We start from the raw sequence: 576,716 nt of genomic DNA, 5'->3' as shown, positions 1-576,716 counted from the left end.
TAATTCCAAATTATTTTGTCAAGTTTTCAGCTGAAAAACAAGTAGCCAGTACCCATCCCTTCAACACTATAATAGGATATATAAAGCAAAACAACAGTCCAAAAAAAGTTGGCATCAGCAATGTCGGATATCTTTTTCTCTCCCACAGAGAAATGTTAATGCCAGCTAAATTCCAACAACTCCTCTAGTTTTTCCTCACCGTTTTACAAAATACCATATTTCATGGCTGCAATAGTCCAGTAATTACTGCTCAGGGAAGCCTTTCCATAAAGCTCTCCTTTGGAATGCAGAGCTCCTAAAGTTATAGTATAATATGTCTTCCAGTTATGAGATTTGTAAAGGGATTTCAGGCATAGAACAGACAAGGTGTCAAGATGATAAATTTATAATGAGGAGCCGTAAGGGAGGAGTTTGCATATTCCTACTTGGCTTTGTGAACCTGAAATATGTCGAAGGTAGCCAAGAAAGCACAGCCTGAGCTATCAAATTTGTACATTTATAAGCAGTCCGTTGGATATTAATAGCAGGCTCAGTACCCCTGACAGCCTTGACTATTCACACTGATCAGCAATTATTTCAGAAAGACAGCCCCACAAGGTACTCTTATTTTGACAAATGCCTTGACAAGTCTTCTATATTTGGTTCTCTGTCTAACAGGAGATTCAAGGGCAGGACCTTCAGGCTACTTACACCAGGAGCCTGGAGGCAGTTCGGGTGCAGTTCTCACTAAGGCTCGCTTGCTTGGAGAGACATAGGAAGCTACTACTGGGCCATCCAGTTCAGTACTGTCTACACAGACTGGCAGTGGCTCTCTGGGCTTCCAGACAAGGATATTCCTCAGCCCTACCTACCTGCAGATGAGGTGGATTCAACCTGGACCTTTGTACTTCCCCTGTGAAAACTCTCTCTGGATAGTCTACATTTTTGCCTCTGTAGAACAGGAAACAAGAACACTTAAGTGTTATTGGTATGGGAAATAACCATCTACAAACAGCAGCGGACATTTCTAGCGGTTTGTGTATGGTTTCACCCGGATAAGAAACCACGGCTGCTGTTTTTCCCAGAGCTCTGGATACTTCAGGGGCAGTCGGATGGCTGCAAAGAGGTTATAATTACTAAAGAATTTATTTAAATACTTTATTTATTTATTTTTGTCCACCTGTCACCATAAGTTCCCCAGCAGGGTTGCAACAATATGAATATAATAAAAGTTTCAAATAAAAACAGAAGTGGGTCTATGAAGCAAAATACTGTACCTTAACTGTCAAATGTTAGGGTAAAGAGGTGTGAGAATATTGATTTTCCAAAGGCCCATGCAAAATGGGACTGTGATTAGGGGCTCACTCTTGAAGGAATAAAACACAGAATTCTCAGTACACCCAGAAGACACAACTTTTTAAATCACAACAGCAATTCCCTTACATTAAATACAGTGGTACCTCTGGTTGTGAACAGGATCCGTTCTGGAGGCCCGTTCGCAACATGCAAAGTCTGCAACCTGAAGTGCCATATCTGCACAGGTGCGCGGCGCAATCTGGCGCTTGTGCACATACACAATGCACAATTTAGTGCTACTGCGCATGCGCGAGTGGCGAAACCCAGAAGTAACCCCTTCCGGTACTTTCGGGTCGCCGCGGGACGCAACCTGAAAAGACGTAACCCCGCAGTGGATGTAACATGAGCTATGACTGTATGCTTTTCTCTCCACTGTATAAACCAGCTTGGCTCTCTTCTTATCCACTTGAGATATTAAATCCACGTCGCTTTCTCTTCTCCCCAATTCTGAAGTATCTTATTAACATCACTACCAGTTCGTGCACACTCTGCTGTTGCTAGAGGCAGCAGAATGGTTTTTTGGAGGGGGGAGGACAAGTCTCACAAGTGAGTCGAGATTATGCTCAGCATACTGGCACGAGTTCAAGCCTCTGAAGGAATCAGAGCTCTATTATCTCAACTCTGCAATTCTAGAAAACAAACTGTCTGCTTAGTGCTATCCCTTCAGATAAGAGAGTATAATGTTCCCGTGGACATCAGATAAAAAGTAAAAAAGCCTTGCAAAGAATTTAAATAGAACATTCCGGAATGTGTGAAGAAAGAGATCTCATTACAGCAGGTGCATTTCATAGATCAAAGGGAAAATATCACAGAATGCTAAACCACAAGGCTAAGGAGCTAATCTAAGGAAAAATGATAAAGGTATTTCAATTTGGCCCAAGAAACTGGTCCATAATGGACTACTGTAAGTTTGTCTCTTTACCTTCAAGCTCTGCAATGCACACGCACAAACACACACTCACCCCAACACTGCTTTGATACTTACTTAGTCTTTTTGCTACCATTAAGTTACATCCCTTTTCCCCCAAGCCAATTTTAAAGGCCATTTCGAGAAGATACTGGATGATTTCAGACTGACTGATTGCTCTTGGGAGAATGAAATGGGATTGCGTCAATCTTTACCAGCACAAGGTGTGTGTGTGTGGTGGAGGTGGGGGTGGAAAGTTGCCCAGGTAACCGGCAAACATGCCGAATTGCATGTCCCCATTCTGTGATACGACACAATATCCTAAGCATGGCTGCCTTTCTCAAAAGAGATTGCCGTTCATCAGGGTAACCTTAAGTGTGCCTTGAAACTCATTTGCTCTGCTCCTGCAGAAATGGTGTTGGACCAAGACAGAAAAAGGAAAGAAACAAATAATTGTGTGTTTGCAGTGGCCCCGATGAAGCACCTTTTCCAAAACACATCTAAGATCAACTGTGGGGATGGAGGTTATAGACTTAAAGCCAGGAGCCAACAGAGGATATGTGAAACTGGTAACATTTAACCATCTTTAACAAATAGAGAATGCCAGCACGCTGGAAAAGGATTTACTGGACTATATGTATTATGCAATTCTGCACAAGTATTGATGAGATATGGGGCCACCTCACTCAGCAACCTAAATCTCTTATTTTCTATTTGGTTGTTGCATGTCAAGACTTGCCACCCCCCCTAAAAATTCATTGTAACTCTGAGCTCTTCCACCAGAATGAGGTGGAACTAGCAAGGTTCTTCTCCAGACCTTTTCTTCTTGATTCTGTGTTAGTTTTACCCAGCTAGTCCCAGAAACAGAATAGAAAGTGACAAAATCCTCTCTGTCTCTCTGTACACCTTCCTTCATAAGGAAGAAGATTTTCAGAACAAAAAAAACCCAGAATATATTAAAAGACACCATACCTGTTGAACTATGAACAGGGAAATTTACCCCTCAATAATGGGGGCTTTCTAAAAGAATTATACATTTCTCCTCTCCCTGGATAAATTCATTGATCCTATTTCTCTGCCCACAAATGTAGTGAAGAATTTTGAGGGGCCATTTGCACAGAGCTCAGATAAAAACATACCAACAGCAAGAGAACCAGTACAAAAAATATTTGTAAAGGTCTTGAAGGACAAAAAGATATTCACCTGGTGATGAGAATAGGTACCAGAGGAGCCCCACCCCCAGAAAGGCACTGAGGCCATAAAGACCCCCTCTTACATCAGACTTACCTAAGAAGTTGGGGGTACCCAGAAGAGGGTCCCCAACGTGGTCTGGTTTGTCCTAAATAACAGCTTTGCTCCTAGCAAGCATGTCAAATGATATATTAACCACAAATATGAAGGCAACCTACACAAAGACAGGAAGGCAAACTGTACACAGCGATGGGGAGAAATTTGATTCTGTTTCCATTTAACAACAACAACAACAATTTATTATTTATACCCTGCCAATCTGGCTGGGTTTCCCCAGCCACTCTGGGCAGCTTCCAATAAATGATCAAAATACAATAATTCATCAAATATTAAAAACTTCCCTAAACAGGGCTACCTTCAGATGTCTTCTAAAAGTCAGATAGTTGTTTATTTCTTTGATATCTGATGGGAGGGCGTTCCACAGGGCGGGCGCCACTACCGAGAAGGCCCTCTGCCTGGTTCCCTGTAACCTCACTTCTCACAGTGAGGGGGCCGCCAGAAAGCCCTCAGCACTGGACCTCAGTGAATCTACCTATTTTGAACTTTTTGAAACAATATGTGAACCAAATGCAGCCGTCTTTTGAATTTCACTCTTCTCTGAATTTTGCAATACAGTTCTGCAGCAAAGTAATGTGTGCAGGAAAATATTGAATAAAACATGCATAAAAATGAATATAACAGAATACAACAATGGTTTGTATAAGGGATAATTGCTTTGGGGAAAATTGTGTATATTAGGAGAAATTCACACTAAAGTCCTGGTGCAGATATGAGGAGAGCTGAATTGAAGGGTGAGAAAATGAAAAACAGAGAGAAATTTAAAATGATGGATTTATCCATCCCTATGGATATATCAGTCCTCTATACTTTCTGTGCCCAGAACAGGCTAGCAACACACACACAAAGTAAATGAATATTAAGCTAAGAAGCGCATTTTTGTCTGATCTATCTATTAAGTTGTGGGGTTTTTTCAACAGATACATTATAATACAACAACTAACAGAATAAAGAGAGCTAGCAAACAACCAGGTTACAGATTTATAAAAGCATATCTGCCCAATGCAAAGGCATGGCACTTTTACCCCTGTCCCTTCTTATATGGTGGAATTGCCTACAATTTACCCAGCCACAATGTGGGGAGAATAGTTATTAGCAGATCTGTCCCAGTCTTGGTGGATGCAACAACCTGCTTTGTAAGTGAGTTGGTCTCTGTTCGTCCTTCAGCAATGTTTACTGGACTCATATTCCTCATTCCGTTGTATCATTATTTGATTAGAGTTTCTCCAGCGCTTAGCAATGTCATGCCATGCCACCAATAAGAGAAAATGTATGAATTCCTTGGACCTGATTTTTGGGTTAGAACCTTCAAAAATGCCCGAGAAAGCTAATCCATCTGACAGCACAACAGTTCATCCAATAAATCCATGCTTACAATGGCCTGGCCAGCCAGCTTTATTGTATGAACTAGTTTTAAACATTGTCCTTTTCGTCTGTGCATGTGTGCATGTCCCCTTATGAGCTTTGCTCTGGGCAAGCACCCTCTTTTTACTGACTAATGCATGCTCTAATGTGGATAGCTCAGAAGATCTGCCTTCCAAATATAGCCCCTTGCTGCCTAAAAGCCATAACTCCACCAACCATAAGTACCAGCAGATTATTTTATAGTCTTTTAACAGAGCGGCCCTACTCAATAAACTCCAATGTTCCTTCTAATTAGGAGCACTTAAAGCCCGAAACCATGTGTTCCGCTGCTTTTTAAAATATCAGTATTTTAAGGGCTCCCGACTATAATTACTGCTGTAGGTTTAATACAATGAAGTTAATGGTTTTGGTGGAGGCAGGTTAAAGACCATCATCCAGCGTCATTGAAGTCCTGCTGCGGGAAATGCCTGGAAAATAATGGTTTCTTTATAACTCCAAACTGTCCCTCGGTCTGCTCATTCATTTTAATCTGCTTAAAGTATCTTAGCCAGTGTCAACATCTTAAGAACTGCTTCATCAGCTTATCTGCCTTGCGAGGGAGGAGTACAGCTCGGGACATTGTTGCTGGAGAAAGAAGCATTAGGCACACCATAAGAAAAGACAACATATCAAAAAGCGGTAAACATTTGTGGAACCAAGAATGGGGAGATTTAGGGTGAAATCCCAACTCCCCGTTGCTGCCATAGGGGCTCTGTGGAGCCATGTCCAAGTCTGCAGCCCTGCTGTTCTCAGAGACAGCAATTGAAGGGATGAGAGGCATATCAGACCTGATGCTTGTCGGCAACAGTTGTGAGATTGACTTGGGATCCAATGGATTCCAAAATGGCTCAAAGCAGCCTCCTCTGTGCCCTTAGAACAGGCACCCCCAAACTTCAGCCCTCCAGATGTTTTGGACTACAATTCCCATCTTCCCTGACCACTGGTCCTATTAGCTAGGGATCATGGGAGCCAATAAATGTGAGGTGTGCCTTATGATATATATATATCGTAGCCAATCCCCAACATTCTCTGTCACACTCTTAAAATCCTAATATTCCATCATGCTTTTAATGTTATATCAAGTAACAGAATCCAGGATAGGGGCATGCACACAAGGGTGGCTTTGAAGTTTGTAGTTTCTATTGAAAGTAAATACCTTGTACTCTGAGACTCAACTCAGAAGAGGCATAATCTGCCCATTACCCTAGATATGAAGTCCACCGGGGACAAGTTTAGCAGAAAGCAGCCACATGTTCCCCTGCTGTACAACACACACCCTAACCATTATAGAGCAATATGTGGAAAACATAGAAGTGGGGCAACCATCTGAGAGAAAGGTTAATAATGGCTGCCCCACTTCTATGTTTTCCACATACTGCTCCATAATGGTTGGTGTGTGTGTGTGTGTGTGTGTGTGTGTGTGTGTGTGTGTGTGTGTGTGTGTGCAATTCATGCAATACTGATAAAATTAAAACTCATATTAGAGGTATCAGTTTTAATAAAGATTGGCTATTTTTAAATCAAAATAAATACATTTTGGCATAGTAAACAAGGGCAAAAGCAAAGATGAAGCAAGAAGTCACTTTTACAACTGCAAACCTTGCCCTGCATGGCATCAATTTCTGAAATAGAATTTCAAAGAGTTAGATCATATCAGAATGCAAAATGGAACAGCCTTCACTTCAGGCCTTGCCCATTGCATCATTCATTTTGGCTATGCAAAATGAAGCTGTACAAGAATGATGAGGTTTAGATTTTGTCCAAGATAAACTATAGAAAAATAATAAAGCCTATTACGATTCAGAAGGGCGAAGCAAAATTTTAGGAAGCATACCAGCATCAACATCGGCTATGATGAAATGTGTTTTCAAGGCTGCATTTGCCTTTGTTTTCCTTTCTCCAAAAGATTAAGAAAATATCCTAGAATCAAAAGAACTAGAATGAATCATATATACACAATTCAATTTGTGTGCTCCCTTTCCACAGTTCAAACCATGTTTAAGGTGGCTTACAGCACACACAAAAAATACATGAAATACGTAACAAAAGTAGTCATAAACAATAAAAAACAGCCATTAATGAATATACTACCTAACCTGTGGCGTAGGAAGGGATGTGGGTGTGAGTGTGGGCTGCCCTGGGTGCCCACCACATGCCCCTTCCTATGCCACTGCGGGAGCACTCTCCCCTTGAGTGATTTCCAGAAACCAGAAACCAACTTTGCACGCAGAGCACAGCCTTTATGGCTAGTAGCCTTCGCCAGCCCTCCCCTCCATGAATCTGCCTAATCCAGAGGCATAGCTAGGTGAGGTGGGGGGCACTGGGCACCACACCAGTGGGCATGCAGCGCGCCTGAGCAATGCATCTCTCCTGAGGGGGAGGCAGCAGGTGGACTCCCTGCTTGCAAACTCTGCACTGCTTTTTTGAGCAGCGTGGGGCTTGCGTCTGCCCATTGCCTCAGCCACCCTACAGCTGAGGGGGAGGCTGCAGAGAGGCTCCAGGGAGCATGCCCTGCCTTGGCTCGCCCCGCCCCCAGCTGCAGGACACGCTCGCCACCCCAGACACCTGAGTGGCTAGCTACGTCACTGAATCTAATTCAACAATTCCCACATAATAACATCTATAATAAAGACACAAAAAGCCAGCAGTGGCAACAGCAACACACACACACCAAACAACCCCCCAGCCCAAAAGTCTGTTCAGCAGACTTTTATAGCTGGAGTCATTCAAGGCTCCACTCTCCCAGCCCAGGTCAAGGCAGGTCTTCCAGGACTCCCGGAGCCCAAATAAACCAAGGTAATTCAATGTAACCGTGTTAAGAGGACAGAATTTGGATCAGAACGTGGATACATCTCCAGGAGAAGATCTTATGCCCATAGAACGTAATCTTGTGACCCATCCTAGTTCCTGACAGCATCTGCCCCCAATGATACGAAATGTTATAACAGCCAAATTTGTTGGGGACCAACAAATTATACTCCAGGTCATCATTTGTTAGAAATGACAATAGGTAAAAGTTTTTGTTTCAAAAACCTTATCTTGCTTGTGATATGGTGCAGCAATCTGGGGTAGCTCCAGTAGAGAAGAATTGGATAAAATCCAAAATAAGCTCCCATGTGCATTACAGCCTCCATATATTACACCTCGTGCATTACTAAGAACGAAAGTAGGTCTCCTTCCACTAAAAGCATGTATTCATAAATCTACGATCCTTTACCGGAAAAAAAGAACACTAATGTCAGACCAACATTTCACAAAGTTATGTTTCTGGACCTGTGCAGAACAGAGAAGGCAGGGCACAACTTTGTAACAGTTTAATGCTGAGTTATTCAATTCCTCTGTAATGTCACCTAAGGTCATTTCTGACCATAAGATCCACAATATAAATTTTGCTGATGATTCAAAAATAGACTTTGAATATATGAAAAAAAAATCTTAGCTCTTAGTTTAGTATATTAAAATTAAATCTGGCCATAAAAGGGCTGCTTATCTGTGGGAATTAACTTTCCCCATTCTTAGACATGTGTTTACTTAGCTTAGAATATTTGACCAGCAAATCTTTTAATAGGTCACCAAATGACCATCTTTGTGTCTGCAGAGTAGGCCAAATTGAAGACATTGTGCACTATATCCTTGATTAACCTTTTATAAAATTCAGCAAGTGATATCTCTTTTTATTATTATTCTATTCATTTCAGAATTTTCTAGAAAGTCAGTCAGTTGTGACTTCAAAATTAGATGGTTTCTGGCACATATAGACGAATTTCTTGCCTATAGGGCAGCTTTAGATACCTTTTATGAAAAATGTTACAGTCATAAGAATTCACGAAGACCCCCTGATGGACCAGGCCCAAGCCCCATCTAATCCAACCCCCTGTTCTCACAGTGGCCAACCAGATGCCCATGGGATGCCTGCAAGCTTTGTTCTGACCCAAAAGAGTGTTGAAAGCCAGGGGGGGTTTCAACTTGAATTTCTGAAAATGTATATGTTTAACTTACTTTGGAATTGCCTTGTTCGTTTTTGTGAGTTTCAGTGTATTGGCTACTTCTTTTTTTTGGTCAGCGGTCTATGGAACTTTGCTGATGGATGGCCATTTAAAATAAATAAACAGCCATGCTCATGAAATCAATGGCCTTGGGGAACTTAAGGCCATTCATTTCAGTGGTTTTACTCTTGAGTATGATTTAGTTGAATCTCTCCATTATCCTTTCCACATTGTGCTTCTGGGTGTGCAAGTCAAGCACTGTTTCCATTAGTATAAGGACAGATCCTGAAGCTGAGGCACCAATACTTTGGCCACCTCATGAGAAGAGAAGACTACTCCCTGGGAAAGATTGAGGGCCCAAGGAGAAGGGGACGACAGAGGACGAGATGGTTGGACAGTGTTCTCGAAGCTACCAACATGAGTCTGACCAAACTGCAGGAGGCAGTGGAAGACAGGAGTGCCTGGTGTGCTCTGGTCCATGGGGTCACGAAGAGTCGGACACAACTAAATGACTAATCAACAACAATGGCTCACACAGGGAACTCATGGACTAAATTAGTGCGTATGTGCCTAGCTCCCATACACCAACCTGCAGGGACTTGTCATAAGCATAATGAACAAAGAGAACTCCATACTACAACATCTCAGAACAATTATGTTGAAACAGATTTACACATGCATGTGATCACTTGGGGCTGGTTTACCCCTATAGGGTCATATTAGGGGTTGCAAGGGCTGCTGTCTGGCTTGTGCCTGAGCAGTGGTCACCCAGAGGTGGCATTTGTGAGAATTCATGTTCCATATTGTACTTGCAAACACTATGGTTGGTGCTATGAATGCCTGCACAATCTTCTTGTAGAGGCATTGCTTGACATTCACATAAAGCCCCCATATCTGGTCCCTGGTATTGGAGTACTCACTTTGAATAAACTTTTACTTTTTACCTTTTTTTTTAGCAAAGCAATCTCTTCTGACTCACATCTGTAGAGAATTCTGCTCAGCCTTGCCTGTCACTCTTCTCTACCCTTTGATTATAGCTTTGAGGTTTTTATTCAGAATAAGAAACGCAGGAGTAGCTCAGGAAGGACGGAGCTCTATGTCACAATTTATAGAGTTGGTTTTTTGTTTCTCAAAAAGGAAGCATTAAACCATGTTTGGTTCATGCTATCAGCTTCATTTTAGCTACCAGACCTTAGAAACCACAACTGCTCTCATTGCAGTAAGAGTAATCCAGCATGTTTAACACAGCAGAGCTTTTTTTTAAGGCATTGGAAGGGGAAATTTCTCTGAAATTCAGTTTCTATAAGGTTCCTGAGTAACAAGTATCAATGTGGGGTGGTCTGAGGGTTTAGTCAGTAACTGGATGGAAGACCACATGGGATCCTGATGTATGCTGTATTTGTATGTATGCTGTATAATGTATTGCATTAATTTAAATGCAATAATGGCATATGCCACCTGTGTTCCATCCAGGAAAGTAGCATTGACAGCACCTCTATATGTCCTACTCTATATGTATAAGTGTAGGGCATTATTTAAAAAAGAAGGCAAATGAACTATGCAGACAAAAATCTTTTGTTAAAAGGAAAAAGTCAGGTAAGAATGCCACAGCAACAGAATTAACACATCTGCTGTGTACTAGATGAGCTCATATACATGAACATATACATATACATGTCCATCCCTTGTGTCAGACATTTTGCAAAGATGTGTATCTTTTTGCCCATGCTTTCACTGACCCGTAAGATTGGGGCCTGTTCTTACGGGCTTTTCTGTTTTTAGAATACCTGAGATCTTGAGATGAAGGATGAAGTCAAGAAAGCATCCAAAAGAAGAGACATTATAGTGATGGGTGACTTCAACTGCCCTCACATAGACTGGTTGTGTATGTCTTCCAGTCATGACAGAAGGAAAAAAATCTAGAGCAGTTGGTCTTGGAACAGACCAGAGGGGCATCGACCTTGTATTTCATCTTGAATGGTGCCCAGAATGTGGTATGAAATATATGTGTTGGGGCAGTGGCCATAGTGCTATTAAACGAAACAAACATATAAAAGATGAGTGGGGTATAAAAAATAAATTATTATTATTATTATTAGACCAATTGCCAATAAAATTGAACACAGTCGCATTTGACTTCAAAAGAGGAGCCTTCAAGAGGAAGAACAACAGGAGCAGAGAGAAAATCTTTCTTACCATCATAAGATAAATGGTAAAGGTGCCATCCCATTTGGTCTTTGGAAGAGAAAGTTGATTGGTTAATACTTTGAGTATGCCTTTGTTGTCAGGATGGCAACATGGTGTGCAATATTACCCTAGGTGATAGAATTTTTAAAAATAAATAAATGAGGGGGGAATTAATCTGGGCGTCATGAGGGTTAACTTGCCAAAGCAGTTGGTTGGATTTTGACAACTCTTATTGCCTGGTTGATTTCTGATAGTGCTTTTGGGTAGTTGATCAGCCTTCCCCAACCTGTTGCTCTCCAGATGATTTGGACTACAACTCCTACCAGTCCTGCTCTGGCTGGGGATGATGGGAGTTGTAGTCCAAAACATACGAAGGGCATCCAACTAAGGAAGGCCAAGTGAGAGTTTAATACTTATCCAGAGGCTGGGTGGTATGTGAGAGATTTTTCTTTCTTTTATGAATCGTTATCAAGACACCATTGAAATGTTGATATGTTACAAACTATTTCGAAATGCTTATTTGCTGTTAGTAATATTTGCTTAGCTTTTTATATTGTGCTCTTTTTGCAGAAAGATTGCACACAAAGTGTTATCTAATGTAGTGGACCAAGGACAAAGTGTGGCTTGTAGATCCAGGAGATGGGGATGCCCGTAATAAAATGCTACAGTTACGACTTTTTAATCTGGTCCTGATGCCAACATCTAGAAACACAAAGTTCAATGTTGTAATGTGTCTGCAAGGACAGCTGGGGGGGGGGGATGAGAAAGAGGCAGCAGATTTGAGGGGAAATAAATATCCCTTCCCAAAGTAGCAAGCAAGGATGGCAAATCCCATACTCTTTGCTTCACTGCATACTGAATGCATACTGAACAGCCTCAGGATGCAGAAAGGGCCAGAAGACAAGAGATAAATAATAATAATAATAATAATAATTTATTATTTATACCCCGCCCATCTGGCCGGGTTCCCCCAGCCACTCTGGGCGGCTTCCAAAAAAAAAACAAATTCTAAAATACAGAAATCCATCAAACATTAAAAGCTTCCCTAAACAGGGCTGCCTTGAGATGCCTTCTAAAGGTCTGGTAATTGTTCTCTTTGACCTCTAGTGGGAGGGCATTCCACAGGGTGGGTGCCACTACCGAGAAGGCCCTCTGCCTGGTTCCCTGTAACTTGGCTTCTCGTAATGAGGGAACCGCCAGAAGGCCCTCGGAGCTGGACCTCAGTGTCCGGGCAGAACGATGGGGGTGGAGACGCTCCTTCAGGTATACCGGACCGAGGCCGTTTAGGGCTTTAAAGGTCAACACCAACACTTTGAATTGTGCTCGGAAACGTACTGGGAGCCAATGTAGGTCTTTTAGGACCGGTGTTATGTGATCTCGGCGGCCGCTCCCAGTCACCAGTCTAGCTGCCGCATTCTGGATTAGTTGTAGTTTTAAAACTTCCCTTTAGGCATTAGTCTCTTTCTCTTAAGCCTAAAGAAATGGTTTTTTAAAAAATAGCCCAAGATGACAGTATTAGTCCTAGATGCTGATGTGGCCCTCCAGGGCAGAGGCAGAGAACTCAGTGGCCCCAGACATTCCAATTATCCACCCACCAAGTCAGTAATTAGTTATATTTGATCATACGGAAATAAAAACTGGAGTTCAAGTGTATATGATGTATGTGGTGTGTGTGTACACACACACACACACGGCTTAATAGATTCTCTTACTCGCCTTGTCAGATTTATTGTTTCGGCACAACAATTCCCCTAGCAGATTAAGAAGCCTCGGAGGCTCTTGCTCCAGCTAAGCAGTGACTCTTACTGTAAGCTTCTTATTCTCAGTGTTTCTTTCTGCCTTCCGTGCTGTCCCCATGATTAGAAAATAAGTATGTTCTATCTTTCAGTACATCTGTCACTTTAAGTCGCTCAGCATATCTCAAACAGAGCCCATGGCACCAACACTTTGGATATCAATTCCAGATTCCTCCTAGGGGCTTTTAGCCAAGTTTACAAAGGGCAGCTATGAAGAAATGAGAAAGATACCTTTCTGGTTTACTTGTTTGTTTGTTTTGCTAGCATCAGGTAAACAAGGGGGGAAATGCAGATTTAGCTGGTTTCTTCAGCCTTTTGGTGCAAAGGTCTGGAAAGAGGTGCCAGGCAATCCCATTACTGAAATTAAAAGCAACACTAGATAAAACTGTTCAGCCAAGCAAAATATGCTACATTATGGAAAAACTCAGCATCTCTCTTCATTTGGTAATACAAGGAGACTATTAGTTTTAGAGAAATGAGATAGGACCCCATCAACAAGAATCCAGGAATTTCTGCAAGACAGCTAGATTATTGGAACAGTTCACCAATTAGGCTTGATAAGAAAGACAAGGCATATGTTTGTGTTTTGGTTTGATATATCAGGGAACAGGGTAAATTCTTTTTCTAAAAATGTTAATGTTGGCTTTGATGGGAATATATTCCATGATAAATGGTGGTGGAGGCAGTAAGAACTTTTCTGGAACTTTTTTTTAACAAACTGAAATTAGTGGCCTGTAATCCTTTGCGATGCTTTTGTCTGAGTGAAGCTGCTATGTTGAAGCATTTCAGAAGCATTGTTGGCCGGGAGGAGAGAGAAAGATGGCAGCCCAGAGGAGAAGATGGTAGAAGCATTCGAGTCCTTGATGACAGCCAGAGTGTTTCTCTTCCATTTTCAGATTTACAGAGATATAGATGATATAGACATAGACAGGGGCGTAGCAAGGAGGAGCAGAGGGGGCGGCCTGCTCCCAGCTCCGTTTGGGGGGGCAGCATGAGCGACAGTGCATGCGTCGTACGTAGCAACGCATACGTCGTACGTAGCAACGCATACGTCGTACGTAGCAATGCTGCGCATGCGTGCTATGTAGTGACGCCCTGCCCCCGGGTGCGTGTCATGTTTGCCGCTCCGGGTGCCTGAGCGGCTTCCTACTCCAATGGACATATATAGACAGATGGATAATACACACCCATATTCTCAAATGCCTCTCTTTTACCTGCTTTGGACTTAAATCAGAAATACAATTCTGATTCTCCTGCTAAACTACCTACTGGTACTGTACTTTAATGCTACAGACTTAAGCTCCCTTCTCTGAAAGTAAATCCCACAGAAAGCACTTTCACTCCCTCCTTTGCAAGCTGCAAAGCTGGTGCAGCATTTTTTGCTTGTATATCAGAGACCAGGATAATTTTAGGAAGGTGGCCAGGAAGGGAGGAAAAGAACAGTAAGAGTGATCGTGGAGAAAGCTCTCTACAGTTTTTGCGATACTGTGAGAAGGGCCTCTCCCTCAGATTGTAAACTCTTTTGATGGCCAGAGTGTGTGTGCCTAGTGCTTGCAGCCTCAATAAAGGGGCAGGATGGTCCCCTGCTCTCCTTCTTGCCATTAGCACAGTGGGCCAGATCCATATCTCCAGACACACCTTGCAACTCAAGTTTGACAGATAGGCAGGGCCACCTACCTTGCAATCACCTGATGTCAGAATTACATCAGGTGGTCTGTTTTTGCCCAATTTGAAATCAAATTATGTGGGCAAAAGTATGTGTGCAGTGCTTCTGTAGTGCCAACAATCAACTGAATGTCAGCTCTATGACAGCCCTGTATGAAGCAGAGACCAAGAACCAACCATCAGCTGATACGGCAAGTCCACACTTGGGAAGCACTACACAAAGACCCTTTCATCCAAATGGGCCTTACCTGTCTCACACCTGGTGCCATAGGGCTGGTAGGCATTGCTTGACCATAGCAGCCTCATGGCCCAAAAGGAGAGACTTGGTGGGCCTTAAGGTTCTGTAACCCTTCGGCAACATGCTTGAAAATGCCTAAAGAGGGCTATGTGGTACCTGGCTGTTGTCAAACACACAGAGACACAGGCCAAGCTTTCCAAAAAGTAGAAAATGTGCTAAAATGGATGGCTCATGTACAGAAGTCTCTCTCTTTTTCTTTAGAATTATTATTGAGTCAGGCAAAGATCCAGGCCAGTCCTTGTGTGAAGTCAGCTCAAGTTTTGTTTTCCAAATCCAAGTGAGAGGTAGATGTAATGAAATGATGGCACTGCAGATCCACAACTGTGCAGATGAATTTACATAAGTCCTGTTTGAATTCAGTGGGGGAGAAATCAATGTCCCTCCATGGAGGGTGCTTGAATTGGACCAGGTTTCCCCCATTGCTTCTGGCACATTTGCTCTGAGTGTTGGACTATTCTTTAGCATTGTTGATTCCGAGATCAGACTTAAGCACTAGAATATATTTTAAAAGCTGTCGATTTTCAGGCAGATATTAAGTGCCTCTTTTCTTAAAGTGCATCAAGCTCTTATCTAGCGATCAGCAGAAGAGTAGTATCTCACTTGCTTACCCATTCATGCAGTTCCTGGCAAACGAGCGAGCCCCTACTCTGCTTCTCTGGAATGCAATCTAGCAGGAATTCAAGAACCCATTAGAGAAGGAGAGGCAGTGACAGGATTCTACATTAGCCAACCCTTTTCTCTGCAGGCAGACTGAGCTCTTTTCTCCTTGCCTAGCACACACATTTTGCAACAGTTTAAAAGAGGGTGCAAAGAAGCAGGGAGTGGGAGTGGGGGGGAGAGACTTTGAAGAATAAGGAACTGGAAGATGAAATGCAATACTACCTCCTCATCCGCACCTCTCCTTTATCACTCTGTGCTTGTGCGTATATTTATAGTGGGGTGGCAGATTGGGTGAGGGCGTCAAGGTTTCCATTGTGCAACACCTTTGCAAACTCAGAGTCTCTCAAATGATCAAAGTTCATCTTCAACATGCGTCTCTCTGCAATGCACCCACAGGACTTTTTAAAAAAAGGATTCAAATCTTATATAATCATATATATTTTGCCTCCAGGACGATGTATTACTTCCTACGCATTACAAATCCTGCCCAGCAAGATTTGTATATGGTGCATGAACCTACCATGAGTGAACTCTGTTGATTATGATGGGACTTTTGTGTGTGTAAACCAGAGGCAGCATTTCCTCTTACCTGAGCAATGTGCACATGTTAGGATCCTGCATGTCCATCAAAGGTAGTTGCAGTACAAAGTTTATTTGGTTTGATTATTATTCCATCTCACTGGGCACCACAATACCACTTTAAACAGTCTTGGCTTCTCCCAAAGGAACACTAGTTTGTTCAGGGTGCTGAAAGTTCATAGGTTACTTTTATTCCTCTTTTTAAAAATATTTTTATTAAGTTTCCATTTTATCACATTTAAACACATCCTTACTATAGTACATAGTACAATGCAGGGAGGGAAGACAACGCTTGATTGAGCAAATATGTAGTACTATAGTACATAGTACGTAGTACATAGTACATAGTATGTACATAGTACATACTATAGTACTACATATTTGCTCAATCAAGCGTCGTCTTCCCTCCCTCCCGGCACATGGTTTTCATAGTTCATTATTACTTCATAGCATTTATACATTTTTCAATTTACGTTTCACTCCTTCCATTTATCACAAATTTTTAAATAAATATAAAAAGGTACAAATCATTAACATTGCAAGTTTTCTTACAACAACCCAGCTAGTGTTGTTAATTGTTTACAATTTTCCTTCAGGTATTGTACAAATTTACTCCGGTCTTTTTGGAAAGCTTAATCATGCTGGTTTCAGATTTTCCCAGTCAGCTTTGTCAATTCTGCATAGTCCATCATCTTCATCTGCCACTCTTCTAACAATGGAATTTCCTGTTGCTTCCATTTTGGGGCTAAAAGAGTTCTTGCTGCTGTTACTGCGTACATAAACAGTTTTATATCTCTCTTTGGGATCTCTTCCCCTACTATTCCTAACAGAAAGGCCTCTGGTTTTTCCCCACAAAGGTACTTGTAAACATTTTCTTTAACTCATTATATATCATTTCCCAGTAAGCTTTTACCTTACTACAAGTCCACCACATATGGTAAAAATTTCCCTCCTTTTCTTTACATTTCCAACATTCCTTATTTCTTGTCTTATATATTTTGGCTAATTGGAGTTAAATACCATCTATACATCTTTTATTCCTCTCAATTCCCATAGTTACACAGGAAGAGGGATTGATTGTTAAACTTATTTTTTTTTTTTCATTTGATTGCAGTGATGTGAGAGCCAGAAAATGCACAGTTTAGCTGCCAGGCTCTAGAGCAGGCATCCCCAAACTGCGGCCCTCCAGATGTTTTGGCCTACAACTCCCATGATCCCTAGCTAAGAGGACCAGTGGTCAGGGATGATGGGAATTGTAGTCCAAAACATCTGGAGGGCCGAAGTTTGGGGGTGCCTGCTCTAGACTGCTTTTTGTCACTATGGGGACATGGTGAGTCAGCAGTAAAGAGAACAGGAGATAATGTATAGTTTTAGCATGGAAACTATGAACATAGGTTCATAGAACTGCTGGAGGGTGCCTGGAGGCCATCCAGCCTATCCCATTGCTCAGTCCAAGAACCAATCAGCAATGCAGGATGCAGCTGCAGCATCCCTGACAGATGGCTGTCTAGCTTCAGCTTAAACTACCTGCAGCAAAAGACACCTCCCAAGACAGTCTGTGTCACTCTCAAATGCTCTTATTAAGAAGTTACTCCTAATGCTTCACAGAAATCCATAGCTGCCAAGTTTTCCCTTTTCTCGTGAGGAAGCCTATTCAGCATAAGGGAATTTCCCTTAAAAAAAGGGGATAACTTGGCAGCTATGCAGAAATCTGCTTCCTTGCAATTTTAATCCTCCAGTCCTTGCCCTGCTTTCTGTCTGGAGCAACAGAAAAATAAATGTGCTCCATCTTCTGCATGGCAGCACATATTTGAAGACTATTATGTCTCCCCGTAATCTACTCTTCTCTGGACTGAACATACAGTACTTGGCCCTTTCAGCCATTCATCTGCCATATGACTTGATTTGCAGACCTCTCCAGTGGTCATGCTCAACTTTGTCAATGCCCATTTTCAAATGTGTTGCCCAGGACAGGAAGGGACAACAGGCTCTGCTTTGATTAGAGATGGCAGGATGATGAAATTACAGGATAATTTCTCCCAAAGTAAAGCACAACTTTCGACATTTTATTGAAAGGATGTCAACGTGGCAGTCTCTTGGGCTGCTTTTTAGGCATTTGAGAATTAAACTGGGGGGGGGGGAAGCAGGCAGAGAGTGAATGTATTTGCAGCTTCATTTTTCATGTAAATGTCATTGTCACATGACAGTCAATCAAATGTTGGTAAATACTGTAGCCACTGATTGTTTTCTTATGGTTATCACATGCTCTCCTCCAATAAAAATGTGCTTAGCACAAAAAAATTATCATGTCCAGCTGGCAAAAATAAATTAAAAATCAAATGCTCGAAGAGGATGAGAACCAGCCATGCAACAACTCTACTTACATTTTGCAAATGGCATACTGTCCTTACTTTCATCCATCAGCAGTGGGGAGGCATTCTGAGGCATAACAAACTGCTTTTGCAGATTACAAGGTGGCAGGGTTATTTTTCAAACAAGTACTCAAGAGAATAAAAAGGGACTGGATCTATTTCCAGCATGCTTAGGTGTTTGCAGTGCTGCAATTCAAAGATGCCCTTAGGTTTCTGACAGAAAGAATTTGTTGGAAAAGCTCTGATTCTGTTCCTTGACTATTCCTGTCTCTTCTAGTTACAGACAATCCTCATTTAGGCAATATTAAAATTAGGAGAGTAAGACAAATCTGCAGATTTGGGAATCTGGGTTAATCTTATTAAGCAAAGGATTTACCACAGAGCTGCATGTTCAATACTGACATCTTTGGTTTAGTTCACCATAGACATTGAAACACTTGTAAATCTCTAATTTTGCATGTTGTACATTTACATTGTTTCGAAACAGGACAATTAAGAATCATTGATGTAGAAAACATAAAATTCTCTCAAATGTCCTTAAAATATACATTGGCGATTTTATGAGTAAAGGTGCAAAGGAATAAATGCCCTTGTTATTTCTTACTCTTCTTTATATCTGCTATGAGCTAAAAAGTGATCTGTGTTTGTGAATCCATTGGATCAGGTATGATCATTGCAGGTATTATTATTAGACATAATAATACTGCTGCATACTGAGTCAGACCACTGATCCATCCAGCTGCTTTGGTTCCACAGTTGGAGGCAGTAATGCTTCTAAATACCAGTTGCAGAAAACCACTGGAGGGTTAATAATAATAATAATAATAATAATAATAATAATATGATGATGATGATGATGATGATGATGATGATGATGAATGGGTTTCCCCAGCCACTCTAGGCAGCTCCCAACAGAATATTAACAATAATAAAAAAGCAATAAAACATTAAAAGCTTCCCTAAACAGGTCTGCCTTCAGATGTCTTATAAAAGTCAGATAGTTGTTTATTTCCTTGACATCTGATGGGAGGGCGTTCCACAGGGCGGGCGCCACTACCGAGAAGGCCCTCTGCCTGGTTCCCTGTAGCTTCACTTCTCGTAGTGAGGGAACTGCCAGAAGGCCCTCGGCGCTGGACCTCAGTGTCCATTTGTCCCCGGACTCCATTTGGAGTCCAACAGCATCTGGCCTCAGGTTCCTTATCCATGATGTACACTGACTGGCAGCAGCTCCCCAAGGTTTCCGAGTTTTAGGGACCAGGGAATAGATTCCTCATCAAGTGCTGGAGCAGAGGAGTCCAAAGCAGAAGGAACAGGGAATGTAAGGCCAGTTCCAGATGTGTTGCTATCCAATGAGTCTGATGGGCCAGTGTCCCTCCAGCCAGAGAATATGGCACTGCTGTCCTCAGACTTGGCTGACATCACTGAAGACCCAGCAAAAAGCTTCTCTGCTTTGTTGCAGTAGAAGACTTTGGAGTGTGCTGGACCTCTTTAATCAGAGCAATGCCATCCAGCACAGGTGGGTCTGAAAACTGGAATGCAGCTGTTGCTGCTACTATACAGGTTTGAGGCTTAGTTTGCTCCTTACTGATGTGCTGCATCCTTAGAACACAGCCTGAGCCTTGTATTCAACCTGAGCCTGGCTCTACCTTGCCTCAGTTGGCCCTGTATCTAGTCTGAACCTCACCCTGCACTGAGCCTGAATTCTGCCTTTACCCCAGAGCAGGACCGTGGGGTAGAGTTCTTTCCCATCCTCACCTGGAAATGTTGAGAATTGAACCTGGCGCCAGACCATAGCTGCCAAGTTATCCCTTTTTTAAAGGGATTTTCCCTTATGCTGAATAGGCTTCCTCGCGAGAAAAGGGAAAACTTGGCAGCTATGCGCCAGCCATCTGCAGGAATCATACACTTTGCTTCTTGGTGGATCACAATGAAGCACTTTCCGGGCCATGCCCCTAGGGCAGGGGTGAGTGAGCCACTTGTGCACAGACTGTTCTTTTCGTTTTAACCTGCAGCCTCCATATTTCATCAGTGTATTTCAAAATGCGCGGAGTCTGAGGCTTTTCTCATTTGTGTCAAGTGACCTTATTTAGCCTGTTCAAGAACATTAGTTGGCTAAGGAAGGGCTCTTAAGCGTATGCTATGATTGCATATGAGATAAGACTTGCTTCAGATATAAGCGCAGCAGACTTTTGATCATGGAAGTGATATTTTGAAACTTTGCACAGTAGCATTTTTTTATGCTTTCCTCAACCACTTTCTTGATTATAAAGAGATTAACAAAAGACGTATTAAATTAAGTGGCAGTGTAAAATGTGACTTCTCCCAAAATAAACAAAAACTGGCACAAAAAGGGCCTTTGCAATCATCTAAATGAAAAGCCAGACAACTTTCACAAGTGTGCTGATTTGGAAAAATGTTGCCACACAAGTTGTTTTTTTAACCAATGCCACTCCTGGCTCTGTCCCTATTCCAACTTTGTGCGGGTTATTTTCCCCAACCAGACTAAATGGACCCAACTGGTATGAAATTCTAAAATACCAAAGGGTGCTGAAGAAACAATATATATCAATAAGCATAGCATTCATTTCTTCCAAAAGTCTCCAAAAGTCCATGCAGCACAGAGCATATTAACTAGGATGAATTTTAAAGAAAAGAGTCTTGCTGGATCAGACCAAGGAGCCATCTAGTCCGGAATCATGTTCTCACAGTGGTCAGTCAGATCTCTACGAGAAGGATAACAGCAGTCTTGCCAGCAATATTCAGAGGCTAGTAGTCACTGATAACTTTATCTTTCATGAATTTGTCTAATCCTCAACTTGCAGAAGAGGGGTTCTGCATGGTTTAAAACAGACAAAGTTAGGAACTTACAAATTCCCGGACTATCCCTGTATCTGTAACCTATCAATTTACTTCTCTGTCTCGTTGATGTTAGACTGATATTCTCATGTTACATTCTACTTACTACATCTTCCTCCTTCTCACACTTCTCTCTCGGACCTCAAGATGAGAGGTCTCAAGATGAGAGGTCATCCTTAACTATCCTCTGAGAGAACAAAGGAGCAAGCCTGGTTGCCTTGTTCTTCTCTGGATTAGTTAGTTAGACAAGAACTAGAAACTTTTCTATGCAAGTTATGTATTTCCTAAAATCTTTTTTTTATCCTCTTACCTACAAACATCTCTCTGGGTATATGTTTGCAACATGTAAAGTCTACTCTCTAATCAAAATTCACTAGCTTAAGCACTGCTCGCTCCGCAGAACAAATGGGGTTTCAATAGAAAATTGACCCTGTTATCATGTTAGTTGCTATAATTTGAATATAAACACACAAACACGCAAGCACACACACACAGTATATAGCAGGGAAGACTGCGATCAAGTGACCTGTAGGCCTTCTGAGTCTGCTGTCCAGGGTCTATGAATTAGCTGCTAATTTTTGATGGGCAACTGCAAAGCTTTTGTTCTCCCTTATTGGTTTTTTTTTTAATTAAAAAAACTGGATTTGGATTGGACAGCCCTTCAAAAAGAGGCCTCCTTCAATTAGAGGGCTGTCCTCTGTTAAGCAGGACACATGGCTGCCCTCTTCCAATTTTGCACATTGATTTGGCTGCAGTTGTTTTTTTTAAAAAAACCACTTCATTAAATGTCACAAGATTTACCTTGTATAAGAGTCATTTTTTAATTAGCTCTCCAGAATGACACGTTAATCCCAACTCCTAATTACATATTTGCAAAAGTATGGATGGGAAAGAACTCAGTGAACGAAAGTTCCTTTCAATGAATAGCCTGAGGAGTTTAGGTTTTCAAATATTAACAGATGGTAAAACTCCATTTCAGCATCTCTGAACTTGCTGGAGTGTTGCAAAATACAAGTAAATATGCACTTACCGAGACAGGAACAACATTCAATGTTTTCATCTATGACTAAAGCAAACATGAATTAGTATCTGCATTGTCAATCATTATTTTATTAAGTGCCAAATGAAAGCTCAGCACTGAATAGGGACAAGAGCAAATACATACTTTGAAAAAAGTTCATCTTCAGATATGCTGGGCCCAGATAACATTGGACTGTTAAAGGGAATGCCAATTCCTTAACTTGGATCTTTAAACCCACTTTAAAGCCCAAGCAATGGCTTGATTACTGGAGTGTTGTGTTCTTTTCAGGCAGTAATAGGCAGAAATCTGGACCTGTTGTAATTTCCAGACAGTTTTCAAAAGTGAGTCCACATGCAACACATCCCAGTGGCTATTGGAATTGAAGCTGTTTCTTCCAATTTGCTCATTTGCATAATTATAAGAAACAGTCTTTTTAAGAAATGCAATTTGCACACTAAACGCCCAAAGTTTCCCAGTAAAAGGAATGCTGGGGTAGAAACTGTAGAACATTTAGAAATATCAAAAAGCTCTAAAAGCTTTACCCCAGGGGTGGGGGTGAGGAACACTGCAATTTAGTCAACAATTATTTTGAACTGTAGCGCTTTAACAATACCTTTTGCAACATACTGCGATCTGTGGAAATATTTAGAAGAACAGAGTGGGTGGGAATTCATATATATAAACCAGGGTATTCACCTATCTCCTCCCCTAAATGGTCAGAAGAAACCCCAGAACAGGGGAGGAGGGGAAAGAGAGAAAGGAAATTATCCTGTCAGATGAGCAGAAATGCTTGCCCTGAAGAAACAATCTCCTTAGTATGGCATTGGAAGCACAGACCAAACATATTCTATCGGCAACTTATTCAATTGACTTCTATTGACTTCAGTAGAATACTTCTTTCAGTTGGCGCAACAACAAAAATATCGAATGGAAAATTTCCATGTCAATACAGTCATACCTCAGTTTAAGTATGCCTCCGTTTGAGTATTTTCAGTTTAAGTACTCCGCGGACCTGTCTGGAACGGATTAATCCACTTTCCATTACTTTCAATGGGAAAGTTCGCTTTAGGTCAGGCATCCCCAAACTGCGGCCCTCCAGATGTTTTGGCCTACAACTCCCATGATCCCTAGCTAACAGGACCAGTGGTCAGGGATGATGGGAATTGTAGTCCAAAACATCTGGAGGGCCGAAGTTTGGGGATGCCTACTTTAGGTTAAGTACGCTTCAGGTTAAGTACGGACTTCTGGAACCAATTACACTCATACCTCGGGTTAAGTATGCTTCAGGTTGAGTACTCTGCGGACCCGTCTGGAACAGATTAATCCACTTTCCATTACTTTCAATGGGAAAGTTTGCTTCAGGTTAAGTACGCTTCAGGTTAAGTACAGACTTCCGGAACCAATTGTGTTTGTAAACCGAGGTACCACTGTATCCAAATTTGGGGCAAATACTCTGGTGAGAGAACCCCAACAAAGTTTTAAAGTCACAAAATATGCAGCAAAGTGAAGCATGGAAATATAGGCTGTTAGACCTTTAATATATGCCCTTTAAGGTGAGTTCCAAAATGTCCCCTTAAAAAGTTTCTTTCCAAAGTTTCACTCTTCCCCCAGAATAGGAAAAGACCAAACGTTTGATAAGTTAAAAATTGATTTGCTTACAAATTCTCCAAAGGTCAGATTTGTGTGCATCAGAAGGTTGGACAGGCAGTAGAACTTAACTTTGCGAAGTGGGGAAGGTTCCTAAATTATTGGTATAGGAACACAAGAATGGCACGGTAGAGCTGGAGCAACCAGCACAAACCTCTTCAAATAATAATAATAATAATAATAATAATAATAATAATTTATTCATTTGTATCCTGCCCTCCCCGGCGGAGGCTGGGCACATCATAAAACATCATAAAAACAACACAATATGCACATTCTGAGCTTCTCAGGTATGCTGGAGTATAGCAAAGTATCAATTACCTAGTTCCTCCCGATGTGAGGTAAAGTGGATATAGCCTGGCAGGACAGCTTACTCTATGGCATTAACCCCTTCACATGCTAATTAGACTTTAGCAGGTTGGTTATATGAGGCTGGTTGTCCCACATTTTCAAGCCTAGCATCAGTGGGGAGAGAGGTCTCTGTGAACACCAGAGAAGTTCCCTATGGGTACAGGTGTGCCTGCAGGTGCCCTGCTGGAACTGGAACCTTATAGCACTCTTCAAGCTTGGTCTCCTGGGGAAGTGAATGGACAGAGAAGAAGGGAGGTGATGGAGTGCTAGAGTTCATATTTGGGACTGGTAGGCAGCCTTGAATCTGAGCATTTATAGTGATATGGTGTGTGGCATTGTTCTGGAGAGTGAGAAATGGAAAGTTTTAAATAAAATCTTTCTTCAGGTATATTATTGCATAGTGCCAGGGGTGAGATTTTTAATCTCTTAGCAGGCCTGCCCCCAACCATAATCCCTGCCACCAGGATATTTACTATAAGCAATTATGGGCTTAAGTAGGCCAATTACCTCTTCTCTATCCACCCCACTTTCTTTCCCTGTCTCTGGTTTCTTTTTGTGTCTTTTTCTCAGCTGTCACCTTGACATTCCATACATTCTAGGAGCTCACATGTCCTCATGTTTACGGTGTGCGCACAAATTAAATACATCTTTTAATTTGCAAACATATACCTCTGCATACTGAAAGAGTCCCTGAGTATGTCGAAACCAGTCCCTTGTTTTTGGATGGCCCTGCTTTGCTTATGAACTGATCAGCCCTCCAAGTTTATTACTGCAGAGAAATGATAGTTATATTGTGATTATACTTAAGTATAAACATTCTAGTAATAATGTGTTGCTCTTCCTACTTGTATCTACATTATATGCATATGTACTAGCCATAGCTGCCATGTCTCCCGCTGAAAAATGCGGGATCAGCAGCAGCGTGGCACCGGAAGTCGCTTCTACGCAACTTCCCGACATGCGTAGAAGCGACTTCCGGTGCCGCTCCGCCCATGCCTGGGCACCGAAAATTGGGCACAGCGGCACCAAAATTCACTTCTATGCATGTCCGGACATGCGTAGAAGTGACTTCTGGTGCTGCGCTACCCATGTCTAGGCACCAGAAATTGCGCAGCGCCAGCACCCAAAATGGAGCCTCCCTGGCAGGTAGGAATTCTGGGGGATTTCCAGGATTTTTTTCAATTCGGGAGACCAGCGGGAAACGGATTAAAATCCGGGGGTTTCCCGCAAAAAAAATGGGAGACTTGGCAGCTATGGTACTAGCTTTGGTTTGCAAGTTGACTGAGCTCCAGAGCCAGCCCCAGGGGATATGAAAGACTGGTGATGGGGGCAAATCGCAATCACCTGCAGGCAGAGGAGTCGACTTGGGCCCCAGGTTATGGGTGCCCAGTGAGTGTGATGTCATGGCATGTGCCCCTGCCAGCAGGTAATTCCAGTACTCAGAAGCTAGCTCTGGTTACCCAGATTCAAGTTGCTTGTATTAATTCACAAGGCCCATAACAACTTGGGTCCAGGATACCTCAAGGACCACTACATTCATTATATCCCTGACCAGTCATTGAGGTCTTGGGGGGAGCCACTGCTCATGGCCCCCCCATGTCCCGGATGCATGGCTCACTAAAAATTGTGAAAATATTATTGAACTCCCTTTTAGTTGAGGTCAGGCAGGTTGAACTTCCAGGTTTTTTAAAATAAAAAAAATCCAGTTGGCATTTTAATTGAATTATGAATCTATAATATTAACTGGATCCTCTTCTTTTTTTCTTTGAGTTACCTGTACACCACTTTGAAACAATTATTAAGTAATGTATAAATTGTTGAAAATAATAATGATACATAATCTCTGACCTTTGGCTATGCTGGCTAGAGGAGTTGTAGTCCAACACACGGAGGGCACCAGGCTGGGGAAGACTAATTCTAGCACACTTTAAAGGCTACATAAATAATGTATAACCACAATGTTCATCTTTCAATAATGGAAGCTCAGGAGGGATTCCACCCATATAATTAAAAAGTTGGGGTTTTTTTAAAAACAATAATTTCTCCACCTTTTTTAAAAAAAGAGAATATCTGTATATTAGCCTTTGTTCTGCAGCAGTGGTGTACTTTAAAAAGAAACACACTGAGAATTCTATTTTACATTCTCTTCTGAACATTTCTGTTTCTTAGCTTCCTGCTGCTCCAAAGACAGAAGCAGACTTCGCCAGGCACTAAGTTCGGGTTGCTAACAACCAACTCGGATGTCTTTGGCAGTTCTCCAAAAGCAGTAATTGTTCCATATCACTGTATGCAAGACTGCAGTTGTCGTTAGCACTCTTAATATTTTTGGACGGAAGGTAAATTTGTATTGTCTCCCCATACTAATAAGAAATCAGATCGTATTATTTTGAAGAGAGAAAAAAGAACAACCACAAAAACTGGAATTACAAGTAAAAAAGCTGAAAGATCGAAGCCTTCACATTGGTGCCTGGTTACTGATATTATACTGCATGTGTCGGAGAGAAGCATCTGACACTCATTGATGTGGTATGATGGCATGATAAGTTGGGAAATGTGGAGGTACTGGGCATAGGGAAGCTAAGGGGCAGAGGACACAGAGAATAGGCAATTAACTGAGAAAGGGAACCTGAAGGAAAGGTAGATATCAATGCTTAAGGGAAAGGCTAGAAGAAAAGGGAGGGTGGAGGCAGGAATTGCCTATTGAGAGAGTGGATTCAGAGTTCAGTTGAGGAGTGCCCGATGGAGAGAGCAGTGTCAGAGAAGTTGGGTCAGGAGACAGAATGAAATAAGGGAGGGAGGGAAATAGGTATTGACCTGAAAAAAGTGATACAAGGAGCATACAGGTAAGAGCATCCTGTTCTCATAGTGGCCAACTAGATGCCTAACAGGAAACACTGAGTGAAGGAGTTTAACTAAGAAGGGATAAGGGAATGAGGGCAGGAAATAAAACTTGTGTCATTCAGAATGACCTCAGCTTTGTACAACAATGAGACTCTGTGTGATCCTGAGAGAAGCTCAGAGAATCACTTTTAACATTTATTTGCCACTGTAATTTATAAAGCTACCAATATCATTAAGCATTTGTACCTTACACAGACAGAGAGGTCATTTCACGGAGAGCCAGGGAGACAAGATAAGAAACATAAGCACGAGTGTTAATAGCTGCCTAAATAAAACAGAGTTCAAAGGAAAACAGATTTTAGCACACTGGATGTGATAGCAACTCCAAAAGAAAAGCTATGAACAGAGTACTATTCATAGGAGTCAATTCATAGGGGCTTGGGGGGGCTTTGCCCCCCCATAAAATATTTGAGCCCCCCCCCCAGTTGATGGACATTGCTATTCAAATGGTGTGCATGCATCACGTAATGTGATTGATTATGCAGGGCAAGGCTTAGCTCCCCCCCAAAAAATATTTTATTCAAGTTGGTACCCCTGGTACTATTAGTATAATGGCCTGGATTCAAAAGCATTGTTGCCAAGTCCATGCTTTTTTAAAAAATGAAATTGGTACTGTTAAATATTGTTGGTGCTTGCATGGAAACCAATCTGCTTGAATGATGAGTGAACAGCGCAGAGCTTGTCTCAAAGTTCAACGATTGCAAAATTCTCCCCCATCCTTATTCTCCATGCATTTCTGAGAAGGACTGAGCCAGGAGCTGACTCCAAACCCATGAGAATTTCTTCTTCTTCTTTTTCAGTTCATTGGAAAGGTTTTGTAATATGCCCCAAAGAAAGGCCCTGCTTTCTTTACAGTTGGGGGAGCAGGGGAGAAATAGCAACCAATGATTTCAACAGCATTTATAGATGCTGCAAGACTTGGATTGCTCACATAAAATACTTGCCAGTAAATAAATGGAGGCTTATTTATTCTCTGCCCTTCTCAGCTGTAACTCCTATTATACAGTACAGAGAGAAAAGCAATAGGCTGAGAATGAAATGTGCCTGAAAATATTTCTCCACTCGCCTCAGCTTTTACTTGCTCAACAGCCACTTCAAAGAAACACTGACAGACCAGCCAAAATAGAGCGGTTGGAAGGAAAAACGACTGGAATCATGTGTGTGGTATTTTTTTCTCCGCCTTAATCTGCCACCACAGTTGGATTCTCTTTGAATTATTGCACCAAGTTCCCAAACAGCTTTTTTTGTACTTGCAAGAGCCTTCAATAGATGTTTCGGGAGCTCTGTAGGAGCAGATTCTGAAAAAGTAAACTCTGAAAAAACTTTGGGTTCATGGATTGCGGTCATTATATTATAACGCTCTCTTTCATTTTGCTACAAACGCCTCTGCTTCTAACTCAACCGAAACTCATTAATGCAGGCTTTTATTGTTTGGATAATGTACAGTGGGAAAAATAACGCCTTTAATTTAAACAACAGGAGCTTGTGGGGTTGTTGTTTTTCCATAGCATTGTCCTTGTGGCTAAAGAATCATTTTTTAAAAAGTCAAAACATCATTAAGAATTCATCAGTTGAGGAAAAAACTTTTTTAAAAAGGTTCACATGGATTTCTCCAGCACAGACTCCGGATGTAGAAGAATTGGTATTTGTACTTTAAAAGATCTCTAAGGTACTGAGTTTATTTTATTTTTGACCTACTGTATGCTGGTCTGCCATTCCATTTAAAAAATATCTCAGGGTGGCATACCATAAAATAAAATAAAAAGTATAAAAAAGCACTGCAAAAATTAGACTTCAGAAGTAGCAGATAAAGCCATGATCAGGATTAGCTCATGGTATGTGCTGAAGTGCCAGGGCAAAGAAAAAAGATCCTTGCCTGATGCTAAAATGACCTCAAAGTTGGCAAATCTGAGCTTTCTTTGAGGAAGGCACAGATAGGTAAGAGCAAGGGGGGATTAACCCAGGTACTATGGCACCAGATCCCATGTGCCTAACCCAACTTCTCCACAAGGGAAGCTGTCAGTCAAAGGTATCCCCCCCCCAACTTGTGCTGCAGTGGCATGGCCAGAGGAGAAGCTGTTGCACCCAAACCCAGCCTGATCAGGTCTGGGTTGCTCTGTGTAACCACTGGTCCACACTTGGTGCATCAGTGTGCAGTGAGTAGCCACACAGACTCCCTTACTTTGCTTTTCCTTGCCTTATTCAGAAAGCCAGCACTGCCTTGGACAATTGCTATCTGTCCCAAGCCTTTCAAGGAGCCTCTGCTGGATCAGAGCCATGCATTTTAACTGCAAAAATGTGTCGGTTTTTTCTCCCCATTATCAGCCCCAAGGACCCTCAGATTCTCAGAGGGATTGGATCCTTACTCTGGGAGCCTGGATACCCCTGTCATCATCGGATCCCCTACAGGTGTGTGTATTTCCCCTCACTCACTTGCCCTTTGCTCCGCCTTCCCACCCTCCTCCTGGTTTGCGACTGGGATTAATAGTCCCAGAGCCCTTACTCAGTCTACTTATTTCAGGACTGCTCCCCCATCATGGTTCCTCAGAGGCAATGCTATCCCCTCTTGGGTTTCCTCTGTTTGACCCTCTCCTTTCTCCTTTCCTATTTCTTCCTCAATTTTTTCTTTCCCTAATGCTTGTTTCCCCATTTTGCTCCCTACTGCTTGTATTCCACGGACTCAACAATGACACTTCTTTGGTCACTTCCTGTAGGAGCGCAAATCGGGTCCTCCTTGTGCAAGAGAGGGTATGTGTTGTGATGGGTCCCAGCAGACCAGATCTAGGTGTTGGGGCGGGACAATTGGAGCAGCCACAACACCCTATTGGTGATCTGATGGGGTGCAATTGAGCTGAGGGCTTGCCAATCAAAGAGTCAGATGGACCAGTATTTAAGCGTTGTCCTCACCATAGAGATTCTCCTTCTCCAGTTGAATTGCTTCGAAACACCCGCCCACCGCTCCCTAATTTTAGGGCTTTCAACCTTGCTATACCGTCGTGTGTCGTCTGCCATTGTTTCAGGGGCACGGCAGGAATTTTCCCCACTTGGCTAATTGGCTGTTGCCATTTGGGTTTCGCCTGCCGCTTAGCAATTCGTCACAACTTGTAAGGTTGGCGGATAGGCTCTGATTCATGCTGATAGGGGGGGTATGATCCCTTAACACCTATATATATATATATATATATATATATATATATATATATATTCAGGTATTCCTCTTAAAGGAATCCATTGGACTGATGGTTGGTATTCCCCCAAGCAGGGTTGTCCTAATCCAGTGTTCTGGGCACATGTGGGGGAATCAGGGCCTAGCTGGCGTGCGCCGGTCGGGTAACCCTGTCCCAGGTGTGTACCTGGCTGCTGACTCATGGTGTACCCTGAGTCAGTGCTACCCTAGGTAGCTGGTCGAACCAGAGCCTATGCAACCACTCACTTGATTTGTAATCAATAAAGTTGTGGCCTAAATTCTGCCAAAAACCAAACCAAAATTATGAGTCATGTCTGAATTTATTCCTAGGCCTTGACACGGTCCGGTCGGCAGGCGGCTGAAGCCCTGGCTGACGTCAGGACCAGAGGCAAGATGGTGGTGTAGAAGCAGGAACAGGTGCAGGGTTGAGGGTCCAGCAGCAGGCAGTCACAGGGACAAGGAGCAAGGCAGAGGCGAAGGTCTGGGAGTCAAGGATCAAGGCGTCGGCAAGGCGAAGGTCCAAGGGTCGAGGATCAAGGCGTCGGCAAAGGCGAGGGTCCAAAGAGCAAGGCAAGGGTCCATGGGCGTACCCAGGATCAAAACTAGGGGGGGGCAAGGGGAGGGGCCAAGGCACAGAAGGGGAGGGGCCACAAAGTGGGCGGGAACGGCGAACTCGCGCTCCGCCGGGCTGTGCCCCTCCCTAGAAGCAGGGCTGGTGGGCGGAGGCGGAGCCCAGCCCAGCGGAGCGCGAGTTCAGCGTTCCCGCCCGCCGCACCGCGCTCTCTGGTTCCCCGCCGCGCTTGGCCTTGCCTGAGGGCGCGCCGGGGAGCTGGAGGGAGGGTGCGGCGCGTCGCGGCGGGAATGGCGAACTCGCGCTCCGCCGGGCTGTGCTCCGCCTCTGCCCACCAGCCCTGCTTCTAGAGTAGGGCAGCTGCCCTAACTTGCCCCATGGTGGGTACGCCCTTGCAAGGGTCCAAGGAGCAAGAGGCCAGATGCAACCAGGCAGGGATAGCGTTGCTGTGGCAAAGAGCTGAAGGAAAATGCTGAGCTTTTATCCCTCCCAGCTCCTGCCACCAGATGCAGTGAGATATCAAGTGGTCTCACCTGAGTGGTCACTCCTTGCCTCTCCAGCACAAGCTGAGGCCTCACCTGAGTGGCCACTCCCTGCTTCTCCAGCACAAGCTGAGGCAGGACCCAGTCCTGCAAAGCACTACAAGCCCCAGAGCCTGACTCCTGCCCATACTCCTGACAGGCCTGGGATAGAGGGTCTCCACATGCAACAAGGTTTCAAATAGCATAGCATCACTCCCACAGCTTCATTTCTGGCTTAGTGGGCAGGTACACTTTCTATGCTCCCCCAGCGATTAGCTTTATAAAAACAATATGGATAAAATCCAACACATAGCAGCAGGTCACACCAAATAAGGCAAAAAACAACAACACAAAAAACACCTCACACCCCTTTCTGTAATTAGCAAAATCATGATGCCTCTCTCTCTCTTCATGTTAGAATAGAATTCAGAAGTAACCGGCCAGTGTCGGGTGTTGCCATAATAAAATGGTAAAATAAATAATTGAAGCTGTGTCCTGTGCAGTCAACAGTGAGAAGTGAAAGGGCTTGTGGTGAACTCTCAGGAGAATCCAACCATGCCAAAAGAGAACTCAGAGAGGATGAGGCATATGTTGTATGCCTCGTTTGAACTCGAAAAGAAACAGAAAACCCAGCTATATTCACACCAGTCTTTAAATATTTAAGGAATAAATGCCAAAAGATCTAGGGAGAAGGAGATACTGAATGCTTGGCATTTTGGACACAAGACAAAGATTTTTTTTTTTTAAAAAAACCAGTTACTTTGTAAGATGAAAAAGAGATTAAGAAGCATGAGGTATTTAGCAGGTATGAGGTACCGGTATTTGGGGAGGAGAGTGGTGATAAACTGGGATATTAAACTGTATTGATTTAATCTTACTATTTATTTTTGTTAGTATTTTAAAAATATACCTCCTCAGTTATTAGCATCCAAAGGCACATGGAGTCAGAAATTAAGAACATAAGAAGAGGCTGCTGTATCAGGCCAATGAGCAAACATATCTGTGTGTATTCAGAAGATGGGGGGGGGAGAACAATGGCTATGTGTCTTAGGGGATTGTGAATGAAGACAGTCTGTGGGCAGAGACATAGCATTCATGGGATGGCAGAGGGAGGACTGGCTTTTCATTACGCTGACCTTGAATGTTTCTTATCAGAACCAACAAAGGAAAAGCAGGAGGATTACTATTGAATACATGATGGATTGTCGCTGTCCATCAGCTACTCATACTGCTTATCAATGCCGTTGACTGGTCATTATAATTATCTTACATGCATTTTAGCTCTAATGTTATTTGGCATAGTCTGGTTTGTTTGTGTGTTTTGCTTTTGCATTTCCTTTCCTTCTGACTTCACTACTTACACTCCCCTCTCCCTCCCCGCCTCTCTCCCCACCTCTCTCAATCTCTATATCCATGTGTGTGTATACTTGCCAGCTTAGTATAACATTCCATAAATCCAAAGTCCAAAAAGGGAAGCAAACATGGTGCCCTCTAGATGCTGTTTGACTCCAACTCTCATCACCTCCAGCCCCCATGGGTAATATTGAAGGATGGTGGGTAATGTAGTCCAGCAAGGTTCATAGGGCATCTACCCCTGGCTTATACCATAATAAATGTCAAAACAAAATTAAAAAAAAAATTCCTTCCAGCAGCACCTTAAAGACCAACTAAGTTTTTTTTATTTTGGTATGAGCTTTCGTGTGCATGCACACTTCTTCAGATACACTGAAATAGAAGTCCCCAGACACTTAGAGAAAGAGTGGGGAGGGGTATCACTCAGAAGGCTGGTGGAAATGGGTGATTGACTGGCTGATAGCTGTTGACGACTGTAAACGACTGCAAATGGTCTTGCATGAAAAAGCAAGGGGTGAGATGGCTGAAGATCGCTTTATCATGTATAATGAGATAAGAATCCAACGTCTCTGTTCAAACCAGGTCTCTCCATGATTTTGAGCTTGGTGATAAGTTGCAATTCAGCAACTTCTCTTTCCAGTCTATTTCTGAAATTCTTTTGTAGTAAGACAGCTACTTTGAGATCTTGTATAGAATGTCTTGGGAGATTGAAGTGTTCTCCTACTGGTTTCTCTGTCTTGTAATTCCTGATGTCAGATTTATGTCCATTTATCCTTTGGCGTAGGGTTTGGCCTGTTTGTCCAATATAGAGAGCTGAAGGGCACCGTTGGCATTTGATAGCATACACAATGTTAGAAGATGAGCAATTAAATAGTCCTGAGATGGTATGTTTGATGTTGTTGGGGCCAGTAATGATGTTGTCCGGGTGTATGTGGCAGCAAAGTTGGCATCTGGGTTTATTGCAGGCTCTGGTACCAGTGTCCTTGTTAAGTCTGGTGGTTGTATTATTGTGGGTGAGGAGTTGTTTAAGATTGGGTGGCTGTCTGTAGGCAATGAAAGGTCTTCCTTTCATGTGTTAGACTTTGGAAAGTCACAAGTTAATTTCTCATGTCTGCTGCAACAAAGTAAACATAATTGCTCCACTACAAACCGTGTTGTATATATTATTCCTAGAAGAAAGCCCTTGTATTCCATCCCTTCCCATTCATCATCAGGAAGTGAGTAATTGGTACCATGTCCAACCTTCCTGGTTATGAAAGAATGACCTACCACAATGGAAGCTGAACAGTTAAGGTAGCATTATGTGTAATGGTGCCCATGTTCTTTCAACCCATAAGTAAAGGGCTACAACAAAAGAAAGTGCAACTCTGTCTCTTTTATTTTGCTGAAAAACCTTGATTTCACTTCTCACTTCCAATGGCCTATGCCTACCCTTCAAGAAAATCAAGATATTGGATTCAGTAACTGCATTCTGTTAAGAAAAAGGAGAAAAAAGAAGGCATCCCATTGAAGTCATGATTCCAGTCTTTTGCAGAAGAAGCATTAAGCCACCTTGCCACCCTAGAGTATTAAATGACACATTGAGAGTCTGGGAATATTAAAGTCAGGAAGAGGACAGATGCTTTGCAAAATCTGAAAGATCAAACTCTTGATTTGAGGAGTGGAAAGGGGAAGTTGATAACAAGTGACAAAAACTCTTGGCAATTTATTTTCCCTTCTCTAAAAAAGGGGCTTTGCCCACTGTGCTTTGTCTCTCCCTCTCTTTCCTTGAAAAGCCAGTTCTTGACATCCTATAATTAGCACTACACAGCACTTGAGGCAGAAGGAATGTAATCGACAATAATTACTTACAGCAGAACTGAAAATGTTGTCCTATGGTTATTACTACCACTAAGCCTTACTGAGTAATTTAAAAAGCAGTTTAGATTTTAAGCAACACAACAACAAGTGGGGAGGTGGGATGAGAACAAGGAGGGAAGGAAATGTCAAGCTTCAAATATTCTTCTTATACCTTAGGACTAAACTAGATGCAAATGCAAGGAGTATTACCCACCCGCACGCACACACACACACACCCTTTTAAAACAGGAAAATGCTCCTGTTTGAGCATCAGCTAGTTAGGTAAGGTTACATTCATCTGCCAGCAGTGTCTTCTATGGCACCCATCTGGGATGATGAATGGATGGATGTGCAATAAACATGCACAGGTAAAGCTCCTTGACCAACAGTTAAATGATGTGTGAGGTTTTGAGATAATCTGGGATCATCTACGCTGAAGAGGGAAAAAATTAAAAGTAAATTACCTGTCATCAATTATGTCCATGCAAATATTCTGGATGCACAGTAATTGGAAGTGGCAAATATTAACTTCTGGGCACTGAATCTATATTAGTAAGAATTATGGCATACATTTTATTTGGTCCTGCATTAGCACAAAGGATTGTGCAGTTCCCAACAGAACCAATCTAAATGTAGACTCTTAATTGTATATGCAAACTACTGAATCCTCAATGTCTTCCCTCTCTTTGATTAGCCAATCTTGCTATGCATCTCACTGGCATGCCAATATTCCTAGATTTAAGCTGCAAATTCCACTGAACTCAGTGGGTCTTACTCCACAGTAAACATGTATAGGATTGCAGGCATCCCCAAACTTCATCCCTCCAGATGTTTTGGACTACAATTCCCATCTTCCCCGACCACTGGTCCTGTTAGCTAGGGATCATGGGAGTTGTAGGCCAAAACATCTGGAGGGCCGCAGTTTGGGGGTGCCTGGATTAAAGTGTCAATGTGGACTCTGGGTCTCTACTTAGCGGAAATTGTAATGGAGAACCCTGAACTATTCCAACATTAATTTATTATGATCATGGTCACTTTCACACATTCCAATATTTTATTCAAAACAATCCAACCACATTTACAATTCCACATCCCTAGTGATACCATTGTTTTTCTCTGTAGCATCTTATCAGGTTTGATTTTTTTCCCCTTTAATGTTATCAGCAGGTTCTTATTGCCTGTCGTTTGTAATTCAGCAAAAGTTTTAAGAAGCAGAACAAAGCAGAACAGATTTTTTTATATTTTGTAGGCTGCTTTGAGGCCTATTTTGGCATTAAAGATAAAGGTAAAGGGACCCCTGACCATTAGGTCCAGTCGTGACCGACTCTGGGGTTGCGCGCTCATCTCGCATTATTGGCCAAGGGAGCCGGCGTATAGCTTCCAGGTCATGTGGCCAGCATGACAAAGCTGCTTCTGGCAACCCAGAGCAGCACATGGAAACACCGTTTACCTTCCCGCTGTAGCGGTTCCTATTTATCTACTTGCATTTTCACGTGCTTTCGAACTGCTAGGTTGGCAGGAGCTGGGACCAAGCAACGGGAGCTCACCCCGTCACAGGGATTCGAACCGCTGACCTTCTGATCAGCAAGCCCTAGGCTCAGTGGTTTAACCACAGCGCCACCTGGGTCCCTGTAATTTTGGCATTAAGTGATATATAAATATAATAAAAATAATGATGATGGTGATGGATTTCTCTTTCTTTTAAAATGTTAGTAATTTAATTTAACTTGAAGTAGTTATTTCTAAATTTGCATCTATATAAATCAGGCTATGCCAATTTTATCCAAACTTATATTTTAATGTCTTTTTGTGTGATGCATTCTCACCTCCTCCACAACAGTTTGAGATACAAGGGGGAAGGCCGAGGAAAAAAGTGGGGGAGGGAGAAAAATATCAGAAAATTCTTATCTAGGGAAGTTTAGCTCAGGCAACGCTCAGTGAAATGATATTGTTGGTTTATGCAGAGGAGGACTAGAAGGAATAGCAACCAAGGCCATTACTTCTTTCACAAACATTAGCACCACAATTCTATATATGACTACTCAGAAAAAAGCTCCATTGTGTTGTGTGAGACTTACTCACAGGTGAGCCTATATATATTTGGAGCCACAATCCTGTCTGAAATTTTCCACCCTATTTATTGACAGGAAGTTGGGGGAGAACATTTTGCCAAATATTCTCCAATGGGGGTAAGGTCTGGAGAAGAAATTGTCCAACATTTTTTGAAAGTAGGCCAAAGAGAAAATTGGTTTATGAGAAAATTAAGCCTCACTCTACAACAGCGGTTACACTGTTCTCAAAAATGTGGGGAAAGGCAGCCTGGAAGAGGGCATTCTGTAAGGCAGCCCACAGAAGTCCATGTAACATATTAATTGTAGACCTTTGCCGTATGCTGGAGGTGTACCTCTTTACCCTGGCCTTTGACAGCCAAGATATTTTGTTTTGTGAGCCCCACCTTTGTTGACTCTGAACTGTGCTACTTTTGCTTAGAATTGTTTCACTTGTGTATTGTAATTGTATATAACCTGATTTGCTTCTTTTACTTACTTCTAAGTGTCTTCTTCTTCTATGGCGATCACTCGTAGCCAAGTAAGATTGTCTTCTATAAACACGTTTTTAACAATGAGTCTGTAAGTGACTGTGGAGGCCAATTCTGGATCCACATGTTCTTCCACAGTGGGGACATAATTGCTGTAGCCCATCCAGGGACCATACGGTGAAGGGCAGGTAATAAATCTTATAAGTAATTAAATAGATAAATAAAACACGCTGGCATAAGGGAAGCAAGAGGCAACAACACACAGCCATCAGATTGGCTAGGCTGGGTCCTTTGCTTTGCTGGATTCTTTAGTCTGCCCCAAGGTGGTAGCGTCATAGCACCCTCTCTCTTATCTTAGGCAGGACTCCGACTCAGTGGTAGAGCATCCACTTTGTATGCACAAGATCCCAGCTTCAATTCCCAGCATCTCCAGTTAGGACTGAGAGAGACCCCAGTTGCCTGGAGCATGGGGTGTCGATAAATTTGTATAATTTGGCAGAAGATTTGGATAAAATGTTTAATTGATATTTGTATAATTTGTTTAATTGGAAAATTGATTAGATATTTAAATTGGAAAATCTAATAAAAATGTTTATTAAAAAAAGTGAGAGACCCCAGTTGACAGCCAAGACCAGTCTGTGTAGATGATAATAAGCACGCTAGACCCAAGGGTCTGACTTGGTAGAAGGCAACTTATGTTCTTGTGCTCTCTCCACACCACTCAGGAGGACTTGAACCAGTCAGCAGTTTCACTTCCAAGCCAACACCTTTCAAACCTATATTTCTTTGGCCCTGAGAGCAGTGTTCACTCTCGTTTCCTGGATGCCGCCTAATGTTATGCAGCGCCGGTCATCCCACATTATGTCATGTTATGTAGCAGGTCAGCAGGAACTGTCATGTTCAGAGCTACCTGGCATTTTTGCCAAATCATTTGGCACATCTCACATTCTCATCAGCTTGAATTATGTGTAGATCATCTCAGTCGCTCCAGATAATTATTGGCCTCCATTCAAGCGATGGCAGAGGAGCCAGGAAAGCACTCAGTAGTCTTTCCCATCTATAAATTGCAGAATATACGTTTTCAGTTTCAACAATATATATCTATGTCAACTCATTCCCTGCGCTGTTTCGGCTGGCAGATAGTCTCTCTCTAAGCAATATTGCAGTACAAAAACAACTAAAATATGGCAAAACAAGAGGGGTTTGTTTGAAATCATCTGAAGTCCCTTTCCAACCATCCTGCATTGAAATGAGGACTAGTGGCCAAAGGGTTGGATCCACCTTCTCCTTTCCAGCTTTGTCATCCTGTCACCTCCTCTCCACCCTGCCTTCTCTTAATGCCCTCCAGCTCCATCCTATGCATGCTTATACAAACTCTTGACATTAAGAGCTGTTTGACAGGGGAACAGGCTCCCATGAGAGGTGGTGGACTCTCCTTCCTTGGAGGTTTTGAAGCAGGGGTTGAATCACCATCTGTCATATATGATCATCAATTGTGTTCCTTGACCACCAAGTCCTATAGTTTTACTATTTGTCCACCAGTGCATAGCAGTTGCAACAAGGTGGTGAAAAGTTATACATGTATTATAGAATGTCTCCAGTGCAAAGCAAGGATTAGCCACGAATTCAGTTGGCTAGTCAGGCTCATGCCTCCTGTTCTAATATGCAAAAGACAACCCTGTTCTTCCTTATAGGATTGCTCTGAAAAATCACTGTGCAAATGTTAGTGGTACTAACTGATGTTCTTACTCACCTGGCTTGGAATACCAACTTGCCCAATGTTTATCTGCATTAGCAAGCATTATAAGAGGACAAGAGGACAAGTGTTATAAGAGGACAAGATGCACAGATACCTTGAATTTTATTCCAGAGCAACTCAGGTTGGTCAAACCATCGCACAAGTTCTATAAAGCAGGCAAAGTGTACCTCCTCAACAGGAGCTCACTTTTATTTTTAGAAAAGGAAAAGTAAGCAAGTGTTGTCCATTCCACAAAAAGTCTGCCTGCCTCCCAGTTTAGATCATTGTCCGAGTCAGTTCACTTTCCCCCTGGAGAACTGACTAGCATCCCAGAAACCTGAGCAATGTAATCTTCCCAGGGTGCCTGAAGAAATTCAAGAAAGTGCATCCCCAAGGGTCCCTTGCCCCTGGGACACTGTTGAGCCTACCAAAAAGTCAAAATATCCTTGTCTGGGGCCCTTATTTCATCCCTCAGTTTACAGGGCTTTGTTATGGTCATTCAGTGGGATGGTGAGGACACTTTCCACAGTCTCAAAGGTACTCTCTTGTTATTTCATAGGTTCCAGAGCTAAAAACCTAATGAACCCTCACCTTGATTAACTTTACCGTACCTTGATTAACTTGGATCAAGGGCATCCAAATGTTGATGTGTTAATGCTGTGTTCCCTTTCTGAAAGTGACAGTCAGTGATCAGTCTTCACTGCACTACACAGCCACACAATGAGAAAGATTTGATATACGTGTGTACATCAGGGACCACTATCTGGGTAAGACAAGTAAGAGAAAGCAACAAATAAGGTACCTGATACTACATGGTTTCAGGCAGCTGATAGAAATATGGCTATTCAAAATTGGTCTTTGGCTGATTAAGCTTTTTTTGTGGTGGGATGTAGTACTAGAATTATTGCTATGGTGCTTTCCCCCATTTAATTGATTTTTAATTAAGGTGCTTATTTTGGCCTTTGATTTCTATTTTGAAATACTGCTTTGTATTGTGACTTGTTAGCTGCCTTGAATTCCTCAGCCAGTAGAATCAGAGTTCGTTAAAATAAATAAAAATGAAAAATACAGAGAACAAGTTGAAAGGAGGAACAGTGCAGATCAGGCTCTGATTTAACTTATGACTAGCAAGAAATATAAAACACATACACACAAAGCATGTTTTTTCCGCCGTTTACGCCTGAAGGAGTATTTTCATCACACACAAGAACAAGACAAAGTAGAACAAACTACATCCCCACAACACAACACCTCTCAACTTACTGGGGAACAACCATCACCCTCCAAACGCATCAATGAACAGAACATTGACCACCAACTACCACCGAAAAGAAGTTACACAAAAAGGGACTCCACATGGACCCCTCCTGATGGACGCAATACCACACTAGATCTGTACATCGAATGCTTCCGCCACAGAATCCAAACGGATGTGACCAGAAAACACCATCGCTTACAACAAAATCTAAACCATGCTGAAAGGAGAGCCATAGAAAATCTCAGGAACAACCCAGACATTATAATTAAAGAGGCAGACAAGGGTGGAGCTGTCGTCATCATGAACAAAACTGATTACATCCAAGAGGCCCACAGACAACTTTCCAATACTGCCTTTTACATGAAATTGGACTCAGACCCCACACAAGCATACAAAAAAGAACTGAACAAGATTATTAAGGAGCTACCCCTACACATCCAAGAACAGATCCTCACAAACACACCAGCGGAACCTCGGCCAGGAACTTTCTATCTTCTACCCAAAATACACAAACCAGGAAACCCAGGACGCCCCATCATCTCAGGTATTGGCACCATTACAGTGGGTGTTTCCGGCTATATGGACTCTGTTCTGAAACCATATGCTATCAGTGCTCCCAGCTACGTACGTGACACCACAGATTTTCTGAGGAAAATACAATATTTGAACAATCTTCCTAACAATACTATACTAGCCACTATGGATGTGGAATCTCTATATACCAACATCCCACACAATGATGGTTTACAAGCCATAAGGAACACCATTTCAGATAAAACCACAGCGGACTTTGCTACCAAACTCTGCCACTTTGTCCTTACCCACAACCACTTCAAATTTGGTGATGACCTGTTCCTCCAGATCAGCGGCACAGCCATGGGCACCCGCATGGCCCCACAGTATGCCAACATCTTCATGGCAGATTTAGAACAACGTTTCCTTAACTCCTACCCACTCAAACCTCTCCTGTACCTGCGATACATTGACGATATTTTTATTATCTGGACACATGGACAACAGACCCTGGAAACCTTCCACCAGACATTCAATGACTTTCACCCCACCATCAACCTAACAATGAACCAATCTATGCAAGAAATACATTTTTTGGACACTACTATAAAAATACAGGATGGACGTATAGACACCACCTTATACAGAAAACCAACTGACCGACAAACATATCTACATGCTTCTAGCTACCATCCCAAACATACCAAACAATCCATCGTATACAGCCAGGCCTTACGTTACAACCGCATCTGTTCCAACTCTACAGACAGAGAATCTCACCTAAGAGATCTACAGCAAACCTTTTTAGAACTAAAATATCCACCTGATGAAGTTAAACAACAGATCAACAGAGCCAGACAGATACCTAGAGAGAACCTGCTGCAAGACAGACCCAAAAAAGAAAATAACAGAACACCACTAGTCATCACATACAGCTCCCAAGCTAAAACAGTACAACGCATCATCAGAGATCTACAGCCTCTCCTGGACAATGACCGCTCCCTTTCTCAAGCTCTGGGAGGAAGACCTTTCATTGCCTACAGACAGCCACCCAATCTTAAACAACTCCTCACCCACAATAATACAACCACCAGACTTAACATGGACACTGGTACCAGAGCCTGCAATAAACCCAGATGCCAACTTTGCTGCCACATACACCCAGACAACACCATTACTGGCCCCAACAACATCCAACATACCATCTCAGGACTATTTAATTGCTCATCCTCTAACATTGTGTATGCCATCAAATGCCAACAGTGCCCTTCAGCTCTCTATATTGGACAAACAGGCCAAACCCTACGCCAAAGGATAAATGGACATAAATCTGACATCAGGAACCAGAAGACAGAAAAACCAGTAGGAGAACACTTCAATCTCCCAGGACATTCTATACAAGACCTCAAAGTAGCTGTCTTACTACAAAAGAATTTCAGAAATAGACTGGAAAGAGAAGTTGCTGAATTGCAACTTATCACCAAGCTCAAAACCATGGAGGGACCTGGTTTGAACAGAGATATCGGGTTCTTATCTCATTATACATGATAAGCGATCTTCAGCCATCTCAACCCTTGCTTTTTCATGCAAAACCATTTGCAGTCGTTTGCGGTCATCCACAGCTATCAGTCAGTCAATCACCCATTTCCACCACCCTTCTGAGTGATCCCCCCTCCCCATCCCCACCCCTCCCCACCCCTTCTCTACATAAGTGCCTGGAAACTTCCATTTCACTGTATCTGAAGAAGTGTGCATGCACACGAAAGCTCATACCAAAATAAAAACTTAGTTGGTTTTTAAGGTGCTACTGAAGGAATTTTTTTATTTTACAAAGCATGTTGTTGTTGTTGTTGTTGTTGTTGTTGTTGTTGTTGTTGTTTGTTTAGTTGTTTAGTCATGTCCAACTCTTCATGACCCCATGGACCACACCACGCCAGGCACTCCTGTCTTCCACTACCTCCCGCAGTTTGGTCAGAGTCATGTTCGTAGCTTCGAGAACACTGTCCAACCATCTCGTCCTCTGTCGTCCCCTTCTCCTTGTGCCCTCAATCTTTCCCAACGTCAGGGTCTTTTCCAGGGAGTCTTCTCATGAGGTGGCCAAAGTATTGGAGCCCCAGCTTCAGGATCTGTCCTTCCAGTGAGCACTCAGGGCTGATTTCCTTCAGAATGGATAGGTTTGATCTTCTTGCAGTCCATGGGACTCAAGAGTCTCCTCCAGCACCAAAATTCAAAAGCATCAATTCTTCAGCGATCAGCCTTCTTTATGGTCCAGCTCTCACTTCCATACATCACTACTGGGAAAACCATAGCTTTAACTATTCGGACCTTTGTCGGCAAGGTGATGTCTCTGCTTTTTAAGATTCTGTCTAGGTTTGTCATTGCTTTTCTCCCAAGAAGCAGGCGTCTTTTAATTTCATGACTGCTGTCACCATCTGTAGTGATCATGGAACCCAAGAAAGTAAAATCACTCACTGCCTTCATTTCTTCCCCTTCTATTTGCCAGGAGGTGATGGGACCAGTGGCCATGATCTTAGTTTTTTTGATGTTGAGCTTCTCTGTTGAGCGCTCTCCTCTTTCACCCTCATTAAAAGGTTCTTTAATTCCTCCTCCCTTTCTGCCATCAAAGTTGTGTCATCAGCATATCTGAGGTTGTTGATCTTAATTCCGGCTTGGGATTCATCCAGTCCAGCCTTTCGCATGATGAATTCTGCATGTAAGTTAAATATATATATAAAGCATCGAGACCATTATTCTCTTTGAAAGATAGGGACGTATGGTCCATGCAAACCTACTCCTAAAAAAGCTCCAAAATGGGCAATGGGGATATAGAAAAACAATTCCTGATTCAAAAAGAAGTAGACTAGACTGGAGGCAAAGGCAGTGAATCATGTGCCTCTCTTGATTCTGCAGGTCTTGTAGACAATTCAAGGAATGTAAACAGAGAGTTTACAGATTCCCATAGATCCACAGAAGGGCAACCAGGGGCATCCTATTATAACTGTTACCATATTGGAAGTAAAGCATTGTGGGATTAGAAACTAAAGTGGTGTTCAGGTGGCAATAGATTTGACATGTATACAGGTACTTATGCAAAATAAACCAACAAAAACCAGTTTCCAGTCACCTCCATTACACAGGATTTAGCAGCTTGGAATGCAAACAGGCAACAACAGTAATTTATTACCACTTAAGGGCTTGGGTCAAAGTGGTTAAAAAACAAGAATTATGGGTGGCATCCATACAAATAAAACATAGTAAAAGAGATAGGGCCACTTAGGTTGCTAAGGAGATATATAGATATATATATATATGTGCAATTTGGGTAGCATCACCATCTATCAGTTGCAGCCTGCGGCATTTTAAACACCATATCTCTTATCTGCAGCACTTACAGACTTTACAAGGGATAGAATTACCGGTATCTCTGTTTAACCACAGTATAACTTTTTGCTGTTCATGAATATGTGGAAATCTGGAAGGAGACAAGGAACCAAGGAACTTTTCTCTAATTTATTGTATAAATTGAAGATTAGCAGGGAATGTGGCAATTCACAATCTCCTTGCTACATACTCAGTAACACAGGAAATAGTTGGCTTACACATATTGCCTTCAAGTATCGCATCACATATGACATGAGATCTGAATGCTAGCAAGGTCTATGGAGCCTGCAACGAGGCCAGTCTCAAATATAATTTTCAACAGAATTAGATCAGGGATGGGGAACCTGTGCCCCTGCAGATGTCTTGAACTACAACTTCCATCAGTCAGCAAGGCCAAGGATGATGATAATTGTAGTATAAAACATCTGGAGAGTGAAAGTTTGAGGAAACGTATAATGAGTGGAGGGAGATTCTGCAGAAATTATCACTAATAAATTGTATGCTCATATCTTCTAACCCCTGCTTAACCTGCCAATCATCTTAGCATCATCCATGTCAGAGCTCACTAGCCTGTGCTAAACCAGTCAACTGTCTTTCCAAACAAATATATATCTGAGCTGGTTCCTCCATACTGTCATCTACCCACGGTCACATTTATTGTATTTAGCTGGTAGTTTATCACCCTCAAACTAGCTAAGGCTTAAAGTAATAAAATAAAATCTTTAAGGGCCTAGCAGTGCAATCATATTTAGTAAGTTATGTATAGGATTGCAGTCTACATTCCATGTTTATTCAATCAATGATGTATGCTGTTCCCTATTGGCCCAAATATAAGCCGCACCCACAAATATGGTGCACCTTTAAAATTCATGGGGGGTGGGGAGTAAAAAAGTCAATACCCGTATATAAGCCGCTCCCTTAAAATTCCGCAGGCACTCACACCGCAGGCAAATGTAGAAGAAAATTCTATGGGTACTATTCTGCTGCGCTCCCAGGCTGCTTCCTGGGGAGAGTCGCACCACTTTGTCGGCAGCCTTCTCCCCTTCCCCTTTCTTTCCGGCAGCTCGGGGGAGGCTTGGGAGTGGTGGGTGGTCTGTGTGCTATTGCCCCGTGCTCCCGGGCTGCTCTTGGGGGGGGGGACTGCGTCGCTTTGCCGGTGGCATAAGGTTGCAAATATAAGCCGCACTTTAACTTTTCACATTCAGAATTTAGGGGGGGAAAGTGCAGCTTATATTCGGGCCAATACAGGATATCAAAATGTATGTTGTACAGAAATGTTGAGTGTGGGCTCCAGTTTGGCCTTTATCAAGGTTTAGAATGGCCCTAATTTTCTATTTCTGCTGCAGTAGTAGATATCTGAACCCTCAAATTCTGTAATAATAACAATGTGCCTGTCCTTAAACACCCTACAGCTTATTGTTTTTCTCATTTGTTAATAGGTTTCTAAGAATACTTCCAAATATATCCTTTCATGCAAGCCTCCTGGATCCTAAATTTGGAAGGCGGCATAGCAATTATCTCTGCTAAAATCTTTCCTGCATTGTTACATAAGTAAACAACCCCTGAACAGCTTCCATAAAATGTTGCCACTCACTTTAAGAGCTTCTCCACATATCTCCCACCAGTCTACCACCCTCGCAACAAAGCATTTCCTCCACACACACACATTGTAGGGAAAATGATTAATGAAATTTTTGTACAGTAGTACTACATTGTGGGTTGGGGGGGCTGTTGTTTTTTAATACTCTTTGATTAAGACATTTTGGTCTAGAAGGTACATTTTAATTAAAATACAGAATTGGAGTAAAAAAATACAAGTGAAAAATAAGGGGCCTGTTTTAATGAGCTTAGAAAAACTCACAGTTCAATCCCATGCATGTATAAGTCCCAGTGAGTTCAATCGAGGATTCATTGGAGAAAGCCATAGGAGTCGAAAAAAGATTTATAATACAGGTATTAGCATAGAGTCCTGGATGGCATAAATGTGTAGGCATTTGTATAATAAAAGACAAAGCATTACAACCTTAACTATTTGACTTTCAGTGGAAGGGATATGTTTCCAATAAATTAATTTTGAGAAAAGTTCATAAGACTCCTGTCACTCATATGGGATGCCTCATGACTTTTCTTAGAATTAGGCAAATGATTTCAACTTCCTACTGCATGAGTCATACCAAATGCCTAATTTAAGATCTAATTAACCTGTTTAATGTAGTTGCAAAAGTGAATGTCAAAATGTATGGAATGTTGATATTCACATGGGAATTCCAGAAATGCAGGTCAAGCAGAGGCCACTCTACAGACAACTTGGGGATAGTGACACCCCCAATCTCTGAGCTTCCCTTTCTCACACTGTGACTGCCTTGTCAGATGCAGTGTTGTCATTCTGCAGTTGAAAGAATTTCATTTTTTCATGAAGGTTCATCAATTGATTAAAATGCCCTGCATATGTGAAGCTGTCATTACAGATCAAACATCAGAGTCCTCCTGTCACCTAACATCATCTCAGACACAGTATTTGCAAATGAAAGGGTCAGCAACACATCAAGTTCTGTTGAGTAACTAAGCAATAAGACCTCATCCAATGATGCGCATTTGTGTGACTCACATTGGGCATCATGGCAGAGTGGGAAATATCAGTCCAAGCTGATGTTGGGAATTCCATTCCTCCCATGCTCCAGATGTGTGGGATTGTTACATGTCACATGTCTGGTTACATTCCAGCACCGATTGTTGGAATCTTGTGAGCGGAAATTGAGATACGCTGTTCTGTTCTGTATAGCAATTGCTTTTGCAGTTCTCTCTCTGAGGAAGAAAGACAGAAGGAGAAGCCATGTTTTCTTTGTTCTGTTACGTTTGATTTTGTGTGCAATAAATTAAGCTTAGATGTTACACCTTAAAGCTCAGCTTCTGTTTGGATTGTGCTAGTCATGTGCTCATGTTGTTGGATATGGGTCACATCACATCAGCGTGATGGGACACTGGAGTGATGATTCCCGGGCAACTCTGTGTTGTTGGTGGGGGGAGGCACCCAACAGCTGGGGGGCACTCTGGCACAATCCCCAACCTGCCCACATTTTGATTAGAAGAAGCCTTCCTATCAGTCCCCCCCCCCAACCCTCACAGGCATGCATGATACAGACGAGGGAGAAGGCTTTTTCGCTGGCTGCTCCCATGCTACGAACTCCCTCCCTAGAGAAGCTAAACTGGCTCCCTCCCTTGTTGTCCTTCCACAGGAAAGGTGAAGGTTTCCTTGTTCCAACAGACTTTGAGGATTGACTGCTGGTGCTAGGCATAGATGTGTGTATGTGGGTGTGTTGTATTTAATCATTTTTCATTATTGTTTCCCCCCTGTATTTTAAGCTGTTCTTATTTTTACCTGTAAGCTGCCTTGAGTCCCTGTCAGGGGAAAAGGTGTGGTATAAATAAATATATATATAACAACATCATCATCATCATCTCTGCCCACCCATTGTCAGACTATCCCATGTTGTGCAAATAAGGTTATCAAGGGAACTTAGACCCACTTCCGCTTGAAAATTAGTAGAAGCCTCCATGTGATCAGGAGCTCTCAGGTGAGGAGGGTGAAGGTCACTTGCAGAGGGAGGGAGGATGGGAATTCTTGTTGCACTTATGTTAGTCCTTGAGCTTCTGAGACAAATCGGTATAATAACAAACCCTGAATGTAGTGAGGTTGGGGGACTCTGGTGTAAACTGTATGCTAATTCAATATTCTATTCAGTCCTAAAATGCCTGGCTTGTGCCAACTGCAAAATAGTCAAACTCAGTAAGCACTTCAGCTCATTTTTAACTTTAAGTACCTGAGTTGTCCCATTGGATTAAGCATTCCATTAGCACACAGTTGACAGCTAAATTAAATGACTACTTTGAAGGGGGAGGAGAATCCATAAAACAAACCCATCCACCAGCAAGGAATACCTAACACCAAATAATCACTGCCTGAGTTATTGAAGCATAGAAAGAAAAGCGCTTCCCTTTAAAACATCGCATTCATTTCCAAGATCAATTAAGATATTCAATCAGTATGCACAGCAGATTTTGGTGACCTCCTTTGTGCATAGTGAAATCATAAACATAGGCATTTACTCACTCGCAAATGGCAAAATCTGTCCTTGCTTGAGAAGCACTGCACAAAACTGGAAGGATTAATCTCAAAAATGACAACTGTGCCTGAAATGGTATCCAATTCTGGGAGAAAATTTAAAAGTTTTTTTTCTTTTAAAAACAAAATCTTGAAAGGTTTCCTGCATGAAAACCCCTGCATGGATCTGCAGGCTTAACCCACAGGGAGATGGGGGTGCCCTTTGCCTAAAATTATTAATAATAATAATAATTAATAATAATTAACAACCACAACCACAACAACAACAACAACGAAATGTATATACCACCTTTATCCATAGAGCTTAGGGCAGTTCACAAAATAAAATTACAATATAAAGACCACAAAATACATAGTAAAAACAAGAACAACAAAAAACTGATAATCCCATTTAAAAGGGCATCAGATGTCCAAGGCCTAGCTGAAGAGGAACATTTTTGTCTGGTGCCGAAAGGTGTATAATGAAATTCCATCCACATCTATGAAGGAGGGAAGTTACAGCTGTTTTTAGATTCCCCATTATAGTCGATAGCAGGGAGTGTTTGGCACTGCCCAGGTATTTTTAGAAACCAAAAAATATTGTGATTTGAGTTGGACCTGTCACACCAAAAATCAGGTGATATCAATCTTAAACCATATTTTGGCCTGCCATCTTGATTCAAAATGGTGCCTGGCATCCATACTTTGGCAAAGACTGCCCCTCCACCTTGGCAAACCTTGTGCTGAATTTGGCAATGATAACTTAAGAGGCAACTTAACCTATGTCAAAAAAACAACAACTGGCAAAGTCAAGCCAAAGTGATGTTTTGGTCTGCCATCTTGATTCTAAATTGCAGCCACATCCAAATGCCAATGAAGAGTGCCACACCCACCTCAGGAAGCCTTTTGCCAAGTTTGGTGATGATATCTTGAGAGGTGTCCAAACATACAGAGAATGAACAAATTGACAGGCAGAAAGACAAAACACTTTTGAAAATATTTAGTAGTCGGAAGAAAACGGAGCTTCAATTTAAAAATATAGAAAATGTAACTGAAATCCTAAACATATTTATCAAAGAGTAAATCCCATGGAGCTAAGTAGGTCCTAATCCTGACCTAAATGTATATTGGATCAAACTATTCATGGGCTACCAGTGATTCTCATTTTTTATAACTGATATGCACTAAGATGCAACTAGAACTGTTATTAGAATCATGTTTTGAATGCTCACAAATAATATAGACAAATAATATAATAACAAATTTCATGTATTCTTATTATAATGTATTTTAATCTATGTTTATATTATTAAATATGTTGTAAATCAATTGGAGACCTTATTTATATAGCAAGCAACAGACAATTTTAATAATGCTAAATAAAAAAATTCCTTCAGTAGCACCTTAAAGACCAACTAAGTTTTTATTTTGGTATGAGCTTTCGTGTGCATGCACACTTCGTCAGATACACTGAAACAGAATCCACCAAACCCTTATGTATATTCAAAGGGTGGGGGGGTGGGGGTGATGGGAATGTCAGGAACAGACTGGAAAGAGAAGTTGCTGAATTGGAACTCATTACCAACCTTAAAACCATGGAGCCACCTGGGATGAATAAAGACATCGGATTCTTATCTCATTATGCATGATCAAGCTTTCTTTAGCACCTCAGTCCTTGTTCCCCCCCCCCAGGACCAATTGCAGTCATCAGCAGTTGTTAACAGCCATCTACAGGTTTACCACGCCCATCACCCATTCCCATCACCCCCACCCCCCACCCTCTGAATATACATAAGGGTTTGGTGGATTCTGTTTCAGTGTATCTGACGAAGTGTGCATGCACACGAAAGCTCATACCAAAATAAAAACTTAGTTGGTCTTTAAGGTGCTACTGAAGGAATTTTTTTTATTTTGCTTCGACTCAGACCAACACGGCTACCTACCTGTAATTAATAATGCTAGTTGGCAGCACTTCTTAACATAAGAATAGATTGCTCTGAGGAGTTGTAATAGCACCTGAGGTCAATCTTGCTCCTGTGCATCTGGATTTAGCTTTTTATTAGACATATGTCTTGCCGAATAAATGCAGCAAACAAGTTAGTTCTTAAAGCAAGTTGTGAGCTCAGTGCTGGACCATGTAAGAAAGCCGAATAGCACCCTCCTATCTGGACAGGCAGATGGCCTCAGCATGCCTTCATGCTTGGTCAGGTGTTATTAATCTATGACCAAAAAAGAGCAGGTGGCTGACAGATAGTGCAAGAGTGTTCCACAAATCATTTGGAGATCCAGCAAGGATGAGGGGAAATGATTAAATATATATTCCTTTTATTAATTTTTAAACAGGAAGATCCAGAATTGGAAGGGTAGAAAATAGCAATATTTGGACAAGAAGCAAAAGAAATTGCACGCCACAGCTTTTCAATTGCATTTTGCCAAACTTTAGTGATACATAGGTAATATGGACAGCATTTTTTTTATCCAGGGTAAATGGATCAAATAGGCTCTGACTTGATGTCATGTCCAATAGTAGGAGTGGTTGGCATTCTAGTCAAACAGCATCTAGAGGGCCGCAGTTTCTCCATCCCTGGAAAGAGATGCTTCTTCACAGAAACAGTGGGATTTGGAAGATGTGAGAGATGTGGCCTCTCAAAGTTGGGCTTTTGTGAACTGTGAATTCAGTGTTTCAAATGTAATATGTGGTTTTATTGTTTTGGCAATCCATATTGGTTGTAATGTCTACAAATGCGGGGTATGAATTCAGTAAGTAAATGAAAGATGCGCAAATAAATCCAAAGCTAATAACTGAAAAGCTTCTTCCATATTATATTTGGATCCAAGCAGAGAAGCTGCAATCCTTAATACCCTTCCTAGGAAGTGAGCCACATTGAAAACAGTGGGACTTACTTGATAATTTGGACTTATTCATGGCAAGTTACTAGTACAAAATTGTTAGCATCCTTTTGCAATAAATATCAATAAATTGGTGCCACTTAGCATGGATTGGCCCCACACTTCTTTACTGTTTCAACACTGAACTAAACTAGCCAACTTTTCCATTTCAGCAATGCACAGTGCTTTCTTTAACTACTCCATAATCAAAGGATCAATGCCTTAGTTGATTTTCAGCTCCTTGCCAGAACAATTTCATCAGAAACCCACAGAACACTGAGCAGCAGTCTTAATAATACCACACTGTTTGTATTCATCAACTAAAACACCCATTAACTGTTCCACAGAAAATGCAAATAGATAGATCTGTATGATTCGGTCATCAGTCTGCTCCATCAGTCCAGATATGCCACCCTAAATGAAAACTACACTCGAAAGTGGTGCGGTATTCCTCGTCACCACCACCTGTGGTTCTTTAAAACAGGCATTCTCAATGTAACTTAGAGGTGACTGAGTTTCAGAAGACCTGTCTGAGGGATTTTCCCCACCTACCCATCCCCCAAATCCCCTGCTCAGTATAAATTGATTCCCCTTCAGTGCACATAAACTGAATCTCAATTCCCAACACAGAAAATGGTGACATGAGAGAAGAAGACAGAATCCCAGGGTGAGAGGTGGGGATCAGTGATAACAGGTTGATCCTGCTTCAGCAACTAAAGCCCTAAGCAATAGCGCTCCAGCTGATTTAAAAATACCTCTTCAGAGGCACTTTTCAGGCACAAAACAATAGTTATAAGGGGGCAGAAGGACAGTTTTAATATGTCACTTTTTAAAGACACTGATACACTCTTGTATTATCTCACCAGTCCCATTTGGGACTACATGGCCTCTGTGGCAACCATGGGGTTGTCTTGATGAAGCACTGACCGGACACATAGAGCAGGTTTGACCCTCAATTTTACTCGGCCCCCGGTGTTTTGTTTAGTGGTATGGAAATAAGGAGAGGGGGTCTGTGCCCCCCTGTTCATGGTCAGATTACCCTCTGTCAAAGTTTCCAATTTCCCTCAGGGAATCAATTTGGATGGTGCTACCCCAAAGACTTATGGATGCCTGAATACTCTGGAGGAATTTCTGCTGGGTAGAGCTGGCTATCCTGCCAAAGCCTTGTCTCACTGTGGAATGGCAAGATGTGGAGAGCCATTGGTACATATGCTCCTGAGCACCCTCTCTGATACCTCAGAGCATAAGTGGCTGCCTGGTATCCTGAGCAGCTATGTGCTGTAAAACAAGCCAGATGATGAAAGTACCACTGTGAGGACAACCAAACTATAAGCTTCAGCTGTAAACCACACCTGGTGGTACCAGAACATTGTAGGGAATATGATTAATGCAATGTATGTATGTATGTATGTATGTATGTATGTATGTATAAATTAATATTAATACTACCTTATTTTTAAGTTGTTTTAAATAGTTCTGGATATTGTTTTTAATGCTGTAACCTACCTTGGGACCTCAGGGTGAAGTGGAAGAAGAAGAAGAAGAAGAAGAAGAAGAAGAAGAAGAAGAAGAAGAAGAAGAAGAAGAAGAAGAGGAGGAGGAGGAGTAGTAGTAGTAGTTTGGATTTGGCATCCCGCTTTATCACTACCCTAAGGAGTCTCAAAGCAACTAACAATCTCCTTTCCCTTCCTTCTCCACAACAAACACTCTGTGAGGTGAGTGAGGCTGAGAGACTTCAGAGTAGTGTGACTAGCCGAAGGTCACTCAGCAGCTGCATGTGGAGGAGCGGGGATCGAACCTGGTTCACCAGATTATGAGTCCACTGCTCTTAACGACTTAGCTGCGGCCGGCAAAATTCTTGCAAGGATATTAGCAAACAGTCTCGTAACAATATCCAAGGTGACCCTTCCTGAATCCCAAAATGGTTTTCAGCCTTTTAGAGGGACAGTGGACATGATTTTCACCACTCAACAGCTTCAAGAAAAAAGCAGAGAGCAAAACCAATCCCTGTATATGGTGTTTATTGACCTGACTAAGGCTTTCAACACTGTAAATCGTAATGCCCTGTGGACTGTCCTTCTGAAAATTGGCTGCCCAGATAAATTTGTAAACATCATTCAGCTCCTCCATGATAATATGACAGCAACAATCGACTCTCAAAGTGAACCATTCACAGTGGGATCAGTGTTAAACAGGGTTGTGTTATTGCCCCAACTCTATTCATTATTTTCATTGCCATACTCCCCACCGGAGTAGAAATCATATATCGAACAGATGGAAAGCTCTTCAATCTGAGCAGGCTGAAAGCAAAGAGTAAGGTTACCGTAACTTCCGTCATAGAGCTTCAGTATGTTGATGACAATGTAGTGTGCACACGCTCAAAGAATGACCTCCAAATCATCCTAAATATCTTTGCAGAAGCTTACGAAAAGCTTGGCCTATCACTCAACATCCAAAAAACCAAAGTGCTGCACCAACAAGTACAAAATAACCCCTCTGCAGTGCCACAAATCCAACTCAATGGTGTAACGTTGGAACATGGATCACTTCTCCTACCTAGGCAGTTATCTTTCCACAAGGGCCAACATTGATGCCGAAATCCAGCATTGCCTGAGCTCTGCGAGTGTGGCTTTCTCCCAATTGAAGTGAAGAGTGTTTGAGGACCGGGACATTCGCAGGGAAACCAAAGTGCTTGTTTACAAAGCTATTGTACTACCAACCTTACTATATGCTTGTGAAACATGAACCACTTATAAACGGCATCTCCAACTCCTCGAAAGATTCCATCAACGGTGTCTCCGGATTTTTTTTACACATCACTTGGGAAGACAGGCGAACTAATATCAGTGTACTGGAAGAAGCAAAGATCACCAGTGTTGAAGCAATGGTTCTTCAACATCAACTTCGTTGAACTGGTCATGTTGTGCAGATGCCTGATGATCGACCTCCAAAGCAACTACTCTATTCTGAACTTAAAAATGGAAATCATAATGCTGGTGGTCACCAAAAGAGGTTTAAAGACTGTCTCAAGGCAAATCTTAAAAATTGTAGTATAAACACTGACAACTGGGAAACACTGGCCTGCGAGCGCTCCAGTTGGAGAACAGCCTTTACCAAAGGTGTCATGAGCTTTGAAAACACTCGAACTCAGGACGCAAGGGAGAAACGTGCAAAGAAGAAGGCACACTTGGCAAATCCACACCGTGATCAGCTCTCGCCTGGAAACCAATGTTCCCACTGTGGAAGGACGTGTTGATCCAGAATTGGTCTCCACAGTCACTTACGGACTCATTTTTAAAACCGTGTTTATAGAAGACAATCTTACTTGGCTACAAGTGATCGCCAAAGAAGAAGACTGGCTCTATAAAATAATAATAATAATAATAATAATAATAATAATAATAATAATAATAATAATACTGGCCCTTCAAATTGTCCTACTTTAGTTGCCTAATTTTATGACCATGTCTTGAAATTCGTAATGAAGACACATTAAGCTGGCTACCTCTACTGACATCATTCACTCTAATACCTAATTGTGGAAAAGGAAGGGGGGGAAGGAGGGAGTAGGAAACCGTGGGATGGTTGCACTCACAAACGTCCATGAGCAATGAAAGCTGACAAGGGAGAGGAAACCCCATGCAAATAAGGAATCTGAGGGAGTTAGGAGTGAGTTTACTCGTTGCCTTAGCTAGCACTAACAGTGCCTGCTGTAAAGGCACTGTGAGAATTAGAGCTGGGGTTTTGCAGAGCTACTTCTGCCCACTGTCTTCTAGGAACTGAATGTTCTCATCTCAAGGATGTCAAAGGTACACAAGGTTCTTTGGCTCAGTATGAATGGGTGGGATGCATAAACATGGAGATTCCCAGCTAGTTGCCCCCATCCATTTTAGCAGGCGTGTGTCACTTTGTACAGGTTACATCTTGATCAGCAGAGGCAATGTGATCCCACCTCTTGAAATAGGTCCTCCAGAATAAGTTGGAATAGCCAGAGCATGTTATAGTGAAAGGGTGTGCAATAAAGTGTCATATTTCTAGGTCTCCAGCCCAGTAGGTGGTTTGGGCAATGACTCTTAAGTTCTGTTAAGAGAAAATGGCCACCGGGGAGAGATCACATTAAATTCTTCTCCATGACAGCTGTTTCTCACCAGCAAGCTATTTATAAGCAGGAGCTTCTTGCACAGATCAGGGGACTTTTCTTGATGCCACTGAGGTTTGCAGGGATGTGAAGGAAATCCTCTGGTGTTTCTGGAAGCTGCATGCAAACAGTTTGCTATGTGAGGGGTGGGGGGGCATGGAAACTAGTAATTAAAGTGGCTTCCAAGTCAAGCTACCATATGAAAGGCATAGTCTTCCCACTCCCTGGTTATCCAACATAATGGAAATGTTGGGATTGAACCCATACAAGGGAGGATTGTCACTTAGAAGGCAGGGATCTGTAAGTCATTTTGCTGAATAAAAATTGTCATACTTTCTCTCCACCCACCTGCAAATGCCCCCCATAACTGCTTTCGTATTACAAGAAATAGCAGGCTTATGGACTCTGTGTTTTCCTGGAAACTCTTAGTTCCATTCTCTGTGAGGCTTGCTGGTTGTGGTTGTTGTTCTTCTTCTTGTTGTTGTTGTAGTCATTTGTTACCTAAAAGGTACCCAAGTGACTTGTATTGAAAGACATAAATTCATTATACCATTAAAAAAGAATGCAAAACATTAACATTCTCAAACAAACACCCACAATTCAACATACACACAACAACACATTACCCAACATAGCTGCCAAGTTCTCCCTTTTTTTCTTTTTTTTCTTTTCTTTTTAATAAAAAAGAACTTTATTGGTTATTACAAATCATTACACAAAACCTACAAATTTACAAAAAGAAAAAGATGAAAAAAAAGAAAAAAACCATCAAAGAAAAACAACAACAAATAAAAACAGTTCTCCCTTTTTTTAAGGGAAATTCCCTCATGCTGAATAGGCTTCCTCGTGAGAAAAGGGAAAACTTGGCAGATATGTTACCCAACAACATCCAGAGGAACCTTGGACAGCACACTTCTTTGAGAATGTTGAAATAAAGGAATAAATGCTGTTCTGCAAAGAAGCGAGGTTTCTCAAACCAAAGCAATAAATGCACATGAGACTAAATAAATTTAAAAATTAAAAAAAATTCCAGTAGCACCTTAGAAACCAACTAAGTTGGTTCTGGGTATAAGCTTTTGTGTGCATGCACACTTCTTCAGATACACACTAAGAGACTAAGTTACATGTTACAAAAAGGGCAAATCAGGGGTTGAGTTTTCTCCTCCCAGTTCTATAGCATAGACTAGTAAATGATAGTTGCAAGCTGAGATCATGTTTCCCTGTTCCCACACTGCACTAGTGGTTGGGCTGGTGGTGGTGTGGGCAGAGATGTGATGATCATTAAGGCACAGGTAAACTTACCTAGCCTTGTATATAATCCCATAAAACAGGACCAACCCTACTATTAGACAGAAGGAGGCAACTGCCTAAGGTGGCATATACAGAAAAAACAGCAGCAACCCCCAGCTGTTCATTTTAAGCCCTCCAGCCATTCTGCTTTGTTACCATGCAGCCTCTCCTGCTGCTGCTCCGAATATGGCCTACTGCCGTAGGTATGGTGGAATATACTATCCTCACCCCAGTGTAGAATTAAGTTTCAACTGCCAATCCAGTCAGCTTCTATATGTGGAATGGGGAGAAGAGAGGGCACCATCTTGTCCTTAGCCTCAGGGAGCAAAATATTTTGGGCCAGCCTTGCATAAAAAAAATTAACCAACAAAAATGTAACTAGCCTGCTGGATGCTGGCAGAGAAGGGTCAACCAGGTCAGTGTTTAAATACAAGCTGAAATACAGATTAGTAATTTACTAAGGTGCATAGGGGCCCTGCTCCAATTTGGGACTCTCTAAGGTGCCATGGGGTGGTCCTGATCTGAGGTGGGGCTGACCCAAACCAGATCCAGACTGTTGGATGGGGGAAGCCTTGCACAGACCTATAAGCAGGAGGGTGGGGGGGGGGGAGAGACATCAGAAAGGGTTGGACTGGCAGTCAGGAGAGGGGGATGACGGAGACATGCAGGTGGTCTGCATGCATATGCTACTTCCGCACTCCCAACCACATATTTAATCAGCCTTTAAGTGTCCCTCACTTTTGATAGCTCTGCATCACTCCGAGTGAACCTGATTCAACCCGGGGTGATCTGGGGCTGCCTCAACCCAAGCCGACTGAATCCTGGATCCACATGCATCAGCCTGATTCAGTTCAGGAACCAGTGCACAGCCTTTCCATGTTATAGAGAGGGAGGAAGAGAAGTCAACACAGAGATGCTGTTTTCAGCAGTAGCCCTGTGGTGATCATAAGTGTAATTTCCCCCATCAAGGTGCCAGGCACATTCTTCTTAATTAAGAAACACATTAAAAGTGGAAGAAATGGCACCATGCTTTCAATGCTGAATTTCAATATTTCATTCTGTCTAGGTTGCAGCAAAAGTTAAAAGATACTTCTTAATAGAAACCTAAGTTAATCTTAATTATTTTGTAGTTACTGCCATATGGTAATTCCGTTTCAGTGGCATTAAAAATGATGGGATCTCAGTGTATGGTTTAATAAGATTATTCCTCGCTGTTAATTATTTGTGCTTCGAGGGTTTGACACAAAGTAAGATAAGAAGGGGTTTCTCTAGGATTATAAATATCTGCATATTCTTCTTATTCATTGAGAGGCATCTGTTCCAGAAATACGGGTGGACTACATTGTTAATGAGGTTATTTTGGTACATGAAAGATGGGGAAATCTATGCTTTAACATAAAGCAGTCATGAAGTCTTATATTTAAGTGCAAGTTGTTTTCAGAAAACTGAAAAATAAAATGGAAATACTTACAGTGTTTGGGAAATTTTCCCTTTTTCTTTCATTCCGAATGTCCAAACTGATGTGTATTTGCAAAGCTGCCTAGACTAGAAACCCCTTTTTAATAAGTCAAATGGGAAAGAACAGATACACACAGTTTTCTCAGGATTACAGGAAGATGTTCTTGGGAAATAGCTGCATTTTACATCATAGGCTGGGTCTGACATAGGTTGGGCTGAACAAGCTAGTTCTTGTTTTACATTCCTCTTGAAAAAGTCATAGACTCTCTTTCAAGTTTCTGTAACAAATTCCACTAAAACCACCTTGCAGTCCCACAAAGATACAACACAGTGAGGCGAAAGGCAGGAGCGATTCTACCACCCAGGATGTTGTAAGCCAAAAAATGGCTTATCTTCTGAGTTAGCCAATAAAACTCAGAGACAAGAGGAGTTAGGAGTCCATTATGTTTATTGCAAAGCAATAAGGTTACAGTCGAATCTTTTCGCAAAACTGCAACCCTGCCCAAAGGTCGGGCAGGAATTTATAACATTTCAGACAAAGGATTTTGATTTAACCAATCACATAAAGCATTACATCATTTAATATTTAATATTCATCATTGTCTCATTTCATATTTAATACGTATGTCATTACCTAATCTAATACGCATGCGCAATAAGTGTTGCTACCTAAACTTTGATTCTTACCGTGATCTGTTACATATTGTTAGTTTGCATGTATGGGAACCTGTGTTATGTGTGGATGTAACAATTTATGTTCTAGTTTATGAATTGCTTCTTTGTGATTTACGTATTAGCTGACCTTCTATCCCAGTAGGGACGGCTTCTTGCTGAATCATCAGTTTCATTAAAGCAACAGGTTACCATAATTCACTAATATAAGCATATTCCAGGATTTATAAGGATTTACACTATCACCTTAATTGGGGCCCTTTGGGCCCCTGCTACAAGGAGGCAAGATAAACTGTCATAGTAAATGATTACTTTCACATTCTGAAACATTCTAATGAGTGTGTCCTCAAAAGGTCTCGGTATATTCCCCCTCCCCTCAAAAAAAAATGTGCATGAAACAAAAAATATCACAGACCAATAGTGTTTCTCAATGATTCACACTACTCCAGAGGTTTCCACTCCACAGATTTGCCATTCACCTGCATATTCTCATGGCACCTATCTGCATTCATAGTTTTACTGAATAAGAAGCAACCTTGGAGGTCGTCTAGTTTAGTCAGATTTTTCTTGCCAGCTTCCTGTAGCCTCAAATGGATTACCACAGAAGGTGGTGGACTCTCCTTCTTTGGAGGTTTTTAAACAGAAGTTGAATGGCCATCTGTTAGGGATTATTTAACTGTCACTGAGGTATCAGGCCACATTCACACCGTACATTCAGAGCACTGTGATACCACTTTAGACAGCCATGGCTTCCCCCAAAGAATTCTGGGAGCTGTCGTTTGTTAAGGGAGCTGAAAGTTGCTACCAGGCCCCTATTTCCCTCACAGAGTTACAATTCTCAGAGAGGTTTAGCAATCAATCTCGCTTCACAGGAATTGTAACTCTGTAAGAGGAACAGGGGCCTCTTCACATCTCTAAGGACCTTAAATGAACTACAGCTCCCAGAATTCTTTGGGGGAAAGCCGTGGCTGTGATATGATAGTGCTTTAAATGTTTAGTGTGGATGTGGCTTTACTGGCAGTGGCTCTCCAGCATTTCTGACAGGGGTGTCTGCCAACCCTAACTGGAGATGCTGAGGACTGGATCTGGGACCTTCTGAGTGCAAGGCACCACTGAGCTAAAGCGCTTCTCCTCATTCTAATCAGGCTGCCCTAGGCAGTTGCCTTATAATGGAGCCTTTGTTCCTATGTATTGCCCTAGCCTGAAGAGAGGAGGGAGAGCATAAGATTCGCCTTCTTTCCCTCAGCTTTCCTTTCAGCAGGCAAGTTTGAACAAGTGGACCTTTGATTCAAGTTGACAGATGTGGGCTGGAAGCTTGCCCAAATCACCCAATTTGAAAACATGCTGTGGCAAACAAGGACTTAAGAAAGCTGGGTCAGGATTTCATCTGGATAAAGAACGATGAGCTAGCCAAAGGGGAAGAAAGCATACCTCCTGACAAAACGGCAGCACCGTGCACGTGGCCTCTTTTGGGTGGGAATCTGTCAACAAACTGACACCCTGCAAAACAGTCAGGTGCATGATTTCATTCAAAAGCATCAATGTGTACAGGTTCTCCTTCCCCAAGAGTATCGGGAAACATGACTGCTCAGTCTGTATCAGAACCTCGCAATGTCTTCTTCCTGGTCTTCGCCCAGCATAAGAGCCTGGGGATCCCAAAACGCCGCCCCCTTTCCCTACGGGTGCTGGCACGCCTCAATTCAGGCGTCGGTGGAAACGGATGCCCTGTGTCCGATGGCTGTCTCAGCTCCCCCTCCCCTAGCTCTCCCTCAGAGCGGTGCAATGGCTCTGTAGCATACGAGAGCCCTCTCTCCACTCCACTCACTTCCTCATTCCTCTCCTCTGACTCGCTGCTCGTGCTGACGCTGGGTGATGAGCTGGTGAAAATGATGGGTGGGGGGCTCTCTGTAAGGGGACCCCCTGACAGTGTGGCTACAATTAGGGGATGAAATACTTATTAGAGCTAACATCTCCTCTGCCTTCTTTATGCATCTCCTGGTTCTGGGAGACCAAGGGAGAGGCGAGTTTGTCACAGCAGGATGGGGGAGACACCCATGCCTCTTCACCAGCCAGACTCATCTCTGCCTCTTAGCCTACCTCCTCCCCTGCTTCAAAGCCCTGTTACCTCTTCAGTTTCTGACACCTCCTTCCAGTCTTCTCCCTCTGACCACTCCTCCTCCTCATCCTACTACTAACCCCCTGATTCTGAGCCTTCTTCCCTTAGGGGTTCTCCAGCTGGTTCCTCACACCATTCCTCTGCACACAACTAGTCTATGACAACAGGTTTCAGTTCCTGTAAATGTGTTCCAGATCGGAGTGTCAGTTCTATGTGTTAAGAACCAGCACAGCCTTTTTCTTGATTTCTGAAAGCTGCTTCTGAAGGCTCACGATGACACTGCTTAAAAATATCTAAGTTAAGAACAGTCTGCCCTTCACTCTCTACCAGCCAGAAAATCAGCCTCTGAAGGAGTGTGAAATTGCCATCATAACAGTTTAGGAATTAAACAGTACAATAATAAACACAGCGAAAGAAAGTTAGAGTGTGTTTCACGAAATGGAAAGTAAAGTGGAACAGAACCAAGTGCAGTAGAGTGTAAAGTTTCATTTAACAGCTGACGTTTTGGATTTTATCCATTGGGACTAACAAAATGGCTGCATTGTTAATGATTGATCTGTTATGTAGGTTTGCTCTTATGATGATCTTAAAGTCATGGCTGACTCAAGATGCTTTGTTGCCTGGGGCAAATGACAGGATTACAGCTTCCATGATTCTACAGACAGAATCTTCCTTCAGCACTGGTGACTGGACAGCATCGTCCACTGTGCCTGAGGGCAGCAGACTACCCTCTGGGGCACAGGACAAGAGCATGGGAAGCTGCCTTATATTGATAAGTCAATCCATTGGCCCTTATAGCTCAGTACTGGTGACTGGACAGCATCGTCCACTGTGCCTGAGGGCAGCAGACTACCCTCAGGGGCACAGGACAAGAGCATGGGAAGCTGCCTTATATTGATAAGTCAATCCATTGGCCCTTATAGCTCAGTACTGTCTACAGTGGGTAAGGTTTACCTGCCATATTCCACAATATATAGTTGCAATAATGTCTTCTTTTATATTGACATTAACAAGTTTTGAATTCTCCCCACTTCATTGTTTATATTAACTCTAAAGACCAACTAAGTTTTTATTTTGGTATGAGCTTTTGTGTGCATGCACACTTCTTCAGATACAGTGAAACAGAAGAGTCAGACCCTTATGTATATTCAGAGGGTGGTGGGGGTGGGTGGGAATGGGTGATGGGCTGATAGGAGTGGTAAACCTGTTGATGGCTGTTAACGACTGCTGACAGCCATCAACAGGTTTACCACTCCTATCAGCCCATCACCCATTCCCACCCACCCCCACCACCCTCTGAATATACATAAGGGTCTGACTCTTCTGTTTCACTGTATCTGAAGAAGTGTGCATGCACACAAAAGCTCATACCAAAATAAAAACTTAGTTGGTCTTTAAGGTGCTACTGAATGAATTTTTAAATTTTGCTTCGACTCAGACCAACATGGCTACCTACCTGTAACTATATTAACTCTATTATTGTTATTATTTAGATCTGAACTATGCCTCCAAGGGGAAGGAGGGATGTTTAATTTGTAATTTTTCCTCTTCAGTAGGTAATGCCCACATCTTTTGTATTAACAGATGATCAAGCAATCACTGCCGAATCCACTTCTTTGGATTTCTAACAGACTCACCACATAAGGTCCTTATCCCACAGTCAGTTTTTTTGACAGAGCAGTCACTACGTAGGGGAGCTGTGAATTCACTTGGGTACAAATCTCACCTTGGCTAGGCTAGGTGAACATAGGAGGAATAGCTGTTTCTCAGCTCAGCCCCATTTCCAGTCTGAGCATAATAATACCAGCAAATATTACAGGCTTACTGAGATAAAATTGGAAAGCTTGAATTTTGCTATGCACATGCTAAGTATTAATTCACAGGAAGATCCCTTGCATTTCCATGTTGTTGCAAAGATTAATGCCGTTACTTATTTGTTTTTTGTTTTTTAGCCTGTCTGATTGCCAAAGGCTTTGGGCAGGAAACACATTTAGAAACAATAATCAAGAATGTGTAAAATGTGTAAATGGCCAAAATGGGTGCATGCCTGTGGTGATGTTGCACTGCTTCCATTAACTACAGTAGATATTTTGCAGGGTGGAAACATCCTGTTTCACACAGATACTTCCAAAAAGTGAACAAGCAGACAGTAGCCCTCATCTCTGTTGACTCCTGGCAACTGTCTGTTAGCATAAAGTCACCATGGTTAAGAGCCAATGACACACCTGTTTTTGTTCAGTTTTCCTCTGTTATTGGGATTTATTTTTCTCTGGACTGCAGTATTTAAGAGATGTTGCAAACAGAAAGTGCTTTCCCGTCAAGTAACTACATGGGTTCACAAGTAGCATTTTGAGTTTGCCCCATCCTTATCTTTCACTCCTCCCCCTCTGACACTGCCCACATACTTGCAGCTTTTTCTTTTTTTAATCACAAGCGTGTACTCGAATGATCTCAGCTTTTTAGAACCTCCATGTAACCTTAATTGCAACTTTCATTTTAGTCATGTGAAGTACGGATTACAATAAAACTGGGCTATGTGTGCACTCAGATGATAAATAGAGATGCACAACCTCTCTCCTGAGAGTCTTCACAAACAGACAATCAAATCAAAATGCAAACTCTTTTTTGGAAGGAAAAAAAACCAGATCCTGTATGTTTCTGTGCAAGTTGCCACTTCCAATGTGTCATTTTTCCCTTCCGTGGAAGAACTAATGTTGTTACTGTTGCTGCCAAAAGAGAGAGAGAGAGAGAGAGAGAACCCCTGAGGGGCCCATACAAATCACTCGAAAAAAACAGAGATTAGATAAAGACAATTTATGTTATTGATGGCTCCTTTGACCTGTAAAGAACTTTAAATGAAGGACAATTTCAATTACTCCACCTTTCAGTGCTCCATACAGTGTCTGCTTCCTCTTTTTTAAAGAAAGAACTTAAATGGTGCCTGTAAAATATAGCACTGCGAGTGACGTTTAGAACCCACAAGTGCTGCTGGCTGGGTCAGAAATCATTAATCTTCATGAGTGACAATCTTCCAGATCTTAGCAATATACCTTCTCCCCGAGGAGGAGGGAAGTGAGCCGGCTTGGCTGAGTGACCTTGATGTGTTGAGAGTCACCGTCGCAAGTTGCGAGTCAGCCCTGCATGAGTGCACTGCTGGGATGCTGGCAATGTTATTAAAGCCAGACAACAGCACTAATATCGCCAGAGGCGCTGAGATTAGAATGAAGCTTTGTGAGACAGGGGGAAGTGGAGCAGACAGAATCAAGCCTGGATATTGGGGCAGGGGAGAGCAGAGAGGAGGAAAAGCAGGGAACATGGGGGGGGTAGGGGAGAGAGAGATCTGTACACCTAGCCATACAAGTGCAGTTGTGAGGAGGGTGACCGTAAGAACATAAGAAGAGCCTGCTGGATCAGGCCAATGGTCCATCTGGTTCAGCATCCTGTTCTGACAATGACCAACCAGATGTCTGTGAGAAACACACAAGCAGGACTTGAACATGAGAGCACTCTCCCCACCTGTGGTTTCCAGAAACATAGTATAGGCAACGTAGAAAGTTGCCAACAAGAAACAGAAAGTGGTGCCATCAAGACACAACTTTAGGGCACAGGTCCAGGGCCCCACTCAGAAAAATGAGCAAGCAAGGGACCCCCCCCCCACTCACCCTCCACAAAATAACTCTACATTTTGAATCAGCATTATCAACTAAAGAGAGAGGCCTCCATAAGATCATTAAGTCTAGGGTCTAAAATTACCTACGTCTACCATGGGGAACTCAGGTGCAGTTTTTTAGGAAAACCAAAGTGGCTTCTGCTAGAATTCCAGGTCATTTTTTAAACCAATAGTTGTGTGTCCCAATGGACTACATGGTTCTAGCTGGCTGGCATACAGTAAACATATTTCAAACACGAAATGGGAAATTTCAATTTAAGGCATTGTGAATATGAAATATCCAGTATCAGCAGTGTGAACAGAGCTATCTGAAAAACGAGTGTATACAAGGGGTGTGTGCCAAACACAGGATTTGGTTTGCACCACAATTTGGTGCTTTGGAACACAGCAAATATCAATCTGAGATTATTCAGAGGCAGCTCAGTTCAACTCAGGGTCCATAACCAAGGCTGCTTGGGGAAAATCAGGGCTTCATACCTCTACGCACACCCCAAATTTCACTAACTGCAAATTTTAAAAATTACTATTTCCCCCCCCCTTTTGACAGAAGTGGACATTTGCATGCAAAGCAGCCCCTCCAGAGTGGATACTGCCTGCCATTTACAGGCAAATAAGTTGTGTGTGTGTGTGTGTGTGTGTGTGTGTGTGTGTGTGTGTGTGTGCGTGTGTGCACGCATGTGCATGTACACACTGAACACCTTTAAAGTTTGGTTTTAAAAAAACAAAGAAGCATCTTTAACCTATTTTTGACAAATTTTGAAAATGTTTGCCGGTATCACAGATAACTCATGACAAATTTCACAAGGAAAACTGCAAAATTCAGAAGTTTCTCCCACAAGGCTGGCCTTTCCAGTTTTGGGGTTGGTAAAAAAAAAGGAAGCATTTGCTCTCTCCTACTATGTTGAGCAGAAGTGAGAGTGAGTGGTATCCTTAGGTAAGAGACCTGGCGAGTTTTAGACAAATTGGTGAAGGATCCTATTCATCTGCTCCATCTGGTCACCCAAATTTGAGAATAAAATGCAGCATTTTGAACTGCCAAAGCTGGAAATTCATTTAAGGTCTGTTTATTTAAGGGATTCGAATGAAGTCAGAGAAATGAATCATGAGCCTTCCCTTCCCTGTCCCCTTGAAGTGAATGTGAGATTATATGCTCTTCCCGCTCTGATCTGCTATACAGACACTTCAAACCCAGCATAAAATTGTCATGAGTACAACATCTCGGGATCTGTCAAGCGTGAGCAAACAATGGAATACAAGAAGTGCTTGGATGTCTTTGTTTTTCAAAGTTAGAAAAATAAAAATAAAGAAACCCTGTTTGTGGCTTCCTCGCTGGAAAGGAAGGGAGTAGGGAGGCCAAAAAAAAAATTGTATCATCATGCCGTGAGCTTTGAATACAAGGCTTGTAAAAAAAAACTCTGGCTTCCCAGGATGTTGGATGTCAAGCAAACATGCTATCGGAAAGGCACCTAACTCCTTTCAAAGGAGGCTCCTGCCTAAGACATCACCAGGTGGAGTGCGGCTTACTTCTGCATGCCTGATTGCTACAACACACAGTTAAAAGGAGGGGCCTGCAGAAGCTTGGTCAAGTCCAATACATTTGCCTGGCTCATGCTGCTGCAGTGCACAGTCGAAAATTGACTCCCCATGGATTTTTTGCAAAGGCACAGAGATGCTACAGTGCAACTCTCAGATCGTATGCTGCCCTATAAAAAGCAGCTTGAGATGCTTAGGCTATAAGGCTGCCCTAAGCAGCCATGCTTCTTTCACACCTAGTGTGCTTAATGGGGTGGGGTAACTAGCCATGATGGCTATACTCGGCCTCCATAGTTGGAGGCCACAATGCTGCTGGAGGCCTGTTGCTGGAAATCACAGGAGGGGAGAGTGCTCTTGTTCTTAGGCCCTGCTTGGAGGTTCCCCACCAGTATCTGGGTAGTCACTGTGAGAACAGGATGCTGGAATTTGTGGCCTGATCTAGCAGCCACTTCTTATGTTCTTAGCACAAATTGCATCATCTGTGCACACTGGCACACAAAGATCATCAGGAACCACCACTTTGTTCTCAGCTAATTGCCAAATTAGGGATCGGTGAATCTGCCAATTTCACTTTCTCCCCTTTTCTCCTTTTTCCAGTTGTCCATTCCACACTTCCACATCAGTTTGCGCTAAAAAAAAAGTTCTCAACAATTTTTGTCAGCACTTTTGTGCAAATTCCTCCTACTAGACACATTTTATAGGTAATTTCCCATAATAGACACATATTTTCCAAAAGCAATATTTCCCAATATAATGCATTTTATATGTAATTTTTACCAACAGATGCATTTCTCCACACCTAGTAGGTGTTATTGGGAGGAGTACTACAATGCAAAATTTGGACAAGTGTGAATTCTGAAATTTTGGACAAGTGTGAATGCAGTTTGCCTTTAAATGCAACCTGAATCAAAATTCTCCCCAATCCCTAGTGCCAAAGCAGGTCCTTGGCAGATACTTCCAACAGCAGAAACCACATCTAAGCACCATTACCTATGATTTGTGGTGCAATGCAATTCGCCTTGGCTGTATTGAATCATCCATTTAGCTTTAAACCCTTCATTTATCCTTTTGGCTTGACTACAAGCTAAATCTACCATTAAATTTTAACCTTTGGGCTCATCTCAGGTTACATTTCATTCTCTGCCTCCCGAAAAAGCATATTCAGTCATGTAGCTGTTGATACTTTTTAATCTTTTTACTGTTGATTCCAATATTTTATGTTTTTAACTGAATTTACTGATAATTTAAAACTGCTGAAAGGTTTTATTACAATCAAGTGGTATATAACTTTTCTTAAATGAATAAAATAAAAAGGGAAATGCTTCTCCACAAAAGATGCCCAAAGGTGGCTGAGTGTCAGGGACTGACAGTTAAAGGCAGCAAACCGGAAGCAGAGAAAGAGAGAGATGGTTGGTGTCTGTTTGAAATCAAGGTTCATGTGGCTGTGGGAGAAGCAGGACTCTATTGGCGTGTGAGTGCTGTGAGCCCCTCTATCACAGGCTCTCTCTCTCTCTCCACACCCACACACCCACACCCACAATATTTCATAAATACACCACAGTCTCCACTGTGCCACATTTCCAAAAAGAAACTCAGATCTTAGGCAAGCAACTAGAACCCCTCAATCTCACACTGCCCAGAGATTAGGGTGTGTAAGGGGGAGGGCTTATAGAGGAAACCCCCCCTCATCCGAAGCAGCTCGTCTGCCAGCAGTCATGAGAGCGAAGGTTCTGATGGAGGGAGTCAGGAAACAGAAAGGGAGTGCCAGGGCTCTGGCAACATCCAAGAGCCCCTGCTCCAGAGGCAGGGAGAGAGGGAGGCAGAAAGAGAGGAAAGGAATTGGTCAGACCAGAGACCTGTCCCCCAACGTAATTGAGGAGGAGGAGGAAAGGGAGGCGCTTCTCAGTTCCGAGGCTTTTATGTTGGTCAAGAACGCGGAGGGGGGCAATGCAGGAATCTGACTCGAGCGGGTAGACATGGAATCAGCAGTTCGTTACACTGTAAATAATGTGCACTAATAAAAACTTCTGAAAGACAAGCATGTGGAAGGTCGTTACTCAAGAGTAGTCACAACAACCCTGACAGGGTGGTATGTAACAATATGATTTCATGCAATGCTCAAAGTCAGCATGCAGTGCCAGATTTACATATAAGCTAAACAAGCTATAGCTTAGGGACCCACTCTCTTGGAGGCCCCCCCAAAAAAAAATTCAAAGGAAAAAAGTGTTTGCATTATGAAGTTTGCTATGAATTTTAAAAATCATTTTAAGTTAGAGCTTCATAATTATTTCACTATTAATATACTCCTTCATAATTGTATTTCAGTTCAACAATTACTTTGATAAAATACATATTTTGGTATGTGCAAATGGCTTTAGATACCTATTAGGTCCATAAATTACCCTATAGCATATATTCAACACAAAAAACAGTGACAATTTGTTGTTGCCAAAGGACAGCTGGACATATAAAGGGTCCCATTACCTTCAGTAGCTTAGGGCCTCATCAAACCTAAATCTGGCCTTGTCAGCATGCATGTCAAAGTGGGAATCACTCAGATGTCTCCCCAGCTATGTACGGTATTTAATTTATTTTTGACTCATACTGAAGCATTCACACAGGGCAGGGGGTTTAGGGAAAGATGCTTCATTTGAATTCAAAGTAGTTGTGTGGATCACAGCATCTGCATTCTCTCCTCCCCAACACCCCTTCAGGCAGTCTCCTTGTATCTGCACTGCCCACTGAATTGCCACAGGCACACTTACCTTTCCTATACAGCTCCACTTAATGAGCAAAGCTGTTTGCTAGGGAAATAGTCTGGATAAGGAGATGAAAACAATCTACTCCCCACTCTCCTCTTTCTCTCTTATTCTAGTCCTCCACCTTCTTTTTTATGATGGGAGAAATGGGACAGCTTAGATTTCGCAGTACAGAAATAATGCTAACTCTGTGGGATTAAAGCAAATGTCCAACTAAGATCCTTATTTAGCTTTGCTTTCTTTTATTGTGGAGGGTGTTCACAATTGTGGTTGGGTATTGCAGGTGGCGCTGTGGTGGGTTAAACCACAGAGCCTAGAGCTTGCTGATAAGAAGGTCGGCGGTTCGAATCCCTACAATGGGGTGAGCTCCTGTTTCTTGGTTTCAGCTCCTGCCAACCTAGCAGTTTCAAAGCACGTCAAAGTGCAAGTAAATAAATAGGTACCGCTACAGCGGGAAGGTAAACGGCGTTTCCGTGTGCTGCTCTGGTTTGCCAGAAGCGGCTTTGTCATGCTGGCCACATGACCTGGAAGCTGTACACCGGCTCCCTCGGCCAATAACGCGAGATGAGCGCCGCAACCCCAGAGTCGGTCACGACTGGACCTAATGGTCAGGGGTCCCTTTACCTTTCCCCTTTATTGCTTCTATAATTAAGATTTAGACTGGAGTGTTGCATTGAAACAGATCCAATGTTCAGAAACTACATTTAGACTTTACTAGCTACCAGAGCCTTCATAAAGCCCCATGTGGAGAAGGCAAACAGCGTGATCCTAAATGTGACAACTCAGATGTAATTGCCATTCATTTCAGTGGGACTTTAATCCCAGGGACACTGGATATCAGATTGCGGTCTGAATTACTTGAGTTTATAACAGAAGGTAGAGCAGCACTGTTGCTGAGATCTTACAGTTTGCTAGTACAGTGGTACCTCGGGTTAAGAACTTAATTTGTACTGGAGGTCCGTTCTTAACCTGAAACTGTTCTTAACCTGAGCTACCACTTTGGCTAATGGGGCCTCCCATTGCCGCCGCGCCGCTGCCGCACGATTTCTGTTCTCATCCTGAAGCAAAGTTCTTAACCCGTGGTACTATTTCTGGGTTAGTGAAGTCTGCAACCTGAAGTGTCTGTAATTTGAAGTGTCTGTAACCCGAAGTACCACTGTATAAACTCTGCTGAGTGACCAAGGATTTGCTTATTTGTAACAGCCTCCCCCACAAAGCCCTGGGTAGATTCTGTGAATAGATAGGTTGTCCCAATCCAAGCAATTAAAGGTAAAGGGACCCCTGACCAGTTGTGACCGACTCTGGGGTTGCGCGCTCATCTCGCGTTATTGGCTGAGGGATCCGGCGTACAACTTCCAGGTCATGTGGCCAGCATGACTAAGCCGCTTCTGGTGAACCAGAGCAGCACACAGAAATGCCGTTTACCTTCCCGCTGTAGCGGTACCTATTTATCTACTTGCACTTTGATGTGCTTTTGAACTGCTAGGTTGGCAGGAGCAGGGACCAAGCAACGGGAGCTCACCCCGTTGCGGGGATTCGAAGCGCCGACCTTCTGATCGGCAAGCCCTAGGCTCTGTGGTTTAACCCACAGCATCAATTGGGTGTGCCTAAACTGCAATGAGGTGGTTGGACAGTGTTCTCAAAGCTACGAACATGAGTTTGACCAAACTGCGGGAGGCAGTGGAAGACAGGAGCGCCTGGCGTGCTCTGGTCCATGGGGTCACGAAGAGTCGGACACGACTAAATGACTAAACAACAACAAACTGCAATTATGTTCTATCATGTCACGTCATGATCTGCTAGGATGTCCATGCATCTTGCATTACTTGAGGACAGTCTAGGTCCAGGAAAACGGGGAGTTGCCTTATACTGAGTCAAATTATTGGTCCGTCTAGCTCTGTGCTGTCTATGCTGACTAGCAGTAGTTCTCCAGGGTTTCAGACAGGGGATGTCCCCAGCCTTACCTTGAGATGCTGTGAATCAAACCTGAAGCCTTTTGCATGCAATGCATGTGCTTTACCACTGAGCCACAAACCTTTCCACCAGCCACTACACTTCTGAGCTGGTGCACAGGTCACCAGAGGAGATCATAGAAGAAATAATTGGAAGGGACCCCGAGGATTGTCTAGTCTAACCCCCTGCACTTAGGAGTCTCAACACACAGTCCCCCACCCAATTTGAAACCATACCAGACTCTGTTCAGCTTGCAAATATGCTAGCAGTTTTATTGCCACACCACTATATGTTGCATTTCTGTTTTAAACTGCAGTCATTATTTACGAGACAAATATATACCACATATGTATATACATTAAAATCAGCAAGTGCACATTTTATTCTAATCCGTGTCCTGTCTTGTCCTCTTGTTTTGGTGATGTAGCCACTCTATGACCTGCTGCTCTACGATGAGCCACAGCTCAGTATCAGACCACATGCTGGCATGCATAGAATCAATCCCTGACATTGCCAGTTAAAGGCTCTGAGGTGTAAGGGCTATGAAAGACCTCTGCCTGAGACACTGAAGAATCACTGACGTTTCACAGTAGGCAATACTGTGCTAGACAGACCATTAGTCTCACTTGGTGTTACTTTAAAGGTAAAGGACCCCTGACAGTTAAATCCAGTCGCAGACGACACTGGGGTTGAGGCGCTCATCTCGCTTTGCAGGCTGAGGGAGCTGGCGTTTGTCCGCAGACAGTTTTTCCAGGTCATGTGGCCAGCATGACTAAGCTGCTTCTGGCACAACAGGAACACTGAAACCAGAGCAGTGCTCGGAAATGCCGTTTACCTTCCCACCAGAGTGGTACCTATTTATCTACTTGCACTTATTGGCATGCTTTCGAACTGCTAGATTGGCAGGAGCTGGGACAGAGCAACGGGAGCTCACCCCGTCATGGGGATTCGAACCGCTGACGTTCTGATCAGCAAGCCCAAGAGGCTCAGTGGTTTAGACCACAGCGCCACCCTGCATCCATGGTGTTACTTTAGCATGTTCATATAAGAGTTTTTCATTGCTGCTGTTGAATCACCATGCTTATGGGCAAGGAAAATAGAAACTGGCATCAGGTCCTTTGGGCTGAACCACAGGGCAAGATTTGGATCTGGACCACTACACACACACACACACACACACACACACACACACACACACACAAACACTATCCCAAATGGAACCTAAAGTGCCATATTCTCATTCTCTATCCCAGCATAGACATCCTTGTTTTTTGTGAGAGATCTTTGTCAGATTTATAGCACACACAGCACAATGCATTATTCGTCATGGTTAAAAGCTGCATTTAAAACCCACAGCACAGAAACGGTCTCCAATCAGATAGATGAAGCCAAACTGGCAGATCAGAACATTAGAAGCGCATTCACACCAAAACAAACAATGGAGCCATCCATTTCCCACCCAAAGAAGACAATATTGCAAACTGTAGCTGTTTAGAGGTGGTAGTTAGAATACATTGATTCTCCTTCTGTATAATAGCAAGGTTCGAATCCCTGCCATGGCATGAGCTCCCGTTGCTTGGTCCCTGCTCCTGCCAACCTAGCAGTTCAAAAGCACGTCAAAGTGCAAGTAGATAAATAGGTACCACTACAGCGGGAAGGTAAACAGCGTTTCCGTGTGCTGCTCTGGTTCGCCAGAAGCAGCTTAGTCATGCTGTACGCCGGCTCCCTCGGCCAATAACGCAAGATGAGCGCCGCAACCCCAGAGTCGATCACGACTAGACCTAATGGTCAGGGGTCCCTTTACCTTTACTAAGAGGGCATAGGATTGCAGACTTATTTAGTGGCTATAAGGTTTTATTTCAGATTTTGAAAACAAAACATAGGATTTAAATTGTTTGGCATGTGTGGAATGAAAAAGCTATGCAGAACTGTGAACCTTGGTTTTGGAGACCACAGGCAAACAAGGAGAATTCTCAGTTTGTGTCATGATGTTGTTTTTTTGATGCAAGAAAGGTGCCTTCATTTTATGACACGATATAAAAAGAAGATCTTGTTCCAACCTTGAGGGAGTATCTCTTTGCATTCCATATATTGTCCTTAAGAGTGATTTTGCTGAAAGTTGTCAAAAGAAATAGCCAAGGTTATAGAGCAAAATGTGTAGATAATGAACAGCATCCTGTCAGCTGTAGGCAAACATGTACTTAAACAAATGCATTCGACCCAGAAGGAGGCTTCAGTTTGTTAAAGAGGACACTTTCCAGCTGCGCTATTTTGAGGAGCACAATGATGGCTGCATTAAAAGATTTCAAGCTGGTGCCTTAGGCAGCCAATAGATGGTTCTGCATTTCCTCCAAATACCATTTTTCTCTAAAGAGTCTCCTTTTATGGACCAACACACAGTAGCTTCTGTATATGGTACAAGCTGTGGTTAGCACTGCCAAAGCCATTATAAAGCCTAACTCTGATGGGAAAAGGCCTTCCGGTTCTGGACCTTTACTGCACACTGCTCAGAGACTGCAGCATTAAGCTGTTGAAATATACTGCTGAAATTCAGGAAACACACAGGAAAAACCCTATGCCAATTCTAGGGGATGGAGGAGGAATTTGATTCAGTTCACAGTTAAAGGCAGACTGCCCTAATTTGCAGTTTCTGAAACAAAACAAGAACCGACACGGAGCCATCCTTTGATATCTGCATTGTTTTCAAATAATGCAATGGAGTTCTCAAGCCAAATAATGTGTAGAAAAATGCATATACCATGGTAAAGTGTGCATGTCAATGCATATAGTATTGAAAATGAGGCCTAAAAAGGCATTATATGCTTTGTGAAAATGTGTATATATTTGACAAAAATGCATTAAAAATCTACTATTTAATTTAATTTAATTTAATTTATTTATTAAAGGTTGACTTGGTTTACAAAGATATGTGCAATGTCTCTCATAACATTTTTACAAATCAGTTTCATTCGTTGAGAGAAATCTGCACTAAAACGCTGATGAATTTTTAGGAGGACTTTATTATTTAAAATTTGGAAACTGATGTGGAAATATGGAATGCTGAATAGAAGAGGGGGGAAATAGAATTTGGGAGAAACTGAAGTGAATAGATGCACCTGTCCTTAGCCCCTTCTAACAATATGATTATTCAAAACCCCTTTTCTCATTGCTGTTCTGTATATACGATGGGCCCCTGCAACACACTTAATGAGGCAGTGTGGCTTGTTGGTGTCCAGGATTTCAGCCTCTCTCTTCTATTCCTTTTCCTGGTTTTACAAGTTGTACCCTAATAGCCAGCCAGCATTCCATGTTCACTGAGCATGTTCAATCCTCATTTTTCCTAAATATTTTTGGTACTTCTGCAAACCTTGGGGAAACCTTAACTTGATATCTCTTGTGGGGGAGATGCTGAGTTTGTCTCATAAGCAATGGTACTCTCAGCCTGAACTTTGAAAATAGTGGGAATGCTATGCTACGGCAACCACAGGCACCACTCTAGGTTTGTGGGGAGAAGACATGCAAGCAGGGATAGGAAGACTTATCAAGGGGGCTCAAGGAATGCCTATATGTACTTTAAGATGAAACCACAAAAGCAGTGCATTTAAAAATGCCATTTATTATAGTGGGTGGGTTATACCTCTTAACAGACCTGGAAAATATATCATGTAAATACATCCATATGGCCCTCCTTAAATAAATGGTGCTTCCAGTTCCAGACCTGGTTTTCTGATTTATTTTTGATCAGTAAGAATTTTACTCTTAACAACAAATGGCACAGAAGGTGTAGACCAGGCATAGGCAAACTTGGCCCTCCAGATGTTTGGGGTCTACAACTCCCATCATCCCTAGCTAACAGGACCAGTGGTCGGGGATGATGGGAGTTGTAGTCCCCAAACATCTGGAGGGCTGAGTTTGCCTATGCCTGGTATAGACTAGGTGATACACCAGCCGAGAAGGTAGACACTGACAGTCTCCAGCAAGAACAGAAGAGCAACAGGAAACTCCTAGCTCCACCCAGATACAGTGGAACCTAGTGACCAAAGGAGGCTACCCTCACCTGGTGCCTTCCAGATGTTTAAAACTACAATTGCCATCAGCTCCAGCCAGCATGGACAATTATTAGAGATGATGGTTGTAGTCCAAGGTATCTGAAAGGTGCAAGGTTGAGAAAGACAGGACTAAACTCCCATCATTTATTTTATTGCCTCATGGGACCCAAAGTGGCATCTATTTGACATCTATGGGCTTCCCAAGAAGTCACCTAGCCAAGAACTGATCAGACTCAGACCTTCTTAGTGTCAGCAGATGGCATCCTGTGCCTTCAGACCACATTCTAAGATCCTACATAATTACATATAATTACATAATCTACACAGGATTTTACAGGTGAAAATCCTTGTAAAGTGAGCACATTTGATACAGAATCAATGAAGCACAGCAAGGGAAGGGGGAAATTCAAAGAACCCTCTAATTAACCTTCTTAACAACACGGGGGAAGTGTGCTAAAAGCCACATTACAAGATGCAAACAAGTGCATTTCAGCTTTTGCACCAACTGCAGAGTTTAAGTTTGCCATTAAAAAAACAAAGCCATTTTTTTCTTTAATAAAAATGCACTTTACCCAATTCTTATTATAGTCCAAAAGCAAATAATGCTAATTCAAAATGCACATTAAAACAAGACTGAGAGTTTTCACAGGACATTATCAAGGTCGGAACAAAAGCAATCAGCACTACAGAACTGATCCCTTCATTCATTCATTCAGCAGCGATCATGCAGAAGGTCCTTTGAATCTATGTCATAATAAGGAAGTATATCTTCCAGCCAAAGTTAAGGTTATTCCAATAGGTATTTTGTTGGCCACTGTGAGGCTGGGAAGCTGGACCAGATTGGACAGCGTCCTAATCCAGAAAGCACTTCTTGGGTTCTTATGGCATTCCTACAGGATGAGTATTTTTCATGCTGCTGTTTCCTTGAAGGTGCTTATTTTGTATAGCACACTGCAATCAAGATGGTGACAGCACCCAAGGAACTCCTAGTGCACACACTTCCATCCAAGCATAGTGTGATTCTCCTGGACAGCACACACAAATATAAAAAACAAGGTGGGGGGAAATCCACAGGCACTAATCTGGGTTTTATCTATGGACGCTAGTGCATTTTTCTATAGCTCTAGCAACATCTCATGTACACTAGGTGAAATCAGGACATCATAAGAGTTAAAAACTAAACAGGAAATAATGTGAGAATGGTTGACTGCACCATTTCCGGCTTGAGAGACCCAGGTCCAAATCCCCAATCAGCCATGAAGCCCACTAAGTATTCTTGGACCAGTCATGATCCCCATAGCCTAACTTGTCTCACAATTCCGTTGTGAGAATACAGTGGTACCTTGGTTCTCAAACTTAATCTGTTCCGGAAGTCCGTTCCAAAACCAAAGCGTTCCAAAACCAAGGTGTGCTTTCCCATAGAAAATAATGCAAAATGGATTAATCCATTCCAGACTTTAAAAAACAACTCCTAAAACAGCAATTTAAGATGAATTTTACTATCTAACTAGACCATTAAACCATAAAATGAAAGCAATAAACAAAGTACTGCAGTCACACAATCAATCAGTAGCTGAATTGGGTTCCACACAGTCACAAAAACAAAAAAAGCTACAAAAACGCAAAATAAATAGCAAAAACAGATAGACCTCAGTGTAAAACTCAAAACGGAGCACGTTCAGCTTCCAAAAAAAAACTTCGCAAACTGGAACACATACTTCCAGGTTTCCAGTGTTTGGGTTCCAAGTTGTTTGAGTACCGAGGCATTTGAGAACCAAGGTAACATGGTGGAGGTGATAAGAACCATGTATTGTCACTTTTAGCTCCTTTGGAGGGGAATGGTATTAAAAATAATAATAAAAGGCAAAGAAAGTGGAGGAAAGCATAGGATTCATGTGTCTAGCTGGAACATTCCTTTGAGTGGAGGTGATTCTATTCATTTTCAGAAGATGCAGCCCAGTGTTTCTAAGTTTCTTCCTTTTCTTTCTTGACTTTCCTTTTGGGTGCAATAATTACCCAGGCTTGCAAATGGATACTACATCCAAGCTTGTGTAGTTATGTAATTAGGCTTTTCAGAGCCATCCAGGGGAATCCAGACATGCTCCTTCATTAAAAGTAATGACAGAGATGTGTCAAAATCCCCATAGGTGCTTTTGGTAGAACATCCCAGAGAGATGAGAGAAGCATAGACTAACAACATGGCTACAGGAAAGGAGCGACCCTGAAACTTCCAAACCACCATTCCACTATTATTTTCATAGAATCATAGAATCATAGAGTTGGAAGAGACCACAAGGGCCATCCAGTCCAACCCCCTGCCAAGCAGGAAACACCATCAAAGCATTCTTGACATACGCCTGTCAAGCCTCTGCTTAAAGACCTCCAAAGAAGGAGACTCCACCACACTCCTTGGTAGCAAATTCCACTGCCAAACAGCTCTTACTGTCAGGAAGTTCTTCCTAATGTTTAGGTGGAATCTTCTTTCTTGTAGTTTGAATCCATTGCTCCGTGTCCACTTCTCTGGAGCAGCAAAGAACAACCTTTCTTCCTCCTCCATATGACATCCTTTCATATATTTGAACATGGCTATCATATCACCCCTTAACCTTCTGTTCTCCAGGCTAAACATACCCAGCTCCCTAAGCCGTTCCTCATAAGGCATCGTTTCCAGGCCTTTGTCCATTTTGGTTGCCCTCTTCTGGACACGTTCCAGCTTGTCAGTATCCTTCTTGAACTGTGGTGCCCAGAACTGGACACAGTACTCCAGGTGAGGTCTGACCAGAGCAGAATACAGTGGTACTATTACTTCCCTAGATCTAGATGCTATACTCCTATTGATGCAGCCCATTTTAAAGCTGAACAACATGCCACATTTGGCATGTTTGGTGGAACCCCCAAATAGTTTGTACCTTTACCCCACAATAGCCTATTGACATCTACAAAGAGATCCACATCATCATGTTGTGTTTCAATTTTGGTTCATGTATAGATTAGGCCTAGCAATAAAATAAAATAAACCAGCATAGGATGCATAGGTACAGTATATCACAATGAACTGTGGTTAATGGCTTACATGTGCCTGAGAGGGCATGCAAGGGAAGAAATTAACTGCAATTCCTAGCTTTGTGTTATGCCTGAATCAGGGATGGTGGTTTGCATCGCAAATCACAGTTAGTAAGCCAAGAACAAACCTTGGCTACATATCATGGTTTTCTGGGAGCAAAACAAACCATGACCCGGTGGTTCAGGTGTAACACAAATATGAGGGCTGTGGTTTGTTTTCTCTGTCACAAGCAAGCAGGAGTGAAAAAAAGCCCTCTTAGGCACATTTACAGTAAACCATTCACTCCAGTTCACCATGACATATGAAGTGGGTCAATGAGTCTTGTGGCAGCTTAAAGACTAACAGATTTATTGTGAAATAAGCTTTAGTGGACAGGAAGAACTGGCTGCTGCTGCAATAAATCTGTTAAGTTTCTTAGGTGCCACTTTGGCGTTGTTGCTGCTGCAACAAACTAGCACAGCTAGTTTTGGGGAAATCAGTGTCTCTTACTCAGCCATCATCATTCCAGATCTAAGCTAGGTAACAGGCAAAAGGATCCCAACTAAAATTGACATTATTAAAAAGGCAACCAGTATTAACAGCTGCTTTAGAAACTACTTTTGCAAGGAGGAATGCACATGCCCATGGCAGGTTTCCCACCCCTTGACTCAGAACTCACCACCTGAGTCAAGACCATTGACAGGTACATTTCTTAATGCCCAGTCACCATAGACATAAACTGGGGGTGGGAAAACTGCCTTCACAGAGGCCATGGCACAAATTGCAAGTCCCACTTCAAAGTATGGCTAGGGTGAGTGGGGATGAACCCATCACAGTAATTAGAACAAAGTCTACACTACTACTTAGTTGTATTCTTTCCCCACTCCACCCCAGTAATTATGATGCATTTGAACACACGTGTAAAAGAAAGAAATCAAATTTAAATTAGACAATCAAACAGAAACAGAGAGTCAAACTACTGATCCATGTATCTCAGTACTGTCTATGCCAGCCTTCACCAGCATGTGTCATGGGCCAGGAGTGAGCTTTGCCTGCTGAACAGCAGCCTGAAGGAGGATAAGGCAGAGTGACTCCACCAGCAGCTGATCAACCTTCACAAGAGGAGAAGACACTGATGAGAACCAGCTGGCTGTGGCCATCTTAAACAGTTCAGCAGCAGTCAGATGCTGGAAACAATGCCTGTAGTTTCCAGCCCTACCTTGCTGCTTGCCGTCTGGATTCCCTGATCTCTGGACTGTCTTGACCTCCTATGTGGATTCTGCTCTCAGGCAAGAGTTCCTTGGAGACTCCTAGCCCCTGCTTGCTTGGCAGCAGGACTCAGATGGGCCAGGTCATCATGGTGCTCTCCAGATGTTGTGGATGACAACACAGTGGCTGGGGTTGATATGAGTTGTTGGTCAAAACATCTGTAGAGTACCAGGTTGACAAAGGTTGGCATACACTGACAAAGGCAGCAGCTCTCCAGGTTTCAGACAGGGGTCTTTTTAATAATAATAATTAATAGTAATAATTAATAATATACTCCACCCATCTGGCTGGGTTTCCACCAGCTACTCTGGGCGGCTCCCAGCAGAACACTAAAGACAGAATAAAACTTCAAATATTAAAAACTTTTTCAACCATTTCTGGAAATGTTGGAGATAGAACATGGAACCATTGGTGTGCAATGTGTATGCTGTGCCTGTGGGAGCCTTTCTGTTTTTATATGATCAAATACCTTTTATGCTGAAAGCTTTTTCTCTGCTCTTAATCCATAGAGAGCACAGAAATCCCCCAATCAACCTCTTGCCCAGTTTTTAACGCCCCAGTGTAACACTTGGAAGATAAATAGAAAAATCGACTTGAGTTGCAGTGTATGAAGTGATCCCTTGACCCAGTTTGCTCACTGTTTGTTCCTAGAACAGGCACTGGGGACCTCCAACCCACAGGCCTAAATGGGCCAAGCATGGGTCTTAATTTAGCATCAAAACAAGAGATATTGGTTCTAACCTCCAAAACCAGACAAGATCAATGAGTTGGGCAAGGATAAAAATTGAAATGTACCACTGCTAAAATATTGTAAAGAGATGAACGAACGAACTTTAATACAGCAATGGATAAATTATGTTGGAATGACACAAAGTAAAACAATGCATTTAAATGCTTTAATACAATACGATATCCAGATGAATGCTTGATCTACAAACTAGTCTGACAAATGCTAAATTATGCCTAGGACATGTTTTTTCTTAATTTGGGGTGTGTGTCTTAATTTAGTCAAAGAGGCTGCTTTTGTTAATTCAAGGCTACCTGCCCCACACCTGTCATCATAAAATATATCAGATGTGGGGCAGGTAAAGATGCAGGCATTGCCAATCAAATTGTGTGAGCAAAGAAAAATGCATCACCTGATGCCATGGTGAGGCCAGTTGATTGGTAGGAAGTTGCTCACATCCACATATCAAAATGGCCTATAGGGATAGTGGGAGGTGAGAATCTTGTGCAACAGTTGGAAAAGCTTTCCCGACCCATCTTAGAAGATCTTCTTGACCTTGGGTGGCACTATGGGGTGGGGGTCAGGAAGCACAAAAATATTCCCAGTGTTAATAAACTTTAAGGCAGTGAAAGCAATATGAGATTTCCACACCACCTGACCTCAAAGCTGCATAAGAAGCAGCTCTGTCCATTAATGCTGTGCAAATATTGCATTTTCAGTGTGCCACGGTTAAGGATAAACACGGGAAGGGAAAATAGAACCTGCCTTCTAAGTGAGTGCTGAAAGAGGGACAAATTTACTGAACCGTTGGCTAAATAAACATCCCCCCCCCCCCGGAATTACCCTGTGAATCACAGCAGAGCAAACTCTGCACATTTATCGCTTCGAATGCTCACAAACAAGAAGGTGTGTTAGCTCATGTGTTATGAGAAACTTTCCATCGACTTGATGCTTATTGGATCAGAGCCCTGGTGACTATGAATAGTCAATTCCTCCTGTGTTATTCTCTCCTTCCTCAACAGTACAGAACATTTGTGCCAGCCCTACCTTTACAGAGGTAACCATTGTCAGCAACAGATCCTGGTGATGGGGAATGGTGGCAAGGTGTTGGAGGGCAGAGCCATATGACCCACCCTCCAGCCCCTAAGCTAGCCCTATTGCCTTCAGGTGCTGTGAGAATGCTATCCTGTCATGTGAGCTGAACTAAGAACTTCCTTTTCTGTATGTGGAAAAGGGGTGGGTTGGTAGGGTCACAATCCTGTCCTTCACCCCAAGCAGCAACATCTAATGGGCTGCCAGCAAGCATTTCTACAAAGCTGTGCCCATTGAAAATAGCAGAGTATCTCATGGAACGTAGCTTTTAACCATTTGCATTCCTTTATACTCATCTCCATTTGTCACAGTCATATATAGCATCCACCCATTGTGTCTGGTTTGTGGTTAATGAGAGCCGAATCCAAAGTTGGAAGATGCAGAGAGCAGGCCACAGAGCATCCTTTTAAGACTGATTCAGATGCTTTCCCAAATTGCATTTTAATCTTTGCATCATAGTTCCCCAAGTTGTATTTCAGTTTTAATAGCCTGCTCTCCATCCTACAGATAATGGATGGGAGAGTGAATTGATGTACTGCTGTTCACCCACTTTATAATAATTTTAAAGAGACACCCACACTGGGATAGGGGAGCAGCTATTTTTCAAAGCACTAAAATACAATAATAAATAAATGGAATAAATAAGTTCGTTGTGGGGACAGGGTAATCCTGATGCTTCTGAGTACCACTTGCTGGAAACCACAGAAGGGAAGCCCACTCTTGTGTTCAGGTCCTGCTTGCACTGAGAAACCAAGTGATGTTCTTGCATGCGTGAAGGAGCCCTACATCCTGATCTTGAACATCTCTCTACAGGGCCACAGGCCTTTTATGTTTGGAGTTTAGGTTTGTAGCCTCAATCACTAAAGATACCCACCCAAATGAGAGACCCTAGCTGTAGGAGGGCTCTGCTTAGGGGTGGGCAAGACCCTCTCTCTCCTCCTCCTCCTCCTCCTCCTCCTCCTCCTCCTCCTCCTCCTCCTCCTCCAGACCAAGCATAGGCAACCTTGGCTCTCCAGATGTTTCGGAACCACAACTCCCATGATCTCTGACCACTGGCCCTGTTAGGTAGGGATCATAGAATCATAGAGTTGGAAGAGACCACAAGGGCCATCCAGTCCAACCCCCTGCCAAGCAGGAAACATGGGAGTTGTAGTTCCAAAACATCTGCAGAGCCAAGGTTGCCTATGCCTGCTCAAGACCATTTGAAGATAACAGTGTGCAAGACTGAATTCTGATGTCATGTTACCAACTCCCCTGTCCATTTGGCAAAAATGCTGTCCAAATTCACTCTGAGCGTGTCATTTTAATGCAGCTTTAAGCATTATTTTCTAAATAAAGACCGAAAATCGCATTGGGTATTCATGGGCTTTCAACAGAGGCATAAAATATTTCTCTGTTGCAGGCCTCCTGCATGTGTACAGATTGATCTGTACAATCATCACATCACTTCAGCCAATATTCCTGTCTTTAATAGAGAATAGCCACATTGACTTTTGTGGAACTAAGCAACGTGAGACAGACTAAATGGCTTAAAATGCCTATTTATTAGCCAGTTCTTGTAAATTACATACTGGTCCTGAGCTGGAAGTCTCCTCTTTTGTATGAAAGCAGGCTTGTACTAATTTATACTAAAATGCTTTCAAAATGGCACACTTTTATTCACACTAAGACATCTATATGAGGCTTTCCTCCTCTTTTCATTCGCTTTATGTTTCATATTATGTAACTGTTTCCAGTGTTTTATTATAGAATTGTCTCACAGGTCTGCTGGAACAGTGCAATTTTACAATGCAAGTAATGTCACATAAAGTGCATTATTTTCATTTCTATATTTTCATTTCTATATTTGATTGTCTTTTAAATCAATTACAAATGATAACTTCAAGTCATTAGTATTGGCCAGAATATTTACTGGGGGAAACCTGTTACAAATCTATTTGTCAGCATGCAGGAGTAAGTTAGTTTGGGGAAATTACATATTTGCTGATGGATAACTGAATGTTCTTGATGGGATGCCAATTCAATAGACTGATACAGAGATGCTTCAAAGTCAATGAGGTGTAAATCTGGTTATAATTGATTTCTGTAAGTGAAGATGTCCTACATGTAGAGATCAGAAGGGAGGTGAAAAAAATATTTCAAATAGATTTTTTAAAACAAAAATGGGTTCAGAATAGTACTTAAATATTCTAAAAGTGCACTAGAATGGAATGACTTAAAAGATCAAACCAAATGTCATTTTATTTATCATTCAAGTGGAAGCACAGATTGCTACTGGTATTGATCAGTTGGCTGCAGTGTGCTGAGGCCATACCTATTCAAAATTTCTACATGTATGTAGACTATTTTCATTGTTAATAAAAAGCAGCTTCAGAGCTACACATGCAGGAAAGCAGATCAGGGATATGAAAATGGCCAGTAAGAAAAGAATTAAGCAGCCGCTTTCTCTCATAACCACCAGCCCTCCACCTCAATAAACCAAAACTGCAGCCTCCTGAGGCTGCTTTCCTTTAAAAAATAATAATCACAACAACACCTGCTAGGGCTTCATTACACATTTGTGTGTAACTTCTAAACTGCCCCTTAGTTTACAAACATGCTTTTATTGCTTGCTGTCAATATAGCTGTGGAAGACTAAACTGTAATTTATTCTGTTTCATACATCAGCAATCAAATTGCTGGCTGTGTTCTGATGCTAAAACTTTTATTGCCAGCACAATTTGGCAATCAGCTCCAGGCTTCATTTAACATTTTGTATACCTTGTTCTCAAAGCATAACTTATCAGGCCTAATATAAATTTCTCTTTCAGAAAGCAGAATAAAACACACAATTTGTTGCGTGACCAGGCAGGACAGGTCCAGCCCCTAGGGAACGTGGGAAAGGAAATAAAGACTCTGGCAGCATTATGCAATTAAAATTAGGCCACAACTTTGTTAAACTTCTGAATGTAGGAAGACCTTGGTTTAGGCCTTGGGCGTGTATCCCTCCCAGCCCCCCAGCCAGGGAACTGGGGCACATCAGGGTAAACAGGGTATTGAGCTGCTCTACGCACATAAGTGTAGGCAGGCAGCCGAGCCCATATCCCCGCATGCAGTGTAGTTCACTGACAACCATAACCGCCAAAATTGTGACGAATTGCTACGGGGAAGACAAAACCTGCCAATGCAGGAAAATTTCTTCCCGGTCCTTCAACAGCAACCAGTCAAAGACGGTAGCAGCGCCCACCATAGCTGCCAAGTCTCCCGTATTCCCCGGGAAATCCCCGTTTTCCCAGCTGTTCCTAGCTGAAAAAACGGGATATTTTGGTTTTTCCCAGTTTATTCGGGTGCGGCGGCCATTTTGGAACTGGGCAGAGCATGCTCAGAAGCGACTTTTGATGCTGCTCTGTTCCAAAATGGCTGCAGTGCGACTTCTGGCGCGGCGGCCATTTTGGAACTGGGCAAAGCAGCATCAAAAGTCACTTCTGAGCATGCTCCGCCCAGTTCCAAAATGGCGGCAGCGCCACTTCTGGTCTGCTACTTCCGCCCAGTCCCTTATTTCTCCGACAGCAACTTGGCAGGTATGGCGCCCATTAAACAGGAAGAAAAAGTTAACCTGTAAACAAGAAACATAAGGGAGGGTAGGCAGGGTGAATCTCCAGAGCTGTCTGCCTGGCTAATACCGGCTCCTCTCCCCATTTATAATGGGTCTGGCCCCACTTCCCAGGAAATGAAACTTAAAGCTGAGGCTGGGCGTGAACCTCTGAATAATACACTGAGAAGCAGGCCAGCCCCCTTCTACTAGCAAGTTCCCTGGGAACTGTAGCACCGCATGCGATCCTGCAAAAGGCACCCACACTATAGTGTGAGTGCTCATTTTGAGAAAAGTTAGGATCAGTGGCATAGCAAGGAGAAGGCATTTTCAACAGAGCCCAGCGATGGAAGTTCGTGGGTGCATTGAGACAGCACTGGATGTTGAATTTTTGCACCTGGGACAACCCCATGCTTCAACCAAAGCCTTGCACACCTCTGCATCTTGAACCGTAGGCATTCATACAGCTTCAGCACTACCTCATCTTGAAAGTGACGTCTCCAAATATAATCCAGTTAAACAGGTGATCTCGTGGTTAGGGCCCATGGAAGATACAAATCACAGAACGTTCCTAACTTTTGACTTGCTCAACATTGCAGAGATGCAATTCTAAGTCTAATGCTGAATCTGAAACCCAGGGTGGGGCTGAGCAGGGGATGCATTTTCTATTTAGACAACAGTGCCTAAAAGAAGGGGCCTCTTGCAGGGACGTGATGTCTAGGAACCTCCAGATGTTAGGGCAGGCATCCCCAAACTTCAGCCCTCCAGATGTTGTGAACTACAATCCCCATCATCCCTGACCACTGGTCCTGTTAGCTAGGGATCATGGGAGTTGTAGGCCAAAACATCTGGAGGGCCGCAGTTTGGGGATGCCTGTGTTATTGGCCATGTTTATGTTAAACAACATCTAGAGGACAGCAGGCTCCCCATCCCAGGCCTACCTGATCACTTTAATAATAATAATCCAGTACCACATCCTGTTTCTTACAGTAGAAGCTCTTAGGAAGCTCACAGGTAGGGGGTGAAGGGCTTTTTTCAGCTGGAACTTGCTGGAACTTAGTTCCTGCACCTCTTAGGTGGGTACCAATGCTGTTATAAGTTCATGGTGAGTTCCAGCACCCCTTTGTCTTGAAAAATAGCACTGATCACAACCATATGTCCGGCTTTTGTATGTACAAACAATTCTGGACTGTTGTTGTTGTTGTTTTGTTGTTGTTGTTGTTGTTGTTATTTCTATATCACTCTTCATCCGAAGATCACAGGGTGGTTTACAATATATTAATCATAAGTTGACTTGGTTCACTTCTTTATGCTATATTTCTTTGGTTGAGGGAGCCATTTCCTCCACCTGCCACCTCTAAAGCTTGAGAATATCTATAAAAAATACCTTGGGGTTATAGATGAAGCTTCAAGGCAGACTTGATTCTGTGCGGTGCTGAGTTCATCTGTGCTGCGCCAACTGATTGCCCTCCAATCACAGAACCTCATCTCCTGTGATTGAGTTTGGAGTGCGCTACATTTGATTGCTTTCCCCAAAGTGCTCAGGGAGCATCTAGCAAATCTGATGATTTATGCTTAAGCTGTGCAAGGGGAACAAGCCCATGAAAGAGGAGATGCATCTATGTAGGACGTCCTGAGGCTTAATTCATTAACAGGCTTGGTGCATAATTAATCACAAGCCAAGGTTATGTTGAAGAGATGGCTAGCGGGGCTTTGAGGAGTTGGAGTGTCCTCTTGCCAGTTCTAAAGGTGAGAAGAGAGTAAGCGAAAGGTGTACTGAATCCCAAAGAGAGTACATAACACATCCTTGCCTGTGCTTGCATAATCATCAACCTGCAGGAAGGAAGCGCATGTGACTGTGGTTTTCTAATAAAAGCCTGCATAATATGAAAGTTGAGATTAATTAACTCGATAAGGACTTTCAAAGGACCCTGCTTAGAATTTCAGCTTCCCTTAGTGCAGAGCCAAAGTCAAAGGCATGCATTAGCTGGGACTCCTGGGTTTATTTTTGTGGTGCTTTTTATTAGTTTTAAATGGAATGAAGGCATTGTCCTTGAGGTATTGATTAAGAAAAGCAAGAAAGCACTTATAATTAATAGACGGTAAACATAAACTCTGTATTAGGCTAATCTCTGCCCTACAATAACTTTTAAAAATGCATTTTTGATTTTTTTACATCCAGTAAGGTTTAAGCAAAATAATGTACTTTGTGGTGGAGGGGAATGGGATTGTTCATGCACATAAAGGCAAATGCATATTTTTTCCCCTCTTATTGAATTAAAGAGTGGAACTTGTGAACAAAAGGAAGAAGTTTTAATCCTACTCTATACATCATCATGTAAATTATTCACAGTATCAAGATGTGCTCTGTATCCTGATACTGTTTGAGAGGAGAAATAGGAAGATTCACAACATATTTAATAGAGCACATTTAAGGCATCTGAAAATATTTCATTAAGGGCACATCCCTTTGGGAATGACTGCTGTGCAAACCCAATTTCACTGAGGCAAGTGCAGGAGAAGTTCGCAGAAGAGGATGCCCTTTGTGCCCAAAGTATTTAATTTCACAATGGCAGGGATCAAGGAGACCAGATATGTTCAAATGCTACATAGCAAAAAAGTAACATATAAAGGCTGCAGTTCTAAGGACAGCTTACAATTTCAACACATGCCTCCAGAATTTTCCACCCTCACCTCACTGTCAGCATTTTCACCCCTCCCACTGTGAGAATCAGGTGATCTGATTATAATTGAGAAAGGGGGCGGTGACTCTTTCTTTAAAAGGGAGTCTGTCTCTGAGTTCTCTGTCTGCAGTCAGAGTGTATGTTTTTCTCTGTGCTAAAGATAAGAAGACAGCCTGTAAATATCTGTAAATATGCTGCAGCTTTTAGAAAGAAATAAAATGAGGATAAAACCTCTACTGCCACATCCATAGTTTATTGAAGTTGGAGTTGGTGCTCACAATGTGCAATTGTGGGTCCATGGTTTCTGAATTAAGCGGAGAAGGTGTTCCAGTCATCCTGCTAGCCCAATCGGGGTAGAAAAGGGGCCCAAGATGTGGACAGACCCTGGCTTAAATTCACACTCACTGCCATCCCCAGTTGAGAAAAATAGAATTCTTTTCTTCCCATGTCCTCTGTCCTATACACAAGACAATAAATAAAAACAGATCATTTCTCTCTATGCCCCATCTCTCTCTCTCTCTCTCTCTCTCTCTCTCTCTCTCTCTCTCTCTCTCTCTCTCTCTCTCTCTCTCTCACACACACACACACACACACACACACACACACCAGACACACACTGCTGGAAGAGAACGATCTAAGCACACAAAACGTGGTGGCAGAAGGAGGGCTGTGACCAAACAGCCCTGGCAAGCAGTTTATCTCTTGGGGCCTCAAGGAGTGGCTTCCGAGGGACCAAACAGCACGACAAAAGGGCCTACCTGCCTTCCTTCTGTAGCTGGTGAGATAGTTGCTTGGGGGGGGGGCGGTTCTTCAGCTGTTTCTTCTCCTTGGAGAAAGACGTGGGACTCTAGTGATTTATTTATTTTTTAATGCCAGGCTAAGCAGAGAAGATGGACAGAAATCTCTCGGTCGTTGAAAATGTACTGATATTATTGTGGGTGACAGGAAAAAGAATGGACTATGGCTTTGGGGGTCTGGTGGCTTCAGAATCTTGGCAGGGCTACACAAGAGGAGCCCCGACTGTGCTGTAAAAAAAGAGAGAGAAGAGGCACTTTAGGGAATAACTGTTATTATGTTTGGTCAGCGCATAAGCTGCAACCTGTTTCATCAGATGTGTGAAGTGGACTGATTAAGAGGCTTCCACTAATGCCCCCATTTGTAGACCGCATTTCAAAAAAATAAAAAAATTAAATGCTAGGCAGCCATATTTCTGTGAGAAGTTTCTCATTTAACAACAGACATGCAGTGATGTCAAGAAAGGAAACAAAAAAATGCCTGAGACTCCAGCAAAAACCAAGGAAAGCTAAGTAAGATAAATGCAATTTGACAGACAAGTCTGGCTGACTTTATTTTGCAGTAAATATGACATGATTCCTTCAAGGAATTCCATCTCCCCAGAAGGCCTCTGGTGTTTACCATATACTGTATGCACAGATGTCACTCCCTGAGTAGCTTAGTCCTTGTAAGTCCATGTCACTCCCTTCTGCATGTTTCTGGCTTCTTCCTCCTCAAGACTGCCAGTTCCCTACGCTAGCAATCCGCAGTCAACAAAATGAAGTTTAGCTGTCAGAGGAACTCTATGGGAGAATGCAGCAGAGGCACCTGAAATTCATCATCCCTGTGGAATTGAATGTCTGCATGCTTTTCAATCCAGCACTGGACTTCAGTAGCTTTGCTGCCATCAAGCTTTGGGAATCTAGTTTGGATCCTAAGATAAGTTGACTTACAGAAGTTCACTAAATAAAAGTTTCCCTTGTGCTCAGTAGCTTCTTTCCTACTACTAAGCCTATCCTGGATACTCAAACCAATTAATAATCACAGGCTGTTGGTCCCTTTTTCCCAAGGAGTCTTTGCCTAATGGGAAAAATTGAGGGCACAAGGAGAAGGGGACGGCAGAGGATGTGATGGTTGGACAGTGTTCTTGAAGCTACGAACATGAGTTTGACCAAGCTGTGGGAGGCAGTGGAAGACAGGAGTGCCTGGCGTGCTCTGGTCCATAGGGTTATGAAGAGGCAGTACACGGCTGAATGACTAAACAACAACACAGGAACATAGGAAGCTGTCTTATACTAAATCATCCTATTGGTCCATCTAGCTCAGCACTGTCTACACTGGGCTTCCAGGCAATAGTCTCTCCCAATCCTACCTGGAGATGCCAGGGGTTGAACCTGGAATCCTATGCTTGCAAGGCAGATGCTCTTCCGCTGACCTATGGCCCTTCCCCAGATGTTTCTTGCTGTTTAGATTAAGATGAGGGGACATGGTCACAAGTTATACACATTATCATTGTGTGACATAGAATTTTACAAAAACCAAACATTACAGAGGTCCACAGTGAAAATGATCATATAAAGCATTTAAATAGTTTATAAACAACCGAAATGCTGGGTGGGTAGTCAAGCAAGGAAAGAGAGGATAGATTAAGGATATTCTTTTTCCCTGCATGGTCTAGACTGCAGTAGCTCATGGGAGCTTTTTACATGTTGCAGTTTGCATTCCCCGAAAGCTGCTTTGATTTATGGTTGGGTAGAATACATTTTTATGCTGTAGTTCAAGCAAAATGCCAAGCACCAGGACACGCACCTATAAATCAAAGGGAAAGGCTTACAGACTATAGCATAGTTAAAGAAAATAGACATTTCCATTGTTTATAATTCTTAAACATGCCATACTGACATGCATCTTTAGGATTCTGTCCAGTTTAATGAACTGTTTTGAGGGGTGTAGCTTAAATGGCTGCTAATATATGCAATTAGCATCCCTCATTGGACTGCAACATATACCATGCATTCTGAGCAGTAGGTCCATTTTATTCCATGCCCAACAGTATTATGCATATCTCTTTCTCTGCCACCTCTATGTAGTCTAGGACTACGGAAACTCTGTCCCTGCAGAAGTTGCTGGACTACAAACCCACCATTCCTGACCATTGGCATGCTTACCTACCACATCTTACAAGCTTTGTGATTGAGTTACATGATTCATAGCATCTGATGCAACCAAGGGGCTGTTTATATTGACCTCACGTTCTCTGTAAATCTAGTTCCAAAAATTCCTAGCCCTCAGGTAGAGAAATTGTGGGTTACAAGAACATAAGAAGAGGCCTGCTGGATCACGTCAATGGCCCATCTGGGGCCAACCAGATGCGTGGGCAAACCTGAAGCAAGAGGACCTGAGCATAAGAGCGCTCTCCCCTCCTGTGGTTTCCAGCAACGGGGATTTCAAAACATCACTGCCTCAGACTATTATACTCCATTTGTAGTTATGTTTTGCCTCTGGAAGTGTTGCACTTAAACTTGTGGAACATGCTAGATTGGTCAAATGTTGGAGTGGCTGTGGGCAGGGGTTCAATCATTTTGAACCACCCAACAATCAGAGAAAAAGAGTGCTATGCATGTTATGACCACTTTAGAGCAGTGAGACGTTTCAATGGTACAGCAGTCATTCAGTTTACTTTGAGGTAGGTTTGTGGCATTTGGTAATAGTTATGTATTTTTTACAAGTGTACAAATTGGACATAATGTGGAGGTTTGCCACATTAACTGTCATACAGATATCTGAAGAAGTGTGCATGCACACGAAAGCTCATACCAAAATAAAAACTTACTTGGTCTTTAAGGTGCTACTGAAAGAATTTTTTTGTCATACAGATACTGTTTCTCCATTGCATGTACAGAGGGAAACATCACTCTAGAGGTGCTTCCAGAGAATCAGGCTCAGCTCTGCCTGACTCCAGCTGCAACTTTGCCTAGCTCAATGCTTTGTTTACACCCCACAGACCAAATGTAGAAAGTGGGAAAGTGGGAAGAGAGCAAGGTAGTCCCCTTCCAAAATAGACCACAGCCATTACTCAGGACAGCCATCACTCAGTTAATTTCCAAAACAGTCAAGAATCAAACTTGTCCATTTGCTCTGACCTCTTCAGCAATCAGAGTCACATGGTGATGGTCATGTAATCCTTGAGCAATCATTCAGACCAGCCAACTTCCTGTTCCTTCAAACATCATATTACAATAGGAACACATTCCACTTGATACCTTTGCTGGTATACCAGACTTTGTTTCTGACTGAGGTCAGGCAAAAACGGATGCCTCCATTAGAGAACACAACATGAGATGCACAGGACTTCTGCCCTACATTCACAATAGCATATGCTTCTTGTTACAAGGACAACACTTTCCTAATGCTGACAGTAGATTGCTGAGAGTGGTATTGGTTGCTCTGCTTGAAAGCCCCACTAGAGATTTAGTGTTTGAATTAAACCATAACCCACATTGCAGAAGCAATTCACTATATGGCTCTAGGCAAGAATCATTGCAGATTCTTAGTTAGAAATATTACTAACATAGTCTGATCTCAAGGTCACTTCCAGAGCTTTCTAAGAACACCACACAAAAACTCTACCACCTATACCTATTGTTAAATGTACTAGCAATGGGATAAGTATTTGAGGAACATTTAAATAAATTTTTAAAAAATGACATGTGAAAGAGTGTTCGTAGACTCAGCACTGTCTATGGAGGAATAGGGGCGTTTCTGGGGATGCATGTTAAACATTGCATTATAAACATTATAAACTACGGTAGTGAGGGATGCTTTCACAATCAGGGAAGGTGGTGGCAATGCAGACTTTTGCCCCATATGGCAAAATTTGTAGCTCTGGCACTGGTTCTCACTGCTCACTTGTGCAAATGAGAAACTGGGTGAACATAGCCTTGTGTGTCAGCTGGTGCAAGACATCTTTCTCACAACCCGGCAATCTTCCCTCCCAACCTTTGCCACTGGTTTAGTGCCCTTTATACCAGTTTGTATCCCTGTGGTTTGTCTCTAGCCCTTTGTGATCAGGTATACCACCTCCAAAGACATTATACATACTAACAAAATAAAAGCAATGCTTGCTTACAGCTCCTGGCATGTTTTAGGTAGTGGTAGTAAATGCATTTTTCTTTATAAATAAATGTTATCTCATTACCTGCAACCTCCATTAGGATCTAGCAGACCATGAAATAGTCTTTGCAAGATCACGCCGTATGCTAAGGATGGGGAGGGGGTGAGGAACATTATTTTGGCTTCCAGCATCAGAAATTATGGGAGAACTGAAGCACTACATTCAAGTCTGGAGCACAAACACTATATAATCCTTTCCACTCAGAAGAATTGCTAAAGAAACTTTGCATATTACTCATGACTGCAAACAATAAATCTAGTTTGGTTGCTACCTCCTTCTTTGCCCAAGCCTTCCATTTAGTTTTCAAACTCATTCCAGACAAATCGTTTTTAGCATAAAAGAGTTTGCTCTGATTTTGTAGCAACTCAAAACACAGTAGATGTGCTCGGATTTATTATTCAATGGAAACAAAAGCGCACAAAGTAGCTGGTGTGTTACGGGGACTAAAATGTTGGACTGAGAAGAGTTGGAATATCCAGGCCTCAATGAGCCCTGTTCAGGTCACATTGTGAGTTTGGACCAGTCATTCTGTGTAAACCTAACCTACGTCACAGGATTTATTATTATTACACTAATATAATACTGCTACTTAATTAAAATAGGGTTGTATTCAATGTAGCGTTAAGCCTATCTCTCATCACACAACAGGCTGTTCTTCCACACCTCTTCTCCAAAGCACCCCCTGAATCTGGAACAGATTTGGGGACAGTGCAGGGTGTAGACAAGGAAGGGGTGATTAAGCTACAAAAGCTGAGGCTCCTGATGAGACTACACACCTCCATTTTTAATTTTATTTTGCTAAGAAGAAAACAAAAACAAAAAAACCCACCAATCTACCATATTACTCTTTCATCCCCTGTTACATTAGCACCCTAGAACCAAAACAGCCACAAAACAAACAAGGGTGCCCTCAACTTGCAGCCTCGCATTTTAACATTTTAGCTCTAAAACTGAAGCCATTTTAAAACCATATTGGCAATATTGGAACAAAGCATCTCACAGGTTGCTAGCGGCAGCAGCCTACTAACAAAACCAGCCATCCTCAATCTGATACAGGCAGAGGGCCTTCTCGGTAGTGACGCCCGCCCTGTGGAACGCCCTCCCATCAGATGTCAAAGAGAAAAACAGCTACCAGATTTTTAGAAGACATCTGAAGGCACCCCTGTTTAGGGAGGCTTTTAATGTTTAATTGATTATTTTATTTTTCTGTTGGAAGCCACCCAGAGTGGCTGGGGAAACCCAGCCAGATGGGCGGGGTATAAATATATTATTATTATTATTATTATTATTATTATTATTATTATTATTATTATCATTTGCTGTTGGTCTACAGCTCACATCATTCATGACCATTGACTTTGCTGGCTGGGTCTGAAGGGAATCCAACAATTTCTGGAGGGCAGCAGGTTGGGAAAAGCTTCCACAGACCAATTCCATCCAGTTTGAAAGGTATGCGCAATTGGCCGTTGCTTGTTTGTTCTAGTCAATTTTAAAGTTCAAGTAGAGTTATATCTGCTTTATTTCTTTGTCAACATCACATGAAAGAGTATCAGAAGGAGATGTGCTGCAGCAGAGCAACTGCAGGCAAGCTACATACATGAATGGCTTTCTAACTGTGTCCCAGGATCTATGGAAGCTTATTAGGGGGTTATCAATGAATGGTCTTAAAGGCACATGATGCAAAACCCTTGCTGCAGCTAAGCAGGCCTGCACTTGATCAGTTCTCGGATGGGAGACCAGATGAGAATCCTATGCACGCTACTTTGAGTTCCATCATGGAAGGAAGCAGAGATATAAATGTAATGCAGTGGTACCTTGAGTTACAAACGTCTTAGGTTATAAACGCTTCAGGTTACAAACTCCGCTAACCTGGAAGAGTTACCTCGAGCTGAGAACTTTGCCCCAGGATGAGAACGGAAATTGCGTGCCGGCGATGCAGCGGCAGCAAGAGGCCCCATTAGTGGAAGCACGCCTCTAGTTAAGAACAGTTTCAGGTTAAGAACGGACCTCTGCAACAAATTAGGTTCGTAACTAGAGGTACCACTGTAATAATAATACTGTATAAGCTTCATTGAAAGGTACTAATCTACCACTACTAATCCAAAGATAAGCAGTAGGGTGGTGACTTTTTCATATATTTTTCCTCAAAAATTATTTCCTGTAGCACAAATGGATGAACTTTTGCCTATTAATGACTAAAATGAGGTATATTCCATTGAAATATATTTTTAAAAGGTTATGCACAAACCGTTTTTATTTTTTTTGTATACCGCTTTTTATTTTTTTTGTATGCCGTTTTACCATTTCATAAAATTGTATTAACAATTCTATATATATTTCGTATCAAATTTGGACACAACACCACATTCCACAATGGGGAGTGATCTTAGCAACATAGGGTATACAAATGTCACACCTGCACAAGTTAAAAGCCCCTTTTGGGGACCTCAAAACTCATCCTGCAGACCCTGCCAGGCATGCTGGGAAAAGAACCTACAGGAGAGGTAGCAAAACATCGTCCTCTAGCGGCATCTATACTGTTACTGCAGCTAAAAAAAGCTTCCTTGTGTGTTTGATGACCCTATATAATGTTGTATATATGTGACTCTAAAGCTTGGGTTCAATTTTATATCTGCTTACAGTGACTTCAAAAATGGTCAAAAAACTGATAAATAAAATTTTTAAAATCATTTTGTGCATGAGGTTTTTTTATCTCTTTGAAAGTAAGATTTTATCTAATCTTCAATGAAAGCTCATCAAATTATGATACAGGGAAATGAGGTTGTAAAAAAGCCATCACCCTCATAAGCAACCACAGGGAAGTGTCAAGTGGGTTCTGTAGCCCGCTCCCTGGATATGCAGAAATATTCCCAGTTCAGATTTTAATATGAACCAGCTTTATTCACGTTTCCCAAACTAATGCACTAATCAAAACAGATATCCTTTGAAACATGCTCTTTTATGGATTTCACCAAACAAACAAAAAAGCACACAATAAAGCAATAGTTCTCGAGTTAAAAATATGTGCATAATAAAACATTTATTTGGGGTACATGTGCACAAGAATGCTTATACCGCTGGAAAAAATGTACAAAATGCATTATATTAGGGACACTAGCTTGCCAAAATGTGTCTATTAGTTGAAACACTCATGCAAATGCATACAATTTTCATGGACTTTAGAGAAATAAATTCACAAACTGATGTGGAGATGAAGAGAGATGAATGTAAGAGTGAATGAAAAGAAAAGAAATGAAAAACGGAGAGAAACTCAATGACAGATCTGCCCAGCCCCGTCAACAGGGTCGGTTAGTGACCTGTGTAAAATAGGCACTCCCCCTAGGGGTGTGTGTGTGTGTGTGTGTGTGTGTGTGTGTGTGTGTGTGTGTGTTATACTCCAGTGTGTATGGGTTTTGTATTCCAGGGCTCAAAGTGGAATAAAATAATAAAATCCTTTAGTAAGATCAATACACAAACACAAAACACATCAATAAAATTTCAGCATGCCCCAATACCATTTGTGCAATGTCCAGGGGTCTTCCAGGGATTCTTTGGCACATAAGAGAAAGTGTTCCACAAAGGCTGGAAGTTCATCAACCACTGGGCTAGTTAACCGACTGGTGTATCGGAGGGTGGGTTTGGGACCTTTGGCGTGCAAGCAATTATTCTACCACTGAGCTATTTCCCTCAGGCTGGCCTAGGTTGCTTATAACCCTGGCAGTAGCAGGAAGGAAGAAGCCTACATCTTAAAGTTAACCAGGCAGCGGCAAGTGGAAGACATAAAGGAACAGGGGGTGAGGAAACAAACCGAGCCCCCCAAGCCTGACAACAGATCTGATTCTGAAATATTTGTCTGTGTGGCCTTGTGTTTTCCTTGGAAGCTCTGCATAAGCAATTCTGTTTAATGGAAATATTTCAAAAGCATGTTTCTCAATCTTTTTTGTTTTACAGTATCTTTGATGTTTATTCTACCTCAAATCCTTGGAGAAAATCAATGGAAGCAAGGATTTCAAGAGTATCCAAAACAAATTGTAAAGTCACTTGAGGTAACCAATGAGTGCAGTAACTTGAGGTGGAGGCTATAATTATGACAAGGTACACAAGGACACAGGTGGCGCTGTGGTCTAAACCACTGAGCCTAGAGCTTGCCGATCAGAAGGTCGGCAGTTCAAATCCCCGTGTTGGGGTGAGCTCCCGTTGTTCGGTCCCAGCTCCTGCCCACCTAGCAGTTCAAAAGCCTGTCAAAGTGCAAGTAGATAAATAGGTACCGCTCCAGTGGAAAGATAAATGGTGTTTCCGTGTGCTGCTCTGGTTCGCCAGAAGTGGCTTTGTCATGCTGGCCACATGACCCGGAAGCTATACGCCGGCTTCCTCGGCCAGTAAAGTGAGATGAGCGCCACAACCCCAGAGTTGTCCGCGACTGGACCTAACGGTCAGGGGTCCCTTTACCCTTTACCCCTTTACCCAAGAAGCACCATTATTCAGCAAAGAAACTAGAGCAGGGCTGGAGACCTGTGACTCTCCAGACATTTTGACGCTACAACTACCATCATCCATGACTATCAGCCATGCTGGCTTGGTCTGACAGGAGTTTGAATTCAACCACAACTGGAGGGCTACAGGGTCCCTCATCCCTGAACCACAGTATTATTTGCTGTGTCAAAACGCAGTTTGAGATTTCAATGTTTAATGTGCTTCACCAGGGCTTGTCTTGAACATTTATTTGAATTTTCTGTAAAGGCTAATATGTACCAGTGCATCGATCCATGTACATGTTACCTTAATGTTTTTAAGGACACTCTGACTCACATTTCTAGGTAGAGAGGAGAGTTTTTGAAAAAGAGACAATGCAGCATTTATACAATGTTTTCCCTTAAAGAAAAAACTGCCCAGATTATTATTATAATCACCTATTCTTAGTAAACTCTACATGACAATACATAAAATATCACTTTCACACAAGTTCTCAGAACCCTGAGATTAAGCTTTAAATGCAGGGACATTTGTCACAATAGGTGCTTTTTTCCCCCCATTGAGAAAAAGAAATGCTCTATTGTTTGTTATCCCTAGGAGCAAAAGACAGGGGAATAATTGAACTTATGCAAAAGAACCAGCATTTTAAATGCACATATGCTATAATAGTCCCTGCTTTTGACAAAATAAATTTCCCAGACAAATGGCAGAACAGATGCATTAGTCATCAGTGAACTGAACTGTCACTGAGAGGCTTTAACTCATTTGTGAAATCTCGGTTAAAAAAGAACTTTCCATGAGCTAAGAACCTTCTTCCCTGCCCCTGCCTTAGGATATCACTCCAAAATTAACTGATAATTTAGTTCCTAGATGATGTTTTACCGTTGGAATTCTGCAGTAATGTGGCGGCATGTGTGCAAGAGGGATAAGGCATCTGTCTCACCATGAGACATTGGCAGAGTATAAATATTTACTGTGCCACCAGTTCTTAAGCTACTTTATACTGTATTATGAGCTCCAGAAAAATAACCTGTTGTTTCCTACATTTATTTAGTCTGTTCCCACACTTTTTCGTGTGGCCAGACCTACACTGCTGTCTTCTCTTTTTCTGCTACACCCTTTGAGCATGGGTAACCACAATAACACATTTTTAAAAGATGGCAAGCTTACGTTAGGATCGCAGACCCTCCAAGTGTCTCTATTTTCCAGGCAGGTCCCTGATTTAGAGAAGCCATCCTACTTTCTGGTTTCATCCTGGAATGTCCCATATTTCCTTAGGATGTCTCTATTTTCATTGGAGAAATGTTGGAGGGTATGGAGTTATCCAGGAGTGTAGCAACGGGGGGGGGGGCGATAGGGGCGGGGCTCCACTCTGGGTGGGGCAGCGCCCCCTCCCCACCTCCACCGACGATGGCCGCCGCTTCCACGGCGCGACCGCCATCGCAGGGGCGCGCATCTCCAGCTCCAGCCTCCCGGTAGCAGGCTTTCTACCAGGAGGCTGGAGGCTCGGCTTTGAAGTCACAGGGGGGCGCTACCCTCTATGTAGTGCGTATGTGTCTTTACATAGAGACGCATGCGTCGTTACATAGCAACAGCCCGCCCCCGGGTGCACAGCAATTTGCCGCCCCGGGAGACACGGTGGCTTCCTACGCCACTGGAGTTATCCAACCCCTGAGCTGTCTGAATGCAATCCTCTATAGGGAAGCTTTTTAATCTTTAATGTTTTATTATGTTTTTGTATATGTTGGAAGCTGCCCAGAGTGGCAGGGGCAACCAAGTAAGATGTGTGGGGTATAAATAGTTAAATCATCGTTATGGAATGGGATGTCCCTATTTTCATCAGAGAAATGTTGGAGGGTATGGGGTTGGGGAACCTTTCTTAGCCCAAGGTTTAAATTACCTCTGTGGGAATCTGTCAGGAGCGGCACTGCAACAGTAAGCAGGGCAAGAGTAACTAAAGTGCCTCGTACCTTTATTAAGTACATTTCATCACTGTCTGTATGTGGTCTCCAACTTCCCTCCAAGCCCCTTGATTTTGCACAGAACATGACAGAGAATTTGGACTCCTGAGAATCTAGACTTTCTTTTTTAAAACAGTGAAAGGTACTTTTTCCACTGCACTTGTGGCATGGAAGATTGTTACAGATAAAACTTTCCTGTCTCAGTCTGGAAAGTCCAGATTCAATGTAAATGATTTAGCCTGGACGTAACATCTCTGTTCCACATTGTAACTGCAGCAAAAGAAGCATAGCATGAAAACATCAATCAGCAGTCACAAAGTTTTGGCTCTTTCAACAAGTCTTTAGGGCATAATTCCAGCTGATTTTATTATAATATTTTATTTTTAGATGTGGAACTGTTGGTAATTATATGTGCATTTTTCCTCTTTCTAGTTTTGGAAGCTGGTCTTAAGCATGTTTCAACACACTATTAATGTAATACGAAATCTGGTCCTTTGGTGTCAAACATTACATTCCTAGGTGCAAAACTAAAAATGTAAGGCGTGAACATAACTGACAAAATGAGTACTCAAAAACACACATATTATACAGATAGGTTTGGTCGGCAGCTGGGCTTGGGCCATGGTTCCTTGTTCAATGTGTACACAGTGGCAAGCCCAGGTTTGTTGCTGTGTAATGTGTTGAGATGAGGAGCAAAAAGAACTATGTTATTATCTAAATGGCAGCATTTAAGAAGGTGCAATTTCCTCCAGCAATTGAAGTTTGATATTACTATAATGGAATAGCATATCGATCAAATAGCTAATGCCACAGAAGGCAGAATCGGGATTCAAGATGACCTTAACAGATTGGGGAACTGGGCTGAAACAAAATGTTGAGTTCTACACTTAGGCACAAACATGCGCTGGATTATGGAGAAAGCTAGAGAGTTCCAGAAAAACGTCTACTTCTGCTTCATTGACTATGCAAAAGCCTTTGACTGTGTCGACCACAGCAAACTATGGCAAGTTCTTAAAGAAATGGGAGTGCCTGATCACCTCATCTGTCTCCTGAGAAATCTCTATGTGGGACAAGAAGCTACAGTTAGAACTGGATATGGAACAACTGATTGGTTCAAAATTGGGAAAGGAGTACGACAAGGTTGTATATTGTCTCCCTGCTTATTTAACTTATATGCAGAATTCATCATGCGAAAGGCTGAACTAGATGAATCCCAAGACGGAATTAAGATTGCCGGAAGAAATATCAACAACCTCAGATATGCAGATGACACAACCTTGATGGCAGAAAACGAGGAGGAATTAAATAACCTTTTAATGAGGGTGAAAGAGGAGAGCGCAAAATATGGTCTGAAGCTCAACATCAAAAAAACCAAGATCATGGCCACTGGTCCCATCACCTCCTGGCAAATAGAAGGGGAAGAAATGGAGGCAGTGAGAGATTTTACTTTCTTGAGCTCCTTGATCACTGCAGATGGTGACAGCAGTCACGAAATTAAAAGACGCCTGCTTCTTGGGAGAAAAGCAATGACAAACCTAGACAGCATCTTAAAAAGCAGAGACATCACCTTGCCAACAAAGGTCCGTATAGTTAAAGCTATGGTTTTCCCAGTAGTGATGTATGGAAGTGAGAGCTGGACCATAAAGAAGGCTGATCGCCGAAGAATTGATGCTTTTGAATTATGGTGCTGGAGGAGACTCTTGAGAGTCCCATGGACTGCAAGAAGAACAAACCTATCCATTCTGAAGGAAATCAGCCCTGAGTGCTCACTGGAAGGACAGATCATGAAGCTGAGGCTCCAATACTTTGGCCACCTCATGAGAAGAGAAGACTCCCGGGAAAAGACCCTGATGTTGGGAAAGATTGAGGGCACTAGGAGAAGGGGACGACAGAGGATGAGATGGTTGGACAGTGTTCTCGAAGCTATGAACATGAGTTTGACCAAACTGTGGGAGGCAGTGGAAGACAGGAGTGCCTGGCGTGCTATGGTCCATGGGGTCACGAAGAGTCGGACACGACTAAACGACTAAACAACAACAACAACACTTAGGCAGGAATGACTAGCTGCACACATATAAAATGTGGTACACCTGGCTTGTCCCATTTCAGAATCCTATCAGAGTTCTTTCCTTCCTATTAGTTTACTTCTTGTTCTTGGCATTTAACACTGTTGTCTGCCAAGACCCCTAGACTTTTTTCACATGTACTACTGGCATTGAAACATGTTTATCCCTCTGAAATTTTTAAAACAATTGGAAGTACTGTATTACAAGCTTGTTGCTTTAAAAAAAGAGAAACCCTTATCTGACTTTATGTAGCATTGCCATATTTCAAAAAGTAAGAGACAGGAAACCCAAAAAACTGTTGAGCTTTTTTAAAGGAAAACTTGAAAGATGTTGGGCTTTTATTGGACAAACCCCAAGGTTGTTGAGCTTTTATTTTACAAAAACACACGAAAAATGTGATTTTTCTATTGACTTGCTTAAGATCCAGGACAAAGCACCACATTTTAGAAATTCCCCCTGGATGTCATTTCTGCCTTTGAAATCCTGGTAATGTCTGGAGAAACTTGGACATATGGCAGCCCTACTTTATTATGGCTTTCCTTCCCCCATCTGTCCGAAAACAAAGTAGTAGAGCGGTCTTTATTCCATAGTACTTTTATATCTTGCTTCACCCACCACCAATATGCCTAATCCCCCAAGATTCTTCTCAAAGATGATGTGACCCTTGATGGGGGCGGGAGGAGGTTCCAAACCCCAATTTTCTAATTTAAGTTGACAAGATTTTAAAACTCAGGAATAAAAGTTGCCCTGATCCAGATGGGAGATTTAACCCTTTTATTCTAAATAATTTCCCTTCCCAATTAACCCCCCTTCAAAATATGCCTCTTGTAGCAAGGAGCAGCTTTAGGAGCAATTTTCAGCAGGAAAATGGTACAGATACAATATTTTAACCCACCACAGTGCCAGGTTTGATGCAGGCATGGGTGTTTTTTTGTTTTGGGGTTTGTTTGTTTTTAAAGAATGAGGTCTAAATATGCTATTAACATGTCAGGTCAAAATATATTATCCACAGCTGGGCTGTGTCCTAAAATAATGAGTAGTCACACCAAGGCGTGTCCACCATTTTCTATCCTAAAAAATAGACAAATTTGAGGGAGGGGTGAAAAGATTAAGAAGTGGACCCCATATTCTAAGGGCTTGGGCTTAAAGGCAAACTGTCAGCACAAGAAGATAGAATGTTATTTCCATAGTTCTTCCAGAGTAAAGAATCCGAAGTACGTCTGCCAGTTGGCCTATAGCTCATTGCGGTACTTAGTAGACTTTAGTGCTGGTGCAAAAAAAGGCAGGCATTGTTAGAGAACTCTCTAGTTTTCCCAACAACTTTTGTTTTCAAAATACTTGTACAGTACTATGCTAAAATGTTCCTTGCATAATGCCAGTTCTCAACCCACATCTAATTATGGTTTTGGCTTTGATGCATTTTTGTGGGTGTGTAGAGAATGAGACATAAGTAAAAGGTTAGGTCATGTAAAGCAATGATCATAGTCTGCCTTGATGTTAAGAACATGTTTCTCTTTTAGGTGACTATTCCACAACTGCCATTCATCCTGAATATAACATGCAGAGGAGTCAAACTCCTATAATTGATTGCAATCAGCATTGTTCTATGAGACTGAGCAGCTGCAGGGGCTAGCAAACCTTTTGCCAAAAAATGAAGTGAGAAATAGCTAGAAAAAGCAATAGCTGGTTTCAAGACCATCAGACAGACCTTCAGCTAATAAGGAAGCATTTGGTGAACTAGTTAGCTTATGACTTCTAGGACATTTCAACATGTGGCCTAGAGTGCACGTCAAAACTTTTTGCATGCTTTTCTCCTAAAATCAAATATAGAAAATTGTAAAGGGTTTGGGCTTAATGTTTTTTCCACTTTCTGAAGCCACAAATACTAGGGCAATTTCAAAACTGAATCATAAACCTCAAAATCACACACTCATTTGGCAGGGTGTATCTGGCCATCTTGACGACATCCAAAAGATATATATTTTCTAACTCAGTAAAACACTGACCCCACTTCAATAGATCAAGACAAATTTGTCCTAACTGAAACACTAATAGCACATCGACAAAAGGCAAACAAGTATTTTGGCCATTCTTTTGCATCGTGTAGATTATGAACAGGTGTGTGTTAACTCTCAAGGAATATGGATTTCTGAGAAATTGTCAGAATAGCCATCTTCTGCTTAAGCAATCCCCCAGTACCTTGCAATTCTCAGTTATACTGAATCCTTACAAATAGAAGCAGGCCATAGAGAAATATTTTGTGAAACAGAATTAGTCCTATCGATGATCAATAGATGCAGTACCACCATAATACTGAGGTCCCTGCACACACACCCCAGTGTTGCCCCATCCTACAGTAACTAAAGTTATTCAAATCAATAAGATATTCAACCTACAAATCATAAAAAGAGCAGCCCATTCAACTATCCCATGTCCTAAAGTGGCCAGAGTCTGATGCCAATGGAAGCTTGCAACTTTCTCATAGGAATTTGGTTGGCCACTTAACAACCTGCTGGATTAGATGGGCCCTTGTCCTCATCCAGCAAACTCGGCTCATGTGTTCTTCAACCCCCCAAAGGAGCAAACAGGCAGCAGCCCTTATGCCTTCCCCCAAACTAGTAGGAATCAGTGACATACTGCCTCAGAATATAGGGGCTTCATTTAGCCATCGGGGACTAATAGCTGCTGATAGAGCTGTGGTATCAAAAAGTGTGTTCGTTTAAACATGGTCAAGAAAATTTTCTTAAAGTACTTTTTTATTAATAGTCAAGAGAAGTTGTAAAAACAACCTTAAGTATAAAGGCACAGGAGACAGTTTTGATAATCAAATTAAACAGTAACTTACAGTACAAAAGACAATTTTTATGCACATACAAACCCCAAACATCTCATTCAAAAAATATTTCACCATTATTCGTGGGCAATGACTAAAAATATAAATTGTCCTTGTACAATAAATACTTGATAGGTGCAAATTGAAGGAAACTTATTGCTTTCCACATAGGTGTTTTCCCTGTAGACTGAGAATTGTGGACTCCTTTTGTCATTGGAATCCTGCTTCATGAGCACATTTTCCAAGGGGGAATATGGACTCCAACCCCAACCTCACAAGGAACATTTGGCAGTTGAACTGCCTCAATAGCTGGCAGTGGTTTGATTGTTTGTTGTGTTGTTTAAAGCCTACAGCAATCATCCATCTCATTCATCAGAAATTGTGGGTATTAAATTAATATTGTGAATAAAAGGCTTTCCATGGCAGGCTAGTGTTTAGTCTCACATTTAGGTTTTGCTCGCAAATTGAATCAAAATAAAGCCAACATAAATGCTATGTGACTACAGGCAAAAGAATCCAGGGAAAAAACCAGCCAAAATTATGCTTTCTGAAGTAAATGGGATATAAACAGAATTAAATCTAAATCACTTCTGTAGGACTTGAACATGCCTAATGTGCTATGGGGTTGTGCCATAATATCAAAGGTGAAAGGGGATCCCGAAGCAAGAAGAATTATTCCAGCAGAGAACAGCCCAATAACAAAACTGGAATAAATTTACATTGTTGAAACACAATTTGAAAATGAGCAGCTGTATGTTAGGACTACGCAGACCAAATAAAAATGACATTTGAAAAAAATCATTTCAAACTTTCTGGGATAATCAGCATGCTTTCAGAGTTTTGAAACAGAATAGTTTCATCATCCCTTTTCTACTGTTTTGCTCCATCTGTCCAGATGAATTTCTCAACACTGATAGTTCTCAGAATGTGGAAACCCCTCTTATTCCACCCCAGTCACTGCTGTCATAAGAAAAGCACTCAATAGTGCCTCTTGCTCCTGAGGTCAGCTCTAAAAACACCAGAAGCACAGAGTTCAGTGTTGAAGCACTTCCACTATGGAAATGCCTGTCAATTTTAGACACTTGCTTAAGACTTTTCTGTCCACATGCTTTTTCTGAAGTGTGACCCCCCCCCATCTGTACATACCATTGAGCAATGTGATTTATTTTTATACTTTGTTTTTGTAGTTTTTAGTGTATATTGTATTTTTATGTTGTACACCGCTTCGGCAATCTTTTGTTAAAGCGGTATATAAATCTGCTTAGCAAATATAAAACAAAAACTGTAGCTAGTCAGTACTTCCTAGAACCAGAAGGCTTTTGAATTTCATCACTCCAATCATGAGAACCTCTGCAATTGCTACCATGTGTAAAGAAAAGGAAAACAAGCTTTATCAGTGATTGAATTTCTCATTCAGGTTCCGATCTGTGGGAGCAATTTCAGGTGCACGGTAACCATTACAAGACTGAACTGAAAGACTTAATGCAATGCAAGGCCTCTACAGTAAACATGAGTACTATTAAATAGCCAACCCTATGGTTGAAAGTTCCGTAAACATCATCACATTGCAAATTCAGCAGAACTGTGAATAATGCAGAACAAATGCTAGCCTGCTAGGCATTTTCTCATTCACATGTGGAGTTTCCTAAGCTTTTAACTAGTAGCAAAGTTTCTCCTAAAGAATGATCTACAAACCCACTGAAATCTAAGTCAATGGATTAGTATCACTACAGTACAGATTTAGGTGACTAGAGACGCACAACCATTTTCTTTGGCTTATGATTTACTATACTAGCAAAATGGTATTTTGTCTTCATTTTAACTAGTTGTACTGCTTTACTCCAAACTTCCAACTATCTTTGTTAGTTCTCAGATCATGATTCCCTGCTGAATAATTATTTTCACCTAATGGAATAAAGATGGAATTTTACAGTTAACCATCTTGTGAAACATTACCCGCAGTAGAATTACAAAGAATTCAAATGTAATGGTTATGTCCACGCAATATTTAAGACTGCTTTTATAAGCATATCCTTAATAAGGCATACAAACAGTAAGAAACAGTGGAGAGAACTCAACATTAGAATAAGCAGAGGAATTCTGTACTCAAATAGCGCACAGTATTCAAACAAAGACCCACTAGTTTTTAGAACTATGAGAGAGACCTAGGGATTATCAGTATGTATGCAAATATCAGTTTAGTAAATTGTATGCATGGGAGGGGCAGAAAGAGAGAGGGGGGGAGAGGGAGAGAGAGAAATGACACCAGAAATAAAAGCCTTTAAAACAGGCGAATATAACTTGACTTTCCAAGTTACGTCAGCAGTTTCACAAAATTGTGGAACTGTCTCAGATTTATGTGAAGTCCTATGGATGAGAGTCAATCTTGTCATCTGACCCAGTCAAAAGTAGTTCAGGTTGCAGTGGGATATGTAACCTTGCCTGTTTACGCAGAGCGTTCCCCATATACCAGTAGCAAGTTTTTCTTTGATGTCCATAACTTATTTTCTCCATGTGCCTTTCCCCCAGGATCAAAGTTTCTGGCCACTATGAACTAGCTCACATTATTACTCAGTCGTCCAAGGTATTCGCGTAATTCTTTTGCAGCTAGGAATCTACCATATCGCTTCTTTGGATTGGCACACTCATCCAGCAAGGCCTCAAGTCGACCATCTTTGGCAATTTCAGCTGGAGGGTCATGAAGAAGACCTCCAGATGTGCCACGCCAGGTGGCATGTCTTGATAAAAGGTTCTGGCAAATAGCATAGTAGTTGTGGTCCACAGTGACACGAGTGCACAAAATCTCCTTTGAGAAAGAAAGACAAGCTTCCTTATCACAGTCATCGAACTTGCTTTCATACCAAACATCCCAGTTTTCAGGTTTGTCTGTGAAATGCATAAAAAGAACAAACAGTAAGAAGCCCAGAAAGCAAAGAATTTCCTGATTCTAAAGCCTGAATATGAAAATCTACCCCAAGTTCTGAATAGTCTGTCTGAATGCAATTTACAGAAATAGTGTACCACTAACATGAAATAAAGTTTGCACGTGAAATATTAGCTGTTTAAGGGGGGGGGGGACTACAAAGAACCTTAAGGCAAACCTTCTCATGGGGATTGTTCAAAGCATTATATGTTTCAGAGAATTGACAAAGTGTGGTTTCTAAGATTGTCTAGGTACATGCATATTACTATGAAGAAAAGGTAAGAGCAATATTGTGAAAGTGACCACAGGCTACAGGGATTAAAAATGTATTAAATAAACGTGTCAGAAGTGAGTAACTGTTCTCTTGCTTTTTGTCTTGTACAGGATGGAACAAAACTCAAGTTCAGGTTTCTTCAGTGTGCCCATGTAGTAACGGATTTGTTTCAACATGTTCAAATATGAGCTGCTACATTTGTTATTTAATAATTAACTGCTGCATTAGCCGAACTGATAAATTCTAAAGCATTTTTAAAAAACCTACATCAGGCATCCCCAAACTGTGGCCCTCCAGATGTTTTGGCCTACAACTCCCATGATCCCTAACTAACAGGACCAGTGGTTGGGGAAGATGGGAATTGTAGTCCAAAACATCTGGAGGGCTGAAGTTTGGGGGGTGCCTGACCTACATCTTAAACTATTCATATGCAAAACAAGAACCAACAGTCTTGGGGGTGAAAAAGAAACCAACTTACTTTGCTTGATTAACCTTTTATCTGCCACCAAAACATTTTCAGCATCCACAATGATGACCTTCCCATCTCTAGGGCCTACTGCGAAGTTGTCAAAGCTGACATCAAGGAGGTAGAGTGCAAATTCAAAGTCATTATTTGTCAGCTGCTCAGCTATTTCCATTAACTGCCATGCCAGGTCCACTCGTTTTTCCCATGAAGCGCTGAAGTAGCTCCAGAGTTCTTCTCCCACATAGTTTACAGCCACCATTCTTCCACATGCTCCTAAATACTTTGCAAACGGCCAGCCCTCATCAGAAGGAAAACTCTGCAAAGGGAAATGCATTTCATTAATATTAACCACAAATACATTTGCAGCTTAAAAATATGTGATGTTTAGAAGCATTTAGCTATCTGAGATGGCAGTGTTGTTCATTGCCTATGAGGAATTATTCATTGATTCCCCAAACACTGGGGTGGGGTGGGGTGGGGTGGAGAACACACAGTGGTCTGGTTTTTACCCAGTGCTAAAGAACAGGCACAGTATAATCTTGCATATCTATAAATTCTGCACCAATCCAGCAAAATAACACATTTGTTTCAAACAGGCCTGGGATTTGGTGAGCTGCTGGCACACACTGATGGTGTCACTATGTATTTGTTTTCACTTTGCAGATGATGCATCTTCTTTTGGTCCTTCAATTTGTCTAGAAGACCTGCATGAAAATGCCATATTAGTAAAGCAATTAGGTGAACATACCAAACACCCACACTTGCTCTCCAATTTCTATAGGTTTTTATCCCACTGTGTCCAAGAGGCTCTGTACTAGTTTACTTGAAAACAAAACTCCATGAGAATAGTTGGTGATCAGGGATGATGGAGCTGAAGTTCTGCAACATCTGGAGGTTAACCCTGGTGTAACCTATTAAAAGGCTCCCCCACCATTGTCCTCTCACATCAAGAGCTCTGTTCTTCAGATGTTCACAAAAAGTCCCCAGATGCTTGGTGCTGTGTCTCATTTTTTGTATGTCCCAGAGGTCTAGCAAAGAAACGAAGTACTTCTATGATTCAGATGTGCTCAATAGGTGGCAGTTGCCTGGATGGCGTGCTCCCTACTCCCTTTACTTCAGAGTTGCTTTCAATTTATAATTCCAAATTATTCACACAAAGCTAACTGTGTTCTGTACAATAAAGGTAAAGGGATCCCTGACCATTCGGTCCAGTCTGGGGTTGCGGTGCTCATCTCACATTATTGGCCAAGTACAGCTTCCAGGTCATGTGGCCAGCATGACAAAGCCGCTTCTGGTGAACCAGAGCAGCACACGGAAATGCCGTTTACCTTCCCGCTATTTATCTACTTGCACTTTGATGTGCTTTTGAACTGCTAGGTTGGCAGGAGCTGGGACCGAGCAACAGGAGCTCACCCCATCGCGGGGATTCGAACCGCCGACCTTCTGATCAGCAAGCCCTAGGCTCTGTGGTTTAACCCACAGCACCACCTGCGTCCCTTTGTTCTGTACAATACTGCTGTACAATTGTTCTACCACAGGAAGTGAATATAAAACATACCAGGTGTTAGCACACCATTATTTGCATTCAGCCACTTGGTAGGTCTAAAATCTACTTTACTCTAACTTTGATCAGTTGTAGATTCGCTGTGCTACTTAGCAAGCTACTGCAAGCTTCCAACTTGCTAAGTCAATGCTGATCACAGTTGATTGCCACTTGCCAAATACTGGTATTATTCACAGACAATTTACCATATTCAGGCATTACCATAGCACACTAATATTAATATAAGCATATTGTCCTTGCATTGCCTGCTATATATATATATATATTTGACGAAAGATCCAAACAACTAGATGCACACTACAGCTGCTCTGCTAACTCAGAAGCAACCATATTTAAAATTACTCATCAGTAGGACAAGCAAGCACATGTACGTTTCACATTGTTCTTCTGTTTATTGTATTAAATAGCAGCAGTAGGCCAAATATCTTGCATACTCAGCACTAGCGACATCTCCTTAATTGTAAGTGCAACAAATCCCAGCAACAAATTGAGATGCCAAAGAGCAGCTTGGCAGTTTGGCTCTGGGAGCTCTGGGTGAACCACCCAGGAATTTCCTGGGTTTTGAATTAGTGCCGAGTTTATATTAGCCACATACTTTTGTAGTACAGCGAAATGAACATTGTCATTCTTTGCATGGCCACAGAAAGCCACAGAGGCCTAATCTTTTTTGCTCAGTTCAGCCAGGTGGCAAGAACAACTAACAAGAATGGGACTTTAACATGTGTTGAGCAGAGGAAAACTACATTCCACCTTTAATGGAAAACTCTCTTGGAAGAAGTCGGCATCTGCATAGAGCTCACAGCTCACATTAATAACAGTTCTGATGACATTTAGCTTATATCTGTTGCATTTGAATGATTCCTGAAGGCAAGTAAGGTTTGCCAACTAAACAAGCAAGCATATAGCTGGGACGCACAGATTTCTTGGTTTGCATAATCACACAATTCTGGTGCAAATAGGTATTCTGAAATGTCACATTGTATAGGCAGCCTTGTAAATAAGCTTACAAAAGTTACTAGCCTTTTTTTTTTTAACTAGACTGGTAAGATTGTTTTTATATCCAAAGAAATTAATGTCATGTTCAGATCATCCTGTCGGCATCAACCTCTGTAAATATGGCACAAGTAATGCATTATTATGGGCATCCTAGCAGCAGGGAGTGGTAACCAAATTCAAGCTCTAAGACAGGCCTCCTCAAACTCGGCCCTCCAGATGTTTTGAGACTACAATTCACAACATCCCTGACCACTGGTCCTGCTAGCTAGGGATCATGGGAGTTGTAGGCCAAAAACATCTGGAGGGCCGAGTTTAAGGAAGCCTGCTCTAAGAGGCAGCATACTGCATTTCACGAGGATCACCCAGCAAATCATCTGCATGGCCTCTTAACTTCAATGTAATGCCAACTGCCTGAACAAGCAGGGTGCTGCTGCATACTGCTCAGGAGATTGCACTTCTCTCTTTCCTGGCTTCTTTCTTCAGTGCTCAGATTGAGCAAGCAAAGGATTTAGCTTACTCCCTAGGTAGTAAATAAAATATATGATTGCATTTATATCAATTAGTTAGCATATGCTTCTGTTTAGGATATACCTATATTACAAAATAGTTGTATCAGTTGCGGTATTTGATTAATTTGTTTGATTAATTAATTAATCAGGGATGCAAAAATGGATGCAGCCATAGGGTCACATTGACAGCTGAGCAGGGCTGCCTAATTGTCAATCATTTGACATTGTGTGATTCACAGTTAAAGTATAGTCGTACCTTTGTTCTCAAACAGAATCCATTCTGGAAGTCCGTTCGACTCCTGAAAATGTTCAAAAACCAAGGCACGGCTTCCGATTGGCTGCAGGAGCTTCCTGCACTCAATCGAAAGCTGTGGAAGTCACATCAGACGTTCGGCTTCCAAAAAAGTTCCCAAACCGGAACACTAACTTCCAGGTTTGCGGCATTAGGGAGCAAAAATGTTCGACTCACAAGGCGTCTGAGAACCAAGGTACAACTGTAATGGGAGCAGGCAAAAGTTTGACCTTTGGGGCCAAATTCAAAGACCTGGCAGATCCTAATCAGGCCCACGGGCTCAAAGCTCTTAAACTGCTGATTCAAATCAATCCACCCTGCTTGACTAGTTGTACACTTGCTCAATACTAAAGTTGATCTGACCTTAAAACAAGCATCCTTGTAGAACACACTTTGCAGTGTTACAATCTTGAAATTAAGTTCTACAACAGCATCATAGTAATTTATTACTCACTATCATGAAAGAGACAGCTACGCTTACATATTACCTAATCAGGTGTAATTGCAAGCCCATGCCTAGTCATATCTAGAAACATCTCATATTTAAAATATGAAAAATCAGGAACAAGAGTATTATAAACAATAAAAATAACAAGCCAAAGGTCAAAGGAAAGGAACTTAAAATTAAAAATGTACTCCAAGGCACTTGTGGCAGTTATGCTATTTAAATTCATTTTGGAAATTTAAATCTCAGTCAAAAACACCTGCATTGTCTTGCTAGACAACCAAATTCACAGCTCTCAAGCAAGAAATCATAATTACTTTTCCACTGTGACAGGACACAATCAGATGAAGAATGACTGCTAAGAACAAGGTAAAAATACAGCAAATAGAAGGACAAATTTTTTTTATAGAAAACCTGTCCAATTTTAGGCAAATACTTACAATCCTATATAGTAGCAGTACTGTATTTTTATGTCAGTTTTGGATTCCTAGCTATAATAGATCACAGAATATTTATTACAGATTCTTGCTGCAGATGCTTGTGAGTCATTGATCATTTAGATTGGAATACCCAGCAAATTCCTCCCTTAAACTCCCCCCCCCCCCATAGCAGGCTGTTTTACCCACAGAAGTGTATACTGTTTAGTGATATAAATATGAAATGTATTTAGGTACACAGATTAGTAAAATTAAGTAGAGCACTGAGCTTCTATCACAACACTTGGGGATATAGATGAGACACGCTGTTAAAAGATGTTTCTGTAATAAAGCTTTTCCTCTGGCCTTGACAATCTCTTCAAATGTAGGTCAAGCTTAAATAATCTCAAAACTAGCTAAAATAAAGGCTGTCTGTTGTGGCAATGTGCATTTCATAAGTACTGCCACTTTACAAGTAATCCATACTCCAAATAGGCTTCAAACTAAGCTTCCAATCTCTGATAAAAAGTCTTATAATCCAAGAATCACTACAGTTTAGTGGATTATTCGAGACACATTTCCCATTATAAAATCAAAGATCAACCTTCTATTTAGCGCCCAGTCATGCATCATTTAGTCTGATCACAATACTGTATCTAACATGTGAATCACATTCAACCTGCTCCTTAATCATCGGCATTCTCTTCAAGATTCTCTTCTTATCAAGATTTTTACCCTAGCTTTTTATCAGTGCCAGTTACATTATTTAAACAATACTAATAAGTATCTGTACAACAGAAAGTCATTAACATTACCTAGCTCTTGTAATGCAAACAGTGCCAACTTACACACCTATTAAAAGTATGTTTATTTGACAAGCAATGGGTCTTTAAATGAACTACACTATGTAATTTTAGCAGGATTTCAGCAGATCAGAAGTGAACCCTGGAAATATTTGAAAGCAACTGGACTTTTTGCAGTGGTGGTTGGAAGAGAACTATGAGCTACAAGAACTGCTGAGTCATAATTTGGACATTAATTAAATGAATATCTTAACTGATATTGCACATAATTGGTGACAGAATAGAAAACCTGTTCTTACAATCCACACACGAAAAGGGCTAATGGAAGAGCTATTACTTATTACTTATGTATATTGGACTGCAATCCTACATGTCTACCTAAAACAATTCCACTGAAGTCAATAAGACTTATACATGCATAGGATTGTACTGCTAGTATTATAATTGGCACCTAGTGACCAATACATATTAGTTGTAATTTTAGAATCACGGAACTGTCGAGTTGGAAGGAACCATGAGAGTCAACTAGTCACCCCCCCCCCACCCCCCGGCAATATTTTTCCCAACATGGGTCTCATACTCCTTTTAAAGCAAGCAATGATTAAATGAAACTTTTACTCATGGACTTCCGGGAGCTTGAGCTAACTGTGAGAGATTTCACCAAATTATATAATTTAGTCACTGACATATGACATTACTTCATCAATTATGGGTTGGATGCCTAATGTCCAAGATGTGTACATCTTTTAATTCATGTTTAACCTCCTTACAAACCAGAGTTGTGCTACAGAAAGAGAATTACATGTTCCAAAGGGGAGACTCACAGTGAATTTCCACCAAATAAAGTTCAGTATGTAGACTCAGTAAGTGATTACATCTTAGTCTAGGTATCTTACAGAGCTGTTTACAAATTGTAGAGCACTTTGTATCCAGTAATTATATGCACACCAACTGTAGCATGATCTATGTTGTTCTGTTTTATATGCAGAGTTTCATTACCGGTAGTTTCTCAGCAAAATATATTCTAAGTGGCGCAGAAAATTTTTATGCCGTTCTGTTTAGTGAAGGACCTGAAATGCCACTCCTCTTTAAACTGTATTTATATTAAACGTTATCTTCACCTACAAATATGCTTTATCAATTTAATTTATTATCCATGAACAGAAGCCATGTGTAACTCTAACAGAGAAAAAGCATAGACAAACCACTTTACACAGAAAGCTGCAACTGAAGCCATAGTAGACAAAACCTTCATGTCAGTTATCTTTGGGGGGAAACAGTCTAGATTTCAAGTTAATGGCTCTCCTTTAAGAAACTTTAAAGGCATACACCAGCTGGTACATACCAAGTCACTAAACAGTTCAAGAGAGCACCAGCTGTTCCAGCAGTCTACTTGATACTTCTTTGACAACCATTCTAGTTTGTGGAGGCAACTCAACTGTTCCTTTAGCATATTTATTGATATTTGCCAACAGGGCTGGGAACTCTTATTTTTTGTAGCAAAGATAAGAGCTGTGTAATTCAAGATTACTTATTTTATGCAAACATTACATTGCTCATGGAAGGCACTTAGAAGGTGCTTGAGGAAGGCACCTGTATTTATGATGCAACATCATACCAATATTTGGGCTTAAGATAACCTGTTCAGCTAGAATATACCTTCATGAAAAAATTATACCATTAACATGTGAGCTGGCATAGAGATGGCATAAATATACTAACATGTCCCAGATTGTTAGGCTACAATGCCAGGTCCAAGTTTCTTTTACTGTTGGCTATTAAATAAAAACATCCTTTTTCTTAACCAAGCCATCCAAATTTTTAATATGGCACTGTTCTCATAACATTGTTCTGATAAATACCTAGAGAAAATCTGAAATAAAATTAATCAAACTGGTTAAAAATTATCAACAGATTTTTACATTTAATGGTCTAAAAAACATTATTGACATGAATGCAAGGTTAAAATTACTGAAAGCAGTGAGTGTGTTGACTTTCATTACAGTGCCAACAAGTCTTCATTCTGACAAACAGCAATTTCAATAATGATGACTAGAAAGAAATTCACCAAAAGGAGGAAGACCTTTTTAAAAATTAAAGAAACAAGATATAGATACTTGCTTGCCACTATCACCTACACAATGAGACAAAGTAAAAACAGAGGTTGATACAAAAGTTACAAAAAAATGAGCAAAAGAACAGAATGTAAAATGTAGCACCATATGTACACCTTTATGAATACAGGCACCCCTACTTTTATGGTTGAATTTTAGAAGTATATAGATTAACCTACAACAGGGAAAGAAATAACAATTTTGCTATTCCTCTAATAGCACCCAAAGAAGACAATAAGCAGCTGTTGTGTATGCTCAGTTACTAAAATTAATTTCAAAAAACATTGAACTCGTATCATACGCATGATTAGTTTTTGAGTTAAGTCCCACTGATTTCAGTGACACTTATTCTGAAACATTTAAACTTATTCCACTGCAGCTTTGGGCTTTACTTTGGTTGTAAATGTTTTCAGGGAAAGTCCTGACTAGTTTTTGCAGACAACTGAGGACCCCAGCTGTTAGTGCCTGGATGTTTGCTTTCCTCTGTTCTCATGGCTACTGGCAGTCCTAGAAAAGGGTTTAAGGAGCCACATACTACACCAGGGGTCCCCAAACTAAGGCCCGGGGGGGGGGCAGATGCGGCCCAATCACCTTCTAAATCCGGCCCGTGGATGGTCTGGGAATCAGCATGTTTTTACATGAGTATAATGTGTCCTTTTATTTAAAATGCATCTCTGGGTTATTTGTGGGGCATAGGAATTCGTTCATATTTATTTCAAAATATAGTTTGCCCCCCCCCAAGGTCTGAGGGACAGTGGACCGGCCCCCTGCTGAAAAAGTTTGCTGACCCCTGCACTACACAGCCCAATCCACAATGAGCTCAACTGTCCAATTTCAGCTGATTTTGTATGGCTGGTTGTACAGGAATGCAAATCTATTTTGTATCTAGTATTTGCTTAAGCTACACGAAGGAAATTTGAAAACAGCAACACCTGAAAGCATTTTTAAATAAAAAAACGTACAAATTCTATTGTAAGTACTTCACACTTACTGTACAAGCATTCCTGCATGTCAGCTAATGCTCTAAAACCATACAACGAAGAAAGAGACTTCAGTGGGAGACAGTATCCGCAGCTTTAAAACCAACAAAGACCCCTCTGGCACCTTAACAAGTCTGCTGAAGCTTGGGACACAATACACGTGTCAGTCTCCTAAATGTACTTATAGGACTTTGTTCAACAATCTCTCTCCGTGCAAGTGCTTCAGAAAGGATTCAGACCCAAATTTATTTTTAGGCAGGACCTGCAGTGGCAGCGCACAGGCAGGAAGTGGTCTCCATCTCTAGAGATCGTGGGATAGACACAGTGCTGGACTGATCCAGAAAAAGGAGGTTTACACGCTAACACTAAGCAGGCACCGTCCCAGCGATCTAGTGCGCAGCGCTAAGAGACGCGCATCGTGCGATCCCGCTTATACGGCGGGGCCACGCGGTCTAGCGAGGATGGGGAAGGGAGAGGAGGCGCCGGCGTCGCCTTCTTACCTGCAGCACGAGGGGCTCCGGGTTGAAGGCGAGAGTGATGAGGAGCTGCATCCGCTCCGAGTCCTTGAGGTTGCGGAGCAGGAAGCTGCCCGAGTCCTTGGTCTCGGCGTAGCGGCGAACGAGGCGGTCGAGGAGGCGCTGCGAGGGGCAGTGCACCAGGTCCGACCAGCCCTCCACGACGTCGGGGGTGAGGAGGCGCACGTCGCCGTTGATGCTGGCGAACTCGGTGGCGTGCAGGGCCTGGAGCAAGTCGCAGCGTCCCCTGCCGGTGGCGCGCCGGCAGATCTTGGCGTCGATGTCGGCGAGCTCGCGCGCGGAGCCCAGGCGCTTGAGGACGACGCGGCGGCTGCCCTCGCGGGGCTCTCCGTAGCGCGCGAAGTACACGTTCTTGACGTTGAGGAAGTCGAGCAGGCGCAGGCGGCCCCAGCTCTCCAGGCGCAGCTGCCCGTTGAGGAACTTGCGGCACCAGCTCGTGCCCCAGCAGGCCGGGCACTTGTTCAACTGCAGGAAGCGCCGCTCGGCCAGCTCGTTGCGCTGCAGCGAGGCCAGCAGCGAAGGCGAGTTGAGGGCCAGCGCCGCCGCCAGGACGCCCAGCACCGCCAGCTTCACGTAGCGGTAGAGGCGCCCCAACTTCAGCGACACCAGCCGGAGCATCGTCCGTCACCGCCGCCGGCGACCGACCCACTGGCCGGCCGGCCCCACCAGCCGGCGGGGCAAACCCCCCTCGCGGCGGCCGCCGCCTCCCCCGCCCCCCGCGCGCTCCGTTGCTCCCCGCGCTGCGGCTCCGGCACCAATAAACTCTCCAGCGCGAGGCGAGCCCGATAAAAGGGAGCCAAGTTACCGAGGGGAGGGAGGTAAAGGGGCGGCGCCGCAGCCGCCGCGAGCCTGCCGGACAGGGCCGCCCCGCCCCCCCTCGAGGGGGGAGGAGCTACAACAATAAGCGCCGCCGCCACACTGTTGTTCACGGCGCGCGCTTGCCAAGGGAGGCGCGTGATTTGGGGGGGGGTGCGCTCTCGCGGTCCTACCGGTATTTACCACAAAACGCACCTGGGGAGAGGGAGGAACGGAGGGAGAGGACCGCCGCGGGCACACAGCCGGCCAGGCCGGTTCGGTGACAAGAAAGTATTGTTGGTAGTGAGGAGGAGCCAGCAAGCCGGGAGGCATTTTTTATTTTTTGAGGGGGATGGTGGAGAAGGGAGAAAGAGGGCGGGACCTGGTAAGCGCGAGCGCGCTAACAACACGGAATGAAAAATGGATTGGTTCGATCGCCGTTCCCCACCCCCACCCCTCCCACTCGCCCCTCCCCCGCCTCCCTCCCAGAAAGGCTATATAAGCTCCCTCCGGCGACTGGAGTGCCTGTTACTGATTTGTGAGAGACAGAGAGAGGGGAGTTTTAACCGGGGGGACGCCGCTGGTCCGCCATGTTGTCTTTATTGTAGTGAGGAGAGCGAGAGGGGCGGAGGGAAGAGGGGGCTTCCTGGGGAATCTTCACTTAGTTTTTGTGAGGATGCCAGAAAGGGGCCATGCATGCATGCATGTATATAAAATCTCTCTTTGCGTGTGGCGCTGCTTTCCACAACCGCTTTTATCAGGTCAGCGGGCGACTGAATGAAACATCAGTGAGAAGTGAAGCCTCGGCGGCTCGCTTTCGGCAGTTAAAGCCCAAACCTCTGTAGCGAGACACAAAGCGCGGCCATAGTCGAGTAGAAAGCTGCGGCAGCTGAAACGCAGCTCGCCTCTGCCCCTCAGCGTCCGCTCCGCGCAGGCTCCGACGAAAGTCTCCCGAGCAGGGATTTTAACTACAGTACACCGAAAGCGGGATTTCAAAAAAGGGGGGACACCACGATATATTTCTGGGAGCAGGAGTTGTGGAGGTGTTCGTCATGGAGAAGCGGGAGGGAGGGAACGCGACAAAATAATATTTAGAATTTGTCCCATCCTTTGCTTGTTCCTTGACAAACAAGAGCCATTAATAATGTGGTCCTTAGGGTTCAGATTTGAAGGAGACAAATAGGTTGGCAATAGGAGGCTGAAGAATATGAAAACAGCATCTATGGAAAGCACTGTTTCAAATATACTGCACCCTCATCCTCAAAACTATTTCAGTGGAATTGACATAATTAGGGGTTGTTGTCGTTTAGTCGTTTAGTCGTGTCCGACTCTTCGTGACCCCATGGACCATAGCACGCCAGGCACTCCTGTCTTCTACTGCCTCCCGCAGTTTGGTCAAACTCATGTTTGTAGCTTCAAGAACATTGTCCGGCCATCTCGTCCTCTGCCGTCTCATTCTCCTTGTGCCCTCCATCTTTCCCAACATCAGGGTCTTTTCCAGGGGAAAATAATTAAGGGTAGCATGATGTTAAGAATGCATTTTAGTTTAGGATGTGTAATTTTTACAGAGGTGGAAGTATACTGATATAAGTGTCAGTTGTAAAAACACCCTTAAGAAAGTATATTGGCATGTACTGTCTTTCAGCTTAGTAAAAGTTTGCTTGAAACAAACTGTGCTGAGACATTTCAGCATTAATGTGCTAAGCATTGTGACTATCCTGGAGGTGCCTGGTACGAGCTATATTTATGCAGTCATTCTGAGGACAAGCCATTGATAGTTTGCTAGTAGGGTGTTTGAGGAAAGCTGGCACCATTCTGTATTTTTGAATGCCAGGAGATCAGGATGGCTCTTGCATCAGTGTTAAGAGGCTAACGTGGCTGTGTCTTCTTTCTGATTTTGTGGGGTTCTGTGTTAAATGTCTATATAGAAAACAAAATGCAGATTTTGAGATATCAGTTACTAGACATGAGTGTGTATGAAGAGCTGGGTGGCGCTGTGATCTAAATCCCTGAGCCTCTTGGGCTTGCCGATCAAAACATTGGACATTCAAATCTGTGTGATGGCGTAAGCTCCCATTGTTCTGTCCCAGCTTCTGCCAACCTAGCATTTCGATAGCATGCCAGTGCAAGTAGATAAATAGGTACCGCTGAGGCAGAAAGGTAAATGGCATTTCTGTGCGCTCTGGTTTCCGTCACGGTGTCCCATTGCATCAGAAGCAGTTTAGTCATACTGGCAGCATGACCCAGAAGGCTGTCTATGGACAAATGCCAGCTCCCTCGGCCTGAAAGCAAGACAGCACCACAACCCCAAAGTCGCCTTTGACTTAACCGTCCAGGGGTCCTTTACCTTTACCTTTTACCTACAATATGTATAAGGCATACAGACCAAGGCTAACCTGAGACATACAACACCTCTGCAATTTTCTGATTAAAAGGGGGTTTCTGTGGTACACTACAACCATCTACTGGATATTGGCTGAAGCAACAAGACTGCTTTTTAGAGCAATATTTGGCTGAGAACCAGTGAAAGACAGGAAGTGACCTAATTCTCCTAAATCCAGGGGTGGGAAACATTTTTCAGCTGAAGGTCTGCATTTCCTTTGGGGCAAATGTCCCCCGGACACACACCAGTGCGTGAAGATGCCAAAGGCAAAAGTAAGCAGAGCAATTCAAATTTTACTTTTCAACAATATTATGCCTGACCAACTAAATACAGATTCAGCTAGTATGGAAAGCACATCAAAGTCGGTGCCAGCCATATCTCCAAAGGGAGAAAGTTTCATAGATGGAGGGAGGGAGAAGCAAGGCCAATTCTATCTGCAGTCCAGATGCGTTTCACTAATTCAATTCCTCAAAGAGCATCTAGAATTGGATGGTCACAATCATCCACTGCTATCCAATTGCATTGATAATTGCATAGCAGAGTTCACAAACCTCTGGGTCAAGAGGGGTTTGGGGAGGGGTATATGCACTATCACCTCTTCAAGAGTGGCAAAGACACACTCACCTCAGTCTAGACCCATTTGGTCATCTCTACCCTGGCTAGTACAAATCAGCCAAGAAGGTCAAGGGTTGAGAGGCTATTTAGTCAGGCAGAGCCCAGACACCATGCATACATCTAAAGCCCTAAATAACCAAAACTGATTCCATAATACCTGAGTAGATGGTGTTTAGACACCTCACCAGAGACTGTCATACCTATGTTGTCTGATATGTCATGGAGATGGTGCCTCACAAGATTGTCAGAGCAGCCAATTCAGGGTGGGGACAGTTGTTAAGAATTCCCATACCTCTCAGTGCATCTCTGCTGGACAACTACACTTGCATGCCACCCCAATCTCTGAGTGGTGTGAGATTCCAGGCATTCCAGTTGCTTGCCCAGGGTCCCTGTTTCCTTTTGGAAATGAGGCATAGTGCAGATTGTGGTGTCTTTGTGATATATGGTTTATTTACACACATATGTAACCTGAGCCTATGATAGAGGGGTTCACAACATTAACATCCCAAAAGGGTCTTGTTTCTCCCATAGCCACAGCCTTGTATTCAAGCAGAAACTGATGTGGAACTGTGGAAAAGTGAAGATTAGAAACACGAGAAACCAAAATAGATAGGTGCATCTATTCTAGTGCTTTATAAGAGTTGATTCCCCTTTGTGCAGTCCCAAAGTATTTTGGATTTTTTGATATTTTGTTCAATATTGTTGGTTTTATGGTTCTTGTATTGTTTTCTGTTTTTTATGTATAGCCTAGGGAGCCTTTGGGTTCAAGGATGGAGTATCAAATTTAATATAAAAAGGTGTTAACGTACATAAATCTTCCTTGAATCCTCTTTTAGTAAGTCCAACAGAAATGTTCTAAGGGAGTTTTAAAGCAATATCTATTATGTACCTGCCTCCTTTTACAGAAATGTCATACTCCCTGTGAACAGGGAGACCTTATTTGGTCTCTGTACTGTAATTGTAAAGAAAGTATTTTATGAGCAGTTCTCAACTGCATGCTATCACCCAGCCACATGTGCTTTTACTTCAAAGCAGGACTATAGCATATTTTTGATTGATGAGCTCTGGAACTGAATAAATGTTAATCAGTTGATTTCTTCACTTTACATCCAGACACCTTACCATATATAACCCCCTTCCAAATCTGCACTACATTTGCATAAGTGACACTCACCGTGATATGCCTGATTAAAGCAGGGATGGTATAAGTAAATTATGCATAAGTGGTGGGCCCACTGTAGATACTTTAGGTTGGATAACTAATGTGGATGGTTTTTTTTGGGGGGGGGGTTGTGTGTGGTCATGATATGCATGTACATTTGGGGATTATTTTCTGTCAAATGGCATTTCAAGAGATTTTTTTTTTAATGATATGGAAGCAGATAGAAAAGATGACCTTTTATTAAGTCTGAATGTTGTGCTGGTATAGAACGTATTTGCATGATGATCTCAGTGGTTTCTTCAATTTTCCATGTCCCCATCTTTAGACTACCTGGCTCAGCTCTGACTAGTTCCAAAAAAGACAAGCCTGGCTACTTTGCTTTGAAGAAGATTTCGTTGTATTTTGTGTTCTGTTTCATGAAAAGATTTTCATGGATGGAATGAAACACTGAACTCCAGCAGAGTGCAGATGCATAAAATTCACCACCACATACCAAACCATCACCACAGGCTTAGCTATTTCTCCTCAGAGCTAGCAGAGCAGGAGTTTCATATCCTCTGACATTATGAACAAAAGTTAACATGTTGTTTGCTGTCTGGCTGCATAACTACTTCCATCCCGTGGTTTCGCCTTAACAAGCTTCTAGCTATGGAAAGGACTTTGGCATCTTTGAACTTTGTTTAGTAGTAGATTTCCCTGCCCTTGTTATGAGTATGAATGTGAATTCATCCTAACAGCCATCACAGATCAAACACCAGACAGCTCTGATGGTTACCACACCACTTCAAAGTCAATACTCTTCTGTAGAAGAAGTACACTTGATCAGTTGCAAGTCATCAATAGGTGTGCAAACATGGACAAATCAGTTTTTGTTCCTGGGTGTTAACTGCTAGCAAGGACATGGACGCCTAAATGTCATAATTCCCAAATCTGATGAGAAATCAGATAACCATTTAGAACAAGCAGATATGCTGATATGTTCTTTCTGGGAGGCAGGAGCTGCATGCTCCCCTAGCTAATAGCAGAGGCCAGAGTATGATTACTTGAAGTCTGCTAAGTTTGGGAGATGAAATAGCCACTTCTTTTATGCTCTTTCCTAGTCAATTGTATCTTTCGAAAGAGGTTTGACTGGATAGCATGCAAACTCAGAGGCAACTTTCAAGGCAAAATTTAAGACCTTGAGTGATTTTCTGGTGCAATAGAATGTCTATGGAACATCGCCGTTCAGAATATGGCAACCACATTGGTCATCATCCCAAAGAGACTTCTAACACAGAGAGGCACAGCAGTTGTTCAATCAAAATTCAGGCAAAGAGTCTGGTCCTAAAGCTTTCTTTTTTAAGCAAAAGAGATTGTCAGATAGGGCTCAGTGGAGATAGGGCTGTCATATCTGTCATGGCAGCTATGTTTCAAAGCCAATCCCCTTGGATAGCAGAATTCTGCCCCAAATTATTGTTTGACTATGAAGCCATTTGTACCGGCTTGATTTCTCTTGAATGCCATTTTGCCAAGTCAGCATCTGAGGTGCTTTGATGCATTATCATGAAAGGTGCATAGCTTTGCTGCATAGACAAGGATTTCAAAATCTACAAAAATGTGTTTGATGTTTCCAGTTTGTTCTTTTTCTCTTGGACCTTCAGTCTTAGATTGTGGATGATCATTATTATTATTATTTGCCCTTCAAAGTCTGTGCTTCTTTCTTCAGGTTGTGTGCTGCATCCTTTTAAAAATCCATTTGCAGTGAAGGCATAGAAACATACGTTGGGAAGAGGTCTCTCATAGTAGTTTCTAGTGGAAATTTTGTAACATCTATCAAATAAAGAAACATTGTGTTATATGGAGAAATATTTCCTTCTATCTGTCCTGTGTCTTCCAACGTTCATAGTTACCCATGGCCTCTTTTTCTTCCCTTGATCCAAGCATGGACATAGGCATGACAATGAGGGATTGCGGGGTGGGGGAATTAAAGGTAAGGACAAACAAACAAAGATTGGTGATGTGCATGATTTCTTGGGAGCATCAGTGAGTTAATTGGAATTTTGTTTCAAATCAATTGCTGTCAGATTTGGATAGTACAGTAACGGACTGAAGATGGAATATGAAGAAATGAATAGTCACCATGAATAGCTTTGCAGTTTTCATGTGTCATCATAAAATGCACAAGATAAAGAGCTTTATAGGGTCACAATGGAAGGATCTTGATAAGTAGTTGAGATGTTGTTCAAGACATCCTGCTCAAATGAGGTAGAAACAGTAACCTTGTTTCACATGTAAATAATCCCACGAAGGTTTAGGGTCTCCAGTTTATTGTGTATACTTAGGATTGCTCCCCTAATGCTGCTGCAAATTTGTTGGGCAGAAAGCATGGTATATATTCCATATAGCTTAATTAAAATTATGCAGGTCATTTGGCACAATAGAAGTCTGACCTTTCATATGGGGGGGGGGGGCACACACAACTTTAATTTTTTGAATATATCATTTAAGTTCCACAGATCTACCCAGAAAGCAGCAGTAAATGTAGAAGGCAGAAAAGGTAAGTGACAGACAAACAGTCATGGGATTACTAAACATCCATTGATACATTATCCAAATATGAAAATAATTTCCAGATTAATTTACTTGGACGAGCATAACAAATCATGCGGCCATCTTTTTATTCATCCTTGAACTGCAAGCTGAATTTATTTTACATGCAAGTTTCACAAAAGTTCCTTCAACATCTGCGGGGGTGTACAGGCAAATAACAGCTATTCAATGTGACCGAGAGGCCCATAGTCTAGCCCTCCAGATGAACATCTGTTCTACAGCAAAGATTCCTCACTTTTAAAACAAGGACAGGGGGGTGGGGGGGGGGTGCCACAACAACGCCTACATTCACTTAAAACTGCTGTTGTAAATGAACAATTAAGTAGCTATGGGAATATATTACTATGGTTACCATCAGCCACAATAGCAGTTACTATTTCTTCATTGTTGCTGATTAAAAATTGCTGCAACCCCCCTCCATTTTAATGTGCCTAGTTTGAAGATGAAGAAGTGGAGGAGGAATATAACACTTTTCAAAAGCTACTTCATTGTGAAGAATAAGGATGTGAGAGGCAGGTTTGTTTGGATGTTCAGAATTTGCAGAATTAGCCAAGTGACTTATTGTCTTAAAGTGCAGATGGGGAATTTCTAGACCTACAGATGTGTTAATCTTGTCAAGTGAATGTGTGGACCGAAGACCAAGTGGCTGCCCTACAGATCTCTAAGGATTTCCTCTCCTGAAAGGCTGCTGAAGTTGCAGCCTCCATCACTGAGTATGCAACAGGGCCCTCTGGGGGCGGAAGATTGGCTGAGCTGTAAGCCAGGACAATGCATTCTCTTAGCCAGCAGGATAGAAAGGCCTTGGAGAGCTTTTGCCCAGGCAAGAGGGTCTGAAATACAAAGAGAGTGTTGTGCTGCCTGTGGGTCCTGGTTATGCCAGTGTAGGTCCTGGCTGCCCTAAGTGCATCTAGCATGTGCCAATTGTGCCATGCTCTAGGGGCATAGATGTTTTGGGACTACAATTCCCATCATCCCTGACCACTGGTCCTGTTAGCTAGAGATGATGGGAATTGTTGCCCCAAAACACCTGGAGGGCCGAGTTTGGGGGTGCCTGAACTACCCTGTCTTGGTGAGAAACATATAGCTGCCTCTCTACATACGGAGCTCCTGGCTCTGACACTCTCCTAGCTGAGGTTGTAGCAACCATGAAATGCAGTCTTTAAGCATCTTGATAGCACTGACTTGATATGTTCAAATAGAGGTTTGGTGAGGGCTCTGTGAGCCAGAGGAGACTGTCTGTGATCACTGCTCTAAAAGTATTTTGATATCGGGGTGTGGCCAGGAGTGTGTCCCTTGCCTGTCACATGACGTTGGATACAGCCAACACCTTCCTCTGGAGGATGTGGAGTCTCAAGTCCATCCCACATCCCTCCTGGAAAAATTCCAGCACCTCTGTTGCCCCTCTGACTGCAATGGGAACTTGCAAGGCAGGAAAGCCAAGTCTGATCTTAGGTCCTGGTGGTAGACTGCTTCCTGGAGGCCAAGATAGTCTGAACCACTCCTTCTGAGTAGCCCTGGCTACTCATGATGCTCAGTTCAGTCTCAGGCTAGTTTTAAGAAATCTGGATTTTGGTGCAGAATGGGAATCTTGACAGGAGGTCTGTTCAGGACAAGAGGTCCCAAGGATCCTTGACTGATAGTGACCCCAGGTCCACAAACCAGGGGTATTGGGGTTATGAGGATGACCTGTGAGCCCTGCTCCTTGACTGTTCTGAACACCCTTGGTAAAAGTGGGGTGGGAGGAAAGGAGTAGAGCAACTTGCCCAGCCAGTCTGAGGACAGGGACTCCACTATCTCGACTCCCCCCCCCCCGGTATCTTTTCCTGAAGCAGGGAAGCTTTGTTTGGCAAAGGAAAGAGATTTACTGTTCAAATTCCAAAGTGACAGATTATCCTCTTGAAGGCTTGACAGTGTGTATGTGTGAAGGCGTTGGGGTGAAAGCAGCGAGTTGAACTGCCTCGTTGCTGCCTATGTGGCATGGACCAGGGGCAGAAGTTGAGGGAAAGAAAGCCTGGTTACCTTTTTTGTTTATAGAGTCTCCTGTGAAATGCAGGAACTGCTGAAGATCCTGGCAATAATGCTGGAATGGAAATAGTTCAGATAGCCTGATGGACCTGGCTGTCACTAGGCAGCTGGTCTCTCAGCAAAGGCAATACCCCTACTTTTCCTTTCTACATCTCCTCTGCAGCCATTGGATACATTTCTGTGCTGTTGCCTCTGCTGCTGGTTAAATGTAAGATTGTGACTGCATTAAGACAGCTCTAGCCCTGAAATAATGGCTGCCCAGCACAATGGGATCATTGGATCATCCTTACCAAGTTCTGCAATATTTGCCTCACACACTTTGCCACATATTGGTAAACAGTTCCACTGTTGCGGGTGGCACTGTGGTCTAAACCCCTGAGCCTCTTGGGCTTGCCGATCAAAGTGGAAGTTCAAATCCGTGTGATGGAGTGAGCTCTCGTTGCTCTGTCCCAGCTTCTGCCAACCTAGCAGTTCGAAAGCACACCAGTGCAAGTAGATAAACAGGTACCGCTGCGGTGGGAAGGTAAATGGTGTTTCCATGTGCTCTGGTTTTTGTCACGGTGTTACGTTGTGCCATAAGCGGTTTAGTCATGCTGGCCACATGACCCAGAAAGCTGTCTGTGGACAAACACCAACTTCCTCAGCCTGAAAGTGAGATGAGCGCCGCAACCCCATAGTCACCTTTGACTGGACTTAACCGTCCAGGAGTCCTTTACCTTTAATCCCAAAATTATATTGCATTTAAGTGGAAATCTGTAAAAGTGATAGTAAGCCCTGAGGAACCATGCCTGGAAAATGGAAAGAACATTGAATTTTTTATAAGGAATACTATCGAGTTTAATGGCAGCCGTTGTATAGTGTCCCTAGATACTGAAGCAGGTGGCAAATGGCTATTAGAGCAGCACTTCTGTTTGAATGAATTCAGTCTTCTTGTTCAAAGTGTTGAATTGCTGTCACAAAACTCTTACGCAAACAAAGGGCAATTTTGCACATGCAGGATTCATACACTTCCTTCGTGGTGGTTTATTGGCAGGCCCAAAAGCTCATTCCACCAGATTGAATATATTAAGGGAATAAAAGATCTGTCTTATTAGACTTTGCTGGCTTTCAAATGCTGAGAGCTTTCCCATGCAACTAATGCTTGTGCACTAAATGTGCATTTGTTGTTTGTTTATTTTACAGGATCCACACATCTTCCTATAAGATTGGTCTTCTGCTTGGGAGATATTTATTTATTCCATTTTCATCCCAACTTTTCTCCAAAGAGCACAAAGTGGCATGCATAGTTTCCCCCTGTCTCATTTAATCCCCACAACAACCCTGTGAGGTAGGCTAGGTTGAGAGTGAGTGACTGGCCCAATGTCACCCAATGAGCTTCACAGCCGAGTGGGGATTCAAACCCTGGTCTCCCAGAAGCTCCCAGACACTACACTATCATACATTCCATGCAGACCAATATATATATTGTGGGGGGCGGGGATTGCACCATTTCCCTGGCTGCATAATATATCTATAGCATGTAATGCGGCTGCACTGCTCGCCTGACCTCCCCCAGGCTGAGTCACTGTTGCTAGCATGTTTGCATCTCATACTGATAGGCATTTTCAACCAATAGCTGACATTGGCTGTTCACAAACAGCCAGACTGAGTCCTTCCTTTGGCATCATTGAGAAAGTCCCTTCCGGCATTGCAGGAAGGAGGGTTGCGGGCGGACCACGAGCCCTTCACGTGCTGGGGGGGATGGATGCCATCCCTCCAGCCATAGGCTGGGCCCCGGGGGCGTGGCTTGCGACCTTTTAAGCGTGCGTGCGGCCGGGGTCTGGTCTCTTTGTTCCTGCCCCCAGCCGCTACAGCTTTTTCCTCCCACCCACCCTCCCTCTAGGTAGGTCTCTCTTCTGACATTGCTATGGACGTCGGTTGGTATGGACCTGTGTGAGTGCCTGGAGGCAGTTGGAGGATGGATGGCGGCTAACAGATTGAGATTGAATCCTGACAAGACAGAAGTACTGTTTGTGGGGGACAGGAGGCGGGCAGGTGTGGAGGACTCCCTGGTCCTGAATGGGGTAACTGTGCCCCTGAAGGACCAGGTGCGCAGCCTGGGAGTCATTTTGGACTCACAGCTGTCCATGGAGGCACAGGTCAATTCTGTGTCCAGGGCAGCTGTCTATCAGCTCCATCTGGTACGTAGGCTGAGACCCTACCTGCCTGTGGACTGTCTCGCCAGAGTGGTACATGCTCTAGTTATCTCTTGCTTAGACTACTGCAATGCACTCTACATGGGGCTACCTTTGAAGGTGAACCGGAAACTACAACTAATCCAGAATGCGGCAGCTAGAGTGGTGACTGGGAGCGGCCGCCGAGACCACATAACACCGGTCTTGAAAGATCTACATTGGCTCCCAGTACATTTCCGAGCACAATTCAAAGTGTTGGTGCTGACCTTTAAAGCCCTAAATGGCCTTGGTCCAGTATACCTGAAGGAGCGTCTCCACCTCCATCATTCTGCCCGGACACTGAGGTCCAGCACCGAGGGCCTTCTGGCGGTTCCCTCGCTGCGAGAAGCCAAGTTGCAGGGAACTAGGCAGAGTGCCTTCTCGGTGGTGGCGTCCACCCTGTGGAACGCCCTCCCATCAGATGTCAAAGAGAAAAACAACTACCAGACTTTTAGAAGACATCTGAAGGGAGGCTTTTAAGGTTTAATAGATTAATGTGATTTATTTTTCTGTTGGAAGCCGCCCAGAGTGGCTGGGGAAATCCAGCCAGATGGGCGGGGTATAAATAAATTATTATTATTATTATTATTACCGGTAGTCGCCGTTGAGGGGCCTGGTAGGAATTTTCCCAACTGGCAAATTGGCTCTGGCCTTGTGGTTTTCGCCTACTTCATAGCAACTTGTCACAACTTTGGTTTTGGTGGTTAGGCATTGGATTATCTCAGAAAGGTCTCAGGTGGGGGGGAGGTTGCTGCCATCACCTCCCCCAAATGCGGAGGGGTACTCCCTTACGGAGTCCGGGGGCGTGGCCATGTCCGAAGCCGTGGAAGGTGAGGGCCGAAGGCACGCCCCTTATCGGTGGCCCCAGGGTGAGTTTCCTAGTTGATCTGCATCGCAGGACTCACCCAACGGTGGTTAACCCTTCACAGACTGCCAGCACAACGGGCTGGAGTCGGATATAGTCAGTTAGATCCAATGCCTAAGCCAATACCTCTCTACATTCGTAATCAATAAAGTTGCGGCCTTTTTATGCCCATTTAACCTTACTCACCATGTCTTGTGTCTTATTTATTCGGGAGGGTTGGGGTATCGCCACGCAACAAGAAGCAGCACAACTTCTCTGAAAACAGTAATGCTTCTGAATAACAGTAGCTGGAAACGACAGGAGAGGAGAAGGCTCTTGTGCTCAATTCCTGCTTGCAGGTTTCCCACTGGCGTCTGCTTAGCTACATTGAGAGCAGGATCCTGGTCAAGATGGAACTTAAACTTCAGTCACTAGTCTCAAGAAAACGAAACCACAGTGGAAGTAATGAAGATGGAGTTGTTGACTGAGAACTTCCTTTTCATCAGCATAATGAAGTGCAGAACTTGTCTCGGAAGATTTAAATAAAAAATTCTAACACAAAGCACACTTATCATTTTAATACCTCAGTTCTCTCCCTCTCCCTTTAGACACACAGCCCTTCAGCTCTTTTCTTAATGGGCTTCACTTGCAGAAGCGATCTTAAAGCAGAACTAGTTCTGGTACTTGAAAAGTGGCATTCAAAGAGCAGAGGAACAGAAATTAAAATGACTCTTTGTATTCAAACTTGCTAGGGAACCTCAGTCAAAACAGCTGACAATAATAATAAAAAAATCACCCTATCTAGAAATGCAAACCTAATTAAAATTTAGTTATTCAAAAAACGCTAAACACTGTGACATATGCATATTTCAAGTTGGAAAAATAAACAATAAGCTGCAGATTAAAGCAATGCAAATGGGGATCTGCAAGAAATTCAAAGACATGGCTTGGGCTTGTAGTATTAATGCAGAGAGAGGAATGTTCTGTTGCTCTCAGGTCCTAATCATAGGCAGCATGTTGAGCACTGAGACCTGAATGTTGGACTAGACTTTTGGCTTGAACCATCTCCCTTTTTTATGCCTCCACTTTCTCCTATCAACAATGCTGGGGCAGAGCTTAGGGGTAGACATTCTTGACATGTGATGTGTCAATGCCCTTCCCATAGGTCAGGGCGCCCCGGGTTCCACTCTAGGGGTGTGCCACTTAGCACACACCCCCACGACTCCCAAGCTGAGCCTCCATCCTCCCGGTAGAAAGCCTCGCTTTCTACCGGAGATGGTTCAAGCCAAAAGTCTACCCCTCTACATAGTGCGCATATGCAGCGTGAGCCTCCATCCTCCCAGTAGAAAGCCTCGCTCAGCATGCTACATAGCGATGCATGCGTCATTACGTAGCGATGCTGCACATGCGCACTACACTACGAGCAACGGCCCGCCCCCGGGTGCATGGCAATTTGCCGCCCCGGGTGACACAGCGGCTTCCTACGCTGCTGGTAATACCTTGTGTTGGACATTTCCCTCTCTCATAGGGCATATAATGTCTCACATAGTCTGTGTACTGATCTGGGCTGCTGGGGAAGTTAAGGCTATTGATGCTACGCTAGTCAGAGGGTGTAATGTATCTGTGAGGAGTGGGTAGAGTGCTCTTGTGCTTGGGTCCTGCTTGAGGTTTTCCCACAGGCATCTGCTTGGCCACTGTGAGAGCAGGATGCTGGACTAGATAACTCATTGGTCTGATCCAGCAGAGCTCTTATTATGAATGAAGACCAAGATGAACTTTCATCATTGCTGACTGGTGTTGATGGGAGCTGGAGTTCAGCCTTGTTTGAAGAGCCATAGATTCTACAGGTGGAGATAACCCAGATGATGTTTGATCCAGAAATTGAACTGATTGTGAAGCTGCATGAAATTCACAGGGAGAACCAAAGCTGCTTTTTGTGGACCGCAAAGAGTGAATCTCTCTCTCCTCTTCTCATGGCAAGGGAGATCTGTAATATCCTACAGCTCCCAGGTATCATAGGCTTGTGCCCTTAAATGATCTGAACATGACTGGGGAGAAATAGCTTGTATCAAAAAGCTGTTGGCCCAGCTCTGACTTCACAAAAATCGGTGGCCAGTACTTTTATTGATAGTCATGGAAATAGCCATGGGGAAAAGCAAGAATATTAGGAGAGTTGCATCAGCTTTTAATAAGGATACTTATAGATTAGCTTAAGTGAGGCAAAAAATGAATAATGGAGGAAAAATATATTAGAAGAAATGAGGGGCTTAATTATTATAAATATTACATCCACTGGTGGGAATACTATTAGCAAGGAAAAACTGAGATCTGGAAAGATAATCAGTATACTCATTAGGAAAGATAGAGAGAAGTTTAAAAGTTTCAGGGCTAAGCCTATTAATTTGTCTGAAAGCTAATTTAAGCCTGCAAGAAAAAGTCTTAAAGCAATTTTTGAATTTTGTGTCAGCACTCACAATCTAATATAGGTTCGCCCCTCAGCCACCCCAATTTAAAAACCTACAAAACCTGAGAAGCAAAATTAATTAAGTAGTTTACTATTAAACAGATGCTTCTGTTATATCAAACCAAACTTCCAAAGCCTCTTGTCTTCATCTTAATTCATTTGCTATGACCCTATGAATTGCAATCTAATACTGTTGTGATGGAGCAGTGATAACTTGCAGTGTTAAACCCACACAACCATGTTCTCCATAATTCTTTCCCTCTACCTCAACAAATACGGTAGCAAAAGCAGCAGTATTTAAACCATAACAAATAGTTGCTATCAATAAAACCCCAATCCTAGCTGAACACTTTTCTAAATAATACACTTTGCAGCCTAGGAGGGATGTACTCAAATGAATCTCTGTCATTACTTAAATGAATCTCCTCTGAGAGGTTATTTAAGAGCCCTGGGGCCTTAGCAGCAAAGGCCCTGCTCCTTTGAGGTGGCATCCTCACATTGTGTAGTGATGGTACTCTGAGCAGGACTCTCCCTGGATTCTTTGGGGGGATGCCAAGACAGTTTGAAGTGATAAGATACTGCTTTAAATGTATGGTATAGACAAGTGTTGGTACTACTATGTGGGCACTATATAGTGGAATTAGAAAGAGGGCCCAGGCATTCAACCTAACCACCCCCAAAACTCTTAACACTATCTTCCCCTACCCAGAAACCAGATACCTGTCCCCAGATGTACAACAAACAGCAAAAATACAGCTTCCCTATAGAGAAATAACAGACAAGTTAGCATGCACCATCAAAAAAAAGACAACAAAACACAATTATACTTTTAACCTAACCTGGTACAGTAACACCTGATTCCTTTGTCCAGCAAGTTCCAGTTCCTAAAGATCTCTTCAGGTCACCTTCATTTTCCCTGGTGCACTGTCACAAACTGGCAGGACACCCAGGAAGGGGAAGACCTAGGGTTCGTGTTTTCCTTTGGAATGAGGCACAGGAGAGCCTGTGGTCTTTATTTGCACATAAATGCAACCTGAGCCTATAATGGAGAAGTTCACAGCATTAACACCCCAAGATGGTCTTGCCTTCTCCCATAGCCACAGCCTTAGATTCCAGCCAAAATCAAGCCTCTCTCTCTCTCTCTCTCTGCCTTTCCAACCCACAGTTTTTACCTTCAGTTCACGAAAATCCATTCTCCAGTCTGGCCTTTTAACTTTCTAACTAACATTTCAGTGTATCTGAAGAAGTGTGCATGCACATGAAAGCTCATACCAATGACAAACTTATTTGGTCTCTAAGGTGCTACTGGAAGGAATTTTTTAATTTTGTTTCAACTAACATACAGTTGGAGAAGGGAGGCCCACCCATTTGTCCTTTGGCACAGAGCCACTCCTTTGTTTCCCTTAATGGCCCAAAACCCAGGCTGACATGGCTATTCCAGCAATTGAAACTGTGCTGAACCCAGGAATTAGAAGGGGACTCAGGCATCCAGCTTGCCCCCCAGCCTCCCAAAACTCACAACAATATCATTATATAGTTTAGTCACCAGTTGGCACCTGCCTTAGTTTTATCTGAGTGGAGTCAGGCAATTTTTTGTGGCTGTGTATTGTCTTGTTTGAGAGACAAGTTCTAAACTTCCTGATTGATGTACCATTTAAGCCTCCCATGACCCTCACTATAACAAGTAAGCCCATTGCGTTGGAGTAAGGTGTCACAAGACTGTAATTTGCACAATGCTAGGTCATTAATACAGTCCTAATGACCATCTTCATCCTATTGATTTTTCTCTAGTGTGAATGCTTTTAGGAGGAGTAGTTCAGAGGAACGTGCTCCCTATTGAATCAATAAAAGAATTTTATATATTTTCAAGGGTGATTCCTGAAGCAAATACCCCTCTTGCTTCCCACCCCAAAGACGAGTGATGAAAACAGCATTGCTCTTAACATGTAATTTTAAAATGAAATTAAATGCAGGCTTAGTATGAATTTCAGAGCAGCTTTTCCTATAACTTTGGCAAGATATACGAGAAGCAACTGTGTGTTGAACATTATTGGCAGGATTAACATGGTATGTTTATTAGGTGTAGCAATCAACCACATTTCAGAGAAAGTTCAATAGTTGTTTCCCCCATCCTCCCCTCTTCCAGCCAGTCACTGATAGATCTTGCAGTAGACAGAGAAGAAAATGCAGTGAAGAAAATGGCTTTAACCAGGTCAAAACATCAATAGTTTCATCCTTCTTGGTTTGAATCAATTCCTGCAGAAATAAGGTCACTAAAGTCACATACTTTTGTACTTTATTCTGGCTGACAATCTGCTGGTTATAATGCACAAGAACATAAGAATTCAAATAAGGGTTCTTTCCCCCCCCCCACACACACAGACTAGAATGCCATCTGCCGCCAGACATAAGCTTAGAAATGTCAATTCTGTGCTTTCCTTTTGCAGACTTGGAGACAATATAATTGCAGGCCTTCTCATTTTTTACTAACATAGTTAGTGATGGCAGCACCTACCTGGGCTAAAGGTATTAGTGTCAGTATAGACACATGCAGATATTCTACAGCCTCAAACTATCATTCGGGTATATTATCTTGTGGAGGCAAGGTTCTGTTTTCCATTTTCTTTGTGACACAGCAAATTGTGGGCTTCCAGTTCTGCTCTTTCTTAATGGCGGCAATCCCCATGACAGCAGGAGATTGTTCTTGAAGGAAAAACAAGGATGATTCTTGCAAAATCCCCCCCAGGGATCGGGGGATGGGCTTCACTTGCAGTTCATCTCAGTATCTGGCTCTCACTCCAGCATGGAATGTGGGTGCAGGGAGGCACTGAGTGCAAAAGCACTTCACCTGCCAAAAACCCTCCAATGACACCATTAAGAAGCAGAGGTTCTCCTGTTAATTAGAGCTTAATTGGACTAAAGTATAGGCGCGTGCTAGAAGAGATGAGATCATGAACTGCGGAACAAGCCAACTGTAAGGACTTTAAGGTTTGAACTTGAGATAAGACTTCATTCGAAGTAAAAAAACAGGGGATTGGAGCCTACGGTTTCATTATTTAAAGTTTTCTTCTCTACATTTATGATTTGGGAACGCTCCACTGAATGTTAGTTCAAATTATATTTGTACAAGCAAGGATGGGAGAAATTTGATTATAAATATGGAATATAACATCAAACAGAACTGTGTGTAAAAAAAGGAAAAGGGGGGGGGAAACGATGGAAACTTAGAGTTGACTCTTCCCCATCCTTTATTGTTTACGAAGTGAACTGAATAATGCTAAAAGGACTTGGAATTTAATTTAATTGGAAGTATAATTGCTCATATATCTTCAGTTGGAAGGAAGAGTGAAAGGAGTCTGTGAACTGCCAAGGAACTGATAAGGTTCTTTATTGAGTCATTTGCAGTTTGACAAACCACTCTTCTTCCCAGGCTGAGTTTATTTATTGGGACAGAGCGACTTTTGCAGTTGCTGTTAAAGTTCTCGGTGTAAAACAATGAAACATGGGATAGAGCGATGGAGAAATTTCTGGAACAACAATGGGATATCAGCTCTGTCCAAGACATGACAGATAACAGCAACAATTGGGGGGAAGAAAAATATAACATCTTACAAGAACAGGAAGAAACACCATGGACAGAACAATTGCCACGCACACACACGCACACAGGAAGAACAAGGATATAGTTTGAGTTCCTCACTTGCAGTCTTATAAATCATTTAATGCAGGGCCATCTTGAGCAGGTCAGGCGCCCTGGCGCTGAGGCGCGGAGATCACGGCTTCCACGCGGCTTCGTTGTGCAGCGCCCCCCCTGCCGTCCCGGCGCCCCGCGCCACTGGCACTGCACCTAGAGCCGGGCCTGATTTAATGTGTCAACACAAATAGAAGTTATTAATATTGCAGTTGTTGTATAAGGGATTAATATTATGACCGGAATGTAATTGAAACTATTAAGATTTTGGAGTGTAGAAATAAAGAAAACCATCAAATCTAGCACACAGGGGGCACTTTATCTAAATTATATAATTTAGTATTTGATTGATTGGTATTCATAATTGTATTATGGTGTTATAATGAAGCTATTATTGGACTGTAATTGAAAACTATTATTATATTAAAAAAAGACACAGCAAATTGTGTGACGGAATAACTGCCTTGAATTGTTTCCTTGAATGAATTATAATCTTGGCTGGCTAGCCACAGGCATGTCTTTTAAGTACCCCTGCTTTGAGAGGGAGGGAAGTGAAAATAAAAAGTGCTGATCTTTACCTGTCTCGTTGTCAGTGTCCCAAGTTTTTTTTTGCGGGTGGCATCAAATTATCCCAGCACCATGATGGTATTGAGTTACTGGCAGGCATAGTGATGTGAACAAGTTTTAATGCCATGCAGAAGAGTATGGAGTTATGCGAGATAAGTAGATATACAATCTTTAGAAGACATCTGAAAGCAGCCCTGTATAGGAAAGGGTTTTTTTAAAAAAATGTTTTATTGTGTTTTTATATACAGTATGTTGGAAACCACCCAGAGTGGCTGAGGCAACCCAGTCAGCTCAGTGGAGTACAAATAAAATAATAATAATAATCATCTTCTAGGATGTCCCTATTTTCTTTGGAGAAATGTTGGAGGGTACACTAGGAAGATACCAATTTTTGAATGGAAGTAGAAAATCAAAGCAGCAGGGAGCAAGCTGGGCCATCTGCAGTCTGAAATGGTCCTCTTGTTATCTCAGGACTCTTATCATCTGTTTCTGACCTCACCCTGCTGCATGTGGAGACCCAGCTTTAAAAGGACTTAGATGTACCTTTTTAATATTTGTAAAACTAATAACAGTTTTTGTGTATGTGGATGACTTAAATTGGAGAAATAATACGGGTGGGGTGAGCCGGTGCTGCTAGTAAAATCCCAGAGCCCTCTCCTCCGGTTTTAAAATTAAAACAAAAAGTCAGGAGATCTATCTGATCAGGAAGTCTTTGCAGTTTGGCCCTGATGTACTCTGAAGTTTGGAAGTGTGAGAGACATGAATCACCCACAGTTCTCGTATAAAAGCAAATAGGACAGTTTCCTAAGCAGCTGGAGTCTATTCAGTTTGGAGTAGGAGAGGGAAAGTGACTTGGCACTTCACTCGATATGAGTGCCAGTGCCTCCTTGCTTTTCAGGGACCAACTAGAACAGCCTGTGAATCTCCTATTGTATACACATTCTGTATGAATTAACTGCTGACTTATATATATATTTTAAAAAATAATATGTGAAGTCCAAGAACCTCTTTGGAGAATGGAGTGTATTTCTTTCCTCTTCCTTGCGTGTTTGGTAGTTGGATTTTGCAAACAGTCTTTTGTTGCAGCGCTCATGGGATGTATGAATGAAGAGTCACACTTGTTGGGCCTGAAGACAGGCCATTTATTAATATTACTTTGCCTCTTGCCTGCTAATTAACTTTACTGAGAATGTAACAGTGTTAAGCTGCACAGATACATCCGATTTTCGCAGTTCCTCAGACAGCTAACCAAGGGTTTACAGAGAAAAATCAGAGCTGGAGCAGAATAAAATCTGAACATCAGTAAAGTTGTTTTATGTATTAAAGCGCTACTTTCATGGTTTAGATTCAAAATTTCTAGGGTAATGGGAGACATTTGTGATAGTTATTGTATATGAGCAGCTGCTTTTTTTTCCTTGAAGGATGAAAATGCCAAAATTCTAATAATTTTCCCAACAAGGTAGAATGGTCTGACAGTTTAGTTTCATCTATAGGTAATGAAGGAAACATAAGTATTTCCTGTACTGAAAATGCAGTGTTGGAGATAACGCGTAAGGACAAGAGAATGTACAAAATCAGTTGAGATATGCACATTCCTCAAGACCTGATGGAGATTGTGCATGTTGACTGGGTAATGCCCACAATTCCTTCTTCATGGACCCATTATGTGCACATTTTCCACGAGCCCAAGGGAATGAACACATTTTGCTCATTGTGAAACATAATACAGGTTTGAATAAGGCTGATAACATTTGCTCTCGGACACTTTGGGATTCAACTTTTTAAAAAGATGTACATTACACAGATACAAAATACCTGTATGAATGCCAAGAAGGACAAAAGGTAGAGGAAGGCAAGGAAGGGAAGGATTGAGGGTAGAGACAGGAAAAACACACACCCTCAGATCTATTCCATCATGTTCTGCCTACTGCTGTTAGTGGCAAGTGGTGAGATAGCAGTGGTTGTTATGTCTGAAAAAAGAGGAACATGTGGAACTTCATTTGCCCCACACAGAAAAAATCAGGTCTGAGGGGATCTGTTGGTCCCCATTTGGATTATACAGTTGATCCTACAGTCTTAAAAGATGATGTTTCAGTATGGAGAATTTTCTTTCTGAAGACCCTAAATAAATCTTTTGATGAGCACAATGAAACAAACATTCCTATAGAACAGTGATGGGCAACCTTTTGAGCCTGGTGTGTCAAAATTCGCCAAAAAACTGAGCATAACTCGGGTGGTGTGTCACTTCGAGAAAAAAAACCATAATTTCGCGATATTTATAGTTTAAATAACAAAAATGTATAATTGCAATATATAACTGTATTTAATAAACCAAAAACTAATTATTTAACCAAACCAAACCAAAAAACCCTTATTTATCACAAAGTGCCCAGGGTTGTTGAGCTTTCTGGGGAGAGCTGCTAACCTTTGGAGGTTTTTTTGGGGGGTGCAAAAGTTGCTTTGCTTTTTGGGGGGGGTGCCCCAAAACTGCTGTACTTTTTGGGGGGGAAAGAGAACAGAAATAAATGACGAATAATACCTTCGCTGGAACTAACACGCAGCACCGACATAGTCTGCCAAAGCACCAAAAAAACCCAGCACAGAACGGGTTAAAAAATGAAAGCTGTTATACCCAATCATCGTCTGCCAAAGCGCCAGGAAAAACAGCACAGAAAAGGTTAAAAAAAACCAATCTCTGGCTACCAGCAACAACAACAAAAAAGGATCCGGGTTTAACAGCGGAGACAAGCTGTAGCGTGAGGAGGAGCGGGAGAACAAATGGGGGAGGAACCAACAACAACAGCGCGAATGGGCCGATGGGGCGCGTGCCAGCAGTGAGGGCTCTGCGTGTCACAGGTTCGCCATCACTGCTATAGAATGCTATGGTCACAATTTATTTCTGACCATGAATTCACAAAATATAATTACTGTGAAACAACAGCTGACTGAGAAACTTGAGTTCTGCCATTTGCCACTGTGTGCTTCACAAGTAGCTGGCTGATTAAACCTGAAGCAGGAAATCAGGGCCGAACTGTGACTACACTGAAGCTAATGGCAAACCTTCCATTTGACTTCAAGGGCATCTAACTTCTTTTCCTTGCTGCCTTGTCCCCTGCCAACCTGGAAATGAAGCCTAGCTGTCTGGTTCTGTGTCTAGAAAGAGCTATGCTGGCTTTCTTCCAAAGCAAGGTTTCATTGAACCCATGGCCAACAGGCATTGCTATGGCAACCAGCGCACGCTAACAAAAGTCACTGTATATGTAATTGCTGGGTGTCTCTATAGCAACAGGAGCATCCAGGAAGAAAAAGGAAAGAATTAAAAAAAAAACTGCCCCTTGGATGAAAAGAGGTTTGAGGAGAGAAGAGGAAGATTGGTCTGAAAAGGTCACATAGATAAAGCACTGGGTTAAAGCAATGAAAAGTGAATGTCTGGAATGTGCACAAACAATGGTTGAAAGGAGAAAGACAGTAAAGAAGTGCAAAGGGCAGACAGTGACTTTGGAATTACAGGGAGCGAAATGAGCTGAAAGCAAAGGGAAATAACGTGAGTAAACTTTCACAAATGGGCAGCTTCTTAGAGACTGAGCTCGGCATCATCGCAATATGTTTACAACGTGTTTCCTGACAGTTCCTTGAACATTAGCAGCAACAAAAAGAACTGTGAATTATTCATAATTGCGATGCAACTTTTCCCATGTATAACTTGCTTTTCAGCTCCTACCTCATTTACCCAGAAAGAGAGAGAGAGAGAGAGAGATCCAAACTAGATATTACATGTAGTCCTGTGTATGTTTTCTACAACATTTTTGAAAAGACAAAAGCACCCTGAGGAGGTTTTGTGTGGAAAAATTGGCAGGGGGTGCTGCTTAAACCCTTTTCTCTACTCAGGACTTTTTTCAGCTGGAACACTCTGGGAAAGCGTTCTGGCACCTCTCAGCTGGCCCTGGAAGTGGGGGGGAGAGACTTGAGCAGTCTCAGCAAAGCCCCACTGCACCTCCAGCTCATGAGGAGACCTCAACGGGCTCTGGAAAGGGACTCCTCGCGAGCCAGAGGTACAGCAGGGCTTTGTTGAGGCTTTTCAGCCTCCCAGCCTCCCAACATCTCAGTTGAGCAAGCCCCCTAGCTCTTGCTCACAGGAGCTGCTTCAACCCGCCTCTGGCTGGCAAGGAGACACACGGACCCCAGCCCAAAGAGATCCTCTTTGGACTCGGTGTGGGTCTTCTGACGGAGGTGCAGGGATGGAGGAAGTGGTGTGTGGTGGGGGTGGACTGACCCGGGTGTCTTTGCTGAGGGGGTGACATTTGGCACACCACCCACCCGCTTGCCCATGACTCCCAAGCCTACCCCGAGCTGTCGGGGGAAGGGGGGAGCTGCGCTGCTTTGCCAGCAGCATTCCCCCCTTCCCCCTTCATTTTGACAGGTTGGGGGAGGCTTGGGAGCCGCAGGCAGGCATCACACCGAATGTCCGCCATTGGCGGCTCACTCTGCCCCCGTGGGCGGCGCATGCTGCTCTGTGCACCCGAGTGGCTACCCCACGTCTGGGAGGGCACTCTCCGTGCTGCGCCCCCTCAGGAGTGCACCCACCCTGGGCAGCATGGGCATATGCTCCATTGCTGGTTCCAGCACATTTTCTCTAGAAAAACCCCACTGTCTCTACTGAATGTAAATGCAGTTTTCTTCCAAGGCTACAGCAGGTACAGAATGTAGTGGCAGAGCTATATGTGGGGCAGCTTGCTGGAAACACATTTCACCTCTGGTCAATTGCTAGGGATGGAGGGAGTTGTAGTCCAAATTATCTGAAGGGCACATGGTTGGGGAAGGCTGAATCGTCCTGTCATTGAACAGCAATGGAAGCACACCTACGGATCAGGAAACAGTAAATCAATCAACAATTACTGCATTTTTTAAACTGGTGATCGCTACCCCTCCAAAGGTCTAGGGGGGGGGAATGTTCTATGGCAAGGAACATAAACCATCATAACTCCAACTGAATACAATTAATGGATTAGTAGGTATGTTACTGAAATGCAAGTCAGAACAGTGCCGATTATACTCTACAAAAGCCGAAAAGATTTCAGTCAAATAGTTATTGATGTATCTGTTGTCATGAAAATAACCATAATTGTTTTATGCCTGCTAGCGATTCCCCACCACACACATACACACCTCAAGACATGCATCTATTGTTCCCATGCTTACTTAAAAATATGACTATTTTCTTTGAAATACAGGAGGAGAGGAATGGGCAGGGCTTGGAAAGCAGGCGAGCTAACCATTCTTGGATTGCTATTGTGTGTGCAAACAGAGCCCCCTAGTGGAACATCTCTCCTCAGTCTGCCTTTCTGGATTTTTATTTTTAATCACAACACAACAGAAACCTTGGACTTTAAGGAAGTATTTCAGCTTTACTCATGCTATAAAGTAAACTCAGTGGGATTTCTTAGTTGCAAATGGCAATATTGTGCTGTTAGAAGCCAAGTCTTTCCCTATACCTAGAGTGAGGGAAAGACTTGGATTCTAATAGCACAATCTTGCCATTTGCAACTAAGAAATCCCACTGAGTTCAATGATACTTACACCCAGTGCTTTTCTCTGGGGGTACACAGGGCTATGCATGCCCCTATACGTTTTATGAATCTTTGTACTTTGTCCATTTACTGAATTTATTTTTCCCAATTTGAACTATAGAATGGTGGTTTCCTTAAGTCAAAATGAGAGCACCCCTAAACATTTTTTGGGGGGGAAGCACAGCCTACACCCAGGTAGGGGTGCAGCCAAAGCATTTTAACACACTGGCTATCTGCTAAAGACACCCTAGTGGTGGTTTGGGAGAGCAAGAGGGGTGGAATATAGGACGATGCCATCTACTGAGTCAAGTATTGTCTGCAACAGGGGTGACTAACCATCAATTTGGGGCCTGCTCCAGCCCTGAAAGCATTTCCCGCTCCCCCTGCTTCCCTTCAAGGATTCCACCAATTTAGATCGGTGAACATATTGACCAAATGCGCAGCAGCTGTAGAAAAGGCAAATTCTGTGTTAGGGGTACTTAGGAAAGGGATTGAAAACAAAACTGGAAATGTCATGATGCAAATCTATGGTGTACCCACACTTGGGAATACTGCGGTACAGTTCTGGCTGCCTCATCTCAAAACAGACATTGCAGATCTGGGAAAAGGCTCAGAAAAGGAGAAGCAAAATGTTAAAGGGGTTGGAGGAACTCTGCTGTGAGGAAGGGTTACAATATTTGTGGCTCTATCATTTAGAGAAATGATGACTAAGAGGAAGGGGGGACATGATAGAGGTACAGACAATTTTGGATTGTATGGAAAAATAAGAGGAAGACATGTTCACCCCCTCTCTTATAATGCTAAAACCTGGGACCATCCACTGAAGCTGAATGTTGGAAGAACTGGGACAAATGAAATGAAGTACTGCTTCACAGAGTAAATAGTTCCACTATGGAATTCACTCCAGCAAGTTGCAGGGGCATAGCAAGGGGTGTGTTGGGGCGGTCCGCCCCGGGTGCCACCCTGGAGGGGGTGATACTTGGCGCGCCCCCCACGACTCCCAAGCCGCTTGTGAGCATGTGCGGCATCCCGTACGGACTGCGCACTCGTGGGATGCTGCACATGCACAGCCCATACGGGGTGTCACACAGGCACCACCCCTGGTCCCGGGGGTGACAAAAAAAAATCCACCCTGGGTACCATCTGGGCTTGCTCCGCCAGTGGCAAGTTGTACTGATGGCCACCAGCTTAGATGGCTTTAATGAAAAATGAGACAGATTCATGAAGAGTAAGGCCATCATTGGCTTTGATGAGGAAAGAGGGAGTAATAATTTCCTCTGCAGCTGATCTGCATGGATCACCTGACTACCACATACAACAAGACTTGCTTTCCAAGGAACAATTGGGATAAGACTTTGCAGCTGCGTCTTGAACTGCCCCACACTTGACCTCACACTAAGCCTTATCTGGCCATCAGTCCATAGGTTCCCCACCATTGGATTTAGACCACCAGGGAGGACAGATCTACCGTATGTGTGGTTTGTTGTTGTTGTTGTTGTTTAGTCGTTTAGTCGTGTCCGACTCTTCGTGACCCCATGGACCATAGCACGCCAGGCACTCCTGTCTTGCACTGCCTCCCGCAGTTTGGTCAAACTCATGTTCGTAGCTTCGAGAACACTGTCCAACCATCTTGTCCTCTGTCGTCCCCTTCTCCTAGTGCCCTCAATCTTTCCCAACATCAGGGTCTTTTCCAAGGATTCTTCTCTTCTCATGAGGTGGCCAAAGTATTGGAGCCTCAGCTTCACGATCTGTCCTTCCAGGGAGCACTCAGGGCTGATGTGTGGTTTATTTCATACTAATGATACGGCACCTCCATGCTAAGAAGCCGGATGCCTCTGAATACCAGATGCCCCACTTGTAACCTTTCTAGAGATCTGCCGATGGCAGAAGCAGGACCTAGGACTATATGGGCTTTTCTTCTGACCCTTGTTCTATTATTAGAATCATAGAATCATAGAGTTGGAAGAGACCACAAGGGCCATCCAGTCCAACCCTCTGCCAAGCAGGAAACGCCATCAAAGCATTCTTGACATATGCCTCTCAAGCCTCTGCTTAAAGACCTCCAAAGAAGGAGACTCCACCACACTCCTTGGGAGCAAATTCCACTGCCAAACAGCTCTTACTGTCAGGAAGTTCTTCCTGATGTTTAGGTGGAATCTTCTTTCTTGTAGTTTGAATCCATTGCTCCGTGTCCGCTTCTCTGGAGCAGCAGAAAACAACCTTTCTCCCTCCTCTATATGACATCCTTTTATATATTTGAACATGGCTATCATATCACCCCTTAACCTTCTCTTCTCCGGGCTAAACATACCCATCTCCCTAAGCCGTTCCTCATGAGGCATCGTTTCCAGGCCTTTGACCATTTTGGTTGCCCTCTTCTGGACACGTTCCAGCTTGTCAGTATTCTTTTTGAACTGTGGTGCCCGGAACTGGACACAGTACTCCAGGTGAGGTCTGACCAGAGCAGAATACAGTGGTACTATTACTTCCTTTGATCTAGATGCTATACTCCTATTGATGCAGGCCAGAATTGCATTGGCTTTTTTAGCTGCTATTTTATGTTCGTATAGCAGATTTGGGAGCATTAAATGGAAACAAGTGAACTAAAAGTCACAAAATAACACTGGTATAGGCATTGCTATGTCACACATTACTGGAGTTATCCGAAAGGTGCCTGAAAAATCTGTGCAAGCAAGTCTTACATTCATTGCAGTGGTAACAGAACTTACTATCTGAAGGAAGAATTTCTCTCTCTCTCCCTCTCTCTCTCTCTCTCTCTCTCTCATTAAATAACCTTTATTCCTACATTTATATTTCTGCATTTCATTGTAAATACTTTGTCGTGTAGTGAATAAGGGGAAGGAGGGAGATTAGTTGGGGGGCCTGCTGCTTGAGAAACACCACCATAAAATCTCTTTGGGACTGCAGAGTCCAACGTTAAATCCCAGCAACTGTTAAATCCCAGCAACTGTGTTTTAAACAAATAGTCATAAGAAAATGACTATAAAATGGGCTAGAAAGATCTTCAGGAACATTCCCCAGGGACAAACTAAAGAAATGTCTGCATTGTTACCCATGGAGTTCACTTTATTCTCTCTGTTTTCTCTACTTGTCAGTATAGGAGATAAATACAAGAACTATGTAGCCTCCCGGCTTCCATTTTCTTCATTTGATCACTTGCTTTGTGCAAATAATTGTGTGTGTGCCATCTGTACAGCTGAGCTGCCTGTCCTTGCTCCAGGACTTGAGTCTTGTTTTGAAAGGATACTATCTCCTGACTTCGAGAGTACATGGGTTGTTGTTTCATCAGGCTGCATGGAATTTTACAGCCTCCCATTTAGGGTCTTTATTGTAGATAGGCAGCTGAAGAATCTGCATATGCATAAAATAGTTACATTTTTTACATTTTTCTTAGGAAGAATTACATTCTCTCAAGTACAAAATATTGTTGTGAGCATCCTCTTGGGTTCGATATATATAATACTAGTGGATATTGCCTGTATCTGGATCAGCATAAAATTTAGTCATCTTTGTGAAGTACAATATGATAATAAGCCTAAAGAAAAATCATTATCTACTACATGGCTTCATGGCTTCATGGCTTCATGTGATTTCCAGTTACAAAAGCTCACACATAAAGGGAAAACTAAGACATAAAGAAAATGTCAGCAGTACAATAAATAATTAACAAACAAGGCTTGCCTTGTATTCTGATTATTCAATGTGCTAACACTTCCAAATGTCTTCGTTTTCATTACAGCGAGAGAGTTTTCATTACACTAAGATAATTGTATCATTTCTCCCCCTGATTTTGAACAAATAGCTATAGATAACACACTAAGAAAGAGTCCTTTCATATATTGTTCCTTTTGTCTTCTAAAAACACATGAGGGCGGGCAGTCAACAACCATACTTATTCCAGGATGAAGTTTAATCCCCACCCCTTTTCTTACATTCTCCCCCCCCCCCCGGAAAACTTTTTAAAATGGAATTTTACACCGATTATGGATTGTTTTGCATATGCCCAGATCCACATAAGTAAAAAGTATTTCAGGTGAAATTCATAATCAGTCTGGAAAAAGGCATCCATTCTTCCATAAAACACTCATCATTGGATTCCCTTAATTTTGCTGTTAGTTTTGCCAGTTCTGCATAGTCCATTATCTTACTTCTCCATTCTTGTTTTGTTGGAACTACTTCTTCCTTCCATTTCTGCACATATAGAAGCCTAGCTGCAAATATGCAAACTGACTCGGTGAGCTGGATATTGGCGGCCACTGTTTTACAGTGGTTCTGGTCCTATCTCCATGATGGGATCAGAAAACAGCATTGCGTGATTATTTCTCAACTCCTTGACCTTGTATTCTGCTCTGGTCAGACCTCACCTGGAGTACTGTGTCCAGTTCTGGGCACCACAGTTCAAGAAGGATAATGACAAGCTGGAACGTGTCCAGAAGAGGGCAACCAAAATGGTCAAAGGCCTGGAAACGATGCCTTATGCGGAACGGCTTAGGGAGATGGGTATGTTTAGCCCGGAGAAGAGAAGGTTAAGGGGTGATCTGATAGCCATGTTCAAATATATGAAAGGATGTCATATGGAGGAGGGAGAAAGATTGTTTTCTGCTGCTCCAGAGAAGCAGACACGGAGCAGTGGATTCAAACTTCAAGAAAGAAGATTCCACCTAAACATCAGGAAGAACTTCCTGACAGTAAGAGCTGTTTGGCAGTGGAATTTGCTACCAAGGAGTGTGGTGGAGTCTCCTTCTTTGGAGGTCTTTAAGCAGAGGCTTGACAGGCATATGTCAAGAATGCTTTGATGGTGTTTCCTGCTTGGCAGGGGGTTGGACTGGATGGCCCTTGTGGTCTCTTCCAACTCTATGATTCTATGATTCTATGACCTTTGTGCTGTGGAGTGTCGCAACATACCATCTTGTCCCCAAGACTATTCAACATCTACTTGAAGCTTTTGGGAGTGGTCAGGAAAATTGGGGTGAGGTGTCATCAGTACACTATTTCTTGTCAACATCTGAATTGGGAAATGTCATGGACCAATGCCAGAACTTGGGGGAAGGCTGGGTGAAAGTCAGCAAACTTAGTCTGAATCCTGAGAAGCTGCTGTTGATAAGATGTTCAGATATTTCTTTAATTTCTTGCTTTGGGTGTAGTTATACTCGTTGCGATGGAGCTCAAGGTGGCATACATAGTTTGCCCCCCCCCCATTTTAGCCACACAACAACCCTGTGAGGTAGGCGGGGCTGAGAGTGAATGACTGGCCTGAAGTCACCCAGTGAGTTTCATGGCTGAGTAGGGATTTGAACTCTGGCCTCTCACTTCTTGGTCTGACACTCTAACCACTGAACCGCACTGGCTTTCAAAAACTCAAGGACATTAAGAGCATTTCATTGCTCTTTCTTTTCTTTTCTTTTCAAATCATTTTTATTGGTTTTACAAATACAAAGTATAAATAAGCACAAACTAGTAAGAACATATCTGTATAAAGAGATTCTCTGAATCTCGAGACTTCCCCCCATCCCCTCTATGAAGTCTTATTTTAAGTGTCTACAATTGCATCTTCATCCATACTCCAATTTTTATATCAAACCATATTGTCCATAATATTTTTTACACTACAAGTGAGTCAAAATCCTGCTCTTGTTTCCATCTGCTTACAGTGATCTCCTAAGTAACTTACAAATTTTTCCCATTCTTTTATAAAGTTTTTATCCTCTTGGTTTCTGAGTTTTCTAGTCAGCTTTGCCGTCTCAGCGTATTCTATCAGTTTGGTTTGCCATTCTTCTCTGGTAGGGACTTTATCTTCTTTCCAACTCTGAGCTAATAACATCCAGGCGGCTGTTGCCCTACACATGAAGAGTATTTTCTGCTCCTTTGGTATGTTGGGACCTGTAATTCCTAATAAAAAAAGCTTCTGGTTTCTTAACAAAAGTTATTTTAAGCATTTTTAAAATTTTATTATATATCATCTCCCAGATTTGATAGAAGGTACCTTCTTTTTCTTTTCATTTCCAGCAGATATTTGAACTTGTCCTATACATTTTTGTTAACTTAGTAGGAGTCAAACACCACTGGTACATCATTTTCATGTAATTTTCTTTCAATCTACAACATGCCATGAATTTCAAATCTAATTTCCATAACCTTTCCCAATCTGCCAGCTGAATATTGCAAACCTGCTGCAGTCCCATGTTACCTCAGTGACTAGGAGAGCCTTTTACCAGCTTTAGCTACTGTAAAACAGCTATGCCATTCAAGCACTATAGCCCCAAAGCAATGCACTGGTAAAATCCAGATTGGATTGCAGCACACTCTACATGATGCTGCCCCTAAGGTTGGCCTGGAAGCTAGTGCAAAATGCAGCAGCTCACTTGGACAGAATAACCCTACCTTTTTATGCCACTGCTGAAAAAATTGCACTGGTTGCCAGTTAGCTACTGGACAAAGATCATGGTACTAATATTAACGCACCATGCCCTATGCAGCTTGGGGCCAGGATACCTGAAGGGCGGGTGTGTGTGTGTCTCCTGTAGATAGTCTCTCATCAGATGGTTCATTTCCTATGATGTCAGAATCCCGTTACATATCAGATAAATGCTATCTCTGTTGTCTTTTTTGTTCCTTTTTAGCGACCTTCCTTTTTCAACAAGTTTTTAAAATGGAGATTCTTATTCCCAGGAATTGCCTACAACAACGAGGCCCTTTACCGGGCAGATGGCGTTCATATTTCCGACAGCGGAAATGACGTGTGTTTGGCAGATATTATCAAAGGCGTAAGAGGTTGGTTGCAAGTGTGAGGGTATTGGCGTTGAGCGTTGAGCTTGTGTGGCGGTTCGGCATTGGAATAGCAATGTGGGGGGGAGGGAAGGCGCAGCCATCACCCACCCCTCCATGCTCAGGGGTATTCTGTTAAAGGAATCCGGGGGTGTGGATCTTGTCCGAAGCCCAGGGAGGGGCTATGGCCATGCCACGACCCCATCGGGAACCCGGGGGGTGCTCAAGTTGATCCACATTGACTGGGCTCCCCCTGCTGGCGGTTTACCCTTACCAGACTCCCTGCAAGGCGGACAGGAGTCAGATATAGTCTGTTGAAGCCAATGCCTAAGCCAATACCGCTCACATTCTGTAAGCAAGAAAGTTGTGGCCTAAATTTTGCCCATTAACATTAACCTAAAATTCTGTGTCCTTGTGTCTGTAACATAAATTACAGAGAGAATAATTGGAAGAGATGTTTTTAAGGCTATTTTTTTTGTTTATATATTTTTTTGTTTCCCCCCCTTTGCTCAGCAATTTTTGTGTGAGTTCTTATACTTTGTGTATTTTCTTATATTTTGTGTATTTTGTGTGTTTTTTGTAATTCTTGTATGCATTTTTCTTTTTCACTATCAAGTTTGTATTTTAAAACATTAAAATAATAAAGAATTTACACTGATTTTTTTTTAAAAAATTGAGATTCTTATTCTACTCTGTCTCTGTATTTGATTTGAAAATGATTTTATAGCTAATGTTTTTTATGAGCCTTCTATTCTGAATTGCTTTGAGATGTACCCAGAGAAGCAATTCATGAACAAAACAAAATAAGCAAAGATAATAAATCATTAAAACATAGTGGCAACTTTTTTTTCTTTTTTCTTTTTTGCTTAAAAGTACACCCTTACAATTAATGATGGCACTTGTTTAAACTTTGTTATCTTCTTAATGTGTGAACCCTTTCTCCCTCTCTTTATTTAAACAACAAAAAATCATTTGCAGATGAGAAAGCCATCAGGACACACCCCAGTAAAAGACACTACAGTGATGCAACCTCAAGATAAAAAATGAGACAGGACAGCTTTAAGAGAGAAACAGGAAGTTGTAACCAGAATCCAGCTGAATTCAGATGCTGTGGCAGTTTGCTGAGAGGCTGCAAATAAAGCAGATGTGTTTGTTGTGAATTTCAGTGCTGTCTAGACTTTCTTTTACCAAAGCAGCCATTCAGGATTTAACATCTCAAGTTTTCTTTAGTATGGCATTTTTCAGCTAATTCTGCGGGGTGATTGTAGAGTATTGAAAACAAATAGCGATGAAATGGAGAAGCCAAGGAAATTAGGGTCAGTGAAAGATGAGGACCACTTTTATCACCAGGGTGCTTTGGAGCTGCTGGTCTTTAACTTCTTGCTCATCCTTACGATACTCACCATTTGGCTGTTTAAAAACCACCGATTCCGCTTTTTGCATGAAACGGGAGGCGCCATGGTTTATGGTGAGTCTTTTGTCAAAAGTTGTGCCTTGCCATGTTTTAAACTTGTTGCATAATGTGCGTAATTAGACTCTTCAGCTCAAAGTGCTTTCAAAACCCTAAATGAGGAGATGCATTAATTTAAAAGTCACAAGCCCATTGAACTGTGCCGTAAAATAACAAACGCAATCCACCCTCCTTTCTCTCTTTCCCCCTCCCCTCTCTCTCATATGGAATAGCTAGAGGATCACTTGTCAAGGAAGTAAATGTCATGAGCACATTGTCAGCAAAATGGGCTTCATTGAGCATATCACATCTCCAAAACATTTGTTTGTTTCCTGCGAGTGCCGGACCGGTTTAAAGAGATTATTTTTCATAGGATTGTGCTGAATAGACTTGGGTGAAATCTCACTACCAGTGTGCCAGATGGGAGCACAGTTGAGTCTTTATTAGAGAACCTGGGAGAATCCTCCTGGGTCCAGCCCCTCTGTTGGATGTCGTTTCAGCAAGCTTAGCTCTCCGTTGTTGTTTTTGCAGGGCCCTTTTTTCTTTTTCATTTTAATGGGTTGTGAAAAACGAGACATTCTAAATGCTGTCCTCAGGAGTTTTTACCCCATCTTGAACCCTGTAGTTTACATTCTTCTTTATGTGGGTTTTCTTGAGTTTCATATGCGAGCCATATGTGTAAGAAGGACTTTCTGTGAGCTCCACAGTTAGGAAACCACATGCTAGGTAATGAATGTGCTATATATCACCCTGTGATAGGAAGGGGACTTTTTTGTGCATGTTCTTATGTTCAGTTTTGCTTTCGCCGGGTGGGGACACAATCTTTTGCAAATAGCAACAGCTTGCTCACACACTGTTGGCCTTGCTATACTGAAGCACACAAGAATCCCATAGCTTACAGAGCAAACATAATAATTGCACTCTATAGGAACTCTGCAGTTTTAATAACAGCACCAGCATTCATGCATTAGGAATTCAGAGCCCTGCCAGGATGCATTAAAAGTTTGCCTGCCTTTAAAAAACACTGACTCAGTTAATGCATTAACCCTTCACTTTGCTCCTGTGAAGCCAGAGATAACACTGAAGGAATAATCATCATCCATTCAGCTTTAAGTACTATCAGCATTAATTAAACAAACAAACAAACAAACAAGCCTACAGAACTGAGGAAAAATACAGTCACTCTAGGCCAGGCATCCCCAAACTGCAGCCCTCCAGATGTTTTGGCCTACAACTCCCATGATCCCTAGCTAACAGGACCAGTGATCGGGGAAGATGGGAATTGTAGTCCAAAACATCTGGAGGGCCGAAGTTTGGGGATGCCTGCTCTAGGCAAAGGAAAAGGACTGAAATGTATCAATATACCTGACACTTTTATAACAAACTATGTGTTAACATGGAGTCAATAGGATAATTAGTAACTATGATTACCTTCAGACAGCACATTACTGTACTGTACTGTATTTAGTTTTCCTGACTGATCACTTCCACATTTTATGTCAGGCCCTCCAGAAGTTTTGAGACTACAATTCCCATCATCCCTGACCACTGGTCCTGCTAGCTAGGGATCATGGGAGTTGTAGGCCAAAAACATCTGGAGGGCCAAGTTTAAGGAAGCCTGTTTTATGTGATCTGTCACATGATGTGAAAGCCACTTCTGGAAATCCAGTGGAAGTTTAGCACTCACTTCTGTGTTCATGTGATGACATTTGGGGTGATACCCCCTCCACTTAAAATTTAACATGACATGGCAATATATCACTAAAGAAACTGCAGTTCTGTAATGCAACAGGTACTGCAATGTAAAAGGAATGTTGGGAAACAGGACAGAAGCCATAGCATCAGAGCCAGTGAAACTGGTACAATAAAAACCCCACATCTGAATGCAGCCTATGTGTGTGTGAAAAGTTCATTCAAGAACCCCCATGTCGTAGTTACCACCCCTATAAAATTGTCAAGGAAACATATTCATTTTGAACCTTGAAAAAAATATTTTTCTATATATAAATGCTTTCCACTCCTGTGGCAGGTTTGACCTACATAGTTCATTTCCTGACTGAAGTAGCAAAATAAGTTCAAAGGAAAGAAAGGGAAATTGTTGAAAGCTGGGTAGGTGTGTACATGCAGCTGTTTCAGATTGGTGAAAGGTGGAGACTGAGCAATGGCTTTTGGTAACATTGTTGAATTTACTGAACAATGAAATTTAGAGCTTACTGGTGGATAATATGAGAGAAGCATGATGCTTTGTTTTATGTTTTGCCTGTCATGCTGCATAAACTGCCATGCTTCCATAAACTGAGAGAGTAGGGCACATGGTGGCTGCCATAGGATTTGGGCATAATCTCTTCTTTCTCACTGTACCACTTTCTCACCTGATGTGCACCTGATTATCGGTCTGCTGTGCAGCCAGGTCACGTGCATCCAGCAGAGTTCTGCAAGTCACTTTTCAACAGCCTGCGTTTTCTCTAGACTCCCAGCATATGTTTGCAGGAAGTACATGGTCTGATAGCACTGCAGTGCACCGGGTTCACAGCGGTGGTGTGTCAGGAAAGAAAGAGGAGCCTTGCAGCAGCCACCCTCTACTCTGCTTTCTATAAATGGGTGGTAGGGGAGCACGGCAAGATCATCGCCCAAGGCTGAAGTCCACAACATGATGCATCGTGGGGATAACCTCTGTGAAATGTTCAGAACTGTTCTGGAGTAAGTGGCTTGCACCAAAGTCTGATGTTAAATGCCTGTGTGTTTACAATTCAAAAGCTGCTATTGATCCATCTTATTCTCTTACTTTTATTCCGATTCCCTTTTAACAAAATACAGTGGTACATTGGTTTACGAACTTAATCCGTTCTGGAAGTCCATTCTTAAACTGAAACCATTCTTAAACTGAGGCACACCTTCCCTAATGAGCACTCCCGCCGCCGGTGCCCTTCCACCATTTGGATTCTGTTCTTAGACCGAGGTAAAGTTCTCGAACCGGGATACTACTTCCGGTTTTGCAGAGTTTGTAGACCAAATCATTCTTAAACTGGACTGTTCTTAAACCAAGGTACCACTGTACAGTAATGCCAATTTTAATAAAACACATCACACATTTTATGTTTGGCACATCATGATTTTTGAACAAAAAGGCTATCTGTTAACTGATGGGATTGTTGAATTTACACTCTCGTGAAGCATTACTTAGGGATGTTTGTTCATTTTGATTTTTTTTTCTTTTTAAACTCTATGACCTATTTAGAGTGGCTGTGGGTTGCATCCATGTTTTGCAGCCTCTCTGAAATATTCATGAACCCTATTGGGTAATTCCCCCCATTATGAACAGCCATTAACCCTGCCCTATTTTTCTTTTTACACAAGAGAGAATTTATCATCTCAGTCCCTTTGCACTTTGGCTGTACTATGGGTTGCTGCTGCAATGGATCCCCCAAAGGCTGTAAACGCATACACAGAATACACCTCTAAATCAAAGCACCATGCTTGGATGAATCGGGTGGCTGAATCTGAATTTTGCATGATACAAAAATGGTGCTCATAGCCCAATCCTATGCTGTCCGTCATCAGTACCATTTGTGCAGTGGCAACTGCAGCTAAAGCATTATCCTAACTTAGGCAAGCAATGGGATAAAGCCATGATACTGCTCTGTCTCACTTGGACGTTTAAACCTCTAACACCCATGTGCTTCTTCTTACTGGTTTAGCCTCACACTGGTGCTGCTGAATAAGCTGAACTGAAGTCCCTTTTGAGTGCCACACAAGAAACCACCAACTTCCTCACTTCCTTTTGCATCTCAGAAGCCATTGGCAACACAGTGCTGAGTCATATGATATCCTAAAGAGAATATGCCTGCTTCAGAGCCACTGGCAGTTGCTGTAGGACAGGGGTCAGCAACCTTTTTCAGCCATGGGCCGGTCCACCATCCCTTAGACCATGTGGTGGGCCGGACTGTATGGGGTGGGGGGATGAATGAATTACTATGCCCCACAAATAACCCAGAGATGCATTTTAAATAAAAGGACACATTCTACTCATGTAAAAACACGCTGATTCCCGGACCGCCCATGGGGTGGATTGAGAAGGCAATTGGGCCACATCCAGCCCCCAGGCCTTAGGTTGCCTATCCTGCGGTAGAAGTACTGAATGTGGAGCTGAGTCTCATCTCTGGACCACGACAAGCTGCTCACCTTGCAACAATGCTAGGGCATCTTCTGGATCCAGCATACACACAAACACTGTACAACGTGATGATCACATGTGAAGTTCCATTGATTGGTGCTTCTTGTAGTTGCTGAAGAAAGGCTATCCATGATAGCTGGAAATTTCAGGCAACATGTGACAGTTGCATCAATCCTATTAAAAATATGCTTATGTGAATCTCCCCGTAGGGACTTCTAAGCTTAGTTCACAGCTTCCTAATTCTGTGTCTATCAAATAATATTCTGCCCACTCTAGCATCTCACTATCTAATATAAGAATGTAAGATGAAGCTGCTGCCTCAACCACATGGACGCAAATAAATATCATTGATTGCAAACTGGATATGTGCAAAACAGACCTATACGCAGCTTCTAATCATGTATAACAATGTGTGTGTGGTTTAAGTGCATGCAGAAGTTTGAAACAGGAAGGAAAGGATGCAGCCTTTCAAAGTTCACGTCTGTAACTCATCAACCACTAAAGCGAGCGTGAAAAAGGAGTTCGGCTCTTTGCTTCAAAGTGGAATGCTTGCACTCGGTCAAAGTCAAGATAGAGAAATGCATCTGCGGATCATTCACTCCCATCTAGTAGCTGGGCAGTAACTTATCTTTCTCTTTGGAACTAGGATAGTAGAGTTAAAACATCTGCTGTTCAGAAATGCAAATCTGCAAGCACATTGTTCACTGTCATCAGCTGCTAGGAATGTGTGGGTATTCTAATAATAATAATAATTAATAATAATAATAATAATAATTGTAGGGTATAGACTGCAAGGCAAAACCATTTCCTCTCCTCCTCCACCTTTCACAGAATTTCTTTCTCAAGTATTCTAAGTCAGACCTTCTGGATAGTTTGGAATAGATTAGGCCCTCTGCCATAAAGCTCAGAAAATACCAGGGCAAAGTGTTGCAGAGGCCCTGCGTCATGTCAGGGTTTCATCCAGTTCAGCTGGGTCTGGGCTGCAGGTGTTTTCTCGGTGCCAGTAACATATGTGAAGGAACAGTGAATCTCCTCGATGGAAATATACTAGCCATAATGGCTAGTAACTGCTGACAGCTTTACCCACCACAAATTTATCCAATCCTCTTTTAAAGCCATCCGAATTGGTAAGCATCACTGCCTACCATAGTTCCATAGTTTAATTATGGGCTGTGTGAAGAAGTTCTTGTTTGATCTGTCCAGAATCTTCCAACATTCAGCTTTGTTAGATGTCCAGGAGTTACAGTGTGATGACAGAGCAGGGAGAACCTTTCTCTATCCCCTCTCTGCATGCCATGCATGCATTCTATCATGTCACTTCCAACTTGCCTTTTCTCTAAACTTAAGTAGTTCCAAATGCTGCAAGCTTTCTTTACAGAGGAGTTATTCCATTCTCTTGATCATTCTGGTTGCCCCTTTCTGAACCTTTCCCAATTCCACAATATCATATTTGAGGCGAGCTGACCAGGATTGCGCAAAGTACTCCAAATGTGGTCAGTTTGTATAACAGCAGTTCTATTTTCAGTTCTTTTCCTAATGTTCCCTAGCATGACATTTGCCTTTTTCACAGCTGCCACACACTGGGTCAACATCTTGTGTTAAAAATAGGGCAGTGAACAATAATATCAAGGAACAAATGGCTATAGATCCATTTCAACTGTTCAGTCTTTTTCAAATAATAATAATTCATTATTTACACCCCACCCATCCCATTCAGTCCCAAGTCTTCGAAGAGGTTTTCTAAGCACTCTTCTTTTGGGTATATATATCCAAACATTTCCTCTTCTAACTCAGTGGCTGATGAGAAGTTTTTTCACTGAGCAGTTCTCTTTTTGTTGAAAGGCTGCAGTCTACAGACTAAACTGCGGGACGTGGGTGATGCTGTGGTCTAAACCACTGAGCCTCTTGAGCTTGCTAATCGGAAGGTCAGGAGTTCGAATCTGTGCAACTGGGCGAACTTCCGTTGCTCTGTCTTAGCTTCTGCCAACCTGGCAGTTCGAAAGCATATCAGTGCAAGTAGATAAATAGGTACCACACTCTGGCACTCATCACGGTGTCCCATTGCGCCAGAGGTTGTTTAGTCCTGCTGTCCACATGACCCAGAAAGCTGTCTGTGGACAAAATATGACTTCCTTGGCCTGAAAAGCAAGATGAGCGCCACACCCCATAGTCACCTATGACTGGATTTAATCGTCTCGGGGTCCTTTGCCTTTTACCTTTTACAGACTTAATTTTATTCCTGTCCTCCAACATTCAGAATTGATATAAAAGCTACAAACTTACCCAAGATACAGCCCGAATTTTGTTAACCCCGCCCCCCCGAAAACAAGACGAGTCATCCTTTCTTCCAAGAATAAGACAAGTATCAATACAACATTATGAATGAATACAGTATGTGAATAACCTGGCAAAAACTGTTCCTTCTCCTCCTAATCTGAAATCTGCTTTTACATTCAGGCTTCTGACTATACATTTAAGAACAGCTTACTTTATGAACAAGTTGGATTAAAAATGCTGGAAACCCGGAAGTAGGTGTTTTGGTTTGTGAACTTTACCTTGGAAACAGAACATGTTAAGCGTGTTCCATTTGTAAATTGAGTCCCTCACTGCTATGGGAAAGCACGCCTTGGTTTAAGAACGCTTTGGTTTAAGAACGGACTTCTGGAACGGATTAAGTTCGTAAACCAAGGTACCACTGTAATAATAATAATAATAATAATAATAATAATAATAATAATAATGGTAGTCAAGTCACTCAGGTGCTATCTTCCCATGCTTTTATCCCAGTGGCAATACAATGTAAGAATGCTTTCATGCTGCACATGGCAATTGTCAACTTTGTACTGCACCTTCATCCTGAACTACAAAGGTATAGTCAGATGCCAGGGCACCTCAACTCCAACTCCCAGTTTTCATGAGATTTCGGTGTCTCCGCTCATTCTTATCAATTTCATTAAGGGAGATTTCAGTGGAACCTGCAACAAAACGTTGCAATGTGGGGAGTGTTTCTCCTCAGGATAATCCTGTACCAAGAGAAACCCAATCCATGTCCCTGCTCTCCTGGTTTTACACTTCTCTACCTGCAACAGTGAGCATGCTATGCCCAGTCCACACTGGGCTGTTTTTGTGGTTCTCCCCCACCCCTGTTTCCCCCCTCTCTTCTAAAAATATTTTTTTTTGCACTTCTGCAAACCTTAAGGCTCCCCCAAGACCCTGAAAGCTCCCCCTGTGCATTTATATTGTTTTGGCTACGTGCTGATTGGCCTTCAAGGAACTGAATTTGCTATCAGTGTGATTCACAGTGACTGATTGTGTCTATGGCAGCCATTTTGTGCTGGCCTCCACAGCACTTTTATTAAAAAAATAAGTACTGGCATTTCATTTTTAAAAAATAAAAAAGCACTAGAGGGGTGGGCGTGTGTAGCATATGTAACAAATGCACAGAGGACAAGACTATTCATGGTATTTATATGTTACCTCCAAGGTCAGAGGCAGCATACTTCTGGATACCAGTTGCTAGAGATCGCTAGTGGGGGAGGATTATTGCCCTTATCTCCAACTTCTCAACTTTCCATAGGCATCTGGTTCACTACTGGGGAAAACAGTATGCTGGACCAGATAGGCCAGGGGTCAGAAAACATTTTTTAGTCATGGGCCAGTCCACCATCCCTCAGACCATGTGGTGGGCCGGACTATATGGGGTGGGGGGGATGAATGAATTCCTATGCCCCACAAATAACCCAGAGGTGCATTCTAAATAAAAGCACACATTCTACTCATGTAGAAACACCAGGCAGGCCCCACAAATAACCCAGAGATGTATTTTAAATAAAAGGACACATTCTACTACTCATGTAAAACCACACTGATTCCTGGACCATCCACGGGCGGATTGAGAAGGCGATTGGGCCGCATCCAGCCCACGGGCCTTAGGTTGCCCACCCCTGAGATAGGCCTTTGATCTGATCTTATGTTCACAAGAGAATGGATCATCTTCACAGTACAGCTTTGGCCTTATATCAATGCCGGTACTGCTTATTGCTGGCCCAGAATTTTTTCTTTCAGCTCCCATTCTATGACAATGCAAAAAAGATGAAGGCACATCCAGCATTTTGTGCCTTCAGTAGGCAAGAATTGCTTGAGGATATTTCTGCATTTAGTTATAGAACCGTGGCTTAATAGAAAATGCAAAAAATTAAGTTTGCAAACAAGATATTTGGGGTGCTTCAGCATCTCTTGCAACTAGATTATACATTAACCAATCAGTCTCATCCCAAAGAACATTCTTTTAATGTTGCTGACTGTTGCTTTAAAGTGTGATCTCTCTACTACAGAAGGGCACTGCAGGAAAAGTTGGCCAGGAAATGGCCTGTGCCTTGCATATTGAAGTAAGTGGTCTTCTCATAAGGTCTTCTTAGATCCATGGGGGAAGTTCTGCTTTGTCCCAGTTTTTCATTCAGAAGAAACTAGAAGGATACAGAATCTTGTCCTTGGTGTCCATAGATTGCACTTCCTAAAGAGACCAGATTTCCACACGCAGGAAGGGCTTCTCTGTTCTTCTTTTCTTTTGGTAGAGAGCATTCAAACATGTGATCTTCTGCTGCAGTTGGTATACAGACTCAGGAGGGTTGTGCAACATGAATTTTCTCAAGATGTAGATTGGCCCACAGTGTCTTTGATTTTGAAAGTCCTTTCATGTAAGCATGCTTAGATATTGTGGCTTAAGAGCCTGAAGTTTTGCCACCCTGATCAGTGGTGCCCTCTTCAGATGGTAATGTGTACTACAACACTTGTTTCAAAATGCGGTCTGCCAGTCCTACTCCATTTTGGGGTAATCTCCTCGTTTTGCTGCGTGGGGACTTGGTCAGTTGCAACCCAAGCTGATGGCATTGCTAACCTCAAACAAGTTTGGGGGTGGGTGGGGGAGGAGGTGTCAGGCTGTGATGATCTTTGAACTTGCATTAACTGTTCCTATAATATGCTCCTCTGAGTACTGCAAAAGGTCAAGAGCTCCATTAGTGACCTGACAATATTGATTAAGAACATCTGCTGTGCTTACTCGTCTCTCATCTATTGTCTCTGCTGCAGACCACTTTCAGTGTTAGTAAATGAACAAAGGCATTTAAGATCCGATTGGAACAGGTGCGTCCCACTCTCACTACAACTACAGAGCACTGTGTGCTCCCAGGAAGGAGCTACTAGGGATGTGATTGCATAATATGACAGTATCTTGCAGTAGTAGCCAACATGGTGCCCTAGACTCTCATCCTTGTTTGGATGGCTGTTGTGTTCCACAACTTCGGGAAAGTGCCCTGTTATTGGTGCCTGGTGTCCACAGGTCACCTGGACACAGTCTTCACAATGGTGAGACGGATTGTATTTCTATTGCAATTAACAGGGATGCATATAAGTGCCCACCCCAAAACTGCTGTTCCAGACATGGTAGATGACAGTAAATATAACACAAGTGAGAACACTGGTACAGGCTCTAAAAGATTCCCTTAGGGGATGTGTAGGCCACCTGTTTTATATAATTTGCAAAGCTCACTAAAATGTGAAGCCTACTGTTAGTGAATATCATCTGCTCCACAGCAGAGGCCATTTATGATATGATTCCCTGCTGGAACACAAAAGTAATTATGCTACTTTTAAGCTGCCAGTTAAACTGACTCTGTTATAGTGATTTCCCCAATCTTCTGCAATGATTGAGGCAAGCAAGCCTTTATCAGACATTTAAGTAAGTAGGTTTTTAAAGGCTAATTTACTCCAACGTTGCATTTTAAGGGCTCCCGTTTCCCTGCTTTTTATTTTACTTCCATGATGCTAAGAACACAGCTTCTTTAACAACTGAAAACTGATTCTCACCGCTTTTCATAAGTTCACATTGCACCAAGCCTTTCAGTAGACTTGGTCTGTTGCAAAACCTGAGAGGAGGGTAGGAGGGTAGGATGCTGATTCATCTGAAATGTTTTTAACAGACCAAATAATGACTCTTGCGATGTGAACTGTCCAGATGCAAGTTTCCTGTGTTTTCTGTGTTGGAGGAAGGAAGAGAGAAGTGAAAAGCTCCCAAGAATGTTTCTGCAAGGAGTTCAAAAGTCAGGAAGGAGCCCCCCCCCCCCCGGAAGCTGTGCCATTTTCAATTCTTTTTATACAGAGGATAGCTTTGCCTTTCCCTGAATTAAGTGTCTTTGAATGTGTGTGCAAACCCCTTTAATGAGGTATATCATGAAACAGGAAGTCCAAACAGGATTATAACTGGATCTGATGGCAATGTAAGCCTCCAGAAAGCAGAAGCAAGTTCTAGCAAACTGTAGCTTTCAGCTATGGCTGAAGAAGGCAAAATCAAAACGTTAAGGTATACTACACTTGGAAATACGTGCACAGAGATAAAATATGAATTTAAACAATATTTTGTGATAAGGTAAGGAATCAGATACAGTATAAATTGTCATGTGGATTTCTTTTTCCAAAATTGCACAGATCAATACGAAAGCAGAATGAAATAGATATATCTTCTTCTTCTTTGGCGATCACTCATAGCCGAGTAAGATTGTCTTCCATAAACACGATTTTAACAATGGGTCTGTAAGTGACTGTGGAGGCCAATTCTGGATCCACGCGTCCTTCCACAAGTGAGGACATTGGTTTCCAGGCGGGAGTTGATCACGGTGTGGATTTGCCAAGCGTGCCTTCCTCTTAGCATGGTTCTCCTTTATGAATGAACACATGAAAGGCACATGGATTGGAAACAAACTGATCCATCCATCATGTTGGGTCCTACTGAAATCTGCTAGTAGAGCAGAGAGGGGTGGTGTTTAGTTACACAGCACAGAACCCCAAATCCATCACACCCCAAACAGAGGATACTCGCTACATCATGAAATGGCCGAGCAAGCATATGTTCTCCATTTCTTTGCCAATCTTTTCCTATTCCATTTTTTAAATTAAATAATCATTATTAGAGTTTCATGTCCCAACTACATTGATTTGCAGTTCTTGCTAGAAATTCTGGTTATGCTACAATCTCTTCCTGACATGGGATTGGGGAGATGTGGCCACAGAGAACAGTGGAGAGAGTAGCCAAAAAGTGTTGCAGCTGTGATGAGGGACCTGCCTTAACCCCCAAACAAAAGGCAACAGTGTGATAGCAGTAAGGCTTGCATATGATTTCTTGTAAATGCTTGGTTTCATTTTTATGTAAGACTGCATATCCACACAGTACTATGAGCACTTTAGAAGCATTTATGTATGCATGGTTCTTTTTCACTTGACAGCTGACGGGCTTGTAAATGCAGAAATAAAGTACTGTACAACCTGGGGAAATTGCATCCTTCATTCAGATGCAGCAGTAATTCCAAAGCTCCAATGAGGAGTGCTTCTGTTCAGTCTTTAATAGGTGTATTATATCCCTCCAAAGATCTCTTGGAGAGCAGAGATTCAGAGGGAGAGGAGGAAAGAAAGTGCCCTGTTAAGGATTCTGGTAAGCTGCTGCTGATCAGACCAAGCTCTCCTGGTCTAGATGAACCAAGAGTCTGTCTTGATAAAAGCCATCTTTCTCCGAGAGCTATTGGCTCTGGTCTGGCCTTGCTTGTCTCAAACCTTACAATGCCATACCTATATAAGAGTAAAGATAGTGTTGCAGTTAGCAATGGGTGAGTGCAAGTATATCAATTCTGGTTTCTCTGAGTTTCTCATTTTTCCTATCTTAAACTCAGTTCTCCACATTTCCACGTCAGTTTTGTTTAAAGTCCTCGTGAATATTCACCAGAAAAAATTCTCTACATAATTTTGCAAATCGCTTTTCTTTAATAGAATGCCTTTCCCTATTATGTATCCCTTTGCACACCTTCCCTAGCATATGCCTTTTTGTACACGTTACTTGGCTGGAGAAATGCACTGGAAAATTTGGTGTTGTTTTGAAACATGCAAACTACATTTCAAAATTGCCTTTAAATGTGAACTGACTTGAATCACACACACACATACACCCATCCCTACCTGCAGAACGTGAATGGGAAAGTGTGCCCTCTATTGCTTCTCCTGTTGCTGGAAAAGTTCATCTGTAGTGGACATAATCCTCCTCACCTGTCAATAGTGGGAGGCATCAGAACCAAAAGTGGGCAGGGCCACTCCTCTCTTCCTCTCTCTCTTCCTCTCCCTCCCTCCCTCTCTCTCCACACCCACACATTGAGATGAAGGGGAAGGGAGAGATCACTCTTGCCAGATGTCCAATCTGATCACTTGTAAGGGGTTTTTGGATTTTGGTAGAGGACACACTCTAGGGCTGCAAGCTGTCCACTCCTTGTCTAAAACAATTATGATGCTTCTAATCAGAGCGTTTGCCCACAATAAAAATGCTTGTTTACTTTTCTCCACTTAACAAGTAAATCAGATTTAGATTGATCCTTAAACTGAAGGTTCTCCATCTTTCTTCTTCTCTTTATCGTTAGGTCTCACCATGGGATTAATTTTACGGTATGCTACAGCACCATCTGATTTTGAAAGTGGAGCCGTCTATGACTGCGAGAAGCTCAAGGCAGGCTTGCCCACGCTGCTTGTCAATGTAACAAATCAAGTGTATGAATATCAGTACAAAAGAGAAATCAGCCAGCATAATGTCAATGCACACCAAGGCAACATGATGCTACAGAAGGTAATGTGATTGTCTTCTATTTAGTAAATGAGGTTACATTATCATTTCTGATTGACCCTAGAATTGATGAGGAAAGAATCCACAGTGACTTAAATGTGGCATAAAGAACTTGTTTCTAATCTTAATTTCCCATTCAAGTGCAATCAGAAAATAGATGAATAACAAATAAAACAATCTTTCTACTCAAAAATAATGAGCTTCTTTCTTCTCAAAAGGATCTATCTCAGCCTTGCTGCTTTCACAATTTGAAGGCTTTCAAACATGACAAAATTCTACACAGAAATAAATTCCATTGCAAGAATAAAAAAGATGGAATTTCAATGAAAATAGGCATTGCATGAATGACAGAACGTATGTCTTTTTGCTGTGTATGTTTGTAGTGTGCCCATCACAGCTTTCTATTCTATGCACATAAAAAAAAATCATGTCTTTGCATACATCTATGACTCACGGGTTGCTAACTCTTTTGTACATGGATAAATTTTCCATGCAGGAATATCATCATACTTTTGATCTATTCCTGAATCTATAGTTCACATGTGAGATTGATCAAATGCATTCAACTTGTTCCCAATCGAACAAGACATTTACACTACAGTTGCCACTGAAAGTTTCCTTAAAGAGGAATCCAGAATGTAATCTTCCCTACAAAGAAGGCCAACCTGGGATGCTTGGATAAGCTATGAGTGGCCAACTTGTGGTTCTCCAGATGCTGGACTTCCTTTCAGCCCCAGTCAGGTTGGTTAATCTTCAGGGATGATGGGAATTGTAGCTCACCAACATCTGGAAGTCCACAAGTTCCCAAGCCAAGGATAAATTACAGTTAGATCTACTCACAGTTTGGATTAAATGGCAAAACTATAGGTAATTTTAAAATAAGTGGATGTTCCTGTTCTCCTCTCTGTGGCTGGACCAGAAGAGAGGGGAACAAGCTACTGCAAAGTGTCTGCTTACAATATCCGAGGCTACCCTTCCTGAATCCCTTCTAGGGGACATGATTTTCACCATTTGACAGCTTCACGAAAAATGCAGAGAGCAAAACCAACCCCTGTGTATGTCATTTATTGACCTGACTCAGGCCTTCAACACTGTAAATTGCAATGCCCTGTGGACTGTCCTTCTGAAAATTGGCTGCCCAGATAAATTTGTGAACATCCTTTGGTGTATAAACACCAACAATTGGGAAACACTGGCCTGCAAGCACTCCAGTTGGAGAACAGCTTTTACTAAAGGTGTCATGGGCTTTGAAGACGCTTGAACTCAGGACGAAAGGGAGAAATGTGCTAAGAGGAAGGCACATTTGGCAAACCCTCACCAGGGTCAACCTCTGCCTGGAAACCTATGTCCCCACTGTGGAAGGACATGTAGATTCAGAATTGGCCTCCACAGTCACTCACAAACTCACTGTTAAGATTGTGTTCATGGCAATCTTACTCGAAGAAGAAGAAGAAGAAGAAGAAGAAGAAGAAGAAGAAGAAGAAGAAGAAGAAGATAATATTTGGTGATGGCCACCAACTTAGCTTTAAAAGCTGTTTATGATCCATGAAGTTTATCAATAGCTACTAATCAATGTCTATAAATTACCTCCGGTATCAGAGGCACTGGGGAATGTAAGCCAAAGACTGGTATTGCCTTCATTTCTGTTTTGTGGCTTCTCATTCATGTCAGTTTAGCCACTGTGGAATCTGGATGCTGGACCAGAAGGGCCTTTGGTTTGATCCATCGGGCTTATTTTTCTGTTCTTTCTTCCCTTTATCATCCTTAACAAGTTAGTGGCAGGAGAGACAAATTGTAAAAATCAGGCTATCATATAATTGCTGTGGTTGGTTTGTGCAGTTCAAAGTTTCCCACATTTGTCTTTTCTGAAATTAGTCTTCACTGTGCAGTATTTATGGATCTGAATATGCAATGTGACGGAATCATTTTGAATAACAACTATGCAATTAATCCACCTCCCCAAGATGTAGAGGAGAAAGGTGCATAAAATCTATTAGTTAATGTGGCATTTGTGACTGTCAGTATAGAAGACTAAGTGATAAAAGTTCTTGTTCCAACTTTCTCCCCATAAAGTTGTCAGCGCAGCGAAATTTAGCACTTGCTGTTATTGGCTAGCCAGTTCGCATTAGTTTAATAATTCAGAGTAAGCAGAATGGTAAAAATAAAATAAAATGCTGAGCTCTCATTTCCTGTTTATCAAGTTGAGCTATCAGTTGGACAAAGAGGGAGGGAGGGAGGGAGGGAGGAAGTCATTTTGCAGTCAGGCTGTATTGTTACAGAGCTAAATAATTCATCCAGGATCATAACCCCATAAAAGAAAGGCACTTTATCGGCACAAAGGAGCTGCAGACCATTTTTCTAATGACATGCTCTCACTTTTAAAGATATTAATCCAGTGTATTGTGCTGAAGATACAGGGAAATTCAATGTCTAACAAAAATAGCATTTGCTATTCACCCGGTTACTGTTTTAAGCAGGTTTCTACTTTATAGTGCCTACTAAAGCTATGCATAAAATGAATACTGCCGGCAAAATAATGCAGAGTTCAGTGATAAGTGTATGTATAAGTGTATGTTATTGCACTAACAAAATTCTGTCTCTGCTCATTCTGACATCACATTTACAATTTGTCTCACAGATTGCATCAATTAGAGCCAAACACACAGTAACATAGCCCCAAAACTATATGGAGGCATGATGATGCTTTGTGGGTGTCTGTGATGGGAACCAAGTAAAATTACTTGCACCTAAAATAAGAATGTAACCAATCTTGCAACCAATGGTCAAAGTCTTTTGGTAATTATGTGATAATTTTTGGTAATAAAGTCTATGGGGACCACTGCAGGAAAAGAGGGGTAAACTTTTCTAAAGCCCCAGAGTAACATTGCCTGGTTTCTTTCCAGCATATAGGGAATTGTGTACAGTGGTGCCTCGACTTACAAATTTAATCCATTCCAAAGGCACCTTCATAGGCTGAAAAATTCGTAAGTCGAAAAGTGCCATTGGAAACGTGATTTCCCATAGGAATGCATTGGAAACGGAAAAATTCGTAAGTCGAAGCAACCCTATCTAAAAATTCGTAAGTCGAAAAATCCCTATCTAAAACTGCCGCGGTTTCCTTTCGGATGTCAAGACATTCGTAAATGCATAGCCATTTGCCCCATTCGTAAGTTGAAAAATTCAGTTGTCGAGTCGTTCGTAAGTCGAGGTACCACTGTATATGTGAAATAAAGATTAGGCAATGAAAACTATCTGGGTAATCCCAATAGCCATGCAATAGCTTGGTTATCTGCTTTCAAGTGGCTGTCTAATTATGGTAACTGGGTTTCCCCATCACAAGAATTCACCTGGTTGCGTTCCTATCATCTTGTACCAGGAACTCAACATACCATCTCCCATCCACCTCCTCTCTGTGGAACACTGTAAACCAAGCGTTGTATTCAACATGAACTTTCCCCCATACACCACCTAAAAAGGTGTTACAGGGGTTCTCCAGCCCTCTTGAAACAGGTTGGGGGAGGGTGTGGGGCACATGTGGGGGAAGAGAACTATTTCCATCCTTGCTTTTCTGTTTTAAAAAAACGCATGAAGTGGCTTCCAGTAGTTAAAACTAACATGACACTGGAAGAGGGAATGCACAGTTACATGATTATAGAGATGATGTGGGGTGGGGGACAGTGTCTGAGAAGGCTATCTAGATGTCAAGGCATAACAACAAACTGCAAGAGTTATTGCTTCATTGTTACCCGGCAGAAGACTAATAAGCTGACGTTCCTCAGGGGCAGTGAGACTGTCACCGGGATATTTCTTCCATTGCCATGGTGCTACTTCCTGTGCTCTCGGTCCTGATGGGAATATTTTATTTATTCATTTAAAGCATTTGTGCACAACTCATCAGCCAAAAGGACTCCCGCAGAGGCTTACATAAGCGTAATAACAAACAAGACAATCCCTGAATTCAGATTTAAGAAATAGAATCAATAACAAACCACTGGATTACACAATTTCAAGTTCACATCCAGCCTTACACTTTATTTTTAGGTGGCTATATTGAACCTGATCTGTTCATAGAAATTCCCTAGCTGATTAGTAAAATTATAAATATACATCCCTCTAAGGAAAATAATTATTACACACATGCGCGCGCACAGACACACACATTCTTTATACAGCTTTAAAACGTTAAATGTGTTATCAATTTAAAAAATAGCATATTATAGTATATCTCTCACAGTGTAGCATATTTTCTACAAATCGTGTCCTCCCTCAAAGAGGGCACGTGTTGCAGTGAGACCTGGCAACCAAACCCTGTGTTGTGGGTGGGTACGATTGGATAGCCTCAACACCTGATTGGTAGGTCCCTCGATGCGGGGCTCAATCAGGCCAATGGGATGCTGTCTAAATGGATTGAGGGGCCCTTGACCACGTGAGCATCTCCTGGGTATCCAGACGAGGAATGGCTCGGGAGGGGCTTCTCCCAAGAGGTGCGGGCGAAGGTATCTGCGGAGGCACGCCTGCGGTGGTGGTGGTGCAGCTGAGCACAATTGCTGGAAGCCCCCGGTTGAGCTCGCGGTCCCGCTTGTAGAAGGAATTTGAAGAGTTGAAGGCAGCTCTTCATGGACTCAAAATTTGGTCACTGATTGCAGTGACGTGTGGCGAGGAAGCCAATGCCCAGCTGCCACTGAGAGGGCCCATATGAGTGCCCAGAGCGCGGTGGCCAAAAAGGTTCTGGCCTTGGGCAGGGACGGTGAGCCATCACCCAGGCATTACCTTCCGTGGTGCGTCCCTTTACAGGTTTGAGGGGGTTCATCTGTCTGTGTTTGGGAATGATTGATGGCGGACCTCTGTGTCAGCGGGGTAAAGGGATTGGTTACAGGTTTGAGTGGTTAGCGGAGAGCGCGGGTGCTCTCGTGGCGGATAGGCTCTGGTTCAGGTGATAGGGATGGGGGGAGCGCTCTCACCATCCCTATGTGAAGAGTATTCTGATAAAGGAATCCAGGGACTCTATGGTTTGGTCAACCGCTGTGAGGGGGTTGTGCCCGTGCCTGAGTCCAGAGGGACATCTGGGTGGTGGACATAGCATGTCCCTGGCTTTCCGCCTATCCAGGTGTTCACCCTTGGCTGACCTATGCTGGTGTCCTGGATCAGCGCTACCTGCAAGGGTGCAGGGAGCTAGTTGAACCAGAGCCTATGCAACCACTCACTTGCTGTAATCAATAAAGTTGAGGCCTAAATTGTGCCAAAAACCAAACCTTAAATTTGAGTCTTGTCTGAATTTATTTAAGGGGAAGGTTTAAAGGTCTTAACACGCAATAGCATATGTACAAAACATATCAAGATGGATGTGGTTTTGGGTTTTTTTCTCTACTTGTAATGCTTTCTTTTTTTTCTTTTTTAATTAAAGAAAGAAATATTCATTTTAAAGATAATTTACCCGGTTCATTCTTCAAATAAAATGGCTCGAAAATAATAGCCCACCACTCATGCTCAAGGAAGACTACTTTGTGCTGTTGAATAAGCTTTCAAATTTGCAGATCTCCAGCCAGAATGAACTGGAGAGGGTTTCAAATCTATGCAGAATTATGATGATGTTGTTAGTTTGTCCCTTTTTTTCTGCTGCTATTCTGAGGGGCCCACAGCAGGCCCACTTTTGACCAACAGCATTCTCAGGTGCTGACACAGGCGCCACATGGTGGAAGCTGTTGGATTCATAAACAGCGGCCATTGCATGCCAAACTGAAGCTCTCCCACAAACTCACATTTTAAGGTTGCATGCAAACAGATTCTGTAACACTGAAGTCCACTGCACATGAATGGGGTAGCAGGATTTGCCACAGAACAGAATCTGAAGCGAGACGTTTGTATCAGGATATGTCTCTAGGTCAGGTTTGGGAAGAAGGCAGGTTTGCTCTCCCTACCGCTACCATGTGACATTCATCTAGTACAGGCATCCCCAAACTTCGGCCCTCCAGATGTTTTGGACTACAATCCCCATCTTCCCCGACCACTGGTCCTGTTAGCTAGGGATCATGGGAGTTGTAGGCCAAAACATCTGGAGGGCCGCAGTTTGGGGATGTCTGATCTAGTAGCTGATTCAAAGCATGATTGGTCATAGCATTCCCATTGCTGCTATTTTATCCTCCTGGGTTTTACCCAGTTATTTCTTCATTATAGCCCTTGGGTTATATTCAGCTCATCGTTGAAATCAATATGCTATTTATGACTAACTCAGGTCCACTGACTTCGGTGAATCTACTCTGAGTATGTTTTCATTGGAGATCCAATAATTATTATTTGAATGTTTGTCCTGATTTTTGATGAGTGTAATTTGACCGCATAAACATAAAACAAAGGTTCATTCACCCGCTCACCTCCCAATGGGATGTCTTTTATAATCGGCCAATAGTGCCCTTCTGTATCCTCTCCATACAACTTTATGCAATAAAGTTCTGCAATATTATTTGCTTTTCTTAAAAGACATAATCCTTAATAGATGTTTTATGTTCCTTTGTCCTTTCTGGCAGATGACCTTTGATCCTTCAATCTTCTTCAATGTTTTATTACCTCCCATTATATTCCACGCAGGCTACAGTTTAAAGAAAGTAAGTCATATTTATTTATTTGAACTTCAGTAGGAGGTCTAATGCTGTTGTTGATCTAAATGACCAACCCATAAGATTTGTAAAAATTAGGAAGTGCTTCAGATTGACACTACACCACAGAGAAATCAAAGAAAGGAGTGAGGAAAATGTCCCCAATTTCAAGCCTTCATTTTGATTCCTATGTTTTGATTCCTATAATTCAACCCAATTAAATTAAATTTAATAATGTATAATCCCTGTATTTTGACTGCCTGTTCAGATTTTTTCCCCCATTTCCTTGTGTAAAATAAATTAGGCAACTTGAGTTTGGGATGTCAACTTTTTCTGTGAACTTTCTTTTAGCCCCCTAAAGCTCCATTTCCAGACCTGTGATGTAGGAAAGCAGCCGAGCTCCACCCTTGAACCATCAAATATTCATTAGGCTCTGACTCTGCCTTCTGACCCAATTCTGGCTAAGCCGACTGACTAGATATTTTTAAAACCACAACGTGGCAACTCTAGTTACTTTCAGGGCATTGTCTTTCCCAATAAGACCACTCAGGCTTTGTATCCCATCATGCCTAGATGGTAGGTTTTAGGACATAGTCAAGACTCTTTTACTAGTTTACAGACAGGCTTTAAATTGCAAATAACACATTGCAGTGGAACCTCGGAGGCTGAACATTTGTAAACTTAAACTTGATTTGGCCCCCAAAAGATCAAAAACTGGGAGTGATTGTTCCGGTTTTCAAATGATTTTTGGAAGCCGAATGTCTGGTGTGGCTTCCACAGCTTCTGATTGGTTGCAGTACGCTCCTGTAGCCAATCAAAAGTTGCGCCTTGGAAGTCAAATGTTTTGGAAGTTGAATAGACTTCTGGAATAGATTCCGTTCGACTTCCAAGGTACGGCTGTACTGTACAACAAAGGAGTGAAATTTAAGATATTTACTGGAACATGATAAATTGTAATGCAACTCAAATGCCAACATGCTTTTAAAATATTGTTGAACTAGTTCACTGGCTAGGACTTAATTGTAGAAGAAAAGAATTCTGATCTCACTTGCCTGAGGCTTTACAAATGTAAGAATTCATGCTATTAACATGTACAAATGATTTAGAGCTAAAATATAAAAGGAAGCTTGAGAAAAGAATTTTTGGTGTTAGATTTCTGGAACTGTTGGACAAGCAGTATATATTTCTTACTTTTTAATCCTTTTTTTTCCACACACAGAGACATTTTTTCCGCAACTTAGGATCCGTCTTAGCATATGCCTTTGTGGGGACTGCCATCTCTTGCATTGTTATAGGGTAAGTGAGCTATATTTATCCTTTAAAAAATAAGTCTTGGAATTGATGTTTGCTTTCTGCTGACAAGACACATGTGTGTTGCTGATGTCAAATTCCTACGCAAACATGTGCTGAATACTGAGGAATTCTGTACCGCGGTATCAATTCTTGATCCTAAGTGCAAAACTAATTGTAGTGGGAAACTACATGGATATCTATAGTTTTCATTTCAAAGTTCAGTGTTCCCTATGATCAGTTCTTCAGTTCCCTTTTAAACATGCACATTTCACCCACAAGCACACTGCTTCATGGGTATTGTAGTTAGAACACTGCATAAACCGTGGCTCTCTCAAATATATACGTTCTGAGAACATAAGAAAAGCCTAGATTTTACTTTCTAGTAGTCCAACATTCCATATCCAAAGGTTAGGTGCTGAAACATTAAGGCCTGATTCACAACATAGCATGGCATGGAGCTCCTAATAAGTTTTTATCTGCTGTAAACCCTCACCAGAGAGTGGAGCGATCAGTTGGATATACAAGAGCTGGGGCGATCTTTCGGGTATCTTGGTCCGAAGCTCTGTGAGGCTTTATACACCAAAACCAGCACCTTGAACTTAGCCTGGTAGCCAATTGGTAGCTAGTGTCAGTTGTGAATCCCAAGGTTTGTATTTCTGAAGAGGTGAAGGTTTCCACAGCATCACTAATCATAGTTTATCATCAGCTTGGTAATTTACCGCTTGAGCCTCCAGGAAGGCTTTCCTCAACTCTGGTACTGAACAATGAATCAAGGTTCAAAAACAAGCTTCAGACTTTGTCCTCCCAGTAGATTCTGAAACCCTGTCCCCACATGATTTGACAGCATTTCAAATATGATGAGACTGGAGCAACATCCTGTAAGATTTCATATTAGAGTTATGAACTCAGTTCTATCTCCTTGGAACTGTTTGTGGTCATTGTCCTCCCCCCCCCCATATTGCACTTTGAGGAAGGACCGCAATAGGTTATGAGAGCTCTTGAACCATAAAACTCTTTAATGGGGCACTGAAGCCTCTCCCTATGGCACAGGATTTATGGCAGCGCTTTAGATTTCATAAGAGTTCCCAAATTTACAAGGAATCAGAGTTCTAAACTTCCAAAGAGCACTTTGAACTTACACAACCAATTAAATTTTAAGCTTCAGCCATCTCTCCCTGTTATATCATTCCTTAAGCAGAGGTGATTTTGCAGAATCAAAATATATGCCCCCTTTTCACATCGTTGTATGGTATGGCTGAACTTTCACATCTAAGGTTGCAATTCTGTCCATATTTACCTTGAAATAAGGGTCAAACTGCACATTATTATTACACTAAATGCATTGTCGGGAAGCACGCCAGGGTTTTTCCTTCCTTTTATTAGAGGCATGGGTGATTTGAAATGGAAATTACCATCACCACAATTAGGCTTAGAGGGGAATGTTCCTATTGGTATCACTGGGAGCCCCGCCCCCCAGGTATATTATGAAGTGAGAGGTTATCTTCATAGGGATCACAGCTAGGCAGGGAAAAGATAGGGATGGAAAAGTAACATATTTGAACTGAAACACAGCCCTTGAAATTTGCACTTCTCTGAATTTTGCAATGCAGTTCTTCAGCCAAGTAACATGCAGAAAAATGCATAGAGTAGGGTAAAGTTTGCGTAAATATACATATATTAGTGAAGCTAATACACAAAGTTTTGTTGTATTGGGGAAAGTAGCTTTGCAAAAAGGTGTATATTAGGGGGGAAATGCATTTAAACGCTGGTGGTTTTTTATGGGAATTAAAATTAATAATAACAATTTGAAGTGGGGAGCTGAATTTAAGATTTGAAGAATTGTTGTTGTTTAGTCGTTTAGTCATGTCCGACTCTTCGTGACCCCATGGACCAGAGCATGCCAGGCACTCCTGTCTTCCACTGCCTCCCGCAGTTTGGTCAAACTCATGTTCGTAGCTTCAAGAACACTGTCCAACCATCTCGTCCTCTGTCGTCCCCTTCTCCTTGTGCCCTCCATCTTTCCCAACATCAGGGTCTTTTCCAGGGAGTCTTCTCTTCTCATAAGGTGGCCAAAGTATTGGAGCCTCAGCTTCATGATCTGTCCTTCCAGTGAGCACTCAGGGCTGATTTCCTTAAGAATGGATAGGTTTGATCTTCTTGCAGTCCATGGGACTCTCAAGAGTCTCCTCCAGCACCATAATTCAAAAGCATCAATTCTTCGGCAATCAGCCTTCTTTATGGTCCAGCTCTCACTTCCATACATCACTGTATGGATTCATTGAACTGGAATCATTGTACTGTATACATCATTGATGAATCATTGATGAATTAGAAACTGAAATGGACAGTCATTCACCCCAATCCCAATGCAAGCTGAGAGCTCCCATTAAAGAAACAAAAACCATTTTTTTCGCTGCATAATTAAAGAAATGCCTAGTTTGGCTTTGACTTTGGTTCAAAGTCCTGTTGAACCCAATGAGGCTTACTTCTGAATAGATGTGCATTGGATTGCTTTGCAGATGTCACATTGGCATTGTTAAAGCAGCAATGTCAATTAGGTTGCACTTTAAAGTTAGAAACTCATTAGAATGTCTTTCACAAAGGCAATTTAGGGAAAACCTAGCTTAAAACGTTTTCTGTTTGTACTATCATTCCAGTCCTAACAGGGTAGGGAGTGTCTCCAAATGGTTGCTGTTTTCAGGAGCGACTCAACTACATACCTGAAATTTAGGTTTAAAGTCTAGGCTTTGCCTGTTGCCCCTGAGGTTTGAGGTAACATTAGTACCAAAGTCTTGAGTAGCACTACTGCTGTTTTTGCTACTCTTTCCTCCCCCATCCCAGCTCTCTTTTAATTCACAGGAGGGAGCTGGCAACATAACAACCAACAATTAACAGTGTATGGGAAAGAGAAAAGTTCTTAAAGCTTTGTTAACAAAAACAATGCCTAGATCTTTCCACATTTGAACCATTTTATGTTCCCGTCTCTCTGCTTTTTCTGCTCTTTTGGAGGCGGTAGCTGTCTTGTGTCAGGCCACACCCCTGGTGGCAGCCATTTTGTGACTGGTGCCCTCGACACTTTCTCAAAATTCCAAATGTGCTGCCGGACCACAAAAGTTCGTAGCCACTGGTTTATACAAAATCAGTTTAAGTTCCAACAAGTGTTATGAGAGGCGGAAATAATTACCAGCTATCAAAGCAAGTATTGAGAAGAGGATCTTTGTTTAACCATCCATACCACCCACCCCAACTCAGTTCTCCCTTCTCCAAATTTCTGGCCCAAGATTAACAAGGCATAGAAAGACATTATGTGGATTTAGGGTTTTTTAATTTTTGGTTTTGCTTAATCTCCCCCATGCAGCAAATCCAGGAACACGTTTGTGCACTCCAAAATGAAATATGGTTTGAATTCATATATTCACATTCTCTAGGCTAGCAGTTTACTTGGCATTGGTAAAAATGCCACAAATCTGAAGCAGAGTGCTTTGTGAAGTGTTCTACTGTAACATCAGATTGACTAAAAATTAGGTGTCATTCAATTCTGCCTTATTCTGAACATTTCTTGACTTTGGATGGATGTTCCCTTGAGAAATTTGAGCAACTGATTTTAAGGATCGCACAATATATATATTTATTTAAAAATGAAAAGATGTAACTCCAGAAACCAAGAATATTACTGGGTCAATATCTTGGTAAGGAAAGGATAGCAGGGGGGAATTACTTCTTAGAAACAAAACTAAGATGACTCTTTATATGTCTAGCAGCCTTTACTCTCTAGCAACCGGGCTTCCCACCCCCACCCCCAGGTTTAGGAAAAGAAGCCCAACAATAATGGGAACTGCAAGTGAGAGAAGATTTAACCAGCCAAGGAAGGGTTATCCAGCAGAGAAAAGAGGGTGGTATTCAGACATACGTTCGCTCCAACTGTTTTCATTTCATGCATTGAAGTGTGCATGCACATAAAGAGTGGCAATATGTCTGATGAGGTCTGCTCACGACATGATGGTATTTTGATACAAAAGCCACAATTCCAGAATGGAACAGGTAATGTACGCAATCCATTATAACCAGGAAAATGAATGCAAGAAACCCCACGTCAGAATGGACCCTATGACTCCTTCGTCTTCTGCATGACGGCTCCTCGGATATATGAAGACCACAAGCATGTCTTCTGTTCTCCAGTCTAAACATACCATTCCTCATAATACTTGGTTTCTGGTTTCTGTAGTGCAGGCTATATACATGGCACTTTACAAAAGAATTAGCTGTTAGGTGTAGGGCCAGTGCTATAGGATTTAGCTTGGAGTGTGCTAGAGGAGAGCTCAGCTGAGCAGGCGTATTGCACACTGTAACGTTCTGTTGCAAATTTCAGTTGTCATTCCAATTGGGCTTCTTTACAGTAACAAAAATGGGGGGGCAAACACAGATATGGGTACTTGGGCCTCCAGAAGCCCATAGCAGCGCAAATATACTGTGATGTTCTGCTATCAAAGAGACAAGGCACTGACATAGTTATGGCTCTGTCAGAGTCAATAAAGGAACATTGCTTCTAACATAGCTCTAAAAGTTTGCTGCCAGTTTAATGAGATTTTCTTGGAAGGAATTTTCCAGTGTGGATTCCCAGAAGGTTTGTTCATCCTTCAGCATACTTTTTATATTTCTGCTTTTGGGGGGGGGAGGGGGGAGAGCAAGGAGAAACAAGTTTACACCTGATTCCAGCAGGTTTCCTGCTTTCATTCTTCATTTAAGATTCAGCCCATGCTCAATGATTTCAGCATGCTTTCATGCTTGCACTGCTTAGTATGCACACTGCTAGGCAGCCAGCATTTGACTTTCCAAAGCAGATCAGTTGTTTTATAACTGCTGGACAGCTGCACGCATGTAGCGTACATGGACTTGTGGGGTTGGGGAGTTATCTTCTAATCTCATTTTGGCCCTAGCTCATAAAATTGTGAAATCCAAGGATATTGGGCTTCAGTAGCAAGCATTTCATAAGGCCACATTTTGCATGTGGTACAGCTTGGGAAACAACCCTCCGTTGCTGCGTATGAAAGGTTTTTTTGTTTTTGTTTTTGCTTGATCTGCTCACAGAGATTCTTTGTATGCTTCTTTTGTATGTTTGGAACTTCTTCTACACTGTGATCTTTGCCAATAATAATAATAATAATAATAATAATAATAATAATAAAAGCCTGATCCAGCAAAAACTCAACTTGCATGCTGAATGCTGACTAAATAAGGCCATATCCACACATACCTTTCTTTTGTGCTTTCCAAGCATGGCCTGCATTTTAAAGTTCTGTGTTCAAAAGCTCCCTCTCTATCTCCCCCTCTTTTTTTTTGCTCTGGAGCATTCCCCATGAAAACCCACTTTTTCCCGCCGAGACAGAGCAAACAGCAATCTGCAAAAAAACTGAACTATAATTTGGTGCACTGCAAGTTTATATTGCTTTGGGACAAGGCTTTTGGATTGTGCCATAGCAATATAGCAGGGTGTATCTGCCTTAAAACTTTACCCATTCCATGAAGCCTTTGGCACAACAGCCCTTATTCCCATGTCCTCCTATAAGTCTACCTCCATCTGAGTCTAAGCATGTGCAGCTGAAGCTTTCACAGGTTGCTTCTCTGTTTACCCTTCCGTCGCCTTCCTCTGTCATATTTTAGATTATAAACTCCTCTGGGTAGGGACCTTCCTGGTACTCTGTAAAGTGCCCTGCTCACTTATGACACTATGCATGATAATAATCCACAAAGATAGATCTTAAGCTCAAGCAGTTTCTTCACCACACCTCTGCATTTCCTATGGGGTTCAGTGCAGAGCCAGAGCAGCCTTGACCCAATATAGTGTTGGTATGGGAATCCTTACTCCTTTCTGGATATATACATTTCATATGCTAACTATCGTACATTTACACCACACACACACACACACACACACACACACACAGCAGCGGAGCAAGCCAATCGGGCGCCTGGGGCAGCGCATGTGCCCTGTGCCCAGGGGTGGGGTGAGCTGGGACCGGACACTCTGTGGAGCCTCCAAGGAGTCTGCCTGCCTCCTCCCACTCAGCCGCCCTACAGCTGAGGGGGAGGTGATGGGCGGACCGTTTGGGGCAGCGCAGAGCCTGTGGGTGCCCAAGCCACTGCGTCTCTCCCAGGAGAGACGTGTGGCTCGAGCGCGCTGCAGGCCCTGCAGTGAGTGCCACCCGCCATTATGTCACCCCCTCAGTGGTGACACCCAGGCTGGCCTACCCCCACCACACACCCCTTCCTCCGGTCCTGCTTGGAATGCTACGAGAACATGTTGACTTACCACACAGCTCTATACATTTCTTCTCAGAAGTAAGTCCTACCAACTTCCAGGGAGCTTACTCCCAAGTAAGTGGGTATACAATTGATGTTAAAGGAAACCACGGGTGCCTCATATTCACTGCTTCTTCAAACACAGCAGGAATTATATTCCTTGCACAACTGCGTAATCCTTAAGAAGTTAAAACCTCAGAAATTTAAACAAAAACATCAGGAAGATTTTATTCATTTCATTTCATGTATATATGTATGTACATATGTATGTATGTATGTATGTATGTATGTACATATGTATGTATTATGTATTTCAATTTTTTTATTCATTCATTGCATTTATATCCATCTTTTCTCTCAGTGGAGCTCGTGGTGCCTTACATGGTTCTCCCTCCCCTCATTTAATAATCCCTACAACAAACCGCCGACTGTTTGTTACCTTACAACAAACAGGGACCCAGGTGGCGCTGTGGTTAAATCACTGAGCCTAGGGCTTGCTGATCAGAAGGTCGGCGGTTCGAATCCCTGTGACGGGGTGAGCTCCCGTTGCTTGGTCCCAGCTCCTGCCAACCTAGCAGTTCGAAAGCACGTCAAAATGCAAGTAGATAAATAGGAACCGCTACAGCGGGAAGGTAAACGGCGTTTCCATGTGCTGCTCTGGTTTGCCAGAAGCGGCTTTGTCATGCTGGCCACATGACCTGGAAGCTATACGCCGGCTCCCTCGGCCAATAATGCGAGATGAGCGCGCAACCCCAGAGTCGGTCACGACTGGACCTAATGGTCAGGGGTCCCTTTACCTTTACCTTACAACAAACCTGTGAGGTAGGTTAGGCCGAGAGCGACTGGCTCAACGTCACCCAGCGAGGTTCCTGGCTGAGTGGGGGATTAGAACCCAGGTCTCCAAGGTCCTGGCCTGACATTCTAACCTCTACACCACACTGGCTCTCGTTTAAATTTAAAATGTCAGTTTTGAAATGCTAAGATTTAAAATGTCAGAGGAGCCTTCGTGATGCAAAGCTCTCCTGAAATGAAACAGTTTTAACCAGAGCAGCACCCGTGCCTGGCTGACTTCTTTGGGGAGGGACTTCTACAGCACTGGGCCCACAGCACTGAAGGTGTGACTTCTCATTGGCAAGAGTCATGCTTCTGCACCACAGAGGGATCACTGAATAAATACCTGAAGGAGCGTCTCCACCTCCATCATTCTGCCCAGACACTGAGGTCCAGCACCGAGGGCCTTCTGGCGGTTCCCTCATTGCGAGAAGCCAAGTTGCAGGGAACCAGGCAGAGGGCCTTCTCGGTAGTGGCGCCCGCCCTGTGGAACGCCCTCCCATCAGATGTCAAAGAGAAAAACAGCTACCAGATTTTTAGAAGACATCTGAAGGCAGCCCTGTTTAGGGAGGCTTTAATGTTTAATAGATTATTTTATTTCATTTTCTGTTGGAAGCCGCCCAGAGTGGCTGGGGAAACCCAGCCAGATGGGCGGGGTATAAATAATAATAATAGTTGTTGTTGTTGTTGTTGTTGTTGTTGTTGTTGTTGTCATTAATAGTGCTCCTGCAGATGATTACAGTTATTGACTTGGGATTTAAAGTGTAAACAGGTCCTTCAGATAACCTGGGACCAAGTTGTTAAGGGCTTTTCACACTAGTACAAAAACTTGTCATGACACTTGTCAAATCTGAACAGAAACCAAGACATGGAATTTGAAGAGCTAGAAAACAATTATCAAAGCAGTGAGGGGATGGTGCTGTATAAAAGCATAGATGTTGATGGACTTTTATCTTTAAAGACAAGATTTTATCTGAAACTCGCACCTAGCAGTTTCTTTTGAGCCCTTCTGCAAAGGAAAACTATAATGTAAAGCCCTTTTACTAGGAAAAAGAGTGGTCATTTAAAGTAACGGTTTGCAATAATCCTTTCCAGGCTTTCACCACCCACGCAGAGCCAAAATAATTATTTCAGTACAGACATGTGCATCTGCTAATGTAATTTTGCTGGGTAGATTTTTGAAAGTGTTTCAACTTACATCTAGCTCACTCTGTTGGGAGCAAAGTTGACGTGAGCAGCGGAAAACACAGTTCGTCTTCTTCCCAAGCCATGTGCAAAAGAGCAGGCTAAGATTCTTAAAGAGAAACCTATCATTTATATAAAGAATAGGTTTAGAGAGTAGGATTAGAGAGGTCCTTAGCAGCATGGAAGAGGGAAAAAAGATACCTTGGAATCCTGTCCAACAAAATCATTAGGCCGGGACACAGGCACCATCTGGTTTGACTTCTGCTTTTTTTGGCGAATAAACCAGCCCAGGGACTACTTGTACCAGGAGACAAGGGCTTAGAATGGACTGTGCTGACAATGGTGGAGTTATGCAAGCATTGCAAGTGGCGATATTAGAGCCATGTTTACAGTCAGCATCTGCCTCTTCTTGCGTTACATTTTTTGCAATGTACGCCCCTAAGCAGGGATGCCAACTTGGATAAAATATTGGGGAAGCCAGGTAATCCCCACCCTGCATAATCGATCACATGATGCAGCGCACACACACCATTTGAATGGCAATGCCCATCAACTTTGGGACACACACCCAGGCCCTCTCAAATATTTTATTGGGGCGCCGAGGCCCCCACGGCCCCTAGGAGTTGGCTCTTATGCACCTAAGGTATTTTTTGTAGCCTAGATTGAAAAATGAAAAATGTGATAAACTGGTTTTGAAAGCCCAGGCATCATGCAAAATGCATGCGTAAGAGTGTATTGGGTGGGGGAACAGGCTTACCTCTGGATTATAACTCCCATCTGGCCCCACCAGCATGTGGCCAGTGGCCAGGGAGGGATGATGGTAATTACAGTTCAGCACCATCTGGACAGCTGCCAATATATTTATTTGCCACCTTAAACTGGCTTAACTAAGCAGTGCATAGTAAAATCAATACATAGAATCAACACAAAATAGGTTAAAATACAGATTGAAAATTCCAATTGCAACATGAGCTGGCATATGAGCTGGCTGTGATTCCCTGTTGAGTGCATGTTTGTGTCAGAGTGGGATTTATTGTCAGATTACCAGGTTAGAATCCTCTCCTTTGAGATCTGCTTGAAGTCTCAGTCTGCTATGCCTTTATTGCAAAGCATTAGGTGATTTATTTTATTTTATTTTATTTTTTAATGCTCTGGGAAAACCCTCCAGGTTGAGACTCACTGGCTCCTTCACTAATATCTTTTAGACTAGGAGTGGGGAACCATGGACAATCATCAGGGATGATGGGAGTTGTAGTCCAACCGTATCTGGAGGGCCACAGCTTCCACATACCTGTTTTATGCTTTTTTGAGAACTTTTTATTTCAGCAAGTTTTCAGTGTGCGATTCTGCTGCTGTTTTTGAGCTATTTATTTAAAATGCATTTACCGGTATATACATGTATATATATCCTGCCTCTTCCATCCAAGTAGCTTACAGATACAACAAAAATGCTAAAAACACAACAAAATAAAACAACCAGTTCTTATTGCCTGCTTTTAAATCGCATTGCTTTTAATTGGTACTGTTTCATAATTTTATTGTTGTCCTGTATTTGTTTTATTATGTTAGCACTTGAAGAATAATGGGGAAATTATGATGATGGTGCTGTCTTGGAACAGAAGATTCTGTTACCTTCCAGGTGCTGAAGACTAAAACTCCCATAATCCCTGACCATTCACCATGCTTCCCAGGCCTGATAGGAGATGGAGCAATATCTGGAGGGACACGTGTTCTCCATTGTAGTCTGGGGGGCTTCAAAATTCTTGAGTTTGTCTCCAAGTTGTCAAATCATGGAGAAAATGTATCCAACTTTAGTATTTTCCTGCACCATTCCTCTTCTCTCACAGCAGCATCAGTGCATAGCTGCCAAGTTTTCCCTTTTCTCGCGAGGAAGCCTATTCAGCATAAGGGAAAATCCCTGTAAAAAAGGGATAACTTGGCAGCTATGCATCAGTGACCATACTGTTAACAAATACACACACACACACACACACACACAGAGAGAGAGAGAGAGAGAGAGAGAGAGAGAGAGAGAGAGAGAGAGTGTCACATTTAACTCCAGAAGAAGAAAATCCCCCAAATTTCCAAGCTTATGGAAGAATGAGTCTTACTGAAGCAGAGCCAGCATGGCTTCTGCAAGGCTAAGTGCTGTTTCACTAAGCTTTGAGATCTCTGGCAGAGTGTCAACAAGTATACAGCAAGCAACTTCTCTCTGAGTAAAGGTTGCAACATTTGGGACTTTTTGGTTTAGAAGAAAGCAAGAAAGGAAGGACATGATAGAGGCATATTAAATTCAATGTGGTGTGGAGAAAGTGAATAGAGAGATTTTTTCTCCCTCCATCTCTTATACTGTAATACTAACTCAGGGCATCTAATGAAGCTGAATGTTGGAAGATTCAGGACAGACAACTTCTTCACACTGTGCATAATTAACATATGGAATTCGCTCCCACAAAATGGAGCTTTAAATGAAAATCAAGCAAATTCAAGGAAGATAAGGCTATATCAGTGGCTTACTAGCCACAATGGCTATGTTCTGCTTCCACTATCAATATATTTGCAAACTTCTCATAGGCATCTTGTTGGTCACTATGAGGATGCTATGCTGGGCTGGATAGGCCTTAGCCTGATCCAGCAAAGCTCATCTGGACCTGCAGACTTATGCTTTGGGGAACCTTTAGGTACATGTGCCGCTGGCCTGTGTGGTGACCCACTGCAGTGTAAGTTGCAGCAGGCTGGGATAGCCCAGTTGGTAGAGAATGAGCCTCTTAATCTCGGGGGTCATGGGTTTGACTCCAGCATTGGGCAAAAGAGATTGGACTAGATGACACTCGTGGTCCCTTCCAACTCTACAGTTCTACAATTCTATTATTCTATCTGCATGGATTGCTGAGTATTTTGGGATATGCTACAATGCCACCTACAGAGTCTGGTTATTTGAACCTCCAGAGCAGGAAGAACTAGAAGTGGTTCAGTTAGGTCTTGCTTTCTTCTGAATCCTGCCCCCTGCCTCTGTCAGGTTAGCTCCTTCCTCCTGTTTCCTAATTCTCTTTCAGTCTTGGCTTGCTCTTCAGTCCTGGCACATGCCTTGCTTCTTGATCCTGCCTCTTGTTTTGTCCTTCAGTTGTGATTTATTCTTTGCACTTGGTTTCCCACCCCATGCTTACCCATGGCACCTGTTTCCATCTCCTGCCTCACACCAGATTGACCTTGTGCCCGATCCAGTGTTAACACCAGGACCCCTGAATACTCTTGGATCTAAGGGTGCTGTACGTTTTACTGCCATGACCACAAAGCTGATTATATTGCTATAATGGACATTTTCATTGTTAAAGGAAATGATGGCACTGCTTGGACAAATCCACTAGATGGCATTCGTGTCAAAGGCAGGCAGTATTTCAAAAGTAAAAATACTATCCCTTTGCAAAGTAGGCGAGGGGGTGGATGAGTGGGTGTATTGCTGGCTGAAAGGAGGATTACCCAAAATTCTGCTTGTGAGAAAATAGAATTCTGATCCCAGAAGTTCCTAAGTTTGAAAAGCCAGATATAAGCAGGAAAGTGGTTAAATGCCTTCTGAGCATCTATTGGCTCAAATCATAGTGTGTGTGGCTGGACGGGGGGATTGCTCTAGAAATTGGGGGTTGACTGCTTGTCCCTTTAAAAAGGCAAAGTAGCTGAGGGAAAGTACTTAAATATTGGTTGGTTACATTCTGATGCTGCCTGCCTGCAAACCACTTTTTATTTTTTTATTTTTCCTGGCTGCCAATGGTATTTCAAACTTTGTTCCTTCAGGCAGTCCCTTTTGCAATCATTAAATGCTAATAAATGAATCCCTGCTTGCTGGACTTGGGAGATGTTCTATGGGCACAATCTGTTCCATTGCGAGCCTTTGGCCTGCTTTCATAAGGCAAACCTGACTTCGTTCTGTTGCCCCTCAATTTCATTTGAGAAAGGTTGGCTTGCAATTGTCCTGTTTGGATCCAACTCCAAGCTCACTGGGTTAGCAGACTGGAACAGTGGCACCTATTGGTTGGGCATAGTGACAAGGGAAGCTGAATCATGCCCAGTAAGATCAAGTTAAGTGGAGTTGCATCTGGTAATGTGCCATCTTACTCAATATAGTCAGATCAAAGCAGGTACACGAAGGTCTGGCTTAGTTAGCCAAGGCAGGAAGAATCAGGACCTTGGACAGAGCACTGTGATTAAACTGGCTGGAGTGTCCTCACCTGTGGAAAGAAGAGCTACTGCTTCAGAAAGTTGCACAGGCCTTCAGAGGGCTGGCTAGAGTAGTCCTCCCATTGTCTCTGATCTCCCTGAGACCTTCAAAGGGTGGGAAAGAATATCTAGCTGGACTTGAAACTTTCTTGCCATGAGTGGTGAGTGCAGAAATGTGAGGTACAAAAGAGATTCCCAACTTGTGTGGACATCCCTTACTGTAAAGGTAAAGGTAAAGGGACCCCTGACCGTTAGGTCCACTCGTGACCGACTCTGGGTTTGCGGCACTCATCTCGCTTTATTGGCCGAGGGAGCCGGCGTACAGCTTCCAGGTCATGTGGCCAGCATGACAAAGCTGCATCTGGCGAACCAGAGCAGCACATGGAAACACCGTTTACTTTCTCGCTGGAGCGGTACCTATTTATCTACTTGCACTTTGACATGCTTTCAAACTGCTAGGTTGGCAGGAGCAGGGACTGAGCAATGGGAGCTCACCCCCGTCGCGGGGATTCAAACCACCGACCTTCTGATCGGCAAGCCCTAGGCTCTGTGGTTTAACCCACAGCACCACCCGCGTCCCAGATCCCTTACTGTAATGGATGCCATTATGTCAGCTCAGGTACCTCTGTTTACTGGTGGTCTGGCATGGAGCATCTTCCATCAGGGCTCTTAAGTAAGCCAGATAATTGTAGAGATGATACATTTTAGGTTTCATTTCACAGAGTGCAGAACAAGTGAGAGTTATTCTCCCCTCTGTTGTGACTGTGTGTGTGTGTGTGTGTGTGTGTGTGTGTGGTGTCTACCAATATTTATACTGGAATACCAGAAGAAAGGGTGAGTTCCATCCATATAGCCCAAAGCTATGGTTCATTCTTGGACACATGGCTACTGTATATAACCACACTTGTGAAGAAATCAAATTGTTCTTTCATTAGCTTCGTTTGGAGTAAACCAAATCAATAAGGTAGACGGATGGCAGGTTGGGCACATTTTCCAGGAACTGCTTGCGAGTGTCTTTTGTGAAGAACAAACACATCACTAAAACCTCTGAGAACATTTTATTTAGTTAACTGCTTTGCAAGGGGCTTTAAAAGCTTCATCCTTGTCAAGTAGGGAAGATTAGTTTGTCTTCTGTTCAGATGGAGCTGTCACACAACCACTTATTTAATCTAGGTGGGGAAATGGAAAGGAATTGGGTTACTATGTCCATACCTGACCATCATGGGATTTCTGTTTCCTATGGGTAGAGTCACAGGACCAGTTATTCCCACCCTAAGGTGACATATTTTGTAATGGAGAATATTTGCTTGTAAATATATTGCCTGCAATAATAGGGACCTGTGACATCATAAGTCCCAACCTGCCAATTACCTGACCTGGAAAAGCTCAACATAGCATAGGTGCTTTTCTGGATGCCATAATGGCAATGCAGCTGGCTTGATGCCCAAAGACAGAAGGGTAGATAGATAGATAGATAGATAGATAGATAGATGATAGATAGATGATATTAGGGCTGTACATGTTGCAGCATCCGTAAGGTTCTCCACATAACCTACTTGAAGCTTGAACTAATACATATTGCTCTTACATTGACAATTGAACAGGATAGATAGACAGACAGACAGACAGATGATAGATAGATAGATAGATAGATAGATAGATAGATAGATAGATAGATAGATAATTTTGTTGGGATTTCATAGCCTCATTATGTGGTGCCAAAGATGATCCCTGTTCCTTAAAGAGATTCTGGGTCACACACAAACAAACACCAGAATTTCAACACGTTCTATGCTACTCCCATTAATCTATTGGGAACACATGCCATAAGGGTACTTCATCATTTCTTTCTTTTATCATTGATCTTAATTTTTCTGGAAAGGCAGATGATCTTTCAAACATAGCAAAGTGGGTTAGGTACTAAGGGCGCCTGGAGGCAGATCCAGCTACTTTGAAGGCGGGAGATGCTCCTCATGGTGTGTGGTGTGCTTGAAACTTTCTTGCCATGAGTGGTGAGTGCAGAAATGTGAGGTACAAAAGAGATTCCCAACTTGTGTGGACATCCCTTACTGTAAAGGTAAAGGTAAAGGGACCCCTGACCGTTAGGTCCACTCGTGACCGACTCTGGGTTTGCGGCACTCATCTCGCTTTATTGGCCGAGGGAGCCGGCGTACAGCTTCCAGGTCATGTGGCCAGCATGACAAAGCTGCATCTGGCGAACCAGAGCAGCACATGGAAACACCGTTTACTTTCTCGCTGGAGCGGTACCTATTTATCTACTTGCACTTTGACATGCTTTCAAACTGCTAGGTTGGCAGGAGCAGGGACTGAGCAATGGGAGCTCACCCCCGTCGCGGGGATTCAAACCACCGACCTTCTGATCGGCAAGCCCTAGGCTCTGTGGTTTAACCCACAGCACCACCCACGTCCCAGATCCCTTACTGTAATGGATGCCATTATGTCAGCTCAGGTACCTCTGTTTACTGGTGGTCTGGCATGGAGCATCTTCCATCAGGGCTCTTAAGTAAGCCAGATAATTGTAGAGATGATACATTTTAGGTTTCATTTCACAGAGTGCAGAACAAGTGAGAGTTATTCTCCCCTCTGTTGTGACTGTGTGTGTGTGTGTGTGTGTGTGTGTGTGGTGTCTACCAATATTTATACTGGAATACCAGAAGAAAGGGTGAGTTCCATCCATATAGCCCAAAGCTATGGTTCATTCTTGGACACATGGCTACTGTATATAACCACACTTGTGAAGAAATCAAATTGTTCTTTCATTAGCTTCGTTTGGAGTAAACCAAATCAATAAGGTAGACGGATGGCAGGTTGGGCACATTTTCCAGGAACTGCTTGCGAGTGTCTTTTGTGAAGAACAAACACATCACTAAAACCTCTGAGAACATTTTATTTAGTTAACTGCTTTGCAAGGGGCTTTAAAAGCTTCATCCTTGTCAAGTAGGGAAGATTAGTTTGTCTTCTGTTCAGATGGAGCTGTCACACAACCACTTATTTAATCTAGGTGGGGAAATGGAAAGGAATTGGGTTACTATGTCCATACCTGACCATCATGGGATTTCTGTTTCCTATGGGTAGAGTCACAGGACCAGTTATTCCCACCCTAAGGTGACATATTTTGTAATGGAGAATATTTGCTTGTAAATATATTGCCTGCAATAATAGGGACCTGTGACATCATAAGTCCCAACCTGCCAATTACCTGACCTGGAAAAGCTCAACATAGCATAGGTGCTTTTCTGGATGCCATAATGGCAATGCAGCTGGCTTGATGCCCAAAGACAGAAGGGTAGATAGATAGATAGATAGATAGATAGATAGATAGATAGATAGATGATAGATAGATGATATTAGGGCTGTACATGTTGCAGCATCCGTAAGGTTCTCCACATAACCTACTTGAAGCTTGAACTAATACATATTGCTCTTACATTGACAATTGAACAGGATAGATAGACAGACAGACAGACAGACAGATGATAGATAGATAGATAGATAGATAGATAGATAGATAGATAATTTTGTTGGGATTTCATAGCCTCATTATGTGGTGCCAAAGATGATCCCTGTTCCTTAAAGAGATTCTGGGTCACACACAAACAAACACCAGAATTTCAACACGTTCTATGCTACTCCCATTAATCTATTGGGAACACATGCCATAAGGGTACTTCATCATTTCTTTCTTTTATCATTGATCTTAATTTTTCTGGAAAGGCAGATGATCTTTCAAACATAGCAAAGTGGGTTAGGTACTAAGGGCGCCTGGAGGCAGATCCAGCTACTTTGAAGGCGGGAGATGCTCCTCATGGTGTGTGGTGTGCTTCAGGGAAGAAACGAGGAGAGAGAAAATGCTTAACACCAACATGCAATGTAAAGGCAAAATCTTGAATGCTCTGATGTTTCTTTCATCTCTGCATTCTTTTCGAGGTGTGCTTAGGAGGCTTGTGGCAAAATTTCCTGAAGCATAAATATGAAGATCCATGCATATAAATGGGGTTTGTGGAGATGTTTCTCTATCTTTCAGAAGCACTAAATTGCAGCCTTACAAATTCTTCCCTTTTGGAAATATAATCTGCTCTGTTCTTAATTACACTCATGAGTAAGATGTGTGGTGTAAGGTGAAAACCAGGGTGTGGCAGTGGGGAGTTAGGAATCCATTCCACGGATGCTGATTCCCAGACCAATTTTTTAAAAGAGATCTTAATCAGTGATATTTCCCATTAACTAAAACTGAAATCCTAACCATGCCCAATCAGAAGTGAATTGAATTCAATGGGCTTTGCTCCCAGTTAAGTGGGGTGAAAGTTGCAGCCTAAGATTCTGAGGCAGACTTCCATAATCACATTTGGAGAGAGCAGAGAGGGCAGAAAGAATCGAAGCTCTGAATAGGATAAGAGACCCCTTTTGGCCACCCTTTGGATGGAGTCATTTCGAGAATGGTTTCTGAGACTGCAGGGTTTATCCTCCTTATAATGAAGACAAAATAGGTTCTTAACGGAACTAACTTGTGGCTGACAGTTTGAGTAGCCTCTAGCATTAGAATTCAGTGCGACAACTTTCCAAACTCTCCAAGCTTGAAAATCCATATTGGGTAGCTAGTTTTAGCACAACAATTCCCAATAATCCTTAGATTTGCTCACAGGGAGATCAGGTTATCTAATCACAGGACTGTGATGGAGATGACACTTTTGTGATCATTTGAGCAGAAATGGTAATATCTAGTGCTGATGGCACCAAACAATTTACTGGAGCGAAAAGGGAAAGGGAAAAAATAGGTGTGTCACAGCACCTTCTGAGTCAAAAATGAACTGAGTTCACTGTCCTTTCACCCCAAATCCTACTCCTGCTTCATTCCAGCTGCCTATATAGGCGAGGAAAATGAGCCTCACTGAATATTGCAGCTCCCAGGCATAAATTTCCATCTTTCAAAAAGTGAGGCAAGCACTAGCCCAATCTATGAAGTTCTCTTCAGCTTCAATAATTGAAACTTGAGCATCCGATATTTTGCTGTCAGGTATATTTTTCTGCAAGACAGCCACACACCCAACAGCTGCCAAGTTCCACAAAAACCTCACAATCCAGCAAAACCCCTTGAGATCACAGGACCGCTGGGGGGGGGGAGGCTTGCTTATAATTTATTCTCAAATGTGTGAATATCTTTGAAGCACACCTTCATCACGCAGCTTAGGATTCTACATTTGCTCCCTTTCCTAACTACAATTAAGGAGCGGCAGATGTAATCTGTCTGTCACAATGCAAATGTCCTGGCAGACAGGAGACTCACAGCTACCTAGCACCAATTAGCTTTGTGTGTCAGAAACATAATTTCTTACATTGCTTTGCTAAAAAAAATTAAGAGATGCTTTAACCTGATTTGGACAGGAGGGGGTGTCTCGTCGTAGTTGTTCTCTTCAGAAGGAACAGCTGCAGCAGGAGGATAATTCTCCGTGCAGTGCAGTCCATCCTGCTGTTTGCCATAGAATGAATCTGTAAAATCCAATTCAAATCCTGAAGGCTTCCCATCCATCAAGCCAGGTCTAGAATCTGTCCCCTTCTCCTAATTCCCTCTCAATGGAAAATCTTCTAAAAAGACCAAGTTTATTTATTTTCGGGGGATTTGCTTTCAACAATGCACTAAAGAGCATAAATTAGAATACAACAAACAGAGTTGGAACAGGGGATTCTTCTCCCCTGAGGCAGCTGGTCATTCTGTGAGGGCCAAGTTACATGCTACATTGTCTGTCCAAGTGTGGTTTAAAGGTGGAGAACAATAAGAAGGCCTTGAGGTGGCCTGGTCGCTTGGTCATGGCTCCCCCATTATGGGGAGATTTATTGTTCTTCCATTTCAGTGAATCTATATATTTACATACGCAAACAAACCTTCCAGGCAAATCTGTGTCCTCTTTTTTTTGTGTCACCCTACCTGCAATTTGCTCTGGAGAAGAAAAAAATCCATTGAAACAAATGGAATCCCTCAGTTGCAAATTGCAGATGCAGGGCCCTCAATCTGGATCAAGACCATAGCAGAGGGGAAGGGATAAAAAGGCCCCTATCTCCCTCTGCTAGGGCCCCTATCCCCATAGTTTCAAGCTTAGCTTCCCCCCCCCTCCTCCATTCCAACCACTGCATCAAGGCACTTAGTTCAGGGCCTACACAGCGTCTCCTGATTCAGATGTCATGGAGACACAGAGTTGAATGTCATCACCATACTGATGGCACCTTACCCTAAAACTCCTGATGACCACTCCCAATGGCTTTATGTACACATCCCAGTGGCTATTGTATATATTTTTGAAAGGAGCTTCACATACTTTATACCAAAATATGTATGTTCACGTGCTTTGTTTGTTTGGAGAACTGCATCGTGAAGATCAGTTCTCGTATTGTTTTGGAAAGTGTGATAGAATCAGCTATGATGCAAACTGGATCAAATTTGTCCCCTATCCCTCTGAGGGACAATGTTTGTGAGAATCATAGTTGGAGAGGGAAGGGTTAAACCTCCCCTGCCTGCATGCTGAGCCCTCTGCTAGGACGAACATCTGTACACCCCTCTTTGGCTTAGATCACGGGTGTCAAACACAAGGCCCGGGGGCCAAATCCGGCCCGCCAGACCTCGTCATGTGGCCCGCCGAGCGCCCCAGCCAGCAGGACCCAGCAGTGGGACCTTGCTGCTGAAGCGGCGCGCCAACAAAGCGCCGACAAACAGCTGGGGCCGGGGAAATGCTTTTTGCCCCGGGTCCCTTCACGCTCTTTTCTGGCGCTGAATCAAGGCGTCGACCCCCCCTTCCCTTTCTTTCTTCCTCTCTCTCCTTCTTATTCTTTCTTTCCCTCTCCTTCCTTCCTTCTTTATCTCTGTCTTCTCTCCCTCTTTCTTTTTCTTTCCTTCTTTATTCCTTCTTTCCTACTCTTCTTTCTCTCACCTCTTTCCTTCCTCTCTCCCTCCTGCTCCCTCTTTTCTTTCTTTCTTCCTTCCTTCCTTCCTTCCTTCCTTCCTTCCTTCCTTCCTTCCTTCCTTCCTTTCTTCCTTCCGTCCTTCTCAACTTTCTTCCTCTCCCTCATTCTTATTCTTTCTTTCCCTCTACTTCCTTCCATCTTTCTCCCTTTCCGTCTTCTCTCCCTCTTTCTTTTTCTTTCCTCTTCTCTTCCTTATTTCCTACTCTTCTTTCTCTCCCCTCTTTCCTTCCTTCCTTCCTCTCTCCCTCCCACTCCCTCTTTTCTTCCTTCCTTCCTTCCTTCCTCCCCTCCCCTCCCCTCCTCTCCCCTCCCTCTCCCTCTCCTCAGAAACATAGGATGCTGCTTTATACTTCTGGCCCTTAAACCCTGGAACCAGGAGAGCAGCTTCAGTGAGTCAACCTCAGCCAGTCCCTTTGGTGAAGGGTGGTGGCTCACTGGCAGAACATCTGTCCTGCATGCAGAAGGACCCCAGCATCTCCAGGTACTAGTAGCTCTGCAAAGGTCCTGCATGAAACCCTAGCGAGCCTCCACCACCCAGTGCAGTTACCAAAAATCATTTTTCAATAAATTGTACAATAATTGTACATTTGAATATCTACTTGCCATTATTCTGACTATGTTTCTGCTTTCAGAGCTAGTTATTACTTACATTATTAAAAAAAACAGTAATAATTGAATGCAGTGACAGTAATTTATGATAATAAAGAGTGGACACATAGTCCTACAGATACAACCGGCCCTTTGAGGGTGACCAAACTGCTGATGCGGCCCCCGATGAATTTGAGTTTGACACCCCTGGCTTAGATTGTTTTTTGCTCTCCCTCCCACCCTTCCACCAACCCTTCTCCCAATTATGTGAGAAATTTGGACAGCTCTGAATTGTTTTTCCAGGATGGAACTTTTCAGCAAATGCTGTGTCATGATGAACTCATCAAAAAAGTTCCCTTAATTATGAGTCGAACACACAATACTGTAGTGTGCGCCTCTTGAACAGACGGTTCTCTATAAAGAACACTGTTTTTCTAGGCAGAGGCTCGTTTATATGTCTAGTGCTGATGGCACCAGGGTGGAAAAGCAGTACTCTTTCTGACATGTGCTGCATACAGCAATGTAGAACTCCAATGGGCTTTTATCATTTTTTCCAGGCAAATTACCCTCTTCTTGCCCAGGGGTAAAGGGAAGGACAGTATTGTCCAGGCAAGACTCCCTGCCTTACTAGAGTCTCACAACACTGCAGGAAGTTAGGAAGCACCAGTTTAGTTTGATTTTATCAAACTTTGAGTAATTTATCCAATAAAATATACATTTTATTGATTTCTATGTTTTATTGGATAAATCACTCAAAGTTATTTGAAAATTGCGGTATTTGAAGTGTGTAAAATGTATATACCTGTATAATGTATTGCAGAATCACAGAATTGTAGAGTCCAACCCCCTGCAATGCAGGAATCCTGCCCACAGCTGTCCCTGGGTGGGCTTGAACCACCAACCTTCTGGTTAACAGCCAGATGCACTGACCCATTGTGCCATAGAGTTTTTTCATTGTACAGGTAGTGTTGCTTCGTCAGACTGTTGAAGGTTCCCTGTGTGGGATATGGGGGAACAGAATTCCTCCTGTGCCCATGCTGGCGTCCTGTAATTGTCTGTTTCAAGCTTAAATCCATCGCGCTTGATTGGGGTGAACAATTCAATAGATGGTTGCTATCTATTGGTAAACACTTCCAGTCACTTGGAGACATTTATTTTATTATTTTAGTAGCCCCCACAGTGTTGCTGTCTGTTGCTGCATACCCCATGGGTATTGGAAGAGGCACGCTGGCCTTCCTTATCGCTTGATTTGTTAGATACCCTTCCTTCTGCTGTGACATCTTACAGCATTAATAAAACAGAAGAACTACAATAAAAAATAGAGCATCCAATAACCATTAAAAGCACGAGACACAACAGCCTTAATTGGTGGACAGATTTATCTAGTTCTGGCAGCCTATTCTCCAGGGAGCGTCAGGGTCTTTACAATATATATCTGCTGGTGGTGCTTTAGTGTTTTGTGGAGTTATAACAATGACGATATAATAATAATTTATTATTTCCATGTCTCCCATCTGACTGGATTACCCCAGCCACTCTGGGTGGCTTCCAGCACATTATAAAGCCACAGGAAAACATTTAACATGAAAAACTTCCCTATACAGGGCTGCCTTCAGATGTCTTTATAAAAGTCAGGTAGTTGCCTGACATCTGACGGGAAAGTGTTCCACAGGGCGGGTGCCACTACTGAGAAGGCCTTCTGCCTGGTTCCCTGTAAGCTCACTTCATGCAATCAGGGAACTGCCAGAAGCGACTCACAGTGCTAGTTTCCCATTAGCTGTGTAGCTGCTTGTTACGTTTAGAGGTGAGTTGATGTGGAGGTTGTCATGATCCATACATGTTGCCAGAACCAAACTGGTGTTCCAAGTTGTGAACCTGCACCACACTAATGTGTCCCCACACACACACACACCTCACCCTTTACCCTCTCAGTTTTTCCAACAGCTGCATTGGCCATCTTTACATGTAACAACAAGCCAGAGTTATGACTTATTCTGGTTTACCATGAACAAGTGATGGGTTGGTGCATGTTTCCTGGTCACTCCTGCTTTGTTCTTCCCTGACACGAGCAGGATAAACAAATGAAGACGCCTTAGCTTCCTGTTACATCCATATCAACGTTCATGCTTTGTTCCTCCATAACAAGTGATGTAAGAAGACATCTTTTTTCCATTCTGCATTTGTTATATGCAGGAACTGTTTCTGTTCCACTGCAGTTTGTCTCCCAGCAAAAACTACATTATTCATCTTGTTGTTTGCCGTGGCAAAACATACCTTATATAATTTACATAATTGATTACATTGTCATTATGTAATTCAACACCACTGATTTCAATGCAAAGGAAAAAGAATGCAAATTTAGCAGGGGGGCACAGTCAATTAAGTATCATTTGCAAAATCAAAGCAAAAACAACTAATCCCCATTTGCTGGATTGATTTCCATTCCAGACACGTGACAAATAAGTGAACATTGGCAATTTCCATCCCTGTTTCCATTCTTGTCAGAATTCTCCGACATCTCTATCCACAAGCCAACCTCAAGCTGTGGTTTGTTGTCTTATGGATCATGGCTTGTTTGGGAACAACAAAGCATGATCCCGGGTTCATACAAAATAGAAGACAAAAAGCTTTCCGGTTTGTTTATCTTACTCATGCCAGGGAGAGAGTGACGCAAGAGTGACTGGGAACCATGCAGAAGCATGCTAACTGGTCATGGCAAAATACAGTAAGTAAGGAACCCTGACTTATTGTTACATGCGGATGCCGTCTTTGAGAAGAGCTGCCTCCCTCAATCAACCCACAGCTGTGGATAGCATTTGACATATGTGTCAATTAGTGATACTTATTGATGCAAATACTACAGAGAACTTAAGAAAGAGCTAAGTGACTTTTTTGTGTTATGGGTTTTCCCCAGTTCTAATCCCTTTCTTTATCTCTAAATAAATAACTGGCTGTTTTTCTAAAGTACACAAGAAGGTTGGAAGACGAGAAGAATTGCTCTCCAGGCCTCCAGTTTGGTTTATCTTACTTTTTCTTCTGTTACAAAATACCTCCTTTTCAGCTCTTTTGCATTAAAGGGATAAAAGAAGACTTTAGAGGTATAGCATGAAAGAAATGTGTCGTGCTGTCATGTAGCTCAAGTTATTCTTATGAACTGAATCTCTGCGGAGTATTTAAGAGTGCTTTGTCCAGTCTCCACAATAAGAAAATGTGGAAACACCTGTAGGAAATGTCAGTCCTTTCTGACTTATTTTTAATCCACCATGGGGGCATTGCAAAGCAATAATTGCAGCTATTACTGAGACTAGATCTGTTTCCAATTCAAAAGTCCTTTAGCTGCAGCAGGAACTGAATCCTTTGTCAGAAAACAAAACCCACATACACGACCCACATACACAAACTTTTATGTGCTCCTTGTTGAATCCATACATTATTTTAATGTATTTTGGTATTTTTTGGAAGCCGCCCAGAGTGGCGGGGGAAACCCTGCCAGATGGGCAGGGTATAAATATTAAAATAGTAATAGTAATAGTAATAATAATAATAATCTCTGACTTGCAAGACCTGCTCTCAGATTGGATATTTTACTTATTATCACAATCATCAGCACCATCATTTTATTAAAGGAATTTATGAATGGCCTATCTGCCCACAGGGCTTCACAAGATGATACACATTACAAAATAAAAGAGGTAAAAACATCAATTAAAATGGAACAAAGCAATTATTAAATGAAAAGCAGCAGAATTAAAAACCCATCAAATGCCAGATGAGAGAAAATAGTTTTTTTATAGTCAATCAATAACTAGTCAAAGGCAGGGTCAATCTGTAGGGAGAGAGTTCCACAACTGGGGCACTGCTATAGAAAATGCCCTGTCTCGGGTACTATAGGGCCCGCAAGTTCAGTGTGCATGGTGTCAGTATAAAAAATCCCCCTAGCATCTACAGACAAAGAGATCTTAGGAAGCAGCTGCTTGATCCAGCTATGTTACTGCACACAGGGGCGTAGGAAGGGGATTGCGGTGGTGTGGTCTGCCCCGGGTGCCACCCTGATGGGGGGGGGTGACAAAATGGCCAGAGGCACTCACTGCGGGGCTTGTAGCACACACGAGCCATGCGTCTCGGTGCCCGTAGGCTCTGCACTGTCCGCTGGCTGCCTCCTCCCCCAGCTGTAGGGCGGCTGAGGCCCCGTGGCACACCCCATCCCTAAGGGCGCTGTGTGCCCCGCCCCGTCCCCCCTAAAGGCGCTGCACACCCTGTGCCACCCCTATAGGCAGCACGTGCCCCATCCCTATGGGAGCCTTGCCCCGCCCCTATGGGCGCCCTGCCCCACCCATGGGTGCCCCACCCCTATGGGCAGTTCACCCTGCCCCTGCATCCAACTCTGGAGGGGGGAAAGCTTTTGTGTTTTTTCTTCTTCTCCAAATAATCAAACTTTAAAGGGGCCCTGCCCCAAGAACTCAGACTATATCTGCCTACAATCTGGCAGGCTCAATTTACTCTGGAGCAGCTCCTACACCCCAATATTTCACTCATTTCTGGGCAGGGGAAGGAATTTAATTGCTTATACCTTCTCATTATAATGAACGGAGGGAGTTTGTTTTTAACAGACCTAATTTGGTACCGACAAAATGAATTAAACTGAAAACAAACAGAGCAACTCTGAAACAGATTGGTCTGCTTCCTAAAGCTACAAAAACAGATACAAGTTGAATCTGGCTGTCAACCTTAGTAAAAAAAAAAAAAGGATGCATGTTATCCCAGTGTTCCTTACTACAAAAGTGGGGTAACCACCTACCAGAATATCTATACTGTGCGGCTAAGGACATTGTTTTTCTTCCATTTGTGTTCCCTCACAGTCCCTGCTGCCTCTTGTCCATCACTGTTACTTTGTTTTCTATTCACCATATGTCTCCTCCTGTTCCTGAGGTGACCGGGCTTCTTTCCAACTTTGAATTACAGTAAACCTTCCAGCCACATAGCTACTTCCTATTTCTCCTCTGCAATTACTTTTCACTTCAGTCAACTCAAATCCATTCTGAGTGATTCAGGAAGGAGTACTAAGGAATTTCAGAATTCTCCTTCCAGGGTCAGTAAAGGTGTATACACACCATGAACTGAAAGCACATTTGAGCCCAAAAGAATCTTGTGAACTAAAGCTTGTGGAGGGTGCTAGGAATTGTAGATCTGTGGGGGGGGGGGCGTAAACTACATTTTGCAGGATTTATTGTGTGTGTTTTAAGTATAAGGTGCATTTGCAGCCTAAGATACCATGCAGATGAAACAGCCTTCATGTTTGGCATGCTAACACATATACAAAGATATGGTCAGATAATTAATGACCATCTAGGGCTTCTTGATTAACTTGGAGCAAAAAACATACTGTATTTTGACCCAAAAATGTTTATATAGTTGTCCTAAACTGTAGCTTTCATCAAATAAAATATCTATATATTTTCTTACAAAAAACCCACCCTTTTGGATATTTTACAAAAGGTGTCTCTCAGTTGTGCCTCTACTTCCTCTGATTTAATTATCATTCATTTGCCTTGCCCAGAAAACATTTGTGTCAATTTTCCACTTAATAATTTTGACTAAAAAGGTACAGGACTGGTGCAGGTTTTAAAGACTCTTAAGCCATCAGAGCATAGAACTGTGGATTCTAATTACAGTCTAAGCAAGACGTATTGTAGACTTTATAAATTCTTCAAACTGTGGATAGATGCACATGCAACCAGGGAAAAGCAAGTTCTGCATTGAACACTGAGGCTGTGCTCAAACCTTTTGTATTTAGTTCTATAGCACTGTGTATTGAGGACAGTTCTGGAGGAAAGTCTCCCATGTGGCTATGGCTGTCTTAATCAGAATGTGCAGCGCTGGAAAGCTGACATTTACATAAAGGGAATGACACATGACAGCAGCCTGTGGTAAAAATATTAAAGACAAACTGCACCTAATTTGAAGTGTCTAGGGAGAAAGGAACATATTTAAAGAATATGCACTTAACAGCAAAAAGTTGATTACGTAGCATTCAGGGCCAGTTCACCCAGCAGTCTGGGATATGGCTACTACAGATGGTGAGATGAAGGAACAATTACTGGGCGCATGAACACACACAACAGATAGATGTTCAGCCCAGACACTGAGATCCAGCACCGAGGGCCTTCTGGTGGTTCCCACACTTCAAGATTTGAAGCTACAGGGAACCAGGCAAAGGGTCTTCTCGGTAGTGGCACCTACCCTGTGGAATTCCCTCCCATCTGATGTTAAGGAGATGAGTAATTATATAACATGTAGGAAACATCTGAAGACAGCCCTGTATAGAGAAGCTTTTTAAGGTTTAATGCTTTATTACTGGTATGTTTTATATATGCTAGAAGCTGCCAAGATGGGTGGGGTCCAAACTAGAGATGTAAAATTTCTGGAAATTTTGAAGCTCGGGGAAAAAAAACCCAGGCTTTTTCTGTTGTTTTTTTCCGGGGGAAAATGGAATTTTTTGGAAAAATTGAAAAAAAAATGCTACATTGCACTTCTTTTTTCTTTTCCAGATTGAAAGTCATTCTGTTACTTTAGAAACATAAAATATAACTATGGATAATTTTAATGGGCATACAATTATCACAACTAGCATATTAAAAATATAGTGTATCCAAACAGGAACTGAAATTTAACGTCATTCATCACTGTTTGCTATGCAACATGCTTACTCCACCTCCCATGTTTTGCCCATGAGACCTTATGCATTTCCTCACACTGATGTGTGTGGTCTGTTAACCACTTTAGCTACTACTATATGCTTAAATTAGTTTATTTCACTTTTTAAAGAATGTTTTACAGCATTTAATGTGTAAAATATTTTCATTTCTTTTTTTTCTTTCATAACACTTCTCTGATTGCTACAACAACACATATACTTTAAGGCCCTTTTTGTTGCTCTATATTTTCTTCCAATGCTTTGAGTCTTAGTGAAGAGGAACAGATCCAATGCATACCACACGTATGCAAAAACAAAACTGAAACTTTTTTTTTCTTTTCTGGTGACAACAGCACCTTCTAAAGGAAGAAATGTATCTTGTTCTTGCATTGGAGAGTTCAGTTTGTAACCTAGGACTTGCTTGTCCTCACAGAAATTAGAATAATCTGATCCCATACATATTTTTTAAAAATGATTTATAAAATATTTGAACCCCTTATCTTAAAATATTTTATTCATCATATTAAAATAAAACATTCCATAATCTATTTTTTCATTTTTTTCAATTTTTCCAAAAAAGGCTTCAGGGAAAAAACGGGAAAAGGGGTTTTTCCGGGGGTTTTCTGGGCCTTCACATCTCTAGTACAAACATTATTATTATTATTATTATTATTATTATTATTATTATTATTATTTGACCAAAGGTTATGTACAATCAAGGTTATGCATATGGCCCAGTTGATGTGTAGCCATGAGTGTTCTGTCCACTTTTTCTGGTAGACAGGCTGTGTGCAAAGGATTTATTTATGAGCATATGGAATGGCATGTGACTGACATTTACTGTAATTTAAATCTGAAATATGGGCCAATGTATGAACTGAAGTAAACCCTGGCAAGCTTTTGACATCAGTGGCTACCACCACCATGAGTTTTAAACACACACACACACACACACACACATCACACACATTTGCTAGGTTGTCTTTAATAATCAGCTTATAGGGAAGCACTTGCTAATATTTGGCAGCTGACATGAACATTGCCTTTGGTTTGGAAATACTCATGAACTGAACTGCAGCATCAGCAGCATTTGATACTATCTGTCCAGAACAATAGTGGCAGCAGGAGCACCCAGTGGATTAGGGAGAGGAGAATGAAGGACACTAGGTTTCCTTTGTTGCTACCACAGAGGAGAGCAGAGGAGAGCAGAGGAGAGGAGAGCAGAGGAGAGGAGAAGATAGTCATGAGCCATGGCAAATGAGCATTGGCTGAGTGAGGAAGCATCTTGGCAATCTATGCAGAAATGTAGATCTGAAATCTTAGTAAATCAAGAAGACAGTGGTCCCTCCCTTTCAGCCCAAAGTGCTTTATACATCCCATTTTTCATGGCTTCAATTCTGCTTCAGAAGTGTAGCTGAAAATCTTCCAAGTGTATACGATGTTTTAAAAACCTGTCCTCCAAAAATGCAAAACCCAGAATTATTAGCATGGCATCCTAATTACTGTAACTAGCCATGGATAGAAATTGCCTTGTGCATACACGCAAAATTAAAATTGGTCTCAATCTGGATAGAAAGCCAAAAAGGGGAAAGGGACAATTCTGTGTGATTATACTATCTGTATAGCCTGCCAAATAGTATTGTCTTTTTTATTCATTTATGTAAGTAAGCTTGGGAAGAATACAAATACCAAGGTACAATGCAGCCCCCTCAGTGCAGCCTTCCGCAATCTGTTGCCCTTCAAATGTTTTTAGTCTCCCTGACCATTGGCCATGATGGCTGGGGATTTTGGGAGCTGTAGCCCCAAAATCTGGAAGGCACCAGTTTGGGGGAGGCTGCTTTACTAAGAGCATAGTATCAGTGCTGTGTGGATTATTATTTTTTTAATCAGGCTGCAAATCTCCTAAACCAGGGGTTCCCAACAAAATTTTCTCGAGGACCCCTCATCGAGCCGCTATTGTGACAAGGACCCCCATTAATTCCTACGTGAACTGTAGCTTCCGCGAAAAACAACGCTTTGTTTACAAACACTACTGTTTTGCAAAGAGGCAGCGCACGCCAGGGAGGAGGGAGGGGAATGGAGAAGACAGGGTACCTGCGCAGTAGCGCACAAATGAAGCCGACGTGCGCAAAGCATCTTGGGGAGGTGAGTGTTAGTAGAATGTGCGCGCTGCCTCTTTGTTTGTAAAGCGCCACCTAGCGGCATACAGCAGAACTACTGCCTCTATCTAATTCTAGTTTTGCGCTAGACTCTGCACATGCAGGAAGTGGCCAAAACAAAAAATCTGTTATCATACGAAATATATTTAATATATTTTTTATTCTAATAGCATCTTGCGGACCCCTCTGGCATAGCTCGCGGACCCCTGGGGGTCTGCGGACCACCTGTTGGGAACCACTGTCCTAAACAAGACATGGCTAATCAAAGTGTTGGTGCTGACCTTTAAAGCCCTAAATGGCCTCGGTCCAGTATACCTGAAGGAGCGTCTCCACCCGCATCATTCTGCCTGTACACTGAGGTCCAGTGCAAAGGACCTTCTGGCGGTTCCCTCATTGCGAGAAGCCAAGTTGCAGGGAACTTGACAGAGGGCCTTCTCGGTAGCGGCACCTGCCCTGTGGAATGCCCTCCCATCAGATGTCAAAGAGAAAAACAACTACCAGACTTTTAGAAGACATCTGAAGGCAGCCCTGTTTAGGGAGGCTTTTAATGTTTAATGGGCAGAGTATGTGTTTTATTTTTCTGTTGGAAGCTGCCCAGAGTGGCTGGAGAAACCCAGCCAGGTGGGCGGGGTATAAATTATTATTATTATTATTATTATTATTATTATTATTATTATTATTAGGCCGATACTAGCATAGTTGTTACCTTCAGTATGTCTTTAGAACCTTTTTTTCTCTTAACAGCAGCAGGTAGGCTATATTAAGAATGTCCAAAGAAGAGGGAGATAACTTATTTACCACATGTTAAGTAACTGCATCCTTAATGCTTGTTGCCTGCTGACTCATTCTTGATTAATACTTATACTGCCAGACATGATTTAATGACATTTTGCAGAGAAGAGGTCTTTCCCCCTACCCTGCCCCCACCTATTTTAGTTCCTCTTGCTAATCTTTCAATTAAACCACATTTCACTCCCTAGGAACTTGGAACTCTGAGATGTGGTCTGAGGCATACCAGTTGTCAGCCTAGATCAGGCATCCCCAAACTGCGGCCCTCCAGATGTTTAGGCCTACAACTTCCATGATCTCTAGCTAACAGGACCAGTGGTCAGGGATGATGGGAATTGTAGTCCAAAACATCCGGCGTTTGGGGAGGCCTGGCCTAGATTCCAATGTAGTTAAAGGAATGAGCTGAAAGAGGGCATCTTTAAGATCTTGTGATGGTTTGGTCCCTGCGCCCCATACAATAGAGCAGTATTGGTTGTTGAACAGAGCCATTCTGCACTTACTATTTATAGTGGTATAGTTGCTGCTTTTTCAGGTTTTTTGGGGTTTTTTTTAGCATGCTTCCACAATGTCATCATTATTCAGGTAGTATTTGGGCATCATGTACTCAAAACTCCGCTTTTTCTTCGAACACCAAAAATCTGACTTCTGTGAGTGATCTGGAATGAATTCGTGTGTCATTTGTAGAAATGTCACCCTGGATTCTGCGCATAAGGGATGAAGTTTGGGGAGCATGATTGAAGAATTGTCTGCTTTGCACCACTGAAGGAGCATCTCCACCCCCATCGTTCTGCCTGGACACTGAGGTCCAGTACCGAGGGCCTTCTGGCGGTTCCCTCGTTGCGAGAAGCCAAGTTGCAGAGAACCAGGCAGAGGGCCTTCTTGGTAGTGGCACCCGCCCTGTGGAACGCCCTCCCATCAGATGTCAAAGAGAAAAACAGCTACCAGATTTTTAGATGACATCTGAAGGCAGCCCTGTTTAGGGAAGCTTCTAATCTTTAATCGATTATTGTATTCTTCTGTTGGAAGCCGCCCAGATGGGTGGGGTATAAATAAATTATTATTATTATTATTATTATTATTATTATTATTATTATTATTATTATTCCCTCTGCCCCCAGGGCATTCGGCACATTTGTGAGCCCAGTTCAGAGGAGAGATATGGCAGAGAGGGTCAATGATACTGAGATACATCATTAGCTGTCACAAAAATTCATTACAATCACCAGGTTTGCTATAGCTCAGACAGACACGTAGTTCCTTTTTTAACCTGCAAAATTGGAATTCTTGAACACTACGTAGGCGTTAAATTATTATACCTGCAGCAGTGTCCTGTTTATCTCTCTTCCCTCCCCCCCCACTTTATCATTCCAGGTGGAGCCAATCCATCCCAGGGAGGTCCAGGGCTGACTCAGTCCTCTCTGACCAAATCAGAGGGGGGCCTGTTCAGGGAGGCTTTTAATGTTTAATAGATTATTGTGTTTTATCTTTCTGTTGGAAGCCGCCCAGAGTGGCTGGGGAGACCCGGACAGATGGGCGGGGTATAAATAATAAATTATTATCATTATTATTATTATTATTATTATTATTATTATTATTATTATTATTATTATGGATTCACCTGAATTTGCCTGATTGAGTTCTGAGTTCAGGATCTGGGATTCAGTCAGAGCCACTGCACATCTCTTCTTTATATCCACCCCTTTATTTGAAGAACAATCCCACATAGTGACAATGTGGGTGCATCAGTGGCTAAACTAAGGCTGGATCTAGACACATCAAAGAAGCATTTCAGTTAAATGCATTGTAAACTTTGTATGAGAAATTGGGTTGGAACTCCACAGCGCCATCTGATGTCACAGTGTTATTATGCATATACAATGCATATAAAGCACTTTTTCTTTGCTGAGTCCTAAGTTCAACAGGTTCAGTCTTGTGAGTTTCTCTCCTACAATTGTACCTGGTTACACACATTCACACATAATGCATCCACATGGCAAAGTGGCCTTATTCACAGTTCTAGTAGCACCTTTGGCTGAAGTTTAGCATGCCCACCTTGGGGACATGAAGCCACTGACATAGCAGAGCAAGGGCTTGGAATAAAAACAAAATGGAATGCTGTGAGGAGCAGACAGGAGACAAGAAAGATAAAGGAAAGGAAATGTGGATAGTTTTAAGAGCAAGTGGAAACCAAGAGATGGGACTGTTCTGTGGTGGGCCAGGGGAATAAGAAGGAGAGGGTAACCAGCTGTGAAGAGAAAAACTCTTCTTGAAAAGGGATGGCCCATTCCAAAAGTGGACCTTCCTCAGAGGCCCCTAATCACAGAACTGTGAACACTTGGTTATTGTGACTGCACTTCTAGACTATTGCTTTGATAGTAGAATATATCATGGACTTAACAAGCAGGATGTAATTAAACTTTACAGTATCCTTAATTTGCTTGGCTGATGTCCTTATTTAAAAGCTGGTTAGAGAGTTCTTTACAATAGTTTGTCTTAACTACCAAACTGACTTGTCATTTGGGAAAGATTACCAGGATTCATGAGGAAGAAGGTAAACGTCCCCAACCAATGTTTTTGTTTTGTTTTTTTCACTACATGAGGTGGGCATCCCTGCAGAGGTGTGGACACATGTCAAGGGAGGTGGCAGCTATTCCCAGACACCTATTGTGCAGTTTTCCTACTAGTGTTTTATTCTGGAATAAAGTTCACTCACTTTTTACAGGGCTTGCATACTCTGTCATATTCAAATCATGCCCTCCCTATGTTTTCACTGTGCTTTGTGATCATTCCCTAATCACCACCACCCAATACAGTATGTACTTTTGTAACCCAAGAAAATCTTTAATGAAAACATTAAAAACAAAAAGAGTCCAATGGCTGTGCCCATGTAGTCTGGAAACTGTGCAACTGAAACTCCTTATGGGAGGAGTGCTTCATGAGGCCGGGGCAATAGGTTGGAGATGCCCCTCTTTTCTCCATTGCTTGCCCTGTAATTCCTATTCTATGGCCACTTCACTCTCTCCCTTCTCTGACTTATATGGGAGCAGCAGAGTTTAGGGACATAAGAAGCCGCCCATACAGAGGCAGACAACTATTCCATCTAGCCCAGGGGTCAGCAAACTTTTTCAGCAGGGGGCCGGTCCACTGTCCCTCAGACCTTGTGAGGGGCCGGACTATATTTTGGAAAAGAAAAAAATGAACTAATTCCTATGCCCCACAAATAACCCAGAGATGCATTTTAAATAAAAGCACACATTCTACTCATGTAAAAACACGCTGATTCCTGGACCGTCCACGGATCGGATTGATAAGGCAATTGGGCCGCATCCGGCCCCTGGGCCTTAGTTTGCCTAGCCATGATCTAGCCCAGGCACGCCCAACCTGCAGTCCTCCAGCTGTTTTGGCCTACAGCTCCCATGATCCCTGGCTAACCAGACCAGTGGTCAGGGATGATGGGAATTGTAGTCCAAAATATCTGAAGGGCCAAAGGCTGATGATGCCTGATCTAGCCCAACACTGTCAACACTGAATGGCAACGGATCTCCAAGATTTCAGGCAAGAGTCTTTTCCAGACTCACCTTGGCTGATGCACAATCAGTGTACATCACCAACGTGTGTACATCTGCAGGTATGTAAGCCCCCTTCAGATTGACGAAGATTCCCTATAACCTAGGAAGTATGTCCGGCATGCACATAGATCTCTAGAGGTGGGTTAGCTGATTGTGTTCAAGAGAGCGCCTTCACCTGTTATCCAGTAGGCACCAAACACCTGGACGGCGCATCTAACATGCTCTAACGCATATGCATACTTGTCTGGACTACGAATCATACGCAACACAGCACTTGAGGGTCACTACCTCTAGACTGGAACTATATTATAATACTATAATCCAGATACCATTATTTAGCACGTGGCGACACGATGGCGACCGAGCGGCAGCACACAACTAAGGAGAGGCCCCTGGGGCGGGGCGAAGTTGTACTCACTGCGACCCCAGAACCAGCAGGCGCTAGGAAGCGGCGGCGACCCGGAGCGCTGGAGCAAGGGGGCCTCAAACAGCTGTGAGGCGGATTGGCGCGATCAGCTGTGAGGCGGATCGGCGCGAACAGCTGGGAGGCGGATCGGCGCGATCAGCTGGGAGGCGGAGAGGCGCGATGAGCTGTGCAGCGGTGTAAACGGCTGAGCGCGCAGAGCCAGGGAAGCAGGAAGCGGCTGCCGCAACCCGGAAGTGCCCGCACGTGGGGAACTCTCGCGACCGCTCCAGGCGTCCTGCGGGCTAGGGAGGACTCCGGCGCGCACAAAATAATCCCGAAGCAGGCACCAAGCAACCGCGGAGGCCCCTGGCGCGCGCTGCAGCCGCGGAGCTTGACGATGAAAGGGCGGCTAGAGGCACGGAGCGCGGCGGGCTGCGAAGCAATCCCTAGGGGGAAGCCCCGCACGGAAGCTGGCTCAGCGGGGTGGATGGCTGCGGCCGGGCAGTGCCCGCAGAAGCGCGGCTGAAGGACGACGTGCGCTCGGACCCACAGGGGCTCGGACGCGGCGCGAGCGCCCTCGCAAGCCGCTTCCCAGCTGATCGGCGCTGCGTTCCCTGCTGATCGGCGCTGCGGGTGGAGCCGGCCGCTGCAGACGAGGGACGATCGAGGCTCCAAAATGACGAACCTAAAAGGAAGGCAAACAAAAACAAGGCAGCCAGGCAACAAGCAAAGAAGCACGAACAAAAAACACGAAGGCCAAGCAAGAGCTGAACTTCACGCTTTGGGATCCGGGGCGAAAGAGGACGCGTTCCCGCCCGGATCCGATTTAAATAGATGGAAGCCCCGCCCCGGCTGACCCGATTGGCCAGCCTGCTTATGACGCGGCGGGGATTCCCCCCCTCGCGAGAGGGCTAAATCTCAGCCCTCATCGCGAGAGTTCAGTCGGGCCAAGCCCACAACCCCACCTCCGTGTCAGCGGAAGTGGTTTTGCTAATTGCACTGAAATGCTTGGAGCCAACTGGCATTACCGAGTGGATAAAATTATTTCTATCATTAGGCAAAGCCTGGGGAGGGGGAGGGAGTATGAATTATACATTTTTTTCTAATTGTGAAATCATTTTTATTGGTAATAAATTAGTTTTAAGCCTACCATTTATTTATTTTTTAAAACCCATGGGAATTGTCCAACATAAATTATCTAACCGTGACCTAGTAAGGCCAGTGCAAGTCATTATTTCACAGCATTTTCTTTGGACCATAAGCACCTCCAGTCCATTTGCGCTCGTGCCGTTTTCACTGTGTAGTTCAGTTAATCCAATAAAAATGTTCAAGTCATGTCAAACATGCTTTTTAATGGTTAAATTCATACCAGATTTTACAGTGGGTTATTCCCTAATCTCATTTCTATTACTCTGAAAGTCACAAACTGATCTTAATTATCTCTTAATGGTAGCATAATCTCATTTTGAGACAATTTAAGGTCCGTAGTGAAGGCCATATCTTGTCGCAAAACAGCAAAGAACACCATTTTAAGTGCATTTAGATTGAAAATAGTTTTACTGCCAAGTTCTCAGGTTTTAAAGATAGGATATTAAATATTTAAGGCTGCAATCATATGCACACTTACTTGAAAGCAAGCTCTACTGAATAGGACTGCATCCAAATGAGAATTGCAGTGTCAGGCTCCAAAGTGTAAATGTGAAGTAACACTGGTCGACACAAATAATAGTTCATATCAAACTGTTCTGGGATTCAGCCACTTCAGGGAAATGGGAAACATCACTTCAGCCTGTGTTTGTGAGGCGGCTGGGTAGCCTGTCTGAACAGTCCACAAAAAGGACCCTACACGTAGAAGGCTAACATTTCATGGAGAAGGGTACATTAGAATTTTCTGTCACACACTTATAGGCACAGTACACATATTATATTGTATACAATTGCTCACACACAGACTGAGAACAGAATCACATTACTGAACTCTTCCTAACCCTGTTATGTACTGTAGGTCTAACTATATGTGATGCTAATTACATTGCATGAAACCACATCTTTGTTTTTTCTTTATTTTATTAAAGCTGCTGGACAATTTTTATCAGATGACAGCATGTGGGGAGGGGAGATTTGCCGCTTTTTTCTAAGTGTAATTGCAGTGCAGGGGGTGATTTTTGTAGTGCAGGAAGGAAGAGTTAAACTTCCAGAATGGGGGCTACACATTCCACCGAGCAACATATATGTTCTAAGGATTTATAAGAAGCACATTTGCTTCACATTAATTACCTAATTCACACTTTCCAAAACAATGTGTGAAGTAAAAGACAACTGTCCTTCAAAATTAGCACTTCTCTGAATTTTGCTATGTAGTTCTCCAACTCAAATGAAAGTTGACAAAAAACTGCATTATATTAGGGGAAAGTACTTGCAAAACTGTCTTATTCAGTCAGAGAAATGTGCATGAAAATGAATTTTTGTGAGGTTTTTCTTAAAAAAAATTATAAACTGATATGAAAATTGGATGAACTAAATTTAAAATCATAAAAATGAGGAATTGAAACCGAGAGATTTCTCCATCTCTAAATTGTGACCTAAACCATTGGTGTTGACAAACCATTTTTACAACCATGGTTACCTGGGAATAAACTGCACATCTTTATTCAGGTAGATAGCCGTGTTGGTCTGACACCGTCGAAATAAATAAAAATAATAATAAATTGACCAGCAGCACCTTAGAGACCAACTAAGTTTGTTCTGGGTATAAGCTTTTGTGTGCATGCACACTTCTTCGACCATCCCACTATATATAAGGATCTGGTGACTTCTGTTTCAGTGTACAATGGTACCTCGACTTACGAATGACTCGACTTGCGAATGTTTCAAGTTATGAACAGAGTTCTGTCCGCCATTTTGGATGCAGTTTAGATAGGATTTTTTTGACTTATGAATTTTTAGATAGGATTTTTTTGACTTGCGGATTTTTTTAAAAAAATTCCCCATTGGCTTCAATTTGTGATTTTTTGACTTACGAAGGTCTGTTCGGAACGGATTAAATTGGTAAGTCGAGTTACCACTGTATCTGAAGAAGTGTGTATGCACATGAAAGCTTATACCCAGAACAAACTTAGTTGGTCTCTAAGGTCCTACTGGACAATTTAAAGAAAAAAAGCACATCTTTATGTTGAAACTAGCTCTCAATCACTTTCTCTTGCAGCTTCGCTTACTATTTGTTTTTCTTTATTTTTCTACCATGGAAGCATTTGCAAATATATTATTAATTATCTGAGTCATAGCCACAGGTCAAACTATAATCACAATTTCTGATTAATTTCACAAGGTTATTCGTTGGTCTCTGAGAATTTGTTTTTAAAGTTCATTCAGCCAATCTATGTCATCAGTCATGGTGAGATTTTTTTTTTTTGGGATGTTCTGTCAATAACTAAGGTAGCTTTGATTTAAAATTCAAATAGTTTGCAGCAAGATGAAAGATTCACCGACACTAGGCTTTGGAATCCCTACTTTGGATACTATTTCATGCCTCATTTGTCATAGTAATCATGTGATTTAGTCATTATTCAGAGATCAATGAATATTCTTTATGGTGAAGATTCAGGTTTTAGGTATACACACTAATAATGACTGATTGAAACTCAGCTCTGGAGCACCATGTTCTACAATGAAATAAATATGTATTTGTGATACATATCTTTAATCCAACACACACGTACACGTTTATGTTAGAAATGTAATGAAATATTACAATTATGTTTAGATCTCAAATGCATATTTTGCACTCTCTTTTCAGAGAAACCTGAAGAAACGGTGGCCACAGGAGGTGTCTCAGTAGATGTACGTACATCACTGGGCTCCTTTCTGATGGTTAATTTCTCCCAGACTGTAACACACGGGTTACAGTCGGATATAGCCGGTTAGGTTCCAATGCCTAAGCCAATACCGCTCAACTTCCGAAACCAATAAAGTTGTGGCCTTTTCGCCCACTTGAAATTCAATTCACTGCGTCTTATTTCAGGGAGGGAGGGACATTGCCACACAATTATATCCTGGAGATTCCAGGGACTGATCCATTGGGCTTCATGAATAGCATGATAAAGATAGCAAGATGTTAACAGAAACATTCCACCAATGGCTGGAGCTACAGACATTGTTCTGGGATACAAGTAAGAGTTTTCCAGCTCAAATGAAAAGGTACTCACCCACCCCACTCACACAAAACAAAGACCACCACAGCCAACCACAAAGGAACAACCATATCCTAGGCCAACCCCAACATCTCTCACCATCAAAAGAAAACAAGAGAACAGTAGAGAACCTACACGAGCGACGCTGACGGAACCCCCCCCCACACCTATTAAACAAAATAGAAACATTGTCACCCCACCCCGCTCTCCCCCATCTACCTTCCTTCCCCTCTCCTCACCAATGTCTCAACAAATGGTACTGATATGTAAAAATGCTAAGAGAGACATTGCACATACCCTTGTAAACCAAAAAAACCCCTAATAAAAATTATCTGGGGAAAAAAATTGAAAAGGTATTCACTGCATACTGTAAGGCAGCAGGGGGGCTCTTGAACTGGGGCACCCAGTACCCAGTGTTCAGAAACACGACTGCTGTGCCACTGGCTCTTTGAGCCCTTGATCCAACAGACAGATCAGGTTGCAGTGCTGTCCTGAATAGTGTTAGCTGACTCTGCAGCTCATGCTGATCAGCTGACCTTGCAGTACAATGGAAAAGGTGCCAAGCTGTACAAAACATTATCTTCTGGGCTGGCAGCTAAGCAACTTGTTGAGGTAACAACACAAAACTGCTCTCACCTGACCCCTGCCTTGCCCCTATTGTGCTGCAGTTCACCTAGCCAATCTTGCCCATCATTATGTTTCCTTCTTTTGGCCCTCAGATCCCATGTGCCTGATTCAATACATGTCTGACAGCCTGGTCTTGGCCACATTCCCTGCCTCTGCCTAACATGTCCCTCAATCCATGTCAAACCCAAAATCTGTGGCCAGCTAGACTAAGATCTGGCATGCACTTCAGCCTTTCGTTTGCATGATTTAGAAAGCTTGCAGCTGCAGATATTACAGGTACTCATCAAATTTGCAAAGGCATTTGCTCCAAATTATTACTTCAAGCATTCCAAGGCTGAGCAGTTATAACAGATTCTGGGGTAAGTAAACCAAGGCTGGATGGGCCATGAATCTGATACAATAAAGCTTTTGTGTCTTAATATACAGAATGAATTGAACAAACCATCCCTATAGTCCCTCATTTTCACTGCATTACATTTGCTCTGTAATGTGGCTACAAACAAACAAACAAATAGAAGCCCAGTTAACTCTTCATTATGTTTGATTACATGTTTTCAGTCTATAGCAGCCATCAAGAAGCCTTAGGCTACAATATAATCATGGACAGGAGAATTCAATACTGGATTAGAAAACAGATTGGGTGAGTGAGATGTACATTAACATTTCAGTCATTTCCATAGCAATATGTGACACAGAAAGAACTGTGTGCTTAAAACTTTACTTTGATACAATCTGCACTCATTAATGTGTTCCAAAAGATTATGGCAAGAAGACACTATTTAACAAAGGAGAATACCTCGCCTTGACATACAATCGATACATAGATTTAGGTGTCTGGATAGGGAACATGCAATGTGGTTTGTTGTACGTAGAACAGAGCTTCATTTAGACAGAGCCTTCTAATTAATTTTTGTGTGTGGCTTCAAAAGCACAGCAGCTTCCATTAGGTACAATTACGGCCTCTAGCTGCAAGGATTCAGCTCCTAACTTCGGTTTCTCTTAGATGTACACACAAACTTCTCATAGACTTCTGCCTGCTTTCAAACATAGGCAAGTAGAAATGTTTCCATTTTCTCTCTGTGTGGATTTGCTTCCCAAAAAGCACTTTCAGCCCCTCTGCACCTTGTACTGATTGCTGTCAGCATACTTTAGCTATGAAGATAAAGTACTGATAGCCAAAAACTTCTCCACAGTTGAAGGCCGGTGCCAGGTCTGAGGAGGCCCTGAGCAAAAGAATCGGGGTAAGGGGGGAACAGGCGGCACAACCCTGGTGCCCTCTCAAAGTAAGGTTGCTAAGGGGTAGATCAGTGAGCAGCTTGCAGTGAGGATGCGCGATCACAGTGGACAGCTGTGAAAATGAGTGGCGGCATAGTGCCAGCTGAGAAGAGAAGCGCCATGTTAAGCAGCTGTATTAGCATTAGATCCTGGCTAGGACTGGGGGGGGGGTTATCTCACCTTTAAAGGTGAATCTACCAAAATTGCACTTCACAAAACAATGAAAGAACTGAAACACACAGCCATCCTTTGAAATTCACACTTCTCTGAATTTTGCAGTGCAGTTTTCCAGTCAAGTAATGCATTTCCTGGGATATGCATACAAAAGCATATACCGTAGTTATAAAAAATAACATAAAATCACATTATATGGAGGATGAATGCTTTTCTAATAATAATAATAAAAAAATTAAAAATGATAACAATAATTTATTATATATATCCCGCCCATCTGGCTGGGTTTCCCCAGCCACTTTGGGCAGCTTCCAACAGAAAAATGAAATAAAATAATCTATTAAACATTAAAAGCCTCCCTAAACAGGGCTGCCTTCAGATGTCTTCTAAAAATCTGGTAGCTCTTTTTCTCTTTGACATCTGATGGGAGGGCGTTCCACAGGGAGGGCGCCACCACCGAGAAGGCCCTCTGCCTGGTTCCCTGCAACTTGGCTTCTCGCAATGAGGGAACCGCCAGAAGGCCCTCGGCGCTGGACCTCAGTGTCCGGGCAGAATGATGGGGGTGGAGATGGGGGTGCAATGTGCATATTAGGCAAAACTGCATGCAAATATGTGCATTGTAGGAGACATTTGTATTAAAATGCTGGTGAATTTTCATAAGGACTTAAAAAAAAACCTAGGCTGATGTGGAAATGTGGAGAACTAAACTTAGGAATGGAAACATTAGAAAGGGGGAAATGGCAGAATTTGCCCATCCCTAGTCCTGACATATGGTACGTCATTGGGGCTGAGAGGCATTGAGGTAATATAGATGGTGGCAGCTCTAGTTGTGTTATCCTACATGTGTTTCCTCAGAGCCAAAACCTTTAAAAAATAATTAATGGATACTTACATCACTTGCAATGGACCTCAGCTGTGATGTGTGCTGACACCCAGACAGGACTTAAGTTTTATGCATATTTGACTGCGTAGCCAGGCAGAATGAGACGTGTAGATACTGGGGCAATTGACATCAACTTTCCAGTTTGGTATCCTTGCTGCAAAAAGAGTAACACTTGTCAGGTTCTCAATATGTGCAAAATGTTTAACTGCCATGCCAATCAAATAACCTAATTGTAGGGTTTTTCTGTTACAGTTAAATACACAGTCCAATGACTTGTCCTCTCTCACACACAGAAAGTTAGCAAGATTGATGCTCCATGTTTCCAAACCTGACTTTTTGATTGATTGTTCTCACAAGTATTAATATCCATCTTGTTTTCAGCTACAGGCCTGAACATTTTAATATAGCCTGTACTTGTAGCATTTATTTAATAAATAAGTAGCAATGAAACAATGAAAGCTGCAAAAGCCATCCTTTTAGAATTGTCAGAACTAGTCAGCACAACATCTCCTATCACGCTAGTTTGTGCGAAGGTTCTACAATATCCGACTGGCTGATTTTGATAATCTCTTCTTCAGATTACTTCTGTAAAATGAATGGCTAAATATATTGCCATCTGTCACGTAGTGAATAAATTGCTAATATTCTATGTAAATGTAGGGTTTGGGGGTGGGGGCCGTTCCTCAAATGTCTAGAAAATATTGATATAATATTTCAGGCCTAAAACAGAACTAGATTTACAGACTGCAGCAATTTACGCTCTGCACTGCTATAACAACACACATTAAAAAGACATTGGGCAATGTACATCCTAGCAGTTTAAACAAGAAAACACTTCAAAAGTTGTGAAAAGAAAACAGGGTTCCGTAATGGTTCTGAATAGTCTTTTTATTTTATTGTCCAATCCTGCAGGTTGATAATGTATGGCTTTGTACAGGCCATGGTCCAACTTAGCCAGCTGAAGAAAGGAGACTTTCACTTCACTGACTGTTTATTATTTGGTTCTTTAATGTCTGCTACGGATCCAGGTAAATATACATTATTTTGTATATATTTTTTGCCTGCTTAAAAAATAAATTAATGTTTTAAACTCATACACATTAATCCAGAGAATTTAGAGTGGCAGAATGTACAATAGTTTCTCCCATTTTATCCTCACAGATTAGGCATGAGGGAAAGCACTTTTCAGATAAACTTCTCACTCCCTTTCCCCATATGAACTGGCCCAAACCCTGCAGTCATCATCAGAGGTGCCCCACCTGAGGGGGGTGCTAAGGGTGGCCACATGAGAATGGGCCTTTGTAGTGGTGGTCATCCATCTGTTGAATGCTCTCCCCAGGGCAACATGCCTGGCACCATCATTATCAATTTTGAAGTGTCAGGTTAAGACCTGAGGGGGGGGGTATTTGGTAATTTGGTATTTAAGATGTGGGTGGCACTGTGGTCTATACCACTGAGCCTCTTGGGCTTGCCAATCAGAAGGTCAGCGGTTCAAATCCCTGTGATGGGGTGAGCTCCTGTTGCTCGGTCCCAGCTCCTGTCAACCTAGCAGTTCGAAAGCAAGTCAAAGTGAAAGTAGATAAATAGGGAAGGTAAACAGCATTTCTGTGTGCTGCTCTGGTTCACCAGAAGCAGCTTAGTCATGTTAGCCACATGACCTGGAAAAACTGTCTGCAGACAAACGCCGGTTCCCTCAGCCTGTAAAGCGAGATGCGTGCCGTAACCCCAGAGTTGTCTGCGACTGGACTTAACTGTCAGGAGTCCTTTACCCTTTTTTTTTTTTTGTAATTAAGCTATCCCTTATGGTGGTATTCAACTTTTAGTGATGTGTATAGAACCTGTCCTTATCAATAGGTTAGCGGATAAGAATGTTATGTATTTTTGTACCCATTGTTTTAAATCTTTTGGATTTAATGTTATATCAATCTATGAATTGGGTTGTGCTGCCTGGTCCCACCCCGACACCTCACACCCTGAGTAGACCAATGCTGAGGCTAGAGTGTGTGACACCAAGGGTGGGGTTAGTCAGCAGAGCCCCATTCATAGATTGATAAAACACATGAACATTTCACCTAAAGAAAGATAGAATGGCTGAACCAGTGGGTCTCATATTTGCTCCAGGATTTGAACGGAAGTTTCCCTCTTCCAAATTCAAAACCATTCACCACGCCCTACAGCCATGAACATTGCTCTGCTTGTGGTTTCTCAGGTTAGCATACAAAGCCCCCAAGAAATAGTATATTTCCCAATGTAAATATTCCCAAAGATGTCCCGTCAAAGCTGGAGATGCCCAACTTATTCCATATTTTGCTTTGGGCAAGATGTGGTTGCAGCTCTACTCAGGGATCTGAATGATGTGGTTCTGTAATATTATTGCACATCATTTTCTGTTCCTAAGGCTGCAGCCTGCTCTGTAGTCCTACGAAGACATTATGAGCGCCGGATCAGGAAGAGAGTTTTAAAACGACACTCAAATCCCACTGGATTCAATGACACGTTTGACATTTCCTTTTTGTACATGGAAGGCACGGCTGATAGAGACAAACACATCTGTATATTTAGTCTCTCTTTTTGTAGGGTTCCCCCCTCCCCTAAATCCTATTTTGTTTTTTGCATTAATGCACTTAAAAATAAAAAATCTTTTCAAAATATTTCATATGCACTTTTAATTTTAAATACATATCTTCTTCTCAAAATGCATATTTTTCAGACAAGTACAAAATTGATTGTACAGCTAAAACGGCAGTGTGGTTCCTTTCCATGCCACGTGTTAATGCCAGAGGTCTAAGATATATCATGGGGGGACAGGGCTGTTGTGTTGTCATCTATTATATAAAATTTGCTGGGAACTTTCAGCTTTCAGCCACAGAAACCTTATATTCAGGACTACAATTCCCTCTAAAACAAAGGCAAAATAACCCAGTCAAGGAACAAGGAATAACATGAATGATTCAGTAATGGCAAGACTCAAGTGCAGTGAAAGATTTCATAATGTAATCTAATCTAATCTAATAATGCAAATATGTGTAACAACCAGTTAACAAAAATACAAAACAATATATCATGGGAGGCATACAACTAATGGTTTTTATATTGTTTCATTACACAGGTTTGTTGTTGTAAGGTGCTCGGAGCAATGTTTTATGTCTTATTGCTGTAAACCACTTCAACATACTTTTTTATAGCAAGCAGTATATAACAATTTTTATAAATAAATGTGATATACATTGTTTGGGAGTAGAACACAGCTCCTTGATAATCTCTTGCTAACTATGATGAAAAAACAACCATCCTTTTAACTATGATTTTCCATACCGCTCTAGCCAATTATGAAAAGTCTCAGGGGTGATGTGATTAAAAAATCAGCACTCATTGAAAAATTGGTCCTTGGTCACGCTGCAAAACAAATTACATCACCACTTTGCCATATGTCTGCATCAAATCATATTAACAGGCCCTGATCTTTCCAGTCTGGCTTTATACATATCAAGTCTGAAACAAGTCCCATTGATATCTGTAGGATTCTTCTCAAGTTATGGGCGCTTAGAATTTCAATTTTGGGTTGCAATTCAATACATGCTTATTGAACTCAACGAGGCTTACTTCTGAGAAGGCATGTGTAAGATTGCACTGTCAGTTTTACATTAGCAATGTTGTATTCCACTATGGTTTCTTGTTCAATTGAATAAGAAAATTCTTATTCTTCTTCAGAATGATCCAAAGTGAATACAAATTATGTTTTCGAGGAGTTTTAGTTATCTGTTCCCCATTGTCACATATGTTCTTGTTTTAATGTAATGATAAGGAATAAGAAACCTTTTTTGGGGGTTCAAATCAATAGTCACATTTGTTTAAAAGTAAACAAATGGGTCTAGAAGGCCCATCTTTTCTTACGTATTACCAAGGAACTTAATAAATCATCTGGAAATGTTTGAGTGGAGCTGGATAATTAATGCTGATATAGGTACAATTTTAAGTGCTTCACAGTGCAATCCTATACATGTCTACTCAGAAGTAAGCCCCTTTGATTCGAGACTTGCATTAAGGTAAGTTACATTTTCTGTGGTTACACTGACAAAAGTGCAATTTGGTTGAGTGCTATTTGTAACCAGTTTGGTTTCCATAGTGAAATGTGCATTCACAATACTGCCTTTGCATATTTTTGAAATGTATCTCGTTGCTGTTGTTGTTGTTGTTGTTGTTGTTGTTGTTGTTGTTGTTACACCCTACCTATCTAGCTGGGTTGCCCCAGCCATTCTGGGCGGCTTCCAACATATATAGGAAAACAGTGAGCAATTTATTTATTTTAGGTTCAAGTCTCCCTGCTAGAATTTCCAAATACAAGAGATATTTTTATTTTCTATTTTTTAAAATCTTGCTATGGAGTAGCTCCTTTGTTTATACACTTAATACCGTGTTTCTCATATTATAAGACATGTCTTATATTTATTTTTTCCTCAAAAAACACACACTATGGCTTATTTTCAAGGGGTGTCTTATTTTTTTCTTCCTCCTCCTGCTGCGGCCGGCATTGCTGCTGCGCCTATCACTATGTCTTATTTTCGGGGTATGGCTTATATTCCTTGAATGCTTAAAAATCCTGCTATGGCTTATTTTATGGGTATGTCTTAAAATATGAGAAACAGGGTAGAGAAACTCCACCACGTAACAAATGGCACCAATATGTGTCTCGAACGTAGCCATAAGAAAAGCATTTCAACCTCATCCTTCCAAGTGTGGATCAGATTTTGTGAAAATCTCAGTGTTGAGCTTATTTGCACAGCTTTTTTTTCCTAATCCCTGCTCTGTTCAGAACTTCCTCTGGTTCTGCTAAAAATTTGAACAAAAATATGAACTATTATCTCATGCATGCATGCATAGATGCACTCTAGGTTTCCAAAAGTAATCAGCATATACAAAAAAGCACATAACTGTATAGATAGAGATATATAGAGACATATATAAAATTATTTCTATATAATTATATAGTATATATATTATGCATAAAATACATATGTATTAGTACAAAATTATGCTGCAGCATGGGGCTTCTCTGTTTTGTAAGTATAATATACATCTTTTTAATGCATATAATTACTTGGGCATAAAAAAATTACTTGGGCATTAAAAAAACAAAACCCAGTAGTGCGCGAGCGGCTCAGACATAAGTCAGTACTAGATACAAGAGGCAGTTTGATGCAATTGCAGATTGATAGATCACATCAGAACCGCCAAATGCCATATATTTAAAATGATTTTCTCCTCCTCCCTGTACTCACAAAGAAACCCCTTAAGAGTTTAGGCAAATAATCAGCTTCACCTGATTCTGATGGAAAGGCGAGACGGGGACAGAGCTGAGTGTCTTCAGTGTACTGAAGACTTATTGGCCCAAATCCCCTGATGGTGTTTCCCAACAGCTTCATATAGATGTTAAATATCATGGGGAAGAAGATGCAGGACTCCACAGCACAACTGCCGTGATCAATGGTATCAGTCCCATTCACATGGATCCCACAAGTTGACCAAATAGGTCGGCTAAGAGCTCCATTAAAAGAGGTCAGAGTTCACCCATTCTGTTTCCTTAATTGTTATGTAGGATCACCACGCAATGCATTCCACTTCTTTCAAACATTGGATAATCGGGCAAGCATCTCACACTAATTCATGAACTGCAGCACCCTCTGATCTGCCACAGGTTTCAGTTCCTTCTTTGAATTTCATTCCCTTCACCTTCTACATTACCAATGCACACGGGGACCTCGCTTTTTTGCAGTGTTTCATCAATGTTAATTCAATCATGCATATTAATTGTATCAAGGCTCTTTCAGTATGGTGGGCCGCAATGACACCAAGTGGCCTTTCTTTTTGCCCCCCAGGATTCTTCAAAAAAAAAAAAACCTTTCAAAATCCCATTTCCATAGTGCTTTGAAAATCCAATGATCTGCAGGAGCCGAATTCAAAGCACAGGACAAAACAAAGCACTTTGAGGGGAGCTTTGGGTGACATCTTCAGAAGTCCCTCTCAAAGCACCCTGGGATTTGAAAAGAGCCTTGGTGCCTGCTACCCCTATTTTCCGCCAAACCCTGCCCATAACCGTCGCAAAGCTGATGTCATCAGGTGTAGGGCAGATAGTTATGGCTTGCCTGAAATGGTCTTGCAGGCCAATGTGATGCCTAGTGGGCCTAATTCAGTTCGCAGGCTACAGCTTCCTCACCCCTGGCTTAGAGCCTGTGGCCTGCCTGATGTCGTTGAACTGCAACTTCCATCCAGTGTAGTGGTTAAGAGCCGTAGACTCTTAATCTGGGGGACCGGGTTCGTGTCTCCGGTCCTCCACATGCAGCTGCTGGGTGACCTTGGGCTAGTCACACTTCTTTGAAGTCTCTCAGCCCCACCCACCTCACAGGGTGTTTGTTGTGGGGGAGGAAGGGAAAGGAGAATGTTAGCCGCTTTGAGACTCCTTCAGGTAGTGATAAAACAGGATATCAAATACAAACTCCTCTTCTTCTTCTCTGACCATTGGCCGCACCAATTGAGGTTCATGGGAGTTGGACTCTAGCAGCATCAGAATGTACACAGTTTCTCCACACTGCCTTAGAGACTGTTATATGGAAAAGAGAATTGGGAAAAGCAGAAGTGCTAAGAGACTTCTACCATCTCCTGAGCAATCACCAGGAGCTCAATCTCCTCACAATGCATTAGGAATGGGAAAGGGAGAAGCACAAGTGACTTTTCTATAAATTTTCAGTACAGATTCACAAATACCACACAGCATCTTCAGTGGGCTAACTTAAACCCATTGATTGCTGTGGGTCTGCTCTGAGAACAACTTAGTCCAATACAACCCCTGATCCGCATTGTTTCAAAATGTGGGTGATGGGCTGCAAAAGGGAATCTTCCACCATGTTAAAACTTTCTGAAGCTTTGTTTCAGGGTGAAAGGCTCCATCTAGCCTTTCTCCCTACCCTTACATACTAATTTTGCTATGTGCAGGGGACTTTTCTTGAATGTGGGAAACATTCAAACTCTGTTCTCCCACCTACATCCTAAAGAGACACAACCCTGAAAAGGCCGAACCAATTCAGCTCTTAATATCAGCATTCTTGAGGTATTGACATTCTAATCGGAAATTACTTTGCATACTTGTACCTCCCTCCCCCCTCCACTTTGACATTTAAGGCTTTGGAAAACATTTGCCTCAATAAAGGTTTGCTGAAGCAGAACTGTTTCAAAGCTACGTGAACTCGCTTACCTTCATTTAGGCTGATAATCAGAATGCTCTTTTCTGTTTGGCGTTTCTATGGTTACAGCTGTATGGCTGATGTGGGTTGCTCTGTCCCCATCCCAAGCCACGCAAAACAGCTGGAAAATATTTTATAAGTTGTAGGGAGGGAGAGGAAATAGCTTGGTAATTAAAATGCTTTATTGATGGGTTTGTTTTTTTTCTTGAACTGAGCCTTGAGTAGGATGGCTGATTAGCAGTGCCAGGAATCTATAATTACAACTGGAACAGTTATTTTTAGCATAAGGGTTTTTCAACATGGTTGGTTTAGTGGGGAAGCTTCTCTTCCCTTGTCCAATGAAAAGTGGGAAGGAAACGAGAGGCTCAAAGAGAATATGCCAGCTGCTTTGGTCCTGTGTATTTTTTTAAATTGCAGGTTTATCTCTCAACTCTGTTGTAATTCCCATTGATTCCACAAGAGATTTGTGCCACTGCATTTGAAGCACACTCCTTCTCCTGGGGGGTTGAAGAAAATGGGCACATACTCAGCTTTTGCACCCCCACTTTCCAGTCCCAATGCATATCCAGTTACTGCAATGTAAACCTGCACTCCCCTCAAAGAATCCTGGGAACTCTAGTTTGTTAAGGATGCTGAGAGTCGTTAAGACAATCCTATTCCTTCCGACAGAGCTACAGTTCCCATAGTTCCCAGTTCCCAGAGTTTTCTTGGGAAGGGGGTTGATAGTTCAACCACTTTGTGAGGGGACTAGGGATCTCTTAACAACTCTCAGCACCATTAACAACTGACAGGATTCTCTATTTAAAGTGGTACAATACAGTTTTAAATATAGTACAGATGGGGTCTCAAAGGAGCATCCCTCTCTTAAAAAGGACCGTCCTTCCACTCCAAAAAGCATATCACAAGAGAAAGGTGTCTGCAGAGCAAAGAATTCCAAACAACTGATGCCCCAGAAAGGGAGGGGGGCTTACAACAGCTTTGGCTTTGGGGTGAGCAATTTATGACAGCATATATTTGGCTGAGCTGGGGTTGGCGACTTAACACCCCAGCTCGGTCGAAGACCCACTGCTTCCGAAGTTGCTCATTCTAGTGACTATTAGGATTGCCCTTATACTCAATTGCACCGTAATGTACCACAGCAGCAGAGACACAAATGCAATGAGATACTGTCTATCTTTCCAATACTACAAATCATTAGTAATTTTTCCAATGGATTCCTGATGGGAAAATCTATGCTCCTCTGGTGCCTGAAACAATATAGATACAGATACCCATCTTTGGATGACTGCAAAAACTAGATAGCAGCTTAATAATGTAACAGCAGAAGCAGATTGAGAAACAGCAAAATCCTAGCCAAGTAAGTCCTATTCAGTAGGACATACTTACAGGTAAGTGGGGTTGGGTTTGCAGCCTAAGGGTGAAACCTAACCCGAGATTTGCTCAGATGAGAGACATTGGATATGGCAGATCTCTGAACATGACAAGTTCTTTTTGTTATTCCTTCTAGTGACAGTCCTGGCGATTTTCCATGAGCTTCATGTTGATACAGATCTCTACACCCTCCTCTTTGGTGAAAGTGTCCTAAATGATGCTGTGGCTATAGTTCTCACACAGTAAGTGCAAATGCTTGGATCTTTGGTAAAATGAAAATGTTGATTATTAACTTAGTTCATTTGAATTTAAAGCTTCCCTATATGGTTACAAAAAAAAAACTCTGTGAGGGATAAACTACAGATAAACTACAGAGGGATAAACTATCCTGTGAGGGATAAACTACCAGAATTCTTTGGGGGAAAGAATATGCTTAGAATATGCTTTAAAGCTATACTGTGTGTGCAGTCTATGGCCACATTAACTCCATACATTTAAAGCACTATTATGCCCCTTTAAATAGTAATGGCTTCACCCAAAGAATTGTGCGAGCTGTAAGTTGCTAACCCTCACTCCATGTTCCAGGTCTTTTCTTAAGATCCCCTAACCTTCAGGAGATGGTTTAGGGAATTCAACAGTTGTGAGAATGAACTTATACTCTGTGGATACAACCCAATAATTTTTTTTTCTATTTAGAAGAATCTGTGAATTTTTAATATTTATGTAGGAGTAATATTGGTTGCTATAGAAGTATTTGCCAGTTAGGTACTAATTGGCAAAAGGAAGAAAGAAGATTGATAATATCTTAACTTGTTTCTGTTGTATTTCTCTGTTAAAAACAACAAAGTAAGGTAGGATGTGGCAGAATCCTTTTGTCTCTTTTGCAAACAACAAAATAATTGAACACTGTGGGCATGTTAAAAGCATTTACACTACACTGATTCATAGAAACCTAGCAGTCTAATACCAATTAATACCAATCATTATAGTATATTTCCTTTTAAAAATGTTTTTGTTCTCTGGGTTTAAATATATCACTGTTATACAGTTTCTGTCCAAAAGGCACATGGCTACCAATTGATTATGAAATAAGTATGTCATTAACAATCCTGTGAATGGTATTACTTGTCGAACTGTGAGCAGATATTAGGAGATCTGACTCCATCTTACTCATTGTATTTAGATAAAAATATTGATTGACATTGTGTTGGTTTTTATGATTGATTGTGTCTGGTTTGGAATGAATTTGAAACGTTACAATGTTGATATTATTGATGAACAGTTGTTTATTTGGTAGTTTGCTCTCATTGCAATGGTGGATCTAGGGACCATCAGCCACAGTGGTTTGGACTGTAACTGCACGGTGTGCAGTTCAAAAGGAATTTGTCAATGCAATTTTGCAAATAGGTAGGATCAGGTATAGCAAATACATTGCTGGTTCATAAGTACAAATAGCATTTCACTATTTTTATGATCTGTTCCTCTCTAAACAATCTTAGCTCAATAGAGGTTCACCTTAGGAGAAAGCAGTTTACTAGCCAAAGCCCCTCTCCCTTCTCTCCTTACTGCAAAATGTGAGTTGTTTTCTGGGGCAAGAGTTATGAAGAATACCTATGATACTTTATAAAGCTTCTGGTGATTTCACTGGGACTCTAATTTCATCCCAAATAGATTTCAGACAACTGTATGAATATTTGGAAAGATGATATGAAGGTGAAGAAATAGAGGGTAACAATGAAAATATACACGCACACACACACACTTTCACAACAGTCACAGGAAGACTTGGCAGCATATTAACAATAAATAAAGGCAGTGGCTATTGGCAGGGGGGGTTCCATTCCTGCCCCCCAAAAAACATATGCATTAGCAGAGTGCGCAAAAGTCTGCTCCACCCTGTCCGCCGTGCCCCCTGTTGGTGGTCACACATCAATTGGACAAGCATAAATTGGTCACTGTCTGTTGGGGGGGGGAGGAAGACAGCAGCATTAGGCATAGGGTAATAGTCCCTATCAACACAAGACACAGATTATACAATATATATTGAAGGAGCAGCTACCCTGGTGCACCAAGTTGTCACAATCAGTACATTTAGACAGCAAAACCCAACATGAAACCTTAAAGTTGTGCAGCATTCAACTAAGTTGTATTCAGAGTAGACGCATTAACATCAATGTACCAAAGTTAATCATTTCCATCAATTTCAATGCATCTACTCTGAGTCGGAATACCACCGGCTATAAACCTCATAATTAAGAATTTCCTAATTAAGGAATTAAGTAATGATGAAAATAATGTTTTAATTTATTCAATCTGCATAAATTTGCATATGATTAAAGCAGTAGCTGGGGGTGGGAAGAGGTCATTTTCTTTGTTTTTAGATGGTGCAGTCTGAGGTTCCAGAAATAAGGAGCCCGGTGAGTTCAAAAACCTGGAACCTCACTGCAGCAGATATAGCATCTAAGAAGAAGCGTTGCCTCTTGCTTGAGAAAGGGGACCCTGCTCCTAAGCTAGTGTCAAAAGGAATATGCTAGTCCTCTTCTTATTCTGTCTCAAACAGCCTCTGATTAAAAAAAAAACCCAAACAAACCAGAAAAAAATCACCCAGCTAATTTCCTCTCATGTGCAACCAAATCATGAAAACAGACACCAAAATGGCCACTAAGAACAGCTTCAGGCATCACACCAATGCCTCAAGTGCCTTGCATTGCTGTTCATTTACATCATTGTAATGTTCAAAACAGACTTCATATGCTCACAGGGGAACCATGATTGAAAGATCTAATTCAGCACAGATTGCGCACAGGAACCTAACATGATGGCTTAATTCCAACCCTTAAAGAAATCCCCCCTAATACCAGCCTTGCTGCAATGTGAAGCAAGAATGTTCCATATATATATATATATATATATATATATATATATATATATATCACAACAGAAGGCTAAAAATGAATGTTGATGCACAATGATGAAATGGGCCTGGAAGAAAAAGATGGCATGCTGAGGATTACGGGACCAAACCCATAGAGAGAGGGAGATTTCCCTTCTTTAAAGAAAGAAATGGAAATAGAGTGGGTAGCTGAATCCTCTGCCCTCACTCAGAAAATATTTAGATGAAGTATCTTCCAAAATAAATGAAGCAGCAGCAGTAGTAGATGCAGGTTTTATACTCTCTCTTTTAACCGATAGATGGGAGAAGGATTTGAGAAATAAAAGTGTGCGGATTGAGCCTGCATGTGAAAGGTCTTGAAGGAGATAGAGGGCACAAATGTGACTGAGTTCTGAGAGGGGCTGGGTAGCAGAATGGAGCCTTGAGCTACAGCTGACTGATATGGATATTGAATGGACCCTCAAATCTCCTACTCTCACTTCCTGGAGCAAAGAATGATCAAGAGAAATTATAATCAAGTTCTGTAATCACAAGATATAAGCAAAGATCTCTGCACACAGGCTAGCCAGCTGAATCTAATGCCCTTCAATGGGAAGTCTGTTTTGACTTGGGGGAAAAAATGTCACCGGGGATCCTTCATGGACAGAGGGCTCTGAAGCCCCATAGTGATCTGGCAGGAGTGGGCAGTGGTGAGGATTGCCCTCCCATGCAGATCTCCAAGTGAAGACACACTTTGTTGTTGTTGTTTTTAATATATTTATTATTTTATAACAAACAAAGACATGAAAACAGACAAAATACAGAATACAAAAAATACAAAATACAGAAAAAAACAGAAAAGAAAAACAAAAATTCCAAAACTTCAGCATATATCTATTCTAATATTGATGACTTCCTCATATCCCTTCCAACTGCGTTACATTGTAAATCCTCTTTAGTAATTTCTAAATCTTATTCTAATACCTTATTTACCATTTAACTATTCTTTATTCTAATCTCATCTTATATCATAACACAATATCTCACACTGTTTATTTATTACTACACCTCAATATCAATATTTAACTAAACATTTTTTATTTCTACAACCTCCCTGTACCTTCTATTAGTTCTTTCCAATAATATATTTGTTTCTTAAATACACTTTAATTTTTTTCCAATCTTCTTCCACCGCTTCTTCCCTCTGGTCTCGGAGTTTCCCGGTTAGCTCTGCCAGTTCCATAAATTCTATCACCTTCTTCTGCCATTCATCTATCGTTAGTAATTCTTCGTTCTTCCAATTCTTGGCTGATAATATTCTTGCTGCTGTTGTGGCATACAGAAAAAAATATAACATCTTTCTTGAGTATTTCCTCACCAACTCTCCCAAGTAAGAAGGCTTCTGGTTTCTTAACGAAGGTGTTTTTCAACACTTTTTTCAATTCATTATACATCTTTTCCCAGAAGTCTCTTACTTGGGGACAAGTCCACCACGTGAAGACACACTTTGGTCTATGAAAACAACTATTGGCCTGTTATGAAAACAACTGTTGCAATTTCAGTTTGGTTTCTACAGTTTAATTTCATTCTTGTTTTAAAAAAAAATCAATGCAATGGGGTTGGGAGTGGAATTGGGATTACAGCGGCCAGATCCAGCCCTGCCACCCAGCCAGGGATCGATCTTTGCACAGAGATTCTATGCTACATGCATACAGCTGTTGTACAAAAATCACATGTTGGTTAGGGATTGGGCTAGGCAGAGCTCATACCGCCTCGAAAAGCACTGATAACAACAGCAGCATTGTCATTGGAGTGTCGGTTTCCAGCTATGAGTGCTTCACCAACTACTGCCCTTTTTTGGTCATAGATTACTTGGCAACGGAATTCCATACTCTGATCATTTTCAGAACCAATTATTGCAATGGCTTGGCGAGGCCCTTGAAGGCAACTTGGAGACTTAAATTGATACACTATGCAGCAGCTAGAAAATGTTTTTCCTTGACACAGAAAGTCTTAATAAACTGTTCTTAAAAGCCTTAACAAAATTCAGCAGCTAGATTGCTCTCTGGGCTTCCATTTAGAACTCTCATAACTTTATTTTAAAACAGCTGTGCTGGTTGCCAGTTTTTCCCCAGGCCCAATTCAAGGTCCTTATACAGTGACGCCTCACAAGACGAAATTAATTCGTTCCGTGAATTAATCGTTTTGTATTGCAAAAAATTCGTCTTGCACTTTTCCAATTTAAACAAATCAAATCAAAAACAAAAAACAAAAAAATTCATCTTGCGAAGCACGGCCATAGAAAAATTCATCTTGTGAGTCAACAAAAAGATCACAAAACGCTTTCGTCTTGCGAGTTTTTCGTTTCACAAGGCATTCGTCTTGCGAGGTACCACTGTATTAGTGTTTAAATCCATAGATTACTGCAGCACCCCCAAAATAAGAAAGACCACTGCCTTCCCTATAGGCCCTCTCAAGTGTTAACATCAGCAGAGGCGCTCCTTGAAAGTTTGGGAGCTGGAGGCCCAGGAGAGGGAACTTCCTTTGGTGACCCCTAAGTTGTGGAATTTGGAATTCCCTGCCCCCAGAAGTATGTCTGGCAGCTTCCTTTTTGTAGTGTCAATCATATGCTGGATTCACACCTCTTTGCCCTAGCCTTTGACACATGAGAGCTATATTTTTTCAGACCCACCCTATTCTTGTGACTGTAATTTACCTCAAATTATTATTAATGTTGTAATTAATTGCTGAAACCTGCCCTGGGGCCTAATAGAGAAGCATAAAAAATCAGGTTGATAATAATAGCAATGCCTCTAGAAGCCACAGCCAATTATTATTTATGTCTATTATTTATTAGATTAAATACCTTCATCATAAAGTCTCAGGGCAGTTTACAGAATAAAATACAGAATAAAAACAAGTAAATAAATTTTAAAAAGCAAAACAATAACTCTCCTTCGCACAGACATGGAGTAAGGACAGGGGAACTTGTGACAGAGTTATGTTATGTCATACTTAGAATTAACCGCACAGAGAAATAGAAACTTTTTTATATTTCAGCCTCAAGTACGTTAAATCCAAGTGCAGCAAACAAAGGGCAGTGTGCAATGGTTATCTTTTACGTGGCCAAGTTGGGTTTCTCAACTCTCATTAAAGCCATGTGGCTTAGGAGAGTTTATTCGAGTTTCTATCTGAGTGACACAAGTCCAAAGTTGCCTTCCATATATGCAGAACTAATTATTTGGATCCCAACTAAATATAATATAAGCATGTGGTCTCTGCAAACTTAAAGAGGACATTTCTGCATAGACTAGACAAGTGACAGTTTATATAAGATAACTGATGTGCAAGACTTTGGGGGAGTAAAATTCCCAATAGATAAGAAGAAATCACTTTTGTAAAGGCTGAGGGAATATTTCTGTTATCTCTAGCTCATAGAAATGACAGTATGCCAGTATTATTTTTAAAATACACTTGACACCCGATAATAATTATGACTATTTGTTTTCCTTACTTATCAAGAAGTCACTGCCGTGTTTGACAAGCCTGTTGCTTAAGATAATACAAATGGCTCAGACTTTTACCAGTCCATCTAATTCATTATTCTCATACCTTACATGGCATCAGGTATTTGCTCTTATATTTTCGCCCTGAAAATGTTGATAGGGAAGAAGAATCCTTCTTTGATTTGCAGTACAAGCCTGTACTAAAAAAGAAAAGAAAAAAAAAGAAATCCAATATGCCAGGTAGTCTAATAGGTTTTTTTTAAAAAAAATAGTCTTTATTTTTTGTTTTTTCATTAAAGCTACAAAGAAACAGTTATATAAGACAAACTCCCCAGCCCATTTTCCCCAAATGTCATTAAAACAAGTGAAAAGATAGGCTTTCACTCAACAGTTGCCTTGTTTCGTATTAGGCATGTTCTCATACTCTACTATTGTTCCATATATTTAATTCTGGAATAAATAACCTGGAATGTTTTCATAATCACCAAACTCAGTTGGAATCTCTGCTGTTCAAATACTCTTTGTGTCAGTTTGTGATTAGGTTTAGTCAATAGAAGAATTTCTCTGGATTCCTAGACTCAGATGTGGGGCAAGCACTCTCCCGGTAAGAGAGTCCCGGCAAATATTTAAAATTATAAAACATGCAGAAAACTAAAGTGTAGGTTTACTTACAAACTCATCAAAAGTCAGATTCATGTGTTTTTCCATACAGTAGCAAGAAAAACTCAGGCAGAAAACTTAGTTACATAGCTTGGTTAAAAATGTTTCTAAACACGCAGCCTGAGCTTGGAGCCATCTGCTCTGTTCAGATTCACATGGTGGAAAAGAGAGGACAAAGAGAATTTCCTGACTCTTCGTCACTAAAGGAGAGGGGTGCAACCTACTCAAGTCTGGCAAAACAACTTACTCTATGATCTGAACCCCTGGCACCAAACATGGTGATTATATGTGGCTATATTATATTCTGACACTTTGAAAGATAGTGCATTAAAAAAATACCTCTATTACAACACAATCCTACTCATAAATAAATCCAATGGGGCTTATCTCTACTTTAAGCAGCCTTAACCATTCACTATATGAACTACATGATCAAAAGCCTGGCTAGAATGAATTCAGTAGCAATTTACCTACATTTACTGAGCTTAAAAATGTTTTCTATGGGCTAAGTTCTTCATTAATCAAAATTTAATGTTTTAGGAATGCCACTGGCTCTGTTTTTGTTAGGCAAGATAATCTGAAATGTTAGACATGGGCAAAAATGTCAGGAAGAGAAAATATCTGGAGTGTGTAAGCTGGTAAGGAAAATAATATGTAGAGGCTGCTGCAGAAGCCTTGGCTGTATTCTTGAATACATGATATTATCCAGCTGCTGTATGTGTGACATACTGAATTTCAGTTCAGCACTGCCAAAGACCCAGGGCTTATGGCTGCCCTTGAAACCTTGCGCCACATAACTTGAAAGGTATTGTGTAGCATTCCTTTCTCCAACAGAATTGCAAGATTTTTGCAACAACATTGGTATTTCTGATGTATTGCTTTGTTGGAGATACTTTTGCTCCTTCCAAAATTTTAGCATGTGGGACAGTAGTGGTACCTCTAGTTATGAACTTAATTCGTTCCAGAGGTCCGTTCTTACCTGAAACTGTTCTTAACTAGAGGCGTGCTCTTGCTGCTACTGCGCCGCTGGCACACGATTTCCGTTCTCATCCTGGGGCAAACTTCTCAACTCGAGGTAACTCTTCCAGGTTAGCGGAATTTGTAACCTGAAGCGTTTGTAACCTGAGGCATTTGTAACTCGAGGTACCACTGTACTGCATATTGCCATATGAAAATAATACATTTTTAGTAAACCTGGATTGTGTTTTTTACTACTAGTTGAAGTACATCCATTCACCTTGCAATCATGAGAGCTGAGTTGGCTTTGAATGGAATATCACAAGATTTACCAAAGTGACTACTATTTTTATTTTAATCAGCTCACAGGAGTAACATTTATCTTCGAACTGTTATATCCAGATTTCATCATCAACCTGCTCTTCAGGAGCCCACTTGTTTGCACTAATCCAGGTTCTACTTACCATTAACTTGAGAATGAGGTCACAGAATCTAAGACTCCAACTACACCTGATATGCAGTCAGGTGTGTCTTTTTCCTAACAGACACAGAGAGAGCTTTAGGAGACTGTACATTTAACTGAGGGAATGGTAGGTGTAGGGGCAAGCCTTTCTCATCAACTCACCAACACAGTGTTCAGAACCTCCCCAAGCTGATTTTAGTTTTGCCAAAGTGTGTCCAGAAAGATACGAACAACTATATGTCACATCCAGTTTGGGTCTAACTCATCAACACCACCCGCTGAGATTAAGAACAAGAGACATGAAACCTTGCCTTTTCATGTTTTCTTTGCTTATAAAAATGTGAAATGCCTTTACCTCTTCACAGCAATTTCAAAGTTTGCTCCTGCACTTAATGTATCCATTAACCAGGGATGTTGCTAGGAGATGACCCACAGGTTAGCAAAGCCCATGTCTTTTGTGCTAGGCCACATATCTTCTGCCCCTTCCCTCTTTTTTTTGAAAACTTTTTTTTTTAAGTTACAGGTAGGTAGCCGTGTTGGTCTGAGTCGAAACAAAATAAAAAAAATTCCTTCAGTAGCACCTTAAAGACCAACTAAGTTTTTATTTTGGTATGAGCTTTCGTGTGCATGCACACTTCATCAGATACAGTGTGCATGCACACGAAAGCTCATACCAAAATAAATAAATGAAAATTTATTTTTAAAAATTTTGTATTTTATTTTTTTATTTCACATACAGTTTGACTGGCTATACTACAAAGTGCAGTGTCACCTGTACACATATATTAGCATATGCAAATCTGTGTCATGGACTTGTGTCCAGACGCTTTTACGTATTTAGCAACACACACACCACTTGTCGATACTGCATGTGGATGTCTAGAACAATACTCTTAAGAGGAAAAGCACATTGATGCAGCTCTGTTACAGAAGGGCATGTGTTAAACTGTAAGGAAGACACCACTTTCCTCTCCATCAGTAGTGGATGGATAGGAAGCATCCGTAATAGCATCCCTAAGAGGTTGCACTATCACAATACTGCTTTTTTATATCTGTGAATTTTCACACCTCTCCAGTTTTATTAACAGGAACGTCACACCCAAGGGTGCTTCCAGACTGTTGCTGTTTTGACGTGGCAGTTATTCACATTCTGAGAAATTCAGGTCTTGCAATTGAAGCAGATTGAGAGCTCTTGCACAAAAAACTCACTTTCCCCAACTACTGGCCTTTCTGTGATGTGGAAAGTGACAGGAAAAAGCATTGGAAAGGGTGGGATAACACTTGCTTTGATGCACCCAGCCTCTCATCAAATGAATTGGGATGACTAGCCAATTGGGATTAAATAGCCAATGTCATCTCACTTTCCCTCAAATGAATCAGGATGAATGCTTGATAAACAGGATACCTAGAAGCACTCAAAGTCTCAGGAACTACTCAACTTTCATTCTGTTTTGGGGTAGTCCTGTTCATTCTTCCATTTCAAGAATGTCAGCAAACTGACAAGGATCCAAAGGAGACCTTCAAATAGCTACAGAGAAAGCCATTACAAGCAAGACTGAGGAGCTCGTTATGCTTGCTCTCAGAAAAGTCAGTTGCTATTCTTATTCAGTGTGTTGATCCTAAATATACTTAGACAGGATGAAGAGAAGAGAGGGGTGGCATATCGATATGCTTCAAATATTTCAAAAGATCTCAGAACAATTAACTATATCCATTCTTCTTGAATTTAAAAACAACTCCACAGTGGAATCAACTACTGTACCTAGGGAAGATGTGGATTTTGGAAATGCAGAAGAGGGTAAGAAGTAGGCTGCCACAAATGTTTTAGATGGAAGGAAGACCTGTCTCAGGAAAAAGTATATGATAATATAATCTCTGGGGTCCCTTCCAACTGCATGAGTCTGTGAATCAAGCATATAAGGTATGTTCCATAAGAAAGAATAAGCAAACAAAAAACCCAGCATCTCACATTATCCATGCCCTACCTTTCATATAAGTTAGTCTCTAGGTCAGGCCTGAACAACTGAAGGTTCATGGGCCAACTGTGTTCCCATCCCTGAGAGCAATTACTAATGACTTCTTATTGTGTTCCTTTACCACCTGCTTTGGGGAACATATAATGCCTGCCCATCACAATCCAAATTGGGAATGGGAAGGGATGGGAAGAGAACACCTGTTTCTCTTACCTCTATAAGAAATATTGAAGAATGCAATTGACATTCTGGGACAGATACATAGGTACCCAATCCAGTTTCCAATGTACCAGTATAATATGTGCATGGCCAGATGTACCACTCGCTGCTGTGATTGTAGCTGCTGGGAGAGGGCAGCAGCACACAGAGTGCATTGCAGTAATACAGATGTGAGGCTACCAATGCATGGACATCAGTCTATGCCAGTTCAGGAATGGGTGCAGCTGTCATACCAACCAAAATTGGCACTCCATTCCATAATGGTCACTTGGAACTCTCATGACAATGATCAATCTAGCATTACCCCCAGACTATGTACCTGGTCTTTCAGAAGGAGTGCAGCCCTATCCAGAACAGCTAAACATCTCAATTCCTTGATTTGGGAACCACTCCCTCATAGGATTCAGTCCTAGTTTATTAGCCTTCATCGCCATTATCAAATACAAGCAATAGCATACATTTTTGTGATATGCAAACTAAACCGGTGTATTTCATTTGCAGGTTTTATTTTTCCTCAGAAGCTCTGAGGGACAATATTGAATTACGGTAGGTTTAGGGTTGTTTCATTTGTTATGCTTCAGCCATTTTAATTGGATTGTTACCGGATACCTTATATTCACTCCTAATCACTCATTACACAATTGCTTAGGGTACTGAGCCTTCTGAAAACATCAGATTATATATCTAAATAACATGTAAATGCATAACCCTGTGTTGCTGGTTTGCTTGCCTGTTAAACCCGAATGGATTTCAGAGAGTTCTGTCATAGAATTTGCCCTCGGGGATGTATGAAACTGTAACATAGCTCAAATCATCTGGGAATGCCTGCAGTTGTCATGTCCTATCAAATCATACCAGTGCACAGGTATTTCCATCCACTTATCCACAAATAGATTGATAACACTCAAAAATATGAATTTGCTAGCTCAAAATTAGGAGCACTGCTTTGTGAGGGTTGCAAATCACTTCCAAAAGCACAAGTGACCGTGTTGACATCAAAGATGCCTCATTTCAGAGATTTCTACTGGGAACACTTCAGAACTAAAGTACACACTGCTTTAGCTCAGATTGTTTGGGGAGAAGATCTCCACCCCCTCTCATTTTCCTCTCCTGTTTTTAAGCCTTTCCGGATTTTGTTTTGCTTTTTCCGAATAACCTTTCTCCAGTGAATATGACAGCTTTTCCAAGAGCGAGATAATTGTGCGTGGAGTATAATTCTGTTTAGCGTTGTTCACACAGGTCCACAGGACCTTGAAGTGTTCTTCAGTCACGTTTAATTAGTCCTCTCCAGTGAGTAAATACTCATAAAGCTTTGCCAGTCTTCTTGAATGAATACACTAGCACAGGTACAGAGAAAGCTTTCTGTTACGATTCATTCTTCTCCCACCCATGGCAAGCCTCTTTGAAGAGCAGTGTTCAAAATTAGCACCACTTGTCTGTGAACTTAGGAGTGTTTGAATTCCACAAACATTCTTTCTTTTCAATATTCTGAAAAGTATACTCCCATGACATTTTACGTGGAGTCAGGATGTGGGGGGAGCTTTATATCAAAACAAGGAGAAACACATATTATCTTGTCATCTTGAGTTGCTTAGATGAGGCACATATCTAATAGCAAGAGGCGGGGTATGAACATTTCAAGTGTTCAAAGCTTGTTTCATCCATGATCTTCGACTTCAAACTCGTAAGAGGGTCCCACTTCACCTCCGTCCTCTGAATCTATCCAGAATTCTGCTGTCGGAGCCGTTCACCCCTCTTGTTGCTCTGATATTTTCCCCTCCACAAAATAGTGTCATTGTCACACATATGGCATTTTCATTCTGAATCTCAGTTTAAGCAGCTCATCAGCAAGGAGGTCCTGTGATGGAGTTTATCTTTCACATTGCTCTACAGATCACACACTAGCACAGTCGATAAGAAAGAAGGGCCAGGGAAATGTTCAGTATGAGCTCTTGCTGGGCACAGTGGGAAAGACTGTGGATAGTGCAAGTACTTTTGACTATACCGTGGCACTTCCTTTCCCTTTCTCTGCATGCCCACCTGCTCACCCACCAGGTCTACTCTGGAGGGTTTAGGAGAAACCAACAACTGGTTTAGAGGGGAAGATAGTGGCGCACAGGAAGAGGACTAATGGAAAGGCTTAGTAAGATAGTGTCTATTATTTCTCATTACCAAGCTTAAAACCATGGAGAGACCTGATCTGAATAAAGACATTGGATTCTTATCTCATTATACATGATAAAGCTTTATTTAGCCATCTCACCCCTTGCTTTTTCCTGCAAGACCAATTGCAGTCGTTAACAGTCGTCATGGATCAATGCCTTGTCGTGGCGAAGGGGCTTGAATAACTCAGAGAAGCTATGAGCTATGCCATGCAGGGCCACCCAAGATGGACAGGTCATAGTGGAGAGTTTTGACTAAACGTGATCCACCTGGAGAAGGAACTGGCAAGCCACTCCAGTAACCCTGCCAAGAAAACTCCATGGACAAAGACAACAGGCATATAAAAGTTATGACGCTGGAAGATGAGCCCCTCAGGTCGGAAGGCGTCTAACATGCTACTGAGGAAGAGTGGAGGACAAGTACAAGTAGATTCAGAGCTGATGAAGCGGCTGGGCCAAAGCCGAAAGGACGCTCAGTTGCGGATATGCCTGGAAGCGAAAGGAAAGTCCGATGCTGTAAAGAAAAATATTGCATAGGAACCTGGAATGTAAGAACCATGAGTGGAGGTAAGCTGGATGTGGTCAAAAATGAGATGACAAGAATAAATATCGACATCCTGGGCATCAGTGAACTAAAATGGAAGGGAATGGGCGAATTCAGTTCGGATGACTATCATATCTACTACTGTGGGCAAGAATCCTGTAGCAGAAATGGAGTGGCCCTCATAGTCAACAAAAGAGTGGCAAAAGCTGTAATGGGATGCAATCTCAAAAATGACAGAATGATCTCGATACGAATCCAAGGCAGACCTTTTAACATCACAGTAATCCAAGTTTATGCACCAACTACCGGTGCTGAAGAAAGTGAAATTGACCAATTCTATGAAGACCTACAACACCTTCTAGAAATGACACCAAAGAAGGATGTTCTTCTCATTACAGGGGACTGGAATGCTAAAGTAGGGAATCAAGAGATAAAAGGAACAACTGGCAAGTTTGGCCTTGGAGTTCAAAATGAAGCAGGGCAAAGGCTAATAGAGTTCTGTCAAGAGAACAAGCTGGTCATCACAAACACTCTCTTCCAACAACACAAGAGACGACTCTACACATGGATATCACCAAATGGACAGCATCGAAATCAGATTGATTATATTCTCTGCAGCCAAAGATGGAGAAGCTCTATACAGTCAGCAAAAACAAGACCTGGAGCTGACTGTAACTCAGATCATCAGCTTCTTATAGCAAAATTCCAGCTTAAACTGAAGAAAGTAGGAAAAACCACTGGGCCAGTAAGATACAATCTGAATCAAATCCCTTATGAATACACAGTGGAAGTGAGGAACAGGTTTAAGGATTTAGATTTGGTGGACAGAGTGCCTGAAGAACTATGGATGGAGGCTCGTAACATTATACAGGAGGCAGCAATGAAAACCATCCCAAGGAAAAGGAAATGCAAGAAAGCAAAATGGCTGTCCAACGAGGCCTTACAAATAGCGGAGGAGAGGAGGCAAGCAAAATGCAAGGGAGATAGGGAAAGATACAGGAAACTGAATGCAGATTTCCAAAAAACAGCAAGGAGAGACAAGAGGGTCTTCTTAAATGAGCAATGCAAAGAAATAGAGGAAAACAATAGAATGGGGAAAACCAGAGATCTGTTCAAGAAAATTGGAGATATGAAAGGAACATTTCGTACAAAGATTACCATAATCAAGGACAAAAGTGGTAAGGACCTAACAGAAGCAGAAGACATCAAGAAGAGGTGGCAAGAATACACAGAGGAATTATACCAGAAAGATATGGAGGTCTCGTACACCTCAGGTAGTGTGGTTGCTGACCTTGAGCCAGACATCTTGGAGAGTGAAGTCAAATGGGCCTTAGAAAGCATTGCTAATAACAAGGCCAGTGGAAGTGATGATATTCCAGCTGAACTGTTTAAAATTTTAAAAGATGATGCTGTTAAGGTGCTACACCCAATATGCCAGCAAGTTTGGAAAACTCAGCAATGGCCAGAGGATTGGAGAAGATCAGTCTACATCCCAATTCCAAAGAAGGGCAGTGCCAAAGAATGCTGCAACTACCGCACAATTGCGCTCATTTCACACGCTAGCAAGGTTATGCTTAAAATTCTACAAGGCAGGCTTAGGCAGTATGTGGACCGAGAACTCCCAGAAGTGCAAGCTGGATTTCGAAAGGGCAGAGGAACCAGAGACCAAATAGCAAACATGCGCTGGATTATGGAGAAAGCTAGAGAGTTCCAGAAAAACGTCTACTTCTGCTTCATTGACTATGCAAAAGCCTTTGACTGTGTCGACCACAGCAAACTATGGCAAGTTCTTAAAGAAATGGGAGTGCCTGATCACCTCATCTGTCTCCTGAGAAATCTCTATGTGGGACAAGAAGCTACAGTTAGAACTGGATATGGAACAACTGATTGGTTCAAAATTGGGAAAGGAGTACGACAAGGTTGTATATTGTCTCCCTGCTTATTTAACTTATATGCAGAATTCATCATGCGAAAGGCTGGACTAGATGAATCCCAAGCCGGAATTAAGATTGCTGGAAGAAATATCAACAACCTCAGATATGCAGATGACACAACCTTGATGGCAGAAAGCGAGGAGGAATTAAAGAACCTTTTAATGAGGGTGAAAGAGGAGAGCACAAAATATGGTCTGAAGCTCAACATCAAAAAAACCAAGATCATGGCCACTGGTCCCATCACCTCCTGGCAAATAGAAGGGGAAGAAATGGAGGCAGTGAGAGATTTTACTTTCTTGGGCTCCTTGATCACTGCAGATGGTGACAGCAGTCACGAAATTAAAAGACGCCTGCTTCTTGGGAGAAAAGCAATGACAAACCTAGACAGCATCTTAAAAAGCAGAGACATCACCTTGCCGACAAAGGTCCGTATAGTTAAAGCTATGGTTTTCCCAGTAGTGATGTATGGAAGTGAGAGTTGGACCATAAAGAAGGCTGATCGCCGAAGAATTGATGCTTTTGAATTATGGTGCTGGAGGAGACTCTTGAGAGTCCCATGGACTGCAAGAAGATCAAACCTATCCATTCTTAAGGAAATCAGCCCTGAGTGCTCCCTGGAAGGACAGATCGTGAAGCTGAGGCTCCAATACTCATGAGAAGAGAAGAATCCTTGGAAAATCCTTGGAAAAGACCCTGATGTTGGGAAAGATTGAGGGCACTAGGAGAAGGGGACGACAGAGGACAAGATGGTTGGACAGTGTTCTCGAAGCTACGAACATGAGTTTGACCAAACTGCGGGAGGCAGTGCAAGACAGGAGTGCCTGGCGTGCTCTGGTCCATGGGGTCACGAAGAGTCGGACACGACTAAACGACTAAACAACAACAACAACAACAGTCGTCAACAGGTTCACCACTCCTATCAGCCAATCACCCATTCCCACCACCCTTCTGAGTAATACCCCTCTCCACCCTCTGACTATACATAAGGGTCTGGTGACTTCTGTTTCAGTAAAATAGAAAAAAAATCCTTCAGTAGCACCTTAAAGACCAACTAAGTTTTTATTTTGGTATGAGCTTTCGTGTGCATGCACACTTCTTCAGATACACTAGAAACAGAAGTGTCAGACCCTTATATATATACAGAGGGTGGTGGGGGTGGGTGGGAATGGAAGATGGGCTGATGGGAGTGGTAAACCTGAGATGGCTGTTAACGACTGCTGATTACTGCAATTAGTCCTGGGGGGAAAAGCAAGGGCTGAGGCGCTAAAGAAAGCTTGATCATGCATAATGAGATAAGAATCCGATGTCTCTATTCATCCCAGGTGGCTCCATGGTTTCTGTTTCAGTGTATCTGAAGAAGTGTGCATGCACACGAAAGCTCATACCTATGACAAACTTAGTTGGTCTCTTAGATGCTACTGGAAGGAATTTTACTTTTATTTTTTGTTTCGACTACGTCAGACCAACATGACTACCTACCTGTGTCTATTATTTCTATTATTCCCGAGTAATGTCAAGTGTTTGCTACTGTGTTATTATGATGACAATGATGCTGATGATGTTGATGAAGATCGTAGAACTTCTGTGCATGGATTCATGCTGTTTTGCAGTTTTTGGTCTGGATACTTTAGGTTTACAGATATGTCATTTGCGTGTTCCTGAACTGATCAGAATCCAGAATGGAGAGATAACAATGTTTTCACTTCTTTCAAGTGCAAAGCTAAGGAATGAGCTTCCTAGGAATGTTTTTCTGGTTTTCCTTTCAAAAGCAGGTGTTGAAGAAAACACATTGAAAGGAAATAAACATCAGCTTAGGGATTTGCCTTTGTACTTCGTTGAAATCATAAGCCTAAAAAAATAGTCAGAAGCCTCCCTGTGTGTTATCTGCAATGGAGATCATTAGCGCTGCATGGCTTAAAGGCTAAAGGTTAAATTGAAAACTTTCATTGCAAGCCTAGGAGATTTACTTTCCAAATGACACATAGCAAGACCTTCGACTCCTAATAATCTAGGGTGAATTAAAGTCAAAATACTGTTTACGTGTCTAGAATGTTTAAAACCAACAACAGTAGATGCAATAGAAGTTTGTGAGATCTACAGAATTGAAGAAAACCCATGGTTTCACATGTCACAGACAAAACTGGCTACCCCAAGTACATTGTTCTAATTCTTGCAGGTTTGTGCCCCCAACATCCTATATCCCTGGCATCAGTTCTTTATGGAACAGTTCAAACCCGAGCTCTGTCAGGATGTATGGACAGGGGCGGCTCGCCCATTGGCCCTAGTGGCGCCAGGGTGCCGAGGGGTGCCCCAGCAAGTGGGGGAGCTGCGCGGCGGCCTCCCTTTCCCTCCTCCTGGACACCCGCCAGCCGCGCCGCTCGGAGGAGAGAGGTAAACGAGCAGAGCAGGGGCACTAGGACCCTGTTCCGCTCTGCAGCGGAGCTTTCCTTTTTTAAAAAAAAGAGAGTGGGGGGGCGCCCGAGGGATCTGCACCAGGACGCCCGATGACCTTAAGACGCTACTATGTATGGAGTTTGGAAGTTTGGAAAAAGCACATCTTTGGCTGAACCTGGGCTATGGCATCTCTAATCCTTCATCTCGGCTCAGCCAGAGGTACATTGACATAAAAGCTGCCTGAGCCAAGGCTGGGGTAAGTCTCCAAAGAGGGTTGTCCTGGGGGGCAGAGGAGAGCAGGGGCAGACTTAAATCAATTGCAAACCCCTTTCAGCTCAGTCACCTGACCTAGCAACCCAGGGAAACATACACTGACAAGAAATCTGGTGTGAGTCAAACTCTATTCCAAAGTCTGGCAGTAGTTCTGTTCCTGAATGGAATTTGGAATAGGGGTAAGTTGCACCCACATAATTACCCCAGAGTAAATTATGCAGGCTTCCTGTAGTTTTCATTGCTCTGCCTGCAACATATCTTTAGGTACCAGTCATAAACATTCCTCTTCACCCAAGCCTTTGGCTAATTAAACAATCTATGGCCTTTTAAACTGTGGGAGAGGGGTTATTTTATTTGAGAAATAAAATAGAGAATAAAAGGAGCTTGAAAACTTTCCTCAGTGCTTCGAGTTTGATTTAAATTTTGGGTCAGAATATCCAGTCGCATTATACAGAGGCCAAATCAGGGATTCGTTGTGTCATTACTGCTAGAAATGAGAAGACAATCCACATCTGGATTTATGTGGTGCTCTTGCGATAGCAGCTGCTTTTCATGTCTTCGCTTTGACACTTAAAAAAAATGAATTGCCATGGCAACAGCTGCAACCATTTATTATAGAACAGTAGAAGAGGAACTAACATTTGTGAAGGCAACGAGGCTATCAGAATAATATATCGTACAGGCAATGCTGGTTATTTTGAATGCAATACTCCTGTGTTGTTTTCAAAGTGGACAAACAGTTAAAAAAATTAAATGTAGGTGACTGAATCTAGGGTGGGTTAATAGTTTTACACAGTAGGTAAAACTGCACTCCAGACTGAGTGTGCCCAAAGACTAGTTGTCAGTTGTTTTTTACTTTTAAGTATGTGTTTGTGTGTACGAGAGCGAAGGAAATAGGTGTTGTTTTATTTATTTAAAAAAATGTCATTTTCTTTTTCTTCATGGCACAATTACATGCTTCGCCACAAAATAGACACCTATCCACGTGACACGGGCTAAAAGCTCCACTCATATACTATGCAAAGAATGAAAGTTCAATGTCTCTCTCCCTACTCTACCCTTCCCCTCTCCTAATTTTCTCTCCCCTCCCCTTTCTCACTCACTTCCCTCCCTTTCCCCTTCAACCTCATATTGCCTACCACAAAAAATGTATCAAACTTACAGTATTTGATTTGCATGAAGAATTCTACGATTTAAAAACAGAGACACTGAATGTACTTTTGTTACTTATGGAAACGCTTTCAGTAAAAAAAAAAAAATTAAAAAAATATATATCAGCACCCCCTTCTGAGATTCTCGTCAAATGTGCAAAACAGGGGTGGAGTGAAGCTGCTATTTTAAGAAGAAAAGCAGTGAATGGAGGTGATGCTTAACCCCTCGTATCCACTGGTTTTTTGCCTCTGCACTCCTCCTCCTGACACGTTCTCCCATCTTGTCCAAAAAAAACCAACAACCCAAAAAACCACAGTACAGAACTCCTAGTGTGTCACGGCCAAATTGGAAGAGTCTGGTATCAAATGTATTTATTTCTTAAAATTGTTTTCATACCAAGTAAATTGTACGTATTGGGAAAACAAGTGTCATTCTCCGGGGGGGGGGGGGGTATGGCTACAGCCCTACTTTGAAGTGGCTTTTAGTTTGTCCATTATATCATGCATACTTTATTTTGCTGATGTAATTTATATTGTACTTACTTATATTGTACTTTTCGGGAAGGTAAACAGCGTTTCCGTGCGCTGCTCTGGTTTGCCAAAAGCAACTTAGTCATGCTGGCCACATGACCCGGAAGCTGTACGCCGCCTCCCTCGGCCAGTAAAGCGAGATGAGCGCCGCAGCCCCAGAGTCGTCTGTGCCTGGACCTAATCAGGGGCCCCTTTACCTTTACCTTTATGTACATACAGACACATGGGGACCCAGGTGGTGCTGTGGTTAAACCACTGAGCCTAGGGCTTGCTGATCAGAAGGTTGGCGGTTTGAATCCCTGTGACGGGGTGAGCTCCCGTTGCTTGGTCCCAGCTCCTGCCAACCTAGCAGTTCGAAAGCACGTCAAAATGCAAATAGATAAATAGGAACCGCTACAGCGGAAAGGTAAACGGCGTTTCCATGTGCTGCTCTGGTTTGCCAGAAGCGGCTTTGTCATGCTGGCCACATGACCTGGAAGCTATACGCCGGCTCCCTCGGCCAAAATGCGAGATGAGCGTGCAACCCCAGAGTCGGTCACGACTGGACCTAATGGTCAGGGGTCCCTTTACCTTTACCTTTACATACAGACACAATCTGATAGACAGATAAAATTCTGTTTCAGTGATTCAAATGGCTCAAGAATATCTGGTAGAAAAAGTCACTCTCTAGTCTTTGATTTCTTTTTTAACATTGGAGTGTTAATCTTTTTATTTCTTAAAAGAAAAAACTTTTGGGAAGTGAAGAACGTAATCTGTTAATATATATTCTTCACACACACACACACACACCCCCAAGGACAAATATCTCCTTCATTTTATTAATATCCAGAAGCTCCAACTTTTCCTACAGGCAGGATTCTCAGAGAAAGCTGTATCTGGCATATAGCATTTCTTGCAGAAAAAAAGGATTTCTCCCCTACTTCTCTTAAGGCTGCAAAGCCCTCAAAAGAAAGTTTAGACTTAAATGCTTCATTCTTCACTCACTAAATTCTGAACATGCTTTCGGTTATAAACTTTGGTATTCAATCCAGGTTTGGTAAATTACTTTGTGCTATGGACAGTTTTCTACTGAATGCTAAATAATTTGGGGGGGGGGATAAGTTGCTCTGCTGTAGACTATTTGGGGAAATTTGCATGAAGAATATATTTCATACATGATGGAACAGAGCAGCTTGAATTGGATTGAATTCACAAAAATATTTCCCTTTTCTCCTATTTCATGATAGATTTTCAATTTTAGATTAAAAGACTGTGCAGGAACATAGCTCCATTTCACCTCTTATATTGTGAAGTGCACGGGATGGCCTATTCCTGTGTACTGAGACCTGAGTTGCAAGATCCATTTGTAGCCCTGTTCCTGCTTAAATTACCTCCCACCAGGCTAGGGTGGCCATGTGTTCCACTTCGCAGAGGACAGACCTCTGTGTGAAGGCATCCTCTGTTGAAGGGCTGCTGTTCCAAGTCTGGTTTAAGAACCATCAGATTGGTTGCCTACCAACAGTTAGTACATCTGGCCAGCAGACAAAGCAACCCCACAGGACACCTAACAAGCAACCCCACTATCCATCTATCCACTATTGTGAGTTTTTCTTTTTAACATCTACATGCAGCCCCTGGAAAAGATAATCAGAGGGTTTGGGCTGGGTGTCCATCAGTATGCGGATGATACCCAGCTCTACCTCTCTTTCAAATCAGAACCAGTGAAGGCGGTGAAGGTCCTGTGTGAGTGCCTGGAGGCGGTTGGAGGATGGATGGCGGCTAACAGATTGAGGTTGAATCCTGACAAGACAGAAGTACTGTTTGTGGGGGACAGGAGGCGGGCAGGTGTGGAGGACTCCCTGGTCCTGATTGGGGTAACTGTGCCCCTGAAGGACCAGGTGTGCAGCCTGGGAGTCATTCTGGACTCACAGCTGTCCGTGGAGGCGCAGGTTAATTCAGTGTCCAGGGCAGCTGTCTACCAGCTCCATATGGTACGCAGGCTGAGACCCTACCTGCCTGCAGACTGTCTCACGGGAGTGGTGCATGCTCTAGTTATCTCCCGCTTGGACTACTGAAATGCGCTCTACGTGGGGCTACCTTTGAAGGTAACCCAGAAACTACAACTAATCCAGAATGCGGCAGCTAGACTGGTGACTGGGAGCGGCCGCCGAGACCACATAACACCGGTCTTGAAAGATCTACATTGGCTCCCAGTATGTTTCCAAGCACAGTTCAAAGTGTTGGTGCTGACCTTTAAAGCCCTAAATGGCCTCGGTCCAGTATACCTGAAGGAGCATCTCCACCCCCATCGTTCTGCCCGAACACTGAGGTCCAGCACCAAGGGCCTTCTGGCGGTTCCCTCGTTGCGAGAAGCCAAGTTGCAGGGAACCAGGCAGAGGGCCTTCTCGGTGGTGGCGCCCACCCTGTGGAACGCCCTCCCATCAGATGTCAAAGAGAAAAACAGCTACCAGATTTTTAGAAGACATCTGAAGGCAGCCCTGTTCAGGGAAGCTTTTAATGTTTAATAGATTATTTTATTTAATTTTTCTGTTGGAAGCCACCCAGAGTGGCTGGGGAAACCCAGCCAGATGGGCGGGGTATAAATAAATAAAAAAATTATTTATTTATTTATTTATTTATTTATTTTAATTGTGGCAATCATTTCCAAACAGGTAATTCAAACTCCCATCATCCCCAGGCAGCCGGTGCGCCAGGTTGTCAAAGGCTGAATTAAGGCCATACAGTGCACCAGAGCAAAAGATTCAGAGAGTAAAAGTGGTAGGCAATTGCTCCAATTGACATACCTAACCTGGGCCAGTAGAGTGTTTGTTACCCATCCTGGTGTTGTGATGCAGTAACAATCTATCTCTGTAAAACACGAGTTTGTGGGTAGAGAATCTCTCTCTTTTTTCTGTTCAGGTTTCAGTGCATTTCCCTTGTCCGCTTACTAAATGTAGGCCATGTGATACAGAACAGAAATCAATCTTGATTGCTCTCCTATTCAAGTGCTGCATACATAAATTTAGACTGACAACATGAAAATACCCTGGTTAAACATCTACAAAGCATGAGAAGAGGGTTTTATCTCTCACACAAGATCACTGAACACAGGTGGTTTACCCAGACCTGTTAGAACTTACCATAACTACAGGGAGTGAATCATACCTGTAAACCCAACATCTCAGGAACATACCTGCCAAGTTCCGGCCTGAGAAATAAGGGACTGGACCGGAAGTAGCAGACCGGAAGTAGCGCTGCTGCCATTTTGGAACTGGGCAAAGCAGCATCAAAAGTCGCTTCTAAGCATGCTCCGCCCAGTTCCAAAATGGCCACCACGCCAGAATAAACCGGGGGGGGGATCCGTTTTTGCGGCTGGGGACAGCTGGAAAAACGGGGGTTTCCCGGGGAATACGGGAGACTTGGCAGCTATGCTCAGGAAGGGCCTCTAGAAATTGTGGGTTTGGGACTCAAACTTTGCTTAAATGCTATGCGTAAACTCAAGTCATGGGACTGCCAACCATTGTATTGAATTGCTTTGGGCAACAGTGGCAACTGTGGCTTTTTGAGCAATTGTATTGGAGCAGGACTGTGTCAACACTGGCTGGCCCTCACCATGATGTTGCTGCTAGGCCTCAGCCCATCCCATCAACTGTTGCTGCTGGTTGCTGCTCCCACCCTTCTTCCGTCAAAGCTATAGTATGCCATTGCTGCCTGTTGCTCCTGTCACAGCCACCAGAGCCCCCATGTGGCACTGCTGCTTACTGCCAATGACTCACTTTAGGAAGGGCCCTGTGGCACTCAGGTCCTGCTCGCCGGCCTCTCATAGACATCTGGTGGGCCACTGTGTGAACAGTGACTAGATTAGATGGGCCTTTGGCCTGATCCACCTGGACTTTTCTTATGTTCTTGCCTCCTTCTCCCAAAGTGTTTTACCTGTGGTGGTGCTACTTATTATTATAGGAGCTGAGCCAATGCTTTGCTGTGTTCCACAGTGGAGGGCCACCATGTAAGATTCCCAAACATGCAATGCCTAGCATCAACAGCCTTGTGCCTTGTAAAATCTACCACCCAGCAGCTCTGATGGTGATAGGTACCCCAATGGTTGCAGGGCAAGTGATGGGCAAGTGATGGGAGCTACTGAACTCCTCAACCTTTCAGTTCCAAAAAAGTATATTCTTCAGAGAATGGTGTTCATGACAGATCAGAGGTATTGTGCCAAATAGAAGCTTTGTACCTACTGTGTGGCAGAATGTCAGATTAAACAGGTGTGTGTTTCTAAGTTTTATTTCTGGTGCAAAATTTTCTAAAAATTGTGGAATCACAGAATTGTAGAGTTGGAAGGGACCTCAAGGGTCATCTAGTCCAGGCATCCCCAAACTCGGCCCTCCAGCTGTTTTGGGACTACAACTCCCATCATCCCTGACTGGTCCTGTTAGCTAGGGATGATGGGAGTTGTAGTCCCAAAACAGCTGGAGAGCCGAGTTCGGGAATGCCTGATCTAGTCCAACCCCCTGCATTGTCAGAATATGCAGTCAAGTGCCTTAGTGTGCTGTCTTATGCTAGCCTTTCTACTCCCCCCCCCCAAAAAAAAATTCCCCACCCTCCTTTGCTTAGGAAAAGAAGGGGTGAAATGCATAAAATAAATACATCAAAACTGTTAGTCAGCTGCCACCTATAGAAATGGGCTGTTTTCCAAGGAGAAATGAGTATATTGTGTTTCAGTGTCAGTGAATAAGGTTAAGGATAGGTTGGATATTGTGTTCAGAGGAGTTATGTTCCTGCTTTTAGTACAGTACTCTGCCAAGGAAAGATTTCCCACCTAGGTGTTCCAATTGCCGTGCTATAAAACAGTGTTCTTCACTTTGCAAATAGCAGAGCAATAAAGCATTCCATGCAGAGCATCGTGAGCTGAAGGAAAGCATTTGCTGCTTCTGTCCCAGAGGGTTAACACTGAACAGCATTGTATACCTGCCATGGTAAGGCTTCACTTTCTCATGTTGAGCGTTGATCCTCTTAGATGCCAACCAGCCCGTCATTGTTCGGAACAGTCTTGTTGTGTTGCTGCTAAGTGATGTCATTTAGCAGAAAGGGGGAAATGCCAATCATGTTCTGCAGTTTGGTAAGCAAAATCAGGATGGGTGGCATCTGGCTTGACAGCAGAATGTAAGAAAAGGATCTGGAGTGCTCAGTAAGCAGCAAGCTAGATATGAGGATTGAGGAGGCTAAAACAAATCAAGGAAATTCTAAGCTGCATCAAGAGAATTATTGCAGCCAGCTCACAACACGTAGTGGTACAGACCTTACCTGGAGTACTATGCCATAGTCTTGGTTCTACAGCTTAAGAAGGATATAAACAAACAGGAATGTGTTCTGTGGAAGGTGAGCCGTTTAAAATAAAGATGGCAAACCAAACCATTCCAAACTGCACTGATTTGGACACCTCTGAAGATATATTTATTGGTTTGTGTTTCTCTTTTTGGAAATCTACCAAAAAATAAAATAAAATTGGGATTAAGGGGTTTTCTCAGAACAGTTGGTGGCATGTGCACTGTGTCCCGTTGGGGGCACCTGCCCTTCTTCTGATAGGAAATGTTCCTTGGAGGCAGGGAATGGGGGGCTGAGGACGGTCAGTTGCGGGGGAATGAGAAATGTTCCTATTTTCATCTGAGGAATGTTGGAGGGTATGCACAAACTGGCAGCAATTGTCCAGGATTTCAGGCAAGGGTCTTTCCCAGTCTTACTTGGAGATGCTGGGAATTGTACCAGGGACCTTCTGCAGACAAAACAGAAACTTGCCACTAAGAAACAAACTCTTGCCCTTAAAGTGCTCAAGGTTTCATTATTCCAAATACTTACTTGTACAAGCCCAGAGCATCATGACGCCACACTGTATGAAAGGCACGTGGGGTTCTTTCTGCTTCCGTTTTTATAACAGTGACGTATATGTTTCAATGATCTGCTCAGGTCTCGCCCAGATTCAGCCCTCATTTAAACTTGAACAAATCAGCCCGTGTGCAACACGTCATATTCTAGTAACTACGTTTCTGAGCTTCGCAGAGCCTCTTTGAATGCAGTAATCCTGGAATTATGGATGCGGCAGAATTTGTGGTCGACTCTTTCACTTAGTTTTATGAATTAGTAACACAAATGTGCCTTTCTCCGGTCTTACTGCAGCTGATAATGAGCAAGGCTTATGCAGCATCCCTAAGCGCAGCAAATGCCGTGGTAGATCCTTTTAGCCTTATCTTTATCGTTTCCATTTCATTATGGTACAAGGGATTTGAGGCAGTGAATTTCAGGGAGGCTTATTGCTGTTCTCGGGTGGCTGCTGACACACAGCTTTCGGCGCTATGCTTCACAATGCACTCAAGGTGCCATAATCTGCCTGATAGGCCCCTCTTGTCATGTCTTCTTGTTTAATTAGCATCAACTGATAAAGTGGGTTTGTTTCAGTTCACAAGCAGAGATGTCGCTCCTTTTGAAAATTATAAGGGCAGTTTAGGCTTTTCTTTTTCTCCTTGTGGATTGTTTTATGTTTAAGAAAATAATAATAATTTGTAGCTGGTGTGCAGTTGGCAAAAAAAAAAAAAATCCCCGTGGCAGAGAAAATTGTAGCAACTGCCTATATAGGCACAAAATGTAGAACCTGAAGCTTTTTGCTACATCTCCACACCAGGAAACTTGTTAAATGTTCTGAGGAAAACAGGATTCCCATCAGGGGGGAAAGGGTTAGTAAACCCCAGACTCATATTATATTACCCTGCACTCCTTGAATTGACAGAGGTATTACAAGTCACTCAATATTCTCTCTAAAGGACTGCAAATTCACGGACAATGCAGTAAAAAAAAACCAGCAATCCGTCCCTCTATATTGTTCATACCAGACACATTCAGACAACCTTCTTGTATTGAAGTGGCACCATGCACACAGCTACACACACACACCACCAACTGATGTACATGTTGTGTAGAGTGTTGCTGAACAGGTTCTCTCTCTCTCTCTCTCTCTCTCTCTCTCTCTCTCTCTCTCTCTCTCTGGAAGGAAGACAGGCACATCTGTTTAAACTGATAATTATTATTTTATCTATCTCATTACTGGTTACAGCAGAAGCGAAGAGGTAAGGTGAAAGAGAATGTAAACTCACAATTGAGAACGGCCACCCAGCTACCCTTTCACAGATACACCACTAACCATTTAGTAGCTCTTCCCCCCCCCCAACAGTCCAGTGGGTGTTAATCCAGGACTGTTGATTATTCCAACATAGGGAATTCTGGGCTAAGCAGGATTTCCACATGTATCAACGAGCTCTAAATGCTTTATTTACATATTCATTCAATTTATAATCCACCCTGCTTCCCAAAGGAAGAATTTTCCTTCGGAACTATGATGTTGAGATGAAGAAAGCTAGAGGGGAACTAGGAGTGAACTTTTACGTTACAGGACTGTGAGCTCAGTTTATGTCCTAGGAGGGAATTCCTGACCATGTGTTCAGAGGTATCATGTTCCTTAATTCTAAGGCATTCAACCCTCTCTAGGTTCTGGTGAATTCTTTTATATATAAAAAATAGTGTCAGTCCTGCAAGTCTGAAGTAGGGCTGTAAGAAGGCATTGTTTTCCATTCTGCCCTGTATTCAGTGCAAGCAGCACTGTTTCTGTTCTACCGCAATCCATCTTTCACCCAGAATTATGTTATTGATCTTGTTGTGGTGAAATTACATGAATTACATAAATTACATTGGCATTACATTATTCCACCTCATTCATTTCAGTGGAAATGCCAATGATTGGACTTGAGATCTTTTGCATACAAAATGAGTGCTGTACCACTCAGCTGCAAACCTTCTCCTAAAATGAATTTTTAAAAACTCTTTAGTTGGGCATGCCAGCACCAGCTTGCTGACATTGGCTGTGAATGACCCCTTCCCCCAAAAAAAACAACAACACCTCAACAACATAGCTATTTTCAGAACTCAAAACTGTATTATGGTGGCATTTTGTGAGAGCCACTACAGCTGTTTTTTTTTGTGGTACTTAGGTACTTAAAGATGCAAAGGTACCGTACTTGAGATGAAGCTACAGTGAATGAGTTGTGACTTTCTGTTCAGTTCCATTCATTTCAGGGTTTCTTGCTTTGTAGCAACATCATAGAAAATTACACAGTTTAAAAACAATTACATAGAAACAGAAAGTGCTCTGCCAGGCCTGAAAAAAAAACCCATAATAGATTATTTCACAATGTGCTGCCTACTTTGGCAGTTTGTTATTTTGTTTTCCTCCCACAGTTTTCAACCACAGATGCTGGTAAAAGTGTTTCTTCCAGTAGATGTTGGGGATGTGGGGACCATCTCACTGAACAGCCATGGAAACTAGAAGTGGTAGCAAATGTTGTTGATCCTGTTTAGTGACGGGCAGTTTTCAGGGCGTGGGGTGGGGATCATTTTTTAATTTTGGTATTTTGACTCCCTATACCACAAATTATGACCTCTACAAGGTGCACTCAGTTTTCACCTGTGGCTCCTAGTCAACATGGGATAGTGGCCACACACTGGCTGGCTAAACCTGGGTCTCAAACCCTTGGTGAGTTAGGGCCTTCCCCTGCATGTGAAAACAGGCTCCAGCGGATTGAGTGGACAAAACTAATAATGAGTCCAATGGTCAAGAAGGCGGTTTCTGTGTGTTCTCTAGAGGGAAGTGAGGGGCAGGTAAGGCTCATCAACCTGAGAGGGTAGCCCAACTAGGAGAAGGAAAACTCTGATCCTAAACCTCCACCCCCTTGTGGAATATCTTCAGAAGAAAAGGTTAATGATTAAACCCTACACAAATGTGGAGTTGAGTCCCTAAGACGGATGGGTGGCGCCTTGTACACCTCCTTCCAGCAACTCCTGCAGCCTAGCCGGTGCCAAACGTATTGCTCTCCTTTCCTTTGGATCACATCAGCAAGGCTGAGAGTGGGGTCTTGTCGTCTGGGCAGCCCAGGACCTCCATACACACTACCCAAGCAGTACCGCTAGCACTGTAGTACCCTTGAAGAAAGACACTAATGAGAACAAGCTACAATGAAAGCTCCCCACATGTGGTAGCATGATTGAAAGCCATGATGCAGCCTCTCCCCCACTGCAAAAGGATTGAAGTGGCTTTAGAACACATTCTGTATCTGTTCAGTTGTTCAACGTCCTGTGATTCTAGTCATCCAGGGGTGTGTGTGAGTGGAGGTGTGATCATTGGCCTATTCCCTGCCCTTGTATTATCAATGGGTCAACCCTTAAGACATCCATGCATTCAAGCTGAATTTCTCTAGCAGCGAGCCTGCTCTACTCCTTTTGGCTCCCTGCATGCTTTACAACTCTGCAAGTTCCTGGTTCTAATCATTTGGGGACCTCCACTGCATTCTATTCATGTGGGGACCTGAACACACAAAGGACTGCAGGGAATCAGCTATCAGAAATGCAGTGGGAGGGGCTGGTGAGATCACCCCAACTCTCCTCTCTCCCGTCGCGCGTGACTAGAATTGAGTTGGGGGGAAGGACGACTGAGTAAGATTTTTTTTTCCTCCAGGAATTGCTTCTGTTTCCCTGTATGGCTTATGTACACATTGGCTTTTTACAGGCTAATCTCTACCCTGGGTAATTTGCAAACAGTTGTATGCATGGAAGTATCTTGATGCACAGAGTCAAATACAATGGCCATTATATGGAGGCTGCTGGAAAATGTTTTTTATGTCATGGTGGTACTTCATACAAGGGCTATAACATTTGAAATCTGCTTACCGTGTATATGGAAAGATTTTCTGCCAGTGTCACACATTCCTGGCAGCGGCTCAAACCAGTCTGGAGGCTTTCCATGCTGTTGGCACCATCCGTGCAGTAAAAGGATTTCAGATATTTCAGCCACTGCTGGCCTGTGGGAGCATTTTTCAGGGGCTTCCTTATGGGGCAATAATGTTTGTTGCTGTCCCTACGTACTGTGGGCTACTTAGGTCAATCCAAAGATAGTGCCAATGCCTGCAGCGCAAATCTTTAAAATTTCATTCAAATGCAGCGTTGAGGAGTGTTGTGTTGGGATTTAGAAAAGCTGCTGTAAGACACTGTAAGCCCATGCAACAGAGAAGAATATAAGTAAAACAAATAAGAAATCACTAAAATATTATGATATGTTGATATACGATGCTGGCACCGACTCTGATGAATTTTCGGCGCCAGTTGAAACCTCTCCTACTCCTGGAGGTTTTTATGGGGCTTAACTATCTTGGCTGGGATTTTGACCATTATTGCTGCTATTGATTCTGCTGCAGTTTTATCTGCTCCTCTTATTTGTAGTCATGCTTTCGTTTATTGCAGTTCCTGATTTTAATGTGTGTGTGTTTTTTTAATTGCACCATGTTATGATGAAGTGTGGGTTTAAAATATTTCAGATAAATTAATGTTAGATCCATTTTACATGTTAGCTTTGCAGCATGCTTACAGCTTTCCTGCAGTTGGCTCTCACACTGATGCTCCACATGGGTCGTGAACTATATCAATGCAGCGCGATAGCTGAGCACAGAGGAGTGAGCCATGACCAAATGGGAATGGGAATGGTTTACATTACTCCTTCATCATCTTCAAATCACAAATGACACCTAGCCCAGTGTGCTTTTACAAAGCCATTGCTGCATCTCATTTGGCTAGCTGCTCGCTAGAGTACATGCGTTTGCTGGGCTGACAAGTTCTTTAATATTCATAATCATAAAATATTCACATCAGTTTAAAATAAATGTAAAAATTTAATGCATAAAATACCAAGCGTTTTCCAAGCAATGCAAACTGCTATCCTGTGCCAAATGTTCTTTGACAGCCTGCAGAAAAGACATCAAGAGCTGAAAGGGCCATAGAAATCTGAAATGTTTCTTAATTAGTATTTGGGATGCTTGAGGCTAGTGTGTGTATCTCTTAAATTTAATGGCCTAACAAAAAAAACCCAGAAAAGTGTGCCAGCTTGGCGGTATTATTCTCATTCTGGGTATCGGGTCTCTGCTAGTGAGCAGGAAGTTTGATGCCCTCGAAAATGCTCTAAGTAGATGATCTTCCCATTGTGGCGCAGCATTAATTTCCCATAAGAGTATAATGGTGTCAACAGCCAAAGACTTGGCTATAAAGAGAGGACCTCTGACAGAGGAAACAGTTTTCTTTTCTGCAAGAGACTGTTTGGCCTGTGTCTCCCAAGGGCTTCATATTGCAAGGCTGTTGACACACTCACAATTCTGTTTATGAAGGGTAAAGCTAGTGAATGGAACGACTATAATGGTTTACGACAAGATCACTGCCAAAGATTTTGTACATCCCATGATTTGTACGGGCCATTTGTTGGTAAGCTATCAGGAATATTTGTGAATGCATCGCTGTTCTGAAGACATATGGCCAATAAGTAATTCAAAGTTATCTATCTTCCCTGAAGATCCCTTACATGTCTACCATGTTTTAATGTCTAGTTGGCTTGGAAATAATACTCTTTATGACACTTGTAGCACAAGAAAATGTTTACTGACTGGCAGGAAATGACAGCCGCACACAATATTGCCTTAAAAAATAAACCCTTATTTCATCTTCCCTGTGACTTTCCAATCTTCTAGGAACCCTGAGGAGCAATTGCCAGTCCGTGCTAAAATACATTCTTAAGCTCTTGATTTCAGTCTCTGTGGCATGTGATAGAATTCATTATTCCTCTCTCCTTTTTGTCTTCCTTCAGTTCAATATCAATTTACAGTCCCAAGGAGAATCCCAATGCCTTTGACGCTGCAGCCTTCTTCCAGTCGGTGGGGAATTTTCTAGGGATCTTTGCTGGATCGTTTGCTATGGGATCTGCCTATGCCATTGTTGCTGCTTTGATATCCTTTGCCGGTTGTTATCAAATGTCCAAAATTTAACACGTTTGGAAGAGCAGTTGCTACAAAAGAGAATACAATTATTTTCTGCTTGATCAAGATTTCAGCAATACTCTGAACTTCATCTCTTTGCGTACACTATTTTGAATAGGCATTGGTTCCTGCAGCTGAAATGCAGTCACATTTGTGCCGCATCTGTTGCCAGCTATGCAAATGTGTGACTATGACTGCATGCAAGCCATACATACATACATACAAGCCATTCAACTAAATCCTACTTGGGGTAGACTCATTGAAATTAATGACCAATACCAAGTTAGGTCCACTTATTTTATTGTGACTCTGTTCTGAGCACAGCTTAGTTGAATACCACCCTTAAAGCACATGACTTCCCACAAGGAATACTGGGAAATGTATTTTGTAAAGGTGGCTGGCAATTGTAGCTCTTTGAGGGATAAACTTTGTGAGAAGTCATGTGCTTTAAATATATAGAAGGGCCTAAGAAAAGGGCCTGCTGGATCAGGCTAATGGCCCATTTAGTCCAGCATCGTGTTATTGCAGTGACCAACTGGATGCCTGTAGGAAACATGCAAGCAGGACCTGAGTACAGGAGCCAGTGTGGTGTAGTGGTTAAGAGCGGTGGACTCGTAATCTGGTGAACCAGGTTCGTGTCTCTGCTCCTCCACATGCAGCTGCTGGGTGACCTTGGGCTAGTCACACTTCTTCAAAGTCTCTCAGCCCCACTCACATCACAGAGTGTTTGTTGTGGGGGAGGAAGGGAAAGGAGAATGTTAGCTGCTTTCCAAATCCAAACTCCTCCTCTTCTTCTTCTTCTTCTTCCTCTTCCTCTTCTCCCTCTTCCTCTTCCTCTTCTTCTCTGCCCTTCCTGTGGTTTCCTAGGGCCTCAGGTAGTAGGAGAAGGGAGAAGAAAACAGTTTTATAATTTTCATTCCCTTCATTTGCCAGTCATATCGCCCAGCGCATGTACCCAACACCTTCTAATAGGATTGCTGCTGATGGGCTAGATCCAAGTGTAGGTTGCAGTCCTAAGCCCCACTAACCTGGGAGCAAGTTCCACTGAATTCAGTAGGGCTTACTTCTTAGCAGACATGCTTAGGATTGTGCTGTCAGTCACACTTAGTGTAGACTGACTGAAATCAACAGGATTCAAGTTAGCCATTGCTAACTTTCAGTGGGCTTCCTCTAAGCTTGACTAAGCCTGAATATACCCCAGTGTGTGTGTGTGTGTGTGTGTGTGTGTGTGTGTGTTTTTAATGTGCGTATTCAACATGGCCCTGAAGACAGGATAGAATTACAACGGGAACTATGATTAATTATGACGGCACTTTTGTATGAGATCAGGGTAAAATCTAAATGTCTCTAATAAGCATTGCCGGACTATTAGAACATTAAAAACTTGGGGAGTTTCCTATATTTTTCTGGGCATTTAGCAAAATCAACGATTACATCTGGTTGACAAACGAAACTGAATATCTCAGAGTATTTTCCTCCCGCTGGGTTTCTCTGTCATGCAAACACATTTATGTTTCTCCCTAGAGATACCTGACCCTGCCTCTCTTAACAGAGAGCCACTTTCCGCTTTGGAAGTTTATACACAGAAATAGTAAATGCACACAGAAAAAAAACCTCATGTTTCTTTGCAGCCAGGGAGGGTTCTGGTCTTCCACTCCATTCTTTACATCTGGGGGCACTAGGGCATGGATGGGTAACCTCCGGCCCTGAAGGTGTTATTAGACTTCAGCTCCCATCAGCTCAAACCACCATGACCAAAGGTTAAGGATTATGGGTGTTGTAGTCCAACAGCAGCTGGAGGTTCACCAGTTCCCCAGCCCTGCAACAGTCAATCAGTTGGAGAGTGTAAGCTTGGGGTGGCTGGGTGGAGTTGGCAAAAAAGCAGTTATGGCTTCCCCCAAATAATTCTGGAAGCTATAGTACTGGTATGTTAGAAACCCCTATGTCCCTCACAGTGCTTCCATTTCCAGAATGAGTTTAATTATCAATCCTTCTTCACAGGGAACATAGGGAATTGTAGTTCTGTGAGGAGAATAGGGGCCTCTTCATGCTCAGCACCCTTAACAAACAAGCTTCAAGAATCTGAAGCAATGGCTGTTCCAAGTGGTATCATAGTGCTCTAATTGTATTGTGTGGCTATTGCATTAGAATCCCAACAGGGGGAGAGGTACTAGGCAGATCCCCACCCCCCACTCTGCACAAATCATGTTTTAACCCAAAGGAATGAAACAGCTATTCAGGCTGAATGTTTGAATCTAATCTTCCTCCTTTAGCTTTATTGGAACAGATCTTAATACGCCAATTTTCTCTTTCTTAAATCAATGCTAAATAAACTCCACTGAGCCAGTTGTGACCTTCCCCTTAGCCTGGAATAATATAATCCTTGAGCTAATTTTGACTTGATCATCTTGTTTGCCATTTGACTTTGTCACAGCTGCATTTCTGCGACCTGAAAACATTGCCACAAGGAGTGGAAATAAAATTAGACACCATCTGAACTGAACTAATGTGGAAAAAATTAAAGCTAAATTTGACCACATGATCATCGTGGTTTATTAAACCGCTTCAGAATATGAATGGTTCTAAGCAAAGTCAGGAGCACCATTCTTTAAATTTCATGATGAAAACTCATTCAGAGCACAGTTCTTTTCTTATTTTTTAAAGTAATGTATGCTATAGACTGTCAGAAGAATCAACTTATCCGGAATGGAAATTGTCCCAAATTCCAAGTTATTTGTAATTCTTTCCCCGCACCCCAGGTCTGTGCCTAGCTTGTCTGAGGTCCGGGGTGGCAGTCTTGTTAGAATAAAGTTATAAACTCAAACAGAAAAGCAGCCAGTCCCTGGCAGCTCCCCCACCCCCACCCAGCTTAGCCCACTGAGCGCTGGGAAAAGCGTACCTGGCTGCTTCCCACCCTTCACAGACCTGAGAGAGATCTGCCAAGTGGTACGTAGCTTACCCACAATGTGCATGTATTCACTGAGGAGTATTCACCTGCCAAGTGAGGTAAATACGTTTGCCATACATCAGAAATCTGGTGAAGCAGAATTCATCAAAATATTATTCCCGCTTGGTAGAACAAGACAGCAAGTGGCTTCCCTTCCACTGCCACCTTAGTAGTGACGGAGCCGTTGTACAATGTGCCCATCCCATGTCATCCTGGTACCATCAACAAGCCACATTGTAAGAGCTCGTGGTGTAGCTCCTTCCTGTTGCACCATGAATTTCATATACCCTCATCTAAAAGTCACATGAATTGGCCTGGCAATGAGCTATTTGATGGACCAGGTATCCTTACTTTTATATTTCTTATATCCGAGAGGTGTGGCTGGGAATCACTTCCCTTAGACGCTATTTCACTTCTGCAAAATTGCCTGTGAGTCCATTATGTGTGATCTCCGAGGACTGCCTTTTTTCCAGCACCTGTACAAAACAGTGTGACAAGATCAATTTTAAAATCCGCAAAATGCTGCAAGCGGTTGATTCCTAACATTTTCCTTAATGTTGTTTCCTCTCGCACTTGACAAAATTCACCAAGCTGTGTGACTTCCCTATGTTAGAAACTGGCCTGTTTTTCCTTTTGTCTTGGAGTGCTTTCTTGTCTGCTGAAGCTGCTGGTCTTACAGGTGAGTGCTTCATATGGCTGGAGAGGAAGAGATCCCAGGGGATCCAATTATGGATGGGGGAGAAATTCACTTCGGTTCACGTTTAAGGCAAACCTACGAAAATTGTTCTCCCCAAAACAATATGCAATCTGAAACAGAGCCATCCTTCAAAATTAGCATTTTACTGAATTTTGTAAAGCAGTTCTCTAGGCAAGTATTGCATGCAAGGGTAAAGCATAGCTGTCAACTTCTCCCTTTTTTAAAGTGAAATTCCCTTATTCCGATTAGGATTCCTCATGAGAAAAGGGAAAAGTTGACAGCTATGGGGTAAAGTGTGCAAAGCATTGCAAGAATTAGGGAAAATAACATGCAAAAATGCACTATGTTGGGGAAACTTGCTTGGCAAAAAATGTGTATGTTAGGTTGAATGGCATAAATATATTTATATATGTATATATGTATATATTAGGAGCAATTTGCACTAAAATGCTGGTGAAGCTTTTTAAATGTAAACTGATGTGGAAACATGGAGATGTGAACTTGATCTTGGAAAAGTGAGAAACTGAAATTAGCAAATCTGCCCATCCCTAGGCACTCTGATCTAGAAATCAAAATGGACAGGAATGCATATGGGAGGAACCTTTTTTGTCTCTTGACAGGTTGGATCTCTCTGTTGAAATGAATAGGGAAGCTGTTTCAAAAGAGAGCTCTCCATGTGTGCATCAGAACTTCTGTGCCTGGAACAGATCTTTCAGTTGTGATGTAAGAAAAGCACAACATTTACTTCTGAGAATGAGGTTACAGAAAGCTTCCCACACAGCTCACTGTTTCTATATCCATTGTAAAAATGTGTGGGTGGTGGAAACATTCATCCTTAAGCACAAAGCAGAGGTAATAATGGATTCCCTCTACTCTAAAGCTTTGATGTGCATAAATGGGTGGGAGTTCCTTGGGGTTTTTGGGGTTTTTTATAGCCTATTTAGGAAGCCTTTAGCAATAGTAGAGATTCACAAGTTGATCAACAAACACAAATGGCCTTCCCAGCTATATATCCCTGCTCCTACATGTCCCTGTACCAATCAGAACATTCATTGTTCCTAAAATCATTGCCAAGTCAGACCCAGGCTGGCCCAAGGTGTTTTTCTGCCTCCACCCTCTTCGTTAAGGGACATAGTATCAAAGCAAAGGCCGATCAAGTTGTTCTGGAACCTGAGGCTGCTTCTTCTTTGTTCTTATTGGGGTGGGGAGTTGCACAATTGGAAATGGAAGCAGTTTGCTGGCACCCCACCTTAGCATCAGGCCACGCCCCTCTCCCTGCCTTCACTCCCACCCCATCTTTTAATGTGCGTATCAGCACTTTTTTGGGGGGTGGAACACTGATTAGAATTGTAGGTAGGCTTTGGCTCAGGGACTGGGTATATATCCCTTCTCAGCCTCCAGATGGAGGGCTGACACTTGAGCAGGGTCATGCCTGGGATTCCGGGACTGCCTCAAGATGTGAATCTACCTAAGTGGCCCTCCAAGGGCACTGCTGGAAGCTCTGTGGCCCCTCTGCCCCCATGCTTGGCTGCTGGACAGTCTTCCCACTAGACCCACTAGACCCCCCCCCATTTCCCAGAGTTGGCCCCCCTCAGTCCTTCCAGCTTCCTTTGGGCTCTTACCTCTCCAGTCCCAGTCCTCTCCAGTCCCGGCCTTGCACAGAGTGCATGGGTTGAGCGGCAGCGGCGGCAGGAGCTGCGTGGGGCTCGACGGGGATGTCTTTGTCACCTTGTGCTGCCACCACAGCACTACTGGTCGAGCTGCTGGGCGAGGCACTAGCAGCACCCGTCAGCTCGGCAGTGCCCGTGGCCTCGCTGCCAGCGTGGGGCATCTTGCTCGTGGGGCTCTACTATGGCGCCGGCAGCAGCGCAGCCGAAGCCGCCACTGCCACGGCAGGAGCCGGAGCTGGGCTGGGCACACAGCTGGCCGCTAGCCTAGCCACCTTCTATGCGCGCTTCCAGCCAGCCCAAGGCAAAACCGGAGCGACGCCAGAGCAGCAGCAGCAGCGGCAGCCCCTGAAGATCGTCTTTGTGTCGGCCGAGCAGGATCAGCAGCACTGGCAAGAAGCCACGCGGGCCATGCCGTGGCTGGTGCTCCCCTTCACCGACAAGTGCCGGAAGGTGGGCGCTGCAGAGCAGAACAGGGTCCTACTGCCCCTGCTCCACTCGCTTACCTCCCTGCTCTCCCCTGAGCGGTGCGGCTGGTGGAGGGAAAAGGGAGGCCGCCGCGCAGCTCCCCCACTCTCTGGGGTGCCCCTGAGCGCCCCCTAGGCACCCAGGCGCCCCGCGCATTACTAGAATCAATGGGCGAGCCGGCCCTGGACCCCTCTAATGGGGTACCCACTGGAAAAGAAACCAAAGGATGACATGTTAGATATGCAAAGAACTTCAGACATGCTGCTGCCAAATTAGATGATCAGAACTGTACTCTTATCATTTCTTGAAGAAAATTGATCTTAAGTCTGAAATATTATACCTTTGTCTAAAATGGTCTAAAATGTAAAATAAAATTAAAAAGTCAGGTAAGATTGTGCTGCAATGGAATGAGTGATGGTTAAAGATGTCCTGAGCAATATACTTTGCCACCACTTCAAAGAAGCAGCTTATAATTTAGATGGGTTTTCACCTTGCTTAACTGGTCAACCAGCAAAACAATCGGAGGCAAGATAAGGCTGGTGGTACCCCCCCCCCAAAAAAAATGGAACTCTCTTACCATTAGTGAAGTGGGAACATTCCCTTGTGCACAACATTTGCTGTGTAAATTTTGTTTTAAATGATTGTGCAAATGAATGTGTTTGTATGTCCAGTGACAAGATTAGGAAGACCAGTTTTTTATTTTACTTGTAATTTGCTTGTGGATAAGCAGCAATTTCCTTTCAAATGACTTCAGCAATCTTTTTGTTTGCAAGCAAATGAAAGGATGTTTCATTTCCTCACAATGTTTTTGGGTTTGTTTGTTTTTTGGGTGTTGTTGTTTTTTTGAAAAAAAAATCTAATTGGATCTAGATTGTGCCTTCCACTCACATATTGGCTCTAAAAATAGTTTGCTACAGCTACTATGTAAGTGTAAAACCCATCTGTGCACAGTGACACCCCAAAAAATTTTACTGCTATGATTTCAGATACTTTATCTGTTAAAAGAACAGGATGAAAAACTTTCCAAGCTAAGTGAAGGGAGTGACTACGTATGTCACTTGGAGTGTGAAAAGATGGCATGTGTCAATTATATTATGGTTGGTTGTACAATATGTTCCAGCCATCTAAAAATGGAATTTAACTTCACATTGGCTGCGCCTCAAGCAATGAAATCATTGTTTGTGGCATATCTTATTTCTCATAATTTTTTCCTGTGGCTAAGTTGAAAAAGTTTTGCAAACCAGTTGGGTGTTGCTTCACACTTGCAGCTTGCTTTGTAAATTGGGAACTGTGCCATTTGACCTCTTGGAAGCTACCAGGTCACCTGATTAGCATAAAAATTGGGCCTTGTAAAGATGGGTCTACCCAACTAGTGCATCTAAGTTTCACCAGTGATGTATCAGCAGTGGTAATGGCAACTCCCCTATTCAAGCTCTTTAAAAGCATGGCATGAGATGCATCCCACTTTGGGTCTCCTACCAGCAGTTGCATTTTGATATGTTTGAGCCTCTGAGATCAACGTGATACACTTTGACAGTCCACCAATGTGATGATGATGAAGATGAAGATGAAGATGAAGATGAAGAAGAAGAAGAAGAAGAAGAAGAAGAGTTTGGCTTTGATATCCCACTTTATCACTACCCGAAGGAGCCTCAAAGTGGCTAACATTCTCCTTTCCCTTCCTCCCCCACAACAAACACTCTGTGAGGTGAGTGGGGCTGAGAGACTTCAGAGAAGTGTGACTAGCCCAAGGTCACCTAGCAGCTGCATGTGGAGGAGCGGAGAGGCGAACCCAGTTCCCCAGATTACGAGCACAGCTTCCTTTGTGTATTAATACATGGGGCTACAGAATTTAGACAGAGGCAATGGGGCCATGTGTTGCTTTTCCTGTCCTGTTTCTGCTCTCAGCATCCTTATATTAGATGTGAACATCTAAGACAGGGAAGTCAATACATGTAGAGATATACACATGTAGGCTCCATCTGTGATTTCTCTATGAGAAATCTCTGTATACCCCCCCCTCTCTCTGTGTGTGTGTGTGTGTGTTGTCTTTAGTCTGTGCAATCTCAGGTGCATTGGCAGCAGAACTGTCCCATTGGTCCTTGATCAAATGACGCTATAATAATATGAGTAACACACAGTTCACAGCATGAATCAGAAAGGTTATTGCAGAACACAGCACTCTATGGTAACAGGTCTCAATTCTGCAATTAATGTTTCATGGCATTATGACCTATAAATTACCAGCAACAGTTGCCGCACACACTGCTCCACATATTGGATACAAGTTTTCTTGTCCTTAAGCATATACAGTCAAACCTCGGTTGTCGAACATAATCCGTTCCAGAAGCCCGTTAGGCTTATGCAACGTTCGACAACTGAAACACAGCTTCCAATTGGCTGGAAGAGCTTCCTGCACTCAGCGGAAGCCGCGTTGGACGTTCGGCTTCCTAAAAATGTTCAAAAACTAGAGCATTTACTTCCTAGTTTTCGGTGTTCAGGAGCTGAATCGTTCAAAAATGGAGCCGTTTGAGAGCTGAGGTTTGACAGGATTATTATTAAAGGGGCAGTAGCAATATCCACAGGCTCCTGTTTATTACTAGAAAAAAATCTTCATCAGAACTGTGGGACAAGTTTAGGATTGTTCTGGAAAAGTTTCTTATTTTGATTTCTGTTATTGCTAAGTCAAAAGGTCACCACATTGGTTAATTTCCCCCATACTCAGGATGGAGCAGCCCCTTTCAGAAATTTTAAGGGAACCCATAAACAGCAGGTGAAGTATTCATCCTACTTAGTGGTGGCAGCAATTGTGTGAAAGCAAGGGCAAAAAGCATCACCATTTAGCTTCATCACAAGAATTGTAGACAATGAGATTTGGCTATGTGAAATGTCTGAAGTCAACACAGATCAGTGACAGTGCTTTCTGTCCTTACTCCGACATATTTTGTGTTTAAAAATAGGGAGAAAATAATCTGGTGAGGAGCTTAATCACCACAAGGATTCTGAAAACAACAGCAGAAAGGCACATGTGTGTGAAACCCTTCCTCACCATCTTTTATTTCAAGACACAATAAAACATATCATAAGATCTTTCAGTTCAGCCATACAGGTAGTTCCTAGATTTCTTTTCCTCTGAACTCACAGATTGTTCCTGGGAGAGGAAATACAGAAAATAGTGTTTAAACTCAGCACCCTATGGAAAGTCTGAAACTAATATCAAACTCTTTTATAGATATCATGGTGTGTGAATACGAGGTCTGTTAAATTGCAACAGTCCTTTCAGAATGGCAATAACCCTAGAAAAACACAACTTTTTAAAAGAAGCAGCTGAGCTGTATTTAGAACAGGGTGCAATCTCTCTGCTGAGATGTCATTGCAAAGTGTCAGGTCCCTGGATGAATGCCCTAAATGTTTAACTCAGCCACTTTTCTGATGCTTCCTGTCAGCCGGACGCAAACTAGGACTCTCCGGTGAAAGCCTTAGAGTACTGTCAAGCTTTACAGTTTGTACAGCACAATTGACAAAAGCCTCAAAGCGACACACTGACATCCAGTTGTGTGGGACATTCCAATTAAAATAGTCCTTGGAGATATTGTCACCCTGGTTTTGCTTTAATGCAAACTGCCCAGAAGTAGTAACGTAATTTAGGTTTATTTCAAGAGGACCCTTTCCTATGAGAACAACCAAAAACTCGGGGGGGGGGGAAATGTATTTCCTTTTACATAAAGGGATAGTTCTGGTAACTATTATCAACAGAGTTTACCTATATAAAAAAAAACCCTGCAGTTATTTGGCGCTTAATAGTTTTCTTTTTCCTGTTTACATCAATAGTGTGCCTTGGCAAAGTTGCTACAGTAAGTATCACCTTTCTTAGGAAGATTGGTTAATTGTTCTCAGTAGCTGGACTGCATGGACTGCAAGAAGATCAAACCTATCCATTCTTAAGGAAATCCGCCCTGAGTGCTCACTGGAAGGACAGATCCTGAAGCTGAAGCTCCAGTACTCTGGCCACCTCATGAGAAGAGAATACTCTCTGGAAAAGACCCTGATGTTGGGAAAGATTGAGGGCACAAGGAGAAGGGGACGAGAGAGGACGAGATGGTTGGACAGTGTTCTCGAAGCTATGAACATGAGTTTGACCAAACTGCAGGAGGCAGTGGAAGACAGGAGTGCCTGGCGTGCTCTGGTCCATGGGGTCACAAAGAGTCGGACACGACTAAACAGCAACAACAACAAAGCTGGACTTCTGAATGGCCAAAACAAAGATGGGGCAACTGTCGCCTTCCAAATACAGCTCCCATTATCCCTGACCACTGACCATGCTGGTTGCTGCTAATGTGACTTGAAGACCAATGGCATCATCAGGACGCCTGATTCCCCATCCCTAGGATAGCATAGTTCTCAGAGGAGATGACATCCAGCAAGGGGATGGTGATGTGTGTAACAATAACAATAGAAATTGCTTTTGCGGAGAGGCATAGAGATTCAGCAAAATTGGATCTGGGATTCTGTGAGCTAACAGCATTTTGGAGTCCTGACAGTTTCCCTGGAGACCTGATGCTGGAGAGCCATAGATATGGTTGTCTCTTGGGGTGCTTAAGCTGTTCACCATATACTCCACTTGTATATTTGTAAATAAACATAAATATTACAGAATGCCAATATGCCTCCAATGACCTCCTTCTGAACGAAAACAAGTATGATTGAGCTCTGTGCCCTGGAACTCCTCATCACTCAGAGACATGAAGTGAATGTACAAGTTTTATTAATGTGATCAACGTTACACTCTAAGATGAACGCCAGCTCTATCTATTTGGAATGTTATTTTCCCTGATCCTTTCCTCCCTAACTTCAGAAGAGGAAACTTTGCTTTATACAATAAGAAACCCTTCAAATATATAATTTGAAAAACCTACTTTAGCATCTTTTTAGATTTATTTCTTGCTCATTATCAAAGAACTTGGCACAGTTGGGGTTTTCATACCTGCAAATAGATTTGGCAGAAGCATCTTTTTTTTATTATCACTTCCCCCCCCAAAAATCTATATTTTATCTGATTTAGTCATACTTTGGTGAGGGAGAATTTCCATTGTTCATTTTACCTTAGATTTTTACTTGTGAACTGTTGCTCATTTTAATCAATGGTGGATGCTGCTGACTCAGTCAATTATGATGATCAAATAGCAGCAGAAAGTGTGGAAAGTTGGCTATTATTTAATTGCAAGTACCCATTCTTCTCACAGCTGCAGCTGAAAAGGAATTTCTCAAGCTACAGCAATCAAAGTAACCAATATTTCTCTAATGTTAGAACTTTTTTAAAGTTTCCTTGAAAATGAACATCTAGGTTAGTAGAAAACTGGTTTCCAATGAAGGAATTTGTTGCTTTCAGGCCCAGAAGCAGAAGGCCCCACTAACATTTAATGAGAAGAGAACCAGTGGATTTTTTTTCATGACAAATGCTTTTAAGGGGATAGCAGTTTGAAAGATGAAGCTGGATGATGTCAAAAGGAAATTGAATATTTCCCCATAAAGAATAATGCACAGTTTATAACTCACATACAGTAATGAGGGGCTGCTGTCATGTGATTCTGGTCTTCCAAAGCATTCTCTCTTTTTTTATCTTGCATTTTTATGCTGTGAACTAACCTGAAATCTATGAATGAAGAGCAAATAAAATATTGCACACACCATTTGAATAGCAATGTCCATCAACTTAGGGGGTTGTATGGCCCCCTCATATATTTTATTGGGCGCACAAAGGAACCTCAGCTCCTAGGAGTTGGCTGCTTTGTTGCCCAAGATGGGGAGATTAGCAACTGGCTGGTAGTCATTTAGATTTTCCAAACCCAGGGAGTGTTTCTTGAGGAGTGGTTTTACCACTGCTTCCTTCAAGCAGGCAGGGACCACCCCCTCTCACTAGGAATCATTAATCACTCCCCCCAGCCCATCTAGCTGTCCCCTCTCTGCTAGCTTTTATCAACAAAGAGGGGCAATGGTCCAGAGCACAAGTGGTCACCCTGACCAATCCAAGCACCTTGACCACATCCACAAGCCTTACTAACCATCTCATCCAACGCAACAGGACTAGACAGGGGTGGGTGTGGGCAGGATTCCTGTAATGCAAGGAGTTGGGCTACATGACCCTGGAGCTCCCTTCTATGATTCTGTGATTCCATTCATGCCTAATCCTAGCAATATAATGATAGCAATGGAGGGCCATTTAGGTGGGGACAGAGAAAAGTAGAGGCACACATTGTGTTTCACACATATTTATGGATAATGCACATGGCTTACACACATTGGCCATATAATATGCACACTATATATTTAAAGCAGAATTATACCGCTTTAAACAGAATCCTGGGAACAGTAGTTTGTTAAGGATGTTGAGAGTTTTTAGGAGACTCCTGTTCCCCTTATAGAGCTACAGTTCCTAGAGTGGTTTACAATCTATCCCTCTTCTCAGAGAACACCCTCTTCTGGGATGCAGGAAGAGGTTGAAGGTGTCCCAAAACCCAGTCCATCCACAGCTGTGACATCAGAAGATCTTATGGATTATGCCGATCATGAATGCTGCCCTGAGCTGTTAGCATGATAACAACTAATCTAGTGAGAAAAAGAAGGCAGAATATAATGCAGTGTTTAAAAAGGTGGGGGAATGTAAAGGCAACTTAACAAAGCATTGGGGCTGTGAATTTTAGGGTATTATCTTGTGCAAATACTCTTACATGTAATATACATTTAAAACACACTTCCAGGATTCAAAGTGTGGTGATGCATCTTTTAAAGAATATCAGTAGGTGGAGTAAATCCCACGAAGATCTCCGGAAAAATAAGGGAAACCTCATTATCTGAAGAGCAAGCTAAGTTCTATGGGCATATTTATGCTGCTGCTGCTGCTACTACTTGGTGGTTTTAATGTTTTGTGGCTTTGTGATGAATTACTTAAAAATATTTTTAGTGTATTATTGCTGTTTTGTTTAAATATGAATGTATTCTCCACCCTGGGACCTTCAGGTGAAGGGCAGATGATAAATGTTCTAGAAATAAATAAGCATGTGATCAAAAATGCATGCCTTTTTTGTCATTCAACCATGAATATATCAAAGAGAAGGTCTTTGAATATTGTCCCTGCACTGAAGATTCTGAATCCCACACCAGTACCGAAATCTGAAAAGGCACCTCCAGGCTGGAATAGAAATGGTTTCCAGGAGACCTTTCTCTCCATTTTCATTAAGAATCACATGGTTAATGATATTTAGAAAAAATCCCTAATTTTACCAGATGATTTATAACCAGTAATTTTGAACCATCAGATGTGCATAGAACAGACCCGTGTAGATATTCACCAGACAGATGGAATTATAGAGAGATTGGAAAGAGTCCTGACCTTCAATTATTATGATCAAGGCTAGATTTTAGTTTATTTGAAGGATATAATGGTAACATTTTCCTTCAGGCTTAAAAAAAAGTGTTTAGCGCTGTTTAATTAGTTTGTAGGCAGGCTAATCTGCCTCCCAATCCCTTTGAACTCACTCTAGGAGAAAATAGAAGCAGCTGACGGTGGTCTTTTCTTTGTATTTCAGGAATCGTGGCAGTCCTTTTTTGTGGAGTCACGCAGGCCCATTATACATACAACAATCTGTCAGCAGACTCCAAAATGAGAACTAAACAGGTAAAGCATCAAATCCCACCCCCTGCCCCTTTCTGTTCCCTTGCTTATTTTGTTCCTTCTGCTAGAATAATGAGTATATACAAATACTGACAGTATACCAGTAAAGGATCTCATTAATGCAAAGAATAAGGTTTGCGTCTTCATTAAGGGAGAAGAATACTGGCACCATCTCTGCCAGGAGAGCCTTAACAGGTCTTCTGCTAAGTAAAACTTTTAAAAGATCTGCTGTTACCTTGGAGGCCACAATCATCAAATGTCAGCCTAGATGGTGAGATATTCTGTGGTAATATTCTGTGGTTGTTGTTGTTTAGTCGTTTAGTTGTGTCCGACTCTTCGTGACCCCATGGACCATAGCACGCCAGGCACTCCTGTCTTCCACTGCCTCCCACAGTTTGGTCAAACTCATGTTCGTAGCTTCGAGAACACTGTCCAACCATCTCGTCCTCTGTCGTCTCCTTCTCCTAGTGCCCTCAATCTTTCCCAACATCAGGGTCTTTTCCAAGGATTCTTCTCTTCTCATGAAGTGGCCAAAGTATTGGAGCCTCAGCTTCACGATCTGTCCTTCCAGTGAGCACTCAGGGCTGATTTCCTTAAGAATGGATAGGTTTGATCTTCTTGCAGTCCATGGGAAAGTTCTGTGGTACTTTCTATCTATTAAGGCTGGGATCCAGGGTTGCTCAATGACTTGTTCATGGCCCAACTGATGCCCCTACTTTGAACAAATGGCACAGACACCCATGGCATATCACAAACTTTTTTGAAACTTCCTCAGTAGCTGAGGGATTCTACCAGAAAGGGGAGAACCAAGCTGAAAGTCCCCTATCATCCTATTGTACTTGGGGGTCCTACTTTTGCCAGTTGATCTGCTTTATTGCCAGATGAGTGCAGTATTTCTGGATCCAGTGCTGTATACAGACTCCAGCTCCACTGTCTCATGGCAGAGAAACAGAGGCACATCATTGCATCATTTTTTAAACAGTGTTTCATCAAAGGGCACAGGTGTTTTTGTGCATGGGGACCTAGGCAGCTCCTTACACTGAGTCAGAGCACTGTTCCATCTAGCTCACTCAGCATTCCCTACACTGACTGGCAGAAGCTCTCTAGCTTTTCGGGAAGAAGTCTCTCCCAGCCCACCTTGAGATACCGTGGATTAAACCTGGGACCTTCTGCATGCTGACCGGAAACATGGACCTGGTGGGTGGAGGTGGGGGTGGGGGTAAATGGACTGATGGAACTGAAAGTTGTAGCAAACCATGAATGCACCAATTCCAGAATTAATTTAGAAATTACCCATGTTATATTAAAAGGCAGAGCAGGAAGTTCAGCAGAGCAAACCGGTGGAAAAGAAACAGGATGTAACAAGGTGACAGTGGTGATGGAAGGAGATCTGTTCCTTCCTCATTAGCATTGTGTTTTTACTGGTTGCAACAGCAAAAGCCTGTTGGAATTTATATAGAATAACAAATACAGTTAAATTAATGTACAAGTGCAATAATTTGACAGTGTTATGTAAATACCAGAATGCCCCTCAGGTACAGTCTGTTATCAGCCTGCAGAGCAAAGCTTTTAAATCTACTAGTATGGTATATTGGTGGGGTATGGGATGTTATCTAACTGAGTAGATGCAATATTTGTATCAGTATTTGTATTTTCTCATAGTTGTAGTAGTACACAATCTCTTTGCCCTGGCAAATAGCACTGCCAAGCCAAACTGCTGCTGTTCACCTCTGGGCTAGTGTTTGGAGGGAATGCCATTCTGAGATTACAGAATTTGGGGTCCTGTTTGGCCTAGCCAGACACAGGCACATTTCTCTCCTGCCTTTCAGGTCCTCATCCAAAGCCCCAGATAGTCCTTCTCCAGGCCCCCAAAATCCACCAGCTAAACTTTGGATAGGCACGGAAGTATTTGAGCATGAAAATCCTCTAGTATAGAGCACAACATGTGAATCAAATTTGGCGAGGACTTAGTTTTGATTTGATGCTTGCATTCTGCTTTCCTAGCAACAGCCTTCAGCTCAAAGCAGGTCATAATAATAATAATAATAATAATAATAATAATAATAATTGCATTAAAATTAGCAAATATTGCAATCACTATAATCATGTCAAAAAAGCACAATCAGATATAAACAATGTGTATAAATATGGTTTTGTAAAGGCAATTTGGTGTCCCGTTCAGAAGCTCACATTTGCACATAGAGGGAGGGAAAGCAATAGCAGCTGGCAGGGTCGCACGAGCTCGGTTCTCAGTGCCACACAACCCTGCCAGTTCCTGAGAGGGGACAGGAGGCAAGGCAGCTGGGCGCTCAGTACAGGTGGCAGGAGTATCCACCTGGCAGCTGCTGCTGTGCCTGGACCACACTCCCTGCTGCCTTGCGCCTCTTGCTCTAGGTAAGTGGCAGCAACAAATGGCATTGGAAAGCCAGGTCAGAAACACAGACCTGCCTGTGCCTCCCTACCTGCCACTTCACGGGGGGAAGATGGATAATCATGTAGATGCAGCCAAAGCAACACATGATAGATGATAGATAGATGGATGATTGATGGATAGATAGATGATATACAGGGGTGGCCAACTCCCAAGAGACTGCGATCTACTCACAGAGTTAAAAACTGGCAGTGATCTACCCCCTTTTGGGGGGTTCAGGTCAAAGTTGTCGAGCTTTTTTTTAGGAAGGAGAAAGGCCCATGTGGGGGGTCAAAGTTGTTGAGTTTTTTCAGAGAGAAGGAGGTAAAAAGTTGAGCTTTTTTTTAGGGGAGCCACAGTTGTTCAGCTTCTTTGGGGGGAGCCAATGATCTACCAGTGATCTACTGCAGATGTCTGGTGATCTACCGGTAGATCACGATCTACCCGTTGGACATGTCTGATAGATGATAGATTAGATTAGATAGATAGATAGATAGATAGATAGATAGTATAACTACTTATTTTATATCTAACAAGACCAGACCAGAAGAGAACATTATAATGGATTTATTCAATTCCTTACCTAGTCCATGGCCACTTTTTAAAATAAAATTATTTAGTTTTTCAGTTTAAAGTTTTACAGTCAATTATCCAACGAACAGCATAAAAACAAGATTCTGAGCAAACTCCTAAACTTCCCTCTTCCCCTTTATGGGTCCTTTTGTTAACCATTTCCTCCTGCAACCTTTTATAATAATCCAAGCCTTTTACACCTCCATTATATCCAAAATCCAGCATTAAACTACAAGTGTTATTCCAATCCTACTAATGATTTTAGCTGTTTACAATGGTTTTTAAGATAAATTATAAATTTTCCCCATTCCTTGTTAACATTTTGGTCTTCCTGGTTTCTGATTCTTCCGGTCATTTTTGCCATTTTGGCGCAATCCATCAACTTAATCTGCCATTCTTCTCTGGTAGGGACTTTTGTCTTCTTTCCATGGCCACTTTGGGTTGGCTGGTTTGTCATTTCTTTTACAAAATTTGTATACAGTACTGCTTTTCCCTCATAGCAGTCTCAAAGCAATAGATTTGGGGGGGGGGTCTGTAGCTTTAAAGAAAATCCCGTAAAACACATGAATCAAGAAGCTTATGATCACATTATTCATTTTAATGAACAAAATGTAATTGAAACAGCCAGGAGATACCAGGGAAGTTTTTAATATTTTTGTCTGCAGAGAACATTAGCCTGGATGCGACTATCTCTCCGAGGCTTTGAAATGTTCATCAAAATAGCACTGATATAGAATTGCAGCTTTTGGAGGGTTGGTCCCAAGCACGACAGCATCTTATCAGGAGGAGTTTGTGATAAAAACCATTCTTCTGAAAAATGCTTGGTGAATGAAAATGAATCTTGATACATTTCTGCTCTCTTGTAATATTCCCATGCACATTATCACCCCTATGCTGGGTCAGTCTGCCCTTTCCTTCAGAAACATCAGGAAGATAATTGCATCAGCTGCCAGAATATGATGTGATCATTTCAATGAGAGCACGGACCTGGGCCCCAATCCTTGCCAGGCAGGCACAGTGCAAAAAGGTAATAATGGAGTGATACTCTATTATAGTCGGCCCCGCTTGGTAACAGCAAGCACAGCTTTGTATATGTGACAGTCCTCCATTCACTGTAGAGTGGAGAGCTTCAGAAAGGGTCAATTTGACCTATGTTGCTATTTGGGATACACAAAAGCAAGAGAACACAGTGGGAGCAACACAGATGTTCAGGTCAGTGTTCTGAAATTGTTATTATTAATGTCTGACTCACGTCCTGTGAGGATCATAGGATTATGGCATTGAGAGGGACCTCAGATGTCAACTAGTTCAAGCCCTGGGAAGTGCAGGAAACCACTGACAGTCCCTGATTAAAAACCTCTAAATGAAGGAAACAGTATTATGCCTTCCAAGACAGTTTATTAAATTGTCATATAGTTCATACCATCAGGAGTGTTAGCCCATTGATTTGGATTCCACTCTCTGGAGTAGCTGTGGAATGATCTGTCAATTTCTGCTGTCTATGTTTCTCATTTTTTCTCAATCTTAAATTCAGTTCCCCACATTTCTGCAGTAATTTACATCTATTTAAACAAAAACAAAAATCCTCATGAAGATTTATCAGCATTTTAGTGTGAATTTCTCCAACTAAAACACATTTTTGTGTGCGGTTTTGACATATGCACACATTTTTGCAAACAATTTCTCTAAGGCATTTTATGATGTTATTTTCACTAATATATTAATTTCCCCTGGTATCTACATATTGGTGACCATGGCTGGAGAACTGCATTACACAAATTAGATAATTATGAATTTCAAAGGATAGTTGGGTTTGAGTTCACATATTGTTTCATAGACTCAACTTTAAATGAGAACTGAATCAACACACCCAGACCCACCATCCCAAATCTGGAGCTACTGAGAATAAATTTGGTTCAGCATCTATGTGACAGCCCTTCATATATTTGAAAATGCCTATTGCATTGCCTCTCAATCATTTCTAGGTTAAGCAAACACTGGGTGAACGCAAAGGCACAGAGAAGCAAGGTAAAGGCAATGAGTAGATATTCTTGTTGCTACAACTAGTGGAGAAGCCTGAACTAAAGGTTTTATGCAAGGCAAATATTATCAATCTGGCCAGTTGGTGAAATGAAGCTCTTCTGTCGGGTGCTACTGAACTCCTTAATGTTCCCTACTTAGGCCAAAACAATGTGATGGTTAACATGAAGAGTCCCCACTGGGTATCTTCTGTGTTTTGGAATCCTGATATCTAGTGTTTGTGGCCAGGGTGCTACATATGAAGCAATGAGCATTTCTAAAGGCATCTTGAACAACCATCTTTTAAAATCTGGCATTCTGTAGAGCTGTATGACATTTATCTGGGCAGCCAAGTGGTTGTGTTTCAGTGTGACAAAAGACCTCATTCTTTTTAATAACACCTTTCTGGACATGGTCCACTACCCTCTGCTGCAGTGGTAGATACAGTAAGCTCTTTAGAGATAATTAATCCGCACTTCCAGAATGGGAAGATCACCTAGATGTCAGGATTTATTGGTACTTACATTCCGTCCTACCGCCTTTTGACTTTCAACAAAGTGGAAAACATTTCCAGTCTAGAAGAAAACAGTCTAGGGCTGATGGTTACCAGAACTACTTCTGCCACCGAGCAAATTGCATGATTCCCCAGAAATGAACAATTCTTGTTCAGATCTTTAGGTATTACTAATGGTCCCAGCCAACCAGGCTCAAATCAGTAATGTAACAATGTTACAGACCAGGTATGGGGAACCTCTGGTCCTCTATGCTGGTGAACTATAATTCCCATCAATCCTGGCCATTGGCAGTGCTTGCTGGAGCTTATGAAACTCAGTGCTGCAGTATCTGGTGTGCCAAAAATTCCTCACACCTGTTTTATGTGAGCATTTATTCATTTATTTATTTATTTATTGTTTATTTATTTAAAATAGGTATATTCCATTCTGGATCCACAACAGGGTGCCGGTTGCTCCCATCCTTTTCTCCCTTTTCAAATAGACTGGATAGTCTTGGCAACAGTCCCTCTGGGTTGGAAATCTGTTGGTCAATGCCAGGTCAGTGAATGGCAAAACAACAGTTATCTAGGACTTGAATCTGTTTGAGCATGCTGACGTAGCTTGTATTACAGAGACCTGGTTGGATGAAACTGGGGGCATTAATCTCTCTCAGCTTTGCCCACTGGAATTATCTGTACAACAAAGTAAAGGTAAAGGTACCCCTGACCATTAGGTCCAGTCGCGGACGACTCTGGGGTAGCGGCACTCATCTCACTCTATAGGCCAAGGGAGCTGGTGTTTGTCTGCAGACAGCTTCCAGGTCATGTGGCCAGCATGACTAAGCTGCTTCTGGTGAACCAGAGCAGCGCACGGAAACGGCATTTACCTTCCTGCCGGAGCGCTACCTATTTATCTACTTGCACTTTGACGTGCTTTCAAACTGCTAGGTTGGCAGGAGCAGGGACCGAGCAACGGGAGCTCACCCCGTCATGGGGATTCGAACCTCCGACCTTCCGATCGGCAGCCCTAGACTCTGTGGTTTAGACCACAGCGCCACCCGCGTCCCGTACAACAAAGTATTTTACATGAATTCCTGCTCAAAAAGTATGGTGAAGGATGATACTGCATTCCAACCTCAGCACACTGATTATGACACTGGTCACAGTCTGAGTCTTGTGCCCATGAGCGCTAAGCTGATGCACATATATGTGCATACGCTCTTCCAAATTGAGTGACATAGCTTGCACTAATCTCTGATGTATCACTAGGAAGTTAATACATGAACTGCCTGCAATTTTCATTTGTGCAAATACACCCTAATGCACAGCACAGGTACTCCAAGTTGCTTTTATATTTAGCTGCTTCAGACACATAGATGTAGTAATTGCTTAGTTCTAGTGTCTTCCTAATTTGCAGATTCAGAGCAACCTATGTCACATTGAAAACCAACATATTCTTCCAACTCGCTAATGTGATATGCCAGCGCTTCCCTTGTCACTCAGCCACAGCCATTCAAACCCACATAGAATCCTTTAAAACGTTTCACTGAGTAATGTTTGAATTGCCTGTTAGCCTCTCTTAGCCTGTTTATGTAAACACTATTATTATTGTGAATAATAATATAGGAAAGAAAGCGAAAGGAAGGCATTTGTAATGCAAACATGCACTGAAGGTTGTACATTCCTGTTAAATGATGCATTAACCAATATTCTGCTTTTAGCCTCACATGTGAGAATACTCATTGATAGTGAGATGAAAAGAAAGCTGTGAGGTCCAGAGCGATGCAGTGGCTACAACGTTAAAAGTCTTCATCTCCAGTTAAAAGTATCAGGATATAGGGATGGGAGAGAAATACGATTCAGTTCACTTTTAAAGGTGAAACTACCTAATTTGCACATTCTGAAACAATATGTGAACAGGAACACAGCCATCCTTTGAAATTCACCCTCCTCTGAATTTTTCAGTGTTTTTCTCCAGCCAAGCAATATGTAAAAATAAAAAATGAAATGCATATTCTAGGGCAAAATGTGCATGAAAATACATTTATTAGTGAAAGTAACATGCAAAATACACTGTATTAGAAAAAGTTTTTTTCAACAATGTGTATATTAGGGCAAAACTGCACACAAAAGTTGTTATAAAAGATCCTAAAAATCAAACAGCATTAGATTGGTGCAGTCAAGATTGCTGTACTATTTTACTTTAGCAAAGTCAACTAGGTGATCTAGTAAAGTCAGAGAACTTCATATCTCTGGCACAGACCAATGGGTACATTTTTGCTTTTGTTTTTTAAAAGGTTCTATGCAGGCAACTGAAAATAGACTGAAAACAAGCAAGCACCTCAGGTTGAGTCGTGGCTAAAAAGAAGCAGAGGTGATCTTCTCAGTTCAAGCAGCTGATAGCCTTTTAATGCTAGGCTGTGATTCTCTTGAACACCTCTGGCCTGAATTACGAGAAACATAAACACAGCAGCTGGCATGTAGCCTTGTTAGCCCTTACTTTTCAGCACAGAGAAAAACCTGACGTAGAGCCAGGTGGTTTTAAGCTTTAACTCTCTCTTCCAAATACAAGGGGCCCTGTTGAGTAATCTATGCAGTCACAGAGACTGGACTTAAATGACCCTCGTGTGTTTTCACTGTGTATAGTGTTTGAAATCACCATAAACTTTGCAAATGAGTTGCAATTGGAATGAGATTTGTAGTCACATGACTTCATTTGCTAAACAATTATTTGGGGCATTTGATTGAAAGAAGCAGAAGTCTGGACGTGTGCCAGATTTGTTCCCTGAACAGATGGGGCAGACGATTTAAAGAAAACTCTGTGGATTAGCAGGATGCTGTACCAAAAATATGAAAAACATGCACCTTTTCTTTAAAAAAAGAAAAGAGAGACTTAACTAAAATCAGCTCCTTGATTTTCCACTAGATGAACCCACAGCAGTCTTTCAGTATTGCGTATGAATTACCCAGTGAATCCTGCAGTCATTCCACTGCAAATTCCCTCACACATACAATGTTACACACACAACACTGTTGCATATAAGGGCTGCCTCATTCATTTCAGCAGAGGCAGCAAAATTCTTAAAGGATCAGAGGGAAAACTTCCCATCTTCCATTATCATTTATGTCAGTGCCTTCAGGTCATACCCACGCCATACATTTAAATCACTGTTGCTCCCAGTGCTTTCGTTGGTAGAAAAATGAGCTGTCGGTACTCATATCTTGAGGGTGCCAGCACAAAATGGCTGCCATGGACAGCAGGAAAAGAGGCTATGGTACTCTGTAGCAGTGAATACTATCACAAAATGGTTCTAATACTACTTGAACAGTCATGGAAAATTCTGGGAACTGTAGTTTGTTATGGGTGCCAACCTTACAGAGCTACAGTTCCCAGCACCCTTAGAACACTGCGGTTCCTAGGATTCTCTGGGACAGTTAAAGTGGTGTAAGAGTGTTTTAGATGTATGGTGTGGGTGTGACCTCAGTTTTGTGTCGTGTCCACAGTTTTTTTAGATGATTTAGTGGGGATATGTAACGAGAGAGAGCCAGCCCAGCTTGAATACTTCCTGTCAGACATTTCTCCTGCCACAAGACACATTTTTTCAGGATTGATCTTCATCCATGTCTCTTCTTTAAACGAATCATAATAGTGTTGTGGCCCTGTAACAGTGAGACCTTAGATCTTCACTTAAAAGAAAAATGGCACTCAGTTTTGCTCAGCATAGGAATCCGGAAATCGATGCGATTCGAGCATTACTGCTGAACTCTGCTCAGAAATGCTTTTTCTCTCTGCTCGTCAGCACTTGAGCTCGCTTCTTTTTCTGCACTGCCTTTCTCTCTCTCGTCTTTTCTTTTTTGCTAAAAAGAAACGTCGTCTTGGATGAGAGTAGTCTGAGGAAACAGAATGTCAGATGCAAAACCCTTTCCAAACTGTTTCATAAAAAGACTTGACAATCTGTTTAAACATTCAAAAATGTCTTTAAATATTAATAGTGTTCTCAAATTGTTAAGGGGATGGTTCACACATTTCAGCAGGATGGCAGGTGCCTGCAGTTGGCTGGGATCAGCTAAATGGGATTTTATAGGTATCAGCCAAAATGCTTTCATTATCTCTGCCCCCTCCCTCCAGCTTTTTTAGTCACATGGAAATGACCTGATGGACCTTTAAATTAGGACATGTGTACTAAGTGCCTGCCTTCATGTCCCAAACACATCTACATGTTGCTTTTATACAGAAAGGGCCAGCCCTACCATTAGACAGACTGAGGTGACTGGCTCAGGTGACAGATTCTGGGGTGCAGCTGCTGTTTTGCTTGACTGCACCCTGCCAGCCATTCTGCTCTGTTGACTCATGGCGTGTTCAGGGTGCCCTAATCTAGCCAGCTGCCTCAGGTGTGGTGGCGGAGACTATCCTGTTCCCAGATTTGAAGTAAGATTCAGCTGCCAGTCCTGTCAGCATCTCTACATGCAATAGGGGCAGGGTGGGATCTTGTCAGCCTCAGGCAGCAAAATGTTTTGGGCAGGCTGAATATACAGGATCTATTTATTTAGTGCACAATGAATTGTCGTGGTGAATTATGTTCATTCAGGCCGCTGCTAAATTCCTCCCAAAGCAGAATGGGGCAGATTTGGAGACTAGTCGACAACTAAAATCTGCATTGCTTCCAGAAATAATAGATCACATAATGTATTATTTCAGTGCAAATAATGCATTATTTCAGTGAACATAAAAATTAAAAAATAAAATAAAATTGTCCAGCAGCACCTTAGAGACCAACTAAGTTAGTTCTGGTATAAGCTTTTGTGTGCTTGCACACTTCTTCAGATACACATGTATATCTGAAGGTGTATCTGAAGAAGTGTGCATGCACACGAAAGCTTATACCAGAACAAACTTAGTTGGTCTATAAGGTGCTACTGGATAATTTTTTATTTATTTTTATTTCGACTGCATCAGACCAACACGGCTACCTGAATTTCTTTTTTCTTCTTCCAATAATCTTTATTTAATGTGCATATCCAATAACCAATATTTAAGTTACATTTTACATACACCACATTTCTTCAACCTTGTTTGTACATCAAAAAAAGAAAAAGAAAAATCCACAAAATCCACAAAAAGAGAGAGAGAAAGAAAAAGGAAAAAAGAATATATACACAGAATTCATATTACTCCAAATATTAAAAATATGACTTCCACCCTACCTTCATTCGCCTTTTTTAGAGTCTTACTTTGAACTTATGCAGTTTAACTTTCTTTATGTTTAAGATCATAGATCCACTGCTATCGATGTCTTCACAATCATGTCTAATTTCTATTTTCATGCTTATGCCATTCCCACGGCTACCTGAATTTCAGTGAACAGTTCATCACACGTGGGAGCACGGAGCCTTTGGTACATGTAGGTTGAACTCTCCTCTGTTTGAAAGATTGTCCCAGTTAAGTGATAAATCAAACTTGTTAAATAAAATAAGTAAATAATTCAAGTCTGAAGGCAAAGAAGCTTAAGAAGGGAGGCCTCAGGGATCCTGAAGGAACATATCAACAGTTAACATTTGCACAACAGACTGAACAAATGCAAAGCTTACCAGATCAGTCTTCCCCACTATGATGAGATGCATTTCTATTTAAATTAGGAAAATTATTTCTAAATATGCATCTATGACCTATAGGTTTTATGCAAATCTGTGTCCTCTTTCATCCTTCTTTTTGGTGATATGTTTCCTCTTTTTTTGGTAATGGGTAAAGTGCCTGCCCTATGAACGGTCTTGATCTTCTCAGCACCATAGTTCTCGTATAGCTTCAGAACTGGATAAAGATCTCTACATAAAATCCTTGCTGGAAGAGGAATGCTCACCAGCAGACATCACTTGTCTATTATGTAATTCAAGGGAATGCCCAAGGGTAGGAATCTGGATATAGACTGGATTCCTATATTCTCTGGAAGATAAGATGGAATCTACAGGAGGCACTCACCTGCTGAGCTCAAAGATCAGAGGGGAGATAAGCTTTTACATGACACATGATCTTGAACATGATGCAGGAGGAGAGGAGGGAATCGGCATAGGAATTGTTCCACCATGTATCTTAAGTTCGGAAGGCAGTGGGAAAATGTGAATGCAGATGCTGTCGGGAAGGAAACCACATGCCAATCCCCTCCAATTGTCCAATTTAATAGGTAATAAGTCCATAAAACAACTTATTTCCTCTGTCTGTGGCTCCCTTTGATAATGCAATTGCTGCAGTAGTGTGCCAAGTACTGTTCATGCTGCTGTAGCTAATGTGACTGAATAGCACTCTGCTGTTTAATTGGGCTCTTATCATTACAAATGTAATCTGAATGAATGCAGATATAACTGACCTGGTTTTATTGGATTTTCTTTCATCTAGCATGAAGGATCTGAGGGAAATTTGAATTACCGAGATGTGTGATGGCAAAATAGGGAGGGGGAGACTTCCAGGTCACAAGGAGAAGTCGGCAAAATCATCCTTCCTTTGGCATTCCAAACATTTTGATACAGTCCACTGGGGAAACTCTTGCCTAGGTTCATTTTGGTCTGGCTTACGTAGAAGATTTCCCTGGTAAGATTTCCCTATAAGCCTTCCCCCTTAAAGTTGTGATGGAATATTTTTCCTAAGTTATAATAATATAATAATAATAATTTATTATTTATACCCTGCCCATCTGGTTGGGTTTCCCCAGCCACTCTGGGCGGCTTCCAACAAAATATTAAAACACAATAGTCTATTAAACATTAAAAGCTTCCCTAAACAGGGCTGCCTTCAGATGTCTTCTAAAAGTCTGGTAGTTGTTTTTCTCTCTGACATCTGGTGGGAGGGCGTTCCACAGGGCGGGTGCCACTACCAAGAAGGCCCTCTGCCTGGTTCCCTGTAACTTGGCTTCTCACAACGAGGGAATCGCCAGAAGGCCCTCTGAACTGGACCTCAGTGTACAGGCAGAATGATGCGGGTGGAGACGCTCCTTCAGGTATACTGGACTGAGGCCGTTTAGGGCTTTAAATCATCCTGACTTTCTTGCAGTAAGGTTAGACAACATCCATGATTTTCTTGAACATTCATCCTGATTTGTTTGTGGGGAGGTTAGACAACATTGTGCCAAACAAATGTTAGCTGATACTTCCCAGTGCATTTCCATACTACGCTTCTTATCACAAAAAGGCAGATCTTTAGAGGAAGTAAGTTTAAAACCATTTGGAAGTTTCCAGACTTTCTCCAAGGGCAGCTCCGTACTGCGCATTTGGCAGCAACAGCTTATTTTCAATAAAAGATTGCAATATGGGCTCATTATGCAGGAAATGAAAAGAGGCTAAGATGAAACCTTTGCTAAATTTCAAAAATAACATGTAAAAACGAGCCATCTCATTTTACTTTTGAATTTGTGTCATGGTTCCTCCCACCACCCACCTCTAAACTTCCTTTTACAGCAGAAATGCCAGGAAAGCATGTTCCATTGCAATGCACATTGCCCTCCCCTCAAAATATTTTGTGAAACAACCTTTCTATAACCGGCAAGGTAGGAGGAAGCTGGCAACTAGTCCTGGGCTGTGTTTTCAGAAGCATATCTCATTTGAAAATGTTTGTAAAGTGATATACTTTGCACTTGAATGATTCTTTATATAAAACACAATCACCTTCCAGCACCAGAATATCAATGAGCAACAGGATAGTACCATTAATTTCCAAGCTGCGGTATCTCCCCCCCCCCCCATATCATAGGAGACAGTACAATATTTTGTGACCACCAAGTGTAAAGAAATGGTTTAGCAAATCATTTAGCCATGTTTTAATTATGAGTCTTTTATCAATGATGGATGCAATCAATTAATCACTCCTGCTGCACAACTGCCATTATTTTCAATGGCAGCTGCTTAGAACTCCTACACACATCCCTGTATCATTTGCAGTGTCTGGAGATAGTGCTGCTAGATACCGTATCCTGTTACTGCCAACATTTGCTCGTAATTGCTTGTGAGCAAAACTGGGTATGTATAATAGCTTAGGTGAACTCTTAAAGAGGGATTTGCATTGTTTGTTATTTTGTGTGTTGACATTTTTTGAGGCATGTTCTCCCGAGCACACATAACACCAAAGACCTTTCTCATTTCATAAAGAAATATCATTAAAAGGTAACAGTGTGAAGGGAAATCTTGTTAAGTGCTGCTTGAGAGGATCTTGCAAATTGGAAGCAGTTTTGTCTAGAACTGAGACTCTTGTCACAGTGTGATTCTTAAATGAATTGTTTTAAGCTATTCCGCTTCATTTTTTTTCCTCCAAATGCTACGCAGCATCTACTTTAAAAATGAGAAGCATGTTATAATATCACGCTTCTAAATTTCTTAATGGTCACATGGCAAGATTCGAAGTGCAAGTTGCTGATGAGGCCCAGAAACATAGAAAGTCTGAAGCGGAATATTTGTTTCTGAATGAATCAATTACAGTGGTACCTCGGTTTATGAACACAATTGGTTCCGGAAGTCTGTTCATAAACTGAAGCGTTCATAAACTGAAGCGAACTTTCCCATTGAAAGTAATGGAAAGTGAATTAATCCGTTCCAGATGGGTCTGCGGCGTTCGTAAACTGAAAATTCGTAAAGCGAGGTGTTCATAAACCGAGGTTCCACTGTAGCTTTCTTAAGCATACTTTTGTTTCTCATCCTCAGATCAGAATAACTTTGCCATTCTGCCCCCCTCCCCCCGCAACATAGCACGACAAACAGGTATATCAGGGCTCTTCTTTATGTTCTCATGATATTCTTCAGTGTGGTGTAGTGGTTAAGAGCGGTAGACTCGTAATCTGGGGAACCAGGTTCGCGTCTCCGCTCCTCCACATGCAGCTGCTGGGTGACCTTGGGCTAGTCACACTTCTCTGAAGCCTCTCAGCCCCACCCACCTCACAGAGTGTTTGTTGTGGGAGAGGAAGGGAAAGGAGATTGTTAGCCGCTTTGAGACTCCTCCGGGTAGTGATAAAGCGGGATATCAAATCCAAACTACTCTTCTTCTTCTTCTTCTTCTTCTTCTTCTTCTTCTTCTTCTTCTTCTTCTTCTTCCAAAACTGCACAGGAATGATTCAATAAATTCAAGCCTCCTGTATTCCTCTCCACCCCACCAATAGCCTCCCTGCTGAAATGATGACATAAAAGATCACTTATAAGTGGAGCATGTAAGGAATACAAGGTGATGACTCCACCCTGTGAACCGACCTGAGATCTTATGATGAAGAGTGATATAAAAACCTAATAAATAAAATAAACAAAGACAGATCATGCAATTCATCCTGGTAGCCCTTCAACTATCGTGATGCACTGGCAGACCTACACGTCACACGCCCATGTTTCTGTTCTCTTTATTGACAAGTCATTTTGCTGGTGAGTCGCTTTGAATGGCAAGAGATGAGTAAGTCCCGCCCCCTACAACTTTCTCAACAAGGGAGACTGTAGTTCAGTTGTTCCTCTCACTCCCCATCCTCTCCATGCCACCCAAAACAAGACTGGATTCTCCATATCAAGGTCCACATCATGATGGTTAAACATTTCCTATGTGAGTTTTCTTTCCCGTTTACAGTCATTGTTTAAAATGCTCTCTGATCATAATCAGTGAGACATCCCTGACGTCTGCACATGTAAATGACAATATCTCCTCTACCTTTTTGAGCATTGATTCCTTTTGTCACCTACTTTCCTCTTTTCCTGCACTTCCACTTTACTGCTCTCAATTTCCTTTCCCTTTCCCCCTTCTTCTTTTTCCATATTCAGCCTTCTCTTCTTCTTTTTCTTACTGAATCATTCTGCATTTATTTTATTTTTATTTTTTATTTTTTTAAAGAAAAGGTCCCCCTCCTTTACTGGGTGAGTTGCGTGAGAAATAGTATATCAGCTATTTCCCTTATTTGATTGCTTCTATTTTCTGCTTCTAATAAAAATCATACAAAAGTTAATAATAACATTTATCTCTATTAGCCAAAACCAGACTGAAGTTTCAGGTGATGTATCTATGCTAGGCTGTGCTGCGACAGTGAGAGTTAATTCCTATGTTAATTTCAAGCTTTGAAATTGCTACATACTGAGTCAGATCATTGCAACACAGGCTACTCAGACTGGCAACAGCAGATGTTTTGTTTGTTGCGGCTACCAGATTTGAGGTGGGGGCATGGGCATACCCAGCGAGGGGCAGGGGGGCAACTGCCCCCCCGAAGCAAGTAATAATAATTACCATATTTTACAGACCATAACCCGCACTTTTTCCCTCCAAAAACTGAAGGGGAAAAGTCACTGCGGGTTATGGAAATCGGGCTGTTTCCGCCCCCTCCGCGGCTGCAGCCAGCGACAGGAACGTGGGGGGGGAGCAGCCTGAGTTGGGGGAGGGCGGACGGGAGCTCTATCCTTCCTTCCCCCCTCTTTCTTTCTTCCTTTTTCTCTCTCCCTCCGTTCTCTCTCTCTCTCACACCCCTTCTCTCCTTCCTTCCTTTCTTCCTTCCTTCCTTCCTTTCTTCCTTCCTTATCTCTCTCTCTCTCTCTCTCTCTCTCTCTCTCTCTCTCTCTCTCTCCCACCCCTTCCTTCCTTCCTTCCTTCCTTCCTTCCCTCTCTTCCTTCCCTCCCTCCTTCCTTCCCTCTCTCTTCCCCTCTCTTGCCCCCCTCCCAGTTTTGATCCTGGGTACGCCCCTGGGTGGGGGCTTAAGCAAGGTGCCCTCTGAGGGGTCCTTGCACTGTCTTCTCTCCCCAACCATTGCACTGTCCTGACTGCCCCTACCACCTTGCTTCCCAGGCTTCTGTTTTCTGAGGGAAATGGAAGACAAAGGAACCTGTTTGTCCCCTTTCCACAGCCTGGTAGGGATCACTGGAATGAACAGGTCCTTTTTTTTTTCTTGTTTTCCTGAAAACAAAAGAACAAGAAGGGGGATCCACTTTCTCCTCACCCTTTCTTATCAGGCAACAGGAAAGGGGACACAGGGGTGTCTATTTCTCACCTTTTTATCAGAGTTGTCAGCATACAGTTGTGGGCGCTGCTGCTCTGAGGAAATAAAGATGGCATGGGCAGCGTACGCACCACACATTTAAAGAACGCAACTTATCCCGAAAGAATCCTGGGAATTGTCGTTTGTTAAGGGTGCTGGGTATGGTAGCCCTGAGCGACGTAAGCATCAGTTCCCGGGATTCTGTGGGGGAAGCCATTTGCTTTCAATGAGCTTAACAGGCGCATTGAATGTTTGATGTGTATACAACCTGGAGCTTTGCTCCTGTGCAACAGTGCACATACTCTCCAAAAAAGCATTTTTTTAAAACGAAAAAAAGATGTGGTGACCCTCACAACCACACTCCGCGGTCTTTCCTGAGCAACACCACTGGCTTGCCAGCCATGCTACCTAAATCCTTTTAGCCCAACTTGGTGTCAGGGATTAAACCAGCTGTCTTCTGGTTACAAAACACATGGTCAGTTCTTCCCTCACAACACTGGGAAGCAATAGCTTAGAAATACTAGTAGTAGTATTTATACCCCACCTTTTTTACTGACAGGGTTCTGCTATCTTTGGGTTAAAGTATTGATTGAGTTCAGTTATAAATGGCAGCCTTTCACTCATTTTGTAATGTGCTGCTGTTTATTAGTATTGTTGTCATGTGGAAAGTTGGATGTGCTGCTTTGTTTTTACCATGTTCTTGGTGATTTAACTTATTTTTGTACAATTGATGGCCTTTGGCTAAATAATAACGATTGGGATTGGGAGTAATGCTCCTGAACATTCTGTGACATCACAGCATCTCATCCATTGGCTTTGTGAGAAGTGGCAGTCGGTTTTTAACCTCCCGTGCCTCTAGAAAGAAAAGTTAAAAGAGAGAGGTGGGGTTCCCCCCTCCCCAGTTAACGTAAGTGAATAATGTAAATAAATTTTATATTGTAAAGTTTAATACTTTATTCATAACGCTGTGTGATGTAAACCACTGATTTAGGCTATATATATATATAATTAATTATGGTCCATCTACATGAGTAAAACTTATTCAGAATAGTTTACAAGAGATATGAATACAATTTCCAACCATGAACAACAGAACGGAATACAAAGCCTCCCTTAAACCTGCAAACATTAATAAAACCACCCAAAATAAATATATATTCCCAGACCAAAGATAAAACACATTTTCCCCAAGACCATCAACGCAGAGAAGCTCAACTGCAGCACAGATAATCAGTCATGAATAAGCCAATGAAAGCACCTGGGTTTCAAGGCCTTTCCAAAGAAATGAACGGTAGTAGCTTTACAGATGTCAACTGGCAGTGAATTCCAAAGTCGTGGGGCCACAAAATCCTCATGAAAACAGATTGATTTCCTGCATTCCAGGGTCATGGTATCGAATATTAAGCTCTAATATTTCAGATCGGTCTAAATGGATATCTGACCAGACATACAAAAAAAAAAAAAAAAGCTTGCAAGCAACAAAAAATGGTTTCCGATCTTGTTTCTATAATTAATAGGGCAGAACAGAGGCTTTCCTCTCAGCAAATTGAAGATGAATGAATGGTATTCCGTCTCCTTAGAAATGGAATTGATTGCCAGAGGTTAGTGCTATGATGGCAAGTCACAAGAGGATGCCATTGTGGGGGAGGTGCAGAGAAGGAGATTGATTTTCCTCTTTCCATTTAAAACATGAGCAGCAGCCTGTTCCATTAATGCTAACATCAATGCAAAAATAAAAAAGGTAAATATATTAGTGTTTTGTGGCTTGTGGGACAATTGGTTTGCATCAAAGACATTACTTCTTCCCAGTGAGCACAGGGAGACCAATTACATATTAAAGCACTCCAAGTTTCTTTGTCAGCCACATGGCATAACAACAACAAAATTGGCTTGAAATTATGCCTTCCTTTCCGCTGAGAGCTATATTAGTTTGCTCCCAGGTCTCAGCTAAGTACGTTCCACATAGCCGCATGAGCGGCGTCAGTTTTGCATCTGACTCACGGCTGATTCACCCTCCTGAGAAGATGGCAGCACAAGGTTTTTTTCTTTTGTGTGTGGCCTCCACCACTTGGTCGCATGGAGGCTCACTGTGGACAACTCACTTTGGGAATACCTGCAAGGGAATACATAGCTGCACCCTTGGGCCTTGCTGGAGTCTTCATGCCACCTGCTTGCAACAAGCAAATAGGCCACAAAGAACCAGCCAGGCACTTGCTCAAAGTCGTAGGATATGCTGAACTACAGCTCAGCCAAGAAGGAGAGGGGAGGACAGGAGAGGAGAGGGAGGAAAAGTTCCATTGCACAAGTAGAAATTATTGCGCTAGTGGAAACCAACTGATAATAAAAATATTTTTAAAACAGCAAAGGGTAATTCACTAGATCACCCTATTTTTTGTTGCTGCTGCTTTTCCTTGCAAGGTTATCTTCCTCCAGAAGCCATTCCAGAATCCTATAACGTGCCATGATCCTGTGTGGCAGGCTGCAATCCCTAAATAAGCTCAGGCTTTAAAATTGTCACCCCATATGAAGTAAAAATAAACCAGGGACTTATCTTCTTATATGCATGATTCCTCCCATTTTAAGCCGCTTAACCTAAGAATGAAGAACATAACACCACTGCGTGGTCAGCATTCATTATTCCTGACTTTTTTTCTTTTTGTACCCAAAGTATCAAAGATTTCAGGCTGTGACTTCAAAAGTAAAACCTGCTTTGTGTGTGTGCATGTGCGCGATTTTCTTAAATCTCTAATTGAAATAGAGAAAATGAGTAAAGTGATTAACATATTACACATTAATCATGTAATAAAAGTGTTTCAAATGCCAGCAGTACTGATGTGCTCTGTGTTCCCTTACAATTTAATTTAAAAGTCCGGCAAAAGAACTTCCTTTGTTATAGATTTATCAATAATCCTTGACTTCGTGACACACTTTTGATCACTGTGCACTCATTAAACCACAATGTTCAAATGCCATCAGTTTTGCACCAAATTGGAAAACAGTGGCTACATTGGGTTGTGATTTTTAATGACCTTCATGTATCCAACAGAAATATTCACATTTCTATGCTGAGGTGTGTGTGTTGCACCATAGATACATCCACAGAATGTCTGCTGTATACAAATCATTCCCAGCACAGGTGGAGAGAGGAAGTATGGGGTAGGGATGGCAAAGATTTGGGGAAAGGGGTCATCATTTTGTCCTGTTGTTTCTTTTTGGGGAATATAATGGGAGGAGAATTATTTATAATAGGCATAGATTTATGCTGTGTTTGTGGGTACTGCGGCTTTTGTATATGTCCTTGCACAGATTCCCAGCCAATGAGTGTAGGTGTACAGGGTTTTGTCTTCCCCGTAGCAATTCGTCACAACTTTGGCGGTTTATGGCCTTGGGTGGAATCCTTTTTTCTTCCCTAAAATGTGTGTGTGTGTGAAGTGGTGACTCACAAACACACATCCGCCCGCCCGCCCGCAGCAGCGATTCCAGGGTCCCCTCTTGCCATACACTGAAAGGTTGTCAATGAACTACCCTGCATGCGGAGATATGGGGTGGGCTGCCTGCGTACACATACCTGTACGTCTTGCAGAGCACCCACATATCCCATTGCTCCGAGGAGCTCCAGTTCCCCCAGCTGGGGGGGCTGGGAGGGATACATGCCCAATGCCTAAGCCAAGATCTTCCTACATTTGAAAGTTTAATAAAGTTGTGGCCAGATTTTAATTCCATAACACATTGCCATGAGTCGTTATTCCTTTCTGGTGGTCCCAGGGGCTGCGGCAGTCGCTGCCTGGTCAGACAATAAAAAATTATTATTATTTTTAAAAAATGAATCATACCACACATGGTACTGAACAACCCATCTGAACAAGCATATGGATCATTCCCCAAATGTCACCGTGAGCTGTCCTTGCAGCAAACAGGCAGCTGTGCTCTCCAGCTCAGCCTAGGCACTGCCAATGTAACCAGACTCATTTGTCCATCTCTTGAGCAGTACAATAATCTGAGCAGCACAATAATCCCCTGGCTGGTTGCCCCAAATGAAACCCTTCTGCTCAAAGACAGACAATGAAAAAAGCCAGCAGCAGGTTAAAATACCAGATACAAGTATCAGTTAAAAGTAGTTGGTGATTTTTAGGGAAAAAAATATTCAATGGCTGTTTAAAAATTATTGGCATAGTAGGCATCAGCACCTGTCTAGGATGGGAGTTCCATCGGCATGGAGCAAGCACTGAAAAGGCCCCGTCTCTGGTGCCCACCAGTTTTCTGAACTTAGGCTTCTCTCCCAGTTTGTGCTGTCCAAATTCTTTAATACTACAGCAAGCAAATTCTTTGTTCAATGCGTCCTTACTGTTTGGAGTGAACATATTTATTCAGCGGCTCAGCTCTGCATCTTTGATGTGTCTGCAACCACAGTTAAGATTTTCTTGCACCTAAGTGTGGCATTTATGCCATTCATTTCCTTCAGTCTTTGTCTGAAATAATGTTTCTTACATCTGTTGCCTTTTCCTTTGTCATCCTTCACTGATTTAAAAAAGCACATAAGCCCCATTGAAAATGTAAAGCGAAATGTCTCCATAGCAACCCTTTTAATGCTGTGATTTATGAATGCTCATCAACAGAGTTTGCAAAATGAGAAACCATCTGAGGGACAAGATCATTCAGCTACAAAAGTCCCTTTAACTGGGATTTTTACAAAGATGAGTCCAGAAGAGCAAATTTGGGGAAAGGACCATCCATTTATATATATATATATATATATATATATATATATATATATATATATATATATATATATAATAGTTTTCTCTAGCTTATTTCTGCTGATATTTGAAGATATTGCATATAACTTCATCAGGCCATGCAGTCACTGAAAGATTCCCCTTGCTATAGTCTATTAAGCTAATTGACTATTGAGTTTCCTTGAAAAAGCCATTGTTTGATTTGTGTTTTATTCCTTCCCACAGGGAAGAAAGTATATATCTTGTTGCAGTAAAATTGTTGCCAAACTTAAAAAATAATGTTAAATTTACATTCTTAAATTAAGCAAAAATTAGAATAGGATGGCTGTAGCACAGGTTCCTGATTTTTGCGTCTCAGTCGCACCCGAACTTGCGGAGCAGAGCCACCCACAGCAGACGAGCCCGCCATGGCACTCCGACCGACGGGCGGGCTCTTCCCCGGACTCAACTCTCAGGCCCCAGACCCTCAGCCTGATGCCCCTGAGAGCCCGGCGCCCAGGTGATGCATACCCCTAGTGCCTATGGGTAAGACGGCCCTGGGTAAGCCCCAGCCCACATAACCAATCACAGTGCACACACATCATTTTAATGGCAATGCCCATCAACTTCTGGGGGGCCTGGCCTCTCAAATATTTTATTGAGGGGTGCCAAAGACCCCTTGGCCCCTAGGAGTTGGTTCCTATGGAACAGATAAAGGTGGTGCACAGTTTTCCCTAACTCTAAATTATAAGCTCAAAACAACTACCCCTGGCTATGTCTCTGCTCCTGCTGCAACTGAGCAGGTTTTGTTTTGTTTTATTACACATTCACTGAGACCATTGCTTGCAACCTTCAGTACTGAGATCAAATGTTTTTAAAAATCTATGTACTAGATGTTTTGTGGATCATTTCATGAAAGTCCATTACCAAACTGCAAACCCAGATGATAATGGAGTGGTTTTTTCCCCCTTTCTCATTTCAGTTGTTCGAGTTCATGAACTTTTTGGCTGAGAATGTTATCTTCTGTTATATGGGATTAGCATTGTTCACATTCCAAAATCACATCTTCAATGCACTGTTTATATTTGGAGCATTTGTATCCTTTTTTAGGTACCAGCAAATATATGGTGTGGAAAACTCAATGTATGGTGTACAGTTAAACCCTTAATTGTTGATATAAGCCAGAATCCAGATATCTTTCTCCGTATGCAAAAAAAAAAGTTTGTAACTATTTTCTTTGTCCAAGAACACTTCAGGTGGCCAAAATCAATCTCTCTCCAGAAAATCTGTTCCATATTTTTAATTGGACCCAGAACCTGAATTGGTAATAATTTTATTCCATTCTTTATGAGCAACTGAATCACAGCCTCAAAACATATATTGTTACACTATCCCCTGTGTAATGTGTTTGATGTTTCAGCCTGCAGATGGTTTTCAAACTTCAGGGCTTCAGGGAACCCTTTCTGCATGAAGATGTCCGTCAATGAATCTCATCCCCCTATGCTGGTACCACAGAGCCCCTGTGTATTGCTCCCAAGCATGAAATGTTTTAGGTTGCACCAAGAGTACACATGGCCGGGTCTTTTGTCCCTTACTGATGTTCTGCATAAAATGACAAAACAGTATACTGTAGTGCTGTTTTTCAGGAATGATTGCCCACCTGTATTGAGCTTGTAAGAGCATGTGGGAAAGAGCTTTGCTGTATCAGAGAAAAGCCATATCTAGCCCAACATACTGTTACCCCACCAGTCAGATGCCACCTGAGAAGCCAACAAGCAGGAGATGAGCTCAGTAGCACTCTCCCATTGTGACCGTCCTATAGCTGGCATTCAGAGCCATATTGACTCTGACCGTGGAGGTAGCATCCAGCCAACATGACTAGCAGCCACTGATGAAGAGCACTGATGTTTGCTAGAACACATTTTTTGAAAACGCCATTTATAAGCAACCAACACAAACTTCTTAATACACACACATACATTTGTCACAGTGTCCATGTGGACCAATTCACTGAATGTACAATCATGGGCGTACCCAGCAGGGGGCAGGGGGGCAGCTGCCCTCCCCTAGAAGCAGGGCAGCTGGAGAGGACAGGCAGGGGCGCTGCCTGCTGTGCTCTGCCTCAGCCTGCGAAAGTTAGCCCAGGTCCAGGTCCAGGTTTCCTTCAACGGAGGCAGCTTTGCTACTGTTGCCTCTTTTTAGTCACCGCTGCCATTAAAGGAGCGGGCGAGGCAGAAGTGCAAGCGCAGGTGGCTCCGTGTGCTGCCTTGCAAACGGCCACCTTTTCTCTGGGGGGCATGCACGTTGACCATGCCTCCTGGGGGGATCCTGGTCATGTCATTGCCAGCTAGCCAATCGGGTGGCTGGGGGGCGTGGCTGGTGTGCCCCCCCTAGCTTTGATCCTGGGTACGCCCATGTGTACAATGAACAGGTGGAGCTACTGTATTTTGACCTAAATCAGAGATGAAGGTATAGCTGAACTAGCTCCCATCATTAGTTATGCTAGTTGGGGGTGGCAGTAGTCCAACATCATCTGGAAGACCGCAGGTTCACCATCTACATGCTTCTCAAATCTCCACCACCAAGATACTGCCTCTTCCGCTTGTGTCTATTGTACAGCTAAGCTTTCAGTATGGTGAAGAAGAGCCCTGATACATAGGGTGAGGTCTTGGAAGAAATCTCCTTCCACCAGGGTATCTGTGTACAGTTAAGAGATGTAATTTTGCTTTTTCTATTCTTTTCTGTAAAATGTCCTTATTTCATCTAAAATTGCTATTAAAGCAACTTTGGCATTAGATGCACAGAGGGATAATGAGAAAACCAACACAATTTTCTGAACCCTACAAAAAATAATTGGAAGGTGGGGGGCAGACGCCAGCCTGGAGAATCCTAGACAGATACAATATGAATTGTGAGGAAATGAGACAGTAATCATGTCTCAAAGTACATTTATCCTTCCTGAATTACTGTTTGAGGAAATAATACTGTTGGCGCCTGAACAATTTATAGCAAGCGAAGGGTTTCTTAGAGAGATTGCTGTTGTCTTTGACAAAGATGGAACATGAATTTAGAGTAGTTGAAATGGGGAGGGGGGTTGAAAGAGATGTTCAAGAGAAGACGGGGGGTGAAACCCTGGGAAAAGAAGCAGTTCTGAGAAAGCTATGAAAATATTCATTCTGTTCCTGCACCACAGTCTCATAAAATGATGATTCTTCTGTTTGTTTTAGATCATGCACTGGGCACATCTTCATCTGGTTTTGTCATTTTCCACCATATTTTCCTTAACTTCTCACTCCCCATGATGTAGGTGGCAATTTTCATAGCAAGAGCCTGTAATATATACCCAATTTCTTTCATTCTCAACTTGGGCCGAAAACAAAAGATTCCCAGGAATTTCCAACATATGATGATGTTCTCAGGTGAGTTCTGCCACTTGCTGAGAAGAGAAATGGGCATGGAAGGATGCAATTTTCTTCCAAGGAAAAGGGGTGGGAGGGGTGGTTTACTAGACAAAGGCAAGGGAGCTACTCCATGATCCACACTGACTGGAAAGATTTATCATCACTTCAGAGAGCCTTGCCTCTGTCCTCTGATGATATACAATAATGATTTTAATCAATTTAATTACCAAGGTGCAGCCTGCCCATTATGAAAGTTTATGAAGTGGACTTGAAAGCAGCAGCTTAGCTGGGGAAATGAAACTAACACAGCATAAACATACTGCTAAATGGCAGCCTCTCCCCTGCCTTGTTTGGAGAGGACTCTCTCATCTTGGAAGTTGATTGATGCAAGCCCCATGCTTCCTTTGGTGGGACAGTGGCCAGTTTAAGACATCTCCTGAGCGGGTGGAGGCTTCAAGTGCTGCAGATATCAGCATGCATATCTCTCTTCTCCACAACACGATAACCTAATACATAATGTGAGCACCCAATTCATTACCTTAATATATATCATTGCTGGATGTTTCACCGCCCATTTTCTTTAATGGCTACAGTGGGCATTGCCCAAAAAGAGGACAAAGGACATGTGTGTGATGCAGCAGCTTTAAAAGCCAATGCAATTCTGGGCTGCATCAATAGGAGTATAGCGTCTAGATCAAGGGAAGCAATAGTACCACTGTATTCTGCTCTGGTCAGACCTCACCTGGAGTACTATGTCCAGTTCTGGGCACCACAGTTCAAGAAGGATACTGACAAGCTGGAACGTGTCCAGAAGAGGGCAACCAAAATGGTCAAAGGCCTGGAAACGATGCCTTATGAGGAACAGCTTAGGGAGCTGGGTATGTTTAGCCTGGAGAAGAGAAGGTTAAGGGGTGATCTGATAGCCATGTTCAAATATATAAAAGCATGTCATATAGAGGAGGGAGAAAGGTTGTTTTCTGCTGCTCCAGGGAAGCAGACACGGAGCAATGGATTCAAGCTACAAGAAAGAAGATTCCACCTAAACATTAGGAAGAACTTCCTGACAGTAAGAGCTGTTTGGCAGTGGAATTTGCTACCAAGGAGTGTGGTGGAGTCTCCTTCTTTGGAGGTCTTTAAGCAGAGGCTTGACAGGCATATGTCAAGAATGCTTTGATGGTGTTTCCTGCTTGGCAGGGGGTTGGACTGGATGGCCCTTGTGGTCTCTTCCAACTCTATGATTCTATGATTCTATGACATGGATTTGCATTAAAAAATGCATAAGCTAATTTCATTTCCTTAAAAATAGCCTTTTATTATGTATTTTAAAGATTAATTGTGATAATTTGTATGTATAGGCACAAATTGAGAAATGATTGCTGTAATTTAAGTTGCAATACAGTACATCTCACCATGATGGGGAAGACTGTAACCAGGTCAACAGTGTGCCTATTCAGTCTTTATTCCAGGGGCTAAGTGTTGATGGGCAACTTTAACTTCAAGGCTGACTGCTGCTCTCCTTTCTTAGAATCATAGAGTTGGAAGGGACCAAAGGGTCATCTAGTCCAACCCTCTGCAATGCAGGAATCTCAACTAAAGCATCTATGACAGATGGTCATCCAACCTCTGTTTAAAAACCTCCAAGAAAGGAGAGTCCACCACCTCTCACGGGAGTCTGTTCTACTGCCGAACAGTTCTCACTGTCAGAAAGTTTTTCTGAGTGTTTAGTCGGAATCTCCTCGTAACTTGAAGCCATTGATTCGAGTCCTACCCTCCAGAGCAGAAGAAAGAAAGCATGCTCCCTCTTCGATGTGACAGCCCTTAAGATATTTGAAGATGGCTATCATATCTCCTCTCAGTCTCCTCTTTTCCAGGCTAAACATACCCATCTCCCTCAACCGTTCCTCATAAATCTTGGTTTCCAGACCCTTGATCATCTTGGTTTCCCTCCTCTGCACACCTTCCAGCTTGTCAACATCCTTCTTAAATTGTGGCGCCCAGAATTGCACACAGTGTTCCAGGTGTGGTCTGACCAAGGCAGAACAGAGTGGTACTATTACTTCCCTTGATCTGGACACTATACTTCTGTTCTTGTGCTTCTTGACTTTTAGACTGAACTGGATCAGACACTTCTTCAAACAGAGGACTGTAAAGTAGAATACATGGCTATCCTACCTGCAGCACTGATGTTGCACATGACTTAAATCTTGTTGGGATTGCTATCTCTAAACAGACTTTTGTTGCTCCTATGTTTGTGTCATTCCAGTGCCAGAAAAGGAACTTCTTTTCCCAGACTTTTTGTAAACAAAGTTCCAGTGATAAATAAATGAATAAGTAACTGGGGGAGACATGTGCCCATTCCACCACTTCATGCTGGTTGTCACTGCAAGGTGAAGTGCCTGAGCCAGACCAAAAAGAAAAGTGGGAATTATACAGAGAGATAGGTTGAGAGATGGTGAATGGCCCAAGAAGTGAGCTTCATGACTTCATTACAACCTACCTATACAAAAATAGACAAATCCTTGAGTCTTAATATGCAAAGTACTTTGCCATTATTCAGCAAGCTGGCATAGTTGGGAGCACAAGGCACAAACAGAATCTAAAGCAATGTTTCTCTGAAATTTTCTTGGTGATTTAAAGCCCCAAAATGAGCGCACATGAGTGCAAATTACGTGTCATGTTTATTTTTTTAAAAGGACTGTAAATCCCTTTTTATGGAAAGATTTTAATTTAAATTATTATTGCACCCTAAGAGCTCTTGGAAATTCATTTGGATAAAGCGGCTTCGTTTCCTGCCCCAGATGGGCACTCTTGGTATTATTCAGCACAATTCAGAGGCAACTTTATGATTTTCTAGGTGCAGCTACATTTTATTGGTTGGAGAAACAAATCTAACATACTTCTCCTCTTCACTGGAGTGATGGGAGCCTTAAATAAAATTCATAAATATCTGTAAAATGTTCTTCACATCTTGCTTGAATTACCTATTTAATTTAAAGGACTTGCTCGTTACGTGGGCTTCACAATTTATGGTATATCCCCCGCAGAAAACAATAATGTAGGCATGCTAAAAAGCCTTTTACATGTGCAAAACACTGTTATTTTTTTTAATGTACCCAGGCCTGGGGAGGGGGTGCTTTTGTAAATGTGGCACACCTTTTTGCTCATGCTTAACATACTTATTACCACCCTATGGGGAACTTATGATGCATGGATCTGGCTCTCCCCCATTATTATCTTTTATTTGGTCTCAGTAGGTGCATAACTTTGCCTTAGTTATAACATTGCAAAACCAGCTCCACCTTATACTTTTAAAACCAAACATTTAAAATCCTTCTGGAAAATTACTCATTGCATTGCAATGGCGAATGTTTGCTCGTTGAACGGTTGCTCTTTAACAAGGATGACTCTTGGTGGGTTATATAGTCCAGCAAAAGTTGAAGGTTTCTGCACACACCACGCATATTTCCATTCTCCTTCCAGACAAGAGTTCAAGGGCAAATTCCAGCTAGGCAAAAGCACTCAAGGAGGGTGAGGTGTGGTTTGGGGAGAGTCCCGAGGACCAAATAAAGAGGCCTAGGCCTGAGGTTCCACACACCCCTGACCCAGAGAGAAAGCACAAGGCAAGCCAAAAATACAGTATTCCCTCTCCTCACTCTTGACACTGCTTCCATGCTCGGAGAGGGAATTAAGCCCAAGGAGGTCATGGACCTTAGTTGATGCCTGATATTGCCAAGCCCAGACACCAGCCCTGAAACTTCAGCACCGTCCCTTGGAAGCGAATTCAACTGAAGGAGGAGGGCAAAGGAATTATCGGTTGGGGGATAAATAAGATTCTACCTGCCACGAGAAAAATGCCAAAAACATGACTTCCTGACATGGTGATATTTGTTTTTATGCATGTTTCTGCTGAAGCGGAATAGATTCCCCCCCACCCCTAAAATGTTGTAAAGTTTATTGGGTACGAGTTAAACAGCAGCGCACAAATGAAATGTGATTCTCCCTATGCAGAAACACAAACATCTAAAAAGAAAATGGGTTTTGGCACTGTTTCCTCTTCCTCCCCAAAGAGCCACAATCATAGATTTCTAAAATGGAAGCATGAAACAGGCCCTTGCCTTTCCACATTCAAGTGCTGTGCTTTTGTTCCCAGAATATTGTGCTCTGAGCATTCCAATAATAAATCCACATGGCATTCGCATTTCAGAGGAGCCTCTTTCTTTGACAAAAAGGCACTCTACAAGGCAGCTGAATAAACAGATAATAAAACATCATGCAGATTTTTGAGCATGTTTTTAGAAGGGATGTGACAGGCCTTTGTTCAAGTGGACTTTTCAAGATACTTTGCTTCACACATGTTTGGTCACCCATCTCTGGGGGATTCCCATAAACTATATGGGTGTGTCTTGGCTGAAGCACTCCTTTGCAAATTTCAAAGCGCAATTTTCAAAGGATGCTGCGTTTCAGTTCACATATTGCAGGGATGGTATGGAATTAGTGACCTTCCAGATGTTGTTGGACTCCCAACTCCAATCTGCTTCAGGCAGCATTGTGAATCATCAGGCATGATGGGAGTTGTAGTCCGACAACATCTGAAGAGCCAAAGGTTCTTCACCCTTGACACATTATTTCAGGAAGTGCAAATTAGGAAGGTTCTCCTTTAAATGCAGACTAAAGCAAATCCCTCACTCATCCCTAGTCCAGGGTTAACCACTGGTCCGGGTACCACATAATATCCCACATTTGTAAGAAATTGATCTTTTATTGTTGTAGCACCCACACTTTGGAACTCCTTATTGACATAATGCTGATGCCCACCCTGTACCCTTTTGGCCACTTACTACACACATTTTTGTTTAGGCAAGCCTATCCAGACATGCAGAATGTTGACACGTATTTGTATATGGTTTTCAGCTTATCATACAGCAAGCCTCAAAGGGAGGGGGTTGAATTTTGAATGTTTCAAATAGTTGTTTTCAGCCGTTTCTTCACTGGTTGTTTTATTCTTTTTGTAAACTGCTTTGAGGTTGTTGGTCTTTTTTTGTACAATCAAGTGGTATATAAAATTTATGAATACAATGAAATAAGTTGTTTTCTTTCTCTCCCACCTGCCATGCACCCTCCCCCCCCCCCCCCGTCTTCTGAAGGTTTACGTGGCGCAATTGCATTTGCACTGGCTGTCCGGGACACCGACTCCCAGCCTAAGCAAATGATGTTGACAACCACCTTACTAATTGTGTTCTTCACAGTCTGGGTGTTTGGAGGAGGCACCACACCGATGCTTGCATGGCTCCAAATCAGGTTAGTGCTATCGATTCATAATGTTACAGTATGTTGCAATGTCATCCATGGCTTTGCTCAGTCACTACACTTGTTGCATCTTTGTATTCACATTATTCATCATTGTGCTTCATAACTGATATGCAGGAGACTGCTATGAAGGGTACAGGGAGCTTAAAAACCAGGATGTAGACATTGGTGGATGAGGTGAAGCAGGTTCTTGACATCCCGCAATGGTCCCAAGCACAATTCAGATTTTTAGCATCTGTCTTCCCATGTGGTTGGCTTTCCTGGAGTGATTTCTTAGGGGAGTTATGCTGGGAGGTTAAAATCTTTCACTTAGAAATACAGTGGTGCCTCGCTTAACGAATGCCCTGCTTAACGAAATTTCCGCTTAACGAAAGGATTTTTTGAGCCTCGCTAGACGAATTCGTTTTATGAAAAATTCGTCTAGCGAATCGCGGTTTCCCATAGGAATGCACTGAAATTCAATTAATGCGTTCCTATGGGCAAAAAAAATTTTCCAATGCATTTCTATGGGATTCGCTAGACGAATTTTTCGTTATAAGAAAAGACCCGTGGAATGAATTAAATTAATCTAGCGAGGCACCACTGTATTCTTGTAGATATTGCTGCTCAAACAGCAGCTGCTATTCAGCTATATGTAGTTGTTGTTCCAGATTTTGCTCTTGACTAAATAACTTGTTGGATATGTGCTGATCCCCACTGTCTCCAAAAGCTGATCCTTGCTGTTTCCAAAAGCCACAGGTCTGGTCTGGTCAACTGTACTACCTTAAACAGAGCTAGTCCAATATATTTTGTTGTCTGAAGCAGACCAACAAATAACATCCCCTCTCTTGATGTCAACATGTGTAGTGGAAAAGGTAAAAAGGTAAATTACCCCTGGAGTGTTAAGTCCAGTCAAAAGCAACTATGGGGTGCGCCACTCATCTTGCTTCAGGCAGGGGAGCTGGCGTTTGTCCACAGACAGCTTTCTGGGTTACGTGACCAGCATATCTAAACTGCTTCTGGTGCAACGGAACACAGTAACAGAAGCCAGAGCGCACGGAAACGCCATTTACCTTCCCGCCACAGCGGTACCTATTTATCTACTCGCACTGGTATGCTTTCAAACTGCTAGGTTGGCAGAAGCTGGGACAGAGCAACAGGAGCTATGCCTGTCACACAGATTTGAACTGCTGACCTTCTGATTGGCAAGCCCAAGAGGCCCAGTGGTTTTGACTACAGTGCCACCAGAATCCCTTATATGTATAGTACCCAAGCCTTGGGGAAAAAGATCTCCAAAGTACCTTTCCCTTTCCTAGCAGGAAAAATACAACAGTGATAAATTTAATAACTGATAATATGCTCCCCTTTCAGTATACCCAAAATCATCTGCCTGAGGTGCCCACCTCATTCTACCTAATGATAGGGCTGGCCCTGACCTTAGGCAAAGGCCAAAGAAACAATGTTGTTCTCTCCATTTTGTGCGCAGGGTGTTGGATACAATCGGTTATCATGGATAGTTTATTGCATATTCATCTATTTTTTTCCATAGAGCAGGAGACATTAACTGACAAATCATCGTGATTAATTTGTTAATTTATGAACCGTAAATCTAAAATGTGGCTGGGCACAGGGTTTTAATGGATGCTGTCAGTTTTGAAAGGATTTTCAGTGCTGCTGACATTGTGTTATTTATATTTGCAGTACGTTGTAAACCATTTAAACATGTCCTTTCAGAATGACTTTTTTGATGATAAATTATTTGCCTTTGTTATTTAGTCAAAAGAAATCTAGGTTTTTTTAAATATAAGATTGCCTGGACTGAGATACTGCAGTGTATCAATTTCCTTCAAGCAAGGGTACTGCCACATTGATGGTCCCAACTGAAGTGGTGCAAACATGGGCTATGAGCTGGAAGCCACTATCTCTTAACCTTTATTCTCCCCATCTTTAACCATATTGGTCTGCTGGTGTGTGAACTATTGAGATAATACGTAGGATGCACTTTATTTCAGAAAGTTGCTCCATAGAAACTAAATATTAATGAAAAAATATTATGGTTACAGTCAAAGCTTTGTATCATTGTTCTTAAGGGCAGAGATTTTCCAGACAAATGGAAAGTGGAATGTTTTAGTGGATTGTTCCATTGCTGCATTGTATACAGTCTTGTATAAATGCACTGCTATTTATAGGATCCTGGGGTTGTTTCTTGCCCAGGCGTTTTTTATTTAGTGCATGTTTATATGGCTTGCTATCTACTGGTACTCTGCCTCCAGGCTGCTTGCTTCCCTGTCTCTCTGCCTCCTCCTCTCTTTGAATTGACACTTAGCTTTGATCTTAGCTAGAGAAATATCTATAGACTGCCCCCTTCTGAATGATACCTTGAATCATGAAGCCATCTCTCTGGTAGCACAAAATCTCAACCCTGCTTGAGCTTGGCTCTGTTGTAATTGCCTAAAGCCAGGTGGCAATAGTTCTTCAGCTGACCCACATAGGATCCAGGCCAGCAGAATCATACCCAGTTATAATTCATTAGAGGGAATGTTTAGGACAGCTCTCACATCAGTGCTTGTTGCAACAAAACAGTGGCAGCTGCCTTGGACATTTTTGTTAGCCAGGGCAAAAACTGTGTTGTTCTTGCCATCTATGCCTTCATGATGCTTCTGCAATGACTTCTGTGGAGTTAGCGTGTGCAGCGATGAGTTGTGCATGGCAGCAGTGTGGTCAGAGATGCTGCAGGAATGAACTGTTGGCATTGCTCCGTTCACTCTTATTTCTGCAGCTCTTCCTGTGCATTTTGCTTCATTGCTGAGTGCATTACAACCATAGGCCAATGCAGGCTTTGATAAGCTGATAAGTACTGCCCTGTAGCCTTTGTGTTATCAGCGCAACCATCTATAGTGATGGAGCCCTTGCGCATACAGGTGTGCATGTGAAGGCTTCCATGTGACCCTAAGCCCTGATGATGCCAGGTTCCCAATCACATGGAAGTTGCATACATGCAACTGTCCATGCAAAGGCTCTGTCAGTACTGACAGTCCTGCTCTTCACATTGCAAGCTAGGAGGTGGGTTTTCTGGGTGCACCTCCACACCCATGTTGAATAACACAGACACATTAATCCCTAAAGGGCTTACATTGCATTGGCATTACCCCTGGCATAGTGACAACCACTGCACCCAGCAAAACCATAAGGTCAAAGGGCTACTTGTATTTTCTCTAGACTAACAAACTCCCAGAAATGTCATCTGCTAATTCTGTAACAAACTCAGTTTGGGTGATGGATACTGTTCACTGTTCTTGAGTGTCCCCATTTGCTAGAGTGAGAATTTTCTGGGCTTCGAAGTGATGGAGGAGGTGGAATACAAAACGATATTCTCCCAGGTTCCACATCTGTTCTGGACTGGCTTTAAATACTTCCAGGACAGGCTTGGACCTTGCTATGGATTTCTAACCTTGCCCCTAGGGTTACAGGTAGCCTGACCACATGCCTAATCCTTGCCCCAGTCTTCCGGTCATCCTATCCACTTACATTTCCAGCAGCATGCCTCTGTCACATGGATGGTGACTGCTTCAACTTGCCTCACAGATGGGCTGGCCCTGTTCTGTCTTCATTGTCCATCCCTTTGTATGGATGCCTTAGCTCATACCCAGCCTGTAACTGTCCATGACTTTGGACTGACTCTCCTCTTGAGTCAGTCCATTTAGCTCTGGCCTCAGGTTTGCTGAAACTCACACTGCATCTGTCAGCTGCCTACAGCCCAGTGCTTATGAGGAAGAGGGAGAAACGGAAATTGTGGCTGACCTCCTTTAAGGCATGTCAAGGGCAAAAGAAAATCCTAGCTTTGAAGGCTTAAGGTTTTCTTCCACTGTAATACTTTATGCATAGCTTGGTTTAGACCGAATTCTTCTCCCACAATGAATCTCCTCTAAATATTTTTTTGGGAAATGTACATATCTGGCAGGATCTGCTAGACCTGCCATTTATTTGTGTATATATGTGCAATCAATTTAGTATTTCTATTGTGTTTGTAAGTTGCTTTTAGACATTTTATGAAAAAAGCAAAATAATAATAATAATATAGGTGCAAAAAGTCCCCACCCCTTAAAGATAACATCTACTATTCTGCATTATGCTTTTCATTCATAATAGTACTGTTAGGATGGCTCTCATTAGTGCATCATATCTATGCATACACTGAAGAATTCATTTATATTTGAGCAATCCACAGATGAAAGTGAGGTATAAAAGTCACCGCCTGAGAACTTTATCATCTCGAACATGTACCCACAAATAGTCTGCTAATCCACTTGAATCCAAATTTTCTTCTTTAATTTGTTTCTGGAACAAGCTGGATATATAGTTTGTGGTTAGGGCAAGAACCCAGAGGAGCCTGTACAATTGACACAGTGTTGGACATGACAAAGGCAAGCGGCTTAAGGAACAATTGCTCATTGGCTCTTTTCCCAGTTCTCTTTTTTCCCTCGGACTAATTTTGAGAAATGGAACCGCTCCAAGACAACAATGTCTCCCTCCTACCTTATGAGACCACGAAGGAGTTTTCGAGTTGTTTTCCTCTCTGATTTACAGACAGATTGGTAAGCCTGCTGAGCCAGCACATTGGCTTGGCTCTGTCTAGTGTTCTGGCATCATGGCGCACAACCCCCTTTTACTGTCTAAACACTTAAATAGTACCAAATAGGATTGGACGAGACAATTTGCTGGGAGAAGGGAAGAGAGGTCTGAAAAATATATCAAATCCTCGACACTCACATTAAAAGTTCTGGTGCCAGTTCTAAAGAGAAACATGGTGTTGGTTCCTATGTATTAGCATCATAATTTATGCACCCATTTTTTTACCTGCTATATATTCGAAAGTATAAATACAACCTTTCCCATCCCAACAACTGCCTGGCACCTATGTGAATACACACCTGGAGCTTGTGCTCACAATCACCTTATTGAGAATAAATAGCTATCCGTTTTGTGAGGAAGCCACCAACCTCACCCTCCTTACTGTGCAGGATTACCTATTGGATCAAACGGGTTAAGGTGGGGAGGGGTGCAGCAGATGAGATGCTACAAGTCTCCTCCTCGTGGCTTGAGGGAGAACATGATTTGGTTTGCACCTAAAGGCAACCCTACCTAATTTGAACTACTCGAAACAATGTGCAAAGCAAAGCAGAGCCATCCTTTGAATTCTCCCACTTCTGAATTTTGCAATGCAGTTCTCCAGGCAAGTATTGTGCATGCATATGCATGCAAAATTGCATATACTAATGTGCATTAAAACACTTAATAATTGTGAAAATAACATACAGAAATGTATGATATTGAGGGAAATTGTTTTGCAAAAATGTGTTCATTAAGCAAAGATACGTCTATAAAAAGAAATTTGCACTAAAGTGCTGGTGAATTTTCATGCGACATTTTTTTATTAAAAACAACAACTGCAAACTGATGTGGAGGACTAAATTTAAGAATAGGAAAGTACGGTAAGAAAATGAGAATAACTGGAATTAACAGATTTGCCCATCCCCACTTACAACCCTCAGTGTGAGTCACAAAAGAAAGAGAGCAGGTTTTTGAGGTGAAAAGGCCAACCTTAAATCTGCAGGATGCCGAGAATGGTGGAGATGTTTTCTTTCTTTCTTTTTGCAAATAAAAACTTTTTTATAAAAAAAGTTGGGTTTTTTATAGGGAGACCTAACCATGCATGATATGAAACACTTTATAAGTTAAAATGTTATTCAAATATGCTGCACAACCCATGTGCAACCGCAACCTCCTCTTCCATCACACTGTGGACAATGAAGCATCACTTAAGGGAAAGTCGCATAAAATTTACGGTTGGGTCAGTCATTGTATGGGCATGTATGTGTTTCAGTCATGCAACTACTTCCTAGGAATCAGCACACTCCACAGACTCATGCCTGTGGGGCACAGCAAAGTATAATATACATGTTAAGTAGTAGGGAGCCTGAAGAGTCAGTGGGTGTATTGACTGGTTGTGGGAATGAACATGCAGGCAGGCATTTGTGCTGATGTCAGAAGGTATCTGAATTATATGTATAACAGAGATGGCTGGTTCATGAATCTGTATAAATAAGATCTACAGGAGTAGATTGAGGACCACTAAGGTGCAACATAACATAGGGTTATGCCCCTTTTTAAAAAAAAGACTTTCAAGACTTAGGCCCCTACAGGTGTCATTTGTATTGGGCATTCATAAATATTTGTGCTCTTAAGGGGATTATACATGATCTTGTTTTCAATATTATTTGTGCCTGCAAGGGTTTGGGGGCAGTCATTCTGCTTCATTTGATTCATTTCTGATCACTGCATCTTGCTAAAATCCCGTAACTTTTCATGCCCAAAATGGAGGACGTTAGTCCTACTTTTGTTGTACTATAGCCCTTATGGACAGCAATAATCTGGTAGCATTAGGGAAGCCTCACAGAGCATTAATAAATCAGAATAAATCCACTGACAATGCATTCTTATTGTGTTGAGAACATGTTGCAGTATTTGTTGTTGTTTAGTCATTTAGTCATGTCCGACTCTTCGTGACCCCATGGACCAGAGCACGCCAGGCACTCCTGTCTTGCACTGCCTCCCGCAGTTTGGTCAAACTCATGTTCGTAGCTTCGAGAACACTGTCCAACCATCTCATCCTCTGTTGTCCCCTTCTCCTTGTGCCTTCCATCTTTCCCAACATCAGGGTCTTTTCCAGGGAGTCTTCTCTTCTCATGTAGTATTGGAGCCTCAGCTTCAGGATCTGTCCTTCCAGTGAGCACTCAGGGCTGATTTCCTTCAGAATGGATAGGTTTGATCTTCTTGCAGTCCATGGGACTCCCAAGAGTCTCCTCCAGCACCATAATTCAAAAGCATCAATTCTTCGGCAATCAGCCTTCTTTATGGTCCAGCTCTCGCTTCCATACATCACTACTGGAAAAACCATAGCTTTAACTATACGGACCTTTGTCAGCAAGGTGATGGCTCTGCTTTTTAAGATGCTGTCTAGGTTTGTCATTGTTTTTCTCCCAAGAAGCAGGCGTCTTTTAATTTTGTGACTGCTGTCACCATCTGCAGTGAACATGGAACCCAAGAAATACAACCACCATAAAATGTTGCAGAATACAACCACCATAAAACACCCATCTGGAAGGACCCAGTAGACATGAATGACAATCTCTGATTCCTACATGCTTTCTTAAACAAATTTGCTGTGCAATCCCTATGCATGCATACTCAGAAGTAAGTTTCATTGCATTCAAATAGGCTGACTTATAAGAAATTGAGTGTAGAGTTGCAGTTTTAGGGGACTTTGTGTTGTCCATTTTACTGTGGTACCTGATTACCAGTTCTGTTTCGAAAGTTTGGTTGGTAATGCAACAAAATTCACTGTGCCTGAACACAGCCCAGGTCTATGTACTTGGATGTGTGAAATTTTAATGATTCTCTATTGGTAAAGGGCACCTTAGGAAGAAAATGGTGGGTAAGAGAAAGCAAGTGAAAAGAAGATTGTTTGCTTGACCAAATGGCAACTGCAATGCATTTTAACAAAATATTGCTTCAAAGATAATTCATACCATTGTTAAATATTGGCTGTGAGCTCCAGATGAATCAAGTTATTTTATGGTCTGTTTAGAAGGTCATTGATATGTTTTTTATAATGTCACTGAGGAAGATATTGGCGACATTATCGCCTTGTAATTCGACAGTTCCTTATCATTGATTCTATATATAGTTTATGCTTTGCTTTGCCTGTTTACAGAGCAGTGCCTAACAAACCTACATGCAGACTTCTGCTGCAAAGCACCAGCTGAAAATAGCTAAATTGGAGCCATAATAAAGAGGCTTAGATAAAAAGCATGCAGACAAAATCTGGATTGGCATACAAATGTACTGAATAAACATAAAATGCCAGCACCTGTGTACCATGTGTGAGAGTTGGGCTTCTCTGGTACTTTGATTGCTTTTTTCTTATCTTCAATGTCAGCCAAGTTCATTGCAATTTGGATATACAGCTCAAGTGTCCGTCATCCTTATCAGATTTGCCACAGTTCCACTGGACTCAGCCAAAGAGTTACTCTGCAACACTATATATCACATTGATTCTAGCAGCAGCACAAAAAAAAACCTTGCTACATCAGGCATCAGAAACAGGGCCCTTAAGTCTTCAGTAAACAGTTCCATCTGTGTACATTTTCAAGTAGATTTCCTTTAAAAGTGCCTCACGTCTATTTTTTTTAAAAAAGAAAAAATGCACCCTTTAATATAATAAAATCCTCAAAGCTGCTTTACATTTTTAGCTGCGATTGCCACAAAATGACCTTTGTTTTACAAGCCCTCTTTCCTTCAGACTTGAATACATTTGTTGCCATTCTGACCATGCTGATTAGCAATGAACCTTATCAGATGTTCATTGTTCCTTTCTCGATTCAGCAGCCCTGTCACCTCCTTGATTCCCCCCCCCCCCCAATCCTGATGATTTAGTGACAATCCACACCAGCAACTCTCCTGCTCCCAGTAGTGGTAGCCTTTAGAACATTGAAATGCCTTGTTGCATTAAGGCAAATGTCAAGCATTCTGCCATGCAACTCCGACATTACTGGGAAGTTCAGAAATGTGGCAGGAATGCCATCTTTACCCCCACGTCTCATTATTGGAAGTACTGTATAGCATGCCCTTATTTTAAGATGGGTGGGGTATAAAATATAATATAATAATATGGTGATGATGATGATGATAATGATAATGGTGATTAAGCAGCTATTGGCTGTTGATGGATCTATCTGCTCTTAATTTGGCTTAATTTTTTAAAAAATAAATAAATAGGTGAGCTAGTGGCAATCTCAATGTCCCACCTTGCAATTCATGGTGTTAAATTAGTTATGCCGTAACAGAGCAATCCAAACCCCCAATCCATGGTGCTGAAAAGGATCTGCAAAGTAGTTACTTCATCCAACTCTGCCCAGCTCTGCTTCGGTCCTCCATTGGGGTGAGCTCTGCCCATCACACACTCTTCCCCTCTTCTAATTAACTGGTGGTTATTTAAGGTTTGTTTTGGAACGACTGCAAACAACCTGCTACAAACAACCATTGTAATCTCTTCAGAAAGTCCATGTTTGCATAATAATATAATAATAATAATAATAATAATAATAATAATAATAATAATTTATTATTTATACCCCGCCCATCTGGCCGGGTTCCCCCAGCCACTCTGGGCGGCTTCCAAAAAAAGAAATTCTAAAATACATAATCCAGCAAGCACATCATCCTGAACTTTGGGTAGACTTAAGACAGTTTTTTAAATTTATATGTAAAGTTCTGTAGCACACTTTAAATTCACCATGTCCCTGCTAATAGAGGTTACTTGATGTAAGCAGTAACCAAACTGCAAAAGTTAATAGCAGCCATAATTCAAGCTTTGAAGCCAATCAATGTTTCATGCTCGTTGCAAGCTGAGATTGCGAGGGTCGAGGGAAGCGTTTTTGCCATGTAGGAAAACTGTGGGGACATCTCCTGTTAATATTCTACCGACATCATGTTTACTCATGGTCTTGTTCAGATATCCCATGATGATCTGCTTTCAAAACTGTCACTTTCTGAATAGCTGCTGACCAGGGATGTTTTGCTCATATCCTGCTATGCCCCAAAAAGGTCTTTGCTGTCGTTGTTGTTCTGGTCTTGAAACACAATGACCCACAGGGCAATGGTTAGAGCAGATGCCTTGCCTGTGGAAGGTCTTGTTACCAGTAAATAAAATAATAAATAAGTAGGTCTCTGCCTTGGATTAATTTGTTTTAGTATTGTTTTTAAATCTATTAGTTGTTTTGCAGCAGGAATGGGGTGGGTGTTTTTTTTTCCCAGCCCAGGGGTCACATTACTTTATGTGCAACCTTCCAGGGGCTGCCAGCTATTACTGGGCAAGGCCTGGGGCTGCTGGAAGAATCCACTGAAAATGGATTATCAAGAGGTTATCCTTTATATCTACTCATTTGACACATACACCCCCATCACAGCATGGAGTCTTGCTATGAATGCTTTTCTGGTTAGCTCTCTACCACAAACGTTTTGGAAAACATGTGCACTTTATATGTAAATAGATTAATAAATTGCTTTGCAATGTACATAATTCACATATTCACTGATATATTATTGCCATTATCCCAGGAGGTACTTCATTGCTTTTCATTTTTCGAAAGTGTTTGTTGAATTTGAGTATGTTGCATGTTGAGAGGCTTTCTATGATCACTAAGGCTGAAATCCTAACCATGTCTACTCAGAAGCAAGTACCACTGAATTCATTTGGGTCTTATTCCAATGTAAGTGGAGTTGGGATTGCGGCCTTAAATTACTTCCTACTGTGAATTTTTTAAATCAATAGAATGCACCCTCGATTCTTTTTTTGTTACCTGTAGACTTTATCTGTGCTCCTCTAACTCAAAGCCTCAAAGTGGAGATAACCATCTGATTTTGACTATTCATTTTTGGCGGTCCATCCATTCACTAAATCTTTATCTAAAATCTTTGTTCTAAAAGTGTCCATGCCTTACTCCTGGCCCAAAAACATTACTGTATTTTTTCATAGGTTAGAGACCCATGGACTACCCTCATCTGGTTTAGCCGCTGTAGGATCACAGAGCCTGCTGTGGCGGCAGAGACAAGTAATTCGTAACTGCTGCCTCCCACATTGTTTTTGCTGTGTTAGCAACACCTTTCTGGGGCCCAAGCCTGGGCAGTGTATGTGAAGGTCCTGTGCTGCCCTCTGCCTCACTGAGGTGGTCCAAAAGAAAGGAAAGCAATACATTTGGCACCAGCCTAGCTGCAGGAGCTGCCAGAAGGTGGTGTAAAAGAGACGATCCAACCATTTTAGGGACTCCACTAAGTCCCTTGGGGGTTTACTCCTTAGCCTTTTCTTCTCCCAAAGATGTCCCATGAGGCAGCAGGTACCCCCAGGGGCACATTCCATTGTCTCTCGAGACAGATGGATGACAACAACAATAAATAATAAGAGCTGACATATGAGACAAAAAGTTTGCAATTAAATAAAATGCTCACTGTCATGCTTATCAAGTTATCAATAAAATTGTTTGGTGGTAACTGGTACATTTCTAGTTACTCAGCAGTCCTTGGGATGATTAGCAGCACTGAAACGTCTGGAAGAAATCCACTTTTCTTTGGAAACATGATGAGTGTGACATGAAGAGTCAAAGGATAACCTAGTAGTGAGCACATAACTAGGCCTCAGGACTCCTGAAGATTGTGGCCCATCACACCTGAGAACAACACAGAAATGTGCTGCAAATCAAGCAATTAACAGATGTTCTTCGTGATGCAGATGGTGTTGCTTACATTACTACAACTCTCCAGCCACTCCAAATGATTAATTTTTCATTGGTTGGTTAGAGTGAATTTCTGGCACATGTTAAAGGCTTATATTTTGTCAGACCCAAGGAAAGGACAGTTACCCATTTGTGAGGAGCCTTTCTGCTTGCCCTCCTTACAGGCCCACATCAGGGGCAGGCAATTTATTGATTTGCTTTAGAACAATTTGGAAATCCCACTCCTGAAAAGGATTAAGAACCACAGGTTATGTGACCAATGGTAGTGATGCTATTTAATGGAAGCAGAATGAGGCTCGTTGCTTTGGTTACATTCAGGGAGACATGAGTATCTTTTTTTCTTAAATCAAAGATGGGGAACTTGTGACTCTCCAAAAGTTATAAGATGATAGTTGATCAACCCCAGTAGTCAGGGTGGTTCCAAAACATCTACAAGATATATATACCAATGCTGGAATCAGGTGATGCATTATGAGTGCTATGTAGCCCATATGCTAATACTGTGAGTGGGGACCACAAGGTTTGCAGTAGTAGCACAAATAACCCAATGATAACTGAGGATACTCCATGACTACAGAATGATGAATGTCTATTGGGGAAACATGGAAAACTAGAAGGGTGGATGGGATGGGTGTCCCAAAAGAAGGCATGGCTGGGTGGAGCACTGAACAGGAACACTCCAGACTGCAATAATTTATTGTAGGTCCTACTTGTTCAAAAAGAAAACTGAGTGTGATGACATGAAAGGGTTGGAACCAAATGTTGCATTTTTGTATAAAAGCTTACTTTATTTGACAGGAAAACTCTGGGCAAAGTGTTTGCAATTTTAGCTGGGGAAAAGTTACATTTGCTTTTGTCAGGAGTCACCAGTGGGTCTACTCTGTTGAATAGTTAAATATCACCCTTAGAATCATAGAACTGTAGCGTCATCTAAGCCAACCCCCTGCAATGCGGGATTCTCAGCTAAAGTATCCATGACAGATGGCCATCCAACCTCGCCTTAAAAACCTCCAAGGAAGGAGAGTCCAGCGCCTTCCTGAGGGAGTCTGTTCCACTGTATCAGCTCTTCCTAATGTTCTTCCTAATGTCTAGTTGGAATTTGCTTCCTTGTAAATTGAATCCATTGGGTCAGGTCCAACCATCCAGAGCAGGAGTAAAGAAGCTTGCTTCATCCTCCCTGTGACAGCCCTTTAGCTATTGGAAGATGGCTATCATAACTCCTCTCAGCCTCCTCTTTCCCAGGCTAAACATAGCCAATGCCTTCAACCGTTCCTCTTAAGGATTGGTTTCCAGACCCTTGGTCATCTTGTTCATGTTCCTCTGAACCAGGCATAGGCAAAGTCCAGCCCTCCAGCTGTTTGGGACTACAATTCCCATTATCCCTAGCCAACAGAACCAGTGGTCAGGGATGATGGGAATTGTAGTCCCAAACATCTGGAGGGTCCAAGACTGTGGTGTCAACGGTCAGCTTCCCATTCCACACCAGTATTGAAATTGTTCTGATCTCTCTCCTGGCTTCCTTCTTTGAAATGCAAAACAATGCATCAGCCAACTTTGTATAGGATGACCTAAAATTGATTCCATGAGGCATTAGTTACAAAACTGTTCAAAATGCACATAATTGTTTCTCCTGTTATTAGCAGAATTTCATTTTAGCATTTGTCAGGATGAAGGAAGGTCATTTTTGGAAAGGGAAATTTAATTAAATGAGGGAAGATTTTGTCCTAAATTAGTTCCGCCGCACACACACACACACACAGACCTCCTGTCCCTCTCTCTCTCTCTCTCTCTCTCTCTCTCTCTCTCTCTCTCTCTCTCTCTCTCATTCTTTCTTACCAGTTTTCAGATTATGTCATATTTCCCTAGGGAGATGAAAATAATTTCCTAAGAACAACGCATGCATCGATTTGCTATTGAAAAAGAGGAAATGCTATCCTATCTGTACAAAGCTATAATTTTCACCCAGCAACACTCAGAGCCACATAAATTTGATTATAGGCAGTGTTTATTTAAAGGAACTACACTGAGATCCTTACAAAGTTATTAGTTTTGGTACAATTCATGGTATTATGTTGATTAATTTTCCTTTTGCCAGAATGCTTTGCAAGCATCCAGCCATACTTCCTCTGACAAAATCCAGGCTACCTTGGGCCACAAATGCTGTTCTACATTTAAAGTACTCTAACAACAATGCCCCCCACTCAAAGAATCCTTGGAACTGTTATTTCTTAAGGTTGCTGGGGATTGTTAAAAGACCCCTGTTCCCTTCACAGAACTATGATTCCCAGAGTTCCCCAGAAAGAAGGATTGTTTGTTAAACTGCTTTGGGAATTATAGGTGTGTGAAAAGAATAGGGCAGGCTTCCTCAAACTCGGCCCTCCAGATGTTTTTGACCTGCAACTCCCATGATCCCTAGCTAGCAGGACCAGTGTTCAGGGATGATGGGAATTGTAGTCTCAAAACATCTGGAGGGCCATGTTTGAGGAAACTTGGAATGGGGGGCCTCTTAACAATTCTCAGCACCTATCATTTACTAGAGTTCCCATGATTCTTCGGCGGAAGCCATGACTGTTAAAGTGGTATATACTGCTTTAAATGTTTAGTGCAGATGGGGCCTTTGTTGAGCACAATTCACCAGGAATGTCTCCTGTGCACCCTCTTTTAAGTGAACGGGAGCTACACTACAGTTTCCATTAATTTCAGTACCGTTTGTGCTGAGATCAATTTAGTGTACCGTGCCCATTTTCTTTCGCAGGTGTTTGCCCCCTCCTTGTCCTCCAACAAAAATAATATAGCCTATTCCATGAATCCCTATAATAAAGTTTCCCTTTGAGAATCCAATTTCAACCATAACACTTTTGTTCATTGAGCTCTCTTTAGCTCTGGCATACTTTCTAGAAAGATAAAACTGACTTCTGTGTAAAAGTCTCTCAAATCCCCAGTTGATGCTGCAGAAATCCACCAAAGCCTGTAATTAAATGTAATGTATCCAATGGTTAACATGTTCATCATTTGTAGAACAGCATCGGGATTGGCCAAGTGAGCAGCCTGCACCTGTGAATTATAAAGCCACATCCATTTTCCCCTATACTGATTTAAAACTACAGCTGAGATATGTTAAAAGTAAGCGAGGTAGATGGATTCCCACATTCCGTTTTGTAAGTCTTCCACAGATTGACTGTGCTCATTGTTTCGCTCTGCTGGTTCATACAGAATGTCTCTAATTAAGTTCAAAACTGGTGCATCTGCAGGAAGTGTCCTCATGCTGCAGTTTTCCATCTCTTTCATTAATCACAGGGGTGTGTTTCCCACCCCTTCATATGCACGAACAAGGCCCATACATATTTCAACAATTTTTTTCTTTGTTCTTGAGCCTGTGATCTTGCATACAATCACATTCCTAGCTTCTTGCCAAGCCCTTCATCTGACCAGCTTTGTAGTGTTCATCTAGTTCCCTGTTTGAAGGTCATTCGTGCTCATCTAATGCCCAGTTCTATGCGCTTTCTGGCTTCCTAGTACTCATCATAAGATCCAACCAACCACCATTACCATACACTTCCTCTGAAGGAGCAGGTTCACATTTGGGGGGCGATTCTGGAACTAGCTGTGTCATTGCAAACCACTGAAATGGCCTTTTACCAACTGAAATTGGTACACCAGCTACAACCATACCTGGACCAGGAAAGTTTGGCTACAGTAGTTCATACATAGTAAGTAAGTAAAACTTTATTTATTTGCGTGGCCTACAGGCCATTGCAACAAAGGATTCATATTACATAACCTGGTAAAAAGGAAAGAAAAAAGAAAAATGCTATATATAACAATAAAATGTGCTGTCTCGGGATTCAGCATAACACAATTAAAATGGGACAGATGAGATCTTAGTTATATGTCCACACAGGAGGCGCTATTGTCCTTCAGCTGGCGGCCCTCAGTCTCATGGCCCTCTCAATAAATCTGGCTACCTTCTCTGTTGTCTGGGCAGTCTGGTCTGCCAGGAGGAAAAACAGTATATCCTCGGATGGGCGGCCCGAAATGGCGGATATCAGAGGTGTGATGATCTCATCCCTGAGGTCTTTATATAGGGGTCAGGACAGGAGTACATGTGATACAGTCTCCACGCTGCCCACTCCGCAGGGACATAGTCGATTCTGGTATGGTGTTTTTGAGAATCGACCTTCAAGGACGGCGGAGGGTAGCATGTCCAGTCTGGCCAGCGTGAAGGCTCGTCTGTATTTTGGGATGGTTAGGTTGGACAGGTATGGTGACCGGAAGTCCATGCTGCACCCGTCCACCAGCCGCGGGAAGAATTGGGGCGGGGCAGGGGCGCCGGAGCGACCTGCGCGCCATGGCGCCCGACCTGCTTAAGACAGCCCTGGTGATGGTTATAGCACATTGGGCGAAACCCTCTTCACCCAATCCAGTTTCCGAAAACTCGTTGCCTGCCTCAAGAGAGGTAAGCCATTTTTCTATCCTGGAATGGTCATAGAAGGATATTACATCATAACTCCCGCCTATGGGCATTCCAGGAAATGTAGCTAGAGATGGCTATAACTTGCAGAGATGCTGTGTGTGTGTCCTCCTTATCCAAGTCAGGCCAATGGTCCATCTAGCTCAGTATGTCTACATGAACTGGCAGTGGCTCTCCACAATTTGAAGCAGGAGTCTCTCGCAGTTCTTCCTGGAGATACCGGGGCCTGGGAGTGGAACCTGGGTCACCTGAGCTATGGACCACCCCCAAAGTATAAGGATTTGTGTTATGAAGTTGAAAGTGAGAACCTTTACACTGTTGCACAGCTTCTTTGTAGGAAGCCTCCCCTTCCAGTTCACTCCCTAGAATGTCCATGAGACAATGTCATCATGATATGACATAACATAATCCCATGGGCATTGTGGGAATCATCACATGAGTTGACTGCGAAGACACTAGATGGCAATGCAAGAATTTAAATAAAAAAATAAAAGGAAGGACGTCCTGCAGCCACCTCGTAGTGTTAATTATTAAAATAAATGCGAACCTTCCTAACTCCACACCTGAAGGTTTTATTGAAATTCTCCTTCTTCCCAATTTGGAGCAAGTGAGTAATTTATTTTCACTCTCTATGATTTTTCCCACTCCAAAAAACTCACCCCAAAATTTGAAATGTTCCCCAGTGGATGTTCATGAGGAAGGCCTAAAGCAAAGGAGTGAGCGCTGTTGGAAGTTTTATTAGTTCTGTGGGTTTTTTTCCTAGTTGCTGTCTAAAATCAAAGAGGCACAGTTTCATGAGAAGAGTTGAAAAATCAGTAGGCTGAGAAGTGGATCGTTCCTTTAAGAAGACCTTTCACACACGTTGTTAACACTGTGTGGAAGAAGGAAGTGGGGACAAACAGGGTCATACCACCTATTTCAGTATTCTGTTCCCACAGGAGACAAGCAGGTGCCTACAGGAAGCCCGGAAGCAGAACATTAGCATAGTAGCATTCTTGCTTGCCTTCACCAGTACTTGGTATTCAGAAGCATAGTGACCCTGATAACATATAGCCATGATGATTAGTAGCCGTTGATAGCCTCATGGATCCTACACATGCTTACCTGGGGTAAGTTCTATTGAACACAATAGCTTTTCATTGTTGTTGTTGTTTAGTCGTTTAGTCGTGTCCGACTCTTCGTGACCCCATGGACCATAGCACGCCAGGCACTCCTGTCTTCCACTGCCTCCCGCAGTTTGGTCAAACTCATGTTCGTAGCTTCGAGAACACTGTCCAACCATCTCGTCCTCTGTCATCCCCTTCTCCTAGTGCCCACCATCTTTCCCAACATCAAGGTCTTTTCCAAGGATTCTTCTCTTCTCATGAGGTGGCCAAAGTATTGGAGCCTCAGCTTCACGATCTGTCCTTCCAGTGAGCACTCGGGGCTGATTTCCTTCAGAATGGATAGGTTTGATCTTCTTGCAGTCCATGGGACTCTCAAGAGTAGGGCACCATTTAAAAAGCAAAAAGGGGGTTGAGGTTTTGCAGGAACATCTGCATGGCTTGAGAAACTCCCATGAAAAATATTAGACATTGTGCAGTGCTAGCACAATGAATGCCCCCATTGAATGCCCCAAAAGCTACACTACCAAGACTATAAAACTATCCTATAATTGGCTGAATATAAAAAGGTTAATTAAGACAGCTCCTTAATAGTTTGCCTCTTAAAAACAGTGCCTCTGTGATGCAGGTTGAGTAAGAACATTTAGTAAACAGCTAATTATGCTATAACATAGACTTTTTATTGTTAATTATCATAGAAGTAACAGCCCGACAATAATTTGCTAGTCAGTACATCTGTGAGGTTTAAATGAGAAAATTACCTCTTGTCTCAGCAAGGAAGTAATTGATTTCTATGCACTTAAAGGCAGGATGCCAGTTGTGGCATGCTCTCATTTTCCATTCTCCAAAGAGATGGCACCATTCATGCCATTGATACAAATGGGATCTTAAAGGTGCAACCAAAGTTGTCTGACTTTTACAAATACTGGACTTTTTAAATGTAAATATGATGCCCACTGTAGGGCACCTTGACTTCGCAGGAGTCCTGCATATACCCAGATGGCATTGGAGGGGACTGTGCCCGCTAGGTCCTTTATACTGTATAAATTCTAGTTTCACCCCTGGACACTTCACAATTGAGTTGCTATTTTAATGAGAAGATCAGTCCACATGGGAGGTGAATTTTTTTCTTAACTGTAGCACAGCTGATGCCATTTTGCGGACACAAAGTAACATCAGCATATTCCCCTGACCTATTTTAGGGCTGCTATATGTCCGGATTTTCCTGGACATTACTGGGATTTCAAAAGCGGAATTGACATCCGGGGACGGGGTGGAATTTCCGAAAGGCGGTGTTTTGTCTTGGGCCTTAGTCAGGTCAATTGAAAAATTGTTTCTTTGTATAAAAAAGCTCAACAAATTTTGGGTTTTCATTTTAAAAGCTTAACCATTTGGGTGGTTTCCTAAAGCAAAGCTCAACTATTTCAGTGGTTTCCTTAAAAAAGAAAACCTCAACAATTTGGGGGTCTTTCTAAAACAGCTTTCAGGGTGTCCTGGTTTTTACTTTTTGAAATATGGCAACTCTACCTATTTTCAAGTAGGTTTCTGAGATTACCTACAACTTTTTTTTCAGAAGGTTTCCACTCTTATTTTAATTAGTGGGCCAAGGGATATTGGCTTCAGGGGGCCCTCGCTGGTGTCCATTGGTGGGCGTCAAGGGTACATGGCAACAGCAGTGGGCAGCAGCAACACTCTGATCAGTGTAGGGTGGGAAGCAGCGTTTTAATTTACTGCTGTGCCCCTGATATAGCATTGCTCCAGAGCAGTGATGGGCAAACTTTTGAGCTTGGTGTGTCAAAATTTGCCAAAAAAAAACCCCGAGCATAACTCGGGTGGTGTGTCGCTTCGAGAAAAAAACCATAATTTCGCAATATTTATAGTTTAAATAACAAAAATGTATAATTGTAATATATAACTGTATTTAATAAACCAAAAACTAATTATTTAACCAAACCAAACCAAAAACCCCTTATTTATCACAAAGTACCCAGAGTTGTTGAGCTTTTTGGGAGGAGCTGCTGACCAAAGTTTCGGAGGTTTTTTGGGGGGTGCAAAAGTTGCTTTGCTTTTTGGGGGGATGCCCCAAAGCTGCTGCGCTTTGGGGGGGGGGAGAGAGAACCGAAATAAATGAAGAATACCTTCACTGGAACTAACACGCAGCACCGACATAGTCTGCCGAAGCGCCAAAAAAAACCCAGCACAGAACGGGTTAAAAAATGAATGCTGTTACACCAAATCATCGTCTGCCAAAGCGCCAGAAAAAAACAGCACAGAAAGGGTTAAAAAACCAATCTCTGGCTACCAACAACAACAACAACAACAACAAAGAAGGATCCGCTGTAGCGTGAGGAGGAGCGTGAGAACAAATGGGGGGGGGGGGACAACAACAACAGTGTGCATGGGCCGATGGGGCGCATGCCAGCAGTGAGGGCTCTGCATGTCACAGGTTCGCCATCACTGCTCCAGAGCATCATGAGACATCTGTGCTCCAGAGCATTTTGGCTTCCAGACCTAGCCACCTGTCACTCTTGCACAACAAATCCACTTTTAAAAAATGCACTTTTGTGATAAGGATGGGGGGAATGCACTAGGAGATGTGGGGCAAAAACTGAATGACAGTTCTATAACCTTCAAACAAACAAATCAGGATGAATGCTCAGTAAACAGTAGGCCTCCTGCTTTGGGGAAACAAATCAGGACGAAAGCCCAATGAAAAAAAATCACCCAGGCACCCCAGTTCTGCCAAAGAGGAACAATTGTGTAGCCTAAATTTTATGCTGATATATGTTTGTTCTACAAAGAAATCACTTTAAGGATTTGAACCAAATGTCCCAGTAAAACAATAAAGTCTTAATAGATTGAAATGAAGGTGTGTTATCAACTGTAACTTTAGTATTACAAATAATAAGTAGCATTTAACACATGGTTGACTAACTTACCTTGAGGCTGCTCATAAAAACCTGTAAGAAGGGGTAAAGGCAGCATAAATCTACACGGGCAAATGATTGGAAATATATCTGAGTAAACCAAGTGCAGAGCGAATGAGAATTTAGGCTCCATCAATGACAAACAAAATAGGGTGCTTTCTTGTCCACAGGCCGGTCGGTAAATCATTGAAAGTATTATTTTTCTACTTTATGTTTTTAAAGGAAGGGGTTGCTCTATCCTCTGAAGCATTAATCATGATCAAAAACTGTGATGGGACATTATATGAGAGCACTGAATATATGGTGATATCTTAGTTGTTGTGGATTCAGGTTGTAACAGATGGTGGCCAGGAAAGATTATTCTCCTGGGCAGTCTGTTGACAACTTTGGGGATGTTTAGCATCTCTAACATGTGGCATTTCTCATTGTGTTGTTATCTGAGAATTACAACAATCTTCTCCCTGAAAATGAACACTTCAACTATTAGTAAACTTTGATTTATTCTGTTCTCTGCTTCTAATATACATCCGTTCTTTTATAAGGCTGGTGGTGGTTTGGAGCACAAGATTCTGAAGATGAAATTTAAAGGATTAGTCAAATATTTTAAAGAAAAGGTATCACAGCTCTGACCTAAAGGAACATCATATATCATTTCCACATGATCTTCCAAGTGAATGTCCTTAATGTACTTAATGTACTGGGCATGATTCTGCTATTGCTGTCCATTCCAGCCTCCAGACATTGACAGCCCTTGCAAACTGGAGGAATTCATTAAGTCCACATTCTGAAGCAACCACCCACCCGCAACTCCCCGAGCCGTCAGGGGAAGGGGCAGAGCTGTGTTACCTTGCCAGCGACCTTCCTCCCCTTCCCCCCTCATTTTAACAGCTCAGGGGATGCTTGGGAGTCGCGGGCGGGCGGTGCACCATTGTCCCCCGCTCCCGGGCTGCTTCCTGGGGGGGGGAGCCTCCCCTGAGTTGTCGAAAGGAAGAGGGAAGGGAGGAAGGCTGCTGGCAAAGCAGTGTGACTGACTCCCTCCCTCCGCTGTCGCTGCCCAGGAAGCACTTCTGCCCAGGAAGCGGCTTCTCCCACCCCAATGGGCAGCTCGCCCCTGGATGCTTGCCCTGCCCTCCTGGGACACTCGCCTCGCCCCCATGGCCCCACCCCCAGGTGCACAGCATGTGCGCCACTCTGGGTGCCAGAGCAGCTAGCTCTGCCTCTGCTCATGGCCTCATGGGGAGATGAAGACTCTGGGAAGTGCTTTGGGGCCAAGTTACCATGGCTGTTATATAATAGTTATAGTTTGAATAAGTATATACATACATTCGGGAAAATAGCTTCAGTTAGGCTTCCTTATAAACTATCCCATTGAGTCTCACCATAACAGAGAAGAAGCAGTCCTAGATGCTATGTTTCTGCTAATGCACTGCACCAAGGTTTTGCATTGGTACATGACAAAATTCCTTCTGAAAATTGTATGGCCACAAGTAGGGCTGACATACATCTGGGTTTTCCCAGACAAATCTGCGAATTGGGCTGCAAAGTGGCATCCGGGTGTATTTTTGCTGAATTGGTGAAATGTATGGGAAAACCCGTAAGTATGGCAAGCAGGGTGATTTTTAAAAAATGCTTTAAAAATCTCCCAAAAGCCCCATACCCTATTTTTGGGAATATGGCAACCCTAGCCACAAGTTAAATCACTTGACTTCTGAGTCACTTGGCTATGAGCAAGCAATACACCAAAGGTAGGAGAGTTGCACAGTCTCTATAACGATTAACTTAACAAGTGTTTTTCAGTAATGATGCTCCACATTTCACCTCGGGTGGCCCATAACAGTTTTATTAAGTGCATCTAAATTCAGAGGCAGCACCTGCATTGTAGCCTGAGGGGCTGGGCCTGTGCAATTATAGCGTCCTCTGTTAATCCATTGCAAAGGTTTCATTTTCCCCATTCTTTTGCTGTCTCTCTATCAGACACTCCTAGGGAAGGGAAGGGAGTTAAAAAAAGACATTCATTCCACTAACCTACGGTAGTTGCATGTTGCTTTCCTCATTGCTGTCCTGCCCATTAATGTGGCCAAAGAAAGAGATGGGGTATTTGCAGAGAGAAACACTTCTTGCCTCCTTTAAGCAGCTTCACACTTCCATTCTGTCTCAGCCCTAGAAGCCCTAGATGAGCACCCCCTCAGTTCCTTCCTCCAAGTCATTTATAAAGACATTGACCATCAACAGGTCCAGGACAGTACCCCTTCTCTGTGCATTTCTAAGGATTCAGTCAGCAACTGGTAATTCATCTTAAAGAATCCATGTAACAGGCTCAATGCAATAGCTTCGTCATTTTACATAGCACGTAAAAGGTAAAGGACCCCCAGATGGTTAAGTCCAGTCAGAGGCGATTATGGAGTTGCTGTGCTCATCTTGCTTCAGGATGAGGGAGCCGGTGTTTGTCTGCAGACAGCTTTCTGGGTCATGCAACCAGAATGACAAAACCGCTTCTGGTGCAACAGGACACCGTGACAGAAGCCAGAGCACATGGAAATGGCGCTTATCTTTCCACCTATTTATCTACTTGCACTGGCCTGCTTTTATACTGCTAGGTTGGCAGGAGCTGGAGCAGAGCAAAGGGAGCTCTCCCTGTCAAGCAGATTTGAACCACCAACCTTCTGATCGGCAAGCCCAAGAGGCTCAGTGGTTTAGACCACACACCATCCACGTCCCTTTAACATAGCATTTTAATATTAACATACTTCCACGTAATTCTTTCACTGCTTTTTTAACTCCAGTTGTCTCATATAGGACAGCACTTGAGAAATCTGAGTGAACTAAGAACTTCCAAGTGGACGAAGTAACCTCATCAGAGCTTGTAATTTGCTCACTGAGTTACGAATCCAGCAGTCTTGCAACCTGGAGTTACTGTAGGTGGCAGCAAATGGTTGAACACACAAAATTTCCCAATATCTCTTCCATTGCTACCCAGTAGCCACATCTAAACTTTTGCTTACCAAAATGATGTTGAAAAGAAATGGTGACTACGATCTAGATTAGGAATGAATGCCCAAGAATGAGTGAGACTTGGAAGAAGGGATTGTACAGATCTGCATGGCTGCTTCCTTCAATGTTATTGCTAGTTGCATGTATGGTTTCAAATGAAACTCATAAGTTCCTTTAGCAAAGGATAGCTAAAGGGTTAAAGTAAAATCACCCCCTCTCATGTATTGCAAATGGAGCTTTCCATTTATTTCAGAAGGTAAAGGTTGCACTGTGACCATGATAGCAGCCAACATCTGACATCAGAGTTTGGCTGCTTAGTCATGCAGATCACTCAGGTGCAGAAAATCTTAGCTCGCAAACCTCTTGGTCTGAATTACAAAAATATTAAAGTCTTCTGAATCCAAACCAGGGATTATTATACATTCGATTACAAACCTACCAGATCCAACTTTCAAACTGACTACTTTTGAGTTTCAGCAGCATCACAACCAAGAATTTAAGGTTATGAAGCTGATTCTAATTTCTTGCTCAAACAGTGTTTAAAATCTGCTGGTTACCCAGCCCTACTACAAAATGAAGCAACGGCACCCTAATAGTTTCCTACCATCAGAATTCACTTTCAGTGTGGCAGAAATTAAGTGATATTATTGTTATGCATACGTATACGATGCATCTTCATAGTTGGTGTGGTTGCAAAAACTACCATTTTTTTTTAAGTCATCAGATTACATTTCCTGATGTTGTCTTTCTAGGCTAGCTGCCCAGAAAAGTTGAAATTGGTCATCTTATTATTTAGGCTAACACCTCAAAAGTGCTTAATGTGTTTTCTTTGGGGTAATCACATCAACAGTAACATAATCCATCTACAACAGCCTGGGCTTCCTTCCAAAGCCTTGCTGGTTATAGTCAAGGAAAATAAAGGAACGCGCACCTAAAGTGATTCAGAGAGCAAACATCATACGGCTTTAAGAACCATCGGCATAATTCACTGGAGAGATCTTTTATTCCTAAGCCAAGAATTAACTACCCTCATCTGTAGGAAATTGTCAAAATACATCTGGGCACACTTTTCTTGTTCTTGTGCAGCTCTTTTGTAAAGTCACTTCTCATTTTTCTTGGCTAGTGAAGCTCATTAGTAGTCAAAGAAGGATGCCAACAAAACAGTCTCATTCCATTTTTTTTCCCTTTCACCCCCCCTTAAAGGAAAAAACAACAAAACCCTGCATTCCTCTCTGTAAAAGTAGTGATTAGAACAATTAGGCAGGGTGTTTTTTTCACCCCCATTTCATGCAAAAATTCTTCTTGTAGTGTGATGGTGTTTCTGTCTCTTTGCATTAGCAGAAAATGCATTTTTAATCATGCTTCAGACTGAGGGTTTCTTATTAGTTTCATTTTGGAGCTATTTGACTCCCTTGCAGCAGCAAGTGGTGCAGGGAAGTGGGGGCTCAGGAATTGCAAAGTGTTGGGATACCTAGTTTGTGCTAGTGTTATGTCACTTAGCTGTTGTTGTGAAGACTGCAGCAAAACCACTTCTTTTTGTTGTTGTTTAGGGCTAGTCATTTCACAGGCTTTTCAAACGCCCTAGTGCAGATATGGGAAGGAAGCAGCTGACACCTTTACTGGTCATTTGCCTCCCTAAGCAGGTCATTTAACACTTGCAGTCTGAATGGCAATCCCATTTGGGCAATATGAAAGATGTCCGGTTACTTTGCCAGCTGCAACTGAATTGTATATGGTCTCAGAAGCCTTGGACAGCAGTTTCAAAGCACTGTGTTAGAGCAAATTAGTGAATCAGCATATCACAGACTTCATCAGGTAGGGAAATGCCCAGGGTGTCTGAAAGAGAAGGAAGCAGGGACTATCAAGTGACACTAATAAGAGAGAAGAAAACAATGAGGCAAGGAGAAAAGAAAGTTAATAGTGCTCAATACTAGAATAATTCTATTGAAGGGAAATTCACAATTTGTCGGGCTTCCGTTAAGTAAATGTTTCCCTATTTGGTGTCTAAAAAAAAAAGGTAAAGGACACCTGACAGTTAAGTCCAGTCGCAGACGACTCTGGGGTTGCGGCACTCACCTCACTTTACAGGCTAAGGGAGCCAGCGTTTGTCCACAGACAGTTTTTCCGGGTCATGTGACCAGCATGACTAAGCCACTTCTAATGAAACCAGAGTAGCGCACGGAAACACCGTTTACCTTCCCGCCGGAGCGGTATCTATTTATCTACTTGCACTTTTTTGGTGTGCTTTCAAACCGCTAGGTTGGCAGGAGCTGGGACCGAGCAACGGGAGCTCACCCCATCATGGGGATTCGACCCACTGACCTTCTGATCCACAAATGTGCTTATATAAAAAAAAAATCCATGTTTTTCTTTACTTCTGTTCTCTGCTTAACATAGAATGTGTATGTTTCACTTAGAGAGAGATAAGGGTTATTGTTGGGTTTTTGTTTTTTCAAATTTTGGAAAATCTTTGGTCCAGAAGTCCTGAAGCCTGTGGAGCACCTCATTGGGGCTAATCTGACTGAGACTGCAATCCTATTGACACTTACCTGAGAAGATGGCAATCGCACAAGGAGGGCAATCCCACTCTCATTTCCTCCTCCACCCCATTCCCATTCAGATGCATAATTCCCCTGTTCAGCCTTCCAATAAAATACAAAAATATAGCAAGTGGTTAGTGTCAAGGGGCATCAAGTGAAGTAAAAAAACAAAACCTGTCTCCTCCCACCTCCAGTCGCTTTAAAGGCCCCTTAATAAAATGTATTCAGTGCAGAATTATATTGCTCCATAGGATTCCATGTCCACTTTTTGTGCCAGAAATGCCCAAATACAGAAAAGTAAGGAAAGAATGGCAGGACAGGGCCATTTTCTGCTGCCATCCAATTGCTTTGGATGGGATATGGTCCCAGTGCAGATACGAGGGGATGAGTTGTATCTCAAGATGGATGGACCAGTTAGCAGTTGGGAGGACCAGGCTGGAAACTGCATCTCCTATCCTGCAGTATATCAACAGCAATAGGTGCAGGAGGTCTGTCACATAAACAAGTCCATTGGAGAAAACAAAGAGCAGACAACAACCATGAAATAAGATGCCATTTCCCTCTCCCTTTACCGCAGAATTGCAGTCTATTAAAATAATAGTCTAAAAGCAAATGTAAAAGCAGGCAGCCTTTACTTGCTACTTTGTCACCGCATAAGAACTGCACACACAGTATTTCCTTCCCCATTTGCTTCATGATTGTTTTATTGCCGTGTGACATTGTAAACATAATGCACACGTTAGAGGTGGCTTAAGGAAACAAATGCCAAGGCACAGAAATGGAAATATTACCATTTGGCATTCTGCAATATATCTGAATGCTTTCCTGTAACTATTGCTAACAAGTTGGATTTTATTTTTGTTTGATTTGTTATTTGCCCTTGATTTGTCACAGGATATTTCAGTATATTTTTTCCGCTTTGTTTTCACATTAAGGACCTCAAGGTTTATTCCTGGGACGCTGGGGGGAGCATTTTTGTCAGCTTGCAGTGACTGGGTGGGTGGATATTTATTTGTTATGCTTTTATCACACAGTACTTTAGGTTGAGGGAGAATGGTCTGATTCAGTGATACAGCATTATGAGAACATGCCATGGCAAACACCAAACTCACCAACCTTCACCTTCCCTCCTATCCTATCATTTGTGCACAGTTGCTGGAGTTCAGACATAACAGTAAACTGTGGTTTGTTCAAAACAAAAAATGGAAGCTTCCAATCACCTCTTCCTATGTGGAAAGGAAGGAGAAGGGAAGAGGCAACATGGGAAGCCAAGGCTGTGACTTACTCACAACTACTTACCTTAGATAAATTCCTTAAAATACCCATATGCCTACATAGAAATGTAAAAGAAGAATGCATGCTTGCAGACAAGTGTGTCATATAGTACTTTTGAATGAAATTAACTGGTTTCTTAGGTACTCCAAATGGTATCAGAAAAAACCCGGCCGCTCATTGGGGACTTATGTTTGGGTGCACCTCCCTAATAACTAAACTCAGTGGTCAACATGGGCTTCTCTCTACAGTGGTACCTTGGTTGTCAAACCTAATCCTTTCTAAAAGTCCATTCCAAAACCAAACCTTCTCAATACCAAGGCGTGCTTTCCCATAGAAAGTAATGCAAAATGAATTAATCCATTCCAGACTTTAAAAACAACCCCTAAAACAGCAATTTAACATGAATTTTACTATCTAACGAGACCATTGATCCATAAAATGAAAGCAATCAATGTTCTGTACTATAAAATAAATAAGACAGTATTGTAGATGATAAAAATTAAAATATTTTTTTTCTTACCTGCACTGATGATAGTCATTGTTTGGATGGGGGGCTTTTATCCATTTCCACAGTCACTCAATCAGTCAATCAATCAATCAGTAGCAGAACTGGGTTCCACACAGTACAAAAACAAATTAACCAAGAAAGCCTCAAAAAGAAAAACACAAAAAAGCAGCAAACGTAATCCGTCCTGGAAGTCCGTTTGACTTCCAAAATGTTCAAAAACCAAGGTGCAGCTTCTGATTGGTGCAGGTGCCCTGGAAGTAATAGCTGACAGCCGCATCAGACGTTCAGCTTCCGAAAAATGTTCAGAAACCGGAACACTTACTTCCGAGTTTTTGGTGTTTGAGAACCAAGGCAATTGAAAACCAAGGCATTTGAGAACCAAGGTACCACTGTATATGCCAAATGGCTCTTAGTGGGGATTTGAACCTTAGTTTCCCAAACCGAAGCCACGGGAACACAGGAAGCTACCTTACACTGACTGAGAGTGGGGCTCCAGAATTTCAGGCAGCTCTCTCCCAACCCTACCTGAGATTCTGGGGAATTAACCTGGGCAAAGGCTCTACCACTGAGGTATGCCACCTTCCCCTACAAACGTGTGTGTGCGTTTGTGTTTCCTGCTCTCAATTTGTTTTTCCCAATCCATGCTATAATGAGGATGACATCTTGAGTGCTGGAATGGAGGATCTCATCACTGCAGGGAGGAGTGAGTGAGCTGGGAGCCCCCATTCAATCCCTTCACTTTCATCACTACAATTCTCCTAAATTAAGCACTGTTGTGAGACAGCACGAGAGAGAGAAAGTGTTGTTACAATGGAGTCGCATGACGTATATCTGTCTCAGCAAGGTTGGACGGATTTGTTTCCTCCTTGATTCGTTTTAGCAAGAAAATTCCCCCGTTTCCTGAACATATTTCAAACGTTCAGTGGAAATGGCTTTCTGCGAGGTGATTGTATGCATAGCGGGGAGCAGGATAAGAGATCAGTTTGTAGGGCTTGGTTCATCTTAGTATTTGTGTTCACATAATATAATACATCAGAACACAGGGATGATTATCAGCAGCACACAAGCTGATGATTGGAGTTAACAGTATAGAAAGAAAATAGGAATGCAGACAACAGTTTGCCAAGAATGCAGATCACATTTACTGCCAACAAGGGACCAAGAATAATGTCCCAGCTGAATGTTATTTATCCTGAAGGATTTAAAAAAAACAATTTCAGTTCTAATGATTTATTTGAGATAGTGAACAATGTTTCCAGTGTTATACAGTTAATAATTCTGTACTGACTTCAGTACATTGGTTATGGATAGCCACAAGATATAAATTTACTCATGCAAAAATATTCAAAAAAATGTTATACAGTATAATCACCACCTTTGTAAATTAAGTTATAAATCATGGAAACCAAGCATGGTGTGCATTAATGCAAGCTGTTTTCAGGGACTCTGTGTGGATTTAATTTCACAAGAGTAGGTTTTGATCTTCTTAAGAATGCTTCACGTTTCCTTAAAATGGCCATGAAGATTTTTGTTGAATAATGATACTAGAACAATACTAAAGACTGCAGATGAGAGAGAAATTCAATTCAGTTCACATTTAAAGGCAATAATTCGCACTTTTCAAAACTATATGCAGACCAAAACATAAATATACTTCCAAATTTACACTTTTCTAAATTTTGCATTGCAATTCTCCAGAAAAGTAATGAAGACAAAAATGCATACATTATAGTAAAGTGTGCATAAAAATACACATATTCGTGAAAATGGATTATATTAGGGGAAACTGCTTTGCAAAAAGGTGTATATTAAGCCAAACTGTATACAAAGGTATGTATAGTGGGAGAAATTGGCACTAAAATGCTGCTGAATTTTCCTGAGGGCTTGTGTTAAAACCAGTCAAATCAAACCAACAATTCCCCCCCCTAACCTCCCCACCCAGAAGTCTAGTGTCAAGGTCAGCTGTTACAAATCAGTGCTGATTGGGTCTAGTGTCCTACAGGGATGGTCCAGCGCAAAGCAGGAAGACAGTGACAAAATGTTCACCTGCTTTGCAGTTGACCCGGCTACTGTTCCTTTTCTGCTGCTGGGAGTCGGCTGCTAGGATGCATCCTAAACTGCTCATCCCAGCAGATCTTGCCATAGTGTGCCCTGCTCGTTTTCTGAACAGTAGCTACATTCTACTCCTGGCGGTCTATACTTAAATCATATAAATTTCTTATAGGAAGAATATGCTTCTTACTTTGGGGGGTTATATCTCTTAAGCATCTCCCTCCCTCCCTCCCACCTTCTCCTCTTTCTCTCTTTGCTTCATCCCAAGATATTTTTCAGAAAGTTCAATATGAAAGCTTTTCTAGAGGCTTCACTTCACTGATTAATGTTGAAAGATGTGGTTCAGTAGAAAAGTAGAGATGCCACTTTTTCTCTCTCCGGTTTCCCCATAACTATGTTAACCTCCAGTGTATTGGATTTTGCAATGAGTTGAAGTGAGAAAAGAAGGTAGAGCTGTGTTCTGCCTGAACAGTACTCTGAGTGAGTTTTTCAAATGATTCCATTGGTTTCAAGTGTTCAGATTTCTCACTGGTGCTTCCTTGCTTGCTTAACCTCCCTCTCATTTTTCTGTCTGGCTTAATTTCTCATATCACAAATAAAACAGAACATACCTACTGCTTTTAACAAAATAACCCATTTTCTCTCTTTAGGTTCAAATGCATTTGGTATTATTGCAGAAGTAACAGCGCACCCAATTGAGATTTCAGCAGTCAGTTTAAAACAACCACTTCCAAAACGTTTATTTATTTATTGAACTCTTTACAGGCCATACTTTCAGGTGATATACACAGCATACAAAATTGCAATAAGATAAATAAAATGATTAATAAAAATATCAGTAAAAACATCAATAAATACTGGTTGGTAAAAAAGAAATCCAGATTGCAGAGGCCAGTCTGAATAACACAGTTTTTAGGAGACATGTAAAAGAAAGCAGGAATGAGCCCTGATAAAATTCCATTGGCAAGGAGTTCCACTGGGCAGGATTTACTGCACTATAGGCTCATTGTTGTTGTTGTTGTTGTTTAGACATTTAGTTGTGTCCGACTCTTCGTGACCCCATGCACCAGAGCATGCCAGGCACTCCTGTCTTCCACTGCCTCCCGCAGTTTGGTCAGACTCATGTTCATAGCTTCGAGAACACTGTCCAACCATCTCGTCCTCTGTCATTCCCTTCTCCTTATGCCCTCAATCTTGTCCAGCATAAGGGTCTTTTCCAGGGAGTCTTCTCTTCTCATGAGAAGGCTCAGCCCCTAGTAAAAGTCAACTTCATCTCAGGGATGTGAGGAACCACAAGAAGTTGTCCATCAGATTAAAGGTAAAGGGACCCCTGACCATTAGGTCCAGTCATGACCGACTCTGGGATTGCGACGCTCATCTTGCTTTATTGGCCGAGGGAGCCGGCATACAGCTTCCAGGTCATGTGGCCAGCATGACAAAGCCGCTTCTGGCAAACCAGAGCAGCACACGGAAACGCCGTTTACCTTCCCGCTGTAGCAGTACCTTGCACTTTGACGTGCTTTTGAACTGCTAGGTTGGCAGGAGCTGGGACCGAGCAACGGGAGCTCACCCCATCACAGGGATTCGAACCGCCGACCTTCTGATCAGCAAGCCCTAGGCTCAGTGGTTTAGCCCACCGCGCCACCTGTGACTATGCACATATGCATTCCCCATTAGGAAGCCAGAATAATGGGTAAGTGCTGGAATGATCAGATACCATAAGACCACAGGAAGCCAACTCCTGGAAAATTGGCAAAAACTGGGCTGATGGAAGGAGAGGTTTGCTGTAAACTTGTCAAGTGTCTCAGTCACATTGGCACATTTATACTCTAAGCCACCATGCTAGAAACCAACAGGTGCCAATGGTGGCTTGATCACATTATGTGGTCTTTAGGATCCTTACTGAACACAACCCCCTTTGTCCTGAATGGCCAGCCCCTTATCAGTTCCACTGTGGTGCCTGCACTGACTGTGAATTATTGGAACTGCATATGAAGGGAACAGTGTTCATGACATTTAATGTGCAACTTTTGGTCCCTGCAAATGGCTGGAAAATGTTGCTGGCAGAGAAGTCTTCAATGTGCATAGACTTTCACTTCTGTCAATGGTCAACACACAATTGCGGGGATTCGAACCCCATCAGATTATCTGGTAACAATAACTTTATTTGGAGATAAGCAAGTTCACTGGTGTTTCTGTCCAAAATTTTAGTTAGCCCCTTACCAAAATGAGGTAAAAGATACTTATCTCTGCCCCCATTTTATTCTCACAACAATCCTGTAAATTGGGTTGGCTGATGGATGGCAAGTGTCTCAAAAGAAGTATGAGGAGAACTCCACTGTTTCCAGAGAAGCATGAGAAACCCCACTCATGAAACTACGCTTTCCTGACTAAGTCTGAGCCAAAAAAGTTCATGAAAGTGGTTTCTACAATATTCATTTTCAAGTTTCTCCTAAAGTGTCAAAAGGAAGAATTGTTCGCTTATTTGTGCATTTAAGAGCTCACACAAGTGTGGCCTCCTTAGTTCACTTCAGGTGCTACTTGCATTAAGGGAACAAGTATGGTGAAAGGGGCAGCCAGCTGTTCATTGAACCCTGCCCCTGCCCAAGATGCAGTGCTTCTCCAACTATTGCCCTGTTGGGGCATAACCTCTGGAGCAAGAAGCCTCCTCTGTGTGTGGAGGCTCCCCTGGGTAATCCTGGCTCTTCACTTCAGACGCTCTGCCTCATGGGAATAGTAGGAGCAAAACATGACTAAATGTGTGGCCCTGCGTTCAGCATGCTTGCCCCTTTCATGTGAGCAATGCCTGAACAGGATTCTTGTTCATAGAAAATGCTACCACGGTATGATGTGAGTTCCTGCTCCAGGGATTAGCACACAACTCACAAAATGTAAATTGCTTTAAACATGCATATAAATGGACCATTGCAATGTGTGGATTTATCCTAATGATGGGTGGCATCTATGCACGGGTGCAAATGCATTTGCACACTATTGCAAGTGTGCAAATGCATGAGTGACCTCCCTCCCACCCCACCCCAGAGCTGTATACCCATAAAAATGTAGCTCATAAAAGAGGTGTTCACATTATTTGAATAAATATTCCTTAGTTCTATCCTCGCAATAAATAGAGAGGATTAGAATTACTGCTCCATAGGTCAAGGTTCATTCTTAAGATCACTTAAGGTGCACCCTTTACTTCTGAGTCCTCTTTCAGGCAATGCTCATGCAATCCAGATGAGTGAGGTATGGTGAAGAAGTACTTTGCCAAAGCATCCTTACGTCAGTTTACTGGTAATTTTATGTAAAATCATGCTTTTTAATTCAGAATAATTATCTGAAGTGTTCTCGCAATTACCAGCATGAATTTGAATCGAATGCACTCTTTTAGAAGAATAGGCATAATCAATTCCCTTATCAATTTTTGGCCTTTTGTAGTAAGTGATAAAAGTGCTCAATTCTGATAGGGGTTAAGGGCTATATCACAGTCGCAAATACTCTTTGAGAAGTACCTACTTCTCTTCCTTCTACTCTCAACCTGTAAGAAATGTCTGGTCAATTGGATTAAATTAGGCTAGAAACATTAGGATCTTCTTTTATACAAAGTCAGACCACTGTTCCAACTATCTTAGTATTGTCTGTGACGACTGGCAGCCGTTCTCCAGGATTTCAGAGAAAGGTCTTTACCAGCTCTCCCTGGAGATGCCAGGGATTAAACATAGGACTTTCTACCTCCAAACGTATCTTCTACCACTATGCTATATTCCAAGGCTAGAGTCAGCAACCTTTTCCTGTGAGTTTCACAGAAGCTCGACAGGCATTAGCAGGAGATATTGCTTATTTTCATGTCTTGAAAAGCTTCATCCATTCATATATGAAACTCAAGTTCACTTCACTTGGCTCCATGCTCAAACTTTGGGGTGAACCTTCTTTGTAGTGAACCCTGCAGATCAAAGGGATGAAGATAAGTGGAACAATGAATTCTTAGATTCATGAGGTTGTTTGGCCGGCTGCCTCCAAGATTAGCATATCAAAGGGTAATGAGAGACATCTTATCTAAAGAGTTCTTTTTAAAGGGAACTAAGGTTTGGACATAAGGTTCATCCTTGGGGTGGGGTGGCGGAGTCCGCATGGGGGTTAATTCAGGGTTTCCCCAATATTTATTCTTATAAAAAGTAGAGAGAAAGCCTTGACAAAAATGACATCCTTGCCCATGTATAGATTTAACAGCATAGATTTAACGGGGTACCCATACATCCCATAACCCATACTAAACATGAAGTATTTTGGTAACAATGGAGTTACACCTCAAAAATAACACAGAGATGCCCCTGAAAATGGTATGTCCATGTTGCATATCCACTTCCATAGAGCATTATACAACTTGCTTCATTATACTGGGTGCCTCCCCTCAAATGTCAGCAGTAGTCAGTTACAGTATGTGGCAAAATATATAGCACTGTGTCATCAAAACATTAGGTTAGGTGTAATATGGGTACAGAAGGAGGGATGGAGGGATATACTTTTCACTCTTTCATTTTATTATTTTACCTGTTGCATGGCTTTAAAATATTTTGTGTTGTACTGCTGTGTACTCTCAAAAATGTTATAAATAAATATATTCATGGAGGGCAGTGAGAAACTCGATCCAAGGTTGCCATTTTCTGGGGAAGTCCTGTGTTTCTTATAGCTTGTAGTTATGCCTGAGCTCTCTGCGATAATGGCCTCTCACCCAGAACTCTGGGGAGGGTGGCGGTTGCAGCTCGGCATGGCCCCTTGTGGCATGGAGGTTATTGTTTTACACTTGCGGCCGGCCATTGCAATCCTCCTCAGCCAGCCACTGGGGTTTGCAGGATTGCATCCCAAAACTCAATTCTGTCAGTGCTTGAAAAAAGCAAAGGGTTCTGACCTCCTTTGCCTTCTTTGCCTGGTCCTCGGACCCTAGTTGGCACAAAGAGTCCTTGAAAAAGAGTACTTTGCAGAATGCTGCTTTTATTACAAAAACAAAAACTTCTCCAACCACGACCAACAGCTTCACACATCAAACGCAACCAGCTTTCTACCCTTCAACCACCCAACCCAACCACTAACATTGACCACTCTATATATACAGGTACAATTAGGTGAAAGCTTGCATGAGTCATTGTAGGCCGCTGACTCATGCTGACTTTGTTCTTTTGGCATTAAAGAAACAGCGGCCAATTTTTAGCCGTGACAAATTCAAATCAATCATTCGTGGCCTTTGTTGGGGGTGGGGCAAGAGCAGCTGACCAAAGTGAGCAAGTCCTCACTCTGGTCTCCCATGGGTGGGGGGGGGGGAGTTAAGCCCAATGTGCTGGCATTTACCAGCCCAGTCAGCAAAATGGCAACCCTCCTGCTCATCCTGTATACTGTTCTCTTGGTTGATGTTGCTTAGACATGCTGTGGTTGAAAATGGTCATTGTATTCAGGGCCAGGCAGGAATTTGCCTTCAAGCAATTTGGCCCTGTTTGATGGTTTTCCCTTCCTCATAGCAATCATCACAACTTTCAGCACATAAAGTATTGGGTGGAATCTTTCATCTAATTCTGGGTGTGCGGTGATTTGGTGCGTCGCCCTGATCCCATTCAGGTGCAATATCACAGGGTACTCCGGTCACTGGTGTACGAAGGGGGGGCAGGGGCGCACTGCCCCGGGCACCATTTGGGGAAAGGGTACCATCGCAGCTACACACACACACCACAGACTTGCGCTGCACACCACCCCCTCCTGGGATGCACGCCATGCCCCTGCGGGCGACGTGCCATGCCCCCGCACCACTCGTCATGCCCCCGTGGGCAACAAGCCACACCCCTGGGACACACACCACGCCCCCGGGACATGTGCCGGCCACGCCCCCACCTGTTCTCCGCTCTGGGGGCTGCAGCATGTTGCTTCGCCACTGACTCTGGTAAAAGGATATGGGTGGAAGTTTCTGTCCTGAAGCCAAGCGGAGGGCAGGTGGGCCATAGAACTTCCAATAGCAGCTTAGTTTACCTGCATCTTGAGATGGTCCTTAACCCAGGCACAACACTGGTCGTAATTAGTCAAGAGACTAATTCTGGATACATGCCCAGAGACTGAGCCAAAGCCTACCTACATCTGTAATCAGTAAAGTTATGGCCATTTTTTAATCCCATAAAGTTGCTGTGTCAATTTGTTACCCTCTCAATACATCAGTCATCCGTCCACAGGGAGCAAACTGTGCTTCGGACTGCAAATGTAATCAGCCGCTTTGTACAACCCTTATATGCATGCCTATCAGCTCATTTCCCCTATTGGCTCTTGACAATAAGTGAAATGGAGTCAGAGTTTGTGAGACAAAATGTCATTACTGAAGCCCCTTTAGAAAAGCTTCCTGTGCTGGCTGTGCTTATGATAGGCAAGTCAAAAATAGACAGGCTCTCCACCATGTCCCCCAAAGCCAAATGGTCAGGCAGATGAACTGACTCTCATCAGAGGCACATATTCTTGTGACTACCCTATCATTCCTTTGCTGTTACTGCCTTCAAAACTTTGATTCAGCCCTTCAAAATATTACAAATGTAGGCTTCTTTAGATGTGCTTTTTGACTTCTGAGCCCTTAGGACACACAATGATTACCTCTTAAAGCTTCTCTTGGCAAGTGTGATGGATAGAAATGTGCTGTTTTTGAAGATTCATTACACAAAAGCACCGCCTTAGGGTGTACATGCAGTATAAGGGCCAAATGTTTTCCATCTCTAAGCCGCACTGAAATAACTGTGAGTGAAACAGTAGACACTTCTCCATGGATAAACTGTCCACATTCATTATGCACTTCAAAAGATCCAAGCTGATATGGAATCTAAAACAATCAATAGGATAACTATTTCTGGAACTTCCTTAGTAACTGAAAGAATGGATTATAATACCTAAGGAACTTCTATCGTTATGCTTCTTGCTGAACCAGTATGTAGATTTTGTGTTATAACTAACGTTTGAAACGGAAAATTGAGTTATAAAATGAACATTCTGAGCACACGTCTTGAAGTGTTATGGCTGTGATACAAACAGTTTCTTGTTTTCTCTGGGAATGTATAACACCCATGTTGCAAGCCACTGCTGAGTTCTGGGGTCACTGGTGGGCACCCACAAAATTTTCACTGTGGGTGCCTGGCCTCTGCCGCTGCTGCCCATCTCTCACTGTCCAGTGCCATGGCGACAACTGGGCCGGGGCCTCTGCCTCCATCATGGGTTCTGCGACCGTGCTTCCGGGGTGCATCTGTGGCTGCAGTGGGCCCCAACAGAGACCCCATGATGGAGGTAAAGACACTGGCCCCACTGCAGTGCCAGAGAGCCGAGCAGCTGAAGCCAAGCTATACAATATGATGTGACATGTTACATCACATCGTATGCGCCACTGAGCACCCACAGTCTGGGGCCCAAGTCAGCGCCTCTGTCTGGGGTGAACTCAGGATGCTACTTCTTAACTTCAGAGCTCTCTGCATCAGGGATGGGGAACCTGTGGCCATTCATACATTGCTCCCAACAGTCCCAGCCAGTATGATGGGATGGTGTAGTTCAACAACTCAGGAGAAACACAGGTTCCACACTCTTGCTATACAGTCTTGGTCTGAGATATACCAAAGAGACAGAACCCCGTCTCAATTAAGTACCTTCCCTTTCAATGAGCTCTGATACTACTGCAGGTGACATCCTTCTCTAATATTAGAGTAAGTTTTTGATTGTTAGTCCTGTCTGTACCCGTGGAACACTTTACCTGCTGAGATCTGCCATATCTGGAAGCATGTCTGTCTTAAGTGAGCTGCTGAGACCTTTATTTGTAGACTGGTATTTTAAAAATATATATATAAATGTCCGTCAATTTGATTTTACACAGTATGTTTCATCCCATCTACTAGTTCCTTTTGATTGATTGATTCAATTGGTCATAGTTATTTCATAATAATTGTATTTTATAATAACTGTGTTCAATTTTAGTCAGGGCCGTCTTAAGCATCCCTGGCGCCCCCGCCCGCCCCGTTTTCCAGCGCGGCGGGTGGGCGGTCTCAGCGCGCAGCGTGGCTGCCAGGCACTGCTGCGTGGCAGGCGGGCTTAGTGTGCAGCCGCACTGCGCGCTAAGCCCACCCATCACACAGCAGCGCCCTGGCACCCTGCGCCATCCAGCCTGGCCGTAGGGCCGGCCCTGAAGTTTGTTTGTTTTCACCCTAAGAAACTAAATAAATTGAAAAGTGGGTTATAAATTGTCTAAACATTACAGAAATAATCTTTTTAATGGATCAAATGATTCCTACAAAAAGTATAAATGGAATTTTAAAAATGCAGTTGTGATTTGTTATAATTGAAAGGGGGTTAATGCATAGAGAGATAAAATGCTAAGCAAACTGCAAAGTGGTCTTAATGAAACATTTGGTCGAAGAATACATTTCCCCTGCATCAGTGCACTGTGCATTAGCTCACTAGACCAGCTCAAAAAGGGCAGCTTGTCAGAAATTAGGGGGCATCCAGTCATGATATCTGTGCTGCACAATCTGTTCCTACTTTCACCACATCTTTCTTTCTTCTGATATTGCAAATCATAGCTGTCCCTTCAACCCACAAAAGAGAAGCAAAGAAATCCACTGAGGCCAACACTGGAATAAGAGCGCAGAACAAGTATGGGGAACAAGAATGTGTCTTTTTCCAGCCCCATAAACCAGTGATAGATTCAGGCATATTATTTGCAGGGCCGTCTTAAGCAGGTCAGGCGCCCTGGCGCCGTGGTACGCAGATCGCTCCGGTGCCCGACCCCACCCCGTTTCTTCCCGCGGCTGGTGGGCGGGCGCAGTGCGCAGCGTGGTTTCCACGTGCCTTCGACGCGCAGTGCCCCCTGCCAACCCGGCGCCCCGCGCCACCCAGCCCACCCCTAGAGCCGGCCCTGATTATTTGATGCTCATGTGATACAGAGAGAATGGAGATGGAGGTCACACCCTAGTTGTCTGGTCTCTGCCATGCCAAACCTTCTGCATTTGGCCTACTCTTTGAGATACCCTTCTTGCTTAGTAGTAACATCATGCCTTCCTCTCCCAAATTATCCATGGCATTTGACCAAAGAAAATGCCCATGTGCCATGTTCTGCTGTATATACTTGTGTATTTATTCAGTATGCATTGTGTATTGCATAGTAAAAGGCTTTGTAAAAGTCCAGTTAAGCATATAGAACATTAACTATAAGTTGTTTTAGTTCTGCTCTGGGTATTTAGCTCTCTTAAGAACTTTGGTGTTTCTGTTACTCAGATTTCTTCATGGCATAATATAAAGGTGTTTATGCAAACAGCTGTCATTCATTGGCAGGAAGAGTACAGTCACATGCAGCAGAAACAGGCCCTGCCAAAACTTTGCATGTCATCCACACAATCCACCAGCCACACCTCTGATCTCTATGTGAAGCGGCTCTGTGAACATACCAATGTATGGGGCTAGCAAGTATGGCCCCATGATTCCCCTCATGCATTCCTTGAAAGATGAGACATCATCTAAACTCCACCCCACCAACCCCAATCATTAAGCAGGTTGGACCTCTCAAATGAATTGAAGTCTTGGTTCTTCCAAAGGTGCAGCAGACTACATATGCAGAATCAGTGATATACCTTTCTCCTCCTCCTCCTCCTCCTCCTTCTTCTTCTTCTTCTTCTTCTTCTTCTTCTTCTTCTTCTTCTTCTTCTTCTTCTTATCACTCGTAGCCAAGTAAGATTGTCTTTATGAACACGGTTTTAACCATGAGTCCGTAAGTGACTGTAGAGGCCAAATCTGGATCCACGCGTCCTTCCACAGTGGCAACATTAGTTTCCGGGCGGGAGTTGATCACGGTGTGGATTTGCCAAGCATGCCTTCCTCTTAGCACATTTCTCCCTTGCGTCCTGAGATTGAGTGTCTTCAAAGCCCATGAAACCTTTGGTAAAGGCTGTTCTCCAACTGGAACGCTCACAGGCCAGTGTTTCCCAGTTGTCAGTGTTTATACTACATTTTTTTTAGATTTGCCTTGAGACAGTCTTTAAACCTCTTTTGTTGACCACCAGCATTACACTTTCAATTTTTAAGTTTGGAATAGAGTAGTTGCTTTGGAAGACGATCATCAGGCATCCGCACAACATGACCAGTCCAACGAAGTTGATGTTGAAGAATCATTGCTTCAACACAGGTGATCTTTGCTTCTTCCAGTACACTGATATTAGTTCGCCTGTCTTCCCAAGTGATGTGTAAAAATTTTCAGAGACACTGTTGATGGAATCTTTCGAGGAGTTGGAGATGGCATTTATAAGTGGTCCATGTTTCACATGCATATTGCTTGCTTGCTTGCTTTTTTTTTAACAGGGTGGGTGTTGATCCAGATGAGGATCTGAAGACAGAAACTGCTACTCAGGCAAGTTGCAATCTAAAATAGAAACATTTGAAAGGGATCTGTGTTCAAACACATGTGCTTCACAGACTTAAAAAAATAAAAATAAAAATCTCTGGTGTAACTTCCAAGGGAAATGACCAATTTTGCCCCCAAAATCACAATATTCCGACATGAACTTCTTGCATTCTGTTGACTCCCAGACTGTAAAATGAAATATAGTTTGATGAGGAGTTTCCAATGAACATGAATGTATGTTGGAGAATAGCAGACTTTATGTTTTGGTATAATGAATGTCATTTCTGAGAACTGAGCACTTCCTGGCAGGGTTGAGCATCAATCCCTAATTTTTAGCACGTTTTCAGTAATTTCTGAAAACCTCACTTTGCATAGCAGTTTCTTCCATCTTCACCATTCCAGCTCAGCTGTCCACTTCATGCTTCTGATGAAGTAGACCTATGAATGCCCAGGCCACAATAAATGTGTTAAGACATAATCCAAGCCTATGATGTGGGCAGTACCCACACGTGGAAGAGATGCACAGAGCCCAACAGAACCATGTTTGCCCCTTTTCCTTTTCTTCATCTGGCCCCCTTCATCTGTGCAAGGCAACATGGATAACTTGCATCATATTAAGAGGAAGGGCTAGATAGGGATATGGAAGATGCACAGACTTTCTTTTCCCTGGATCAGCCCATTGTGCTACTTGCATGGGTATCATCATGCTGCTGGTCTCTAAAGCAGGGGTGGGGAACCAATGGCCTTCCAGATGTTGCTGGACTACAGCTGTCCTCATCTATAACCATTGGCCATGCTGACAGAAGTTGATAGGAGTTGGAATCCCACAACATCTGAAAGGTCACAGGTTCCTCACTCCACGGATTCTAGAAGTGCCCTTGTAAGGTTGTGGGCATTTCCAAACTATTGCTTCATCGCTTTCAGTTTTGAGAGAGAAAAGGTGACAAGAGCCTTCTCTTGAAGTGGGGACTTCTGTCTTATACAGTCAACAACAGTCCCCTGGACTCACATTGGCATGGTTAAACTCAGCAGTGGTTGGCTGGCAAGGTTGTCACTGAGTGTCACAGCCTCTTACAGAGAGCAGGGGTACCGGGATCTCTGTATGGTGCGGCCATGGCAGTGGAGTCAATTTGATACTCCTGCCACTGTGCCCACAGCATGCTGAGCTTCCCCTTGTCTCACCCCTCCTCCTAGTAAATGGCAGCAATGTAGGCACACAACCGAACTGCACCAACCAGTCAACCACTGCTGTTTACATTACATTATCCTTATCAAAGCATTCACAACTTTTTGTGCCACATCAGATCTGTCACTTCCCAGTGCATTTATCACTTGTTCTACGATGGACTCGTAGCTCATTTATTTCCACTCATCCACTAATAGTCTTTCATAATGCAATATTGTGAGACCATCAATAATGTTCAGGAATAATTGAATGCAGCCACTTCGCTGTGTTCCAAGCATGTTTAGAATACAAAGCTAGCCTTGATGTACACCAGCGGGGGAAAGGTTATCATTAAGTTTCCTCATTTATTTAGTTAATTAAAAAAAAAAGAATTATTTCCTGCCTGCCCGCCATAAAAGACCTCAACTAGAAAAGGTTGCAAATAGCAACAGTGTTCGTGAAATCTTAAAGCACTGATAATAAAAATACAAATAGCAAGAAATCACAGCCAAAAATAAATAAATCCTAATCACCATTCAAATCTTAACTAACAAATTCAGCTTGCTTTCTGAAAATAATGATGATGGCAGTGCAGATGGCTCAGTGCTGCTCACCTGCCTTCTGAACACCAAGCACTGCTGCTTGTTCTTGAGAGAGGAGAATGGGGAGCAAGACATGGTGCAGGTATAGGTGTAGAGTCAATCTGATGCTCCTGCTGCTGTACCTGCCCTGCACCTCAACCTACCCACCTCCACCGAAACTGGCAGCAATGCTCAGTGTTTAGAAGGCAGGTGAGCAATCTCACCCTGACTGCACCATCCCACTGCCTGCTACCGCCCAAAGGTAAGGCGCATGGAGAAGGACATCTGGTGAGGATTTCATTGCCAAACAGATTCATATAAATGTAGTTTCTGTGCATATTAGGAAGGGCTACATGTTCTCTTATAGACCTCTGGTGTTGTTGCTGTTAGGTAAAAATTGAAATCTAATTTCTTCCTTATGATAAACAAGTATATTTTGTAAGAGCCGTTCATTTGGCTCGTAAGTGATCTCCTTGGGGAGACTTTTTATAGTACATATTTTGTTCAGGTGTTTTGGAAGAACACTTTGGGCCTCTTGTCAAGTCCCAGGGGAGAGCTGGCTAACTTAATGAAGATTATTTGGTATTTTAAACTCCTTTATTCTATTAAAACTGGTCGTTCCCCCACCACCACCACCAACAACAACAACTCTGGAGCAGATTTTGCAGATGCTCAGGGGACTACATGGGAGAGGAAGAGGACATTCTGTTGCACAAGCAAAAGTCAGTGACACGTGTGGAGCAGTAGTGTTGAATACAACCCTCTATAGTCTGGGGTGTTTCAATAATAGTCAATATAATACAAGAATATAATATAATAGCCAAAATAATAAGGAATTTTGGGTGTGCATCCCAAAATTGGCAAGTTTTGGGACACTGTGTATGATACACTCACACCTCCAGGAAAGTGTCCAATTTGAGATGGTATTGAATCACATTTGACCAATATTTCTTGGAAAACTCAAAGAACACTTATACAGAGAACTTCACATGGCAGCAGACAGACACTAAATGAATAAACAAATGCTTTATTCATTAATACATGCATATTCTAGTCACTTTCTATGTACAGGAAGGGGGGCCAGAGGATGCAGTGCAGAACAAGAGACATCTCCAACAACAACTAGCCACTTTGTTCAGGATTATGTATAGAATCATAGAATTGTAGAGTTGGAAGGAACTTGATTATCATCTAGTCAGGACTATGCATCTGTTCCATACTGGGATCAAACCTGCAACCTTGGCGTTTATCAGTAGTATCACTCTCTAACCAACTGAGCTGTATGTGTAGTATATCATTCAGAGCTGCAGAGACATTTCCATGGGGCACTATAGGACAATGCTCCCCAGTCATCTTGTAAAACAACAGGGTGATTTGAAATCAATGAATAAAATCTTAAGAAATTAATTCCAGTGTTGGTTTTCTCACACGGCAGGAGAAGGTGGACAGGAGGAAGGAAACATGTCATAATTATTGGAAGATTATGATCCCTGTAGCAATGACCTTTTTGTAAGCTATAAACAAAAATGAAATGAAATGAAACCAAATGACATCTAAGCTTGGCAGGAGCAAAATGGAAAGTATTCCCACTGCAGCAATGGAGAAGAAATACTGTTTTTATTGATCACAGAATACAGTGTCCCTCAACAGCTTTTTTTAAAAAAAGGAATAATTAATAAAAATAAATGCTGAGTTATTCTATGTGAGTACTGATGCAGCAAAGAAAAATATGGTGCATGATCCAATTTGCTCAAAAACAGATCCATACCCAAAGATTAAAATCCTACATCACTGCAGGAGAAGACGGGTAAACAAAAAAAGAAGAAGTTAAATTTAGTTTATAGGTCAATCTAGTAGTCTCACTATGCTGGCATTGGTAGGATTGCCATATTTGAGCAAAGTTGTTGATCTTTGAGATATTTTTAAGGAAAATCACCCAAAACAACATTGCCCACATTGGTTGCCATACATCCAGATTTTCCAAGACATTTCAGCGATTCCCATCCGGACTCTGCTTCCAAATGCAGTTTTCCGGATATATCCGGGAAATTACGGACGTACGGCAACCCTAGGCCTTGGGAACAGCCAAATTCATAGAAGATAAGGCTATCAATGATGACTCTTTATTTAATTATTTAAATGATTGTAGACTCCTCATTGAAACATACAGCTAACAAACTACAATAAGGTCAATAAAACATCAATAGATACTAGTCACGATGGTTGGTTCCCATGATGGTTGGTGTGGTATTCCTCTGTGCTTTTACCATCCTCTCCTCTACGGCTAGGGAACATTTTTGGAAAGTGCTCCCTTTGTGCCACTTGGGATTGCCATACGTCTGTAATTTCCCAGACATAGCTGGGATTCGGACATATGGCAATCCCCATGTCGTAAGTGTATATTTCCTTTTTAAAAAGCTCAACAACTTTTGTGTCCGGATTTTCACTTTTTGAAATATGGCAGCCCAACACTTGCATTCTGGGCAGGTGTGACTCAAGAGATAGGATTTCACTGTTAATCTACTATTGATTCTTACTAGTACCCAAACTTTGGGCACAAGCCTCCAGACAGTTCTCCTGCAGATAGGTCCCAATGAAATTGATGGGAGCTGCACACAGGAAGGAGCCTTATACAGAGTCAGACCACTGGTCCATCTAGCTCAATAACATCTGATTGTTACCTGATCTACCTGGCAGATGCTCTCCAGGCTTTCAGACAGAGTTTTCTCCTAGCCCTACCTTGAGACTCAAGGGATTGAGCCTGGGACCTTCTGCATGCAAAGCAGATGCTCTGCCACTGAGCCATGCCCCTTCCCAATGTCACTGGTGAAGTTAAGCAGATCTGGATCTGCTCAGTACCTGAATGGAAGACCTCCCTGGAAACTCCAAGCATGAATCATTCAATTCCATGGTGGGGGTGGGATATAAGTATACTTTGTAACTAACAGTACGAGCCTAACAATGTCTACTAAGAAGTAAGTCCTATTGAATTCAATGGGTCTTACCTCAGGTAAGTGAGGTCAGGATTGCAACCTAAGTGGTAGCTGGTCTCATAATAGTAAGCAATTTTAGTTGCTGTTTTTTTAAAAAAACAAAAACCTGTTTCTGAGCCCTTCTTAATAGTTAATCTGCTTAGTTTAAGATATAAATGGTGAATTAAATGTGTTTAAAATGGCTTACATTTTTAATTTAGTTTAGCTGCTGCTTGTAAAACATCTGCAGGTGTTTTTTAAAAACCTTTTTTAAAAAAATATATTATTGCAGGCTGCGAATAACCTGGAAAGAAACACAACCAAAGCAGAAAGCGCTTGGCTCTTCAGAATATGGTATGGTTTTGACCACAAGTATCCTTTTATCATGTTAGTATTAATGATTTATGGGAAATAATTTCATTACAGGTGAAAATAATTTAGATAAATTTAGCAAGGCAACTGGAATTTCCTTTAATTTTTAAGTTGAGTGTGAAATTGAATCATATTGTTGCTACTGGGGGGAAATAGTGGCAGGGAGTTCAAGGAAAGTCCTGAGATAGAGAAACATTGTTTTAAAACATTTCTAGAGACTAAGATTGAACAATTCTCAGTACACCTTACCTCAATAAAGGCATATTTGGTGTTTATGACAAATTATGAGTCCATTGTCTCTCGAGACAGACAGGTGCCAACAATAATTCTGAAACTCTTGGGAATAAAATAGTTATTTATTTACTTGTCACACTATCTTGCTTTTTAAAATGTTTACCTATACAAGTCCACAAGGTGACTTTCGGGGGGGGGGGAGCTGAATAACAGACTGATGGGAACTGGAGTCCAACAACATCTGGAAAGCACCACGTTGTCTACTCCCTTCAAATCCTATAAATCCTCAACAGATTTTTTTTTTTACAGGCAGCTCTAACTTTTATTGCTTCCCACAGTAGATAATTACTTTCCCCTTTGAAAATCCGTTATTGAAGTCATGATATGGAAAGATACTCATATGAAAACTGTGAGTAAATAAGATTTCAGATATAGTCTTCTACCTTTTTTTTCCAGGCGCAGCTAAAAATTCAATTTGCACTGCAGTATAAAGGGGAAAGGTGTTTAAAAATTAATGCCATGTGGCATCAGAGCAGGCTTTAGAAACATGCTGATGCCATTTCTTCTTCAGAAAGAAAAGTCTGTGACTATGGATATCTGAAAGGTTATAAACAATATACTGTAACTGTACACCAATAAATGCGGGAAAAGAGGGGGAAGTGAGGGTAGAAAGTCGAGGCTCAAACAATATGTTGGGTGGAATTATTTACTTCTATCCGCTTGTTTAAAAATTGCCTGAGTCAATGTGAAGGAAGGTTGGCCATGGAGGCTGCTTAAGGCTCTCTCTTCCAACTCCAAACCACTCTAAGTTTCATTTTTGTTTGGTGAGGGAAAACATACAGAACACTGTACTTTCCCATCCTAGCAGAAAATACATGGTAGTCCAGCATCTTCTTTTCCCCCACAGGTGAAAAGACAGCTTAGTCTTTTGACCCTTTGAGATATTAAAAGTGTTTCCCAATCTGCCCATTCTCCATCCTGACTCACAGCCCAACTGAACTAGTACTTTTAAATCAGACAGGCACCTGCAATTCTGATATTTCATCAGCTGCTGAAAACGTTTCCTTCCTCCCACCCCGAGTATTTCTAAAGAATTGATTTAATTCAGTGATGGTCATTTGTTCTGTACCGTGTGATTTTCTCATTTAATGGTGTTTGAAGGATTTTATCGTACATAGCATTATTATCTTACGAGCTAGTGGTTAATCAATATTCTTGTAATTAAATAAAATACTACATTTTCTGAGGGAAGGAGACAAGGCAGCGGGGTATGCCTGAGAAACAGGAAAGAGGGAGAAGAGGGAAAGTGTTAGATGTATAGGAAGAGTTAAGAGCAGTGAGCAAGTTCATACTTTAGGCAAATGTCAAACGAAGTAAAAATTTGGAAGAGGAATGAATGAGGAATGGATGAGAGTTGGAGAAGGGGCAGCTGAATCTCTAATATAAATGTTTAATTTGTTGTTCTTGGGGGGGGGTGTTCTGGCTTCTTCTTCCAAGCAATGCTTAAAATGGGCAGAAGGAAGTCACATGCCTGGATTAAACTGCAAACCTGGGTAGTGCCTTTTTGACAGGCCCTTTCGTCGACCAGTTGATTTGTGGTGTTCTGTGCTTCAAACAAAAGTCTTTTATGTTTGAAAACAATTTGGAAACGACTTTTGAAATGAAAGCAATTCTGCATTTTAAGAAGTTATTTCTCCCTTCTGTCATAAACAGTCATCTTTCTCTGGCATTCTCACTTACCGCAACCGCTGCCCTGCAATTATCGTACAAATGTATTTTCATTTTAAAGTAGCATTTTTACATATCATTCCTGCCGGCAAGCTATATGCTCAAACCTTGGAGGAAATGAACAGTTCAAGCTGCTCTGGCTAGGTCTGACAAATCTAGGCATTTTCACATGCTGAATCGCTCTCTCTGAAAGATGTTCTAATTCCTTAGAGACAGACCAATTATTTCAATGGGTTTTTTTCTGCAATCTGTTTGTCCTTCCCTTTGCAAGTTCAGCTACAGAATTCAAAAGCATCAAGTAATGTATTGATCATGCATCACCAAGAGCATATTGAGTTGGTCAAACAATGTAGTCAGTAAGATTGCTCATGCTCCGGGTCTGATGGATCTCCATATTTAGGTCTGGAAAGTGTTCGCCTACCCACCTACAGGGCAGATTGATTATATATGACTTTGGGTGGTTATTCCTTCCTTGGCAACATAAAGCTACCCTCTCTTTCACAAGACATAGTGAACTATTTCCCCAGTAAGTACCGTTCTTTGTTGCTTACGTTTTACTGTGCAGAGGCAAGTTCTCACTGGGCAGTATACCTAGCCTTGTACCACTTTGTGCTGTTTTCTGTATGGAGGATGTATTCAGTCCTGTGAACCCCCTTTTGAAAACTGAAGAGCTATTGCCCAGACATGGACTTTCTACTTCACTGAAAACTGGACCTCAGTTGAGAGTATGGTCCTTTATTGGATGGGAAAGGGAAGGTGCTGGATTAGTTATCCCTCTGAAGACTCGGACAATGCTAGGACCTTATAGGACATCTCCCAGTGGGCAGAGCTTCAATCATTCCATTTCCAATGTTCAGGCACAAGGGTGGTTGCTTACGTAGCCAAAACAACAACAACACGCACAAGAAGAAGGTATCAACGGGCTTGTAGGAACCCTGAGACTTGCAGAAGTAAAAACAAACAAACAAAAAACAACTTTTTTAAAAGATTAAAGAACCACTACCACCCCAGAAAAAAACCAGTGCAACGAGTACTGAATATACTCAGCAGTCACAGGTTGCAGACTTACTTACTGTTGCAGGGGGGTGGAAAACTGGGTGGGCGGATAAATGGGATGGACTATCATGCAAGAGGGCATGGCTGGCTGGAACACTAAACAGGAGCACTCCACACAACATTTTGTTGAAGGTCCCACTCATACCATATATACCTTGCTATGAGGATGCAGGAATTAATCCTATGGAGCCCAGCTGCTCCAGGAACCTTCATCTCAACCAGAGAGCCACTGGATCCTAAACCTCTGCATCCTGATAGATCTTGCTATCAGATTGCTCCCATTCTTTCCTTGTTGTTGTTCTTTTTCAGCCTGCCATATGTCACTGCTTTTGTAGTTTAAGAGAACAGCCAACTCTCATGAAAGTCGGAGGGGGATGCTAAATATCCTACCATTCATTTGTCTGATCTGAAGTGTTTTTCACATTTTAGGTAGCATCTTTTCACTGGGCTTCAAATGGGATTTCATACATTAAACACATGAGGGAGTGTAGCATCACTAAACATAGCCACAGACAAATACAGCTCCCAAGAACATCTTCCTGACTGTGTTTGAGGGATACGCATCTGCCTGTCACATTTGATGTGCTGTTTACCATGCAGAACTCCAGTGGAAGACTGGTAGAGCCCAGTAGCTATCTGATAAAGATGCTGTCATTGAGACAGAAATGGGAAGGAAGAGGACATGGCTTTATGAGAACAGTACAGAGGATGGTGCAAGGAAGGGAAGGGTCATATTGTAGCAGAAACCACATCCGAGAGAATAGTTAGGTGGCATGACTTCTTGGTCTTTGAATGGGGGGAAGCATAAGCACTATCTACAGAAGATATGTTTTGCACTGTAGCTTGCGGGAGAGAGAGAGAGAAATCCTTTACTTTGCTCACCAAAAGCAAAGCTCTTGCATTCCAGTGGAGGAAGAGCTGACAATCAAAAGGAATTTCTTCTTATGATCTTGAGCTGAATCTGCCCTTTATCACAGGCTGTCACTGTCATCCTATGGACAACTCCTTCGAAAGAGGCAGAAGATGGTTTATCAACAAATTCAGGAGTGGGAAATGATGGCTCCTCTAATTTCAGTCTCAGCAGCTTTGAAGTAAGGTCCACTTTAAAACCACTTTACAGACTTTGCAGCTGATAGTAATATTATTCTGCCTTGAATGGAAAAATGGCCTCATGGGGAATAGGACATGCATGCAGGTACAGACCAATGTAACAGCAATAACACAAATGTTGAACAAAGGCAATTGAAATGTGACTAAGCCACATGAAGTGCACATTTGTAAGACTGCGGAAAGAAATGAAATGGGCAGAATTATGAGACGTCAAGGACATCAAGAAGCTGTCTAAGCATAATTTTGCTCAATATGCTGCAAGGCCTTATGACAAAGAAATGGGGTCATGCAACGGCACATGCTTCAGCCTTCAGAATAGCCTGCTTTCAACTCCCATTGCCACAGATGCTTCAATTTGGGGTTGGAGAGAGGGGAAATGGCACTATTTAAGAGAGCACTTTTTATTCAGGGCTACCAGTTGCTGCTCTCTAAAATATATTCTGGAAAACTAATTTAAATCCAGTGTGCATTAGCTGAATGTCTGTCCCCAGAAAACGGGTGGAAAGTATTGTTAAAGTTGAAATAACCAAGCCGAGCCAGCATGGCCTCTGCAAGGGCAAGTCCTGTCTCATGAACCTAGATTTCTTTGAGAGCCTCAACAGGCATATAGATAGAAATCATTTGGTTGACATAGTGCATTTGGACTTTCAAAAAGCTCTCAGCAAAATACCTCATCAAAGACTCCTGAGTAATCTTAGCAGTCGAGGAATAAGAAGAGAGGTCCTTTTGTGGATCAGAAATTGGTTAAGTTGCAGGAAGCAAAGAGCAGAAATAAATGGACAGTTGTCTGAATGGAGAGGGGTAGAAAGTTGAGTGCCCCAACTATTGGTATTGGGACCTGTGCTTTTTAACTCATAAACCATCAATAGTTAGGAGGTAGCCATGAAGTGGCAATGTTTGCTGATGGTACCAAATTGTTCACGGTCATTGCAACAGAACGAGCTCCCAAGGGACCATTTCAAACTAAGTGATATGGGTAGTAAAGTTGCAAATGAAATTCAGTGTAAAATCATGTAAAGTGATGCATGTTGGGGCAAAAAAAAGTATCTTAATTTCACGTATGCGCTCTTCGACTCCAGGAACAAGACCTTGGAGTAGTAGAAGATAGCTATCAGCTGGTAGCATTACCCCACTGAATTCACATTCCTTTTAAATTGCTGGGCTCGGATGGTACAGCAACAGCACTTTTCTGCCCACAGACATTTGGCTAGAGTCCTGGAGGGGAGGGTTGCCAATGCATCCTTGGGCTCCTCAGGAAGTCTGGGAAATGGATCAGTTCCCTGCTTTGGGGGGGGGGGTGTAGCAGGGCCTGCTCACTGGCATGCCTGCATACCATCCTCAAGTGTTTAGAGACTAGCTGGAATGTGTCCTTGAACTGTGAAAATGCCAATTAATTGCCTGGATTAAGGATCAAGAGAAAGTGTGTGTGTGTGTGTGTGTGTGTGTGTGTGTGTGTGTGTGTGTGTGTGAACCTCTGGCTTCTGTATGTCTGGAATATAGCGCGCTGTTCCAAATTAAAAACCACGTCTATAGAAATGTGGGGATGACAATAGGAAGAGAGAAATCACTGGAACGCTACAGAGTGAAATACCTAAGAAGAAGGGAAAGTAATTTTAAAAGTCAACATTCAAATTTAATTGCAAGGAAATCTTTCAGCTGGGCTAGTGGGATAAATTGTGTTAAAATATTCCAAGGGAAACAGGGATTTATGCATTTAAATGTAGATTTTATACAGCAGTAGACAATTACTTGAACAGATCAAGAATCTAATAGGATTCTCCTGTCTCTAATGTCTTCCCTTTTAAGACTATATGAAATAGCATCAAAATCAAGCTCCTCCTAAAGCGAATGTTGTCTAAGAGAAGGCTTTTGCTTTGCTCATCCCAGAGGCCCCACAGTGACATTTCATGATCTTTCTCCTTTAAAGATTTCATAGCACCATGCGTGCCTCAGCCTTTGAAGTAGTAAGTAAAGGTTCACATGGAGAAAACTATAGGATTCTAAATAAACTCTACACTCCAAGCAAAGAATAGGCATTGAAGGCACAGCACAGGTGAGAAAGGACAAATGAGCCTTCATTATTACTTCCTGACGATATGAACTATGTTAGGATGAATACACTTTCACACACAAAGAAATTCTGGCCCTGCGGAAAAGTTACATCAACTTTTACCAAAAATACAGTCAGAAACTTCTATTTTCTTGAGCAAAATAATATTACAGAACTGTTCAAGTATAACAACAACAACAATAATAATAATAATTAATAAATTATTTATACCCCGCCCATCTGGCTGGGTTTCCCCAGCAATGCAGGAGTGCTTTTTAGCAGCTATGGCTAGTACATCAACTACAGCCCTTTTCAGGCAGGGGTGGTCTGGCCATGCATTGGTAACCTCAAGGCTCGATTACTGTAATGTGCTCTACATGGAGCTACTCTTGGGCCTCAGAGGCTGCAACTGGTGCAAAATTTTGTAGCTGGTGGGGGCAGACTATCACTAGAATGTATCTCTGGTCTTCAAAAACTTGGACTGGCGGTTCATGAGCTACCAGACCAGGTTCAAGGTTTTTGTATTAATTCACATGGGCCTTAACAACTTGGGTCCTCAAGCATCACCTAATCCATACAGTATCCCTGCCCAGGTATGGAGGTCTTCAAGGGAGTCACTGTTAACAGCTCTCCATGGCTTGGAACCACCACCAGCCATGTGTTCAGTATTGTGTGGGCCTTATTTTACGGAACTCCCTTGCATTTGAGGCCAGACAAATGCCCTCCTTGCTGAACTTCCAGAACCTACTGGAGAGAAAGGGGGAAATTAGTTCTTTCAACACTAAAAAGGATTCTGAAAGGGTAGGCTCAAATATATGCCAATAGCCAACAATTAATAGTATAATATCAGCACTAACAGTAAAAAGAAAAAGAAAAAAACTACTTAATACACTCAATAATAAAACAGAAATAAATAACAAAAGAAAAAAGAAAAGATAGGGGGAAACCAAATGCACGACTTCCGCTCTGCAATCCCATAAGTTTCTCCTAAATATCTCCTTCCTTTCTCCAATTTCCAAAGGCAGTTTCTGCTTCCGCACTGTGAATAGCCAAAGAAATGCCAAAGTTATCCACATATCTTGAAAAAAATAATCTGTATTCTGAAGAACAAATGATTGAATCATCATTTATTTCTTTGCCACTTTTCTATAAAATTGTGCGTATACATATGTGTAGCTATACATATATAAATGTAGCATTTATAAATAGATAGTATCATTATTTATAATAATATTTATAAATTATAATATTGAAAATAAAGCATATCAATAAATAAATAAATAAATATGAAAATGTATGTACATTTGTATAAAACAATACAAATAAACCAAACGAATTGAACAGCTTCAAACTAAATAGGAGATAAAATAATGCCTAGCACAAAAATTAAAAAGAAGTAGTATACAAAACTCCCACATGCTCTAGGTGATGAATGAATAATGTCTTTAAAATTACAATAATTACACAGTGCACATGAAATGGCTCTGAGTACAAATGAAAATAAATGCATTTAAGGTCTTGGAAGAAGGTCTAAGTCCAATTAAGTTATCCATTTAACAACATAGTTTATTGCTTTCCAAAAGAAGAATTTTTTTTACATCAAAAGCTTGCTTGCTTTATTTTGTTTCTCTGTCGACTATCCTGGTATAATACTGTTGTATTTACAAAGGAAGAAGCGTAGACTTGAATTAGTCCACTCAAGCATGAAATTATGGTTTGTTGGCTGACAATACTTAACAGCACCCAAGAGAGTTAAATATGATATAACAGTATTGAAAGCTCAGAGCACCAGCTTAATAAACCATCCTTCAGAATTTTCTTTCAGGTATCTTATTATTTCACTTACAACACTGAATATGCAAAACCTTGCCTTTTGTTGTGTCTAAAGTATTTTAAATAGATTCTTCCTTTACCTGCTTATCTTAAACTGTTTCCTTTTTACGTCATTTTCTCATAATGCGCAGAACTCTTTGCTTTTCTAGTGCCACACCTATTGATAGAAAAGAAACAATTTCCATACAACGCTGCTAATTAAAAGCCTACCTAGGCAGGAAATTGCTAACACGTCCTAATAAGGACCTCATTATTTGTGTAAATTACAGCGGGATTCCCCTAGAAGCCACATGCGAAATGAACCTAGGCTTATTGAGAATAACTGAGAATGTCAAAGTACAACAATGATTTGCCTCTCAGTCTGACACTTTGGACATTTCAAGATAATCAGTATTTTCAGGTGGGATTCAATCACATACCGGCAAATCAAGGTTGCACAATTAATGTTGATTTGCTGCTCTTTCAGAACAAACCCGCTTTCCCACTCCCACCAAATAAAGTTTTGTGTTTATTTTTTAAAAATATCAACTTAAAGAAAGGAACAAGAAAATGAAAAACGAATAAAGAAAAGTAAAAGGGGAACAAAACCCAACAAAAAAATTCAAATAGCTCATGTGAAGGATGCAAAAGACATCAGTATAGCCATCTTAAATTTTAAATACTAGCCGATGTGAGCCATCTGGATGTCGAAATAGATACCCACGTGAAACTAACATTTATAGGAAATATGTTCAAATGCAGCAAAGGCAGTGAGGTCATCATAGCTTTGATGAGTTAAATGCAAAGTCATCCATTGGTATGTCCATTGCAGCCTTGCCTGTCAAATAATAAATGTATAAACAGGCACCACATTGTGAATTTTATCAAATTTATGATAGCTTCATAGATGACGCTACCCCATCCTGAGGGTGCCGCTGTCATTTAACTTGTTTCTCCTCTTTCCAATTTCCATGGCAGCTCTTAATTAAATAAAATATTAGAGAAGCTCTTCTGGCCTATACAGTGTGTGGGCAGCACTTAGTGTTGTACCTTCCTGAAAGAGAAAACTAATCTGTATAAATGAGTTTAAAGTATGTATTATTTATGCAGCAGAATAGAGAACTACTCCGGAGCCTTTTGGTCTTTCATGCAAATATGAAAAAAAAAAGAAATGAACACGTGCTGGGAATGACAAAAGTGTTCCCTAAATTATTTTTCTAAGTGTTGTCAAGGTGCAAGCTGATCTTTCAAAAAATATAATATTACCCTTTTGGATAATTAGATTGCTGGAATTTTTCCCCCTCTGCTCTTCAATATTCTAACACAAATAGACAGTGGATGGACAGTAGATATATTTTATGCACAAATGGCCTCTCAAAAATTTCCAGAAAAAAATGGTCATGAGCGGTTTTTCTTGCAACCACTGTTTTTTCTTACATTGAGGGTCACAAATGTCTTCAAAGCACCAGTTTCTATCGTTTCTCAGAGAAAACTGGTGAATCTCTCACTCAGGGCAAACTCATGTCATGTGTGCAAGCTCAGGACTCCTCTCGTCACTTCCATTCTTTTTCACTTGCCCCTTCTTTTGCTGTCTTGTGTGTCTGCTTTCCCATGTAGTCTCTCTCCTGAGCCATCAGCCATGGCTTTATGTCTCCACCAATCAGACGTAGCCACCCTGTTGGTGCTTCCTTCACACTTCTGGTCTGCCAGGTTCTCCTTTGCAGTGGCAGTAGCACAGTTCTCTCCCCACCCCTTTCCCTAAGGGTTTTTGGTTTTTGCTGCTGCTGTAAGCGTTGGTAGCAACAACTCCTTTGGCAACCCAGCCACCATTTTGCATCTTCCTACTATGCCCCCCTGGGCTCCATGATCACTGCAGCCACAAAATTAAAAGACACCTGCTTCTTGGGAGAAAAGCTATGACAAACCTAGACCACATCTTAAAAAGCAGAGACATCACCTTGCCAACCAAGGTCCATATAGTTAAAGCTATGGTTCTCCCAGTAGTGATGTATGGAAGTGAGAGCTGGACCATAAAGAAGGCTGATCACCGAAGAATTGATGCTTTTGAATTATGGTGCTGGAGGAGACTCTTGAAAGTCCCAGGTATTCCAAGAAGATCAAACCTATCCATTCTGAAGGAAATCAGCCCTGAGTGCTCACTGGGAGGACAGATCCTGAAGCTGAGGCTCCAATACTTTGTCCACCTCATGAGAAGAGAAGACTCCCTGGAAAAGACCCTGATGTTGGGAAAGATTGAGGGCCCACAAGGAGAAGGGGGCGGCAGAGGACAAGATGGTTGGACAGTGTTCTCGAAGCTACCAACATGAGTTTGACCAAACTGTTGGAGGCAATGGAAGACAGGAGTGCCTGGCATGCTCTAGTCCATGGGGTCACAAACAGTTGGACACGGCTAAACGACTAAACAACAACCACAACTATGCCCCCACAGACCTAATATTGTTGCAGGGCTATTGTGAGGTGAAGGAAATTATGACCACTGCAGAATAATGGAGAGAATTCTGAAAAGCAGACTTCTTGTTTAATGTCTGTGTGTCGGAAACTCCTTTCTTGTAACTTGAAGCCATTGCTTCAAGTCCTACCTTCCACAGTGACTATTATTCCATTTCTACATTCATTGCCCCTAATGAAAGAATCGGAAAGCAACCTCTTTTGCTACCTTTTATTAATCTTGCTAGTCAACACAAGAAAGCATTTTGGTTTAGCCATTGCTCCAGCCATTGCTTGCCCTTCCAAGCCAGTTCAGTGTCATTTTTTGCATGATATCAAGGGAAGAGCAAACCAAAGACTTGGTGAGTAATAGACTGTACCATGTTCAGTTTTTCTAAGCACTTTATTTCCCAGAAGATTTTGAAAGGCTGTGAGGGTTTTCTGAATGGGCACTCATAACTCTAGAAAGCAGGTCATACCAGGAGAGTTCAGGCAGAAGGTAAAAGGGGAAGCCTGGAGTTTGTTGGTGCCTTCAAACTACCTACCTACTAGAATAGGCATAAATATAATGGTTTATTGGAATGTTTTTATGGCTTAGTATTGGGGGGGGGTGATTTAGAGTAAGAATTGGGCTTTTTAAAGCTAGAGCTGCAGTGCATTGAACCAGCTACCAAGGAAGATTGTGGACTCTCTTTGCATAAGACTATCCTAGCACATGTGTCAAGGTTTATTGAATACTCTCTCTTGCAGGCAGTTGAATTATATGAAACATGGGTTCATTTGGGATTCAGTAGCTGTTGGATGAATCGCAAGAGTGTCCTGTTTCCAAATTTCCCAGCAACTGTGAGTGACTAGATAATCAGTTGTTCACATGGTCACCAAACGTTTTCCCCAAATCGGCTGAATATGTCAGAAAGTAAAGGATGTGGTTTTCAGGATCCATCTTTCGTTTGAATAGGGTGCTTTATTCCAGAACAGTGATAGTTAAGAAATTGGAGTTTACAGGAGAAATTTAGATCAGCTTAATACCCAGGCAGGCACATATTTGTGGATCATGAATGTGTGGTGGAAGAAACTCAGACTGGACACCAGTGTTAGGAGAAATCAGGCAACAACCCAACCCTGTACCATGGATATCAGCCAGTGTGTTGAATATTGGCATGGTGCAAGCCAAGGATTTGGAATCCCACTGGGCACCCAGGGGAATAGATGCCAGATAGGCTGGCAGGCACCATACCCCAGCCTAGGACATGTTTTGATCCAATCTTCCCCTTATAGGGGCCTCCTTTACTATGTTGGTCCTGCCCAATGACATTTCTGCGTGAGGTTGTGACAACATTGTGAGATTACCTAACATTAAAAACAACATGTCACTGAGAGAAAGTGGAACCCCAAGGCCAGTTGAGGTTGGAATCCGTTCCAGCCCTGTCAACCAGCAACCTAAGTAGCCCAGCGAGGCTCTAACCCCAAGGGTGGGTAACCTGCAGGGCAAAATGGCTCTGGACCCTCATGGCAAAGACCTTTTGAAGACCTCAGCACCTGCCATCCATAATATCTCATGGGAGCACCACTGGGAGATGAAGCCCTGCCTCCGCACCACCAAGCAGTCACCCCATGCAGAGGCACACACAGAGCAAGACATATAACAAGCAAGGGACAAAGTGAGTTTAACTGGAGACAAACCTGATTGAGAGAAGCAGGGACAGTCCCGCCTTTCTTGCAATGCATTCATGTTAAGGGTTGTTGTGTAATATCCTGCACTTCCATTGGTCTCTTTTAGTTCACTTGTTATCCAGCTCAGAAGCATGTTTTGTAGCATTTCTGTTTTACAGTAGCAGCTTCTTCATCAGTGATGCAGAATAGTGTCGCTGTGTCACAAACAGTTAAGCTTTAAAAATTCCTTGTGGCTTCTCTATGGAAATTTGCATTTGCTAGAGAGTATGAACTATTTTTGGGCTGTGCATAAATGGAATACCTAATATAGAATTACATTATAATGAAATATGCAATAATGCAAGGGCTCATAAAGTGCTTTTCATGTACTGCAGGCACCTAAGAGCTTTAAATGCATAAAATATTATGCTGGACAAATGACTGTATATTGCGCCTATTTAATTAAAAATCTTAAGACTATCATATTGTGTAAAAAGGCTGGTCGGTCTGTTCTCTAGGCATCTGCACACCCTTGAAGGAAGATATCACCCAAGTTAGCATGAGGGATCCTAAGTTGGAGAAGTGGGTTTTCATATGTGTTTAGATACTGTCAGACACCCCTTTTGAATCAAGATGGTAGACCAAACTATTCCAAAGTGTGCTGATTTGGATGGCCCGGAAGATATTGCCACCCAATATGGTGTAACGGTTCCAAGCTGCACCAATTTGTATACCTCTGAAAATATTATACTCAATTTGGTGTGACAGTTCCACCTGGCAGGACTAGGACTGACTCCAGCTACAAAAGCTAAGGCTGCTGAACAGACTTTTGGGCTGGAGTATTGCTTAAGGAGTTCTATTTGTTGGAAATTTCCATTCCACCTTTAGTTACAGACATGGGATTGTTACATGTCACATGTCTGTTTACATTCCAGCACTGTTTGCTGAAGTAAGCGGAACTTCCGTTGGGTTGTTTTGCTTTTGCTTTTCACTGTCTCTCGGAAGAGATGGCAAGGAGAGAGACAACATGTTTCTTTGTTCTGATTTATGATTAATAAATCTGTAGTTCCTACCCTGTTTCCCCTAAAATAAGACATACCCATAAAATAAGCCATAGCAGGATTTCTAAGCATTTGAGCAATAGAAGCCATACCCCGAAAATAAGACATAGTGACAGGCGCAGTTCTGGAGGGCGCCAAGGAAGAGGCGAGGCTGGACGCGTAATAAAAAAATAAGACATCCCCCGAAAATAAGCCTTTCTTGAGGAAAATAAATATAAGACAGTGTCTTATTTTCGGAGAAACGCTATAGATATGTCTTCACATGCTTCAAGCCTCTTTTGTTGCGCAGTTTTGCTCTGCTAAGTAAAGTGTGCCCATATCCGCAGGCTTGGGTCGCACTAGAGGTTGAGGGATCTTCCAGCATGTCGGCTGGAAGGAGACGATCCAGCTGGGGGATAGCCAGCTGGCTGTTCGACCCCCAGATGCCGACACTATTGTGGGGGTGTTGTTGCTATTGGTGTTTTGTATCTTTGGTTTAGATTTTGTTGTGGTTTATGTACAAATGGTTCAGTTTGGTTTTGTATTTTTTTTTATGTTTATCTTGGTTGGACAGTGTTTTCGAATCTACGAACATGAGTTTGACCAAACTGCGGGAGGCAGTGCAGGACAGGAGTGCCTGGCGTGCTCTGGTCCATGGGGTCACGAAGAGTCGGACACGACTAAACGACTAAACAACAACAACGCTTTTGTTATGTTATAGTTATGTATTTTGTCACGTTGTAAGCCATCTTCAGCAAGTTTGAACTGTGGAAAGGCAGCACACAAACACAATTTATATCTATATATACGTATCATGTGCAAAAAAAGAGACTATTAATTACAGCATTGTGCATGTCCATCAGAAAGAAAAATGCAGTGAACAGGTTGGCAGGCTGTATGCTGCTATTTCTGACCAATATTGTTAGATCTGTGACAAGGGCACTAATATGTGATGGTGAAGGCAGCCATTTCAACTTTTTACATGAGTGTTCCTTAACTATTACTTGGATTGCCCCCAAATAGTCTGAGTACCTCCCTACATCATACCTTCCAACATGACGTGACCCAAATCTGGGACACCATCTTCCAGGTTCAAAATCCTGCACGTGACCCGCATGAGATTGCAGGCCCTTAAAAAGTGCTTTTTGTGGCAAGACCTCAGCCTGAAATGGCATGAGAGCAAGGCACCCAAAATGGCCACCATACTATTGCGGTAGTGGGTGGGTGGAATGGGGTGTCCTGTTTTTTTCCCCGGGACAGTTGATGGGTATGCTTATGAGATCTTATTGTGCAGGTTGCAGTGTTGTTGCATTGGAGCAATGCCACCAACACAGCAAAAAAAGTTGGATAGGCTCTATCTGATTTCTGACCTAACTAGTAAATGGTGGTTCATGTAGAGCAGAAGAGGGTGGGGAGATCTCATCACTACTGCTGCCTCTCTTCCTGTGACATATGATACCTGATTTGTCTCCATTGAAAGCAATTGAAATGCTTTTGCGTTCTGGTCACCGTTCTGAACCATATCACAAAGTCTTCTTTCCACCACGGTTACCCTTCTCTCTTGAATAATACTACAATTCAGTTTGGTTAGAGCAGGCATCCTCAAACTTTGGCCCTCCAGATGTTTTGGACTACAATTCCCATCATCCCTGACCACTGGTCCTGTTAGCTAGGGATCATGGGAGTTGTAGACCAAAACATCTGGAGGGCCGCAGTTTGGGGGTGCCTGGGTTAGAGTAATCTGGTCAGTATCCTTACATCCAGCTCCTGCGTCTCCAAGACACTCTGCCTGTGAAAATTCTAGAAGGAAAGACAGAACAAAACAGTGCTGTGCGAATGGATGAGGCAGATATTAAGGAGATTGATCACATATCACACCAGGGAGTGTCTGGAGGAAGACAAGGAAAGTTAATGATGATGCTTTGAGAGGGGGCCTGATGAGTTTCAATATACCCTTAAGAAAAGCACACTCGTTAAAATTGATAGGTCCACGCAGATTGATTGAAGTAAAAGAAAGAACGAAAGAAAGAAATCCTGTCAAAGCACAGGCGGGTCTAATGTATGATCATGTTATGTTGGTCCATATTTCAGTCATGCTGTGCCATTTTATTATTATAATTAGCCCAATATTTGTGTTTGGTTAATTATTCAGAAGCAAAATTGCTTTCCACAGTAACACAGGGATGGCTTTAGTAAAAGTGGCCGAGTCGGATTCAGCATCATAGAAGAGCTACACAAACAAAAAAGAATCCTAGCCGACTGTAAATGCCAAAATAGCCTCCCATTCACTTTTAAGAGCATTCTTTGAAATAAGAGCCTTGCAGCTCGAATGTTCACTGAAAAGTAAATTCCATTTGAATTAAATGTAAGTAGCCTTGTCTTTTCCGCATTTGATGTGACCGAGCATTGACATCGATTTAACTATTATGCCATCAGAGAAAATTTTCAAACAATTGTGAAACCTCCAGATGTTAGTTAACACAAATGACATATTTGTGTTGAGTTTGCAGGATAAATGTTTTAAAGGAAAATGCACTGAGGGGAGAATGGGAAATCAGCTAGACGGTCTGAAAGGCACCCAAGCAACCATCAACACAGCAAGTCAGATAGCTGATAACCACTGCTGAGGCCGTATCTTCCAAGCGTGCTTAAAGCTAATAAATTGATAAAGATTTCTCTGCAGGCGTAGGCGGTTTGCCTACATGCCTTGCTGCACCAGATACTCCTGCTGAATAGCAAATGCATTGGCAGATCATGCCACTTGGGCCAGGCAGGTGCTTACTATATACTGTTTCTTAAATTATGAGGCACGGCTCTTGCTCAGAAGTCTCAAAAGAGCCACAAAACTGCCAAAGAGGTGCACATAAAATTGCCTGGCACCTGTGCCCTATGTGAATGAAGTCAGCCTTTTCACTGGCAGAGTTCATACAGCATGCCTTACCACTGGGATCACGGCACGGATCCTCATTGCTTCTCTGTGAAGTCACCTGTAGAAGCCCCATTTCCCTTTCCTGAAGGACCCACTCAAGAGCTCAGGCCAAGAGTAAGTACGTTCCACAGAGACAGGTCAGCTGATGGCAAAATGGGAGGCCAGATGAGCTGGAAGTAGGACAAAGTAGAAGGCTAGCTGGAAACCAAAAGGTGTAGAAGGAGGACCTCTGCTCAGTAGGTAGCTTCACCCAGCAAATCTGCAAGTTTTTTTATATCCCTTAATCATAGCTGTTAAGTTCTCCCCTTTTTTGTTTTTTGTTTTATTAAAGGGTTTCTTGATTTACAGAAATATATGCAATGTCTCTCATAACATTTTTACAAATCAGTTTCATTTGTTGAGACATTGGGAGGAAAGAGGGGGGTAGAAGTAGATGGGGGAGATGGGGGGTCAGATGACGGTTTCTCTATTTTACTTAATATACGTAGGGGGGGTTGTCAGCGTCACTTGTGCAGGTTGTTTGTTGTTCCCTTGTGTTCCTTTGGTGGTGAGAGAGGTTTGGGTCGGCCTAGGGTATGGTTGTTCATTTGTGATTGGCTGTAGTGGTCTTTGTTTCGTGGGTGAGTGGGGTGGGTGAGTGTTTTGGATCAGGTTAGCCATATCGATTTGTATGCTGTTGGTGGATTTTTGTCATTGTCCTGTTGGACTGTGTATGTGATAAAGGGGAACCATACTGGGGTGAAGTCATCTTCTATTTGTCCCCGTGTCAGTTTCAGCTTATTGGTTAATTTTTCTAGTAGGGCTGTTTCCCATACTATTTGGTACCACTGGTCCATGCTTACTCCTGACAGGTCTTTCCAGTGTCTGGTTATGGTGCTTCTGGTTGCGGAGAGTAAGGGGGTTATGAGTTCTTTGTGGTGCACTTAGGCATTATTGTCCTAGAAAATGTTTAGTAAGGGCAATTCTGGGGTCATTTCTAATGTTTGCTTGGTTATTTTACTTATTTCCCGTATGGTTGTTGTCCAAAATAGTTGAATTTTGGGGCACTCCCACCACATGTGGAAATATGTGCCTGTTAAGGTGACCCTCTCCAGCATTTAAGTTCTCCCTTTTTTAAAGGGAAATTCCATTATGCTGAATAGGCTTCCTCGCAAGAAAAGGGAAAACTTGACAGCTATGCCCTTAATGGCACCAAATTGGCCCTCTGGCATCACCTGAATCCCCAAGCAAAGAGGATCATGGCTTCTTGTGGTCTCCTCCAAGCTGGAATGGTCTATCGTTTCCTCTCTAGGTAGCAACCATGATGGCATTGGGATCTGGTGTCTCAACAGGGCTCCTGAGTCAAGCCCTGCACCAGAGTCTCTTGGAGTCTCCCATTGTGCTGAGCCATCTTGCCACAAGTCAAGCTGGTGTTTTCAGGGATATCCCAGCCAAAGCATTTAGATCCAGCTATTTCTATGCAGATCCTTGGCCTTTCCTAAAAATGTAAGAAGGTACCGTTTTCCATTTTGCACTGTATTCATTCCACGCAGCACTGTTTCCATCCCACTGCAGTTTGTTTTCCTTAAAAAAAAACCTATGTTATTTGTCTGCTCTGCTGAAATTAGGTAACTAATGTAATTTATATAATGAATTACATCTGTTACATTGTCATTACATTATTCCACCCCATTCATTTCAATGCAAAGGACACACAATGAACATGTCAGGAAGTCATCAATTACATATTGTTTGCAGACTGAAAGCAACAGCAACCGCTTCTGTTGCAGACATAGGACAAATAAGTGAGCATCAGTAGTTTCCAGTCCTCTGTCACCTCCCTAGCCTTTTCACTCATGCCTGGGCAGATCTAAATCCTCTGGGGCCCTACCCTGCTGTTTGGCTATCTCCTGTTCTTCCTATTTTTAACAGACTGTTGGGCATGAATAAATGGTGTACCAGACTCTTTTACATATCGCTAAGCAGAGAGCAAGGTGGGGCAAAAATGGCGGCGGCAGAAGCAGAGGATCATTGGTAGAAAGCTAATAAGGAACACGCAAAGGAAGTCAGCAAAGAAGTGCAAAGGACTGTTGTGTGATGAGAAAATAGTATAGGAGGAAAAAAGAAGGCAGGGGGGGGGAGGAACACTCTATATTTCGATGTAGAAAGTGGATAACTAGCAGGACTCATGCTTCAGCTGCGGCTGAACATTTTTTTATCTGGTTGGCTGGTCTTCTACTGTATATCCTACCACATACTTTGAAAAGGCCTCAGGGCAGCACAACACTACAACTTAAGCCAATTTATTGGATCAGACTGTTGGAGTAATATATACTGCCGTAGTAATATGCACTCAGTTTTGCAACCATTCCATCGGAGAGTTATAAATCTCTTGTAATAATATCGGGATGAAAATGTCTCTCCCTCGGTCGTCTCCTTTCATATGGGCTTGTTAAATTGTATGCAGGAAGATAAGGCTCCAAATTAAGTCATTTGAATTTCTCCCCCCTTTTACTTACAAAATGCTATTTATTCAAATGTAATCCTGAGCTCAGTGTTAGCCTAGGCAAGTAGTTTTTCTATCTTTAATTTTTGCAGCACTGGAGAGGATTATCAATAATATTCATATGAGAAACTCAAAATTAAATCTGCAGGCTGTCACCATTTTTTAAAAAATCTACCCCTCAGTCTTCTCCACCAAAGGATATTGTATTTTCTTAAAATGGCACCGCCTTTAACTAACATGGAAAGTAAAAATAAAAATAAAAAATAGTGGCCAGATGTATTTTTTAAAAAATGTGAGAGATGAAAGCTCTTATCTATTAAGAGAACAAAGCCTGAATTAAAATATGCAATTCGTGCTTTTCACCATCTTCAGGAATCCATCCAATTAATATATATATTTACTTTCTGGGCTGTAGTAATCCAGAGTAAATAAATCCCTCAACCAAAAGTGAAGTACTCCTGTGCCATTAATAATATTTCCTGTTGTAATTTGTTTGAAACTGAAGTACCTGCACACACATGGTGATAAGGATCAGGAAAAGCTTTTTCTGCCCCAGTGGCAGAAGATGGCACTGGTTCCCCACACCCACCCTCAAGTGGCATTTGTATTTCATGCCAATAGACTCTCCAGTGTTTTATATTTGTATTTCACTGAACTTTTCATGAGATGCTGTTCCACCTCTCTATGCCACGTCTATGAGGTCTTGTCATATTCCTCACTTACATTTGCAACTAACATGGCTGTTTATTGCTTGTGGTGTCAGGCTGTGTGTTTCAGTCATTAGAGATGACAAATTGATAATCCTGCGTGAATCCTGTGGCGCCTGTCTTCTCAATGCACAGAAGAGCGCCTGTTGATGTTTCCGGAAATGTCCCTGCTAATGATACAAATAGTCCCTTTTCTCCAACTGATAAAATATGGTCTATATTTTATTCAACGTGATTGAAAGCTCCAACAGCCCATAAATACCCGCTTTCCTTTTGAAGTGGGGTTGGGAGTCTCACAGTGATGAATAGGGGACAGAGATAAGCCACAGACACAACTTATGGGATTTCTTCTTCCTAGTCACTCTGTACTAGCATGATCTGGAGGTTCACATTACATTTTGTCGCCTTCAAGCTGCTTCTCAGGCACTGATCTCAATATTATTATGATAGAAGTAATTAAGGTTCGAGATGACATTTTTTCAAAGGTAATTGCTTCTGAATATTTGTATTTTAGTTCCCCTCTGAATAATTTATTTCATTTATTCATGTGGTTATTAAAATTCATTTATCTTTCTCACTCAGCAAGTGTATAATAATAATAATAATAAATACCCCCAAAGACAAAATTACTGGCATCACTTAGTCTAGCAGCCATTTAATAACTACACCTTAGCAAGTCTCTCCTTTTCCCTTCCCCAGTCCCAGAGGCAGAATTAGGCCAGTGCAACCAATTGTGTCACATTGGGTGCCATTATTATTATTATTATTATTTATAAAACTATCTAGATCTGGTTGGCCACTGTAGGAAACATGGGCTTTTATGGGCTTTTACAAACATTGGACCCCATGGGCTTTTAGTCTAATCCAGAGATGTCTTCTTAAGTTATTAACAGTGAGCATGTAGGGGCAGGTTGGACGTGCTTAACTCTTTCATCACAGGACATTTTCCCCCAAACAGAAGTTTTAGCCTCCCAACACTTCTTCTATTGTTCTTTTATAAATATTGGGGTTATATTATACACATTTGCATTGCATGTAGTGTGTAGCTTTCCCCAAGACTCTACCCCCCCCCCCGTCTCTCTCTCTCTCTCTCTCTCTCTCTCTCTCTCTCTCTCTCTCTCTCTCTCTCTCTCTCTCTCTCTCTCTCTCTCCAAACACACACATATAGTTATAGTTATAGTTGTTATAGTTATAGTTGTTATTATTTGGCTATCACTCGTACCCAAGTAAGATTGTAAACCAACTTGAAATATTTTTTCCTGTTGGAAACAATCCAAACTTATCCAAGGTTTGTGCTTGGTTTTGTGTGTATGTGTGTTGTACCAGTGCAAAAGTCACCCACAGCATTGACAGGAAGCATCGTCACATTGTCATCACTCTAGCGATCCTCGTTATGAGTGTCTTGTAGCTCACTGCATCTGCCTTTGCTAGAAGGAGACACTGCAAAATTACACATTCTGAAATAATTATAATGTTGGCATTCTGTCTGGTGACAAAGCAAGAGACCCACAGAGCAAAGCAACAGACTGCACTGGTAGTTGGGTTCCCATCACAGCAACACAACTTGTAGTTGCATTCATCAGCATAATTCTTTACGCAATACAGCACAGCGTGGGGCTGGAGCCTCTGAGTGGCTTGAATGACACACAGTAGTGCCATGTGTGGCTCCTGTTAGGATCTCTTACTCACAAGTAGGACCCTGGCAGAGACACATGCCCAACTGGCATGTTCCCTCCCTCCTGGTTGATCGTTCGGGAGCTTCAAAAGCTTTCTCCAGCCCGAACATCACAGCGACTGATGCCAACTGACATCAGCACACTTACGGATCCACAGACTTTGCGCAATTGCATAACAGACCTCAACAACTCAACATTTGGCTAATCTATTTTATTTACATATAAACACACATGGAGCACTGCAACATGGTTCCCTCTCTCTCTAGCATCAGGCAGCAAAAAGAATGAACAAAGGACAATAGTCCCACTTCACGGCACACAGTAACACAAACATCCTGTCTTCGTCACTTCCCACTCTGTGGAATGTAAACATACTTCATCATGTGATAAACAACAATCCCATGACAGCAAACACGGGGAATGAATCTTCAACAGCTCTTTCCATTAAATAGGCAATCTCTCTCCTGGCCATTATAACGCCAGGCACTTCACTAGTTCTGTAAAGAAATTTGTTTCAATGCATCATCTACCAAATGTCATTGGTTTCAATGGCAGAGTTTGATGTGTGTTAAGGCTCACTTGATCACATAAGTGAGATTCCAAAATACTCATCCATTTTAAAGTCTCCTGTTTTGTTAACAAGTAATTGCCGCAATCCAGTCCTCTGTTCACAGAAGCAAAGAGCAAGCAAACCCAGGGAGATAAATATGGGTGCCACCTGCATCCCCAGGTGCCCAGCACCAAACGCTTGCAAAGCTTTGAAGAGGTGACCATAGCTCAGTAGCAGAGGCCATGTTTTGCCAGCAGAAGGACCCAGGTTCAAATAGCCTGAAGTATCAGATAGCAGATTGGGGTGCCAACTTGAATAAAATATTGGGCAGGTGGTCACTGAACACCTTCAGGCGCGCCTGGAGGATGCAGACTATTTGGATCCCTTCTAATCGGGATTCAGGCCTCATCATGGGACTGAAACTGCCTTGGTCCCACGGGTAGATGATCTCCGGCGGCTAGGGACAAAGGTGAAAGCTGTTTCCTAGTTCTCAGCGGCCTTTGATACCATCGACCATGACATCTTTCTGGACCATCTAGGAGCTGGGGGCTGGAGACACTGTTATGCAGTGGTTCCACTCCTTTCTCCTGGGTCTTGTCCAGAAAGTGGGGGGGGGTGAGTGTTCAGACCCCTGGGCTCTCACTTGTGGGGTGCCTCAGGGTTCTGTCCCCCCCCATGCTTTTTAACACCCATATGAGGCCACTGGGAGAGATCATCAGGGGCAGGGCCGGCTCTAGGTAGACCCCTGGTGGTGCGGTGAACCAGGGCGCCCGGCTGGCAGGCAGGGCGCCGCGCGGAAACCGTGCTGCACCCTGCGAGGGCGGGGGCGCCGGAGCGATCTCCGCCCCTCTGCACCAGGGTGCGCGACCTGCTCGAGACGGCCCTGATCAGGGGGTTTGAGCTGTTGTTCATCAGTAGGCAGAACATACCCCGCTTGACCTCTCTTTTAAATCAAAACCAGTGAAGGTGGTGAATGTCCTGTGTGAGTGTCTGGGGGCGGTTGGAGGATGGATGGTGGCTAATGGATTGAGGTGGAATCCTGACAAGACAGAAGTACTATTTTGGGAGGATAGGGGCCGGACAGGGGTGGGGGACTCCCTGGTCCTGCATGGGGTAACTATGCCCCTGAAGGACAAGGTGTGCAGCCTGGGAGTCATTTTTTATTCACTCCATTGAGGCGCAAGTCAATTCTATGTCCAGGGCAGCTGTCTACCAGCTCCATCTGGTATACCAGCTTAGACCCTACCTGCCCGCGGAGTGTTTTGCCAGAGTCGTGCATGCTCTGGTTATCTCCTGCTTGGACTACAGCAATGCACTCTGCGTGGGGCATTTGAAGATGACTCGGAAACTACAACAAATCCAGAATGCGGCAGCTAAACTGGTGACTGGGAGTGGATGCCAAGACCATATAACACCAGTCCTGAAAGACCTACATTGACTCCCAGTAGGTCTCCAAGCACAATTCAAAGTGTTGGTGCTGACCTTTAAAGCCCTAAATGATCTTGGCCCAGTATACCCGAAGGAGCATCTCGAGCCCCATCATTCAGCCCAGACACTGAGGTCCAGCTCTGAGGGCCTTCTGGCGGTTCCCTCATTGCAAGAAGTGAGGTTACAGGGAACCAGGCAAAGGGCCTTCTAGGTAGTGGTGCCTGCCCTGTGGAACATCCTCCCATCAGATGACATGGAAATAAACAACTATCTGACTTTTAGAAGACATTTGAAAGCAGCCCTGTATCGGGAAATTTTTAATGTCTGATGATTTGCAATTTTTATGTGCTGTAAGCTGCCCAGAGTGGCTGGGGAAACCCAGCCAGAAGGGTGGGGTATTATTATTATTATTATTATTATTATTATTAGTGGATGGGGGAAAGGGCATGTTGAGCTATCCAGAACTGATATGGCTCAGTCAGTAGATCATGAGGCCCTTGATCTCCGGGTTGTGGGTTTGCAATGCAAAAGATTCATGCATTTCAGGGGGTTAGACTAGATGAAGCTTGTGGTTCTTTCCATCTCTATGTTTCCATTGTTCTTTCCTCCAAATAGCACAGCTTCTGGGACCCACTGCCATTGGAGTCCATTAGAGTCCCTCTACCCCCTACCCCCAAGTAGTATTTCAGGGTGTACCCACACTGTTCAATCACCATACAAAGACCACCTGTGCATTTATTCTTGTCCGTTTCTTAATAGGCAAAAGAACTTTAAAAAAGTCATCGTCCCTCCGAAAGCTTTTTGGAATCTTTATTGCACTTTTACATGCTCCTGACAAGATATAATAGTGAAGAGGCAAACATTCTGTAGTTACTGCTTTTCAACCTGGACTGGAGGGAAAACACAATTTCAGCAATCTATCTAGACCACAATGAACATCAGTTGACATCAAAACAGCACTAAGCAATTTAACATAATGAAAGGACTCTGTTGGAATATAAGGCTGCTAAAGTGTCTGAGGTCATTTTGGCACAGCAATGGATCTCAGAGAAGAAACAGCTCACTGCCTGATTTTGCTCTGCCTGACTTCAAAAGATGTTATCAATCCTGGATTTCCTGAGAGCTAGAGAGCATTTTCGCCTAACCCACCAAAACAACACGCATTCTGTTATCACAAAACAAATATAGAAAGCAATACAAGACTATATAGTTCAGTCCCTGGGTTCAGCCAACATAAAAAAAGAAAAGAATAGAGCTAATATCTCAAAATTAGATTGCAGCCTCAGGAGTCACATAAATATCAGGTATTATTGCTATTAAAAAGCCATTTTGAAATGTTTAGACATAAATGCGGATGAATGAATGGGATGGCAGCTGTTACGACTGTTGAATTGCAAGCGGGTCGTGTTTAGCTTTACTCCTTTCCCTTACAGACTTCTGTGCCCCTATACTGTGGGAACTTCTGGAGCAGCATGGGAGGTGGGGATGGGGCTACAGGGGAAATAGGGAATTAGCAAACTCCGCTTCTTCCAGTGAGAGCCTCCAGTGAGGACTCTGTGTTAATTCCATGATCTGCTCTTTTCCTTTTCCTTTTCCTGTACCCTTTTCTACAGATAAAATAGAGACATACTGTGGGATTATGTACTAATCACAATAGTACCTGGAGTGGTTGGTACTGGAGTGGTAATATTCTTTTGATACGGATGACTTTGTACATCTGATTTGTATCATTGTTTACTGGTTTTGAAACCAGAAAACTCTTAAGTATTTTTTAACTTTCAGTGAATGTACAGTATTAGCAACTGTGCTCACTCATTTCATACTGTAGCTTAGGAGGGGGTTATCTCTTAGGGGATTTATCTATTGGCACAGCGATTGGAGTACAATAGCAATCACCAGCTTAGTAAAATACCCATTTTATTTAGAAAATAAACACATTCACCAAGGATTCTACATACCTGCTGTTCAGCTTAGGCAGCAAAATATTGTTACAAGGTCAAAGCGTTCTTCGGAAAACCCAGATCTGTGACATGGATTGCAAAAAGACATGCCAGGCATATACAAGTTGGGCTATATAAGCATAACCACTTTCAGGCAAAGTAAGAAAGTCTCACCATCCCATGCCAATGAGATTTGTTCATGAATATTTCATAATGTGCAAATGCAAGTATGCATTATATTCATACTAGCATGAGTAAGGGTGCGTGCACTTATTTGAAGATCCTCAAGTAAATAACTTCCAATTCTGTGTATTACAAATTTTTTAATCATCCCAGTCATTTACTTGGAGGCCTTTTCCTCTGTCTCTTCTCTCTTTTGTTTGAGGGCATCCATTGCATGCTGTTTTAATATTTGCTGCTTGATTTGCATAGATACCTTACATGAGTTCCTGTTTTGGTTACTGTATATGTAGCATTCTCTAGAGGCATGCAACCAAGAGCTAAACTGATATTTACCTTGGGGTTTCACTAAATTTACCACTGCTGTCTTGATTTTCTTGTATAATGTCCATTCAAGGTCACTCTTTCATTCTGTCTGATGGTCTTCATAAGCAATTACTTACAGTCTAAGCCTATAAGTAGCAGAACTAAGGCCATGATGGAGGACTTTATGGATTTTTGTTTTTCCAGTGGTCTCAAAATATTAGGCATAGTCACCCATACCCATAAAAAATGGGCACTGAAAACTTCTGCCTGGATTCACGTTGTGTCAGGAGTGGATGCCAAAAGCAGGTCAGCAATAACTCACACATGGCATCCGTGAAGTTAACTCTTCCTTCAAAGAATCCAGATGGCTCAGGAGGCCAAGCCTACAGAGCATGTAAACTCTTCCCGGTAGAGCTTGCCCCTATGAGGCAGATGTGGGAATGAAGGTCTCCACTTTCCCACAGCTACCTAAATCTACTCTCCCAGTGCTTTCCCAAGCAATCTGAGGCTCCATCACCTTGCCTGTCTTTGCTCCTCCCATTTCATATCTCTTCAGGTTCTGAGAGACCATGGAGGAAGGGAGCTGGTTACAGCAGTGGGAGACAGCCCGACTTCCTCACCAACCTGCCTCAACTCTGGTCTCTTGGCCCCATTAATCTCCAGCCTCCTCTTCTGCCTCTGGTTCTGGGCTGCTTTCTGCCACAGACTCTTCCTGCTCACTAAACCCTGTTACCTCTTCAGCTTCTGACACCTCCTCTTCCCAGTCTTCTCCTCCTTCTCCCTCTGACCACTCATTGTCATTCCCCCCACCAATCCCCTGGCTCTGAGCCTTCTTCCCTTGGGGGCTCCCCAGCTGCTGCCACCCATCACTGCTCTGCATCCAGCCAGTCCATTACATTGTGAACTCCAAATGTGTTTCCATGGGTCTGATTTTAGAAAGGATTGGCATTATATGTGTACCTCATTTTTCCCCTACACAGGCCAGTTTGTACCGTGTGCAGGAAAGTTTCCTCTCACCTGCCACAATCAGTTGAACCCACATTGCTGTTTGGTACATGAAAGCAAGCTAGACGTGGACGTTCCTAATCTGTGACTGTCAGTACAAGGGTATGATTTGTCAGGGCCCTGGCAATAAGTGTGCATAATTCTGTTTTTAATTGCTTAATATAAATATTCCCTCACCGCCCCCAGTCAGGAGCCATAAAGGTTAATAACAAAGGATAAGTGCAAGTTTTGAGCAAGCAAAAGAGAAAGCCACAGTGGGGGTGGAATTGCCTCGGGTCCATAGAGAGAGTGTTCTTTATAATATGAAGACACGTGTGGAGATGTGGGAGGCTACAGAGCCAGCGTGAGGATTTCCAAATATGCTGCTCTTTCTTCTCGTACTTTGTCAGACGGAAGAGAGCATTTTGGATGCTATGGCAAGGTCTGCTCAAATAAGGTGAGCTGTCGTGAGACCAAATGAAACTTGTGGGAATTTCAAAGGCAAAGGACCAGCTTCCCCTGATTGTATGAATGACTTCTGAGTTCAACATACCAAAGCTCTTTCTATCTTGCTGCCCATTTTCCTTGGAACTCCCTTCTAGGACACTGATGTAATGTTGCCTCTCCCCACTTCAGGTTTGTTCCCAACCCCCCATTTTTTTCCATGAAATCTTTGGCATACCCCCTTAATCCCCACCCCTTGCTAAAGCTAAGCCTGGGGACATGTAATTCAGCTGAAATAACACTTTCCCCCGGTTACCTGCATCTCCATTGACCTCTCCTTCCTCTGTTCTGCTCCCTCTGCAATAAGCTCCTTGAGGTAGGGATTTGTCTCTTTGCTTTTGTTCTGTAAAGCATCAACAGAGTGGAGCATAAGCAGGGTTTGTGTGAATTTCTTCTTAGACATATCGTCCCATTTTCTGATGCAGATCTTTCCCTTTAAAAATGCAGCCATGGAAGACTCTGAATTTGTAATTCACCCAAAGGCAAAACAATTCTGCTCAGCGAGATTTCTGTATTTTTCTTCCCCTCTGCACACTCTCTTATTTCTTTTTAAAGCCATTGTTGCTAGTTTATCGTGTTCCACTTTTGCCTTGAAATCCTAGATAGGATGTGGGCTTTGCAGAATCTCAGTGGTACTTTATCAGTTCAAATGGAGTAGAGAATATCCTCTTTCTTCCACAGAAACAAAAACAAAACACATAATGAATCCTACCCTGAGAAGCAGACATATAAAAAACCCCAGAGAGCATCCCCTGCCCCCAAGAGGTTTGGCTTATGTTTTAACCTAGAATGGCATTTGGCTGCAATCCTATGCAGTCAACATTGTAAGGATTCCTTCAGAGCAAATAGGCCAAGGTTCTCAGTACTGGAATTTGGGTTTGTGCTATGAAGCGATGCAAAGGTTCCTTGTATAGTTCTGGAAAATAAATAATAAAGTTTTTTATTGTTTTATCAAAATTTTAAATATGTAGTTGCTAGATATTTTAAAAAGAAACATGCTGAATGCATTGCACACATCTAATCTGGCCACTTATGCAGCCAAAATGTATGACCGTCGGCCTACTTAGAACTTAAAGGGAAAGGGGCCCCTGACCATCAGGTCCATTCGTGTCCGACTCTGGGGTTGCGGCGCTCATCTCGTTCTATAGGCCGAGGGAGCCAGCGTTTGTCCACAGACAGCTTCCGGGTCATATGGCCAGCATGACAAAGCTGCTTCTGGCAAACCAGAGCAGCGCACGGAAACGCCGTTTACCTTCCCGCCGGAGCGGTCCCTATTTATCTACTTGCACTTTGATGTGCTTTCGAACTGCTAGGTGGGCAGGAGCTGGGACCGAGCAACGGGAGCTCACCCCATTGCAGGGATTCGAACCGCCGACCTTCTGATCAGCAAGCCCTAGACCTACTGGGGTTTAACCCACAGCGCCATCTGGGTCCCTTAGAACTTAAGTACTGCTTAACTCAGAACCTAGCTCCTTATAAGTACAGTCAGAACTGCAGTCAACAGGCAGTAGCAGCCCTCATGCATCTGAGCATGGATTACTGGGTATGTAATAACTGCAGTTCTCAAGGCAGACTTCCAAAAAGCTTTCCCATCAGCTGCCCCACACTATTTTAAATGATTTTCATCACTCATTATTCATTATTAAATTAAGACAGGGAAAACAAATAAAGCATCATGTCTAGTTTGGCTCTGGGAAGAAAAGTGTTGACTAGTCCGTTGTGGCAAGGAAAAATGGAGGGTTCTGCCATTTTTCATTAAGACTAAAAAATCTTATTTCTCTCCTACGGATTAGATATACTTCTACTCCTGAACTGCCTGCTCTCTTCAGGGATCATAGGAGACAACATACTAAACTTCTTCCAGATCCTTCAGACATAAGTTAGCACCAAATTGCCACCAGTCAACGAAGGCCCGGTGGCCGTAGGATTATTTATATAAATTAATGAAATGCTAGTGTAAAGTCACTCTTTCTTCCCTTTGGCTGCAAGGAACATCTGGTCTTATTACTTACGGCATGCATAATATGAAGTGCCCACCGGCTGTCATGCAATCTTTTTTATGCCATACTGCTATGCAGGGGCGGAGGAAGGGGTTGTGGTGTGGGCGGTCCAACCTGGGTGTCACCACTGAGGGGGGTGACAAAATGCCAGGCAGCACTCACCGTGGGGCCTGCAGTGCACCCAAGCCATGTGTTTCCCCTGGGAGTGACACGGTGGCTTGAGCGCCCGCAGGCTCCACACTACCCAAACGGTCTGCCCGCTGCCTCCCCTCACTTGTAGGGCGCCTGAGTGGGAGGAGGCAGGCAGACTCCTTGGAGGCCCCGCAGAGCATCCTGCCCCAGCTGATCCCACCCTGCGGGCGGCTGGCCCCACCCCTGGGCACAGGGCATGCATGCCACCCCAGGTGCCCAATCGGCTTGCTCCACCACTGCTGCTATGAAGATGTTCCAATCTCTCAGTTGCCACACACACCAAACTTCTGAGGGCAGTAAAAAGAGGGCTGCTTCTGTCTGACTTAACACCCAATATAAGGAGGTGGTACTTCAGATTAGTGGTTGCCCCAGTTTGTCTGTTTGTCATAGGGAGAAATAAGACTGTACAGTCATACCTTGGTTGTTAAATGCCTTGGTACTTGTATGTTTTGGCTCCCGGACGATCGAAACCCAGAAGTGAGTGTTCTGGAGGGTTTTTGGAAGCTGAACATCCGGTGCGGCTTCCGCTATTGTTTCTGGCACGCCTGCACAATCAGAAGGAAATCAGAAGCTGCGCCTTGGTTTCTGAACGTTTCAGAAGTTGAATGGACTTTCGGAACGCATTCTGTTGGAAAGCTAAGGTACGACTGTACCTTCCAACATGACGCAGCCCAAATCCAGAATGCCATCTTCCAGGTCTGCACTACTGGACAAGTCATATGGCCAGTGTGAGATTGCGGCCCCCAAAAAAGTGCTTTTTCAGGCACAGCACCCCATATCTCTTTAGAATCAGTGGGAATGGATATTAAGAGAAAGAAGCATAAATTTAAATATTTTCTTACGTTCCCTGCACTGAAAAGGCGCTTTTTCAGGGGAGCGATCTTGTGCAGCACCCCAAAACGTATATTAGTGTGATCTTGTGCAGCCTGAAATCGCACAAGATTGCGACAGCCATTTTGGGTGCTGTCCGCCCTCAAGAAAAAATGGGATGTAACATTTTTTTCTGGAGCAGTTGACGGGGAAGGAAGAACAGCCCCTTGCTCTTGTCCCTCAAAGAGAAAGTCAGCTATAAGAATGGGGGTGGGCTTTCGAGTGGTGGGAATTGTAAGCATATTGTTTATTTATGCAGCTGTTTTGTCTTTTTGTTACCGAGAAGGATGCACAAGCCAGCTTTCACACATATACAGCCCTAGCTGAATGGTAGTGACTGTATAAAAACACACTGTCTGTCATGTTTCTGGAACAGGAGATACTCCGCCAGGAATCACTGTGCTGAGAACAACCTAAGGCTGTGTGTCACATCATTTAGGAATTTCCAATTTCAACCCAAGTAAAAGTTAGATAAGCTGCTATGATTGACAGTAACATGCTAAAATTCATTGCAGCCAGTTTCCAGTATCAGATAGAATTCAGCAAGAAGAAAATCAGTGCATTAATAATCAGAAGAATTCATTTTGAAGGTCTCTTGCTGTCACTATCATGAATGGCAGGGGGGGCGATCCTGGAAATGGGAAAATATAAGCAACAATCAAATCAAAGTAGATAAAAATGAACTAGAGTTATTACAATTCTTTGACAATGTATTCACTAGAGTAAAGCAGGCCCTCCTGGAGATCCAGAGAGGCTTAGACCACTTTCAATTTTTGTAGCTCCTAGCCTTAATAATAAAAATTCACACAAAAACAAAGTAAGCTACCCAGAAAAGGGAAGCATAATTTTAATGGTTTTGTTTTTTCTTTAACAAATGCTTATCTAGCGTTTTTATTTGTGAATGCTCTCATTATTGAGGGAAAGAATTAGATTTAAACCCCTTTCAGTTAATATTAATCATGGCGAACCCATCCAAACACTCTTGCCCCACAACTGAACGACCATAGTTCTTTCCCTGCTTCAACATTTTGAAGGTGCATTCACCTGATGCCAGTGATACAGGAAAACAGACAAATACCATGCATTGTGATTGTGATATTCTGAAACATCCGAGAGAGTCCAAGTTCATGAATTTCTTGAAGCAATTTCTTTGGCTTCAAATCAAATTTAAATTTTGTGGAATATACCGGTATTTGTTTGAGGAAGATGGCTTGATCATTGAGATCTTTTGAGATTTCTTTTTTTTATACTGCTGCAAATCACATCTCGTTTGCTTAAAGCTGAGAGAATGGACCACATTTTGGTCTTATATAAAATTAAACTTGGTAAACGTATCAAATGCCAAATAAATTAACAAGCATCTAAATTTAAGGCCGCAATTGAGCTTTAGGCCCTGGCTAAACAATGGTCCTCCTGCCTGCCATATCCCTGATTGATCCTGGAGTAGCCATTTCATTTCTGCTTTCATTGTGTACTTGTGTAGCAACTGTGATTACAATGCATGCTGTAGTTTTGAAAGCTTCAGTCTACCCTTCTTGACTCAAAAATGGCATCCAATTGTCTCTAAACAGACAAAAACCTGCTCCTTGATCTCAGGAAACAGAATGCAACATTTGTTTTGTATCTCCTAAGTGCTGTCCAGAGGCATAGAGAACCAACACCTGTCCAAAATATATAGTAGATTGAACCATTATAATTATAAAAGTATGCAAAATCATACAGTGTCTTTGAATAGAAGGATCTGTCTCTTTTGGAAGCACTTTCACTTTCCTTATGCCATGGAGTTAAAAATGAAAGGGGGAAATGGAATTGCAAGATGCTTCCTCAATTACATCTGTGTGCTTAAGCTGGCATCATGCAAATGAATTCATGCACAGCCCAGTATATGCTTGAGTCTACACAGTATATGCAAGCCACTTTAAGTTGACCCATGTGGCAGCTTTCACCCTAGAGCGGCACATTTAAAAACTGCCTTAGATCATGTCAGACAGTTGTTGTTTTTTCATCTAGCACAGTATTGTACACTTTGACAGGTGCCAGCTCGCCATGGATTCTGTGATTTCCTCTGCTTCCTTACTTTTTTGCTCATGAGCCTGTCACCCTCCAGATATTATTTGACTACAAATCCCATCATTCCTGGCTATTGGTCATTCTGGAGGGCAGCAGGTTTCCCCACCCCCTTTTTAACTTAGAGATTGCAGGGTTTGAATCTGTGCAGAGCATGAGATCTCTCACTGGATTACAGCAATCCTTATGTAGTACATTGATCAGTGTTTCTCCATGCTTGGACGTTTGTAGTGGCAGCATAAAACCACCTCACCTACAAGATGAGCTGCTGTACACATGCCTTTCCACATGCAGTCAAAGGCAACTTGTTTAACAATGTAAGGTGACCCCACGGTGGTGGTCACAAGATGAAGTGCTAACTTGACACACACACGTGTGTGTGTGTGTGTGTGTAGGCATTGTGCACGCAGAGGTCACAGCCTTTCTCCGTAACCGCTGAACCGTAATGTAACAAATTTGGCCACAGCGTTCCATGCCCATCAGGGAGGGAACTGGCATAATTATTTCCCCAAAAAACCACACCTTTCGCACCTAAAATAATGGTTAAACACACACAAAAAGTGGCGCACAAATTAGACGTCACCACCAGAAGCTCTGAAGACTCCAGCAGCATCCAATAGAAAGGCAGATCACGCGATGCCACCTGCAAAGCCTTTCCGACATTGGCGCACACCTCCCAAGGCGACAACTTACCGTCGTTGCCTCAAACGCCTGCTCGCCATTTTAAGCTGCCACCTGAAACCAATGACGCGCAGCCGTCCGCTGCCTCCTGCCGCTGGTGCCTCACATTGCAGCCTCAAACGGCTGCTCGCAAACTCCACCTTCCCCACCCCAAAAAAAACCTCCCCAAAGGGGGGGGAACTGCACCCTCCATCCCCACGGCAATAACCCCGATCCCGCCGCCTCAAAAAAAAACAACAACCAGAGACCCAGTCCAAGTAAAACCAACCCCCACAACTTCTAAACATACCAAATAAAAACACTCACCTCTACTCCTTTCCTACAATCATCAACAGACCCACAAATCCCAAAGGGGGGAAAAAACCCAACCCTCCAAAGTCAACACCACCCACCCCCACCAACCCCCAACACCAACAAAATCACCTCCACTACACAGAGGACTACCCAAACACATCACAACATAAAACACACACACACAAATCACAACATTCAAACAGCCCCCCCCCCAAAAAAAAATCCCCACCACACACACAAAACACCCACATTCCAACCAAAATCCACCACAATGGCTTGTTCATTACATTCACATATAATCCAATTTGGGATGATATAAAAAAACAAATACTTCCTCCCCAAAATGGATATGGACCTTTTACAACCCCCTGCATTTGGGTAGGAGGAATGTATCGGGACAGGGTGGGGAGATTTAACAAATCACGCGTGGGTAGGGGAGTCAGGGTTGGAACAGGTCATAATTTCACTGAACATGCGTATTGGGGGGAATGAGTGTGTACAAAATGAAGGAGGCCTCTGAACCAGAGCGGACTCTCCATGGAGACTCTGAAGGTCCATTTAACACGAAAAGGTCCACTTAACACAGAAACCCACAGTAACGCGTGGCCGGGCCGGGCCAGCTAGTTGGCATATAAATTCCCCACTGTGGTACTTGCAAATCTCAATTAAAAGAAGGGATCAAACTGAACCATAGCTAGTCATCAAGTAGGACCCAGACGATCAGGGGAACACACCACAAAGCAGAGTCTGCTAGATCAGACTAGTATCATCCATGCAAAGCCTCAGCCTGAAATCTTTATACCCTTTCCTGTTCAGGAAAGCCAGTTGCTAGCCTGGATGGGCAGAGTCATCCCAGTCCCTGGGAACTCTTCAACTATGGAAGGGAGATGTTCCAACTAAAACCCTGGTGACTTGTCAGGACAGTTGTGGGCCCCTGCTTCTATCTAGATCACGGGTGTCAAACCCAAGGCCCGCGGGCCAAATCCGGCCCGCCAGACCTTGTCATGCGGCCCGCCCTCTAGAAGTAGGGCCGGTGTATCCACTACGGCCAGGACCCGGCGGAGCGCGCAGCCGTGGGCAAGAGGGCGAGAGCGGCGCCCGCCACTTGCTCCGGGGCTTTCAGTTCAGCATGTTTGGGATCGATCCTCCAGCGGCCTGCGCCCCCGCCGCCTCCCCACAGCCCCGACGTCAGGCGCTGGGCAGCCAATGGCAAGCCGAGGCGCCCGCGGCCGCTCCTCCGGAAATCAGAAGAGGAGCTCAACAGAGTGCAAAAGGGTCAGAGCCGCCCAGGGTCCAGGCGGAGGGGAAGTCGTGAGCTGGGAAGGCGGTCAGGCGCCGCGCTCCCAGCCTCACGCCCTGCCGAGCTCGTGGGGATTTGGAGGGCGCCAAGGAAGAGGCAAGGCGCCTCCCTTAAAACAGCCTTGAATAGAGCTCCTGAGGGAGGCCAGCCTCACTACCCGAGGCGCTTGGGGCCCGGCGAGCCCGCGGCGGGCAGCGGTGGCCGGAGCAGTTATTCTCCCTCGCCTCCCTCCGCCATGGCTGCGTCCGACCCACTGAGCCTGCGAGCGCGACGGGGGTGGTGGTGAAGGGAGGAGACTGCAGCGGAGAAGGGGGGTGACGGAGGGAGTGAGAGAGGGGGTGGACGGGGACCATGTCCTTTTAATAAAAGCAAATCCAAGCCGTGTAGCTGACAGACACGCGAGCCGCGTCGCCAGCGCACTGGGTCCTTTCCCTTCAGTGAGTGCCGGCCGGCGGCTCCTGAGCCCGAGGTTCTGCCTTGTGCTGGGGCTGCCGAGGAGCCCCACGAGGGAGGAAAGGAGGCGAAACCGCCTCCTCCTTCCCCCCGCCGCCACCACCTCCCCTCTCCGCTGCAGTGCCTCCCGGGTCCCGCACGCTGAAGCGCGGACAGTGCAAGGAGAAGCGGCTGCGGCGCAGCTGCCGCCCGCCCTCCGGAGAGAGCGCGTGTGCAGAAAGGGACGCGGCTGGCCGCTCGGTGGGCGCCGGCATCCCGCTCGACCAGAAGCCCGCTCCGCTCCGTAAGGCGGGTTTGGCTGAGGAGGGAAGCGGCTCTCCCATCCCGCTGGCTCCAGTCGTGTCCCCACCACCACACCGCACCATTTGTGTTGCTGCGGTGTCCCTCTCCGTGCACCCCGGCGCCGAGCGCGCTCTCTCCCCACCCCCCTGCTGTCACTCTAGTTTCCGTGCGCCTGCCGCGCTTGGAGAGAGAGGGAGAGAGCCCCCATCTCCGCCGAAGCAGGACCTCCCCGCCGCCCCCGGGAGAAGGGGATGAAAATAAAACACAACACAGTCCCTTGTCTGTCTTTCCCTCTTTGAGTGATTTAGAAGAAAGAATGTTGCCCTTTCTTTCCAGTTGAAAATAACAGTCCAGAAAGAACAAAGTAATCCAAGCGGAAACAAAAGTAGCACTTTCACTCTTGCAATTGTTACATCACAATGGCTTCTCGCTGTCTGACAGAGTCTCTGCTCCCAGTAGTCGAGCGGCTTTTCCCAATTTCTCTCAGTTCTAATGTTCCTCTTTTTCCAGAAAGACAAAATTAGCTAGCCTCCCCCCCTCCCGTCTCACTTCCGAAACCTTTCACGTCCACCTTCCTTGCAATCAAAAGGCCAAGGGAAGGGGAAAATGCTTCTGATGGCAAGAATTGAGATGGATCCTAATGCATGTTTACTCTGAGCTTAGTGAGTCTTAGTTGAAGTAAGCAAGGTATGTCCAGGACCGCCACCAACCAGGGAATAAGCGAACACACAACCACAATTGAACAAATGTAGATTGCTGTACTCCAAAAGGAGCAGGGGGGGGGGCTTCTCAGAAGGAGGACAGGAAGGACTGCAAGAGCCCTTTAAAAAGCGTTAGCATGGGGGGAGGGAGGGGTATGTGTGCAAATCTCAGGCTTGGGCCGTGGTTTTAAGAGTTTGGTCAAAGTGTGCGTGTTTCAGACTCCCTCTCCTCCTCTCTCTCCCTGCGCCTCTCCCTCTCCAGAGGTTTAGTATGCTGGCTGACAGCTACGCTCCGATCTTTCCCCCTTCTGTTTGTAGGTGATCTTTCCCCCTTCTGTTTTACCGTCTCCTCCCCCCTGCTTTGATGTCTGTTACCAAAAATCATTTTTCAATAAATTGTACAATAATTGTACATTTGAATATCTACTTGCCATTATTCTGACTATGTTTCTGCTTTCAGAGTTAGTTATTACTTACATTATTACAAAAAACAGTAATAATTGAATGCAGTGACAATAATTTATGATAATAAAGAGTGGATACATAGTCCTACAGATTCCACCGGCCCTTTGAGGGTGACCAAACTGCTGATGCGGCCCCTGATGAATTTGAGTTCGACACCCCTGATCTAGATCCTTTGCCTCCTGCCACAGTGACATAAAGGCACAAAGAGATATGTTAAACCAGCAAGTGATTCACATACAGCATTGCAAGAACATCTGAATGGCCAAAGGGCCACATCATTGACATGGATATGTGCCTGATTTTTTCTTGTATTAAGTGGGCCAGAGCAGGGTGGTTTTATAATGTCCCTTGTTGAACATAAGCTGACATTTTAGCTGCCACAGTGCAAACCAGTGAGTAAGAAGAAGAAGAAAACACAGCCTGAGCAGAACAAGAACCAGAACTTGAATAACCACAGCACAAGAAAAAAAGATTCAGCAGTTTGCAATATTTGAGCTTACTATTCTAACCACTTTTTTTTCTCCCATAGATAATGTATGCATTTGGGGAAGAGGGTGCTTATGCAGAGCCTATATTTTTGATCTCGTTGTGAAATATTGTGTTGGCTGAAAGCATGAAAATAATGATATAAAAATAAGAAAATAACATGGTCTCAAAGGTGCAAATGGGGGAGGGATAGACCTGTATTACTAGCAGACCCACAACGGGATGCCTAAGAATAATTTGTCTCATGCTTCCAGATGCTGCAATCTAAACATTATATCGTTGAGCAGAGTGGGGATATGGGAACCATAAAGATAATAAACAAGTTGTTTTAACAGACTCCATGCTGAGAATAGTTCCGAGCTGCAGCAAGCATACAATAAGTCTCTAGCTGATCAATACTCCCCGGTGCCTTGGTGATCTGAAATGGAGAGTAGATTTGTTTGCTTCCCTTTTCTCTGTTCCATGCAAGGTTTTAATCATATTATATTATATTTTCAAAGCCACATGGGGGAACAATGTTTTCTGCCATATGCACGGGTTTTTTTCTAAAGGTCTTCTCCCGTTTTTGAGTTTCACCCACATGCTTGCTTTTGCTTATATGTTTTTCTCCCACAATACCAGAATGCTTTGCCAACATTACCAGAGACGATGATCGGAAGATCAGCTAAACAAAGATGTGGTCTCTAGGAAAACAGATGGTTTTCTTCTGCTGTTAGGTGTTGCACTATAGCAAGAGTGGGTGACCCAGTGGTATGAGGGCCTGAAATGCCTCCCCTCACGAGCAAATTCCTCTGGTTACCCCCCAAGACTCCACCAATTTTGGCAGTGGCTGCAAAAGGGGGGAGAGTAAGACACAGTGCTGGTATGGATGGAGAGGAGTGGGTGGGTGAAAGCATTTTGGGTGGGTGTGTATGCAATCGTGTGTTTATGGAAGAGTTACAATTTTTTTAATATACTTTATTGAATAAAAGCTAAGGGCCAAGCAAGACATGATGCAGGAGGTCTATCGTCTGATCTCTCAACAGATTTCAAAGCAGGCATGGGACCTGCCTTAATCTGGTCAGCAAAGCAATGCTGGAGAAGTGAGAGCAGGAAGGAGGTTAACTCTCCTTGAAAGAGGATCAAAAACAAGTATAGAACAAATAAAAAGTAGAAAAGAGGCAGATGTGCAAGTGTTTTTGTCCAAACATGTTTCAACAATCTGTTTATCAAGGGATCTACAAAACAATTATACAAACTACAACATGCTGAATTTAAAAAGTACTCTTTTTTATAAAAAGCCAAACCTATTCTGAAATTCAACACCCATAGGTTACTATATTATATCTAACAATTCCCGCTATATTAATCAGAAGTGGCTTATCAGGTGGTATAGCTGCTACACTAGCTTCCTGGCAAGTGAACAGGAACCCACCTGAAGCTAGTTTATTTTTGCTGCATCATACCCAGCATGCCACTTCTGATATTCATCAACAATATAAAAAAACAGATTTATCCAGAGAACCCATTGCACGAGTGCAATGCTGTGCAAAGAGGGAGTCTCCAGTTCCCTCTGATTCCCTATCACCCAAACCCCACCTACAGTTCCCTGTGCTTCCTCTCATGACATTCATGGAGGTCCCCTGACTCCATAGGAGCCACCTCCTAGGGGCAAAGGTCCCCCACCAATAAAATATTTAAGAGAGCCAGGTCCCCCTAAAGTTGTTGGGCATTGCCATTCAAATGGTGTTTGTGTGGCATCTTGTGATTGATTGTGGGGCTTACATGCCCCCCCCATATTTTATTCAAATTGGCACCCCTCCCTGACCCTTAAAAGTAACTTATTGGAGATCTAGGAGCTGTACCTAGAAAGAAGATGTCCCAGTTACACCAGACTAACTCCTATTAGTGATTCTCTGGGTCCAATCCTGTGTTTTTCACTTGCTTTGGAAGTGGCTTTCTTTCACATATTCTTATTTTGAACATCCTACTTACTTTGTACTTCATTGGCCTATGTCATCTGAATTGTCCTGGCTCCACCCACTGAACTGTCATGCTCCACCCCCTTACCTGTGGACAGAAACTGGTCTCTATTTTCATCTGTGAGGTGATGGAGAGACTAGGACTGGGCCATGGCTATTATTTGAATGCATTTCCAGAGAAAAGCTGCCAAGACATTCAACAGGAAAGCAATTATGAGATTTGGTAATCAAAGTACTGTTTGTGTCACCCTTTTAAAAAGGAGAGGCTCAAAGCTCATGGAAGCTCAGCAATGAAACAGCAGCAAATAATCATGACAAATGTAAGATTTAATTTGTTACAGTAATACAACTCATTACTTTCTTCTTGCCTCATACTTCCTTTTCAGTAACGAGAAAGGTGAGCCTGCTCCTGCAAATGGAGTTCTGCTGGCATCACTCCTTTTCCCTGACAGCCACACATAAACAGCCACACACATTTGATTCATGAGAAACAAAAATGTAAAAGATAATTGTATCACAATGCATTGCTTAATTTACTATCTAGATATTTGCGTGTGAAGACCTTTTAACCACACCCCGAAATAAATTCAGACCAGACTCAAATTTTAGGTTTCGTTTTTGGCAGAATTTAGGCCACAACTTTATTGATTACAATCAAGTGAGTGGCTGCATAGGCTCTGGTTCGACTAGCTCCCTGCACCCTTGCAGGCAGCGCTGACCCTGGGCACCAACCATAGGTCAGCCTAGGGTGAACACCTGGGACAGTGGAAAGCAGGAGCCCTGTTAGACCTCCACCCAGATGTCCCCTGGACTCAGGCTCAGGGCACAACCCCTCACAGGGAAGACCAACCATGAATCCATGGATTCCTTCTTAAAGGAATACCCAACGAATAGGGATGGCTAGGCATCCTACCACCCCTATCCACAAGAACCAGAGCCTATCCGCAACCTTACAAGTTGTGACGATTTGCTATGTGGCACGCGAAACCCAAATGGCACCAGCCAATCAGCCAAGTGGGGGAAATTCCTGCCGTGCCCCTGTCCCAACGACAGACAACACACGACGGCATAGCAAGGTCAAGTGCAAGCCCTAAATATAGGGAGAGGTGGGCAAGTGTTCCAATGCACTGAGCCCAAAAGGGACACGTGCATGGGCTTAAATAGAGGTCCCTTGATCAATTTGACTGGCATCCCATTGGCCCAATTGCACCCAAGATCAAGGGACCTCCAATAGGGTGTTGTGGCCACCCAAATGTTCCCACCCACAAGACAGGGTCTGGTTGCCAGGTCACACCACAACACGTGCCCTCTTAAGGGAGGACCCGGTTTACTTAGTGGCAGGGAGATAAAATCAGGTCACACTTGTTCCTGTCAAGATTCTTTGATTGTTTTAATGTAATGTGCATCTTGTCATCATCTGAATGGATTGATCTGGGATTAAGGCCCACTTCATATTTTGTACGGCAATTGTTATCCTTGGCTACATCAATGATGCACTGGTATTTCCTACAGCATGACTTCTCAGTGTTTTTCCATTACATGTTTATTGCACAAAACACCAGTGTAACATTGACAGCTCTGCAGCATCCACAATCCTTATGTATGGTGTGAAGCCCTCAGCAGAGGTGGTTTTAGGGTAGCACAACCGGTTCAGATGCACTAGGTGCTGGGCCACAGGGAGCACCACAACATTGCTGTAGAACAGTGTGCAAGAGGTGGGGAGGGGGTGCCAAATTTTCTGTCGCACAGGGCACTGCTGAAATTTGAGAGCCCAAGTCTGCCCTCAGTGGTTTGAGTTTATTGGTTGCAGCATGCAAAATGAACTGAGCTTTGGATAGTAAATGCTTTGTGCTGCTGGGGCTATAATTGCAAGAAGATCAAAATCAGCTTCGTGGGGAAGATAAGTTATCTTCTTGTGTGGTAAAGTCTGGGCACATCAGCTCAGTAAATTATGCTTACTAGGAATCTGTGCAAAAGGAAGATAGATAAAGCTGTGTTGAGGGAAAGCATGTTAGATATAAGCCAGAAAGTCATTGTTTCAAATGTCAACTCAGCTACAAACACAATAGGAGGTCTTTCATGAATCACCATCTCTCAGCCACCAATATGAAAAGAATGATTCCGACCCACCTTGCATATTTAGGGATTAGAGATATAGGTCAGTGGTAGAACACAAGCTTTGAATGCAGAGCATCCCAGATTCAATCCCTAGCATCTCCAAGCTAGCCTGAGGGTAGCAGGCTAGCTTGAGGAACACAGGGATGGCTTAACAGCCCACACCCCAGGGCCGGCTCGTCGTAGACCCCCGGTGGCACAGGGCACCATGGCGCCGGCCGCCAGGAGGGCGCCGCGAGCTGTGCCCGCCCGCTGGCCGGCTGGTTCGCCCGTCCGCTGTGCAGTTGGGCGCGGCGCCCACCTGCCCACCGCGCTGGGAAACGGGGCGGAAGGGCGCCAGAGAGATCGCGCTGTGCCTGCCCGCCCACCGCGCAGCAGCGCCGCGCCCACCCGCCCACCGCGCCGGGAAACGGGGCGGAAGGGCACCAGAGAGATCCGGCGCACCATGGCGACAGGGGCGCTTAAGACGGCGCTGCCACACCCCTCTGTTCTCCAACACTTTGCTACTATTCTGTACACCTCTCCAGCATCTGAGACAGTCACCTCCATCTGCCTAATGGTAGGTCCAGACCTGCCTGCTTTTCAGAGTACTGGGATAGATGAAAAAATGTCTACCTCATGCCTTAAACAATGGCAGTTTCCCATGTTCACCATTGAATGGTCATTCTTATTGTTTTACAGATATGGAAGCTATATTGAAAGATCTTGTGGCACACACAAGAGACTGCAGTGCCTCAGTTTCCTTCCTCAGCAGACCATTGTCAAAGTCGGGGAAGAAAATGCAGATTCCTGCACCAAAGAGGCAGATTTATTTCTCTGATAATGGGGCAAAGGGTTATATGGGTGATGTGCCTTTCAAAGCTGTTCCTGGACTAAAGCAAATAAACAGCCAGGGAGATAGACCAGTATGAGCAGGTGTAGTCACCCAGGCATTAACTTGTGACAACTGTTAAGAGAAGGAAAGGAGGAAATAAAATGGAAAATGGCATTTGTAGCCTTGTTGAGGTCGAGTCTGTGTAAATATAAATCTTAGCCAGAAGTGCCTAAACAAAAAGAAAGCCATATTTAATACACATGCATGGGGTTGCTAGGTCCAACGTGTTCTCCAGATGTGAACCATTTACTGTGACATCAATAAAAAGGTAAAGGTAAAGGGACCCCTGGCCATTAGGTCCAGTCGCGAACGACTCTGGGGTTGCAGCGCTCATCTCGCTTTATTGGCTGAGGGAGCCGTCGTACAGCTTCCGGGTCATGTGGCCAGCATGACTAAGTTGCTTCTGGCGAAACCAGAGTAGCGCACGGAAACACCATTTACCTTCCCGCCGGAGTGGTACCTATTTATCTACTTGCACTTTTGATGTGCTTTCGAACTGCTAGGTTGGCAGGAGCTGGGACAGAACAATGGGAGCTCACCCCATCATGGGGATTTGAATTGCCAACCTTCTGATCGGCAAGCCCTGGGCTCTGTGGTTTAATCCACAGCGCCACCCGCATCCCTGTGACATCAGTAATTAAATGCTATTGTCACTCTTTCAGAAGGGAGATCAGGGAGCAGCTAGCTAGCCTCCAATCCCTCGTAGCTCACACCCGCTTCCAAACTCACTCCTAAATTGGGATAGGGGGAGAAATTCAATTCCACTTGCATTTAAAGGTGAACTCACTTTTTGAAACAATACACAAACAAAACATGACCATTCTTCAAAATTAATGCTGTCAAGTAATGTGTACAAGAATGCATATACTAGGGTAAAGTGTACATGTAAATGCATATGTCAGACCAAGAAGCATTCTATTAGGGTGAAATGTTTTGGAAAGAAATTAGCAAACTTGCATAAAAATGTGTACATTAGAAGAAATTTGCACTAAAACGCTTATTAATTTTCATGAGGATTTTTTAAGTAAAAAAAAATCATGAACTTATGTGGAGAACTGAGTTTAAGATTGGAAAATGAGAACTGGAGAGAACCCAAAATAATTAAGAACAATAAATTTAGGTGTGTTTCTCTGAAGATATAGTCCTAATTTATTTATAAAATATGTCTGCCAGCAGTCCTCCACAGAAGTAAGTTCTTTTAGGGGTAGGTCAACATTCAGAGAAGGACAGGATCTTGTTGGTACACTCAGCAATGAACTGTTAAGCATCTATCTATATGGTGAAATCTCATTCCTCTAAGAATCAGCAGAAAACAGTTTTAAAACAGATGAAAATATCAGTATATGGCTTAATGCAGTGGGTAAGTTCCTACAATGACATATTTACCTATCCTTAGTTACAAGAGAAGGGGGGGGGCAAATGACCTCAAGTTCTTCTCCCAACACAGGCTCCTTGCCTCCATCTTAAACTCTGCTAACTACTGTAGAGAGTAGAAGAGGAGCGGGTGTCACTGTGGTATAAACCACTGAGCCTCTTGGACTTGCAGATCAGAAGGTCAGCGGTTCGAATCCCCACGACAGGGTGAGCTCCCGTTGCTCTCTCCCAGCTTCTGCCAACCTAGCAGTTCGAAAGCATTCCAGTGCAAGTAGGTACCGCTGTGGCGGGAAGGTAAATGGCATTTCCGTGTGCTCTGACTTCCATCACAGTGTTCTGTTGCACCAGAAGTGGTTTAGTCATGCTAGCCACATGACCCGGAAAGCTGTCTGTGGACAAAGGCCAGCTCTCTCGGCCTGAAAGTGAGATGAGCGCCGCAACCCCATAGTCGCCTTTGACTGGACTTAATTGTTCAGGGGTCATTGACCTTACCTACATACCTTACTGTAGAGGGTCTACCCCTCTTGAGATTTCTAGCTTGTAGGACACTGTTTCCTGTACAGAGCAACATCACCACAGTATTCCTTTTCTTGTCCTTCCCATAGGGTTTGCATTCAGAGAATTCTGATTCCACGGCATGGACGTAGCCAGGATGAAATTCAGGGGGGGCAAGGGGGGCCAAGGGGCAGGGCCAAGGGGAGGGGGAGGGGGAGGGGCCACAGTGGGGCAAGGAAAGCTCCCTTCTCCCTTGCCAGCTTTTCCTCCTCCCCCTCCGCGATCGGCAGGGGCGAGGGGGCACCAGGAACAGCCCGAAATCGGGCTGCTCCGACTCCCTCCTCCCCCTCTGCGATCGGCAGGGGCGAGGGGGAGCCAGGATCAGCCCGAAATCGGACTGCTCCAACTCCCTCCTCCCCCTCCACGATCGGCAGGGGCGAGGGGGAGCCAGGATCAGCCCAGAATCGGGCTGCTCCGACTCCCTCCTCCCCCTCCGCGATCGGCAGGGGCGAGGGGGAGTCAGGATCAGCCCGGAATCGGGCTGCTCCGACTCCCTCCTCCCCCTCCGCGATCGGCAGGGGCGAGGGGGAGCCAGGATCAGCCTGGAATCGGGCTGCTCCGACTACCTCCTCCCCCTCCGCGATCGGCAGGGGCGAGGGGGAGCCAGGATTAGCCCGAAATCGGGCTGCTCCGATCCCCTCCTCCCCCTCTGCAATCGCCAGGGCAGGTGGAGGGAAAGCCCCAGAGCCGCGCAAAGCGGTTGCCTGGCTTTCCCTCCACCCACCCCACAGCCAGCCAGGGAGAAGGGAGAAGGCACCGGGCGGGCAGCGGGGCAGGCTGGCCAGCGGCCCTGCTTCTAGGGGGGGCAATTGCCCCCTCCTGCCCCCCCTGCCTACGCCCATGTTCCACGGGTTCTCTCCTTTCCACCAGATTTCCTTTATTCCCACTGTATCCATGCTCTCCTGTGAAACAAAGTGCTCCAGCTTGCCTATCTTCTATTAGAAATCTCTTGTTAAAGCCCAATATTTGCTTTTGAGACTTGCCTCAAAGCATAAGCACCAAGTGGGCCAGAATGCATGAGTGACAAGCCACATTTGGCCTGGTGCGTACAAATTACGGTGTATAAATAAATCTGCTCTTCTCAGCAACTGGATGAATTCAAATGAAGGCCAGGTAGTTTTCTGTATTCTAAAGAGTGTCTGGAAGCACTTAATTGGTCTATTAGCTATGAATACAAGGCCAAGCTCTTTTTTTTCTCCCGGGTTCTCTTCCTTCTGTTTAGCCTGTACTTAATCGTGCTCCCTTCTCTATAAATGTCTGGCTTTTGGAAGCAATGCCATCATATTAATAAATTTGTTCCGTGTAGTGCACAAAAGAGCAAAAAGGAAAGAAGTCAGAACAGAAACAGAAGCAGAGCTTTCATAACCATCACTCTGCAGTTGTTGTTTTTTAATCCATCATGGGCATCACTGTGATTCACAAATGGCATTCGAAATGGCATAAAATTCTTTTAAAGTGACACCTGACTAAAATCTACAACGTCTCGGGTAACACAGAGAAAGATGCTTTTTAAAAATTAATTAAAAGGGCTCCGACCACAAGTACCTTAGAGAATAGTTGCAGCTGGGAGTACAGGTGGATCTGTTGTGAGGACCTTGAGATCTCTGCATGTGGAGACTGAAGAAGGAGAGAAATCCTCAGATTTTTCTCTTTGAGCCAGCTGTCAGGGGAGGGGATCAGAGTGCTGAATTTCTTCCTAGTTTATCATTGTCCATGCATCATCAGAGGCAAAAGCCTAGTGGGAGATGCAGTGCTCTTTCAGATCCACACAAGGCAAACTATGCATGAAATGACTTCAGTGCAAAGGATTAATATTCTTAAAATGTTTGCATTGTTTTGTTGTTTTCTATCCTGTACTCCTTTGGGAGGAAGGAATACTGTATATTCCTGCATATAAGAGTACTTTTTAACGCAGGAAAATCTTCTCAAAAGTCGGGGGTCGTCTTATATGTCGGGTCGTATTTCTTATACGACGAGTATATCCCAAACTCTATATTTTAACTGGAAAAGTTGGGGGTCGTCTTTAACGCCCAGTTGTCTTATACGCCAGAATATACGGTAAATAAATATTATCTTTATTATTATCAGTGCTATTTTTCTAGAAAAAGAGGTGCTGGAACTCACCATGAGCACCTCCCTCACTCTCTTAGAATGGCAATGGCACCCACCTGAGAGGGAAAAAAGCCCTGATTCTTATTAGTACAGTGGAACCTCGGTTTATGAACACCTCGGTTTATGAATTTTCGGTTTATGAACGCCGCGGACCCATCTGGAACGGATTAATTCACTTTCCATTACTTTTAATGGGAAAGTTCGCTTCAGTTTATGAACGCTTCAGTTTATGAACAGACTTCTGGAACCAATTACACCCATGTTTCAGTTTATGAACGCTTCAGTTTAAGTACTTCACGGACCCGTCTGGAACGGATTAATCCACTTTCCATTACTTTCAATGGAAAAGTTCGCTTCAGTTTATGAACGGTTACTCCACGGACCGTCTGGAACCGGTTAATCCACTTTCCATTACATACAATGGGAAAGTTCGCTTCAGTTTATGAACGCTTCAGTTTATGAACAGACTTCCGGAACCAATTGTGTTCATAAACCGAGGTACCACTGTATTACTATTAAACAGTTCCCTTGGTGTCATAGGGCAACAGTCACTGATATCTTTTTTTAAAGGCATTACTAGTTTGTGCGGAAATGTATCCCCAAAGGGGAAGAAGGAATCAATATAAAAATATGCTCCTAGATCCTAGAAAATCCTTCAGCAGTCCTGATGACATAACTCAAAGGATAACATTTGCATAACTTAACGGATAACACTTGCATAATTTAAAGGGTAACACTTGCAATTATTTCCTTCATTTGCCATAATTTATATTGATTGAATACGGTTGTTGTTTTTGATTATCTCAGCTGTCACAATCATTCCTGTGGTATTTAATGAAAGGCCTCCCCCTGTCTGTCAGAGCTGCTGAGAGAAAACCATGAAAGAGAGAAGACAGCATCTTAAAAGATAATCTTAACCCTCCCTCCATGTAAGGGAAGGAGACCGGGAAGAAATTCCATCCCCACCACCATCTGCAGCTCCAAGTGAATGAAGAAACTGACCCCGCTTGGGGCAGCAGCAGGGTGTTGGTGACCTTAATTCAGTGCAATGAACCAGGATTTTTGGAAGGATTTCCTCCTCCCCCAGTCTTGGTCCCCAAAGCCAAAGTGAGACTTGCCTATAATCAAAAAGGAGTGGATTGAGACCATGGCCGCACACTGACAGAACCCAATTCCTGTAATCTTGGGTAATGAATGAGACAATTTGACCAGAGAGCGTGGGGCTGTGAGGAATCAGCCCCACCCTCTCTGGCCAGGAATCAGGTAATGATCTTGAATTCTCCCTGCTACCCGCAGTGATGCTGATCCACCTAGGAAAAGAGAGAGAAGGGGTTGGTCTCATCTCACAGCCTTGAGCACATCTGAAGAAAATCAGGCTACAGTAGAGAAGGTGAAGTTAAAGACTCTTGGGATCCAAACCAATATGACTGGCTCTGTCTGCAAAAGCCATGCTAAAGCAAACTCCAGATATTCCCACGCAGTTCATCAAGAATCTAGAGATCAGATGGGACTGCAATCAGAACTTTCCCCCCATGGATCCAGGACTGCAGGCCTGAAAATTAAAACTTGGTTCAGCTCTTTCCATCCTTGCCAGTGTCTCTCTTTTTTCTTTCTATTTAGTGATCCCTTGTAGCCGAGTAAGATTGTCTTCCATAAACACGGTTTTAACAATGAGTCCGTGAGTGGCTGTGGAGGCCAATTCTGGATCCACACATCCTTCCACAGTGGGGACATTAGTTTCCAGGTGGGAGTTGATCACAGTGTGGATTTGCCAACCATGCCTTCTTCTTAGCATGTTTCTCCCTTGCATCCTGAGATCGAGTGTCTTCAAAGCCCATGACACCTTTGGTAAAGGTTGTTCTCCAACTGGAGTGCTCACAGGCCAGTGTTTCCCAGTTGTCAGTGTTTATACTACATTTTTTTAGATTTGCCTTGAGACAGTCTTTAAACCTCTTGTGTTGACCACCAGCATTACGCTTTCCATTTTTAAGTTCGGAATAGAGTAGTTGCTTTGGAAGATGATCATGAGGCATCCACACAACATGACCAGTCCAACGAAGTTGATGTTGAGGAATCATTGCTTCAACACTGGTATCTTTACTTCTTCCAGTACACTGATATTAGTTCACCTGTGTAAACTTTTTCAGAGACATCATTGATGGAATCTTTCGAGGAGTTAGAGATGGTGTTTATAAGTGGTCCATGTTTCACAAGCATATAGTAAAGATGGTAGTACAATAGCTCTGTGAACAAGTATTTTGGTTTCCCTGCGAATGTCCCGGTCCACAAACACTCTGCACTTCAATTGGGAGAAAGCCACACTCGCAGAGCTCAGGCGATGCTGGACTTTGGCATCAATGTTGGCCTTTGTGGAAAGGTAACTGCCTAGGTAGGAGAAGTGATCGACATTTTCCAATGTTACAACACTGAGTTGAATTTGTGGTGCTGCAGAGGGGTTATTATGTACTTGTTGTTGCAGCACTTTGGTTTTTGGGATGTTGAGTGATAGGCCAAGCTTTTTGTAAGCTTCTGTAAATATATTTAGGATGGTTTGGAGGTCATCCTCTGAGCGTGCACACACTACGTTGTCATCAGTATACTGAAGCTCTATGATGGAAGTTATGGTAACCTTACTTTTTGCTTTCAGCCTGCTCTGATTGAATAGCTTTCCATCCGTACGATATATGATTTCTACTCCGGTGGGGACCTTCCCGTTGACAAAGTGTAGGATCATGGCAATGAAAATAATGAATAGAGTTGGGGCAATATCACAACCCTGTTTAACACCTGATCCCACTTTGAATGGGATCTCACTTTGAGAGCCATTGTTATCTGCCATTGTTGCTGTCATATTATCATAGAGGAGCCGAATGATGTTTACAAATTTATCTGGGCAGCCAATTTTCAGAAGGACAGTCCACAGGGCATTACAATTTACAGTGTCAAAAGCCTTAGTCAGGTCAATAAACAGGGGTTGGTTTTGCTCTCTGCATTTTTCTTGAAGCTGTCGAGTGGTGAAAATCATGTCCACTGTCCCCCTAGAAGGCCGAAAACCATTTTGGGATTCAGGAAGGGTCACCTCATATATTGTTACGAGACTGTTTAATTTTGCCAGCCACAGCTAATAGAGAGTTGCCTCAATAGTTTCCACAATCAGTTCTGTCACCTTTTTTAAAGAGATTGATAATTTTGTCATCCCTAAAGTCTGCTGGGATTTCTTCTTTTTCCAGATTTTTTTTTTGATGAGCTTGTGAAGTTGTTATGTAAGTTCAATTCCGCTCACTTTGAAGATTTTGGCAGGTCCACTGGCTTTGTTGTTTTTCATTTGGTTAATAGCTGTACACAACTCTCCCAGATTTGGAGATACTGTAAGCTCATCTCTAACTTGTTTTTGCAGAATGTGTGAGAGGACCTCAGCAGCTATGGGGGAGTTGCAGTTAAGGAGATGTTGGTAATGTTCTTTCCAGCGCAGTGCAATAGCTTCTTTATCTTTTAGACATGTGATACCATCTGCTGAGCGTAGGGGGCATATGCCATGATTTATTGGCCCATAGATGGTCTTTGTGGCTTTAAAGAAACTCTGTGCATCATGAGTGTCCGCTAAGTGCTGGATCTCTTGAGCTTTTTTTTTATCCACCAGGTGTTTTTCAGTTCTCTGGTTCTTCTTTGAACCTCAGCCTTAGCGTTGGCATAGGTTTTTTTCTTAGTGGCACAGTTTCTATCTCTTTGCCAGATCTGAAAGGCCTTCCTTTTCTTGTCAATCATGCATTCAATCTCACTGTCATTCTCATCAAACCAGTCCTGGTGTTTCTTGGTTTGGTATCCAATAGTTTGTTCACAGGCTGCAATAATGGATGTTTTTAGCTTGGTCCAGTGTTCCCCGATGTTAACAGGGAATTCTGAAAGCAGATGATCCTTAAGAGTCATTTGGAAGCAATCCTGCTTAATGGAATCTTGAAGGGCTTGAGTGTTCATTTTGCACCTTGGTTTCCTTCCTTGAAGCCTGCATTGAGGTATAATCTTGATAGCCATCATGGAGCGTATTAGTCGGTGATCTGTCCAGCAGTCATCAGCGCTCGTCATAGCTCTGGTAAGGAGCGCATCATGGCGATCTTTAGCACGGACAATAACATAGTCTAAGAGGTGCTAGTGGTTTGACCGAGGGTGCCTCCATGAAGTTTTAAATTTATTTTTCTGTCGAAAGAGTGTGTTGGTAATAACAAGGTTGTGCTCTGCATGTATTGTCAAAAGTAAGATTCCGTTCTGGTTGGTGTTGCCAACTCCTTCTTTCCCAATAGTCCCAGGCCACAGATCGAGATCTCACCCAACTCTTGCATTAAAATCACCCAGCAGGATAATTGTAGCAAGGGTCCGTGAACTATAATTGCTCATTAAATGGTATGATTCATTGAATGGCCAATCATACACAAATAGACCAGCAAGGGTTGGTTTGTTTATATATATTGAGTCACTTAACTGAGCTACAGTGCTCCAACCCAGTGACTAATCAAGTTTTACCAAAGAAAACTACCTTGAAGTGGTTCTTGTAAATGAAGCCCCAAGTGCAACTGTGTTCTTGTGTTCCCATTGAATGCTAAATCTGCAATTATATCCTGATTTATTGCTTTGCTGTTCTTTTGCTCCGTGCTATTTTGTTTCCTTCTCTAGAATGTTTTTTGAAGAATGGTTTGTGTATCCATTCAGGAAGCTCTCTCCTCCTAGGTAACCAGTTTGAAATTTGTGTCCTGAAACACGAGGTCCTATCCCTAAAGAAAGGGCCTTTTTCAAAACACTGCATTGCCATGTTCCTTTTGAATGCTGGGAGGAGATCACTCCCTGCATGTTTAGTCAGAAACTTAGTCAGTTTGCTTATTGTTTACTTAAAATCCTAAATGTTGGTTTTAGTATGGCCCATTTGCCTGTACCCAATATGTGTTTATGGACCCTTGTGGATGCCTTTGTTATGAAACTTGCAGTGTTTCGATGTTAAGCCACAGGAAACTTAGAATAGTGGATCTTGTGATTGCATAATCAATTCCATTATTTTAATGTGGATGGATTTTCCAGTAATAATAAACCTCAAAATCCATATGGTGGAGCAGGGGAGAGAAATGTGATGAAGTTATGATCCCTCAGTCTGTTGTACGCAGGTGGTGGCAGCAAAAATACAGGATTAGGGCAGGTACTCCAGAGTTACAAACCTACAATACAGGGTTGAGGTGAAGCATGGAACTGCAGGGGTCGTAGCAGATAGCTCTGTGAGGAGCTGGCTTAAGGCACCAGGCCCATTGGCAGACCAAATAGTCCTCTGCATTGCAGAGATGTCTGCAAAAATGACATGAATGCTGGCAGCATCAACCCCACCATGTGAGAATGTCTTGCACAGGGAGCACAGAGAGAAGAAACATTATGGTGCATCTGCAGCAACACAACCGGACACCTTTATTTGCCTGAACTGCAACAAAACATGTCTCTCCATGTATTCCAACCATTTGACTTCCCCTCCAAAGTTGCCCTGAGACAGATGGATGCCAACGGGCAGCAGATAGCTGAATGAAGAAGTCAACCCAGTGGATAGCAGGTGTGAAAAATATGAACTCCATGTTAAGGATCATTAGGAAAGGGGTTGAAAATAAAACTCCCAATGATCATTTTGCCTTTACAAAAATCTATGTACCCTTTGGGTAGTAGCTAATGTTAGTACTACTCAAAGTAGACCCACAGAAATGGAGAAATATGACTAACTTAAGCCTACTAATTTCAATAGGTCTGCTCTGAATAAGACTTAGTTCGGGCATCCCCAAACGGTGGCCCTCCAGATGTTTTGGCCTGCAACTCCCACGATCCCTACCTAACAGGAGCAGTGGTCGGGGAAGGTGGGAATTGTAGTCCAAAACAGGGCCGAAGTTTGGGGATGCCTGACTTAGTTGATGATAGCCCATAGAATGCCACACATAAATTGTGGTTGCCACAATGCAAAAAGGACAATGAAAATGATCAAGGGGCTGGAGCAAATCCTCTATGGTAAAAGGTTACAATGGGTGAGAGGTAGTTTAGAAATAAAAAACATGAGTAGCTGAGGACATGATAGAGGGAATACCTGATAGAACTAGAGTTCATCCCAGAAAAATGAAAACTGGGAGATTCAAGGCGGACAGAAGGAGGTCCTTCACTAATGAATTGGTAAATTATGAAATTCCCTACCCCAGTATATAGTGATGGTCACCCATTTGGACAGCTTGAAAAGGAAATTAGACAAATTCATGGAGCATAAGGCTATCATTGGCTACTAGTCATGCTGGCTATGTTACCTCCAGTATCAGAGGCAATATGCCCCTGAATCCCAGCTGTTCTATTCTTATGTTCTTAGTTTTTTCCATTTAAATAGAACCGAATATCAGCCAGAGTGCTGCACCTGAAGGAGGGGGAAATGCAAGCAGCCTCCATAGCTCTGTCAAGTATAGAGCAGTGCTGCAATAGTTATGTAGACAACTTTTCCCTGCTTGCCATTTGGATGGTTGCCTTTGGACAGCTCCTACCTTCCTCAGTTGTTTCTCCGTACAACTAAGAAATGCTGTGGTACACCTGCATGAGCCTCCATCTGTCCCTGAGGCAACAAAATGTGTCTCTTCCATATCGGTCTTTACAGCCACAGCAAGCACTGTAACTCTCCAACAGTTTGACTTCACCCCTGAAGGCACACACTCCTATTGTCTCCCGAGACAGACGGATGCCAACAATAATTTTTGTGAGAGGGATAAACCAATTGTGTCGATAACAAGAGGCAACATAATGGTTTCGTTTATTAAAACAATAAAAACAGGCCACCAGGAGTGGAGCTCCAAAGCAGGCAAAATAATGAGTTAACTACACAACAAAGAGGTTGATAGGTTATTACAAAATCAGAAGTACCCAGCCAGCACCAGAGAATTGGATCCACTGGAAGCCAAAGCTCATCAGGAGTAAGAGTAGACTTACAGAAGACAGAGTTTCTGCACAAAAGCAAAAGATGTGATGCTGAAAGGCTATGTCTCCTTGGGGTGCAACAAGACAAATAATATTTCCCTCAGCACTGTTTTGAAAAAACTGCACAATATCGGAAGGTAACTAACCTATTCCCATTATATGCACATATCGTATCAGGGCTACAATAGCTGCAATAGACCATCGCTCAGTGGTAGAGCACGTGCTTTGCATCAGAAGATCCCCGCTTCAATCCCTGGCATCTTCTGTTAAAAGGACCAGGCAACATGTGAAGGGAAAGATGTCTGCAGGTGATGCTGGAAAACCGCTACAAGTTAGCGGAGACAATCATGGGGCTAGATGGACTTGCTATCAGACAGCCTCTTGCATTCTATCAACCCAAATATGGAAACACGCATTGCAAACCTGCACTCTGAAATCTTCCTTCCACATCCTGGTGTGCTCCAGATGTTTTGGACTACAATTCCTATCATCGCTTTGCAAGCCAGGGCTAATGGGAACTGTAGTCCTTAAACGTCTACAGGACACCAGGTTGAGGAAGGCTGCCCTAAATTACAGCATTTTAAGATTAACCCCAAACCCTCTGGCAACTGGTGGTTGAAGTGCCAGTACACAACAGAAAGCACCTCTCTCCGGGTAAAACTGCCCACCACAAAGGTCTGCAAATTAACTCTGACTTGGGCATCCGGTACAAACAGAAGATTAGGTTGTTGGGTCCCAGTCAACCTGTGACAAACCTCCTGGGGCCATTTGTTTATTAAAAGAGTTTCGTAATACAGAGTTTTAAAGGGAACATTGTTTTTCCCCCTTGTACTTCAAGGACATTGTGTTTCTCATACCATGAAATTAGAATAAATGAATGTTTCCAGAATGTAAGGCATGATTCACCTACAGTTAAGAACTATTATGTTCCCCCTGATTCCAGCAGAATAATGTTAAGCAAGGGGCCTTTGCTTAGCTTTGGCTGAATCATGTCCTTAATGCAAAACAGTGGCCAAAGACATGTTTGTGCGTATTGGAGGTTCTTCCAGACATTATGGAGTCGTTGGCAATTTCCCCTTCCAGCTGCAGCCCTTAATATTCCATCCAAAGCTGCTCTTGACGATGGTCCTCTTGACCTTCAGGAAAACATTTATGTAGAAGTGTGTGGTGGGCAGGGGGACCTGAAAAATCCCAGCATGCACATACACTGGTAACTGTTGCCTATTGGGACTTGGGCAGAAGACAGGGAGAGTCAGCAGGTGGAGTCAGAGCCAATGACAGGCAAAGCACCCCCTACTGTTTGTAGGTAAGCATGCAGGCAAATGGTAGCCAGCTTGAGGGCAACTGAGATTGGTGGGGCAGTGTCCCATTTGCCCTCATAAATCAGCCTCCTCTGTGCACATGGCCCTTTGGATCATGGCCAGTGGCAAAAAGTTGAACCTTTTAAGTGAGACGAAAGATCCTTCATCGTTGGTCAACATGAGAGTAGTGTTGTTCTTACTACAAAACCATTGGATGCTATTACTACAAGACCATTATTTAGCTCCAATGCCTTTTTTATTTTCCTATCTTTTTTTTCCTTGCAAAAGAATGTGATCAAATGTAAAAAGAGAGAAGGGTTCTTAAATGCCGCAAATAAATAGCGGGTGACTAGTTTCTCCTGATACAGGGAAATAGCACCCTGGGAAAGTGTCAAAGGATACATCAGTTACAAATCATCTTGGCAGGGATCATTCTCGACAGATATGACGATCATATAATTGCTCAAGATGAGCAGATTTCTTTCATCCCAATAAATCACTTTTGGATGAAAAGATTGGAACGACAGGTGCAAAACAATAGCATAAGCCTGTTTCTGGCGTATTTACATAATTTCATACAAAGGAGCACCGAAGTGTGAAGTGTAAAACAAATGTGTTGAATTCTGAGAAAGGGCAGGAAACGGCTTCACACTCACTCCCCTGCTGTAAAGTTAGTTAACATTTCATGAGATATGTTTGGCTTGTGACAAGGGAAGGGGTGTGAAGGTTTTATTTGGAAAACGCTGAGTGGGCACTTCGAAGGAAGCCAAGTATATATGACAATTACTAGCCATTTGCTTCTTTTATGCAAAGTGCTCCATGCAGCTGCATCTTGAATAGTTTTCGCCTGCAATTGTCTGCCGGGGCACCTTTTCAGGGCAACGCAGATGTTAGATGAAAATGATACACCCAGATAGCTTGCTGTACACATCCCCTGACTAGATCCCCTCCGGTTTTCCAATCACATTTCTTCTTCAGAGTTCTGGGCTTGACAAGTTCCCAGCATCGCTTGGTATTCCAGGCATGTTGATGGTGGCATGTTAGGTTTAGATAAACAAGCTAAAGCTGAAACGTGTGCATATTCACCACTCAGCAACTACAGCATCGAGAGGAAGTTTGCATATTGCAGGTGCCCTTGACAACTGCAGTTCAGCAGGCAGCCATAGCTAAAGACCCAGGGTAGTGGTTAGAGTGTTGGACTAGGGCCTGGGAGACAAGAGTTCAAATCCTCAGAAAGCTCACTTGGCGGCCTTGGGCTAGTCCCAGTCTCTCACAGGGTTGATTGTGATGATAAAATGGGGAGGGGGGAAGCCATCTATGCCACTGTGCAGGGGCGCTGCAATAGGGGGCGGGGGCGGGACACCCCGGGCTCCACTCTGCAGGGGCAGCGTGGCACCCCCTCGCCACCTCCACCAATGGCTGCCGCTACTGTGGCGGCGGCGCAACCGCCATCGTGGAGGCCCCGATGTTGTTGGCCTTGCCCCTTGCTTCTTCCTGGTGGGATGGGCCAGAGAGCAGGGTCAGCGGCGGCCGCTGACGCCCCTCGCCGCTCCACCTCCGGCTGAGTAGGAAGAAGCACAACACGCGCTATGGATTGGCTTGCCGCACGCTTTGTGCTTCTTCCTGCTCAGGCGGAGTGGCGAGGGATATCAGCGAGCTACGGAGCGGGTTGCCGGTGGTGCCGCTCTAGCATCAGGATCCTCGGATCCGGGCGCTGGAGCACCGCCCCCGGCAACCCACTCGACGCCGCTGCCACTGCGAGCTCATTGGAGGAAAGATAGGATCTAAATGTAATAATATAAAACATATAGGTAAAAAAGGAAGCCAGAGCACACAGAAACAGCATTTACCTTCCCGCCACAGTGGTAGCTATTTATTTACTTACACTGACATGCTTTCAAACTGCTAGGTTGGGAGGAGCGGGGATAGAGCAACGGGACCTCACTCTATCACAGGGATTTGAACCGCCGATCTTCCAGTCAGCAAGCCCAAGAGGCTCAGTGGTTTAGACCCACGTCTCATATAACATATATTATATGTATGTAATAAGTCAGTATTCTCTGTGAAGTGGTATTGACTATTAAACCACTCTGGAAATTGTAGCTCTGTGAAAGCAATAGGGATCACCTAACAACTTTCAGCTCCCTTGACAAACTAGAGATTCCAGATTTCTTTGGGGGAAGCCATGAGTGTCTAAAGTGGTATCATCGTGCATTAAATGTATGGTGTGAATGTGGCCAAGGTCATGCCATAGAGACATTCCAAATGGAGCATTGTGAAGTAACACTGAGAGCTTGGTTGCAGCTCTGCCTTCCCTTGTAGTGGAGTATTTGGAAGGCAATAGTTCTCTATAATAGGGATGATTATCAGTAATGAGTATCTTTAAGGTGTCATCTGTTCACAGATAATGTATTTTCATCATTCATATTTTAACAGCTATACTTATAAAGATTAGCAGTGGAATTTTGTTTATTTAAAAAGGCAGTTTCTTGCATGGCATGCTGAATATTAACTGTGTATGAGAACAACGAGGGTGAGAAATGTGAAATTGCATTATGTGTGAAAGTGGAGCAAAACTCCCCGTTGTCCATGTTTGTTTGTTTTTGTTGATGATGACAACTCCCTGTTTTTGTTTATTATAACACTAGTTGCAGTGATTGTAGTGCTTCATAGTTTCACATATGCATAAGGAGGGAACTTGCCCTTAACATCTTCCACAGATATTTGAAGCCAATTCTCACCCATTCCGGCCCACCACTTACTACAACTTTACCAGAATGGTGTAATCCTGTGGCCAGATTGCTGACTAGCCCTAAAGCATACGGAGTAAGTAGCAAAAGTGCATGTCCACGTTTCATTATTTTGGGTAGGCCTCTAAAGCAGAGCTTTCCAAGCTGTGTGTCATGACACGTTAGTGTGTTGGCTGCATTGTGTAGGTGTGTCACATGAAAGATCCCCACGCTCCTCCTGAGTCTGGAAAGGGATTAGTTTAACCTCTGTTTTGCTAGTAAAACTGAATTACTGTGTCGCAAAATGATGCATGTTTAAAAAGTGTGTCACCAACATGAAAGATTCGGAAAGCCGTGCTCCAAAAGCTAATAGAATGTTTCTCCAGAGGGTTGGGGAGAATGTAGAAGGTAACATGGATTTCTGAAGGCCGAGGGGGAGCCAAATATTGCTTCAATCCATGTTCCACTCATGGTAAGTTCCACCAGATCAAAGGTCCTCCCATCACTGGAGGCACAACAATTGGACCCAACCATTAATTTAAAAAAACCTTCCATTTTCTGCCAATGCATTGCCATCTAATATGAGTAAATATAAAGGAAACCAGTACAGCATTTAATTCAAATCAAGTCTGTCAGATTTTAATGGAACTGCAAAGCCACCTTGTAAGATTTTATTCTGCCAGTGAAAAACATTTATTTTATTTTATTTTATTTTCCTTTCTTAAAAAACACCTAGGAGCAACTGAAGGATGATGATACTGACTTCATTGTCAGTAACGATGAACTGTCTGTGACTTGTGCTGCTCCAGACCTTTCTCCGATGCCAGCACAGAACAGAATCGACCCGCCCCATCTTCCAACCAAAGAAAACATTTACGAAGGAGACTTGGGCTTAGGAGGATATGAACTCCAGCCTGAATCGGCTCCAGGTCAATCCCAGTTGGTGTCCTCAGCCTGAGGTCCAGCGAAAATGTATATCGCAAGCATCAAAAGGAGCACAGAAGGCATGGAAGCCATGTTTATTATGCAGAGCTTGAAAATGTATTAAGGGCATAAATGGAGAAGAAGCGAAGCCTTGCTGAATCTATCCCTGGAGCCTGGAGGAATGAGAATTTATTACCATCCCTATATGTTATACAACTACATTTAATTTTTCTGACAGTGGCAATTTTTAATAATGGAATCGAGGGCACCGTCTGTCTGCTACTGGGACATTACATATGCACTCATAGTCTCTGATCATGCTTCATCGTTCCCATTCCTATCTCACATGCACACAAAGGCCTTTGAATGTTATTCTTCTAATTAATTCAATAGAGAGAAGGACGAGGATTTAGTTAACTACAGTACATGCTCCAAAGATCACAACCATTTTGATGTTGTTACTCCCTTGCCTGTATATTATCCTATGTTGTCAGGTGGACTGTTCTTCCATATTTCTGGCTGGGGGGGGGGGTTACCATTACTGTTGCAAGCTTTACATATATTTCAATCAATGGCAGTTTGCCAGCAATGGGTTAACAAAGTTGCACACAAAAACTGGGCATTGATATATGAGCTGCTGAGGACTGCACAAGTCACTAGCTAGGGCCCTGTTATTGTTTTGATTGAGGATGATCACTGGTATAGACAGCAATTACACTTCCTTCCCCAGTCAATTTGTTCCTGCCCCTGTGCAGTAGATTCATAATACGAAGCCCATGTGCTGGCTTTTCTTCCCTGGTGTTCTATGTTGACTTCGGGAATGTGGAAAGAGAGGGAGAGAAAGACTGCAAGCCTTTATAAGACTTTAAAAACAAGGTGTGCAAACTCTTTTTCACACCCTCTGCAGCCTTAGATGTTGCAATGAGGAATAAGGCAGTCCTAGACATATGATAGCTCTGCACACTACACAGAGGAAAAGGTCATCTGAATCATCCATCGCAAGTGTATGAACATTGCTGCTCAAACCCACGTATCAAGAAGGTTATGGTAGTGCCCCAAAGAGCAAGTTCATGCTCTTGACAAACTGTTCAAATGACCTGCTTGCTAATGCTACATGGCATAATACAATACAGACTGTGAAGCAATATATTAAAGAAATAAGGGAGATAAGGTGACTAGATGTCTTCATGGATGGGATTCTGATGCCTTTAAGAGGTCCATAGTGGGCAACTTTTCCTAACCTAGCTGACAGCCCTATGGCATGGCCTTATACCGAATCAGACCATAGGTCAATTTTACTCAATATCGTCTGCACTCAAGGCCAGCTCCATGTGCTCTGCTGCTAAGATTCAACCCCTATGTTCTGAGTTACTCACCCATTATGATGCTCATTAATTGGGTGGTTGCTGGACTACAGTAGCTTTAGAGCAACACATGGCAGGAACATAGCTTGAGAAGAAGGTCCTCCACAAGGTAGAGCTGTTAAACTGCACTATAATTTTCTAACTTCTCTACGGTTTACTGTTGTTTACAAATTTCTCTATCTGTTTGCCTGTTTCTTACTGTATTAGAATAGCATCTAGTGCCTACAAGTGCTCAGCTCCTTTGTGGCCTTATGGGCATGTAGTTTTGCTGCAATCATAGGTCCTCTTATTGTGTTTATCTCTCCCCTACAAAAAAAAACAAAAAACAGCAGCATCTTTGGCAATTATTTATTTACCTATACCAGTCGTGCATACCTACCGTAAGTGCAATTCTGTAGGAGAGGCAGGGGTGAGAAGGACTATCACTTTCACAATACAGGCAAGTGATACTACCAGTTTGAGATGTATATGTCATTTCCTGATATTTTAAAAGTCTGAAAATGATTGAAAACCAAGTAAAAAAAAAATACAGTGGAAAACAATGTAATACATTATCCTATCACTGATGGAGCTCAAATGCCCAGGAAAACAAAAACATATTTGCCTCATGCCAATATATAATGCCAGGTGATATTATTCCCAAGGCAATTCCTCATTTTGTAGATTGTTTTTTTCTACAAACACTTGCTTGGTGAGATAAGTAGAAGCAGGGAAATTTTCCTCTTTGCAATGCAGTTTTCCCGACTTATGTATACTTTGATGTGACATGTTTTCAATGAAATAGCGCGGGTGAGATCGGCATATTTTATCATATACCTCAAATAATCGCTGAGTCATGGTAACAATCTCATGCCATCAAGTTCCAGGATAAACTGCGATTGTTTTGTCTTTTGATTCAGTGTTATCACATGTAGTCCAGCACTTACCTACCTGGGAAGAGGTATTTGGAAGGTATTGCAAATACGTGCCCATGCTTGTATCAAAGGGTCCATCTTAATGGAAATCTTATTATCACACAACTGGAAGTTCAAGAAGCAATCTCATGGAAAGTGGGGCTCAGATTGTGATAGGATTGCTCATGTTAACACTGAACATGCGATCATAAGATGAGGCCTGCTGGATGAGGTCAAAGGCCCATCTAGTCAGCATCCTGGTCTCATAGTGGCAAACCAGATGCTTATGAGATGCCTGCAAGCAGAACTCTCCCCGTGTGTGATTCCTAGCAACTGGTATTCAGAGGCATATAGTGGAGATGTAGCAAAGCCATTTGTGGCCAGTAGCCTTTGATAGCCTTGTCCTCTATAAATCTGCCTAATCCTCTTGTAAAACCATCCATGTTGGTGGCCTTCGCTACCGTTGTCCACTTGAAGCAGTGCTTCCTTTCTCCTCTCCTGAATCTTCCAGCATTCAGCTTCACTGAATGACCCTGAGTTCAAATATTATGAGAGAGGGAGGAATCAGGGGAAAAAATTATCCACATCATGAATAATCTTATACACCTCTATCATGACCCTGCCTTATTCTCCTTAAGAAACTCTAAAACTTGTAGCTTTTCCTCATAGAGAAGTTTCTCTAACCCAGGCACAGGGCAACCTTGGCTCTCCAGATGTTTTGGAAGTACAACTCCCATGATCCCTGACCACTGGCCCTGTTAGCTAGGGATCGTGGGAGTTGTAGTTCCAAAACATCTGGAGAGCCAAGGTTGCCTTTGCCTGCTCTAACCTCTTGCACTGTCTTGAACTTGAACTATGTACCCTAGCCCAGAATGGGATTCTCTAAGGAAATGCTTAATCTTAAATGAAATGTAGAGTGGATTTCAAGAAAGATGAATGACTACACTGAAAAGGCATTCCATGCAGACCTTTCATAATAGTGGTCACACGCTTTGGCCACAGTCCAGGACTGGGACTGCTTCTCTGAAATCAATGCACGTAAAGATGACTAACTCTGTTCTGTACTGTACTGTATTGCATTTTATTCACAACTCAGGAATGCAGCTTCAAGTTGCTTATTGCACAGTCATGAAAAGGTTGCTACCCCAGAAGTCAAGCCTTAAGGGAAATTTTATGGAACAATGACTCATATCTTTCAACAACATCTGTAATCTGTAAGAATAAATGTCACACCATCTCATTGAGACTGTGAATGATTGTAAAGTGGAATGGGTTTTGGTTCACTCACAGATGATAAGAGCAGCACAAACTTAAATATAATCAAGCTTTAATCTTGCCTTTCCAAGTCTAATTAATTGTCGATTGAATGTTATACTACAGCAGCTGCTTTAAGCCTTAATTTAAAACAGGGATTCTATGCACTCTACAACTGATCACAAGCTGAAATGTGTTTTTATTGAATTTATTCCAAAACATGAATCAAGTTGCTTCAAAGGATCTCACAAGGGGAAATATATATTGGCTCTACTGATTTTTGACCCTGATGAAAAAAAAGTCATCAGCTTATAGCTCCTGGGTATGACATACTTAGCTGCCTAAGCAGAAGCAGAGGTGAAACGGAATGAAGAGCGTTATGTATACAGAGCAAGATGCATGTGGAACTGAAGTCACAAGAATGTTCTGTAACCCAATGTGAGAATGAAGAATTCTGATCCAGGAGGCCTCATAAGAAATGGTTAGACAAGTTAGACTACAGTGGTACCTCAGTTTACGAACTTAATCCGTTCTGGAAGTCAGTTCTTAAACCAAAACTGTTCTTAAACTGAGGCACGCTTTCCCTAATGAGGCCTCCTGCCGCTGGTGCCCTTCCACCGTTCAGATTCTTTTCTTAGACGAGGTAAAGTTCTCAAACCAGGACACTATTTCCGGCTTTGCAGAGTTCGTAAACCGAATTGTTTGTAAACTGAGGTACCACTGTATTATAAACAGCTTAGATATCTTTTCTTCTAGTAGATGGCATATACAGTACAGTTGTTAAATAAACACCTTCCTGAAAACTGCTACAATGAGAAGCTTTAGTTCAGTAGGCAGGTTCATGGTTACATCGCACCAGAGGATAGAAAGTGGTTGCATCCTTTCGTAAAAGTTGTGCAAACGGATATATTTTATGGTGGTGGAGGAGGAGAGAGAGAATTCAGAGCCCACTCAATAGATTGTACAGTGGTACCCCTGGTTACGAACGGAATCCGTTCTGGAGGTCCGTTCATAACCGGAAACCGTTCATAACCTGAGGAGCGCTTTTGCTATTGGCATCTCCCGCTGTGTGCGCGCCTCTGGCACGCGATTTCTGCTCACATCCTAGGGCAAAGTTCACAACCAGGAGCGCCTACTTCCGGGTTAGCGGAGCTTGTAATCCGCAGCGTGCATAACCAGGAGCATTCGCAACCAGAGGTACCACTGTATTCAGCTGCAAATTTGCAAGCTTTTGTGACTTCAATACAATTTAAGTGGACAGAATGGGATCTGTGCTTCCTGTTGCCCAGGATTCTCCATCTCATCTGAAATCAATCTTGCATATCTCCCCATGGGGGAGATAAGTGAGATCAATTCTGGACAAGAACATGAAGTGCAAGGAACAAGAAGCACAAATCAATTTTCCATCCTGTCTCCCCCACCCCACACTTTTTTTTATTTCTCTTTTGGCTATGGCCTGAGTGGCTCTGAGTTTAAGATAACATTCAGGGCCAATATCTGATAACTGTGTTCTATATATAGAAATGGGTAGGATTAAATTCTCACATGGCCCTGTGAAAACTTGGTATTTGGGCTTTAGTCCAGTGTAATGTACAACTACCAGCTTAACTATAGGCACAAATTTATTGATAGTCATTGGGCTGCAAAAACTGCAATTAGTTGTGCATACATCGAACTTCCCTTTGACTAAATGGAAGTCTTTGCTCAGACATTCATTATATTTGCTTGATTAAAATGACCTATTGGCTGATGTGAAATATTTGATTTGTTAGCCTTAACCTAATTTGTCTGAGCAAAACTGCAGATGCCCCACCATTTCATACATGCTTGTTGGTCACTTCCCTGTGGTTCTATTACATGCACCTGTGATGTCCATGTGTGTGTAAATTCTTGTAGTGACATGAGCAGGGAGAGTCTCATCAGTCTTTTGCACCTGAGAAGCACTTTTTTGGAGAGAGCAGGACGAGAATACATGTGAGAAAGACTCACACTATCAGATCTGTCCAGGATTGTAATTTATCACACGTGTACTGCAGCTCTGTGGAATGACATCACACTGACATTGTATGGGAGGACTCAGTTCTCATGGCACTTGTGGGTACCAAAGACAGACAAAATAGTTGACTCTTGTCGTAAGAATTAAGGGTTCTATAAATGGAGTGCATGAACATAAATGTACTAGAGATAAATGCATAAGCCTAAGTGCACAAACACAGAAATATAAATCCATACGCAAATTCACAAAACACGCACTGTTACTTCCAAAGCGGCCCTTTAAATTGACTCACCACCACCCCATTGGTCAAACAGACTGGCCAGTAGAGGGAGCCCTAGCAGCAGGTCTAAAATGATCTAAATTGAATGTGTGTATCTCCTGAAAGGTTGGCGCTGTGGCACAGAGCCTAGGGCTTGCCGATAAGAAGTCCGGCGGTTCAAATCCCCGCCACAGGGTGAGCTCCCATTGCTCGGTCACTGCTCCTGCCAACCTAGCAGTTTGGAAGCACATCAAATTGCAAATATATAAATAGGCACCGCTACAGTGGAAAGGTAAATGGTGTTTCCGTGCGCTGCTCTGGTTCGCCAGAAGCAGCTTTGTCCAGGTCCACATGACCTGGAAGCTGTACGCCGGCTCCCTCGGCCAATAACACAAGATGAGCGCCGCAACCCCAGAGTCAGTCACAACTGGACCTAATGGTCAGGGGTCCCTTTACCTTTACCTATCTCCTGAAAACAATCAATATATGGCTCTCGGTCCATATTTTATGAATTGAAAGCTGTTTTATGAATTAAATTTATGGCAACCACTACAGAAAACCAAGAGATGGACACAAAAAGCAGTGTGTGATCCCACAGCCACTCCCACATCACATAGGCAGAAAACACAGAAGCTCTTCTGCGGGCTGTGAGTAAACTGATATATTGAAGTGGGGATTGTTCAACAATAGAGGAGACCTATCAAACAGAGGTTTTCCACTCATCAAAGAGGAATGATATGAGCAAAAGCAAGAAAAATGGGTCTTAGCAAAGCAGGAGAAAGGTTCATTTTAATTCCTAAAGGCATGGTCAAAAAATGTCTGGAAATGAATGGCAGGTCCAGATGAGCAATTCACAAAGCATCCTGATTGCAGTCATGTACTCCAGTTTTGCTGCGCGACCTCCTTTGCTGACATTTTGGTGGTGTATATGGTATGTTTTGGAGTGGTCTTTGGGCAGATACTTTCTGAGGTTTTAAAAGTTGTTACATTCTTGTGTCCAGGCCGGCTCACTCTTTTCCTTTTGGGTTGAAGGGACACCCTGTTGCAACAGAACATAATAAAGACCAAGCTTATCAGCTTGCCTTGCTTTTCTTTTCTCCTGATTTGAGGTCACCTTTGTTTCCTCTGACCAACATCGGACCTCAACGGATCCAACATCCCTTGCAAGGGGGTTATGCTGTAAACACTGGATTCTTATAACACTCTCGGTGCAGGGCTGAGAAAGAGGTATCCAGAGGAAGGGTTTAGAAGCCCACAGGAACAATTTGAGGAAAGAGAAACAAGGGGAGACGCCTTAAAAATAGAACAGGCAGTTTGTCCTTTTGAGCCTTGTGCTGTCTGCTCTGATTGTCAAGGGCTTGTCAACTGGAGTTAACAAGGAGTGAGCCTTCTGAGATCTCGGTGGGTGGAAGGCATAAGAACATAAGAGGACCCCTGCTGGATCAGGCCAAAGGCCCATCTACTCCAGCAAACTGTTCTCACAGTGCCTGTGATAAGCCTGCACAAGAGCATTCTCCCTTCCTGGTTTTCCAGCAACTGGTATTCAGAAGAATACTGTCTCCAACAGTGGAGGCAGAGCTTAACCAGCGTGGCTGGTGGCCATGTTGGTCTTCTGGGATAGCTCAGTTGGTAGAGCATGAGACTCTTAATCTCAGGGTCATGGGTTCAAGTCCCACATTGGGTAAAATATTCCTGCAGTGCAGAGGGTTGGACTAGAAGACTTTCGTGGTCCGTCCAACTTTACAATTATATTATTCTTTGTGCTCTTCCACTCGTCTGTGTTCCCTCACAAAAAGTAAAGACTTTCTGTGTTCAAGGAGGAGACAACTTAACTTGGAACCCTAAGAGAAACGTTTTGACTTTTCTTTAAACGATTTCTTGCTTTTTCAGATGCACATGGATACAAAAGCATTCAACCATATGAAGAGGAAACCAAAATACGGAACTTCAAGAGAACAGGGGGGGGGAGGGATGGGCACTACTACAATACTGCATCCTAAACAGGGAAAGATTGCAGGCAGGAAGAAGTATACGTTGATGGCAACTGGCCTTGCCCATCAGAAACAGACAGTTTGAAGAAGACAAACTGTAGAGCAGCTTGTAAACTTATTTCTAGAGGAAAGCTGAAAAATAGAATCACAGAACTGTAGAGTTGGAAGGGTCTTATATCTAGTCCAACCTCCTGCAATGCAGGAATCCTGCACACGACACAGGTGACCATCTCAATCAGAACAATTCATCCTTATAGATCAAGTTCTGAATCGAGAGTAGGCCCTCCAGATGTTGTTCAGCTCCCATGGCCAATGGTGAGAGATAATGGGAGATGGATCCCAAGAACATCGACAGAGAAACAAGTTTCCCCACCCATTTTAAATGTTCTCTATCCACAAACTGTGGTTAGCACAGAAATAGGCAACAGGCATACCGAAAGTACAGAGCCAATCAAAACTCTTTGATTGTTTGAAAGGTTGAAAAAAATACACATGAAAGAGTCATTTGAAGAGCAATAGAATAGAAATGATGGGGCAAATTAGACTTGCCTGGGACTTAAGAGTATATAAATATAATGGGAATTTCAGAAACCAGGTGCAACAGAGAAAATTGTTGGATACGGTTCGCGCTGAATAAAATGAATCAGTAGAAGAGAAGGCCAGATTGATGGCTGCTTTGTCCTGTGTGTCAAAGAAGGCAAAGATGATTATTAGAAATCCTACAAAAATATATTTAGCCACAGGATCACTCTGGAGAGAACAAAAGCAGTACAGTTAAAGACTTTCAATCAGTCAACTGGCCAAAATGTTGGCAGTAGTCTGGGAAGCAGCATAGTTAAGCAGCAGAGACAAGGAAACCATAAAAGGTAAGTAATGAGCAATATTTAATTATTTAGGATGCTTTATTTAGGCTTTAAGAACTAAAATCCATCAGCACCATCATAATTCTGTAACAGGACACATGCCTTGTATACAAAAGGTGCCAGGTTCAATCCTCTGCATTTTCAGGTAGAGAGGTGAGCTACGAATGATCCCTAGTCTGAAACCCTGGAAAATCAGTGCCCATCAGTGTGCAGATAATGTTGTGGTACAAGGATCAATGGACACCCCTTGGAAAACACGTTACAAACATGCATTGTGAAGTTGGGAGATTCCCATATGAGATATATATGTTCTGTTTTTCTGTTTTATGTCTGTTTCTCAATCGTGTTGTTTGTTCATGGGGTTTTTTTCCTGATCTATTATAAGGCAGCTTCCTGCATAAGAGTCTCTCCACCCCTCTGCTCGCCGCCCCCTCCTCATTTCCTGTGAGTGGATGGAAAACAGCTCTCTTGAACTTCTTGCAATGAACCACTTCAGAGCGTTTTAATAAATAAATAACATAACCCAGGCAATTCCTATCATCAGCGATGTAATCCTGGCAGACATGAATCCCGGCTAGTCAACTGTGAACTGCCTGTCAACAATTTTACCAGAAAAACAACAACAATGTTATAGCACAATCTGGAAGTTTGCCTTGCTTCATTCCACTCCCGAAACCAATCGTTCAGTTACCAAGTTTTGTTCTCTTTCTTCTGCTGAAGGAAACTCAATGTCAGATGAGTCCATATGAATTTGGCTTTCAGGTTTTGTCATCTTCTTTAGAAAGAGATCCCCTCCCATGTTTTCTTGCGGAAATAGCATGGAGAAGGGGTAAAAAAAACAAAACCCTTCCTCCATTCTTCTGTTCTGATTCAAATCAGTAGGGGCCTGTTAGTGGCTAGGAGATCTGTGAATAGGTCTCTGGTTTTGCCCTGAGTAGGTTGGTCTGGCTTGGCAATTGTTCTAATAGGCTTTAACTTTAACAGCTTAGCTCTACGTACCCAACAGGGAAAGCTGATGGATATAAATAAAACACTACTGTTACTTCCTTCAATTAGAGCTTTTTTAAAAAGAGACAGTGTCATCTCTGAAATTGTATTAAAATAATGTATTCTGTCCACATGAGGAGGTATTATTGCTAGGCATTGTTACACATGCCTTAGACAAGCAATACACCAGTGAGTTAAAGATAATAATTATGCTCCCCTATATAAGAAATAATGAGATTTCTTATATTTGAGTGGAGCACATACTAAACTAGCCCCATGTCCCAGAATACAGAGCAGACTAGAACTCAACACACAAGGCAAGGAGCGGGGAGAAGCAAGTAGGAGAATAAAGAAAGATGATGGAGGGGAGAGAATTAATTTGGATGCCAAAGGAGAGAATGATCCTAAAGGAAGTCAGAAAGCAGTTCCAACTAAGATGTGTCTGGAGATTCCCATGTAAGTCTGCAAAATGCGCTTTTGTTGTAATGAGCCTGTCAGTGACAAGCTGGCTCCCTCCAGATATTTTTATTTGTTCTTCTTTCATCGTCTTTTGCCTGAAAGCATCCCCGCTCTGTATATAGAGAGGTTCCATTGTTGGTTCCCATCAGGGTGTTTTATCACTGGGTTTTAATATACTTTCATTATGCTTATGTGAAAGTGCCCTGGGTGTGCTATATAAATATTGTCATCCCCGTTTTATTTGGTAAGATTTCAGGCTGAAAACGCTAGTTAAATAATCCTGGATGACTCAAATGGGCCCAAACCACATGAGTGCCTGCCACTTGTCACAAGCAATGAACCTTACAAAGAGGTGCTCATTTAATTCAGGGTCCCAGCACCAGCAACATTGTCAGGGTAAGGGGGGCAGTGGATTGCCTTTGAAGCCTGACTCCATGTGTCTGTACTTGGTTGTAAGCACCACTGAGTTAAAAGTGATGTGGGTAGCGCTGTGGTCTAAACCACTGAGCCTCTTGGGCTTGCCGATCAGAAGGTCGGCAGTTTGAATCCCCGCGATGGGGTGAGCTCCCGTTGCTCTGTCCCAGCTCCTGCAAACCTAGCAGTTCGAAAGCACACAAGTGCAAGTAGATAAATAGGTACCGCTGTGGTGGGAAGGTAAATGGCATTTCCATGTGCTCTGGATTCGGTTACGGTGTTCCGTTGCACCAGAAGTGGTTTAGTCATACTGGCCACATGACCCAGAAAGCTGTCTGTGGACAAATGCCAGATCCCTTGGCCTGAAAGTGAGATGAGCGCCGCAACCCCATAGTTGCCTCTGACTGGACTTAACCATCCAGGGGCTCTTTACCGTTAGCTTACTCCCCCAAATAAGTAGTCAGAAGTATTCATTACTCCCCCAAGTAAGTATTCAGAAGAATGCAGCCTAAATTCTCATTCCCTTCCATTCTTCTTACAGCTCCCTAAAAGAAGCAGCATTCATTCCATGCCAGCGGCCAGCAGGACAGTGCAAGGCACTATTGTGGCTCCATCTCTCTTTTCTCTTGTCACTGCTTCCATGCTTGGGGAGGGCAGGTGAACAGGTAGTGACAGCAAAGAGGAGGAGCAGGGCCAGGAGACTCTGGAAATGGGCAATGGGATCCATGCACGTCTGTGGGTGTCAGCAGATGCCCAACGTCAAATTATTAATGCCAGTCTGAGTAGAAATGGGAACCTGCTAATGTCCTATATAGTTTTTTCAATACTTTTTTCCCATTCAAAAGTTAGAAAGTTTCTAGTGAAGGTTCCTGGTTTAAAGTGAATTTGGGTAAGTGGATGTAAGGCTTTCCTGACTGATGGTTGAGAAGAGAACAAAGATACATCCTGCACTCCTAGTTCCTGCTCTTTCCACCCACATGGAGCCTGGTATAAGAAACATATTTCTGAGAGTCTATTGTTAGCGCATTTTCTGCAAACTGGTGATTTAACCCAAAGCTCTTATCTTGTAAAAGATTTTAATTAGCTTTATTGTGAGTCTATCATGAGGTGCCTCAAAGGTTTCTGTCAAATAGGTACTGGTGGGGGGGGGGAAGCTATTATAAAACCACCTTTAATAAGAGTAAGCAAAGCTGCTGCAGGAGAAGATGTTGACCTCTGTGTTTAGCAGATAACCTCTATTTCTCTTTCTGACTCTTGAGGTCTCTCAAAATGTCAGCTTGAACACGGAAAAAGGTTTGAAATTTTGGACACTAAAGAAACATTTCATGTTCCACACGCTAGCAGATATTTTGAGAGCTTGTGTAGTTTTGCAAGAAATCGCACAAAGCGAAGGGACGTGTTAATTTATAGCCTTGCTTTTCTCCTCTTTCTCCTTTCATTTCTTCTTTTTCTCATCCTTTGTATTTGCAGTGCAGGCGGATCCATTAGGGCAACTGAGGCATCTCCTCAACAACCCCAGCCAGCCATGTCTGTCACCCTTCCTCCTTAGCAACCAGTCCCGGGGACAGCAATGGCTGTCTGCTTCCTCCTCCTTAGTCTCAGTCTTGCCCTTGTGGGACTCAGTAGGGAGGAGGAGGAGGACAAAACTGGAATTAGTGAACTCTGCCTGTTGTTGCCTCTGACCCCCTTCTGTCCTGCTAGTCCCAGCACCAAGCACCATTGTGTGCTTGGTTGCCTTTGCTGCAGACACTGGATGTGAAAGGTGGATGTGCAGCTGGGACCTATAGTTGGCTGTGGAGCGTGAAGATTGGCTAAGGCAGGCACCAACCATTCCACAGTCTACAACAGGAAAGCTGTGCAGGGGCAGACCTTGGTCTTTCCAATTTCAGCAGTGCCCTGTGTGAGGCCAAAATTTGACATGCACACACCCACACACCTATCTCTCACCTTCCATTCTGCTCAATTCACTATGTCATAGTTGCTCTTTCCCTACTGCCGCAGTGACATTCATTCTGCAAGCTGAGTAACTAACCAGGACGTCCCTTCTACAGACAACGAGCATGTCCTGCTATGTTTATTATCTTGAGGGTTTGCACTTCTCCCCTTCCCACTCCAAATGCCATTCATAGCTGTCCCTTCGCTCATTGGCTAAGAGCTCCAAGAGGGCAGTTTCACAGGGTCGTTTCTCCAGAAGAGTCTGGAGGTAACGGCAGCTCTTCCTTCTCACACGCTGACCATCCTCATCCCCATTCCCAGAATTGCCATGTCAGTTACCCAACTGCGGATTGGAGGACATGGTGCTGCTAGCCTCCAACAAGAGGCTTTTCCAGCTGAGAGCTTCTGGTTGTAGAACCAAGCATTCTTCTGGCTTCAGCACTGGTTCTCCAAAAGCAAACAAGATGAATTTTAACAAGGAAAAATGTAAAGTACTACACTTGGGCAAAAATAAATGAAAGGCACAAATACAGGATGGGAGACATCTGGCTTGAGAGCAGTACATGTGAAAAGGATCTAGGAGTCTTGGTAGACCACAAACTTGACATGAGTCAACAGTGTGATGCAGCAGCTAAAAAAGCCAATGCAATTCTGGGCTGCATCAATAGGAGTATAGCATCTAGATCAAGGGAAGTAATAGTACCACTGTATTCTGCTCTGGTCAGACCTCACCTAGAGTGCTGTGTCCAGTTCTGGGCACCACAGTTCAAGAAGGATACTGACAAGCTGGAAAGTGTTCAGAAGAGGGCAACCAAAATGGTCAAAGGCCTGGAAACGATGCCTTATGAGGAACGGCTTAGGGAGCTGTGTATGTTTAGCCTGGAGAAGAGAAGGTTAAGGGGTGATATGATAGCCATGTTCAAATATATAAAAGGATGTCATATAGAGGAGGGAGAAAGATTGTTTTCTGCTGCTGCAGAGAAGCGGACACGGAGCAATGGATTCAAGCTACAAGAAAGAAGATACTACCTAAACATTAGGAAGAACTTCCTGACAGTAAGAGCTGTTCGGCAGTGGAATTTGCTCCCAATGAGTGTGGTGTCTCCTTCTTTGAAGGTCTTTAAGCAGAGGCTTGACAGGCATATGTCAAGAATGCTTTGATGGTGTTTCCTGATTGGCAGGGGGTTGGACTGGATGGCCCTTGTGGTCTCTTCCAACTCTATGATTCTTTGAAAGAGGGGAGGTGCAAGAGGTCTCTCTCCCCCCTCAGGCCTGTGTGTGTCAGACCAGGAAGCCAAGAGCAAGTTCTGCTCCAATGCCAATAGGACTGGATGTCTGTGCAAGCCAGCCAGTAAATGGTTTTGTGTAGAGCATGCGCCATTCCCAGGAAGGTGGAAGTCATATGCATTGAATGTGCTTTAAATGTAAGGCATGTGAGCAGAGGTCAAGGGCTACTGGTTGCCCAGCCCTTTGTCCTATCCAGCAGCAAGATTGTGTTTATGTACAGGGTGACCTTAGGCTCTCAACTGAAGCTACCAGCAGGGTTCTTGAGGATAAACACAGAGGATCACATACCCTGCCTTGAGCTCTTTGGGAAGCCACCATAAAGAAGATATATATATATTGAACTAAAAGGGGGAAGGGGGGGGACTCAAACAAAATGAAAGGACAACCATCACAGGAAAAACACAAACTATACCTGGGGGCAGCAGAGGCAAGAAGCTCTGTGCCAATCCTTGCTCCCTTTTCTTTGTTCATTTAAGGGGCTCCATTTTCAATGTCAGTTCCGGAACACAAGAAATAACAGCAGAGAAGCGAGTAACTCGGAACGTGTTGGTGGAGCTCCTTCTCTCACCAGTAGTTACTACCACCAGCAGCCTGATCATGGATTAGCAGGACATCCTCTGTGACCAGAGGCATGACTTCTCTCTAAGAGGCTTCAGCACCAATTCCTCTCAATTTAGAAATGAGGCTTTGACATCTGTGCTTTCTAAACAGGAAGGGAATCTATTCCACAAACATTAACAGAAACTAGAAAACCGCATTATTCATGCTGGAGAGCCGGTGTGGGGATGAAAGTGAAGGGTGTCTGTTAGGCTTTGCTTTCTATTGCAAATTGGGAATTGGAAATGTAATGCTTGCTAGACCGAATCTTGTACCCCAGTGGAAAGGTTTGGCAGATTACATGGTTTTGCTATTACTGTAGTTAGTTTCACTTCTTCAAAGGAAGAACGGGAGGTGGAAAGAGAATGTAACTAAAGACACTCTGAAGAAGGCTGCATGCTTTCAGGATCATGAACATGCTCCCTGTACACAATGTAGCAGGAAATCAAGAGAGTTTAAGAGGTCTTATTTCAGAAAACTTGGTCGTTGGGTTTGGCCCTATTCCCTCTCTCTTAGAGCTCCATGCTGGTGATTTCTTTGCATGCCTCAATATATCCTTGATGCAAAAAGGTGAAAATGCAACAAATTGGTAAGGATGTTGGTTGGACATTCTGTCTTCTGATTTAATAACCCTGAAACCAGTTGCCCTCTGTTGACCCATACCTAGTCTGCTTGTAGTAGCTGGTACCTCAGGCATGGTTGTACAGTGAAAATGTGATCTCTTTCAGAGTGATTGAACAAATCAGCAAAATCTGGACAGTCTGAGACCAATGAGCTAATAAGTATGGGTATCCATGACATGCAGAAGTGTACAGTATCCAGAAACCATGAGAGCTTGAGGCTATAGAAAAACAAAAAGCAACATAAATTGTGGAGGTGGTGCCATATCATCATCCCATTATGTCCCAAACCATCTTTATTGAAACCTACACAACTTAGGAGACCAGTTGTAAAGATAACCTCTATCTAGGTCAAGGATGGGGGGGTTGGCCCTTCAGATGTTGTTGGAGTACAAATCACATCAGTTCTGCCCATTGGCCATGCTGACTCAGGCTGACAGGAGTAGAATCCAACAACATCTGGAAGCCATAGGCTCCACATCCCTAATGTAGGCCATAAATATAGGCACATGTCCATCTGGTGCTTTGGGAGTCACAAACACCCGCAAGCTGAACCCCCTTCTTCACTGCGAGGGACAAAAGAAGCTTTGTCCTGGATGTTCCTTTGTTATATACACTTACCTAACTACATGAAAACATTTCTCTATAACCAGGCCTTTGACTGATTGGACAATCTATGGATTTTTAAATATGTAAGGGGGATTATTGGTTTGTTTTTGTTTTCATTACATTATGTATTTTGTGTTCTGATTTTGTATTTTTATGTTGTGAACTGCCCTGAAGGGAATAATAATAATAATAATAATAATAATAATAATAATATCATCAATGGTTCACCATCCCTGGAATGGCTGCCTTATTCTGAATTAGCATCTTAAATCTATGCTGTTACCATGAGTTTTTACAGCAGGGGTTCCCAAACTAAGGCCCAGGGGCCGGATGTGGCCCAATCGCCTTCTCAATCCGGCCCGTGGATGGTCCGGGAATCAGCATGTTTTTACATGAGTAGAATGTGTGCTTTTATTTGAAATGCATCTCTAGGTTATTTGTGGGGCATAGGAATTCGTACATATTTTTTTTCAAAATATAGTCCGGCCCCCCACAAGGTCTGAGGGACAGTGGACCGGCCCCCTGCTGAAAAGGTTTGCTGACCCCTGTTTTACAGCAACCTGGAGAGTTCACTGGAATATACCTATGGGGCCCCAATACCTAAATGTATTGCTACAATTATTCTTTCTGGAGGGATGTATCCAGCTTTCACTAAGTAGACATTATGAATAAAAATTTGCAAAGGACATGAATAAATCTCTGATGATAGCCAGCATGTGTTTTATTTTCATTTAAAAGGAGTGAGGTTCTGAGGAGAGCCTTGCTGGTTCATAGGGAGGGAGTGATATCAATAAGCTGACCACCCTCTGAAGTTGTAGTGGGAGGAAAAGAATATATAGGAACCTGGCGGAGTTTGGATTACAGGTTTGCTTCAACTCTGCAGAGAGTTCCAGCTCACCCAGCTCAGCTTACTGTGCAGAGGAATCCAAATGCAGGCTAAACATGCCTGTCCTCAGCTGAACCCAATTACAAATGCCATATAAGAAATGTTGCTTTTAGCCTTCCTTGTTTGGAAGAAAAACAAATGGCATTGTAAATGTTGGGCTCTGGGAGTTTCGCAATAACAAGCTGAAGCACATTTCCCTGAGAGAACTCTCTAGCTGGGGATGACTGGGTTTTTTTGACAGCAGATTGACAGTGCCATCATGACGTATGACATATATCAATTACAGTGACTATGCTGTGAATGTTGGCTTCAACATTTGAATACTGACAGTCCGCGATAAAATTCTGTGGTTATCCAAAATCTACAGGACATATCAGTAAATGTTGATGGTCACCTATATCCAATTGTTGGCCTTCACTGGTGTACATCCCCCCCCCCCAAAAAAATTGGCCATTTCATTATATTTTCTGGCATTCGCAGAATTCACCTAGGTTAGAATCTGAGGATGATCTGTGAATGACCCCATGACAAAATTTTAGACAGTCACTATAAAATGTATACACTCTTTTTTCTTTTGTTCCACCATCATCTCTGGTCAAACAACCAGCATGCAAAATGTTTCCAAGCATCTCCAGGTACGACTGGGAAGGACTCCAGCATGAAATGTTGCTTCATTCTGAGCTACATGGACACAACAATCTGAGTTGGTATAAGGCATCTTCCTATGTTCTTACGATGATTCTTACTTGTTCGAGATTTATCTTTCAGTTCTATATTGAAGCTATGCCTCTTCTTTTGCTTATTTGGCACTGCCCCCTATTCCCCTTTTCCTCCGGTGCATGTATGGCACATCCTTCATGTTTGTATGCTCGCTGTAAGACACTAGAAGCAATTGTGTGTTGACCATTGACAGAAGTGAAAGTCTATGCACATTGAAGACTTCTCTGCCAGCAACATTTTCCAGCCATTTGCAGGGACCAAAAGTTGCACATTAAATGTCATGAACACTGTTTCCTTCATATGCAGTTCCAATAATTCACAGTCAGTGCAGGCACCACAGTGGAACTGATAAGGGGCTGGCCATTCAGGACAAAGGGGGTTGTGTTCAGTAAGGATCCTAAACACCACATAATGTGATCAAGCCACCATTGGCACCTGTTGGTTTCTAGCATGGTGGCTAAGAGTATAAATGTGCCAATGTGACTGAGACACTTGACAAGTTTACAGCAAACCTCTCCTTCCATCAGTCCAGTTTTTGCCAATTTTCCAGGAGTTGGCTTCCTGTGGTCTTATGGTATCTGATCATTCCAGCACTTACCCATTATTCCGGCTTCCTAATGGGGAATGCATATGTGGGAAACGGCTTTAGAAAATCCATGAGGCAACATGGAAGAAGACACTGAGATGGCAGTGGAAGAAGGAAGCCAAGAGATGCAAGCCAATGAACTTTAAAGTCCCCCCATCTTTTTTTTTAAGGCCCATAAACACTGCTGGTACCACCATACTCACAAGTGCTATTAATTCACTTGGTAGGGGGAATGTACTTTCACACACATCCATGGAGACATGAAGGCCAGTTCCTTGCATTGTGACCCCATGTGTGAAGGAGCTACTTGTGAATGACGCAACTGTCTGGAGAGACAGATCACTTCCTGCAGCTTGATATTACTTTATTCTGTAATGCAGAGGACAGAAATACAAGCTGGTTGACTAGTTTGACTTGTGCAGGTGGGCAGTTTGGAGTGGTGAGTTTTAAAAATGCCAAGCAATTCACTTATTCCCGTTTTAATCATGGTTCCTATAGTTGACTAAGATACCATTTATCATTCCCATCGCCGCCGTTTGCTCACATTAGAACAGACATCTTTTCACCTTTCAGGACTATAAACACCAGAGCCGTTCCAAAAGTGAGAGTATCATAGCCTTAGAGGGAGCCAGCAGCAGCTTTTACTGCTCTAGGCTCTGTCCCCAGAGATCCTTGACATTGTCAATTGAGCTCCCTGGCTACAATAAAGTCCCTTTGTGAAACTCGGAGTAGGGCTCCGTTTCTTCCTGATGTAAATCCCCAGCACATATTGTAGATTACACAACAAAGGTGAACTTAGCCCAGAATTTTTATCGTGCATTGCTATGCTGGCTACCTTATCCCTTCTTATGCAAGGTGATTTAGACTCGGCTTCCTCTTCTGCTGATAACAGCCCATGTCTCTGGATCCAACATCTTGCCTTAATACAGCTCTCTTGACTGTGGAATGTATTTCAGTAACAGATCAGCTGAGGATGTTTTTCCCATTGCCCGGCAGGAGACAAAAGATGCGTTCTTCACTTTTCTCTTAGATATTTGCTTAGAAAATGAAGACAGTGTAGGGGGGGGGGACCGGCGGCTAATCCTTTAGTATGTTTGGGGTCATTGTTCATGATGAATAACAAGTTTGGCATCCACCCATTAAAAGCTTGGGATTTTCTCTAGCTGGAATTTTAGCCTTTCCTACATCAGGAGGCTCAGGGCCAGTAGTGTTTACGCCCAATGAAGTTGTAATGTTTTAAATCATGTTTAGGAGATTAGTGGTACACTGTGGGTTCCTCCTGTTGCTGCTCCTCTCTCAGATAGGCATCCCCTTCCTTCCCTTTTCAGAGCTGATGACTGTGGAGCTTTAAGTCTGCACCAATGTTAGCACCAACCCTGGTTAGCTTTAACCAGACTTTGCAAACCTGCTTCAGACTCTAATTGCAAAGTTGGGGTAGCATTCACATGGTTAGGAAATCGGGAATGTTATACACAACTGACCTGTGAAACATTTTACCCAATGCAGTCATTTGGATCGGTTCTTTTTTAAAAAATTAAAAATTAAAAAACAGCAATTGAAAGAATAAAACATAGAATCATAGAGTTGGAAGAGACCACAAGGGCCATCCAGTCCAACCCCCTGCCAAGCAGGAAACACCATCAAAGCATTCCTGACATATGGCCGTCAAGCCTCTGCTTAAAGACCTCCAAAGAAGGAGACTCCACCACACTCCTTGGTAGCAAATTCCACTGCCGAACAGCTCTTACTGTCAGGAAGTTCTTCCTAATGTTTAGGTGGAATCTTCTTTCTTGTAGTTTGAATCCATTGCTCTGTGTCCACTTCTCTGAGGCAGCAGAAAACAACCTTTCTCCCTCCTCTATATGACATCCTTTTATATATTTGAACATGGCTATCATATCACCCCTTAACCTTCTCTTCTCCAGGCTAAACATACGCAGCTCCCTAAGCTGTTCCTCATAAGGCATCGTTTCCAGGCCTTTGACCATTTTGGTTGCCCTCTTCTGGACACGTTCCAGCTTGTCAGTATCCTTCTTGAACTGTGGTGCCCAGAACTGGACACAGTACTCCAGGTGAGGTCTGACCAGAGCAGAATACAGTGGTACTATTACTTCCCTAGATCTAGATGCTATACTCCTATTGATGCAGCCCAGAATTGCATTGGCTTTTTGCATAAAATGCATGGTTGAATCAAAAGCTCTTATATTAGTTTATTCATGCAACTCTCTCTCCTGCAGCATGGCGGTGGGCTTGCAGTTTGTCCAGAATGATATGGGAGTTGTACACACAGGTGCTGCTGCCACCTGAGAAAATGTAGGTGCTTGGAAAAGACCAGGAGAATTTCACTTTTTCGTCCAGGTCTGATTGGAATAAGCATTTCTGTGCTTCAGTCCCACTCATGTTGTTTCCTTCTTGCTGAACACCCCCTGGTTATTGCCTTAAATGCCTTGCCTTGCTTTCTACAGGTTCTATAATCCTCCTAGCTCCTTCTCTGAGTCCTTTCTTCCAGTCAGTGGCTGCATGCGAGGTGAAAATGATCCAGCTTCCACACACTGTGATGAAGTCTTCTATTGTTGCAAGCTGGGGTCTTTTGTTGTGGGGGGGGGAGCAGTTAGGCTGTATGTCTAAATCCCTTCTAATTCCTGGATCCAGCAAGAATTCAATTGTTGGACAAGGCGAACCAACCTCTGAGTTAATGCCCCCCTAAGTATGGGTCATTCCCCTTCATGGATCAATGCCTTGTCGTGGCGAAGGGGCTTGAATAACTCAGAGAAGCTATGAGCTATGCCATGCAGGGCCACCCAAGATGGACAGGTCATAGTGGAGAGTTTTGACTAAACGTGATCCACCTGGAGAAGGAACTGGCAAGCCACTCCAGTATCCCTGCCAAGAAAACTCCATGGACAAAGACAACAGGCATATAAAAGTTATGACGCTGGAAGATGAGCCCCTCAGGTCGGAAGGCGTCCAACATGCTACTGAGGAAGAGCGGAGGACAAGTACAAGTAGATTCAGAGCTGATGAAGCGGCTGGGCCAAAGCCGAAAGGACGCTCAGTTGCGGATATGCCTGGAAGCGAAAGGAAAGTCCGATGCTGTAAAGAAAAATATTGCATAGGAACCTGGAATGTAAGAACCATGAGTGGAGGTAAGCTGGATGTGGTCAAAAATGAGATGACAAGAATAAATATCGACATCCTGGGCATCAGTGAACTAAAATGGAAGGGAATGGGCGAATTCAGTTCGGGTGACTATCATATCTACTACTGTGGGCAAGAATCCCGTAGTAGAAATGGAGTGGCCCTCATAGTCAACAAAAGAGTGGCAAAAGCTGTAATGGGATGCAATCTCAAAAATGACAGAATGATCTCGATACGAATCCAAGGCAGACCTTTTAACATCACAGTAATCCAAGTTTATGCACCAACTACCGGAGCTGAAGAAAGTGAAATTGACCAATTCTATGAAGACCTACAACACCTTCTAGAAATGACACCAAAGAAGGATGTTCTTCTCATTACAGGGGATTGGAATGCTAAAGTAGGGAATCAAGAGATAAAAGGAACAACTGGCAAGTTTGGCCTGGGAGTTCAAAATGAAGCAGGGCAAAGGCTAATAGAGTTCTGTCAAGAGAACAAGCTGGTCATCACAAACACTCTCTTCCAACAACACAAGAGAAGACTCTACACATGGATATCACCAAATGGGCAGCATCGAAATCAGATTGATTATATTCTCTGCAGCCAAAGATGGAGAAGCTCTATACAGTCAGCAAAAACAAGACCTGGAGCTGACTGTAACTCAGATCATCAGCTTCTTATAGCAAAATTCCAGCTTAAACTGAAGAAAGTAGGAAAAACCACTGGGCCAGTAAGATACAATCTGGATCAAATCCCTTATGAATACACAGTGGAAGTGAGGAACAGGTTTAAGGATTTAGATTTGGTGGACAGAGTGCCTGAAGAACTATGGATGGAGGCTCGTAACATTATACAGGAGGCAGCAACGAAAACCATCCCAAGGAAAAGGAAATGCAAGAAAGCAAAATGGCTATCCAACGAGGCCTTACAAATAGCGGAGGAGAGGAGGCAAGCAAAATGCAAGGGAGATAGGGAAAGATACAGGAAACTGAATGCAGATTTCCAAAAAACAGCAAGGAGAGACAAGAGGGTCTTCTTAAATGAGCAATGCAAAGAAATAGAGGAAAACAATAGAATGGGGAAAACCAGAGATCTGTTCAAGAAAATTGGAGATATGAAAGGAGCATTTCGTACAAAGATTACCATAATCAAGGACAAAAGTGGTAAGGACCTAACAGAAGCAGAAGACATCAAGAAGAGGTGGCAAGAATACACAGAGGAATTATACCAGAAAGATATGGAGGTCTCGTACACCCCAGGTAGTGTGGTTGCTGACCTTGAGCCAGACATCTTGGAGAGTGAAGTCAAATGGGCCTTAGAAAGCACTGCTAATAACAAGGCCAGTGGAAGTGATGATATTCCAGCTGAACTATTTAAAATCTTAAAAGATGATGCTGTTAAGGTGCTACACCCAATATGCCAGCAAGTTTGGAAAACTCAGCAATGGCCAGAGGATTGGAGAAGATCAGTCTACATCCCAATTCCAAAGAAGGGCAGTGCCAAAGAATGCTCCAACTACCGCACAATTGCGCTCATTTCACACGCTAGCAAGGTTATGCTTAAAATTCTACAAGGCAGGCTTAGGCAGTATGTGGATCGAGAACTCCCAGAAGTGCAAGCTGGATTTCGAAAGGGCAGAGGAACCAGAGACCAAATAGCAAACATGCGCTGGATTATGGAGAAAGCTAGAGAGTTCCAGAAAAACGTCTACTTCTGCTTCATTGACTATGCAAAAGCCTTTGACTGTGTCGACCACAGCAAACTATGGCAAGTTCTTAAAGAAATGGGAGTGCCTGATCACCTCATCTGTCTCCTGAGAAATCTCTATGTGGGACAAGAAGCTACAGTTAGAACTGGATATGGAACAACTGATTGGTTCAAAATTGGGAAAGGAGTACGACAAGGTTGTATATTGTCTCCCTGCTTATTTAACTTATATGCAGAATTCATCATGCGAAAGGCTGGACTAGATGAATCCCAAGCCGGAATTAAGATTGCCGGAAGAAATATCAACAACCTCAGATATGCAGATGACACAACCTTGATGGCAGAAAGTGAGGAGGAATTAAAGAACCTTTTAATGAGGGTGAAAGAGGAGAGCGCAAAATATGGTCTGAAGCTCAACATCAAAAAAACCAAGATCATGGCCACTGGTCCCATCACCTCCTGGCAAATAGAAGGGGAAGAAATGGAGGCAGTGAGAGATTTTACTTTCTTGGGCTCCTTGATCACTGCAGATGGTGACAGCAGTCACGAAATTAAAAGACGCCTGCTTCTTGGGAGAAAAGCAATGACAAACCTAGACAGCATCTTAAAAAGCAGAGACATCACCTTGCCGACAAAGGTCCGTATAGTTAAAGCTATGGTTTTCCCAGTAGTGATATATGGAAGTGAGAGCTGGACCATAAAGAAGGCTGATCGCCGAAGAATTGATGCTTTTGAATTATGGTGCTGGAGGAGACTCTTGCAAGTCCCATGGACTGCTAGAAGATCAAACCTATCCATTCTTAAGGAAATCAGCCCTGAGTGCTCCCTGGAAGGACAGATCGTGAAGCTGAGGCTCCAATACTTTGGCCACCTCATGAGAAGAGAAGAATCCTTGGAAAAGACCTTGATGCTGGGAAAGATGGAGGGCACAAGGAGAAGGGGACGACAGAGGACAAGATGGTTGGACAGTGTTCTCGAAGCTACGAACATGAGTTTGACCAAACTGCGGGAGGCAGTGCAAGACAGGAGTGCCTGGCGTGCTATGGTCCATGGGGTCACGAAGAGTCGGACACGACTAAACGACTAAACAACAAAGTATGGGTCATTAAGGTAACAAACGAAGCGGCTCTGTGCCAGAGAACAAAAGCCCTTTCCCTCACCTGGCTGGTAGTTAAAAGGACAAAAGCCAGAGTAGAGTTGTGCGTGGGAACTAAAAAGCTAGAAAGCGGCAGCAGGCTGAAGCCAGTGAGGGAAAGACGTGCTTGATTTCTGCTGGTATGCTAGGCTATGGGAGAAGAAAGACCTTCTGGGGGTGTTAATGCTGCAAGGTATAAAGAAATATATATCCTAAAGACACCACAGTCCCTCATTATAAGGAAACTGAATAAGGTGAGAGCTTGGAACTCCTGGAATCTCACCTTGCTCAGAGATTGGGGTGGCATGCAACAATGCGATAACTGCCACCAGCGAATGAATTAATCATAGGATCACCCCCCAAGACATGATCCATTCTTTGGCCTCCCGAGCAACAATGATGAATCTTGTTCTGCTTCCTGCTGTAATTTGTTCTATAGGGACTCTGGATGCCTTTGGGCAATATTGGTTCTTTATAAGAGCATCCCTAGGCTGACTTTCAATTTGGTTTTAGGATTTCCCAGTCTGCAACTCTCCTTCAGTGCCATAGCAACTCTGTTTCCCCTCCCCACAGGCAATGTTGCGGCAGACGGATGTCATGTCCCGAAGCAGTTTGTCTGGTCTGTCAGCTGCAGCTCTCCAGAATGTCTTAGAAAATCATTTACACTCTCAGTGTACGCTTGGCAAGCGGACTGTACACTTTGGGCTCCAGTGCTCGGCCGTCAGCCCTGGAAGCAGCTCTTATTAATTCAGATCCATGGATCTACTTCGCATGGAGTGTGTAACTTTATCAGCAGGGGAGGGTGAAGGGGTACTAGAGCATCTTCTCCTCATTCTCCCAAGCCAATCCAGAATGGACTCTAACCCCTGGACTGTTAGCCAGCACGGAACAAACTTAGGTGAATTTGTAAATTTCAGATCTCTCGATTTCTTGCTGTTTCCAGTCTTTAAGTTCAGCTCTCCACATTTCCACACCAGTTTGTAAACAAAAGTCCTCATAAAAGTTCATCGATATTTTCATGCAATTTTCTCCTAATACACACATGTTAGCACGCACTTTTCCCCAACATTTTAATTTTTTTATTAGCCACCCTTCACCCTCCGGACCCAAGGTGGGTTAATGCATTAAAACACCATATTAAGAAGAAGTTTAAAACAACTTCCAATCATAAACATAAAAATAATGCATTTTTGTGTGTTACTTTCACTAATACAGGCACATATGTATGTGCACACTTTATTCCAGCAGATACCCGTTGGTGTACATTTCTTGGCCAGAGAACCACACTGTGAAATTCAGAAAAGTGTGACTTTTAAAAGGCACCTGTGTTTTGGTTTTGTATTGTTTCAAAAAAAAATGCAAAATGAATCAAAATTATCCCCCATTCCTAGGGGCAAGAGACTGACAGGGTGCTTGTTGAGACTTCAGCACACCGTTCTGTCTCCCAGCCTTTAATTCCTAGCCCTACTCAGACATTCTGCTATGGAGGTGCTGCAGGGTGACATGCTGCTTCTGCCTCCACCGGCCTTCCCACATTGAACAGGAAAGTCTGAAGCGGGGTTGTAGGTGTGTAAAACTAAACGTTACTACACCCCTCCCTCCAATTGCACAGGGTTCTCAACCACAGGGGAAACTGTAATCCAAATGCACTTACAAGCTCCCTTCACACCTTCCCAACCAACACATCGTTCTCCACGGATACAATTTAAGAATGCCTGTATTCAGTTTCACAACTTGATGCCTTTCAGGTGTCATTGCGCTCTACCTCCCATCAGCGCCAGAAGGCATGGCCCAAGGTCAGGACACTGTAGTCCCAAACATCTAAATGTCCCCTGCTTTGCAAATGGCGGGCTATTATCTCCCAACGATCTAAGAAAAAAATGCAGGGCTGGAGGAATGACAGGCAGAACCACCACCATTCATAGCCTCTCCCAAGTAAGAAGGCTGCCCAAGTCAGGCCAACTAAAAGATTTTATTGTGGTTGTGTGGGGAATCGTATTTGTTCTTTCCATGCTGAAGAAAGCAAGGCTTCTAACGCTGCAATCTTATACTTGTCTTCCCAGAAGGAAATCCCACTAAGTTCAGTGGGGCCTTACTCCCAGCTAATTGGGTAAAGGAATGCCATCTAAGGTAACAAAACGCAGGAGATTGCATCCCCTAACAGCCTGTTGTGTACAGTGATGGCAACTTGAGAGTGATGGGGGGGGACAATGTCACGCACGTGATGTCAGGACATCAGGCGTAGCCAGGGGGCGGAGCTGAATGTGGCGGCTGTGCAACTTCAATGGCCTCTGCCTCTGCCTCCACCTCTTCCTGGTGCCGCCACTAGCAGGAGGTTGCTTCAACCCTCCTTCCCCTCCATGGCAGGAAGAGAAGAAGACGGACCAGGCCACTAGAGCCATGCTAAGCTCAGCTCCATGCTTTGCCTCCATGCTTTTTGGCAATCACACAGGGTCCCCGGACATTTAATGGTCTATTGATCCCTGTGCCTGACTGCTGCCACCAATCACTTAGTCCAGACAGGGTTTAGAACAGGCATCCCCAAACTGCAGCCCTCCAGATGTTTTGGCCTACAAGTCCCATGATCCTAGCTAACAGCAGGGCCATCTTAAGTGCCTCTGGCACCCCCGCCCCGCCCCGTTTCCCAGTGCAGAGCGGGCGCAGCTCTGCAGCGGGCAGGTGGGTGCAGCTGTGCAGCGCCCCCTGGCGCCCTGCACCACCCAGCCTGGCCGTAGAGCCGGCCCTGGCTAACAGGACCTGGCTAACAGTCAGGGAAGATGGGAATTGTAGTCCAAAACATCTGGAGGGCCGAAGTTTGGGGATTCCTGGTTTAGAATGTGAACACAAAACTCCAATTTATTTGTCACAGATTACAAGCTTATGGTTACTCAGATAGTTTTCTGTCAATGTCTTATCTTTAGTTCCTATACCTTCCTATACCTTCCACCCTCAAGTTCACAATCCAGCCAACCTCCTCCCAGTTTCCAACCAAACTGTCTAGGTTCTCATCTGTTTCTCTCAGACACTGACTATCTCTGACTCAGACTTGCTTTCTCTCTCACGGACTAAATCAACCCACAGACTCCGCTCTTAAAATTCTCAACTCTCAACCCTCCACTCTCAGCTCTCAACTCAACTAACTACAGTAACTCTAAAACTCCCCCAGTGCTTTTCTTATACCTTAGCTGACTCCCCCCCCCCCGTTCTCATTGGGCAGACATTTAACTCTTTCACTCTCATACTGGGATTACATCACTAGCATCATAGGGCAAACGCCGCAGGGGGCTAGCCCCCACCCCCAAAATATTCAGGGGGGGGCAAAAGCACTCAACTCCCAGAATTTTGCACCCCTTGTTGTGTAGTCTTGCATACTTCATAATTCTTACACTAATATTTATAGAGGTGCAGTCATTGCTGTGCTCCAGGAAGCAATGTGTGTGGGAGCCAGTTGTACAGCTGGCAGACAGAGCTACTGAAGCTTTCAAAATGCACATGTTTTCTTAAGAATGTAGTGTGTGCTTCACTTCAAACAATGCCTCACCAAAGACAGGCAAAGCGCAAAGCAGGTGCGCATGTATTTGAAGAGATTAGAGTCTCCTTTCTGCACACCTGGATGCCCATGGCACATCAGTTATAACATAGCCAGCTATACAGCGGCTGTTGCAAAAATGACAAGGTTAGATCTAGACGAGTTTCTTGTTTAACTTTTCTTCCCTTCGACAGCAGTGGTGGTGATGGCAGCTTCTAAGCAGGATCCAAGAGTTTAAAGGGCCTTTTGGCAGGTCAGCCAATTTGAAATCAGATCCGAGATTAGGAAAGCACAATCCTCAAAGGCACGCTTTTCAGCTGGAGATGCACAAATGCACCTTGTCTTCACTGGCTCTCATCAGAACGGGGTCTACCTTTGACTTCTGGCATGCTTGTATGTTCACAGAGCAACTTCAAATAAAGGTGTGGAAGGAGAGGACAAAGTCACACCATTGCGTGCTGTGAAATAAAGGCAGACTTAAGGAAAATCTACAATCTACAGCAAACTTGATGCAGTTTGTTTTATAAAATCACAAGGCTGATACCTATGGTGGCCAGAATCAAAAAAAGGATTGGGCTCATACACCTTTAATAGCTTGTCATGCAAGCTATACCTGCTGAAATCGCTTCCAAACAAAGGTGCAGGTGTCCTGTCCTACTTTTGCATCTGGACGCTCTACTGGCAACTATTTAAATACTGTACTGTAAATCTTTACAGTGGTAGGAAGACCAAAAAAACAAGAAGACAGTTACACTGATTGGTATATCCCAACACAGAATTACCAACACAGACACCATACAACTTGCTTAGACTGAAGAAGTCAAGATGCAGGAAATAAGCAAGTTGCCATTCCAATATACCAGTAGTCAATGATACAGATTCACAAGCAATAAAGATTTTGCATCTGTATCCATGAAAAACTAGCAATCAAAACCTGCCCCTCATATTTCACATGAGCCCTTTTTTCACAGGCTTGTTCCAGCTTTCTACCAAAGGAACCCCTAATTCTGCAACAATGAAAGTTCAATTGAAGGTTGAGTCAATTTTAAAATTACAAAATATTGCTTTGCAAAGCAAATTATTACATATTCAAAACAGGAGGGGGCCTTGGAAATGTGCTGCTTGTGTGTAGGTTTGACCTGTTTGTGTGCTCTGGTTTGGACCTGAATTTGTGTTTTAGAAGAATTTGATAACGCATGGGTAGGCAAATGGTAATAAGAGGTTACATCGCTGAAACTGGGATTCTTTAATATACCTGCAGATGAGAGTCTCTTTGCTAAGTCCTCAACATATAACAACACATAAGACAAACAGATCTGCCTAGACAGCAAATGCTTGTCAGAATGAAATTAATTTCACTTGCAAGTGGAATGACCAGGTGCCCTACATGGAAAAACATGATTTAACATGACAAAAAAAGAATCACTCTAGAAGAAGAAGAAACCTGAAATATTTTACTGATTTTGCAGAAAATGTCACAAAGCAGAATACATACAGGAATCTGCTTGGATTACATTAGGGTGTGTAATGATCTAAGCAAAGCTAAGCACATGTAAGTCACCTTCCACCTACCTTCCTCCATCAGTGAGACTTATCCTAAAATATATGTCCTGTGTGTAAGATTCCTAGAGTATTTACCCAGCCACTCTAAGACACAATCAGATCAACTAGGTAGGTTCATGATCCAGCAGGAATATGAATCTCTTGTCCAAAACTGATGCCAACAGCTTGGTTCAGAAATCTAGGAATGAGGCAACATTTGCTCCTGCATCACAAAAATAAAGGCATCATTCCAAACAAGTTTTTTGCATAAATCCCATTCAAAAAATGTGGAAAGCATAGCCTCAGTTCTAAGAGCCTCAGTATTCAATGAGTCAACTTGCTAAGGGGCCAGTTTTATATTCAACAGAATCAAATGATAAAACTTTTCTTGGACTGTACAAGCTTCAAATTGGGTGTCATATATCAGAATGTTCACTACCTTAAACCCCCTGTATATACAGAACTGTTTGTTGGTCATAGAGGAAAGTGCAATCTAAAATTTGCCTTGACAGGCTGGTTTTCTACATGCAGGGAAGTTGGGGAGTGCTGCCCCTTTCCTCCATTGCCAGCAGCCTAAAGAGTTGAGCTGAGAAAAAGCTTTACCATTTCGTCCAAGCCTGACACTTAGTATTGTTAATATTGGTTACTGCGATTTTATTAATGCCTATTTTTGTGGGACCAGGTAGAAAACTAATAAAAAGCTACTAACAGTCACATCCTCTTTGAAATGTTTACCAAGCTTGACTTAAAGGTTTCTCCCCAAAAAGTGTCTTCTTTTTTCTTTTCATTTTTAGCAACTTGCCTCAAGAGAGGGCACAGGTTGTACTTAGAAGACTAGTCCATAATACCCAGGAGCTCTTAAGAAAATTGTGCTTTCCTTGTTGATCCTGCAAATAGAGGCACAGCAGTCTACCGGCATTTTTAAAAAAATTGAGCTTTATGCCAGGAAAAAGTGACCTATTTGTGTGCTCAACTGTCAATGAGCAGCTCCCCCTACTAAAAGAACTATTGTGTCCTGGAGGGGTAGCCATAGGGGATCCCAGAATGATTCATTTGAAATAATTTCGAGTTCATATGGGACCTTAACACCCCACAATTCGCCTCCAACATTTGGGCAAAATAATAATAAGAATGGGGCCCTGTAAACTTGCAAGGAAGCAATCAGCATATATCTTTCTCCTCATCTAGTGACATTCAGGATTGCTTACAAGACTCACTTAGCTTTCCATTTAACCCCCTGGAAATCCCATACCCAGGAATAGGTTGAATGTCACCTGCTGCCCATCTAGATCCCATTACTAGGTAGGTGGTCTGTCAAAGCTCAGCAGTCTCTGGGGTCCTAACAACGTTACAATACTTTCTCTGGTAATCTATCTTTCAATGTGTCCTTTGTCGTGCTATGTCTGTGAAATTGGCACTAGAACCACAGCTCAAATCAGTACTTCTATCCAGTTTATATGTTGATGTGCAAATGCCGGTAACTGCAGTCTTCCTTTGCTTCTGTAGGATGATGGATATGTATTAATATTCCCCACTGTCAACAGAATTCCAACAACCCTTGGCCGAATCAGTCAGCCTGTGTAATATCTCGCACTCTTCTTATCACTGCTTTTCTGATACACATGCCTGAATGATAAGTTACATCCAGATAAGACTAAATTGTCAGCTCTGACCCTGAAGAGTTCTTTTTTTCCCCCATGCTCGTCATCATCTTAGACTTCGGATTACACCCTGAAGGCCTGCAATTTATTTTTGTGAAGCCTATTAACCCAAATAACAGCTGCTTGTCCTGTGTTCTAGTTACCTTGGCAAGAAGAAGGCTGAGCCATCTCTGTATTATTCAATATTGCAAAACAATATTAATCTAGGTTACCAGTTGCCACTCTTGGAAGTCCAAGTCCTTAGAGTTTTATTAATTGGCTCTATTAATCTCTCACCATCCCATGCTACTCTTCGTTGATTTCATTAGGTTGGCCAGTTGTAAAAGACTTTCCTCTTCTGCACAACTCTTAAAGGTGCAGGAGCCCTGACTTCCTTTGCATCCCACCATCCTAATTTAATTCCCATGATACGCATATCTTAATTCATAAGCAATGACACAGTTTGTAGTCAGTACACCTACTGCTTTGCCACAGGGACTTGAGGTCAACGCAGAGATCAGCGCAGACCTCTTGTTGGAGGTCATCTTGGACTTGCCTTGTTTCCACAAAGAGTTCTGTTTCAGGCAGCAGTGTCTCCTGGCAATAGGGGTCTAGCACAAGTAGCAGAGCTGAACCCTAGTTCTAGGGAAGGAAATTCCCAATCAAGTCCACATTCACGGTCTTGTGAGAACAGGCCAGGTCAGATTACAGAAAGCAGGTCAATGAAGAGGAGCCGATCCAATATGCATGGTCTGATGTAGTAAAAGGTCAAGTCTCAGGTTACCTGCAAGCGGAATGTTCCAGATATATAGCCAGGCAAAGCACAGGTCAAGTCTCAGATAAGCAGAAATAAGCTAAGCTGCAGTACCATGGAAAGCACCCAGTGGGACTGCCAGTCAGGCAAGCTTAACTTGAATGTTACTCAACAAATACAGTCGTACCTCGGGTTACGAACACCTTGGGTTACGAACTCCACAAACCTGGAAGAATTTTTGCTGTGCGCGCATTCTGCGCATGCGCATAAGTGGTGCGCACGGTTTGCGCATGCGCAAAGCACAAAAATAGCAGAAATTGTGCTTTGCGCATGTGCAAAATGGCGCTTCAGGTTATGACCATTTCGGATTATGAACTGCGTCCCGGAACGGATCGTGTTCGTAACCCGAGGTACCACTGTACCAAACTCTTGACTATTACCAGTAGTAGTAAATGTTGTAGTAGCCATATTTATTACATTTATAAACCATATTTTCCCCCAAGAAGCTCAAGGTTCTCCACTTCCCGTTTTGTCCTCACAACAACCCTGTGAAGTAGGTTAGGCTGAGAGACTGGCTCAAGGTCACCCAGTGAGCTTTATGGCTGAGTGGAAATTCGAGCCCACATCTCCCAGATCATAGTCCAACATTCTAACCACTACACCACATTAGCTTAGACAGTTAGCTCCATTCCTGCAATGAATGAGGCCTCCACCCTTAAAGGGCCTCTTTTTCCTTTAGGCACCTTTGACTTTCAACTTGGAGTCTGAGAATGGCAGTGCGGATGTGGTGTTTGCCCATTCCTTGTGACTATGTTTGTACAGGGGGGTGGAAATGGTTAATGTAGATTGACCAATGAGAAAGCTCATAGGTGGAGCCTACCTGGTTTTGAGGCTCAGCCCAGGGGTTCACCATGGGGGCGATAGAGGAGTGAGGGTCAGACAGAGGCAGAAAAATTCAAACATAGTGGTTGTGACAGTTAGAGTGAGAGACCGGGATAGAACTGAGAGAGAAGAGTGTGACAGTGTGAGATAGTGCCACATCTAGTTAAGGGCGCACATTTGAGAAACTGTTCTGAACATATTTAAAACTTGTTTGTTCTTCAATAAACCTTAATCTTCCTTTTGACTTTACAACCTGACTGAGATTCAGTATTTCACCAGAAGAAACCTGGTTGGTGGCAGCGGAAGAATAAAGCAGTGGTGTACAAGTCAAAAGTCTGTGAAACGACCCAGGGGTCTGTACAAACACCACGGCAACATTTTCAGGGGATTGATGTCATTGCCTTTTCTGGTGGGAGGATGGTTTTCTGAGAGGTTAAGGACATCAAGAATTGCTTCCAAAGCCAAACTATCTTTCCATTCTGAGGGATTGTCTATATCTGAGAACCTTTGGGCTCCTAGAATTAGTTTAATCATCTTGGAATCCTGGCAACGGCATTAAAAACACCCACATGCACAATGGAGTTATCCATTCTAAGACTGCCATTATTTCATTATGCATGTGTAATACAGCTTACAGATCTCTAATCAATATTAAATCACTGTCAATTTAACTGCAAAACCGACATTTAAAAAAATGTTTGGATTTTTATAAAATCCTGCCATGCACTTTGTACTGTAAAAGAAAGCTTTGAGGACTGCATAATGGAGATTTTTATGTCATATTCATACTATATGTATGCTTTACAGCATTTTTGTCATATCGCAACAAACATGTTAATGCTTGTATCTGCTCAAAAAGACTGACAGGCACATGGATACATCTGGAGGACAGGCTTTAGCACTGGATACAACAGGAACCTGCATACAATGCCAAAAACAGATGGGTATGTTGCAAATAAAGCAGGCCAGTAGCGTAGGAAGATAGGGGCGGTCGGGGCAGGGCGCCCCGGGCAGCGTGATTCCAGGGGTGCCATCGCAGCTGCCCGCCCCGCCCCCAAAACGTGCATCCTGCCCCTGCGCGTGGCACACCCCACCGCCAGAACGCGCACCACGTCCCTGGGGGCAGCGCGCCTGCTCTCCGCCCCCCCCCCCCGGTGGCAGAGCATGGAGCTCCGCCACTGAAGCAGGCACAGCTGGTAGGTGCAAGAAGTTTGGAGTGGAAGCCTCACTCAACTTGATAGTACCTGTCCACAAGTGAAGAATCTTGGAAGTGCCAATAAAGTGTTCTTGGTCTAAACAACTAATGGTTAACTCACTCAGCAAGCTACTAAGAAGGCTCTTGTCACTTATTTCTTCTGTGTGAGTGTTCCGCACTCCTCAGCTCCTAGCAACCGCCTCTTCCACAAGTCTGGACAACACCCAGTAGGTACAGATATTTCATTTGTTTCACAACATGTTTAGAGAACAGCCTTCCCTTTCTGATTCTTTTCTGTAAACTGCCCTGGTCTTTTCTGTGAACCGCCCTGAGACCTCCATGTATAGGGTGGTATATAAATTCAAAGAAGAAGAGGAAGAGGAAGAGGAAGAGGAAGAGGAAGAGGAAGAAGAAGAAGAAGAAGAAGAAGAAGAAGAAGAAGAAGAAGAAGAAGAAGAAGAAGAAGAAAGAAGAAGAAGATCATTGCATCATTTGTTTCACTGTCATTTGGCTTCTTGTGGAGTCTCCCTGTGATCCTCTTGAAGACAGTGGTATAAAAGTGGAAGAAAATGGAGAGATGAAAAGCCAGTCTAGTATGTGTGTTTGTGGGGACTAATAAATATAATGTACACCGCTTACTGAGCAATCCTAACTGTAGAAAGTTGGCTTAAATTATGCCAGTTGAAGTTACTTCTGTTCCAGACTCTGTTCAGGAATGCAGCTATTGCCAGCTGAGCTGGCCCAAGCCTGACAGAGGGGAAACAAGCCTTTTAAACAATGGTTGATTTACACCACTCTCTTTGCCAGTGTAATTTCTCCCACTGTACGATGTAATACAAGTGTGGGGAACCTTTTTCAGCCGAAGGGCTGCAGTTTCTCAGGTAACCTTCAGAGGGCTGTGTGTCTTGGGTGGTTGGGGCCTGAGGCAAAAGTAAGAAGACCAATGTCTGTGGCTCTTACTATGGTACAGTGAGCTACCTTCCAATAATGCAAATGTCCGCAAACACAATGTACCCTGCTCACCATCCCCTATACAGACAAACAAGAGGCATTATCATGAATCAAGAACACATTTCATCCAGACAACAGCATTCTAGGAGAGCATGGAGCAGGCCCACTGAGGTGGGAGCATGGGCTAATGAGGGTTCTGAGGGCCAGACAGAGTGATCTGGAGGGCCACTTTCAATTCTCAGGCCTCAAGTTCCCCACCCATGACGTTATATTGTGTATTGCAAGGCGTTGGAGTAGATGACCCTTTGGTTCCCTTCCAGCTCTACAATTCTGTGATTTTATTACACTTGTCAGAAACCACAAGGGAGATCAAAATATCTGCCCTGCCCCTCTTCCAATGTCAATAAGGAAACACTGAGAATTATGAGCAGCCTTATTTACAACTTTAGAAAACTTCAGCGAGATGGAAAGTCAAAGAACTGCGGGAGTTTTTTATTTTTTGAAAAAAAAGTTTTTAATAAGACAGCTTGTAAACAGCCTTGCCCAGAACAAGCTATGAGAATTAATATTTTTACACGGCTGTCGCTGTTTATAAAATAGAGTCAGCCAATTACATTGGTGCCAAGGGTGTGTGTGTTCTAGCGCATAATGAATCAGACCTTTAAAGACATTACTCGCTGTGTACAGGTTAAATAGCCAAGAATCTAATTCATTTTGACAAACGGGGAGATGGCAGAATGTGGATGTGTTTAATTTGAACCTAATCAGGGTCGGTTTTTTCCCCCTGCCTTTTCTTTTTCTCCTTTTGGTGTTGCTGTTAAGCTCACTTCCAAAGTGTGTCATAACCCATCTGCCCCAGGCATTCTTCACAGTATAGCTTTCTTCTGACAGCTTCAGAAGAACTGCATTAACTGCAGCACACATCATTATCATTTCTGCTGTAAAAGCATGAAAGAGTTTGAAAGCAAAATAAGAAGCTATTTGGTAAAGGAGCGGGAGGGGGAGAGAACACAAAATGCCTTAGATACCATCTTACACCCAAATGTCTTTTATTTTGAACTGATTAAATTAAAAATTAAAAATCAAAAACTTAATAGTATGATCTTACTGAATGATCATGTCTGAATGGTTTTTCCCCCATCTTAGATCATAGACTTATTTCAAGACATTTTTGAATTTAACTTTTGAAATCTGAATCAGTGTACAATCCAACATATTGCCAGGTACTTCTGAAATCAGCAGGACTTGACATGTGTTTAACTGGGCTCTGGATTGAACCCAGTATTCTCACACATTGCCCTTACTTGCAGTGCTATACTGAGTCATGGGAGTCCCTGGCTATCATTTGGAACATTGCAGGAAACAGTCGTTCAGTTTAGTTTTTGATCATTTAGGTACCCAATGTAAACCTTATGCTATGACTCTTTCCCATTTTCTCTTCTTTTCTGCCTGTTTACCTCTTTAGTTTCCTCCTGTCTCTCGTATCTGTCTTTCCCCTCACTCCTCCATTATTTCTTCATTTTGCTTTCTCCCTTCTTTTCTTCTCCTTCTTGTCTCTTCCCACTCACCCAAAAGCTTCTGGTATTTCTCCACGTTTCCTTACACTTTTCTTTGTGATCACAATTCATAGGGGGTTCTTCCCTCCCCAAGCAGGTAGAGTTGTGTGTGTGTGTGTGTGAGAGAGAGAGAGAGGGGGGGGGGTGTTCACGGCTATAGGTGTTCACGTGTTGGGCTGATAGCACATTGAAGCAGCCCCATGGTTGTCATAGTGGCCATGAAGTCCTGAGGCACCTTATCTGCAGCAGTAGTCTGTGGGTCTTCAACACCACGTCTGAGACCATCTCTGTCACCTTACATAGGGGGGACTGCTGGGCACTGGAGTGCATGGGAAACCAACCACATCCCAGTCTGTCCCACTGGCACAATGCAAGATTAGAACTCAAATAGACAGGGAGCCTAGAGAAGGAGATGGACCTCAGCTACTGATGAATAGAGTATGCAGTTGGCACAGATTCTTGCCCACTCAGTTCTTAGTTATACATATCCACCTCATTCTTGATTAAATTGTGGATGAGAAATTTTTATTAGAAGCCAACCAGGCATTCAAAAGCAACATCTGGAAACCCAAGGGCTGACTGATAGGGCAACCACCATAAATACCCCAGGTGGGAAGAGATTCAGAACATGGCATAGACTTGGCTTATCCTATGCACCTCAGTTGGCATACTCTGCGAAAATATGCACTTTGGCTCATGCTTAATGGAGGGACAGCATGCACAAATGGACAAGATGACTCAAATATAAAAGCAGAACTTTATCTGTAATGTTAAAATAGACATCAAAGTCTGTTTCATAAAGTCATTTTCATGAGTGCTTTTTATAGAAGGTTTTTACATTACGAGCAGTGATTCAGCTGCAGGATTCCTTTCTTGATGTAGGTTCAACACTGGTGATATAAAACTACATTTCACTAAAGTCAAATTGCTATTGCTGATACTGTCCTGAACCTATTTGCAAGGGAGTAAGCCCCGCTGAAATCAGTGGGGCTTACATCTGAGTAGATATGCATAGGGTTGTGCTGCATATGACCATTCCCTCTGCAGAGATCTAGGAAGGGGTAAAAGTTCCTTTTTCACATTACCTCTGCAGATCTCCAGCATTTCACAGGTGCTAACCAAGGCATGCTTTGTTGTTGTTTAGTCGTGTCAGACTCTTCGTGACCCCATGGACCATAGCATGCCAGGCACTCCTGTCTTCCACTGCCTCCCGCAGTTTAGTCAAACTCATGTTCGTAGCTTCGAGAACACTGTCCAACCATCTCATCCTCTGTCGTCCCCTTCTCCTTGTGCTCTCAAACCTTCCCAACATCAGGGTCTTTTCCAGGGAGTCTTTTCTTCTCATGAGGTGGCCAAAGTATTGGAGCCTCACCTTCACGATCTGTCCTTCCAGTGAGCACCCAGGGCTGATTTCCTTCAGAATGGATAGGTTTGATCTTCTTGCAGTCCATGGGACTCTCAAGAGTCTCCTCCAGCACCATAATTCAAAAGCATCAATTCTTCGGCGATCAGCCTTCTTTATGGTCCTGCTCTCACTTCCATACATCACTACTGGGAAAACCATAGCTTTAACTATACGGACTTATAACACCCCAATTCTCGTACCAACGAGCACTGCTCAAGCTCAGCAAATCCCCAATTCACACTGCTGAAAGTCCATTCCATCTGCTCTTCTGCTGCAGTCAATTCCCTCTTTTACATTAGTTTTAAGATCACGAAGGCATTTGCTCTTTTGGTTAAAGATATTCTAGAACTGGGGTGGGGAAACTGTGCACTTCTATCAGTTCTTGGACTCCAACTCCAATCAGTCCCAGTCTGTGTGGTTAATGGTCACGAATGGTAGGATTTGCACCATTGACATGGTGACCACCACCAGGTTCCTTCCCCCCTGTGTTAGAAGAACAAAAATGGTCCTACCATCTGTTCTGTCAACAAAATAAGTCTCCAAAATAAGCCTCATCAGACTGTAGACTACTTGGCACCTTAGTGCCCATGAGTGGGCTTTTATGTGCCCTTGCATAAGTGTTGAAATGTATCAAGATCTCCAAGTCTTGAGATTTAACTTTTGTAGGCCTTGGGGAGGGGGCTGAACCCTGAAGAACAACAAATCTAGCAGTTCACAGTTATAACATTTGATAGTAAAGCATCCTCAAAAGTTATTAACAGGGGAGGGCCTTAGCTCAGTGACAGCACACGTGGTTTCATTGCAAAAGGTCCAACGTTCAATCTGAGGTATTGAAGGGAAAGTGGTTTTCCCTTCTCAAGTGTCCGTGGCTGGAAAGTCAGTCACCACAGATAGAGAAGGACAATTCAAGAAAGACAATATTTTGTGATCACAAAAGGTGGGAGCCCTGTTGTAAATAACAGTACACCACACAGGAACTACCGCAATTGCGACTGCAGCTATAGTTTTCTCAAAGGAAAGAAGAATTCAAAACAGCCAGCCACAACATTGCATAGCATAATAACATTTTATGGCAGATTACATACATTAGCCTCCTTTTTGACATATATATTAGAATTGGCCAGTCTTCAGCATGCTCCCTGCATGATCAACACATAGACAGTTTCCCATTTATCATACCTTACCTAACATTCTTGTACTTAGGAAAGCATCTCCCAGCAATAACTCAATCCCACTTTGCTTATACTTTTGCTTGCAAAGCTAGACATTTTACACAGGCAGTTCGTGCTGTAACAAAACCCACATTCTTTTTCCATCATTGTTTTATTTATTGGCAATTCAAGCAAAGAGGGCAATTCTCAATAAAAAAGGGTTTAATTGTGTTTCCTTAATTATTTTTACTTTATTAATATGAATTTTCCCTTCAGCATCTCCAGGTAGGGTTGGCAAAGACTTCTCCCTGAAACGCTGGAGAGCTACTTACAGTTAGTGTAGGGTCACTAAGCTAGTTGTATCATCATCCCTAGTTGTACCATCATCCCTGGTCACTGGCCATTCTTGCTGGAGCTGGTGGGAGTTGTGGTTCAGCAACAGCTGGAGGGACACAGGTTCCCCACAACCTTATGTAAGGCAATTCCCTATGTTCTGTAAATAGAAACTATTCCTGGTAAACTTGGAATATATACCTTTGCAGCCTGGGAAGCACTGCAACATGGATCCTTCTCTTGCTGCTCAAGTAGTTTTGCAAGCTCTGGGTCTTGTGGGTGGAACCAACACTGGTCTGCATACTAGTTTCTGGGGAGAAATTGTGGGAATAAGGCTGTTGCGCTCATGTCTGTGGGTCACTGCTGGTTGGCCACTGTGAAAACAGGCTTCTGGACTAGATGGGACTTTGATCTGATCCACCAGGGATCTTCTTCCATTCTGATAGCACTATGGTTCATTCTCATGCCAATATTGCCCCACTTCCTGGGGAAACATTGTAGCAGCAGCATCACCCATTATCATCACCATTCTATTATTTCTACTCTGCCCATCTGACTGTCTTGCCCCAGCCACTCTGGACAGCAGTCAACATACATAAAACATAATCAAACATTACACATTAAAAAGCTTCCCTATACAGGGCTGCCTTCAGATGTCTTCTGAAGGTTATATAGTTACTTATCTCCTTGGCATCTGATGGGAGGGTATTCCACAGGGTGGGTGCCACTACTGAGAAGGCCCTCTACCTGTTTCCCTGTTGCTTCACTCCTTGCAGTGAGGGAACCACCAGAAGGCCCTCGGAACTGGACCTCAATGTCCAGGTTGAACGAGGGGGGTGGAGATGCTCCTTCAGGTATACTGGGCTGAGGCCATTTAGGGCTTTAAAGATCAGCACCAGCACTTTGAATTGTGCTTGGAAATGTACTGGGGAAAGCACCCCCTGCCACAAAGTTAATGTGAGCTTCACCGATGAGAAGCTCTTCAATAAGAAATGTCTTTTGAGTTTCATCCCATTCCTGTCATAGTCAATGAGAAGTCTTTCCCTTTGGTTGTCGCATTCATGGTGGCAGCCAAGAGGGTTTTTCACCCATTTAGTTGCACCCTTTCCTTGGTGTAAACTACCTAATCATGGCCACTCATGCTTTAGTTGCATCCAGTCAAGATTGCTGTAATACGCTCTACGTAAGACTGGTTCAAATCCAGTCATCCGATTACTGACCTGGCCAGGCTGAAGAGAAGTTCCCTGGGGGATCGCATGTTGTCAGTCTTAAAATAACCTCACTGTGGCCTTCACTGGTATTCAAGTCGAAATTAGGAATGGAAAGATCCATATACTTTTGGCCTGTTTCAGTTTCATATATATTGATTTTTAAGTCCATTTGGTCCTGTTTCTGTGCAAGGTAAAGCTTGGTAATTGTAACTTTCGATTTTTTATATATATTACATAAATAATTTTAAAACCTCAGGATAAATCCTTCTGGAACAGATGTTAGTCAGGGATCAAGGTTGCTAATACAAGGTGGAATTTACTCCGGTCGTTGCATTCCTTCAGGTTGTGCAGGAAATAGGCCAGGGAACAGCTAGTGGGATATCTGTGAAGGGAAAACAGAGCTCCTGTATTTGATCTCTGTTCTTTTTTGCATGCAACAGCTGGAGAGAAACAGGGGAGCTTGGTACAGAGGGAATAGAGATATCACAGCAGGAAAGAGAACAAAGGAGAGTCTGAGGGACAAATTATTATTAGAGAGCAACAGATGATGGTCTCAACATCAGACCTTTTCACAACAGAGTGGCAGCTTTACCACAATTAGCTATACCACTGAGTTTTAATCAATTGCTATGCAAATAATTCTATGGTTGTTGTTGTTGTTTAGTCGTTTAGTCGTGTCCGACTCTTCGTGACCCCATGGACCATAGCATTCTATGGTACTGTATATAAATAGCAAATCCCTTAATAAAATAAAAAATCTATTCTACCAAGTCCTTGGATCTCCAATTTAAATGTTTTTGCATATTTTGTAGTCTGAAATACAGATATAGACTGTGTGGTTCAATATGGTGGTTGAATACCTGGATGTGCAACACATTCAGGTCATGATAGTTTTCAATATAATGCCTCTCTGGGTTCAATCATCATTTAACATTAAAACCTGCAAGCTAACAAGCCTAGTGTCTTACAACCAATGGACATTTTGCATATACATCCTAACACAAATAGGGTTTTTCTTCCATTTTATTTTATTTTGCAATATTACATTCATTGACATCTTTAATCATTCTTGTAATACATATTATACATATTTATCTAGATATATTTATCTATTTTCCAAATTATACCATTGTGGCTTCCCTCCACCCGTGCTCAGCTTCCATTGATCTTCATTCCTTTTATATTCCTTATATATAAAGTTATTTACATATTTCTCATTAATCCCTTTTCATCTTTCCCTTTATGAACTTCAGTCAATGAATAGGATTTTACCTCATGATGTGGAGCTAAATGCAGGAGAAGTCTTCCCTAGTCCTTGTGAGCTAGGCCTTAATCCACTATCTCTACCTTCCTGGCCCACAATCTTGATTTTCTCCACACTCCTTTTTAGGGTCTTCCCTAAAACCTCTGGGTGTGCAACAAAACAAAATAAAACCCTGCAGGATCTTTAATTGTAATCAGGAAGGACCTGGTGCACAATTTGGTTTGAACCTGTTAAAAATCAGACTGGCAGGTGACTGTTCCACGGAAGCCCACAATGCAAGTTCAAGACCAGGGGTCAGCAAACTTTTTCAACAGGGGGCTGGTCCACTGTCCCTCAGACCTTGTGGGGGGCCGGACTATATTTTGATGGGGGGAAAGGAACGAATTCCTATGCCCCACAAATAACCCAGAGATGCATTTTAAATAAAAGGGCACATTCTACTCATATAAAAACATGCTGATTCCCGGACCGTCCACGGGCCGGATTTAGAAGGAGATTGGGCCACTTCCGGCCCCTGGGCCTTAGTTTGGGAGACCCCTGTTCAAGACCCAGAACTACAAAAAAAGTCAAAAATGAAGTTTTGCCACTACTTTTTTAAAATTAGGGATGGGGATAGAAAGGCATGTAAGAGAGAGAGAAAACAATGGTTTAAAAGTGGAGAGTTTTGCACTTTCTTTGTGCAATAAATATAGCGGAAGGAACTAGTCATGTTTTTGGACATTGGCTTGGAATCATTTACATATAGAATGTTTATTACAGCAGCCAAGAGGTAGAAGTAATACAATTGGTTCCTACTGCAAGGCTTCCTTCCTACCCCCTGCTGGCTACGCACACTGCTGCAGCATACATCCAGATTAGCTTTATTGCGGTTCCACTGCAGAACCTATGATTCACTGGAGCAAACTATATTATCAGGCCTACTGTTATGTACTGAGCTGAATCCTAGAACAATAGGATTCAGAATCAGCGGGAGCTACCCAATCCAACTCCAGGCGGAAGTGAATCCGCAACCTGATTGGCCTGCTGGAGCAGCCAATCAGGCGGCTGGCAGAAGTGAATCTGCTACCTGATTGGCCTGTAGGAGCAGCCAATCAGGCTGCAGGCAGAAGTCAATCCACAATATAATTGGCCCACAGGTGTAGCCCTGAAGTAGCCAATCACGCAAGGCCCATTGTGTAAATAATGTATATAAGCAGATGGTTTTGGGAAAAGAGCCATTCGTCTTCTCTTCTTCTCCTTGATGAATATGAGCTGAATAAAGAGCATGAAATTCACTCTCGACTCCGAGTATATTTCACTGGCGACGAAGGTGGGATCCTGCTGAGCTGACCGCCACCACGCACTGCACCGCAGCACCGCCACCTGCTGCACCGCTGCATCGCACCGTGCATCCAGGCTTCAGCTCCAGGACCCAAGGAACCCAGAATGGCAACCGACAGCAGCTTCTTGCCATTCAAACCAGCATCAGGAGACTGGGAAGGGTACGCCGCCCGTTTCAACTTCCTCCTGCAAGCGAAAGAAGTCACCAACGATGCCATGAAGAGGGCGACATTCTTCAGCGTCTGTGGAGAGGAGACGTTTGAAATCGCCCGGGCTCTCCTTGCACCTAGAGATGTCGCTACCGTCTCTTACAAAACAATAATGGAACGGCTGAAGGAGCACTTTTCACCACAGCCCTCGGTGGTAGCTTACCGAAATGCCTTCTACGCAAAGCGGCAAGCCCCGGGGGAAACCATAACTGGGTTTGTGACCTCCCTCCGCCAAGCCGCCCGGTTATGCAACTTCTCAGAGTTGGAGAACATGCTTCGTGACCGCCTCGTCGGTGGCCTGAGGGACGAGATGTTGCAACGACGCCTCTACGCCAAAAAAGACCTCACGTTCCAGATTGCTCTGGAGGAAGCCCTGGCAACCGAAGCCGCCGAGAGGTCAACGCAAGAGGCACGACCGGCCCCGCCATCCCAACCGAGGGTCTACCACGAAGACCTCACCGACGAATCCGAATCTGACAGGGAGGAAGTACACCGAGTACAGCGGCGCACTCAAGCAGCACACACACCACAGCAGCCTCGACGAGAAGGAGGGAACTGTGCAAGCTGCGGGGAGAACCACGAGAGGAGGACCTGTCGTTTCCGCAACGCAGAGTGCAGGCAGTGCAGAAAATTGGGACACATCGCCCGGGTGTGTCGGGCTCGACTCACCCGTCGACAAGCATCAGATGACCGACCCAGGAGCCCCAGGTCACACGGCACCATGCACCAAGGCAACTCGACGGAGATCACGGACTACCAGGTATTCCAGTTGCCCCATCCCAGCACAGAGAAAATTTATATAGAGGTACAGATAGAGGGAGCCCCATGCCGCATGGAGCTGGACACGGGTTCAACTCTATCCATAATCTCGGCCCGAACATTAAGGGAACTGTGCCCTAATGGGGGTCCCAAACTAAGGCCGGCCCCATTCACCCTCCGGGACTTCCAGAAACGTAAGGTCCCTACAATGGGGGTGGGGACCTTCAGGGTGCAATATCGAGGGCGAAAGCAACAATTGGACTTGCTGGTAGTTAAGGGCCCCTACGTTAGCTTACTGGGACTGGCATGGTTTGGACCTCTGGGGCTAGCCGTTACCGGGGTGAACCGCACTAGCTTACAAGTGGACGTGGACGCCATATGCAAAGAGTTTCCAGGGGTTTTCGATGGGGCATTGGGACGATATACAGGACCCCCCATTGCCCTACAGCTAGACCCCGCTGTACGACCCATCAGGCACAAGGCCCGCCGGGTCCCGTTCGCCCTGAAACCCCGCATAGACAAGGAATTGGACCGGCTCGTGGAGCAAGGAGTGCTGGAGCCGGTGCCCAACGCCCCCTGGGAAACTCCAATTGTCACACCCGTCAAGCCTAACGGTTCGGTCCGCATCTGTGCAGACTACAAATGCACCATAAACAAGGCTCTCACGGCCCATGCATACCCAGTGCCAGTGGTCAGCCATGTCCTCGCCACCCTGGCTGGGTCAAAAATCTTTGGCAAACTGGACTTGGCCCAAGCGTATCAACAGTTGCCTGTGGACGAAGCCACAGCAGAGGCTCAGACGATTGTGACGCACAGAGGGGCATTCAGAGTAAAGCGGCTGCAATTTGGCGTTAGCGTGGCACCAGGCATATTCCAGAATCTAATGGACTCCCTCCTTAAAGGGATTCCTGGCGTCACCCCCTTCTTCGATGATGTACTGATCGCCGGGCCCACACCAGAGGAATTTGAGGACCGCCTCCGCTCCGTCCTGCACCGTTTCCAGACGGCGGGCCTCAAGGTGAAGCGGGAAAAGTGTTTACTGGGAGTGCCGCAGGTGGACTTTCTGGGATTTAAGGTGGACGCAGAAGGGGTCCATCCAACCGGTGACAAGGTACGGGCCATTTGTGAGGCCCCAGCGCCCAAGAGCAAGCCCGAACTTCAGTCATTCTTGGGACTATTGAACTTTTACCATGCCTTCCTTCCCCATAAGGCAGCGGTAGCGGAGCCCCTACACAGACTCCTAGATAAAAGGGCCCCTTGGGTGTGGGGCCAGCGACAAAGGGCCGCATTCCAGGCAGTCAAGGACTTGCTCGTCTCAAACTCGGTCTTGGCACACTTCGACGAGAGGCTGCCAGTGGTGCTGGCATGCGACGCCTCTCCCTATGGCATCGGCGCTGTCCTGGGACACCAACTCCCGGATGGAAGAGAGGTGCCGGTGGCATACTTCTCCCAGACGCTTGCTGCAGCCGAACGAAACTACTCACAGATTGACAAGGAGGGTCTGGCAATCGTGAAGGGCGTAAAAAAATTCCATGATTTCTTGTACGGGCGGCCCTTTACCATAGTGACTGACCACAAGCCGTTGCTTGGCCTGTTTGCCCCCGAGAAGCAGACCCCCCAAGTGTTGTCTCCACGTGTCCTCAGGTGGTCAATTTTCCTTGCCGGCTACCAGTATGCACTAATCCACCGCCCTGGGAAGGCGATGGGCCACGCAGACGCACTCAGCAGGCTACCACTACCAGAAACAGGCCCCGACCCAGCGCCTGCGCAAGAGGTTATGACCCTGGAGCTGCTTCCCGACCGACCCATTCAGGCACAAGAAGTTGCGCACCATTCCACAAAAGATAGGGTCATCTCCCGGGTCCTGGACTGGGTGTGGCGAGGATGGCCCAGCAGCAGCCCCGGGCCAGAATTCGCTGGCTACACAAACCGCAAACATGAACTGTCGGCCCACAAGGGGTGCCTGTTATGGGGAAGCAGGGTTGTTGTTCCCCAGCCCCTCCGCAAAAGGGTCCTCACAGCCCTACACGAGACACACCCAGGGGTAGTGAGGATGAAGGCCCTTGCCAGGAGTTATGTGTGGTGGCCGGGGATTGACAGAGAGATAGAGGCCTGGGTCCAACACTGCCAGACCTGCCAAGAATCCCGCCCGGATCCCCCAAGGGCCCCAGTCCAGCCCTGGGAGTCCGCCCGACATCCATGGTCACGCTTGCACGTGGACTTCGCTGGCCCCTTCCAGGGAAAAACATTCTTCATAATGGTGGATTCCTACACCAAATGGCTGGAGGTTGCACTGGTACCGTCTACTTCTACGGCGGCAGCCATCCGGGTACTACGTAAGCTGTTTGCAACCCACGGGCTCCCTGACACCCTCGTCTCGGACAATGGAACCGCATTCACGTCAGAGGAGTTCCAGACCTTCACAGCGCAGAACGCCATCCGCCACATCCGCTCAGCACCATTCCACCCTGCCACCAATGGCCAAGCGGAGCGCATGGTGCGGACCACCAAGGACAGCCTCCGCCGCATAACACAAGGGGACTGGGAATACCGCCTTGCCGCATTTCTTCTAGCACAGCACAGCACCCCAAGCACAACGACGGGCCGGAGCCCAGCTGAACTACTCATGGGCCGGCGCCTTGCAACTAGACTGGACCGACTTCACCCCGACAGAGCTCAGGATGAGGTAGTGGTGGGGAAAGGCAGGAACCCCCGGACATTTGTGGCCCAGGACCCAGTGTATGCAAAGAATTTTGGGGCAGGCCCAGCATGGGTACCCGCCACAGTCACCAAGGTGACCGGTCCCGTGTCGTACGAGGTACTAACGGAAGGGGGGCAATGTTGGCGCCGCCACTGCGACCAGCTACGGCGACGATTCCCAGGAGGAACCCGGGAGGAGAGCGGGAGAGAGGGGTCCCAAGGGGACAGCAGGGCAGTGAGGCCTGTAGAGCGAGAGGGGTGGGCAGGGGAAGCAGAAGCAGTAGGCACAGAGGGGCGCCCCGAGGCTGGAAGGACACCGGAACCAGAGTCACAACCTAGTGGTTCAGTGGCGCCAGACCAGACAGCCCCGGCACAGCCAGCAGCCTCGGAACACGAGCCAGAACCAGAACCCCTGACCAAGGAACACCCCAGGCCACAACGCACACGGAGGCGGCCAGCAGACCTTGGGGACTACGAATGCAACTTCCCGGGCAGGACTGGAACTTAGAGGGGAGGGGTGTTATGTACTGAGCTGAATCCTAGAACAATAGGATTCAGAATCAGCGGGAGCTACCCAATCCAACTCCAGGCGGAAGTGAATCCGCAACCTGATTGGCCTGCTGGAGCAGCCAATCAGGCGGCTGGCAGAAGTGAATCTGCTACCTGATTGGCCTGTAGGAGTAGCCAATCAGGCTGCAGGCAGAAGTCAATCCACAATATAATTGGCCCACAGGTGTAGCCCTGAAGTAGCCAATCACGCAAGGCCCATTGTGTAAATCATGTATATAAGCAGATGGTTTTGGGAAAAGAGCCATTCGTCTTCTCTTCTTCTCCTTGATGAATATGAGCTGAATAAAGAGCATGAAATTCACTCTCGACTCCGAGTATATTTCACCTACCATGTGTGAGTTTATTATTTAAAGTTCTTTGTTGTCATTGTTGCTACTCATTTAGTCGCTACAATTGCTGCTGTCTGAACCCTTTAGATTGTAGTTTGAGAAATGCGTTGTGAAGAATTCAGTGCCTTCCTTCAGGCTGTGTATCTTCCAAAGATGGTATGACATAAATTAACTGTGTTTGTAGAAATTGAGATTTATTCCTGCTTTTATAACAGAATGGCTCCATCCAAATTCTAATTTACCGTGTGTTTTAGAGGAAGCACTTAATTACACACCAAGGAGGAAGAATGGGAAAAGAACAAAGAAAAACCCCAAACCCATGAAAGTGTTACAAAAGGAAAAGGAAAAGGAAAGAATGTTCCGAAGACTGAAAACACGACAGCACAACAATTTGTAATTATATTGCTCACACTGAGGTTTTGTTTTTGTTTTTTTACCCACCTAATGTGCAAACTGTCATTCAAGTACATTCATGTCTGGTCTAGTAGCATATACCCCCTACATTGCATTTGCATTTCTAACGTGTTGTTTGTTGCCAGAACAAAAAGACAACAAAACAGGCGGAGGGGGTGTATATTGTTCAAGGATTCGTTGGCAAGCTCTGACTTGCATTGATCTTGAATTCTGCTTAGGGCTGGTCGTATGGGAATTGCAACAGACGTACTGCCACCTGGGCAGTGGAAAGAGTCCAGAAAAACCCAGGTGTACAACCTACTGAGAAGTTCTGCCAATCAAGGCAGGTCAATTAGGGTGAATGAGGCACCACCCCACCAACCTCAGCCTGCCCTCAACCAGACCGTATCCAGCAAGTGTCCCGGAAAAACCAGGACATCCCGTTTCCCCCCGCAAGAGCACAGTGGCCATTTTGCATGCTGTGAACTCACATGATTTTGCGCACAATCTTGCCCCAGGGGGGGAAAGCACATTTTGGGGGGGGGTCATGATCTCACACAACACCCCAAAACATGCTATTCTAGGTGCCATGAGAGCATGCCCCCCCAAAAAGCACATCTTTTGGGCTCTGTGATCTCATGCGGGTCCCTTGACCCAGAGAGGGCTACTGCCTGTTAGTTGGGGAGGAAATTAAACAAGAACTACTACAAGACAGTACAAATGAATCATATCCCTTAACCTGGCACTGGGGAGGGGGACAGTCGGGGTCATGTGGGCTTTGCTAGAGAGCAAGCCTAATTGAACTCAATAGGACTTACTTCTGAATAGACATGTTCAGGATTGCACTGAGAACGGTTGGTCTCTCCTGCTATAGTCATGTTTTCAAAGCATATCTGATGGTCTAGAGTTTCTTTTCTAATTTCCTACCGCAGCCCCTCAGAACAAGCTCTGGCTGCCAACCTATTATCTTCAGCAGATCAGTAGAAGGAAGAATTCTGCTTTTTCCCCTTCAAATGAACGTCTAGAATAATCGTGGTCCAAAATGTCCCGGCTGAGATACAGTTCTTGCACAATTGTGACAGCTTTCTTTCTAAGCCCACAGGCAAAAATAAAATAAAAAAATGAATCACCCCATTGTGGAGTTTCTCCACAACTATAATACAGGTTCTTTAAAAATCATAGTCTTATTGCCTCTTCTTATGATTGTATCATTAGTCTTAACCGGAGCTTTCTTAAAGTCTTGGCATTTGGAGAATGCATTCAGAGTGTCCATTTGAATTTTTACTTTGTTACAGCTGGATTTAGATCCTTGTGTTTCCTTGAGGTATGAAGGCATGGAAAACACAATGCAAATAGCCTAAGACTGAAATGCTATCAAAATGTTACTTTCAAAAGGTCCCATAAAGGGAAGATGTAACATTAGAGCAGTTCCCAGCTGCAGCACCAACCTTGTAAGGTAGGCTTATAGCCCCAGGAAACCTGCCCTAGCCCTATCTTCTTCCTGACACCACCTGCATATGGGCCACCTAGGGACTGGGTGCAGGAGAGTAGACAACAGCTAGTGGAATTCCATGTCTCTGGTTTGGCAACTTTAGCCCATCTCCCTTCCACTCTTCAAGACACCTTAACAACCAGGAGCAAAGCCACATGGGAGGTAAAACAGCCCTTGAGTGTGTGCAGAAACCAGGACAGTCAAATTAAGTAGTTCGTTCAAAATGTGTATATGTAAAAAGAAAGAAAAATGGCAAGTTGTCTTCCCTCAACATAGAAAGCCTAGAGCTTACATGGCAATACAATGGATGAGGAGGGGACCCTTTATTTAGAGGTTGGGCGCTAGGTTCTGCCCAACTTTTGGGGGGTCAGCGTGCATATGTGACATCACTTGGCAGAAGGAGGCAATAGAAACCCTGCTCATAGTTAGGATACAATCACAAATTAAGCATTTTGTGGCAATGCAAGTACACCAGGGCTTCATTTGCAAGAACCACTTTGAGACAGTTTTCTTCCGTAACAATTTGCTTAGAAACGGATTGGAGCCCAGTACGGTAATTCAATTAACTGGCTCAATATATGTAGAAACAAACCAACTCTTGCCAGTTTATTTGTCTATTTGAGTATGCCTGGCCTTTCAATGAGACACACCATTGAACAAAAGATTGCAACTCTCAGGTACACTGGGAAGAAGAGGAGAGGCAGAGCCAGGAACTAATTTTCATTCCCACAGAGGCTTGGGATCTTGAGATGGGGTGGGGGGTGTCTATGGAGGGTGACGTGCCCAAGAGCCCTCTAAAATTGGGAGCTGACTCTGCTTATTTGCCTCTTCCCCAAAGTTTGGCGCTTCTTGATGTCCCTCTGGTTTCATCTGTTCCCCACACCCATATCCAAGAGATGGAATTCAGTTTCAAAGTGGAAACCTGCCTTTAGTCCATTAATAACATGGCATGAATTTGGCAGAGAAAGAACACATTGGCTACTGGTAGGAAAAACTGATGATGGGGATATGTGGCAGAGCAATATAGCTAAAGAGAAAGCAGGGAAGGATGACATCAAAACAGAGACCAAAATTTAGCATCAGGATAGTAAACACTGGTGCTTTTGAAAGCAAAATGGAATTCCTTCCTTCCCCCTCCCCGAAGCAAGCAGAGCTTTACAAACTAACTTCAATATTCCATTTCAGATCTGGTGAAGCCAAAGCCCAAACCCAACTAATTCTCAATAAGGTCAGTGCTCAGAGAATTTGGCAAGCTCAGCAGGTTTCTCAGATATGCAATTTAAGATTCTCTTGTACTTCAGCGTCTGCATATTGGTTTCTTCCAGACTCACTTTATGCCACTTTCCAGTTTTAAGTTAGTCTGTCACACATGGCAGAAATGTGTCTACAGCATTAGGTTCATATATAGTACTCCCCTATTACCAGCCAACGCATTCCTTTAAGACAGGGGTCGGCAACCTGAGGCCCATGGGCCACAAGTGGCCCACGGGGTTCGTTTTACCAGCCCACAAGCTGCCCCCGAACTGAGCTGCCCACTCGGCGAGTCCCTGCACACTGTCCTAAACCGGCGCAGTGTGGTACGGGGACTCACTTTTGCGGTGCTGGAAATCGCGTCTGCGCAGGCGCCGGAAATTGCGGGCGCGCACGCTCATGCACGCCCGCAATCCGGCCCATGGAGGGGGTTCCGTGGCAGTGAACTGGCAGTAAGCCTTGCCGACCCCTGCTTTAAGATCTGCAATACAAACCCTGCTCATAGTTCCATTGACAACTGTAGTTCATGGTGTGGTGGCACACCACCATGGCACGCTAGATATGAAACTCACTCCCCATAGAGATTTGGTTGTCCCCCGCTCTATCTGTTTTTAGGCATCAGATTAAGATACAGTACATTTATTTCTTTTCTCGGGTATATGGAATTGACTAAGGTAAGACCTAGGCCTAGGGGCATGTTTTGGAGGAGAGGGGTGAAAGCCCTCTTCAACAGCCGCATTCAACAGTTTGATCTGATGATACGGTAGAAGACTTTGCTCTGAATGGAGGCAATACATTGTGCTATCAGGGTGGGAAATAGCAGGCAATGATAGGTGTCTTTTGTGATTCCAATTTGCTTCTTGTAAATTTTTGGCCCTAGACAGTATTCATGAAGTAGGTGGATGGTGTGCAAATCCAAGCACAGGAGTACTTCCTCTCCCTTGCCTCCCCTCCCTGGCATTTCTGTGCCTCTTCATTTAATTACCCAATTTGTGGTTTTGTCAAGAGCATTTTACTCTTCGTGAATATTAACAGAAGCGGAAAGGTTCGCATGCAGCCAATTGCTTTAATTCCTCCAAACTAGTTTCTCTTGTCTTGTCCTAATATGTATCAATCTTTAACAGGGCACTGAGCAGGGTGCAAATTGACTGTGGCATCCTATTGTTTTGATGTGATCCTGAAGCCAATGTTAGGATCAGGGGATTTCCCACACCCCTATGAACCCTTTCCCTGATGTGTTTACTCTTGTCATGGGTCTCTCGTGTATAATAGTAATAGTAATAGTAAATGTTATTTATACCCTGCCCTCCCCAGTGAGAGCCGGGCTCAGGGTGGCTGACACCAATAAAATTACAATAAAAAACATAAAAGAAAGAAAAACAATTGATTAAAATGTGGATTAAAATACAATTTACATTTTTTAAAAAAAATTAATTTTTTTTAAAAATACAGCCTCATTTTAAAATGGCCCAAATCAAAACCATAAGGGAGGAAAAACATAGTGGTCAGACTGAGTCCAGCCCAAAGGCCAGGCGGAACAGCCCCATCTTGCAGGCCCTGTGGAAAGATGTCAAATCCCGCAGGGCGCTGGTCTCCTGTGAGAGAGCTTTCCACCAAGTCGGGGCCAATACTGAAAAGGCCCTGGCCCTAGTTGAGGCCAATCTAGGCACCTTATGGCTCGGGATCTCCAAAATATTGTTATTTGTGGACCTTAAGGTCCTCCGCGGGGCATACCAGGAGAGGCGGTCCTGTAGGTACGAGGGTCCCAAGCCACATAGCTTTGAGAGCCAATGAAAGTTCTGTGGGTAAGTTGCTTGTGTCCATGTTAAGTCTGGTGGTTGTATTATTGTGGGTGAGGAGTTGTTTAAGATTGGGTGGCTGTCTGTAGGCAATGAAAGGTCTTCCTCCCAGAGCTTGAGAAAGGGAGCTGTCATTGTCTTGACATATAGGGTCTGGTGGATTCTGTTTCAGTGTATCTGATGAAGTGTGCATGCACACGAAAGCTCATACCAAAATAAAAACTTAGTTGGTCTTTAAGGTGCTACTGAAGGAATTTTTTTATTTTGCTTCGACTCAGACCAACACGGCTACCTACCTGTAACAGGACAAAAAGTGACACCCAAACTGAGAGTGGCACTTCTTAGCATTTAGGGATGTTCACACATTGCATTCAACAAGTGCATGGGATATTCAATGAGTCTACAGCCTGTGTACCCCATATCTGACCTGTAGAAATCAGCAAACCCTCTGTCACTCAAACACTTGTACATATGCCAAATGGTCTCTTTACAGCAAGCCATACCTGGGTGGCATTATTTAGGTTTCAATGCCAGCTATTTTGACAGCAACAACAGTTCAGTGTAATCTGTGAACAAGGCTATTTTTGAAGTGCCCACACACATTCAAGCCTAGCTTCACAATCTTAAGGTCTAGTTCTCCAGAGGCTTATTTTTTCACTGAACACCTAATTCTGCATCCACATGAGACAAATAGACACAGCCTTTTCTACTAATGGGAGTATTTTACTCATCCTACAGCAGGCTCCAACCTCATCATTTGCAGCAATGGGTACAAGTACAAGTTCTGTCTCTTTAGTGTGATATATTCTTTTTTTAAAAAAAACCTCGTTAGGCTTCTATGCCCCAAATTTATCCCTGTAGGAAATATTGATTCACTGCCTCTCTTGTATTCATCATTCACTGATTACCCAGAAAGACAGATTGTGACTCTATGCTGTTCCTCTACAATCAAGCCTAGGCAGGCTTTCCTCCATCAGAATCCTCTGCCAGAACTTGTCCACATAAACTCAATATCGAAATTTTGCAGGCCTGGGCTGTGACGCAACATGATCTCACACCATTTCCAAGCTAACACTGGTCCTGGCTTGTTTTGTTTTTTTTTCTGTATTGCGGCCAGTTTGCATCCTTGGAGGGATGAAGTTTCAGTAAAACAAACTAACCTTCCAGGCAGCTCTAGACTCGAGAGAACATTGTTGCGACTGGAGTGGAAAAGACAGAAATGTTATTAATGGGGGCAAGTGGATAGAAACAGACGTGAGCCAAGATCTTTGCACTGCAGGTTTTAATAGCCAAAATGACTAATCTACTGTTAATGATTTGGAAAAGCACAGATGTCCATGGTTGTGTACCAGCCTGTGGACACCGTTTGCACAAGCAGAAGCTTAATCTCAGAAAATAAATATGGGCAAAGGGAGCTAGTCCTGCTTGCCCATTAAGGGATTATTTGCATAACCACCATCTGGAATTTAAGTACTTTTCTTTCTGTCTCTCCAGCAAATAATGCCCACAAAGTCCCTTTTCCCCCATTGTGCTCAATGGAGATTCCTCAAAGAAGGCACCTGCTTTTATCTGATTGGAGAGTCTTGGGCATCATGATATTTATTTATTTATTTATTTATTTATTTATTTATTTATTTATTTATTTATTTGTTTGTTTGTTGGTCTAAACCCCATTCCTGAACACATCCCTTTATGCTCTGCTTTCCCCCCCCCCCCCGCCCTCCCCAATTGCTTTCATTACTAGAAAGTCTGTGATCCTGAACTCACTGACATCAGAGGGAGCACAGATTTGGTGGGAACTGAACTGGCCAAATCACCAGCGGGAGGGTGGGGGATAACAGGCTTTTAGAAAGCACCATTCCTGATGCACAATAAACTATCCCCTGTAGTCAACAGTTTTGTTTCAAACACAAGAATGACTCCTGAAACATTTGCTTGTGGAAACAGTCCCATGGAAATCAGAGCAATTGACGACACTGTGTGGCATTTCGTGGCGAAGAGCTCTCCCTGTAATCAGTTTGCAAGACTGCAGATACAATCAAGCAACGTTTAATAACATCTACTGTAGCTGCAATAGCAGAAGCTGCTTTGCTCAGTAACAATGAATTGACAGAACAGGAAAAATTCAACCATACATTCAAACATAACAGAGTGTCCTTAATAGCTAACATGAAAGTTAAATTCTGTTCTCGCCCTTGCACCAGGGCCATTCACTCAGTTTTATTTAACTTACATCTTTCATTGGAATGTGTATATATTTAGTTTCTCTGAAATTGGAAAATATCTAATTTGCTATGGTTGTGCTCATGGATTGCATCAAGTCACTCAGGGATGCAATGCAGACAAATATAATTTACAGGTACAGCCGTACCTTGGAAGTCGAACAGAATCCGTTCTGGAAGTCCGTTCGACTTCCAAACCGTTCAGAAACTAAAGTGCAGCTTCTGATTTGCTGCAGGAAGCTCTTGCACCCAATCAGAAGCTGCGGAAGCCCCATCGGACGTTCGGCTTCCAAAAATAGTTCACAAACCGGAGCAGTCACTTCCAGGTTTGCGGCGTTTGGGAGCCAAAATGTTTGGGAAAGCCACTTCCGCCCTGGCAAGGAGGTGGTGTTGCGGGCAGTCATGAGCCCTCCACATGCACAGGGGGTGAGTGTCCAGCCCTGTGCAACTGGGGGAATGCCGGGCGTGTCACTACCCAGGCCGGCCAATCCGGCCAGCCTGAGGGTGCGGCCTTCTGCATTTAAGCAGGCATGTGGCTGTTGCTTCCCCGCTTCCCACCTCCCCTGAATATTGAAGGGCATTCCGTTAAAGGAGTCTGGGGGCGTGGCCCTGTCTGAAGCCTAGGGAGGTTAGGGCCTAAGGCACGCCCCCTACCAGAAGTTCCAGGGGGTGTTCCTAGTTGATGTGCATCAGCAGGACTCCCCCTATTGGTGGTTAACCCTTCCCAGACTTCCAGCAAAACGGGCTGGAGTCTATATCTGACTCCAGTCGGTTAGATCCAATGCCTAAGCCAATACCGCTCATCATCTGTAACCAATAAAGTTGTGGCCTTTTTATGCCCATTAACCTTACTTATCGTGTCATGTGTCTTTATTATACCACCGGGGGGGGGGGGCGGGACATCGCCAAGCAACTAGGCTGTTCCAAAACCAAGGTATGACTGTGCATGTATTTCTGGCCATTTTTGAACCTTTCATATATAAAGACTACGGGCTGTACTCCTGCTCACCCCATTCACCAACTGCCTGCCATTCCCCCAACATTAACTCTAGAGAGCTTTTCTACCCACCCCATTTCTGAAGCCACTGCACTCTTCTGTTCTGCAGCTCAGTTTTGCACCCCTGTTTTCACTTTCACCCGTATGTCCATGCCTGCCCCTCCTTTTGTGCAACCCTCCCCCCCTGCACACAAACCACGCATGGTAACCTCCTGCATGTTGTTACTCCCACACATTGCAACTGCCACACACACCCTTGTCTTCTTCCTCCCACACATGAAGCCACCATTTGGTGTCCCATTCTTCAGACCCTTTCATGCCCCTGCTTTCATATTCAAAGGTTAATTTGCGAGACACATTTCCTCCCTGGTATTTGCATTGCACCATTCAGAATTGGAATTGTTAGCTTTATTTTGCTTTTCATTTTAGCTTTGGTGTTATATACAGTGGTACCTCGGTTTAAGTACATAATTGATTCTGGAAGTCTGTACTTAACCTGAAGCGTACTTAACCTGAAGCGAACTTTCCCATTGAAAGTAATGGAAAGTGGATTAATCCGTTCCAGACGGTCCGCAGAGTACTTAACCTGAAGCGTACTTAACCTGAAGCGAACTTTCCCATTGAAAGTAATGGAAAGTGGATTAATCCGTTCCAGACAGTTCCGCAGAGTATTTAAACTGAAAGCACTCAAACCGAAGTGTACTTAAACCGAGGTATGACTGTACAGTGGTACCTCAGTTTATGAACACAATTGGTTCCGGAAGTCTGTTCATAAACTGAAGCGTTCATAAACTGAAGCGAACTTTCCCATTAAAAGTAATGGAAAGTGGATTAATCCGTTCCAGATGGGTCCGCGGGGTTCGTAAACCGAAAATTCGTAAACCGAGGTGTTCATAAACCGAGGTTCCACTGTATAGCAAAAACTATAACTAGACACAAATGACTTACCCCAAAGAATTTCGCCAAAGGATCCAAGATTACTAGGTGAATCACTGGAGGAAAGCAGAATGAAGCATATGAGATTATCTTCCAGCCTTCAATTACCGGGGCTTAGAAGTTCAATACTTTAAGAACAAAAGAAAACAAGATCACATATATAACAATCATAATTGGAGTCTATTGATCCCCATGTTAGGTGATTTCATAAAATGCTTTGTGCAAGCAATACATGGAAACTAATAACACAAACTCCATTCTAGGAAATTTGACTTAGTCTATTTTGAAGTATATACAGTGCATTTGATTTACTGTATCTTAGCTAGGATAATGGCATGCTTTTATTTATGTTATCTGCAGCTGGGGGGAAACAAAAAAAACAAGTGAAACACAAATTACTCTTGTGATCTGTTACATCCACCCTTTCATTTGTACCACCAAATGGCCATCTTTCAAATGTTTATAACTGAGCATTGTCGTCATGGAAGATTTCAAGAGATGGACAGACTGTTGCATAGAGATTCCAGCTTTAAAAAAGATGCCCCTGCATAGAGATTCCAACTTTAAAAGGAAGCCAACACATTTTTTCATGTATAAAATAATAGAAGTTGTTTGTATCAGATTGTTGGGGCCCCATTGTGGCAACTAGCACTTTCCTTCACCAATCCAGTATTGTTAAACCCAAAACAGTCACAGTAGAAACTTGAACATGCGCCTGACAAATACATATCCATGGATCACCATTCTCAGTGCAAGCATGTTACAAGATCATGTTCCACACCTTTTATATAAGATCTGTCTACCAAGCCAATGCATCCTCTCTTTAGGGACAGTGGAAATATCCTCCTGAGACAGATGAGCAGTAGTTCAAAGAAACAGTTTAATGAATAGATAGTTTAATATAGAAAGTTGCCTATAGGAAGTTTGGCCATTCATCCATCAAGCTCAGTATTGTCTGGTAGCAGCTCTCCAAGGTTTCAGACAGATACCAGGTATTGAATCTTGGACCTTCCCTCTCTAGAGGCTATATATATTTTTAGGTGGCCAGCCTTGTGGGTTACTGTACATACAAATCAATGTGGGTGTGAATCAAGTCAAAGACTGAGAATACAGCAACTGGCTGGACTAGTGCGAGGTGTGTATTGAGTTGTAAAGAAGAAGGCGATAAGTGATTTAGAGAAACCATCGGCACCAGAGTGTTTCATTCCTAAAGCTAAGGTGGAGACAGGTGTGCTATAAACATGCACTTTATTTCTTCTTTGAAGTAAAGTAATTGGCTGGAATCTTTGACAAGCTTGAAATGAGAATTGCGGCTTTCCAAACTGGTTAAATCAAGCCTCCAACTTTATGATGGGTTTTATAAGAGCTTCATGAAGAAAATTCATTTTATGTATGGCGAATTCTTCTTGGAAAATCACCTTTCTCTTTAAAGGTGAAAAAATAGCAACTCGACAGACGCCTAAAGTAACCCGAATCTTGATTTTGACAGATAACCCACTGAACAGTTCTGCTCCACATCAAAAGAACTAAACTCGCTATTGAAACTGATGCACTCAGTAAAAATCAGTTGTATTGTCTAATGAGTCGGCTCATGACCCATTATAGCTAATGCCCTTCCCATTATCACTTCATATAGCAGCATCTAAGGCAGCTTCGGCTGAATCACATTTAAGACTATAATACACAAATCAGACCCGAATAATGATTCACGGTTATAATAGATATCCACTTTTCAATCATCCTGCTGCAGTGCTAAATCAATCTGCATATTAAGGCTTCTGTTCAAGCTTTTACAAGATGAAGCTAAAGAGCGAAAGCTATGGAGTTGTGACTGCTCAGGGCTAAGGCAGCCTAAGGACAGGACAGTGCATACAGAATGGAACTTTTCTTTAAATGCACCAAGTGACAGAACCCAGGACAACGGGAGATGAGTCTCTTGTGCCAGAGCATTGCAGTGGGCAGTAAACCATCTGAATCTCTAATCTGTCCTGATTGCCCAATGCCAGGAACACATAGTCTAGATTTTGCCCCAACTGGGCAGAAAGTCTGGAAATGAAAGAATTTCTATGGACCGCAGCAACTCCTCCTCCCTGACCCTCAAGCACGCCCTGATGATGCACCAAGTAATTAGGTGGGCACAGCTGGGTGAGACCAACTCTGCCCTGCTCACCCACCCAGGTCTCAGTGATATAGACCACATTGGCTTCCTCATTCATAATCAGATCGTGGATGAGGAAGGTCTTACTCGGAGCTGACCTGGCATTCAGCAACAATAGCCACAGACCCACGGACTGGTTGAGAGGACAACTACAATTCCCCAAGTGGATGAGGGGCTGGTACACAGCACAGTCACTAATTGCCTGTGCCGTGTTCCCCTTACCCAGCCTACCCAACCTCCCACACCAAACCTCCCCTTGCCCAGAGCCATTGCGATTAGGGTTGCCCCTCTTCCCGGGCACAACATATGTCCCTTAATTGGAAAAACAACAAAACCCGCAAATTTAAAAATACACAAGTTAAAATGTAGCTAAAAACATTTTAGACAATTAGGACAATAATAACAGCATGAGAACCTCCCAACAAAAAACCTTAAACTATACCCCAAATCATGTATGTAATAGGAATCTTCTTTGTATACACAAAAGTGCTGTGAAGGTGTTCGATGAATGTGTTCAAATATCCATCTTCTAGTAGAGGATGGAACACTAGGCTTGTTTGCTGTTTTTCCAGAAGGCAAGATGGCTAAACTATGAGAAATTTCCTAGTAGTAAAAGCTGGTTGGCAGCAGAACAGGCTCCCTTGGAAAGTGATGGAGCCTCTTTCATTGAAAGTATTTAATCAGAGCTTGGACAATGCCACATTTGCTGTCGGGCGCACTGTAGTTGCATATCGCACTGTAGATCCTGCATTGAAGTTGGGATACAGGACCCCCAAGGTCCATTAAACACTGAAATCCTAATATTCTATGTGTAGGTCAAAGTGTTCCACCAGCCCATTCATTGAGTGTGTTGCTTTTTGAATACCTCAAAAGGGATATAGCGTCTATCATGTATGAACAAGACCAAATTAAGAATGGTGCAGTTGGAGCAATTGCACCAGTGCCCTGCCTGCAAAGGGGCCCAAGACCCTGAGCTTTCCTTTCTTTTTTAAAAAGTAGGTCAGTAAATCCCAATTTGCAGCCATATTATACCTCCTATATCTTCCCAACAGCCATGTGTGGTTGGTTAGACTGGTGGTGACTGGCCCGTCAGAAAGTGAGAAAAATAAGAATGATAAGTTAAAGGAGTTTACAATGTGAAACAAAACATGCTCGGAGTAGTTTTCCTTTTGTTTATCAAGGTTGGCAAAATGTATTGTGTGGGCATGTGTTTTGCTGACAGTTGTGAAACCCCACAGGCTCCTTGTATATTTTGTAGACCTTAAACGTTTCTGCCATGATCGTTGTTTTAAGTCTTTAAGATTCCGCAAGACTTATTTTGTGATATTTTATTTCATATGCTTATTATGGGGCAGGGACTCTTTTTTGGAATTGCACCAGGGGCCCCAACCACCTTACATACGATGCAGCCCTATATTTTTCCTTTGCTCTTGTAAATTCAACCAAAATAAGATACGCCACTGAAGAAACATACAGAAGCATAGCTGCCAAGTTATCCCTTTTTTTAAGGGATTTTCCCTTTTGCTGAATCGGCTTCCTCGTGAGAAAAGGGAAAACTTGGCAGCTATGTACAGAAGACAATGCATTGCACTTTGTCACATTTCTTTGAAATCAAACAATAGACCGTGAACTTGATAAATCAGGCCCTGAGCCCAGCACAAACACTTCGAGAGCAGCTACTGAATTCCCTCTATTGACTTTCTGACACCTTTTATGCCACTTGGCTGAAATCATGGTGAAGATGCAGCTAAGTAAACAAGACTTCTAAAGCTCTATGTGGCTGCAGGTTCAGGCACAGCCTTCACACATCACAAGGATACTGAAATGTACCCAACTTTATGACACATTAATTTAAATGGATGAACAAGCAACTCTATAGCCAGCCAAGGAAATGGCTGGTAGACAAGCACTGGTTTTCACAATGGAAGAAATATAATTTTAAGCACTGCTTCAGCCAAGTGCAAAACTGCATTATATCTGGCTTTTTTGGAAGAATATTCCAACCACTGGGTTAGACTTTCAATTGCTTTCTATTCAGGTGAGCCATGGCTTTGCATCACAAGGTTCCAGATTCAATCCCTGGCATCTCCAGGTAGGACTGGGAATGCCCCCCCCCCGGGGTGTGAAACCCTGGATTGCTGCTGCTGATAGTCAGTGCAAGCAGTACTGAATTAGGTAGATACCAGAGATCTGACTTGTTATAAGGCTGCTTCCTATGTTCCTGACCTCTATCTTCTGTATTTGATTAGGCAAATGAATTGTTGAATTTGTTGCCAAATCTGCATCTTAGAAGGTGTAACAAATATTATCCAAGATGGCTGAATTATAGAGCTGGTCACCTAAATTCTGTTAACTTCAGGAATGAATATCAGTACATATACTTGCAGTATGCATAGGCGTGGGTGATTTAGGGTTACTTTATCCCTTCCCAAGTTAATGTGTGATGTCACTAACTCTCTGCCCCCTCCCCAAGTCATATTAACTGGGGTCCCAACAAAGCCTTCTATCTCTCTATTGCTTCTGACAATTAAAGCCGTATAGTTTCCTAGATCTCTATGTTTCTCTAGGTCTGTGAATCTCAATGAATGAGCACCCATCCAGGTGGGCCCTGCCCTCAAACAAGTGAAATACGAGGACAAAAACGAGACAGGTAGGAAGGGAAAACTAGAAAATGGCAGTCCCACACAATGGGGCCTAAATTCGTAAGCTTTATCACCATGGAGATTGCAGAGTTAAGTGCCTTGGGGACACAACTCCAGTGACTCAAGAGTCCCCAGGCACCCATATTCAGGAGCCAGATGTCGGCAGATTCTTTGTCACTGACACACAAGTTTACAGAATGAATAATATCAGTCTCTCTCACAATTCACCTAGAGCTGCTTGGAGAATCACAGGCAGGTAATCCTTCAGTTTCAGATTACTGAGGTCCATGCGAAGAGGGGGGGGACCTTAAACTGTTGTCCCCCACAGGGAGACAAGGTGACTAGCTGCTGGAGGAGGCGAGGGCAGAAGGTGAAGAAGAGCTGTTGAGTGGAGGAAGACCCTTTCCCCATCCTTTGGCCCCCCTGGGAAACTCAACAAACCTGCTGCACCTGGAACTGGGTGTGGAGAGTACAGCTGAACGGGGCACAGCTGTGGGAAGCCTGAGGAAGTGCCATCTTCCATAAAAAGCAAGTCTAGGGTGAGAGACTAGGGTGAGGTCTGCTGTTTTCAGGAACTCTTCTCATTGTAAGATGTTTGTGGGTGAGCTGGGAGTTTGGACCCTGAGTGAGAACCGGAGGCTGAGAGGGAGGATGTGTCAGAAGGAAAATGAATTTATATCAATTTATATTTTTATGTTTTAATAACATTTTTCTATGTAACTGTGTATTTTTGTAATACTTTGCTTAAGTTGTCCATTGTCGCTGCCTTTTGTACACTGCTTAGGGATATTTTTAATGGTATAGAAATTATATAGTCAATGGTCTTTGGAGAGAAGAGGCGATGCTTCTCTTGGCTCAAAAGTCATTTGCTGACACAGCAGCCAGCCTTGGGTGACATATACCTGTATTTGTACGTATTTAAGCACTCTTTAACAGTCATGCCTTCTCTCAGTGTATAGATTCCCCACTGGGAATTGTGGTTTGCTTTTCACAGAGCTACAGTTCCCAGCACCCTTAACAAACCTCAGTTGAGAGGGTTCTTACACGGGAAAGTCATGACTGTTAAAGTGGTCGGCTGAGGGGGGGACCTTTATTCCAGCCATCCAATTAGCCCCACACACAAACACACAAAACAACAACCTAACCTTTCTTCTAATCGTGCACATGATTAGTGGTGATTCACATAGAAGATTGACTGCGCATGAAAAATTGGGTTATAGCTTCTTCATGGATGCCTTTCAGAGACCTTTAGAGCAAACATGAAATCGAAGGAGAAGTGTGAATTGTTCCAGTGTGGAATATTGTCCTTCAGTTTTGTTATGCATGAAGGGTGGTGTGGGGGTGGATGTGTTGCAGTATACCAAGGGACACACAAATAGGGCAGGCATTAATATTAACATCCATACTGAGTGAGGATCTCTATTTTTGCATATTAATCACACAGGACAATGGGCAGCCTCTTTGGCAGAAACTAAGCTATTGTCTCAAACAGATCACAGACCTTTTATCCCACACATTTTCCTCTCTTCATCACAGAAATTATTCATCAACTGATGCACAGAACATTCATCAGTGACGTAAGTGTTGCTGAGAGCTATAACATGAATGAGAATATGCTGATTCAAGAACAACTCAGAATGTGAAAAGTCTTGTGTGAAAATTAATTACAGCTCAACAGAAATGCGGGCCACCAGAACTAAAGGGAAGAGATACCAATTAGTGTGCAAAAGTCATTCGATCAGACGACTCTGCCACCTGAGGTGATATTGCTAGGCAGCCCCACTTTGTCAATTGGTCGAGCTGGAACCATCAGTTCCCACATGACTTGCAAATATCAAGCTGGAAACCAACACAAGCTTTTAAGAGAGATGAACGTGGTATAAGAGGCATCCTTTTCTGTAGGGCTCAATCATTTCTTTTGTTTCACTGCCATCTCTGGGATGAGTGAGTTCACCACAATGCTTCTATCACATCACCTTCAACTCTTAGGGCAGAAAGGAACTGTCTATTGTTCCTGTAAGCACAATGAATCAGTGTGCCTAACGCCCCAAATGTCATAGAATCATGGAATCGTAGAGCTGGGAGGGATCCCAGGGGTCATCTAATCCAAGCCAGTGCAATGCAAGAATCTCAACTAGATCGTACATGACAGATGGCCATCCAACCTCTGCTTTAACCCCCCCCCCCCAGGAAGGAGAGTCCTATGGTGGGGGTCTGTTCCACTATCGAACAGCTCTTACTGTCGGAAAGTTTTTCCTGGTGTTTAGTCAGAATCTCCTTTCTTGGAACTTTAATCCATTGGTTTGGTCCTAGCCTCCAGAGCAGGAGAAAACAAGCTTGCTCCATCCTCCATGTGACAGCTCTTGAGATATTTGAAGATCTCCTCTCAGTCTCCTCTTTACCACAAGGCAGTGGAAGTTTAGGATCAGAGTTTTCCTTCTCTTAGATTGGCTACCTTCCTAGGTTGACAAACTCCATCTGCCACTCACTTCCCTCTTACAGCCCATGCAGAAACCACCTTCTTGGCTATTGACCCACTATTGGTGTTGTCAACTCAATCCACCAAAGCCTGTCTTCACATACCGGTGAAGTCCTTAACTCACCAAGGGTTTGAGACCCATCAGCTACCCTCACCTGGTTTAGTCAACCAGTCGAAACAATTTTGCAACGAGTGGCCGCTGTGGCATGCTGACAGCTTCTAGGAGTCGCAGGTAATAGCTGAGTGCAAGATAGGAACTACCCCTCCCCTAACACCCCATATACTCCTTCATTGATTTAATTTATTGATACGTTTCTACTGTGTACTTGGGGACATCACAGTTTTAGTGCAATACTGCAACAAAACTCACCTGAATTATTGCATTGGCCCTAGTCCCCCAGTGACTATGCTTAAGATTGTAGAATCAGTGTAATTAAACATTCTGTTCCATTTTGTGAAGTGGCCCTTATTCCGCTCCCTAGCTCATACCAGCTAGTGAGAGCCTTCTTTGCTTTCAAAGTGTAATTTCATCATGTGATCTTGGACTATTCCCTCAAAATTAGCCACTGCTGGATCCTTCCTGCCTGCTACTGCAGAGGAAAAAACCCCTTCACTGCCAATGCATAATTAAGAATCGAAGTAGGCAGTAGAACCGACAACCATGATGATAATGTTCCAGTACCTGGTAAATGGGAATAGGATTGCAAGTGGGCATCTCTGCCAGGCAATTTTTATTCACCTGCACAAAAATGCAGTCCCATTCAATGGACCAAATCACTATGAATGGTTAATGACAAAGCCTCTCCTCTTCCCAGAGGGGAGGTGTTGTGAATGAATTTTTGCAAAAATGCAACATGCAACAGGTAAAAATAATGAAATTTCATATGATCGGTAATTCTATATCTGATCTTTATTTCAATCTTTTGATTTACCTAGTCATCCCATCTATGGGAATCTTGGTTGATCTTGGGCTACATACACACTAACCTGTTCGTAAGACAAAAATGTAGTTTTTCCTCAATCATACTCATTCATGCTCATACTCCACAAGTTGTTTTCAATCTTGTTTGATTCTAGTTCCTGCCATCCTGCTATGGTTACTTGGCATGTATTTGACAATGTGTTTTATATGCCCTTGATCTATGCCTATACCTCCCTGCACATGCCCCAAGTAAATGAAGGAGGATGTGGTGATTGCAATGTTGGCGCATGCTCACCCATGATGTCATTAGGCAGATGTGGATACTCTCCCCTTTTCTGGGACCACCCACAACTGATTTCATCTGTTTTCAAATGGTGGCACTGCAGGATAATGCAGAGTCAATCTGCAATGACCTTGAGATGAAGCACCTTGGGGGGGGGGTTCAAAAAATAGATCTGGATTGTGTGTGGGCTAAATAGAAAAAACAAGTAATCTCCATTGACTCTAGAATAAAATGCCATGTGTACACAGGCTTTGCTTCACATTCCTGCTCTATATGCTAAAGCAGACTTGTTTGGTTCATTTTGCAGGCAAACTTCTGCACGCTCCTGTATACAGTATGTGTTTTTAATATTCTGTTGTGAGCCGCTCAGAGTGGCTGGGGAAACCCAGCCAGATGGGCGAGGTATAAATAATAAACTATTATTATTATTATTATTATTATTATTATTATTATTATTATTATCATTATTATTATTATTATTATTAGTCTCTTGCTAATAGTCTTCAGTTTGGAATTAGCAAACTTTGTTCCCAGGATTCTATGCCGTATTTTCTGCCAGGAAGGTAGAGAGAGAGACTCATTTTTGTTTCCAAATATTGTCCTCTGCTATGGTTCTTATGGTACCATGTAAGCGGTAACTTACCCCCCATAGTAGATCTGGCAGGGCCAGTATTAGAAATTATAACTGAGATGTATGTTTGGTGTATTTTGTTAATAGGCCTAACTGTTTGGTTAATTAAGGGTGTTCTGATTTTTACTGTGGGAGGCAGAATTCTGGCTAAGCTTATCTCACCCCATATTAATGCTTTCATTAGAAAGTGTGCTAACTTTCTAACTTTTGGAGTTGGATGGACAGAAATTGGAAGCTGGCAGAATTGTAAGTCAGTCTGCCAACTAGCTCTTGCCACATGATGCTTCAGCGTCCTGCTGTTCTTAAACTCAGTGATGGCAGCGTCTGATTCATTGGGATATTTGAGAGTGAATCTAGTGCCATTGTTAAAGCTGAAACAATTTAGATATCCATCTAATTTGATGGGCATAGTGTGCCTTTGTTCCAAGAACTTTCCTAAGGTTCTCAGGGATGGCACAGCAAACATTTGTTGTCTTCCCATGTTTGGGCTGCAGAAGTGGGGGTGGGAATATAGAATTTAAGACTGAGCATATGCAATTTGTAAAAAAAAGAAAACATGACTAAGAATCTAATCCACAAAATCTACTCTTTGGGTGAGAAACTGTTACGTTGCCAGGACACATATTTATTACAGCAAACTGATGTTTACTCTGTAATAAAAACAGTATGTTTAAAAAAGAAGCATTCATAAATTAACTAAAATGCTAGCAACCTCATTTGACATCAAGTTTTAAAAAACAAGATTCATCCCATGAGGTCTGGTAGGAACTTTAATTTGCTGAGGGGAGGGGGCCCTGCTTGCTTTATTTTTATTTTTTACACCTATCTCCCTGTTGCTCAAACAAGGAAACAAGTCATCTCAAAGTGGTGTATGTGAAAACAAAAGTAAATAAACCTAAAAAGTCAAAGGGCAGAAGAACACGGAACTGGGAGAGAGGGCTCAGTAAGCATCTGAAATATAAACATTTTAAGCTGGCATCTAAAACTAAACACAGAGGGTGCCTGCTTAATATACAGAGGCAATGAGTTTCACAATACAGATCTAGTTAGTGAAACTTCACATGCGACACACTTTTGCATCATATATATTACTCCTTTACAGCACCTGGAGAAGAGAAGGTTCGTGTTCAGGCTTGAATGTCTTAATAGCTGTGTGACTAGGAAATCAGCAGGTGAAGCTTTCCCTAACATGGTTGTTCAAAATATACCTGAAGGAGCATCTCCACACCCCCATCGTTCTGCTCGGACACTGAGGTCCAGCTCCGAGGGCCTTCTGGCAGTTCCCTCACTGCGAGAAGTGAAGTTGCAGGGAACCAGGCAGAGGGCCTTGTTGGTAGTGGCGCCCGCCCTGTGGAATGCCCTCCCATCAGATGTCAAGGAAATAAACAACTCTCTGACTTTTAGAAGACATCTGAAGGCAGGCCTGTTTAGGGAAGCTTTTAATATTTGATGAATTATTGTATTTTGCTGGAAGTCGCCCAGAGTGGCTGGGGAAACCCAGCCAGATGGGCTGGGTATAAATCATCATCATCATCATCATCATCATCAAAGGACAGAAATCCAGACACAAAATACATTAAGAATGTAAGAAGAGCTTTTGCTGGATCAAGCCAAGAGCCCATCTAGTCCAGAATCTTGACTTTGGAAAACCTGCAAGCTGGACCTGAATGGAACAGCACTCACGCCAAATGTGATTCCCAGCAACCAGTACTCAGAGGCATTCTGCGTCCAACAAGGTGATAAGAACATAGCCATCATGTCTACAATACTCTTATCGCCTCTTAATGCCACCCAGGGTGGGTGGGCATCACTACATCGTGTGGGAGAAATTCCACAGTACATCATGTGAAGTACTGCACTTTTTTTTTGGTCTCTGCTGAATCGTCTGTTATGGTAAAAATGCCCCTAAAATGTGCGGCCTTTTAGGAAGGACAGACGCGGGTCGGAAGCTCCAAAATTTGCACTAAGTTCAGCTCCGCCGGGAAATGACAGAGACCACACGATGCTGTCAGGAAAAACAAACTGATCCTTTTATTACAGAAAAGAAAGAACTACAGCTGTAGGGTCCCTGCCTCAAAGAATGTAGGAAGGAACCCCGGGAAATGGTGCATCTCCCTTTTATACCCTCCTGTCCCCACGTGGAAACCCCTGGACTGGGAGGGACGGGAAAGACAAGGAAAATGGGTGCTTAGGGGATTAACTGGGTGTTGATACGGCTATTTCTTCATATGATGAAATGTCAATTGTTCTCCTCCTGTTGCTGATGGGTTTCCCTTCATTTGATCAGTCTAGATGGGAGTTGAGGTGGCCGGCAGGTGTTTTCCTCCAGGTCACGCAAGGATGATCCCTGGGATTATGTAAAAGGTGACACTTCTGGAGGTTTGAATAAACTGTCCCAGTTAATCCATCTTTGTCCATGTGTGTCTTTTGAATCAGGGTGGCGATGGGGCAAGGTTCAGGTGGGCTGGGGTCATGCACGGGTTATGCAGCATTTCCTTTTACAGGAGACATATCTAATACAGAGAATTCTATGCAAAAGGTAGTAGTCCTGATATATAAAGGTTCTGAGACATAAAACAGCAATTCTAATACAGAGAGATCCTAGCATACGTCATGAATAAGACAGCAATTCTAATACAGAGAGAATCTAGCATAATTTAAGACAAAAGGTTCTGTAGTGATAATCTAAAGGAGTCTGGGGCGCAGGGGAAGGTGGAGAAGGTAAATGTGTGAGCTTATGCTAACGTTGAGACATGTGTGCATATGCAGATCCTTAAGCGTTCCTTCAGGCAGGGTCGTCCTAGCGGGAGGGGTGAGGAGACGGGGGGGGGGGGAGATGGCATTGAACAGGATTCTGGGTAGTTGCAGCTGTCAAATTCTGTCACCCCTCTCTGTTCATTAATAATGGTGTCCTGCTCTCCCCCCCCCATATAATTTTTTATAACACGTCCAACGTTCCGCTTCATTGGATGACCCTGCATTCTAGTATTATGAGAGAGGGAGAAAAAATATTTGCCCTACTTAAACAATTAGCTGGAGACAATGCATAGTGTTGTTTTCCACTTGGTAGATTTCTGGGTTAGTGACATGGCTCATTGTGCTAGGAAAAACAATAATTAATTTTATTTATTTAGTAAATTTATATATTGCCATTCATCCAAGGATTGATCTACAGACTCTGCTCAGAAAGGAAGAAAGAAATAAAGAAATCTAAATCACCTTGTTTTCTAGGCAGAATCTATATTTTTATTTTACACCAGATGTTCTATGGGTAGTTACTGAATTCTGTCTCTGTAGTATCCCTGTCTCTTTTATTTTCCCCAGCCTTAAAAAAGTACATCTAGGAGTTCTTGCTTCTTAATTATGATAAACTGTCTTGTTACATTGCTGAGCTTGCTAGGACTGCTTAGAAATACTCTGTCAACAGAACCTTTTCCTCCCTTCCAATCCTTTTACAAGTTCTACTATAATTTTCATTATATATATAATATAATTTTGTGGACAGGAACTATAACAAAATACCGCCCACTATAAACACATGCTTATAGGGTTGGTTCAGGTATTTGTAATTTTTTCCACATGGAGCCACCCAAATAGCTCAAGTGGTGCAGCTGTATGGGGGGAAATAATGACCTCCTCAGCCATTTCACACATGGGAATTGTGGTCAGAGAGTGGTGTTCGCATCCGCCAAACGAGGGCACCAGATCAGATGTGGCATCTTCTATGTGGCTGATTCCCCAGGGTCCATTTTTCTTCCTTTAAAAAAAGTAGGTACAGTATAAACTTTATTTAAACAAGTTTAAAAACAGTGATTACAGGAACAGACTCTAAAACTAAGTTTCACACCATACTTAGGCACCTGAACTCTTACTGTGTGGAGTAGATAATGAACTTATCAAGCAAAAAGTAACCAGACCTCATATACAAACCAAGTATAGAAAGCAATCATGCGCACATCTGGTGTTTAACTCCTGTTGGGTGGGTATCCCTTGACAGCATAGTCATAATTGAAGTTTTTTTTAAATTTCATTTGAGGTTTTTAAGCAGAGGTTGGATGGCCATCTGGCATGGATGCTTTCACTGAGATTCCAGCATTGCAGGGAGTTGAGCTAGTTGGCTTTGGAGTCCCTTCGAACTCTACAGTTCTATGATTCTATGATTTCAAAACTCACCCAATTGATTGTAATAATGTGTTGTTGTTTTTCATTGTTGTAACCCACCCCTGAGGGGTGTATGGGGTAGTACAGGGTCCCCAAACTATGGCCCCCGGGCCGGATGCGGCCCAATTGGCCTCCCAATCCGGCCCGCGACAACCCCCGCCGCCCGCTGCCGCCGCCCGCTCTTACGGCGCGCGGCGCAGCGGCGATCTTCAAAATCGGCAAAAAATCGCCGAAAATCCTTTGTGTGCATGCGTATGGGCCTCTCCCGACCCAGAAGAGGTCATTTCCGATGCACTTCCGGGTCGGGGGAGGACCATACGCATGCGCACAAGCGATTTTGGGCGTTTTTTTCCGACCGTGTGCGCATGCGCACGGGCGCGCACTCCCCCACCCTCTGGCCCGCTGCGCGCGCACTCCCCTGCCCTCCGGCCCGAAGCCCGGTAAGTCTGGGGGCCCCTGGGGTAGTACCTCTGTGGGTGAACACGTCATGCTCCTTCTGTGGTGCTTTGTTCACCTTTGGTCCCCACCCTGCACTCATCTCTCACCTGTGGGGCCCCTAGAAGCTGCCAGCATGTGAGAGCAGCCACACCCTGGGAAACTGCTTTGACAGGCTGGCTAAACCAGGTGAGGGTAGTCAATGGGTCTCAAACTCTTGGTGAGTTAGGGACTTCCCCTGCATATGAAGATAGGCTCTGGCAAATTAAGTCAAGACCAATTGTGGGTCCAATTGTCAAGAAGGCTGTTTCTGCACGTGCTGTAGAAGGAAGTGAGTGGCAGATGGGGCTCGCCAACCTGGGAAGGTAGCCCATCTAGGAGAAAGAAAACTCTGGTCCTAAACCTCCGCTGCCTTGCAGGATATCTGTGGGAGAAGAAAAGGCTAAGGAGTAGTAAACCCTGGCCTACACAAATCTGGAGTGGAGTCCCTAAGACAGTTGGATGGCACATTGTACACCTTCTGGCAACTCCTGCAACCAAGCTGGTGCCAAATGTATTGCTCTGCTTTCCTTTGGACCACATCAGCAAGGCTGAGAGTCGGGCATTGTCATCTGGGCAGCCCAGGACCTCCATACACCCTGCCCAAGCTTACGCCCCAGGGAGGTCACTTTGGTGCTGCTAATGGTTTGACTTCACCCCCAGATGTGCACTGCATTGTCTATTGAGACAGTGAAGGGATAGCCTCTGGACAAGTGTGGGAGGTCCCTTGACCATTGACCATTAGCCAGAGGAACTCCATTTTGTATATTCAATTCTAAATCTCTCTGTCTCTGATAGAAAGTAAACCAGACAGCACTTTGCACCCGACTGCAAGAGGAAGTTGGCTAACCACAACAGATAAGATGTTCTGTCTACATCTGACTACATCTGTTTACATCTGACTACAGAGGATGTAGGCCACCGCAAAACCACAAGTTCTAAGTAGGGCAACCACAATTGTGTCTGTAAAATTCAGATAGACACATGTATGAAGGTACCTAGTAGAGTAACGCCACCTAGTAGAGTTGGGCGGATGACTTTGCATCTTGGAGTGCTCTCTCTTGATTGGTTGATGAGATACTGCAATAAGGCGGACCTTGACTCTATAAAATCTCTCTGTACATGGACAAGGGTCGGGCAGAATGAGGAATGGTCTTTTTCCCTGCTGCTCCATATTGCTTTGTCCGACAAACCAATAAATCTGTTAAACTTCCTGAGATTTCGTCTGGTCAATTTGGGAAGCCAATCATTTGTCTAACAACAGATGGATGCCAACAACACCCATAAACCATTTTCCCCAAGTGCAACCTTTCTTAGGTAATGGGTCACAATGCACAAATGGAACTAGATTTGTTCACCACAAGAAGGGAAGGGCTATTGTTCTCCTTTAACAAAAAGGAGTATCCCAGATTCAAATAACAGCATGTCTTTAATTCATTTATCATTTATTTATCTAACAAAGTTCATTATTATTCTGCTACTGTTCCAATACTTGGAAAGAAATTCAGCAACTTCAGTGTGGGAATTTTCACACACTACCCAGAAAGAAAAGAAAAGAAAAATGCATAGCTTTAGGCTAGCTATACACCCCTTTCCTTACAAGGAAGAGGAAATAAGAGAGCCTTCAGTATGGAACTGTTGAGTTGGAAGATTGCTGCAGGCAAACCAGAGCCTTCTTTTTCCTTGATGATCAACGCAGAGATTAAAGAAGCCCATTGTTTGCTTGGAGGGATCTTTCTCCTAAGCTCCAGGGATAGAAAGATTTCTGGCCTGTACTTTTCCTATGATCCAAGCAGTCATTTCCTTTGCACTCATTATCAGGACACCCACACATTCCCACATCATGCTACCAAATAGCATCAGCCTGAACGAATCATTAAAAACAATAAAGTGCCTAATGACATCTAACAGATTTAGCACAAGCTTTCGTGGACTATTGCAATGTGAAAATGCTGGACTGCAAGATGTTAAATTCTATCACCTGTGGATTGAATTGGCATGACGGTGGTTTGTATTTTTACTTTTTTGTCATGCTACATGTATTCATTGGCTTCCCAATGCCATGATGTCTGTGTTATCAACACAATTGTGTTTTGTGTGTGTGAAAGGCTATTTTTTCTAATGTCATTATTTCCATTTGTGGTTTTCTGCATTTCATTGTTTTCCTGATCTCACTGTTTACAATGCCCCACTCCAGCTATGGATATGTTGTTGATTAGTCGTTCAGTCGTGTCCGACTCTTCGTGACCCCATGGTCGTGACCCCATGGACCAGAGCACGCCAGGCACTCCTGTCTTCCACTGCCTCCCGCAGTTTGGTCAGACTCATGTTGGTAGCTTCGAGAATATATATGCACCTGTGTGTGTGTGTGTGTGTGTGTGTGTGCACCTATATCACAGGATAAAAGGTAAAGGTAAAGGGACCCCTGACCATTAGGTCCAGTCGTGACCGACTCTGGGGTTGCGCGCTCATCTCGCATTATTGGCCGAGGGAGCCGGCGTATAGCTTCCAGGTCATGTGGCCAGCATGACAAAGCCGCTTCTGGCAAACCAGAGCAGCACATGGAAACGCCGTTTACCTTCCCGCTGTAGCGGTTCCTATTTATCTACTTGCATTTTGACATGCTTTCGAACTGCTAGGTTGGCAGGAGCTGGGACCAAGCAACGGGAGCTCACCCCGTCACAGGGATTCGAACCGCCGACCTTTTGATCAGCAAGCCCTAGGCTGAGTGGTTTAACCACAGCGCCACCTGGGTCCCCAGGTTAATCACAGGATAATACTTCATATATCCGATGAACTGGACTGTAGTCCATGAAACTTTATTCCGTCCTAAGTTTGTTTGTCTTTAACACCACACAAGACTCTGTTGTTTTTCGCTGCAAAAAATTAACACAGCTACTCCTCAATTTGCATTTTGCAACAACAAAGATTTGAGCACATGGTGAAGATTTCTCAATATAGAACATACAGGGCTGTGAGTATAGTCTGTGTTTTGCATAACATGGAAAGAGATCCCAACTTCATGTTGTTGGATTTCTCAGCAAAAAAATAAAGCAAGGTCTGGAACAAAAGAGCTTCTCCCCAGCCATCCAGCCTAGCACTTATGTCTTGTGTGTCATAACATAGTAATAATTCACAAATCATATGCTGGGAAATAAAACAGGGCATGGGACTTTCAAGATATGGAAGACAATACTACACAAGGATACTAGTATGGCTGAAGCCATGTCTTGGGGGCTGGAACAAAGGCAACAGTCCTGGTAGGCCCACTTAATAAAAATGTGGAAGTTACTGGCCTCTTGTAGTCAATAATATTAGATGCTGAGCAGTATATCCAATAACATTTGATAACCCCAGGCCTTCATACCAACTAACGGGGAGAAAGCAAATTATGTAAGACTGCAATCTCCCAGATGTTATTGGACTACGATTCCATCAGCCTTGTTGGCAGTGCAGGGTGGTGCTAATGGGAGCTGGAGTTCAGCATCTGGATGCTTAGAGCAGACCCACTGAAATCAAGACTGACTGAAGTCCCACTGTTTTCAGTGGGTGTACTGAAAGTCTGGGGGCGTCTGGTTACAACATGTGTCAATTTGAATCAAGGGTGGGCAACATGTGCCTCCCAGATGTTATTGGATTCCAACTCCCATCAGCCCCAGCCAAGATGGCCAATGTTCAGACAATGGGAGTTGCAGCCCAGCAACATCTGGGAGGCCACAGGTTCCCCACCTGATTTAAATTTACACCTCCTTTTCCAGTCATTAGGACAGCTGTTTAAATCATGTTTGCTGCAGAAGAGACAGTCACCAGCTTTGGTTTGCTGATAAGCCCTAATGAGAGTTTCACTGACTATCCCTTGTAAAAGAAAGCATCTCTTTATGAGTTTGTATAATTTTTTTAAAAAAAAAGACAATAAAAGCAAACGCTGCTATGCTTTTCACTTATGGAGATGCTCACACTGCAGTAATGGAGGCATTATTACTTTTTACTATCTGTGCATAGTTGTGCATGCATGGCACAATGTCATATAGAGACATATAGGATAATTTAATCTAAATCCTACTTCATCTGGCTTATGCCAATAGCATTTATCTCTCACTTTCAGGAGCACCTGAAATAATTGCAACATTATCTCAGGTGCACACAGTAAATGATGTACACTATTCTCTAGTCTAGTTAATTGGAGGAAAGCAGACAGATAGCAGGGCATGCGCATATGTGTGTGTGTATGTGTGTGTATGCGCATATATATATGAGCCTATATATACATATATACACACACAGCACTGCAGGAGATAAAGGTGTGGAAATGTACCTATAACCATCATGCAACCACAGATTACTGGGAAGCTTTCCTTACTGGATGGGACAGTCCCAATAGTTGACAAGGGAGGAGCACTTATAGATCTATCACAGAGTACATCCTTTGCATGCAGAAGAGATTGTGGTCTCTAGTTACAGATTTCCCCAGCACTAAGCATGGGAAAAGTCTATTTCTTGAGACATTAAGGAGCTGCTAGAAGTCACACTAGACATGACTGAGCAAGAACCAATGGGTAGGCTAAGTATAAGACACCCTCATATTGTCTGAGTGGTGCGGGATTCCAGGGGTTCCAGATGCCTACCCAGGGTTCATGTTTCCTCGGAATGAGGGACAGCGGAACCTGTGGTATCTTTAGGATATGTGGTTTCTTTACACACATATACACCTGAGCCTACAATGGAGGGGTTCACATCATTAACTTCCCAATAAGGTGATTCTCCCATGGCCACAGCCTTGAATTCCAGCAGATATCAGGCATGGCTCTGACTCTTAGTCTTCCCAGCCTGCTGCCTTGCTTCCAGCTTTCAGCTCACTTAACTCAACTCTCCACTCTGGCTTTTGTCTTGACCAGTTACCGAAGTTGAGGGACCGGACCCACTCGTTTTCTGTCTGGCACAGAGCCACTTCCTTTGTTACCATAAAAGTCCATACTTAGAAGGCCACCACTTCACCAGGAAGCTAGCCTGCCTATTCCAGAAATTGAATCCATGCTGAATCCAGGAATTAGAAGGGTCTCAGACATACAGCCTACCCCACCACCACCCCATTACAATTATGTTCCAATAGTTACAATCTCTCCACACCAGATTCCCATCAGCCAAACAGGAATTACACCAGGCTACATGCAATAAGGAAGCAAAGTTACTACCTGCCTTGACAAGAGCCTGAAAGATGGGTATGTTATAAATAAATACACAAAATGCTTTCACTCATCCATATTATCTACAGTGGTACCTCGGGTTAAGAACTTAATTCGTTCCGGAGGTCAGTTCTTAACCTGAAGTACTATTTCTGGGTTAGTGGAGTCTGTAACCTGAAGCGTCTGTAACCCGAGGTACCACTGTATATCCTTTTCTAATACACTTCCAACAATAAAACTCAAAATCCAATGCCACCTAGTTAAACCTGACCACATAGTATCCTACCTGGTGCTGTTGTCCCCGTCCCCCACAGATGATCTTAGCTTTCTACAGCAAATGTATCACATCTAAAATCTCTCTGGTGGAGAGCATTTGAACAGGATGTGGGGAGGAAACTATTTGAGGATCCAAAGTCCATTTCAGAATGGTAGGTTGAAATGGCATTTCAGACATAATATGCTGCGTGAATGCTTTTTATCATGCTCTTGAGAATAAACTCATTTCTCCCAACAATGCAGCACCTGTTCCCGGTGAAGAAGGGTGAATGAGATTTGGTCTTAGGGAGGCAGGACCACTGGCAGAAGGAAGCCAGAAACCAATATTCCAAGTCCCTTAGCACTTGACTAAGCAGGACTTCTTTCTTCAAGGCAATGCCCTCGGAAGAGTAGCCAGCACCCTCTCCTTATGGCAGTGACTGCAGAAAGGCACCACAATCCCAGTAGAGGGAGCTCACCTCGCATCAGCCATGAATCAGCACAGCGTTCACCAACCTGGCGCCCTCCAGATGTTTTGGACTTCAGCTCCCACAGCTGATGGAAGCAGTGGTCCAAAACATCAGGAAGGCACCAGGTTGGCAAAGGTAGAACTGGATGTATACAATGGAAGAAGAAAGGCACTTAATGGAAGAGTAGGTGAGCAGGGTGGGGGGAAACTATTTAGCAGCACAATCTTAGGCATGTCTACTCTCAGAAGTTAAGTTGTGCATTCCATTGAATTTGGCGAGACCTGCTCCCAAGTAAGTGCAGATGGGACTGCAGGCTTAATTGCCTGAAATCAAATGGTACCTCTGGAGATGGAATTGAAATGAAGTGAGGCAAACAGCCTCATACAAAATGCCTGGGATCCTGTTAATACCTGGAATACGTATGTGGTAACAGGCACTTAGTTCTGCTGTTAGGATAATTCAATTAAGATACATGTTGTTGATAATTAACTCTTGAAGTCACCACTCAGTTTCCCCAGAGATGTGTTCAAACTCTAGAAGCTTTCCATTAGGTCTATTTTTAAAACTCCGTTTTACAAGCAGAGCTGCCACAATGGCATTTCTTCTCACGCTACTATTGGTGAGCCAATAGTAATGATTTCAGTTCTTATGAAGGACTATCATTAGAAAATAATCAGCAGCATTTGCTGCTTTCTTCACTGTATGGCTAATTTGCAGCCCAATCCCAAACTTGAATATTAAGAAAGTCAAGTCCCACTGGGCTGAATGGAGCTTACTCCCAAGTAAGAATAAGGCTGCAGACTTAAGATAGCATTTGCTTCTTTTCCCAAGCTGCATTTGTACTATTATGAAAATATTAGCTCAGCAGTCATCTGTTTCTTTAACCTAAAATTCATTGTTAGGATAAGAAACTTTATCACAGCTTTCACAGACAATCACTCTTCAGTACTGTACCTTACTCCTAGAAATAGCTTTCCTAGATCTCATCATTATATTCATTATATAGAATGGAGACAATTTGATTTCATTAAAGCCTCAGACCTTGTAAGAAATTATTTGCATTTAAGAAAGCACTTGGAGAACAATGAACAAGACTCAAACAAAGTAGCTACAGTCTGCACATCAAAGGACATTGTTTAGGATTTTGCAAAAATCCAGGCTCCTCCGGCAAATTAGTAAGACTGAAAGTCTCTTACTTTTATCAGATATGATTATAAGAGGCTGCAAATATCCCAGTGGATGGGTGTGTCTCCAAAACCTTGCTATGGTAATGACTCTGGGATTTACCCATCACATCATAGTAAGAACAATACGTTTCGCTTCACAGAATACACCTTATCAGTGCATGCAAGAGAAGAACATTGCAGCGTGATTTGAGCTTTCTACAAAGAAATGGCCTCTTGTGTCACTGCTTCCTTTGGACACTTATCTAATGATGCCATGACAGAAATATCTATAAAAAGCTGTTTTCATTTCACAACTGAAATAGGTATCATTGTAAACTATGTACATACAGCAACCTCCAAACTTCAAGGCAAATACAAATACTGCCAGATTGGCAAAAGGCTGTAATGTTATTGCTATGGAAGTGGAAAACTACTTCAGTTCTACTTTTGTTTCTCAACCCGGGAGTATTTACTTAAAACTTCCTGCAAATATGTCTATCTGCCACTAAAACCTTCACCTGCACAGAGTCTGTTACGGGTACTTTTTAACATCCCTAACTTTCGTAGGGATGGTTGCATTGTAAAACACACAGCCACACGCAATCCACTTTCCAACTGCTATCTCAACAAAACGCAAGCAATATTTCTGTAGCAATGCCCTGTAGTTTCAAAATGAGCAGAAATCGATATGTGCAACCTCCCAAACAGTTAAGTCATTGTAAAATCAGCATCTTTTATTGATTTCTTTATTAATATCACATTTAAACATTTATACAAAAGTCCAGTCCTCTGAATTCTGTTTTACTGAGTATTCCCCCGCCTTACCTTCCTCCTTGCCGCCCCAACCCTCCCCCCACAAAAAAAACAATGCTTCAGCAATTGTGCAAGTCCTTCATGATCACCATCACAACAAGAAGTATGTATGTAAAGGTTCTGGTACATACTGAATCACGTGCCTTGCACACTTTGGGAGAGAAAAGACTGAAGTGTGTGTGTGTGTGTGTTTTAAATTATTGACAGCCCAGCAATGGAGAAACATGAATGTGTGTTATCAATAGTCCCTGGAGGATTGTAATGGTCTTCTTCAATGATATGTCCTCACAAAAGAGCCACGTTTTGCTTGCTCTTTGTCTCTCAGGTAAATATAATTCTCAGCAAAGTTGTAACCTGCTCTCCAATCCAACCCCTTTCTGCAGAAGGCGTGCAGCCCATTTACAACCTTGGCTTCCTGAGCAAGGTTTTGCTGAGGTCCTTTACTTCTTCTGGTCCATTGACTCTCTCATAGCCTAGAATGGCCATGGGCTGGTGGCAATACTCCTCAACTTGCTTGATCTGCAGAAAGCTTAGTGCTGTCCTCCAGGCATTCACTGCCTGGCTAGCATTCCTGGCAGAAACCACAAAGGGCTTGGACGAGTACCCAGGCCCACTGGTCATGTTGAGAGCAAACTTCTCCATCTCCGGGCTCACCGCCAGGTTGATAAACCCGTACACCTGCCGCAAAGTCTTGATGGGGTCCACTACCAGGTCCTCATAGCGGACAGCCATGTAGTTACCCTTCAGCCAGTCGGGCGGGCGCAACGCAGTTTGCAAGGTCTTGGCCATGCTCCCGCAGATCACCTCCATGGCCCCTAAGGCGTGGTAGTCGGAGCCACCTCCCCCTTCCTTCTTGCTGTTCAGCTTGTGGCCAGCATCCAGGAAGGGCATGCGATGGATCCGGGGGTCCCTACTCCTCACCACCTGCAGGCTCTCACGGATCAGCCCGTGACGGGACTTGATCCTGGAGCTGGCCACTGCGCGGGGGTCCCGGACCAAGTGGATGACTTTGAGAGCCAAGGAAGGGTCTTGCATGAGCGGCGCCAGCACTCCGATATCGAAGACCCGCACACCCTTGATAACCAGAGTGTGATACTTGAGGCACTCTTCCTGGAGGAGGTGCAGCTGCTGTGGAGGGCACTTCTTGCACAGCTTGTCGTCCACCATGCCCACCACTTCCTTGCGGTAGGCTGGGCAGAGCGGCGAGGAGCAGATCACTTTGTTGGTGGCCGCCCCGAAAATGCCCAGCGTGGTGAGGTTCTTCCCCGCCCCAGCCGTGCTGTAGAGCTGGAAAACGGAGAGGTCGCAGCGGTACAGGGAACTCAGCATGTCCCGTGCCGCGCCTTGCAGGGACACGGCGTCGCCCGGGTACAGCTTCTGCCACACGTGCCACACCGGCTCGTAGAGGAAGAAGACCTCTGGGTTCTGGTTGAAGAGCTCCCCGAAAAAGGAGGACCCTGACCGCCACGTGGTGAAGATGTAGACCAGCTGCCGCTTGCGGGCGAGGGGCACGGGGGGCCCGTAGAGGGCCCGAGTGTCTGACCGCGACTGGTAGGTGTAATAAGGCAGCTGCTGAGGGTAGGGGGTGCGGCGGGCAGGTGAGGGCTCGCTGCACTGCTGAGGCCCCTTGTGCCACTTATAGTCCAGCAAGTTGAGCATCGTCAGGAGCAGGAGGAGCACATAGCCCAGGCACAGCACCAGCGCCTTCCTGCGGAACACCTTCATGCCGGAGGCGGTTTGGAGCCAGGGCGGGGAAACCAGCCCTGCCAACTGTTGCACATCACAGGCAGGCGCTTGGGCCAAGGTGGGTCTGGACACCCAGGGGCTTTCTCCCGGGCAGAGAGGGCATGTCCCCGTCTCTCAGGGAAGCTGGCTGTCCTTGGGGGCAGCCCCTCGCCGCTGCCGTTCTCCTGGGTGCCCACTGCACTCTGCTGGGCATGGGGCAGCTCCCCAAGGCTCTGTGGAAGCAGAAGCCGCTGTTTCCTTGCTACCTTCTCAAGCTCTTTTCTTCGCAGGACTTGGGCGCAGACCCCCAGCGCCAGCAAACGCCCAGCCAAGCGGGCAGAGAGGAGGCAGAAGAGGAGGAAGTGGAGGAGGGGACTGCTCTGCACCAAGTTAACGCATCATCCCAGCAAGGGAGAGGGGCGAGCTGGGGCTCAGTTCCTCCGGCAGCCCGATGAGTTTCCGCTCTGCAGCCCAAGCGCCAGGCGGGGAGCGGAGGCAGAGCCAGGGGAGCGGGGAAAGTTGCAGAGGCCCCCGTCGAGCCGCCGATCTCCGGAAAAGTGCATTGCGCCTGATTTTTTGGTGTTGTTTTCCTAGGGGTGGGTGGCGGGCGCAGCGCAGCAGCCGAGGCTCCCTCCTTCTGCGCGCCCGGCTCAGCCTGGGTCCCCCACCCCCTTGCCCGCCCGTCCGCCTGCCTGCCTTGCGCCGATGCGGGCTGGTCCAGGAGGCTCTGGCCGGAGGAAGAGGAAAGAGACGAGGCCGGATGCGGGAATCCACTAGGGCGATGCGAACGGCTCGCTGGAGAAGATCCCTCCGACTTGCGTGCTCCCGCCGCGGCTGTCCATCGCTCCCAAACGCCCGCCAGGCACTCGATCCAGCCGGAGGTGAGGAAGAAGAGGAAAAGGAGAAGGAGGAAGAAGAACCGGCCTCCCTGCAGTAGCAGCCGCCGGCGAGGTCTCTGCAATGCTCAGGAGGCGGCGCTCCATCGCCAGCCCATGGAGACTTTGGGAGCGAAGCACTTCTTCGCCCGCCAGGCAGAGAGCGCGACGCAATCGGAGCCCAGAGGCACCAGCAGCGGCGGAGGCAGCAATAGCAGCGGCGCTTCAGCAGCGGCGCCCACCCGGCTCGCTTCCCCCTCTGCTGAATGGCCGAGGAGCTGCAGCCTCCAACGCAGCCGCCCGCGCCCGGCCCCCGCGGCCCTCTGCGGGCTTTCTCATTGGATGCTGCTCCTGCCACTCCTGCCGCTGACTCCCCTGCCCCTTCCCTCCCTTCCCCGGGTCAGGGATGCTGCTGGCTGCTGGGTGTTTAAGGCTCTGCTGCGGAGCCTGGCTGGATGGCCGGCAGGCTGGCAAGGAAGGGCAGCTCTGCTCGCTCAGCTGGCTGCCCGCATCGCCACAGGGCTCCCCCTCCCGCCCACGTGCCGTCTGCTCCCCCTCCAGTCCGCACCGCCACACAATCCCCTCCGTTGGGAGATGGGCGCTGGGGAAAGTTTTCCCAAAGTGCAGCCAGCCAGCTGAGCTTCTCTGTAAGCCCCGAAAGGAAATCTTCCGCTGCTGCTTCTTTCCAAGGAAACGCAGGCCAGGATGCTCGCGTCAGATAGTCCCGTTCTGTAAGGAATCCATTGAGCTGATTCCGCTTTCTTTTCCGAAAAGTTTCGTCCTGCACTTTTGTTCCTATTGCTGCTGCTGCTGCTGCAAGATACCAGCATGAACAGCAGTAGACGGGTGTGGAATGTTGACACGCGTTTAAATCAGGTTTTTAATTTACCGTTGGTTTTAATTGTTTTTGAATGCTTTAAATAATTGTTTTTAATCTTTTTATTGGGGGGGCGATAATTTCATTGTTGCAATCTTTTTATATAAACAGCTTTGGGGTTTCCTTACAATCAAGCGGGATACAGTATACGTTTTGTGAAATCAATGAACAGCACCAGCAACAAAATTGTTGCTGTTTCTAAACAACCGTGTTAAACTAAAATAAGCTCGTTCAGGATAAGGTAGAGTCAGACGGGCAGGCAACTGTTTCAAGCTGAAAATGCAGAACAATTTCGTGTACACCTACAAAATTTCGTGTACACCTATCGGCACAGTCCTGGGCGTGCTTGCACAGAAGTAAGTCCCACTGTCTTGAGTGGGATTTCATCTCTGGAAAGAGTGCACAGAATTGCAGCCTGAATGATGTGCTATGTTCATGTACAAACATAAGAAACTGCTGAGAGTGAGATGATCCATGAGATGCTTTTGCTGCTTAGTATAGGAAACTGCCATCTTCCAAGCCAGATCTTCAGTCCATCTAGCTCCATAATGTCAACACTGACTGGCAGTGGCTCTCCAGGGTTTCAGGCAGGGGATTTCTCCAGCTGTACCTGCTGATGTCAGGGGTGAACCTGGGAGCTTCTGCACCCAGAGCAGATGCTCTATCCCTGGACTTCAGCCCTTCTCCAATTTAAAATGGGCTGGACAGCTATCCTAATACAGTAAGATTGCACTTTTTGCCCCCCAGAAAATCTTGAGGCACTTTAAAGGCTGACAGATTCTTTGAGGTATTGTGGATTATAGGACATTCCATAAGATGCACTGAGTTGGCCGCAAAGAAACTAAATATTTAACTCCAATGATGGTGCTACATTTTGAAAGATGAGACTGAAAGGCCAGTGCAGACATTCCAAAAGCAGAGGTATCGTATATTGGTCATCAAGTGAAGTAAACAAAGGGAAGATGTTAAATTCCACACTGTAATATTACGTCTCTTGGGTTTTTCATGCAGCAGCTGTGTCCGAGCCTGAATGCAATGCAATCAGGTCTGTATAGTATGTGATAAGGGGATGGGGGTGTGCTAACTTAAAGTCCCATTGATTTCAGTGGGTCTACTCTAAGCATGGCTTAAGTCTGCATCCAGCCCTTATTCATGTACAACATCATTTTTACATGCATACACCCACTCTAAAATTGCATCTTCAGAAAATAAAAATAAATGCATCTTCAAAATACACACAAATCCAATGAAAGAGAACCCTTTGTGGTCTAAACTACATTGTTTTGTCTCTTCGAACTTCTGTGCTGCCTGGATACAGATATAAATTTTACCATATTGAAAAAGGAAAACCTTCTGACACAGGTATACAAGATTATACTATTAATTCAGGCTATGTTTACTGGAAAACAGTATGGATTCATTATACATTAAAAACCTAGACTTGGATGAGCACATCCAGGAATAATATATACAGTACAGTGGTACCTCGGGTTACAAACGCTTCAGGTTACAAACTCCGCTAACCCAGAAATAGTACCTTGGGTTAAGAACTTTGCTTCAGGATGAGAAAAGACATCGTGCTCTGGCGGCGCAGCAGCAGCAGCAGGAGGCCCCATTAGCTAAAGTGGTGCTTCAGGTTAAGAACAGTTTCAGGTTAAGAACGGACCTCCAGAACGAATTAAGTTCTTAACCAGAGGTACCACCGTACTTATGGTATTGGATTTTAGAATGTAACTCAGACTCACATATTCTGCCAGTTGCAAAGGCCCTCAACATTTCACCTGCCCTCCAGCTTGCATTTTTCCTCTTCCATACTACAAGGCTATCCTACAGCTCCTTATTTAATCAGAGTATAAAGAGGCTTTCAGTATTCGTCATTTGCCTACACAGGTTTTAAATTGCTTCCTTTGTGTCTCACATGGCATGCATTGTCGTTTTGATGCATTCACCTTCAATGTTTATGACAGTAAATATTTATTCTCTGTAAACATAGAGATCCGGGTGCTCATGCCCTGCCCATATTTACACATATTTCAAACATAACATTTGCATTCCAGCTGTTGCTGGATTATCCTGAACTAAAATGTTGTTTTTTCTGCAAAGAAACAGCATTTAAACTAGGGTTTGTTTTTGTTTAGTCGTGTCCGACTCTTTGTGACCCCATGGACCAGAGCACGCCAGGCACTCTTGTCTTGCACTGCCTCCTGCAGTTTGGTCAGACTCATGTTGGTAGCTTCAAGAACACTGTCCAACCATCTTGTCCTCTGTCGTCCTCTTCTCCTAGTGCCCTCAATCTTTCCCAACATCAGGGTCTTTTCCACTTCACTTAATATCTCTTTTAGTTGTGTTATCCTCAAACCAGTGGTAGTCCCACCTCCTCCTGTTGGGAAAAGTTACCTCTGGTTACATTTGGTCTTGTCAAGCGAGTCTATCTGTTCAGTGCTCCATTTCCTATCCAGGAGTCTTCCTGGAAACAACACAATGCTGGGGGCAAGGGGATCTCTACATAACGAGCTGCCATCAAATCACAGAATTGTAGAGTTGGAAGGGACCACAAGGATCATTTACGCCAACCCACTGCAATGCAGGAATCTCTTGCCCAAGTAAGTTTTTATCTGTGCTTTTTGCCATCCAATGGAGGCTAGTCCATTAGGCCAAGGGGAGCACTGTCCCACCAACTTCAGTGTGTTCTCAGCCAGGCTCCACCTGTCTCCCTTCTTACTTGCAGCCCAATGAGATGGGAGGAGGATGGGAACAAAACTAGTTGTTTCTGTGGGCCTCAGTTTTCCTGTGAATTTCTGTTCTCACAGAGTTTGGTCTTCAGTGTTTATAAATCCAATTTTCTAAAGAAAAGCAATAAAAGAGAAAGAGAAAACCACACAGCTGAAAGAGGAAGTAGGGAAAGCAATGCTCACCCCACTTCCTGTTTCAGCTTTATGTGCTTTCCGTGTCTCAGACCAGCACTGCAAGGGCCAGTCGTCCAAGCATCTCTCTCCCATCTCCTCTTTCACCTCTATTTGTTTCTGGGGTAACACCCCCCCCATCCGCTTCATGATGAAGGGGTCTGTGAATGGGTGGGAGAGGGGGACTCACAGACTTTGTCGGCAGCCAAGGAAGTACTCAAGAGCACCATGGCACCCGCAGACGCCAACACTGGGGACCCCAGAGATGGACAAACAGCTGTTCCCTGCATAGGGAATATTTTCAGATGCCTCACCCTTTCTGTAGCCAGACTAAGGAAGATTACAGTGTGTTAATCATTGTGTTCAGTTAATCACAGATTGAGGTATGTATGCTGAAGTGTAATATCCTAATCCTAAACTTCAGCAATTGCTGTAACAGAGTTGCCTTTATTAAGAGAGTCCCACTTTTTCACTCTTACTGCGAGTCTTCCCTGGTCCCTTTCAAAGTCCTGTGTCAAATCTTTATCCCTTGGCTTTCGTCCTGCCTAGCTTTGTATGCAGTTCTGGCTCAGACTCAGCAACCTCATTAGCTTTCTGAAGCAGGCTCATTTTCCTTGCATAAATGCATTTTTGCTCATGTGAAGTTCTGCCTTCTACTGAATTAACAGTAAGCTGCAAAATATGATTGATCTATCTTTCATAGATGTATCAGTCTTTGCATTTTAACTGTCTGCTTTGTTAACACGCGACCGACTTCTCTGTTAGAATATTGGGATATGTTTTGTCTTCAGTGTTGTATCGTATTATCTATTCTGCAGAATATGTGGATCATAACAGCAAGGTTAAATGGAAAATTCAGATTTGTATTGCAGACTATATTATTCACTTGTTTTCGCCATCTGCCCCCTCTGGTGTCCAAATCGTTCCTGCTTGGTAAGAAAATGAGGATTCGGTGCCTTATTCAGGCAGTTTTAAAGAAACACCAGTCCATTGTCAAGCCACTGCCTTTAACTGTAACATTTTAAACTCCATGAAAAAAAGGAAATAGACAGAACAAAATCCCATTCATGTCTACTCAGGAATAAGTTCATCGGGGCTTACTCCCCAGAAGTAAGAGAGTTCAAAAGTGCAGCCTAAGGTTTAGCTGGGAGTAACCTTCCCTGAATGCAATAGGATTTACTTCTGAGTAGATGTCACTAGGATTTCGCAGTAGAGTGCAAACCTAGGCATGTTTGCTCTGGAGTAGCACTGTTTTCAGCAGGGTCTTACCTTCTAGTGTGCATTTTAAGATTGCAGCCTCGGGGGTGCCTTGTCACAGAAATCATTATGTAACAAACTCCCCTGAAAGTTGGAGGAACTAATCAATAACATCCTTTTCATTCCTATTTCAATTAAATAACATGGAACTTATATTTCCCATGGGTCCATTGTAGTTTTCTTTTCTCTTTTTTGTTTCTTAATATGAATTTATTGTACTTATGCCTTACTTTTATATCTACATTCCATCATATTTCATTTACTGCCAGCAGTAGCTCCTTGGAGGAGAAATTTAGGAATCACCTCTGTACTATCTCCCTTCATATGAAGACCCTGCTCCTAAGATTGGTAGCTTTGATTTAAACCAGGCCGCTGAGTCCCCTTGGAGTTCAGCAAGAGCCAGCATGAGAAATTAGGGTCGGGTTAGCAATTCATTTTTACTGTTAATTTTGAGAGGGGGGGGTATTACTATTTAATAGCTGTTAGTTTATTATTTACAATTATAGACCACTTACTATCCAAAAATCTCAAAGCAGTCTATCATAGATTTAAAAAGCATATATAAACGATACAATAAAAATATGTCAAGTGATTAACATAATAGCAGAACAAATCCATAAACAGCATGCCTGCACATAAACAAACTCAGAGAGCATAATATAAAGTAGCATAATCTAAAATTCATCGAACATAACACACATTTGATATGTATCCATTAGGTGTAACTGTTCCATCTTGAATACTAGGAGCAGTGCCGGATTTACGTATAAGCTAAACAAGCTACAGCCGGGGGGGGGGGAGGGGGGATACACTTCTTCTTAATTGTATTTCACTATTAATATACTTCTTAATTGTATTTCAGTTCAACAATTACCTTGATAAAATACATATTTTGTTATGTGCAAATGGCTTTAGATACCTATTAGGTCCGTATACATTACCATATACCATATATTCAACACAAAAAACAGCAGCAATTTGTTGTTGACAAAGGACAGCAGGACATATAAAGGGGCCCATTATCTTCAGTAGCTTAGGGCCTCATCTAACCTAAATCCGGCCCTGACTAGGAGTAGCCAATGTGCTGCCCTGCAGATGCTCCCATCAGTCTAGGCCAGCATGGTCAGGAACAGGGGTGAACCTGGGTCATACAGCCCCCTTGGGTTCCCTTCCACCTCTACTAATCTATGATAGGGATGTGGGTGGCGCTGTGGTCTAAACCGCTGAGCCTCTTGGGCTTGCCGTTCAGAAGGTCGGCAGTTCGAATCCCTGCGACGGGGTGAGCTCTCGTTGCTCTGCCCCAGCTCCTGCCAACCTAGCATTTCTTTTTTTAAAAAAAATATTATATTTATTGACATTTTCAACTTAAAGTTTCCATTCACATTACCATCTTACATCATATCATAAACAACCATCAAAAAAAGAAAGAAAGAAAAAAGAACAAGAAAAATTACAAAAAAGGCAAAAAACAAAACAGAAAAAAAGAAAAGACAAAGACAAAGCAAAAAGAAAAATCCAACTAATATTCCTAACTCTATTCTAATTATGACTTCCTCGCTCCTCCCTTTCCGAGTCTAATACACCCTCTATTTGGCAATTTTTCATTTTTCATTATTTACCAATTACAAACATCTCCATTTTATTCTTGTTCTAATATCATATATAAAAAATTATTTATACCACGTAACAAATTTCTTATTACTCTAAATATTCCCTTTAGCCTTTTATTTATTCACTAAAATTATTCTAACTTATACAATTCATATTCTAACATCTCACTTAGCCCCTATTCTACAATCCCCCCTCCTTCACCCTGTGACCAGTCGCCGGAAATCCTGAACCAACTCCTGTGTACAGTCCAAATCTAAACCATTTTATCAGTCCCTCATTTACACTACATCTCAACCCACTCCATCTCTTACCCACTCTAGCCCAACTTCTTCCACCCAGCACCCCCTCTGCCAGCCACCCTCTAAGTTCTTCTTTTTCTTGTCTCACCATTTAACAAGTCCTTCGCCTGGATCTTGCCTCCCTTCTCTCACTAAGGAGGTTCGAATCCAGGCCACTTTCTTCAGCACTGCTTGGTTGTTGTTACCAGGGACCTGCTCTCCCTCTCTCACTGAGAGAAGCAGCTCCTGGAAATCTAAATCCAATACAGCTCTTTTGTTGTAGCAAAGGTCCCGTGCATCCTCTCCCACCGGTTGCACTTCGTTCAAAGTATAGAGCTCCTCTTGATCCTCTTCTTCTAATAAGTTCAACCTAGCATTTCAAAAGGATGCCAGTGCAAGTAGATAAATAGGTACCACTGTGGTGGGAAGGTAAATGGCATTTCCATGTGCTCTGGATTCGGTTACGGTGTTTCGTTGCACCAGAAGTGGTTTAGGCCAGCGTTTCTCAACCGCTGTTCCGCGGCACACTAGTGTGCCGCGACGTGCGGCGACGAGAAGGGCGATTTGCATTGTCACGTGCCTGGCGGCCGCCAATAAACAACACTGACCCACCGGAAAGCAATATTTCTCCTCCTCTTTCCCAAAGCTCAGTGCAAACGAGCCTGGCGGCCGCCAATACACAACACTGACCCGCCGGAAAGCAATATTTGGCTAGTGTTTCTTACAGTCATAATTATAATATAGGGCGGCACAGAGTTAACTTTTTAAACTTTTTTAATGGTGGTGTGCCTCGTGATTTTTTTCACGGAACAAGTGTGCCGTGGCCCAAAAAAGGTTGAGAAACACTGGTTTAGGCCACATGAGCCGGAAAGCTGCCTGCAGACAAACACCGGCTCCCTTGGCCTGAAAGCGAGATGAGCGCCGCAACCCTATAGTCACCTTTGACTGGATTTAACCATCCAGGGGTCCTTTATCTTTTACCTTTTACAAATCTATGATTCTGTTATTCTTCCTCAGACACAATGGACTTGGCAGTGTTGCTAGACTATACTAGTAGGCCACCTGCTCAGGAAAATAAATAGGATCCAAGTTCTGTTTATTACACTCGTCTTCACCTCTTTGTGTGGCAACACTTGCTGCGCTGCTCAGGCCAAGACTTTGTAAAACACCCCTCAGAGAAGCCTCTTTTCTGTAGCTACAGATGTGTCCACAGCTGGTTTATACTAGCAGAACAGTTTGCCAGATAACTTTTACACATTTGTTTTTAACATGCTCAGGCGTTCAAAAGCTCCAGGGAGAATTTTCCATGTGGCTTTCCAGCAAAGCCCAATAAAAAGAGCAGACCCTTCTGTGGCCATTCTGCTTTAACTTGCTGAAGGACCACATTCTCGGTTAAACACTTCTGATTCTCTTCCCAGAGCTTAGCATATACGAAGGCCAAAAATGAATAGTTAATAATTTATCTAACAAACGCAACCTATTTTTCTGCTTATTGAATATTTATGGGCAGATAACGTTTCTTCAAAACATTCACATTAATTGGAAGTAGTCCGTGAATTTTGTGGGGGTTTTAAAATCACAGGAACATCCCTCGGTATTTACTGTGGGTCTCATTCTTCCTCCAATACATTTGTGCTACATTGTCCTTCATCTCTCACCACTGCTAGAGGTGAAGGGCCACTCCACACATTAGCTACACTTTCCTTACACAGAAAGAAGTTATAAAAGGCAGGCCCCAGAGGACACAAGTCCTTTTTACATGAATTAGCTTCCCATCTACACATGTATTTCATACAAAAGACGATGAAGTAGGGAGGGCAGTAGCACACTGATAATGAATCTGCTTGGCTCATAGAAGACCCCAGGTTCTATTCCCAGCATCTAAGGGAGCAGTTGGTGCTGTGGTCTAAACCACTAAGCCTCTTGGGCTTGCTGACCAGAAGGTCGGCGGTTCGAATCCCCGCAACGGGGTGAGCTCCCTTTGCTCTGCTCCAGCTCCTGCCAACCTAGCAGTTTGAAAGCACGCCAGTGCAAGTAGATAAATAGGTACCACTGTGGCGGGAAGGTAAACGGCATTTCCGTGCACTCTGGCTTCAGCCACGGTGTTCCGTTGCGCCAGAAGCAGTTTAGTCCTGCTGGCCACATGACCCAGAAAGCTGTTTGTGGACAAACACCGGCTCCCTCAGCCTGAAAACGAGATGAGCGCCACAACCCCATAGTCGCCTTTGACTGGACTGTACATTTACCTTTTACCTCAGTATCTCCAGGTTGGGTTGGGAATGTCTGAAACCCTGGAGAGCTGCTCCCAGTCAGTGTAGACAATATGGAGCTAGATGGGCTGATAGCCTGACATACTCAACCCCAGCTTCCTATGCTCGTAAGCAGCTAAAGGACTTCACAAGTCCTATTAGGGGACAGCGGGGCAGTAGGCAGCTCAGTCCTATATCCTAGGTGGGATCATCTCACTTTCACTGTTCCACAGGGCCTTGAGCATCTCTTTTGAGACAGAAAATGCATTGTATCGGGAATTTTTTAATGTCTGATGTTTTAAAAAAATTTATACTGTATGTGCTGTAAGCTGCCCAGAGTGGCTGGGGAAACCCAGCAAGATGGGCGGGGTATAAATGATAAAATTACTATTGTTATGATAACCATTATCATCATTATCATTATCATAAATCGCCTAAAATTGCTTTCCCCTTCTCCCTCTCATTACTTTTTCCTCATGTGTCTTTTTAGATTGTTACCTCAGACCAGGGTCTGCCTTGGTCCTGATTTTTGTAAGCCACTCTGAGAAAAGAACGAGGTATAAATGCCTGAAATAAAATAAAATCAATGAACTGATTCGCATGATCACACTTTCACTTTTTACTCTCTTTTTTGGACTCTGCTGTACAACTGAATTAAGTCTATATACCCAGAGGTTGCTTAAAACTGTCAGTAAATTGGGGACCAATTATTGTAGGTGCTTCACACACAGCCCCTAGCCTAAAAATTAGAGCAGCGAATGTGGGAATTTTCAAACTAATAACTGCTGCAAGGTGAGCAGGCAGGTCCACTTTTTAATCTGTAATGGAACTGTGTAGTTCTGGGTATCCTTTGTGGGACGTAGGTATTGTGATACGATGAGCTATTTTAGGTACCACTGCAATCTACTGTTCCATATATTTGTTTCCTGACAACGTGTGGAGTTCATGTCTTACTTCTATTGTAATAATATCTTTGCCATTCTAGATGGCTGAAGTATGGTGACTCACGGGTCAGGATTTTGAAAAATATTGATTTTTCTATGATGGGCACCCTTCACACACAGCTTATTTAGAGCTTGAACAGCTAAAGAACAGGTTCCTTCAGAATGGGTTTTTCGTAACAGCACCAAATTGCTGGAAAATAACTCTAATTAACCAAGGAATGTTCAGAAATCGGTTATCTTTCCTTCTAATCTATATTTTAAGAAGCCAGCAGTACTTCTCAACTGATCATTTTCAATCCTCTTGAGACGCACGGCACTGATTAACACATACATTAAGCAGTGGAAACAAAGAAACCATTTGCCTTCTCATGTGAAGAATAATACCTAGGTAACTTTTCCACAACCTTGGCCATGCTGACAGGGGGCTTGGGTCTGATGGGATTTGTAGTCCAAAATAAGGCTGTCCTAGATCATCATAACCTTGATGGTGCTGTTGGGGGAAATAAATGGTTTTCTAATAAGAGAGGAAAGCAATTAGAAACTTCAACCAGGCACCTGTTTTTATGAAGCAGATACTGTCTTAAGGATTTTAAAAATTGCTAAGCCTATCTCTTTTGAAATTGTTTTGTTTTGTATTTTGTATACATTACAAGCTAACCTGAGTGGCATGTTTACACTAGAAAGCAGCGGCATAAACACTCAAGCAAATAATAATAAATAATATCTTCATGGTTTGCCATATCACTGTATAGTGAGGGGGAGGGAATCCTTTATAAGAGGCGAGCAATAGTATGCAGAATGGGTAGAATCTCTGTCATTTGTGGTGGAACCCTAAATCCATTGGCATAAATGATAATGCTCCTATGACCCTTGATTTCTTTGCTGAAATTAATGGGCCTATAAAATATGGGCTGCATGCTAATGGTTTCTCTTTATTTGTCATAGGGGATCCATATTCCCCCCAAAAAGCAATTCTAATGAAACGGCGTTCCATAAGAATTTTGCCTACAGAATTCTTGCTGAAATTTCAGCGACACAGCCTTTGTTACATATTTTAAGGCAAAAACATCCCCCTTCTTCCAATCCTTTGGCTCATGAAACTATCTATGGCCTTTTAAACAATTGTTTGTTATTATAGTTTGTATTTTTTCTGTTTTTATTTTTATATTGTAAACTGCCCTTTCTCGAGGGTTTTTCAACACCAATAAAAGAAAATTTAGGACCTAGAATTGGGGATGAAGGAGATATTTGATTCCATTCACATGTGAAGGCAAATGTTCCTCCCTTAAATCACACTTTCCAAAACAATCTGAAAGCCAGAACAGAGGCATCCTTCAAAATTTATAGTTCTCTGAATTTGCAGTGCAGCCAGTTGCAAATACATATACCAAATTAAAGTGCGCACAAAATGCATATGTCAAGGTAAAGTCTGCACAAAAATGCACATTTAGTGACAATAACATATAAAAATGCATCAGGGAAAATATAAACATTTGATAACATAATATATACAGAAATGTATACTATATTAAGTGAAATTGCATACCAAAAAGTCTGAATTAGAGAAAATGCACACTAAATGTTGGTTAATTTTCACGTGAATCCTTTTTGATGATGATGATGATGATGACGATGATGATGATATCATCACAAACTAGTGTAGAGGACTGAGCTTAAAATTTCAAAAATGAGAAGCAGAGGAAAACAAAAAATGGCAGATCCCTCTCCCCTTCTCTGATACTTACTCAAGTCTCTTTGGAAAAGATTGATGAACTTCATGCAGCTATGGCCTTGCTAAATGGCATGAACTAGCAGGACAACGGGGAGGAGGAAGAGGATCCCAGCGAGGGTACTAGCTGGGACTAGAGCAGGGGTCAGCAAACTTTTTCAGCAAGGGCCAGTCCACTGTCCCTCAGACCTTGTGGGGGGCTGGACTATATTTTGGGGGGGAAATGAATGAATTCCTATGCCCCACAAATAACCCAGAGATGCATTTTAAATAAAAGGACACATTCTACTCATATAAAAACACCAGGCAGGCCCCACAAATAACCCAGAGATGCATTTTAAATAAAAGGACACATTCTACTCATGTAAAAAACATGCTGATTCCTGGACCGTCTGCGGGCCGGATTTAGAAGGCGATTGGGCTGCATCCGGGCCCCCCGGCCTTAGTTTGGGCACCCCTGGACTAGGACATACCAAGGCAAGCTGGAGAAAGGGAATAAAAGATGGGTGTAGGAAGTACTAACAGGATGACTGGGGATGGCAAGAGGATGGAGGTCAGTGCACGGGAACCAGATTAGCAGGACCCATCACAAACATGGCAGGCTCTGAGGCATGTGGAGCAGTGGGAGGGGTGCTCCCAGGAAGCTGAGGCAGGCAAGGTCCCACAGCCCAGCTCCCTAGCTGGCCAGGTGGGGCTGGCTAGCTTTGGGAGGAGGTGTGTGATTCCTCGGCTGGAGTAGGCTTGGAACAGGTGAGGGTCACATGCATCATCAAGCCCAGATGCTGCAATCAGCAGGCAAAGAACAAAAGGGTAGCAGAGCAGAAATGTTGTGTCTTCTCAACTGCCCATGTTGATGGACCTCAGCTTGGATGTTGTGGGACTGTGGTTCACTTTGGACTTGTGGACTGACCCTGAACCGGGGACTCAACATACTGATTTGCAGCCAGGTAGGCCAGGGGTTCAGGACACGGGGGGGGGGGGTTCTTAATTTATGGATGGTATTCAATGATGGTTTTATGTAAGGAAGAACATGAACAGCTTGCAAAGAGTACAAATCCAACAGCTTTGCTTTTTTGGGGGGGATTGGATATCTTGGACACTTACCTTATGCTAGGGTTGCCATACGTTTGGAATTTCCCAGACATAGCTGATATTCAGCCGTCGGAAAAAGTGTCTGGGCAGAAGCTGGTGAATTTTTTTAAAAAAATAGTTCAGAAACTTCATTAAAAAAATCTCAACAACTTTGCCTACATGTGCCTATGCAAGATTGTTGCCAATAGGCCAAGTTCATGATCTCTAATAAACATCCTTCATAGACTAGTCAGTTTTAAAATACCCCATACTGAGATATCAGGGGATGCAGACGAGAGGAGAATAGTTTATCCTTCACTGAACCAGATTCACAGCTGCACTACCAATTTGACACCAGAGGGAACAGCATCTATTTTCAGTCTCTATGAAGATGTGGCAGTTCAGCAGCTGCGGTCACAGTAGGACGGAGTTGTGTTGTTTGAATTTAAAGGCCATGCTCACTAGAACAAAAAAATAAAATAAAATAAAGGCCTTTTGTTGAACCTGCTTCTTCAGAAAAGTCTTCCCTCAGTTACTCTAAACTTGTTTGATCTGCTCTTTCACTTCCTGAAGGCCTAGTCACTTCCCTGTGCCATTTCCACTATTCACACATCCTTCAGTGTTACATAGATGAAGCAGGAGACACACTTGTAATAACACTAGGCTTGCACACCGAGAATCTCCCCACCCCATTACACAATGCCAAAGGCTCTGACCTATCTGCTGCACATTGTATTCATTTACTCTCAGCAACTGCCTGCCTGCCCCGCAGTGTCTTCTGAAGAAAGTGTTTACCTGATTGTACTTACTATAGAATCACTTATTATAGAATCACTGCAATTCAAACATGTTCATCAATATTTGGTGGGAAGGGGGTGGAAGGGTGATGTTCTACCGAGGGTGCCTGCTGAGTAGGGAGAACACGAGACTCTTAATCTCAGGGTCGTGGGTGCGAGTCCTACGTTGGACAAAAGATTTCTACAGTGCTGCGGGTTGGACTAGATGACCCTCGTGGTCCCCTCCAACTCTACATTTATAAGTTTTACCCAGAGGAGACCCATTGAAATTAATGATCCTAACTTAGTCATGTTCATTAATTTAAATGGGTCTACTCTGAGTAAACCTTAGTTGAACACTCTTCCTTGTGTCCACGAACAAGCATGTTTATATGCAGGGCTGCTATCGGCACCCAACAAGCTTAGGCCGCTCCTGGAGCCCCATTGCTGATGGTGTCCCCTTTTCATTGCACTCCAATTACTGTACTGTTGGATAGCAGAGAACTACCATTTAATTTTCCCACAATGCCCTGGGAAATAGGAATTGACATCACTCCAGGGCATTGTGGGAAATCAAAATGGAGGTTCCAAATCACCCAGTGTTCATTGGAGCAGTTTGCCTGCAGGTGAGCCACCATAGCTCATAAGGGAGACCACAGACATAGAAGGGGCATGCTCCAAAGGCCACTATGCTGAAGGTCCCCCAAAACCTGGAACTAGCCCTCTTACATGGGCATCAACTAGAGACAAGATATATTAGCTTTCCCATGAAGATTTGAGTTTGGAGAGGGGACTAAAGCTTGAAGAACTGTAGTGCATATTTGTATACATTATTTTTTTAAGTACAGTATTCAAAACATCTCGCCAAGAGGTGAAATGAAAACAACCTAGAGTTAGTTTGCACATCACTGGGACTGATGGATAGAGATAGTTAGTGTACTGTATATGGGTTGTACCCAATGTTGCTCAAAGGCTGCATACATACCGTATAATGAAAGCACATGACTTCCACCAAAGAATCCTGGGAGCCTCTCTCAGAGCTGCAATTCCCAAAACCCATAACAAAATACAGTTTCTAGGTCAGGCTTCCTCAAACTCAGCCCTCCAGATGTTTTTGGCCTACAACTCCCATAATCCCTAGCTAAGAGGACCAGTGGTCAGGGATGATGGGTATTGTAGTCTCAAAACATCTGGAGGGCCGAGTTTGAGGAAGCCTGTTCTAGGAAATGTGTTTTAATTGTATGGTGTATTCACAGACCTACTCAGAGCAGACCTGTTGAAAAACAATGAACATGGCCGACCTAAGTCCATTCATTTCAATGGTTCTACTCTTGCTACTAATGGCTTAGTTGGATACAACTCTTTGTATTTAGTATCAATTCCTGACTTATCCTTGCAATCCCTGTTTTGGCTAATGGAGATGGTAAGCTGTCTGCAAGTCCAAACATCTCTAGTCTGTTCTTATATCACTTTGCAAACTATGGAGGGTTTATTGGCATATTTAGCTAGTAAATTAGATATGTAAGCCAATGCAAGCTGTTGAACTTGTGATACTGTATAGTGATACTTCCTTGTAAAATACATTCAATGCTTCCAGATGCTAGGCCAGCATCAACAATAAATAACACTTCAAAGAGCAAGAACAAACGGGGGTGTAGCAAGGGGGACGGGGTGCCCCGGGCTCCACTCTGGGGGGGCAGCGCCCCCTCCCCACCTTCACCTACGATGGCCGCCACTGTTGCTCGCCGCACGCCACACACTTTGCTTGTTCCTGGGTGAGGGGCTGGCCAGGGAGGGGCATCAGTGGGCCGCCATGCGCAAGCGGCGCCCCTTAGAGCCGCCGCATGCCAGCGCGCCCTGGATGGACTGCGCATGCACCGGATCCAGCACGTGCGCAGTCAGCATGGGGTCAGGGTGACCCCGTGCTGACTGCACACGCGCTGGACTCGGCACATGCGCAGTCCATTCAGGGTGCCACACAGGTGCCGCCCCCGGTACCAACTGGGTTAGGAACACCACTGAGAACAAACTGGAGAAAGATGTGATGCCCGTCCAGAGCAATGCAATGGAAAATATGCCTTGAGAATCTGTGGTTACCATCCACTGAGATTTAGCAACCTTAGCAGTTCCATCTAATAAAATGGAGAATCTTTTGTCTGTCATCTTGGACACAAAGAGCTCTCCATCATTGGGGAAATCCATACTGGAAGAAAAAAACATTGAGCGGTTATGAATGGCAACATCTGTTAGTAAAGCTTCTGTAAAGAAACATAGCAAAGTACCAGCTTGGCTTGCAAGCCCTCATATCTTCACAACTAAGGCAGGCTTCAGCTGCTGCCGGTCAGCAAAGAATCCGAATCTGCATTCCAGGGAAATAATTTGCAGCATGTTGACAGCATACAGGCAAAGTTTCAACCCCACGCAAATTAAAATAATTGAGCCATAAACCTTTGACAAAATTATTTAAAGGGTTTACTTGTGACTTCTAATTTCATATGCTTAACCTATTCAGGCTTTATTATTAATTTGATAGCTTTTTATTTTTTTAACAGCCTGGTCTATGAACCAGTGTACCAGCAAACAACAGTTTAGTGTGAGGGTTTGGTTGCAAACCTATGGATCTATGTTGCCATTCATTTGGAAGGTAGTTGCTACTACCGTGCTAGAAATAGATGCCGCTCTCAAACTCCACACAGCAGTGCTACTTAAACCTGTTTGTGGAACAATTAAATAGTTATTGACATGGTGGGACAGAAGCAGGGCCGGATTTAGGTCTGATGAGGCCCTAAGCTACTGAAGGTAATGGGGCCCTTTATATGTCCAGCTGTCCTTTGTCAACAACAAATTCTCACTCTTTTTTTTCTTTTTGGTGTTGAATATATGCTATATAGTAATTCAATTTCAATTCCAACACTTTTATTGGCATATACATATAGTAATTTATGGACCTAATAGGTATCTAAAGCCATTTGCACATAACAAAATATGTATTTTATCAAAGTACATCTGTTAGACAAATGATTGGCTTCCCAAATTGACCAGACGAAATCTCAGGCAGTTTAACAGATTTATTGGTTTGTCGGACAAAGCAATATGGAGCAGCAGGGGAAAAGACCATTCCTCATTCTGCCCAACCCTTGTCCATGTACAGAGATTTTATAGAGTGAAGGTCCGCCTTATTGCAGTATCTCATCAACCAATCAAGAGAGAGCACTCCAAGATGCAAAGTCATCCGCCCAACTCTACTAGGTGGCGTTATGTACCTGGTACCTTCATACACGTGTCTATCTGGAATTTTACAGGCACAATTGTGGTTGCCCTACTTAGAACTTGTGGTTTTGCGGCGGTCTACATCCTCTGTAGTCAGATGTAGACAGATGTAGTCAGATGTAGACAGAACATCTTATCTGTTGTGGTTAGCTAACTTCCTCTTGCAGTCGGGTGCAAAGTGCTGTCTGGTTTACTTTCTATCAGAGAGAGAGAGATTTAGAATTGAATATACAAAATGGAGTCCCTCTGGCTAATGGTCAAGGGACCTCCCACACTTGTCCAGAGGCTATCCCTTCACATCCAGGTTTTTTCCTTAAAAATTTTTGAGAGGCCCCAAGAGAGTGAGGCCCCTAAGCTATAGCTTGTTTAGCTTATATGTAAATCCGGCACTGGACAGGAGCAGAACTGGAAATTACTTGTCTGCAAAAAAAAATTAATCCTGAAAGCATGCTACTTGAAATGAAACCCACATGCACATACTTATTGGTCAGGTCCGGCCCTACCATTAGGTGAGGCAAAGTGTGGTCGCTGCCTCAGGCCACAGTTTATCCTGACGGTTCCTCCTCCAAAGCAGAGAGAATCAGCCTGCACAAGTAGCTATTCGTGGTTAAATGCAGTGCACTCTCTTACACACACACACACAAAAAGGAGGATATACCAAAACGTTCTACTTGATGGAGATCTCCACTCACCCCTTTTCCCTGGCAGGGATGAGGAGGCCACCATTTTGTCGATCGCCTCAGGAACTAAATGTCTTAGGCCAGCCCTGGCAGGAGGCCTAGTGATGTAAGGATTGCATACTGTATTCTCTTCTGCTTATTTGAAATACAACGTTCCTTTAAAGCCAAGCCTGTGTGTGTTCGGTGATACTATGCACCTTGATTTGGTGTGTCCCGGAGGGAGGCCATTTGCTGCTCCACCTCAGGCAGCACAATGTTTTGGGTGGTTGGGTGTGCATGTGGGTGGGTTATTTGGATGCAGGACACAGTATGTGGAGAGGGGAAGTCCCTTGGCCCCTGCAGCATGGCTCTGAATGAAATTGCATATGCTCCCAAGGCTGCTGCCACCAGAAGGGAAACTTACAGGCTCTTAAATACAGTGGTACCTCGGGTTAAGAACTTAATTCATTCTGGAGGTCCGTTCTTAACCTGAAACTGTTCTTAACCTGACGTACCACTTTAGCTAATGGGGCCTCCCACTGCCGCCGCCGTGCGATTTCTGGTCTCATCCTGAAGCAAAGTTCTTAACCCGAGGTACTATTTCTGGGTTAGCAGAGTCTGTAACCTGAAGCATCTGTAACCTGAAGGGTCTGTAACCCGAGGTACCACTGTACAACGGTTTCACCTTTATAGCTAATAGCAGTTTCAGGAAAATATTTGGATCAAAGCCATCATTCAGCATGACCCACCGATGTTGCTGGATCTGCCCAATTGCCCTAGCTGCTTTTTGTAATAGAAAATTACACTGAGCATTCCCTTACATAGAAACATAGAAGTGTAGAGTTGGTAGGGACCTAAAGGATCTCTCATCCAGGGGTAGGCAACCTAAGGCCCAGGGACCAGATCCAGCCCAATCGCCTTCTCAATCCAGCCTGCAGACGGTCCAGGAATCAGCATGTTTTTACATGAGTAGAATGTGTCCTTTTATTTAAAATGCATCTATGGGTTATTTGTGGAGCATAGGAATTCGTTCACCCCCCCAAAAAAAAAATAGTCCGGCCCCCCACATGGTCTGAGGGACAGTGGACCGGCCCACAGCTGGAAAAGGTTGCTGACCCCTGCTCTTGTCCAACCTCTGCAATGCAGGAATCATAGCTAAAAATGCCTTCTCAAACTTTATCTGAACTGTGCACAGAATTGCAGCCATGAGCCTTGATCCTATGCAGTGCTTTTTTTTCTTAAAAAATGTTTAGGGGTACTCTCATTTTCCTACTCATATTGAAATACTCCCCCTCAATGAGGCCAAACTTAGATTCACAAAATGTTTAGGGGTATGCGTACCCCTGTGTACCCCCAGAGAAAAGTACTAGTCCTATGTACAGTATATGTACTTTAAATCTTACTATATTGGTGTGCCTAACTCCTAGGTAAGTGTACCATAGGACAATGATCCTAGTTTCATTTTTAAGTTAGCAGGTATAAGATTGCACTGTAATTCCCACTGAGTGCAATAGAACTTACTCCCAGGTAAGTGAGCATGGAATTGCAGCCCTAGTTCCTTGGAGCTGTTTAACAAGCCCAGCATTATTATTATTTTATATAACATAATAAGCATTTTCTCCTCCTCACCCCACTGCATATCCTGTTTGTGCAGGATCTAAGATTCAGGCCTTGCGTCTATTGCTGTAGGCAACTTGATATCCAAAAATGCTTGATAATCTTGCCTTGGCAAAAGAGAGACATCAATTATAAATGTCAGCTAGCACCAAGCAATATAGTTCATTTAAGCAATAAACAAGTCATTGTTTCCTCCTGATTTGATACATGCCATAGATAGCCTCAGACATCAGCAGGACAGACACTAATAGGTTTTGGCAGTCATAGATATATGACCATTTTCTTAGTTAACGCAGTTAAAGGGCATTCCAAGGGCGGGGGGGGGGAACTCTGCTAACAGAATAAAACTTGCAAATTATGGAGGGGGAAAAATACTACATTATTTTATTACGTCCTTTTGATTAAGGTTCCTGGTGGTGAGGCGGTCAGAATTAAGCATGTAAATCCTATTTATTTAAATACTTTATTTGTGGATGTATTTCTTGGTAAGTACCCTTACACAGCAGTTTACAATACATATGTTGAAGAGACACTTCTTTATCCTGGCCTTTGACACTTGCTATATATTTTAGGCTTCACTATGTCCTCTTGACAGTATGCTTTAACTGCTTTTCATATTGCATTTCCCAATTGTTGCAACCCATCCCGGGACCGCTGAATGACGAGTGGGTAAGGAATATACATAAAATGACAATAAACATCCCGTACCTGCCTTGCTTCACCCAAAGACACCTCATTAATCCACAAAGAGGTCAATCCTAAATACAAAGAGCTGGCATAAACTAAGTCGACATAAATTAAGCCATTGTGAAGTGTGCCAGATCCAAACTCGGTTCAAGAGCAGGGATGTTGCTGGCTGAGCAAACCTAACCCTGGCAGAGGGAAAACAAGTCTTTAAATAGAGTTTGAGTGACACCATCCTTTGGCCGGCTTAATTTGTTCCCAGGTCTTGTGACCATGCTGAACAGGCTTAGGATCCAGCCCAAATCCGCCTCCCTCTGTCCTGCACCCACCATGCCTCTGAAACATCCCTTTTCCCAGGACCTACACTGGAGTAAAATCCACCAAGTCTGGCTCAGGCTGCTGGGTCCTGGCTGAGACAAGGTGCAGGAGATACACCAGCATATCTCTGGCTGAGCCAGAAGGAGGGAATTAAGCCAGCACAGACCAGCTGAGCTGGAAACCTTCCAGCTCAATCATTTCAGAACCTCTGGGCATAGCTGCCAAGTTATCCCTTTTTTAAAGGGATTTTCCATTATGCTGAATAGGCTTCCTCGCGAGAAAAGGGAAAACTTGGCAGCTATGCCTCTGGGTCCTAACCTCACTCATCATAGTGGATCTTTCTTTAGGATTCTCTCCCTAACCATTAAGTCCCATTGCTTAAAAAGGAATTTTTTTCAGCCAAGGAATTAAGTTCATTTCTCTTACTGTACAAAAGTCTCACTGTATGTGGAAAAGTAATTTCTACAGGAAAAACATCTTTCAAATAAGTAACTGAATAAGTACATTTCAAGTCTATTCTAGTCTTATTGGTGTGGAGAAACAATTGTCAATTTCTTGTCACTTCACATTAGCTACATTTTAGTAACATATTATTTATCTACTTCCAACTTCTTTGCAACCGTAATCCTTTTCAAAGCACTTAATAATTTTATAACCACATAGGCAAGTGCTTCGGAGCATTTTCTGCAGATAGTTTAATTCCAAAACATAGTTAAATCACCTGGAAGAAGAAAGAGGGAAATACCAGATTTATCTAGAAAGCAGCCCAATGGCAGATGCCCCCCCCCCATATGTTTAGTATGAGAAGCTGGGTGGTGGGAAGAACAGAAAAAAGTTCAAGAGATAAAAACAATGACTCCTGATACTAAGACGTATCAATTGATTTCCCATCAGAGGTGTCCTGGAACACTCAAAGAGCCTGACACCTTTTTTTCCCCTTAATGAGTTCAGAAGCGGTCTATCTAGAGTGACTAAGACATAATAAAGACACATGAAACAAACTGAGATTCTGAGCACGTCTGGCTGTCTCTAGGAATCCTGACATGTTCCTTCCAGCCCAGTTAGGTTCAAAATTGGAGGATAAACAAGGTTTTAAGCAATGGTTCTTTACTACATGTGGGAGCCTGCTGTCATGTCAAATCAAAATCGGGATTTTAAATAGCAGAGGTACCTTTCATTTGGAACATGTTGGATTTCTGGCATTTCTGGCATTTCTGGATTTCTGGCATTCAGTAAAGAGCTTTTTTATTTTGTTTTATGGTTAATTTGAATGGATTTTATTTTTGGTAACCTTACTGCGCACCTGGCTTAGGCTACGGTTTTAAGTGGTGTACAAATTGTTGAAATCGGTAGACGTACAATCTCTTTGCATTAGCAAATGTCATCAATAGTATTAGTTTCACTACACTGTTTAAATTTGGGGTTCCATTGAGACATCAGCCAATCCAAACAGCTAGCCCTGGCATCTGCATTCCATTCACTCACCCAGTGTTCCCCACATAGAGGCACTTACACAGTACTTGAGTGCTAACTGAATGGATCGTGCATACTGAAAACGGAGAGAATGAGTTATGTACTCTAATGAATATGTGCTGAAGGATTTTCTTACAATGAAAGAGTTATACATTTCTTAAAGACTAGGGGGGGGGAATTGTGTGTAACGAGAAATACATAAATATTCTTTTTAGTACTGCCTATCTGTTATAGCTCACCCCGTCATGCAGATTCGAACTGCCGACCTTCCGATCAGCAAGCCCAAGAGGCTCAGTGGTTTAGACCACAGCACCACCCACATCCCAATACGGTAGCTTGTTCACTGTTTCCATGAGTCATTGATTATATATATATATATATATATATATATATATATATATATATATATATATATATAAGACATTGTGTTAATGTAGCAATCTCTCTGCTGTTCTCCCTTTGGTAGACTTCTGAAATGACTCTCAGATAGCAAGACTATGTTGCCATGATGGTGATTACCTATAATGAACATACAGGGCCTGGGGACCTGTAGAGGAATCTTCTTCTGGCGGAGTCTCTCTGATCTCTGATCTCTGATTCTCACAGTGGCCAACCAAGATGCCTCTGAGAAACGCACAAGCAGGATTTGTGGCTTCCAGCAACTAGTATTCAGAAGTATTACTACCTCCAACTGTAGAGACAGAGCCTAGGCATCATAGTAGCTAGTAGCCATCAATAGCCCTCTCCTCCATGAAGCCATCTAGCTTGGTGGTCATCACTGCCTCCTGTGGGAGCGAGCTCCATAGTTTAATTATCTTCTCCAAGACCCTTCTCCAAGCACATTCTGCTGCAAACCCCACTTCCTGAAGTTAGGCAGGGGGTGATTGGACAAAGGTTCTCTCAATTGCGGTGGCCCATATGTGAAACACTAAACATGGAGTGGTTCCCTAGGCACTAAATCTGAGTTCTTTCCTATTAGATGTGGAGCTGCCCTTGGACATAGTCTGGAAACTCCAACTAGTGTAGAAGGCAACAGCTACACTGCTGATGGGAGCAGACAGCTGACAGTATGTGACACCTTTGCTAAGACATCTGTCCTGGCAGATGTCTCCTGGAACAGGTTCAAGGCCCATGTGCTAATATACAAAGCTCTGAACAACATGACTGTATGTTACTTTAAAGATCACCTGAGTCCTTATATCCATGAGAGGAGAACTGTGGTTTGTTGTTTTCTCCTTTGTTACAGAGGTCCAATTGGCTTCAGCTAGAGGTCGACCATTGAGTGTTGCCAAGTCCATGCTGTGGAATACAGTTCCACCAGAGATTCGGCAGGCGCCCTCACTTCTGACTTTCAGGTATCTCTTGAACTATTTATAACAACAGCACTGTTTTGTATTGCTTTTATGTTGTTCTGCGCTTTGCCATACTTGTATATATTGTTGTACGCTGCCATGTTTTATGAGTTGGCAGGAGATAAACACACATGCAGAGACACATACATTCATTTTAGTTGGCCAGGCCTTATTACTGAGCAAATTACTGCAGGTGTTTTGATAGATGTTGGTCAGGGGTGTTAAATCAGGTCTGACAGATTTTTATTGTACATTGCTGGTTTGGCAGTAATGCACTCTATTCTGTTGTGTCTCCTTTCTCCACATCAGCCACACTAGGAGTTTTTAATTGAAGGGTGGGATATGAACAATATAAAGTTATTTTAAAAAAGGTAAAGAACCCCTGACAGTTGCGGTGCTCATCTCGCTTTATTGGCCGAGGGAGCCAATGTTTGTCCACAGACAGTTTTTCCGGGTCATGTGGCCAGCATGACTAAGCTGCTTCTGGCAAAACTAGAGCAGTGCACGGAAATGTCATTTACCTTCCCACCGGAGCGGTACCTATTTATCTACTTGCACTGGCATGCTTTCGAACTGCTAGGTTGGCAGAAGCTGGGACAGAGCAACGGGAGCTCACCCCGTCGCGGGGATTAAAATCACTGACCTTCTGATCAGCAAGCCCTAGGTTCAGTGGTTTAGACCACAGCACCACCCACGTCCCTGTTAAGTAAATAAAATGTGAAATGCTACAATGCAAAATGGCAGGTATCAAAGCGAAGGCTGCTCTTCACAATGGTGAACATGGAATAATCAGTTATAGGTTTATAATAATCAGTTATAGTTATAGCTGTGTCGGTCTGACGTAGTCGAAACAAAATAAAAAAAATCCTTCCAGTAGCCTGGAAAGAGAAGTTGCTGAATTGCAACTTATTACCAAACTTAGAGAGAGTCCCATGGACTGCAAGAAGATCAAACCTATCCATTCTGAAGGAAATCAGCCCTGAGTGCTCACTGGAAGGACAGATCCTGAAGCTGAGGCTCCAATACTTTGGCCACCTCATGAGAAGAGAAGACTCCCTGGAAAAGACCCTGATGTTGGGAAAGATTGAGGGTACTAGGAGAAGGGGACAGCAGAGGACGAGATGGTTGGACAGTGTTCTCGAAGCTACCAACATGAGTTTGACCAAACTGCGGGAGGCAGTGGAAGACAGGAGTGCCTGGCGTGCTCTGGTCCATGGGGTCACGAAGAGTCGGACATGACTAAACAACTACAACAACCAAACTTAAAACCATGGAGAGACCTGGTCTGAATAGAGACCTGGTCTGAATAGAGACATTGGATTCTTATCTCATTATACATGATAAAGCTATTTTTAGCCATCTCACCCCTTGCTTTTTCCTGTAAGACCAATTGAAGTCATTAACAATCATCAACAGGTTTACCACACCTATCAGCCAATCACCCATTCCCACCACCCCTTGAGTAATACCCCTCCCAACCCTCTCACTATATTTAAGGATCTGGTGAGTTCTATTTCAGTGTATCTGAAGAAGTGTGCATGCACACAAAAGCTCATACCAATGACAAACTTAGTTGGTCTCTAAGGTGCTACTGGAAGGAATTTTTATTATTATTATGGAATAATCAGGAAGCCAAATCAATACCAAGTCATTATCTGTTGTATTTGGGCAAGGCTGCACAATCAGGCAATATTTGCCTTTTGCTTTGACAGTGTTTTGCATTCTGAGAAATGCTGTAAGTTTTATGAATGTCCTCAGGACATGAGGATGAGTAAGCCCATTTTTCAGAGTTGCACTGAAATAGCAATTCTTTCTAGGGTTACATAACCGTGTAATATTCTTCAAGGCTTTGACGTTTTCAATATCTTTAACGTTTTCAAATATTTGCTGTGGCTTACCGGCATGATTTCTCCCTCCCTCTCCCTGGCGTTTGTGTATATGAATGCTTCCAAGCTGTCAGATAATAGTGCTCAATATTACAAACTTCAGTATAGAATGCATATAAAAATATTTTAAACATATGTGATTGACAACTTCTTACACCTTCCAGCTTTATTCTATTTGGTTGATTAATCAAGTAAAACTTTTGCTACATCCCTCCACCCTAATTAATTTTCCCTAATTAATTTTAATGTAAGTTTGCATAACTACACGTACTTGCATTTGTCCTTGGTTTCTGAGGCCTCTTCCTTGCTTCCTTTTAACTTCCTCCCAGAATCTCAATTCAGATTGTATGTTCCTTGTGGCAAGTGCCTACGTTGGAGTGTTGTAGGCTTTTGTTTAACTTGTCACTCTGTATATTGCAATGTATATTAATTAACACACACACGTTTGCCATCTCCCTCCATCCCTGTGGGGAATTGGATGAAAGAGGCAGTTTAAAAAAAAAATAGCCATCTTCCTCATTACATCCAGTTATAGCAAATAAACTAGTCTAAGCCTGTTTTTAAATGGAACATTCATACCTTAATAGATCCCACTAGGAAAGTTTTTCTTCGAAGTTTTGGGCCACCTCAACAGAAAAGGCTCCATTTGGTCCCTGGAGTTATCATATTTCTTGGTTCCAAGCACAGCAGGTATGCATAGGTTGGGTGTTTTCCATGGTGATTAGTGTCAGATATGCTGAATTATGACAATATGTACCTGTTAGACATTTAGGGCTTCTCCCATAAATCAACTAGCTTAGGCTACATCTGTTGTTGTTGTTGTTGTTTTGTACAAGGTTGCCTTCAGATGTCTACGTAAGGCTATATAAAATTTACTCTGTCATAAATAAAAATACCTTCATGTTTGATGAAAGATAATGTCCTTGTTGAACCAAAAACATCATAGTGGGATTTTTGTTGCTGTTGATTTGCTTCTGAGCCTTTTTCAACTATTGATGAGCTGCAAAACTAATGGCATTAACATAGCTTAAAGCATCACTTGTGTTTTCCAGTTGTCTGGGACTGAAACTGGGATATTGTGCTCTAGTACCAATGAAAACTATAAAGTGAAGCTGTTAGATGCACCTGGAGACTCAGGTTCTATAAATGAAAGGCTGCCACAAAGAATGGGGTCTCCCAGGCTACCCGAACTTTTGAAGGCAGTGGAAATACGCCCAGTTGAAATTAAACAGAAGTTTCTCACTGCAAACATCTAATAACAATTATTCTGATTTCATGTTTAAAAGTGAAAATAGATTACAGGTCTAAGAACATTTTTAAAATTCTGATCAGTCTTCAATAAAAGGGACCCAGGTAGCGCTGTGGGTTAAACCACAGAGTCTAGGGCTTGCTGATCAGAATGTCGGCGGTTCAAATCCCTGCAACGGGGTGAGCTCCCGTTGCTCAGTCCCAGCTCCTGCCCACCTAGCAATTCGAAAGCACATCAAAGTGCAAGTAGATAAATAGGGACCGCTCCAGCGGGAAGGTAAATGGCGTTTCCGTGCACTGCTCTGGTTCGCCAGAAGCAGCTTTGTCATGCTGGCCACATGACCTGGAAGCTGTCTGCGGACAAACGCTGGCTCCCTCAGCCTATAAAGCGAGATGAGCGCCGCAACCCCAGAGTCGGACACGACTGGACCTGATGGTCAGGGGCCCCTTTACCTTTACCTTACAGTCTTCAGTAGATAAGATGGATCATTTAAACGAGCAGTAATTTTTAAGGGAAGAAATCTGAACACTCATTCAATTAACTTTTATAGCTCAAACTTTACAGCAACAGTGGAGAACCGATGGCACTCCAGATGTTGCAGAACTACAACTCCCATCAGCCCCAGAAAGCATGGCCAATGGCTGCAGCTGTAGTTCACCAAAATCTCTGAAGGGCCATTAGTTCCCCACTCCTGCTCAAAAGCTTTGTTGGTTAGCCAGATAGTATTTCGGTATATATTTTGAAAATCACAAAAATAAACATTTTTCAACCTGGTCCTTTCACATCTGAAGGCTGTAACAGTGAAACTGGTTGGAGGGGAAATGTAACCTGAATAGGCTTTATAAAATATAATTTTCAAACAAGCCAGATTCTGCGGTACTGAAGTTTAGAAGAGAAAGCTACAGGGGAGAAACACTAGCTATTAATTTTAAAATATATATATATATAATAATTGGGACAATACAATATCCGTATAAACCTAGAGGGGTTGTCTTAAAAAATAAAATAAAACTAGGTCAGTTCAATATAGCCTAAATAGGAAGCAGCATATGGAAGTGCATCGAGGCCTCTGGAATAATGAGTGCATCCTTATGGAAGACCCAATGGAGTTAAAGAAAAATATCTCCCCCCCCCCCCAGCAACAAAAGAAATTAAAGTAAAAGTGGCATGCTTGCATAAGTAATATTGGCAAAGAGCTGTCATCTGAGATGCATGAGTAATTTTTTAAAAATTGTTTGGCCCTGGGTCCAGACACATGCATCTTTCCCATCCCAAAAAACTCTACCATCACTTAAACTGCTTATTACACATTTAACACTGCTTCTCACTTTGCAATGCAGCCAGATATTTCTCATTTCCTAGCTGAATGGTATATAGGTAATAAGGAGAGCCAATGTGTTTCTCAGATTGTTAGATAACTTAAGGAGTTGTGTTCAATGGTTAATGGTTAACATATCAATTTGTGAAATATTTCACAGTATTGCACATTTAGTGGAAGGCTACAAAACAAAATTGTGCCCCATGCTGTCCTCTGAGCTTTGAAAATAATGAGGTAGGTAGACCACAGAAAATTGTTTAATAGGCCAAAATATACATGTGCTTTTTGGTAAGCAGGGTAAGTATCCAGGAACATCCACCTACTTTTGAAATTGACTCCCACCACCAAAAAAATGTGTGTGTCCCCCCCCAAAAAAGGGGGGTCAAAGGCACAAAAGTCCACTTCTGCCATCCTCTTCTGTCCGTGTCTCTGGATCCATCTCATTACATATCCAAAACTCTGATCCATATCCTGCAAATCAAGAGTTGAGATTGGTGTGTAACCCTGGTGTGTTGGGAAAATATCAAAACATAGTTTTGCTATTTTAAACGTATTTTTTATTAAAGATTTCTTGGTTTACAAAAGTATGTGCATGCAATGTCTACTTTTTCAAGTTACATTTTCTACATATCAGTTTCATTTGTTGAGACATTAGTGTTACATTAGGGGGAAGAGGTGGAGGGGGCATGGTGATTGGGGGTGTTGATGTTTATATTTTACTTAATGTAAGTGTGGGGTTTTAAACCAGGAAGTACCGTAGTTTGCCGTGTATAAGACGATGAGTTGCCGCCGCGAGCAGGAGATTGCCATCTTGGATTGGGCGGGTGATTGGTAGGTGCTGTCGATTGGCTGCTGCTGTGGCAATTGGGCGGGTGATTGGCGGCTGATGGCAGCAAGCGGGCAGACAAATGTAGGCTTCATGATGTGCGCAATTGGCAGCGTCAGTCAGGTGGTTGAGCGATTTTAGGCAATCCCCCCACCCCGAAAAAGCTCAACAAATCTTGAGTCCCCAAAAATAGGGGTCGTCTTATACAGGGTATAAAGTACGGTAATTGGATAGACTAGAGCAGTGTTTCTCAACCTTTTTTGGGCCACGGCACACTTGTTCCGTGAAAAAAATCACGAGGCACACCACCATTAAAAAAGTTAAAAAATTTAACTCTGTGCTGCCCTATATTGACTATAATTATGACTGTAAGAAACACTTGCCAATTGCTGTGTTGGTTGCAATCTCCTGTAATAAGGCTTCACAAGCCGTCCGGTGGGTCAGTGTTGTATATTGGCGGCCGCCAGGCACGTGACAATGCAAATCGCCCTTCTCGTCGCCGCACGTCGCGGTACACCAGCCAGTGTCTCGCGGCACACTAGTGTGCCACGGAACAGTGGTTGAGAAACGCTGGACTAGAGCACACTGGAAGCAGCATACAAACTATGAATCATTTGGCACTGTGTGAGAACCAATGCCTCTGCTACCATGTTTCCAAGTTGCTCTCCCCTCACCTCTCTCTCACCACCCCAAGCTTTTAAATACAAACACCCTCCTTGCAATAGGTTTTCAGAGGTTTTCTCCTAAATTTACACACCACTTTTCCCCCACAGTAAATGCATATCCTAGGCATGAAAAAGATGTCATTTTTTTATCACATTAACAAAAAAGACAAGCTTCGTGTATGTAGAGGATGAACATTATCAAAGGAGATTCTTTTCATTCTTTTCAAGATTCTTTACAAAACCATAATTGTTGTCCAAGGTTAGATGACTGTTTGAAAGCCTATCATTACTAATAAGCTTCGCCGAAATCAAAAGAGGCAAATCCAAGACAAATAACACTTGCAGATAAAGAGCCAGCAAAAAAACAAATTGATTTGCCCTCCACCTGGTTATAAGGCCCATCAGATTCACCTTGCAATTTGCTTAGCTATTAACATTAAAGACACTACTCAATTGCCCACTCATATTCAGGTGGTTGTCATGTTTGTATTTGAAGCTTCTTCAGCACTTTATGCTTTCAGTATCTTACACAGGCATCCCCAAACTTCGGCCCTCCAGATGTTTTGGACTACAATTCCCATCTTCTCCGATCACTGGTCCTGTTAGCTAGGGATCATGGGAGTTGTAGGCCAAAACATCTGGAGGGCCGCAGATGCTTGATCTTACACATGAAAACTGTATCTAAAGATGCATGCAGAACAGCACTCTTGTTGAATTTCCGTCCAGCTGCACACATATTAACCTTTACTAACCTCTCAGAATGTTGTAGTTGGCGTATTTTTGTAAAAAGTTGAGTCTGAGCTGTACTTCCGTGTACTCATATTTGTAATGCAGCATGCCAAAAATAGACCTTTGAAACAGGAATGAAGTAGCTTCTGCTAACACACCACACACCACCCCAATCTCCCCAGTGATATGAGATTCCAGGGGTTGCAAGATGTGCTTTACCCAGGGTCTGTTTTCTTTTGGACAATGAGACACAGCAGAGACTGTGGTGTCGTCATGATACATGGTTTATTTACACATATATACAACCTGTGTCAACGGGACGTGGGTGGTGAAGACAGGCACCTTCTAGTTTTGTCTCCATCTTCTACCTGCTAAGTTCTGCTACAACGCTGCAACACTTGAGACTAAGGGGGAGGTAGATGACAGGCAGCGCCACCCCCTGGATTGGTTGTACATAGGTCGGCAGGTGGGGCTTGTTAAGGATAGACTGAGGTTGGTGGGGGCCGTTTTCTGTTTGCTCTAATGCAGGGTTTCCCAAACTTAGGTCTCCAGCTGTTTTGGACTACAACTCCCATCATTCCTAGCTAGCAGTACCAGTGTTCAGGGTTGATGGGAATTGTAGTCCAAAAACAGCTGGCGACCCAAGTGGATGAGCTTCCACTAGTAATGGTGTGTGTGTGTGTGTGTGAGTGTGTGTGTGTGTGAGAGAGAGAGAGAGAGAGAGAGAGAGAGAGAGAGAGAGAGAGAGAGAGAATACTGCTGCAATGCGCTCTACGTGGGGCTACCTTTGAAGGTGACTCAGAGAAGAGGTGGGATATAAATCTAGAAATCTAGAAATAAATTTCTGAGCACAATCCAAAGTGTTGGTGTTGACCTTTAAAGCCCTAAACGGCCTCGGTCCAGTATACCTGAAGGAGCGTCTCCACCCCCATCGGTCTGCCCGGACACTGAGGTCCAGCGCCGAGGGTCTTCTGGCGGTTCCCTCGCTACGAGAAGCCAAGTTACAGGGAACCAGGCAGAGGGCCTTCTCAGTAGTGGCACCCACCCTGTGGAATGCCCTCCCACCAGAGGTCAAAGAGAACAACAATTATAAGGCATCTCAAGGCAGCCCTGTTTAGGGAAGCTTTTAATGTTTGATTTCTGTATTTTAATGTTTTGTTGGAAGCCGCCCAGAGTGGCTGGGGGAACCCGGCTAGATGGGCGCAGTATAAATAATAAATTATTATTATTATTAATTAATGATGTCCAGTCTCAGCAGTGGAGTGGCCCAGTCATGGTCAGATTTAATGTTTCATCCCATCTCCCTGTCAGAGGCCACATCCCCTCCCTTACTCTGGTCAGCCTATCATGCCTGTCAGCATTTGACAGAAGCGAAATGAGTCCATTATAGTGTAACAAGAGCACACAGTTCACGAAGTTGCATTTCACAAGAGTGAGCTTCCTCCACAGAAACGTTTTCATGTATGTCAGAATTCAAGTATTCACATTCGTAAGACCATAAGAAGAGCATGCTGGATCAGGCCACTTTTGGAAGTCAGAACATGTTAGCAAAGTTGAGAGATCCGATTCCTAAGTGGGTTAAACCACAGAGCCTAGGACTTGCCAATCAGAAAGTCGGCGGTTCGAATCCCCATGACGGGGTGAGCTACCATTGCTCGGTCCCAGCTCCTGCCAACCTAGCAGTTCGAAAGCACGTCAAAGTGCAAGTAAATCGGTACCGCTCCAGCGGGAGGGTAAACGGCGTTTCCGTGTGCTGCTCTGGTTCGCCAAAGTGGCTTTGTCATGCTGGCCACATGACCTGGAAGCTGTATGCCGGCTCCCTCGGCCAGTAACGCGAGATGACCGCCGCAACCCCAGTCTCGGTCACAACTGGACTGAATGGTCAGAGGCCCCTTTACCTTTACCTTACAACCTGTGTCTAGATGAAGAGGTTCTGCACCATCACTTTCGAGGTTTCTGTTCTTCTCGTGCCTTAAAGCCATGTATCCCTGTGTCTGAAACTTCCTTCTGTCGGCTCACATCACACTGTTCCTAAGCTTTCATTGTCTCTGCGTTTTCTAACTAAAGTGGCATGTGACAAGACTTTAGCTGGCACTACTCGGAGGTCCACACAGACTGAAGGGAAGGCTGAAGAGAATCCCAGGTCAGTGATCTCAGACCATCCATCTGCTCCTGAAGAGCAGTGATGTGGTGGAGCATGAACAAGTCTAATCAGGCATCTAATGAACCCTTTTATTTGGGTAAACGCAGATGGTGAACTGACCCAACATGTGATTGGGGACATGAGCTCAAGTCTTCCTAAAGACCAGCCACTGTAACATCCTTTGCCAACTCCATTCTTTTGACTAGCCATGTCCTGCTGCTCTTTAGAGAACAATGAAGCTGGCATGGATATGGGGGCTTTCATGATCAGATCCGGCACTTCAACATTTACGACTGCAGAGGAGACCTCTATTAGCTTCAGAGGGTTTGGCTGTTTCATACCTTTTTATTTTCATCATTTTAAATTGTAAACCACCTTGGATACACCTTGGAAGGCATCTAAACAGAGTTAGTGTTTATATACATACATACATACATACATACATACATACATACATACATACATACATACATACACACACACAGTGTCACCTCGCAAGACGAATGCCTCGCGCAACAAAAATCTCGCAAGACGAAAGTGTTTTGCCATGTTTTCGGCGCTTCGCAAGACGAAGTATTCTATGGCTGCCATGCTTCGCAAGACGAAGGTTTTCGGCGGTTTTTTGTTTGTTTTTTGCCGCGGCAAACCGTGCTTCGCAAGACAAAATTATCGCAAGACGAAGCAACTCGCAGAACGAATTACTTTCGTCTAGCGAGGCACCACTGTGTGTGTATGTATATTATATATATATATATATACACACACACACACACACACACACACACACACACACACACACACACACAGATATATATGTATAATATATATACACACCGTGTTTCTCATATTATAAGACACGTCTTATTTTTTTCCTCAAAAAACACACACTATGGCTTATTTTCAAGAGATGTCTTATTTTTTTCCTCCTCCTCCTGCCGCGGCCGGCATTGCTGCTGCGCCTATCACTATGTCTTATTTTCGGGGTATGGCTTATATTCCTTGAATGCTTAAAAATCCTGCTATGGCTTATTTTATGGGTATGTCTTAAAATATGAGAAACAGGGTGTGGGTGTGTGGGTGTGTGTATGTGTATATATATATATATATATATATATATATATATATATATATATATATATATATATATATATATAATCAGTAGCACCTGTATGAGAATGTAGAAGCAATACAGGTAAGCACACAGGAAATTTGGGTCAACCCCCCCCCCCCCCCGGCCCAAATGTGTATTTTAGGTATTTTTGCATCATATTCCTCTAATGAATATAAATTTTGTCTCTCAAACACTTAAAAACCCCATATATAACATAAAAGAGCACGTAGCTGTCGATAATCATAATTATAATTATGAATTTTAAAAAAAAAAACACTTCACTGGAGTCCAGATCCCTTTAAACTTTGCATTTTATTACAATCTGCCCACTCCTCCAGGAAACAAACAGTGAACCTTTGTGACTTTTCTTTCATGGAAAAAAAGTTAAGTGACCCAGAGGAGGTGCTATGTTATATCAATGCCAAAAGAGGGGGGGAAACAGGTTTAAAACAAAAGGGCTTCCAAAACTGGGGAAGGAGAAGGGGGAAGGAATACAAGTATATTAGAAAAAGATACAAGTTAAAAAAATCTAATTTCTGCTACTCTTTCAACAATTTTCACATCCAAAGGAGGAATTCAATACAAAAATGCATTTACAAGGTCATCTTATGGAATAAAATCCACTTTATAAAGACACTTCATGATGTGCATTTTAGAGTTCTGATCATTCTGACAGTATTTGTTGTAAAGGGGAAATACAATTTGTTCTCTTTTCACTATTCATGGAAAGTAATTAAAACACTTAATACTGTGGCTTCAATACCATTTCACCGAAGATACCAGCTGAAAGGATTTCATGTTCAATGAAGAACGATGTGCCTTGAAACCATTCCTATGAAATATGTGAGTTTCAGACAGAAACAGCAAGTTTCATATCTGAGTAAAAGGGGAGAAAAACAGCATGCATGAAGAAACTGAATAGTGGACGTCTGCCCTAGTCACATTTCCAGAAATGTGTTAAAACTGCCCTAGTGCATAGGTTTAAACCTAATCTAATCAATTATGTGATCCTGCTACTATGAATGACTCGAGAGATTTATGGTGTCGAAAGGGAAGAAGAGTTTACAAGCAAATGGAAGAGGCCATAGGCCCAAGATTGCATTTGAGGTTCCTAATACCCACAAGCCCTGCTTTCCTTCCTTCCTATGTACTGGGCTGGAAGCATCTATAGCACCAGACAGATAGAAAGTAGCTGCAACAGTGATTATCTCTCTCTCCAGCAAACAATCACATTGTTTAGTAGGTATGGAAGAAGCAGACCTGCCAGGTGTCCCTGGAAAGAACTATCAACAGACTCATTCTGGCTGCTAGGCTGTAAGATGAGAGAGAATAAGTGTTCTCAAGGTGCCTGCAGGCTATGCTTGGAAATTCAAGCAATAGCTCATAACATTTAAGAACATCTGTACTGCGTAAATGTTCCTGCATTAAGTAAAACGTATTACCAAGTGACAATATTCATGCAGTAGATCCCAACATACCCAGAAGAGTTCTATAACCTAACCATTGTATGAAAGACTCCTGCTAGAAGCTCGCAATGGAAGCTCTGTATGATGGCAAACTATGGCTGGCGTTGGGGGAGAGAACTCTTGTTTCAGCGGGGCAAGAAAACACCATTATTATTTTTTTACTTTTCTTTTCAGATTTTATTTGAAATCTAATTCAAGTTGTCAAAGCTACAAAAAAAGGGGGATGGGGGGGGAACAATTGTGTGTGGGTGGGTTTTTTTCCTAACTCACAACATTGTAAAACAAAATATCACTACTGCCAGCAGATCAGTTACACACATTTCAGATGAAGTTTCTAAACACAAAATCTCGTTCTGGGAAGTAGCCACAATGAAGGTATTTTGTACAATATAAAACAATGACAGGTCTACCGATGCAGTTACTCATGAGTATACACGTGCATTCACAAAAAAAATATTAGGAATGCTTTTTTTGTTTTGTGTTTTTTTTTTAAACAGACTCTTCAGGCACAAAAACAAAACCGCATTTCCAGTAAGTGACAGCATCATAAAAATTAAGAGTTTGTCAGTGTTTGCTCTTCTTTGACTTCTTGTGGGATCTGTGTGGAGAGCGGGATTGAGATCTGGATTTTTTTCCTGACTTTTTAGGTGACCTGGATCGTGACCTCCTTGATCTTTTGGGTGTCCTTGAGCCAGACGGCGACCTAAAAATAAATTGTATTAATGTCAATAGATTGTTTATTTGGCTTCCGCCTGCCAAGATCAACCCCATTCTTAGAGTAGTTCAGAACCATGCTGGATTTGATGCACTCTTCCCCAAACAGATTAATTCTATCCTGTAACATGTATGTATAAAAGTGGACAAGGAAATACTACCTGTACCTTTTTACTGCATATGTCACCCAAGAATCCCGTTACTCCACAATATTACACAAAGACAAGTGTTTCTATTTATTTATTCAAAGGATGATTTCGGGTTCAGACGACAGGCCAAGCCAAATGATGGCTCAGCAGCTGAGTTACACTGAACAAAATGGATTTCCAGAAATGAACAGCGTTACCTTTTTGCTTTTTTACTGGCATCTCTGGGAGAATCCTTGTGAGATGACCTGGAGCGTGAGCTTTCTTTGTGGGATCTTTCAGATCGCTCCGAGCGTTCCGATTTTGGCGACGGTGATTTTGCTCGCCTGCTTCCACAGCTGCGGGATGGGCTGGGTGATGTGCTGTGTCGCCTTTTCCTTTTTCAAAAGAAAAAAGAAATAGAAATTATGAGCACCTATACAAAGATGCCCACCACCTCACCAAATATATTAAAGAAGGCTGGCATTGCTTTCAGAACATTAAATGCATAAATATTCAAAATCTCCTTATGCACATTTCCAGAGCAATAGGAGTTACAGCAGCAATCAGGCTGGCCATCAAAACTGCATGGTTAAATAAAACTTGGGACTTAATTATACCGCCTTTAAAAAAAAATGCAACTGATTGTCCAAAAACCTATGGTAAAATATATTTCAGATGCTTATAAGTAATGATTAATATTTGAATTAATCAGCAGTGACTTCAAGCCCTGCTGGGATTGAATACACTCCGGTTCCCGGTACTGAATGGCATTGTATTCAAGATTTGCTTTTGGCAGGGGTAAGCTTTACTCTAGCGTTCCTGATTGGCAACTCGAACATGTAGCTGATCCCAGCAGGGTCTGAAGTCTGTGCCAAACAGCATTTAAAGCCTTCCCAATTGTTCCTTTGCAGCCACGCCTTTATCTGCCCTACACCTGGCATCAAACAGGTTGGGCGGGCTTGGCTTGGGGGGGGGGTGGAAACCTTGGAGGTTAAATTAGGCCACCTGCTGGGCCAAAATAGGCCCACAGCCTATTGATTCCCCACCAATGCGTTAAACCAGGCACCCCCAAACTTCGGCCCTCCAGATGTTTTGGACTACAATTCCCATCTTCCCCAACCACTGGTCCTGTTAGCTAGGGATCATGGGAGTTGTAGGCCAAAACATCTGGAGGGCCGCAGTTTGGGGATGCCTGCTTTAAACTATAGCCTTGATCTTCAGATATTGTAACTTGTGTGCACCCTTGTTTGCCATTTTATCCTGACATGCTTAACATTTAAAAAGCAACAATTGCTTTAAATGTTCCTTTTAAAGTGGCTGTATATCACTGTGATCAGTTGACTGGATGATAATTTTCTTCTAAATGCCAAGATCCTTGATTGTGAAATTGCAGGGTGAACAAAGGCAAGGTTGCAAAAGCAATACTGTCTTCACACACACACAAAAATGACACTAACTCACATCCCACTGAAAGTATTATTTTCCAATTCAGACACTCAAATTTAGGGGACTAGAAAAAGAATTCAAAAATAGGGTGGCCCCCAAAGTTTCTACTCTGCTGGTGCAAGAGACTTCTGCTTGCGGAATGTAACTTTCCCTTCCTTTCCCCTGCAGCCCACACCCTCAAAATTGTCTCTGAAGGGTCAGAGGAGCCCCTGGAGCGAATTTTGGGGGCATGCAGGGGGAGAAGGGGAAAACTCTTTGCACATGCTGCATTCTATGTAGCCTTCTTAAATTAAGATACCTTTCTTTTCTTGTTGGTGTACATTCTTCTTTCTCCTTCTTCTCTTTTGATCTGGATTCAGATTTCTCTTTGTCCTTCTTTTCTCTTTCCCTTTCCCTTTCCCTCTCCAGCTCCTTTTCTTTCTCCTAGGTTAAAAGTAATTGAGCACTTCAGAGAATTCAGAATTTATCATACAGAGCAAGATGTATATGTTAATTCATTTTAAGCCCTACAAAACAGACCCAAAGTTTGACATTGAGGGAAGAAGAAATACCCTAAATCAGCTTCCTATGACTCCACATTAGATCACTGATCCATTTAGCTGAATGCTGTCTATCTACCCTGACTGGCAATGATTCTCCAGTGTTTCAGAGAAATGCCCTTCCCAGGGCTACCTAGATATGTAAGAGAATGAACCTGAGATCTTCTGTATATGCTCCACTACTAACCAACAGTCATTGCCATACAGTCAAACATTTACAAGAACAAAATTAAGTAGTCACTTTTAAAACAAATGTGGAAACATCTTTTGTCTTCTTAATCACATTCTTTCAGATTCTTAAACATCTTTAGCTCAAAGCTACCAAACCTTCGGCACTTAACTTTGCCCGTTACATGTGGCAATGTAATCATTAAGCGTAGTAACCTTACAAATTATGTTTTGATGCTAAATCGCTTTAAAAATAGATACAGTAACAACAAATATGAAGTTATTGCAGGGCAGTAAATCCCAAGCTACTTATTATTTTGTCTAGTTTATACAAGTCTATCACTTTAATATGCTTTAAAAGGTAATAAAGCTTTGTGTCGGTTTCTGTATGCTCATATTCAATTTTAAATGCAGCCCTACCATAAAGCACCTATCACCCACAGAAATGACTTTAGAAATCATGCACTTATACAGATCAAATAATCTATCTAGATAAGTCTAAAACACTAAACAGGCAAACTATTAAGTGTTCCAAAACTATTCTGATTTAAGATTGCCAAGTATAACATGAGGCCAGTACCATTCAACGGTTTGGATCCAGACTGCAAGTGGATTTGAGCCTGAGACCTGCTGCTGCTTGTGCATATCATGCTAAACAATCACTTAGCGTTATAGTCAAAACAGGTTCCAGTAACATTAATAATAATAATAATAATAAATTTTTATTTATACCCCGCCCTCCCCAGTCAAAAACCGGGCTCAGGGCGGCTGACATCAACAGAATCAATAAAACATAAAAACAATTAATTAAAATACAGATTAAAATACAGTATTAAAATTTAAAGATACAGAAATCTGTATCTAAAGTAAATTTAAAAAATGCAGAACAATAGCACTACTTACCCTCTGGAGCAGCTTGTCACGGTAGTGTTCGACCTGTTCTGAAAAACTCTGGCCTGGCTTCTTGGGTCTTTTTCCAGATTCCAACTCATCTTGAAACTTCATTACCTTCAGCTGTGAAAATACACATGCAAACACAGTTCTAGAGAGTTACCTGCAAGTTTGGCAAAGTTACAACATAAACATTTGGATTAGGCTTTTTATTTACAGTGGTGCCTCGCTAGACAAATTTAATTCGTTCCACGGGTCTTTTCTTATAACGAAAAATTCGTCTAGCGAATCCCATAGGAATGCATTGAATTTTTTTTGAATTTTTTTGCCCATAGGAACGCATTATTTGAATTTCAATGCATTCCTATGGGAAACCACAATTCGCTAGACGAATTTTTCATAAAACGAATTCGTCTAGCGAGGCAACCTCCGCTCGAAAAATCCTTTCGTTAAGCGGAAATTTCGTTAAGCAGGGCATTCGTTAAGCAAGGCACCACTGTACTTTGTTTTGGCCCTAGGGTACATGGTTTAGATCAGGCATCCCCAAACTTCGGCCCTCCAGATGTTTTGGACTACGATTCCCATCTTCCCCGACCACTGGTCCTGTTAGCTTGGGATCATGGGAGTTGTAGGCCAAAACATCTAGAGGGCCGCAGTTTGGGGATGCCTGGTTTAGATACATTCACATAAATTTCTCTTCAGTGATGAGTTCTCAAAACAATTAATTGGTGAAATACGATATTAAAATACATGTAAAGCTGAAATGTATTTTAATATGTACCTTTAGTTTATGAAATTTAAACTGACCTTATGTTTTGATCCCTTAAAGCTTTGACTTTTATTCACGACTTTAATGTATATTTTATATTCTTTGTACATCACTCAGAAGTTTTATTTATCATTAAGCAGTATACAAATTATGTTTAAAAATAAAAAATAAAATCCCACCCCAACGCTCAGATTATAAGTGCGGCTGAAAAACTCTGGAGTTAGTCTCTTCATCAGATTCGATAAAAAGAAAATTATGATTTGGCATTCCAGTGGTACCTCGGTTTACAAACACAATTTGTTCCAGAAGTCTGTACTTAACCTGAAGCGTACTTAACCTGAAGCGAACTTTCCCATTGAAAGAAATGGAAAGTGGATTAATCCGTTCCAGACGGGTCCGCGGAGTACTTAAACTGAAAATACTCAAACCGAGGCGTACTTAAACCGAGGTATGACTCTACATGAATAAGCCTTAGGTCTGTGCACTCTCCTCCAGTCATGAAAAGATCTGAAATTATTGCTTTTATTTAACCAATTGCAATTTAGCATTATCCTGGGACAAACTGTGTTAGCTTTTACCACTGAAACAAGCCAAATTATGAACACAGGAAGCTACCTTGTATCAAGTCAGTCCACTGGTCATCTAACTTAGTACTGTCTACACTGGCAGGTAGTGGGTCTCGTTTAAGATTATGCCTGAACCCTAAACCACAGGTAAACCTGAACTGTGATTAATTGAAAGCAACCACACAGGGGGAGAAAAAAAGAAACAGGCTCATTCATTGGTTAAACATTACATCTCAACACAACTGTTAAATTTCAAAAAATGAAAGGAAAATTAATGCAGAGTTCCTCACCCTCTGTATGAATGCAGCTTAAAAACCTTAATGGAGATCATACAATAAATTTAGAGATTATTCTACCCCAACATAATGACTTTCATTGGGCATTACTACTCCTAATAAATATTTGAGATCACATTTAGAAAAGAGATCCTTAAAATAAGCATCCATGAATAATAATCCATTAATCCTAACGGACCAATCTCATTTTGGAATACAGTTATACTCTTCTCACCAGCAGAGGGCACCCTAGACTTTCCAAGTAGTTGTGACTAAAATACACTTTTACCCAACAGTTCTTCCTACATTCTAGGAATGCAACAAGTGCTTTAGGAATTCAAAAACAAAAGTGCCACTCTCTTCTAACAATTGAGAAGAAGATATCAGATATCATCCTTAAATCAAGATTGAATAAGGAGCATAGGCATCAACTCCAATAATTATGCAAAATAAGTATCTTGGAAATATACTTGCACAGTACATTATGGGCTTCAAAGTTCAAAATGTTCAAGGCTTCTTGTGTGTAATTGTTGCCTCTTCTGCCCTCCAATATCTATTTTCCAACACTTGCTATGATTGAATAATGCCCTAATTATGTCCACCCAACTGTGTAATAGATTTTTGCTTGTGCAATTGAACTTTCACATTTCCCCAAAATTTGCCCAGGAGGGTCCTCCAGCTTGTACCTATGTTTCCCTTATGTTATATCTTTCAATAATAAAACCCAGTGCTAGCCTCACATATACATAGTGCAAATACAAGTAATTCTTAAATATGATAACAATTTGATTAGCAATCCTGAAATCCAAGTGAAAATTTTAAAAACAGGGAAATTGATTATTTTTATGCTTGATCCATAATGTCAGAGTATAAAAATAAATTTTATTGATGATTTTCACACACACCTCAATTTCTCTGAGTTTGGCACGCTTTTCCTCACTCATTTCTGAGTACTTGCTTGAAGATTTCGAATCTGACATTTCTTCTCTGATTGGATTGGAGTACATGTGATGCTCCTCTGATTTAGAACTCTGAGTGTCCTCTTCATCTTCACTTTCTTCCTCTTGGCTTTTAAAAAAACGGAAGTACAGAAATTAATTCTCTCTGGGGAAATTCTGCTATGTTTATCATTTTCCAATAGAGCATTTTGTCATTACATAAAGTCAAGCACAGGTACATGTGTCAGCATACTTTGCTTCTATTTTTGTTCTGTAACATCCTCTTACTATTATACAATATTCTTTTTATTCAAAATATTAGGCGTGCACTGTGAAGAAAAATTATTGAGAAGAACAGCACAGGGAAAACAGGGAGGGTGGGTTATAGCTATTTACGCTTCCTCTCAAAACCTTCATTCACGCTTTCCCAAGCAGAAGCAGCCTTCCATATAAATGTCACATGCTTGACCAGGAACAGGAAATATAACACAGGTATAATAGAGCACAATGAAGTGTGGATGCAGTTTATCATTGCTGGATGGTTTCAAAGTAATTATGGGAGGGGATACACATCTCAGCGTGAAACCAAAGCAGTGCAAATGTGCATCTGATTTCCCCGTTACTGACCCAGCAATGAATCAACAGTAACTGATCCAACAATGCATGGAGTGCTTCCTCGATTAGGATGCCCCGATCTATAGAAAGCCAGTGCAGCACCTCTCCTTGAGCCAGGATGTGTCTGGATTCAACAGTAAGACCATGTGCCCCAATTTGGCTCCATGCATCCAACTATTGAGATAGCGCCACTTCAGCTCCCTCTCTAATCCAGTTTGGGGCATCATTTGGGCCCAATCTGACCCCAAATCCAAATAGGGGTCTCGCATAGCCCTACGTATATGTAGGGTTTAAAACCTTAATTACACATGCAGCCAGCAGCAATGGGAGGGAGGAGGACAGGCAAGAGTCTTTGCTTGCATCTACTTCTGCCCCACCCCAACCATACATTTAATTACAGTTTACAACCCATTCCCTTTGTCCTCCCCTTTGTCAAACCCAACCCGGGGTGGCCTCAACCCACTTCAGGCAAATCTCTGATATTTTTTATTTTTTTTAAAAAAAATATTTTCTCTTAATACATACACCACATATCCATAACATTCATATTACAATACATCTTCTCTCCCCTCCTGGGCCTTCCCCAATAACCCCTTCTGGTTTATTTTTCCCGATTACACTGCTGTTTCTAAAAAATACACTATATTCTTTCTTTATCTTCTACATATTTTGTTAATGAAGATGTGTTTATTTAAATCCTGTCGTCAAGTCAGTAGTCTTCCTTTGCTTCTGCAAGTATACTATAAATGGTTCCCATTCTCTTTCAAAGTCATTGTTGTCATTTTCCCGAAGGCAAATCACAGATAGACCTGAATCAGTCAGATTCAGTTTGTGATTTGGGATAGGAGCCACATTTTTTTTTTTATTTTTTTCCAAAAAAAAAAAAACCTGACGGATTTCCCACATATCTAGGAATCCACTCTTGGCTTTTCTCTAGGCTGTTTTGGCACCCACATCACTTATCTCTGAGATACTAATGGAAAAGAGATTTTTATTACCATTACTTTCTACAGAGCCTAACTCACATGGAACATTGAACAGATTTTCACTGGGCGTGGAAGCAGGAATAGATAAATAGACAGTTCTTTGGTCTAATATGTTACCAGAGTCCAGCAATTAAAGGAAATATGTGCATAAATGGACGGGGTTACAACTTTTGTATTTCTCCATGGAAGGCTGATCTCTTCCCTAATATGGGACTCCAGAAGAATAGACATTTCACACCCCCATAGCATGTTTGAAATGATCCTTGTTATTGTGTAATATATTTAGGATCAGAGTGGCCATGGCAAAAGGGGGAGAGAAGACATAAAAACACCTTAATTCTTACTTCTGATTTTCTTCCTCTTCAGATTCCTCATGCTGGTCAAAAAGCTCCCATTTAGATGTTGTTACCGCTAGTAAGGGAAAAAATGCAAAAACATTGGCCAGTGTTACATAAAATTATATAAATCTTATTTTTAAAAAAGGTATTTGTAGCTATGCTGCATAGCAGTTAATTTCTAACTTTTTATTTAATGGCACTGTTCCAGAATAAGAGCAGCACTTGTCTTGTCTGCTAGTGAATTTAAAGTATTGCTTCATTAATATTTAGCATGAAATGCTGAACTAAAACCCATTTAACTGAAATGTATGTAACGAAAGTGGCAGAAGCTACAATATGACACTAACCTTGAGCTTCAAGTGCAGCTTCATCTACTGCTTCCCACTTTGAAGGGGCAACTTTGAAAATTGGCTCATTTTTTTTAGACTCTTCAGAAGCATCCACTGTTGAATAAAAGATTATAGCAATGACCAACATTCCAAAGTAGTCCTGCTTAGTATGCTCTCTCTTATATAGGGCACTTGAAAAAGATAAGCTATTTTAAAAGGTGCAGGCTTCAGCATACGTTGCTGCAAGTAGAAGATTATGTGCAGAGCAAGCCTCTGCATGTTTACTCAGAAGCGTCCCACCAATGGGATATACGACCTTGTGCTTTTAGAATGGCAGACCTGAATATTCAGGAAGGGCACATAACGCAATCTTCTACGGCCCATGTCATTTTAAAGTAAAGGCAGAGGATTCACTTCACATAAAAGCCTTCTGCATATGGAAACTTGTATGTCATGGTGAAGACCAAGACATAGACAGAGATCATAATTCTGGGAGACATGCACTCAAGCCCTCTAAATTCCAGAATCTGAGAACAAATTATGAGAGGCCCGATCTAAAGCTCTGTGGAATCTAGGAACATTCAAGCTATCCTGTGTAAAGGAGTTGCTGTAGTCTTTCTGCTGTTTTATCATTTTGCCCTGGAGCTATCAATTTTAGGAGGCATTCAAGATAAACCTGTAATAAAAGGATTTCTGTCCCAACTCGATTTACAGCCTAACAAGGTAATGAAAATACAGGTCTTGCTTATATAGGATTGAACACAGACAGAATGGTAATAGCCAACACACCTCACATCTTCCATTTTTCTACTATTATTCTATAGAAGCCAAATTTCTAATAAAAACACCTGTTCTCAAATCTCGGCAACACTGCATTTTAAACGCCAAAGTACCAGAAAAAATGGGGCCGCCATTAAATGTGCGTTTTGCAGTAAAAAAAAAACCCGCAGGCTTCTAAGTACACACTAAATTTAGATATTCCTTACAGGGAACACCATCAAGGTCATCATCAAGCGTCTTTATAGGGACTCCATCAAGATCATCAATTGGAGTAACATCAATAGGAATTCCATCCACATCTTCTAGAGGAGCACCATCGAGCTCTTCCTCAATGGGAGCTCCATCGAGATCATCGGGTACTTCCTGTAAACCAAATGTAAGTTTTATATGCATAGTGTTTTCCTCAAGTTGTTACAGCTTCATTTCAGATACATTTTATGCCTTTAGTTCACAAAAATGTGCAGAGCTATTATGTTCACCTCCTATTATGGGCCAATTCACAAATCCAGCACTTTTCCTTGTGGGCTGAAGTGGCCCAGTGGGTGCACCCGATATGCAATGTGAAATGGGCATCTGCACAATATGTCTGATTCCCCCCGTCTTTCAAACTCCAGCATACTGTTTTCCACATCTGGATGCTATTAGCACTACTAGTATGCTAGCATCACAGTTTGCTGTACAACTGCACACATAAGACTTTTCTGTATTTACTTGACACATTAAGAAACTCTGTCAAGTATGCAAAGCAGTTTACCATTCACACAAGACATGTAGATGCCAGAAGTAAGACCCTGGTTACAGATATAATACATTTTCCTCAGGGTCCATAAATGTACAGTAGTAGATGCACAATTTATTGGGTGGGAGGAGGGGGGAAGGGGACACAATGTTTGAGTTTAATAATATAAGAGAGTTCAGCACATGCAAACACTTTCCAAGGTTCCATGTTTTCCTTCAGAAACCAGGCAATAGATAGCAGAGTTCCCATATTTCTGTAGTTCATTTATTGTTTACACTGCAGCAAGTCTACATACAAAAGATTTAATCTCTCCTGCTTACTTTCTTGAATTACTTCACAAAACGTATCTGGCATGAGTAGTACATATTTATGGTTTGGATAACCCAATAATTTTGGCCTGGCCTGCACTTCACATGAATTCGTACTTACAAACAACTTATGGTGGGTTGTTCTTGTCTTACTGCTCATGGTTTGTTTGGAGAGAAGCAAATGAGCCTAAGTTTGACAAGAAGTCACAGTACAGTTTGTCCCCCCCCCTCCCCCCACACAGTAACAGTGAGGAAGGAGCAATATGCCCATAGTTTCAGCAGCATGTGTAAAGCATAGTTTATTTTAAGTACGAATTCATGTGAAGTGCAGGCCAGGCCAAAATTATTGGGTTATCCAAACCATAAATATGTACTACTCATGCCAGATACGTTTTGTGAAGTAATTCAAGAAAGTAAGCAGGAGTTCTGCTCTAATTACAAAACCAACCAATTCTCAACAACTATATGTTTCTCAAAATTGCTTCTCCTTGCACCTGCAAGGCCACAGGTTAGAAATTCTTGGCTCTAACAACTTTTTAGACAAATTCCAGCTTCTTGAGACAAATGCCCTAATAGACAAGATGTATTTTATTCCATTAATTGCAACTCTAACCACATAATATGGAAGAGATGGAGGCTGGTCTCAAGCATTCAGGTATTTTAAAATTCTCTCTCACTCACAAACACACACCTGAATACTGATAAAGAGGCAATGCACGTGCTTCAGGTTCCAAGTAATTTCCAATACGTAACTGGTAAATGAGCTAGTTCAAAGGCAAAGGTATGGACAATGTTAACATTCACATTAGGGGAAAACTGTGTTTATGCAACTTCAAATGAAAGGAAAGATTCATTTGGGAACCAAGAGAAGCCTTCATGCCCTAGAGTCCAGCTACAAACCTCTGCTATGATTTCCTTACCTGTAAGGCTTCAGATTCTCTTGTTTGCTTCCAAACGAATAGTACCAATAATGGTCTTATCTCACACTTACCTCCACTTCCTTTTCTTCAATAATATTTACAAGCCCCAAGAAAATATTCTGCAGTTTGATCAAAAATGGTTCTGGATAAATCGCCCAGTCTTCCCATGCTCTGAAGCATGTCATTACCCGTTGCTAAAAGTAGTAAACAATGCTAGTCATTTGTATTGAGAAGTACTTTAAGAACATTACACAAAGCACAACGCCACCTTTATCTAATTAGCACTGCACCCATCACAGAATGTTCATATCGATTTTGATGTGTTTAGTAAATTGGGTGGCATCCAGTCATACTCAAAGCAGACCCACTGAAATCCTTGTTAAGGACTAACTTGACTCCACTGATTTCAATGGGTCTACTCCAAGTATGACTTACCACCTTTTGGGTACAGCCAATAAAAACAATATATTTGGTGCAGACTGCACTATTTATATTTAAATGGGATTATATTTTCACAGCAAACTATACACAAACTTTGCTTTGGTGAAAAACAAAGTCATTTTTTTCTGACATGAAAGGTTGTATATTTATTGAAGTGCAGGTTCCTAATGCAATTTTCTCCCCAGAGAGGCTTGCACTAATTATTTTTTGGCACCAAGCAGAATAGCTTTCTTATTTAATACTTATATTTTTACAACCCTATTTTGTTTGCTGTTTTATATTATTTACATTATATATTTATAATTTCATTTTTTATGTCAATAAAGGAACAAATGAGGTTGGCTACTAGAGAGGGTCTTTCCAGTGTTGGCAACCTCAGAGAGGTTTGTCTTTTAAGGTGCCAGGTGACATTTCCAGTCATGAGTATTTATTTATTTTTTTACTTTCTATTTGTTGTACTGATGTCATTCTCTGTGGCTTGTTTTACTGCATGTTAAGATGTTAGTTTCCTATCATATTTTATGCTTTTAATTTTTACTTGTAAATTACCCAGAGGACTTTTGTTGTTAGGTGGTATATAAATATTGGAAATAAAAAATAAACTTGAGAAAGTTCCACGGGAAACCACTGAATTGAAACACTTGATGAATTGTAACACCTGTGGCAAGAATTGATATTATTGTTCCACACTACTTGAATTAACTAGCATACCAATAGCAAGATGTGTGTGTTATCGCCTTGTTAAATTGGTCACTGCAGCTACTCCGCTTTTAGATAAATATCACTGTCTGCTAGTGGTGGTTTCATTCTTCATTTCCCTCTGAATCAGTTCTCTACATTTCCCGTCTCTTCTCTCTGTTCCCCTGCCCCCATCATGCATATATATATGCTTGCCAATTCACAGCTACACTTCATTCATCTGCTGAAGTGGTCTATGATTCACAAAAGCTTGCATGATAATAAATTGGTTAGTCTTTTAAGTTGCAACGGACTGCTGTTTTCGCCCTGAAACTGTTCACTGCATGGCAGTAAACACATTCATTAAATAATCATACACATACCTTAAAGTTTTCTGACTGTAAATGGCCTTGTATTGCTCGGTATGTAGCATTCAGATCAGAGTATATCTGGCAAAGTTTTGTCTCAAAACTGAAACAACATTTTCACATATTACAGTTTGCATTACTGAGTAAGCCACAGTGAAAGTCATTCAACTTGCATCTAAGCTACAAAAATGTGTGCCCAAATTTCTAATTATACAGAAGAGGCTGTAAACACACCATTTAGGTCTAAAATTAGCTTCACGGATAAAACCTTTAGAAAGGTTACTACAATTTGGAGCCAATCCAGCCTTTCAAGACACCTAACACATGTATATATTCACACATACGGAGAAATTATCCTAGTTTAACAATTTTAAGTTGGCTCCAAATTTATCAAGTGTAAACATTTTTTAGGATTGGTATTCCTTTAGATTTGCCAAGGTGCCAGACAGTACTACAAGGTAGCACATGCAAAATTCAAAATCTACAAAGTTTTTTGGCTTTTCTTGAAAGTTTAAAATGTTGATACTTACAATTTTCTGTAATATGAAGCATTGGCAACCTTTGCAGAAGAATTGTACAACACATCCGACACCAAATATAATCTTGCAATCTGCAAAAAATTATAAGTGTTACCAATGTTACTGTTCCACAAATAACTTTGAAAATCCAATTGAAATTGCCATTTGAAGAGAAAAGCATACCACCAGTTTTAAAAAATAAATAAATAAAGCCTGTTCAAAAGTGCATGATATAAACTGCTGCTACAAAATGCCAAACTATCCAATGTTCAGCACCAAAATACTCCATGTCCAACTTCTGAAGAAAAAAATTTCATGAACAGTTGGCACAATCTGACAGAAGGCAAATACCTGTGCAATTTATTTTTAATCAAAGAGGGAAAACACAAAAGGAACATACAAAGCTTTACAACTAGGGTAAAGACAATTTTAATTAAGCAAAAAGCATATTTCATAGTTGGTTAATTACTATATACATAGATACTGATGGCTTTGCAGCCAATCAACAATGCACAAATTTACACACAAAACATAAAAACTGTTGAGAAATCAATCATACCTTTTTAGGAAGTGGAGTCTTCAAGATGGATAATGACTCAGCAATGCAGTCTACAATTTCTTCAGCAGCTTCAGCATTATTAAGACAGAAAACCATTGCATCTCCAATATCATTCTTACGCGGTGTTAACCCACGCAGGATTTCCTCTAACTTGTCCCTCTGTCTAAAATTCCAGTTTCAAATTTTTAGAAAACTTAGCAACACCTTTTCTGTATATTTATAAATGAGCCTTATTGAACATTCTATTTCAGAGTCAAAGTAACTGAGAACAATCTGCAATACATTTTTTACCGAGACGAGAGAATTTTAGTAGTAGTTTATCATTTTCACCCATACTCAACAGAGGGGAAACATGGATGTTTAGGACTTAGTTACTTCTAAGAAACTTTGTGTTAGCATGCTTTCAAAAAAGTTGGCCAGCTCTTCCACATACTGGAATTTCTGTGTTGGCTCCTATCTCTACACACTGGAATAGTGCAGATGAGCTATCACTTGTTTATGTGAAAAGATGACATATTAGGTTCTTTAAAGATGCTTACTCCTCCTTAAGTGCACCCTTCTTGCTAGGTTCCTCTACGAATGCTTCAGGCTCTTGTTCTTCTGACATCCCATGGAGATACGGATTTAAAGGAGGTGGCCTCCAAAATGACCCATTTTTAAACATACGGAAATCTTCAGTCCTCCATTTGGTTGGTGATTCACCCTAAAAAAAAAACAAACCCACACACACAACCATGGTCAAAGCAACCAGTATGCCGATCACAGGTAATATTAGAAGTTGCAGTTAAAAGTATTTTTACCTGTAGAATTGAATAAAGCTTCCACCTGTAGTATACATGGGCTGGAGTCTGGTTCTCAAATAAAAACCTAAATAAAAAGCAGAGTATGTGAAATCAGAGCATGTCCCTATTGAGATCACTAACATAAGGAAAAGCAGCATTTCAACACCAGAAAAAAGCCTAGTTTCTACCACTATACCACACCCCTACCATTCTTTGATCTATGCAACATTCAGATCATCAAGACCTAGATCTTACAAGCAGCAGATTTGCACTGTACCACTTCAGGCTGCAGGTGAATATTCACATGAAACACTATTCAATCAAAAGTTCTATAAAATACATGTATTTTGTGATTCTTATATTGGAATTTTATGTTGTGAACTGCCCTGAGATATAGTCAAATGCGTCTGAAAAGGTACACTACACACAAATACTTGAAACCTCATTTTCTGCTTGTGAGAACTACGCGTACAAAGTAGTCAGGTTTGCATAAACACCTGTGAATAACTGCACGCAGCAGTACTGAAGCAACAACGACGGTACATGCAACAAAGACAGCACTGAACAGAAATAGAAAAATAAGCACCTGAACATTGGATTGTTGATTTCTCTGTTCATAATCATGGCTTCAAACATAGGTCCTTCACGCACCACAAACTCTATCATTCGATGTATCAGCGCAAGCAAATTCCTACAACAACAACACAGTTAAAGAAAAATTGATTCAGACCTAACACTAAACAAACTACACTCCACCTAAGGTATTAATAAATGGAGAAGATTATTTTTGCTGCACAGTTAAGAAGATTTATACAAATTAAGAATTTGGAGCAGTGTTCTGAACACCATGATGGGCAAAAATAAAACTAGTATAAAGTAGTAGTAGGTCCTGTGGCTCATTGAATTATATTAGAAAGAGAAATGCAATATTCTTTTCCAGTTTGTTCACTTTTGCCTGAAATCAGAACTAATGCAATAAAAACTGTGTTTCTAAATATAATAATGCAATTCTATGCACACTTATCAGGGAGTAGGACCACTGGAACTCAATGGGACCTCCTTCTGATTAGACATGCATAGAATTGTGCTGCAGGACAATACTCTGCTCAAAATTAAACTTTTTGTTTGATAAAATATTTTGCTTAAGCTCAATTAAAATTTAAAATGTTGTGCATATACACACAAATGCTAACAATCAAAATACAACAGAGGCGGAAGGAAATGGTATGGCAGCTTATGCTTCAGTACTGCTGTAAGTTGAGTGCCTAAGAACCTGGTCTTAATCAGGTTCCTTGGCTGAGAAGCCACCAGGATACAATTTTCATTTTACTTTAAAGGACACTAGGAAGAACACTTTTCTTCAGGATAGTATTTATGCAATGAAAAGGAAGCTGTCAACAGTGACAACATACCACTTAGTAATAATAATTATTGAGCCACAAGTTCTAAACGCTTCTCTACCATGAACAATAATTTAAGGATTTTCAATCATTAGGCATTTCAAATTGCATTCAAGGATTTAAGTCAACTCATTAAAAAATGTAAAAATCAACTACTACAATATAGTAAGAAAAGTTTTTAATTTTGGAATATATCCGATTTGCTTACATCCTAAGTTAAGACAGGTCAAGGAAAGAAAGTTTCTTGTCCCTTCGTCTGCCTGTAACCACCTGAGCTTCCACAAATGCTTGACTGGAGAGCCAGGGGCCCTCTTCCAAAATGAGGGATGGGGTGGGAAATTAACCAAAACAGGAAGCAGGGGAAATCAGCCAAAACTGAGCTGCCCGACTTTGGCCACATCCAAAATTGCTGAGGAGTTCCCCCATCCCAACCCTCCAGAGAGGCTTTTTATGGGGTGCAGGTGGCTGCAGTAGAAGAAAGCTGAAAACTTTTCTTCCATGAACTCCATTTAATTAATTTATCTTCAGATACAAGCCTTTGACCACAACCCAGAGAAGAGCAAAGAGATCCATACACAATGGGGCAGGGTATTGTTTTAAAGTATTTTAAAGTATTTTTCTGAACAGCAGTAGTTTGTGCTGCACTATAAACTGCAGTTTAAGCTTTCCAGAGTTTAAAAAGAAATCAATGAAATCAATGAAGAACCCATGGTGCATGCATGCTCATTTGCACATGAAAAGGGCTTCCCTGGGTTGCTCAGTTGTATTCCAAGACAGATATCACAATATGTAATAGGTATTAGAATAAAAGCAGTACATTTCCCCCCCAGCAGGCCCAATTTCATCCTACTACAGATGCTATTTCCATTAAATCAAAGCAGTATTGGCTTCCTGCCACATTCAAAAGGTGTTTGTGACTACTAAACGAGATGCATGTCTCAGTATTTTAAAACTACAATTATTTGTAAGTGTCATACTCTGCTTAATCCTTTTCATAGATCTTCAATGTGCATAAAATTACACGTTAGGACTTTGTCCAATCTTAATCACTCACAGGTAATGCACATCTGTTTGACAACTTATTAGGACTATTCTTACTGCAATTAAAACATGCTGTTAACTACTAGAAGCAGTCTAGAAGTCTTATCCTAAAAACTTTCTATGATCATCCAAGACCCGCTGCTCAAAACAATTCCAAATAACTTACTAATCAGTTTACTCACTGCAGTTTTCTGGAAGTCTCAAGTGAAAAAAAATATCTGAGTATGCACAAACTGTATTTGAAAATACTAATACCAGGAAGTTATTTTTGTTTTTGACTTTTAAGAGCCTTTGGGATCACATTTTTTACAAGTAATGTGGCACACAAGTTATAAAAAGCCATTAACTGAGGTGCCTAGGCTTCACAATAAGCCATGATTGTAAGCCACTTCTCCTCTAGCACCTGCCCTTCTTTGCATTCCTTTGATACATTTGAAAGTACTACATTCCCCCCCCCCAAAAAAAATATGTTGATCCTGCATATCAGCCTCTTATGCTCCAAATGATGTTTTAAAAAATTTAAACCAAACCCTTTATCAAGGAATAAGAAGACTGCAGCATCCAATCTTTGAAAACTTTGCATCACACTCAGGAGCAACAACAAGATAGGATGGCAAAGTTGTTAAAGACAAGCTGCAATCTTACCACTTCTTACTGTTCGAAGCTGATGCTCTTGTGTTTTGGTTGCTGAACAGTATCACAGATAAAACTAATTTACTAGAAATGTGGACTCAGTAGATCAAAGCATATACTGGAAATGTTCATTAACTTTTTCACCAAAATTATGTCAACATAATTTCTAGTAGGAGGTTCAAAATGCTTCATATTAATACTTTCAAATACAGTTATAGATGTATATAGGAATAGTTTCTATGGCACAGACTGAAATGCTGCTGTGAGCAAAACTTGAGCACTGCTTTTTTCTAAAAGATATTAATTTAAATGCTAGCCAACAAAAATCTATCTAAATGTTTGCAACCACGTTCTATTGGCCCATCTCAACTATCCCCCATTGCACTAGTACTCTTCAACACCAGAAGCTGCAACTCCTCTATGTAAATACTGCATGTTTTATGTATGGAAAAGATGTTTTCACTGCTCTCTCAAAAACTTACAGCCTTGCTACAAAAGGTACTGAGAATGTTCATGACAAAAAACAGTGTAGCATGAAAGGATGATAGTTTAAAAATTTCAAACATTAAGTTGGCCAACGAAAAAGTCTTTTCAGTTATAATAAAACCACATTAATTGGAGCCGATCGTACCAGTGTCTGGTCAAAAACTGTATACTTTCCCAATCCATCCCATGATGTTTTCCTGGTCCCCCGCTGCCGCAGACAGTTCAGCTGGTGTTGCTCACCAAGGCCAATGTCAAAGAGAATTTGGAATTCTTTGGTGTTCCTTTTTCTTTTCTTTTTTAAAGCAAGTGTTTGTGTTACAATGTTTGAGAATAATTTTATGCTTGGCTGAGCAAGGGTATGCCTAGCACTTACAATGCACTAATCATGAGTTGCACCCTTGGTGTCAGATCTCTGGGCTATGTGGCTATCTTCCATATTTAGACACTCCTAACTTGGGGAAACAAAACGTAATTGGGGGAAGTGCAACAAAACAGCCTTTAAGGAAACATTATAGAAAAGAACATATCCTAACTTTACAGAACATATCCTAACATTACAGAAAAGAACATATCCTAACATTACAGAAAAGAACATATCCTAACATAGTTATCCTAACTTTAGTAACCAAATTCTTCTAATGATCCCAATTTTATATCCTCCATTAAACCTTCTGATAATGTAAGTAGCATTTATATCTTTCTGGTTATCAGTGTAGTTAAACAAGAATGCCTAACTTGTAGCTCTGCAGATGTTGTGGGACAACTGCCATAATTCCTTACCCTTGCCATGGTGGCTGGGGCTGATGGGGTGTTTGTAATCCAGCATCATATAAAGGGTTACAGGTTAGCCGAGTAAATGCTTATGGGATACTCTCGGGCTATCTGGATAAGAGAGACTATACTGCTATATCCCATTAAGCTATCAGTCATTCAGCAAATCTATATACCACTCAAAATTTTACTGAAATTCACCTGCAAAAATAATCCCATATTTAATCCATTTAAATTAGTATTCTGAACTAAAATACTGGTTAAAATAAATGAAACCTCAATTTTAATATAGATCCCAACATAATATATATCACTGCCAACCTGGGTGGTATAACCATTGCTCAGTCAAGCCTAAAACTTTCCTCAACATGACACTTTTTCTGTAAAATTCCAAAAGGGGATATTTGCTATATTTAGATCAGTAATAATAAAGAAAAAAATGTACCTTTCTGTTGGGATAACCACTTTGACTATGGCTTGCGACAGAGTCTGTATATGAAGTCACATCAGATAATAAACATAGAATATGTGAGTATTGTTAACAAGTAACAAGCAAAAAAATACATATGCATTGAAAATACTACACATCTATCACAAGTTTTGCAGGCAATCACTGCTGCGAAGTTATACACTACGGATTTACATAAAGAGCAAATGGCTGTGTGCAGCGAACCACTGAAAGTTCACTAATTTCAAAGCACTAGAACATTCCTGAGAGAATGCACATCAATGCGTTGAATAGGTACTATACTGGCAATGGGAGCAATCTAGAGGAGCAAGCAGGATCCATGCACACAGCAGGGCTTTTCTTTTTCCGAACAGCAATTCCCCTCTACTGCATCAGTAGCCGTTTCCAAAGGCCTCTTGAGTTTTGGAAACAGTTTCCTAGTACAGAATAGGGGAAAGGCTTTAAAGGAAGTGGAAAAATCAAAACCTTACTGTGCCCTGGCAAGTCCACTGCATGCATATGAAAGGGCTTGCTATATGAAGGCCAATGTAAAAAGAAAAAGAAAAAAGAAATCTTCTTCCCCTTTCATTTGCTACTTGGGTCCTGCACAAACTATAGCTTATGATTTACTTAAGCATGATTAAGTAATCAGGCTGTGAGACTATGTGCTCCTTTCCATACCCTCCTTTCTGAAGAATTTCTCCAATCTGCACCATTGGCTTTAACCACAGTTAATCATTACATCTGCAGTAATACTGACTACAGTTAAGGCTAATCAGGACTCTCACTTAACCAGGACGAGAATCCAGCTTGGACCTTTGATTTCAGATCCTGCTTGGTGGAGCTAGCAACACTGCCAACACAACTGTTAGCCATGGTTAAGGCCAACAATGGCAAATTTACACTTCAGAAAGTGATAGGGCACACAACCTTGCAGCCAGCTCTCAATTCAAACAAGAGTGTTACATTTGCACTAGCCTCTAGTTCCCAACCCTTCCAACTCTAAAGAACTTTACAACTTATTATATCATTGTGACCTTACACTTGGTTTTAAGAGATACTTACCATGGTCTAAAGACTAATATCCTTTTAAATATCCTGCCCTCTTCAGCCACTGAATCAATGTCTGAAATAAGTTTTCTTCATTAAAAAAACCTAACTGTGAGCTCATTTTAGTGTTAATTTATCTGCCTGGATTTAAAATTTAGCCTTTTAAAATGAAATAATTTAGATAATGCAAATCTGGCAGCTAACAAAAAGGGGGACATAAGAGGGGAAAAAACCAGGGAATGTGGAGGGGGAAAAAACCCCAAGATGGCCAGATTTAAAAGTGCAATGAAAAACAAGACCCAATTCTGTGGCATAAATACACCAAAGCAATGCCTCTGAAATGAGGCTTCTTAAGCTAAGGCAGGGAACAACTCAGTTTTAGCTAAGACCTGGACAGTGCAATTCTATAAAGACAATATTAAAACTACCATAGATTTAGCATTTATAAAGATGAGGTATAGCCCTGGTTAATTTTTTACCTTCTCAAAATCCTCCTTGTTTTTTGGCGGCGGCAACATTGGAGCATTTGGGTTCTTCAACCTCTCTCTGGGCTGAGCATTAAATGGCAGGCCTGAAGGAGGTGGCGGGAGAGTATGCTCCATCATGGAGGGAGGAATATATATAGGATGTGGAGGAATAGGAACAGCTTTGCCCCAGCCTAGTTTCATTTCAAAAGACATGATCATCTTGCCTGCCAAATGAAAGATTCCATTGGTTTAGAAATATGTAAGTTGAAAGAAATATCAGTATTTCAATGAAAACAAGTGGTGTCCACATAAAAGCTCACTTATTGTGTCACGTATCAAAGAATAATGCTGCCTGCTGCTGCAAGAATATGAATTCTCCCCTCCCCGCTAAGTCCTGCACTCTCAGTTTTATTTAGGAGAAATGAACGGTATGCTTCCAATCCTTAAGAACAAGAGTAAGAATCTGGCTGGACATACTGCATCTATAGCAACTAAGCATTGCCGACCCTGAAGACCAGAGAGCATAGTAAAACTTTATTACATATAAAGGAGTTCTAGTTCAAGTAGTTCAATACTCACTTGTGCACCTTCAACTTTTACTAACTGCCTACACAATCTTCTACACTGGAAGACAACCCAGGCAGCCTTTTAGATTGCAAGTCCTTTTTGATAGGACCAGAACTTATTTTTGTGAAGTGCCCAATACTTGCATAGGGTATACAAAAGTGGGGGTTTTTTCCTCCCCCTTTCCTGGATTCCTTCACTCTGGAATCTTGAAAGAAATTCCAATGCTACCTCCTAGCCTTCACCTTTTATTAATTTGTGCTCCACATGAGGGAATTATTAATGTTAAGCAAAGATGTCTCTTTTTTGTCTTAGTTCCACTTGAGTTGGCTCAGAAGGGTTCTTCTAAAATTTAGAGCACCCCACAATGGAAAAAAAAACATGGAGCACAACTGAAAGAGAAAATATACCTCTACCCCCAATTAATTTCCACTGAAAAGTAATTGCTTCTCCCAATGCTTTTCCTCAAATATCGTATTTCAAAAGGTTTTTTGAAACCCTCTCTTTACCGTTTAAGTTCTTTAGCGCACGTTCAGCATCTCTCCTATTCATGAAAGCAACAAATCCACAATTCCTCTCTCTCGCTCTTTCTTCATCAGTTCTCGGCCACATAATTTTGACACTTGCCAGAGGCCCAAAGCGTCCAAATTCTTGACACAGCATCTCTTCATTCATCTATAGCACATAGGAAGAAACCAGAATGTGATTCAACTATTTCCTTTCAACTGGACACAAGAAGAAAGCAGCTAAAGAACTGGGCATTGTAAAAGTGTTATGAGAAGGCCATGAATAAGCCAGACACAGATTGAAGGCTCACTGTCATAGCACCAAATCATGGTTTGGAACTAGTTCTAAGACATACTAATCTGCTGTATCTTTAACTTGCAATGCAGATTTACTTCCTTGCTCACTGACATAGCATGTGGCCACTTATCCTGCAATTAACTCCAAGGTATGGGAATGGTGAAAAATCTGCCAAATATATGCTGGTCCAAAAGCCTAGGCTGTATGCGGAGAAACAATTGGCCACTCCTCCCCAGACACAGCAGCTTTATTCTTTTCAGTGGCTTTTATGCATGGCATGAGAATGTTGGTATCTCATTCCATCAATCTCTTTTAAGCAGGAAAGTGCAGAACAAAGATGTTCTTGTGAAGCACCTTCATTCATGTTGTTAGAGCTTGAACCATACTTTCCATTATATTTAAACATGAGAATATAAGCCATTTTTGAACAACTTTCTGCAAAAAGTCAACAAATAAATGGTGGCTAATTCCAGCAGATAAAGCTGGAACTGGGAGGCCAAAACTTGAATCTCTACTCAGCTACTGATGATTTCATGCAAAGAAATTCTATCAATTCCCTAGCTGTAAAATGGGAATTGACATTTCATAATTGTTCAGCAAAAATGGTTTTAATATACGTAAGTGCTATCCTAAATATGCAAATATTTGTATACTGCAGACGTGGGAATATATATAAAGTTAACACAGGAAGGATTGGTCCAAATGTCAATTACTGCAATCATTACCTGGGGATTAATGTTTCCCAGGTACAAATTTGTCGTACTTGGATCTCCTACATCATGTGAACCTGGAGCATAGTCATCCAATACTAAAAATAAAGAAAACCGGATGTAATCTAAAGTGTAAGTTTTACATTAACAAAATATTTTAATTCAATAGTTATGAAACTTTATTACCACCCGAAGATCTGTTTCTTCTTGAAGGCGCATCCACTAAGGGAAGGAAAATATGCCTATTAATTCCACAGCTTTTGTAGACTTAAAGAACTACAATAAAATTATAGTAACTACTTACTGGAACGGCGTTGGCCATCTGAATCTGATTGAGGCGGCTCAAAACGACTTAATCTACCTTTGGTTTTATGCCTTTCATCACGCTCTTCTTGAATTCTACAGAAGATATTTTATGAAAGTGATAACTGGTTGGAATCCTAATGGCTATAGTTAAATGGGGGTTTTTATTTTAAAAAATCCAACACAGAGAACAGCCTGAAGCATTTTAAATACTTTAAAATAAATGTCCCACAGGAAGACTGTTCAATTATCCTTGTGTCAAGTCATCATGTTTAGCCCCAAGTTAATTCCACTTCAAACAAGAGCAACTTTCCCCACTTCTCCAAATCTACAATGGGCTGGATCAAGACGTAAGCTTATTTAAATCCCACCGCAATAAATGAAATTAGTTATACACTCTGATTTCAATAGGGACTAACTTCAAGAGTCTGGATCAAACTCAATAAAAACTGCATGCACAATTCAAAATTTCACAGGTGACACTTTCGTCTCATTGATGTATAGCAGCCTTCTTCAACCAGGTGCCGCCCTCCAGAGCTCTGGACTACAACTCCCAGTTGTAACCAGGTGCCCAGCCATTATAGTCTTTACTTTCAAAATGTACCGTATTTTTCGCTCCGTAACACACAGTTTTTTCCTCCTCAAGAGTAAGGAGAAATCTCTGTGCTTGTTATGGAGCGAATGTCATGGCTCCGGCAGCGCTGTGGGGCGGGCGGAGGAAAAGCCACAAAGCTGCGCACAGCCTTTGGCTTTCCCTCCACCTGGACAGCCAGCCTGCCGCTCAGCAGCTGATAGCCAAGCTGATCAGCAAGCCAGATAAAGCACTCTAGCAATAAAGGAAGCTGCCTGGGAGGGGGGAGGTTAAGACAGTGAACTTGCAAGGAGAGTACTAAAGCAAGCAATGAGGAGAGCAATTAGAAGAAAGGGGGGGGGGACTGCTCCAGCTAAGGAAGGCAAACAAGAGGGAGAGAGGGTGTTAAAATGAAGCCATTGAGCAGCTGATCAGCAAGCCAAATAAGGCACGCTAGCAATAAAGTAGGCTGCCTGGGAGGGGGGAGGTAAAAGCACATGGATCCTCAGGATTTTTGCATTGGGTCACCCCAAATTCACCATCAGATCACATAGCATGTCCATGGCTATAGCCTGCACTACAAAAAATCATAAATCCACTGTTTCATTCAGAATATTTTTTCCCCCTGGTTTTCCTCCTCTAAAAACTAAGTGCGTGTCATGGTCCGGCGCGTGTTATGGTCCGAAAAATATGGTAACTTTCATTTTGTTGTTTACAATATACTTCAACATTTCAGTGCAAGTGAATGACAGCAGTTTTGAGACAGTCTATTACACTCAAGTTATGCTATTTTTTAACACAAAAAATGAATTTTAAAACTCAATGAAAATGTAACTTAACAGTAGGCCAGTTATATTATCTATTCTGCATTCTATGCATGGCATAGCAGGTAAAGAACATCTCCACTGGCATTTTCCTATTTTATTAAAGCAAATGAAAACAGCCTACATTTGTAAGAGAAACACATATAAACACCAGAAAACAGAACAAATATGTAGGTCCATATTTATTATTTGGCTAAAATAAGAGGAGCCAATATTTTTGCGAACTTAGGGTTTTTTATATCTTCCCTGATTCATATATATTCTATTGCTTATATATTTTGTGCAATTTTCCAAATTCTAATCACATCTTTACAGAAGGGAATATAGGACTACAAAAATTCCTGGGCATTAATATTTTTGGTAATATTAGAAGACCATCTAAAATTGAAGCAATATACTAACAGGACTTAGGTTATTTATTCATCCCAATCTGTCCTAATTGACTTTTTAACAGAAATCAAATTCTGAAAATCTGATTATCTGAACCAACATGAAGGCAAATACTTACTGTTTTAATTCTTCTTTAAAAAGCTCCAAATTGCTCTTTTTCTTTTCTTTCTCCCCCTTCTTCAAAGGCTAATAACACAAGTTGAATATTCAGGAACACACAATGACTATTTTATCAACATCTCAAAGCAGTTTACAGAAAGAATAAAGCAGTAACATTATCAGTTAAAAAAAAGTTAAAAGCAATTGATTAAGATTTGAATTGATTAAGCAATTGAAAAGATTAAACCAGTGGAGGTCTGTTGGCAGGGTCTCACTTCTGTCAGCAACCATGCACAGCATTCTGCACTAACTGCAGCTTCCATGTGAAGCACAAGGGAAGCCCCAAATATAGCACAGTGCAGTATTCCGGCCTTGAAGTAACCAATGCATCAACTACTGTGGCTAAGCTTCTCCAGTCCAGAACAGTTATAGCTGTCTTACCAGTCATAGCTGATCAATTGCAAAAGCGCTGAGGCTACCTGGGCCCCCAGTGACAAAGCTGTATCCAGAAGCACCTTTGGACCACAAACATGCTCCTTCAGGGGGATGCAACCCAATCCAGGCTACACAACTGCTCGTTTCAAGGACACAGGAAAACACCTATGCAACCTACATCCTGTCAGGATTCAAGCTCAAAACTTATTCTCACTTCATCAATATCACACTTCAACACTAAAATGACTTGCAATTCAGCACGGAGAAGCTGCAATGCCATGTAAGAGCATTATGTATACGGGTATTTCAGTTGAAGAGGAGAGCCACCAATCACTTGCACCCCATCCCAAGACCTGCAGAAAGCCATGGGGTAATCCCTGAGCTTCTAACAACAGCCCTATCCTGTGCTGGCTGGTGACGAACAAGATGCCTTTCCTTATGTTTGGATAAAACGGGGGGAAGACACACTAGCCTTCAACTAGGATTTCACAACCTTGTTCCTCTTATTATTTATTTACTGAAACTATTATAATTAGAAAATGGCACATTCTTTCAGAAATGTTTCTTATATCAAAGACCACAAGAACTGATGCTATTTTAAATTTTGCACTGTTTATGCTTTAACAACTGTAAGTCACTTTGAGACATTTTATGTGGTAAACAACAAATAAATGTAATAAATAATGATAATAATATTGAGTATTTCACTTTTCCCAAGTAACACCAAAACATGGTTTGGCACTACAGGAATTTCTTGTTTGTCTTTTCTGCTTTATTCCATAATTTTCATCTACTGTACATCACTTTATAAGATTCACTTGAAAAACATAAGTAACTAAAATAGTAATTAATGTATTTTCAAAACAAGATATGGGGAAACAAAAAACCTGCAAAATCTAAACTTACTGGCTTTTTGGTTTCTATTATTAGAAGGGATGGAGGCCTCTCATTAGAAGATGATGATGATGATGACTGGCTCTGGCTCTGGCTCTGGCTCTGGCTTTTTTGATCTGCAAATCTTGATGAAGGTTTGTAGATTTTTCCTCGCTTCTCATCAGTTTCATGTTCTTCTGAAAGACAGGCTAATAGTTACTGAAAGATTCTATTTGAACACACTAGCAATGTGCCTTTTAACTTTCTCCCCTTCTAAACAGAGTTCCCCAACCCGCAATATCACAAACTGAGAAATGCACACCTTTCCAAAGGTGTTTTTTTTCTTTTGCCAGATTACATGGGAAGCAGGATGTTGCTGTTCAAAAATCTCTACTCTAAAGCCCCACTGGGCTCTCAAAATGTGATGCATGGTTTTAGGCGGAGGGGCATAACTATTGTGCTCCATGGTACTTCATCATTAGAAGGAAACATGTCAGAAATATTTCTTAATCTGAAACCCAAATATTTTAAGTAGGATAAAAAAATTAAGTAATCAAAGTGTTCTTTATAAATAATTCTATGTAGTATAGTGGCATATCTTACCTTTAGATGCATTAACAATACCTCCTCTGACAAACGTCTTCACTTTATTACCATCACTTCCTTCAAAGGCAGCAAGGAATTCTTCATAAATTTCTGCAGCTGCCTTCTCATCCTCCTACACCCACCAAAATGTTATGCAAGTTACTAATTCTGAGACATTTTCATGTTTATATTCATTTTTGTACCCATGCTAACCTGAACTACCAACAAAGGTTTAGGATGCAAATTATCTTGCCACTATACTTTATGCATTTATGAAGAGGAAGCTCGTAGATTTAAGTCAGCATTACTGGCTTGGATCCTAAACTGCTCTTCCTTTAGTTTAAGGAAGGGGGTTCCCATTAAGTCCTTTCTCCATTTGCAGCCTCCAACAACATATCCCATACCATGCCCAAGGATATCTCTGCATTCATGAGCAGACATTGAGAGAAGGGAAAATCTATAGCCAAATAAGAGATAATATAATACTGGCCAGATTGGATATCTTCAAAGTTGCAATTAACCTTTTTCAGGTGGCAATCGTTAGGAATTGTCATTTAATAATGCTTTCAGTTTTTTACATTTAAATGTAAGAAGTCTGCACTATTGAGATGCTTTGTCTTAAAAGTATTCCAATAAAAATATTTGTCATTAAATGAGCTTACGTATCCTCCCACACACACTATTTAAATATTTTTGCTTCTACTCCCTTTGGCCACTGGAAACACTTTTGATCCATCCAGGACACAATAGGAAGCATAACTAAAAAGGGACACCTTGTTACTAAGTCAAACATGCCAAGTCAGATCCAAATTGGTGATGACACTGGAAAACTTTCTCTAAAACCTACATCACCGACTACAAATAGAACTATGAGTATGAAGGATACAATCTTCATTTTCAAAGACTCCAATCTCAAGATAGAACTTGGGACTAATTAGAAATATAAAGGCTACAAAGAACTGAGACTACACAACCAGGACATGGTATAGCCTACTGCTGTGCCTGTCCCTGATGGCAGACATACTGGGGTGTTCATCCCCAATTAGTTAATTAGATTCGCTTGAACTTTGTTTATGACTCAGTTAGAAAAAAGGGACCCCCCAGGTTCATTATCACCAGGATTAAAAACAATAAACACCACACATAATAGCCAAACTGGGTTGAGAAGAAATTTGTATGCAAAGTGGGATCCTGTAGCCCAATCTAATCTTGGTTAGAACTTCCATCTTACTGGGCTAAACTTTTCTGTCTGAAATCCGTCCATTGGTTTAGAGAAACAGCTGTGTCCACAATTTAGATTTGGCAGCAAATGTTAACAAGATACAATTTTAAAAGAGTACAACAGGAGAAACAACACTAAGCTAAGTCAGTATTATCCAAATAAAAGCTTCCTGGTTTTATCAGCAATAATCTGTGAGTAACAGCAATATGTAGAACATATCCATCTGATTAAATAATAATAAAATAGTTCCAAAAGTATTACCTTCTTTTTCAATTCTTCCTGTTCTTTCTTGCTTAAAGTTCTCTTGGCAGCACTCATCTTGCCAATACTAAATGCTTTAAGTTTGCTTTCTAAAAGTGGCTGCAAAAGAAAAAAAATATTAATTTGATCATTAAGATTGGGATTTTATATGCATTAATTTATCCAGTAACACCCAAAGTGCTCTGGGAGGAAACGGAATTTCTAGATCCATTTCAATCAGGGTTTAGGTTCAGTTTTGGCACAGAAACTGTTTTGTTTGCCCTGTACGATGACGTCGGGAGAGAGACAGGGGAAACGTGTCCCCATCTAGACAGGAATAGCCTAACATCTGCCATCTGTGCTCTAGTAGCCTGTGGGTTAGATTACTGCAACACATTATACGTGGGGCTGCCTCTGAAGACAGTTCAGAATCTTCAGCAGCCAGGTTGCTCAACGGGGCAATGGAGTTTGAGCATATAATGTCAATCCTGGCCTGACTGCATTCACTGACAATTCAAAGTGCCATGGTGGCTCCCCACTTGTGGAATGCTCTCCCCAGAGAGGCTCACCTGGCACCTTTGTTAAGTATCTTTAGGCACCAGGCAAAAACATTCCTCTTCTCCAAGGTCTTTGGCAGCGTAGTAAGTCCTCCTCACAGTTAGAAGGATCTAATAGGTGGGGAACCTGGACTTAGGGGCAACACACCTCTGGCACCAGGAAGACGGAGAGCTTGTGCCTGTGACACTGCCCAAAAACTCCACATTTTCCTGGGATGGGGTGAATATGAAAAGGCTGAAAAGCAATTTGCACTACTGGAAATCAGCAACGAAGCTAGGCAACTGCTAAAGACTAGGATTCTTACAGGTAGAAAAACCGTTAGTCAAAGGCACAAGACAGATATCAGGAAGATATAAAGAGAACAGACAGAAGAATATGTTTGGGTAGGGAAGGGCTGGGGGTTTACAAGCCAAGTGAAGTTTGAGAAGGGGGAGGCAGAACAGTAGAAAAATCATAGGCTATAGAAGGGATGGGGAAAGGGTTCAAAGATTAGGTGAATTTAAGTTTATATTAAGAGATCGGATGTAGGGTGGCATACAAATTTAATTAAAAACAACAACAAAGTATGTTGTGCTTTTGAGAAGATCCGTATCTCAAAGCAAGGTCTATATCAATTAGCACGGTCTTTAAAATATGTTTTACAGAACACTTCTGCAGGCCATTGTACTATATCCAACATGTAGTACAACTGGCAAAAAGCCCACTTTGGGAAGGGAATGAACCAAAGTAACAATAATCATTTTTAAAAAGACAACAGCTCATACATATCAATTGGTGAGGACAACAGGAACAGCTTTGTTAAGATTTTTGCTCATCCACCTTGAGACTTACATGATTCTCTGGAGATCCAGTTACACGTGTTGTATCCGGCACCCTGGCCTAAAAATGAAGGATATACAAGATTTACATTCTGGAGGCATTTAATTGGTTGTCAACACATTTTACACCCATAAATAATCAATTTTCTTTTGAACTACCTTCACCATCAACTCAAAACTCAGGTTTGACCATTCTGGAAAGAATTTTGAAAAATACAGTCATCTCTCTACTCCAAGGATTCTAAAATGAGCTCAAATTCTATAAGTAAAGGGCAATATACTTTTAAAAGGAGGGGCAATATTCTTCAAAATAATCTGACTTATTTTTAACTGCACATGTAGGATCTCCGATACAGGACTTTCCTTCACTTTGCAAGGCTTTTCAGCAATAATCCTGAAGTTGTCTACTCCAGGTAGTCCAATGTGACTATCTTATTTCCAGCTGCTGATCCAGAAATTCCTTTATCTACCTCATATGTAATCCACTTGCTATAAATAACATAACATTTTAGTAAAATTTTATATTCTCTATTTTCATTGACCAAACTCCAATCTGCTATTCAGACCCTGGAAAGAAACCACATAATTTCATTGCAGAATTTAATCAGTAGCTTTATTGCTTTGTTTCTTGAATGATTTAGCTTTCAAATACTGATTTTAAAGGAGTTGATTAAATTATGCAATGAAATTATGTGGTTTCTCTCAAATTAGTATTCAAAAGCTAAATTCATTCACAAAGGTCAAAAAGAAACAAAACAAAGCAATAAAGTTATGATCCAAACACCTGCCTAGGTTCAATTTTAGTCTATTCGTTTTGATCAATTGAACTCTATACTGTTTATTAAGGTACCTGCTATTTGAGACAGAATGAGTTTTATGGTTCATTGGATCCTTGCCCCAAATTCTCAAAACAAGTCTATTCTGCCATGTTATGAAGAAAACCATTTGTGAACCTCAGTCTAACTTCCTTATTCAATAAATATGTAAACACTGGAAATAAAGTAATAAGTGAAACTGAATCACAACCTGGTAATTCATTTTCTAATACAAAAAACTATCTAACTTTATTGAAAGCCGAGCACAGGTAGAAAACTGATTTTATTAGTATCTAGAAAAGAAGGAGGTTTCAGAGACCATCATATTACTATTGTTCAGTTCCCATACAATTAAAATAGCAACCAATAACAATTTCTCATTGATTTTAACAGGCTGAATTTCACTGATTTTACTATGTTGTTTGTGGGACTTGAGAGCAGCTCTCTCAATGCATCTGCATACAATGCAAGTGGAAGCCTTTCCCTCTTAAAATAAAGGCAAGAATATTACATTTCCTTTACTGTACAAGTAATATTTGGATAGATAGATTTTGGGTGGGGGGGAGCTTGCCAGTGTTTTCTACAGAAATAATCCAGTTGAAGACCATATTCCAGGCAATGGCTGAGATTCCAAAAGATGCTCAAACACACATAAGGGACTTGCGCTAGGTAAGTGAAATTCATTATCTTCTCCCCTCTTGAAATAGCTGAGCCCTATCCTGTACCACAAAGTACTTTTGAAACTGTTTAGTTTGCCAAAGGCAGTTTGCCAAATGATGTAGCAGGGTAGGTTACAGGGTGGTGAGAAAAAGGAGATAAAGGCTTGGGTTTCAGCTTCACAGTTATTGAATTGGGGTGAATAAGGTAGATTTTACTCAATTCCAAACTGTGCAGTCTGCTTAAATCATTACTGCTCTATATTTCTTCAAACTGTCCCAATATTTTAGGGAAACTTGCTTTCCCATAGAAAGTACATCAACTAAAATCACTTGAAGGAAGGTGGATGCTCTGCAACATTTGGTCAGTTTTTAGACATAATAATTCCTGCTTCATAAATGATTGTTTTATGAAGTCACTGGTGATTCTCACTACCACTACCAAACTGTAGCGTGGGGGTAGCCAACTTGGTGCCCTTCAGATGTTGGAAGTACAGTTTCCCTCTGCCCCAGTCATTATGACCAACAATCAAGGTTGATTAGAATTGAACAACATTGACTATCTGCATCCTAGTGAACCAAGTCCTTTCTCTGTATATTAAACTTTTAACCTGCAAATGTAATAAGAGCTTGAGCAGAGCTGGCAACACTCCTCTCAGGCGGCCACTCCACTTGCTCATAAAACATTCAAAAACTAGTGCCTGAATTTGCTTTACTTTCTGTTCCTTTCCTTTTTTTGTATCGTGTCTGTGAAACTGTAAGAGTGTTTCTTAAATATTTGTATACAATCTAGAAAAGTATAGGTGCTTTATAATTTTTTTAAAAAAGTAGTGCCACAACACATTTTCCCAGTGCTGCCGATTATTTTATTACTTGATTTAGAACAAGGACAGCCAATGTGGTCCCCTCGAGTTAATACATTGTTGGGCTACCATTTCTGTCACCCCGACTACTGGCCAAGCTGGCTGAGGCTGATGGGAGTTCAACAACATCTAGAGGAGTCTGTTGGCTACCATTATTTAGATGGCTCTTGATCTCCAATAATGCATACATAATCCTCAAACATACAAGCAAAACAAAAATAACTACATGAATATATGACTGAGAATATATGTCAAACAATTCATGTATAAAAAGACAATGGAAACAACTAGCTGAAGCCACATTGTTCAATGTGGTTGTGTACTTTTGATGTTAAATTTATTGTTTATGACTACTTTTAGTTTTGTTATGTTTGTAATTATTTGATTTTTTAAATATATATGTTGCAGGCTGCCTTGAGCATGTTTTGAACTTTGGAAAGGCAGTATACAAATAAAATGATTAATTGGTCCCAACTTAAAAGATGCATAAGCTATCACCTCAGTCGAAACAAAAAATAAAATATAATTTTCCCCCCTTCCAGTAGCACCTTAGAGACCAACTAAGTTTGTCATTGGTATGAGCTTTCGTGTGCATGCACACTTCAGGTATCTGAAGAAGTGTGCATCAGACCAACATGGCTACCTACCTGTAACTATCACCTCTGTACCATCCTATATAATAAACATCATTTAATTCCAGAAACACAGTTAAGGTGGCAGCACAAAATCCTGGGAAGTATTTCTATCTATACCTAAAACAAGCAACTTTTGGGGAACAAAATCAGTCAACAAAATTCTGAAACATAAGTAAGGAGGAAGAAACTGCTCTAGAACAGCTTTAACATATCAAATAAGGAAGGGCCATTTCACTCAAGTCTATATCCCTACCTATTCCCCCCCCCCATGTAACAAAAAGCCTTGTACCTGTACATCATAACGTACTTTGTGGTGTGTAAATGCAATGAAAAGCCAGTCATGAGAATTGTGCAGCCTTGTTAGCAATGATTTACTGTTTAATCATTTCTGCCATTTTTAAGTATTGCATCTCCTTCGTGACAAAGTACGAACATTCAAAATAAACTACAGTACTGTACTACACTGTTAGCTATCTTAAATGGCCCCGTGTCGCAAAAGGCAGGACACTTATGTGTCAATATTACCCAAGTAAAATGACCGCCAGGATGCATAAACTGAATGTTTATGCGGTTCGGAGGTGAAGGGGGTGCTCACAAGCATGGATCACACACACCAGACCTCCCTCTCTCTCCAAGCACACGAGCGCTTAAAAATGGGGAGGGGAAGTTAAAAGTCCACACCGAGATAAACTCCCAATAATAATCAATGCAGAATGGAATAGTGACCGATATACACCCCACGTTTTTGCAGCCTTTTCCGAAGAGACGGTGTATCGGAGGAGCGGGAGAACGAAAAAACAGAAGCAGCTCTCTCCCGGAGAGAAGGGAGAATTAAAAGAAAAATGTGTAAGGAAACGGAGGCGACAGGGCCGCTCCGCTTGCTCCCCGCTATAACACCCCCCCCCAATCCGTCGGCCTCGCACTGCCACCGGCTGAGCTGGGAGGCGGGAGAGACTAGGCCGCGAAGCCAACCGAGCTCGCTTCCTCGCCGGCCTGCGCACCACGTCCCGCAGCGACGGCACGCACGTCTCCAGGCCGGCTCCCCGCGTTCACCCACCGGCACTTGCCCGCCTGCCCCCCTCGGACCACGCGGAGCCGCCGACTCGGCCCCAAGAGCGGCCTCACCTTCGCACTGGCCTTCTGCGAACCGCCTGGCGTCTTGTCCGCCATCTTGATTCTGTTCCCCTGCTCGAGCCTCAGCGGCGGGAAATCGAGCGCCGACTCTACGGATCTAAAGAGAGAGAGATTCTAAGGCCGGAAGGAACGGCGGCGGCGGTGGCGAGGAGGAAGGGCAAGGCGCGGCGAGCCGATAGCCGAGCGCGAGATTTCGGAAGGCGAAAAAAGGTTGGGCAAAGGAGGAAGCCTAGCTCCGCCTCGCCTGCAGGGCATAAGGCAAGAGAGAGGGCGCGTTGGCGCGCATGCGCGGAGAAAGGGCTTGCTTCGAATGGGGTGTTTTTTTAAAAAATCTATTGACGTCTTGTCAGCTTGGCATGTGCAGCAAACGGTGATCCGGTTCCGGACACTCAAGTCGCCCAGAGCCCGCCGACCCATGAGCCCAGTTGAGGCTAATTAAGTAATGCATAACGAGTGTGTGTGTGTGTGTGTGTGTGTGTGTACTGTGTGTGTGTGTGTATGTATGTCTGTATATACATTATGCAGGGATATATTCACACTGAAGTGTGCATGCACACGAAAGCTCATACCTATGACAAACTTAGTTGGTCTCTAAGGTGCTACTGGAAGGAATTTTTATTTTATTTTTTGTTTCGACTACGTCAGACCAACACGGCTACCTACCTGTATCCAGTCATACAGTAATGTGTATAATAATAAATAGCGTTACGGGACAGAACTTTCGGACAGATTTTTATTTCAGAGATAATGTGAGTCAAAGAAGAGCTGTTGAAATCCTAAACTGGCGCCTTGGAGACAGTTCTGGGATGAGGGCAAACAGATTAAATCTAAGAAAACACAAGGTGCTGTAGGTTCCAAGATGCCCAGCTGTAGAAGGCTTGTAGGTGGGGCGGCACTCGCCTTGAAAGACCACGTGTGCCGTTTGGAGGGCCTCATCGCTGCCTGGGAAATACCACATGGCTTTGGTAGCCAGGAGTGCGTTTTTCCAGCTTTTGGCTGGCATGTGAATGACTACTGTAATACGCACTGCAGATGAGCTCGAAGATGGTCCAGAGTCCTGTTGGGGGAAAGCTTTGGTGCATTTATAGGCTCAATTTAAAGTGCTGTTTTTAATGTTTAAAGCTCTAAATGTTTTGGACCGAAGCTGGCTTCACCTACGCTATCCTGCCTGCATAATGAAGTTGGGTGGACTGTGACTATTTCCTTTTTGTTTTATTGGTCTTTTTATCTTTGAGAAGACTAGGTGGTTTTATCTCTTACTTGTGTGCTTCATGTACTGCATTGTTGTAAGCCACTTTGAATGGGCACTACCTGGAAAAGCAACCCAGAAATATTAAGGAAAAAACCATTAAGCTAACAACCACCACATCTTGTGGCAGAAAATTCCATACATTAATTATTGCGAGCCACCTGAGATGTCAGCTACGTAATCAAAAGGCCCAGGAAGTTGTACATTGTCCAAGGTCTTGTACAAAGACTTGGTACAATCATGTATTAGTCATAGAATTGTAGGGTTGGATGGGACCCAAAGAGTCATGTGAGTCCAATCCCCTGCAATGCAGGAGGTTGGACTAGATTCAGAAAGAGAAAACAAACAAGTTACAATCCATAGACTACTGCAGATCCTCCAAGTGTCCCTATTTTCCAGGGATGTCCCTGATTTAGAGAAGCCTCTCCATTTTCTGATTTGATCCTGGAATGTCCCGCTTTTCCTTAGTATGTCCCTATTTTCATTGGAGAAATGTTGGAGGGTGTGTAATTATCCAGCCCTTGAGGCATCTGATGGCAATAATGTAGTGTATACGCAAGTTGTTGTTTTTTTTAAAGTTTAATGTTTTATTATGTTTTTACATATGTTGGGGGAAGTCTAAAGCACTGAACCTCTTTGGCTTGCCGGTCAGAATTTTAGCGGTTCGAATCCCCGCGACGGAGTGGCATACTCTTAAGAGCCATCACGCAGATCATACTTACATTAAGACCAATCAGTTCAGTGGGCCAAAATGAAAAAGGTGCAAATAGCATTTTCACTGGTGGCCCCATCTTTGTAGACCTTTCTTCCTCCACCAAAGTACATTTGACCACCACTTTAGCCATTTCAGAATGGGCCTTAAAAAGCTTTTTGTTCTAATTCATTTTTTTATTAATGTGGGGCTAGATTTTTCAGCCACCACTGCTTATGATTGTGTATTATGTTTTCTGTGTATTGCTGATCTGAGTTTAAGTTGGTCTATGCTGCTGTTCTAGTTTTAATATTTTTTTTAAAGTCAGCTTTCTCTCTCTTTTTTGTATTGAGTGTTATGTTATTTCTGTGAGCTGCATTGGGAGAGCTTTCCAGCCTGGAAGGGTGGGATAAAAATACACTCAAGTGCTGAAACCTGCAAAAAAAAAAAACCCAACAACAACAAATAGGCAATATATGGAAGAAGAAAAAAGCCCACATCATATTTGGTTCAGAGTGGTGCAGCTGTCGTATCAAAGGAATGGAAGAAATCTCCAGAACCCTAGAAGTCTGGACCTTTTGAAACAACTGTGGATATAGATGTGCAGTATGTACATCATATAAAGATAAGTCAGCTGCCAGGCCTCACATTTCCAGTGGCATGGTCTAAAACAGGGGTCTGCAACCTTTAAGACAAAAAGAGCCACTTGGACCCGCTTCTGAAGAAAAAAAAAACTGGGAGCCGCAAAACCATTGCGACATTTAAAACAAATATAACACTGCATATATTGTTTCTTAACTTAATGCTATATATACAGGATCGTGCAGTCAGCTGTCAATCTGAAGAAAAAAAGGACTTTCACTTAACAGTTCTTGTGCTCAGGTCTTGCTTGTGGGTTTCCCACAGGCGTCTGGCTGGCCACTGTGAGAACAGGATGCTGGACTAGATGGGCCATTGGCCTGATGCAGCAGCCTCTAAAGAACACACTGTTCTCCACTCCCAGCCTAGTTCCCTGACTCCATTTCTAAAACTGTCCAAAGGGGTAGCGGCTTCCTAGCATGCCTAGATGTAAGCCCCTCATCCTATACAGGCTGCCACCCCTGCTTGCTCCACTCGCCATCCCCTTTGCCAACCCTATTTCCCCCACAGCTCACCAAACCCTGCCCCCTTTACACCTAACGGTCCTAACCGAAACCCACCTCTCTTTGCACCTCACCCAGCCCCTCACCCATCTCCCTGCCTGAAGTCCCTCCCCTCCCTGCTTGGCCCAAGCCCCATGCCTTTTCAAAAGAGGGGGAAAGTGCTTCAGAAAGCAGTTTGCCAGACAGCTGTTTTCATATGAAATTAAGGTTGCAAACTTCTTTCACCACTCCTGCTCCTTTGAGCAACAGTCTGGCCTGGCAGAAATTAACAATCAATACTGTAGAGGTGTTGTTGTTTTTTCACAGCACAGAGATAGCTTATGATTCATTTCCTCTGTATGTCGGGTGCAGGAATTGTTTAATAATAAGAACCAGTTGCTCTTTACAGTTTGATGGGTCAGTGCGTCTGGCTGTTAACCACAAGGCTGGTGGTTCGAGCCCACCCAGGGATGGCTCACAGCTGTGGGCAGGATTCCTGCATTGCAGGGGGTTGGGCTAGATGACCCTCGGGACCCTTCCCATTCTACAATTCTATGATTGTATGAAATAATCCTTTAACCAAATATTAAGTGATGCTTTATTGCATTCTCTGGATTTTTAATACAGCTGTTCCATGCTCAAAACTAATCCAGTTACAGAGCAGGAAAAAAGGCATGGAAGAGTATTCCCTTTTCCAAAGGGAAGGAGGGGGGAAAGGCAGAGCGGGCGAAGAGGGCGGGGCACACACACAAACCACAGGGGAGCAAGTAGAGGTGGGGAAGTGTAGAACGCTGGCTGTGTAAAGCAGCCTTTGTCAACCTGGTGCCCTCCAAGAGACTTTGAATCAGCACCAATCAGCAAGAGATTTACTGTATTGAAGTATGTATTGAAGGGGGAGAGAGCTGATATTGCAGCTATAGAACAGAAGCAAGCAAAAAAGGGGGGTGAATGAAAGAACAGTGCTCAAGAATGTGAAGGGTAGGTTTATATTGTAGCAGAGCAGAAAGAAGAACTTATTCAAGCTCCAGTTCTGACATGCAAGGAAAGGGGGCAGGGGAACAAACAGTCTCTCTCTCTCTCTCTCTCTCTCTCTCTCTCTCTGTGTGTGTGTGTGTGGCAAAGGGGGGCAGAGAGAAGAAGGATGCAATGAGGATGGGGGGGGATAGATGAAAAGGAGGACCAGTTTGAGAGGGAAACACCGTGAGGGGGGGAGTGAAGCGAAAACTGAAAATCCTAAAAGGAATTTGGGGGGAGGAGGAGGTGTGGGGAAAGAGAGAGAAGCATGGGGAAAGGGGTGGAAAGAGAAAATAAAAGAGAAAAGTCACTATCAGGTTTGGATTGGAAAACAGCCTTGCATCCTGTGGAATACACTTCAAATGGTAGATCTTGTTAAAGGAAACCACTTTTTTATCATTCAAACAAAAGGTCAAAACACCCCAACATTTAATTGTTATTTCCTCCATCCTGTCATCAAAAGGGGGCAGGAAAAAGGACCTTATACATTTTATGAATGAGTAACAGATGGGACTCTAAGACTGAGGAAACCCCTTTTTCAGCTCCTGACTTCAAAGGTGCTATGTGTTTACACTTTCAATTGACACTCTCAATTGGGAGAGATCAGATAAGACAATAGGTGTGCATTCCAAACCCGCTGATGTTACAATGGACTGATCAACGAAAAGCAGCCAGCAAGGAGGCTTTACTTTAACAATTAATATAAAATTGAGATTTTAACCGATTCACAAAATTCCAGTGCCAGCTCCCCTCTGCTACACAGAACTCATAAATAAAGCGAACCAAGAGCACTCGACCACCCTCCTACCCCTCTTTCCCCCCTAGGAAAGAGACGAGCCCCCACCCCTTACACACCTCTCCCGCTCGCCCCACCTCCGCCTCCCGAGGAGGCGGCAGCAGCAGCAGCAACAACACCATTTCAGCGGCTCCTCAAAAGCTGCCCTTTCTCGCAGCCCCGCCCGCCTCTCTCTTTCCCAGCAAGCGTGTCTCTTTAACCCTATCAGGGCTGGGCTATCCGTGCCTCCGTCACCCAACTCTTCCAGCCTCGGCAAGTCCACCATTTCGGAGCCGGCGAGTAGGAAGCCCCGATAGGGTTAAAGAGGCTGCGTGAGCCAGGCAGGGGCAGAGAGCCACGGCAAAGCTGTAAAGGAGCCGCATGCGGCTCCGGAGCCGCAGGTTGCCGACCCCAGGTCTAAAAGATTGTGCTCATCCATGCCACATTTTTGCATAAACATGTTTTAAAAGTCTTTAAAGACTGTTCTGTGGGGTTGCTCACCACTAGGGGGTGCAATCAACACATTTTTCTAAAGGAAAGGATGAACAATATAGTACTGAAATCTATTCATAGAAGATAACAATGTGTCATATACACCTAAAGGCAACATACTATATACAGTGGTACCTCGGTTTATGAACACAATTGGTGCCAGAAGTCTGTTCATAAACTGAAGCGTTCATAAACTGAAGCGAACTTTCCCATTGAAAGTAATAGAAAGTGGATTAATCCGTTTCAGACGGGTCCGCGGAGTACTCAACCTGAAGCGTACTTAACCCGAAGCATGGGTGTAATTGGTTCCAGAAGTCTGTTCATAAACTGAAGCGTTCATAAACTGAAGCGAACTTTCCCATTGAAAGTAATGGAAAGTGAATTAATCCGTTCCAGATGGGTCTGCGGTGTTCGTAAACCAAAAATTCGTAAACCGAGGAGTTCATAAACCGAGGTTCCACTGTACTCTGAAACACTGGCTTACTCTTAAATTGATTTGTTTGTTTATCACCATGCCTTTGTCTGCCTAAAATGATTCACAGGCAGGCCCTTTTTTAGTGGGAGGAAGGCAGTGCCTCACCCAGAGGGTGATCAACATTGACAAACTGTATACTTGGGGTGGGGTGGGGGTGTTGTTCCAACTGCCTTAAAGCAGAAGGTGATACGTCTGCTCCTGAAAACACCCTTCCTGCGCGCAGAGGGCTTTCTCAACTACCACCCAGTCTTTAATAGCCCCCTTTTGGGGTAAGGTGCTTTGAGTGATAGCAGTTTGGCTGCAGACACATTTGGAGAAAGTCTGGTTTCAGACTAGGGGTGCCAACTAGAATAAAATATTGGAGGGGGGGTAGGGGCAGGTTAGCGCCACTCTGAATAATCAATCACATGACATGGTGCACACACACCTTTTGAATGGCAATGCCCATTAACTTTGTGGGAGTGACCCCCCTCAAATATTATACTGGGGAGTTGCAGGATTTGGCTCCTATGATTCAGGCCTGGGTTTGGCATGGAATTGGCCCTGATCGCCTTGATAGATAACCTTTGATGGAGCAGCCAGGGGAGTGCAAGCCTACTGCTCCTGCTGCTGCTGCTGCTGCTGCTGCTGCTGCTGCTGCTGCTGCTGCTGCTGCTGCTGCTGCTGCTGCTGCTGGATCTTTCAGCCGCTTTAGATACCATTGAGCATAATATCCTCCTGGACCATCTCTATGGGTTGGAAGTTGCAGGCATGGTTTTATGGTGGTTCCGCTTCTACATGCATGATGGTAGCAGACAGAAGCACTGGAGAACTACATGCTTACATCTTAGCAGCAATGCTGTGGGGTGCCGCAAAGCACTATTTTGTCCCCAGTCCTATTTAAGATTTATATGAAGCCCTTGGGAACAATTCATGAGGAGGTTCAAGGCACAGTGTCATTAGCGTGTTAATGATACTCAGCTCTACTTTTCTATTAAATCGGAGTCAGGAGAGGATGAACTGAACCAATCTTACCAAAGCAGTTTGAAAGCATACCAGTGCAAGTAGACAAATAGGTACCACTCCGGTGGGAAGGTAAACGGTGTTCCTGTGCACTCTGGCACTCATCACAGTGTCCCGTTGTGCCAGAAGCGGTTTAGTCATACTGGCCACATGACCCGGAAAGATGTCTGTGGACAAACGCCAGCTCCCTTGGCCTGAAAGCGAGATGAGCGCCACAACCCCACAGTCGCCTTTGACTGGACTTAACCATCAAGGGGTCCTTTACCTCTTGCTTTTACTAAGACAGGATCACTGTGGGCAAGTGGTTCCCAGGTCCAGGAATTGGGGGTCTGCCTGTTCTAGTTGAGGTTGCACTCCCTGTGAAAGAACTTGTATGCAGTTTAGGGGTGCTCTGGGAGCAGTCGTCGTCTATGGAGGCCCGGGCACCTTTAAAGAGCATGTATCACCAGGTTCAGCTGGTGCATCAACTGTGCCCTTTTCCGGACAAGGATAATTTGACCACTTACATTGGTAAGGGGATTCCTCTTTCTCCCCTTCACAGAGTTCCCTGGGAAAGGACTGGTTGTTAATCCACTCTGGGAATTGGAGCTCTGTGAGGGGAATGGAGGGGTGTCTCTTAACAACTCTCAGCACCCTTAAGAAACTAATAGCGTGGAAAAGCCAGCCCTAGACCTTTGAAACCTGCCCTTGTTTCCCTACTTATGCATTTCCATTCCATTTCTATCCCGCCTTTCCTCCAAGCTCAAGATTGTGTACATTATTCTTTCCCTCCCCATTTGAGCCTTACAACATCCCTGTGAGGTAGGTTAGGCTGGGAGACTGTGACTGGTCCAAGGTTACTCAGTGAACTTCATGGTTAATTGGGGAACTGAACTCCCAAGTCCGACCTAGTCTAACAGTAATGCCACACTGGCTCTTAACTTTATGCTACACTGGCTGTTGGGTCTATGGTTAATCCAGTCCTCTTTTATGGGGACAGAGAGTAATCTGTGTTAATTCATTCTTTTAAAATGTGGTCATTGCAGCATTTTTGTCTTCAGCAATAACACAGCCGACCTGACAGGGGAATAGGGCACTTGCTTCCCACTGGATTCCTGCTAACTTCTAGGTGGCCCCTCCATCTTTCACAGCAGAACTGACACACAGTCTCATCCTCTGCTTTGCTTCTTTATTTATGATCTGGTTCTGAGCCAAAGGGGGCCCAGCCAGAGGCCATACTTTAGAAGCAAAACACCGTGAACTAATCTGGTCCATAGTAGATGCATGCAGAGAAGTAAAAGGCCAAACAACAGGAGCGGGGAGCCTAGAGTTCTGCTCATGAGGTGAATAAGAAGCATTTAAGGTAAGATGTTTGGTTTGGGGAGAAGAATGAGAAAATGACGGTGTCCATGTGGAAGCAGGAATGGTTGCAGAGTCTACAGTGCTTTCAGCTGTTATCTTCGGTCATAGCCCATTCATTTTACCCCACTTCATTAATCCTTTTTAATTATCCACCTCATTAACTAAAACCAACTGGTGTGTGTGTGTGTGTGTGTGCGCGCGCGCGCATGATTTCAGCTTCTGTGCACTTTCATAATGAATAATCTTTGCCAAATCACAAGCAGGGTGGTATCAGGGAATTCATTGAAAAGGGAAAGGATGGCAGAGATTTAGCTGGAATCTGAAAGGTCATCCCCCTAACAATTGATTCCATATGGAAGTATATCCCTGAATTTGTGCTATTTATAACCCAATGTGGCACAGCTGTTTTCCGGTATACATTAGCAGCCACTGAATGATACCACTCAGTATGGCAGGTCTTTTGCACTGGAGATCTTTCAAAGATGCTTATGACGGTGCCTCGGTGTTGACAGTGGGGTAAAAGAGACTAAATTTTTTAATGCTCTTAATTTTGTAACTGTTTTAACTGATACATTTTAACATCAATTGGAGCTTTTGTTAATCAAGTTGCATATAAATGAAATAAATAAATAAATAGTGAAAATACGGCACCTTTATTTGATCTTGACACTTGAAAGGATGGCATTTAGCAGCAGGCTCATGCTTATCTTGGTTGTCTTGCACAACCAAAATAAACCCCACAAACTGCTTTCAATGGTAAACATAATGTATAGCTGCCACTCCAGTGACTGGTGATTTCAATACGGTAAGCTTATTCTGAAAACCAGGGATGAATCTCTCAAGTCACTCTGAGGGCCAGCAAGTGGGGAAATTGCTAATGTCTTAACGGTAAGGTTATTTTTTAAACCTAATATCACTTTCCTCAGCACCCCAAAATGTACTCTGTCCATTCTCTCCTTTTCTTTCTCCTCTTTTTCTGTCTTCCTTCTGCACCCCATAGGGCAGGTTATGATGCAGATTTATATATTTACTAGCTGGCCCTGCCATGCGTTGCTGTGGCTCAGTCTGTTAAATGGAGACTCAGAGTCCCCCTTCAGATTCCCCTCACCTTCAGAGTCCCCCTGTTTTACACGTGTTCTGTTTACGCAGGTGAATCCCTGTGACTCCCCCCACCCTGTCCTGACCCATTATGTATCATGCCCCCTCTTCCCCCCACCCCCAGTTCATCCCTGTGACTGGTCCCACCGTGTCCTGACCTATCCCGTCCCCTCCTCCCCCCAGCCAACACCAAGGCTAGTCTGTAAAGGCTTCAGCCTAGTATGTAAACGGGAGCCGAGGTGCTGTTGAGAGGGAAGGTTTTATAGATGCAGTACCAGTGTAGCTGCCACTAGAGGGTGCTGGTTTGCAACCTGGTTCTTTTCCCAGCATGCACTTTTGGCTGAGTGGTGTGTTCTGGAACAGGGTTTTGGGGTTTTTTATGTGGCCCAGGTGTGACATTTGTCTTTGCAAACTTCTAAGATCCTTCGGACATTCGCATGGGACGTTGTGTCCGAATTTGAACGCAATCAGTCAAGCGGTTTTGGAGAACAGTGGAGACCCACCCACATGCCCTTTTTAAATTTTTATATATATAGATATTAAAAATAGTCCCATCCCACTTTATAGCCCCAGAAGGCTTTCATAGCAGCTTACAAAAGATTCTCACAATAAAATCACACTCAGATCTAGTAGAAATCTGGTAGAAGAACGGAAAATTCACAGTATCAAGGCAGCATTTCCTGTTCATTTCCTTGTCATACCAGGCAACAGTTCTCGCAAAAATCCTCTGAGGCCAAGTAGCTGGACCTGGCTCATCCCATGATGGAAACAGTCTTCCCTTACTGACAGTTGCTGGTTGCCAGGCAACAGCATCAAACTCTGTACCTCCATCTGTTGTTTTGCTCATTTCCTGTTGCCCTACCCATCACACTCACCCTATCTCAATAACCCCCACATTTTTTCTATCCTTCACCACAGATTTCTCTAAATCCAACTATGACTTTCCTCCTGCGCTTCATAACTTTCCCTTTGCTATGTCCCTTCACAACTCCCTTTGCAACCCTAATTCCTTTTTCCTTTGGTTGATTAGTTTAGTTATTATTTTTGGTGTTTTTCTGCCCCCTGCTCCCACCCCCAGTCTCTCTTCCAGAGAGGGAATCTCAGCCACCAGTGGACTGTGCAGAATAGCCAGCTACAAACAACAGACTGGGGGGGGGGGGGAAACAGAGCTGGCCCATGACATTTTGGCACCCGAGGCAAATCACAAAATGGGCCTTTTCTGGGAAAGAAGGGGGAGTGAAGAAAAATTGGGAGGGGGGAATAATGATCAACAAGGGGGAGTAAAGATCGACATTGGGAACAAGGGAGGGAATCAAGTCAACCTCACCCAGCAGTTGAACTGGTAATCTAAGGCCTTCACAGGGAGAAATGGGTCTGCTCTGAATCATGCCCGGTGGGTACAGAGCCCAGGGTACCCGTGAAGGCAGCCCCCACCATTTCTTCCCTAAGGGTGGGAGGAGACCAGCAGTGTCCCCTATTCACCGAGAGGCTGCTGTGGAAATGGCATGGGGGTGCGAAGGTGATGGCAGATCTAGCCTCTGAGGAACATGCTACAGGTGACAGATTCCTTGGAGGTCAGATCTGGTGGCCCATTACAGGCGGCAACCTTGTGACTGCTTTTGGAACTGTCTGAAGCAGGCTTCTTCAACCTCGGCCCTCCAGATGTTTTTGGCCCACAACTCCCATGATCCCTAGCTAGCAGGACCAGTGGTCAGGAATGATGGGAATTGTAGTCTCAAAAACATCTGGAGGGCCGAGGTTGAGGAAGCCTGGTCTGGAGGATACTTGGTCCCAGGAAACGTGAAAATCCAACAATGCTTTAGAAGGCTAGGAGAAAAGAATTGGCTAGCCAATGCATGTTAAGATGTGGCCTTTCCTCTGCTAAATAATATGAAGGTTTCTACACCATAGAGATAATATTGCAGTTGCAAGACATCGGGACTATATGTTATTAAACCACACATGGGATTGGCTTTTAATTAGGCTGTTTAATTACATACAAGGGACCCAGGTGGCACTGTGGGTTAAACCACTGAGCCTAGGGCTTGCTGATCAGAAGGTCGGCGGTTCGAATCCCTGTGATGGAGTGAGCTCCCGTTGCATGGTCCCAGCTCCTGCCAACCTAGCAGTTCGAAAACACGTCAAAATGCAAGTAGATAAATAGGAACCGCTACAGCGGGAAGGTAAACGGCGTTTCCATGTGCTGCTCTGGTTTGCCAGAAGTGGCTTTGTCATGCTGGCCACATGACCTGGAAGCTATACGCCGGCTCCCTCGGCCAATAATGCGAGATGAGCGCGCAACCCCAGAGTCGGTCACGACTGGACCTAATGGTCAGGGGTCCCTTTACCTTACCTTTTAATTACATACAAGTTGAGGGCAACTAAGTTTAGAAAATTTGGCTGGGGGTGTGTCACACAAATATGCCTGTTTAACCACATTTATATATCAGGTGTGCATAAATTAATTTATCTTTTTTAACAGAATTATTAGTGTTATTTCACCAGAAAGAAAAATATCATAGAACTCTTGGAAATGGGCCGCTTTCATTTGGAAAACGAACTTGCCTGCAGTTATCCCAAGTCTTATAAAAGGCAGAAGAGGTTATTTACATAGCTGCCAAGTTTTGCCTTTTCTCGTGAGGAAGCCTATTCAGCATAAGGGAAAATCCCTTAAAAAAAGGGATAACTTGGCAGCTATGTATTTAGCAAGTAATAAGTGATGAGTAACAGCATCTGGTTTTTTTCCATTTTAAAAACTGCATATATAAAAAAAAAACCACAACAACCCCAAACCTCATCATGTTATACTTGAATAAACATTTTTGAGGTGGACATTCTTTTTTTCAGCTGATCCACCACAAGTTCAAGGTTACAAGGTTGAAATATGTAACTGTTCAGACTTCTAAATATGTGATGCCCTACAGTATGAATCATTTATTTTACTACTACTATTCAATATTTAACTAGCTCTAGCAGCATGTAACATGCTGACCATGCACTAGACCAGCATATGTCAAAAAAATAGTTTATGGGAAATGCAAAAATCCTAAGAGAAGCTACTCATGCAGCACAATGCTAGGTGTGTTTATTCAGAAGGAAATCCTACAATGTTCAGTGGGACTTACTGTCTAGTCAACGTGCTTTGAACTGCAGCCTTAATCAGTGCTGTGAAAACACTTCTGCACCTGTAATGAAAAATCATAAACTGCACTCCCCCCATTCTGGGCAGTACCATATTTTTCGTTCCATAAGACGTGCTTTTTCCCATCCTAAAAAGAGGAGTTGTCTATGCGTCTTGTGGAGCGAATGTGTGGTCCCTGGAGCCGAATTGCCCAGGGGCTAAAGGCAGATCGTGTGTTTTGCTTTTTTAAAAAGAAAGAGCTAAAGGCTAACAAGAGGGAAAGAGAACCAGCTCAGCAGCTGATTGCAAGAGATCAGGGAGGGAGATAAGAGAGCTAGCTCCCTTCCCGGCCCCTCCCGGCCCCTTGCCTAGGCCTCAATTGTTGTCAGCAGAGGGAGACATGTGACTGGCTGATTAGATTATCTGTCTGGAAACTGTAGAAATGAGTCCCTTTCCTTGAGAAGCTGCAGAACTGTGAGTTGAACCCCATAAAAACAGGATTTTTTTCCCTTTGCAAGGAAACTCAGCAACTTTGAGGTGATCCTAAAAAATTGGAGCTTCCCCCTTTGCAAAAAAGTTGCACAACTCTGAGCTGAACCCCCCCCCCCAAAAAATTTGGCTTTCCCCCTTTGCAAAAGAAGCTTCCTATGGAGCGAAAAATGTGATGCCTCATTTTATAAATCAGGGGTGATTAACCTTTTTATCTGAAGTCTGCATTGTCACAAGATAATTTCTCAGGGACCACATGTTGGTGGTAGGCAGGGCCAGAGCTGACAGTGGGTGAGCCACCCACCTTTCCCACACACACTCTGCCATACCTTTCTGCTTCTCTGTCTTCCTGCCACCCACTTCTTCTTGCCCATTGGACTGCTGGCTGAGAGGCATATCCCCCTTCCAAAGGTCTGAATTGTTTGCTTGCAGAGCATTCCCCCTCTCCAGTTTTAATTGATTTGATTGGGTATCTCCATGTTTTCCACCTATTACCCACTATCTCTCCCTCTGCCCCCCCCATATGAAATTAGGTCAAAGGCTGCAGGACACCCCCCCGTTATTTTGCTTGATACCTAGTGGCGATTAGAGGTAGGAAAATTACACTCTTTGCAGATTTTTTTAAAAAATGATTGCTTTGATTTAGCTTGTGGAAGGGTTGGGCGCAGTCAGGGGTGCAATTCAACCAGGACACCATGCACTTTAGACCATATTTTGGAAATTGTCCATTTCTGTGTCCTGCACATCATGTGGCTGGTGAATATGACCCTCCCCTATTGAAATGCTATCCCTGCCCACTGTTTAGGATTCCATTCTTGCTTGGTGTGGTTGTATCCACAGTTAAGATGAACTAGCTTACTTGCGTGATCACCATTTCTTCCACCTTCTTCTATATGGCGGTGACATCACACATCCGCAAGCATTTCTGCAATGTGTTTCTCCTAGCTGTTCAGACATTAACAGGCTATTTCTGCCCCATTTTTGTCCCAAAATATACACATAGGCGAGATAAGAGGTAGGTCAGAAGCTTTTAGAATGCATTTATGTCTTCAAAGTTGCTAAAACCATCACAATATGGAAAGTAAGCAACGTAGCTTTTACAGACACATGTTATGAGCGCCCAGAAATGCTGCTGTTGACAAGTGAATGCTGACAACCCCAGAGAATAGGGTGGCCATGTGTCTTTCCTTACAGAGAGCTGTCCTCTGTTTGAAGGGTTGTCCAGTATTCAAATCTGGCTTAAAGATAAAGATGGGAGAACAGAGACCTTGATGTTGCCCATCAGTAGCTAATACCTGGACAGCAAATGGGGGAAGACTGTAGCTCAGTAGCAGAGCACCTGCTTTGCATGCAGAAGATCCCTGGCATCTCCAAATATGGCTGGAAAAAGACTCCCATCTGGAACCCTGGACCGCTGGTGTAAGTCAATGTAAACAGTACTGACCTAGAAGGACCAATGGTTTGATACAGCATAAAGGCAGATTCCTATGTTCCTTTTATTTAAAAATAATTTTTATTTATTTCAAGTGTTAAAAGCCATACAAATTTGCAGAAACACAAAAGATTTACAAAAGCACATAAAGGAAATTGGTACATCTCCCTTTTACATATAAAGAAATCCACATTTGAGAGAGAAAAAAGAAAAAAAGGAATGTCAAGTGTAAAGGAAATAAAATACGAAGGAAAGAAAAAGGAGGGGATTGAAACAAAAACAATTATATAGGGAGATTATATAGGAAGAAAAAGAAAAAGAAGAAAAAAAAACAGCGTTCTTCCAATCATATCCTGTGTAAGTTATATACACCCATTTAAGTTCACACTTAAGTTATTATCAACATTTCCTTATCCTTTTGAATTTTGACATGGTTCAATTCTATTCTGCTATCGGGATTTGGCTATTTGGTTAAATTTATATAATCTTCAAAGATCCTCCACTCCTTTTTTACTTTTTGCTTTGTTTGACCTCTAATTCTCCCAGTAGTTTTAGCAAGCTGTGCATATTCCTTCATTAAGATTTGCCAATCTGTTATATTTGGTACATCTTTGTTTTTCCATTTTCTAGCGATAAGGACCCTCGCAGCTACAATACCATACATAAGTAATGTTCTACTTGCATCTTTGATATCCTCTGGTATTATATTCAGCAGAAACAGTTCTGGTTTCTTTATGATCTTACACTTCAACATTTTCTTTAACTCTTCATAGATATTATTCCAAAATTTATTTATTTCTGGGCATCTCCACCACATGTGCATTTGGGTCCCTAGGCAGATTCCTATGTTCCTGACTGAGCAAGCACACAGGCCACCTGCTTGCAGGTTTCCCCAGTATCGTGAGATGCACGCGGTGTTTATATTTAAAGTAATTATGGAAGCATCCAAAGCCCAAGTTCCTCCTGGATTAATGGAGTTTGGAATAGGCAGTTTTCCAGCTGAGCTGGAGCTCGCCCAGCTGGAGTTCCTTATCCCAGCTCAAGCAGGAATGCACCTGTGTAAGTCTTCCATTCTGGCTCAGCTGGAGCAAGTCCTGAAAAACAGGCAAGGCAAGGTAGGGCAGAAGCAGGGCAAGGGGAGACTTACCCTTATTCCAAATTCCATTAGCTTGCTCATGTGATCTAGCCAGGGCCAGATTTAGGTTTGGTGAGGCCCTAAGCTACTGAAGGTAATGGGGCCTTTTATTTGTCCACCTGTCCTTTGTCAACAACAAATTGTCACTGTTTTTTGTGTTGAATATATGCTATATATATATATGTTAGGAAGCAGGCTAGCAGGCAGGGCCCATTACTTCATAGCTGCCAAGTTTTCCCTTTTCTCACGAGGAAGCCTATTCAGCATAAGGGAATTTCCCTTAAAAAAGGGATAACTTGGCAGCTATGCATTACTTACATCATAGGAGCATATACAACACAAAATACTGTTACTGTATGCAGGTTTTATTTTACAATGGTACCTTGGTTTACAACCATAATCCGTTCTGGAGGTCCGGTTATAAACCAAAACAGGTTGTAATCCAAGGCGCACTTTTGCCAATGGGACCTCCCCCAAAAAATGGGTTGTAAAAAAAAGGGGGTTGTAATAATAATAATAAAAAGGGACACACACTTCCGGGTTTACCGTGGTTGTAATCCAAAGTAGTTGCAAACCAAGGTACCACTGTATTTGTTTTTTTATGTTATATTTTGGAAATATACATCCAGGTGTTTTTTTCCTTTACATTTTTTTTGGGGGGGGGGCGAAGAGAGTGCGGCCCTAAGCTATAGCTTGTTTAGCTTATACATAAATCTGGCACTGGATCTAGTAATCCAGTGGAAGGTATACTGACAAAAAAGGGTGGTATAAATCAAACTGTTTAAAAGGCTCGTTTCCCCTCTGCCAGGTCCTAGTGAGCTCAGGCAGCAGTAGCGCTGTTCCTGAACAGAGTTTGGAATAAGGGTAAGTTACACTGGCATAGAGCATTCCTACAGTTTGGAGTGCTCTATATTTCTAAGTGTGCATCTCTACCATCAATTAGCACATGCAGGTTTTATGCAAACACATCATATTTTCCAGAGATGTGTTTCCTCTTCTATAGTGATAGATAATAATAATATAATAATAATAATTTATTACGGTCAAAGACCAGCTCGCATAACACAATAGTGACAGCATTCATAGGCTTTGAAGAAACTCCATCTCAGGACGCAAGGGAGAAATGTGCTAAGAGGAAGACACGCTTGGCAAATCCACACCGTGATAAACTCCCGCCTGGAAACCAATGTCCCCACTGTGGAAGGACGTGTGGATCCAGAATTGGCCTCCACAGTCACTTACGGACCCTTTGTTAAAATCGTGTTTATGGAAGACAATCTTACTTGGCTATGAGTGATCGCCAAAGAAAGAAAGAAAAAATATACAATTAGAATAGATTGCAGCAATAGCTCATGAGTTAAAATTGAAATATATACATACATCCGTATGACTGAGATTTGGGCTACCATAAAAATTGATCCTAAGGCGCCCCAAAAGGGAACTTCAGCTTTTCCCTAGTAAGCTGTTTTATTATAGAGGATGATCTGTGCCTACAAATCTGGGAACAGAATCTGGCTACCAGCCAGGTCGTCTTGTGATCTTTGCCTAAGAGGAGAGAATTAAGTTTAGACTTGTCTGGGAGATCAGCGAGCCTCTTCAGCAAAGGGTCAATGGTTTCTCTACAAATCTCAGCATAAAAAGGACATCTAAAATATATATGTTTGGGGCTTCCTATTTCCCCTAATGGGCAAGCGCAAAGTCTCTATGCGTACAGGACTCTTCCATAGGAGCCTTCCAGAACCGGTGAGGGCAAGGCCGAGCTTCTAGCAAGAGTGAAAGCCCTTCTTGCATTTCTGGATGTGAGGAAACAGAGATATGTTGCTGGAGCGGCTATGTATCTCCCATTTTCTATGAGTTTATAATCGGGAACCCTTGTACAGTCCTGTTGTCTCTCAATGTTAATGATTCTTTGCCTAACCACGGATCTAGCTTGGCCCAGGTCCGTAGATGAGGGTTTGGGGAGCAAGGCCCTGTTTCTGGAGAGTGTTTAGAACTGCTTTCTGCCAGCCAGACTGAAACTGGTCGCTCAGAAACAATGGGGCTATTCCTCGGGAGAGCAATTTCAAAGTTAGCCACTTATGTTAGACTGATATGAGCTTCGACTTTCATCATCCCTGTTTCTAGTCTGACCCATGCATTTGGAACACATCTGGGAACTTGTAGAAGGGCTCTGAGGAGTTTGGATTGCACTCTTTCAAGGGGAATGTGATAAATAAGTGGTAACCCCAAACAAGGCTTCACCCACACTTCTGTTTGGTTCTCCGAGGCATGGATTTCCCTGCTGCTTTCCCTGGGGAAACCCACTATTTACTGCTGAATTGGAGCAAATGTCCATTGGGTTTCCTGCGAATTGATGTTTGCTATGATGCAGCGGTAAACAGCAGATTTTCCCAGGGAAAGCAGTGGCACAAAAGAAAAACGTCTTGGACCCATGCCTAGAAGCCATGGACCATGCAGAATAAATTGTGGGGCAAAGGGAACTGCAGGTGAGCCCTGGAGAAGATCCACCTGAAGCAAGTAAATGTGTTGCATATACACATGGCTTGACCTGGCTTGCCTAATATGTGTAGGCTGGATTGAGATATTAGAAGAGATAAAATCTCAAAGAACCTCCTGTGGTTCACTTAATGTACAGGGTTTGGCTTGTTGTGCAAAATGCTCTTATTTCTTAATTATAATTGTGACCAACATTCTCCTCAGGCCAAATTAGCAATGGTGAATCTGCGCAATGCCTAAGCAGAATACCTCTCCCAGTGGTGACTCTCGTCTTGTAGCACAGAAGACAGAACCAGCTTGGCTACTAGGCCAACAATGGATTTGTCTACAATGGCAGCTTGGCAAAAGTCATAAAACTACTCCAGTTTGAATCCTGCCTTAGGCTGCAACCCTAAACACACGTACCTCTGCGTAAGTCCTATACATCCCAGAAGAATTTGTTTCCAGGTAGACATGGAGAGGATGGTGCTATAAGTAATCCTATACACAAAGAGTACTCCCACAATCACAGATTATTCAATGAGTTTTCTCTCACCAACAGTTGCCAAACAATTGCATACATACTGTAGGTTTTGTAACCACTTGCCAACAAAGTGAAATTCATTGTTCAAGATACCATGTGAAGCTTTCCTAGATCAACTAGGAAAAACAAATGCCTGCATAGATATTTCTATGGGGAAATGGGAGGGGAATTATGGGAGCTGCCTATGCTTTTGCAACTTGTTTTTATTGCAGCACCCTAAACAGTATGATTAAATGCTCCCCACTTCCCTGAGCAGTGGTTTCCTGTAATTAAGAAGAGCACTGAAAACTTGTGGTGTCTTTGTTTACAAATATACAAGTTGGAGCCAAACGAAAGAAAGGTTCCTAAAAGCAGCCAGAATAACCACTGCTGCCATTTCAGATTCTCATAGATAGAAAAAGAGCACACAAAATAGACTCCAGTACTAGCTGGCTCTTAAGAAAAGCATTATTCCTCAATGTCAAATTCTATGAATTTAAAGAGAAACATCATTCTTCATAGATACTAAGCCTGAAGATAAAGCAATGTAATTGGTATGGTCAAAGAAATTGCTCATAAACTTCTCTTGCTACATACTGAAAAGTTTTTTTTTCTAAGATTTTTCCACTTTCCTGCTGGAATACAGAATGACTCTGTATATTTATTAAATATTATTTTCCTTTGTCATATGTATTTTATTATAAATTCATTGGCTGTGCAGTATCTTCTTCTGTGCAGGATATGTGTTCTAGTGGGAAAGCTAAACACGGCTTGTTTAACTGCACTTGTTCTCTTTTCTTTCTCCAAATGTTCATTACCCCTTGTTCTGACTTGATCTGAGTGATTGCATTTTTCTTCCCCCCGTCCCCCAAGGAAATAGATGCCACCCCACATCCTGAAAACAACTTGTGAGATACATTAGACCCAAAGATCATAAGCAATTGAGTTCACCCAGCAAGTTTCGTGGCTGACTGCAGGTTTGCCTCCCTGTTCATCATCCATTACTCGAAGCATTGCATCACACAGACTGGTTGGCCTGGAGCCAAACAGGAAAAGGAGGAAAAGAGGGAAGAGTGTGTCAGAAGAAAGCACAAAATCGTCATGTTCTGATCTGATGCCTGATCTCATGGAGGCCAGGCTGTTCACAAGTTACAGGACCACGGATAGCTCCAAGTGAATGACTTGCCCTGGCAAAAGTTGGGAGCAGACAAATACTGTACCAGTATCCTTTAAACTTATGGGCTCATCCAGAATTCCACTTGCACCATTGTTTCCCCCCAGGGAAACCTGATCTTTACCATTGAATCGGAGTAAACATCATTTGGGTTTTCCACGTTTGCTCCAAAAGTTGCTCGGACCCATGCTTTCTAGGCACGGGGACAAGTGGAAGTATGGAGGAGCCCTCTGTCGACTTCCTCTAGGTTCCACCAGCTTGCAGAGAACTTCGGGCAAATCCTCTGGCCTGAAGACTGCTACTCCTCCTCCATTCCATAGCACTCCTTGTGCTGCTAGAGTGGTGAAGTGTAGTGGGGGGCATCTGATTCTTCAGGGGAAGATGCCCACGAAGGCCCCTATGGACCCTAGTGGTCCAGAGGTTCTTCTGGAGGCCCCTATCCAACAGTCTCAGTTACAATGGTCTCTTGGTATCTGGCAGCCAGCTTAGAACCCTGAACTTCATCCGATTCCTTAGCTGGTGCCTCCCTCTGCAGCCTCCAATTATGTGTGTGGATTACTGCTGGATTCAGGGGCCATGACAAAAGTAACTTCTTCACAGAGCAAATGATTAAGCTATGGAATTCAGTGCCACCAGATGGCTCTAAAAGGGGATTAGACACTCGTGGGGGGATAAAGCTTCTAGACAAGGTGGCTATTGCCTCCAGGGTACTGGAGGCAGAGAATGCCTTTGAATCTAAGGTGCTGAGAATCATGGGTGGGGGGTGGCATTGTTGCACTCATGGGTTTTAAGCACAGTGGCATCTTAATAGGCTTCTGGCCACCCAAGATACACTGATGGGCACATCACATGGAAAGCCCCATTGTTTACAGTATAACACTCCTTTGTCTTTTCTTTTCAATTATTAATTTGTTGCATATACATTACATCTCCCTGTTTTATTATTTATTGGTCACCTAAAACTGGTGGGAAATTTTAAGTGGCTGCTTCATTTCATCTTTTGAAACGAATTATCAGTTACGGTCAGCCATCATGCCCCAGTACAATAAGAATACTTACATTTCTGTAATACGTATGCAATGACGATCGAAAACCTTGTTCAACTGCTTTTTAAATACAGTAATGTGTTTTGAAGGAGGCTTTTAGGTAGGGAGGGAAGAGAAATGCTAGATAAACCAAAGGAATTGCTCCATACTGCCAGTCACAGATAATAGGCCTGTTTCATTCAGCTTTTTGGTGTATCTGTTTATCAAGGGCAAGAGAAGCTTACATGAGTGATTTAATGAGCATTCATCATGATTTGTGAGATTAGACAATGTTGCATCAAACATTATGCCACACTTTCCAGTGCATACTCCCTTGTCACAAAAAGTCTTTTGGGAAAGAGGCTTTGTTGCAAAAGGGCTCAAAAACAGCTTTAATTGTGCAGCCTGAATTTGCCTGGATGGGTCTGGATCCCACCCCAAAGTAATGGCAGTCTGGAAGAGCTCTAAAAATCATGGCCACGCCATCATTCCACACCATCTGGCATGGGGGGGGGGAAACAGGCCTTTATCGCACAAAGGTCAAGCATATACCAGTCAGTTTAATAATCCATAGAATGACATTGTGTTGTACATATTAATTTGCATTAAAATGTACAACACAGTCATTATATAGGTTAATTATCACAGAACAAGCAATATTTTGGTTTTTTTTAAAAAGTAAATTGTTTAGTTGATGTGCCTTTAAGGACTCACACTATCTTGTTTGTTAAAAAAATTCTCTATGCTCTAGTACTGAAGTGTGTCTTGTCCCCCTGGGTCCTTTTTGTTTACTGTTGTCAGAAGTTACAGCCCAGTTACAATAAAAGCAGAACCAAGTCCTACTGTATTCAATGGGCTGCCCAGAAATGAAGCTACAGATCTTTATGTCTGTTAATGAATGCATCGCTATATGTTGCTTTAAATCAATTTTCACTGTGCCTAAATCTATGGCTTTTGTGCATGCCTCTATAATATCAGCCTCTTGCCTTCTCCCCTGAATGTTCAAGCACAGGAGCTGACATCGAGAGGCCTCCAAGGTAAGCCTAAGGAAATCGAATTACCAGTGAGAGGACGACAGCTCCGTGGAGAGAGCAGAAGGGATCCCTTTTCTTGGCGAGGGTTTCGCCTAGTATTCGGAGAAAGTGACAGATGGGAAGGCAGGCAAGGAGGGAGGAAGGAGGGAGGGCTCACGCGGCGCGGCGGCGGGGGCGGGGCATCCCCGGCTTTAGCAATTAATCGGTGCTCCCGGAGAGCTGAAAGGCACTGCAGTCTATGCCTTGCGTCGGGGGCATCAATCATTCAACCGGCGCGCGGCACCGAGGGCGCAGTTGGGAAAGGGGAAACTTTCCCCGCAGATGATTTAAGAAACCGAAGCCGCGGCACAAGCGGGTGGGGAGTCTTGCTGGGCTATAGAAATCGTTGACCCAGGCGCGCCTGGCCAGGCTTGAATTACCGCGGCGATGCGCCTGCCGGTTCTCCCTGCAGGAGTTGCTGCTGCTGCGCGGTGGCTGGGGGCGAGCGAGGCTGCTGCTGCTGCTCCTGCCTGCCTCCTGCCCTTGCTGCAATGAATGATGCGGGAGGAGGAGGAGGAGGCGGTGGCCGCCGGCGCTGCTCGGGCGAAGCACAAATCCACCGCAACTCCTCCAGCAACAGCAGCAATAGCAGCAGCAAGGAAAGCGGCTTTGCCTTGGTGAGCTTACATCACAATCCCGGCTCGGACTACTGCTTCTCTAAGCGGCACGCAGCAGGCGGCCGGCCTCTCTTCCAGCCCCACGCCGGGCTGCTGCAGCGGGAGCGGGAGCGGGAGCCGTCGAGGGAGGAGGGCGCGAGGATGCCCGCGGGCGGAGGCGACGAGGGCCAGGCGCCCCCTGGAGCCGCGCCGTTGCCCAAGCCTCCCCGCTCCTTGGGCCGGCCTCCGCCGTCTCGGCGGGAAGGTGGCCGTCGCCCGCTGCTGCGCTGGGACGAGGTCCCCGACGACTTCGTGGAGTGCTTCATCCTGTCGGGCTACCGGCGCCTGCACTGCACGGCGCAGGAGTGCCTGGCGTCGGTGCTGCAGCCCACCAACGAGACGCTCAACTTCTGGACGCACTTCGTGCCGCTGCTCCTCTTCGCCGCCAAGTTCTGCCGCCTGCTGCTGCTGCGCGGCGCCGGCGACGTGCCCTTCCACCACCCGGCGCTGCTGCCGCTCTGGTGCTACGCGTCGGGCGTGCTGCTCACCTTCGCCATGAGCTGCACGGCCCATGTGTTCAGCTGCCTGTCGCTGCGCCTGCGCGCCGCCTTCTTCTACTTGGACTACGCCTCCATCAGCTACTACGGCTTCGCCAGCACCGTGGCCTACTACTACTACCTGCTGCCGGGCTTGAGCCTGCTCGAGCCCCGCGCGCTCAGCCGCTACCTGCAGCAGCGCCTGGGCTGGCACGTGGACTGCAGCGCGCCGCTGGCCGCCTACAGCGCGCTGGTGCTGCCGGTGGCCTTCGCGCTGGCCGTGGCCTGCACCGTGGCGTGCTGCAAGAGCCGCTCCGAGTGGTGCGCCTACCCGTTCGCCATCCGCACCTTCGTCTTCGTCATGCCGCTCAGCATGGCGTGCCCCATCATGCTCGAGAGCCTCCTCTTCGACCTGCAGGGCCACAACCCCACGCTCTTCGTCCACTTCTACCGGCGCTACTTCTGGCTCCTGGTGGCCGCCTTCTTCAACGTCAGCAAGATCCCCGAGCGCATCCAGCCGGGCCTCTTCGACATCATCGGCCACAGCCACCAGTTCTTCCACATCTTCACCTTCCTCAGCATCTACGACCAGCTCTTCTACGTCGAGGAGGGCCTGCAGCAGTTCCTGAAAGGAGGGCACGCGCCCGCCTCGCCCACCTTCGCGGGCACGGTAGGCTACATGCTGCTCTTGATACTGTGCCTGGGCCTGGTCATCAGGAGGTTTCTCAAAGTCCCGGAAGCATGCAAACACGATTGAGGTAGCCTCCCCTTATGGTTTCTGTTGCAGGTGTCGTTCTAAATCGCCGGGAGGGTATTTTAAAAAAAAATTATTTTATTTTGCTGGCTTGCCACAGAAAAACTCAAGGAGGTTGACTCTCTAAGAAGCCCTGGTACCTTTCAGAGAAAGGTGGTAAGAAGAGCACTGAATTCGTCCAAGTCAAGCACTGAACTCCTAGGGGAAAATGAACACTTCTGTTTCTCTCGAAACAAATTTAGATTTTAGAAAAAGGCGCTCGAGCCGCATCACTGTATACAACTTACTCTTATTTATTGCTGCTTAGGATACAAAGAAAAGCCATTTAGGACCGTTTCTTCAACTCTCCTACAATTTGATCCTCAGTAAATTTTTTGAAAGCAAGCTGCGCCGTCTTACTTTCAACTAATGTGCCTAGGATCAAGGTTTCATTTCAGGGGAACAATATGCATGGACCATATGAATGCTATCTACTGATTTCAGACTGTCTAGGATATGTTATTTCAATTAGCAATATATGTTAGGTCTGCACTGACGAACTGTCGAGATTTAAAATCAGATAATGCACATGATGCACTCAAGGATGTATGTGTGCATTTTCTGTTAAAGTATTTTGAAGTCATATGCACTGGAACTTGGTTTTCAACACAAGCAGATTGAGTTCTGTTTCTTTTTGCATTAACTTGCCTTGGCCCCCAAGGCAAATGCAGTACTTAAAACTTCTGTATAGAAATACCTTTAAGTAACTGTGAACTATAGTGGAACTGGGTTATGATTTGATCAGAAGCTGTTGGTTAAACTGTGAGAAACAAAAGGTGAACAGGGAACATAGCCACCCCAACCTCTACACATAAAGCCCATCTCTTGCAAAATGCTTTATACAGTCGTACCTTGGTTGTTGAATGCCTTGTGAGTCAAATGTTTTGGCTCCTGAACGATCGAAACTCAGAAGTAACTGTTCTGGTTTTCGAACGTTCTTTTGGAAGCCGAACATCCGACGGGGCTTCCAGCTGGCTGCAGGAGCTTCCTGCAGCCAACCAGAAGCCGCACTTTGGTTTTCGAACGTTTTGGAAGTCGAACGGACTTCTGGAACGGATTCCATTCAACTTCCAAGGTACGACTTTACTTTGGTTCTGGTGTCCATTTACAAAATATGCATCTCTTGTCAGTTGTGAAGGGTGCACATTTATATAAATGGCACGTAAGTTGAAAGTACAGCTGAAGGAGTTGTTCACTTTAGAACTAACATAGTTTCAGAACATCCTAGAAAAAGTAGCACTAAATACAGGACCAAATCACCAGTGAGTTTATTAACATGTGTTGGAATATGATTGTACTATTAGTTATCCTGGCAATAACAGCCACAACAAACTTTCTGATTTGCTTACACATGCTGGGGGGCGGGCGGGGCAGTGTAGGGCAGAGTTGAGCTGAAAGAGAGCTTTACAACAATCCAATGGCAAGTTCTTTTATCACCTCCTGTGCTATATCACAGTGGCAGGGTTGTTACACCTCTTGGTCAAGTTTACAGTTTCATATAAAAATATGTGGATAGATGACAAGGAAGTGTTCATGAAAGACGCTGAATTTTTTTTGTTCACGTTGATAGCAACTGTTATCTCAGGACTACAACTCGGGGAGTGGGGGGGGGACTACTTCTGAATTTTGATTGTGTAAACAAATCATCAGTAAAACTTATGAAAATAAAAGCTCAGAGGCACAGAGAGAAAATCCGCAACTGTTCTGTTTCAAGAGAGTTGTGGAAGTAAACAAAACAGTGGTCCATGTTTCCTATTCCAAGAAGGAAAACCAACATTTAGAAACCTACAATAATAAGCTTTTATGGGCTAGAACCCATTTCATCAGATGCATGAAGTGTTTCCTCAGTTGGAATATAACACACACACACACACACACACACACACACACACACGTAAAACACACATACACAAAAACTGGGGGCAGTGATGGGATCATAAGCAGCATAGCAAAGAACAACCTGAATTGTGGGCAAGACATGCTGTGCCATTTCTGTGCAAACTCAACACAGTGACCACTCACAATGCCAGTACAGTAATTGATTATAATCTTCTTAGCTTTCCTGTGCTAATTTGAATACCCACAGTGTGGGAGAGAACCTTGGGTACAGTCAAGCTCTAAATGAATAAAATCAGACTCCTACAAGCAATTATAGTTTGGCAGTTTTACACCGGGGGGGGGGGGCTCCTATTGAAGTAGTTCTGCTCATCAGCTGTCTGTTCCTCAACAGCGGTGTCCTGGGTGATTTATTTATTTATGCTTTTGATCATTGCGATTCTCAAATTACGGATACAGTTTTAAAACATTAACAGCACAACTGCAATCATAAAAGTGCCACCGGTGAGGATAAAGCCAAGAGCCGACATTAAAAACAATTAAACAACTAAGCCGGACAAATAAAAAAACAACACTTGTCTAAAGAGGAAGGTCCTAATTGCCTGCTTAAAGGGGGCAAGCTTCCAGAAGAGAGGGTTGGAATGTTCTCTCCCTGGTTTGTGAGCTTCTCCATTTTTTGTGTCAGATTTGTGTCTGTTCCAGTTTGTCTCAGGTAGACAGCAAAAAGACATTGTTTGCAGGTCACTGCATATATCAAGTTTGGAGATGAGCAGTTGAATGTGTCCCTGACAGATTGGCTTTGTGTAATGTTGTTAGGCTTAAATAGATATAGTCTAGGTTTGTTGCAGAGTCTGGTTCCTTAGGTGTGTGTCTCACTAGTTGTCCTGTTCCTGGTAAAGAGATCAGGCCAGCCACAGGACCTATGGGAGAGGAATATCATTGTCCGACATGGTCATCCATCATCTTGCAGGTCTTTGGGTAGAGGCCTCTCCTTGCTTACAAACAAACACCCTTTTGCTGTCTTGCCTAACACAAACAGGTCAATCTTTTGCCCAAAGTCTGTGTACAAACATTAAAAAGAAAACAGCACAACATTTCACTCTCCCAGAACACACTGCTGCTTACAGGGAAATCACTGCTCTAAAAAAAACCACACACTTTCCAAGGGAGGTTCCAGCACGAAACTGCCAGATTTGAATGTTTAAGCAGTTTGAATCAATTAATTTAAGAGTCAAATTGGAAACAAATCTTTCTCTTCCGCTCTGGGCTTTGAATTAGCATAGCAAAGCGCAGAGCATTGTTCTCTTACCAATTACTGCAGTTGGGAATGGTCACCATGCTTATTTTGTATAGATCTGAGCTTTTCACAGAAACGTTACTGACTGTTGAATTTCATGGCCTTTGGGCTCCACTGTTTACTATTTTGCACCCTCTCTACCTCCAGTGTGATTGTGGAAAATCTACCAACTGAAAATACCTCTTTATGTGTGTGATGGTGGGTTCCAGTTCACAAAACCTTATGCTACAATATACCTGTTAGTCTTTTTGATGCCACAATACTAAATGATTTTTATTTTTTTGTATAATGAACTAGCACAGCTACCCCTCTGTGATGCGTAATCCTACATAAGAACATAAAAAAGCCCTGCTGGATCAGGCCAAAGGCCCATCTAGTCCAGTATCCCGTTCTCTCAGTGGTCAACTAGATCCCTATGGGATGCACAACAACACTCTCTCCCCTCTTGTAATTTCCACCAACTCATATTCAGACTCCCATATTGACAACATAGCCATTTTAATTAGTAGGCACTGATAAGTAGCCTTATCATGTAGCAGTGGCCTTGAATTTCAGATAGCAGAAACAACACATATTGTGGGTTGGCCTAAATTGAATACTTCAAAATGTAAGGAAAACATCAGGATCAACTTGGAAGAGTGAACTATTTGTCAGGAACTTAGGTGAAGTAAAATTGTCATTCTATACTCTTTCTCTGTTCCTCTGCTATTTCCTAATTCAACATTGTGCAGTCATAGATGGGTATTAAGAGTCACCTAATTTCAGGATAATCCGAACGTGGTTTTTTAGGTGACTCTGTTTTTTTCAGTTTCCTGTTAGATGTATGGATAAAGAGTACCCCCACCCCCTTAATGAAGAAATTCTAGAGCAGTTCGGGGTATTTCAGTTCAAAAGTTGTTCTGTGATGAACAGTTGCTTTTATTCTTGACCAGACATTCTGTCAGTACTCATATCATTTTAAGGCTGTAAACAAGGCAGTATTTTTTCCAGAGGGGGAGATAACATAATCCGAGCAAATAGTGACAATAATTGTCATGACATAGTGGTATGGTACTATATAATGCAAGGATATTTTACTATGAAGTTTAGGTGGCAAACCATTGGTTTTCTTCACTGGAAATAAATGGCATCATCTGTTAGTGGATTGTTCCTGGTTTGATTTGAAACATAGGTACCCTTCTCTTAGATCATCAAATCACAGATAAGACCAGAACACTGAGGCCCTCCAGTGCAGATAGAATGGTTGGGTTCAGCTTAATAATGAACAAGTTTTTTGCCTACACCTGCGGCAGAGCAAACAAACAAACCAGGAACTCTTCAGTCAACCATAGTTTCCCATTTAATCCAAACTGAGAAGCTATGGTTGCCAGCTTCCAGGATATTAAACCATAATTTGAAGTTGGTTTCATATCCTGACTTGTTCTGCAGCAAATAATCATTGTTTTCAGGTTTGGGCAAAATGGGAAACTGAATAATTACAGGGCTCCTGGTTTAGTTGTGTGTCATGAAAAGGTAGGAGCAGAGGGGCTGTGTGAGGGGAGGGTAAAGGATCGTTCATATTGTGAATCATTGAGCTGAGATTTATTTATTATAATTTATATTTGTTTATTAAATTGTATACTGCCCTTCATCTGAAGAGCACAGGGTGGTTCACAACATAAAAATACAAAATGAGAACACAAATACATAATAAAACAGCAAAAAAATCAAAACAATAACCTCCCGCCCATAAACACATTTAAAAGGCCATAGAATGTTTAATCAGCCAAAGGCCTATTTATAAGGAAACATTTTCGCCCAGTGACTGGATGATTATCATCACTGGATTAATGCTTAACCATGGTTATGTTTTCCTTAACCATGGCTAATTGTTACATTTTAATACATTAGGATTTTTTTAATAAAAAAAATTAAATGTGCATATATATATATCCCACTCTTCAACTCTAATAAAGTTTCTAGAGCAGCTAACAGAGAACACCACCAACTATTGAAAATTACAGCCATCACATTAAAACAACAAATAGCAGGCCATGAGTTGAATGACAGGTGTTAAAACCAATTTAAAACACCAAACCCAGTAAGATAACACAGGTATCAGTATAATTATAAATTAAGTATCAGCCACAAACTAGAATGTGAAACCACAGTTTGGTACACATTTTGTGGCCTTAACCTTCATTAGTCTCAATTATGGCTAAGCATTATGTAAAAAGAAAAAAGGGGGCCTGGCTGGGGAAATACATGCTTATTGCACAATATGCTGTATATCAACATTTTGTTTCTCTTTAGCTAAGTCTGCCCAGTCTGTGACTTTGTATAGTTTCATATGCTTCTCTTCTCCAAATGAGGAGCAGCTGCAGGTTTTAACCTTTTATCGTATTCTGCACATATTCTGCTTATACGGCACAGTGAATCTGACATGGGTTTGCTAAAAATAAATGTTGTTGTTTGGGTGAAATTCATCCAGAACAACATACGGTAATTGTTTTAATGATCTGCCCCCAAAATGACTCACCCAGCCTTCAAAATAAATAATTTATCCGAAGCATTCTCCAGGAGAGGCCATTAGAGCATCGAGTTCAGCAATTAAGAAATGCACTGGAAAATGGAAAAGTCAAGGAGTTAACACTCTCACTGCTATGAGAAACCTCAGAGTCCAATCTAAATGTGAAAAGAGCCTGCAAAGAGGTTTATACAGTATATCAAGAGTGGTGGTGGGTTTTTTGTTTTGCTTTTTGTGCTTACCAGTTTAAACATCATGCGGGGCAACCTGCAAAGCAATGTCAGAAAGGCCGTGGCGAATGGTAAAAATACATTTGATATTTAGACCATGTGATGGCTTCTATATATATCTCAATTACAGATAAAAGCTTATGGTGCTGATATGGTGTTAGCTGTTCTTACAGCTACTTACTTTACTACTCTTTCCACCTACAGACCTAACAGCCTTTTTCCTAGTCAGGAGTCATTTCATGATCCATGGATATGAAGCATGCTAACCATCCTGGGTCAGGGGTTGTGACTTGTGGTTGCTTACATGTGTTTTACTGGATCTATCAGAGGGCAAATATTTGTTTAGAAATCTTTATATACTAGCCTTCACCCCATTTGAATTTCAGGGCGGTGTAAACCCAATTTATATCATAACAAGAAATAATAAAAAAATTCCTTCAGTAGCTCCTTAAAGACCAACTAAGTTTTTATTTTGGTATGAGCTTTCGTGTGCATGCACACTTCTTCAGATACACAGACACTGAAGAAGTGTGCATGCACACGAAAGCTCATACCAAAATAAAAACTTAGTTGGTCTTTAAGGTGCTACTGAAGGATTTTTTTTTTATTTTGCTTCGACTCAGACCAACACGGCTACCTACCTGTAACAAGAAATAATAAGACAGTCGATAAAACAGATCACGTTAGATCACCATTTTAAAATTGAAAATGATTGCTTAGACTATCTGTGCTTCAAATATCGATTGCCACATTTCTGTGCAGGATTTCTAGGGTGAAAGTATTTGAATGCTTGCTTTTAGCTCCATTGAAGGGCATACCTATAGCAAAGGCGGCATAGTTTGCTAATGGATGGTTTATCGTCCATAAATATGGAGGGAAAGCTTCTATAATATGAAGGTCCATCATTTCCTTTTTGTTTTTAAGTCAGTGGCAAAATCTATGCTGCGTTATTTGTGAGCAAGAGGCAACTCCAGATAGGTAAGAGGGCACGACGCCATTCATTATCATATGCTATGTCCAGACACCAACTCTGCCGCTGAGGGCTGTTTAGGGAAGATATTTGTACAAAGCTTTGAATATTTCTTCCTTTCTGTAATGTGTCTGGATTTAACGCCTTTACTTCGAAACGTTGTAGGGGAATGGGATGGCCATTGTTCATTGGTATTTGAGCAATGGACCCCCTTTATGGAAGGTTCCCTAACAGACCAGGGGTAGGAATTCTCAGGTCCAGGGAATTCTCAGGCCCTACAAGCATATCTGTCTAGTCCTCAGGTGCCGCCCCCTAGGCTATACACCCTCCCCTTGACACGCCTCCTCTTCCCAGGCCACACCCATTACCAACCCTGCTTCATACCAGTCTCAGGTGTTTTTGCTGGAATGTGATCTTGAACTCTGATCATGACCCCTTGTTTGTCTGGATGGAAGATAGAAAGGTGTATGAGTGCGGAAACTAGCCTGCTGCATAAAGTTAAAACTTGCAGTTGCTGCTCTTCTCACTTTTGCCTCTGGACTGGCGTGAAACCCCTAGAAGCAGTGGCGGAGCTTCATGCTCTGGCACCGGGGGCGAGGCTGGCGCCTGTTCTGGGGGCGGGGGGCGCCTCCCGGAGGGGCAGAACGCACGTTCCAGGGCCATGGCGCGCCTCCCGGGGGCACGGCATGCCTCCCGGAGGGGCATGGTGCGCGTTCCAGGGGTGGGGCGCACCTCCCAGAGGGGCGGGGCACGTGTTCCGGGGCGGGGCGCGCATTTTGGGGGCAGGGCGGGCGCTCGCGATGGCGCCCCTTGGAGCCCCCACCGCACCTATCTTCCTACGCCCCTGCCTGGAAGGTTTCCCAGAACGGAATGTGGCCCTCAAGCCACACAAGGCTTACAACTGTGTTTTGTAAAACAGTGCACCAATGGATGTTATGCTGAAAACATATGTATACACACTTATAAAGGGCAGGTGCTGTGCTGGCTTTGGCAGTTTTTGTTTGTTTGAAAGTTTATGTGATATATATGCCACAAAAGATAGTGATTTCTACAGAGAACATAATGTTTCCAGTTGCTGCAGAACAGATT

General features: G+C 42.8%; 5 protein-coding genes across 16 annotated transcripts; 2 read left to right on the top strand and 3 right to left on the bottom strand.

The window, feature by feature from the left end:
* Positions 1–103,374: 103,374 nt before the first annotated feature.
* Positions 103,375–116,504, bottom strand: DIPK2A (divergent protein kinase domain 2A). The gene is made up of 3 exons (XM_035133301.3): positions 115,752–116,504; positions 107,145–107,448; positions 103,375–106,355 (listed from the first exon to the last, which is right to left on the bottom strand). The coding sequence occupies exons 1-3, from the start codon at positions 116,403–116,405 to the stop codon at positions 106,024–106,026; spliced, it is 1,290 nt and encodes a 429-aa protein (XP_034989192.1). The 5' UTR covers positions 116,406–116,504; the 3' UTR covers positions 103,375–106,023.
* A 31,962-nt stretch (positions 116,505–148,466) lies between these two features.
* SLC9A9 (solute carrier family 9 member A9) lies at positions 148,467–399,679 on the top strand. The gene is made up of 16 exons (XM_035132511.3): positions 148,467–148,956; positions 161,566–161,768; positions 168,290–168,367; positions 169,578–169,654; positions 211,424–211,539; positions 219,257–219,362; positions 250,464–250,602; positions 254,153–254,258; positions 263,998–264,086; positions 286,250–286,363; positions 288,575–288,686; positions 293,813–293,966; positions 333,526–333,574; positions 338,579–338,658; positions 395,248–395,353; positions 395,993–399,679. The coding sequence occupies exons 1-16, from the start codon at positions 148,782–148,784 to the stop codon at positions 396,212–396,214; spliced, it is 1,926 nt and encodes a 641-aa protein (XP_034988402.3). The 5' UTR covers positions 148,467–148,781; the 3' UTR covers positions 396,215–399,679.
* Positions 399,680–473,806: 74,127 nt separating this feature from the next.
* On the bottom strand, positions 473,807–476,841 carry CHST2 (carbohydrate sulfotransferase 2). Its single transcript, XM_035133883.3, has one exon. The coding sequence runs from the start codon at positions 475,630–475,632 to the stop codon at positions 474,307–474,309; it is 1,326 nt and encodes a 441-aa protein (XP_034989774.1). The 5' UTR covers positions 475,633–476,841; the 3' UTR covers positions 473,807–474,306.
* A 32,954-nt stretch (positions 476,842–509,795) lies between these two features.
* On the bottom strand, positions 509,796–545,222 carry U2SURP (U2 snRNP associated SURP domain containing). 12 transcript variants are annotated; one of them, XM_035132769.3, is made up of 27 exons: positions 545,150–545,222; positions 541,069–541,116; positions 539,701–539,799; positions 538,236–538,350; positions 537,666–537,829; positions 536,344–536,411; positions 534,442–534,536; positions 534,324–534,359; positions 534,153–534,235; positions 533,133–533,298; positions 532,072–532,283; positions 530,540–530,583; positions 526,350–526,454; positions 525,782–525,848; positions 525,521–525,684; positions 524,982–525,144; positions 524,435–524,514; positions 523,920–524,007; positions 522,489–522,611; positions 520,657–520,813; positions 519,689–519,784; positions 519,348–519,414; positions 517,370–517,532; positions 514,867–514,977; positions 513,555–513,679; positions 512,029–512,205; positions 509,796–511,671 (listed from the first exon to the last, which is right to left on the bottom strand). In XM_035132769.3, the coding sequence occupies exons 1-27, from the start codon at positions 545,192–545,194 to the stop codon at positions 511,533–511,535; spliced, it is 3,000 nt and encodes a 999-aa protein (XP_034988660.1). In that variant the 5' UTR covers positions 545,195–545,222; the 3' UTR covers positions 509,796–511,532. The 12 variants fall into 12 exon arrangements, with proteins under 12 accessions (XP_034988660.1, XP_034988661.1, XP_034988662.1 ...); XM_035132770.3 differs by having other exon boundaries at positions 534,327–534,359; XM_035132771.3 differs by having other exon boundaries at positions 537,666–537,826.
* Positions 545,223–565,685: 20,463 nt separating this feature from the next.
* On the top strand, positions 565,686–568,891 carry PAQR9 (progestin and adipoQ receptor family member 9). The gene has a single exon (XM_088669771.1). It carries the CDS (start codon positions 567,355–567,357, stop codon positions 568,750–568,752), a length of 1,398 nt encoding a protein of 465 aa, XP_088525897.1. The 5' UTR covers positions 565,686–567,354; the 3' UTR covers positions 568,753–568,891.
* The last annotated feature ends 7,825 nt before the right edge of the window (positions 568,892–576,716 follow it).

The sequence above is a fragment of the Zootoca vivipara genome, chromosome 5 (genome assembly GCF_965207765.1).
Source record: "Zootoca vivipara chromosome 5, rZooViv2.hap1.1, whole genome shotgun sequence".
Taxonomy (NCBI): Eukaryota; Metazoa; Chordata; class Lepidosauria; order Squamata; family Lacertidae; genus Zootoca; species Zootoca vivipara.
Note: the sequence above shows the minus strand (reverse complement) of the source record. Positions and strands in the feature narration are given on the sequence as shown.

Bases quoted from the DNA above. Each gene is read 5' to 3' on its own strand.
- DIPK2A (XM_035133301.3), bottom strand. From the start codon at position 116,405: ATGCTCCGGCTGGTGTCGCTGAAGTTGGGGCGCCTCTACCGCTACGTG. The intron at 107,449-115,751 runs GTAAGAAGGCGA...TTCCCTTTGCAG, and splicing joins CGGAGCCCCTCGTGCTGCAG to AGTTTTCCTTCTGATGAGGG. The intron at 106,356-107,144 runs GTAAGTTGGTTT...TGCATTTCACAG, and splicing joins TAAAAGGTTAATCAAGCAAA to ACAAACCTGAAAACTGGGAT.
- PAQR9 (XM_088669771.1), top strand. From the start codon at position 567,355: ATGAATGATGCGGGAGGAGGAGGAGGAGGCGGTGGCCGCCGGCGCTGC.
- CHST2 (XM_035133883.3), bottom strand. From the start codon at position 475,632: ATGAAGGTGTTCCGCAGGAAGGCGCTGGTGCTGTGCCTGGGCTATGTG.
- SLC9A9 (XM_035132511.3), top strand. From the start codon at position 148,782: ATGGAGAAGCCAAGGAAATTAGGGTCAGTGAAAGATGAGGACCACTTT. The intron at 254,259-263,997 runs GTGAGTGCTTCA...TTTGTATTTCAG, and splicing joins TGAAGCTGCTGGTCTTACAG to GAATCGTGGCAGTCCTTTTT. The intron at 286,364-288,574 runs GTATCCTTTTTT...CCCATGATGTAG, and splicing joins TGTTTATATTTGGAGCATTT to GTGGCAATTTTCATAGCAAG.
- U2SURP (XM_035132769.3), bottom strand. From the start codon at position 545,194: ATGGCGGACAAGACGCCAGGCGGTTCGCAGAAGGCCAGTGCGAAG. The intron at 534,537-536,343 runs GTAAGTATTTGC...TATCTTCTGTAG, and splicing joins TTTAAAGAAGAATTAAAACA to AATTCAAGAAGAGCGTGATG. The intron at 525,145-525,520 runs GTAAGCATCTTT...CTGGAATTTTAG, and splicing joins AAGGGTGCACTTAAGGAGGA to ACAGAGGGACAAGTTAGAGG.